Source organism: Leptodactylus fuscus, chromosome 7 (genome assembly GCF_031893055.1).
Source record: "Leptodactylus fuscus isolate aLepFus1 chromosome 7, aLepFus1.hap2, whole genome shotgun sequence".
Taxonomy (NCBI): domain Eukaryota; kingdom Metazoa; phylum Chordata; class Amphibia; order Anura; family Leptodactylidae; genus Leptodactylus; species Leptodactylus fuscus.
In genome coordinates, this window is record NC_134271.1 from 40,133,060 (window position 1) to 40,649,636 (window position 516,577).

At 43.3% G+C, this 516,577-nt stretch overlaps 5 protein-coding genes across 6 annotated transcripts; 2 read left to right on the forward strand and 3 right to left on the reverse strand.

Annotated features, from left to right (window-relative positions):
• The first annotated feature begins 35,203 nt into the window (after positions 1-35,203).
• Positions 35,204-50,933, forward strand: OSGIN1 (oxidative stress induced growth inhibitor 1). Its single transcript, XM_075280567.1, has 6 exons — positions 35,204-35,254; positions 42,919-43,014; positions 44,026-44,162; positions 45,549-45,740; positions 45,926-46,017; positions 49,630-50,933. The coding sequence occupies exons 2-6, from the start codon at positions 42,951-42,953 to the stop codon at positions 50,615-50,617; spliced, it is 1,473 nt and encodes a 490-aa protein (XP_075136668.1). The 5' UTR covers positions 35,204-35,254; positions 42,919-42,950; the 3' UTR covers positions 50,618-50,933.
• A 111,560-nt stretch (positions 50,934-162,493) lies between these two features.
• On the forward strand, positions 162,494-344,265 carry NECAB2 (N-terminal EF-hand calcium binding protein 2). 2 transcript variants are annotated; one of them, XM_075281816.1, is made up of 13 exons: positions 162,494-162,709; positions 178,822-178,846; positions 247,476-247,584; positions 277,283-277,308; positions 278,267-278,364; positions 311,008-311,144; positions 320,511-320,620; positions 320,953-321,032; positions 335,432-335,488; positions 338,407-338,513; positions 341,550-341,627; positions 342,744-342,835; positions 343,429-344,265. In XM_075281816.1, exons 1-13 carry the CDS (start codon positions 162,494-162,496, stop codon positions 343,455-343,457), a joined length of 1,164 nt encoding a protein of 387 aa, XP_075137917.1. In that variant the 3' UTR covers positions 343,458-344,265. The 2 variants fall into 2 exon arrangements, 1 of the variants encoding a protein (XP_075137917.1); XR_012717232.1 differs by lacking the exon at positions 343,429-344,265 and having other exon boundaries at positions 338,407-338,519; positions 342,744-342,783.
• A 1,864-nt stretch (positions 344,266-346,129) lies between these two features.
• Positions 346,130-367,093, reverse strand: SLC38A8 (solute carrier family 38 member 8). The gene is made up of 10 exons (XM_075280568.1): positions 366,824-367,093; positions 362,321-362,519; positions 362,089-362,245; positions 355,694-355,795; positions 353,963-354,020; positions 351,672-351,786; positions 351,065-351,212; positions 350,722-350,921; positions 350,164-350,215; positions 346,130-346,380 (listed from the first exon to the last, which is right to left on the reverse strand). Exons 1-10 carry the CDS (start codon positions 367,010-367,012, stop codon positions 346,278-346,280), a joined length of 1,323 nt encoding a protein of 440 aa, XP_075136669.1. The 5' UTR covers positions 367,013-367,093; the 3' UTR covers positions 346,130-346,277.
• A 33,774-nt stretch (positions 367,094-400,867) lies between these two features.
• MBTPS1 (membrane bound transcription factor peptidase, site 1) lies at positions 400,868-457,882 on the reverse strand. Its single transcript, XM_075281782.1, has 23 exons — positions 457,756-457,882; positions 453,983-454,464; positions 451,388-451,645; positions 442,138-442,341; positions 437,786-437,896; positions 436,180-436,289; positions 434,685-434,801; positions 434,520-434,587; positions 432,121-432,223; positions 431,029-431,180; positions 427,304-427,465; positions 424,568-424,712; positions 424,048-424,236; positions 421,571-421,740; positions 419,211-419,326; positions 418,912-419,068; positions 415,821-415,945; positions 415,655-415,732; positions 412,607-412,747; positions 412,342-412,473; positions 409,020-409,146; positions 402,422-402,552; positions 400,868-401,434 (listed from the first exon to the last, which is right to left on the reverse strand). The coding sequence occupies exons 2-23, from the start codon at positions 454,161-454,163 to the stop codon at positions 401,238-401,240; spliced, it is 3,174 nt and encodes a 1,057-aa protein (XP_075137883.1). The 5' UTR covers positions 454,164-454,464; positions 457,756-457,882; the 3' UTR covers positions 400,868-401,237.
• Positions 457,883-474,296: 16,414 nt separating this feature from the next.
• Positions 474,297-489,480, reverse strand: LOC142212606 (inactive hydroxysteroid dehydrogenase-like protein 1). Its single transcript, XM_075280569.1, has 5 exons — positions 489,408-489,480; positions 484,231-484,463; positions 480,958-481,394; positions 477,606-477,824; positions 474,297-474,436 (listed from the first exon to the last, which is right to left on the reverse strand). Exons 2-5 carry the CDS (start codon positions 484,448-484,450, stop codon positions 474,371-474,373), a joined length of 942 nt encoding a protein of 313 aa, XP_075136670.1. The 5' UTR covers positions 484,451-484,463; positions 489,408-489,480; the 3' UTR covers positions 474,297-474,370.
• Positions 489,481-516,577: the final 27,097 nt, after the last annotated feature.

The following is a 516,577-nucleotide window of genomic DNA, read 5'->3' on the forward strand; positions in this document are numbered from 1 at the left end:
AAAACACATGCAAAAATAAAAACAACATAAAAAAAAGCCATATGTGTCACCAAAGAAGACGCAGAAATTAGTTGAATAACACAAATTATAAAAATGTCTTTTTTATTCCCCACATGGATCATCTGTTCATGGATGTGTCTGACCTTCATATTCCACTGCTATTTTGCGGCCGTATATTTTGGTCGTAGGTCATGCGGGAACCAATCTGTTCCTTTGACTGTGGTGATCCATATAAATGTTACCAGGCCTGTTCAAGGAATATTACTAACAAGGCTGGTCATAGTAATGTAGTGAATCAACCATAGACTGCAATAAAATTGCACTGCAGTCTGTGGGACGTTTGCAGGTTCAAGCCCCTTGGCGTGGTTAATAAAATAGTAAAAATAAATCAATGTTCAAATCACCCCCCTTTCCCCAGAATACATATAAAATGAAAGTGAAACATGTACACATTAGATATCCCTGTCTAAAAATGTCCAGTCTACAAACTTATAAAAATATTTTCCCATACAGTGAATGCTGTAACAGGAACAAAAAAAATCTAAAGTGTTAAACTGACTTTTTTTTTTGCAGTTTCGCCGCTGATAAAAATTGGAATAAAAAGTGATTAAATGTGTTATTGTTATTCATGGAAAAAATTATGACCTACCTGAAAATAAGCGCTAGCCCTTTATTCAGAGAAAAAATAATATAAGAGCGTGCTTTATTTTCTGAAAAATGTAGTACAAGTACAAGTTAGTATTTAGTACAAGTACACTCAGCTCCTTCCAAAAAGTGACTCTCCCAGGTATTCTCCCCCTAGGTGATACATTGCTATACTAACAAGTCCAGAAACAGAGCAGCACTAAGAAAGAAATTAAAGCGCTTGCATCAGCTTCTGTAAACCAGACTCTAGGTGCACAAAAATAGAAAATCAGAAAAAATGCTGCATTCCTACACCTGATATTCAGGTGGAAATATGTGAAATTTATTCACCTAGAATGTTCAGTACAGTTAAGTTTTATCCTATCAATGGAGCCATTTTCAAGCTTGAAAATGGATCCATTGATGGGGTTGGAAGTTTAAATTTTCCATATTTTCACTGGAACATCTGGTGTAAGAATGCTGCTTTTTATCTTGATTTTTTTTTTAATGTAGATTGCGAGCCCCACATAGAGCTCATAATTTACATTTTTCCTATCAGTATGTCTTTTGGAATATGGGATGGAAATCCATGCAAACACGGGGAGAACATACAAACTCCTTGCAGATTGCTTTTTGCCCTTGGCAGGATTTGAACACGAGGGCTCCAGCGCTGCAAGGCTGCAGTGCTAGCCACTGAGCCACCTTTTTTCTTGATTTTCTGTCACCATACATAGCTTAGTCTGTAGTGCTACTGTCCCCACCTTCAGGAGCATTAATAATAAAAGTTAAATAACCTTGGGGTATCAAGGAATTAAGGACCATTAACAGTCATTGACCACAACCCTCTGGATATGAATCTTTAACCAGTTTTCAATTCAATTACAAACTATATTTTCTAACCCAATAGATCTTGAAAACTTCTGCCCTTAGTAAAACGATGCCGAGTGCCCCTTGTTGTATTGTATACTGTTACCTAATCCATAAGTTATATATAATTTCCCCACAATAGATGTTAAAGATTTCTGGTCTGTAATTAGCCTTGTGCCAGCCCCCTGCCAATGTACCAGTCCATGACTCTTTGTGATCTACTGGTAAAACAGTAATTCTTTAGGTTAATAAATAAGGATGCTGTCATCACAACTACAAATAAAAAGTTGAAAAAATGCATTTGCAATTGTTACCAAAGTCCACTGGTGGTCTCTGATTTTCTGCTACCACATCTTTTATTCCACTTCTCCAATGAATTCATTCTTATGTGACGAGATGTGAATTTGTTGCAAATATGCTTAGTCTTTATCTGTTTTAAGAAAACACTATAAGATACATAGATAGTGTGAAGGATCTCACCTTACCAAGCCACTTGGCACACCTGCGAGTGTGTTTGGGTCTTATAGGATAATACGAAACAAGCTTTCTAAATTTTATATGTTTATAAACCATAAATGGGTCGGTACTAGCCACTTAACATATACATAAATATATATGTGGTTTACAAGTAGATACAGATATAAAAAGTATAATACAATACATAAAACAAAAAGGGAGTAAAAGATAGAAAAAGGAACAATACCAAAAAGAGTATGTAGTTGGTTCTCTGGGGCCTCACTTCCAGGCCTCAAGGCACATGCTTCAGTAAGTAGCTTCAATCTGCTTACATGACTTCCAGAAGTAGAACTCCCCCTGTTTCCTTAGGAGAGACATATATAACTACCCCCAGTCTCCTCCCAGAATGATGTCATTATGGCTAGAAGTCCAGCTCTCCATCCTTGAAACCAAAGACATAGTTAATTCCTCGCCAGATGATCATAGAGTCTGGCCCGTGGTATGATGGGGTTTGTAGTGAGGTCCCCATCGTGTAGACACCAAAGGTGACAACCCAATATCCTTTGGGTAATAAGATCAGCGTCTGGACCTTTCCTCTGCTTTCAACACCAACAAGTTTGGCCCTTGAGCGTTCGGGTCCACCTGGCACACCCGAGGAATTTACCAGTGCAACTGTGGCATGTCCTCCTAGGCAATTATTATCAGAAAGCCATATTCCCTATGAAGTCTGACTCAGAGACAACCGGTCTGGATAATGTGGATTCAGATTTTTTTCAGAATACAACTCTAGGATATCCCCATGCTGGGATAATGAAGTTAGCACATGTATGCTAATGGCAATGGGCAGGAAACAACAAAAGTTGTCTTTACTGAGCTGACAAGCCACCTTCTTGCAATTAAACAGGTTTTGTTAATAGGCACACACCGCATCCTGTGTATGAGACATCTGGCCAGGTAATAACTCTCCCAGGAAAAATACATAATTGTAAAATACATAGCTGGAAGTCTCTTATCCTCATAGATAGATAGATAGATAGATAGATAGATAGATAGATAGATGTGTAGAAGGTTAAAACTTTGCTTTTAGCAATTTTGCAATATGTCACTTATGTGAAACAAGAAATGTGCATTACAATATTTTATTGTATACAATGTACATATTATTACAATAGATCGCTAAATTAGCAAAGTTGGCTCTCCCTGTTCTGTTGTATTATTGTATCAATTTCATCAGCCAAAACATTTTGCAATATTCATATTGCATAATCCAGATAGGCCTGTGCTATATGCTGATTTAGGGCTCTCTCTTAGGACACATTATATAGCTGTCAGGTGAATCTTTATGTCTTGCAACTTAAGTTCTTGTGAATGGTACAAGCGAGTATGTGAAAAACAGACCCTGGCCAGGGGTGCAGTTAACTTTTTCTTCTCTCAAAAGAATGCAATAATTGTGACATTTACAATGGGCTTCACACACAATTTATATATGTATGTATAAACTAGCCTCTGCCTGCGACTTCGTCTGCATGTTGTTGGCGTCGATGATGCTCCTATATTCAGCAAATTGCTGCCATCGATGGTTTGCCTGCTCCAGCATTTTGGCAGCTCTCAAGCTGGCCTGCTGCTGAACTTGTTCCTTATGCTGTGCCTGTGATTGTTCCGGCATCTCAGCAGCTCGCTGGGAAGCCATATAATGAGCATGTTTTTGGCGTTGATGATCCGCATGCTCTGGCGTTTCAGCAGCTCTCAAGCTGGCCTGCCGCTGAACTTGTTTCTCGCACAGTGCCTGTGATTGTTCCGGCATCTCAGAAGCTCACTGGGATACCATATAATAAACGTGTTGTTGGAATTGCTGATCCGCCTGCTCTGGAATTTTGACAGCTGTCAAGCTGGCCTGCCGCTGAACTCTTTCCTTGTGCTGTGCCCGTGATTGTTCCGGCATCTCAGCAGCTCACTAGGAAGCCATATAATGAGCATGTTGTTGGTATTGATGATCCGCATGCTCTGGCGTTTCGGCAGCTCTCAAGCTGGCCTGGCACTGAAGTTGTTCCTCACACCATACCTGTGATTGTTCTGGCATCTCAGCAGCTCACTTGGAAGCCATATAATGAGTGTGTTGTTGGCGTTGTTGATCCCCCTCAGCTCCACTTGAGGAGAACTTTGTTAAATTTTGGCTACCTTCATAGCTCTCGTTGTTTGTGACAAATTAGATTTTCTTTTTCCATTGGCATTCAACTGCCAATTTGGATTAAAGGTGTTTTCCCATTCAGCATGTCAGCATGTTGCCTGGAGCTGATTAGATTGGTTCAAAAAGAATTCCAAACAGTTACATAGTGGGTATCAGAATCCATCTTTTTAGACATATTAGTCAATGGGTGTCTGTTAATAAAACTGTCTATTTTTGAAAAATCAATTTTTCCCCTCGTTCTTTATTCTGAGCATGTACAGAGGGAAAATGGATTGCAAAACGGACACAAACAGATTACTATCCATTGGAAATCCATTTGTGTCTGCCTTCCATAGGCCTCAATGTTAAAAAAAAAAAAAAACTGGAAAAAAAGTTTAAAAACTGGTTTTGCACAGAGAACCAAACGCAGGTGTGAACCCAGCCTTATTATTATTTGTAGTCACAGCTCCACACAATTTTTCCAAATAGGAAAAAGATGAAAGGATGATAGAAGTCTAACCAAATGAAAACTTATGTAAGTGATACTACAGATAGACAATTGTTAGTTACTATTCCCATGAAATACAACCTACAATCTACATATTATTATTGGAATGCTACACATAGCACATATCATCCTTGGGTAACTAAAAAATATTTGTTCATATCCTTAAGCAAACACGCCTTAAGAATATGAAAAGAGAGTATGGGAGAGACATAAGGCCAAGTTACTAAGATCATGCCAAATACATTATGTAACCTCACGAGCCACCAAGGTTAAACTCTGCAGCGTTTAGATTTTAATAGGTATCTAGGGAAAAAGTGACCTGGAAACTAATGTAAAAAAAATAAATAAAAATGTTTGTTACTGTTATTTCCAATATAATTATTATGTACTGAGAGTTGGGAATTTCCAGATTATGTTGGGTAACAATTGTGCTGGAGATTTGCTTTATGTACCTTTGCATATTGTTAATGAGCAGAATTCTTTATTGGCATGTAACCAGCCGTGCCACCCATAACAAATCTTTCCAATTTTCATACAAAGAATCAAAACAAAAAACAAAACAAAAAAAAACATTACAATCAACAATATCATAAAATTACAATGAAAACCTTGTAGTTGTGGCCCTTCCTGAAACACAGTAAAAGTAAGTTGAACCAAATGTGTGCTGGGGATATTTATAACCCTTGTCTGCCGTGGACAGTGGCGTAAATACCAGGGTAGCAGTTGTAGCAGCTGCCGTAGGGCCCGGGACCTTAGGGGGCTTTTTAATTTTTTTAATAGGCCATTACCTGCTGGAATAACCTGAGAAGGTAATAAGCCCCATTTACTAGTCAGTAGAGATGAGCGAGTAGTACTCGATCGAGTAGGTATTCGATCGAATACTACGGTATTCGAAATACTCTTACTCGATCGAGTACCACTCGCTGTTCGAATGTAAAAGTTCGATGCAGAAGCAGCATTGATTGGCAGAATGCTATACAGTCGGCCAATCAACGCTGGTTCTTCTCCTACCTTCAGAAGTCTTCTCCATGCAGCTTCCCCACGGCATCTTCCAGCTCTGAATTCACTCTGCCAGGCATCGGGCCTGGGCAGAGCCGACTGCACATGTCCACTTGTAGTGCGGGCATGTGCAGTCGGCTCTGCCCAGGCCCTATGCCTGGCAGAGTGAATTCAGAGCCGGAAGACGCCGTGGGGACGCTGCAAGGAGAAGACTGCTCGGAGGATCCAGCCCGATCCTCACTCGTGGACTTGGTAAGTATAATTTGATCAAACGTTGCCTACCCCTGAAACGAGCATTTTCCCCCCATAGACTATAATAGGGTTCGATATTCGATTCGAGTAGTAGTAGAATATTGAGGGGCTACTCGAAACGAATATCGAACCTCGAACATTTTACTGTTCGCTCATCTCTACTAGTCTGTATATTCTGGACAGGCAGAAGTGTTAAAGAATTGATTAATCAATTGACCAAGCCCTATAATGGGGCTTTAAAAAGCCATAATAAATAGATCAATTTTGTTGATATAAAAAAAGTAAAAAAAAATTAAAAACATTTTTTCTTCTCAAAAATAGTGGCACTAAAACTAGAACTTGTCCCACAAAAACAAAATGTTACAGCTAGGTAATTGGAAAAATTAAAAGCAATGGATTTTGCAAAGCAACTGCTGCATTGTTAGTACCAGACTAGACTACATGTTTAAGAAGTGTATCGTGTCTCTGTGGAACACCTTAAGGTGTGCCCAGCTGGCACATTCACGTACACAATAATTATAAAGTAGTACGATGTCATTAGAGGTCATGGGTATGTAGCTCCAAGAATCACAGCAAGAAAACTACAAGTGAGGCAAATGGATCAATGTCTACAATCTACAATAAGACATGTTGTCCCATAGTGATTATAGAACGGGACAGTATGTCGCTGGGAGGCATCAGAGATAACTATAATTCTAGGATTATATCTCCTACCATGATGTTCAGGCCAGTAAATCCAGCAATACACAGACCAAGTTTCACATCTCAATGTGAGGCTAGAGGTGGAAATGGAAAATATATATAACAAAGCAATAACCATTGCTTTCCTGCTTCAGTGCACTCTATAGTGTTACATGTTGGTCCTGCAGCAACAAATTCATTTATGTCAGCAGCCTATTACACACTCAGCGGTGATGTATGGCACATGGCTGGTGAAGCTACATAAAGTCCAAAGAAGTGGAGGATTTGACAAGTAACTAATGGTTATTTTTAATGTTGTACTCTATATTCTCTTAGTCAAATTTCTGAAAATCCTTGATGACCTCTTGAGGTTATGAAAATGCTAAGAAATAACCCGTCCTAATTGTTTAGCAGAACTGACAGCAATACATTTACAAGTATGGCCAATACCCATTGACATGGGTGGGCGGTGTCGCGGATTGTCAGAGCGGTGGGAATCGGCAAACATGGCTGCTCCGGAGTGTTAAAGAGAGCCTCCTGGAGTATCGTTAAGGTGAGGGACAAAGTGGTAAAGTATATGTATATGTGATTGTGTGGGATTAGGGGCTAGGCTGTATAGGGCAATATGAATTTTGTGGCTTGCTATGGTCCAAAGTGTGTGAGATTGCAGAGATGGTGGTGTGAGTTTGGGTTTTGTGGGGGTCCTGGCACAAACGTATGTGCGCTATTGTGACGAAAAGTAGCCTATTGCGCAATCCAGTGTAGTAACTAAGTTTGTGGAAACTTTCAGCCAAATCGGTGGAGTGGGTTTTGCGTGATTGAGGAACAAACATCCAAACATCCAATCACACAAACTCACAAATTAATAGGATTTCAGTGTAATATGGCTTATATACACATATGATGATTAGTTTTATATATATATATATATATATATATATATATATATATATATATATATATATATACCCGGCGTTCTATTATGCCCCATAGTGGCCCCTCCTCACAGTATTATCCCCCATAGTGGCCCCTCCACACAGTATTATCCCCCATAGTGGCCCCTCCACACAGTATTATGTCCCTTAGTGGCCCCTACACACAGTATTATCCCCCATAGTGGCCCCTGCAAACAGTATTATCCCCCATAGTGGCCCCTGCACACAGTATTATGTCCCTTAGTGGCCCCTGCACACAGTATTATCCCCCATAGTGGCCCCTGCAAACAGTATTATCCCCAATAGTGGCCCCTGCACACAGTATTATCCCCCAAAGTAGCTCCTGCATACAGTATTATGTCCCACTGTGGACACCCATAAACAATTATTATACTCTAGGGTCTTTTCAGACCCCAGAGTATAATAATCGGAGACCGGGGGAATAAAAACATAAAAAACTACTGTTTCTTACCTGTCCCCCAGCTCCTACGCTGTCGGCCTTTGCTGCCATCCTTCTTCAATGACGTCGGACGTCACATGACCCGGGACACAGGCCGGGTTCATGTAATGTCAGAAAGGACGTCAGGAAAGAGGCCTGGCAGGATCGTGGAGAGGTAAGTAACAGTGTTTTTTATGTTTCTTACCTCTCGTGGTCCGCCAATCATTATACTCGGGGGTCCGAAAAGACCCCCGAGTATAATGATAGCAGCGGTAGCTGCTGTCACCAGGCCCCTAATGTCCTGGGCCCTGTGACAGCTGCCTGTGCTGCTATGGCGGTAGTTACGCCACTGTACATATACTATCCATGTATCCCTTATCTGACTATAATTTTAATCATAGTTAGTTTGTCGCCATAATCTTTGTTACTGTTAAGTGTGTGGTTTGTAGTACTTTCTTTCCTGCTCATTTGTTTGCCACGATTTGTTATGACCATATTCCCATGGTTATGGCCCTCTTCAGGTTTTCTGTTAATGCACACATCCCTGGGACAAGGTGTGATTTCCTAGTCCTTTTATGTTGATTTCTTATGTCCAGCTGACCATAGACACAGCCAATTGACCCCACAGACTGTTGGAAGTCCTTTTCCAGTTTAAATTGGGATCCTGGGATTGAGATTAGATTGAGTTTCAACTGGAACAGAATTGATACACTATTGCTGTGTCTAGAGACTGCTGCTTTCTACTTCTGGGCCACAAGAAGGTGGACAGGGCTCCCCAGACTGTGACATGAATTATTTTCTTCACCGAAGCCAAGTATAATAAACTTTTCTACTTTTCTATTACTTGTACCAGTCTTTTATTATACAGTATTTTCCCTTAAAAAAATCCTATTTAAATAAAAAAGTAAATATTACTGACTCAAGATGCTCAACAAGAACAAATTTTCTGATCTTATTCTACCAATGTGTGATTCATCATTACATTTATCTGACCAGTTTGTGTCGCTAACTCTCTTTATTTTACATTCAAGGTAACTCAAGGGGCTAAAATATAAAGAGACATCCTAAAGAATGAAATAAACAGATGAAATACAATGGAAGTCATATTACAACTTCATTGGTTTGTGTCAATAGGCCTTTAGGGTAGTCAGTAGACACAGGGTAGTCGAATGGTTTGTATTAGTGAAATGGTCCACGGGTAATTAACCGGTTAAGGACCAGGCCCAAAAGTATGTTAAAGACCAGGCCTTTTTTTTCAAAACTGACATGTGTCACTTTAAATGGCAATAACTTTGAGACGCTTTAACATAGACAAGTGATTCTGAGATTGTTTTTTCGTAACACATTGTACTTCATGTCAATAGTAAATTTTGGTCGGTATGTTATGTCTTTGATTATTAAAAAATATGAAATTTGGCGAAAATTTCGAAAAAAATGCAGTTTTCAAACTTTGAAATTGCAAGTCTTCCAAATAGAAAGTCATACCAACCAAATTTTTTCATAAATCTAATTAACCATGTCTTTCATTTATGTTGCAATCAAATTTTAATCACTCTTTAAATTTTTTCAGATATTATAAGGCTTACAAGTCAAGCAGTAATTTTCCAAATTTTCAAGAATATTTCCAAAACACAATTTTCAAGGGACCAGTTCAGTTCAGAAGGGAACTTGAAAGGCCTCTGTAATAAAAACCCCCATAAGTCACCCCATTCTAAAAACTGCACTCCTGAAAGAATCCAAAACAGCAGGTAGAAAGTTTTTTAACCCTTTCAGCATTTCACAGCAATTAAAACAAAATGGAGGTCAAATTTACATTTTTCAATTTCTATCACTAATATATTCATTTAGCCCTAGAATTTACACATTTACTAAGGGTTAAAAGTGGAAATGCACCCCACATTTTGTTGCACAATTTCTTCCGAACACGACAATACCACATATGTGCTGTTACCCTAATGTACGGGCACACGGTCGCTCTCAGAACAGATGGAGCGCTAATTGGATTTTGTAGGCCAGATTTTGATAAAATAGTTTGCAGGCACCATGTCCCATTTGCAGAGCTCCCAAGGTGCCAAAATAGTGGAAACCCCCAAAATGTGACCCCATTTTGGAAACTAGACCCTTCAAGGAATTTATCAAGGGGTATAGTGAGCTCTTTGACCCTACAGGTGTCTCACAGATTTTTTTACCATTGAGACGTGAAAATGAAAAATTACTTTTTTCGTAATAAAATGTTACTGTAGCCCCAAATTTTTCATCTTTACAAGGGGTTAAAGGAGAAACTGCACCCCATATTTTGTTACACAATTTCTCCCGAACACGACAATACCACATATGTGCTGTTACCCTAATGTACGGGCACACGGTCGCTCTCAGAACAGATGGAGCGCTAATTGGATTTTGTAGGCCAGATTTTGATAAAATAGTTTGCAGGCACCATGTCCCATTTGCAGAGCTCCCAAGGTGCCAAAATAGTGGAAACCCCCAAAATGTGACCCCATTTTGGAAACTAGACCCTTCAAGGAATTTATCAAGGGGTATAGTGAGCTCTTTGACCCTACAGGTGTCTCACAGATTTTTTTACCATTGAGACGTGAAAATGAAAAATTACTTTTTTCGTAATAAAATGTTACTGTAGCCCCAAATTTTTCATCTTTACAAGGGGTTAAAGGAGAAACTGCACCCCATATTTTGTTACACAATTTCTCCTGAACACGACAATACCACATATGTGCTGTTACCCTAATGTACGGGCACACGGTCGCTCTCAGAACAGATGGAGCGCTAATTGGATTTTGTAGGCCAGATTTTGATAAAATAGTTTGCAGGCACCATGTCCCATTTGCAGAGCTCCCAAGGTGCCAAAATAGTGGAAACCCCCAAAATGTGACCCCATTTTGGAAACTAGACCCTTCAAGGAATTTATCAAGGGGTATAGTGAGCACTTTGACCCTACAGGAGTTTCACAGAATTGGCCCAGCAAATTGGAAAATTACATTTTTTGCTATAAAATGTTGCTTTAACCCAAAATTTTGCATTTCCACAAGGGGTTAAAGGAGAAAATGCACCCCACAATTTGTTACGCATTTTCCCCCAACTACAGAAATGCCCCACATGTGGCTGTAAAGTGATGTATGGGTACACTGTAAGGTCCAGAGCAGAAAGAGCGCTGTTGGGATTTTGGCGGGCAAATTTAGCTGGAATATCTTTCAGGCACCATGTTGCATTTGGAGAGCCCTTGAAGTGCCAGAACAGTAGAAACATCCCCAAAATGACCCCATTTTGGAAACTAGACCCCTCAAGGAATTTATCAAGGGGTATAGTGAGCACTTTGACCCCACAGGAGTTTCACAGAATTGGCCCAGCAAATTGGAAAATGACATTTTTTGCTATAAAATGTTGTTTTAACCCCAAATTTTGCATTTCCACAAGGGGTTAAAGGAGAAATTGCACCCCACATTTTGTTACCCAATTCATCCCGAACGTGACAATACCCCATATGTGCTGGTAATCTAATGTACGAACGGATGGAGCGCTAATTGGATTTTGTAGGCCAGATTTTGCTAGAATAGTTTGCAGGCATCATGTCCCTTTTGCAGAGCCCCCAAAGTGCCAAAACAGTGGAAACCCCCAAAATATCACCCCATTTTGGAAACTAGACCCTTCAAGGAATTTATCAAGGGGTATATTGAGCACTTTGACCCTACAGTTGTTTCACAGAATTGGCCCAGCAAATGGGAAAATGACATTTTTTGCTATAAAATGTTGCTTTACCCCAAATTTTGCATTTCCACAAGGGGTTAAAGGAGAAATTGCACCCCACATTTTGTTACCCAATTTCTCCCGAACGTGACAATACCCCATATGTGCTGGTACCCGAATGTACGGGCACACGGTCGCTCTCAGAACGGATGGAGCGCTAATTGGATTTTGTAGGCCAGATTTTGCTAGAATAGTTTGCAGGCATTCAATAAGTGCTTTAGCATCTTCTTAGAGTATCCAGATTTTTTGTGAAATGTTGAAAAAGATGCAAAAAATGTAATTAGTATTTTTGTTCCCTAATGTATTCATCTAGGGGTATAATTTAGGGAATTTAGAGTTTATAACAATAGGAATTTGCAGGTTTATGCAAAAAATGTAATTAGTATTTTTGTTCCCCAATGTATTCATCTAGGGGTATAATTTAGGGAATTTAGAGTTTATAACAATAGGAATTTGCAGGTTTATGCAAAAAATGGGGCTTGGTGGCAACCACAAAATTAGAAGTGGAATATTTTCTGGGGAAGAGCTCTAATAATGAACAACAGTGTGGTATCTCTCAAAACAAGAAATACACAGGCCTGGTTGTGAGGGGCATGAGGGACAAAAGTAACGGGTATCTCTGCGTCGCCCATTTTTGGCGCAGACACGGCATTTTTTTTGCACGTTAGCTCGTGTTGTTGTGGAGGGAATTAGACTGATAAAATGCCTTTCAGTTAGTCTTTTGACATTTTCAGACTGGGGGTTCTCTATGGGGTCCTGAGGGTCAAAAAGGTGGTTGTGAATTATTTTTTCATGGAAATCCAGATATTTGTCGGTGCCTCCCTTCTTTTTATAAAGTAAAAAGGCATTGTGAATTCCAATTTGTATTAGGTAGATGGCCACTTTTTTGTACCAGGTTTTGGTTTTCCTTTTTATCAAATAGGGCTGTAAGATTTGATCACTTAAATCCACCCCCCCCCCATGTGTTTGTTATACTCGGACACACTTATTGGCTTATGCTTGTCTGCTGTTGCCCCTCTTTCCCTCACTGCCACTGTTCCTGTGGGGTGTATTGTGCTCAACACATATACATCTCTCCTATCTCTGTATTTCACTGCCAACAGCTCCTCACAAGAATAAGAACAGGACTCCCCCTTTTGTATGCCTTTCCCCACTAGCTGCTGCGGAAAACCAATTCGGTTTTTGCGCATGGTTCCACATGCTCCTGTGTTTGCACAATGCAAGTGTCTAAATAGGGCCACACCTGAATAGAAGTTGTCACAATACAAGTGGTACCCTTTGTGTAGCAGGGGCTGCATTATCTCCACCACTATTTTACTACTGATGGGAAAATTTGGGGGGCATCCTGGGGAATTAATTTTTTTATCTCGTCCCTCATATATTCTGAAGGCGGCGGTGTAGCCAGAACTGCTTTCGCAAAGCTTATATAGCTTTATGCCATATCTTGCCCGTTTGGAAGGGAGATATTGGCGAAAGCTCAGTCTGCCGTGAAAACTAAGGAGGGATTCGTCCACACTGACGTTTTGCTCTGGGGTGTAATGTTGTAAAAAGGAGTGGTTCAAATAATTTATGAGGGGTCTTAGTTTGAATAACCGATCACGGTTTGGATCATCACTTGGGGGGGCCTGTGAATTATCACTGAAGTGAAGGAACCTCATTATTCGCTCATAGCGAAGCCTGGACATGACTGCCGAATATATTGGGGTTGACTGTGCGGGACTTTTTGACCAATATGATCTGATTGAGGGCTTTTTTACAATACCCATATTTAGGGTGAGGCCCCAAAATTTTTTCATTTCCACTAGATCTGTGGGTGTCCAATCTTTGGCATGGGCAGAGGAAGGTTTTTGGGTTATGTACTGGGTGGCATATAAATTCGTTTGAAGGACAATTTCATTGAGGAGGTCGTCGCTTATGAATAAACTAAAATAATTCATGTGGGTAAACTGGGAATCATCCACTGTTATGCCAGGAGATGCAGTAAATGGGTGGACTCTAGGGGCAAAAGATGGAGCAGGTGCCCACTGGAGGGAACGCACATCAATTAGTGGGAAAGTGTCACTGTCTGCTGCCGCACTGCTAGTTCCTGCACCTTCACCATCTGAAGAGTCAATGTCATCAGGGAGAACGTCCCCTGAAGACATATCGGAATTGACACTTATATTGTCATTTTCATTGTCTGCAAATGTTTCAGTGTCAGACGCATCTGATGCATCTGACCAAAGAATGGCGTATGCCTCCTCACTAGTATAAAACCTCCTCGCCATAATCGCTATACAGGGGACAGATATATATATATATACCTATATGGCGGGTATATATATATATATATATATATATATATATATATATATATTTTATACGGTAGATATATATATATGTATTTAGCTAGAGAGCTGATTACTGCGAGCCCTCTTTGACACTTTGGCTGACAATGTCTGTAAAGCGCCACAGAATATGTTAGCACTATACAGGGGACAGATATATATATATACCTATATGGCGGGTATATATATATATATATATATATATATATATATATATATATATATTTTATACGGTAGATATATATATATGTATTTAGCTAGAGAGCTGATTACTGCGAGCCCTCTTTGACACTTTGGCTGACAATGTCTGTAAAGCGCCACAGAATATGTTAGCGCTATACAGGGGACAGATATATATATATACCTATATGGCGGGTATATATATATATATATATATATCTATATTTTATACGGTAGATATATATATATATATATATATGTATTTAGCTAGAGAGCTGATTACTGCGAGCCCTCTTTGGCACAGTGGCTGTAAAGCGCCGCAGAATATGTTAGCGCTATACAGGGGACAGATATATATATATATATACCTATATGGCGGGTATATATATATAGATATATCTCCCTATCTAGATCTGATATACAGAGATATATATATATATTTATTTTTATATATATATATATATATGATCTATGTATAAGGTGATATGGGGTGGGAATTAGGGGTTTTTGGGCAGTGGATGGGGTGATCGATGGGTTTTTGGGCAGTGGAAACAAAGTATAGTGCTTTGTGACAGCTGCTGCTCTAAAATATCGCTTCTTCTTCTCTTCTCCTCACAAAAGAAACTAAGTGTAAGAAGAAGAGGAGAAGGAGGAGACTTAGAAGCAGCCGTCACTACAGTAAATAGAACGGATCGCTGTGACTTGCTGTCACAGCGATCACATGACCGGGGACCAATCAGATCGGTCCCCGGCATGTTCACCAAGTCCCGCGCCGGTAGTGGGGGCGGGACTGTCGCCGGGGGGACGCGCGATCCCCTCTAAAATGGAGTCTAAAGACCGGCCGTATTTTTACAATCGGCCGGTCTTTAGGTACCAGGATCACTGGCCGTAATTTTACGGCCAGCGGTCCTTAACCGGTTAATCCAGTAATTTTTAATCTAATTGCTATTTTTAGAGCCAGAGATGATTTCTCCACCCTTTATACAAGTAATTGTAATCTACATGTAGGAAATTCCGTATTTGTCTTCTCAACCTTATCTATTCTAGTTTAAAAACAGTACGGTAGCGTATTCGCCAGGTACGGTAGCAATTTATCTATTCAGACATATGTAGGTATGATAAAATGGTTGTCATTCTAGTCTTGAAAGATCCCATCTTCTAGCACTAACTTAGGTCATCATTTCCCATAGAATATGCATACTCGTACTAGTATATGTGATGAATATCATCCATAATCTTCCATCTGATCTGTGAGCTTCTGACCCTGAAGCTGCTGGGAGCTCATATGTAAATGTATAATCTACAGAAAAAGAATGTAACCAGAAGTGTAGCATTTACGTGACAGTATTTTGGTACACCAGAAGAAATAATCATAAGACTAGGTCCACACAGCAATCACGCTGTAGGATTTCTGTTTGGGAAAAAGGAGTTTTGCTGCTACACACCTGCAAGCATCAATGTTGCCCCGCAGCTTTCAACCTTTGTGGTGGAAAACCACAGAGACAAGTGACTGACTCCAAAGTCAGCTCCAAGTGGTACTTTTACTCGACCTTTAGCTGTTATCATTGTGCAGTACTTGAGCCCACTGTGTGATTCTATGATACTTTGATGGGAGAAGTTATGTAGATAGGGACTGTGGTAAGGTTTTGCATGAGGCCACCATATACATTAGCTGAAGTTAATATTCCCTTTCCTTTTTTGTTCCCAGATCAATATAATGACTACTTCTGAGGGTCCAAGAGTCACCCACCATGGCCCCTAGGTGCTTCACCAAATTCCAGTCTCTTTAGTTTAAATACTCTTCAAATCAGAGCACTAGATGAAATGAGACTCTTTGTAATTCTACTTGATCAGTTAGTGTGACAATCCTGCCTAAAAAGATGAGCATTCAGGGCAAGTTTAAAACTGCAGACGTTAGGCGTTTGAATCTGAGTACCAGGATAGAGCATTCCTGGCAATTGGAAATTATTCAGGATTGCTTCATCTCAAAATATTCCCATGTTTCTGCTGTTTTGTTGGGCTGCACCTTTCACATACCCCAACCAAAGAATAGGCCAAGTGGAGAGTAGTCCTTCTATCACCACAGGTCATTCCCTAAGTACCTTCACTCACCTTCCCCTCTTGTGAAGTTCAAGCAAATAGACTTTTCCATCCATTCTCCCTGCAAATATCTGTCTTCTACCATACCCATGGCTCACCCTACCAATTCCTGGATCACTTTGTTTCATGGATTCCCAATTCCTGTCCTGGGAAATTCCAATACCCATCATAGGTAACCTTAACATCCACATTAACACCTATGTTTCCCCATATGCCTCTGAACTTCTCAGATACACTTGATCTGATCATATACATCCCAGATGCTTTTTCCAGACCAGGCACATTTTCATGTTTTAGCTACGTTTCATTTTTACTGCATTTTTGGGGGGGTTTTTTACTATTACTGTGCCAGCATACATGTATTTCTCGGAACAGAATGGGCTTTCACATTTCATAACAAAATTTTAAAAAAAAGATGGACAATGGCAAAAAAGGTTTTTAAAAAAGTGTTTTCTAACAGTTATGCACATAATAACCTCAAAAAAAATTAATTGCAAGAAATATATTCCAAAATATATTTTCTTATTTCTGCTGTTTGTGTAGATACCACATTTAAGTGTTTTCTATATAATAATGGCCCCGCAGCAGAGCTTGCAATGAATGGTGTGCAGACTGGCTTTTGAAGGCCAATTTTTCCATAGCTGGTTTGCTGACACCATACGATCATTACAGCTGCTGTGAAGTGACAAGATGACTATATGGAACAAATTACACACCCACCCCTTCTTTTCTACTTAAATTTAAGCGTATTCTTCTTTGAGGCAAAATGCTATACTTGTGTAATAATTGTCAAAGTATAAATGATAGCCCTGATTGTAGTAATGGGTTTATGAAATCCCACACAATCTTCCCATTAATACTCATGTAGGTTGGTCAGCGAGGGGGGCTAAGAAGGCAGTTATGTTTCCTTGTAAATTCTGAATGCATACATGTATCCTGTGCCACTTTCACAAAGTTTGGAGAATGTAACTCCATACCTTGCCCTCTTGTTTGGTATATAGTGTTTGACAACAAGATGGCCTGTGAAATGAATCAGGGATTTGCCAATGGCTATATTTATATGAGGGGTGTATAGCTCTGCAAAAATTATGTTTAAGTGGCTAATAAGAGGCCTTAGTTTGTATAGTCTGTCTTTACTTCTTCCAACTTGTCTTTACCGCTTCCATTTGGGAAGGGTATCATTGAAGAAGAATATCATTAAAGTTTCCTAGTGTGTCCAGGCTATCACAGCAGAGAATACTGGTGAATGAGGTCAGTAGACCAGTAGGACTTTAGTTCAGATTTCTTTGTAAGCCCCATACTAAATGTCACAGCTAGAAACTGTTTTATTTCTGGCACAGCTGTGGGTTTCCAGTATTGAGATCTGGCATAGCAGGAGGAAGGATTGTTAGCCAGTAAGTACTCAGCATATAATATTGTTTGGAGCACTATATTCTCCAACAACCTTCATATATTTAGCACAAAAAAATCTGCTTTTAAATGACAAATATATTTTAGGGTGCAGATACATGCAGTGACTCTGATCGCCACATGGTCAGTAACCAGTTGTCGACAATAAGCAATACATTTCTTCCCTACACTATGTGCATCCAGAACCACTGCCTGTCTGTACCCCAAAAGTATGACAAAAATTTTCATGTATTGAGCACAAAAATTTTTTGCTTTTATATGGCAAATATATTTTAGGGTGCAGATACAAGCAGCGGCTCTGACCGCTTGCCAGATGGCCTGTAACAAGTTGTAAATTTTGTGCCACCAGAACTGCTGCTGTCTGCATCCTATTTATGGGTCACAAAAAAATTCTGAATTTATGTAGATGGATAGATAGATAGATAGATAGATAGATAGATAGATGGATGGATGAGACAGAGGAGAGTAGGGATAATGAAGGGTGCAGGGGAGTGTGTCAGTGTAGTGATTTTTACTTACAGGATCTGTGGTAAGGGAGATTAATCGCCACTTTTTATTATTTACAAAATAACCTTTATGTGAGCCCTGTGACAGGCTGCGCTCACAGGCCCCAGAGACCACTATGCTCAATCAAAAAAAAATGGGTTCCATCAAAAAAAGGAACCCATTGAAGTCAACGGGAGGCTTTTTTTCAGCGCTGAAATTCCACACCAAATTCCTCACCATTTTCCTCCGTATGAATGCACCCTTAGACTTTCCTTTTGATGCAAAGGAGAGCCTTGATATTTTACAGCCAAGGGACAAGGCTAACCCTTATCACATTCAAGATAATGAGGATTATGCCAACCACACTGGCCAAGAAAAATGATGGCAGGTCTGGGCACACACTTGCAAGCATGACACACATATTACTAGCATGAAGCAGAGGGATGAGTATTGGATAGCTTTTAAATCTTCACTTTAAATCCAAAATAGAATTATGTAGGAAAAATTGGAGTATTATTAGTATAGACCAGAACTTTTAGGTGCCCAACTGCCAAGGCCAGTACCATGTTTGCACAGGTTGCCTGTGCCTCTCTCAGTCCTCCTCACTCAGTCAGTGCTCCACTGTCTCTGCCACAGCTTTAAAGGGGCTCTATCACTGGGAAAAGTAATTTTTAACTAATCACATCCTTGCATAGGCTTTAGAGAGGCTATTCCACACCTACCTTTAGTATGTAGATTGCCTCAGTGGTTTCCGAATAAGTCCAATTTTATTGCCAGCACAGGAAGTTTTCAGCAGCACTGTCTCTGCTATTATCTCCTATGTGTGTGTGCAAACAGGAAGCCGAGTCATCAGCAGCAGCAGCCTGTGCATAGGAAACAATAGCAAAGGGGGTGCACGATGCATCGTGCACCAGTCTAATTAGCATATGAATAAAAATGGACTTATTCAGAAACCACTCAGGCAATCTACATACTAAAGGTAGGTGTGGAATAGACTTTCTAAATGCTATGCAAGGATGTGATTAGTTAAAAATGACTTTCCCAATGATAGAGCCCCTTTAAGTGACAGGAGGAAAAATATGCAGCACCAGCAGCAGTCAGGACACTATCTGGAACATAATGAATGAGAATTTTTTTTACTTTTTAGTGTCTACCAGATTCACAGCAGGAAATTGACGCTCACTGGCTACACAGCCATGTACAGTCATACCTAGATTGTTCCTTTACTGTTACTGTTATCCTTGATCCCACTGAAATTTTGGGTCAGCAGATCACACCAGTGCCAGGAGCTGACCCAGTTTGTAATGAGTGCTTTGTCTTATCCAACCTCAAGCGTAATGCTCAATGCTGCTGCTGGTGGTGTTGTGACACCTAGGTGGGCCAAATTGTCCACCACAAATATGGAAAAATTCCTTTGGTGAAAATAAATGAGGATGCTGAGGATTTTTAGTGACCTCTGGCTGATGCCAATGAACAGATCTGCTAAGCATTGTCTTCCATTACCTGTACTGCTTATGCTGCCAGCTACACCTACTCAGTCAGACATCATCTCCTGTGGCCTGCTTTGTCGCATTCTATTCCATACTTTACTGCCACTGATGTTGCCACATTTACCATCACTGCCATTACTGAGTTAGGCATCTTCTGTGGCCTGGGCGTTCTATTATTTAATATTATTGGTGCCACAATGTTGCAGATAAAAAAATAAATAGATAGATAGACAGATAGATAGATAGATAGATAGATAGATAGATAGATAATAGATTAATCCCTCTCCCTCCCAATGCCATACCACTACTCCAATGCTATGTTCATGCAGCATCTGCTTCCATATAGGGATCATTTTTGACTGTTTTTGTTTTTTGGGGGGTTTTTTAAGCCAGTTTTGCCCTTTCCTATAAAGTGATCATCTCTTGTGGGCAATTCTTACTAATTATATTGGTACTGACAAATTGACAGGGTGACATTGGGACTTATGAGGCACTAGATTTAATCATTCTGTTGGGCAGAATGTGTCCTGCTGTGAAACAATTACTTGGCTCATACCATATTCCACAGTGGAACTCACATCACACCATTACACTCATCTGGAAGCTACTGTTGCTGTTGTCTGCTTTAGTAAAGTCCAATCTTAAGTTCAGCTGCAACTGTCGTCTTCTGAGGCATTCCTGCTCCTACCATCTTGGGCTCGTTCAACCACCATCACCGAAGGTCCCCACAGGAACTACCACCACCATCAGGTACCCTGCAGGCCCCCTCAACAATTGCCAGCTCAGGACGTGGTCTAGTAGAGTCGGTTGAGCGAGGCCACTGTTGGCAACAAGTACTGCTCCAATCTTCCTGTATTCTCTATTGGGTTACAGCATTCACACCAAATATTGATTTGTTTAAATTTCCCTTTTATTCATCCATTTAGAATTTTGAAGATAATTCTTTCTTTGATGTATTTTCCCACACCTGCTTAAAACTTTTGCATAAAACTGTGTATTAACAGATTTTAAAGGAACCTGTCAGGGCAATTTGGAAAACAAAACCACCCATAGGTCCTTATGGGCGTTGTTATAATGCAATCTGTCGCTGCATTAAAAATAAAAAACCTTTATACTTACCTACAGATGAGTCGGATGAGTCTTATTGGACTCATCTCTGGGGCCACCGGGTCCTGCTGAGCACAGTAAGCCAGACAAATCTTAAAGCAGTTATCACGGGATAAAACCGTGTCATGTCCATTACTGTTATTATAGGGGTTGTTTTGCCCCAAAAGGATTTTTTATACTGATGACTTATCCACAAGTCATCATCAGGGTGTAATCTGTGGGGGTCCGACACCTGAACCCCACACAGATCAGATTTCCGGACGCACAAAGTTGCAGCAATGGATGGGGATGACATGCAGTTGATTCTATTCATGTAATAGGAGATATGCATCAGCCCTGTGCACAGCATAGTGGTCTCGGGAGATGCAGTGTCACTCCTATTATTTGAGAAGGAGCAGCTGCATGCACTCCCTGTCTATTACTGTAACTCCCAGCTCCCGCACAGGCATATTGAAAAATCCTTTTAAAATTTATTTTTATACATTTTACTAATTTTGTATCTCATAATTCACTACATAGTGATTTATGGAAAAACACAAGATGTCATTGCAAATTGCCAAAAAAATAATTATACTGTAGGTCATTGCTATTTTTATTTCAAAAGATCCAGCTGTGAGAATGAAATTGAGATGCTCATGAAATCTAGCAGAGCTTCCAGATCTAAAGTTAGACCACATAGCAATGCTGAATACTTAGGACTGCTACAGTGAGTAGTGGGGTCATATTCCACAGTCATCTTGTACATTCCTTCTAAGGGGAAGACAAAGTATGATCACATAGGGTATCCAATAAGCATGTATGGACAAATTCTTAGTATGCAATTACCTTTGTTTGATATTAATCCATTAAATGAATGGAAAAAATGGAGTTATGTAGAGTTGTACAGGAAAAAGTGTTGCAGGTGCCCAAAACAAATCACATTGGCCAGTTACATGGTATGTCTGAAAAAGATATATCCATCAAGATCAACCAGAGAATGAAAGAGGATGTGAATAAAGGGAATGGGGTGGCTCCAAAGTGATAGAATAAACATATATATAATATATATATATATATATATATATATATATATATATCCTACTAATATTATAAATGTGAAAGTTTGTGTGTTTGGATGTTTGTGAGTTTGGATGTTTGTTCCTCAATCACGCTAAAACGCCTGGACGGATTTGCGTGCAATTTTCCACAAACATAGTTTTCCCTCAGGATTGAGTCACAGGCTACTTTTGGTGCCACTAAACAACATGGCTTCCTAGCAGGAGACTCACAAAAGCAGGACTCCTAGCCCCAGCTATAGACTCACACACACTGCCTGGCATTTCCTGCCTCAACCTGCCTGCACACTCCTTACTGTCTCCTCAGGAGTAGCCCTCACTCTACTCACTCACATTTACATATACAGTAGCTTTCCACTATACATACACAATACAACACATCACATTGTAATTACATGTATCTCCTATCACTGCTATATACAGTACCTGATACATATATACTCCTGTACACAGGCTGTATATACTATATAATTACATGTATCTCCTATCACTGCTATATACAGTACCTGATACATATATACTCCTGTACACAGGCTGTATATACTATATAATTACATGTATTACCTATCACTGCTATATACAGTGCCTGATACATATATACTCCTGTACACAGGCTGTATATACTATATAATTACATGTATCTCCTATCACTCCTATATACAGTACCTGATACATATATACTCCTGTACACAGGCTGTATAACACATCACATTGTCTGTATCACAACATACACAATATAACACATCAAATCACATTTGCTAGCCCACCAAACTTTTTAAAGCACTTTTACAGTTTCACACGTCTAAGTCCGCCCAATTCTCAACTCACCGCAGACGAAGTCGCGGGTAAAAGCTAGTATATATATATATATATATATATATATATATATATATATATATATATATATATATATATATATATATACACTCACCGGCCACTTTATTAGGTACACCTGTCCAACTGCTCGTTAACACTTAATTTCTAATCAGCCAATCACATGGCGGCAACTCAGTGCATTTAGGCATGTAGACATGGTCAAGACAATCTCCTGCAGTTCAAACCGAGCATCAGTATGGGGAAGAAAGGTGATTTGAGTGCCTTTGAACGTGGCATGGTTGTTGGTGCCAGAAGGGCTGGTCTGAGTATTTCAGAAACTGCTGATCTACTGGGATTTTCACGCACAACCATCTCTAGGGTTTACAGAGAATGGTCCAAAAAAGAAAAAACATCCAGTGAGCGGCAGTTCTGTGGGCGGAAATGCGTTGTTGATGCCAGAGGTCAGAGGAGAATGGCCAGACTGGTTCGAGCTGATAGAAAGGCAACAGTGACTCAAATAGCCACCTGTTACAACCAAGGTAGCCAGAAGAGCATCTCTGAACGCACAGCACGTCGAACTTTGAGGCAGATGGGCTACAGCAGCAGAAGACCACACCGGGTGCCACTCCTTTCAGCTAAGAACAGGAAACTGAGGCTACAATTTGCACAAGCTCATCGAAATTGGACAATTGAAGATTGGAAAAACGTTGCCTGGTCTGATGAGTCTCGATTTCTGCTGCGACATTCGGATGGTAGGGTCAGAATTTGGTGTCAACAACATGAAAGCATGGATCCATCCTGCCTTGTATCAACGGTTCAGGCTGGTGGTGGTGGTGTCATGGTGTGGGGAATATTTTCTTGGCACTCTTTGGGCCCCTTGGTACCAATTGAACATCGTTGCAACGCCAAAGCCTACCTGAGTATTGTTGCTGACCATGTCCATCCCTTTATGACCACAATGTACCCAACATCTGATGGCTACTTTCAGCAGGATAATGCGCCATGTCATAAAGCTGGAATCATCTCAGACTGGTTTCTTGAACATGACAATGAGTTCACTGTACTCCAATGGCCTCCACAGTCACCAGATCTCAATCCAATAGAGCATCTTTGGGATGTGGTGGAACGGGAGATTCGCATCATGGATGTGCAGCCGACAAATCTGCGGCAACTGTGTCATGCCATCATGCCAATATGGACCAAAATCTCTGAGGAATGCTTCCAGCACCTTGTTGAATCTATGCCACGAAGAATTGAGGCAGTTCTGAAGGCAAAAGGGGGTCCAACCCGTTACTAGCATGGTGTACCTAATAAAGTGGCCGGTGAGTGTATATATATATATATATATATATATATATATATATATATATATATATATATATATATAGCTTTCTACTATCATAGTAGCTCTTCTTTGTACCATTTCCTATTCCAAGGCTCTCTATGACTTGCTGTATACTGCTGCATATGGTCGGCCCAGTATAGGAAATGAGGGGAGGATGCTCTTAAGTACAAATATTTATTTTCTATACATCCCATGTCAAATTTCTGATCCCAGAGAACTTCTTTAGGCTAAGGTCCTAAGTAGAGGGCCACATCCAAAAAGCGCTGCGGGAAAAACTGTGATGGCAACTCATTGTGGGTGTTCCCATAGCACTTTTCAAAGAAAGGAAACCTCTGCAGATTTTCTGCTTCTGTTATCCCTATAGGGTACCTGCCATTGTTACGTATAATTGACCTGCTGCGACTTTCAAAGTTTGCCAAGTTTGAGGACCCACTTTGTGGAAGCGCAGCTTTTTTTGTTGCAAATTTGTTGCCAAAGCCAAGAATGGCAATCCACAGTGGCGGGTCCAGGCTTTGCAGGGCCCTGGGAAATTGACTTTGGTGAGGCCCTACTTACTTATGGAATACCACCCCTGGGAAGGGGGGATTTTTTGAAAAAATTAGCTCTAAAAATGCGTTTTTAAGGCGTTTTTTTTAAAACTAGTTAGCTGTGTTTGACCAACTTATAAAACTGATCTTATTTGTGTACTATTAGCTGCATTGGGAGCGCGCACGCAAGGCCAGTGGCATAGAAGCGACATCATCTCGCTGCTGGCTTTGCATATGAAACCCCGCCCACAAATAGACGCAAGAAAACCAGGAAGATAGAAGAGTTTACAGCGCGAAGACTGGTGAGTAAGGGACATGAGAATACTCCTTTAAGGGCCTCGCGCTTCTAACCCATACCTCCCAACTTTTGAAGATCAGAAAGAGGGACAAAATGTGCAGTGCACGCAGCGTGCCACGGCAAACTTGGCTTCACCCACTTTTATGTTGATCTATTCTCATTCATTTTTCATGTGCTCCCACACAGTATAATCCTCCTACAGTCACCTGTAAATTATATGTCCCCCCTCCATCACTCCCCCAGTTTCATATACACCCTTCTTCTGTCCCTAGTTTCATGCCCCCCCTCCATCTCTGTCCCCACTTTCATGTCCCCCCAGTTTTCGGTCCCCCCGTTTCTTCCCAGTTTCATGCCATTCTCCCCCCATTCATCTGCCCCAGTGTCATGCCGTTCTCCCCCCCTTCATCTTCCCACAGTTTCATGTCCCCCCGTTCTGCCCCTGTGTCATGCCGTTCTCCCCCCCTTCATCTGCCCCAGTGTCATGCCTTTCTCCCCCCCTTCATCTGCCCCAGTGTCATGCTTTTCTCCCCCCCTTCATCTACCCCAGTGTCATGCTGTTCTCCCCCCTTCATCTGCCAGAGTGTCATGCCGTTCTCCCCCCCTTCATCTGCCCCAGTGTCATGCCGTACCCCCCCTTCATCTGCCCCAGTGTCATGCCGTTCTCCCCCCCTTCATCTGCCCCAGTGTCATGCCGTTCCCCCCCCCCTTCATCTGCCCACAGTTTCATGGGCCCCCTTCATTATGTTCCACCTTAATGTTTAACACACAAAAAAACCATACTCACCTTCCCTCGCTCCCCCGCCACTCTCTCCACAGTCTCACTCGCTCACATAGTTGTAGGCGCAATGTGATGTCATCACATCGCGGCCACAAATGCCGGAGCTCAGCGTTAAAGCAGGAGCTGAGCTGTGACAGCTCCTGCTTTAAACGCCTATGTATTCAGCTCATCGGCGTCCTACGGACGCCGATGAACTGAAATTGGGACATACCTCCCGCTGACCAGGACCGTTTTGTTAGGTCCGGGCCATGCCGCAGGACCCCGCTGGGCGCGGGGCCCCGGGCGGTTGCCCGGCTTGCCCAGCCCGGATCCACCCCTGGCAATCCACTCCTGGCTTTAGCTAAAAAAAAAAAAAAAATGCAGTAAAATCTGAACATTTGCAATCCACAGTCTCCCGTTTGCCCATTGTGGGGCTCACATCTTTATGAAAACAAATTAGACTGGTCTTACACAGCCTAATGTAAGTCTGCAATTGAGGGTTTTCAATTGCAGACCATTTGCGGACACATTATATTCAGTGCGGCCTCTTACACCACCGGATATTTTATCCATGGTGTGTCATGCCGCAACCAAGGTCCGCAATTTATAGAGCAGGTCCGTAACAGCACTAGAGTTCTATGGGCGAGTGCGGCAGAACACGGGTGTCTGCGGAGTCTATGTTGCTGATCAGCAACTTGCGGACCGTAAAATCATCATGGCCGTGTAAGACCAGCCTTAGGCTAATATAACAGTTTGGACTCCTGAATTAGTAAAACTTATTGTAATTTACGCTGGTTAGTGACCCCCCCCCACCCCCCTTCTTTTTTCATTTTGCATACCTTTAAAAAGTAAGTGAACATTTGATTTTCTGGCAGCAACTGTGCCACTGATATATTTTGTAATATACTTTCATGTCTTTTTGGCTCCTTTTTGCGAAAGTACTTCTCACCCTCATTTATTCTTTCCACAGCAGTGGTCTGCTGTATCCTCCACTGGTTCACTATTGGGCTATATACTTCACTGGGGCAGTGCTGCAGTACCAAAAACTGCCACCAGAGCTTCTACGGCAAGCAGTACACTGCTTTTCACTGGAGAATGACTGTGTGAGCTCCTGTATTATACAGAAAAGCAGAGACTGAAGGGTGGTCACTGCAAACAGTTGTATCACAGACAGCGCTGCACCTCCCATGAGGCGACCTGAAGCGACCGCTTCAGGCGGCGCTATGCCAGGGCCTCGGGAGGGCGGCATTTTTGCTGACCTAAGCCAGTCCAGGACAAGCTGTCCTGGACTGGCTTAGCGTCACTGTGTCTGCAGTCTGACACGGGAAGCGAGCGGTGTATTGGGGCGGCTCCAGCGGCCGCCCCTCACACTCAGGCAGAGAGCAGGTCCTCTCCCGGCCTGCTCTCTGCCTGCGAATGCCGCTCGCTCCGCTAGGCCCCGCCCCCTTTCCGCTCGGCCCCGCCCCCTTTCCACTCGACCTGCCCCTTTCCTGCACCGTCTTCTTCATCCACGCCTCTTCTTCCTCCGATGTCCTCTGGTCCCGTCTTTCTCCGGCGCTCGCGAACTGACATTGATTTAAAAAAATGGCCTGGGCGCATGCGCAGTAGCCGTAGTAGAAGCCGCATGCTACTGCACATGCGCCCAGGCCATTTTTTTTATCAATGTCAGTTCACGAGCGCCGGAGAAAGACGGGACCCGAGGACATCGGAGGAAGAAGAGGCGTGGATGAAGAAGACGGCGCACCCTGAATGCCCGCCCACCATTCACGATGCGTAAGTAGATCACATTCTTTTTTAGGGAATTTTAAAACGGGGGAGATAGTTCAATATAACTTTAGCGGTGCCTGAATAGCCTTTTTAAAGGCTATTCACGCATATGTGGGGCTCTATCAGCATGATTTTGCTGATAGAGCCCCTTTAAGGAGCTATGTCCTAGGTTTTGTAATGCCTGAGATACAACTGTTTGCAGTGACCACCCTTCAGTCTCTGCTTTTCTGTACATGGGTTGGTGTATATACACCAACCCAACTTGTATTGCAGTTCTGCGTACCAGAGTTTATTAGGGGGCGTTCACACTACCGTCGGTGTCCGACAGCTAGTGTCAGCTGCTAATGTCCGTTCAAAATCTTGTGCAGACATTAGCAGCGGACACTAGCTGTGTCCGTGACATTTTGCATTCATTTAAATGGACACAGTCCGTGTCTGTCCTTAACTGTCTGTTCCCAAAGATGGAAGCGGACAGAAAAAAACCTACATGTCGGGTTTTGCTGTCCGCTTGAAAAGTCGGACATCTTTGGGAACGGACAATTAAGGACAGACACGGACTGTAAAAGAACGCACCCGATGTCCATTTAAATGAATGCAAAATGTCACGGACGCAGCTAGTGTCCGCACAAGATTTTGAACGGACATTAGCAGCGGACACTAGCTGTTGGACACCGACGGTAGTGTGAACGCTCCCTTACAGTACAGAACATGTGGAAGAGGTTTAGAAAATGGCACCTTCATTTCATGGAAATTTTGCACAGGGACAAAGAAGCATCCAGCAGACTTAAAGATCTGTAGCATGTTCATTTTAATGTCAGATTCCATATTTATACTATAAACTCCACATACAGTCCTATGAAAAAGTTTGGGCACCCCTATTAATCTTAATCATTTTTAGTTCCAAATATTTTGGTGTTTGCAGCAGCCATTTCAGTTTGATATATCTAATAACTGATGGACACAGTAATATTTCAGGATTGAAATGAGGTTTATTGTACTAACAGAGAATGTGCAATATGCATTAAACCAAAATTTGACCGGTGCAAAAGTATGGGCACCTCAACAGAAAAGTGACATTAATATTTAGTAGATCCTCCTTTTGCAAAGATAACAGCCTCTAGTCGCTTCCTGTAGCTTTTAATCAGTTCCTGGATCCTGGATAAAGGTATTTTGGACAAACAATTCAAGTTCAGTTAAGTTAGATGGTCGCCGAGCATGGACAGCCCGCTTCAAATCATCCCACAGATGTTCAATGATATTCAGGTCTGGGGACTGGGATGGCCATTCCAGAACATTGTAATTGTTCCTCTGCATGAATGCCTGAGGATTTGGAGCGGTGTTTTGGATCATTGTCTTGCTGAAATATCCATCCCCGGCGTAACTTCAACTTCGTCACTGATTCTTGAACATTATTCTCAAGAATCTGCTGATACTGAGTGGAATCCATGCGACTCTCAACTTTAACAAGATTCCCGGTGCCGGCATTGGCCACACAGCCCCAAAGCATGATGGAACCTCCACCAAATTTTACAGTGGGTAGCATGTGTTTTTCTTGGAATGCTGTTTCTTTTTGGACGCCATGCATAACGCCTTTTTTTTATAACCAAACAACTCAATTTTTGTTTCCAAAATGAAGCTGCCTTGTCCAAATGTGCTTTTTCATACCTCAGGCAACTCTATTTGTGGCGTGCTTGCAGAAACGGCTTCTTTCTTATCACTCTCCCATACAGCTTCTACTTGTGCAAAGTGCGCTGTATAGTTGACCGATGCACAGTGACACCATCTGCAGCAAGATGATGCTGCAGCTCTTTGGAGGTGGTCTGTGGATTGTCCTTGACTGTTCTCACCATTCTTCTTCTCTGCCTTTCTGATATTTTTCTTGGCCTGCCACTTCTGGGCTTAACAAGAATTGTCCCTGTGGTCTTCCATTTCCTTACTATGTTCCTCACAGTGGAAACTGACAGGTTAAATCTCTGAGACAACGTTTTGTATCCTTCCCCTGAACAAGTATGTTGAACAATCTTTGTTTTCAGATCATTTGAGAGCGGGCTGTCCATGTTCGGCGACCATCAAACTGAACTGAACTTGAATTGTTTTGTAGAAAGAAATGGTCCAAAATACCTTCATCCAGGATCCAGGAACTGATTAAAAGCTACAGGAAGCGACTAGAGGCTGTTATCTTTGCAAAAGGAGGATGTACTAAATATTAATGTCACTTTTCTGTTGAGGTGCCCATATTTTTGCACCGGTCAAATTTTGGTTTAATGCATATTGCGCATTTTCTGTTAGTACAATAAACCTCATTTCAATCCTGAAATATTACTGTGTCCATCAGTTATTAGATATATCAAACTGAAATGGCTGTTGCAAACACCAAAATATTTAGAACTAAAAATGATTAAGATTAATAGGGGTGCCCAAACTTTTTCATAGGACTGTATAATGCATGAAGATCCTGCTATGAATGGGTTTGCTACAAGTGTGCTCTGCAGCTCTGTCAATGAGGAACAGCCCAAATAAATTCCATATAGCTTGTCTTGGCATCGTGGATGTTTCTGACACATGCACTTAATCAGAATTCGACTGTTCTATTGGTTTCTGTGAAATATTTTGGATATTCCTGTGAGCCCTGATTTATTAATTCTTCCTGTTTTTTGGATTCCTCATTGCGCCTGTACTTAATCTCTCCTATTGACTGCTGTTTTGTTACCGTCTCAAGACATCATTTCAGCATGAAACTGCGACTAGAATGAAAATGCCAGTTTTTTTCTGCAACATTTTTTTTCCTTGGGGACAGTTTCCCATTAAAATCAATAGGATGATTATGTGGCAATTTTAGACACACATTAGCATAGAAGACACACCATAACCTGCAGCAAAACACCACAGTGGAGTAAATAGACCAAGACCAGCGTATTGTATGCCAGGCTTGATGGACGCTGCAATAGTGTAGTATTCACCAGATTCATGATGAGATGCAGTAGCAGCCTCCTTGAGCCTTGCACCTCTGCAGAAATCTATACTAGCTCATTGCTGACATAAATTTCTGCCAACATTTATACCCCAAAAGTGGTGAGAGATAGGGCCCCACGTGGCGGAAATGGAAGAAAATGCAGCGCTTCACTGTCACAGCAAAGTGGATGGGATTTTAGTGAATCCCGTTGCAGTTTTGGAAATTGCAGCATGTCACTTATACCTATGGAAATACGGGCAGTTTCCCTGTAGATATAATCGAAGCAGAAAGTCAACAGAGGAAATTCTGCAGTTTTCCTCTGGGGACAAAAAAAGTTATCTTGCAGCGATGGGGGCGGGCCCAAGCGCAGGAGAAGCGATGGGGGCATCCCCATTGCTGCTCGAAAACCGACCGCAGCGCCGCCTCTATGTTCTTCTGTATCCTCCCCTTCCTTCTTCAGCTTGATGTCGGACGCCTGTGCAGTACGCTCTGTTCAGCGAAGACTTCGAGGAACGTACTGCGCTTGCTCGAAATTGCGGTGTCGGCACTATGGCCGCTGGCATGCGCAGTACGTTCGGCAAAGTTCGCCGAACAGAGCGTACTGCGCAGGCGTCCTACGATCTTATAGTATCTGCGGCACTGTGAGCATACCTTGCAGGTTTATAATAAAATGTTTATTAGTTATATTTTTTGACACATTAGGTTGTACTTAAAACCCTTTGGGTCTGTGAAAGAGGCATTTAGAAGTCTGTAGGTGACAGTACCTGGATGATGCACCAGTATACATCATGGTTTAGAGCAGGGTGATAGTGCCCCCCCCCCCCCATCCCCTCCTGGGATATGACATTCTTAAATAGTTCATCCAGTTCCACATGTTGATACATTGTCAGCTGTAAGTGATGGGGTATTATATGGTGACAGCTCCAGGCCCGGGCTTCATATCCTGCCAAAAACGAGCACTCCATCACAACAGCCAGGAATACTGGAGCCTTAGCACTAAAGTGTTTGGCATAATTCCCTTCCTCGAAAAGTGATGAATATGGTCAACTGGAAACTTCAGGCTAGATGTTCTGCTCATTCTACTCTCATCCTTCGCATTCAACTGCATTCTGTATGAGACATGTTCCCAAGGAAGAAATCGCTACCATACAAGACAATCACTAGAAATGAGGGGTATAGAGAGCAGTGGCTGCTATTTATACTCAGTGTTTCTCTCCAATTGGTGGAAATCTGGGCTGTGCTCTTTTCTGATTGGCGGAGAGCCAAGCCAGCTGGCAGTCATAATGGCTATTACCTCATGGGTGGTTCTATTTTTCTGGGTGGTGCCCTTTTTTGAGTGGTCAACTAATTTTTATTACTTCATGGGTGGTTCTATTGGTTTCTGGATAGTGCCCTTTTCTGATTGGTGGAAAACCAAGCCATCTCAGTTAACTGGCCAGTGATGCTGCCCTCTGGTGGAAATTCAAACAAGAATAATTCATCAATATCATCAGGAAAAGTCATTTAATGCTTAGTTGCTTCATTTTTGTAATTTTATATACAAATCTTTATATACATAAAAAGGATTTTCTGTTGTATGTCTGTCTGTCTTTCCAAAGAAATGGATCAATTTGCACTATATTCGGCACATAGATAAATCAGACACTTCCTGATACTTTAGACCAGGTATTAGCTTTCTAGGATACAAACTCAAATATAGCATTACTGCTTCTACATCAAGGACCTGCCTCTATATCACATTAGAAGAGGACAGTTCCCGTTTGATACATCTTACCCAATAGAAGCTCACAGATCCTTCACTCTTAGTAGCCTCACTGACAGCATTAGCAGAGGATTGCAGAACTCGCTCACTATTGGTCTGTTATTAGTCATTATCAGAGGATTGTATAAAGAGATGTAGCCATCTCCAACTAATTTGATGGTGCACTATTTCCCTTGAAATAGCCCACTAGCAGCACAAGTCAATTCCCACCCTCTTTCGGCTTTTTATTCATCAGTGCCGTGGGTAGGGGAGAAGCGAGGGCTTATAGAATGTTTAGGCTTTGGCGAAACTAAAAGCACTATACTGCAACCAGGACCACTTGGTTTATACTTGATGGTAGCATCAGCCATATTCTTCAGATTGGCCTGCTGGAGGAGTAACATACCAGCCAAGGATAGAAATAGACATGACAGGCTGATTAGAAGGGCCGGATATGTCCTGGGGAGCCCCCTGGACCCAGTACAGGTGGTGGATGACAGAAAGATATGGTTCGTGGTGAGATCCATGCTGGAAAACAACTCCCATCCCGTGTATGAGACCGGGAAAGCACTGGGCAGTACTGTCAGTGACCGACTGCTTCACCCCAAGTGTGAGAAGGAGTGCTATCAGAGATCCTTCCTCCCTACCACAGTCAGGCTGTATAATCAACACCGGGCTAAGTGAAGATCACTCTACACAGAGAACTACATGATCCTGAGTCTTTTTCTTCTTGTTGCTATGACTTTTTGTCTGCTTGTATCTTTTCTGCTTGTCTGCTATGAGCTTGTATGCAGAGGCCAAACTACCATAGTGGCGGCAGAGGCAGCTGCCACAGGGCCCGGGCCATTAGGGGGCCCGGTGACAGCCGCTACAGCTGCATTTTTTTTTTTTTTTAATAGGCCGTTACGGGCCCTATTCACTTGCCGATCCTGGCTGGGCCGGGATCGGTAAGTGATACCGCGGGCCCCACAAATACTATCATTATACTCGGGGATCTTTGCAGTATAGTTGAGTATAATTTGAGTATAATGATCGGCGGACCGGGAGAGGTAAGGGAACGTAACAAACACTGTTACTTACCTCTTGCCAGGTCTTCTTCCTGACGTCCTTTCTGACGCCACATGAACCCGGCCTGCGTCCCAGGTCATGTGACGTCCGATGTCATTGCTGAAGGACGGCAGTGGAGAAGACAGCGTAGGAGCCGGGGACAGGTGACAATTTTTTATGTTTCTATTCCCCCGGGTCTCCGATTATTATACTCTGGGGTCTGACAAGACCCCAGAGTATAATAATTGTTTATGGGTGTCCACAGTGGGACATGATACTGTGTGCAGGGGCGACTATGGGGGATAATACTGTGTGCAGGGGCCACTATGGGACATAATACTGTGTGTAGGGGCCACTATGGGGAATAGTACTGTGTGCAGGGGCCACTATGGGGGGTAATACTGTGTGCAGGGGCCACTATGGGGGATAATACTGTGTGCAGGAGCCACTACGGGGGATAATACTGTGTGCAGGGGCCACTAAGGGGGATAATACTGTGTGCAGGGGCCACTATGGGGGATAATACTGTGTGCAGGGGCCACTATGGGGCATAATACTGTGTGCAGGGGCCACTATGGGGGGATAATACTGTGGGCAGGGGCCACTATCGGGGATAATACTGTGTGCAGGGGCCACTATGGGGCATAATACTGTGTGCAGGGACCACTATGGGGCATAATACTGTGTGCAGGGGCCACTATGGGGGATAATACTGTGTGCAGGGGCCACTATGGGGCATAATACTGTGTGCAGGGGCCACTATGGGGGATAATACTGTGTGCAGGGGCCACTAAGGGGGATAATACTGAGTGCAGGGGCCACAAAGGGGGATAATACTGTGTGCAGGGACCACTATGGGGGATAATACTGTGTGCAGGGGCCACTATGGGGGATAATACTGTGTGCAGGGGCCACTAAGGGGGATAATACTGTGTGCAGGGGCCACTAAGGGACATAATACTGTGTGCAGGGGCCACTAAGGGACATAATACTGTGTGCAGGGAACACTAATGGATATAATACTGTGTGCAGGGCTTACTAAGGGACATAATAGAGTGCGGAGGAGGGGGTCGGTCGAGGTCTTCGACGTCGGTGTCAGTTGGGGGAGGGGCCATTTCAAAAGTTCGCCACGGGGCCCCGCCATTCCTAGTTACGCCACTGCTTGTATGTGTTCTTTCTTGGGGTATATTACTGTATTATCCATGCTGCTGTAACAGACTGAATTTCCCCATCGCGGGACTATTAAAGGATTATCTTATCTTATCATATCACGTGGCACTAGTTGCCTAACAAGGGGGACATTAATGTTCCTCTGCTAGGAAGAGTTACTCATAACCTTTGTAATACAGTACATTGCCCCCTTATTAACTCCTACCATTAAATCTCCCCTCATATTGAACTATAGTGGGAATACTGCTATTATCAGCGGTGGTCACGCTGCCACTATTGAATTCAATATTCAGTACAGCCAGTATTGTGTAAACTGGTGTTCCTTCTTTATGGAAGTGCCTTTGAAACAATACTCCAAAATCCACAAAATTACTAAAATAATCATTTATGTATCATGTACTTTTATAGAGTTAGGTTTCTCTATTTACTGTACATAATTTGTGCATGGTGAGAACATTGTTAAAATTTAGCACATAGCCAATGTGTCAGATGACCAACTCATCTCTGCTGCATCTGAAATTTGTGGCGCAGAAGTTTCAGAAGTTCAGTAAACTTCCTTCTGCCAAACCCCCTTGTCCGATCCCCTACAGAATTGATAGGGTATTTGATCTACATGGATGCTTTGTATTCCTGCTGCTGGAAGTTCTTCCCCTTTTCGTAAATTTCCACTTCAGCCTACTCTTTCCAGACTGTTCTGTGGGCTGGGCTTGTCCCTCTGCCTGTAAGCTGTCTCTATGTCTCCCATCACAGACATGCTGGTTATGTCACTGAGGCTGAGCCCATTCATAAGCTCAGTAACTTGAGCCATGCTGACTCATGCTTATCGCATGAAATGTGTAAACCCGCCTTATAAAGTGCCAGCCCCGCCTCATACAACGTCAGACTACCTGCTACCAGCTATATATAGCACACAAGACAGCTCTGCTGCACATGGAGAGATCTGAGCAACTATCAGAACCACACGACTGTCCGCCTCACTTCTCTACTGGTAAGAAACTTACATAGGAGTCTCAGCAGGTCAGAGCAATGTCTGTAACTTAGGATAAGTATTGCTAACATAAACTAAAAGACAAAGTGAAGCGCTTCAGGCTAGATTCGCACACAGTGGTTTGCATTTTATGTTTCGCGATTTATCATGCATTTTCCGCAGCCAAAAGATTATGACCAAACGTTACCGTAAAATCTATAATCTATATGGCAATGCAAAGCGCGCTTCATACAAAGGGATTTGGTTTGTGATGTTTTTGTGATGTTTTTTTGGGGGGTCATTGATCTTTTCTTCATAGCAATGACTAGTACTATGGTAAAGACACTAAAGGTAAAAACTATGAAAAATTGTATGTTACATTTAAAAGCACTGTCATTTTTACATATACTTTACAATGGCATCAATGCTATGTGAGATGAAGTTCTTAAAGGAGTTGTCAACGCTCAAATATTTTAGAAACATCTTGCAATTAGTATAAAATACGAGTATGTAATACCACCTTTACCACTTCTCCGCCACACCGCTGCTGTCGCTTTCCTGGGCGCACAACATGCGGCGACTGCAACCCATCACTTTACTATAGTGCTGGAGCAGTAGGGACAGACAGTGATGTGGGACCAGGGACGCAGCCGCCGCATCAGAGATCCAGGACACTGGGAAGGTGAATATTACTCCTTGGCTATTTTCTATCTTATAAGCTGTTGGTTTGTTTGGTTTATAGAAAGAGCTTAAAAAATTCCTACAGGTTCAGGCCCCAAATAGCAAAACATAGATACAAATTTTGACTTCTGTGGAAAATAAATTTTTACCTCCCCATATATGTCTATGGAGAAAAAAACAGCAGACAGAATTAACATGCCACGTTTTTTAGGCGTATTTGAAAACGCAGTGTTTTCTGCATTGTGCGGATGAGATAAAATTAAATCTGATTCAGTTTCCTGGAAAGGTAAAACACAGCATGTTCCCACTGCGTTTCTGAAATGGTGAAAAATGCTGTGATTCCGCAACGTGTTGTCTCGTGACCCCTTGCGGATGACTGTCTGGATTTTACGGCCTGAAAAAATACTGTTCAGTGTTCAGTTTTTGCGGACTGTGGCATCAGTACCTCTTCAGCATCAGTGCCATATGCCTGCAAAAATGGACGGTATTGCTTCAGCGTGTCATCGGTATTTACGGATGACACAATGAAGTGAAAAAACCCTATGGGTAGCTAGGTAACTGTTTTGCAAATATGGATGACACATGGAGTACATCTGTGTGTCGTCTGTAGTTTTTACTTTCCCATAGGCTTTTATGGGCGAGCTCATGCCGCAAACACTGAGCAGATTAGGACCTGCTCTGAGTTTTGTGGCACAGACTCGGCCTGCACACGGATCTGTGAAATACATGGTAGAGTCCACAGGAAATGAATGGGTCGGTGTGCTATCCAGGCAAAACACACATAGCGGACTGAAATAGCACACAATCGTCTCCAAGGGGCAGACCATTGACCATTGGGATGATAGCCTGTGCTAAAGTTTGGTTTCCAAGTGCTGATGTTTACTCTGTGTCCACAAACCATTGTTTACCTGTGTCCCGGGTCCGTACTTCATTAAAGATCACCACCAAAGTCTGCAGCGGAGTCGGAGATAGGTAAGTAACAGTGTTTTTATGTTTGTATCCCCCCGGGTCTCCGATTATTATACTCTGGGGTCTGAAAAGACCCCAGAGTATAATAATTGTTCATGGGTGTTCATTATGTGGCATAATAGTATGTCTAAGGGCCACTATGGGGCGATAATTCTGTGTGCAGGGGCCACTATGGGGCATAATACTGTGTACTGGGGCCACAGTTACGCCACTGTGTAGCTCTTCAGTGTCAGAAGGGCGTTTCTGACAGTCTGTATACAGTCTAAATACATTAGAAAACAGCAAGAAAAATATAATACTGAGTGTGCTCAATAGGCTTTGATACATGCAGCTATAACCTGATATTGAAATGCATTCTTGAAGACGATTATTGCATGTATATATTCTCTGTGTTATTGATTTATACTTATCTATTGACCAACGTCTGGACTAAATTCTAGCTACTGCTGATTTATTGCAAGGCTCCTTATCCTCTTCATAGTAAAAGAGGCTTTCAGGATTAGAAAAGCATGGCTGCTTTTTATCAAAATGGCACCACACCTTCCCATAGTTTGTGTATACATAGTTTGAAACTAAGCTATTTGGAAGTAAAGAAGCGGAGATGCAATGCCACAAAAAATGTGCTGACAGGCGTGGTAGGCAGCCATGTATTTCTATCTATCTATGACAATCCTTTAATGATAAGATCTGGGTCGCCTGCAGCCACAACAAATTGGAGCTATTAATGATTCTCCATTTTACTATTAGAGAATTCATATTAATATTGTTCAGATCATCCACTTGTTAATTCCATACTGAAATGGCCAAATGACCTGGTGGCAGTCAGGGGAGTAACTAGACCCTCCTGAGTCCTGATGCAAAATCTAAGCCAGGGCCCCACTCGCCTTGTGCTACTTATAGTACTGGTGTCTTTGCCAGGGCTTGGTGTCAACTAAATCTGCACCCCTATAGTTAACCCCTGGCAGCCATTAAAAAGACTATTAGCAGTACATTCCTTCTGCTGAGGGGTTTATTAATTGTAATTTATGCCATCATATATGGGAATTATCTCTGCAGCTATCTTAGATTCTTTAAAGAAACTCTAAAGCAGAGAATACCCAAGTTACAATGAAACATTAACAGAAGGTTATGGTCTGACTTGTCAGGAATGCTCATATTCTGTCCTGGCGCCCCTGATCCCAAGAACACATCACAGTCATAATATAAGAAGACTATAAAGCAAGCAGTAAAGCTACACATAATATCTATACTCACTATGTAGACCATAGGGCACCAGGCCAGGTAGATGAGATAACACAATCAGACATAATAAAAGCATGTAGTGACATATGACACCGATAATATTATTTCAGTCAGGTCATTTGCATTATAGAATGCAATAAGGAGGCTATATAAGGATATACGTAACCAGGCATGTGACGTCAGGAGGCCAAACCACCGACTGCAACGTCATCGCCAAATGGCTGATAGCTATGAAAGAAAGAAGCAGTAGAGCTCTTCTAACCCTATTCATGTGAATATCCACATGTCACATGGCTGTACAAGGGCTATTCTCATGACTGTCTGTTGTAATGTTCTGTTTTTGTCCATTTTCTCAGATTCCTTCATACACTGCATTGTATGAAGGATCCATGAAAACGGCAGCCCTCACATGCTAAACGACTGGAAAAATGAACTTCTTTCACACCTATCATCACTCACTTAAGGAAAAGGCCGTGTGGTTTTTTTTAGCAAAAGTCTAGAGTAGATCTTCTATAATGGAAAATAAAAGTGCTTACCTTATATTTCCTTGAAGCAACAAAATCTGCAACAAAAAATGCAACATTTCTGCAGCGTGTAGCCTGAGCCCTATTCAGGAAAACATATAAAAGTAATGCAACAAGCTATGCATCTAAATCATTATGCAATATCAATAATTTTATAATATAATAATAATAATAATTAATAATAATAATAATATTAAGCTATTTATTTTGAAGTCAGAGTTAGTAAAAAATTTTCTACTGGCCTTGACCCCAACTCCACAGCTCTGTATGAAAAACCACAGGCATAAGTGATGCAACTAAATATTTGTATAGGTGGGATCTCTATATTGTGTTAGATTATAGTACGGGACAATATGGCGCTGGGACACCTATATATAACTATAATGCTAGGAGACCTCTCCTGGGTAACAGGTGCTGGGTAACAGAGGACAATGCAGAGTTCCTAAGATTATATGCTCCAGAATGATTATATCATAAGCAATTATTAATAGAAACATATCAGGAGAGTGGACAGCTCCTCTTTAATATTTCTCCACGCATGACCTGCCTTGTATAAACCAGCATAGATGAAGTATGAGCTGGCACACGTCTTAAGAGTCACTTCAATAAACATTCGGCTGAGTCACTGTTACTGTGGTAGTTCCTATTACATATATGCTTTGTATATATATTAAAATGTATTAGCTATTCATTTCTTGTGTAGATATTGCCATCTTTCACTGAATAGGGCCCTTAGAATGAATATAATGTAACGAATGAGGTAATACTAAACTAAAACAAACCATGGACAGGTGTGGTGTTGTTTCTGGTAGAAAGACGATTTGTCTTCTTACCCAGGTATAATTCCTTTAAGCAGCTGCCTATAGCATCATATGACACCAAAGGTGACTGTCACCTAAAATGTCTCAATTCCCAAGAAGACCTAGTATTGTCAGCTCATTACAGCAGAAGGGATGGTAGTTTGTATTGAAACATAGACCATCACTTTGGCGTAGATGACTGCCAGCCAAGAACACAAAAGCATGAATTCTCTGATAACATCTAATTTTTTATGACAAATCACATTGCTATATAATAGATATTGTACAAGTATTCTCAGTTCATTTCTCAGTACATTTCCAGGTGTCTACATGTAGTTTTTATTTACAAATTCAGTATCTTACTAAGAAACACGTGCCCGCACCGTCATGTGATTAGGCGTGGCACCGCTTATCTGCATGTAGAGTAATGATTAATGGGAGCCAGAACCGTCCAGGATCCAGGAGGAGGGCAGTATAAGAAGTGGCACAGGACTGATAATAACTATCTATAAAAGTCATGTAGACTTAATAACACAGTAAGGGTGAATTCACACTGAGTAAACGCTAGCTTATTCTGAACGTAAAACACGTTCAGAATAAGCGGCGTCTAAAGCAGCTCCATTCATTTCTATGGGAGCGGGGATACGAGCGCTCCCCATAGAAATGAATGGAGCTGCTTTAGACGCCGCTTATTCTGAACGTGTTTTACGTTCAGAATAAGCTAGTGTTTACTCAGTGTGAATTCACCCTAAATGATATTGTAAGCATGAGTCTGCTCTTTACTTACAGTCCTGTTGGATTGCTTCACTTTAAGACTAGGTCGACCTGCCATTCAGAAGTCTAGGAGAGCTATGTAACACTGCGTAACCCCTACAGTGCTAAATATCTAGGCAGTTTGCCAGTAAGATTCCTGGGTGACAGCCCTCCATAGAGCTGCAATAAAAGCTAGAATAGTTGTTACAGATATACCTATAAAACAATGAATACAATTCACTATGAGTGTTCCCCTACGTATGGCATAAGTGTATTTGGCTAGGAAAGCTCTTAAAGCTTTGTCTACTTTATATAACATTACACATTAAAAAGTCCCGTAAGTGCTTAGGAATAAGTCTGTTATTAGATCATATGAAGTCACCTCTGGCATCTTACAGATCAATGGCATTTCTTAAAGGATTCCATCAAGTTCATTGAAGCATAATTTATACAAGCTTGGCAGATACTAAAATAATGTTCCTTATTATGTAACCAGCCCAATGCTCAAGCAGCAACAGGTTTAATGAGGAGCTGTCAGAATTTCCTTCCCTGTGAAATAATTATAAGGAACAGGACAGATTGTCTTGGAATGTCAGAGATCACCTTTGTAATATTCTTTTATGGACTGAATGACATTCGCAGTCGCTTCTGCTGCCTGTGCAAAAGATACAGTCCCAGATACAATGGAATCTCGGTCTACCTGTTACTCACAAGGTCATTGACTTGTAAAGCTCTACATTTCAGCTGTAACATGGCAAATATGTGTGTTCTGTAGAGGATCTATCCTTCATATGGAAGGAAAGTATGTGGACTTAAAGGACAATTCCAGCTAAAATGAATATCCCGGGGTTCTACATGACTTACCATAGGTCACACAGTATGTTGCACAGAATGGTATTTCTGTTGGTAACCCAAAATGGTGCAACTTCTATCATCTCTAATATTATATTTCTTCATTTAGGCAAATTATTTCCTGGTACAATATTGCTTGTGTATTGTATTTCTGTTCTATGGGTAGTTATGAGCTGTATTTTACTAGCCAGAAGGCAGGATGATGCAAAACATGGACCTCCTTTCTTGATTCACTGATCTGTACGGGAGGTTCAGTTACACAAAAATGTTGCCCTGAGGTTCAGCTGTCAAATTGCTGAATATAAATTTCTTAAAGCTGGAAACCATGTGACTAAGAAAATGTATGATGCAAATGTATTTTACAGGGTCCTCATACACGAGCAGCGTACTCTTGTGAAGCAAAGGGATTGCTATTTACTGCATGCATTGTTGTAATATATTAGTATAGGTTCACAGTAATGCAGGTAAACAGGGAATAAGCATGCAGTAATGCAATAGTAAATAGTCTACACCTATAGCAATAGCAGTCACATGCAGCCCTCTATATAGGTAAAATTCTCTAGGAAGGATTGTAATGACAACATAATGACGTCACTACGTTGCACCATCTGCTCCCAAGACACTGAGATCAGAGCCAGGGGCTGAATAGTGAAGCAGGGAGTGGACGGCTCCCTGCTTCACCATTGTGTTCAGCTTATATGACCCTGGAGGACTGAGATGAGCTTCAATTTGGTCATCCTAGACTCCCTACCTAGAACAGAACTCTACATGCAGGACAGTCCCACTGTTCCAAGGTGGCCCCCGCTACCATAGACCCTGGTACAAGTGCACTGTTTGCCCTATGGTTAAATCGTCCCTGAACTAGGGTCACCTAATCTTTTCAGGACACTTTCTGGCTTGCAAAGCACTAAGCAGACTGCTGTCTATATAATGTGTATTCCTCATATCTCCATATATATGCTCAAGGCCACAGCATAGATTAAAGAGTGCTGAAATACAGTATAGTAATCTACTAAGCAGATAAAAGTCTGGAATATTCCAGTAATAAATGACAACATCTATACTGGAATTGTGTAATCATGCAGAAGGACTAGCAAAGTTCATTGTCAATATTACTGCATTGAGCATGGATTACAGTGTTAAGTGTAGATTTTTTGTCAATAATTAATATACAGTAAGTTGTAAAGGGGAGACATGATATATATGACATAAAGCTAATTTTATCTTTATTGCCTAATATCTTGATGTTATCATGAATACTATATCTGAACAATAAATTTCAGAAAAGACATATCATTTTTTTTCAGAATATGCCATTGACAAGCGATTAAAAACATTACAGATAATGTTAGTCGATTTTCTGCCCAGAATTTAGAATTTACCAAAATTTCAATCATAGGGCAGTTTGAGTGGCAGTTTGAGTGGTGAAATCTTATTTGTATCTTCTTGGAATTAAGTCCGTTCAGTCTTTTGGAATCTGGCAGCTTTCTCAGATTCAATATAATTCAGGTAAAGAAATATCCATAAGTGTTTCCAAACATCTTCCTTTGGACAGTCAGCCAGGGAACTGAATTACAGGTTATAACCCACCCGGATTACCATTATAGATAAGGTTTGAAATCATCTCAAAGTCAGCGGATTAGATTTTTGGTCTGTCTTGCATTGAGTAAAAAATTTATTCCAAGTCCTAATTCATGCTCAGGATGGTTATTATATCATCTTATATATCATTTTTGGGGAGGGGGGGGGGGGGGTCAATTGTACATTTGCTGAAATAAAAAGGTGACATCCATTCTTTATGTGGTTATATCATACAAATATGTACTTCTTCTATGTAAGTAACAGTAACATCTTCTAATTACAGAACCATTGACTGGATTCCCATAAGTGACCAACATGTCTGCAATACTAGCAGAACATTACACAAGTATGAGATCTCCGCTTCCAGTGATTGTTATAGGTAAGATTCTGACTCATACAACCAGGCATATTGCCCAGATCCCATAAACCACTGTTGGACTTGTGACAGTGCGTGTCACGGGCTAATCCAGTTCACTAGTGACTTATCATTTAGCTAATTTATTGTAATCCTTGGTTTATTGATACACAAAGACAAGCTACAACTTGTATTTCGTAATATGCGTTACCTCACCCATGCCAACTGCTGTTACTATAAAGCAGGGGTAGGGAACCTTCGGCTCTCCAGCTGCTGTGAAACTACAACTCCCATCATGCTCCATTCACTTCCATGGGAGTTCCAGGAACAGCAGAGCAAGTGTGCATGCTGGGAGTTGTAGTTTTGCAACAGCTGGAGAGCCGTACGTTCCCTACCCCTGCTATAAAGCAACAGAAGAAGCTGCCCAGCCGGTTCTCCATAGGATAGTAATACTCTATTGTTATGGGGTTAATATCTCCTTGACCATCTTGCAAGAGAAAGTATTCATTAAAATTGTGATATATTGATAATTGTGAAATATTCCCACAAAGCAGGCAAAATACTTCTATTACTGAAGACAACAACCCACCACAGAGACTGGTCAGACTCTTACATATGCAACAGCGCCTGTCTTGTCATTAGAATATGCGTCACACATAGAACAACATGGTTACTTTAGCTAAATATAAGCCTTATATGAAAAAGAATAGTATTAGGCAGACTCGGCAGGCACTGTGGGAATCACTTTTAGTAGCGTGGACTTTTGCAAGGCTCAGCTATTCCAGTTGCAGTTTCCTCTTCTCTAGTAGGAGGATGGGAATTGAGCTCGAGTTCTTGCATAACCATAGAAATGTCAGTAAGCACATGAGGATCTGTTCAGATTCTTGCTATGTTCTACTTCTCACCACTTCACCAAATACCATAAAATGCTTGAGATGTAGTGTCAGTAATAACCAACATGGATCTTGAAGGAATTGTCCATGTTACTTCATGGTAGGACATTTTAAGACAATTTTCTTTATCATCTTATTTCAGGTAATGGTCCATCAGGCATCTGCCTCTCCTATCTGTTGTCTGGTTATACTCCTTATATAAAGGAAGAAGTTACACATCCAAACCCTATTTTGCAAAGAAAGCTGGAAGATTTCTCTAATGTTCCTATCACTCAACAGGTCAGTACAAATGACAAACTATCCCGTTCATTACATTTCATTACGTTATTTAGGCAGCTGTGACACAGAAGGGGTCACAGCAGGCTCTACCTGCTCAGGAGGCTGAGGGACTTTGGAGACCAGGGGACACTTCTTAGGGCCTTTTCAACTCTGTGGTAGCATCAGCCATCTTCTTCTTGGTGGCCTGCTGGGGGAGTAGCATATCAACCAGGGATAGAAATAGACTTGACAGGCTGGTTAGAAGGGCCAGCTCTGTCCTGGAGAGCCCCCCTGACCCAATACAGGTGGTGGGTGACAGAAGGATACTGTACGTGGTGAGCGCCTTGCTGGAGAACATCTCCCATCCCATGTATGAGACCGTGCCAGCACTGGGCAGTACTGTCAGTAACCGACTGCTTCACCCCAAGTGTCAGAAGGAGCATTATCGGAGGTCCTTCCTCCGAACTGCGGTCAGGCTGTACAATCAACATCAGGCTAAGCAAAGATCACAAAGAGAACTAGATGATCCTGAAGTCTTTCTTTTAGTTGCTGACTCCTAGTATCTTTTCTATCTGCTATTCTGAGCTTGTATGTGTTCTGTTCTTGAAATATATTACTGTATTATCCATGCTGCTGTAACTCACTGAATTTCCCATGGTGGGACTATTAAAGGATTATCTTATCTTATCTATGTACTTTGCCTTACTTAGAGATACAGAGTCATAGCCTGTGCTATATTCCATAGCTGCATTTATAATTTTGTTGTCTTTAGAACTGGAATCTGTAAATCTTGGTGGTCTTGGCTCCAACTGTATATCAGTTCCAACCTCTTATAGACTGAGGGATCCACAAGATAGTTGCCATGATGAATTTCTTTGCATGAAGGTGTCAGCATATCTCCTCTCCTAAGACCAGGTCTCTATTTTAATTCAGCATTTGCAAGTCAAAAGCAGAAGTGGAAAAGAAGCAGAAAAAAGTACGATGGAAAGTTTTACACGTCTTTTGTATTTTAATCCCTTCTGGTTTTGACTTACAAATATTGCAGTAAAATACTGACCAAAATCAATATGCGTGAGTGTGAACAATAGTATGATTTTTTTTTTTTTTTTTTTTTGCGATAAAGGGGACACATCTATGAATCAAGCAGCACAGTCCTCAGGTTTGTTGACCAGTAGTATACCCATACTGATCACAAACTGCGTATCTCAATGACCCATTTTATCACTTTTCAATCACATTCTTTAAAGGGAGTCTGTCAGCAGTAAATTGTGATTAGATTTATTTTGCTACTGATAGACTCCCTGTAAATATTCTGCGAGGTGAAAACTAGACTATTATAATCAGCTTTTTTGCATTTGATGTTCTGTAGATTATAAATGTTTTTGACTCATTTTTTACCCTTTTTAGGACCTGGAGTATTTGTCTGAAGGCTTGGAAGGCCGCTCTAGCAGTCCCCTTGCTCTCTTGTTTGATACCTTGTTGAGGCCAGACACTGACTTTCTTGGAGATGTCGATTCTGTATTGAAATGGACTCTAGAACCTGAAAGAGCTATTCCTCACCTGGTGCTTGGAAAAGGCCCGCCTGGAGGAGCCTGGAATGTATGTATCATAACCGAAAACCCATTAATATCTATGATTACAAATAGTGGCATCATAGGCAAAAACATGTATTTTTTCTATATACTGTAGCTATGCTGTGTCTGCTATGGAAGCACTGTGTGATTGTGGAGCAATGTATTTGAGACAGGCATACCGTATACCAAGCATTACATTTTGTATTTCAGGCCATTGAGGGATCAATGATAACTCTCAGCCGTGGGGACTGGATGGGACTCCCTGACTTATCGTTCAAAGACTGGATGAGGACGAAAAAAAGGTGAGATATCAAATATACTAGTTCAACTTCCTGAAGAAATTGAAACTACAATAGCAAGTATTGAATATAAATAACTCACCATGAAACCTTTAACACTTTCTGCTTTGTCCTTTTAGAAGCGATTTTAACTATATATGTTTAGTGGCAACCTTGGTCGGGACAAACGTAGCCATTAGAGATGAGCGAACACTGTTCGGATCAGCCGATCCGTACAGCACGCTCCCATAGAAATGAATGGAAGCACCTGGCACGCAGACTTTGCCGGCGGCCGGCCGCTTAACCCCCTGCTTCCATTAATTTCTATGGGAGCGTGCTGTTCGGAACGGCTGTTCCGAACAGTGTTCGCTCATCTCTAGTAGCCATCATTACAGGGTGTATCATCCAGATTTCCCACTCTCTAGTGGTATATCCATATGTGCTTGCTCTGCCATTGTATTGCACTATAACTAGGTAGATTTGTCATTTCCATGTCTCAGTAATCTGATCTAATGCTGTTATATGAGCTGAATTGGTGGCCAAGTCAAATTGGAAGCACAATAGTAAATGAGTCCCACTGTGCCTGGCATTGTCGTTCACTTCCATTTAAGTAAGTAGGGTTGAGCTGCAATACCGCACATGGCCAGGTAAAAGAGTAGCACTGCTTCATAGAACCTAATGTACTACATACAGCCTTTTTAACAGGAACCTGTATGGAAAACCTTGTAAACCTGTTATGCTGGATTTTTGTTAACTTTTACTAGAAATGTCAAGAATGTGGAAGGTTTGAGGGTAATTGTCCCTAAACAGAATCCGTTATTTGAGAATAACTACCAGATAAAAGTACTATACTGAATAAGAAGAGGAAAAATCGGTTCTATTGTGAACGCAAAAGCATAAAGTGTCAAGCAATTTCATTGTGATTTTGGAAATAGGCGATTACCTCCCATTAGAAATGCTTTTATAATTATTCCGAGTACATAAGTAGAAAGCACATGAACATTAACTGTACAAAAAGTGCTTAATGTAGTGGGCTGCATAATATTTGCTAATATTACCATTGACATAATTGAAAAGGTGGCTGTGCATGACATTGCGTTCTTCACATGCCAGTTATGTGCGGTATGAAGAATTGAGATAAATAGGGGTGATTAGAAAGTCTGGAGGCGGTGTGCTAATGTTACAGCAATTACATACTTCAGATTGTATCTGCGGCATTGTAAAGCGGAATCTTTTGTAACTTTATCATGTTCACCCTTTAACTGCTCTCCGCTCCCTTCATCTGTGTCTGTACTGTATAGATTTCAGCGTGGGGCAGGTGATTAGATATATATATTTTCTGTCATAATCTCTACATGAGACTATTGCAAAACAATAACATCTGTAACATAAAGCAATAATTGTAATATTCTGAAAAAATACAATTTTTTTTAAGAAGACCAGAATTCAAAGAATTTAGTCATTATATATGGACATGTCAAAGAAACTACATGTATGTGTGACATAATACCATCCTGATGAAGAGACCTCTATAGAGTCTCGAAAGCTCGATATGTCATCAAAAAAATTTTAAGTTAGCCATTACAAAAGGTATCAAGTACTGAGGACTTCTCTCAAAAAAATTCTTTCATTACATGTATGTGATCTTTATCAAATTACCATTTACTACTGACAATAACAAAGGGAACCATGTTAGTTCTATGTTAGTGACTCTCTCCCATGACTAATAGAAAGGGGTTCAGAGTCAGGAATCCTACTCTATATGGCACAAAAGGAAGACAACCTGATTTTGAGACCTCAGCCTTAGACTAAAACCACACATAGCAAAATTCAGCTAAAGACCGCTGAAAAAATACTGTGAAAATGCAGCAGAAAAATGTATTTTACATTTTTGCATTGTTTTCACAGATAAAATAAACATGTCAAGTTCTTCAACAATCCTTGTGTTTTTGAAAGTGCTTTATATTCTTCCCAGTTTTATTCAACAACATGTGGATGAGATTAAATGAAAGCTCTTGTTGGGACTGTAAAATGCAGCATTTTTTTCTGGTACATTTCCTTAAAGAGGTCCTTTCATGTCCTCAGGCACAAGAGGTTTTATATACCACTAGAAAGCCGACAGTGCACTGAATTTCCCGTTATGTGCCCCAGTGTAAGAGATATCAGTGCAGTTACCGAGAGCTCTTCATTGTCAGAAGGGCGTTCCTGACAGTCTAGCTGGGCTGCGAGGAATGCCCTTCCATAGCGCTGTACTGTCAGAGGGGGCATTCCTTACTACCCAGCGATGACGCTAAGCAGTAAGGAACACCCCTCTTCTTCCTGACTGTACTCGTCCATACACTAGTACTGGGGAAGGGGGCATTCCTCACCGCTCAGCATCATCGTATAGACAGTACAGAGCTATGGACGAGTACTGTCAGGAGGGGCACTCCCAGCTAGACCGTCAGAAACGCCCTTCTGACAGTGAAGAGGAATGGGTAACTGCACTGATATCACTTGCCCCTGGGCACATAACGGAAAAGTCAACAGTGCTGTGTTTTCCACAATGTGCGGATGAGACTACATAAATACAATCACTTTGCAGTCAAAAATGTTGCGTTTCCACAATATGTAACATTGTAATTAATACGTAGTAGATAGGGTCAAGATGGCCGTAGACTTTTCATCTGTTGGCCAAACAGATATTAAACTTTTTAATTTGTGGCTACCTTGATGAACAGTCTGCATCACTAGGTGGAAGGGACCTTAGGGGACCCCTGTTCTTGGCTTAGGGGGGGGCTCCAGATGCAGCATGTCCTGTTACACCATAAATGTTACACCATGAGTTGATACCCCAGAGTTCTTTGGTAATACCCCTTTAAGATGGCCATAATTGTCAGCTGAAGGGATGATTGGACAAACACGCCCAAATGTCAGTGGATACAGTCAGATAATTTTTTCAGTTTTTACCATTTTGGGTATTTTTGCAGATAACTTATTTCTCTGGCTTTGCCTATAAAGAAACAAAGAACAGGACGCCTACTTTTGGCCATCCATTTACATAAACATCAACGTTAAAGAAAAAACGGATCCATTTTTTATATTATCATACCCTTTTGTCCATCCCAAAAAAAACGGACAGAAACTGATCCGTTTTTCTTTTTTCTAACAGTGATGTCTATGTAGACAGATGACCGTCTGCATCTGTTTTTTCTGCACTCATTAAATAGATATAGAGGTAAAAACATGATCTGAACAGAGCCTTAGACTGTTGGCAGATGTCAGGAAAATTTTTAGAATCTGCTGACATTTATCTAATCCTAGAATTCTGTTAGAATAGAATGTGAATAGAAAGAAGAAGGTAGAAGAAGCTTCTTAAAACAAACTTCCTTTTGAAGGTAACATTTCCCTATTGTGCACAAATGACATGTCATTGGTCTTCAGTTTCCAAGGTAACTGAAGTGTAAGATGTAAGGAAAGAGATTGAGTATGTGAAGACGACATTATGCGAAGTCTATAGGGTAATATGCTAAGTTATGAATTGCGGCTTTTTGTTCTCTTTAGCAATATCCATCACTTAATTCAGTGTATATTAATTATGTTAATCTTGGTTATATCATGAAATATTAATGAGTGTTTTATTGTTCTTATTTTTAGAAACCTACGGAATGATAGGTCCACTGCAGGTGACATCTTGAATTACTACCAGTACTATGTAAAGAATAAAAGACTGGAGAAAAATTTCTTATCTGGCGCAGTCATCACCTCTGTCAAAAAAATCAGTAAAGATGAAGAAAACACTCTGGGACATGAGATCATTTGGAATAATGCAGGACTTGAAGAAAAGCAAAACCAAGATAAAAATATATTCCAAGTTAGTGGATTTATCAAAAATGACAATGGTCCAGACCAAAATTTTAGTCTATATGCTGAGAATGTTGTACTGGCTACCGGCACATATGATAGCCCCTCGTGGCTAGGTATCCAAGGAGAAGACCGTCCATTCGTTTCACATGAGATATCTGCCCTTGAAGAGGCAGTGAGATCAAAGAAGGTCCACCAAAACTCTGACCCAGTGCTTATTATAGGGGCAGGACTGACTGCCGCAGATGCCATTTTGCTAGCTCGCCATTATAACATCCCTGTAATTCATGCTTTCAGAAGACGGGTGAATGATCAAGGACTCATCTTCAACCAGTTACCTCAAGTCATGTACCCAGAGTATCATAAGGTACACCAAATGATGAAAGAACAATCCGTCTTTCAAGGAGGACCCTACCGGGGCTACATGAGCCTTCCAGAGCACCAAGCTGTATGTTTCAGTGATGACAAGAAATGTACTTTTAGAGATAAGCACAGTCAGCACAAAGCATTTAATGTCTCAATGGTTCTTATTCTCATTGGTTCCAATCCAAACTTGTCATTTCTTCCTAAAAATGGCACAGATTTGGCTTTGGATGCTGAGCAACCAGTTAACTCAAAAAGGAACCCTCTTGATATTGACCCATTCACATATGAGTGTGTTCAGGAGAAGGGACTGTATGCAGTGGGACCCCTAGCTGGTGATTATTTTGTACGTTTTGTTCAAGGGGGTGCATTGGCTGTTGCCAGCACTCTCCTAAAATCTCAGAAGAGACCCCCTTAATGATATACAATAACACATTCCAGGATACTTTCCAGAGTTGCAGCTCGGGCCAGTGGTTTCCTTGTAAGACAATAAAATTGCTAGTAGACATTATTCATGAGAAAGACCATGTAGAAGGTCTCAGTCGACTAAATAATGTCCTCTAAATATTGAAAGCATTCCAGTCCACTGTTTTCTATGGACTGTTCTTATCACATAATAAGCTAACACTTTATATTATGTAAAAGAGTGCAACTGGAAGAATTCTCTCTGTTCTTGGCATCCTGCAAGACAGTTTTTTGGGATTAAGCAGTTATGCAACATTGAAGAAGGACGCCTGTCACCAACTTCATGCTGACCCTTTTAAGGCAGCCTATGATAGTGACAAACATATGCTGACAATGTTCTGTCTGTTATGATCTCGGATGTGTAGTTTTAGAGAAGTTTACAATCCATTAGTTGCAGCCCTTGAGTCCTCTCAGTGTTAGGCACCTGCTTGGAGTCCTCAGTGTTCCCGAATCCTGCACTTCGGCTTGAAACAGGAGGCAGCATAAACGGTGGTGACAGATTACCTGTAATGTATGTAATAAAACCCTTATTTATTATCCAGAGCGGCCAAGTTCTACAATAAGAAAAACCAGCTGGAGAACCTTGCACAAAAAATTGAATGTGCCACAACACTACCACTAGGTCTCAACACAGCTGTAAGGACAAATAGCCACTTTGTGGGGAATGAGAGAAGCCATATAATGGTCCCATGTAATATATTATGATCCAGTCTTAATAAATGGCCACTAACATACTATGCATAAATCAATAGTACAGGCAATTGTAAAGAAACTCTAATATATCTTATCAGAGAAAAATGCTTCTTTATCCTCTTATTAGGATTTATCCCAGCTCCCCACCCTTTTGCCAAACTGACTTTCACTCTGGAAATTCTGCTATGTCCATCATCAAGGCTGACTGCAGGCCACATATCAATAGAAGTCTGTGGAGAGGGTAAGGAGTAGAGTCGGCAGAGGAAGAGATGATGGCAAAGTGCACTAGTGATTCATGCAAAGGTTGTTAAAGGTTGGGTATGTTTTAAAAAATTTAGTCTCAAAGGTTACAGCTCTGTACATTAAGAAGAAGTAAAATGGCAATAAAATGCAAATAGAAAATACAATACGAACTATAAATCAACTGCACTGAATGAAAAGCTGAACTCATTGGACATTTTTACATTCTATTTAAAAGGTGATACTGCTAATATATTGTCATTTGTAAGTTTAACATATTTGTTTGTAAAGTTTGTATTTTTGTACAAGGTTAAAGGTTTTTATATTTTGTACTATTTTATTATTTGTACAATAAATATCATTTATATTAAACTGTCAGAAATGTCTTTATTTATGTAAAATAAAATGTGCCCATACTTTATACATATATTTGGCAGGGTGAGTTACCACTTTCATGAAGATACACCATGTTTTCAAATATTGGTACTTCAGTTTTGAACCAAAATTCGTAATATTTTACATTATATTGATTAAAAAGTATGAAAATAGGCATGCAATATTCTCAGTATTTAAGTTTTTGAAATAAAAAATAAATAAGAACTGACCCAAAATACATAAATATATCAAATCATACCCTGTTTTTATACTTCTCAGAAAGATATAACATAACAGACAACCTTACATATCTAGGTTTTTTAACTAGTTAAAAACAGCAGCACTTTTCATGATTCATTAGTACAATTGAATATTACAAACTTCTTCACCCTCCCATTCTACGGCCTGGTTTACATCTGCATCTGGTATTCCATTCGGGGAGTCCACATGAGGACCGAACGCACTGACAAGCGGTGAGCTTATGAAAGCACATGGACCACATAGACTATAAGGGCGTCCTTGTTTTTTCTGTGCGGTATCCGCCTGGAACATGCAGAGAGAAAAGTAGTTCATGAAGAACTTTTCTCTTTGCATGACTCGTGCGGACACCGTGTGGAAAACACACAGACCCCATTATAGTCTATGGGGTCTTTGTGATTTCATAAGCTCACTGCTTGTCAATGCGTTCAATATTCCATTCCAGGGGTCCCTAAGCGGACTACCCGAACAGAATACCAAATGCAGATGTGAACCAGGCCTAAGGCCTTTCTCACATGCCAGTGCTAGAGATGGGTGTATTGGTTCATTATAAACCAAATTAGACTCGAATATAGATTTAATCAATTACAGGCTGATAGTCAGATAAATCATAGTGGAATGGAGGGAAACTGTTGCCTGAGCCTGACTGCCACAGTTAACCCTTTTCCCAAAACCCAATGGAGGCAATCAAAGGATGAGCCTAGTAGTCGTAGATGCAATCTCAGCAGTGGGCCAAGGAAACTCAACCAAACTCTTCCAGCACACTGTAACATCTCTGCCTGTTCAGGCCTCTGCGCCACCCTCTGCTCGTGTGCTGCGGCGCAGGAGGCGTGTGCAGTTTGATAATCTGCTTAAAGTTTTTAGTCGCACTGTGTGAACTCGGCTCTAGTTCTGTGATTGCATTTGAACCACACCCGTCTTCTGCCTATGTTGCCTCTGTCCATTAAGTGGTTAATCTGGCCTTGCCCTGTGATTGACAGCTGCCTTTCTGTGAACTCCATGGCCGGGTTCTTCCTCCCTATTTAGCCTTGGTTCCCATTCACACCAGTGCTTGTTATTGCCGTGCGCATACCTGCTCTTACTGTCCCTGTTTTGCTTATACTATTATCCTTGATCTTTGGCTTTCCTCATTGACTATTCTCTTGACTCCGATTTGGCACTGCATCGCTCTCCTGTTACCGAACCCTGGCTAGCTGACCTTCCATTGTTGTTGTTCGTCTTGTCTGCGTTTTGTGTTTCACGTATTCAGGGAGGGACTGTCCTCGTGGTTGTCGCCTATTACCTAGGATAGGGCCTGGCAATAGGAAGGGAAAGCGGGGGGCTTCAGCTTAGGGCTCACTGTCTCTTGTGCCCCTCCCAGGGTTTAACAGTTCTGGGAATTGCTGTCTGAGCAATTCCCTTACACACACCTTCTAGGTTGGAATAGGACTGCGGGGGGACTTGCATTGTATCTTATGGTGATGATATTTTTCCCTAGGGCACTTCCAGTTGGAAGGTGGAAGAGGTTATCTCTACCTTGGGCTGTGTGATTTTGTTAAAAACAACTCTGATGGTAAGCACAGGAACGACTCAAGAGGTGACAGTGCAGTTCAAATAAGATGTAACTTTACAGAGATGACTAGTAACATGCAGCTTCCCAATGTGAGTAGTAGTGATTGAGTTCCACTGTGGTGGCTGGTCCTACACTTTGTATGAGGGATGCCCAGGGTTTAAGACGGTATGTGGTGACTTTTTTCTACTCAGTAATAGTCTCTCCCATAATGGCTATGGGGGCTGAATTAAGTGAAGTCACATCATCCTAGACACCTGGAAATGAATTGGTCCTTGCTAGAAGGTTCTGGAAACCTCAACATTTCACACTTGACACAATTGTCTCAGGGCTGTGATGATGACCTCTGGGCTGGTGGTCTGAGAGGAGCCTGACACTTCTTCTCTTAGTGGCTGCTATGGTCTCTCAGCAGGTGGTCTTGTCTGCTTCACTGCTAGCATTAGAACTCACTGACCTCTCTGGACACTTCCACTCTCCTCCCCTTAGAACAGACCAGTGAATTAACTGGGATGAATCAAGTCCTCCAAATAGAGACGTGCAAGACCACAGTGGGGAGGGGGGGGGGGCAATAGGGAAAACATATATAACATTGGAAAAGTACACAATAAAACAATACAAAAACAACATATACAACACAGTGAGACATAAAAGAATAGATTAAAACAATCTAATGCAGTGTCTAGTAGGATGCTGAACTTTATTGTATTTATTGCCAATAATCTAATTTCTAATTTTGTTAAGTCTTTTGCAATAGAGCAGTTTTTTTGGAACACAGTGTCAGATTGTTCTGTGGCTGTCTTTGTTTACTTTGGATATATTCCCCACTTGGAGAATCGGAGCTAGTTGACATATAAACACCAAAATTGGTCAGGAGTCTCTGGTACAGAGCCAGTTTGTTCCGGCTCCTGGAAAAAGAAGCGCAATGCTCATTCTTCAGGCCGTTTCACCTCGCGATTCAGCCTGAAGACACTCCCTCCTCCCGACTAGGCCTATTCATTGGCCCTAATCCAGAGCGGAGTGAGTGACTGGATACTGGTGCACTGCATCGGCATTCAGTTGTAGCTACCCCTATCTTGGACCAGTCCAAAATACTCCGTCTGAACTTACCCTTAGCCGCAGTGTCCACCACTCGAGACTCCCTGCTGATCAGTAGCGCGATGCATTGCATCAGCATCCCATCGCGGCTAGACCATGGCGAAAATGCTGATGGCAGAAAATGAAGAGGAATTACTCTTCATTTTCCGCCATGTGAACATCACCAGAGAGATACTGAAGTTCCAATGCTTTCAGAGATTTGTTGGAGATAGAAGGGTTTTTTTTAGCTGTCCGCTCTTCTTGCTCACAAGGCACACATACAAAGAGCCACGTCAGTGGTCTCCATACAGTATACTGTTTTATTGGTGGAGTATACTGTGTGGAGGTCAGTAATGTGGCATTACTGTGTGAGGTGTGCTAAGGAGCATTATAATGTATGAGGGGCACTAATTGGGCATTATACTGTTTAGGAGAACTAACATGTCATTATACTGTGTGGCTGCAGTAATGGGACATTATTTAGTGTACAGCACACTAATGGAGCATTATACAATGTAGGGTATAACATATAACAGTGCATTATACTGTGTGCGGGCCATTAACAGGGCATTACTGTCTCCCACACAGTGTAATGCCCTATCACTGGCCTTTACATGTTGTAATATATAATCATTTTATTTTTTTAGTGCTAACATATTTCACATCACTTTACAAATCAGATATTACATGATCAGACAATATTAGAAATTACAATGTAGCAAAATAATTAACATATCAAACAATAGGGGCGAAGTTCCTGTTTGCAGGAGCTTACAGTCTATAAGGAGAGAGAGGTGGCCCGGTAAAGAGTTTCTCCCATTCATTAAGGAAACGATCAGGGGTTCTGGCACTGCTTGGACTATCAGGTGCACCCAGTGTTGTATTTGTTGATTCACTGAACATGGCTAAGATAGCTATGAATGTCTTTTTTTGCAGATATTAACCCCTTCCCGCCGATGGCATTTTTTGATTTTCGTTTTTGACTCCCCTCCTTCTAAACCCCATAACTTTTTTATTTCTCTGCTCCCAGAGCCATATGAGGTCTTAATCTTTGCAGGACAAATTGTTCTTCATGATGACACCATTAATTATTTTGTATAATGTACTGGGAAGCTGGAAAAAAATTCAGAATGGGGTGGATTTGAAGAAAAAATGCATTTCTGCGACTTTTTTACGGGCTTCGGTTTTACGGCATTCACTGTGCAGCCAAAATGACATGTCCCCTGTATTCTGTGTTTCGGTACGATTCCAGGGATACCAAATTTATATGGTTTTATTTACATTTTGACCCCTTAAAAAAAATCCAAAACTGTGTTAAAAAAAATGTTTTTCTAAAAGTCGCTATATTCCAACAGCCGTAACTTTTTTATATGTCAGTGTACGGGGATGCATAGGGCGTCTTTTTTTGCGGGGCCGGGTGTACTTTTTAGTTCTACCATTTTCGGGAAATGCTATTGCTTTGATCACTTTTTATTCAAATTTTTATCAGAAACAAAACAGTGAAAAAACGGCGGATTGGCACTTTTGACTATTTTTCTTGCTTTGGCGTTTACCGCACAGGAAAAATATTTTTATAGATTTGTAGAGCGGGCGATTTCGGACACAGGGCTACCTAACATGTATGTGCTTCACAGTATTTACCTACTTTTATATGTGTTCTAGGGAAAGAGGGGTGATTTAAATTTTTAATATTTTTTTTTTTTTACTTTTTTTTTTATTTTTTTTGCATTTATTAGACCCCTAGGGGTCTTGAACCCAGCATGCACTGTACTAGTATGGCGGATGTCGGGAAAGGGTTAATACTACAGGTGAATGTGCCTCCTATTGATTTCAGTGTGTTACGCACGCTAAACGGAACCCATTGAAGTCAAAGGGATTCTGTTTTGCAGCACTGATTCTGACACGAGTTTACGTGTCAGAATCAACACTGCGTTACATTGTGTGAATGTCCCCTAGAAATACTGGCAACAAACATGAACATACCTTTTAGTATGAGAGAATTTACCTTTAGTAACACTGTAAGACAGTTCTTTGTGTTCTTTAAAAATATACTACATAACTGCTCGGTTTATTAATCTTGTAATATGCAAAGTGAAGGACTCTATTACATGCGACTTCTGTGTTTCCTTATTAGCGTGTACTATTTTTATTGCATTTTCAAAGAGCACAATGTAATAGTTATCAGGGAGAGCGTTAAGCCTGCCATAAAGATAGCAGATAAGTAAGATTATTTTCATCTAAGAAAAATAAAATAGCTGTGCATACAAAAGGTACATCTGTGCTGAAGGCTTATAAATATTTCTTGAAATCTGTAAAGAATCTGTTTAACCGGGTCACTAATCCAATGTCTCACAACTTGACTGACTTAGTTTAATTGGTGGATGTATCTGTAATAGTTCCCTATTCCATCACTTTAATTAGTTTAGGGATTACCAGTATGAGAAAACTGTATATATATATATATATATATATATATTATATATATATATATATATATATATATATATATATATATATATATATGCGGAATTATATTTTTGGTTCACTTTACAATAAAATAGGTAAACTATGCCAGCCATTCAGAGTGTGTATATCTTCTGGTTCAAAGTCTAGTTTTATCTTGTGTATTTAAATACCTTGTCTATATTTATATTAATACCTTTTTTCTGTTGCACTATTAGTCATCTCTAAATATTATCATTTTTACCTTAAGGGTTTTTTTTTTTTTTTTTTAATACCTAATTTACACGCTGAGAACATATATCATTCATTCCCGTGGGTTAAAGGTGCACTGCGCATGTGTAAGATCTTCTATGCGTTCCACGGTGAAACGCATATGACGTACTTCCGGCCCACCATCTTCCAAACAGGAAGTGGAGTTGAGAGCCGGGTTTTATGCACAGACAGGGCACGTTACTTTAAATAGGACGGTTCAGCCCCTCAACCACTATGTTTGAGCTACCCAGCGTAAAGGTAAGAGGCTAATCTCAGCTCCTTGTCTGTTCTTTTCTTTTAAGACTTAGTTTCTCGGGCGTAGTCTTGCTGCAGGGAGTTGCAGCAGGTTGCGGCTATTGTGAAAACCTTGTAACATGGTGTTTCAGGAAAGATGTTTTGTCTTTTATTCCTTTTTATTTTAATCTACTGTTAACACATATTGTGTACTAAGTCTATCTCTAGATTTGATCATTGCTATTATTTTAAATATGGTCTTGTACTGGCTTGTTTTTTTACTGGCTTGGTTTTTATTATATTTTTTATGTTATTTTTGTGTGATATTTCTGTTTTATATTTTCCATGTCTTGTGTTTTTAAACAGTTTATGCACTTGATAAAGGGCATTTAGGCCCGAAACACGGTGAGTCTGTGTTGTGCACTCCAGTTTTTTCCCAATAAATCTATTGACCTGTGAGCGCGGTCCTTTTGGTTTTTTACATTTCTTTCACACCTGGTCCTTTAATATTGGTGTTCCTGTGACGTGCTGCTCCCTCCACCTAGTCATCAATCTTCTAAACGTAACTGTGAACGGGATCACAGTCACATTAGGTGAGAGGCCAATCAGGTCTATTTGTCACTTGTGGGTTTTTCAAATTGCCACAGAATATTTATGATTATCTGCACTATGAGTGTGCTCGGTGTCTACTTTTTGTTCTATGTCTCACAACTTGACTGACTTAGTTTAATTGGTGGATGTATCTGTAATAGTTCCCTATTCCATCACTTTAATTAGTTTAGGGATTACCAGTATGAGAAAACTGTGTGTGTGTGTGTGTATATATATATATATACGGAATTATATTTTTGGTTCACTTTACAATGAAAGATAACTTTGAAAAACCATTATGTAATTACTCAAAAATATTTCACTTATATTAATAAGTGAAATATAATCAGAGATATTATGCTATGAAACCTGGCTTGAATGTCAGTCAGTGATGGGAATTAGGTACTAGGCTATAGGTGCGGCATGCAATAATAGGCGCCTGATTATAAGAGGATGATAAAAAAGGCATTGGTATGGAAATGGAGACAGGAATATTAATAATAAAAAAAAGAATCTAGTGGCGCATTTTCTAGAAAGCTTGTAATTATGATAGTGGAGCTGGTTGATCTATAGTTCCATATTACAAATAATGGAAAAGTGATCTGGTAACTCCTCTTTTATTGTTCTTCCCTATCAATCACTAGGATAAGTTACTTGAGTACAGGGGTGAACCTACCCCTTTCGCCGCCCGAGGCAAACAACAGAAAGCCGAATCAAAGGGGACGGGGCTTGGCGGCGTGAGGGGAGGCTGCTGGAGCAGCGCTGCTTCAGCGGCCTCCTCAATCCACCGCTCGGTGCTAAGCCAGTCCAGGACAGCTTGTCCTGTACTGGCTTGGGTAAGCAAAAATGCCGCCCTCCATGGGTCCCTGACATAGCGCCACCTGAAGCGGTCACTTCAGATCGCCTCATGGGAGGTGCGGCGCTGCTTGAGTATTACAACCAGACAGTGATGTAACTAGCAAAGACTGGGGCCCTTTCCTGGCCCCCACATAACAACCTATTTACACATACTATAATGTCTCAAAGTGGCCTCCAGACAGTATAATGTCCCATAGAGGCCCCTCCACATAGTATAATGTCCCACCGTGGCCCCTGCACATGCAGTATTATGCCCCATAGTGGCCCCTGCACACACACAGTGTTATGGCCTGCATATAATATGACAGACACCTCTGGTGGCAGTTTATTTCTTCAATGACTTACCTTACTAAAATATTTATTTCTTCGACGACTTACCTTACTAAAATATTTAACCTCTCTCTCTCTTCTGGAATTTTTCCATCCTCTTTCAAACATGCTGTAATAACCCCGCTATTGAAAAAATCCTCCCTTGACTTGTCCTGTGTTGCTAACTATCGACCCGTCGAACCTCCCCTTGAATCTCTAAAATCTTGGAACGCTTGGTCTCTTCTCATTTGATCTGCTATCTCTCTGCTAACTCTCTTCTTGACCCCTTACAATCTGGTTTCCGTACTCTGCACTCTACTGAAACAGCCCTCAAAAAAGTCTCCAATGATCTCCGGAGGGCTAAATTCAATGGTGACTTCTCTCTTCTTATTCTTCTGAATCTCTAAGACTGAACTACTACTACTGTTTCCACCATTTAATAGATCTGTCCCTGATATATCCATTGCAGTCTCAGGCCTTACTATAACTCCTAGGCAGCGTGCCCGTTGCCTCGGGGTTGTCTTTGACTCAGACCTTTCTTTCATATCCAATCATTCAGACGCTCATGTCATCTCCACCTCAAAAAAATCTCCAGAGTATCCCCTTTCCTTACCAGAGATACATTAAAGACACTTATTGTTGCTCTGATTCACTTGACTACTGTAATTCCTTACTAATCGGTCTTCCCCTCACTAAACTCTCCCCTCTACAATCTATTCTGAATACAGTGGCCAGGCTCATCTATCAGGCTAGACGCTACAGCGATGCCTCCAGTCTGTGCCAGGCACTACATTGGCTGCCTATTCATTACAGAATACAATATAAACTTATCACCCCCATCCACAAAGCTCTCCATAATGCTGCATCTTCCTACATTTCCTCCTTCATCTCTGTCTACCGCCCAACCCGTGTTCTCTGTTTACTCATTGACCTAAGACTTACATCCTCAATTATCACAACCTCCCATGTTTGTATACAAGACTTCTCCTGAGTTGCACCACTTCTCTGGAATGCTCTATCCCCGACAATCAGATTAACTCCCAATTTCTACAGCTTCAAGCGCAAACTAAAGACACATCTTTTCAGACAGGCCTATCACAATTCCTAATGTAAACCCTTCCGTACTGTAATTAGAATCCCTAAAATGAACCCTCCTCTGTTCACGCTCCCACATTACCCCACATGATATGATGCCATTTCAGGCTAACTTTATATGTCCAAGCCAGATCTGCATGTTAAAGAACACGACTGGTGACGGCTCTTTCAGTTTTATGTTTATGTCTATTACAAAATTGTCTTACCACTGTATAAGCAACGCTACCTCCGATGCCGCCCCTGCTACCTCTTGTGTCACCCCTTCTACATCATAGATTGTAATCTCTTGTGAGCAGGGCCCTCACAAGTGTACAGTGCTGAGGAATATGTTGGCGCTATACAAATAAAATGTATTATTTATTATTAGAGGACAAAAAGATTGGGCAGATGAAATCGATCTTCACGATCTCTACCAAGTCTGTCCTACAAAAACTAGCCCATACAGCAATGTAACAGGAAAATAACAAAGTTATTGTTTTCAAAATGCACAGACCAAAAATGTAGAACGTTTCGTGCATTTCCAAGAATTAAGAGGTACTTCCTTAAGGGTTTGAGAACAGTCTGAAAAACCTCTGTAGTCAGTGTCTTAATTGAGCTTTCCTATTGGTCTTGGAATTAGAGCAGATGCCCATTAAATTAAAATATAAACCAGCCTGTACACATATCAGACAGACCTGATGTCACATGTAAACAGGGCTCATCGGTGACTGTAGAGCAAAGGTGAGTACAAGACAGATACTGTAGCTGGAAAATTCCACACACACAGCTTGAACCAGGCAAGTAGTTTACTATTGTAAAGTGGTGCTATTAAAAAAAAAAAAAAAAAAAGTATTATTATTGATATTTGTAATACAAGCCAAATGTTTATATCACCTACAGATCACATATTAATATGTATACAGATGCTGAAGAACTGAATATGCCATCAAACCTTTTCTCTTGTGCATAATAACTATATGATTTAATAGAAACAAGATAGATGTGTTTTACCTGTAAAAATCACAACCACATTGAATACTGTAGCAAAACCACATGCAGATATCCAATATGGTTTTAACCATACCTTAACCCCTTTCCTGGACAGACATAGAAAGCTGAGGGCCTCTGTGCAAGAACAGATATGAGCCCCCTGTTTTCCAGTATCTTAGAATAGAGTGCCCTCCTTATGTCTAACAATCTACTAGTAATTTTTATAGCCATAAATTTGATTAGTTTTAAAGGGATTCTATCATTAAAATCAATTTTTTTTCATTGACACGTAGGAATAGCCTTAAGAAGGTAGGAGAAGAATAGCCTTTCTTAAGGCTATTCCTACGTGTCAACAACAAAAAATTTGATTTTAATGGTAGAATCCTTTTAAGCATTTACCTACAACTTAAAAAGCTGATGTGAAAGTAATAGACCTACTGGGCCCCCTGTGTAGCTGTCAATGGTGAACCCAGCCTCGCTGCTGCCTGAGGCAGAAGATCGAAAGATGCCCCCCCACACCAGACTGAATACCGAGGGGGAGGGAGTAGGAGTGCTAGTGGTGATATTACAGTGAATACAATGCAGTAACATTTTGTAATTTACAGTAGACGTCTGCTCACATTTCCCTTCCCTTTGGACCGCCATGACCTCTTCCAGCTATGAGTTGTCTCTGTAAAGTTTGCAGCACAGTCGTCTTTGACTCCTCTCTTCTGCACGCACCTGACCCCATATATATATATATATATATATATATATATATATATATATATATATATATAAATACCGTTCTATTCATAATGTCCCCTAATGAACGCTTTTATAAATGGTCCTTGCAAGCAGGATTATGCCCCATAGAGGCCCCTGCAACCTCTATTATGCCCCATAGCAGCCCCTACAACCTCTATTATGCCCCACAGTGGCACAATAAACTGTGGAGCATAATAGAGGTTGCAGGGGGCCGATGTGGGGCATAATAGAGGTTGGATGGGCCACTGTGGGGCATAATAGAGGTTGCAGAGGCCACTGTGGGGCATAATAGAGGTTTCAGGGGCTGCTGTGGGGCATAATAGAGGTTGCAGGGGCAACAGTGGAACCTGCAACCTCTATTATGCCCCATAGTTGCCCACCCAAACTCTATTATGCCCCATAGTAACCCATCCATAAACTATTATTATACTTTGGGGTCTTTTCAGACCCCTGAGTATAATAATCAAAGTCTCAGGGGTGGTGAAGAAACATAATAAAAACTGTTACTAACTCACCTCTCCTGGATATGGTGGTTCACGTGACGTCTGGGACATTACGATATAGGCCCAAAGCCTGCTAAGAGGAACATTGGATCCAGGAGGTGAGTAACAGTGTTTATTATGTTTCTTCACCTCCCCTGGGGCACCAATTACTTGGGTGTCTGAAAAGAGTATATTAATAGTAGTAGTTGTTGGGGTTCATGGGCCCAGGCCTGCTCACACCCGCTTCTGCTCCACTCTTCTGTGTGCAAATAGCAGAAGGGGAAGTGGGGCAGCCATGAGCAGGCCCGGGGAGGTTAGAGAAATAGGCTAGCGACCTATTAAACAAAAACAAAAAAGTATCCTTACTTACGTACCTTGCAATCCCTTGCCAGAGCCGTCGCCACTGCTGCTGCCTCTTCTTTTAACCCCGGCCGCACATTCGACGAATGCGTCTCAGTGCAGGAGGTGTGATAACGTCTTATCATCGCTGTCTGCGATGAGATGCAGAGGTCAGCTAGCTAGCTCAGGACAGGTCCGCTCAGATTTGTTTTCAGAGCGGCCTGTCTTGGGCTAGTTTAGAAAAAAAAAAGTAAAAAATAAAAATGTTGAAAGTGCCACCCCCTCTGAAAGTGTCGCCTGAGGCGGCCGCCTCACCTTGCCTCATTAGCAGTGCTCCGCCAGCTGTACAGGCTCTACCAATGCTATGTCATGTCCACCAATGATCACTTCCTGATATCCACCATACTATTATAGCAAATGTCTGGTCTTTAACCAATTCAGGGTTGGGCCAATTTTTAAATAGTTTTTCTTAGATGTAGATTTTTATGGGAACCTGTGACGTGGGATGTGTTTTAACTGCTAGGACCCAGCAGCTCATTGAGGCGTGGGACAGGAAGTGGAGTCGCATCATGGCATCTACGATAGCTGTGTATACAGTTTTTATACCTGGACCATTTCTAGGCACTTAAAGATGACCTTTCAGCACCTCCACTAATTCAAGTCTTTACTTAATAGGCACCACTCCTGATTCCAGTGCAGTTGAAAATTTTTCTCTAGTCCCCCACCATTCCTAAGCAATAAGCACAGTTAGTTTTGGTGCCTGATGTGCTATTTAAAGAGGACCTTTCATGGTTTGGGGCACGGGCAGTTCTATATACTGCTGGAAAGCCGACAGGGCGCTGAATTCAGCGCCCTGTCGGCTTTCCCGATCTGTGCCCTGGGTAAAGAGCTTTCGGTCCCGTTACCATAGCTCTTTACAGTCAGAAGGGCGTTCCTGACAGTCTGTCAGGTGCGTCCTTCTCCACAGCAGCGCCTATCGCGCTGTACTGTGTGAGGAATGCCCCTTCCCTCTGCTCACTGTGCTCGTCCATAGATGAGTATTATCAGGAGGGGAGGGGGCATTCCTCTCCGGTCATACTGTACAGCACGATAGGTACTGCTGTGGAGAAGGACGTACCTGACAGACTGTCAGGAACGCCCTTCTGTTCAATGGAGCAATGCCTATTATTTGATGTAAAAAGCTGGACTTGTTGGAGGAGGTAAATGGTCCTCTTTAACAATAGGAAATCTTGTCACTTGGCCCATTACATCTCCTGCTATTAACAGCCAGCCACCAATGCCTTCATTTGTGGTGATGTCGTGATGAATAATCCAGGACTGCTAGGCACAGGAACCTATAGTTCAGTTTGGGATACAACATGTGAAAATGGATGGGTTGTTGTCAATCAATGCAACAGCAAAATTTTAAAGCTACCACAGGTTTTCTTCTCAGATCTTGGCAACTAAATGAATCAGGGTCTTCATGCATTAAACTGGAGGGATACAAAAAAACAAAGCACAAGTTGGGCAACCACTCCAATTTTGGTTTGCTTTGTTTTTTATGTCTGAAAACCAGAGGCTTGAGAACAATCAGACAATCCTTATCTCTATTGTCCCTGAGGCTCTTTTTTAGCCTTTACACTATTTATATACTTATATTTCAGCAATAAGCTTCTTAAATGATTTTTCTCAAAGTTAAGTTTAATTATTTTTGGCAAAGTAATTCTTAATTTATTTTTATCATTATAATGGCTAATGGGTTCTGAGCACTGATGTTAATGAACTGAGAGAAATGTGATAATGAGATGTGATTTTTCAGGTTTTTTTCTGCAACATGGTAAAATTATAGGAGATTACAGCCGAGGAAACAAAATAAAAGATATACCCAAATAAACCAAGAGGTATTAATTAGAGATGAGCGAGTAGTACTCGATCGAGTAGGTATTCGATCGAATACTACGGTATTCGAAATACTCGTACTCGATCGAGTACCAGTCGCTGTTCGAATGTAAAAGTTCGATGCAGAACCAGCATTGATTGGCCGAATGCTATACACTCGGCCAATCAACGCTGGTTCTTCTCCTACCTTTAGAAGTCTTCTCTGTGCAGCTTCCCCGCGGCGTCTTCCGGCTCTTCATTCACTCTGCCAGGCATCGGGCCTGGGCAGAGCCGACTGCGCATGTCCGCTTCTAGTGCGAGCATGCGCAGTCGGCTCTGCCCAGGCCCGATGCCTGGCAGAGTAAATGAACAGCCGAAAGACGCCGCGGGGACGCTGCAAGGAGAAGACTGCACGGAGGATCCAGCCCGACCCTCACTCGTGGACTTAGCAAGTGTAATTTGATCGAACGTTGCCTACCCCTGAAACGAGCATTCCCCCCCCCCCCCATAGACTATAATAGGGTTCGATATTCGATTCGAGTAGTTGAATATTGAGGGGCTACTCGAAACGAATATCGAACCTCAAACATTTTACTGTTCGCTCATCTCTAGTATTAATGTGTTATGTGAGGATGGAGTGGAACAGGGATCAGTGATCTATGCACTGTCTGATATTTAAAGACCCTGAATCTAATAATTTACCATATGTTGTTATTATAGAAAGAAACAATAAAATTAAATGTTCAGTTCTAATGAACCTACAAAAATATATTGAACTATATTTCACACTTATAAACTACCTAAGGATAAGTACATATGTTGACAAGCCTCTGCAGAGTAGACTGCGACAGAAACACATTGTATTTTTTTCCGCAGCGTTTCTCATAGAAAGAACATAGAGTTTTCTTCTTCGGACTTTCTGTCCCTATTATACCTATACAGAAATTCCAAGCATTTCTTTAGGTATAATTGACATGCTGTGATTTACACTGCACATGTTTTTCTATAATAGGTGTATGGGATTATCCAGAATCCCATCCACTTTTCAGGTAATGTAAAATTCAGCATTTTTTGCTACATGGAAGCTAAAAGAAGCATATGGATTATGCCACATGTTGCACAAAGGCAGCTTTTCTGGCTATTGTGGAAACAGTTGGAAAAAAAAACACAGTATTTTGGAGTAAACTTCATTTAGGGAGCCTTCACGCGGAGTTACGCTGCGCTCATTCTGATTGTAAAAACACGTAATACATTGAAAGCAATAGGGAAAAAAGCCTCCCATTGATTTCAATGGGGAGTGCACGTATGTGGGCTCCCATTCAAGTCAATGGGAGCTGCTTTTTACGCGCTCATTCTGAACGTGTTTTTACGATCAGAATGGGGTTATGGCCCCACGTAGCCACAGCCAAAAACCACGGCAGAAACACATGATGGTTTATCCTGTAGCGCTTTTCACGTAAAGTCCGTGGAGTTTTCCTCTGTGGACTTTCTGCCTCTATTATACCTATATGGAAATTGCCAACATTTCCATAGGAATTATTTGACATTCTTCGATTCACAAAAACACAAGCATTTATGAAACTGCAGCTTTTGCACTGCAGATATTTTGCCGCAATATGTGGATGGGATTAGCCAGAATCCGATCTACTTTGCAGGTACTGAAAACACTGTGGCCAATTAATGGCATTTACGCTATATGGGGCCTTGCTCCCATCCACACTTTGCGGAAAAAAACACTCGAGAAAACATGAAAATTCCAACAGAGAAAAACTACATTTCGCTACATGTGGCTTTAGCCTAATAGAGCATCATCAGAACCAACACTGTCAGAGTAAGGGCGGGTTCACATCTGCGCCCGTGTGCGATTTAGCCAATCCAGTGGGTTTCCATCTTCTGCCCCAAGAAACTGAACAGGGGACGGAAACCCAGCAGTTAGTTTTCAAACCCATTCAAGTGAATGGGTTTGAAAAGTGAGCACCTGTGAGCGTTTTATACCTCTCCATGGCGAAACCGTTTTTTTTTAACTGGACACAAAGTCCTGCATGTCCGACAGGCGCAGATGTGAACCAGCCCTAAGGGGTGTCTACCACCAGATTTCTCTGCTTGTGCTAAGATATTAGCAGTGGTGTGTAGGTCAAAACATAAACATTTTTAAAATACCTTTGCTGTGCTTCAGCGATATACGTCAGTTTGTAAAAATAAAACTTTTATTCTATATGCAACTGAGCTGTATAATGCTCCACAGGCATGCCCAGGCCATCTGGTTGAGGAGTATGCAGTATACCATCCTGGCCATTGACTGGTTGCACTGGTGATGTGCGTGTGTGATTGGTTTGCTGATTAATTGAACTTTAGGGGTTATTTTTCTTTTGCACAATTTATTGCATCTATTTTTACCATTGGATATCAGATTTTAGGTCTTATCCTTAGGACAGGACATAAATATCTGATAAAAGGGGGGCCAGAACCCACACCAATCAGCTATATGGGTCTTGCACCCATACAAAATACAACATAAGTCTCCATGACCTGTATAGAGATGGTGCGCCAGTACTGGAGCTATCCTAAAGATAGGCCATAAAATCCATCAAGCACAAAGGAGTACAAGGTATACCCTTGAATAATTATAACTATACACTACACTACACTACAGAAGGGCCACCACTCACCGGTGTCAGACTATCAAACAATTCCCAAGACTATCATTGTCAGCTGGAGCGAACGGCATTTCTGGGCCATCAAATACTGGATTAATGGAATAATTTTGTATATTTAATGAGGGGAACAGAAGAAACACAACAATTCTCCAGTTCCATATTACTTTGTCTGGTAAGATTTTTTTTTTAATAAGTAAGTACGCCCAACATGTTGACTGCAGTAGAGTCACTGCCAGATGGATGGTTTTCAATGTGCCGTCTGTATCCAGAGGTAGTTTATAGCACTATTGAAGATCAGTCCAGAAGCTATACCATATACATGATGTGTATACTACAGATTTACTGCTGGTATGGCATTAAAACCTATAAATAATAAGGGATTGCTCTAATGTATTTCCACAGGCTTGCTATATATACAATACAAACCTCAAGTGTCAGCCATTGGTTTCTAAGCAGCTATTTAATGAAACCCTAATTTATTTCTGTGCTCCTATTGACCCCCAGCACTCAATAGAAACTCTATCATGTAATAGCCCATGGATCAAACGCTTTTGGACTTTGCTTTGTTTGCTGCTAATTTAGAAATATCTCTCATTTTGCATTTGGCAGCAATTTCTAGAACGTGATCAAACAGCATTTACTGATCACAGGAAGGAATACAGCTGCCAGGGGCTGATGGCTTAGTGACCTTTATCCAGCCATCCCCAGAGCTTGTATGCATTCTATTATTGACTGTGACAGTGACTGTCTCAGTAACCCTTCCATGGTCACACTGCCTGCAAATGTCCTGGAAGAAAACCATGAAACAATGAGTAGATGTATTTAGCCAATCCTATTTTTTTTATTCCGTATATAAATGCTGTGTCTTGCAACAATCTGAGGCAACTTGTTTTGGGTTAGATTGTTAAGAAGTTATTTTAAAGAGGTTATGCAGGATAAACTTTATTTTATCATTAGGCCAGAGGAGGGTAAATAATAATAATAAAAAAAAAAAATCATATTCACCTGTCCCTGATGCTCAGATGTCCTCCCAGGACGGCACGGTCCGGTTGGCTGCCTTCTTGCTGATCAATTTCTCACCGGCTGTGATGTTCCGGTTTCCTTCCACTGAGCCTCAGGTGGCCTCAGGAATAGAACTGGGGACATCATAGGTAGTGACGTCCCCAAATCCCTTCTTGATGCCCCTGATTGGCCTTGTGGTTATGTGAGGGAGGCCTTGGAGTACTGAGAACACATGAGTATGGTTTTCTCTTATTTTATTCACATCCTCCGGTCTACATAATAAATAAAACTTTAGCCAGACAACGCATTTAAGGCTAAGGCCCCAAGCTGCGGAAATGCAGCTTTTTGTTGTTGCAGATTTTGTTGCGTTTTTTTGAGCCAAAGCCAAGAATGGCTACATAAGGAATGGGATATATATAGGAAGTTTTTATATTCCTCCCTTCTGCTCAATCCACTCCTGGCTTTGGCTCAAAAAAACGCAACAAAATCTGCAACAAAAGAAGCTGCGTTTCTGCAATGTGGGGCCCCAGCCTAAGTGTTGGAGCATGCATTGGAACAATCCAGATCAATTGTGGTGAAGCCTAGTTATAAAGCTTTATAGAGCTTACCCTGTAGCTGCCTGCTAGTGATAAGGAATTATTATAAGTGTGGGAGCTTGCTATGTAGCAGACTAGATCAGTTGTAAATTATCCTAATTTTATGAGCATGCTCAGTGGCTGCCTAATGACAAAGCATTATTCTTTAGCTATCCCCAGTGATAAAAAATGATTCTAAGTGTGATGCTCTGTAGATTCGTCTTAGTGCTAAACAAATATATAGCATGCGCTCTAGTTACCTCCTAGTGATAAAGAATTAAGGAGCATTCGCGATCTGAGGCAACTTGTTTTGGATTAAGATCGTTAAGAAGTTATTTTAAAGAGGTTATCCAGGATAAACTTTACTTTATCATTAGGCCAGAGGAGGTTAATTTTTTTTAAAAAAAACTTCCAACTTTCAAAGGACAGAAAGAGGAACAAAAGGTGAGTTAATGCATAGCGCACTGCATCAAATTTAGCTCCACCAACTTTTAAATTGACTCCTCCCATTCCCACCCATTTATCTTTGTGCTCCCCATACAGTATAATGCTCCTATAATCATCCTAATATATGTCCCCACATTATAATGTTCTCCTCAAATTGTCCCCATAGTATAAAGTCCCTCTCCATGTGCACCCACAATTTAATGTCTCCCTCCAGTTTAGTCACTTTAATGTTACTCTCCAGCTGCTCTATAGTTTAATGTGCTCCTCCCATCTTAAACTGGGGGTAGATGGGAAGGGGCATTAAACTGGAGGCAACTGAAGGGAGGCATTAAACTTTGGGGGAAGATAGAGGAGGACATTAAACTTTGGGAGCAGATGAAGAAGGATATTGAACTGGGGGCAGATAGTGAAGGAATTAAACTGGGGGCAACTGGGGACATTAAATCGGGGGGAGGCTGGAGGAGGACATTAAAATGGGGACAACTGGAAGAGGACATTAAACTATGAGCAACTAGAGGGGGACATTAAACTGGGGCAGCTGGAGAGGGACATTAATTTCCCCCTTGTATTGCCCCAAGATTAATGTCTTCCTCTAATTGCCCCCATTTTAATGACCCCCAGAGGTTACCCTCAGAGTTGTGTGGTGAAATACAGTCTACGGAGGATGGAGGAGAGCCAATAAAGCTTTGAACTTACTAGAATTATTAATACTACAGCATTTGGTCTGACCTCAGATCTGGGTGTAGAATGGGGAGAAATCCCAATTGCCCAGGTGGGGTGAATTGGTGCCTCCAAGCTAGGGTTAGAACAGCAGGAGACAAGATTTTTAAGGCAGTGGCTCTGGGGACCTCCCTAGTCTGGGCTTCGCTGGGAGCAAGGAATAGTTAATGGGAAGTTACAGTTATTTACATATTTATGACTTGTTTGTTTTTATGTTAATAAAATGGGTGCTGTGGCCAATAACATTCACCCAGAGTTTGTGTGTTTATTTCATGAGGTCCGGGTTAACAGAGGCTGAAAGGAGTCGACAATCATGCAATCTCAGTGTGTAGTAGCATGACGGGCTACCCATATTGATTGATAATACATACAAACTGTTAGGTCCAACTTGCTGGTAGGAAGTCAGCTATATATAGCATGTGCATTATTTAGCTACACTTGTGCCAGTGTTTCGCAACCTTTTTAGACCCAGATAAACCCCTACCAGATAGTTTTTACTAAAGGATACAGATAAAGATGCTTGTTTTTGCTTGCAGTTTTTGAAACCAAAACCAGGTATGGATCAGAAAGGAGAGAGCCTAGGAAGGATAGATGCCGAAACTGGGAATGGATGGTGTTCAACTGTGAGTGGTATTATTGAAAATTGGAAGCATATAGCAGATCAGAAACTCAGCCATGAATTGGCAGACCATATACAGATGGGAGCCAACAAGTGCTGAGGTGTAAAGTGCATAAAAACTGCTATTCTGCTGGCACAAAAGCTGTGTGACAAAAGCTTCATGTTTTGGGCTTCCATGGCCAAACTTCTCATGCAAGTCTCACTTCCCCAAGCACAATGCCAAGCGTCGTAGTGGTATGCTGCAATTGAAACGTTCTGTGACATGAGAAATCTAACTTGCAGTCTGATGGACATTTCTAGGTTCGGTGAATGTAAGGAGACTATTACCTGACTGTGTTGTGCCAAATGTAAAGTTTGGTGGAGAATTATAATGCAATGGCGTTGCTTTTTAAGGATTGGCTTAGATTTGATAGTTTCATTAAGGCTATGGCCCCACTTAGCAGTAAAGGTAGTTTTTCTTGTCGGAGATTTTGCTGTTGATTTTTGAGCCTAAGCCAATAGCGGCTACAGTAGGAATAGGAATGGGATATATAGAAACTATTTTTACGTATCCGTCATGCTAAATCAACTCCTGGCTTTGACATAAAAATGCAGCAAAATCTGCAATACTAACGCTGGTTGAAGTGAGTTACAGTACCTGCAACTGTGTTTTTGCAAATTGCAGCATGTCAATTATACCTACATAAACCCTGGAGTTTTCTGTATAGATACAATAGAAGCAGAAAGTCTGCAGAGGAAAACTCCCTCATGTTTTTTAAATCAAAGTATTTCTGCTGCAGAATTTTTTTCTGCAATATGTGGATGAGATTAGCCAGATTCGCATCCACTTTGCAGATAATGAAAAACACAGTGTTTTCGCAACATGGATCGCTGACCTTACCATATTGTGGGGTCTCAGTCTTTTACAGCAATAAAAAAGAAAAACATACATATTAATTGAGACCACAGCAAAGGTATCCTCTATATCAATATACAAGGAGAACAAACAAAAGGGATGAAGGAAATAAACAGCAATATCACTTACCTGAGTGAAGGGAACAAGCATACACGTTCCCAGTGACATAACTAGAGCTAGAGCTAATTCTTGATAGTAACGGTTACTGGTGCTTCAGTGATATCTCAGATACTTGAAAGGGATACAGCTTTAGTACTCACAACTGCAGTTATCAATAATACGGTGAGTAAGCAGCACAGAGCCTGCCATGTAAACAATACTGGGACAGTACAGTATGCTCCACAGTGGCTCCCACGCAGTATTATTTGCTCCACATTGGCCCACACAGTAGTATATGCTCCACATTGGCCCCCACTCAGTATTATATGCACCACAGTGACTGCACACAGTATTATATGCTCCACAGTGGCCCCCACACAGTAGGATATGCTCTACAGTGGCCCTCACAAAGTAGTATATGCTCACAAGAGCTCCCCCATACAGCCATTGATATTATACTTTGGGGTTGACTCAGACCCCAGAGTATAATAATTAGAGGCCACGGGGAAGTGATTAAAAATAACAAACACTTATACTCACTCACCTTACCTCGCCTCTCCTGGACATGCTCCCTCAGTCCCGCTGTCTTCAGCATCTTGCTTGGTCCTCTTCTACCTGGCAGCTGAGGTCACATGTCCCAGACGTTCCTACTAAGGCCTATGATTGGGTCTCAGGGGTCACATGGGCCTGATGACATCATTAGGCATGACCACAGTCGCCGGCTGGAAAAGTCCGGGAGAGGATTCTGAGACCAGGAGAGGTGAGTATAAGTACTTTTTTTTTTAATTTTTAGTCTTCTCCCTTGGTCTGGAATCATGGTTTGGAAAGGGGCTATTCTTTCCATTATCAATATGTATAGTGATCAGGGAATCAGGCTTTCCCCCGCCATGCCGCCAGTCAGGAAGCAGCGCACATCACAGCCTCCTCCCACCCTCCCTCTTGGTTAGGTTTTCTGAAGGGTTGTCACAGTGGCTGGGGCAGGGGGTCCTCAAAGCTGGTTGGAGTACGGGAAGTGGTTGTAATGGGGGGGGGGCCATGGGAGGGGCTGGACTCCCCATGGCTATTTGGGAACTATGGCAGGTTTGGGATTTCGTGGAATGAAAGAGAGGCTAAGCACCAGGGAACTATAACAGCTTGGTGCCCCTGAGCTAGTACTGCGGCTGGGTGTAATAATTATTGCTGCTGTTGGTTATGGTGTGGGTCGTTTTTGACCAAAACTTTGGGGGCTTCAAGGACCTCCTTTGTCAGACAGCAGGATTGAGTCTAGGAACTCTATAGTTTGGGTTGGGATTATGTTGGCACTTTAAATATTTTATTTGTTGTGTCACCCCCTCTACCTCATAGATTGTAAGCTCTTGTGAGCAGGGCCTTCAGTCCCATTTTGTAATGTACCTTTTTGTCTGTACCTGAACCCTACAAATTGTATAGTGCTGCGGAATAGGATGACCCGATGCTAGTGTAAACCTGCATAACTGTAACAACCTAGTGTAGCCACTGTGAATAGTCTGTTGAAGCTGAAAGCCATGAAACCCGTGAAGCTATTCTTTTTCAACCCAAGGAACCAAAGAAGGGCAGCACTACACAATGTGATAAAGCCAATGTTGTAACCATAAGCTATTTTCAGCTCCTACACTCCAGCCTTATGCCAAACATGTCTCCTGACCATTGTGTGGGAGCTCAGTAGTTTTCCTTGTAATAATATGAAAATAATTGAAAAACATAGAAGATGGAGGGCGGTCTGTTGTCTTTGGTGCATATTCAGGAATCGTTAAACATCTGCAACTTATTATCCCAATGAAAAAATGCAAAGTCCCCTTATCTATTGGACTACCACATCACATGTAATATACCATATACATTATAGATTGCAATAAACATATACATATGTCAAATGTCCTACTAAAGACTTACTTTACAAAAACATTTATGATACAAATCAGCACAATTTGGTGCAGGCCCCCATGTCAAGCACAGTCAGTAATTCTTTTCAGTCCCTTCACTTCATAAAGTCTCTAGGGCTGGGTTCACATCCGTATTGGGGTCTCTATGTGGAGACTCCATTGCAGTGACCACTGAAATCACCAGACAAATAAATACTTTGTAGTCTGGCAGTTTCAGTTTAAAACAATGGACACCTGACAGACCCCATTATAGTCAATGGGGTCCGGCAGGCACCATTGTTGACCACTGTTTTAGCAGTCCATGTGTCCGTCGTTCTGTTCCTCTGACTGACAGAACAATGGACACCACAGCACATATGTGAATAAACACAAGCTTTACAAACTGTGATGTAGTGACATTATATGCAGGCTATTTATTATTTAGTCATAGAGGAATATTATATGATCACTCTAATGGTAATAATGTCATAGAGTACACAGCTATATCAGCAATATATAGATGAGTAACACAAGCTATTGTGAATAAAACATTTCTTTATATGCAAATCACTTTTTACCAAACAGCGCCATCTTTAAGGGATGAAGTACAACCTTATTTATCTAGGAAAGTCTGTCAGCATAAGGTTAAACTCGAAAACACCTTGTTACTGTTTTAACGTTTACTGCTTAGTTTACTGTCTAACTGCTTTCTTATCACGTGTGAATACCTAGTTATGTTTTATTGCACTGTTGTCTTAGTCCTTACATTCCTGTTTTCCACTCTAAATCATTCGATTTAATGAATCTAACAAACTAAATAATGAATCTATCTAATTAATGGAATCCAAAATTCATTCAGCACTTGAGCTAATCACTGTGAAAATAAGGGATACTTTATTTACCTAGCCCACACAGTATATGTTTTCTGTCTGTCTGTCTGTCTGTCTGTCTGTCTGTCTGTCTGTCTGTCTGTCTGTCTGTCTATCTGTCTATCTGTCTGTCTGTCTTTACATTGAATTATATGTAAAGCTGAATCCTTTACTGTCAGAATTGTCAGTGCTGGTACTAAAAGTCTCTCTCGGTACTCAGATACCCCAGGACTTACCAACAAGAAATGAAAAACCACATGTAAGGCTATGGTCACACCTGCGTTGGTTGACTGTTCGGGGATTCCATCCTGCATTCCTCTTGTAAGCAGGACTTTTCTATCTGACCCTATGGGGTCAATGGGTTTCCACGCAGATTGGGTTTCCTTTATCAGGTCACCAAGAAGACCCAAAGAACAAAGGCTCCAATGCAGGTGTGAACCTAGCGTAAATTTAAGGTTGTGCTCACAAGGAGGAATTTGACGCGGATTTGGGAGCGGATTTCGCTCCTGAATCTGCAGCAGATTCCTCCCAGAAACTGCCTCCTATTGTTTTCCCTGCTGATTAGGCCCATTCATCCGGGCCTAATCAGCAGCAGGATGTTGTGACAGAATACTGATGCATCAGAATCCAGTCGTGGCTAGACTGTGGCAAAAATGCCGGCGGCGGAAAACGAAGAGGAATTCCTCTTCATTTATCACCTTGTGAACATACCCTTAATCTGCAGTGGTGACACAAAAACAAACAGCAGCAGAGTTTTTTGTAGGCAGATTTTGAAGAGGAATCCACCTCAAAATCCAGCTGCAATAAAGGCTCCCATTGACTTCATTGCCCTAGCGAAAAAAAGAAGTGAGATGCCCTATCTTGCCACGGCTGATTCAGCTGCGGCGTCTGTGGCTCGAGACACGCTCCTGTTTAGGCCCACTCATTCAGGCCTAATCAGGAGCAGAATGCCGTGACGGAATCCTGATGCTGCAACGGCATCCCGTCGCGGCTAGCCGTGCGGAATGTTCACAAGGTAGAAAAAGTTTCTGCAACCTTTTCCTCCGTGTGAACATACCCTAACAAAGTAGAGCTGTAAATAAGAAGCAAGGTAAAGCAGATGCAAACATGAGAAAACACACAAGAACTACAAGACTCAAGAATGACCAGACCAAAATATCTTCAAAGACAAAGCTAAACTACTGTACAAGAAGTGAGCACACTAGGTAAAATACAGGACAAGGATAACAGGAAAAAAACATACAGAACTATGCTAGAAACATGGGCCAAACTTCAATAACTATAGGAACAAACTATGTTACAGAAACAGACTGGGGAATGCAAGGCTAAAGACACTACCTACATAAAGTAACACTATAGGGTGGTAATACTCTCTGTACCTCAATGCGACTACATGCTGTTCCCAGCCACCGATGCCTCAACTTCCAAATTTCAGCTAGATATCCTTACAGGCTGTGTGGTTTTGCTCTTACTGCACGTCCTGTTGAAATTCATCAGTTTTTCACTGACTGAAGTAAAACACTGGCAGCCAAGGATGTATCCAGGTGCATAGCGTGTCAGCAGCCTAACCTGTCAGAACTAACAAGCCTGCCCTGAGCTGGGCACTAATGAAAAAAAAGCAGCTGAATAGCAACCGTATCCAACAAACAAATAAGTAGAAGACGATAAAATAAGACACAAAACCACTGCTTATTGTTAACAATACCATGCAGTTGGCAGATCACTTACTAAGATCAATATGACAGATTGCCATTTAAGGGACCGCTTTGTTGAACGGATTTACTGTAGAACTGTAAATCTCTATGTATTACAACACATCTGAAGCTAACAACTAATATGAAACAGGAATAAAGCCGTCATTATACATGAGATAGCTGTCAGCTAAATGCTCATTCAGCCAATAGGTATCTGCCATTGGTGGAGAGACATACGGCTACAGAACACATGCACAACCAAAATACATTTAATATGCATGGACTACTATATGTGATAGAAAAGTAAAACCAATGATGTATAATGTATGAAAGTGCCAACATTCCCAATAACTGTCCCAAACTCCCTCTGGCATTAACGTCAGGACAAAAACTGTGCAACAGGATCTTCATGACATCGGCTGCCATGGTTGAGCAGCTACATCGACAGACACTATGCTAAAGGTAGCTGGAGTGCTGCAACTAGAGATGAGCGAACAGTGTTCTATCGAACTCATGTTCGATCGGATATTAGGCTGTTCGGCATGTTCGAATCGAATCGAACACCGCGTGGTAAAGTGCGCCATTACTCGATTCCCCTCCCACCTTCCCTGGCGCCTTTTTTGCTCCAATAACAGCGCAGGGTAGGTGGGACAGGAACTACGACACCGGTGACGTTGAAAAAAAGTAGGCAAAACCCATTGGCTGCCGAAAACATGTGACCTCTAATTTAAAAGAACAGCGCCGCCCAGGTTCGCGTCATTCTGAGCTTGCAATTCACCGAGGACGGAGGTTTCCGTCCAGCTAGCTAGGGCTTAGATTCTGGGTAGGCAGGGACAGGCTAGGATAGGAAGGAGAAGACAACCAACAGCTCTTGTAAGAGCTAAATTCCAGGGAGAAGCTTGTCAGTGTAACGTGGCACTGACGGGCTCAATCGCCGCAACCCAGCTTTCCCAGGATCCTGAATGGAATACACTGTCAGTGTATTCCCGTATACCCGATATATACCCCGATACCCGTTCCAACGGTGTGCCCCCCCACCTTCACCCCAGAAATACCCTGCAAGTCCCCTAGCAATAGAATTGGGGCTATATACACCCACAATTTTTACTACTGGTATACAGTGCCATTGTCTGACTGGGAATTCAAAGAATATATTGGGAATACAAATACCCTCATTTCTTGCTACTGCCATATAGTGCCAGTTTCTGACTGGTAATTCAAAGAATATATTGGGGTTACGTGCACCCACAATTTTTACTACTGGTATACAGTGCCATTGTCTGACTGGGAATTCAAAGAATATATTGGGAATACAAATACCCTCATTTCTTGCTACTGCCATATAGTGCCAGTGTCTGACTGGTAATTCAAAGAATATATTGGGGTTACGTGCACCCACAATTTTTACTACTGGTATACAGTGCCATTGTCTGACTGGGAATTCAAAGAATATATTGGGGTTATAAATACCCTCATTTCTTGCTACTGCCATATAGTGCCAGTTTCTGACTGGTAATTCAAAGAATATATTGGGGTTACGTGCACCCACAATTTTTACTACTGGTATACAGTGCCATTGTCTGACTGGGAATTCAAAGAGTATATTGGGAATACAAATACCCTCATTTCTTGCTACTGCCATATAGTGCCAGTTTCTGACTGGTAATTCAAAGAATATATTGGGGTTACGTGCACCCACAATTTTTACTACTGGTATACAGTGCCATTGTCTGACTGGGAATTCAAAGAATATATTGGGGTTATAAATACCCTCATTTCTTGCTACTGCCATATAGTGCCAGTTTCTGACTGGTAATTCAAAGAATATATTGGGGTTACGTGCACCCACAATTTTTACTACTGGTATACAGTGCCATTGTCTGACTGGGAATTCAAAGAATATATTGGGGTTATAAATACCCTCATTTCTTGCTACTGCCATATAGTGCCAGTTTCTGACTGGTAATTCAAAGAATATATTGGGGTTACGTTCACCCACAATTTTTACTACTGGTATACAGTGCCATTGTCTGACTGGGAATTCAAAGAGTATATTGGGAATACAAATACCCTCATTTCTTGCTACTGCCATATAGTGCCAGTTTCTGACTGGGAATTCAAAGAATATATTGGGGTTACGTGCACCCACAATTTTTACTACTGGTATACAGTGCCATTGTCTGACTGGGAATTCAAAGAGTATATTGGGAATACAAATACCCTCATTTCTTGCTACTGCCATATAGTGCCAGTTTCTGACTGGGAATTCAAAGAATATATTGGGGTTACGTGCACCCACAATTTTTACTACTGGTATACAGTGCCATTGTCTGACTGGGAATTCAAAGAGTATATTGGGAATACAAATACCCTCATTTCTTGCTACTGCCATATAGTGCCAGTTTCTGACTGGGAATTCAAAGAATATATTGGGGTTACGTGCACCCACAATTTTTACTACTGGTATACAGTGCCATTGTCTGACTGGGAATTCAAAGAATATATTGGGGTTATAAATACCCTCATTTCTTGCTACTGCCATATAGTGCCAGTTTCTGACTGGTAATTCAAAGAATATATTGGGGTTACATGCACCCACAATTTTTACTACTGGTATACAGTGCCATTGTCTGACTGGGAATTCAAAGAGTATATTGGGAATACAAATACCCTCATTTCTTGCTACTGCCATATAGTGCCAGTGTCTGACTGGGAATTCAAAGAATATATTGGGGTTACGTGCACCCACAATTTTTACTACTGGTATACAGTGCCAATTTCTAACTAGGAATTCAAAATGCGCAAGGCTCCCGGAAAGGGACGTGGACGAGGCCGTGGGCGAGGTCGGGGGAATGGTTCTGGGGAGCAAGGTAGCAGTGAAGCCACAGGGCGTCCCGTGCCTACTCCTGTGGGGCAGCAAGCATTGCGCCACTCCACAGTGCCAGGGTTGCTTGCCACATTAACTAAACTGCAGGGTACAAACCTTAGTAGGCCCGAGAACCAGGAACAGGTCTTGCAATGGCTGTCAGAGAACGCTTACAGCACATTGTCCAGCAGCCAGTCAGACTCTGCCTCCTCTCCTCCTATTACCCAACAGTCTTGTCTTCCTTCCTCCCAAAATTCCGAAGCTTTACAGAACAATAACCCAAACTGTCCCTGCTCCCCAGAGCTGTTCTCCGCTCCTTTCATTGTCCCTCAACCTGCCTCTCCACGTCACGATTCCACGAACCTAACAGAGGAGCATCTGTGTCCAGATGCTCAAACACTAGAGTCTCCTCCATCTCCGTTCGATTTGGTGGTGGATGACCAGCAACCCACCCTCATCGACGATGATGTGACGCAGTTGCCGTCAGGGCATCCAGTTGACCGGCGCATTGTGCGGGAGGAGGAGATGAGACAGGAGTTGGAAGAGGAAGTGGTGGATGATGAGGACACTGACCCGACCTGGACAGGGGGGATGTCAAGCGGGGAAAGTAGTGTGGATGTTGAGGCAGGTGCAGCACCAAAAAGGGTAGCTAGAGGCAGAGGCAGAGGTCAGCAGCTTAGGCGAAGCCAGGCCACACCCAGAATCTCCCAAGATGTTCCAGTTCGTACCCAGCCCCAAAAAACTCCCACCTCGAGGGCACGTTTCTCGACGGTGTAGAGTTTTTTCAAGGAATGCGCCGAGGACAGATATAGTGTTGTCTGCACAATTTGCCTCTCGAAATTGATTAGGGGCTCTGAGAAGAGCAACCTGTCCACCACTTCAATGCGCCGTCATTTGGAATCCAAGCACTGGAATCAGTGGCAGGCAGCAACGGCAGGACAAAGGCCGCCTGCCGTTCACGCCACTGCCACTGCCTCTGCCACTGCCTCTGCCACTGCCACTGCTGACTGTGCTGGCGATGCACTCCAGAGGACGAGCCAGGACACCACTTCATCTGCCTCCGCCACTTTGTTGACTTCTACCTCATCCTCCCCTGGTCCTGTCTTATCTCCTTCTCCTGCACCATCAAAGGCACCATCAGGCGTTTCTTTACAACAACCCACCATCTCTCAGACATTGGAGCGGCGGCAGAAATACACTGCTAACCACCCACACGCGCAAGCCTTGAACGCCAACATCGCTAAACTGCTGGCCCAGGAGATGTTGGCGTTCCGGCTTGTTGAAACTCCCGCCTTCCTGGACCTGATGGCAACTGCGGCACCTCGCTATGCCGTCCCTAGCCGTCACTACTTCTCCCGGTGTGCCGTCCCCGCCTTGCACCAGCACGTGTCACTCAACATCAGGCGGGCCCTTAGTTCCGCGCTTTGCACAAAGGTCCACTTGACCACCGACGCGTGGACAAGTGCATGCGGACAGGGACGCTACATTTCACTGACGGCACACTGGGTGAATGTAGTTGAGGCTGGGACTGCTTCCCAAACTGGCCCGGTGTACCTCGTCTCCCCGCCTAACATTCCTGGCAGGGACACGAGAAGAACACCCCCCTCCTCCTCCTCCTCTACCGCCTCCTCCTCCGCCACCGCCTCCTCCTCCGCTGTTAGATTGACCCCAGCTACGAGTTGGAAACGTTGCAGCACTGGCGTTGGTAGACGTCAGCAGGCTGTGCTGAAGCTGATCAGCTTGGGGGACAGACAGCACACTGCCTCCGAGGTGAGGGATGCCCTCCTCGATGAGACGGCAATATGGTTTGAGCCGCTGCACCTGGGCCCAGGCATGGTCGTTTGTGATAACGGCCGGAACCTGGTAGCAGCTCTGGAGCTTGCCGGACTCCAACATGTTCCATGCCTGGCCCACGTCTTCAACCTAGTGGTGCAACGTTTCCTAAAGAGCTACCCCAATGTTCCAGAGCTACTGGTGAAAGTGCGGCGCATGTGCGCCCACTTTCGCAAGTCGACAGTAGCCGCTGCTAGCTTAAAATCTCTCCAGCAACGCCTGCATGTGCCACAACACCGGCTTTTGTGCGACGTCCCCACACGCTGGAACTCAACGTTTCAGATGTTGAATAGAGTGGTTGAGCAGCAGAGACCTTTGATGGAATACCAGCTACAAAACCCTAGGGTGCCACAAAGTCAGCTGCCTCAGTTTCACATCCATGAGTGGCCATGGATGAGAGACCTTTGTGACATCCTACGGGTCTTTGAGGAGTCCACAAGGAGGGTGAGCTCTGAGGATGCGATGGTGAGCCTTACAATCCCGCTCTTGTGTGTTCTGAGAGAATCCCTGATTGACATCAGGGATAACTCAGATCACACAGAGGAGTTAGGGATAGCATCCGATCCGTCACAGCTGGAGAGTAGGTCCACACATCTGTCCGCTTCACTGCGTTTAATGGAGGAGGAGGAGGAGGAGGAGGAGGAAGAAGAGTTGTCCGATGATGTGATGGTGATACAGGAGGCTTCCGGGCAACTTCGAATCGTCCCATTGTTGCAGCGCGGATGGGTAGACATGGAGGATGAGGAGGAAATGGAGATTGAACTTTCCGGTGGGGCCAGAGGAGTCATGCCAACTAACACTGTGGCAGACATGGCTGAGTTCATGTTGGGGTGCTTTACAACCGACAAGCGTATTGTCAAAATCATGGAGGACAACCAGTACTGGATCTTTGCTATCCTTGACCCCCGGTATAAAAACAACATCTCGTCTTTTATTCCGGTAGAGGGGAGGGCCAATCGCATCAATGCTTGCCACAGGCAATTGGTGCAGAATATGATGGAGATGTTTCCAGCATGTGACGTTGGCGGCAGGGAGGGCAGTTCCTCCAGTAGGCAACCAAGTTCTCACCGGTCCACACAAACGAGGGGCACACTGTCTAAGGTCTGGGACACCTTGATGGCACCCCCTCGCCAAAGTGCCGCCACGGAGGGTCCTAGTGTCACCAGGCGTGAGAAGTATAGGCGCATGTTGCGGGAATACCTTTCCGACCACAGCCCTGTCCTCTCCGACCCCTCTGCGCCCTACACGTATTGGGTGTCGAAGTTGGACCTGTGGCTTGAACTTGCCCTATATGCCTTGGAGGTGCTGTCCTGTCCTGCCGCCAGCGTCCTATCTGAGAGGGTGTTCAGTGCAGCCGGTGGCATCATCACTGACAAGCGCACCCGTCTGTCAGCTGAGAGTGCCGACCGGCTCACTTTGATAAAAATGAACCACCACTGGATAGAGCCTTCATTTTTGTGCCCACCTGTGTAAAGCACCCCAACATGAAACTCCATGTCTGTACTCAACCTCTCCAATTCCTCCGCATCCTCATACTCATCAACCATAAGCGTTGCACAATTCTGCTAATACTAGGCTCCCTCCAACATGATTTCCCCCAACTCTGCTGGTTAGAGGTTCCCTCCACCCTGATTTCCACCAACTCTGCTGGTTAGAGGCTCCCTCCACCCTGCTTTCCCACAACTCTGCTGGTTAGAGGCTCCCTCCACCATGAATTGGTCCAAACTGGGCTGGTTAGAGGCTCCCTCCACCATTAATTGGTCCAAACTGGGCTGGTTAGAGGCTCCCTCCACCATGAATTTGCCCAAACTGGGCTGTTTAGAGGCTCCCTCCACCATGAATTTGCCCAAACTGGGCTGTTTAGAGGCTCCCTCCACCATGAATTGGTCCAAACTGGGTTTTTTAGAGGCTCCCTCCACCATGAATTGGTCCAAACTGGGCTGGTTAGAGGCTCCCTCCACCATGAATTGGTCCAAACTGGGGTGGTTAGAGGCTCCCTCCACCATGAATTGGTCCAAACTGGGCTGGTTAGAGGCTCCCTCCACCATTAATTGGTCCAAACTGGGCTGGTTAGAGGCTCCCTCCACCATGAATTTGCCCAAACTGGGCTGTTTAGAGGCTCCCTCCACCATGAATTGGTCCAAACTGGGCTGGTTAGAGGCTCCCTCCACCATGAATTTCCCAAAACTTGGCTGTTTAGAGGCTCCCTCCACCATGAATTGGTCCAAACTGGGCTGGTTAGAGGCTCCCTCCACCATGAATTGGTCCAAACTGGGGTTTTTAGAGGCTCCCTCCACCATGAATTGGTCCAAACTGGGGTGGTTAGAGGCTCCCTCCACCATTAATTGGTCCAAACTGGGCTGGTTAGAGGCTCCCTCCACCATTAATTGGTCCAAACTGGGCTGTTTAGAGGCTCCCTCCACCATGAATTTGCCCAAACTGGGCTGGTTAGAGGCTCCCTCCACCATGAATTGGTCCAAACTGGGGTTTTTAGAGGCTCCCTCCACCATGAATTGGTCCAAACTGGGGTGGTTAGAGGCTCCCTCCACCATTAATTGGTCCAAACTGGGCTGGTTAGAGGCTCCCTCCACCATGAATTGGTCCAAACTGGGGTGGTTAGAGGCTCCCTCCACCATGAATTGGTCCAAACTGGGTTTTTTAGAGGCTCCCTCCACCATGAATTTGCCCAAACTGGGCTGTTTAGAGGCTCCCTCCACCATGAATTGGTCCAAACTGGGCTGGTTAGAGGCTCCCTCCACCATGAATTTCCCAAAACTTGGCTGTTTAGAGGCTCCCTCCACCATTAATTGGTCCAAACTGGGCTGGTTAGAGGCTCCCTCCACCATGAATTGGTCCAAACTGGGGTTTTTAGAGGCTCCCTCCACCATGAATTGGTCCAAACTTGGCTGTTTAGAGGCTCCCTCCACCATGAATTGGTCCAAACTGGGGTGGTTAGAGGCTCCCTCCACCATTAATTGGTCCAAACTGGGCTGGTTAGAGGCTCCCTCCACCATTAATTGGTCCAAACTGGGCTGGTTAGAGGCTCCCTCCACCATGAATTTGCCCAAACTGGGCTGTTTAGAGGCTCCCTCCACCATGAATTTGCCCAAACTGGGCTGGTTAGAGGCTCCCTCCACCATGAATTGGTCCAAACGGGTTTTTAGAGGCTCCCTTCACCATGAATTGGTCCAAACTTGGCTGTTTAGAGGCTCCCTCCACCATGAATTGGTCCAAACTGGGGTGGTTAGAGGCTCCCTCCACCATTAATTGGTCCAAACTGGGCTGGTTAGAGGCTCCCTCCACCATTAATTGGTCCAAACTGGGCTGGTTAGAGGCTCCCTCCACCATGAATTGGTCCAAACTGGGGTTTTTAGAGGCTCCCTCCACCATGAATTGGTCCAAACTTGGCTGTTTAGAGGCTCCCTCCACCATTAATTGGTCCAAACTGGGCTGGTTAGAGGCTCCCTCCACCATGAATTGGTCCAAACTGGGTTTTTTAGAGGCTCCCTCCACCATGAATTTGCCCAAACTGGGCTGTTTAGAGGCTCCCTCCACCATGAATTGGTCCAAACTGGGTTTTTTAGAGGCTCCCTCCACCATGAATTGGTCCAAACTGGGCTGGTTAGAGGCTCCCTCCACCATGAATTGGTCCAAACTGGGGTGGTTAGAGGCTCCCTCCACCATTAATTGGTCCAAACTGGGCTGGTTAGAGGCTCCCTCCACCATTAATTGGTCCAAACTGGGCTGGTTAGAGGCTCCCTCCACCATTAATTGGTCCAAACTGGGCTGGTTAGAGGCTCCCTCCACCATGAATTTGCCCAAACTGGGCTGTTTAGAGGCTCCCTCCACCATGAATTTGCCCAAACTGGGCTGGTTAGAGGCTCCCTCCACCATGAATTGGTCCAAACTGGGGTTTTTAGAGGCTCCCTCCACCATGAATTGGTCCAAACTTGGCTGTTTAGAGGCTCCCTCCACCATTAATTGGTCCAAACTGGGCTGGTTAGAGGCTCCCTCCACCATGAATTGGTCCAAACTGGGTTTTTTAGAGGCTCCCTCCACCATGAATTTGCCCAAACTGGGCTGTTTAGAGGCTCCCTCCACCATGAATTGGTCCAAACTGGGGTGGTTAGAGGCTCCCTCCACCATTAATTGGTCCAAACTGGGCTGGTTAGAGGCTCCCTCCACCATGAATTTGCCCAAACTGGGTTTTTTAGAGGCTCCCTCCACCATGAATTTGCCCAAACTGGGCTGGTTAGAGGCTCCCTCCACCATGAATTGGTCCAAACTGGGGTTTTTAGAGGCTCCCTCCACCATGAATTTGCCCAAACTGGGCTGTTTAGAGGCTCCCTCCACCATTAATTGGTCCAAACTGGGCTGGTTAGAGGCTCCCTCCACCATGAATTGGTCCAAACTGGGTTTTTTAGAGGCTCCCTCCACCATGAATTTGCCCAAACTGGGCTGTTTAGAGGCTCCCTCCACCATGAATTGGTCCAAACTGGGGTGGTTAGAGGCTCCCTCCACCATTAATTGGTCCAAACTGGGCTGGTTAGAGGCTCCCTCCACCATGAATTGGTCCAAACTGGGTTTTTTAGAGGCTCCCTCCACCATGAATTTGCCCAAACTGGGCTGGTTAGAGGCTCCCTCCACCATGAATTGGTCCAAACTGGGGTTTTTAGAGGCTCCCTCCACCATGAATTTGCCCAAACTCTGCTGGTTAGAGGCTCAATCCACCCTGATTTTCAAAACAAATGTTGGTGCCAACCTCAACTTACTACAAGGGCCAAATTCACTGCTGGTGACAAGCTCTCCTCACTGCAAGTGCCAAATACACATGTTTCAAGGTGTTTTCCTACTGTCAGAGAGGTGGTATTGAGTGTGTAAAGTGTGTAGTTGTTAGGCTGTGATGTTGGGGTAATAGAGGGTCTTTGGTGTGTTAGATGCCCCCAGACATGCTTCCCCTGCTGTCCCAGTGTCATTCCAGAGGTGTTGGCATCATTTCCTGGGGTGTCATAGTGGACTTGGTGACCCTCCAGACACGGATTTGGGTTTCCCCCTTAACGAGTATCTGTTCCCCATAGACTATAATGGGGTTCGAAACCCGTTCGAACACACGAACATTGAGCGGCTGTTCGAATCGAATTTCGAACCTCGAACATTTTAGTGTTCGCTCATCTCTAGCTGCAACGTGTATTGTACTGGACTCTGAGGAGTGGAGTGTGGGTTGACAAACCAGCCCAATATCTGGCAGTCTGATGGATGACTCCAGGTTTGGTGAATGCCAGGAGAATGTCACCTGCTGACTGAATATTGCCAACTGTAATAAATGAAGGGATTGGCCTAGGCCGTTATTTCAGCAAAGGAGCCTTAATGCTTCAGCATAACAAGACATTTTGGTTAACTGTATGCTTTGTGAAACTTTATGAAACATTTGGGGAAAGCCTTTTTCTGTTCCAGCGTGACCGTGTCCCTGTGTACAAAGGACCATCCATAATGGCATAGTTAGGTGAGTTTGGTGAGGAAGAATTTGAGTGGCCCACTCAGAGCCTGCCCTCAATCCATCAAGTACCTTTGGTATGAACTAGAACAGAGATTGTGAGACAGGCCCTCTCGTACAACATCAGTGTTTCACCTCACAAATGGGAGAAGGAACAAAAATTCTAACACAAAGACTTGGAGACTCTGTTGATTTCAGTTTTAAAATGGACACCGGTGTACCCAATATAGTCATTGAGGTCTGCCGGGCTCTGTAAATACCTTCTATTACAGCTGTTCATTGTTTTGGACCTGCGACTGAGGAGAACAACAGATAAGCCAATGCTAGTGTGAACCTAAGGGTGGACCAACTCCATATTAATGCCATTAATGCCTTTAGATTTAGAATAGGATGTCATTACAGTTCCTGTAGGTATAATTAGAGATGAGAGAGTACTGTTCGGATCAGCCGATCCGAACAGCACGCTCGCATAGAAATGAATGGACATAGCCGGCACGCAAGGGGTTAAGCGGCCGGCCGACGTCAAAGCGGAAGTACCAGGTGCATCCATTCATTTCTATGGAGCGTGCTGTTCGGATCGGCTGATCCGAACAGTACTCGCTCATCTCTAGGTATAATGTGACGGTTTCCAAATACATTTGTCCATAAAGCGTAATTCTCAAGGGTGACTGAATATGTTATAAGGGGTATTATCCAAACACCAGTATTTGTCCTCCATTGTACTTTTATATATATAAAAGACAATGATCCAAAACACCGCTCCAAATCCTCAGGCATTCATGCAGAGGAACAATTACAATGTTCTGGAATGGCCATCCCAGTCCCCAGACCTGAATATCATTGAACATCTGTGGGATGATTTGAAGCGGGCTGTCCATGCTCGGCGACCATCAAACTTAACTGAACTTGAATTGTTTGTCCAAAATACCTTCATCCAGGATCCAGGAACTGATTAAAAGCTACAGGAAGCGACTAGAGGCTGTTATCTTTGCAAAAGGAGGATCTACTAAATATTAATGTCACTTTTCTGTTGAGGTGCCCATATTTTTGCACCGGTCAAATTTTGGTTTAATGCATATTGCGCATTTTCTGTTAGTACAATAAACCTCATTTCAATCCTGAAATATTACTGTGTCCATCAGTTATTAGATATATCAAACTGAAATGGCTGTTGCAAACACCAAAATATTTAGAACTAAAAATGATTAAGATTAATAGGGGTGCCCAAACTTTTTCATAGGACTGTATATCTATGACAAGCCTCGGAGCCTTCATTAGGCTCCCGGCTGTCATCGGAACAGGTCGGCTCCTGCGGCCTCGCCGTGCAGGAGCCGGCCTGCATCAGTAAAGGTATGGGGCCGGTGGGGACCGGCCCCGGGGCTAACTGACTGCCGGGACCTGTGGAGGAGGAGTGGATTTGCAGCATGGCCGCGCTACTGCCACCGCTGGTTTTCTTCAGTGGCAGGAGTGTGGCAATCTGCAGGCCCCGGCAGCTAAGACAGTCCCCGGCATCTGCTGTAATAGACCGACGGATGCCGGGGAGTGTCTTAGCTGCCGGGGCCTGCAGATTGTCACACTCCTGCTGCTGAAGAAAACCAGCGGTGGCAGTAGCGCGGCAATCTGCAGGCCCCGGCAGCTAAGACACTCCCCGGCATCCGCCGGTCTATTACAGCAGATGCCGGGGACTGTCTTAGCTGCCGGGGCCTGCAGATTGCCGCGCTACTGCCGCTGAAGAAAACCAGCGGTGGCAGTAGCGCGGCCATGCTGCAAACCCACTCCTCCACCCACATTCAGACTATAAGACGCACCCTCATTTTCCTCCGAAATTTGGGGGAAAAAAAGTGCGTCTTATAGTCCGAAAAATACGGGGTGTATATATATATATATATATATATATATATATATATATATATATATATATATATATATATATACAGTCCTATGAAAAAGTTTGGGCACCCCTATTAATCTTAATCATTTTTTGTTCTAAATATTTTGGTGTTTGCAACAGCCATTTCAGTTTGATATATCTAATAACTGATGGACACAGTAATATTTCAGGATTGAAATGAGGTTTATTGTACTAACAGAAAATGTGCAATATGCATTAAACCAAAATTTGACTGGTGCAAAAGTATGGGCACCTCAACAGAAAAGTGACATTAATATTTAGTAGATCCTCCTTTTGCAAAGATAACAGCCTCTAGTCGCTTCCTGTAGCTTTTAATCAGTTCCTGGATCCTGGATGAAGGTATTTTGGACCATTCCTCTTTACAAAACAATTCAAGTTCAGTTAAGTTTGATGGTGGCCGACCATGGACAGCCCGCTTCAGATCATCCCACAGATGTTCAATGATATTCAGGTCTGGGGACTGGGATGGCCATTCCAGAACATTGTAATTGTTCCTCTGCATGAATGCCTGAGGATTTGGAGCGGTGTTTTGGATCATTGTCTTGCTGAAATATCCATCCCCGGCGTAACTTCAACTTCGTCACTGATTCTTGAACATTATTCTCAAGAATCTGCTGATACTGGGTGGAATCCATGCGACCCTCAACTTTAACAAGATTCCCGGTGCCGGCATTGGCCACACAGCCCCAAAGCATGATGGAACCTCCACCAAATTTTACAGTGGGTAGCGTGTTTTTCTTGTAATGCTGTTTTTTTTGGACGCCATGCATAATGCCTTTTTGTATGACCAAACAACTCAATCTTTGTTTCATCAGTCCACAGGAACTTCTTCCAAAATGAAGCTGGCTTGTCCAAATGTGCTTCTGCATACCTCAGGCGACTCTGTTTGTGGTGTGCTTGCAGAAACGGCTTCTTTCTCATCACTCTCCCATACAGCTTCTCCTTGTGCAAAGTGCGCTGTATTTTTGACCGATGCACAGTGACACCATCTGCAGCAAGATGATGCTGCAGCTCTTTGGAGGTGGTCTGTGGATTGTCCTTGACTGTTCTCACCATTCTTCTTCTCTGCCTTTCTGATATTTTTCTTGGCCTGCCACTTCTGGGCTTAACAAGAACTGTCCCTGTGGTCTTCCATTTCCTTACTATGTTCCTCACAGTGGAAACTGACAGGTTAAATCTCTGAGACAACTTTTTGTATCCTTCCCCTGAACAACTATGTTGGACAATCTTTGTTTTCAGATCATTTGAGAGTTGTTTTGAGTAGCCCATGATGCCACTCTTCAGAGGAGATTCAAATAGGAGAACAACTTGCAATTGGCCACCTTAAATACCTTTTCTCATGATTGGATACACCTGGCTATGAAATTCAAAGCTCAGTGAGGTTACAAAACCAATTTTGTGCTTCAGTAAGTCAGTAAGAAGTAGTTATTATTAGTATTCAAATCAATAAAATGATAAGGGTGCCCATACTTTTGCACCAGTCAAATTTTGGTTTAATGCATATTGCACATTTTCTGTTAGTACAATAAACCTAATTTCAATCCTGAAATATTACTGTGTCCATCAGTTATTAGATATATCAAACTGAAATGGCTGCTGCAAACACCAAAATATTTAGAACTAAAAATGATTAAGATTAATAGGGGTGCCCAAACTTTTTCATAGGACTATATATATATATATATATATATATATATATATATATATATATATCTAGGTTTGCTTCTGTATTTTGTTTTTGTTTTTTTTATGGATGTGGCTATTTATAGGTACCGTACCTATAAACAACTGGCTATTTATAGTTACTAGAGATGAGCGAACACCGTTCGATCGAATACATATTCGATCGAATATCAGGCCGTTCGAGGTATTCGATCACAATCGAATACCACAAGGCAAACGCAGTAAAAATTCGTATCCCCTCCCACCTTCCCTGAGGTGGAGTCTAAAATCGGTCCACAGCAGTTTCCATTCTGGTCTGATTTTAGACTCCGCCTCCTCCGGCAGAACTAGTGTTAATTGGCCGAATGCTGTACACTGGCCAATCAACGCTGGTCAATGCATTCCTATGGCGAGATGAAGCAGAGCTAGCCGTGTGCTCAGCTTGGCTACTCCGGACACCAGAGATGAAGCAGAGCTCAGCTCTGCTGCACCCAACAATCCCTCCAGCAACTCCTCCTGTCATACACACAGTATGCACTACTGCCAACCATCCCTCCAGCTACTCCTCCTGTCACACACACAGTTCTGCACTACTGCCAACCATCCCTCCAGCTACTCCTCCTGTCACACACACAGTTCTGCACTACTTCCAACCATCCCTCCAGCTACTCCTCCTGTCACACACACAGCTCTGCACTACGGCCAACCATCCCTCCAGCTACTCCTCCTGTCACACACACAGCTCTGCACTACGGCCAACCATCCCTCCAGCTACTCCTCCTGTCACACACACAGCTCTGCACCACTGCCAACCATCCCTCCAACTACTCCTCCTGTCACACACATAGCCCTGCGCTACTGAAAACCATCCCTCCAGCTACTCCTCCTGTCACACACACAGCTCTGCGCTACTGCCAACCATCCCTCCAGCTACTCCTCCTGTCACACACAGCTCTGCACTACTGCCAACCATCCCTCCAACTACTCCTCCTGTCACACACAGCCCTGCGCTACTGCAAACCATCCCTACAGCTACTCCTCCTGTCACACACACAGCTCTGCTCTACTGCCAACCATCCCTCCAGCTACTCCTCCTGTCACACACACAGATCTGCACTACTGCCAATCATCCCTCCAGCTACTCCTCCTGTCACACACACAGATCTGCACTACTGCCAATCATCCCTCCAGCTACTCCTCCTGTCACACACACAGCTCTGCGCTACTGCCAACCATCTCTCCAGCTACTCCTCCTGTCACACACACAGCTCTGCTCTACTGCCAACCATCCCTCCAGCTACTCCTCCTGTCACACACAGCCCTGCGCTACTGCAAACCATCCCTCCAGCTACTCCTCCTGTCACACACATCTCTGGTGTAACAGAGCTCAGCACACACTCAGCTCTGCTACTTCTCTACACTCTGTTGGCGGAGTCTAAAATCGGACCAGAATGGAAACTGCTGTGGACCGATTTTAGACTCCGCCTTCTCAGGCAGAACCAACGTTGATTGGCCGAATGCTGTACACTGGCCAATCAATGCTGGTCAATGCATTCCTATGGGAAAAAGTCAGCTCGCGCATATCACAAGCTGACAGGGATCCCGACCAGATAGAGCCCCAAAGAGCTGGGTGAGTAACATTCCCCTCTAAATAAAGGTAATCCCTAGCTAACCCTGCCTGTAGATCTGTCCCTGTCTCACAGTCACATAGTTCACAGTCCCAAATTAATCGAATGTTAAATCCACCATTCGTCTAAATTGGAGGTCACCTGATTTCGGCAGCCAATGGGTTTTTTAAATTTTTTTAACTGCCTCTGTTGTCGTAGTTCCTGTCCCACCTCCCTTGCGCAGTTATTGGTGCAAAAAACGCACCAGGGAAGGTGGGAGGGGATACGAATTTTTACTGCGTTTGCCTCGTGGTATTCGATTGTAATCGAATACCTCGAACGGCCTGATATTCGATCGAATATGTATTCGATCAAACGGTGTTCGCTCATCTCTAGTAACTATAAATAGCCAGTTGTTTATAGGTATGGTACCTATAAATAGCCACATCCTTTTTTTTTTTTTATAACTAACCCCTCCTTTTTATATCATTCTAATATTTTTTATTTTATGTTTGTGATATTTTGTATTTATCCATTTAATAAATTGTATTTTGTAGCATTTTTGAACATTGCTCTTCTTTTTGTTTGCTTTGTTGGTTCTACTGTGTAATAGCAGCGGCCTCTTATGGAGGCCGCTCAAATGGAAGACCAGTGTGGGTTTTATAATTCATACAAAAGATCAGAGGTTTCAGCCTTAGTTTACATTTGTTTCATAGACTCCGTTGGATACAAATGATCAGAGGTTTGACATCAGAAGGTGCACAAGCATAGACAAAAAGATTTGTTTTTTTTACTCCATTCTGTGTTGTTTGCCTTTATAATGGAAATCATATTTTGCCAGGCAGTACCATCTGATTTTGAAGGTATGAAGTACAACCTTATTTATCTGGGAAATGTATGTCAGCATAAGGTTGAACTTGAATAATACCGTGTTTTTTTTTCTGTTTTATGGTTTACTGCTTGGCTTACTGTCTAACTGATTTCTTATCAGTTGTAAATAACTAGTAGTGGTTTTCTGCTATGGTGTCTCAACTACGTTCTAGTAAATAGCTAAACTCTATACATAATACATTGCCCATGGATAAGAATGTCACTATTTCTAGGGTATTAGAAGGCCCTTTTCTCTAATCTTCAAGGGGGCACATTCTAAAACTAGTTGGGGAAAGAGTAAAATTAAGGTTAGAAAATATTATTTTACTGAAAGGGTACTTGAGGCTTAGAAAACATGGATGTGGTTGGAAAATCATCATGAAGTGAATTTTAACATACTTGGGACAAACATATTATATATCTATCCTAAGAGAACAAGTATAAGTACAGAGTAGATGGCTCATGTGGTTTCTTCGGCTGACAGTCTTCTATGTTTTTCTGTTTGTTACTTAGGTTAAAGCCCCCTCGTAGCGTCTTACAGCACTATGGAAAAAATCATAACGGCAATCCATCCGGTTTTTCCCACAGCACTTTTCACAGAAAGGAAATCTCTGCGGACTTTCGGTTTCCGTAGGTGCGATTTCCAAAACCTTAAAGGTTTTGGAAATCGCAGCATGTCTGCTGCGCATATTTTTCCACGAAGTGGGAATAGGAGTCAGTAGAATCCCAACCACTTTGCTGAAACTGTAAAACGCAGCTCTTTTCCCAGTGGCGTAACTAGCGCCATAGCAGCAGAGGCAGCTGCCACAGGGACCGGGACATTAGGGGCTCAGCGTTAGGGGCCACTATTGAGGATAATACTGTGTGCAGGGGCCACTACTGGGGATAATACTGTGTGCAGGGGCCACTATTGAGGATAATACTGTGTGCAGGGGCCACTATTGAGGATAATACTGTGTGCAGGGGCCACTATGGGGGATAATACTGTGTGCAGGGGCCACTATGGGGGATAATACTGTGTGCAGGGGCCACTATGGGGGATAATACTGTGTGCAGGGGCCACTATGGGGGATAATACTGTGTGAAGGGGACACTATGGGGCATAATAGAGCGCGCAGGAATACGTAGGAGGGGTCGGTCAAGGTCTTCGGTGTCGGTCGGGGGGGCCCATGTCAAAAGTTCGTATCGGGGCCCTGCCATTCCTAGTTACGCCACTAGCTTTTCCCATGGCGTCTCTGCTGCAGACAAACTACAGTATTTATATCACATGGGCCCCTGGCCTTAAGAGACAGGAGTAAGCCACTACATTTAGTTCTGTATAAAACAGAATACAATCATCTATTTGGGAGCAAATATTACTAATGCTTCATTTTTCAGTTCTGAGTAATTTTTTCCCTTACCAGACTAGCTCCAGTTCACCCACATTTAATCAAGACTAAACTCATTTCGGATCCAATCTCTGAAGGTTCAATCTCTTAGTATTACTCTGCCTAATTAATGAGCCCCATAACAGATGTGATTGGGGACGAGCCAAAGTAGCGAACACCAGTTTTATTTCCTTCTTGATGAAGTGAATTCCCTGACTGGTCACTTCACCATCCAGTAATCGCTGATTCACCACAACATAGCTCATCCTGGAGAAAGCCAGATCGATTTTCTCTCTCTACGTTTTTTTTGCTTGATGGTTTTTATTAACTCATTACTAAGCACACTGGTTATAGTTTATATTCTTGTATTAAAAGGGTATTCTGATCATTTAAAGCTATAACAATTGACACTGTCCCCAAAACAAGAACAGGGGTCTCATTTCCCCATGTGAATGTAGGGGCAGGTTCAGCGTGCACACTGTGAATAGGAGTGGAAGAGGAGATGGTGGTGGACTTTAGTAAGTGGAGACATGCTCCGAATCCAGTGGGCATTCAGGAGACAGAGGTCTTGACTATCTTAATGCCTAAGTACCTGGGTGTGCTCCTCAATAATAAGCTGGACTGGGCTGATCACCTGGATGCGCTGCACAGAAAGGGTCACAGCAGGCTCTACCTGCTCTGGAGGCTGAGGGCCTTTGGTGTCCAGGGGCCACATCTTAGGGCTTTTAAAACTCAGTAGTAGCATCAGCCATCTTCTTCGGAGTGGTCTGCTGGGGGAGTAGCATACCAGCAAGGGACAGAAATAGACCTGACAGGCTGGTAAGAAGGGCCAGCTCTGTCCTGGGGCGCCCCCTGGACCCAGTACAGGTAGTGGGTTACAGAAGTATAATTCCAGTTGTGAGCTCCATGCTGGAGAACAACTCGCATCCCATGTATGAGACTGTGATAGCACTGGGCAGTACTGTCAGTGACTGACTGCTTCACCCCAAGTGTGAGACAGAGCGCTATCTGAGATCCTTTCTCCGAACCACGGTCAGGCCGTATAATCAACATCAGGCTAAGTGGAGATCACTCCGCACGGAGAACTAAATGATCCTGAAGTTTTTTCTTTTTATCTGTTATGACTCCTAGTATCTTTTTATCTTCTATTCTGAGCTTTGTATGTATTTTCTTCTTTCTTGTACTATCACTGTATTATCTATACTGCTGTAAAACACTGAATCTCCCCATGGTGGGGCTATTAAAGGATTATCTTATCTTATCTTATCTTATGGAACTGCTGAGTACAGAGCATGGCTATCTCTGGCATTCCCACATTGCAGCTGTGTATGAGTGACCAGCTACTTTATTATAACGAAGGTACAAAGGATCTCTCTGTTCTCATGAACAGTAATGGTCCCACAGCTCTGAGCTCCATCAATCTAGCAGTTATCCTCTATCCAATGTACATGATATAACTTCAATTTACTGGAATATTAATATATAAGTCTACTATTAATGTGTACATGTTACAAAAACACATGTAAATATTCAAGATTGTGGGTATTTATTCAGGGGATAAGTTTCTGATTGGGGTCCCAATTAGAGATGAGCGAACAGTGTTCTATCGAACTCATGTTCGATCGGATATTAGGCTGTTCGGCATGTTCGAATCGAATCGAACACCGCGTGGTAAAGTGCGCCATTACTCGATTCCCCTCCCACCTTCCCTGGCGCCTTTTTTGCTCCAATAACAGCGCAGGGTAGGTGGGACAGGAACTACGACACCGGTGACGTTGAAAAAAGTAGGCAAAACCCATTGGCTGCCGAAAACATGTGACCTCTAATTTAAAAGAACAGCGCCGCCCAGCTTCGCGTCATTCTGAGCTTGCAATTCACCGAGGACGGAGGTTTCCGTCCAGTTAGCTAGGGCTTAGATTCTGGGTAGGCAGGGACAGGCTAGGATAGGAAGGAGAAGACAACCAACAGCTCTTATAAGAGCTAAATTCCAGGGAGAAGCTTGTCAGTGTAACGTGGCACTGACGGGCTCAATCGCCGCAACCCAGCTTTCCCAGGATCCTGAATGGAATACACTGTCAGTGTATTCCCGTATACCCGATATATACCCCCGATAACCGTTCCAACGGTGTGCCCCCCCACCTTCACCCCAGAAATACCCTGCAAGTCCCCTAGCAATAGGACTGGGGCTATATACACCCACTATTTTTGCTACTGCCATATAGTGCCATTGTCTGACTGGGAATTCAAAGAATATATTGGGCTTACATATAACTTCAATTCCAGGGAGAAGCTTGTCAGTGTAACGTGGCACTGACGGGCTCAATCGCCGCAACCCAGCTTTCCCAGGATCCTGAATGGAACACACTGACAGTGTATTCCCGTATACCCCATATATACACCCCAAATCCCCGTTCCAACGGTGTGCCCCCCCACCTTCACCTCAGAAATACCCTGCAAGTCCCCTAGCAATAGAATTGGGGCTATATACACCCACAATTTTTACTACTGGTATATAGTGCCATTGTCTGACTGGGAATTCAAAGAATATATTGGGGTGACGTGCACCCACAATTTTTAATACTGGTATACAGTGCCATTGTCTGACTGGGAATTCAAAGAATATATGGGGGTTATGTGCACCCACAATTTTTAATACTGGTATACAGTGCCATTGTCTGACTGGGAATTCAAAGAATATATTGGGGTTACGTGCACCCACAATTTTTACTACTGGTATACAGTGCCATTGTCTGACTGGGAATTCAAAGAATATATGGGGGTTACGTGCACCCACAATTTTTGCTACTGCTATACAGTTCCATTGTCTCACTGGGAATTCAAAGAATATATGGGGGTTATGTGCACCCACAATTTTTAATACTGGTATACAGTGCCATTGTCTGACTGGGAATTCAAAGAATATATGGGGGTTATGTGCACCCACAATTTTTAATACTGGTATACAGTGCCATTGTCTGACTGGGAATTCAAAGAATATATGGGGGTTATGTGCACCCACAATTTTTAATACTGGTATACAGTGCCATTGTCTGACTGGGAATTCAAAGAATATATTGGGGTTATGTGCACCCACAATTTTTACTACTGGTATATAGTGCCATTGTCTGACTGGGAATTCAAAGAATATATGGGGGTTACATGCACCCACAATTTTTGCTACTGCTATACAGTTCCATTGTCTCACTGGGAATTCAAAGAATATATGGGGGTTATGTGCACCCACAATTTTTAATACCGGTATATAGTGCCATTGTCTGACTGGGAATTCAAAGAATATATGGGGGTTACGTGCACCCACAATTTTTGCTACTGCTATACAGTTCCATTGTCTCACTGGGAATTCAAAGAATATATGGGGGTTATGTGCACCCACAATTTTTAATACTGGTATACAGTGCCATTGTCTGACTGGGAATTCAAAGAATATATTGGGGTGACGTGCACCCACAATTTTTGCTACTGCTATACAGTGCCATTGTCTGACTGGGAATTCAAAGAATATATTGGGGTTATGTGCACCCACAATTTTTAATACTGGTATATAGTGCCATTGTCTGACTGGGAATTCAAAGAATATATGGGGGTTATGTGCACCCACAATTTTTAATACTGGTATACAGTGCCATTGTCTGACTGGGAATTCAAAGAATATATGGGGGTTATGTGCACCAACAATTTTTACTACTGGTATACAGTGCCATTGTCTGACTGGGAATTCAAAGAATATATTGGGGTGACGTGCACCCACAATTTTTGCTACTGCTATACAGTGCCATTGTCTGACTGGGAATTCAAAGAATATATGGGGGTTACGTGCACCCACAATTTTTAATACTGGTATACAGTGCCATTGTCTCACTGGGAATTCCACAAATAATTTGGGGATTCATTCACCCTACATCTCAGGCTCTTGCCATATTCACCCAGGTTGTCAGTGCTGCACCAGCTCGTTCCCAGACAGCTCGGCCCGAAAAACACGTTACCTATATAGAGGATTTGGACAATGAAGACAACATGTTCTAAATCTAATGTCTGCACCTTCTCCAGAATTAAAATAAAGGCAGCGTTTAACTTTCAAATAGCACTGCACAAAGGAAGAGCTTATCAGCTTGTCTCATGACATGCTACTGAAAAGTTTCATTTGTGTATCTTAATGTAAATATAGTTGTATAAGCTTTTTGGGTTTTAGGCACTGCCAAGTTATTTATTACCACCCGCTCCCTTATAATGATGATGACGCCAAAGTCACTGTGGGTGTTCAGAGCTCACAGCTTTGGGTGACATTTGTCTTGCTCTCTGTCGGTACCAGCTGTCTTTTTGGATACCGTAAAGTTATGTTGACTTTATTAACAGCTATAGAAGCTTTAGCCAGGTTGTGACGGTGTGTAACCCTAACAACACTAAGTGGGATACACATTAATAGTCAGTCTATGTACGCTAAACGTATCACTGAAGTAATTTTTTTTCCCTCTCCCCTAATATAAGAAAGGAACAGACATTAGACCTAGACCGGGGTTCGAGGCTTGAAAAAATCCAGTATTATTTGTTCTTCATGATGTGAAATATGTGTTGAAAAGCAACCCAAGATGAAGTCAGCCATGTGTGCCAGTGTGTTACTTGGCATGCCTTTGCTGGCCCCAACTGTAAGGGTCACTCTCCATTTCCTCCATTTTCCACTCCCCTTCACACCATTTGTGGTGAAGCAATGGGATGCACTGAAGTGCACCCTCTAGCCTCGTGTGGGATAGGGACATCAGATGCCACTCCAACCCCCTCGTCTTCCTCCGCCAGCCAACGGTGCGAAGATGAGAGGAGTGTGCTCTGAATGTTTTCTGCCTAGCAGAGGCTAGTTCTCACTTACGAAAATGGCCCCACTTTGACCTGTATATCAGGCACAATGGTGTAGGTTTCAAAGAAACATGGCACCAACAAGTTGGAAAACGTGGGCCATGCGTGGACCGTGTTTGAGTCTGGCAAGCTCCAGATCTGCTACCAGGTTCCAGCCATTATCACAGGCGCAAAAATGCCAGGCCCCAGGTGTAGCAGGGAAAAAAAAATGCCATCTCAGCCAGGATGGCATCCCTGACCTCGGAGGCACTGTGCTGTCTGTCCCCCAAGCTGATCAGTTTCAGCACGGCCTACTGACATCTCCCCATGCCAGTGTTACAGTGTTTTCCGCTAGTAGCTGGGGTGGAGGTTGCAGCTTCGTAGGGTTTCAGTCTACTCCTGCCATGAATTTTGGCCTGGGAGAGGAGATAGGCCACCCCAGTTTGCACCCGGGGAACAGACTCCACCACATTCACCCTGCCTGTCATTAAAGATAAGCACTGCAGCATCCCTGACCACAGGCGCTTGTCCATGTGTCGGTGGTCAAGTGGACCTTGCAGCAAAGCGCAGAGCTCTGGGCCCGACTGATGTTATGGGACACATGCAGGCGCAAGGCAGAGACAGCACACCAAGAGAAGTAGTAACGGCTAGGCCCAGCATAGGGAGGTGCCCCAGCTGCCATCTGCTGACGGAAGGCCTGGGTCTCCAGAAGCATAAACAAACACCAACATCTCCAGGGCCAGCAGTTTATCGATGAGGCTGTTACAGGCTTGGGCATGGGGGTGGGTTGTATTGTACTTCTGCCTGCAATGAAAAGTTTGGGAAATGTGGAGTGGCTGGGAAGAGGCGCATGATGGTGCAGGCCAAAAGGGCGCATGAGGGTGAACTCCCCAATGTGTCAGAGATAGGTGTGTAGGTGTCCTTGCATCATATACTTGCACCATATTTGGCTTTGGAAGTTAATTTTGTGCCAAAAAGTGGTTAAGACAGCGATCCCTCAGCTACTCCCGTTACACTGTCTATTGAAGTTACCATCTGTGGAAGTGGACCACCATTTCTAAGATCCCAAAGGAAGCAGGCAAGAGATGTGCAGTTCAGAAAAAAAGATGAGAAAATAAGTTTAGGCTGTAGAGCACAGAGGGATCGGAGAGGACAGAGCTGGTGTCGGCCAGGTATTCCCACAACATGCGCCTATACTTGTCCCTCCTGGTGACACTAGGCCCCTGAGTGGCAGTAATTTGTCCAGGGGGGCCATTAACGTGTTCCAGACCTAGGAATAAGTCTTCCAACAGGGTAGAGTTTTGCATGCCTTTGCTTCTACCCACTGTTTTTGCTGCTTAGCTTCCCTCCACATCTACTCTGCTTTCACCCCTAAACATCACCCCAGTTTATGCCTTTGCTTCTACCCAGGTTTTTTGTTGATTTAGCTTCCCTCTACATCTACACTGCTTTAGCCCCTAGACATCACCCCTGTCCATGTGGGGTCGGTGGCCTCGTCATCCACCAACTCCTCTTCCAATTGCGCACTGCCCCCTTACTGCAAACCGCACATGACCACAGCTTGCCTTGATGGCAACTGTGTCTCATGATCCCCACTTAGGTCCAGACAAGTCGGTGGCGGGTCCAAAACCCCAAAATTGGAAGGAAATGGCAGATGCTGCAGTATTTCTAACACCTGTTCCTGGTGCTCGGGCCTGGTCTGTGTTGTACCCTGCACCCTGCTTAACGCATCTGCCATATCCGAAGTTGTGCTGAGCGCATGCTAATGTTTCGTGTCCAGTGCAATGGATGGGATGGGATTTCACATAAGTCTGCCACCCATGGCCACTCATGGTTGAGCAACTGAGGGAGTTGACTTTGACGAACCCGAGGGTTTTGGAGTTGGAACTACATCAAAGGTCTGTGCTGCTCACACACTCTGCTCAACACATGATATGTTTAGTGCCAGCAGTGTGGAGACGTCGCACAACAGCCGTTGTTCCAGCAGGTACAGGCGTTGTAGGAGTGCATAGAGGCTAGCAGCGGCAACTATACACTTTAAAAACTATCCGCACAAGCGCCACACTTTCACCAGTAGCTCAGGAACATTGGGGTACCTTTTTCAAAAGATTAGCAGCAATGAGTTAAAAACGTGGCCCAGGCATGGAATATGTTGCAGGCTGCCAAGCTACAGAGCCAATCCCAGGTTACGGCCATTATCACACATGACAACATGCCTGGGCCCAGGTGCAGTGGCAAAAACCACATTGCCGTCTCATCGAGGATGGCATGACTCACTTTGTAGGCAGTGTGCTGTCTGGCCCCCAAGCTGATGAGCTTCAGCACGGCCCGCTGACGTCTCCCCACACCAGTGTTGCAGCGTTTCCAGCTCGTAGCTGGGGTCAATTTAACAGCGGAGGAGGGTGGTGTTTCAGCCCTCCTCCCAGGAATGTTGTGTGGGGAGACAAGTCAGGCCACCACATTTTGCGACCCGGTCCACGCCTCAACTACATTCAACCACTGTGCCCAAATTGAAAGGTAGCGTCCCTGTCCGCATGCACTTGTCCATTCGTAACTGGTCACATGGAACTTTAGGGCTAAGCGCTGAATTTAGGGACCGCCTCATGTTTGGGGGAAAGTGCTGGTGTGGACGGCACAGTGCGGTGGCGCAGTAGACACTCTGCCCAAAAAGGGCAGAGTGTCCCCCAGCCGGGATTCCAACATCTCCTGGGCCAGATTTCTTGAGATGAGGCCGTTGAAGCCTTGGGCATGTGGGTGGGTTGCGCTGTACTTTAGCATGAAATGAAAGGCTTGGGAGATGGGGAGTTGCTGGGAAGAGGCGCATGATGGCGCGGGCAAAAGGAGAAATGGCAGGAAAAGGTGAGGATAAGGGTGAACTCCCCAAAGTGTCAGAGGCAGATGTGGAGGTGTCCTGGCTCCTGGTCTGGACTGCAGCGCCAGCCCTGTCAACAGTGGAAGAGGCAGTGGCCGCCAGGCCAAACGACGATTATCCTGCGCTTGCTCTCACCCACTGAGCCCAGGGCTTGCCTTCCAAATGATGGCACCCGCAAGAGGTGGTGAGATTCCTCTCCGCAGATCTCCAAACCATCTTGGACTTGCAAATTGCACTAAATTTGTCATGTAACTGACATGTATATGATGAGTCTATCCATTGTCTGTTCATTTTGGTGAAAGTCAGCCTGTCAGCTGACAGACAGCTGTGCTTGTCAGTGATGATGTCACCGGCTGCTTGTACCCCCAGTTTTTGCTGCTTAGCTTGCCTCCACATCCACACTGCTTTTGCCCCTACACATCACCCCTATCCATGCCTGTGCCTCTAGCCATAAGTCTGCCACCCATGGAAACTCATGGTGCAGAAAGTGAGGGAGCTGACTCTGAGAAACCCTTGGGTTTTGTAGCTGGTACTCCATCAAAGGTCTCTGCTGCTCACACACCCTGCTGAACATACGGTATCTAGGGTTAGAGCGTGTGGTGACCTCGCACAACAGTAGGTGCTTCAGGCAGATGTAGGCCTTGCTGGAGTGTATTGCGGCTAGCTCCAGGTACTGTAGACTTGGGAAAGTGGGTGTCCAAGTGCCGCACTTTCACCCTTAGCTCAGCTAATTTGGGGTATGTTTTTAAAAATCATTGCACCACTACATTGAACATGTGGGCCAGGCATGGAACGTGTTGGAGGCTGGCAAGCTCCAGAGCCCTCCAACAAGCTAAAAAACCTGGCCCCAGGGGCAGCGGGGATAAACAAATTGCCATCTCATCCAGGATGGCATCCCTGACCTCAGAGGCAGTGTGCTGTCCGTCTCCCAAGCTGATGAGCTTCAGCCCAGCCTGCTGATGTCTCCCCACACCAGTGTTGCAGCGTTTTCAGCTCGTAGCTGGGGTAAATCTAACAGCGGAGGAGGAGGAGGGTGGTGTTTCAGCCCTCCTCCCAGGAATGTTTTGTGGGGAAACAAGTCAGGAAAATTCTTGAAACGGGAGAGTTTTGCATCTTTGCCCTTGCTGCCTATGGACATCCCTTTGCCTCTAGCCACCATTTTCCCTGCTTTGCTTGCCTCCACATCCACACTGCTTTTGCCCCTAGACATCACCCCAGTCCATGCCTTAGCTTGTACCCCCAGTTTTTCCTGCTTAGCTTGCCTCCACATCCACACTGCTTTTGCCCCTAGACATCACCCCAGTCCATGCCTTAGCTTGTACCCCCAGTTTTTCCTGCTTAGCTTGCCTCCACATCCACACTGCTTTTGCCCCTAGACATCACCCCAGTCCATGCCTTAGCTTGTACCCCCAGTTTTTCCTGCTTAGCTTGCCTCCACATCCACACTGCTTTTGCCCCTAGACATCACCCCAGTCCATGCCTTAGCTTGTATCCCCAGTTTTTCCTGCTTAGCTTGCCTCCACATCCACACTGCTTTTGCCCCTAGACATCACCCCAGTCCATGCCTTAGCTTGTACCCCCAGTTTTTCCTGCTTAGCTTGCCTCCACATCCACACTGCTTTTGCCCCTAGACATCACCCCAGTCCATGCCTTAGCTTGTACCCCCAGTTTTTCCTGCTTAGCTTGCCTCCACATCCACACTGCTTTTGCCCCTAGACATCATCCCTATCCATGCCTCTTCCCCTAGCCATAACTCTGCCACCCCTGGAAACTCATGGTGCAGAAACTTTGGTTGCTGACTTTGAGGAACCCTTGGGTTTTGTAGATGGAACTCCATCAAAGGTCTGTGCAGCTCACACACCCTGCTCAAGATATGGTATTGTAGGGTTTCAGCGTGTGTGAATGACGGACAACAGCCTGTGTTTGGACAGATGTAGGCCTTGCTAGAGTGTTTTTAGGCTAGCAGCGACTCCTGTGCACTTGAAAATGCGGCGCTTGTGCGCCCACTTTTGCAACAGTAGCTTCGGTACATTTGGGTATGTTTTTAAAAAACTTTGCACCACTAGGTTAGACGTGGGCCAAACATGGAACGTGTTGGAGGCTGGCAAGCTCCAGAGCCGCTACCAGGTTCCAGCCATTATCACAGGCGTAAAAATGCCAGGCCCCAGGTGTAGCAGGGAAAAAAAAATGCCATCTCAGCCAGGATGGCATCCCTGACCTCGGAGGCACTGTGCTGTCTGTCCCCCAAGCTGATGAGCTTCAGCACCGCCTGCTGACGTCTCCCCACACCAGTGTTTTAGCGTTTGCCGCTAGTAGCTGTGGTGGAGGTTGCAGCGTCGTAGGGTTTCAGTCTACTCCTGCCATGAATTTTGGCCTGGGAGAGGAGATAGGCCACCCCAGTTTGCACCCGGGGAACAGACTCCACCACATTCACCCTGCCTGTCATTAAAGATAAGCACTGCAGCATCCCTGACCACAGGCGCTTGTCCAAGTGTCGGTGGTCAAGTGGACCTTGCAGCAAAGCGCGGAACTAAGGGCCCACCTGATGTTGAGTGACACGTGCTGGTGCAAGGCGGGGACGCCACACCGGGAGAAGTTGAGACGGCTAGGGACGGCATAGTGAGGTGCCACAGTTGCCATCAGGTCCGGGAAGGCGGGAGTTTCAACAAGCCGGAACGCCAACCTCTCCTGGGCCAGCAGTTTAGCGATGTTGGCGTTCTAGGCTTGCGTGGGTGGGTGGTTAGCGGTGTATTTCTGCCGGCGCTCCAATGTCTGAGAGATGGTGGGTTGTTGTAAAGAAGCGCCTGATGGTGCCTTTGATGGTGCAGGAGAAGGAGATAAGACAGAAACAGGGGAGGATGAGGGAGAAGTCAACAAAGTGGCGGAGGCAGATGAAGTGATGTCCTGGCTCGTCCTCTGGAGTGCATCGCCAGCACTGTGAGCAGAGGCAGTGGCATGAACGGCGGGCGACGTTTGTCCTGCCGTTGCTGCCTGCCACTGATTCCATTGCTTGGATTCCAAATGACGGTGCATTGAAGTGGTGGACAGGTTGCTCTTCTCAGGGCCCCTACTCGATTTCGAGAGGCAAATTGTGTAGACGACACTATATCTGTCCTCGGCGCATTCCTTGAAAAAACTCTACACCTTCAAGAAACGTGCCCTCGATGGGGGAGTTTTTCTGGGCTGGGTACAAAAGGGAACATCTTCGGACATTCCGGGTCTGGCCTGGCTTCGGCAAAGCAGCTGACCTCTGCCTCTGGACATGTCTCTGCCTCTAGCTACCCTTTTTGGTGCTGCACCTGCCTCAACATCCACACTACTTTCCCAGCTTGACATCTGCCTTGTCCAGGTGGGGTCGGTGTCCTCGTCGTCCACCACCTCCTCTTCCAACTCCTGTCTCGCCTCCTCCTCCTGCACAATGCGCATGTCAACTGGCTGCCCTGACAGCAACTGCGTCTCATCGTCGTCGATGAGGGTGGGTTGCTGGTCATCCGCCACCAAATCGACCGGAGATGGAATGGAGGAGACTCTAGTGTTTGAGCATCTGGACACAGATACTCGTCTGTTAGGTCCGTGGAATCGCGAAATGGAGGGGCAGGTTGCGGTACAGTCAAAGGAAGGGAGAACAGCTCTGGGGAGCAGGGACAGTTGGGGTTATTGTTCTGGGAAGATTGGGAATTTTGGGTGGAAGGAGGACAAGACTGTTGGGTAAGAGGAGGTAGAGGCTGACTGGCTGGTGGACAATATGCTTTAAGCGTTATCCGACAGCCATTGCAAGACCTGTTCCTGGTTCTCGGGCCTACTAATCTTTGTACCATTCAGCCTAGTTAATGTGGAACTTTTGTGCAAAGCGCAGAACTTAGGGCCCGCCTGATGTTAAGGGACACACGCTGGTACAAGGCTCAACTCACCCTAAGTGCCAAAAACACTGCTGGTGCAAGGCTCTACTCATGCCAAGGGCCTCAATCTCTGCTGGTAGCTCAGCTTAAGGTCATGTAACTTTGTTTGGAAGGGCTCATGTTAAGGGCTAGAAAAGTGAATTTTGGAAGGTCTTACCACATCACACACACACACACACACACACACACACACTCAAAATGACAGTTAAGGGTGAGGGCTTTTGGAATTCCCATTGCCTATTCCATTTGTGGTTGTCATGGGGAACGTGATTTAAAGGGGTGGTTGTTACTGTTTGTTGAGCTTAAATTGGGGTTTGTGTCCATCCATTTGGGGAGTAAAGAAGGTTTCCAGGTATTTTCCCACTTTGATAGAGGTTTTTTTGAATGTGGAAAGTGTGTAGTTGTTAGGCAGTGATGTTGGGGTAATAGAGGGTCTTTGGTGTGTTAGATGCCCCCAGACATGCTTCCCCTGCTGTCCCAGTGTCATTCCAGAGGTGTTGGCATCATTTCCTGGGGTGTCATAGTGGACTTGGTGACCCTCCAGACACGGATTTGGGTTTCCCCCTTAACGAGTATCTGTTCCCCATAGACTATAATGGGGTTCGAAACCCGTTCGAACACACGAACATTGAGCGGCTGTTCGAATCGAATTTCGAACCTCGAACATTTTAGTGTTCGCTCATCTCTAGTCCCAATTGCTGGATACCCCAGGGATCCTGAGGATAGGGGACTGAAGTTCCTCTTAAGGCCTTCTTGTGAATGGAGCACCAGTGTGCTTGCAAGATTGGCACACTATTCACTTCTATGGGGTCGCGGGTGCACTACAGTCCCTTTAACTCATTCACAAGAAGGCCTTAGAGGGACTTTTGGTTCTCCTGATCACTGGGGAGATAATCCTATAGATACAGATAAAGTGTTCATAACAGGACAACCCCTTTAACCATTATCAATCTTCTAAAATGGATTTGCGTTTGTAAAAATCAAATATGTATTTTAGTGCTATTTTCAAATGTGTTTTTCTTGACTTTTTTTTACACAAATAAAAATGCTGACATGTAATGGCACCCTACGGACGGAGCTACATCTAAGCTTTTTTGTCACTATTTTAAAATCTCTATAATATTGCTGTGAACATGCTGTCCTTAGGGAATGTCTTAAGTAGCTTGAAAATCTCATTAGAATCACTACAGTCAAGTGCATTTATTTGATAAAAATAAAATCATGATTGCAAAAATGATTGCAAAGCAAGTTTTTTATCTATAGAATACCATGCAAATCTCTTTCAGGCCAGGGCCCCACGTGGCATAAGCGCCAAGTTTTCCAGTGAGAGCAAAGTCTCACATCACTTTTACCTTTAGTGTTTGAATTGTACAATTTGGATGGCTGTCATGTGGATGACCACTCGTTCATTGGCTGGAGAGCTGACAGAGAGGTCATATTTTTGGAGCTGTGTCCTGAATGATTCTACTGGCTTTTGGATTTCTGTTATTCTAGGTGAGGTAACCTATTCTATGTTTAGTTAGAGCCTAGCCAGGCAGGGATTAATTTTTGTACTGTTTCCTTTTGTTGCTGCACTACCTTTTTGAGTGAAAATAAATGCTACCTTTGTTTTGAACTAAGGAAACTGGACTTTTGTGCCACCCCACCTAGCAACCCCAGACCCTGACAATATGGATAATGAAAAAAGTAAAATGGTGAAAGGTCACATAACAAGGAAGGTACTGAAGATGTAGTTTATCAGACTATACCAACCCACAGCACCAAACGATAATAACTACAGAAAAGCAAGGATGGAAGAAATGTTCATCATATATTAGCACATACAGACCACAGACACCTGCACCAAACTGTGTAGCTGGCTTTGATACACTACAGACTTAGCACCTTTCCTGTCGTGTGACCTTTCACCTTTTTTTTAAGCATTTTTTTGGAGTGTGGAAGTACCTGGATGAAACCCACACAAACACAGGAGAAAATACAAAAGCCTTGTAGATGTCCTTGGCAGGATTTGAAGCCAGGTCTCCAATGCTGCAAGTCTGCAATGCGAAGCACTGAGCCACCTAATCTTAGCTCTTGTTGTCCATACATTTTATGATCAATGTTTAACTAGCGATTTGTAGTTTTACCATAGATTTTGTCATGTTGACTAAAGATGAGCGAACACTAAAATGTTCGGGGTTCAAAATCTGATTCGAACAGCCGCACACTGTTCGACTGTTTGAACGGGTTTCGAACCCCATTATAGTCTATGGGGGGAAATGCTCGTTTCAGGGGTAGGCAATATTCGATCAAATTCTACTTACCAAGTCCATGAGTGAAGGTCAGGCTGGATTCTTCTCCCTGCGCAGCGTCCCCACGTCCTGTTCCAGCCTTGAATTCACTCTGCTAGGCATCGGGCCTGGGCAGAGCCGACTGCGCATGCCCGCACTACAAACGGATATGCGCAGTCGGCTCTGCCCAGGCCTGATGCCTGGCAGAGTGAATGCAGAGCCGGAAGAGGACGCGGGAGTGCTGCACAGGGAGAAGACTTTAAAGGTAAGAGAAGAACCAGCGTTGATTGGCAATGTATAGCATTCTGCCAATCAACGCTGGTTCTGCATCGAATCTTAACTTCGGACAGCTAGTAGTACTCGATCGAGTACGAGTATTTCGAATACCGTAGTATTCGATCGAACACCTACTCGATCGAGTACTACTCGCTCATCTCTAATGTTGACCAGTACAGTGCAGGGATATGTCACACAATTTTATCATAGTACAAGGATAATGGACAGAGGAATGCCACATAACAAGATAATGCATACAGTGATGTCACAGAACAGGATGATGCACACAGTGATGTCATAGAACAGAGAAAATACACACAGAAATGTTACCGCATAAGATGAAAGTAATTACAAATACGTCACATCACAAAGTAATGGCACATCTTGTGTTCCACATTCCATTCCATCATCCATAGTTATCATTAATGGTACCATACCAAGCTCACTAGTTGGGCCCCATAGCAGCTGCTATGTCCACTATCCTGGTAGTTGCACAAATGCTTGTACCATATTTTGGTCATACACAGCATTAATGGACAAAACTACATGACAATGTGACATTATTGTTGTATGTTACATTACTGTACATGAGTTATTCCTACACTGCGATACTACTTTATGCATTGTACGTACATTATAACATCACTATGCACCTTGTCTTTGAACTGTAACATCCATGTGCACTTATTCCACTGGCTGTACCATCACTGCCTAAATGATTCATGAAGCTTTGCAGATCACATTGTGTGCTACACTCTAACATCCCGGTGTGTATTATTCCTGTGTTATGACATAGCTGTCAGATCCATTCTACAATGGATTATATGCTTGGGCACAAAATCCCCTGTATATTCAACACTGTTCTAGACATTCAAGTACTATTGGAGGCCTTGATCAGAATGGCATGATCAAATCTGTAACAGGGTTCAGCCATTCAACAACTTAACAATTTTAGGTAAATACCTCATATTAGCTCAACCAAAATTCTGCCCATTCATGATACATAACATCTTCTTTACTTACATTAAGGGCCCATTTACACAAATAGACAATTTGCCAGTAGTGTACATGGATTGCGGTACAGCAAGTTGATCTAAAGTTGTCACTTTCATTTACATGCTGATCATCCCCATATAGTTTCATTGTTGTCAGCAGCACATCCCCTTGTGTTACAATAGAGAACATGCTGGCGACAAATGATTTATATGTCTGCATAAAAGATGCGACTATTGACAAACAAGTCCAGTGTCCTGTGGGGTAGCGTCAGACCCGAGATCTACTAAATGCAACAAACTATAAATTAAATGTTAAAGTGCCACATTATATAGGAAGTGCAAGGGACAGGAAGAGTAGAATATATCACTGCATTGTCCTATTCCTTATGACATCCACTTAGAACATAAAATCTAAATAAAGAGGTTATTGTGTGGGAAATGCCTCCTCCAAGAAGAATTCGCAAACTTTGAACAAACACAGCCCACATTATATGTATGCAGAAGAAGAAATATACTGTATCCTTCTTGGTTCTGTCAGTTCAACCATGTTCATCTTACCCTAACATCATTGTTTTGGCAATATACATTTCTCTTATATTCATTTTTACATTTATTTTAAAAACAATGTTAGGGCCCCTTCACATGGAGGATACTCTGGCTGATTCGGAACGTGTAAACGTTCCAAATCAGCAGCGTTTAAAGCAGGTCCCATTGCTTTCTATGGGAGCCGGCATACGCACGCTCCCAATAGAAATGAATGGGGAGCACACGTATGCCGGCTCCCATAAAAAGCAATGGGACCTGCTTTAAACGCTGCTGATTCGGAACGTTTACACGTTCCAAATTAGCCAGAGTATCCTCCATGTGAAGGGGCCCTCAAGTTTCCCCCCAACTGCAGCTTGACTTTACCAGAGTGGCAATGTCCTTGGGTTTTGGGCTTTGCCAGCATAGTAACACCAGCCTGTAGCCACCCCAGTATCTGACCATCTTGAGATGATCAGATACTGTACCTTCTCTTGCTCTAGTGCCAGTGGGTACTGGCGTAATAATGGGGCAGGGGTGGTAGAATTAGCACTAACACTATAGGCCACCTTAGTAATGGACACTGTCATTTAGACAAACATTTAGAGATATACAAAAATATGTCTCTTTCTGTCACTGCCACACTAAGATCTGGTTTTCCAACAACAAGGGTAGTGTGCATCAGTGCACGTGGTGTTCAAATAGTTTTATTGCTTGCTATGGGTGGGGCCCAGCCTCTCCTAGTTACACCCCTACCCCATATAAAGGATGGTGTAACTTGCTGATTGGTGGGGATCAGACCAATGAGAGCCCCATCAACCACAAGAACTATGGAACTTTGCACTCCAAGTTTGAATGGAGCTGCAGGTTAGGCAGTGTGGGCCACTCTTCATTTCAATGGGACCCTCAGAAATAGCCGAGTGAAGTATTTCAGCAATCGGCTTTAATTTTGGTAGGGGTATTACTCCTTTAGTCCTAAACTTGCTGCATTGAATGCTAAGTGTTCCAGATACATTGTTAATATAAAGGCTGATTTTCTGTTACAAAAGCATACTATCTGCTGTACAATAAACTGTGTATAATGAACTGATGTACTGGTCCGGCTATTCCTGCTTGCACCCCAAGTTTTTTGTAAATCACAACAAATGGGCTACCTCAGACATCTTTGTCTGGACAAACTTGGTACACACTCTCTGCTCTGGCGCCATGGCTTATTCTTCCGGCCAGATCAAGACAATATGGCATCCTGTTTGCAGAAGTGCTTGTGGGTAATCCAGACTCTGGTACCAGAATGAATTCTCCTCCCTCCTTCTCTAGTAGTTGCTTTGGACCCTGCTGGGAACACAGGGCCCGCTCCCTCTAATGAATATTTCATTTATATGTCTAATAACTCCAGAAAATTTTATAATAACTTAGGCTTCGCTCACATCCCCATCAGGGGAGAAAAAGAATAAATGAAATATCAAGAAGAATGGATCAGTCATATGACATAAACGAATCCTGACTAACTATAATGGTGTCTGTTGGGTATCTGTCATTTTACCAGACAAAAAGTCCTGCGTGCCAAACTACTTAACCTATGATTTTTGATTTACTCTACTATGGAAACTTCTGATGGAATCTCTGTGAACCTAGATGTGAACACAGCCTTACAATTGTCTAGCAAAAACAAATCTCTCTTTGATCCTTTATTGTTTTCAAACGCTCCCCTTGGCGCCCTTGCCACCATTGTAGGTAAACCCTTTAAGAAATGATTCTATGTAACTCAAATGCAGACCTATAAAGGGCAAATATGTCTGTATATTTGAAAGAACTGCACTATAACACGAAAAGCAATTTGATGTCTGACATATTATGTGTACTGAGATGAAAAGTAGAACAGAGAACGAAGTCTAGTTTACCTTGTTCTAGAATGTGCCAAATTTCCAGCCTGCGGTCACCTCGCTCCCGATAACTCATACAGTGTTCACAAAAGGAAAACACGTAGTTATATGAATCCACATACTCTTAAAATGGTACGGGTAAATAAAAAAGTACATAGAAATTGTCTTAATAGCATGGCTGGATTCATGAGGCCACAGTTTTATTTTTTGATTTTATTTGTAGTCCAAACTTCATTTATAATATATATAAATATATATACATACCTCCCAACCGTCCCGATTTCCGCGGGACAGTCACGATTTGGGTGACATGTCCCGCGGTCCCGGTTGGAGGGAGGTATGTCCCGATTTCAACTCAGATCTGCGTCCAGAGGACGCAGATCTGAGTTGAACACATATGCGGCTGAAGCAAGGAGCTGACACAGGTCAGCTCCTCGCTTCGCCGCTGCCCACCTCTCTCCCTGACACACGCGGCTGAAGCTGCTCGCGTGCTCGCTTCGCCGCTGCATCTCTCTCTCTCGCTGACACATGCGGCTGAAGCGAGGAGCTGACCTGTGTCAGTTCCTCGCTTCGCCGCTGCCGCCGGCTCCTGGCTTGTAGACGCGATGTACAAGCCAGGAGCCGGCGGCAGCAGCGAAGCGAGGAGCTGACACAGGTCAGCTCCTCGCTTCAGCCGCATGTGTCAGCGAGAGAGAGAGAGAGACGCAGCGGCGAAGCGAGCACGCGAGCAGCTTCAGCTGCGTGTGTCAGGGAGAGAGGCGGGCAGAGAGCGGCGAGGGAGCGGAGGAGAAGGTAAGTTTAATGTGGAGGTGGAACGTGAATCTGGCAGATGAAGGAGAGGACGGCATGACACTGGGGGCAGAGATGGAGAGGACGGCATGACACTGGGGGCAGAGATGGAGAGGACATGAATCTGGGGGCAAAGATGGAGGGACAGGAATCTGGGGGCAGAGATGTGGGACATGAATCTGGGGGCAGAGATGGAGAGACATGAATCTGGGGGCAGAGATGGAGTGGACATGAATCTGGGGGCAGAGATGTGGGACATGAATCTGGGGGCAGAGATGTGGGACATGAATCTGGGGGCAGAGATGTGGGGACATGAATCTGGGGGCAGAGATGGAGAGGACATGATTCTGGGGGCAGAGATGGAGGGACATGAATCTGGGGGCAGATGAAGGGTGTATATGAAACTGGGGGAGAGATAGAGGGGGGACATATAATTTACGGGTGACTGTAGGAGGATTATACTGTGTGCGGGCACATGAAAAATTAACAAGTGGGCGGGGTCAACACAAAAGTGGGCGGGGCTAAATTCGCAGCGGCGTGCTATGCGCGCCGCACATTTTGTCCCTCTTTCGGTTCTTCAAAAGTTGGGAGGTATGTATATATAGTCATGGTGACTCAACCAAATCCTACAGGTATCATTCCAGGCTGTTGCAGTGATGAGGGGGTTTGTAGGGTACCTGAAGGATGATGTTAGTGTGTTCCCTTGGGGCACTTCCTTGTTGTTGCAAGTCTCCCTGACCCTGCACTGCAGGTGCTTGCAGTGTTCATGATGGTTGTCAGCATCGCACCTCTAATGAAGCGACCTGAGGCGACTGCCCCAGGCGGTGCTATGCCGGGGGGCGGCCTTTTTACTGACCTAAGCCAATCCAGGACAAGCTGCGTGCGAACTGTCCTGGACTGGCTTAGTGTTACGGCAGCCCGGCAGGGGAAGTGAGTGGTGGTTTGGGGCGGGCCTGTGGACGTAGCGTTGTTTTAACGCTCACTTATTAGCAGCAGCGCCCCTCATCCCTAGCAGAGAGCAGGTCGTCTCCCTGCCTGCTCTCCGCATACTAACGCCGCCCCCTCCTTCCTCTCCTCCCCACACGCCGGGTGACTTGGCCACGCAATCAGGCCCACAGTGGGGGGGGGGTTGGGGTGCTAGGGGAGGGAGGCTTTGAATGTCTGGGCCTTGAGGACTGTTTTTTCCCACCCACTTGTAATTCTTGCACTTGGAGGTTAAAAGTAGCTCTACAGACTGTAGTGCTCCTGTTAACCCCCAAGTGCAAGAACTGCAAGTGGGTGGGAAAAAAAACAGTCCTCAAGCCCAAGGAAGGGCCAGACAGACATTCAAGGGCCCCCTCCCCCTTCCCCAGCACCCCAAACCTCCCCCAGTACTCCAACCCTCCCCCCTTGTATTAATAATGTTCCTAATAGCCCTTATATAAATACTGCATATCATTAATACAAGGGGAGGAGGGTTATAAATGGGACTGTTAGGGGCATTATTAATATAAGGGGGGTATTATTAATATGGGGCACTATTTAAAAAGGACCTTTCATGAGTTGGGGCACATGCGGTTTTATATACCGCTGGAAAGCCGAAAGTGCACTGAATTCAGCTCACTGTCGGCTTTCCCATTCTGTGCCCCCAGTGAAGAGCTATTGGTGCCGATACCGTAGCTCTTCACAGTCAGAAGGGCGTTTCTCACAGTCAGTCAGGAATGCTCTTCCTCACAGCAGCACCTATAGCGCTGTACTGTGAGAGTGGGGAGGAATGCCTCCCTCCCCTCCTGATAGTACTCGTCCATAGACAAGTACTGGGAGTCGTTCCTCCCTGCTCTCACAGTACAGCGCTATAGGCGCTGCTGTGAGGAAGGACTTTCCTGACTGACTGTGAGAAACGCCCTTCTGACTGTGAAGAGCTACGGTACCGGCACCGAGAGCTCTTCACTGGGGGCACAAAATGGGAAAGCCGACAGTGCGCTGAATTCAGTGCACTGTCGGCTTTCCAGCGGAATATAAAACCACATGTGCCCCAACTTGTGAAAGGTCCTCTTTAAGGAGCTTTGTGTAGGTGAGGACAATATTGTTTGGGTGCCTGGAGAAGTGAGGAGTCAAAGATGTCTGTGTTGCAAATTTTACAGAGACAAATCACATGCTGGAAGAAGTAGTCATGGCGGTCCAGAGGGAAGAGACAGGAAATGTGAGCAATTAGTCAGGGATGTCTCCGGTAAGTCACCACAAAATGCTATGCACTACTGTACCACTGTGTTCACTGTAATGTTACCGCTAGCAGCCCCCCTGCCCCAGTATTCAGTCCGGCGGGGGGGGGGGCTTTCTGTCATCTGCCTCAGGCAGCAAAAAGGCTAGGTTCACCACTGATGGTTGTACAGGACAGTTGTAACTTGAAGTAGAACAGATTACAGCAGCATCCAGATTCCGCAAATACAATTCATATGGAGCTTTCACTGAAGGCTTGGGCTGAGCTGATTGATAGCGCACTCATTGACAGTCTGTGTCTCCCTTGTTGAGGTAGTCTTCACTCTAAATAGTGTGCTATGTTCTCTCACAAAGTCCACAAAGTCTCTACAAGTTCCCAGCTTCAGGGTGCACACAATCCACTGTTGTGATATGGAATTTATTAAAGACAACAATAGACATAGTTAATCATCCAGGCAGAAGCTATTGAAAGTATCAATACCAGTTTCTCAAACGTCTCAGTCAAATGACCTTTATCCAAGTTTAGTTCAAACTGGTTGCACAAAATGAAACCCACATAGCCAATATAGGTTAAATATATTTTCTCATCATAGGAGGAGCCGCAGTCAAAGAAAATTGGCCGACACTAGTCTGCCTCTTGCTGCTGGGCTTCCCCAGCATGGCTCTAAATATAGCATAAGGTAATAACACTGGCTCCAAGGTATTTTAGGTCATATTTGCTGATGCTTTTCATATTTCACATCCTTTGAATTGTAATACAATGATTGTGAACCCACTGTGTCACTAAACCAGTTTAACTTTGGTCTACTACTGAGAATATTGTCTAAGTGACCCCCTGGTGTTCACCCTTTAGCCTGCAATATGGGGATCTGTACTTCTCTGCAGAGGACCACCAGGTCACTACCTCTAGGGGACCAGAAGAGATATGCTCAAAGGAAAGTCCAAGATCAGGGCAGGCAGAAATATGGTCCACCAGGCAGTAGGTCAGTGAAGGGGGCACTGGTTAAGAACATTAAAAAGGCAGAGGACAGGGCAGTCAGCACAGGTGTATCAGATAAGGCAGAGATCAAACATGGGTCATATAGCTATAGGGCGTACACTGTTAGCAGATACAACTTCATAGGAATTCCCAAGCTAGGAACCTTTTTTTCTCAGGAACCCTCTCATAAGGCCCTTTAAATAACTGCCACAGCAAATCATGTGCGAGGCTTGAGTATTCTGACACCTCTGACCACCTAGAGAGCAAAGATGCCGCAGACACAGACTGTATTACACTGCGTTGCTAATCATAATATAGAAGTAATTAAAGCCAATGTCCAGAGCTTGAACTGACTGTCCAACATATTAAATTTAAAGAGCTTCTAGATTATTAAGGTTTTAATCAATCCCCCTTTAGTCCTAGACACTACGGTGCTTTTAAGTCATTTGTAGATTATTGCCACTAATGCCAACTCATTCGACTCATAAACTATATGTGTATATATTCTATTTCATATATGTTCAACAATAATTGCTTATTTTAATATAATTTGGATCAATTCAACCCCTAGGATAATGTGAACAGAAATAACATTTGATATCACGCTGATGGAATGAACATTGATGGAACACTGAAGTAGTTTACTGCTGAGTTTAGAAACAAAGAAACAGGTGTAAGCCGATGGCTGGTCAGATAATGGAGGGGTATACAACTCACCCAGACTACTCAGGTGGGTGAGATGAAAACTCCAGAAAGACTGGTTCTCAGCAGATAACTTTTGTCTCTCTAGTTCAAGTTCTCTCTATTGGGCTGGATTTTTAGGAATGGCCGGTAGGTTGGTAGTGGGACCTGTCATTCCAACCCCCTCCAGTCCACACATTGTGGATGTTTCTGCAACGTGTCAGCTGCTGTGAATTGTCCTCATCAGTGAGGTTTAAAAGGTCAGCTCCAGCAGCAAGACTTTGGACAGAGTTTGGCTGGAGAGCCAGCAGGAAGGTGAGACTGTTGGAGCTGTCTTGGTTGATGCAACCTACTGTTGAGTCTGCTATTGTCGGTGAGGTAACCTATGTTGAGTTAGAGCCTGGCCGGGCAGGTATTATTTTTGTATTGTTTCCTTTTGTTGCTGCACTACCTTTTTGAGTGAAAATAAAACTCTACCTTTGTTTTGGACTAAAGAAACTGGACTTGTGTGTCTATGTCACCCCACCTAGCAACCCCAGACCCTGACACAGGATAATGTTAATGTCCTTCACTTGTGGTCTTTGTCCTCCTGACCTTGAGAATTGAAGTGTTGCTCTCCCTCATGTGGAGTCTTCCCTTGTCTCCTCTTCATAGCTGCTAGGTTTCGGGCTACCATTTCACACTTCTCCACACTTAGCCTGTCTTCCCAGTCTCCAGGCTGCATCTTGTTCTCAGACCATATGCGATGCAACTGCCCACTGTGCTCCAAGATCCAAACCTCTCCTGGATTCCCACTCTTTGTACCTGGATGGTTGTCTACCAAAGTTGCTTCACTGGGAATGTTGTAAGGGTGCTTTCATTTCTCTAGCAGAAACTTTGCTACTTCCAGGAGGAACCTTCAAAGACTCACCAAAGAACGCATAGCTGTGTAATCAGGAGAGATTGGGCCCCATGGTAAACTTTTAAATTGAACCCCTTTCCCTTAAACATGAATATTATGTGCTGAAATACACAATGCTGCGTGCATGAGGCCTAAAACAGACCATACACATTAGATTGGATTGTACGATGGCTGTGCAAAATTAAAATCTAGACCACGTAATTGGAGGCAGTTTAGTTGATAAATAAATAAACTAAGCGGAGTAAGCCTGGTTGACTGGTGATTGGCCAAAAGCAGTCAATCATTCCAAATGCTGATATTTTCTTTTGGCAGACTTTTAGTGCAGTTGATCATAACCAGACAGACCTTGGTAGAGGCTCCCTGGCGGAGCCAGGTGTCACATAATATGTTAGAGGTGTAACATCCTTTCCCTTTCAGGTATCGACGCCATCCGCATGCTGCGGCGCAGGAGGCGTTTCCGGCTGTGATTCCTTGTTTTGGGTTTTTCTTGTATTGTCTGATCATTTTCCACTATTATCTCTGTAATTGATTTTCCACCACACCCATCTGTTTCACCTTTGTTTCCCTCTGCTCCTTTAATAGTTAATCTTAGCCTTACTTGTGTGATTGACAGCTTATCTTCCTATCAAGTCTGGAGCGGGTTTTTCCTTCCTATTTATTGTTCACTCACATTCACCTTGGCGCTTGCTATTGCCTTGTGCATGCTGGCTATCTACTCTTTGCTGTTTGTTATCTCTATACATATTCCTGACTTTTGGCCTTACTTTTAACTATTCGCTCTGATTTTGATTCTGTACTGCGCTGCTCGATTGGTATTGACCCCTTGGCTAGCTGATCTCCCTTTTGTTGTTGTTTGTCTTTGTCTAGGTACTGTGTCATTGCTTATATCTAAGAAGGGACTGTCACCCAGTTGTCTTCAGTTGCCTAGGGCAGAGAGGCAAGTAGGCAGGGAAAGGGGAGAGTTCAGCTTAAGGCTCACTATCTTGTTGTGCTCCTCCTCCTAAGGTTCACAGCAGCTACTGTGGAATTGCTCTTTAAGCAATTCCCTTACAAGAGGAGAGGAGACATGGGGTTAACTGTGACAAGACAGTGGGGAAGGCAGTAGCAACCAGATACATATTCCATGGTCACAGCTCATGACAATAGATATGGATGCTTTTTATGTTATGACCCGGTCTCAGCAGTCTCGGCCTGTTAGGTTCAGGCGCAGAGTGTCCGGACGGCATTCAGCGCGTGAATCACCTGATGCACGGCAGGGGAATGTTCACACCAGACATGCAGTTCAGCTCTGGCACTCGGGCGTGGTTCACGTGGTGAGTGGCCTGGTGGATCAGTGCCTGGTGTGTCTTGGCCTCTGAAGGGGTTAAGTTCTCTGCAGTGCTGAATACTTTACAGGCCATGGGCGAGGCCTTCTCCTTACTATATAAGGTTGTTGCACATGCTACCTGATGCCGGTCTTAAACGTCTTTTCCTGTTCTCAGTGAATGTCTGTTGTTTGAAGTTGCTACCATCTGCATCCTGGCCCATCCAGTTTCTTGCTCCTGTTCACACAGGACTGGTTCGCTAAGTATTGAGCTTGTATCCAGACATAGTGTTCCAGGCGCAGCGAGCCCTAGGTATTTTTCTGTTTGGAAGTTTGGAATTTTGGTAGGGGTTTTTTGTGTGTGATCCTAAGTTCTGTTTTTCCCTATCCCTTGCTTAGTTCAGTCATTCTGTGTTTCACGTTTATTCTCTTCCTATGCTTTTGTGTATTCACGTTCACCGTTAGTCCAAGTCTGGACATCCGTGGGGGGCTTGTTCTGTATCTGCCTCTCCTTCGTAAACGTGAAGCTACACAGGGGCTCTATTTCCCTTTGCAGGTTAGCTACTTCTCCGGCTGTGCTCGTGCCCCTTCAGGCAAGTTAGTCGGGCCCACGGCTACTTCTAGTTGTGCGAGGCAGGGTGTAGGAGGATCCACACTAGAAGTCCAAACTGCTCGTACTTATTATTGTTGGTTTTTATATATGTTTTTCCTGTACCGTACTGAGAAGTTATCAGTCCGGGGCCAGTCCGTGGTCAGGGATCCCCAAACCATAACATTTTATTACCTGAGCTGGGGGAGGGTTCTGCAAGCTCACTGCTGTTGCTGACATTCTTCAGAGGGTATATGAGAGGCTCAAAAATCCCACTGCCATTTACATGAGTTGTCATGGTGACTACAAACTCTCCTCCTGTGCTGTGGGGGTCTGTTGTGTACCTGAAGGTGGTGGTAGTTTTCTTCTGTGGTAAGTCCTAAAGATCTTCAGCCCTCCTGAGCCAGATGGGGGTTGGAGTTCCCATAAGATTCATGCAGAAAATGAGACTTGAAAAATGAAGACTTGAGGATACAAGAAACAGATCACACTTAACTTGAGAATGGTGCAGTAGGCAGAGGCAAGAGCTTCCAGACAATATGGAATACGTTCTTATAATAGACGTCCACTGCGAGTTTCGGCTGAGTCCAGTGGATATTAGTTCCGACAGCCACTTGACTCTCTCTCAACAAATGCTAGCAATAACTTGCAGAAGAACAGAGCGACCTGTCCTTCCTGTGGCTCAGGTGACATAAGAGCACTGAAGCCGCTGTTCCACATATCCTCTTACATATGGCATTATTTAGTTTCATCTCTTCTGTCTCAGGCAGCTCTATATTCTCTGTATTAGGGCTGTAGCTCATGCTCTCTCGACACCTTCCTCCATAGAAGGAGAAGACTGACTGTTTCCTCCCACACCCCAAAAATTGCTGGCTGGCTCATTTCCCGCGCTCACAGTGATACAGACCTTCTTAAGGGAAAAACATACAATTTACACATTAAATCATATATACAGTGGAACAAAAGCAGTAAACATGCAGTATAAACACTTTAGTAGTGTCCATAGGAGATGGTCACAGAAACATCAATTAGGTTCATATAATATGCAGATGTTCCACACTGTTCCACATTTGGACCCCCCTCTTCTAGGACTCCCATATGCTGCTGTTTGGTTTCTGCTCTGTATGTTTTCGCAGCCTGCAGCAGTAGTGCCCATGAACCTTCAGATGCTTTAAAGGGGTTGTCCCATCACAAGGATCCTATCTATACTGCTAATTTATGTGGATTTAAGACTTTCCCTAAATGCATTGCTTTATCAATACTGCTTTGTTTGGCCGCTATCTTAATTTATTCACTTCATTGTTTACACTCCGTTTCTATGGCCCTTGGGATTATCTGCTCATTTGTCAAGTGATGTAGCTGCCTGCTCTCAGGGGGGGAGGGGCTGGGAGCAGCTCTGAGATGTTTGAGAAGCTCCTATACTTAAATGACACAGATAGGGAGAGCTCTGGGATTTCTGAGATTTTATCAGCCAGTTTAATTAAGGGCTGAGATAGGGAGTCCATGACCTCTGTATGTAATGCAAGCTGACTCAAATCCAGCTCTGCTACATCAGCTTCACACTGTGGTAATTCATTTACAACCAATCCCGAGCAAGTGAAACCCCGCCCACCAAGGTGCCGAGAGAAGCAGGAAGTGAAGAGAGCACAACAGCCTGCAGGTTAGTGAACAAGCATCATGGGAATATCCCTTTAAGGTAAAAAAAAAGTAAAAAATATATTAAAATAATAAAATATATATAGAAAATTTCAAATCACCCTTCTCTCCCTGGATCAGCCATAAAAATAGATACAAGGTCAAACATAAACACATTAGACATCCCTGCACCCAAAAGGCCCAAACTATAAACATATAAAAAATTTATCCTATATGGTGAACACATTAGCAAGAAAAAAATAATTTTTTTGCCTTTTCATTTCCCCCATAATTTGAATAAAAAGCGATCAAATCATCATTTGATCCCTATAATTGGATAAATACATAAAAAGTACAAAAAAGTTACTTTACACATCTCTGTAGAAGGAAATACAGAAAGTTAAAGGTGTCGAAATCTGGTGAAAAATTCTCTACTGTAGCTGAGCATATACCCATATGTAAGTCAATATTGAAAACAGCACCACCTTCTGGCCATTTTGTGGTACACCATCTTTTTTTCAAGTTGAGGAGTGCTACAGTACTGAGTTTTTGCAGACTTATTTCTAGAAACCTTGACCTCAAGAAACCACAAAAAACATCTGCATTTGGCTTTGTAGGGTCATACTAGAGTTGCCCTTTACAAGAAGCCCTTTTTATTCCTGATTCCTCTCTAGAAAGCTAGCCCATCTGCATTACATCAGTCCAGACATAAATAATAGCAAAAATAATATTCTAAATTCATGGCTAAATGTATATAAGCTTTTGTAGTGTGCTAAAGGTTTCCCCGTATGCGGAACCTCCACTGAACCTGGTTATATACGGTATGTAGTGGGACTGTATTTTTTCATAATGATGTAAGGCAGGTTGTGTGTAAATAAAATAGTTCATTGTTGTAAGAGGAAAAAAATACATAAAATCATATGCGCTAATTCAATTAATGGGGTTGTCCACATGATAGGTCATTAACCCTGCAAGGACGCAGGGTAGTTTGTATATTAATGCTCGGCGACTTCTTTCATATTTTCCTTCCTTGCCTACCAAAACGTATAACTTTTTAAAATCTTTCTGTTGATATAGCTAAGTGAGGGCTTATTTTTTGCATGACAACTTGTACTATCATTTGCCACCATTTTGGGGTACATATACTTTGATTAGCTTTTATTAACGTTTTTGGGGGTCCATTTGAAAAAAATCATTATTTTTTGCATTTTGTTTTTATGGATCATATGCAAATATGGAAACCCTGCTCTGTAAACCCTCTACCAGGTCATTAATAAAGATATTAAACAGGAGAGGACATGAGACGTCTCTTCCTACCATTGCTGCTTCCGATAAGGCCCTCCTTGACAAGCTCTTTACTGAGGAGGAGGTTTCCTTCACCATTCAATCATCCCCGTCATGTAAGTCCCTTGGCCTGTACAGGTTCACTACCCATTTTTATAAATGTTTCCGGGACCTTCTTTATCTCACTATGGCTCGGTTATTCAATATCATTGACGACAGTTGTTTGTTCAGTCCCTTTATGGTCCATTACGGTCTTTCCTAAACCGGGGAAAGATTCATCTTGTTGTGCTAGCTACCGTCTGATTTCCCTAATGAATATTGATATTAAAATATTTTTTAAATTGCTGGCCAACTGCTTATCCTCATTGATGCTGGGTCTGATCCACACTGATCACTTGGCTTTTTCATGGTTGTGAAGTCCATGGTAACGTCTGAAAGAATTTCCTGGCGATCTAGTTGGTTTGCGCTAGCTGTTGCCCTTTGTGTTTACTTTCTGTGGATGCTGTGAAGGCATTTGACCAGATTCATTGGGTTTTTTTGCAGGCTATGCTCCACCAGGTAGGTGTGGGCCCAGGATATCAGGGCAAAGTGCTTTCCCTCTATGGCAACGTGTTGACTTGGGTAAGGGCTAGCAGGATTATTTCTGACTGATTCAAGGTTAGAAATGTCACGCAGCAGGAATGGCTTGTTCCCTATGTTATATGCTCTGGTTATGGAAGACCTGCGGTGCCAATTCAGCATTGTCCTAGCATCCATGGCCTCCAGATGGGTAGTCGTCAATTCAAGGCAGCATTGTACACTGATGACCTCCTCCTCTATGTTTTCCAACCTCTCATTTCCTTTCCATCAGTGTTGCACGAGTTTAGTCGCTTTGGCCAGTTAGCTAACTTTAAAGTAAATCGGTCTAAGACCAAGACGCTCAATATTACTTTACCCTTCATGGAACCTGATCACCTTGCAGTTGGCAATCCACATCCATCAAATACCTTGGGATCCACATCACTCTCGATCTTTCCTACCTGTATCGCCTTAATTACCTTCCGTTGCTTGAAACGCTCTCTGCAGATCTGTGTAAAGACTGTATAATACTTTTGCCCTCACCTGGTTTGGCTGCATTCATGCTCTAAAAATGTATAGTCCCTTGCCTCTTACATGTGTTTCAGGCGCTCCTCATACACATCCAGCGTAGTTTCATTACCCATTTTCACTCCCAGTTTGTGTAGGGTTCAGCGTACAGCAGACTGCGGTTTCGGACATTGACCAATTTTAAAAGCGTCGGGGAAGCAAGTTTACCTAATCCAGGGCAGTACTACCATTTGGCTGTTCTGTTGCGCCTTTTTGACTGGCATTATCGTGGGGCAGATAAGTAGTGGGTCTCCATTAAGGTCAACCTGCTTTTGGCTTACCTCTGCCCATTTCCGCCCACTTTATTATCCTCAAACTGTCTCTGGATCTAGAACGTAGTGTGCAAACACATCGCTAGGGTACTGAGTGTCCTTGGTCCTCTTCTCTGCAACCCCATTTTTGTCCTGGGTTATTCAGTGGATAGATTCCTTTGTTGGTAGAGTAATGATGATGTCCACTTTTGTCAGGTCGCTGGCAATCCACATCTTCCCCATATAAAGCTTTTGCGCTTTTCTCCCTCTGACTCTCATTTGTCCTGGCTGGAACATGGCCAAGTCACTGCTTTCCTCCACGTTTTCCTTGCTTCCACTATTTTCTTCCACCATAACAGATCTGGAATCAGCCCTTTCAAAGGCAGATACCACCCCAGGTGCTTCGTCCGCACTATATAGCATTTTCCTGAGGTGTGTACCTCTCATTATTAGTTAGTTGCTTTCCTCTGATGCCTCCTCTGATAGGATAGCACTACGGACAGTACTGTCAGGAGAGGCATTCCCAGCTCGACTGTCAGTAACGCCCTTCCGACGTTGAAGAGCTTTCAGTAATTGCACCAATATCTCTTCCCCCGGAGCACATAATGAGAAAACCAACAGTGTGCTGAATTCAGCGCACTGTCAGCTTTCTAGCAGTATATAAAACCGCATGTGCCCGAAGATATGAAAGGTCTTCTTTAAAGAGGACCTTTCATCAGATTGGGCACAGGCAGTTCTATATACTGCTGGAAAGCTGACAGTGCTCTGAATTCAGCGCACTATCGGCTTTCCCGATCTGTGGCCCGGGTAAAGCTCTATTGGTCCCGGTACCGTAGCGCTTTACAGTCAGAAGGGCGTTTCTGACAGTTAGCCAGGGACGCCCTTCTGCCCAGCAGCGCCTATCGTGCTATACAGTGTGAGCGGGGAGGAACACCCCCTCCCTCTGCTCACAGTGCTCGTCCACAGACTAGTATTATCAGGAAGTGAGGGGGCGTTCCTCCCCTCTCCACAGTACAGCGCGATAGGCGCTGCTGGGCCGAAGGGCGTCCCTGGCTAACTGTCAGAAACGCCCTTCTGACTGTAAAGCGCTACGGTACCAGGACCGATAGCGCTTTACCCGGGCCACAGACCGGGAAAGCCGACAGTGCGCTGAATTCAGTGCACTGTCAGCTTTCCAGCAGTATATAGAACTGCCTGTGCCCAATCTGATGAAAGGTCCTCTTTAAGCAAAATAGTGATGACATTATTTACCTACAAGAAACCCACTGGAAATGTGGCGCTGGGATGACTTTAGAGGGATTCAATTACTAAAATGCAGAGAAGCACATGGACCAGCCGGGCATGATGATGTACTGTCAGCCCGGCATGTCGGAGTATCTCTGCCGTGTGCGCATGCGCGCGGCCCGATAACCCGTGCATGCGCACTGATGTAATTCCGGACGCGGCCCGCGGACGGCACGTGCGAGCTGCGAGCCAGTTTTGGCGCGCGGCTCCCACTTCCACTGCAGCACCAATGGCTATTTAATGGGTAACCATCCACAGTGGAGCCATGCATGAGCCCACTGTGGCTTGGTAAGTAACCCCCCTACTACATTTTCTTATTCTTGTCACTTGGTATTATTGGCTTGACTACTAGTTTGTTTTTTTACAAGGATATTGCTGACATGGTATTGTGGTTTTTTGGGGGGGCTTTTTACCATCATAGCATTACCCCAACTGCATATGGGTTCACATATTTATCCCCATGAGTGATTATGGGATATAGAATGTAGGTCCTTACAAGACTGGCCACTACTATTTTTGGTATTTTATGGCACTGCACCATGTATATTTTATTTTGTATAATGCCTGCATAAATGAAATTTGGAATATGTGTTCTCTATATGGATGGCTACTATCAACTTGTTGCTACCTTCTAACATAGCCAATTCTGTACGGCCTATTTATGCGATTATGACCTCTTGAACCTTTTCTACTTGACTGCTTCCTTTTATATGTTTTTATATGTTTTTATATGTTTTGTTTTGAAGAAATATATGCACTTGAGAAAGGGCTGTGTGGCCCGAAACACGTTGTGTATCAATAAAGGAGTACCTATTATCTATATCGGGCAAGCGCTGTTTTCCTTCTTGGCCAAAACCTACCAGGGGGCTGGTCCATGTGCTTCTCTGCATCTCTACGTCTGAGTGACATCCACAGCAGCTGCCTAGACCCTTGAGTTAGGGTGCTACGAGTCTCTTGAGTGTTGTGGTATTACACAACCTCCTCAGGTGAGGGGGCATTTGTCCCAACCTATATTAGTCCAATTTTGTTAATTTATTACACGAGGATCCGCTCGGTGTGGTCTCTTCTCTTGTATCTTCAATTACTAAAATGGAATTTTTTTCACCCTAACACGTAGGAATAGCTTTAACCGGTTAAGGACCAGGCCCAAAAGTATGTTAAAGACCAGGCCTTTTTTTTCAAAACTGACATGTGTCACTTTAAATGGCAATAACTTTGAGACAGTTTAACTTACACAAATGATTTTGAGATTGTTTTTTTCGTAACACATTATACTTCATGTTAGTGGTAAATATTAATCAATATTTTTGTATTTATTTATAAAAAAAAACTAGGAAATTTGATGGAAATTTGGAAAAAATTGCAATTTTCAAAATGTGAAATTCTCTGCTTTTCAGGCAGATAGTCATACCACCCAAATACATGAATAAATATTATCTCCCATATCTCTGCTTTATATGGGCATCATCTTTTGATTGTCTTTTAATTTATTTTGGACGTTACAAGGCTTACAAGTGTAACAGCGATTTTCTAGATTTGCAAGAAAGTTCTCCAAACCAATTTTTTAGGGACCGCTTCAGTTCTGTAAGGAATTATAAAGGCCTGTATAATAGAACCCCCATAAATCACCCCATTTTCAAAACTACACCCCTCAAATTATTCAAAACAGCATTTGGGATGTTTGTTAACCCTTTACATTTTTCATAAGAATAAACATAATATGGAAGTGAAATTTAGACATTTCATTTTTTTTCATTAATACATTCATTTAGACCTAAAATTAACACATTCACAAAGGGTTAAAGGAGAAAATGCATCTCACATTTTGTTATGCAATTTCTCCCGTACACAGAAATACCCCACATGTAGGCGTAAACTGATTTTTGGGTACACAGCAGTGCATGGAAGGGAAGGAGCAACACTGGGTGTGTGAACAGCAGATTTTGCTGGAATAATTTTCAGGCACCATGCCTCATTTGCAGAGCCCCTAGAGTACCAAAACAATGGAAACCCTCCAAAAGTGACCCCATTTTAGAATCTACACCCCTCACAGAATTCATCAAGGGGTATAGTCAGCATTTTGACCCTACAGTTGTTTCACAGATTTTACTAACATTGGGATGTGTAAATGAAAAATTACTAAAATGTCACTTTATCCCCAAAGTTTTAATTTTCACAAGGGGATAAAGGAGTAAAAGCCCCCCACAGTTTGTTAAACAATTTCTCCTGAACACGGCAATACCCCATGTGTGGCCATATTCTGCTGTATGGGAACATGGCGGGGCTCAGAATGGAAGGAGCGCTATTTGGCTTTTGGATGGCAGATTTTGCTGGAATAATTTTAGGTGCCATGTCGCATTAGCAGAGCCCCTAGAGTACCAATACAGTGGAAACCCCCTAAAAGTGACCCCATTTTGGAAACTACACCCCCCACAGAACATATGAAAGGGTAGAGTGAGCATTTTGACCCTACAGCTGTTTCACAGATTTTATTAACATTGGGGCATGAAAATGAAAAATTACTTTTTTTCCAATAAACTGTCAATTTAGCCCCAAATTTTTCATTTTCACAAGAGGATAAAGGGGAAAAAGCTCCATAAAGTTCGTTACACAATTTCTCCTGAAAACAGAAATGCCCCATATGTAGTCATAATCTGCTGTATGGGAACATGGCGTGGCTCAGAATGGAAAGAGGGCTATTTGGCTTTTGAAGGACAGATTTTGCTGGAATATTTTTCAAGTCCCATGTCGCATTTGCAGAGCCCCTAAAGTATCAATATAGTGGAAACCCCCTAAAAGTGACCCCATTTTGGAAACTACACCACTCATAGAATTTATCTAGGGGTTTGGTGAGCTTTTTGGCCTCACAGCTGTTTCACAGATTTTATTAACATTGGGACGTAAAAATGAAAAATTACTTTTTTTTAACAATGAATCGTCAATTTAGCGCCATATTTTTAATTTTGCAAGTAGTTAAAGAATTAAAAGCCCCCCACAGTTTGTTACAAAATTTCTCCTGAACACAGCAATACCCCATATGTGGCCATAATCTGCTGTATGGGTACATGTTGGGGCTCAGAATGGAAAGAGCGCTATTTGGATTTTGGAGGGCATATATTGCTGGAATAGTTTTCTGGTGCCATGTCGCATTTGCTGAGCCCCTAAAGTACCAATACAATGGAAACCCCTCAAAAGTGACTCCATTTTATAAACTACACCTGTCAAGGAATGAATCAAGGGGTATTATCATTTTGTGCCTAAAATGCTTCCAAAAAATGAATGTCCAAAAAGAAAATTGAAATTTTGAAAGAAATATGCCATTTCGGTGCCCAATACGTTGCACCCACTTTGTGTTGTCAGAGACCTGCACTCCTAAAACTATTAAGGGGCCATCCCGAGGGGCAAAAAATATATATATGTGGGTGTAAACTGCTGCTTGGGCACACAGCAGGGCTCAGAAGGGAAGGAGCACTGCGCTTTTTAGCTTTTGGGGTACAGATTTAGAGGGACTTTCTGGGGGCCATGTTCCTTTTGGAGAGACCTGGAGGTAACTGTAAACCCCATTTTGTAGGGGCAAGTTTAGGGTCTCTGCAAAAGTGTCATGGCATCCAAAAACCAAACCATCTGTGCTCCAAAAACCCAATAACCCTTCTGTGTCCGTCTGTGCCCTAATATCAGTTTATAACCACTTATGACATTACGTACGTTATCCCGGGTACACCAGTGTCATACATGTGGCATAAACTGCAGTTTGGGCACACAGCAGGGCGCAGAAGGGAAGGAGCGCTATTTTGGTTTCTGCAGCACAGTTTGGTTTTTGGACGTCACTTTTGCAAAGACCCTGAATTGCCAATAAAGTGGAATCTGCAGACATGTCACCCCATTTTGGACACTAGCCCACTGATGGGATTTATCAAATGGAGTAGTGAGAATTTTTAACCCTTGAGTGTTGCATTTATTTAGTTTCCAGAAATGAAATCGCAACTGATAATGAGAAGTTAAAAATGAAAAATTTCCAGAGATTCGCCATTTCAGTACCCGATATGTTGTGCCCAACTTATGTCAGCAGAGACACTCCAAAAACTGGTAAGCGGGTGGTATCTCGGGCACAACAGCTTTCAGAGCGTTCATCTCTGATACAAGTCGGGCACAATATATTACGCACAGAAATTACGTATTCCTGGAAAAATGGTCATTTTCACCTCTCACAATCAGCTTCGTATTCATTTATGGATAATAAGTTATAGCAACACTTGGGGGCTAAAAATGCTCTCTGTACCCCTGGATAAATCCTTCAGGGGTGTAGTTTCCAAAATAGGGTCTCATATCAGGGGATTCCAATTTACTGCCGTTTCAGCTGTGCAAAAGTGTCATGGCATCCAAAAACCAAACCGTCTGCGCTCCAAAAACCCAATAACCCTTCTTCCCTTCTGTGTCCGGCTGTGCCCTAATATCAGTTTATTCCCACATATGACATTACGTCCGTTATCCCGGGTACACCAGTGTCATACATGTATCATAAACTGTAGTTTGGGCGCACAGCAGGGCGCAGAAGGGAAGGAGCGCGATGAGGCTTTTGGAGTACAGATTCAGATGTTTGGTATCTGGACGCCATGTCATGTTTGTAGAGCCTGTAAGGTACCAGAAAAGTGGATTCCCAAAAGGAGTGACCCCATTTTGAAAACTGCACCCCTCAAAGAATTTATCAGGGGGTGTAGTGAGTATTAGTATCCGGACGTGACTGCACAGCGGATGGCGAAGAGGGAATATGTAAGCTGTGCGGAGAACATTGCAGACACCAAATTCCCTACTATGTCCCAGTAGCTCCTATGATTGGGGGAGTCACTCTGGGGGTCACTTTGGGGGTCACTTCTGGTGTCTGTTCCCTCATAAGCTGTAAATCTGGGGTGTCCACTGATATTCGCTCGCACAGTTTATACATTCCCTTCCTGACGCCGCCAGTTGTATTCTAATAATTTGGCGATTTTGGGTTTTTTTGTCTTCACATTGGTAGATGCTATATTTTCTTTATTCTTTTGGTGACGCGGCCATATAAGGGCTTGTTGTTTGCGGGATGTGATGTATTTTGTAATGACACCATCTTTGGGTGCCTACAACTTACTGAATACATTTTATTAACTCTTTCTTGCTGGATTTAAAAAAAAAATAAAAATCAATCCTGGCATTGAGTTGTACCCTTTAAATTTTGTGCCATGCAGCGTACAGTATAAGTAACATGTTCCCTTTATTCTGCGGGTCAGTACGGTTACGGCGATACCTCATTTATAGTATTTTTTTATGCGATACTAATTCTGCAGAACAAAAACACATTTGGGGACATAAATCAGTGATTTTTGCATCGCCATCTTCTGAGAGGCGTAACATTTTTATTTTTCGGTTGACAGTGTTGGTTGAGGGCTTATTTTTTGCGGGACAACCTGCGCTTTTTATTGGTACTGTTGTGGGGTGCATATGATTTTTTGATCACTTTTTATAGCATATTTTGTAAGGTGATATGGTGAAAAATCATTACTTCCGGCGGGTTTTTTCCGTTTTTTTTTTCAGATGTACACCGTATACATTAAATATTATTTCAGTTTTATTGTACAGGTTGTTACGGACGCGGCGATACCAAATATGCATTGTTTTTATTAATTTTTAGTACTTTTTTTTTATATAATTCATTTTGTATAGAGAAAAAGGGATTTTGGGGCTTTATTACTTTATTACTTTTTTCATACACTTCATTTTTTGTTAACTTTTTTTTTTTTAACTTTTTCATGTGTCCCTTTAGGACACTTGAATCAGTTGATGCTTTGATGAAAGCACCAACTGATTCTGTATAGTAGCTTGCAGGACACGAGCAGGACATGAGCCTGCTCGTGTCCTGCAAGCTGCAGAGGAAGTGAGACACATCACTCACTTCCTCCATCGGTCGGCAGGATCAACCAGGTATGTGGGGGCTCCGGTAGTCTGGGGTCATTGGCCAGACCCCAGACTACCTTTTACTGACATCGGCACCCCCCGATCTCGCCGCGGGGGGTGCCGATCAGCTTCAATCTTCGGCGGATCCCTTTCGATCGCGCCGTGATGTTTCACGGCACGATCGAAAGGGTTAAAACGTTCAGTCGGAACTGAGTCCGACTGAACGTTGTTGAGGGGGTGGGTAGGTGTTAGTAACACCTAATACCTGCCCTCCCCCTGCCCCACCCCCTGCCTAGTGAGTCTCTGAAGACCGGCCGTAAATTTACTATCGGCTGGTCTTAGAGACCAGGACTGCTGGCCGTAAATTTACGGCCAGCGGTCCTTAACCGGTTAAGAAAGGCTATTCTTCTCCTACCTTTAGAAGTCTTCTCCGCGCTGCCGTTCCGTAGATATCCCGGTTTTCTTCGGTATGCTAATGAGTTTTCTCGCAGCACTGGGGATGATCCCCAATGCTCAAACGAGAAATCTATCCAACAATGTCCTCTGTCTTCTTCTGGCATGCCCTCTCTGCAACGTTTTCTTTCAATGGCTTCTTCTTGCTTTAAATGGCATGCATGCGCAGTTGGCTCTGGCATCAGGCAGATGTCTGAGGCCATTTTCCCACCCCATGTATGAGAGACCTTGACGGCACTTGGCAGCACTGTAAGTGACCGACTGCTTCATTCCATGTGTGAAAAGGAGAGCTATTGGAGGTCCTTCCTCCCATCCGCGGTCAGGCTACATAATCTACATCAGACCAAGCAAAGATCACTCCGCACAAAGAGCTAAATGATCCTGAAGTCTTCTTTCTTTATTTTCTTCCTTAGCTGCTATGGATTCCTAGTATTTTTCTCAGCATATGTGTGTCTCCTTCTGTAATATATTACTGTTTATTATCCTGTATCTGTATTATCCATACTGCTGTAACACACTGAAATTTCACCACGGTGGGACTATTAAAGGATTAAATTATCTTCTCTTATTTTATGCGGAAACCAGGCAGAAACTTGGTGGACCTCATTATAGTCTAATATTAATAATGAGGTAACCCAAGTGGACTCGAAGAATGGAAACCTGAACACTAGTGTGAATCTAGCGTAACTCACTAACCTCCTTTTGCAGAAATAATGACTAGAGATGAGCGAACAGTGAAATGTTCGAAGTTCGATATTCGATTCGAGTAGTCCCTCAAAACTCGACTGTTCGAATGAATATCGAACCCCATTATAGTCTATGGGGAAAAAATATTCATTTAGGGGGAAACCAATATTCGACTCAGGAGGGTCACCAAGTCCACTATGACACCTCAGGAAATGATGCCAACACCTCTGGAATGCAACTGGGACAGCAGGGGAAGCATATGCCTGGGAGTATCTAACACACCAAAGTCCCAGTATTACCCCACTATCACAGCCTAACAACTACACACTTTTCACACTCAATACAACCCTTATGGAAATTTCAAAAATACCTGGAAACCTTCTTTCCTCCCCAATAATATGGGCAGAAACCCAAATTTTAAGCTAAAGAAACATTAGCATGCGCTCATCACAATCCCTGACTTGATAGCTGCGTTAAGCAGGGTACCACACTAACCAGGCCCGAGCACCAGGAACAGGTGTTACAATGGCTAGCAGATAATGTTTACAGCTCCTTATCCACCAGCCAGTCAGCCACTACCTCAAGTCCTCTTCCTTGCCAACAGTCTGGTCCACCTTCCTCCCAACATGCCCAATCTTCCCAGGACAGTCATCCCACATTTCCCCCCTCCCAGGAGATGTTTTCAGGTCCTTTAACTGTCCCTCACTCTGTCCATCCACTTCACCAAGCTACCACACCACTTTGTGTGTCCTGATGCACAAACACTGGAGCCTCTGCCATTTCCTGGCAATTTTGTGGTTGTGGACCAGTAATCCGTCCTCAGTGACGCCAGTGCTGGCGCTGCAGTCCAGATCACCAGCCAAGTCACCTCCGCCTCTGATACTTTGGGGAGTTCATCAGGGACACTGCTTCTCTGTAATGACAGGCCGGGTGAATGTAGTTGAGGATGGGCCTGGGGTGCAAACTGGGGTGGCCTATCTCCTCTCCCAGCCCAAAATTCATGGCAGGGGATAACTGAAAGCCTACTTTGCTGCAACCTCGATCACACCTGCAACCTGTACGTGCTGCAGCACTGGGGTGTGGAGACGTCAGCAGGTCGTGCTGAAGCTTGGCCGACAGAAAACACACTTCCCCCGAGGTTAGGGATGCCATCCTTGATGCGACGGCAATGTGGTTTTCACCGCCGCACCTGGGACCAGGCATGTTTGTGTATGTGATAATGGCCGGAACCTGGTAGCAGATCTGGAGCTTGCCAGACTCAAACACATGGTCCACGTTTTCAACTAGTTGGTACAATGGTTCTTTGAAACCTACACCATTGTGCCTGATATACTAGTGAAAGTGCGGCCATTTTCCTAAGTGAAAAGTAGCCTCTGCTAGACTGAAAACATTCAGAGCACACTCCTGTCATCTTCGCACCGTTGGCTGACGGAGGAAGACGAGGGGGATGAAGTGGCATTTCATGACACTGTCCCACCCGAGGCTTGAGGGTGAAGCACGGATGGTGTGAAGGGGAGTGTAAAATGGAGGAAATGGAGAGTGACCCTTACAGTTGGGGGCAGCAAAGTCATGCCAAGTAACACACTGGCACACATGGCTGACTTCATTTTAGGTTGCTTTTCAAGAGACAAAGGCATACTTCACATTATGGAGAGCAAACAATACTGGATTTTTGCAATCCTCGACCCCGGGTATAAGTAAAAAATCTGGTCCTTTGTTCTGGTAGGGGAGAGGAAAAAAACAAAAACATAAATTGATTGGCACAAACAACTGGTGCAGAATATGATGGAAATGTTTCCCCTCGCAGGCGGCAGAGAGGAGATTTTCCCCATGAGGCTAACAACTGCCATCTGGTCCACAACCACCAGGGGAACACTCTCCAAGGTCTGGTACACGTTTTTGCCCCCCACCCCCCACCCAAACTTATGCCACTGAGGGGCCTAGTGTCATCAGGAGGGAAAAGTATAGGCACATGTTGCGTGAGTATCTGACCAACCACAGACCTGTCCTCTCCGATCCCTCTGCGCCTTACACGTATTGGGTGTAGAAGTTGGACCTGTGGGGTGAGAGTACATAGCCTGACAATTGCTGTGTATCCCAGTTAGGTTTTGGGGGTACACAGCATGGAAAGCTGGATTGAGCGTACATAGCCTGACAATTTCAGTGTATCCCACTTAGTTTTGGTGGGGTACACACTGTTGGATCCTGGATTAAGCGTATATAGGGTATATAGGCTGACAATTTAAGTGTATCCCACTTAGTTTTGAATGGGGAGGGGGGGTACACACGGTTATCACCTGGATTAAGCATATATAGGGCATATACTGTAGGCTGACAATTTAAGTGTATCCCACTTAGTTTTTTGGGGGTACACACCGTTACAACCTGGATTGATTAAGCGTATATAGGGTATATAGGCTGACAATTTCAGTGTATTCCACTTAGTTTTGGTGGGGTACACAGTGTTGAAACCTGGATTAAGCGTATATAGGGTATATAGGCTGACAATTTCAGTGTATTCCACTTAGTTTTGGTGGGGTACACAGTGTTGAAACCTGGATTAAGCGTATATAGGGTATATAGGCTGACAAGTGATGTGTATCCCACTTAGTTTTGGGGAAGGGGGGATACACATCGGTGAACCCTGGATTAAGCGTATATAGGGTATATAAACTGACAATTTCAGTGTATCCCACTTAGTTTATTCCACACCATCGAAAGCTGGTTTGAGCGGATATAGCCTGGCTTAATTGCTGTGTATCCCAATTTGGCGTTTGTGGGTACACAAAGCTGGATTGAGCGTCTTCCTGCAGTGTAGCTCTTAAAAGAGATGTTGTTCTTCTTCTTCTTTTGATTTCCTGCCTAGCAGAATCTAAAACCTATCTAGTCCTCAGCAGATGTCTCTCTCTAACTAAGTGCAAGCCGCAAATGAATCGGAGATGATGTCGCCTGTTCTTATGAATCAGAGGTCACATGTCCTCGGCAGCCAATGGCTTTTTCCTAGTTTTTTTCAAGGCCTCTGTTGTCGTAGCTCCTGTCCCACCTCCCCTGCGCTGCTATTGGTGCAGAAAAAGCGCCAGGGAAAGTGGAAGGGAATTGAATTTTAAGTGCATTTGCCACGCGGTGTTCGTATCGAATCGAGCATGGCGAACAGTGTGATGTCCGATCGGATATCTACTTGATAGAACGCAGTTCGCTTATCTCTAATAATGACCCAACTTAAAGGGGTTGTCCGGGATAACTAGAAATCCTTACACTAGTCTAAACACCCTCTCCCTTTTATTTTCTAAATAACATAATTGATCAAAAATGTATAGTTAGCCATATCCCTTGAGTGGTCACATGACAAGTATATAATATAGGTCAGGGGAAAGGCTGAGGGAAGGGCGTGACAGCTATAGGTACAGGGAGGGGGTTATGGAAGGGAAGGAGAGAGGAAGGAGGCAAGAGTGAGGAAGAGGGGGGAGAGTGAAGAAGGAGGAGGGAGTAAGTTGAGAGGGGTTAGTGAGGAAGTTACATAGCAGGAAGCTGAAGCAAGTAAACAAATACAGGAGATACCAAGAGCTCCCAGAGACACCCATAAATGACTCAAAACACAGTTAAAGGTATATGGGTGCACTTATTAACCCATTAATAGCAGTGTCAGACATTTAAAAAAAACTAAAAACTTTTTTTGCCCAGAAAACCCCTTTAATTATGGTTGGGACACAAATCCATTATGACACTGGTGTCCCCAGCCTGGAGGGACTTAGCACATTTAATGGAGACCCTGTCTCTCTGTGACTCCTGGTATACCCTACATACTACCTCCAGAGGATACACTTTTTATTCGTCAGCGCATAATAGTTTTTTGTATAGATTATTTCCTTACCTCTCTCTCCCTGTATAGCAAATAGAACTCCTACAGGGCTCTCATACACTTTGTGGCACTCTGGGGTCAGATGGAGAGGACATTAAACTGGGAGCAACTGGAAGGGAACATTAAATGGGCTCTATCATTGGGAAAAGTCATTTTTGACTAACCACATACTTGTGTATTCCACACATACCTTTTGTATGTTAATCGCCTCAGTAGTTTTTGAATGAGCCTGTTTTTATTCATATGCTAATTAGCCTCCAGCATGCACCCGGAAGTCTCAGTGAGCACTGTCTCTCTGCTGTGTGTACAGCACAGGTTGCTGCTGATGATGATGTCTCATCTCCCTGCTCTCACACACATAGCAGACAGTGCTTGCTGAGACTTCCAGGTGCACACTGGAGGCTAATTAGCATATGAATAAAAACAAATTCATGCTAAAACTGCTGAGGCAATTAGCATACCAATGGTACGTGTCACTAGCCTTTCTAAAGGATATGCATCTATGTGCTTAGTTAAAAATGACTTTTCCCAGTGATGGAGCCCCTTTAAACTGTGAGGGTCGCTGATGGGGGACATTGAATTGTGGGGTAGCTGGAGTGGGCATTGAACTGGAGGAAACGGGAGTGGAACATTAAACTGTGGGTGCAACTGGAGAGGGACACTATACTGTGGGGGTAGTTGGAGGGAAACAATGTTAGTGCATATCATTTTAAGGTGGCTGTAGAAGCATTATACTGGGGGCACAAAGAGAAATGGATGGGAATAGGCTATGCATGCTGCACATTCCATTCCTCTTTCTCTCCTTTGAAAGTTGAGAGGTATGGCATACAGTATATACAGTAAGAAGAGCTGGCATTCTGTGATTGAATTAAAGCCCTCCCCACAAATCATAATTTGTAGGGACTGTTAAATCTGATTTTGTTTAGGTCTACAAACCTCCATATAACATCATCTTATAGAGGCACAGTATGGCTCCACTGTATGGTTATGGGTTCTCTGTTGCACCTCTATACAACTCACAGGTTATATGGATCTGCATAAGGTTTGTCTGCAAATTTAGCACTAATCAATGTTGGTCCTAAATCATCACAAACTTTTCATACAGCAATGTCGCTAGCAAGTATAAGAAACCTTTTATGTTACTAGAGAAAAATGTTTTCGGTCACATTTATTGCTGTGAATCAGCCACCACCATAGCAACAACCCTCTTTCAGACAATGTCCCAAATCTCGTATAGTCTCCAAACCTAATTTTCGTGCATGTTAGATATCAGAGTGTGAGGTGAAGTGTGCTCTTATAACAAAGATACAGAAGCTGGGCCAATTTGTCTAATTTTAATTGCTTTGTGCCACCACTGTAGAAAGTTAACAAGAGAACAAGAAATTCAAATTACAGATAGACATTAACTAAAATGAATATACTGAAATGTGACTTAATGTGGATGTGACTTGTATATTTGTTGAGGCTGTAAGTGCAATGCATTATACAGCAGGCAGATATTAAGAAAGTGTTCTCCGATAATAAATGAGGTGGTGGCAGACAATCTTATTTAACTTTTTTTTTTTTTATTAAGCGGTTTAATGTATTGATCAGTTTGAAATACACAGGGCAGGACTCAGTGTACGTCTGGGTATTCCATAAAAGTTATCCTGTGGCTGCCAGATTCATCACAGTGAAGTCACTAGCTTACAGTGGAACAGGCAAACGGACAGTAAAATAACTGCTGACCACAAAAACGAGGACCAAAAAAGATGCAGCGGCTGCTCTTCATGTACATATCAATCTCATTCATGACATCATCTGGAAGCCACTTAGCCTACAGTAATAGTTAAAGCTAGCCTGACAGCCACACTTAATTATTTCCATTAAGATAATTACATTCTTTCCATCTTTTTTTCATCAATAAAATGGAAAGAATATGCCTGCCTTTTCTAAATATACACATAGACATTTATATGTTACCAGCAATGTATAAAATCTATAAAATGCTGTAACATCCTTGCCCGTCCGGGTCATCATCCAGCCACATGCTGCGGCATAGGAGGCGTGTCCGGCTGTGATTTCTTCTTTTGGGTTCTTCTTGCATTGTCTGAACACTGTCCTATTCCTTCACCGTGGTAAGTGATTTTCCACCACACCTGTCTCCTTCACCTTCATTTCCCTCTGCTCCTCTAATAGTTAAGTTTAGCCTTGCCCTGTAATTGACAGCCTATCCACCTATCAACTCCAGGGCGGGTTCTTCCTCCCTATTTATTCTTGGCTCACATTTCACATTGGTGCTTGCTATTGCCTCGTGCTTGCTGGTGTTTCTCTTGATGTTTTTGTTACTTGTATTCTTAATCATGACTTTGGTTTTCCCTATTGACTATTCTTTTGGACTTCAGTTTGGCACTGCATTGCTCGACTGTTACTGGACCCTTGGCTAGCTGACCTCCCTTTATTGTTGTTTGTCTTGTCTGTGTTTTGTGTTTTCACGTATATAAGAAGGGCTCATCACCCAGTTGCCACCTATTACGTAGGATAGGACCAGGCAAGCAGGAAGGGACAGTGGGGGTTTCAGGGCATTGTATATAATACCGAAAACTAGCCAGAAATGTATGAAACAATTCATCATTTCACATATTTCCTAGGCATTCTATAGAATGCCAAATGAGAAAGCGGCAAAGTATGAAATATTATCTCCGATTACTTCCGGCAAGGCACGTGACTTTTAACCCGTGCGATACAACGGTCGCCTCAGACTTAGAGACTTTGAACCCGCACAATACAACTGTTACCTCAGGCTTAGAGACTTTGAACCCGCACGATACGTCAGTCGCCTCAGGCTTAGAATTGGTTTGTTGTTCATGAGTGTCCATGAAAATGGAGGAGGAGGAGCAAGCTGTAGTGTTGGAGAAGGACATGAAACAACTATTTGATGATGAACTGTCCAAAATTCGAATGAATGCTGCCAAAAACAGTATTCTCTTAAGCAAAACATTTGTCATTCTATAGAATGCCTTGGGAAAGTATGTAATGATTCTCACATTTCATACATTGCCTAAAAACTTCGGGCCATTCTATAGAATTCCGGCTTTTCATACATTGTCAGTAACATATACAATATATAGTGGATAAAACTTTGGCAAGAACTGATCAAATGTTGTCCTGCTGCTGGAACTATCTATAATCTGGGGGTAACCTGTGCAGTATTTCCTCTGCAACAGCACTGCAAGGAAAATTAAGTATTACACTTTTACCCATTGAGATCCCAGTGGGCAATCCATGTGATGCAAATACGTGAACCTGCTGAATAGCTGTCAATCTTGAATGTGAAACCTCCTCTTTTATCTTGGATTTCAACAATAGTTTATTTCACTTACACTATAAGTATGTGCACACCTGAACGTCACACTGTTTGAGGTTGTTGGATGTTTCAGTTGTGTTAATATGATTAATGATATCACGAGATTGGGACCCTTCTACAACCCCTGGCAAAAAAATTATGGAATCACCGGTCCATGAGGATGTTCCTTCAGTTGTTAAATTTTGTAGAAAAAAAGCAGATCACAGCCATGAAAAAAAACTAAAGGCATTTCATATGGCAACTTTCTGGCTTTAAGAAACACTAAAAGAAATCAAGAAAAATAATTGTGGTAGCCAGTAACAGTTAAATTCATTAAACAAGTTCAAAGAGGGCCTGGATGCCTTTCTTGAAGAGAAAAATATAACAGGTTATGGACTCTAGATTTTAAGGAAACGTTGATCCAGGGTTTTTATACTGACTGCCAGATTTGGAGTCGGGAAGGAATTTTTCCCCCTGAAATAGGGCAATTGACATAAGCCTCATGGGGTTTTTTGCCTTCCCCTGGATCAACACTGTAGGGATTGTAGGGTTATAGGTTGGACTTGATGAACTAATGTCTTTATCCAACCTTATCAACTATGTAACTATGTAACTGCGAACAACCACTTCCGTAACGATCAATGAGTTTCTTACAATCCTCTGCTGGAATTTTTGATCATTCTTCTTTGACAAACTGCTCCAGGTCCCTGAGATTTGAAGGGTGCCTTCTCCAAACTGCCATTTTGAGATCTCTCCACAGGTGTTCTATGGGATTCAGGTCTGGACTCATTCCTGGCCACTTTAGAAGTCTCCACTGCTTTCTCTCAAACCATTTTCTAGTGGTTATTGAAGCGTGATTTGGGTCATAGTCCTGCTAGAAGACCCATGACCTCTGAGGGAGACCCAGCTTTTTCACGTTGGGCCTTACATTATGCTGCAACATTTGTTGATAGTCTTCAGATTTAATGCCATGCACACGGTCAAGCAGTCCAGTGCCAGAGGCAGCAAAGCAACCCCAAAACATCAGGGAACCTCCGCCATGTTTGACTGTAGGGACCGTGTTCTTTTCTTTGAAGGCCTCTTTTTTTTCCCCTGTAAACTCTATGTTGATGCCTTTTCCCTAAAAGCTCTACTTTTGTCTCATCTGACCAGAGAACATTCTTCCAAAACGTTTTTGGCTTTCTCAGGTAAGTTTTGGCAAACTCCAGCCTGGCATTTTTAAGTCTCTGGGTAAGAAGTGGAGTCTTCCTGGGTATCCTACCATACAGTCCCTTTTCATTCAGACGCCGACGGATAGTACGGGTTGACACTGTTGTACCCTCGGACTGCAGGGCAGCTTGAACTTGTTTGGATGTTAGCCGAGGTTCTTTATCCACCATCCGCACAATCTTGCGTTGAAATCTCTCGTCAATTTTTCTTTTCCGTCCACATCTAGGGAGGTTAGCCACAGTGCCATGGGCTTTAAACTTCTTGATGACACTGCACACGGTAGACACAGGAAAATTCAGGTCTTTGGAGATGGACTTGTAGCCTTGAGATTGCTCATGCTTCCTCACAATTTTGCTTCTCAAGTCCTCAGACAGTTCTTTGGTCTTCTTTCTTTTCTCCATGCTCAATGGGGTACACACAAGGCCACAGGACAGAAGTTGAGTCAACTTTAATCCATTTCAACTGGCTGCAAGTGTGATTTAGTTATTGCCACCACCTGTTAGGTGCCTCAGGTAAGTAACAGGTGCTGTTAATTACACAAATTAGAGAAGCATCACATGATTTTTCAAACAGTGCCAATACTTTTGTCCACCCCCTTTTTTATGTTTGCTGTAGAATTATATCCTATTTGGCTTTTTGACAATTCTTTTTGTGGTTTTCCATTGAAGACAAATTAAATGAAGATAATAATACCAAAGAATTTGTGATTGCAATCATTTTCTGGAAGAAAATGAGTATTATCTGACAGAATTGCAGGGGTGCCAATACTTTTGGTCAACACTGTATGTGTAAATGTGGTGTTAAGTGGGGACCAGGAAAGACAAATGTTAAACTCTATGGGGCCCAGTCTTTGCTAGTTATATGCCCCTGCATATCACCCAGAGTGGTCTCTAAAATAGAGGACACCCAAATGTGGTAATAGATTTGGTGGTATGTGGCACAAATTGAGTTTTTAGAACATATAAATCAACATATTTTTAATACTGCAATCAGTTATACATTCAGTACACTATAGTATATATTCAGAAAAGTATTATGGCCTGTGAGTACTATAGCTCGTATTGGTTACTCTGAATCCAGCTTCTTTTGTGAAAGGGATAGGTCTCACTGCAATGCATTACTCTGTTTTTTCAGACCATGCCCTGAGTGCTGACTGACCACAAGGGTAACTTATTAGTATACTTAACATAGAAAAAGCTCCTGCTTTGTAGAAAGTGCCAAGCAAATTAGGAATGCATTATTGCTAGAGCATCACTGTCTCAATAGTAATATGATTATTGTCTAGATGCTATGAAAATATACACAGCCCTATTGCAGGTGACCCCATATACCCTGTAATTCAGTATAGATGCATCTATGTTAATTTAACAATTAATTTTAGATAATACAGGTTTTGTGAACTATAGTTTTGTGGATGAAAGGTTGATTTGTGGATTTATTATGATTGTCCTATCTGTATCTGGAAGGAATTTATCCCCTAATATGTGGTAAATAGTGTCTAACCAGTGATGTTCCCATGTGACCCGGTCATCAATTGATATTGCCAGGGAAACATGTGACCGCTTTTTTCTAATACAGCAGTCCAAGTAAATAGGCAGCCATTGACTACATGGCCACTTTGAGTTCTCTAAAAACTTACCTTTTATGCCTTTTATTTGCCCTAACAGCGTATACAGAAATGGGTTGCCCAGATGAGAACTCACTGTTGAGCAAAGTAGTGAAATAGAGTAGGATACAGATTTAAATAGACATCGATACTGACTTTATCAATGCAGAAGTGCTTAGTTTACTAAGTGGCATGAGTCAAAGTGATATCACTGTTATTTATGTATGTATATTATGTTATCTTAACTTATTGTTGCAAGGAACAAAATTAATTTCTGCTACATCTGTATACTATATAGCCTTCAGAGTCAGTGATAAGATTAGAATAATAGGATACAATATGCAGCATTGTAATTAAAGAGGTTTTCCTGGACTTATGTAATCATGGCCTACCATCAGCATAGGTTATCAGTAAGCCATTGGTGGGGTCTTCTTTATCTTCTGCCATTGCCCAAGTGCATCACCCAATCAGTGGCTGAGCACTAATGTTCCATGCAATGACTGGCTGACCCGCTCCCATGCAGGCCAAAGGTCAACTGAGGCTTTCTGCTGGATCACCAGCCAACCAGACTGGTGAGTATATAGGATTTATTCATTTAAAGGGGCTCTATCATTGGAAAAAGTCATTTTTAACTAATCACATCCTTGCATAGCCTTTAGAAAGGCTATTCCACATCTACCTTTTGTATGTAAATTGCCTCAGTAGTTTTTGCTAATTAGCCTTCTCCGTGCACCCCGGAAGTCTCTTTGTGCACTGTCTTCTGTATATACAGCACAGGCTGCTGCTGACTCCTCCTCCCTGCTTTCATACACAGCACAGAAGAGGGAGAGGAGAGCTGGCTGAGAACATCCTGAGGAGGGGGAGCCTAATTAGCATATGGATAAATACGGACTTATTCAAACACTACTGATCCAATTTACATATAAAAGGCTATGCAAGGATGTGATTAGTTTAAAAATGACTTTTTCCAATTATAGAGCCCCTTTAAACCTCACTAGACGTTAAAAAAAAGAACGGAAACCCCCTATAAATATGTCATATATATCTATTAACAACAAATGATGACCCATGAAAAAGTTAAAATGAATAGGGTTCATGGGAAGCTCTGCGTTGGGATTTGCTCTGTGTGTTGTATAGTATTTAATACAAAGAAGGAGAGAATACAATCAGTGTTGTTAAAAGTGTTCACCTCCTTCTACTGTTGTTTTCTTGTGAAACAACAATTACTGCACGAATAGTATAAATGACAGTATAGTATAGTCATAGAGTGTGCATAAAGACATATGTAACTTGCCTTCTCTTTTGGGTCTCCTAACAAGTATCTACATATCCAGTGAACACACGTAGATATATTGCACAATGTCTGAAATGCTGCTCTGTGATAACACCTTTCTGTGAAACCAATAAATAAGTGAGGGTCTTTTCCTCTTACTAGTGTCTCCCTTCCTTGAATGTATTAATTATTTAGTACACTCATGCACATTTCCTTTTTTATTGTTGAAATGCTGTTCTAATAACATTGCTAATGCACAAGGGGGAGGTGAGTCCTATCCCTATGCTGCCTACTGAAAAATCTATACAAGATGAAGAAAAACAAAAAACTGAATTTACAATTTATCATATTTGGTTATGACAGCTAAGATATTTTGCCCAAAATATGTACCATGCATTGAACTATTACACTGACCCCAGAATACATTAATCGGGGACCCAGGAGAAGATACAAACATAAAAAACACTGTTACTTACCTATCCATGGCTCCAATGTGATCCCAGTTGATATCGGCCATATTCAATTAGGTATGGCACGTCACATGACCCGGGCCTGTGTCGAGACGTCAGGGACGTCACTGAAATAGGCCCGAAGTCTGTCTGGAGAGAGGAGAGGTAAGTAACAATGTTTATTATGTTCTCTTAACTCTCCTGGGCCTCCAATCTGAAAAGACCCCCAAGTATAATAATAATTAGAGATGAGCGAGTACTGTTCGGATCAGCCGATCCGAACAGCACACTCGCATAGAAATGAATGGATGTAGCGGGGGGTTAAGCAGCTGGCCGCCATCAAAGCGGAAGTACCAGGTGCATCCATTCATTTCTATGGAGCGTGCTGTTCGGATCGGCTGAGGAAGAAGCCGAGAGCTTCGAAAGCTTGTAATCTGTCATCATTATTAGTTAGCCATTAAAAAAGGTATCAGCTACTGAAGAGTCTCAAGATTTTTGTTTTATATATTTCCTACCCACTGGCTAACACGGTACAAAAACAAATGTTTTCCTTATTTAACCATGTATCACTTTTGGATGTAAACTGGCTGAAGACGAGGTGATAGATGCCGTCGACTACTACAAGAAGAAGCTAAGTTAATCCTCCACACTTCTGCTATGGGCCCGATGGGGTTAACGATAATTTGGATATGGGCGGTTTGTTATAAGGTATATGAGCAGTTTTGCACTTTTCATGTTTTCGTCTCCACTATACAGTAATGCTTTTGCGTAGTGCTGGCAATTATTGGTTAATAATGAGGTTACATTATACCTGGTGTTCCATCTTCTTTTAAATGGCTGTGATTACATTTATTGTTAATATGTGTCTATCCGTGGGTTTCTGTTTCTATATCTATATATATTCTATAGATATACCTGTATGCGATTTATTTGCATTTTGGCAGTGGCTTTTTTAAGTTCTGTACATCTAACGCCGCTGTTGCACTACACTAGCGGAAAATTCCGCTAGTGGGAAAAAAAAGCTAGCGGCACCCATTAAAGTCAATTGGAGGCCTTTTTTTCAGCGCTGAAAATTCAACACCAAATAAAGTGCCATTTTTCTCAGTGTGACTGGACCCTTAGGGGACTGTAGCATTATGGGTTGGACTTGATGGACCAATGTCTTCATCCAAGCTCATCTACTATGTATCTATTTTTGTGTGTATGTTGCAAAAGTATATAGAACCAAAGGTAGAACAGACCACAGTTAGCGGCTGGGAGAATGATTTTCTGTTCCACGTGCAGCGGGAACTTCTGCCAGTAGAAAACAACAGAGCTGCAGCATCAGACCAGGAGGCATCGGAACATTAGGGACAGATGAGTATAGTGTTTTTTTTGTTTTTTTTTCACTTCTCCCAGCCTAATTGCAAAATACAGTTTTAGCCTATACCCCAACAACTAAATACAACTGTTGACATTCAATTTTATCTTGATACACAAGGGTATGTTATCGGCATAAACTATATTAGCGTTATCTCTATATATAATGATCTAAAGTCCTAAGACGCACCTACACTATTGGTATAAATGATCGTAAATCACACATGGTGGAGTGGTCACACTTATGACAAAACACACATGTATACTCAATACAATTCAGCACACATGCAAATATCCAGCTCACCCCAATTCCATATGAAACAAAATTCCTGGGCTGCACGGATGCGGATAGACTCCAATCCACACTGATACGATGTCTGATAGTAGAAGGATCCAGCGTCACCAGGTAAGTAAAATATAACTTTTATTTTTCCATTTTAAAAGTTTACAGCATTCCAATTAGATGGCAAGCATATACGAATGGAGAAACACTGCTACGCGTTTCGGGACCTTCCTCGTCCCTTCGTCATGGCATACTGATTTTTAATCAACCTGAGGCTTTTATACACTAATTAAAAACACCCCACGCCCATAAAAACTTTTAACTCCATACGGTAAATATGTTTGCACATCTATACCCTTCAACAAAATACATATAAACAAAGTCCCTTTATCCATTAAGTTTTATACTCATATTAGCCACATTATTTATACAACATTATTTTTATAATCATTACATGTAAACACCGCCTTTTATATTGAATCTATCATATTATATCCTACTATTCAATAAGATGTCGATCTTTACCAAAAGATTCCTCCTTCACAGTTCAATATGCATTTACAAAAGTTCCTATCATAATTATATAACCCTAGGCTATCTATATATAAATGCCTACCTTTGGACTGCAGTCGGTATGAATACACCTAGACTTCCTAACTTCCACGGTTTGTTTTTATGTTGTCCGGTCACGTGACTAATACTAACCCCACCTTCTCCTGTCACATGATCGGACGGACTGAAATCATATACAATGTTATAGATCTCATGTATTGACTGCGAGAATGTATCCACTTCTAAACTACACTCCGTCACAGGTACAACATTATTTCGAACTCAACCATTTTTTAAGAGTCATATATTGTATTGGTGAATCGTCATCTATGATTATTGATAGATATACGCTAAGTCAGAGTTCAGAGGTCAACCCGTTTTATAAGGAGGTGGTCTGGTACGGACGGTACATAGACGATGTCCTTATTATTTGGCAGGGCTCGTCTATGTCCGTGCCAGACCTTATATCCTATTTTAATGCTAATCAGATGGGTTTGACCTTTACTTTCTCTCACCACCCCAAAAACATATCATTTTTGGATGTAAACTTAGAGGGGAATGAGGAAAGGGAGAGGATTGATACTAGTATCTTTCGAAAAAAATTAGCGGGTAACACTTTATTACGGGCTAATAGTCATCATCCCATGCACACACTGAAGGCGGTCCCTGTGGGAGAACTTATTAGAACCCGCCGAACATGTTCAACTGATGTGACTTATAAAGAACAACGTGATATCACAGTTAAAAGACTAAAAAATAGGGGTTACCCTAACTGGTCGATACAACGGGCAGTGAAAATAGTTGAAAGCAGGACACGGGAGTCTTTATTAAAAAATTCCAAACAAAGATTTACTAAACAAAATTTTAATGGTAAATTGTTTTTTTCAACTCCATTTAGCAGACAATACAATAAAATTAAACAAATTTTTAAACAAAATATCCCTATTTTGTATCAGGATCCCATTACGTATAAATTGTTAAACACAGGAGTACAATGTGTAGCGAGACGAGGACATTCATTGGGTGACATGTTGTCTCCAAGTCTATTTGTAAATGATGAACATAATCCATCAGAAACTTGGCTTAAAATTAAAGGTTTTTTCAAATGTGGTATGCCACGGTGTAACGTGTCATTATGTTAAAAAAACGCATGTTTTTTCAGATTCAAAAAATAAAAAAACTTATCAGATCAAACATTTTTTAAATTGTATGAGCCATCATATAATATACATTGTTGAATGCATCAAATGTCAGTTGTTATATGTAGGTTGTTCTATTCGTAATGTGAAAATACGAGTATCAGAACATATTTATGACAGTAGTAAGAACAAAGAAAATATGTCAGGTGTGTCCCGTCACTTTTCTGAAATACATGGGGGAGATACCTCATCTTTGGTATATTACGCAATAGAACAAGTAGGGAAGCCGATTAGAGGAGGGAATTGGCGAAAAAAACTTTTAACCCGAGAAGCATACTGGATCATGACGCTTAATACACGTCATCCTCACGGGTTAAATATTCGATCATGTATACTCAATACCTCAATAAATATCTATTTTTTAGAAGAAAGCCGTAGGTCACAAGTGGGTATGAATTACATTGTCATCCTTATATTATTTTTTACAATACATATTGTAAGGGGTTCAGCTCACACGGTTGGGAACGACAATGACACCATGCAGACAGGTAGCAGGATAAACAAGTCCAGAGTGTTTTATTTGGGATTTCGGCATAAAACATTGTGCCAGCAAAGTAACAAAACAACAAAAAAACCTAAGCCTTGTCCAGCTCTACCTATACAACAGGTTACCTCTCTGATCTAGAGCAGGTTGAGTCACCACATTAGCAGGTCAAAGTCCACACTATACCCGTTTGTCCCAGGAGTGTTTTCCTCACACACTCCCATAACTGTGCTTCCTTCCCCAGTAAATAGCCCTAAGGAAGCCTCACCTGTGAATGCCCCGGACTCAGGGCAAAACCTGTGGTGGAGTAAGGGTGTGGACTGGAAGGCTCCCACTACCAACCTGCCCTCCAGTCCAGAAAAGCCAGCCCATAATATGGAACAAGAGCTCTAGCAGACTATGCTCTGCTAGAACATGATTGCTCTGGCTTTCCTTTATCTCGCCTGGCTGAGGAAACCAGGAGAGATATACACTCCGTCCACCACCTTTCCGTACACTTTCCTACAATATATATATTTTTTATTTATTTTTACCGTGGGAGCATAGTCTATCATTATATTGTTATCAAGACATACCGAGAAGACACAGTTTGGGTCTTCTTTGCATATCTCGAAACCCCCTCTGTTATTACTTACATAACAAGGTTCCCCAGCAACTATCCATTTACATAAGCAGAACTTTCATGTTAGGGAACACAGCGGTCAATACGAGTTTTGTGTTCAGGTTTTTTTTCAACAGGGATCTAATTATTTTAATGTTACAGTCTGATCCTGTCCATGACACTGTTTGCAGGAGTGTGCAATACCATCAAACTCACAACATAAAGTACTAGCCTGCGGGCACAGGGACCAGTGCCTTAGCCATTTAATTTACATGGTGTGGTGGTGAAAAAAGTCAGTGCCAATATAATTATTAGTTATATTAACTGAACATGGCTGTATTGCAGCTACTGTACTACATAGGCCTGGAATAGCACTGTATCCAAATAAAACCAAAAGGTGTTGTAGAACCTAGTGATATGGCTCTGTAATACGTATTGGTTTCATTTTATGGGTGAATCCCATTAGCGGCCTGAAGTGAAAATTATGAAAATGTAAAAAATGTTACTAATCCCTTCAGGAACTGCAATGGTCTGGGAAGTAATCAGATGTTTAATTTGCCTCCCTGCAGATATCCGAGCAGATAATTATTTGTATTAATTACTTTAACATATTCAAACTTCATATTTTTGATGGAATAAGATTAGCAAATTGAAGCACTTACTTGAAAGCAGCGACTTCAAAACTGCAAGCAATATAAGCAAACGGCAATTATTATAGAAAAAGTAATGCAAGGCCGTCTATCTAGGAGAGGTTGTAAATTTAATGAAAATATAAAAATATGATTAATGTACAAAATATAAAGTTATAAGACTTACAGCTAAAATAATTTATGCTTTTCAGAGTCTCCAACTATAGGAATGTAAGTGACCCATATCTTACAAGGGGCTCATAGTGTTCTCCAATTTTTTACATGGAATCCATGAGAAATATTGTGGCATGGCACAGACTGAAATACAGTCTGCCCAAATTGCCTGTGATCTATGATGACTTCCAGCCAGACATGACTGTCTATTACTAAAATGATGCTGCGAGTATGGGACAGTTGATCAGTGGTTGAGCTGGAACTGATAGCATCAGAGGTTGCTATAATACTGTGATCTTGGGTCATAGGATCTGTGTTTGGTCCGGATTAGGCCCAAATGAATGGGCTTAGTCCGGAGGGTGCTGTCACGAGGCGGACACCGCGGCTGGCTAAGCCATGGAATCCGCCTGAAGAAAGGGCAGCTAGTTTCTTTTTTCCGCTAGCGGCCACATGCCACTAGCGGAAAAAAGGACACTAGCGGTCATCATAGACCACCATTGTGAGGGGGCGGATTATGACATGGATTCCACTCCAAAATAAGCCCCCCTCTTGCCTCATGTGAACAGGGCCTTACAACTCTACTTTCCTGTGTTCTGCAGAAGATATTCTATTTTTGTTATATCATAGGAATAGAAACTCCTTCTTGTTACCCAATGGAGACAGTAACACCCAACAGACCCCATAGTAGGATTTGTTGTCTTTTATGCAAAAGATACAGCAAACAGCTTGTATAGATCGGCACACTTGACATAAATTTTAAGCTGATTAGAGCAGGCAATGTCTGAAAAAAAATGTAATTAAGCCTTTACACCTAGGGGATCTTATCTTCCAAGCAGGTGCAAAACAAGAAATACTGTCGGTACTATTCCGTTATCGGGCCAGCAGAGCTTATCAGCACCAGCATCAGGACAGCAGCAGTCAGCATTTCAACATCGGGAATGATATCCGAGGACTGACTGCTGGCCCGATGCTTGTGCCCAGCTCTCCTTCCATCTGCCCCGTACCCCTCTCTGGCCCAGCTCTCCTTCCATCTGCCCCATACCCCTCTCTGGCCCAGCTCTCCTTCCATCTGCCCCGTACCCCTCTCCCCGCCACGTGACTAGGCTTGACCGACATTACTAGTCGCCGGGACACTGCAGGAAGTTTGTCCCTCTGGGTCGCCATAGCTCCCCGCCGTTACTATGGTCGACGCGTCCCTGAATCTCCGCCGCCACTTTCAGGACCCTTTATTGAGCCCCGTGTGTGCTATTTTTTTTCCTTCCGGTCTCCGTTCTCTGAACCGGCCATGGCTTCCAGTGCGAGCGTCTTTCTTTCGTCCTGAACGCGAACGGCCAGATTGAGAGTGCCAAGATAAGGCCTAGTCGAGTGGCAGGGAGAGGGGGCACGGGGCAGATGTAAGAAGAGCTGGGGGGCAGCACTGGGAGAATGAATGGGGGCATTGATGTACTGGTTACTAGAGACAGGGCGCCAGCATCGGGCCAGCAGTCAGTTCTTGGGACGGGCCAGAGAGGGGTATGGGGCAGATGGAAGGAGAGCTGGGCACAAGCATCGGGCCAGCAGTCAGTCCTCGGATGTCATTCCCGATGCTGAAATGCTGACTGCTGCTGTCCCGATGCTGGTGCTGATAAGCTCTGCTGGCCCGATAACGGAATAGTACCATACTGTCTATTCAAGACCAAACAGGGGTGCATATTCTAACTTATGGTTCTGTAGTGCTAATTGTTATGTCTGCTTCACAACCAGACTTCAGTGGATATTGGAATTGCACCTATGTCAGCTGGTACTTGTGGTCTCTACAGTATTGGTTCCTCTATTTTCTCTACAAGCAAACCAGGATTGCATGTATACTGAAAGAAAGAAGACATAGCGCAGTCAGCCAGAACGTCTATATCCTACTCACTGGATATGTATATAGTAAAACCTCTCCAGAAGACTACGCCTTTGAGAAGACTCCTTCTTAAAGATTGATTCTTCAGTGCCTATTTTTTTTCTCATTACACTCCATGGAAACTACCTCTCTATAAGATGACCATCTCCTTACTCAACCTAAGACCACTTTTTTTTTTTTTTTTAGCAAATTTTTGAAAAAAATTATACACTGGGCTTACATATGCTGTACTGCATTACTGGGCTACAGAAAGCAGATACATCAGGGAAGAAAAGCTGCCAGCATCACAACGGAGCAAACAGCCCACATCATAATCAGATGCTCAGCCAACAGTCCCAAATTTACCAGGACAATCACGGGAACTGGACAACAAAGGGGTGGGTTTTATGTATACCATAAATCCTGCACCAAAACAGGCATTCCTGGGGTGTTCCCAGGTGGGCTTTAAAGTTCAGATTTTGGTCTATGAAATGTCCTGTTGGCACAGCTGTAGTTGGATGGAGATGCCATGTCTCTAGGAGTCAGGACACATGCCAGATCCTACAAGCTCAGAATCGGACTATTTGTCTTCTCACCTGCATTGAGGTGGATGGTAACCCACGGTAACGGGAAAATGGCTGCTTCCTACGCAGTCTGTTCTGCTCAAAGCCTGAGACCTAGAAGTTACAAGCCTGCGCCGGAAGAAGACGTTGCGGACGAAGAAGGAGGCGTCGCTAGAGACACTTCTCTGGCAGTGGTGGGGATGCCCCCATCGCTGTTTGAGCTCCAGGGCCCGCCCCCATCGCTGCGAGAGAACTCATTTGCATACCGGTAAAAACCGGTATTTCTAAGGAACAGCGCAGCGGAGACCACGTCTAAAGGTAAGAGACGAATAGCCTTTCTAAAGGCTATTCTGATGTCTTATCCACAAAAAAAGGTTTTAGTGGTAGAATCCCTTTAATTAAAACTTTGATTTAGCTACATTTTTTTATTTTCACAAGAGGTTAAGGAAAAAATAACACTCATACTTTGTCACGCAATCTCTCCTGACTACGGGAAATGAACAAAACACTATTTGGAGGGAAGATTTAGCAAGATGTCACATTTGCTGAGCCCCTGACGTACCAGAAAAATGGAAATCCTCAATATATGACTCTAATTTGGATAATACATCCCTCAAGGAATTTATCAAGGGGCACAGTGAGCAATGTTGACACCACCGGTGTTTCATAGAACTGGGCTAAAAATTGAAAACATTCAATTTTTTCCCCCAAAAAGTTGTTTTAACCCCAATTTTTTCATTTCTACAAGGAGTTAAAGGGGTATTTCCATTGTGAGAGAGTGAAGGGTGTGGTCTGGGTAGACAGGTACATTCCAGCCAGGCACTTAAAGAGTGTTTGGTAAAGATTCACACCAGGGAGGTCAGCTGACTAATCAGGCCCTAATAACAGTCTGAGTGTGAAGACTAGCAGGGTGGCACCACACAGACAGAGTTGAACCGTCCAGACTGGACCTCCAAAGCAGGTACTGTGGCACCCGTTGTTGTTCCCAAGGTGGGAGACTGGTAGCCAGTCTCCTGTATAGTCAGGGAAAAGTTTCCTTACATTTAAGTTAGTTTTCTCAGCCGAAAAGGAGTTTGTTTTTTGTTTTGTTTATCCTGTGGCTTTGCAAAAGCAATGTATGCGTTACATGTGAATAAAGCCTGAACTCGTGTGCAATCCAGTGTCTGTGTCCCTGTTTCCTGCACTGCTATTGGCCAAGTATTCGCTTTCCACAATAGCGTAATTTTTCTCAGCGGGGGACAGCTCAGGTACATCACTGGATGCTCCTCACCATTTATAACCTGGGAAAGCACCGCTCCTAGACGTGCATTTGAGGCATCTGTCTGCACCAAGAACTCTTTCTTAAAGTCAGGGGCAATCAGCACTGGCTGCTGGCAAAGAGCTAACTTTAGCTTCTGGAACGCCTCCTCTGCCTCTGGTGTCCAGTGGATCATCAGTGACTTCCCGCCTTTCAGCAGGTCAGTGAGAGGAGCTGCAATAGAGGAAAAGTTTGGCACAAACCTCCGGTAGTAGCCAGCAATGCCAAGAAACGCTCTGACTTGCTTCTTGGTCAGTGGTCTTGGCCAGTTCTATATTGCCTCCATCTTATTGATTTGGGGCTTTATTATCCCTTTGCCAATGACATAGCCCAGGTACTTGGCTTCCTCCAGCCCTAAAGCACATTTCTCAGACTCAGACTTCCCCAGTCTGGGCTATGAATGACCACATTGTCCAGGTAAGCCGTTGCGTAGTCACAATGTGGCCGCAAGATCTGGTCCATCAACCTCTGAAAGGTAGCAGGAGCTCCATGTAAACCAAATGGCATAACCCTGTACTGGAACAGCCAGTTTTCTCTTTGGCTTCCTTAGACAAAGGTATTTGCCAGTAACCTTTCGTAAGGTCTAGTGTGGTTATATACCTGGCATTACCCAACTTCTCAATAAGCTCATCAACCCTGCGAATGGGATAAGCGTCAAACTTTGAAATCTCATTCAATTTTCTAAAATCATTGCAAAACTTCCAAGTACCATTGGACTTTGGTATCAATACAATTGGGTTATACCACTCACTTTTGGATTCCTCAATCACTTCCAACTCAAGCATGTGTTTAACCTCAGCTGACACTACGTCCCTACGTGCCTCCGGTATTCTGTAGGGTTTGAGGTTTACTTTCCTCCCTGGTTCTGTCTCTACATGGTGCTCTATCAGGTGTGTACGCCCTGGTAGGCCAGAGAACTTGCGTCTATTCTTCTGCAGGAACTCTCTTGCCTCCTGTTTTTGGGGCACTGAGAGGGTCTCATTCACATGGACTGGAGGGATTGGTGGCAACGAATCACCCACCTCTGTATTTGAGGCTACCAAGGATTCCCTCTGGTTCCAGGGCTTAATCAAGTTCATATGGTAGATTTGAAACGGCTTCCTTTTCCCTGGTTGGTGAACCTTATAGTTGACTGGCCCTACTTTTTCCACAATTTCATATGGGCCTTGCCATTTCGCTAAGAACTTGCTCTCCACAGTAGGCACCAAAATAAGGACTCTGTCCCCTGGGTTAAACTCTCGGACTCTGGCAGAACGATTGTAAATTCTGCTTTGGGCCTCTTGTGCTCTTTGCAGATGTTCTTTTACAATTGGCATGACTGTTGAAATGCAGTCCTGCATTTGAGCTACATGCTCTATGACCAGCGCCGCTATGTCAGGGCCCCAGGGAGGGCGGCATTTCTGATTACCTAAGCCAGTCCAGGACAAGCTGTCCTGGACTGGTTTAGCACCGAGCGGTGGTTTGTGGAGGCCACTGGAGCAGCGCTGCTCCAGCAGCCTCCCCTCACGCTCAGGCAGAGAGCAGGTCATCTCCGTGCCTGCGAACGGCGCTAAGCCCCACCCTTTTGTTCTGCCACGCCCCCTTTGTTCTGCCACGCCCCTTCGCTCCGCCCCCTCCTCCGGGGGGGGGGGCTTTCTGTAGTTCGCCTCGAGCGGCAAAAGGGGTAGGTTCACCCCTGTCTATGACACTACGGTATGGGGAAGCCTCCGTTTCCCAGGTTTCTTTGGCATATCAAGTAAGCCTCTGGGGTGTCTACCATAGACTAATTCAAAAGGGGAAAAACCTGCAGACGCTTGTGGAACCTCTCGAATAGAGAATATCAAGTATGACAACAGGCAATCCCAGTCACGACCATCTTTTTCTACCACCTTTTTAAGCATATGCTTGAGAGTCTTATTAAAGCTCTCCACTAACCCATCTGTCTGTGGGTGATACACAGAGGTCCGTATGTGGGGAATTTTAAACAGCTTGCATAGCTCTTTTATCACCTTTGACATGAAAGGCGTGCCTTGATCAGTCAGTATCTCTTTAGGTATGCCGGTTCTTGAGAACATGTAGAACAACTCACAGGCAATACTCTTTGATGTCGTATTACGCAAGGGAACCGCCTCAGGATAGCGAGTAGTGTAATCTAAGACAACCAGAATATATTGGTGACCTCTAGCTGACTTGACTATTGGACTGACCAAGTCCATACCAATCCTTTGAAAAGGCACTTTAATGATGGGTAGGGGAAATAAGGGACTACGGAAATGTGGGGCTGGGGCATGTACCTGACACGTAGGACAGGACGCACAGTAGTCCTTCACTTCCCTGTACACGCCTGGCCAATAAAATCTTTGGAGAATCCTCTCCTGTGTTTTCTCCGCCCTTAGGTGTCCCCCAAGCACATGATTATGGGCCATATCAAGTACCACATGGCGGTATGGCTTTGGTACAAGAAGCTGCTCCACAATTTCCCCATTACTTTTTGCAACCTGATACAAGAGGTCATTATTCATAGCAAAATGTGGGAATTGGTGGTCAGCATCAGGTTCCTGAATCACATTGTTAACAACTGTCACATTACCACAAGCATTAGCAAGAGTGGGATCTCTCAATTCTGCAGTACCAAAATTATCCCATGAGACTTATAATTCAGGTATGTCAGGCTCAGGAGCTGGGGAAGAGGCATCATCTTCCTCTCCAGCTAGGACCTGTAACGGACAGAGGTCATTCTCCTCATGCACTTTGGGTGTAGGCAGGGTTTCCACATTTGGTTTTGTGGTTTTACCTTTTCCTCACAAATCCCAGAACAAAGGGAAATCACGTCCCAAAATTACATTATGCATCAGGTTTTTTACAACACCCACTTCATAATAAACAGATCCTAATATAGTCTCTATTTTAACATTGGACATGGAGTAGTCCTTGATATCCCCATGGATGCAACTCTAAACTTGTGGGTGCACCCTGACCTTCTCTCGCAGCACATTTTCATGCCCTCTTGCTGGGCAGGTATTGGTGGAATTGAAGCTTTCCTTTGAAACTGATCAGGGATTCATCTATTGGAATATTCTGCTCTAAGATGTATACCTGAGTAAATTTGGTGCTGAAGTGTTCAATAACTGGCCTAATATTGAATAGGTCAAAGTTGGGGGCATTACAGGGTGGACATTGTGCTTTATCACTTCACAATCTCTTTGTGTGTACTGGTGATGCCATTCAACAGATTGGAGTGTTGTATAAAACACAAGACCCAGAATATCTTCATCTCTGATCCATTTATGAGAGTCCACTTCAGAGGCCTAGCATATTAAGAGGTGTTGGTTTGTAAAATAAATTTTTTCAGTATATAGATTTGTCTGGGCAATGAGGAAATTTGTGAAATCCTCAGAGAAAAAGATTGAAAAGGAGCTGCCTCAGCTATTGTTCTAGGGTGGCTCCATAAGGGTCCTTCATGAAGAGCTGTGGGAGGAGAAAAAAATAGAATGAGGCACCTTCTTCTTCTCCCTTAATACCGGTATCAGTGTCAAAGGCCCAGAAGGAGTTGGCCTGCTCTGCTGAATACAGCCTTAAAGGGGTTGTCCCATAACAGGGATCCTATCTATACTGCTAGTCTATGTGGATATAAGACTTTTCCTAAATACATTGCTTTATCAAAACTGCTTTGTTTGGCCGCTATCTTAATTTATTCACTTCATTGTTGACACTGGCCCTTGGGATTATCTGCTCATTTGTCAAGTGACCTAGCTGTCTGCTCTCGGGGGGGGGGGGGGGGGGGAGGGGCTGACAAGCAACGGAGCTCCTCATATAGGGGAGGGGGGAGGTGAGAGCTCCGGGATTACTGTGCTGTCTATCTTCAGCTTTTCCACTTATCAGCCGGTTTAATTGAATTTAAAAATACAAAAAAGAGAGAGAGACACCGAGCGCACAGCTGTCCTCTGGCTGGTTCCTGGCACCTGTGCACTGCAGAAAGGTGTTTGCAACCTGTTACAGCCCCATCAACTCTGCAGAATATTTTACGCACTTGAAAAAGGGTTGTTTTTTTACCCAAAACGCGTTGTGCCTTATCTGTACCTACATCAATAAATATCGACCTAACTCCACCTGCCAATTGGGTCCCGTCCTTTCTACATGATCATTTGAGCGCGGATCCTTGCCTCTTCCCTCACAGGTTTAATTGAATTTGGCTGATAAGGGCTGAGATAAGGAGTCCGTTACCTCTGTATGCAATGCAAGCTGACTCAAATCCAGCTCTGCTAAATCAGCTTCATACTGTGGATCATAGCAGATAACAGAGCAATTGAAACCCTGTCCACCACTGTGCGAGAAATCCAGGAAGTGAAGAGAGTACAGAGCCTTCAGGCTGCAGAACAAGAGTTATTGGAGTACCCCTTTAACCCTTTTCTTGCCGAGGACGTCAGCTCTACGTTCTCCCAGGGTGGCACCATAGTAGCGGAGGACGTAGCTACTATATCCTCCCTACTAATACCGATATCTTTGGACTGCATGATGATATCTTGATGCTTTAACCCCTTAAGGACACAGCCCAAAAGTATGTTAAGGACCAGGCCTATTTTTCAAAATTGACATGTGTCATTTTAAATGGCAATAACTTTGAGACGCTTTAACTTACACAAGTGATTTTGGGATTGTTTTCTCATAACACATTATACTTCATGTTAGTGGTAAACACTAATCAATATTTTTGTATTTACTTATTAAAAAAAATAGGAAATTTGATGGAAATTTGGAAAAATTTGCAATTTTCAAAATGTGAAATTCTCTGCTTTTCAGGCAGATAACCATATCACCCAAATACATGAATAAATATTATCTACCATATCTCTGCTTTATATCGGCATCATCTTTTGATTGTATTTTAATTTATTTTGGACGTTACAAGGCTTACAAGTGTAACAGCAATTTTCCAGATTTACAAGAAAATTCTCCAAACTCATTTTTTAGGAACCGCTTCAATTCTGAAAGGAATTATAAAGGCTTATATAATAGAAACACCCCCAATGCACCCCTCAAATTATTCAAAAGAGCATTTGGGATGTTTGTTAACCCTTTAAGCTTTTCATAAGAATAAAAATAATATGGAGGTGAAATTTAGACATTTAATTTTTTTCACTAATACATTCATTTAGACCTAAAATTATCACATTCACAAAGGGTTAAACTAGAAAATGCATCTGACAGTTTATCACGCAATTTGTCCCGTGCACAGAAATACCCCACATGTGGGTGTAAACTGATTTTTGGGCACATGGCAGTGCATGGAAGGGAAGGAGTTAGAAAAGCAGATTTTGCTGGAATAGTTTTAATGCGTCATGTTCATTTGCAGAGCTCCTAGAGTACCAAAACAATGGAACCCCCCCCAAAGTGACCCCATTTTAGAAACTACACCCCTCACAGAATTCAACAAGGGGTGTAGTGAGCATTTTCACCCTACGGCAGTTTCACAGATTTCACTAACATTGGAATGTGTCAATGAAAAATTACTAAAATGTCCCTTTATCCCCAAAGTTTTCAGTTTCACAAGGGGTTAAAGGAGAAAAAGCCCCCCACAGGTTGTTACACAATTTCTCCTGAACACGGCAATACCCCATATGTGGCCATAATCTGCTGTATGGGAACATGGCGGGGCTCGGAATGGAAAGAGCACTATTTGGCTTTTGGAGATTTAGATGTTTGGAATCTGGACGCCATGTCTTGTTTGTATAAGCCCAGGGGCGTAACTACCATAGAGGCAGCGGAGGCGGCTGCCACAGGGCCCAGACCATTAGGGGGCCCAGTGACAGCCGCTACCGTTTTTTTTTTTTTTTTTAATTGGCTGTTACGGGCCCTATTTACTTGCCGATCCTGGACATAATACTGTGTGCAGGGGCCACTATTGGGTATAATACTGTGTGCAGGGGCCACTATTGGGTATAATACTGTGTGCAGGGGCCACTATGGGGTATAATACTGTGTGCAGGGGCCACTATGGGGGATAATACTGTGTGCAGGGCTTACTAAGGGACATAATAGAGTGCGGAGGAGGGGATCGGTTGAGGTCTTCGGCGCCAGTGTCAGTTGGGGGGGGGGGGGGGGTCCATGTCAAAAGTTCGCCACAGGGCCCCGCCATTCCTAGTTACGCCACTGCATAAGCCTGTAAGGTACCAGAAAAGTGGAATTCCTAAAGAGTTACCCATTTTGAAAGGTGCACCCCTGAAAGAATTTACCAGTGGGTGTAGTGAGTATTAGTATTGCAGGCGGGAATGAATAGCAGATGGTGAAGAGGGAATATATAAGCTGTGCGGAGGACATTGCAAACACCAAACTCCCTACTATGTCCCAGTAACTACTATGATTGGGGGAGTCACTCTGCGGGTCACTTTGGGGGGGTCATCTCTGGTGTCTTGCCTTGTAAGCTGTAAATCTGGGGTGTCCGCTGATATACACTCACACAGTTTATGTATTCCCTTCCTGCCACAGCCAGTTGTGTTCTAATGATTGGTGATTTTTTTTTTGTCTTCACATTGCTAGATGCTATATTTTTCTTAATTTTCTGGTGACGTGGCCATATAAGGGCTTGTTGTTTGCGGCATGAGATGTATTTTGTAATGACACCATTATTGGGTGCCTACAATTTATAGAATAAATTTTATTAACTCTTTCTTGGTGGATTAAAAAAAAAAACAGCAATTCTGGCATTGCATTTTACCTTTTAAATTTTTCGTCATGCAGTGTACAGTATAAGTAACATATTATCTTTATTCTGCTGGTCGGTACGATTAGGGCGATACCTCATTTATATTTTATATTTTTATGTGTTAGTAATTCTGCAGAACTAAACACATTTGGGGACATAAATCAATGATTTTTGCATCACCATCTTCTGAGATGTGTAATGTTTTTATTTTTCGTTTTACAAAGTTGGTTGAGGGCTTTTTTTTTGCGGGACATCCTGTGCTTTCCATTGGTACTGTTTTGGGGGATGTATGGCTTTTTGATCACTTTTTTTAGCATTTTTTGTAAGGCAAAATGTGCAAAAAACTTTTATTTTGGCAGGTTTTTTTCAGTTTTTTTCCCCCCGATGTTCACTGAGCAGGTTAAATATTGTTTCATTTTTATTGTACATGTGGTTACGGACACGGCAATACCAAAAATGTATTGTTTTAATTAATATTTTGGTTTTTTTATGTAATTCATTTTGTATAGAAAAAGGGAGTTTGTGGGGTTTTATAACTGTTTGTTTTGTTTGTTTTACACACTTCATAATTTTTTTTAAAAAAAAACCTTTTTTACATTTTTTTATTTGTGCTGTAAGCACACTAGAACCAGCGATCAGAGAGGATCGCTGGTTCTATACTAACTATAGACTTGCAATACATGTGTATTGCAGTCTATAGAGGAAGCTAGCTATGCAGATGCATAGACTAGCTTCCTCTCGTCCTGGCATCCAAGATGTTAACCCTCCCTCCATCGGAGCTCGCTGCAATCACCATCCCTGCTGCTACAGGGGGAGCCTGGTTGTCAGATACAGCCGGCCTCCCATGGAGATTGCACAGGCTCTGCTTCTGAGCCCGTGAAATCTCCATCACGTACATGCACGTGGGAATGCGGGAACTAACCACATTCACTGACGTGCATGTACGTGATTTGCGTTAAGGGGTATTCCCACGTCGCATACTCACCAATCTTCGTTGCTGTAAATTCTTCTTTCTTCCGGCTTTGTTGCATCATTGGTGGGCGGGGTTACATATGCAAATCCAGCGGCGAGATGCGGCAGAAGCGATGCTGTTATTCCGCTCCGCCGCCCCCCCAGAACAGCAGCATCGCTCCTGCCGCTGCTGGCTTCATGCAGGGCAGGAGCATAGCGATGTTGCAGGCATCTGTGCCGGCGTCTAACCGTCTAATCCGCCTCTCTATTACAGTGGATGCCGGGTCTGTATTGGCGGCCCCTTCCCCCCAAAGGGTAAACTACCCCCCCTCCAGGCTCGCTCCCGTGCACTTAGCCCCTCCTCCCTCAGAGCAGCAGATACATCATTTGACTTATGACCAGATAAGTCAAGGGATGTGTCAAAAAAAAAAAAGAATAAAGTAAGATAGTGGACAAACAAAGCAGTTTTGCTGAAGCAATGTATTTAGGAAAAGTCTTAAATCCACATTAACCAGCAGTATAGATAGGATCCTTGTGATGGGACAACCCCTTTAAAATGCATTTTAAAGAGGAGAATTTCATCTTTAAAATGATACCAAGCACTTGATGATAGAAATTTTATTTTTGGAGCAATGATCTGTGACCATAAATCTGCTCTTGGCTGATCATACTTGATTGGCTAATAACAGTGATTGGCTTTTAGGGGGTGGGGGGACAATTTACCCCTAGGCTACATGAGAAGATTGCCTGCTATTATGGACAGTAGCAATCCACTATTGATCACTATGTCAGTGGACAGTAGATTGCGCTATTTCCTAGGTGTATCAGGTAGTTAAATATTAATTCCACTTTTTGGGTATCTGGATAAAGCTTCAGCCAGGGGGACATTCTCAATAAGTGCAATGGAGTTATTGCTTTTTACAACCAACTGCTTGGTATTTGGCTGAAGCTGTTCTGATTGACTGGATTTTAAAACACCTGGAAATTGGATAAGCGATGGCGTAAAATAAGTGTCTTTGTCTATATCAGCAACTCCCTATCCCCTTGCACTGAGAATCATTGAAAGAGGAACAAACACCCCCTTCAATGTTCTTTGAGTAGCTCGTCTAGGCTGTCCTTTGTCCTCAAACCAATGTCTTACTGTCCACACCTGTTCATATGATTCATCATAGCTATACTACGCCATGCCCTCAAATTTTCTATTTCTCTCCAATACTATATTCTCACGTTGGAACAAACCAGAACATTTATCGAGCTTGTTTTTCCCCTATTACTGATGCAAAGATTTCTATTGAATTGTTGAAGGAACGTGGTAAAACTCTCTTCCTCTCACCTTCAGGTTTCATCTCAGATTTCTTATCCGGCCTCACTACAGAATCTTTTGCAGAATGCAGCAATGCCAACAAATCGACACATTTGTCACACCAGATCTTCTCCTTAATAGTTAATGGGAAGTACAATCCCAAAAGGAGAGATCTCACATGTCAAAGACTGACACAAGATGGGAGAGATCTCACATGTCAAAGACTGACACAAGATGGGAGAGATCTCACATGTCAAAGACTGACACAAGATGGGAGAGATCTCACATGTCAAAGACTGACACAAGATGGGAGAGATCTCACATGTCAAAGATTCTTTGACACAAGTTTCTACAACACCTTTCTCTTTCTCCATGACCACCTCAGACGAGGTGAAGGACCAGCAGTGTGAGCTGAAGGGTTAATCACAGATGGTAGTGGCTGTAAGCCGAGGGCTTTTAGTAGCCCACACAGTAGCCGCAGGTCACGTGCCTGGTATAATAGTGATAAGCCACAGGAGCCCTTCATGCAGAGCAGAGCCTTCCCCACAGCCGTCTGTGTCCGCTTCAGTCTCGGCTGCCGGGTCTCTTGCTCTCCCGCCTGTTCTCTGGTGTCTCGGTGCTTCACAGCTGTTACTTCTTGGGTTCTTCTACCCTCCTCCTCCTCCTTTTAAGGATAAGAGGTGTTGCTACAGTCTTCAGCTGGTCCTTCTTGCCTCGCCAAGTCCTTCCCTCATAGCTTCATCCTTGCTGGGCTCCTCCTCACTTCTCTGGGCTTTCTGTGGTAAACTTCTTGCAGATGTGGCTGAAGCTTCATAGGGGTCTTCTAGGCACCATCTTAGCCCTTCTTCACCACCAGAACTCTCAGCTTTTTCAGTCATTTTCCTCAGAAAGTCCTCCATGAGCAGATGAGGTGCTGGGTGTCCCCCCCTCCATTCAGAAGGTTGGGGGGCTCCTCAATAGGTTCTCCTAACTGCAATGGGTGTGGCTAAGGCGTGGTTATCAGTGAGTGGGGCGTGTCTCCGAGCAGGGGGCGGGCTGCTCTCCCCCTCCCAGCCTCAGACATGTGTGAGCAGGCAGCCCGGTACTGCAGGACCAGCGTCCACAAGCTCCTGCAGCAGCAGCAGTCTCAGGTCCGGGGACTGGACGGTCTGCTTCGTTGGATCGTCACTAAGATGAGCGACAAGAGTGAGAGAGAGCTGCGGGGAGAGGAGGCAGTTACACTGGGGCAAGGCATGCCCGAGCCGGGCACCAAGAGGGGCATCTCTGTCATACTGGATGTGAGTAGCCACATAGCCCATCTACCCTGCACTAGACTACTGTGTGTATGTGTGACAGACCTTCTACACATGTCCAACTCTTATCTGCATTACATAGACAACAATGCACTTAACTCTGTTTTATGACACTGGCTACTAGTGCTGGCCATGCATGGGTTAAATACATCCCTATGTTTTCCTGCTGCTGTACAGTAATCCCTGCTGTGCCAATATAGGGATCGGCTGCAAAGAGACTGGCAGCAGGGACTGGAGTTCTGTACTGAGCTACTCCAACTGCAGTGCTGCACTAAAGGCGACTACACAGGGAAAGAGTAATGGTCTCACCTATGGGAAGTGATTGCTTCAGTCTGTCTGCAGTGAGTAGGGTCTGCGTGGCCCTTTAATGATCGGGGTCCCTATACTGTATACTGACTGTATAGAGGGCAATATGGCCACCTTACCAATGCATTTATACATTACAGTCCCATCAAATGTGACCAGAGTACATGGAAATGGACAGAATGATCTCTGACCCTTACCTGTCCTTACATAGTAGTGTTCCACAATGGGTCCTCACAATATTATTCTAATTATACTGTAAACTATTATTTAGTAACTCCCTGGACAAGTTTAACATCTTAGAACTTGCTTTGTGTGTTTGTAAATCTTCACGGCTGTCCGAGCATCACACAACCAGGCTGATAAGATCAACTTTGGTTTAGAGCAGGGACAAAAAAGTTTCTATCCACCTGGGCTATTTGATGTACTATGTGACTACTGTAGCAAGTCATTGATTCCAGAGAAGCTTTCCTTCATTCTGGTAGCTATTAAGTTTCTGGAACTTAGAATTAAACTTTAAAAATGGTTCTTTTCATGTTTTCTCATTTCCTATTTATATAGTAATTTCCTTTTCAAATAAGGTTGACTAAATATAGACTGCTGGTACGGTGACTTCGCAATATATTTGTCGTATAGCTTCGGCATTATGTCACCATGGAAATGAAAGAGACTTGAATGGCTGCTGTTCCAGTTGAAGATTTGTCATCTGGTGTCTCGGGAAGAATGTTAACGCTATGCTGATTAGGGAAGGATGGGGTTAATTACCTTGGTCTTTCAATAAAGTGGAGTCAATTCCTTATCTTCCCTGCTCTAAGGTCAATCAACAGCCTAATGCAGGTATCTATAGATGTAAACAATTGCTAGTTACATTTTTCTAGCAGATTTTTGTTAGTCCTTTAAGGACTAACATCTCTGATAGAGATGAGCGAGTACTGTTCGGATCAGCACACTCCATAGAAATGAATGGATGCACCTGGTACTTCCGCTTTGACGGCGGCCGGCCGCTTAACCCCCCGCGTGCCGGCTACGTCCATTCATTTCTATGGAGTGTGCTGTTCGGATCGGCTGATCCGAACAGTACTCGCTCATCTCTATCAGAGATGATAGTCCTTAAAGGACTAACAAAAATCTGCTAGAAAAATTTAACTAGCAATTGTTTACTTGTTTATTGTAATTGTAATTTTTTATTGTTTATTGTTTAATTGTAATTGTTTATTGTCTGATTCAAGATAAAGTAGTGGTGGCCATTTTGGCTGTCACCCAGCTTTCCCAGAAACTTAGTTGATGAACTTTTATTGACTGGTGGTTTTACTATGCTGAAGTAACAATGGTAGGTGTGAGTGGTTATTTTTTTTTATTTTATATCAATCAAGTTTCTCAAAACCCAAGAGCCCCCCTTTAACACACACATTCATTATAGGATTGTCACATGAGCTGGTGTAACAATAAGTGCATTGGGTTAGATGGAGTTACTGCGGCGTCTTAATCTACAGAGTAGTAAGAGTTCTTTACAATAACAGTGATTCCATTGTATAGTGTTGTAAGTAGTCAGAGAATGTACATTTAACTTCACACCACCCAAAATTAGCAGATAGCCATCTCTGAGAGAGCATGAACTAGAAAGATATCTCTTGGTTTAACCTTTGTATGATAGCGTTGTAGGGCTTTATATTTTGACATAATTTCCGAGAGGGTGCATTCACACGGAGGAAAACGGTGAGGAATTTGGTGTGGAATTGTTTAGTTTGCAGAAGAGAAGGCTGAGGGGAGATTTAATAGCAGTCTACAAATATCTGAAAGGTAGTCACAGTGCAGAGGGATCTACCCTATTCTCATTAGCACAAGGAAGTACAAGAAGCAATGGGATGAAACTAAAGGGAAAGAGATACAGATTAGACATTAGGAAAAACTTTCTGACAGTGAGGGTAGTGAGAGAGTGGAATAGGCTGCCACGGGAGGTGGTGGGCGCTCCATCAATGGAAATCTTCAAGCGGAATCTGGATAAACATATAGCTGGGATGATTTAGGAAAACCTGCACTCGCAGGGGGTTGGACCCGATGGCCCTTGAGGTCCCTTCCAACTCTACCATAAGAATTTCAGCGCTGAAAAAAAATCCTCCCATTGACTCCAATGGGTTCCTTTTTCTCTAGTAGAGAAAACACCAAATTCCTCACCGTTTTCCTCTGTGTGAATGCACCCTAAGGACCAAATCAAAATTGGCTTGCCCACTTCCAGTCCACAGTTTCCCTCTTTCAATATCCCATAGGCAATGTACTACGTGGCTTTATGGAGAGTATACAGTGTTAAAAATCAGCCGTCCTTGTCTTTTTATTCCTTGCTTGCAGCCATAATTTTAGGAAGTTGTTAATGTTCTGTGTTTGGCTAATGACCCTATTAGTATTTTACATTCAGTAAGAAGGTTCCAGGACTGTGGCCATTAATTTCAGTTTGATTGCATATTATCCACCTTATAATAGCTCTTTATATAGCCTTAAATACTTCATCTTCAGGAAGCTCCTTCCATTACTTTATTAGAATGTAGCATGAAACACTTGTCTAAATACAATCTGCATATACAGTGTCCAAATATGACCATATTCTGTCTGTTTTGAGGGTGAATATGCCATATGGACAGAACATGAGAAAGTGGGGGTTCAGTTGTATTAGTATTCACTTGTATTGTATTCAGCCAAAAGTTGTATTACCCTCCTGCAAATGATGGGGCTAAAATGAACAGGTAGCTAGCCCAAATAGTTGTATACACTACAGGGCTACATTTTACTTTGAACTTTACTGATCCCGTTAATTATTTATTGGTCGGAAACACTTAATTTATCTTCTGATCTGTAACCTATTAGTGAAGGTCTGTAAGCTTAGAGCCCTCCAAATGATCAACTGCAACACTAAAATTGCACATGGTCGTGTGAATGAGGCTTAAAAGCAATGTCAGAGTGCTAGCCATGCTTCTCACGGCCATTAATTTCTATGGCCTCATACACACGACCCTGTATTTTCATGGTGCTGTGTATGAGCTCATGAGCCAGGAGCAAAACTTAGGACATGTCCTATTCCTGTCTGTCTTGTGGCCCATGCTCACTGACCTCAATCAATTGGGTTGTGGAGGCCGCGGCAGCACATGGATGTGCCGCCTGGCTGTTTAATCACGCGTTGTGTGCATGTCGCCTTAGGGGCTCTTCACATGTAGGAATTTGACACCAATTTGAAAAAATAAGCACCCTGCAAGATGTTGCTGCATCTGATTCAGCCGCAAAGTCCAGAGACTCCCTGCTGATTAGGCCCATTCTCCTGAGCCTAATCACTGGTGGAAAGCTGCGATGGAATGCCGATGCTCTGCAAGGACACAATAATTCTCTGTAGGACTAGAAGACTCAGCCATCGCATATAAGTATTCCAGAAGCCTTAACAGGAAAAGACAGCTGCTGAACTTATCAAGTATATTTTTACTTTAGCTCTTGTTTTACTATTGTTTTCTGCAGCGCAGATCAGCAACCTAAACGTGTAAATGTATTCCATGTATATCCTTTACTTTTCCTATTAAACTAAGTCAGATTTATTGCCTCATTCTCTGGCAGAGCCTTATCTTGAAAATCATCAACAGCTAGAGACTATGCTATATCTACCTGCTGTGGGGCAATACGTTTCAATGTGATTCTTTATCTTCTAAATAAAGTAAGAGACTATAGTTATGGAGGCTAAGCTGTGAGCTCCTTCATTATCTTCATGTGATAGCAACAGACTGCTCATCAGTAGTTAGTAGAAGATTCTGTCGTCTTCTGTGAAGAGTCTGGGTGTAACAGACCATCACGGACCTGTACTGTACGTTTTATATGCTCAGTGTGAGGTCACATGACTGAGCAGAAAAGAAGGATTCCGATAGAAAGAAATAATAATTAAAGGGTTGTCCAGGCTAAAATTGGATTTATTAATTAGGCCTATCCCAGTGCGGTCTGGTCCTGCAGCTCCGTTGCTGTCTTCCAGCAGAAGTAGCTGCCACGCATGACCGCTGAGGCCGATCAGCAGCCTCAGTGGAAGGGAACCGGGGTGTCACCGTTGGCAAAAAGACAGCCAAGCAGCAGGACCAGACCACCCTGGGAGGACAGCAGAGCACCAGGGACAGGTATGGCTTTTTTTTTCTTTGTTTTTCACCTCCCCTGGCATAATTAAAAAAATTATGTTTTCGCCTGGACAATCTCTTTAAACATATGCTAGGTTTACATTAGCATTCGGGTTTCCGTCCTTCAGGTCCACTTGGAGACCCAAGAAACAGAATCGTTGAAAGCTTCTGGCACATTTGGTGTCACTAAGAGCGGGTTCACATCTGCCTGCGCCCGTGCGCGCTTTAGCCAATCCGGCAGGTTTCCGTCTTCTGCCCCGAGAAACTGGACAGTGAACGGAAACCCGGCTGTCAGTTTTCAAACCCATTCAAGTGAATGGGTTTGAAAAGTGAGCGCCCGTGAGTGTTTTGTATCTGTCCGCGACGAAACCGTTTTTTTTTTTTTTTTTTTTTTAACCGGACACAAAGTCCTGCATGTCTGATTTAGTGTCCAGTTAAAAAAAAAAAAAACGGTTTCGCTGCGTACAGGTACAAAACGCTCACGGGCGCTCACTTTTTTAAACCCATTAAACTGACTGTGGATTTCCGTCTCCTGTCCACTTTCTCAGGGCAGAAGACTGAAACCCAGCAGTATTGACTAAAGCGGAGACCAGGCGCAAATGTGAACTCACCCTAACTCTTCCACAAACTCTTCAGCCTGTCGAATTATATCGGCATCAGTAATCTCTTCAACACTGCAATTGAAAAGTCGTATCGCCCAAATCTGGTTCTGGTTCTTATAATATTTGAACATACTTGTTGGATGTTGAAGCCGCTGCTACTACTGAAGGGTGTGTGTCAGTGGTATTAACTGCTTTTCGGAAGGATCCAGTCTTCAACCAGCGATCCATTGCTGAACAACCAAATTAGGAATGTTTTTCGAATAACACATGGCGAATAGCTGCAAATACTGCGCGAACTAAACTGACACAGTGAGGATCGAGTGACCACACAATACGAGCGTGATAGATGACTAAGGCACTTCTACCAGTAGGTACAGTTTGTTCGGCAAATATACGAGACCGGCGTAATAAGCCGGAAAGGGCGGTCTGAGACCAGTTTAGAAGTGTCTTCTGACCATGAAGCATTAATCCGCTGACCTCGTATATTCGCCAAACAGACTGTAGTGCCGTAACGGTAGAATATTAGGAGTGACTGTGAACCAGTATTTTAATTTTGAAACCCTTCACATTTACCTTTTTTTTTTTTTTTTTTTTTTTTTTTTTATTATTGTTAACCCTTTATTATCGCCATATCGCGGAGCACCTGTAAATGGTACGAGGAGCACTTGGCGCTCCCCGGAGCACAGTTTGGGAAACACTGCCATAGACTATACTAGTGTCCTCTGTTTCTCTGCCCGGATTGCAGGACTTTTCTCTCTGCCTATTTTAGGCGAAATGGGGGGTGGAGTCTCATATTGAGACTCAAACGCTAGTGTGAACCTAGCATTATACTGGGTGAATTATAATATACACTCACCGGCCACTTTATTAGGTACACCATGCTAGTAACGGGTTGGACCCCCTTTTGCCTTCAGAACTGCCTCAATTCTTCGTGGCATAGATTCAACAAGGTGCTGGAAGCATTCCTCAGAGATTTTGGTCCATATTGACATGATGGCATCACACAGTTGCCGCAGATTTGTCGGCTGCACATCCATGATGCGAATCTCCCGTTCCACCACATCCCAAAGATGCTCTATTGGATTGAGATCTGGTGATTGTGGAGGCCATTGGAGTACAGTGAACTCATTGTCATGTTCAAGAAACCAGTCTGAGATGATTCCAGCTTTATGACATGGCGCATTATCCTGCTGAAAGTAGCCATCAGATGTTGGGTACATTGTGGTCATAAAGGGATGGACATGGTCAGCAACAATACTCAGGTAGGCTTTGGCGTTGCAACGATGCTCAATTGGTACCAAGGGGCCCAAAGAGTGCCAAGAAAATATTCCCCACACCATGACACCACCACCACCAGCCTGAACAGTTGATACAAGGCAGGATGGATCCATGCTTTCATGTTGTTGACGCCAAATTCTGACCCTACCATCCGAATGTCGCAGCAGAAATCGAGACTCATCAGACCAGGCAATGTTTTTCCAATCTTCAATTGGCCAATTTCGATGAGCTTGTGCAAATTGTAGCCTCAGTTTCCTGTTCTTAGCTGAAAGGAGTGGCACCCGGTGTGGTCTTCTGCTGCTGTAGCCCATCTGCCTCAAAGTTCGACGTACTGTGCGTTCAGAGATGCTCTTCTGGCTACCTTGGTTGTAACGGGTGGCTATTTGAGTCACTGTTGCCTTTCTATCAGCTCGAACCAGTCTGGCCATTCTCCTCTGACCTCTGGCATCAACAACGCATTTCCGCCCACAGAACTGCCGCTCACTGGATGTTTTTTCTTTTTTGGACCATTCTCTGTAAACCCTAGAGATGGTTGTGCGTGAAAATCCCAGTAGATCAGCAGTTTCTGAAATACTCAGACCAGCCCTTCTGGCACCAACAACCATACCACGTTCAAAGGCACTCAAATCACCTTTCTTCCCCATAGTGATGCTCGGTTTGAACTGCAGGAGATTGTCTTGACCATGTCTACATGCCTAAATGCACTGAGTTGCCGCCATGTGTTTGGCTGATTTAGAAAGTGTTAACGAGCAGTTGGACAGGTGTACCTAATAAAGTGGCCGGTGAGTGTGTGTGTGTGTGTGTGTGTGTATATATATATATATATATATATATATATATATATATATATATATATATATATATATATATATATAAAAAATTTTGGGGGGGGGAATAGGTTCATAATGAATGGAAAAAAAAATAACAGAAGTCCTTCTTTTAGAGAGGTCCTTTCACTACCTCCATTCAGCTCTGTACATCAATAGGTGCTGCTCATCTGATTCTAGCACAGTTGGAATTTTTCTGTAGTCCCCACTTTTCCCAAGCAATCAATTTTTTTTAGTTTTGGTGCCTGATGTACTATTTAGGCTCCTCACTGTAAGGAGGGCAGTGTCAGGCAACAGGCAGGAGCAGAACAAGTACCGTATTTTTCGGACTATAAGACGCACTTTTTTCCCAAAAAATTTCGGAGGAAAATGAGGGTGCGTCTTATAGTCTGAATGTGGGTTTGCAGCATGGCCGCGCTACTGCCACCGCTGGTTTTCTTCAGCGGCAGGAGTGTGACAATACTGCAGGCCCCTGCTGCTAAGACACTCCCCGGCATCCGCCGGTCTATTACAGCAGATGCCGGGGAGTGTCTTAGCTGCCTAGGCCTGCGGATTGCCGCGCTACTGCCGCTGAAGAAAACCAGCGGTGGCAGTAGCGCGGCCATGCTGCAAACCCACTCCTCCACCGCAGGTCACCGCAGGTCCCCCTCCCCCCCGGCCTCATACCTTTAGTGATGCAGGCCGGCTCCTGCACGGCGAGGCCGCAGGAGCCGACCTGTTCCGATGACAGCTGGGAGCCTAATGAAGGCTCCCAGGCCTGTCATAGATATATATTACTATCGCAGCTGGTCTATGACCCTCCGCGATAGTAATGTATAGAATCTCCCATAGACGGCAATACACTTGTATTGCCGTCTATGGGACTTGCAATCAAATGATTGCAGGTTCAAGCCCCCTAGGCGGGGGATATTAAAATAGTAAAAAAAAAAAAAATAACACTTAAAAAAAATATAATAAAAAATAAAATAAATAAAAGTTCACCTCCTTTCCCTAGAATACATATAAAAGTATAACATTACTGTGAAACATATACATTAGGTATCCCTGTGTCTGAAAATGCCCGGTCTACAGCTGGCCCCACAAAAAAAACGCCCTATACATCCCCGTACAGCTGCAGGGTCACCTGTCAATGTGGCCTTGCAGCTGTTCCAAAACTACAACTCCCATATATTAAATATTTTACCATTTTTTGCCTGAAAATTTTTTTTCCCTATTTTTCTCCTCTAAAACCTTGTGCGTCTTATAGTCCGAAAAATACGGTACTTAGTAACACTGTTCACTATTACACTATATTTCAGCACTATTTGTTATTCAGCTGGCATTTAACCCGTATTATAGGAAAATTCCCTTCTAATCCCTCCCTCCATATATTGCCTAAGGGTAAGGGGCCGTTCACACATACGATTTTATTTTCAGTATTCGGTTCTTTTATTCACAAATAGTACTCTGACCCTTTCAATGCACAATGTTTGGTTGTTGTTTTTTTTTTTTAAATCTGTCTGTCCATTCTGGGATAGAACCCTAAAAATAAAAACTGATGCTGCATAAAACTTAAAGGGGTTGTTTAGAATTAGAAAACATGGCTGCTTTCTTCTTCTCTGGAATTGACATTATGTCCGTTAGTCTAATGGCTATGCTGCAGTTCAGTCTCATTCATTTTAATGGAATAAATGTGTGGCTTTGTCATGTGACCAGCGGACATGATGTCACTTCCTGACAAGAAGAAAGCAGCCATGTTTTCGAGTTCTGCACAACACCTTTAAGTAAATATAACCTTTCAGTAATGATTGCCAGGAGGAGAAAGACAGTTGAGGAAGTATTAGCATTTAACATGGAGCCTGATGGCTATCAGTGTCAGATTGGGGTCCACCAGTACAATTCATTCTGGGGGCCCACTATACTGTACTTCTAAATGCAAATATTTCCTGCCTACCATTTGCAAATTCCTAAAACTGCAGCGACACACATTATTTTTCAGTATTGGCCTGCTACCTAGCTGTTATTGTGGACCATTTCTTAGTTCTTACCAGGCTTCCTTAGCTCTGTGATATCAAGATAATTGTGATGGGGCCATATGATAGGTCATCAGTAACTGATGTGTGGGGGTCTGACACTCAAACCCCACACAAATGGCTGTTCTGGCATCCTCCAGGTGCCAAAAGCTACCACAGTGGATGGGAAGCGGAAGAACTCTGCTTCTATTCAAGCAACTAGAGCGGAGCTGCAACCGTCCACTTTATAGCGATGGTGCCAGGACACTATAGCTTTGTTCCTATTGTTTAAATATGAGCAGACTGTTTCCACTTCCCTTCTACTGCGGAAGCCTCCGATGCCCAGAGGCTGCTGGAACAGCTGATCAGTGCGGGCAATGTCAGACAACTACTGATACTCGTTCACAAATTCCGGAAATGTTCCTAATATAAATGTATTTTTCACTAGTAGCTTGCTGCCTAGTCCTTGCCTCTGATTGTTTCCACCCTGGGGTCTTGTCAGTAGCCTACCGACTACCTCAGACAGCAGAAGATGCTGCAAGAAGATTGGTTAATGGGGCCCTTACATGTGGTAGAGAAGTTGGAACACAAGATAAAAATAAATTAGGTATTTTATAGAGAAACATAGTCTGGTTGAGATGCTGTACGATGAGTATCTACATGAAGTACAATGAGTGTACTTTACCATGCCAGGGTGAGCTGGGTTCCCATAATTTCACCTGTGTGCTAGTCTGTGCCTTCAGGGACCCGTGAATACGTCATCAATAGGAAAAATGTGTTTGGGGAAAACCCCTTCAGGGGGCATTCACACTACCGCTGGTGACTGTCAGCAGTGTCTGTAGCTATTGTCCGTTACAAGATTTTAGAAACGGACACTAGCTGAACCGTCAGAAATCCGTTAAAATTTCCATTTATTTCAATGGGATGTTATCTTGTGTCCGTTTGTGTCCATTTACACCCAAGTCCATTTTTTCCAGGGGACAAAAAAATCCTACACGCAGGACTTTTCTGTCCGTTAGAAAAATCGGACGGCAACTGTCCATTATTTTTTTTTAACATTGAAGTCTGTGGGCAACGGACTTGGGGAGTCTGCACACGGAGTTACGCTCCACTCATTCTGAACGTAAAATTCGTTCAGAATGAGTACGTAAAAACCAGCTCCCATTGATTCCTATGGGTGCCGGCATACGTGCACTACCCATTGAAATCAATGGAAGGCTTTTTTTCCCTATTGCTTTCAATTTGATACGCGCGTATAATAGGTGTCCGTTTTGTTTTGTTTTTTGTTTTGTTTTTTGAATGGACACCTTTATTATGCAATTAAACGGTAATGTGCACCCTACCTTAAAGGTTTGTGGACACTTTTTACTATAAAAATGTTTTGTTTACTATAACAATGTTACAATGCTACAAGAGTAATTCCAACTTGCATTTGCAGTTTTTCTTTACTTACTGCCTGGTCCTAAATGTTTACTGCCTATCACCACCTCTATCAAGTCCAGCTTTTTGCATCATTTAATAGATGCTGCTCCACTGTTGGAATTTTTGCTGTAGCCCCCACCATTCCCAAGTAATAAGTGCTGTTACTTTTAGTGTATGCAATGCTATTTAGGCTCTGTATTGTCAGATGGATGGTGTCAGGCAGGAGCAGACAGAAGGCATCATTCTGAGCTCTAAGGGTAAGTTCACACATAGCTTTTTTGGTCAGGATTTTGAGGTCGTATCCGCCTCAAAATCTTGACCAAAAAGACGGCTCCCATTGAAATCAATGGGAGCCGCTCAGGAGTTTTTTCCGGGAGCCGTTTCTTCCAGCTCCTGGAAGAAAGAAGCAAGGTGCTCATTCTTCAGTCCAAGACACCTTGCAATTTGGTCTAAAGACACTCCCTCTTCCGGATTAGGCCCATTCATTGAGCTTAATCCAGAGCAGTGCACCAGCTTTCAGTCGCGGCTACCTGGCTTTTGGATCGGAACCTGAGGCAGCCTCTGCCTCAGGTTTCGGTCCAAAAACCCCGTCTGAACTTACCCTTACGCTAGGTTCACATCTGTGTTCTGCTCTCCGTCCTGTGGTTTCCGTCTTCTGCATGCAAGAAGACTGAAACCACAGACTCGGTCCAGCCGTGAGCGGTGGTGAGCGTTATGCTCTCCGCTGCGAAACCGTTTTTTTTAATCCGGACACAGAGTACTGCATGTCCGACTCTGTGTCCAGATTAAAAAACCCGGTTTCGCGGCGGAGAGCATAAAACGCTCACCGCCGCTCACGGCCAGACAGCTTTGTCACCCATTCAAATGAATGGGTGAGAAAGAATCCTGCAGGTTTCCGTCTCCTGCTCTGTTTTATGCAGGAAACGGAGACCTGCAGAACGGAGTGTCGGGCGCAGATGTGAACTTACCCTAACACTATCCACCTCTGATTGGAGTTCAGAATCACGCCTTCTGCCTGACACTACACATATGAGAGCCAGAATAGCATATCAGACATCAAAACTAACACTGATTTCTCAGGAACAATGGGGGCTAGACAGATGCAACAGATACAAATAAATGGAATTGGTGGAGGTGGTGAAAGGTCCTCTTTAATCACACCAAATCTCTTCTCTGTTACTGGGCAGTGCACATGAAGCCAATTGGGGACCTGAAGAACATAAACCTAATCTGTATAATGCTATAATGGGCTTCGTCGGGTTTCCGCCCAAAAACTGTGTCGAGGAAAGCCTTGCTTGCCAGACATTCCCTGCATTTTTTAAGTTGGTTTGGGGACGGAAACCCCAAACGGAGTCCAAGCGCAGGTGTGCACTTAGCCTTATTTTATTAAATGGCTACACAAGGTACTGACTAATCAGTGCCAAACAGGAGGTAGCGGTAAGTGCTGGTGCATGCATGCAGCCCAGAGTTGTGTTATACACTCACCGGCCACTTTATTAGGTACACCATGCTAGTAACGGGTTGGACCCCCTTTTGCCTTCAGAACGGCCTCAATTCTTCGTGGCATAGATTCAACAAGGTGCTGGAAGCATTCCTCAGAGATTTTGGTCCATATTGACATGATGGCATCACACAGTTGCCGCAGATTTGTCGGCTGCACATCCATGATGCGAATCTCCCGTTCCACCACATCCCAAAGATGCTCTATTGGATTGAGATCTGGTGACTGTGGAGGCCATTGGAGTACAGTGAACTCATTGTCATGTTCAAGAAACCAGTCTGAGATGATTCCAGCTTTATGACATGGCGCATTATCCTGCTGAAAGTAGCCATCAGATGTTGGGTACATTGTGGTCATAAAGGGATGGACATGGTCAGCAACAATACTCAGGTAGGCTTTGGCATTGCAACGATGCTCAATTGGTACCAAGGGGCCCAAAGAGTGCCAAGAAAATATTCCCCACACCATGACACCACCACCACCAGCCTGAACCGTTGATACAAGGCAGGATGGATCCATGCTTTCATGTTGTTGACGCCAAATTCTGACCCTACCATCCGAATGTCGCAGCAGAAATCGAGACTCATCAGACCAGGCAACGTTTTTCCAATCTTCAATTGGCCAATTTCGATGAGCTTGTGCAAATTGTAGCCTCAGTTTCCTGTTCTTAGCTGAAAGGAGTGGCACCCGGTGTGGTCTTCTGCTGCTGTAGCCCATCTGCCTCAAAGTTCGACGAACTGTGCGTTCAGAGATGCTCTTCTGGCTACCTTGGTTGTAACGGGTGGCTATTTGAGTCACTGTTGCCTTTCTATCAGCTCGAACTAGTCTGCCCATTCTCCTCTGACCTCTGGCATCAACAACGCATTTCCGCCCACAGAACTGCCGCTCACTGGATGTTTTTTCTTTTTCGGACCATTCTCTGTAAACCCTAGAGATGGTTGTGCGTGAAAATCCCAGTAGATCAGCAGTTTCTGAAATACTCAGACCAGCCCTTCTGGCACCAACAACCATGCCACGTTCAAAGGCACTCAAATCACCTTTCTTCCCCATACTGATGCTCGGTTTGAACTGCAGGAGATTGTCTTGACCATGTCTACATGCCTAAATGCACTGAGTTGCCGCCATGTGATTGGCTGATTAGAAATTAAGTGTTAACGAGCAGTTGGACAGGTGTACCTAATAAAGTGGCCGGTGAGTGTATGGCGATGTGCTGTGCCACTCATTAGAGGATAAAGGGGCAGCACAGTAAAGAGGAAGACAGAAGCAGTGCATTCTGTAAATCAGCGCTGTACCCAAGAAGATAATCCAGCCACAATTACAAGTCCATGGTCAGAATTTTGAAATAACCACTTCAGATTATTTATATTTGCAAAAATGTGAATCATTTCTTTGGCTGTAAATTAAAATTTGATCACAATTTTGGCAAATACCCTTCAAGGGCCCTTTAGGAGCAACCCTTAATTACTTTATAAGTCAAGGTTCACACCACATTTTTTCTTGTGCTGTTGTTTTATAGTAATAGTAGTCAGTTTCAGGCATCAAATATTTTATCTGATTTTTTAGTGCCACACTTGCATACATTGTTTGCAGTGCAAAACCAGTAAACTGGCATATTAGGGGACTTTTCATGTCCTCCTGTACATGCGGTTTTATATACCACTAGAAAGCCTACAATACACTGAATTCAGCGCACTGTCCGTTTTCCCGTTATGTGCCCCCGGCCTGGGTATATCAGTGCCGTTAGTTTCAGTCCGATCTCTGCCCACCATCAGTAGGGCGTTCCTGATAGTCTGCTGGATTGTGAGGAACGCCCCTCATGACAGTTCTCGTCCATAGACTTATACTGGGGTGGCGTTCCTCACAGCTCAGCATCATGACTGGGCAGTAAGGAACGCTCCCTCTGACAATACAAGGCTATGGATCAGTATTGTCAGGAGGAACGATCCTAACAGCTCACCTAGACTGTCTGGAACACCCTTCTAATGGTGGACAGAAATCTGTGCAGAGACTAATGGCACCGATATCTGTAGCCCGGGGCAGATAACGGGGAAAACCCAAAGTGTTCTGAATTCAGTGCACTGTCGGCTTTCTAGTATATAAAACTGCATGTGCCTGTGGACATGAAAGGTCCTCTTTAAGTAGGAAATTACATCTGATACATTGCTGTGCAGAAGCTTTGTACAGACTGGTACATGGAACCTAAGCGTATTTTCACATGAACGTCTCAAACAGCCGCGGGAAGGCCATTTTTGGAAGGCTGTCCCACAGCCATATTAATTTTTTATGGGAACAGAGGCTATTCACTTGAGCAATATTTTGCCGACAAAATCATGGACCATCAAAATATAGGTTGTACTCTATTTATAACCATTACATGAAGTCCTCAATACACTATATTGTATGGGGGATCCGTGAAAACTGCCATCTTTCAGGTCCGGAACAGCCATGAGAAATGAATGTTTTTAATGGCCATTTTGTACTTCTATTGTGTGAATGTAGGCTAAGGCAGTGTTCTTGCTTGGTGTTTTGCTCTTTTAATTGGAAGATATACAGAATAATGTAAAATAGCAGCAAAACAGCCTGTGTGAACAAGGCCCAAAAATGCAATAAATGCTTAGCTAAGGTGTGCTGTAGTTTCGAAGCAAATCGCAGACATTTTTTAGTGATGGGACTTGTATGCGACTTGATGTCACTGTGCTTTCTTATTCTAAATAATCATCTTGCTCTGTGTACAAGGCCTTGAACTCTTCAAGGAGTAAATCCTAGGGGAGCATATTAACCAGCTGCTGACTAGAAAAAATATTCTCTCATTCAGCGTTGTGATGGGTAGTTGCTATCTGCGATAAGAATTGCCTGTGAAATTTATAACTACACATATAAATTATGTCTTCCTGTGCAGTTACTTCAGATACATATGAATGCAGATAGGTAGAGCCCACTTAAAGGAACACTAAGCCTAAAATCCTAATAGACATTCTAAAAATGCGCCAGATTTATCACCCTGGCTGATACTGGGAGGAAAAAAATCTTGTGCATCTTTAGACTGTCTAGTTTAAGGGGCCAATTTACTAAGACCAGTGTTTTCTGCGCCAGCCTTAATCCATTCCTCTGCCTGGTTAGATGCTCCAGAATTATCAAGAAACCCATCCTCTTAACATTTCTGGTGCATCTCTAAGGGTCCCATGCGCCAGAATTAAACTCTGCACCAGTCAGGGACTGGCATAGATTTCAACTATGATTTGCACCAATTTTCTTGTGCATTTACACAGCGGAAAATGAAGCGGAATTCATATAAATTTTCCGCTGCTGTCATTGTCCGTGGTCTAGACGTGATGGGATGCCGATGCAGGGCGCAACTTTCTGCCATTGATTAAGCCCAGATGAATGAGTCTCAATTAGGACCCAGAATCAATAGCTTATTTTTCCAGCATCCTGCTACAATCTCTGCTTCTCATTGAAAATAACGGGAGATTCTTGGTGGAATCTGCCGCAGATTCAGGGGCAGAATCTGCCCCCAAATCCGTAGCATATTCCTTCGTGTGAATGTACCTTTATAGTGACGCTGTTAGGAAAAAGTGTTTCTTCCTTGATTCCCATTCAGCTCTACACATTTTTTACAAGTAGCCGGAGTGGCTGAAAGCTCCAGTTAGTTTTTTAAAGAAAAATGACATATGTCAAAAATTGTGACTTTTGACATGCAAAGGTTAGGTTCACACTTGCACCAGGCTCTGTCATTTGGATCCTACGGGGGACCCAAATGATGGAGAGCCCATCCACTAAAACAGTGGTTACCCGTGGACACCCCACAGACCCCATGGAGGATCTGATGGGTTTCTGACTTTTTTGAAACTGGCAGAGAAAAATGTCCTCCATTTTCGGTGGAATCTACGATGGAGACTTTGGTGCAAATGTGAACATAGCCTTAGCAAATCTTCCCCACATAAATAATCTGCAAATTATCTGCAAATTATCTTAAGCGGCTTTTTCACAAATAGTTTTGAGTTTAATTTTTATCTTCTTTATCTGCTTCTTTTCAGATCTTCCGTAGAGCTGATAAAAATGGTGAGTAAACGTTTTGTTTTAAAGAGTTTTTTTAAGGATTCAATCCCATTTTTGTTCTTAAAATGATCAAAAGGCAGACTTCTATTCTGCAACCTTTGTGATTGTACAAGTCTACTGCAGGTAAGTCGACCCAACACTACTTTAGGCCAGGGCCCCAAGTAGCGTAAACCACTATGTTTTACAGTACTTGCAAAGTGTATGGGATTCCGGCTAATCCCATCCATACTGCAGAAAAATATCCACAGTAGTGCTGCGGGAAAAACTACAATGCTTTTCCGTCATAGTGCTTTTTGGCTATGGCTCATTACTTAGGCTGAAGCCACATGCTACAGAAAGGCTGTATTATTTTTTTGCAGATTTTACTGTGTTTCTTTAAGTCAAAGCCTGAAGAAGTATAAGTAATTTCCTTTATATTTCCATTCCTTTTGAAGCCACTCTTGCCTTTCACTCAAAGAGCAACAGCAAAATATGCAACAAAAACGCAGCTTTCCTGCAATGTGTGGCCTGAGCCTTAGGCTAAGGTCTCATGTTGCGGAAACACAGATTTTTTTTTTTTTTTTCCTGGATGTGGATTTAATTGCCAAATCAGTATTTCTGTCCCAAAAGGAACAGATTCCCAGCTATGGACAGCGATGTTTCGGCCTATTGGGCCATCCTCAGATTTGACAATTAAATCCACATTATGATTAAAAAGACTTTATAACTGAGTCGTTCATGATGTTAAGGATGCTGCCCTCTATAGGGTGGCGTACAGAGTGCACTGCTCTCCTAATTCCATCCTGGAGAATAGATTTGCATATTTTTTACCCAGAATCCCTAGCGGAGCAGGAATGACTTGTAAGTCTCCGTACTGCCTATGTAGGCAAACACTCTCCCTAATGTGTACGATTGTCCCCTGACCCTGGTCTATAGTCTCTCACTCTGCCAAATCAGTATCCCTACGCTATGCGGAGGATGGCCCAATAGGCCGAAACAGAGCTGTCTATAGCTGGGAATCTGTTCCTTTTGGGACAGAGATACTGATTTGGCAATTAAATCCACATTATGATTAAAATACTTTATAACTGAGTCATTCATGATGTTAAGGATGCTGCCCTCTATAGGGTGGCGTACAGAGTGCACTGTTCTCCTAATTACATCCTGGAGAATAGATTTGCATATTTTTTACCATGACGGTATAGTAATTTTTTAGCATCTGTTCTTAGAAATCTGTTTTGCACCGTTTCTCTGTGTTTCCTCTTAGAAATGTATGAATGACCTCTCATCTGGGTGTTACTGTTGGGGTGATAACCAGTGGCATCTTGGTGTTACTGTAATCATTTGACAAAGGGATGTGTTCCTACATAGTCCAGTCAGCACTTTTTGAAGAATGCCAAAATTGATGACGTAAGAATGTTTTCTAAATCTTTAAAAAAGAAGCAACAGAATTGTTATTTCATGGGAATGCATTTATTCAGTAAAGCCAAAATATTAGTGGTGTATTTTAGGGCTCATGCACACGATGTAACGCAGCACTGATTCTGATACGTAAACTCATGTCAGAGTCAGCACTGCAAAACAGAATCCCATTGAGTTCAATGGGTTCCGGCTTACGCGCGCTACACATTGAAATCAATGGGAGGCTTTTTAACCCATTGATTTTAATGTGTTACGCGTGTTAAACGGAACCTATTGAACTTAATGGGATTCTGTTTTGAAGTACTGACTCTGAAATGAGTTTACGTGTCAGAATCAGCACCGCATTACATCGTGTGCACGGGACCTTATGTGGGAAAGAGACCTTTGGGGCCCCCTCAAGGTCCAGGAGTCTGTAGCAACTATACCCCTGCCCATTCCTCTAATCTACACACCTGTGGACAGGTACTCTTAACCAAAATAATAGTGCTCACTGTTTTTTAAACAGGTTTTTCCATAAAATACAATATATTATTACAACGTTAAAGGGGTATGCAAACTCTCTAACGTGGAAATAATAACACAAAGAGGATCAATACTGTGGGAATCCAACTCCTCCAGTGCCAATAGCTAAACTTACAGTTGGTAATATCTGAAAATCCTTTCACTTTTAAGCGACCCAAGGTGTCTTTCAAGTACATTCATCACTATCTCCATCTATCAGTTACTGATAGATTGAGATCAGTAAAGGATGGGCAAACTGACTCATTTAGCAGTGGATTCGACTCAAAATTTCCAAAAGTTTAGAAACCTATAGGATTTTTCACCCATGAAAGTTTTTACTTAACCATACACTGCATATGGTCGAGTCCGCAAAACTCAGGACAGGTCCTATTCCTGTCCAGTTTTGCTGCCATGCTTCTGCAACTCGTATTCATTGAATGAATGGGGCTGCAGAAGCCCAACTGATGCACAGGCAGCACATAGATGTCATTATGTTCAATCATCGCAAGCGGCAACCCCTCAGTAGTCTGCAACAGGCCTTAGGCTAAGGCCCCACAATGTGGAACTACAGTGGGGTTTAATCTCATCCAGACATTGCATAAAAAATAAAAACACTGTATAAAAAAAGTGGATTGACGACGCAGCTTAATTGTCACTGAACGAGTCTTTTCCTTATATACAGTCCTATGAAAAAGTTTGGGCACCCCTATTAATCTTAATCATTTTTAGTTCTAAATATTTTGGTATTTGCAACAGCCATTTCAGTTTGATATATCTAATAACTGATGGACACAGTAATATTTCAGGATTGAAATGAGGTTTATTGTACTAACAGAAAATGCGCAATATGCATTAAACCAAAATTTGACCGGTGCAAAAATATGGGCACCTCAACAGAAAAGTGACATTAATATTTAGTACATCCTCCTTTTGCAAAGATAACAGCCTCTAGTCGCTTCCTGTAGCTTTTAATCAGTTCCTGGATCCTGGATGAAGGTATTTTGGACCATTTCTTTCTACAAAACAATTCAAGTTCAGTTAAGTTTGATGGTCGCCGAACATGGACAGCCCGCTCTCAAATGATCTGAAAACAAAGATTGTTCAACATAGTTGTTCAGGGGAAGGATACAAAACGTCTCAGAGATTTAACCTGTCAGTTTCCACTGTGAGGAACATAGTAAGGAAATGGAAGACCACAGGGACAGTTCTTGTTGAGCCCAGAAGTGGCAGGCCAAGAAAAACATCAGAAAGGCAGAGAAGAAGAATGGTGAGAACAGTCAAGGACAATCCACAGACCACCTCCAAAGAGCTGCAGCATCATCTTGCTGCAGATGGTGTCACTGTGCATCAGTCAGCAATACAGCGCACTTTGCACAAGGAGAAGCTGTATGGGAGACTGATGAGAAAGAAGCCGTTTCTGCACGTACGCCACAAATAGAGTTGCCTGAGGTATGAAAAAGCACATTTGGACAAGCCAGCTTCATTTTGGAAACAAAGATTGAGTTGTTTGGTTATAAAAAAAAAAGGCGTTATGCATGGCGTCCAAAAAGAAACAGCATTCCAAGAAAAACACTTGCTACCCACTGTAAAATTTGGTGGAGGTTCCATCATGCTTTGGGGCTGTGTGGCCAATGCCGGCACCGGGAATCTTGTTAAAGTTGAGGGTCGCATGGATTCCACTCAGTATCAGCAGATTCTTGAGAATAATGTTCAAGAATCAGTGACGAAGTTGAAGTTACGCCGGGGATGGATATTTCAGCAAGACAATGATCCAAAACACTGCTCCAAATCAACAAGAGGAACAATTACAATGTTCTGGAATGGCCATCCCAGTCCCCAGACCTGAATATCATTGAACATCTGTGGGATGATTTGAAGCGGGCTGTCCATGCTCGGCGACCATCTAACTTAACTGAACTTGAATTGTTTGTCCAAAATACCTTCATCCAGGATCCAGGAACTGATTAAAAGCTACAGGAAGCGACTAGAGGCTGTTATCTTTGCAAAAGGAGGATCTACTAAATATTAATGTCACTTTTCTGTTGAGGTGCCCATACTTTTGCACCGGTCAAATTTTGGTTTAATGCATATTGCACATTTTCTGTTAGTACAATAAACCTCATTTCAATCCTGAAATATTACTGTGTCCATCAGTTATTAGATATATCAAACTGAAATGGCTGTTGCAAATACCAAAATATTTAGAACTAAAAATGATTAAGATTAATAGGGGTGCCCAAACTTTTTCATAGGACTGTATCTAATAGGGGAAGAAAAAAAAAAGCTAAAAAAACCTGCGGTTATGAAGCACCTTAATGATTAATTTAATCATTAAGGCTACGACACCATGTTGCAGGAAAGATGCTTTTTTTGTTGCGGATTTTGCAGCGTTTTGTTGAGCCAAAGTCAGTAGATATTGAGTACAAGGTAAGGCTAGAAGTATAAGTACTTCCTATGTACCTCTCATTCCATAATCTGCAATAAAAACCCTAGCTTTTCTGCAAAGTGAGGCTTCAGCTAAATTTGCGGACTGCAGCAATAAAAAAACACAGCGGAAACACATCATGCTTTTTTTCTACAGCCTGTTCCTTTGCGTTATTGCTGCTTTTTTTCCTCTGCCCTTTTTCTTCCCTTATTAAATCTATAGGCAAAACAGCAGGTAAAATTGACAATTTGCGTTTCTCGAAAACACATGCATTATTGAAAATGCAACTTTACTGCAGCATTTTTTTTCCTGCAATGTGTGAAATTTCCCCAATGTGGGACTATTAAAGGATTATCTTATCTTATCTTATTACCTATAATTTCATTGCTAGTACTGTAAAACCAAGCATTGTTTCTGCTGCATTTCTGATAAGACAATGTTACATAAAGAAACACCAACAACTGGTGAATCAGCAGGTGTATATATAGATCCACAGCATAGAAAAAACACCAGGTCTACATAGGTACCAAAATATATTAGCTTTTATTAGATAAAATGCACATACATAGACAAATACAGTACAATAAGACTCAATTAGACTGGGGGAATAGATAAAACCCAATGAGCACGATGAGGGAGAGGCATAAAGGTACATGTAAGTACTAGAGATGAGCGAACAGTGTTCTATCGAACACATGTTCGATCGGATATCAGGGTGTTCGCTATGTTCGAATCGAATCGAACACCGCGTGGTAAAGTGCGCCAAAATTCGATTCCCCTCCCACCTTCCCTGGCGCCTTTTTTGCACCAATAACAGCGCAGGGGAGGTGGGACAGGAACTACGACACCGGGGGCATTGAAAAAAATTGGAAAAAGTCATTGGCTGCCGAAATCAGGTGACCTCCATTTTAGACGAATAGTGGATTTCAAATCCGGGTCATATGAGAATGTGAACTTTGTGACTATGAGACAGGGATAGCTGTACAGGCAGGGATAGCTCTACTTCATCGGGCTAATAGAATGCATTGGCCAATCAGCGCTGGCCAATGCATTCTATTAGCGTGAACTGAGTTTGCACAGGGGTTCTAGTGCACCCTCGGCTCTGCTACATCAGATTGCTACATCTGATGTAGCAGTGCCGAGTGTGCATCAGATGTGTAGTTGAGCAAAACTGACTCAGCACTGCTAAGTCTCTGCATTCGCATAGGAATGCATTGGCCAGCCTTCGGCCAATCAGCGCTGGCTCTGCCGGAGGAGGCGGAGTCTAAGGTCGGACCTGAATGGAGACTGGTGTGGAGCGATCTTAGACTCCGCCTCCTCCAGCAGAGCCAGCGCTGATTGGTCGAGTTCCGTACTCTGGCCAATCAGCACTGGCCAATGCATTTCTATGGGGAAAAGTTAGCTTGCGAAAATCGCAAACTGACAGGGATTTCCATGAAATAAAGTGACTTTTATGCCCCCAGACATGCTTCCCCTGCTGTCCCAGTGTCATTCCAGGGTGTTGGTATCATTTCCTGGGGTGTCATAGTGGACTTGGTGACCCTCCAGACACGAATTTGGGTTTCCCCCTTAACGAGTTTATGTTCCCCATAGACTATAATGGGGTTCGAAACCCATTCGAACACTCGAACAGTGAGCGGCTGTTCGAATCGAATTTCGAACCTCGAACATTTTAGTGTTCGCTCATCTCTAGTAAGTACCAAAACGTAACCACAATATTGTATATTATATGTGCATGAAATGTAGGAATAGGGGCAGAGTTACAGTGAATAATATATGTACATGCATGTGCTAAATACATGAACTCACGACAGACCCCACAGATAAACCCTACACAGGTAAAACACCATACATATAGCACATATATACTTCATATGGGCATAAATTATACCATCATACCGGACCGTGCTCAGACCAACGCACGTTTCGCCCGACCAAGGCTTTGTCAAGGGACCCTTGAGTTCATGTATTTAGCACATGCATGTACATATATTATTCACTATAACTCTGCCCCTATTCCTATATTTCATGCACATACAATATACAATATTGTGGTTACGTTTTGGTACTTACATGTACCTTTATGCCTCTCCCTCATCGTGCTCATTGGGTTTTATCTATTCCCCCATTCTAATTGAGTCTTATTGTATTTGTCTATGTATGTGCATTTTATCTAATAAAAGCTAATATATTTTGGTACCTATGTAGACCTGGTGTTTTTTCTATGCTGTGGATTTCTGATAAGACCCCAAGTACCGAGCCGCAGCAAAAGAAACGCTTTCACGGAAAGCCCGCAAGCGTTACCATAGGTATAATTGACATGCTGAGCTTTTAAAAAATGCAAGCGTCTCGCCGCTGGCTTTGCATATGTAACCCCGCCCACCAATGACGCAACAAAGCCGGTAGAAAGAAGAATTTACAGCAACGAAGACTGGTGAGTATACAACGTGGGAATACCCCTTTAAAGCTGACAGGGCACACCTGTGAAGTGAAAACCATTTCTGGTGACTACTTCTTGAAGCTCATCAAGAGAATGCCAAGAGTGTGCAAAGCAGTAATCAAAGCAAAAGGTGGCCACTTTGAAAAACCTAGAATATAAGACAGATTTTCAGTGGTTTCACACTTTTTTTTGTTAAGTATATAATTCCACATGTGTTACTTCATAGCTTTGATGCCTTCAGTGTGAATCTTCAATTTTCATAGTCCTGAAAATACAGAAAACTCTTTGAATGAGAAGGTGTGTCCAAACTTCTGGTCTGTACTGTACCATGCCAAGATATTGCAGGTTATTACATACTGTATATAACAAGTGTTTGCAGTACCATCATGCCACAATTGGTTTCTAGTGCGGACATTTATAACTTCTGCTATTTGTAGATTGCTCTAATTACCGGGGACCCACGACTGGTTAATTGTGTTGCGTCTCCAACTGTGCCATGCAGTCTTTCTGTAGTTTTGCATTATATGTGTATTAAATGTTCATTAAAAAAAATGTGGAAACTACTAATAATAGAGTTTGTTAATAACCAGTAACACAGTGTGCGCTGTACAGTACATGCTGAGCACCCTGTATGTCCTGAGTGACCGCTTCTTAGCTCATGTGGCTAGACTTACTCTTTATATAGATTTCTTCTTAGACTTCTGAGTAAATAATTGTATTTTCTTAAAACAGTATTGATCACTAACTCTGAGAAGAATCTTATAAAAATAAAAAGCTTCACCAGTAGGGACAATCTATAGTGTGTCTTAGTTTTCTATTTTTGGCATCTTTTTATACTCTAAGAATGAGGCTCTCACATCTCCAGGATTCTGTAGGAGCCTTCAATGCAGAAATGCCAGACAGAAGCCAAGCTCCACACCACATGGTAGATGTAGCCACTTGTGTAAACTCGTCACTGTGTGAGTCTGAAGAATCTCTGCTGCTCCTGCCTAACCTAGTGGTGACCAGCTGAGCTCTAAGACCTCTCCTGAGACAGTTGCTTGCCCCATAGCCTTACACAAAGAAAATAACAGTTGTAATAACATGTTGCAATTTGGTGCAATAGTGCAAAGAAGGATAGTGACAACCTGCCACTCTTAAGGAGCCTTCACACGGAGTAAACGGGCGTGTATTTTTGCAAAATACGCGTGTAAAAATACATGTATAATAATAAGACTCTCATTGACTTCAGTGATATTTTTTACACGTGTAAAAATACGCCTGTAAAATGTCATTGAAGTCAATGGGAGTCTTATTTTTACACGTGTATTTTTACACATTTATTTTGCAAAAATACATGCGCGTTTACTCTGTGTGAAGGTTCCCTTAGGGTAAGTTCACACGGGGATTTTTGGTCCAGAACCTGGACCAAAAAACGGGTGGCTGCGATTGAAGGCCAGTGCACTGCACCAGTCCTGTACTCCGCTCCGAATTGGGGATGAATGGGCCTAGTCGAGAAGAGGGAGTGTCTTCAGGCCGAATCGCGAATCAGCCTAAAGAATGAGCATGTTGCTTCTTTTTTCTGAGAGCCGGAAGAAACGGCTCCCGGAAAAAAGAACTGATCGGCTCCCATTGATTTCAATGGGAGCCATCTTTTTGGTCAGGATTTTGAGGCGGATACGGCCTCAAAATCCTGACCAAAAAGTCCAGTGTGAACTTACCCTTACACCTCTTCCAAGTTTTTAACAGGCTGTGGAATCAGAGTTATAGGCATGCTTTAGATGGTTTTGGAATTTTTTAAAACTCTTTAACATACCCCAGCTTGCAGAGTTTTTTGACGCAGAATCCGCTTCAAAATCTGTCTCCAAAAACTGCCTCACAATAGAGTCCTATGTAATCTACTAGCTTTTTTTTTTTCCACTAGTGGTTTTTTTCAAGGTCCATACACTGTGCTGGAGGAAAAAAAAATCAAAAACTCAGAACACCTGAAAAAATGCTCCAAAAACTGCTTCAAAAAAACATTTCCTGATTCCTGAAGCGGAATTTTTCCTCTCCAAAATCCTCGCCAAAAAAATCAGTGTGCATTGACCCTAATAATGACTTTCCTGACTCCTACACTACATAGATCACCAGAGAATTGCTAATTGCGATTAGGAACATAGTGTTACAAGGTTAATACACCAGAACATACTCTTCATATCCATCAGTCAGCCTCCTCCTTATCTCAGGTTCACCGCAGTGGGAGGTATGTGCTTGTGCTATTTATTTTGTCATTTATTAGCATTTACACCATGTTTGTGTGCCAATCTGGCGTCTTTCATTGTGGGGCTATAAAGTTAGCCTTAAAGGGGTTTTCCAAGCAAAAAAATCATTTTTCAAAAAAGGTCTGTTAGTGTTATTAATAGGTTAAAGGGGCTCTATCACTGGATTTTCGCTATTTTAGATAAATATATGCCTGAATAGCCTTTAAAAAGGCTATTCAGGTCCTGCTAATCGTTTGTTAAAAGACATCCCCATTTTAATGAATTACCATTTAAACGTATATGTAAATGAGCCCTCCGTGCACCCTTCACATCATACTCTGTTTACGCCCTCCTCTCTTGATTGTTCTATGTAAGTCCCTCCTCCTGCTTTCGATTCACTGCCTCCAACTGTTTCTTCCCTGCTTCTGGATTGGCTTGTCCCTGTGATAGAGCTTCTTTAAGAAGTGCAACCAATTACCTTTTAGCATTGTTTTGAGTGATTTCTGGGTTTCTCTTTGAGCTCCTGGCATTTTCTGCATTTGTTTTCATGGATAGCTTCCTGTTCTGTTTTCCTATAACTACCATGGTGCATTGCGCTTCACTCAGAGCTGACTCGCACTACCTCCCCCTCTCACTCCCCCTCCCTGTTTCCCTAGCTAGCCCTCCCATTACTAGAAGTGAAAAAAAGATGGAATCCAGCTTAAACCTGGCGATAAATAAATAAAATAAAAGATGCCATGAGGAAGGAACTTGGCGTGTTCTGAAACGCGTAGCCTTATTATGCTTGTACATTTGCTTCAACTCCTTGCAGTTACTATGTGACTATTTTATGGATAAAGAATAAAGGCTATATTTTATTTATACATCGCCTGGTTGACTCTGGATTCCATCTTTTTTCGCCTCGAATGTTCTCAGCTGGTTTAAGTCTGACTGCGTCCGTGCTTCCCAGATGATGGTCATGATAAAGGGGTGAGCAGGATACTACTTTTTGGTTCACCCATTAGTAGCCCTTACCAGCTATCTAACTCTTACAACCCCCCTACCCTGTCATACTTGCCTGTCTTCCTGTCCAGATCTTCTGGGCACGGGAAATCACTTCCTCCTTTGGGGCTGGCTCCCCCTCTTCTTGGCGTCTGCTGGTGCCTGCGCAATAGAGATGGAGTGCCATCATGCGCTGTAGCTAGCACTGTAGCTGGCACTGTAGCTCTATTGCGCAGTCGTGGTCTGCCACCAGAAGCCAAAAAGAGCAGGAGCTGGCCCCCCAGAAGAGAGTTATATTCCGTGCTCAGAAGATCCGGACAGGAAAACAGGCAAGTATGATGGGGCTGGGGTTTGTATAGTTACAGAATGGAACGTCACCGGAAAATCTGAAAATGTGGCTGGGTTGTCATAAGACCACCTTGACAATCCAGGTAAATATAGATTTTTTTCTAAAGTAAGTTAGAAGGTAGATGGAGCCCCCCACGTGTGTTTAGCTTAGTGTAGAAATATTATTTTATCACGGACAACTCCCTTTAAGTCCAAAAATAATCTTAAACTGAAACCCCACGTGGTATTCTAGAGAATCCCATCCACACTTTGTAGAAAAATACCTGTATTGGAAATGCTGCAGTTTCCAAAAAGTTGCATTTTTGGAAATCGCAGTATGCCGTTTATGCCTACACAGAAATGCTGGTGGTTTCCATATACATATATTTGAAGGAGAAACTCTGCAGAAGAAAACTCTGTGGACTTTTTGTAAAAAGCGCTGCAGGAAAAATTGGAAGACTTTTCCACTGCAGTTTTTCCTGCAACGCTTTTTGACTGCCACCTGCTATGTGTGACCTCAGCCTTACTCTGATCCATAGGAAGGCAAAAACGCGCCCATGAGGCTGATGTCAATAACGCTATATTACGGGAAATATTCCTTCCCAAAGCTGTCAGGTCAGTCAGAAGATCACGTTATTCTCCACAGTACCTGTTAGACTTCCCATTCACTGCCAATCATCAGCCTACTTTCTAAAATACTTAAATTACCAAAAATCTATATTTACTTCTATCGCCGGGTACATTTTCTGATTTTCCATGACGTTTCATTTCCGGAAGGGAGGAGACAGAATGTCACCTATACTAACCCCCAATACCATCATACCCGTCTTCCGTTCTGGATCATCTGGGCTTGGGACATCACTTCTTCTGGACGGCACTCTGGCCCTATTGCTCAGGCCCAGAAGTCCCATGACGTCCCGTGCATAGAAGATCTGGACCAGAAGACAGATAAGTATAACCTATTAATAGCACTAACAGACCTTTTATGAAAAATTATTTTTTTGCCCAGAAAATCCCCTGAAAGGTAGCTCTTATAGCCCCACAATGAAAATAACAGATAAAGGCGCCAGATTGGCACACAAACATGGTGCAAATGCTAATAAATGGCAAAATAAATAGTGCATGCACATACTTCCTACTGTATTGAATGTACGCATAGAAAGACCCACCTCTAGTCCTGCCCACTTCCACTTTGGCCCTGCTCATTGTTATCAATATCGCTATATGCCCCCATACAGAATAATTCCCCGATAGCGGCCCTGACACTGTATGCCCCCACATTATAATGTCCCCCTTCACTAGCGCCATACAGCTCCTTCTCCAGTTGTCACACAGTATACAGCCCCTTCCAGTTTCCCTCAGAGTATTCAGCCTCTGCCAGTGGCCACCACAGTATACAGCTCCCTCTCCAATTGCCCTCACAGTGTACAGCCCCCTCCAGCATACAGACTCTGATGGACATCCTCCTGCCTGTTTTCAACACCACCCCTACTTCAGCAAACAGACTGGGCAACATCTATCAGATTGGGGGGTAAAGATGGTGTTAAGGAAAAGCTTGACTTCTTGTGTAAGCTTGACTCCAAAAGAGCTCATTAGTATCTTGAAAGTTCCATTTCTGTGGATTGAAGCATTGGATGGCGCTACAGAAACACCATAGGGGAGCTCATGCAATGACCTGTGAGATAATGACACCAATTTTAATGGTGAAAATGAGCTGACAGGTTTTCTATAAAGGTGTCAGGTCTACTGGATTGCTCCAACATTGTGAATGCCAGGATGTACGTTCCTGTTTCATGCTCTTTGGCCTACCATCAGTTCACACACCTATATGCTCCTCCCACTGTCACTCATACCGTTCTTCTCCTGCTGGTGTGCACTCTGTCCTAATTCTTAATGGGCCAGTACACATACTGGCTAACGTGTCCCAGTCATTCGCTGGTGTTACCTTCTCTATTAAGGAAAGTGCCTAAGTAATTTTGTTTGCTAGCCTATCTAGTTCCAGAGAATGTCATCCTGTATACTTACTTTGCATGTTTGTCTTGAGCCTGTTTCCTGACTCCCATTCTGCTCCACCTGTCCTAACCTCTTTCGTCTACCCCTCTTTAACCCTAAATACAGGTGAAAAAATGGGAGACAGGGCTGTCATAGAGTAGTAGAAGTTGGCAAACATAGTACAAGAGGTATGCTCTCACCCTTAGGGACAACTCCATGATTCATTTGGAATGATATATAATCTTGTCGTCTTTGGGAGAAGGATGCCACGAATGCCACCCAGTGGACAATGTGTCAAATTCAAATGTGCAGGAGTGTGCTCCGTGGAGGGAAAAAATAGATTTTTTTTTATAGTATCATTAAGATGATGGATGGAGCACACATCAGCTTTGTGACATTGCCCTTCATTAGTACAAAGCAAACAATGTGCTTGCATGAGTGAGGCCCTTATGGGGATGTGAAAGAAAACACCCTGAGGCCCTACATTGTGAAAACGCAGCATTTTATGTTGCAGATTTTGTTGCTGCTTTTTTTTTTTTTTTGAGACGAAGCCAAGAATTGCTACAAAAAAATAGGAACTATATAGGAAGCTGTTATAATTCTCCCTTCTGTTCAATCCACTCCTAGGTTTGGCTAAAAAAAATTGCAGCAAAATCCGCAACAAAAGAAAACAGCTTTTCTGCTGCATGAGGCCTCAGCCCAAGTCTAAGGCCCCATGTGACATCCTGCAGCAAATAAGTGCTGCAGGAAAAACTGTGGCGGCAATGCATCGCGTTTCTTCTCACAGGGCTTTAGACAGAAAGTTTGCAGAGGTTACCTCTGCAGACTTTCTATTTCAATTATATCTATGGGGAAAATGCCGGCATTTACATAGGTATAATTGACATGCTGCGATGTCCAAAACTGCGCCGGTTCTGGAAATACTGGCGTGTCCACACAGCGGTTTTTACCACAAAGTGGGCATGAGTTACATTAGAATCCCGTCCACTTTACACTGTAAAACGCAGTGATTTTTTTTCCATGGCGTTTGTGCCACGGGCAAATCGCAGCGTAAACCCCAAAAGTTTAGCGTTTGGGCAAACCTGTAACTTTTGGAAATATCGGGTCAAACCTGGTTCTAAACTAATCGGTTTGTTTATCCTGACCTGCAATTTGTAAGGGTTTTTTGGTTAGGGCTATTGGAGGACACAGGAAGACATTATTCACCATGCAGGTCTATCTACCTAGCTGGGACAAAGTTGACCTAGCAGGAGCTAAATAGTCCCATTGCCAATGTGATACCACAATAACTTAAATCAAACTTAATGCACCTCCAGATACAAGAAGAATATCATCTCTACATAAAGTCAATGCCACCACAAGTTCTCATCACAAGTCAAGAAGTCACAGAACAGATCTTAAATTAGACTAGAGATTAGAGCAGGGGTGCTCACACTTTGTCAGCATGTGAGCTACTGTATTTTGCGGACTATAAGGCGCACTGGACTATAAGGCGCATTACCCATGAGCGCCTTATAGTCCTGTCTAGGTTCATATATAAGGCGCACCGGACTATAAGGCGCAGCGCTGTCCGGTGCGCCTTATATGTGATTGAAAGCGGCGGCACGCAGACTTTGCCGGCGGCCGCTTAAGCCCCCGCGTGCCAGCCGCTTCTATTTATTTCAATATCACGCTTCCATTGAAATGAATGGAAGCGCTCGGCACGCGAGGAGTTAAGCGGCGGCCGCCGGCAAAGTCTGCGTGCCGCTTCCATACATTGCAATGGGAGCGTAATAGCACGCTCCCATTGCAATGTATGGAAGCAGCACGCAGACTTTGCCGTATATAAGGCGCACCGGACTATAAGGCGCACTTTCGATTTCTGAGGAAATTGTAGGATTTTATACGGTACGGTAATACGGTACTTCATAACATGACCAAGCCCTAAGATCTACTACCCTCTTCTTGTGGGTGGGGGTGGGGCGTATCTGTGGGCTGGGCATGTGGGCGTGGCTGGGCGGATCGTGAGAGCAGGAGACAGCGGCGTTCTGTGGCCGCCCAGGGATCCCCGCTGTCTGCTTGTTCACAGAGCAGGCTGAGAGTTATCTCTGGACACTGGCAGGCTGGGACTGCACAGCCCCGCCTGCCAGTGTCCGTAGATGACTCTCAGCCTGCGCTGTGAACAAGCAGACACCGGGTTCCCTGGCTGCATCCCACGATCGAACCATACGTCCATTGCGATCGACATATTGGGCACCCCTGGATTAGAGGCATCCTTCCTTTCCTTACCATTTAATGACCGCTCCCACCATACTTCATACCATGAGTGCCTTCATAGTCATACAATAGTTTTTTTTATTTCTCCTAAATGGCTCCAGACTGCCTTTTGGGATCAGTGTAGATGAAGCCGTAACTGCTCATGGCCTGTTCTCCCCTCCGTCCCGTAGTAATCCTGGTTAATTATATTATGTAATTGAGCCTGCCGAGCACCCTAGGCATTCACCAGGGCCTCCGAGCACCCCCCACGTCATACCTTTTATTCACGCCCCTCCATTGCTTGTGCTCCGTCTGACCCTCCTCCTCCCTGAATTTTCTTTCTGCCAGATTGCGCTGCTGCATTTGAATTCTCGGGCATGCGCAGTTCTGCTCCTTTTAGAGCGCCATTTTGTTGTAGTTCGCTATAGAACTCTGCATACTGCTCAGTATGCAGTTCTATAGCGAGCTACACTAAAATGGCGCTTGGAACCGCGGTACTGCACATGACCAAGGGCCCTTTTGGTGTAGCTCACTATAGAACTCATCAAACTGCACAGTATACTTTTCTATAGTGAGCTACACCAAAATGATGCTTGGGCACGCGGTACTGTGCATGCTCAAGCGCCATTTTGGTGTTGATTCATATAGAACAGCACACTGAGCAGTATGCTGCGTTCTTTAGCGAGCTACAACAAAATGGCGCTCTGGCATGTGCAGAAACGCTCTAAACGGAGTGGATTACAATGCAACAATGGGGAGAATTGAAAAAAAGAAGGTAGTAGTAGAATAGCCTTTTTAAAGGCTATCCAGGAATGTCTTTATCTCAAACCACTGACACCATTGATAGAATCCCTTTAAAGACGACACATTCCCAATGTATTTTACTCCCACCCAGACGCCATTCACAGACCTTAGTGATGATGACCTGGCCACTTATTTCTATGATAAAATTGGTAAGATCTGTTAGGAAACAACTGCCCAATCCCTCGGTGGCATTGATTCCCACACCCACCATAGCAATGATTCCCTCATCAACCGCACTTCAGACTGTCCATTATTTTGAACCTGTTACAGAAGAGGAAGTCTCTCAGCTACTTTCTTCATCTCTTCCTACAACCTGCAGTAGTGACCCCTTCCCCTCACACCTTCTCCAATCTCTGTCACCTGCTGTCACGACTTACCTTACTAAAATATTTAACCTCTCTCTCTTTCTGGAATTTTCCCATCCTCCTTCAAGCATGCTGTTATAACCCCGCTATTGAAAAACCCACCCTGGACCCGTCCTGTGCTGCTAACTGTCGACCCGTCTCTAACCTCCCCTTCATCTCTAAAATCTTGGAACGCCTGGTCTATTCTCGTTTAATCTGCTATCTCTCTGCAGACCCATTACAATCTGGTTTCCACGCGCTGCACTCTACTGAAACAGCCCTAACAAAAGTCTCTAATGATCTCCTAATGGCTAAATTTAATGGTGACTTCTCTCTTCTTATTCTTCTGGACCTCTCTGCAGCTTTTGACACTGTTGACCATCAACTCCTCCTCACTATGCTCCGCTCAGTCGGCCTCAACGACACTGCGCTCTCCTGGTTCTCCTCTTATCTCTCAGACCGCACTTTCAGTGTATCATTTGCAGGCTCTGTTTCTTCCCCTCTTTCCCTTGCTGTTGGGGTTCCTCAGGGCTCTGTCCTAGACCCCCTGGTCTTCTCTCTCTAGACGGCCCCCATTGGATGAATCACCAGATTTGGCTTCCGGTACCATCTTTATGCTGATGACACCCAATTATACACATCTTCCCGTGACATCACCCCTGCACTAATACAGAACACCAGCGACTGTGTTTCTGCTGTCTCAAATATCATGTCTTCGCTCTATCTGAAACTAAATCTCTCTTAAGGCTGAACTACTGCTGTTTCCACCATCTAATAGATCTGTCCCTGATATATCCATTGCAGTCTCAGGCCTTACTATAACTCCTAGGCAGCATGCCCGCTGCCTCGGGGTCATGTTTAACGCAGACCTTTCCTTCACTCCCCATATTGAATCACTTGCACGCTCATGTCACCTCCATCTCAAAAACATCTTCAGAATACGCCCTTTCCTTACCAGAGATACATTAAAGACACTTATTGTCTCTCTGATTCACTCTCGCCTTGACTACTGTAACTCCTTATCCTTAATCGGTCTTCCCCTTATTAAACTCTCCACCCTACAATCTATTCTGACTGCAGCGGCCAGGCTCATCTATCAGTCTAGACACTACAGCGAGGCCTCCGGTCTGTGTCAGTCACTACATTGGCTGCCTATTCATTATAGAATAAAATATAAAGTTATCACTCTCATCCACAAGGCTCTCCATAATGCCGCACCTCCCTACATTTCCTCCCTCATCTCTGTCTACCGCCCAACCCATGTTCTCCGTTCACTCAATGACCTAACACTTACATCCTCTATTATCAGAACCTCCCACGCTCGTATACAAGACTTCTCCCGAGCTGCACCACTTCTCTGGAATGCTCTACCCCGGACAATCAGATTAACTCCCAATTTCTACAGCTTCAAGCGCAAATTAAAGACACATCTTTTCAGACAGGCCTATCACAATTCTTAATGTAAACCCTTCTGTACCGTCATTAGAATCCCCAAAATGTAATCCTCCTCTTTTCCAGCTCCCACATTACCCCACGATATGATGCCAGTTCAGGCTAACTCTATACATCCAAGCACCATCCACATCTTAAAGGACACGACTGGTGACGGCTCAAAGTTTTATGTTTGTGTAATGACAGTCACCTCTATTACGAAATTGTCTGACCACTGTATAAGCAATTCTACCTCCGATGCCGCCCCTGCTACCTCTTGTGTCACCCCCTATACCTCATAGATTGTAAGCTCTTCGAGCAGGGCCCTCAGTCCCATTGTGTGAAATGACTTTCTTTGTAATGTATCTTTCTGTCTGTATTTGAACCCTACAAATTGTACAGCGCTGCGGAATATGTTGGCGCTATATAAATAAAATGTATTATTATATATTTGATGCAGTGTATTCTAAATTTATATGGTCTAACTTTGTCTTTGTTACTATGGCTAGGTTCACACATGCGCCTAGGGGATTCCGTTCCTCATTCTTCTTCAAAAATGCAGAGAGATGAGCCCTCAAAGCAATACTTTTCTCTCCGCATTTTTTGCGCTTTTGGGACAGAAAGCAAGCGGACCCCATTTCAGCCTATGGGGTCTGCGGGTTTTCGTGAGTAACCGCTTTTTTAAGCGGATTAGGTTTCTCTAAACCGAAGCTCGAATGCAGGTGTGAATTTAGCATAAATTGGTCCCAGGCTGCTCCTGCTGCTAAATAGCAAGTTTCTCCCCCCCCCCCCCAAGTGCTTTATTGAAAAACATAGACAAAGATAGGAAGCAGATTCTTCTTTGCATTCTGTGTGCAGTTTGTGAGACATCATAGCAGCTAGCCTAAACCCAACAGCTTGGGGTGAGCTGAAAATTTGAATTGGAGCCTACAGATGGGAAGACTTCTAAAATTTGCAAAATTTAAGATAATGTTGATGCTATTGATTTATGCTCCTGACAAGCCATGTCTATAACCCACTGCTATTTTAACATATTGTTGGGCCCAGTGCAAAGGTTTCATAAGTGTCCCCCATCACCACCACCTACAAATTCCTGAACCAAAAAAATTCTAAAGCCCCTCAATTTCCCCCACATAATATAATGCCCCATGGTCCTCACACAGTATAATTACTTCCTCAGGTGCCCAGTCAAATGACCCTGCATGCATCACACATTAATTTGCCACCTGTGCCCCTCAGACATTAACCTGCTCTCCCCCTCCAGATGTCCCCACATTTTCATTTCCCCCTCCAGTTGCCCTCGTAGTATCCTGTCCCTCCCCAGATTGCCCCATAGTTTTATGAACCACCAAGGCTGCCCCCACAGTTTCATGTCCCCCTCCAGGTTGCCTCCACAGTTTCTTGTGTGTCCCCCATGTTGTCCCCATTGTTTCGTGTCCCCCACCCAGGTTGCCCCCATAGTTTCATGTCTCCCATTTCAGGTTGTTTCCACAGTTTCAGGCCCCCACAGATTGCCTCCTCAGTGTCATATTCTCCCAGGTTTCAGCCACAATTTCACATTCCCCTTCAGTTGTCCTTTCTGTATATATCAAACAATGAAAAAAAACAAAAACAAAAAAAACCCTTAATACTCACCTTTCCCTTGTTCTCTTCTGTATCTGGTCCTGGAGTCTTCAGGGAGCAAAAGGTACAATGTAAGTGATGTTACTATTGCTAAGACACTGGGAGCAGAGACAGAGGCCGAATGGTGAGGCAGGGAGTGGACAGCTCCCTGCTTCACCATTGTACTCAACTCATCTGTGTCCAGAGGACGCGGGCAAGTTGGAGCTGCCCGGACCTATTGCCCGTAGCAGTGGGACATCAAATGCAGGACTGTTCCACTGCCCCAAGGGAACCCCCGCTATCATAGGGCCCGGTGAAAGTGCACTATTGGCATATGGTTAAAGCAGCCTTACCTCTACTCCAGTCACCACTGCAGCTGTGTATAAAAAGCAAGCCCACAACACTTGACTTGTTGCCCTGAAAAGTAAGAGTATTTCATTTGAAATACCTATAACTCGCCAGAACGTCCAGTTCCAACAAATCATAAACACCCCAAAAGACCCTTTCAGAACTATAAACTGTATTGAATATACTGTATGTTAAAAACCTCATATATTACTTATATTGTCAAATGAATAAAATAATAGCAATGCGTGTGATGTTAGGTTTAATATGAGAGCCAATGATCAACTTACTGTACTGTAGCCTCTGTTCTATTAAAAAAAAAAAAAAAAGAATAACTTTTGGTTGGTCCCGTATTTTAGAAAAGGTAAGATACACCATAATGGCTTACGTATAGTGATTACAACCATACTTTTTACTTCTGTGTTGGACACTGCCAAAGGCTCCAATGCAGATAATGTTAGAAATGCCAAAAAATCCTATTTTTCCCCATGTTTAAAAAGTAAGGTATCCCCTTTATAGGTAATGGGATTTTGTCAGGCTCCGTTGCTGTCATGTGATGTATATGCCACCTCTGTCTTTTTTCATTTTCTGTTCCAATGAGTAACAAATGCTGGAAATGCAAACAAAGGTGTGATCCGGCCTTAGTTCTGTTATATTAGTATGTAGCTTTGTGAGTTAGTAATACGGCTACATAGAATATGCAATGGCAATAAATGGACACCAGTAGCGTATAATAAAATGAATTGATGGTTGTTGTGAAATCGAATAGAGCCATTACATCTGCATACTCCTCAGGTACCAAGTAGAAGCTCTTTTACATAATGGAGCTGATCTAGTAGAGGCAGGACATGATAGTTATATACGATAGTAAAAATAGAAATGAATAGTAACTGAATGTCCCCTATTGCTAATCCTATCCAACAACGGAGGGGGTCTCCTGAAGAGAGTACCGTGTTCACCATACAGATGCCTGGCGCTTGTGTTTCTGTTTAAGAGATGAACGCTCACATTCTCAATTTACAGTCGCTTCAGTTCAGAGGGGTTGCTGATGTGTTTTGCAAGGTTCAGGAGCTGTTGGTAGTGTCTTATTGAGAGTTCTAGTTTTACTCTATGGAAAGTTTTCAAGACCCAATTTGTGTAAAGCCATGTCGTCTTGGTGTAAAGATTTTAACACTTTAACAAACAATACAATTGCAGCTCAAATGACATTAATGACATTGCGGATTACAAATTTTACAGATCAACTTTACTAAGCAAAATTTTAAACCTGAGAGTATTGGTTAAAATTAAAGGGGCTCTATCACTGGGAAAAGTTATTTTTAACTAATCACATGCTTGCATAGGCTTTAGAAAGTCTATTCCACACCTACCTTTAGTATGTAGATTGCCTCAGTCGTTTCTGAATAAGTCAGTTTTTATTCATATGCTAATGAGCTTACAGCCAGCACAGGAAGTTCTCTGCAGCCTCCTCTCTTCTATTATCTCCTATGTGTGTGAGGCAAACTGGAAGCTGAGTCATCATCAGCAGCAGTCTCCCATAGGAAACAACAGGAGAGGAGTGCACAATGCATCATGCACCAGACTAATTAGCTTATGAATAAAAACGGACTTATTCAGAAACCACTGAGGCAATCTACATACTAAAGGTCGGTGTGGAATAGACTTTCTAAAGGCTATGCAAGGATGTGATTAGTTAAAAATGACTTTTCCTAGTGATAGAGTCCCTTTAATGGATCACAAAAGTGGGGCGAAGATGAGCAATGATCCACCTTCTTCTGATGGTAGAGCAGGGGACTATAGGTTTTCTGCCCTACTACTTTTTGACTTTACAACATTACGCAGTAAGTAAGGTAAGTATTAGTACACTACTTACCCCTCTACTCCTTGGCTCAACACTCGAGGCCCATATGACATTTACTGCACCTTCTTTCCCACTACAGAACTTGTTGAAACAAATTAATAAAACAAGGTAAGGCCTGGTTCGCACCCCGGCCTCCTCTTTCAGGTTTCCGTCTTCTGACAACAGAAGATGGAAACTTGGCAGACAGTGTCCGGCCGTGAGCGACTGTGAGCGTTTTGTGCTCTCCGCAGCTAAATCGTTTTTTGTGTTTTTTTTTAAAAAAAAAAACTCTTTTGCCGCGGAGACCACAAAACACTCACGGGCGCTCATGGCCGGACACTTTCCAAACCCATTCAAATGAATGGGTTTGAAAACTTCCTGCAGGTTTCTGTCTCCTATCCAGTTTCTCGGGCAGGAAACAGAAACCGGGGCGCTAGTGTGAACCCGCCCTAACAAATATCGCACTTCAACTTTGTCAGTCCAACACCTCATTTAATAACTCTGTCCAGTTTTCTGCCAAAAATACATTTCTCTAAAATGTATTACTAGGCCAGTGTGCTTATCTGCTTAGTCATATCCTATGATATAACTGAAATTATTATTTACAGTTGGGCCCCATGCACATGACCGAATGTGCTTCCGATCGACATCTGTTGTATTCTGTTATGTATTCACCTCTATGAGGGCTTTCAACACATATACTATTCTAATGACATGGAGTAGTCTTGAACTTTCTGCATAATCATCAATGTCATTGGAATGGAATGGATTGGAAGCCCCTTAGACATGAATGCATAGCGGAATGCACTTGGATGTCAATCCATTCTGCTGCAAACTCTGCCCACGTCGGAAGCACTTTTGGACATGTGCGTGGGGTTTAATTTTATATTTGTACCATCAGATCACCTCATACAAAAGTACAACTTGAATGAGAGTATGGACTGGCATGTTTCCAATAAATCCAATACAATCCATCAATCCAAACAGCATGAATGTAAAGGAGAAGAACTTCATTATCAGGGTTTGTTGTTTTTTTTTGGAAGGGTGATATGTTGCTGTAAAGGGAGGCTCCTGTGTAATATATGTCTCCATATATATATATATATATATATATATATATATATATATATATATATATATATATATATATATATATGGTCTCTTTACACCCACTGCTTTTCTCCCACCCGTCTACATCACTGGAGTTGGGTCAGGGGGAGTATTGGCTTCTTTTTTGTCAGTTTTCTTCCAGCTTTTCATCGATGAACGTGTATACAGAAATAGACAAACAGAAAATGTAGCTTGTATATGCATACCAGACAAGGAAGGGCCCATCAGCTACTATTCTCACATGCAAAAACGCACTGAAGCGATTATTTTTCTGGATTCTAATATGGGAGACACATGAGGGTACTAATGAAGGACCTTAATTATGAAGATACCTAATTATTACCTCCATATGTCCCACATATCAGTAACTCTTATGTGAGGCACACAGGGGGTTAATGTGAGGGACATGATGGGGTTAACTGCTATCACTAGGAGGCACGTGGAGTTAAAAGCTGCATTGCACATGACCAGACTTTTTATCTGCAATGGAGGATTCCCCCCCCCCCCTCGGCTTATACTCAAAGCAATAAGTTTTCCCAGTTTCTTGTGGTAAAATTAGGGGTCTCAGATTATATTCGGGTCGGCTTATACTTGAGTATATACAGTACCTAAAACATTAACTTGTTATCTGAACTGTAAAATCCCTTACACCAAAGATAACAGTATACATTAAGCAAATACAATCAAGCAAATTAACATCCATCCATATACTAGAAAATCCATGAACATATACTTTCACAAACTCATTATCATCTGACTTCACACTCTCTACTTTGCAATGTATCTCTTTTGCTATGTGTCTTGTGTCTCAGGCCCGGTTTACATCTGCGCTTGGGTTTCCATTTGGGAAGTCCTTTTGGGGACCCCCAAACGGAAACCTATATGCATTAAAAAGCGGTTACCTAAAGGAAACCTCCAGACCCCCATAGACTATAATGGGGTCCATGTGGTTTCCACTTGGTTTCTTCATGAAATATGCGGAGAGAAAAGTGCTGCTTGAGGGTTTTTTCTCTCCACATGTTTCATGCGGACACCACACAGACCCCATTACAGTTTATGTGGTCCGCGGGTTTCCCAGGTAACTGCTTTTTACTGCGTATAGGTTTCCGTTCGGGGGTCCCCAAGCGGATTTCCCGAACAGAAGCAAGAATGCAGAAGTGAACCAGGCCTGATTCTAAATCTTAAACAGCTCTCCTATGTCTCCTGCAGTTGCTACATACAGGCATATATTTCCCACTAGCCTCTGCCTGCGACTTCGTCTGCGTGTTGTTGGCATTGATGATCCCCCAATATTCGGCGTTTCGGGAGCTCTTAAGCTGTCGGGCTGCTGAACTTGTTCCTCACGCTGTGCCTGTAATTGTTCCAGCATCTCGCTAGCACACCATATAATGAGCGTGTTGTTGGCATTGATGATCCCCCTCAGCTCTGCTTGAGGAGAACTCTGTTGACTTCTGGCTACGTTCATAGCACACATTTATAAAATTAGTAGAATTTATTATCAGTTTTTCTGCATTATGCCTATAAACCATAGTACCCAAATGTTAACCTGTTCTCACCATAATGCTTAAAGAAGAAATCCTGCACTATAGACATTAATGGGCATTCATTTTATCCCAAGTCTAAATAGAGATGTCAGAATGGTTTATGTTGTGGCCAATGACAGCCCATTACTGGGAAACTGCTCACATCTATACAGTCACAATATAACGTGTTCAGGGCTTGATGTAACAGATGACTGAGTCTTACTTAGCATCTGTGTGCATGAGATTGGAAGAAGACAATTTATAATCATGCTTCATTTCTCAGTGAACTCTCCTCTTCAGAATGTGCTTTTGACGTATTCTTCCATTCAGACATCTAGAATAGTGCATAATATAGTACTTATAGTAATAATATAGTAATTATATTAAAAGCATTTTGTATGTACACGACAGAAAAACATTTAGAAGTTCTAATGGGTTAAAGGATTCAATCATTAAAATGAATTTTTTTTTCTCTATAACACATAGGAATAGCCTTATAAGAAAGGCTATTCTTCTCCTACCTTTAGATGTGTTCTCCGCACCACCATTCGGTAGAAGTCCCAGTTTTCTTCTGTATGCAAATGAGTTCTTGCAACACTGGGGGCGGTCCGCAGTACTCAAACAACACTGGGGGCGTCCCCAATGCTGCAAGAGAAATCTCTAGTGCCGCCTCTATCTTCGCCTGAAATGGCTTCTCCCTGCGATGGCTTCAAACTTCTAGACTTGCACAGTCGGCTATGCCGTCTGGCCTCAGGCAGAGCCCACTGCGCATGCCCACGGCCATTTTCATGTGGCTGCTTACCCCAGCTTACGGTGTAAGCGGCCACATGAAAATTGCCGAGGCCCGACAGCATAGCCGACTGCACGTGCTAGAACTTTGAAGCCAGTGCTGGAAGAAGACACAGTGAGAGGCCGTTCCAGGAGAAGATAAAGGCAACGCTGGAGATTTCTCTTTCAGCATTGGGGATGTCCCCAGTGCTGCAAGAGAACTCATTTGCATACAGATGAAAACACAGATTTCTACCGAACGGCGGTGCAGTGGAGACTTCTAAAGGTAGGAGAAGAATAGCCTTTCTTAAGGCTATTCCTAGGTATTATCAAGAAAAAAAGTCATTTTAATGATTGAATTCGTTTCATTTATACAACGAATGCTACACTGTAGCAAACAATTGTACAAAAATTGCTCTTCTTGATTTTTGTGATATTCTGATAAGGCTACGTTCACACTACCGTTGTTAATGTCCATTGCTGTCCTCTGTCAAAGATGACAGCTATAGAATTTAACTGTAACCCCTCTATCTGTGTCCGTTCCCAATGACTGTAATGTTTGCTTACTTTTGTAATGGAAGAAAAAGTCCTGCATGTTTTTGACATTGAGGTGAATGCAGATAGACTCCATCTGCATCTGTCATTTAAAGAGTACCACAGTTATAAACAACTTTTCAGAAACAAATATTAAAGAGAAATGTTTTCTCCACTTTTTGGCAATTACTTTCTTCATATTATGAAAACATTTTTGAGAGAAATCCTCAGTAGTTGATAGCTTTTTTAATGACTAACTTAAAAAAATTATATTGACGACATATTTAGAGCTTTCGGGACTACTAAAGGTCCCTTCATCAGGATGGTATAACAGAATTTCTGAAGGCAGGCATATTTATACAGGAATGGAGTGTTAGATGCAAAATAGATGGAAAACAGAACATGTAAATAAACAGTTTAAAAAAAAAAAAACCATATATATCAGTTCACAGGAAAGTTCTCTGGGTTTTATGGCTCCTTTGATCAGTGACGTGGTGTCTAGTTGTTGTAAAACGTCATAAAACCCTGTGCCTGATTTAACCCCCTTAGGAGAGTGTTGAAAGTCATCATGAGTTTAATCTCCCATATGCGGCGATCCTTTCTGTTTTTGAAATTCCCTCTTAGTACCAGGATCTTCATATCCTTGGTGATATCCATGTGTAAGATGCGTAAGGCATCTTGTTCTTTAGTTATATAAATTTTGTCATTGTCTATTGCGTTGATCGCTTTTTATTCAAATTTTTATGAGAAACTGAAAAAATTGCACTTTTTTTTGGTTTTTGTTTTTTTCTCCTCTACAGTGTTCACCTTATGGGAAAAATATTTTTATAAGTTTGTAGGCCTATTTTTTAACTTTATTTTTTACTGTAATTTTTAAACTTCCTAGGGAATCTTGAACCCAAGGGGGTCTGATAACTAATTCAATGTATTACAATGCTAATGCATTGTATTACATTGCAAAATAGCAGAACCTTTATTAGCCTGTAATAGAAGTAATGCAGAAACAAGCCTGAGAGCCTTTAATAGGCTCCCGGCTGACATTTGAATGGATTTTAGACATTGCCGCCGGGTTTCCGTTGTATCATAATACAGTGGAGACCCAGTCACTATGGCAGTTGTTCAGCTCCTAAATATCGGACAGATGTGGATGTCTGGAAAGGGTTAAAAAGTGCTGAAGGAGCCAAGTCTCCTTCACCTGTGCTGTAGACCTCAGGCGAAAGCAAAACACTGTTAGATGATTAGGACCAGGGAGAAGGTGGCCAGTGAGGGTACTGGTTGGCAAGTCTTTGTAGCACGATGTTATCTCATCCACTCAATGCATCTACATAATAATAAACAGGGTAGATTGTTAAATATTAGAGATGAGCGAACACTAAAATGTCCGAGGTTCGAAATCCGATTCGAACAGCCACACACTGTTCGACTGGTTGAACGGATTTCGAACCCCATTATAGTCTGTGGGGGGAAATGCTCGTTTCAGGGGTACGCAAAATTCGATAAAATTATACTTACCAAGTCCACGAGTGACGGTCGGGCTGGATTCTCCTTGAAGTCTTCTCCCGGCGCAGCGCCCCCGCGGCGTCTTCCGGCTGGAATTCACTTTGCCTAGGCATCGGGGCCTAGGCAGAGCCGACTGCGCATGCGCAGTCGGCTCGGCCCGACGCCTGAGCAGAGCCGACTGCGCATGCGAGGGACATGCCGGATGCCTAGGCAGAGTGAATTACAGCCGGAAGACGCCGTTGGGGATGCTGCACAGAGAAGACTTCTAAAGGTAAGAGAAGAACCAGCGTTGATTGGCAGAATGTATAGCATTCTGCCAATCAACGCTGGTTCTGCATCGAACCTTAAACTTCGAACAGCTAGTAGTGTTCAATCGAGTACGAGTATTTTGAATACCGTAGTATTCGATCGAACACTACTCGCTCATCTCTATTAAATATGCTACATTTCAGAAACAAAAAAAGGAAAGACATGGACCATGCATCCCAATGTTATAAATAGATCTTCTGCTTCTCAGTAAAATATACAAAAATAATCAAGATTTATAGATCAAGGTTTATAAACCTACTAGCCACTTCACAGCAACCCATATATAGTAGTTCTTTACTGTGCTGGACCCCCTCCCTGCGGACGTTGTGCTGTGGTGATGGTGGTCGCTCTGTGGCACCACAACCAGTAGAGTAGGGACTCATTATATAGAGGTCACCTTGAAGTGGCTAGTGGGCTTATACACCTTGATCATTATCAATAGCTTATACACCTTGATCAATATGTAGATCGCATATTTTGGCTGCATTTGTTTGAGCCAAAGTCAGGAACGGATTGAATAGAAGGGAAATGTCTGAAGACTTCCTTTATATTCTCCATTTCTTTTCAAGACACTCCTTACTTTGGCTGAAAAAAATGCAACAAACTCTGAGTTAGTGAACAGGCAGATGTTCATCACATAACTATGGACTGTATATAACATAACCATGGACTGATTTTTATCCATTGGGAGCAAACCGAATGAATGAAAGCAAGCAGAGATCTAGAAAACCATGAGGAAAATATACAAAAAGTATATTGGAAAATTGTACAACTTTTTTATTGACAAACAATAATAGTGATAATCTTGATATTGGTTGAGAGAGATGCTCCCTTCTCCATAGACAGCATTGTAATCTTATCTGTTTGTGTACAGACTATAGGCTGAAATCACTCAAGTAAGACGTAAAGACAGTAATACATAAAGACACAGACTTTTTTATTACAATTTAATGGAATATTAAGTTGACTAGATTGTGGATTCCCCAATGCATCATCTTCATTGGTATTCACTACACTCACCCTGATGTCACAGTGCAGTGAATACTAATGACGTGGCCGGTATCCAGTTGAGAATCAATGTGACCCGGTGAGGGGTCATAAAACTGGGAGAATCCTGGTGAAAGTAGGTGAGATGTCTGCTGGAGGATAACTATCAATCATAATAATCCTCCAGCATAAATTACATGGGTACAGCTTTTTGGCTTTGATTACTGTCACATGGATTTCTGTGACAATGTGTTATAATGGGAGGAAGGAATTAAAGTCCAGGATAACTCCACCTTAGATGGCCCTTTGCTTAGAATGTTGGAATTTTCAGACGTCTCTGATCAGTGTCAAGGAGACCGAGCTTTTTATAGAGCTGTTTCAGTCTAAGGCTGCATTCACACGGAGTAAACGCTGGCGTTTTTTGTGTGTTTTTTGCACATAGCGCCGCGTTTACGCCGCGTAGCGCCGCGTTAACGCCGCGTATACGCCGCGTTAACGCGGCGCTACGCGGCGTAAACGCGGCGCTATGTGCAAAAAACACACAAAAAACGCCTGGCGTTACTCTGTGTGAATGCAGCCTTAAAACGCATGCTGGTCTGAGATCCCAGACTTCAACAATATGATCTTCTCATAAGTATCTATGACATGTCAATCATTTTGCCTTCCACTTTGCAACAAAACAGTTGTTTCATGTCTGTCACTACTAACATCTATTGATTTATCCAGAGCACTACTTTATTTCCTTCATACCTATTGCTTACAGTACAACGTAGGTTTATATGTCAAAGTGAGTCCATTTTATAATGTAATCTATGTATGGAGATTCACTTAAACTGCAGTCCCGCATAGCATAAACCACATTTTATGGTCCCTAAAAAGTGGATGGGATTCTGGCTAATTCCATCCACACACTACAGAAAAATATCCGCAGCGGACAAGCTGCGATTTCCAAAAACGTCACATTTTTGTAAATCGCAGCACGTCAATTATACATACAGAAACCCTTTTGAAAGTGTTAACAATGTGCAATTTACACAATGTGAACATGTCCTTTATATACCGTATAAGCCGAATTTTTCAGCCCAGTTTCTGTGCTTAAAAAGTCCCCTCGGCTTATACTCGAGTCAGCAAAAAGAGGGGGGGTCTATGACCAGCCACAATATCAATGTATAGAATCTCCCATAAAATAGTGCAAAAAAAATAAATAAATAAATAAATAAAAGTTCTAAATCCCTCCTTTCCCTAGAATACATACAAAAGTAGAAAATTACTGCGAAACACATACACATTAGGTATCCCTGTGTTTGAAAGTGCCCGGTCTACTGAATATAGGGTATCTGCAGTGCTCCTGTTCCATCAGGAAGGGGTTAATAGGAGCACTGCAGATACCCTATATTCAGCCAGACTGAATTCCAAGTGGGGGAAAAAAAACCAGTCCTCAAGCTCAGGGAAGGGGCAGACAGAAAACCAAAACACCCCCCTCCCCTTCCCCAGCACCCAGCAACTACTGCACTCAAAAACTCCGACCATTTTAATTTTTGAAATTTTCCAGTAGCTGCTGCATTTCCCCCCTAGGCTTCTACTCAAGTCAATAAGTTTTCCCAATTTTTTGTGGTTAAATTAGGGGCCTCGGCTTATATTCGGGTCGGCTTATACTCGAGTATATACGGTAGTCCAATATTTTAAGCACATATAAAAATGTACCACTGAAATGACTAGCACTTTCAAAGAGTCTCTTCCGGTTTATGGAAATTTTCAACTGCATGAAGTTCAAGCATTTTGTAATATTTTTGGGAATCTCTATCCCGACCTTTGGTGGAACAAAGATAACAGTGCAATTTCTTGTGGACGCTACTGTATCTTAAAGGGAAAGTATCACTAGGAAATTACCTATTGTTTAAGTCTCATTTTTATATTAAACTTATATTTTTAAGAATTATATATTTTTTTAAATATAACATAGACAAAGCCTTAGGGATCAGATTCTATAGACGTTTAAAATATCTAATTTTCCGGTAATAGATTCCCCGCACAAATAATGCGGAGAGAAAAGTACTGCAAGCACTACTTTTCTCCCCACATGATTTGTGCGACACCACGTGGAAAACACACGGACCCATTATACTCTATGGGGTCCATTTGGTTTCATTGATTGATTTATAATGGGTCCATGTGGTTTCATTGCTCACCGCTTTTTAATGCGTTTGGTATTCCGTTCGGGGTCCCCAAGCGGACTTCCCGAGCAGAATACCGAACGCAGATGTGAACCGAGCCTTAGATACTACCAACCACTACCACTACTTAAATCAAGGGGTCAGTCAGCAACAGAGATCCCCAACCATGAGGTTTTAATATGGGAGGAAACTGTGGTAGAGATGAGCGAGTACATAGGAATGAATGGATGCAGCTGGCACGTAGGTGGTTAAGCGGCCGGACGCCGGCAAAGTCTGTGTGCGGGCCGCTTCCATTCATTCTTATGGCCGTTTCAAATAGTACTCGCTCATCTCTGATCAGCCATTGATTTACACTGGGGCAAAAAAGTATTTAGTCAGTCACCAATAGTGCAAGTTCCACCACTTAAAAAGATGAGGCGTCTGTAATTTACATCATAGGTAGACCTCAACTATGAGAGACAAAATGAGAAAACAAATCCAGAAAATCACATTGTCTGATTTTGTAAGAATTTATTTGCAAATTATGGTGGAAAATAAGTATTTGGTCACCTACAAACAATCAAGATTTCTGGCTCTCACAGACCTGTAACTTCTTCTTTAAGAGTCTCCTCTTTCCTCCACTCATTACCTGTAGTAATGGCACCTGTTTAAACTTGTTATCAGTATAAAAAGACACCTGTGCACACCCTCAAACAGTCAGACTCCAAACTCCACTATGGTGAAGACCAAAGAGCTGTCAAAGGACACCAGAAACAAAATTGTAGCCCTGCACCAGGCTGGGAAGACTGAATCTGCAATAGGCAACCAGCTTGGATTGAAGAAATCAACTGTGGGAGCAATAATTAGAAAATGGAAGACATACAAGACCACTGATAATCTCCCTCGCTCTGGGGCTCCACGCAAAATCTCACCTCGTGGGGTCAAAATGATCACAAGAACGGTGAGCAAAAATCCCAGAACCACGCGGGGGGACCTAGTGAATGAACTGCAGAGAGCTGGGCCCGTCTGAAGTTTGCTAGAGAGCATTTGGATGATCCAGAAGAGTATTGGGAGAATGTCCTATGGTCTGATGAAACCAAACTGGAACTGTTTGGTAGAAACACAACTTTTCGTGTTTGGAGGAAAAAGAATACTGAGTTGCATCCATCAAACACCATACCTACTGTAAAGCATGGGGGTGGAAACATTATGCTTTGGGGCTGTTTCTCTGCAAAGGGGCCAGGACGACTGATCCGGGTACATGAAAGAATGAATGGGGCCATGTATCGTGAGATTTTGAGTGCAAACCTCCTTCCATCAGTAAGGGCATTGAAGATGAAACGTGGCTGGGTCTTTCAACATGACAATGATCCAAAGCACACTGCCAGGGCAACGAAGGAGTGGCTTTGTAAGAAGCATTTCAAGGTCCTGGAGTGGCCTAGCCAGTCTCCAGATCTCAACCCTATAGAAAACCTTTGGAGGGAGTTGAAAGTCTGTGTTGCCAAGCGACAGCCCCAAAACATCACTGCTCTAGAGGAGATCTGCATGGAGGAATGGGCCAACATACCAACAACAGTGTGTGCCAACCTTGTGAAGACTTACAGAAAACGTTTGACCTCTGTCATTGCTAACAAAGGATATATAACAAAGTATTGAGATGAAATTTTGTTACTGACCAAATACTTATTTTCCACCGTAATTTGCAAATAAATTCTTACAAAATCTGACAATGTGATTTTCTGGATTTGTTTTCTCATTTTGTCTCTCATAGTTGAGGTCTACCTATGATGTAAATTACAGACGCCTCTCATCTTTTTAAGTGGTGGAACTTGCACTATTGGTGACTGACTAAATACTTTTTTGCCCCACTGTACCTACAGTGATCAGAGCAGACACCACTCCAATATCCCCTTTCCATAAATTGAGCTGTATTGCCATGTAAATACACTGGAACAATTGTCTGCTATTTAACTTCACGGTGTTGTTTGTGAGTCTTAGGAGAATGTATAGATGCCCCTGGGAGCTCATTAAGCCAATGGTTTCACTTGGACACACATGCCCCAGGCCTTGTGGGTAAAATTCCTTGTGAATATATATCCCCAGGCACCCAGTAAATTAAAACCACTCACTTCAGGATTTGGAGTCCCTTGCTGTGTTATAAACAAGATTGTGCTTTTGTTATATTGACAGGTAAAACTCTTTGGTGATTTTCAAGTGTGCCTGTTACAGTTTTTATTCTGCACTGGGTATTGTAGTTTTTGATGCAATTAATGTGAAACCCAACTCTCAAAATGTCGTGATCATCTCTGGACCCTAACACTTAAATAATTGACACTTGTTGTTGGATAAATTTGGCCACAGCAGCCTTTTTTATTAACAGGCACACCTGGACGGGGGTCCTTGAGGCTACGAAAATTTATGGTCAAACAGCAACCACCATCTCTGATCAGTCTTCTCCTTGTTTGAGATGAAAGTTTAGAGGGACGGCCGGGTCTTGATAGATTTGCAGTGGTTTAATACCCCTTCCATTTCAATGATTGCTTGCACAGTGCTCCTTGGGATGTTTAAAGCTTGGGAAATCTGTTTGTATCCAAATCCAGCTTTAAACTTCTCCACAAAAGTATTTCTGAGCTGCCTGATGTGTTCCTTGGTCTTCATGATGCTCTCTGCGCTTTAACTAGAACCCTTAGCCTATCACAGAGCAGGTGCATTTATACGGAGACTTGATTACACACAGGTGGATTCTATTTATAATCATCAGTCATTGAGGACAACATTGGATCATTTAGAGATCCTCACTGAACTGAACCGAGTGAGTTTGCAGCACCGAAAGTAAAGGGGCCGAATAATATTGCATGACACCATTTTTTAGTTTTTTCTTGGTTAAGAAAGTTTAAAATATCCAATAAATTTTGTTCCACTTCACAATTGATTCCCACTTTCTTCCCCGAAAAATTTAAATTTTATATCTAGGTTTGAAGCCTGAAATGTGGCAAAAGGTTGAAAAGTTCAGTGGCCGAATACTTTCAAAAAGCACTGTATATGGAAAACGCCAGCATGGATATAATTGACATGTTGAGATTTACCACTGCAGATTTTTTTCTGCAGTATGTGGATGTGATTAAACATAATCCTATCTATCCACTTTGCTTATACAGTAAAATGCAGCATTTTTGCAATGTGGGGCCCCAGCCTAAATTTGTTTTTCTCCAAATCTACAGACGTGATATTTATAACATACTAGAGGGAGGACCCGGCTTCGCACGGGTATATTACATTTTATGTTTGTGTACTGGCCCCATAAGAAATGTCCAATTTTGCACTGGTGTATTTTGTATGTGGTTTGTGTGTATGTCCATAAGCGTCATGTGATTATGTGTATCTCATTTTGGATGTCAGTGAAAAACCTGTGATTAGTTGTTATGGATACCTGGAGTAAAGCTGTATCTAATCCTTCCCTGTGTAGTACTGTGTTTAGATGCAAGTATCTAATCCTTGTTGGTGTGGTACTGTGTGCGGATGCACATATCTAATCCTCCGGCGTGTGGTACTGTGTGCAGATGTGTGTATCTAATCCTCCCCCGTGTGGCATTGTGTGAAGAGGCACGTATCTAATCCTCCGGTAAGTGAAACTGTGTGCAGACGTGCATATCTAATCTTACGGCATGTGGTACTATGTGCAGATGCGCGTATCTAATCCTCTGGCTTGTGGTACTGTGTGCAGACAGGTGTATCTAATCCTCTGGCGTGACGTACTGTGTGCAGATGCAGGTATCTAATCCTCCCCCGTGTGGTACTGTGTGCTGAGACGCGTATCTAATTATCTGGCATGTGGTACTGTGTGCAGAGGCATGTATCTAATCCTCCAAAGTGTGGTACTGTGTTCAGACGCACGTATCTAATCCTCCCCTGTGTGGTATTGTGTGAAGAGGCGCGTATCTAATCCTACAGCATGTGGAACTGTGTGTAGACACACGTATCTAATCCTACAGCATGTGGTACTGTATGCAGACGCGTGTATCTAATCCTATGGCGTGTACAACTGTGTGAAGATGTGCGTATCTAATCGTCTGACATGTGGAACTGTAAGCAGACGCGCGTATCTAATCCTACGGCATGTGGTACTGTGTGCAGACGTGCTTATCTATTCCTATGGTGTGTGGAACTGTGTGCAGATGCACGTATCTAATCCTCCCCTGTGTGGTATTGTGTGATGAGGCGTGTATCTAATCCTACGGCGAGTGGAACTGTGTGTAGACGCGCGTATCTAATCCTACGGCATGTGGTACTGTGTGCAGATGCGCGTATCTAATTCTCTGGCTTGTGGTACTGTGTGCAGAGGCTTGTATCTAATCCTCCAAAGTGTGGTACTGTATGCAGACACACGTATCTTATCCTTCCTTGTGTGGTATTGTGTGAAGAGTCGCATATCTAATCCTACGGCATGTGGAACTGTGTGTAGACGCGCGTATCTAATCCTTTGGCGTGTGGTACTGTGTGCAGATGCGCGTATCTAATTCTTCCCTGTGTTCTACTGTGTGCTGATGCGCGTATCTAATTCTTCCCTGTGTTCTACTGTGTGCTGATGCGCGTATCTAATTCTCTGGCTTGTGGTACTGTGTGCAGAGGCATGTATCTAATCCTCCAAAGTGTGGTACTGTATGCAAACACATGTATCTAATCTTCCCCTGTGTGGTATTGTGTGAAGAGGCATATATCTAATCCTTTGGCATGTGGTACTGTGTGCAGATGCGCGTATCTAATCCTCCCCTGTGTGGTACTGTGTGCAGATACACATATCTAATCCTCTGGCATGTGGTACTGTGTGCAGATGTGCGTATCTAATCCTCCGTGTGGTACTGTGTGCTGAGACATGTATGTAATTCTCTGGCTTGTGGTACTGTGTGCAGACACACGTATCTAATCCTCCCCTGTGTGGTATTGTGTGAAGAGGTGCGTATCTAATCCTACAGCATGTGGAACTGTGTGTAGACGCGCGTATCTAATCCTACAGCATGTGGTACTGTGTGCAGACACGTGTATCTAATCCTCCCTGTGTGGTACTGTGTGCTGAGACGTGTATGTAATTCTCTGGCTTGTGGTACTGTGTGCACAGGCATGTATCTATATAGTTGGAGATTTAGCTCTTTATTACTTTTGCACTTTTAAGGACCATCAATACTTCTTACCCAAATGTAATCACATAGTAATAAGGTCTACATTGTTTAATCATTATATATGTGCTGAAAATATATAAGTCCCAGTCTGTAGCATGTGTGTATGTGTGTGTATGTGTGTGTATGTATGTGTATGTATGTATGTGTGTGTGTATGTATGTATGTATGTATGTATGTATGTATGTGTGTATGTATGTATATATATATATATATATATATATATATATATATATATATGTATATATATATGTGTGTGTGTGTGTATGTATATATGTGTATATATGTGTTTATATGTATGTATATATATTTTTTCTTACTATATCTGTTGTTTTTTGGAACAATTGTTTTCATTATGAGTTGCTCCAATTCATTTGTAATATTAGGGAGAAATCCGAAAAAACATCAATACCTTTTATTTACCATATGAGCGCTTAGTCATGTGTCCCGCGATGTTAAATACACCACGCATGCGCGAATTATGCATGAGCACTCAGTCACGTGCTCCGTAATGGTAATCATACCACGAATATGCATATCACGTATGAGCACTTAGCTATGCGCTTAGTAATGCTAAATATACCACGCACGCGTGAGTCACGTATGCGCTACAACTTAGAGCACATTGTTGTGTAGCTTTAATATTTTGCGTGGACATATATGTTCTCCAACCTGAATCGCACCATCTGGCAACACTCCAAGGAATGTAGGGAGCCAAACGAGCTCCACTATATTTAAACCTAGGAGCACACGGCATACAATTTGTATACATCTTCCAGACTGACCGAGCTTTGTGTGAAGGTAAGACTCTCTATGCTCCCCCTTTTTTTGCTGTAGTTGTAAACTAGGGATTATTGGTAGCCACATTGATATAAATAACACAATGATGCATGCTAACGATCAGTGTTTGATATGCAATGGCTTTCTATCATGAGATTGAGATGATTTGGCACATTTACTTGTTATTATGTATATATAGATTTTTTTATATTTTAAATGATAAGGTTGGTATATGAGATTTGTTTTACTATTATTTTATAAATCATGTATTATTATTTTTTGAATTCATTGTATATTTTAACTTAGGCCTAAGTGCTTCTCTGGCCAAAAAAACGTTGAAGTGAATACTTGTTTTATCTATTTTCTAATTAGTTACGCACTTGAGAAAGGGCAGGTGTGCCCGAAACGCGGCGATTTTTTAGCGTTGTGCATCATTGTCTTTTTGAATAAAATCCTGTTGTGACCTGAGAGCGCCGTCTTTCCATTTCATTGAAAACTCTATCTTCCCTGGCCTTGGCCGGTGTCCATCAGACGTGCTGCCTCCTCCACCTGACGGTAAACCCCAAACGTAGTTGTGAGCGATTGTCACAACCTCATCAGGTGAGAGGCCATTTGGTCCTTTTAAATCTTCTGGTTATTTCCACCAAAATTTATCAGACATTCTACACTATATAGTGTGCTCGGTGTCTCTTTTGTTTTTTATTCCAGGCATGTATCTAATCCTCCAAAGTGTGGTACTGTGTGCAGACACACGTATCTAATCCTCCCCTGTGTGGTATTGTGTGAAGAGGCGCGTATCTAATCCTACGGCATGTGGAACTGTGTGTAGATGCACGTATCTAATCCTACAGCATGTGGTACTGTGTGCAGATGTGCATATCTTATGCTCTGGTGTGTGGAAATATGTGCAGATGTGTGTATCCAATCCTTTGGCATGTGGTACTGGGTGCAGACGCATGTATCCAATCCCCTGGCGTGTGGTACTTTGTGCAGACGTGTGTATCTATTCCTTCGGCATGTGGAACTGTGTGCAGAAGCGCGTATTTAATCCTCTGGTTTGTGGGACTGTGTGCAGACGCGTGTATCTAATCCTCTGGCGTGTGATACTGTGTGCTGATCTGTGTATCTAATCTTCTAAAGCATGTATCTCCGTTTGGATATCAGTGTTGTATTGTGCATGTGGAGTGACCGTGTGTATTGCAGTTGGAATATGAGTGAAAGACTTGCAGGTTTGTATTGGCTAAGGGGGGGGCATTGTGTTTGGAATGCTGTATCTCAGCAACGGTAAGTCCGAGCGAGTTGGAGTCTCGTCTTAAACCTTCCCGGATACCTGAAGTATCTCTGTACCAAATTTGGTGAAGATTGGTCCAGTCGTTTGGTTCGCATTAGAGCACAGACAGACAGACAGACAGACAGAAATTCATTTTTATAATATAGGGAGATATAATATAACAAAGATATGTTAATTTATCACTGAATGTGCTCTATAATGTGGTTGTAGTAGTTGCTTGGGTCAGGTAGACTCCCTTTATAGTAGAGTACGGGCAGCACACCTGCTCAAAGTGGTGCATGCTCTCCTATGGGTCTAGTTCAAAAGGCCCCAAACAATCTGATAAATCAAGAAAGGAAGCAACACACAGGGTGTTTAACAACACACCAGTAGATTTATTCCAAACTAGCCTCTGCCCGCGACTTCATCTGCGGGTTGTTGGCGGGTATGATCCGCCTAAATTTAGCAAATTGCTGCAGTTGATGGTTTGCGTGCTCCAGCGTTTCGGCAGCTCTCAAATAAATAAAATAGTTTAAAAAAAAAAGCTTTAAAAATATATAATAAAAAAATTAAATAAGTAAAAGTTCTAAATCACCTCCTTTCCCTAGAAAATCATGTCAAACACATACACATTAGGTATCCTGTGTCCGAAAATGCCCTGTCTACTAATAGTTTTCCTGTACGGTGAACGTCAATATCACAATTGCTAAACCGCCGGGTTTTTTTCAGTAAAAAGTGATCTAAGCAATAGATATTCCCCAAAATGGTATAACTAAAAAGCACATCTGGCCACGCAACAAAAAAACACTCTACGCGTCCCCGTACAGCTGCAGGGTCACCTGTCAATGTGGCCTTGCAGCTGTTGCAAAACTACAACTCCCATATATTAAATATTTTACCATTTTTTGCTTAAAATTTTTTTTTCCCTATTTTCCTCCTCTAAAACCTAGGTGCGTCTTATAGTCCAGTGTGTCTTATAGTCCGAAAAATACGATTAATTTAATTAGTAAGTATAGTATAGTATATAGTATAGTATATAGTATAGTATTAGTATAGGAGGATTGACTTTTTGTCTGATTTACAACAAAGATATGAACTGCTGCATTCTGCAGTAAATCCACTGGTGTGTTGATGTATTTCCTGCCTACATGATGCTTCCCTATTGTTTTTTTAAAACTTTGCTGCAGTGGCATAACTTAAAGGTGTATTCCCACCTCACATACTCATCAGTCTTTACTGCTGCAAAATCTTCTTTCTTCCTGGTTTCTTGCATCGTTTGGTGGGCGGGGTTTCACATGCAACCTGCCGTTTAGCCCCGCCCCCAAATTGGACTATGAAGTACAGGCAGCAGCAACTCCATTCTGTGTTACATACAGAGACTGCCTCTCTCTGCCATAATGAACACAATTGAATTAGCTAGCCTGATAACTGGGAGAACAGAAGAAATGAAAGCAGCTCCTCTCCTCTGATAGCAGGAAGCTAGCTCACATGGTGTAGACACAGGAATAGCTAGATACACAGGCTTGCTCTCCTGCACTTAGCCCCTCCTCCCTTTCCCCTCAGAGCAGCAGACACATCACTTGACTCATGAGCAGCTAAGTCAGGGCTGTGGCCACAAAGAATTGAATAAAGTAAGATAGTGGACAAACAAAGCAGTTTTGCTGAAGCAGTGTATTTAGGAAAAGTCTTACATCCACATTATCAAGCAGTATAGATAGGATCCTTGTGATGGGACAACCCCTTTAAGTTTTGTGGGCCCCGATGAAAACTTTTGTCCAGGGCACTCTACGAGTGCTGCAGCGATACATCAGATAAGGGATACAGCTTTAGTATCCACAAATGCATTTATCAAGAATATGGTAAGTGAGCAGCACAGTACCCAGCATGTAAACAATACTGGGACAGTATTATGGGCTCTGCAGTGGACCCCACACAGTATTATGTGGTCCATAGTGGCCCTCACACAATATTACGTGCTCCGCAATGGCCACCACACAGCATTACATGCTCCGCAATGCCCCCCATACAGTATTACATGCTCCACAGTTTCCTCCACACAGTATTATATGCTCCACAGTGGCCCCACACAGTTTTCTGTTCTCCTAAGAGCCCCCCTCCTCCCCCAGAGCAGGTGCTATTATTATAATTTGGGGTCTCCTCAGACTCTAGAGTATAATAGGTAGAGGCCCAGGAGAAGTGATTAAAAATAACAAACACTTATACTCCCCTTACCTCATATCTCCTGGGCATCCTTGCTCTGTCCTGCTGTCTACGACATCTGCTTCTGGTATCCTCTTCATCCTCATCATCTGTCGATTGAGGTTTCGCACTCCAGTGGTCACGTGGGGTGTGATGATGTCATTATGCTGGAGCACCCCATATGACCACTGGTGTGACCTCAGTTACCAGCAGGAAGAGACCCGGAGCAGATCCTCAGCCCAGGACAGGTGAGTATAAGTATTTTTGTTTACTTTTATACACCTCTCCTGGGCTGGCATCTAATGGAAAAAAGCCTGTCTTGGCCCTTTTCCACTAACAATATGTATAGCGGTCGCAGGACAAAGCTTTCCCTGCCCATTATCATGGTGGTCTGCCCATTTGCAGCTGGCTGTGGGACCCGTACCCCTCTGGGCCTGGTCGCAGTTACACCCCCTGCGACCGCGATCATTACGCTATTGCTTTGCTGTCTACAACTGGTTACCTGCAGTGGGAGAAACTGGAGCCTTACTCCAGTAACACCTCCAGCTGCTGTCTGTCTGTAAGTGAAATTTTATTTTTCTTTTAGACTAAGGCCCCATGGGATGATCCGAAGCGCTAAAGCTGTTCTTTCCGCAGTGCTAAAGCTGTTCTTCCCGCAGTGCTTTGAACAGAAAGTTTGTAGAGTTTTCCTCCATGGACTTTCTGTTACAATTATATCTACGGGAAAACGACCGGCGTTCCCATAAACATAATTGACATGCTGCGATTTCCATAACCCGCTCCAGTTCTGGAAATCGCAGTGTGTCCGCGCTGCGGTTTTAAACATGAATTAGCATGAATCCCATCCACTTTGCAGTTACTGTAAAATGCAAAGTTTTTTTTTTTTACTGTGGCGTTTCCGCTGCAGGCAAAAAGTGATTTTTTTCAGCCGTGGGGCCCCGGCCTTAAAGTGGTTCTCTGGACAAAAATTCTATTTTTTAAATAGACCATAGACCAAGGGAGGTGAGAAAAAAAAAAATCATACTCTCCTTTACCTGGTGCTCTGATGTCTCCCAGCACATTCTGGTCCTGCCGGTCTGTTGTTGTTTTCCGGTAGAAGTTCCTGCCGTACTTGGGGAAACATGTGACATCTTGAGCCTCTTCACATGACCACTGAGGCCAATGAGCATTTTCAACACAAAAGGGATGTCAAAACCGGCAGGGAATTTCACTGAGATGACAGCCAGGCATAAGGACCGGAGCATGGGAGACAGGTGAGCAGGTGAGTATGATATTTTTTTTTATTTTTTTTTCTTACCTCTCCCGACCTATTTAAAAAATACATTTTTGGCCCAGACAACCTTTTTAAGTTCTACAACTTCCCCCCACCCCCAAAGCTAGCCATCTTGTATTTCCCACAAATGACCAACTCCTCCTACTTTTGTGCCTGTTCTGTGAGACTACGGGATATCCATAAATGGAGGTACGTTTGACCCCTTCCTACATTATAGAAAAATTATGTGCTTTGTACTTTTTTTTTTCTATGCGAAACAAAAACAATGAACATATATATGTTGTATGTGAAATGTGTGTATTTCAATAAGTTGTGTATGAACAATGGCTAATAAATTACTTATATATGAAATCCCAAAACTATTATACAGCTATAAAGACGTGGTGCCCCCCAGAAAGCTCTTCAGTATACATTGAGACTATAACCTAGTACTACAGAGACCCCAGACCCACAGTGTTCTGCACCATCAACAGGAAGAGCCCTGAGCGGCCGAGCTGTGGTTTTATGTTTCACACAGAACTGATTGAATGTTCATTGTTGGCGGACCCAGTCTTTTCTAGCTATGTCCCTGTATATTGCCTAACGGTTGGCTTACCAGACTACTGGAGTCATGCACCCCCATTCTGGTGATAGGTGCCCTTCACAGAGCTGGGTATGCCATAAATGTATAATGTGTGAATTCTTCCCATTGCCCTAAAATATATACATAGAGCATAGTCTAACTCTGGAAAGTTACCTGAGAGTTTTTTTTTTCCAGGGGCACCCTAATTTTCATTGGGCTGTGTACCTACCTGCAGGGTCTACCCAGGCCAGTTATTTCTATTCTGTTTAATAGCCCTACATGCATTTGTTCCTGTGGATGCCAGATTAAAGGAATTTTATTACACATATAGGTGACTAACTCTGACTTATATTCATGTGATAATTAGCTGTTGACAATAATTAAATCCCAGCCCACCAGATTAAACAATTTAAAAAAAACAACTACTAAAAACATTGGCCTGTAAATGTGTAATTCACTGTAAATAGCTGTCCAAAGTGACAAAATGGTAACTCATATCTATTACTCATAGCAAACAATGCACACAAGGGATTGTATTCATATGAAAGGGAAATAATGAATAGAATACTCCATGGCCATTTGTGTGACCAGTCCTTTATAATTGTGACATACGCGACATCTACAGTAGGATCTGTATTAAGTTCACTGGTCCATTGCTAGTGTGAGTTTACAGCAGTGCCGTTAACCTATAAATGTAACTGAGTAAAACCGTCCATGCTAAGATCTTCACTGTATTATATAATGGTTAAAATAAGAGTTGTGATTAGAGATGAGCGAACAGTGTTCTATCGAACTCATGTTCGATCGGATATTAGGCTGTTCGGCATGTTCGAATCGAATCGAACACCGCGTGGTAAAGTGCGCCATTACTCGATTCCCCTCCCACCTTCCCTGGCGCCTTTTTTGCTCCAATAACAGCGCAGGGTAGGTGGGACAGGAACTACGACACCGGTGACGTTGAAAAAAGTAGGCAAAACCCATTGGCTGCCGAAAACATGTGACCTCTAATTTAAAAGAACAGCGCCGCCCAGCTTCGCGTCATTCTGAGCTTGCAATTCACCGAGGACGGAGGTTTCCGTCCAGTTAGCTAGGGGTTAGATTCTGGGTAGGCAGGGACAGGCTAGGATAGGAAGGAGAAGACAACCAACAGCTCTTATAAGGCAGAGTTCACACGGAGTAAACGCGCCGCGCATTGTGGCGCGTTTACGGCGCGTGTACGCCGCGTTATTTTACGGTGCGCGATTACGCCGCGTTAACGCCGTGTTTACGCGGCGCTAACGCGGCGTAATCGCGCACCGTAAAAAAACGCGGCGTACACGCGCCGTAAACGCGCCACAATGCGCGGCGCGTTTACTCCGTGTGAACTCTGCCTAAGAGCTAAATTCCAGGGAGAAGCTTGTCAGTGTAACGTGGCACTGACGGGCTCAATCGCCGCAACCCAGCTTTCCCAGGATCCTGAATGGAATACACTGTCAGTGTATACCCGATATATACCCCCGATACCCGTTCCAACGGTGTGCCCCCCCACCTTCACCCCAGAAATACCCTGCAAGTCCCCTAGCAATAGGATTGGGGCTATATACACCCACTATTTTTGCTACTGCCATATAGTGCCATTGTCTGACTGGGAATTCAAAGAATATATTGGGCTTACATATAACTTCAATTCCAGGGAGAAGCTTGTCAGTGTAACGTGGCACTGACGGGCTCAATCGCCGCAACCCAGCTTTCCCAGGATCCTGAATGGAACACACTGACAGTGTATTCCCGTATACCCCATATATACACCCCAAATCCCCGTTCCAACGGTGTGCCCCCCCACCTTCACCTCAGAAATACCCTGCAAGTCCCCTAGCAATAGAATTGGGGCTATATACACCCACAATTTTTGCTACTGGTATATAGTGCCATTGTCTGACTGGGAATTCAAAGAATATATTGGGGTGACGTGCACCCACAATTTTTGCTACTGCTATACAGTGCCATTGTCTCACTGGGAATTCAAAGAATATATGGGGGTTATGTGCACCCACAATTTTTAATACTGGTATACAGTGCCATTGTCTGACTGGGAATTCAAAGAATATATGGGGGTTACGTGCATCCACAATTTTTGCTACTGCTATACAGTTCCATTGTCTCACTGGGAATTCAAAGAATATATGGGGGTTATGTGCACCCACAATTTTTAATACTGGTATACAGTGCCATTGTCTGACTGGGAATTCAAAGAATATATGGGGGTTACGTGCACCCACAATTTTTAATACTGCTATACAGTTCCATTGTCTCACTGGGAATTCAAAGAATATATGGGGGTTATGTGCACCCACAATTTTTAATACTGGTATACAGTGCCATTGTCTGACTGGGAATTCAAAGAATATATGGGGGTTACGTGCACCCACAATTTTTAATACTGCTATACAGTTCCATTGTCTCACTGGGAATTCAAAGAATATATGGGGGTTATGTGCACCCACAATTTTTAATACTGGTATACAGTGCCATTGTCTGACTGGGAATTCAAAGAATATATTGGGGTTATGTGCACCCACAATTTTTACTACTGGTATATAGTGCCATTGTCTGACTGGGAATTCAAAGAATATATGGGGGTTATGTGCACCCATAATTTTTAATACTGGTATACAGTGCCATTGTCTGACTGGGAATTCAAAGAATATATGGGGGTTACGTGCACCCACAATTTTTGCTACTGCTATACAGTTCCATTGTCTCACTGGGAATTCAAAGAATATATGGGGGTTATGTGCACCCACAATTTTTAATACTGGTATACAGTGCCATTGTCTGACTGGGAATTCAAAGAATATATGGGGGTTATGTGCACCCACAATTTTTACTACTGGTATACAGTGCCATTGTCTGACTGGGAATTCAAAGAATATATTGGGGTGACGTGCACCCACAATTTTTGCTACTGCTATACAGTGCCATTGTCTCACTGGGAATTCAAAGAATATATTGGGGTTATGTGCACCCACAATTTTTAATACTGGTATACAGTGCCATTGTCTGACTGGGAATTCAAAGAATATATTGGGGTTATGTGCACCCACAATTTTTACTACTGGTATACAGTGCCATTGTCTCACTGGGAATTCAAAGAATATATTGGGGTTATGTGCACCCACAATTTTTACTACTGGTATATAGTGCCATTGTCTGACTGGGAATTCAAAGAATATATGGGGGTTACGTGCACCCACAATTTTTGCTACTGCTATACAGTTCCATTGTCTCACTGGGAATTCAAAGAATATATGGGGGTTATGTGCACCCACAATTTTTAATACTGGTATATAGTGCCATTGTCTGACTGGGAATTCAAAGAATATATGGGGGTTATGTGCACCCACAATTTTTACTACTGGTATACAGTGCCATTGTCTGACTGGGAATTCAAAGAATATATTGGGGTGACGTGCACCCACAATTTTTGCTACTGCTATACAGTGCCATTGTCTCACTGGGAATTCAAAGAATATATGGGGGTTATGTGCACCCACAATTTTTAATACTGGTATACAGTGCCATTGTCTGACTGGGAATTCAAAGAATATATGGGGGTTATGTGCACCCACAATTTTTACTACTGGTATACAGTGCCATTGTCTGACTGGGAATTCAAAGAATATATTGGGGTGACGTGCACCCACAATTTTTGCTACTGCTATACAGTGCCATTGTCTCACTGGGAATTCAAAGAATATATGGGGGTTATGTGCACCCACAATTTTTAATACTGGTATACAGTGCCATTGTCTGACTGGGAATTCAAAGAATATATTGGGGTTATGTGCACCCACAATTTTTAATACTGGTATATAGTGCCATTGTCTGACTGGGAATTCAAAGAATATATGGGGGTTATGTGCACCCACAATTTTTAATACTGGTATACAGTGCCATTGTCTGACTGGGAATTCAAAGAATATATTGGGGTTATGTGCACCCACAATTTTTACTACTGGTATACAGTGCCATTGTCTCACTGGGAATTCAAAGAATATATTGGGGTTATGTGCACCCACAATTTTTACTACTGGTATATAGTGCCATTGTCTGACTGGGAATTCAAAGAATATATGGGGGTTACGTGCACCCACAATTTTTGCTACTGCTATACAGTTCCATTGTCTCACTGGGAATTCAAAGAATATATGGGGGTTATGTGCACCCACAATTTTTAATACTGGTATACAGTGCCATTGTCTGACTGGGAATTCAAAGAATATATGGGGGTTATGTGCACCCACAATTTTTACTACTGGTATACAGTGCCATTGTCTGACTGGGAATTCAAAGAATATATTGGGGTGACGTGCACCCACAATTTTTGCTACTGCTATACAGTGCCATTGTCTCACTGGGAATTCAAAGAATATATGGGGGTTATGTGCACCCACAATTTTTAATACTGGTATACAGTGCCATTGTCTGACTGGGAATTCAAAGAATATATTGGGGTTATGTGCACCCACAATTTTTACTACTGGTATACAGTGCCATTGTCTCACTGGGAATTCAAAGAATATATTGGGGTTATGTGCACCCACAATTTTTACTACTGGTATATAGTGCCATTGTCTGACTGGGAATTCAAAGAATATATGGGGGTTATGTGCACCCACAATTTTTAATACTGGTATACAGTGCCATTGTCTCACTGGGAATTCCACAAATAATTTGGGGATTCATTCACCCTACATCTCAGGCTCTTGCCATATTCACCCAGGTTGTCAGTGCTGCACCAGCTCGTTCCCAGACAGCTCGGCCCGAAAAACACGTTACCTATATAGAGGATTTGGACAATGAAGACAACATGTTCTAAATCTAATGTCTGCACCTTCTCCAGAATTAAAATAAAGGCAGTGTTTAACTTTCAAATAGCACTGCACAAAGGAAGAGCTTATCAGCTTGTCTCATGACATGCTACTGAAAAGTTTCATTTGTGTATCTTAATGTAAATATAGTTGTATAAGCTTTTTGGGTTTTAGGCACTGCCAAGTTATTTATTACCACCCGCTCCCTTATAATGATGATGACGCCAAAGTCACTGTGGGTGTTCAGAGCTCACAGCTTTGGGTGACATTTGTCTTGCTCTCTGTCGGTACCAGCTGTCTTTTTGGATACCGTAAAGTTATGTTGACTTTATTAACAGCTATAGAAGCTTTAGCCAGGTTGTGACGGTGTGTAACCCTAACAACACTAAGTGGGATACACATTAATAGTCAGTCTATGTACGCTAAACGTATCACTGAAGTAATTTTTTTTCCCTCTCCCCTAATATAAGAAAGGAACAGACATTAGACCTAGACCGGGGTTCGAGGCTTGAAAAAATCCAGTATTATTTGTTCTTCATGATGTGAAATATGTGTTGAAAAGCAACCCAAGATGAAGTCAGCCATGTGTGCCAGTGTGTTACTTGGCATGCCTTTGCTGGCCCCAACTGTAAGGGTCACTCTCCATTTCCTCCATTTTCCACTCCCCTTCACACCATTTGTGGTGAAGCAATGGGATGCACTGAAGTGCACCCTCTAGCCTCGTGTGGGATAGGGACATCAGATGCCACTCCAACCCCCTCGTCTTCCTCCGCCAGCCAACGGTGCGAAGATGAGAGGAGTGTGCTCTGAATGTTTTCTGCCTAGCAGAGGCTAGTTCTCACTTACGAAAATGGCCCCACTTTGACCTGTATATCAGGCACAATGGTGTAGGTTTCAAAGAAACATGGCACCAACAAGTTGGAAAACGTGGGCCATGCGTGGACCGTGTTTGAGTCTGGCAAGCTCCAGATCTGCTACCAGGTTCCAGCCATTATCACAGGCGCAAAAATGCCAGGCCCCAGGTGTAGCAGGGAAAAAAAAATGCCATCTCAGCCAGGATGGCATCCCTGACCTCGGAGGCACTGTGCTGTCTGTCCCCCAAGCTGATCAGTTTCAGCACGGCCTGCTGACATCTCCCCATGCCAGTGTTACAGTGTTTTCCGCTAGTAGCTGGGGTGGAGGTTGCAGCTTCGTAGGGTTTCAGTCTACTCCTGCCATGAATTTTGGCCTGGGAGAGGAGATAGGCCACCCCAGTTTGCACCCGGGGAACAGACTCCACCACATTCACCCTGCCTGTCATTAAAGATAAGCACTGCAGCATCCCTGACCACAGGCGCTTGTCCATGTGTCGGTGGTCAAGTGGACCTTGCAGCAAAGCGCAGAGCTCTGGGCCCGACTGATGTTATGGGACACATGCAGGCGCAAGGCAGAGACAGCACACCAAGAGAAGTAGTAACGGCTAGGCCCAGCATAGGGAGGTGCCCCAGCTGCCATCTGCTGACGGAAGGCCTGGGTCTCCAGAAGCATAAACAAACACCAACATCTCCAGGGCCAGCAGTTTATCGATGAGGCTGTTACAGGCTTGGGCATGGGGGTGGGTTGTATTGTACTTCTGCCTGCAATGAAAAGCTTGGGAAATGTGGAGTGGCTGGGAAGAGGCGCATGATGGTGCAGGCCAAAAGGACGCATGAGGGTGAACTCCCTAATGTGTCAGAGATAGGTGTGTAGGTGTCCTTGCATCATATACTTGCACCATATTTGGCTTTGGAAGTTAATTTTGTGCCAAAAAGTGGTTAAGACAGCGATCCCTCAGCTACTCCCGTTACACTGTCTATTGAAGTTACCATCTGTGGAAGTGGACCACCATTTCTAAGATCCCAAAGGAAGCAGGCAAGAGATGTGCAGTTCAGAAAAAAAGATGAGAAAATAAGTTTAGGCTGTAGAGCACAGAGGGATCGGAGAGGACAGAGCTGGTGTCGGCCAGGTATTCCCACAACATGCGCCTATACTTGTCCCTCCTGGTGACACTAGGCCCCTGAGTGGCAGTAATTTGTCCAGGGGGGCCATTAACGTGTTCCAGACCTAGGAATAAGTCTTCCAACAGGGTAGAGTTTTGCATGCCTTTGCTTCTACCCACTGTTTTTGCTGCTTAGCTTCCCTCCACATCTACTCTGCTTTCACCCCTAAACATCACCCCAGTTTATGCCTTTGCTTCTACCCAGGTTTTTTGTTGATTTAGCTTCCCTCTACATCTACACTGCTTTAGCCCCTAGACATCACCCCTGTCCATGTGGGGTCGGTGGCCTCGTCATCCACCAACTCCTCTTCCAATTGCGCACTGCCCCCTTACTGCAAACCGCACATGACCACAGCTTGCCTTGATGGCAACTGTGTCTCATGATCCCCACGTAGGTCCAGACAAGTCGGTGGCGGGTCCAAAACCCCAAAATTGGAAGGAAATGGCAGATGCTGCAGTATTTCTAACACCTGTTCCTGGTGCTCGGGCCTGGTCTGTGTTGTACCCTGCACCCTGCTTAACGCATCTGCCATATCCGAAGTTGTGCTGAGCGCATGCTAATGTTTCGTGTCCAGTGCAATGGATGGGATGGGATTTCACATAAGTCTGCCACCCATGGCCACTCATGGTTGAGCAACTGAGGGAGTTGACTTTGACGAACCCGAGGGTTTTGGAGTTGGAACTACATCAAAGGTCTGTGCTGCTCACACACTCTGCTCAACACATGATATGTTTAGTGCCAGCAGTGTGGAGACGTCGCACAACAGCCGTTGTTCCAGCAGGTACAGGCGTTGTAGGAGTGCATAGAGGCTAGCAGCGGCAACTATACACTTTAAAAACTATCCGCACAAGCGCCACACTTTCACCAGTAGCTCAGGAACATTGGGGTACCTTTTTCAAAAGATTAGCAGCAATGAGTTAAAAACGTGGCCCAGGCATGGAATATGTTGCAGGCTGCCAAGCTACAGAGCCAATCCCAGGTTACGGCCATTATCACACATGACAACATGCCTGGGCCCAGGTGCAGTGGCAAAAACCACATTGCCGTCTCATCGAGGATGGCATGACTCACTTTGTAGGCAGTGTGCTGTCTGGCCCCCAAGCTGATGAGCTTCAGCACGGCCCGCTGACGTCTCCCCACACCAGTGTTGCAGCGTTTCCAGCTCGTAGCTGGGGTCAATTTAACAGCGGAGGAGGGTGGTGTTTCAGCCCTCCTCCCAGGAATGTTGTGTGGGGAGACAAGTCAGGCCACCACATTTTGCGACCCGGTCCACGCCTCAACTACATTCAACCACTGTGCCCAAATTGAAAGGTAGCGTCCCTGTCCGCATGCACTTGTCCATTCGTAACTGGTCACATGGAACTTAAGGGCTAAGCGCTGAATTTAGGGACCGCCTCATGTTTGGGGGAAAGTGCTGGTGTGGACGGCACAGTGCGGTGGCGCAGTAGACACTCTGCCCAAAAAGGGCAGAGTGTCCCCCAGCCGGGATTCCAACATCTCCTGGGCCAGATTTCTTGAGATGAGGCCGTTGAAGCCTTGGGCATGTGGGTGGGTTGCGCTGTACTTTAGCATGAAATGAAAGGCTTGGGAGATGGGGAGTTGCTGGGAAGAGGCGCATGATGGCGCGGGCAAAAGGAGAAATGGCAGGAAAAGGTGAGGATAAGGGTGAACTCCCCAAAGTGTCAGAGGCAGATGTGGAGGTGTCCTGGCTCCTGGTCTGGACTGCAGCGCCAGCCCTGTCAACAGTGGAAGAGGCAGTGGCCGCCAGGCCAAACGACGATTATCCTGCGCTTGCTCTCACCCACTGAGCCCAGGGCTTGCCTTCCAAATGATGGCACCCGCAAGAGGTGGTGAGATTCCTCTCCGCAGATCTCCAAACCATCTTGGACTTGCAAATTGCACTAAATTTGTCATGTAACTGACATGTATATGATGAGTCTATCCATTGTCTGTTCATTTTGGTGAAAGTCAGCCTGTCAGCTGACAGACAGCTGTGCTTGTCAGTGATGATGTCACCGGCTGCTTGTACCCCCAGTTTTTGCTGCTTAGCTTGCCTCCACATCCACACTGCTTTTGCCCCTACACATCACCCCTATCCATGCCTGTGCCTCTAGCCACAAGTCTGCCACCCATGGAAACTCATGGTGCAGAAAGTGAGGGAGCTGACTCTGAGGAACCCTTGGGTTTTGTAGCTGGTACTCCATCAAAGGTCTCTGCTGCTCACACACCCTGCTGAACATACGGTATCTAGGGTTAGAGCGTGTGGTGACCTCGCACAACAGTAGGTGCTTCAGGCAGATGTAGGCCTTGCTGGAGTGTATTGCGGCTAGCTCCAGGTACTGTAGACTTGGGAAAGTGGGTGTCCAAGTGCCGCACTTTCACCCTTAGCTCAGCTAATTTGGGGTATGTTTTTAAAAATCATTGCACCACTACATTGAACATGTGGGCCAGGCATGGAACGTGTTGGAGGCTGGCAAGCTCCAGAGCCCTCCAACAAGCTAAAAAACCTGGCCCCAGGGGCAGCGGGGATAAACAAATTGCCATCTCATCCAGGATGGCATCCCTGACCTCAGAGGCAGTGTGCTGTCCGTCTCCCAAGCTGATGAGCTTCAGCCCAGCCTGCTGACGTCTCCCCACACCAGTGTTGCAGCGTTTTCAGCTCGTAGCTGGGGTAAATCTAACAGCGGAGGAGGAGGAGGGTGGTGTTTCAGCCCTCCTCCCAGGAATGTTTTGTGGGGAAACACGTCAGGAAAATTCTTGAAACGGGAGAGTTTTGCATCTTTGCCCTTGCTGCCTATGGACATCCCTTTGCCTCTAGCCACCATTTTCCCTGCTTTGCTTGCCTCCACATCCACACTGCTTTTGCCCCTAGACATCACCCCAGTCCATGCCTTAGCTTGTACCCCCAGTTTTTCCTGCTTAGCTTGCCTCCACATCCACACTGCTTTTGCCCCTAGACATCACCCCAGTCCATGCCTTAGCTTGTACCCCCAGTTTTTCCTGCTTAGCTTGCCTCCACATCCACACTGCTTTTGCCCCTAGACATCACCCCAGTCCATGCCTTAGCTTGTACCCCCAGTTTTTCCTGCTTAGCTTGCCTCCACATCCACACTGCTTTTGCCCCTAGACATCACCCCAGTCCATGCCTTAGCTTGTACCCCCAGTTTTTCCTGCTTAGCTTGCCTCCACATCCACACTGCTTTTGCCCCTAGACATCACCTCAGTCCATGCCTTAGCTTGTACCCCCAGTTTTTCCTGCTTAGCTTGCCTCCACATCCACACTGCTTTTGCCCCTAGACATCATCCCTATCCATGCCTCTTCCCCTAGCCATAACTCTGCCACCCCTGGAAACTCATGGTGCAGAAACTTTGGTTGCTGACTTTGAGGAACCCTTGGGTTTTGTAGATGGAACTCCATCAAAGGTCTGTGCAGCTCACACACCCTGCTCAAGATATGGTATTGTAGGGTTTCAGCGTGTGTGAATGACGGACAACAGCCTGTGTTTGGACAGATGTAGGCCTTGCTAGAGTGTTTTTAGGCTAGCAGCGACTCCTGTGCACTTGCAAAAGTGGGCGCACAAGCGCCGCATTTTCAACAGTAGCTTCGGTACATTTGGGTATGTTTTTAAAAAACTTTGCACCACTAGGTTAGACGTGGGCCAAACATGGAACGTGTTGGAGGCTGGCAAGCTCCAGAGCCGCTACCAGGTTCCAGCCATTATCACAGGCGTAAAAATGCCAGGCCCCAGGTGTAGCAGGGAAAAAAAAATGCCATCTCAGCCAGGATGGCATCCCTGACCTCGGAGGCACTGTGCTGTCTGTCCCCCAAGCTGATGAGCTTCAGCACCGCCTGCTGACGTCTCCCCACACCAGTGTTTTAGCGTTTGCCGCTAGTAGCTGTGGTGGAGGTTGCAGCGTCGTAGGGTTTCAGTCTACTCCTGCCATGAATTTTGGCCTGGGAGAGGAGATAGGCCACCCCAGTTTGCACCCGGGGAACAGACTCCACCACATTCACCCTGCCTGTCATTAAAGATAAGCACTGCAGCATCCCTGACCACAGGCGCTTGTCCAAGTGTCGGTGGTCAAGTGGACCTTGCAGCAAAGCGCGGAACTAAGGGCCCACCTGATGTTGAGTGACACGTGCTGGTGCAAGGCGGGGACGCCACACCGGGAGAAGTTGAGACGGCTAGGGACGGCATAGTGAGGTGCCACAGTTGCCATCAGGTCCGGGAAGGCGGGAGTTTCAACAAGCCGGAACGCCAACCTCTCCTGGGCCAGCAGTTTAGCGATGTTGGCGTTCTAGGCTTGCGTGGGTGGGTGGTTAGCGGTGTATTTCTGCCGGCGCTCCAATGTCTGAGAGATGGTGGGTTGTTGTAAAGAAGCGCCTGATGGTGCCTTTGATGGTGCAGGAGAAGGAGATAAGACAGAAACAGGGGAGGATGAGGGAGAAGTCAACAAAGTGGCGGAGGCAGATGAAGTGATGTCCTGGCTCGTCCTCTGGAGTGCATCGCCAGCACTGTGAGCAGAGGCAGTGGCATGAACGGCGGGCGACGTTTGTCCTGCCGTTGCTGCCTGCCACTGATTCCATTGCTTGGATTCCAAATGACGGTGCATTGAAGTGGTGGACAGGTTGCTCTTCTCAGGGCCCCTACTCGATTTCGAGAGGCAAATTGTGTAGACGACACTATATCTGTCCTCGGCGCATTCCTTGAAAAAACTCTACACCTTCAAGAAACGTGCCCTCGATGGGGGAGTTTTTCTGGGCTGGGTACAAAAGGGAACATCTTCGGACATTCCGGGTCTGGCCTGGCTTCGGCAAAGCAGCTGACCTCTGCCTCTGGACATGTCTCTGCCTCTAGCTACCCTTTTTGGTGCTGCACCTGCCTCAACATCCACACTACTTTCCCAGCTTGACATCTGCCTTGTCCAGGTGGGGTCGGTGTCCTCGTCGTCCACCACCTCCTCTTCCAACTCCTGTCTCGCCTCCTCCTCCTGCACAATGCGCATGTCAACTGGCTGCCCTGACAGCAACTGCGTCTCATCGTCGTCGATGAGGGTGGGTTGCTGGTCATCCGCCACCAAATCGACCGGAGATGGAATGGAGGAGACTCTAGTGTTTGAGCATCTGGACACAGATACTCGTCTGTTAGGTCCGTGGAATCGCGAAATGGAGGGGCAGGTTGCGGTACAGTCAAAGGAAGGGAGAACAGCTCTGGGGAGCAGGGACAGTTGGGGTTATTGTTCTGGGAAGATTGGGAATTTTGGGTGGAAGGAGGACAAGACTGTTGGGTAAGAGGAGGTAGAGGCTGACTGGCTGGTGGACAATGTGCTTTAAGCGTTATCCGACAGCCATTGCAAGACCTGTTCCTGGTTCTCGGGCCTACTAATCTTTGTACCATTCAGCCTAGTTAATGTGGAACTTTTGTGCAAAGCGCAGAACTTAGGGCCCGCCTGATGTTAAGGGACACACGCTGGTACAAGGCTCAACTCACCCTAAGTGCCAAAAACACTGCTGGTGCAAGGCTCTACTCATGCCAAGGGCCTCAATCTCTGCTGGTAGCTCAGCTTAAGGTCATGTAACTTTGTTTGGAAGGGCTCATGTTAAGGGCTAGAAAAGTGAATTTTGGAAGGTCTTACCACATCACACACACACACACACACACACACACACACACACAATGACAGTTAAGGGTGAGGGCTTTTGGAATTCCCATTGCCTATTCCATTTGTGGTTGTCATGGGGAACGTGATTTAAAGGGGTGGTTGTTACTGTTTGTTGAGCTTAAATTGGGGTTTGTGTCCATCCATTTGGGGAGTAAAGAAGGTTTCCAGGTATTTTCCCACTTTGATAGAGGTTTTTTTGAATGTGGAAAGTGTGTAGTTGTTAGGCTGTGATGTTGGGGTAATAGAGGGTCTTTGGTGTGTTAGATGCCCCCAGACATGCTTCCCCTGCTGTCCCAGTGTCATTCCAGAGGTGTTGGCATCATTTCCTGGGGTGTCATAGTGGACTTGGTGACCCTCCAGACACGGATTTGGGTTTCCCCCTTAACGAGTATCTGTTCCCCATAGACTATAATGGGGTTCGAAACCCGTTCGAACACACGAACATTGAGCGGCTGTTCGAATCGAATTTCGAACCTCGAACATTTTAGTGTTCGCTCATCTCTAGTTGTGATTTCTTTTGAGGCTAAATATCCACACCTTGGACTCTGTTGTTTAGATTATCTAAGTTTACTGTTATAGAGACAAGTCAGGCAATTAAAGTGGGGTTATGTGAGCTGGAACCAAGACCTAGTATTAAATAAAAAGCATTTTATTAAAGAGGACCGTTCATGTGCTCAGGCATATGCGGTTATATACTGCTAGAAAGCTGACTCCATTGGCTTTCCCATTATGTGACCCGATGGAAGAGCTATCAGTACCGACACTGATAGCTCTTCACTGTCAGAAGGGTGTTCCTGACAGTGTAGCTGGGAACACCTCTCCTGACAGTAGTGTCCAGAGTGCCGTACTGTGACGCTGAGCGGTGAGGAACATGCCCCCCCCCCAGTACTAGTCTACGGATGAGTACTGTCAGGAGGGGCATGGCTGAGCAGTAAGGAATACCCCCACACAGTATAGCGCTACACACAGTACTCTCAGGAGGGGCGTTCCCAGCTATACTGTCAGGAACGCTCTTCTGACAGTGAAGAGCTATCAGTAACGGTTCCAATAGCTCTTCACCTGAGGCACATAACGGGAAAGCCGACAGTGCACTGAATTCAGTGCACTGTCGGCTTTTTAGTGGTATGTAAAACCGCATGACCTGGGGACATGAAAAATCCTCTTTAACTTTCCTGGAGCATATACTTATTTGGATGGAAAAATTAGGCGTGAACAGTATCTTCCACAGGTACAATGGACTAGGCATACTAAAATACAACATGGGTGTTATGCTCTCCTACTTGACCTGACATCAGGCATGGAAAGAGTCTACTCCACGCTGTGGATAGTATTACTTTCATGGCAACCAAACATCCACCAGAGATTTTTGGGTCCTTTGCATGCACTGATTGGCTGACTAGTAGCGCCTCTTTACAGGACAGTGTAGCACTACATGTTGTGTACTTCTCTTTTGTGCCAGTATGAGCTAGTTATCAGATGATCTTTTATTAACCTTCGATTTTTCCATTTTTTTCTGCTGTCCTTTTAAAGTATTTTAAACTTATTACATGCTTTCAATAGAGTTATGTTTCAAGTAGGGCTAGGCAATTTTGGTCAAAAAATAAAATCTCATTTTCTTATCAAGCAATTGCAATTCTTGATTTTAGTTTCAATTTTCATTTTTTGCTTAAAGAAATTGAAAAACTTCAGGCACAATGAGAAAGAAGCAGATATATTTGATGTAGACTTACTAATTCCGCCACCCAATTTCTGACTACAATGGAGAAACTATTGATTATAGTTTGCAGCAGGGGGACAAAGCCTGAATGATGGTTACCGCACTCTTTGAAATAGCAAATTTATTAAATTAATTTGATTAATTACACAGCCCTTTGTCTTAAAGGGATCCTATTTTTCAGACAACATTTTTTCTAAGTAGCATGTCGGAATAGCCTTAAGAAAGGCTATTCTTCTCCTACCTTTCGTTGTCTTCTCCGTGCCGCTGTTCGCCTACAATCCCGATTCTGGGAGTGTCCCCAATGCTGCGAGAGAACTCTCTCCAGCGCCGCCTCCTCTTCTTCAGCAGTGTCATCTTCAGCCTCTTCTTCAGGTGGTGGCTTGTAATTTCTAAGGCCTCCGGCCTTGGGCAGAGCAGACTGCGCATGCCCATAGGCCACGAGAAAATGGCCGCTTGTGTAGTATTGTAAGCGGCCATTTTATCAGGGCCTGTGGGCATGCGCAGTCTGCTCTGCCGGAGGCCCGAGGCCTAGAAGTAAGAAGACACTGCCGGAAGAAGAGAATGAAGAGGCCGTCCTGACGAAGATGGAGGTGGCGCTGGAGAGAGTTCTCTCGCAGCATTGGGGCCGCCCCCCAGTGCTGTTTGAGCGCTGGGGCCTGCCCTCAGTGCTGCGAGCTAGCTAATTTACATACCGACAAGAATCGGGATTGTAGGCGAACGGCGGCACAGAGAAGACAACGAAAGGTAGTTGAAGAATAGCCTTTCTTAAGGCTATTCTGATGTGGTACTTAGAAAAAATGTCGTCTGAATGATAGGATCGCTAAGTCACAGTATATCCCCTTACAATACTTATCCCAGTACTAATAGATTGTAACATGAGGGATCACTCTTTCCTATGTATTCCTATGAATATTCTGCACTGTATCGAAACTTTTTATATGACGACAAAACCAAATGTCAGCTTAAAATATGTTTTGCAACATGCCTTGTGCTGTGCTAGGAGTTTTCTACTATCTTGACAGCTTTCTGATCATGGTAGTCCTCCAAGGGAATGCATTCATTGATTTTCTTCCCCATTGAGCAATTACTTCCTACTGGTGAATGTAAGGGACTCCAGCTACCCGGCTTATTTTCTTGCATATACAGACCACTTTATAAGCTTCATCTCTTGACTAAGCGAAACAAATATTGATTTTTGCAGCCTATTAGAAAATGGTTAAAGTTATTTAATGATTTGCATAGTAAATATGGTTTAAAAAAGTCATGGGAGTAAGTCAGAAGATGAAAATGAAAGATAGGAGGAAGGCTAATCTGGAATTATCCCCCCACCCCACCCTGATTCATTCAAAGGAAAGCAGCAAACCTCATCAGACATGAGCCAGTTGTAATGTATGCTACAGCGCAGGAGGCATGTCCATATATGATCATCTGCTCCTGTTATTATTGCACAGCTGAGGGATTTTTGCAGTGTATCAGCTCAGCCAGTGCTATTTGTCCTCTGATTACTATAGAATTAATTTTTGTGTGCTTGTGATTGACAGCCTATCTACCAATCAAACCTGGGGCAGTTTCTGGACTTCTGGACTTTAACTGGCCATCAATCCACATATGGTTGCTAGCTATTGTGACTCTGTCTTTGCTAAGTGTTTCTCCTTGCTCTTTACTATATTTACTGACCTCTGCTTTTTGGCTTTTGACAACTCTTTTGGATTGCGATTTGGTACTGCTTTGTCTCTCTTGCTTTGACCCTTTGCTTGTTGACCCATGTTCCTTTGCAGTGGAGCGCTCATGGCTTAATAAGACTCCACTCACCTATATGGTGGTTCTCTCCCTATGGAGTGACAATATCCCCTTAACCCTGTCTAAGCCTCTCACCTCTGCCAGATCAGTCTTCACTACGCCAAGCTGATGAGATGCAAATACATCGAAACAGCTGTCCTTGGCTGAGAAGACTGTATCTGGTATAATCCCAACATCATTGCAAACAAAGGCCTCTTAGAAGGTCTGAATGATGTTAAAGGCAGCACCCTCTATAGGTGTGTTTGACTGAGACTCTGTCTTCCTAATTACATCATGGAAGTTAGACTTGCACATTCTCAGTCAGCGCCCTCTATTGGTGTGCACACTTGAGGCACTGACATCCTAATTACATCATGGAAGTCAGATTTGCATATTCTTTACATGCAACATGTCAACAGTGATATGACTTATTTGTGGAATATGCCATCATTCTTTGTGGGCACCTTATTAAGAAATGATATGCCCGAAAAAGTGATGCATAATATTTTTACAAGTCCAAACATACCAGATATACAGATGAATTTGGTCAGTGGTGGTGGTTCTGAATGTTATTAGTCTTGGCACTTAGACCTGGAGGAGCAGCTATGGTCCCTGGCCATATTCCTGTAGGCAAATTGGTATAACACATAAATGGTGTCAGAGGTGGCTTTGAAGTTATATTTTTCTTTGTCCCATAGAGATTTCCCCTTACAGATTTTTGGGTGAAGGCGAATTTGTTTGTTGCTAATTTGAATTGACATCTTGGATCATAATTCCTAGTAATGAAGAAAATTCATAACTACAATACAATAGGATACATTCATACGTTGAACTCATAACATTTACATATCAATGTTAAATATGTTTGCGCTATGGAAATGAAATGATATACTATTAAATATTATTTAATCTCTAGATGACTTTCCATGTATCACAGCAAATCTTTCAGGTGACATGTCTATCGTAATAGCGTGTAATTACACATTGCAAGAAAGAAAGAGGTCTGTTCCAATTAGTTGGTTCCCAACAATAGTGTTGAGAAATACAATGTTAACAAAGGTTGTTTTGGAGATTGAACGCATCTCACATAGTCAGCCAGCTTTGGAGAGATGTAAAATCTAGACTCTGCTGTACTTATATTAGCACACATTGTTGGCATTTGCGGTAGAAACAAAAAAAAAAAAAAAAAAGCATCTTTGCCTTGATCTATTTTACACCGGCATATAAAGTACAGAGGTCACAGGTCACTGTGAATAATTCAAAGCCTGCCTGACCCAATAGACAGAATCTTCAAACTTTGAAGGGCACCAATTACAGTTGGTAATGTAAGGTAAGATAAAATGAGGTGTGCTCACCCCGTTGGCTGTTTGATGAATCTTGTTACACAGTCTCGGAGGAAGCTCTAATGAGGGGGAGGTGACAGAGGTGGGACTGATGGAAATTTAATGGCTGATTTTTTCGACGGTTGATCTTTAGGAAAGTATAGCAAGGATTTTTTTTTTTTTTTGTTCCAAGAGAGTTAGCCATTTAAAAAAGTTTTCTTTAGAAATGGTATGTTTTTTTTACCTTAAGGGAAACTTGGGCACATTGAAAATCTACTCTGTAGCCGTGGCTCGGTGCTTTTATATTGACATGAAAGTAAATCCGTAATGCATGTCTGAAGTGTTTGATGTTCAAAGCAATCGAAACATATTGCAAGAGCTAGTGATGCTGAAGGTCTGATGAAATCTGCCCCTCCTGCTTTTTGTTATCTGGATTGCATAACATGGCTTTTTATAAACCACAGATTGCGAATTATTGCAGGTCACGCTAAGAATGTCAGCTACCATATCTAGCACAGAACTGTCTTGTTACCACGCATAAGCGCTGCTGTTCCTGATTCCAGTTTAGGCTTTCTGTAGTGATGATACAATCAAGGAAATGTTGGTCCGGATCCCAGCGCAGTAATTAAAATGAAAGAAAAGTTAAACAACGGGCAAATTAATGAGCTCATTAAGGTATCCAGAAGCGTGTTCTGCCATCAGACAAATACGGCTGATAATGTCAGGAGAACTGCTCGCTTCACAGCCCTGTCACTTGTGGGATTAAAGGAACACTAAACCAACACGCCATTTGGAGACTTGATGGTGGACAGCACATCACTTCCATGTACAATTCCTGCTATGTTTTTTTTTTTTGTAATGTAGATTGTGAGCCCCACATAGAGCGCACAATGTACATTTTTCCCCTATCAGTATGTCTTTGTAATATGGGATGTAAATCCATGCAAACACGGGGAGAACATACAAACTCCTTGCAGATGTTTTTTTGCCCTTGGCGGGATTTGAACACCAGGACTCCAGCGCTGCAAGGCTGCAGTGCTAACCACTGAGCCACCGTGTGGCCCCCAATTTCTGCTATCTTGCCATGCTAACTCCATTCATTCTCTATGCAGCGGAGATAGCCAAACACTGTACACATTATTCAAGACACTTCCATAAATAATGAATGAAGCATGCAGGGCCTGCTGGACACCGAGTCTCAGGATCAATGAGGATTCCAATAGTCAGATCTACACCTGCCATGAACATAGCCTCTATCCTATTGATAGGGGATAACTTTAAAACTTGGTACACACCCATTTACAGGGGAATTCTCATCTCTGTATTTATGGCTATGTCCAAAGGATATTCCATTTTTTGGGGTGGCCCCTCTCTGTTCACTTGCAGAGAGATGCAGATCCCTCAGGGGTTTCTGCATTTATCAGGAATTTATGGCGTATCGTATTCTTATAGCCAAAAGCGCCAAGATGGGAATACCCTTTTAACAGTTACATGGTTTGACCTAGCTAATGTGAGAAGATGATGTATGCAGCGGTACTTACTGCTCCTACTTTTCAGCTACCTCATAATACATTTGCTTCTGTTAATGGATCTTAAAAGTTCCTGAAAATCCTTCTCCTCGGAGAACATGATTCTAAAATGATTTTCTTTGATGCGTTGCTCTGGCTGCCAGGGCTTGCTCAGCATCTACTGTCCTAATTACTCAGTGATAAAGGAAATGGATTATTTGCAGAATAAAGGCTGTTCATGGAGAAGATGGGATCCTTTCTGCATGCACATATTAGACGGCTAATGAAACAATTTGTCCCTTAACCCCTATTGGACCCATACATAGTCCTCTCTGGGTGTGGTATGGTTGTGACAGTAACTAAACTGGACTGCACAGCATACAGGAGCCTTTTATGGGTTTATAGTAATCTTGTGAAAAAAATAGACTTAGAATGTGTGTTCGAAATCTTTAATTCATTATCGTTTAATTCATTATTATCCTATATACTCGAGTATAAGCCGACCCGAATATAAGCAGAGGCCCCTAATTTTACCACAAAAAACTGTGAAAACTTATTGACTGGAGTATAAGCCGAGGAGGGAAATGCAGCAGATACTGGAAAATTTCAAAAATGGTTGGAGTTTTTGGGTGCAGTAGGTGCTAGGGAAGGGGAGGGGGTGTTTTGGTTGTCTGTCTGCCCCTTCCCTGAGCTTGAGGACTGTTTTTTCTTTCCCCACTTGGAATTCAGCCTGGCTGAATATAGGGTATCTGCAGTGCTCCTATTAACCCCTTCCTGACGGAACAGGAGCACTGAAGATACCCTATATTCAGTAGAGTGGGCACTGTCAGACACAGGGATACCTAATTTGTAAGTGTTTCACAGTAATTTTCTACTTTTATATGTATTCTAGGGAAAGGAGGGATTTAGAACTTTTATTTTATTTTTTTAAATCTTTTTTTTTTTTTTTTTTTGCACTATATTATGGGAGATTCTATACATTAATATTGTAGCTGGTCATAGACCCCCCTCCTAAAAAAAAAAAAAAAGTAAAAAAAATTTTTTTTTTTTTTTTTTTTTTTGCTGACTCGAGTATAAGCCAAGGGGGGCTTTTTCAGCACAAAAACTGGGCTGAAAAATTCGGCTTATACTCGAGTATATACGGTATCTTATTTTGAGAATGAAAGGCCTATATTCACAATTACCTTTCAATACCCCCTCTTGTTTCATAAACTTGACATAGATGAATAGTGCAGACAATTGTTAGAAAGTTTTAAATTTATCATATCAGAGAGAAAAGCATCTTGGTTTTTATCAGGTCCCAGTTCCCTCTGCTAAAATAGTTTTCACTGTGAAAATCTCTGCTTTATCCATTTCGAAATGGAGTGCAGATCACATGACTCGGATTACGCATGTCTAGAAGTCTATGGAGAGGGAAGGAGGAAGAGTGAATAGGCAATTTCTATCACAATCAAAGCACTTTTCTCCCATTGGCATAGGCTGAGACAGTTTCTAAGTGAGAGAGACAGCTATAGAGCAGATTTTCCTGTAGATTTATTAAAACTAAGTCTAAAAGCAAAACTGTCTTTGTTGTCTTTTATTTTGTATTCTGATTCTGAACTGCTAAAAACTGCAGCACATATGTCATATAATAGCAAGAAATAGTGTTAAACCTCATTTACACACAACTCAGTTTTAGGATTAGTCTTCTAATTATTCATATAACTATATTTATATATACTGTTTATAGAGTGAATTTTATAGTGGCATATTATATCACCAAGACATACACACAACATGTAGTATATAGGTTGCAATAAGTGTGGAATCCCTTATTCTTGTATTTATAGTGTGAAAGCTTAGTGAATATGGATGAGCGTATGACAGGTTCCCCACCTGTTCTGAAGACGGCATGATCAGCCGCCTTGTTCAGCTGCCAGTTGCGAATCCTGTGTAAATTTAGAATTATGGATGAAATTCTAAGAATACCCTAAATGCAATTCATTCAACATGTCATCATTTTTTTCACTAGGGATGGGAGGAAGGGCAGCAGCTGGAGACACCTAGGAAAGAATGAAGTGATAAAGCAAAGAGATCTATCCAGCTGATGCTGGTGGGAAACACATCTTTCTATGGAATGGGGAAGAATTTTCTCTTTTTTCAAAGTTTTTCACTTCAAAGCAAATGAATCTGTACATACAAATGGCAATATCCTGTAAAAAAGCAATATGGAGTAGCCTAGGTCACTTTCTTGGAGTAAAGTTAGTCTCTATTCAGACAAATGTTGGACAAATTAGCCATGAAAAAGGTTTTGTTTTTTTTTTTTTTTTTGTTTTGTTTTGGTTTTTTTTAACAGATTTTTCATCATTGCATCCCTCATAGACTTTAGTCTATTTGAAAACAGGCAAAGATATGACATGACTATACAAGTGAATTGCTAAATTCAAATGAATTGATTTCCATGTTTTTTAATGTGGCAGCCATTAAAAAAAAATAGCCATTAACATTGTTCATGTGAATAGAGCTTTACAGTTTTTTTGCTTGGAAGTCAAGGAGGCAGATGGTTACTTGATCATGTAAGGGTTTTTTTTCTGCTTATTGCCTCAGTACAACTGTAAAGATTAGGATGCTTGTTCTCGTACAGAATGGAAATAATGAATATGACAGTACAGTAGCCATAAATTCTAAAATGCTTTAACTCCTGTGACACGATCAGTTCATTATTCAATAAACGTAAATCTAATGAACTGCTGACTGATCAGTAAATAAGCATCAAACAATCAGGTCCGTACTGAGTCAGCAGCCTCCTTCCTGCCGCACCGAGATTTACTAGATCCTTCTTGTCTGCACTGATGGATTCTTTTGTAGGTTTAGTTTATAAAAATGATTGGCCCCACAGTATATCATACTGGCAGAAAAGACTAACATTACACCACATGACCTACGGGAATTGTCAAACTGTTGTGCGGCTCCCTCTACAAGACACACTTAGCCCCCTTTCACGCGACCCTACTTTTGATCAAAGTACGGATCAAAGAGCATTTCTATGGGGTCATACACACAGTCAGTTTTTGCGCCTGTTTTTCTGGGCTATATTGAAAAGCTGGAGCAGTCACAGTAAGGTAGATGGGATTCGCTAGAACACCTTGTGAAAAAAATGTGTTTTGGACAAACTGCGATGGCGGCATGCCAATTCTAACTATAACGGTGGTTTTCCTTTAGGTTTAGTTGAATCAAAAAGTGCTGCAGGAAAAAACTATGTATGGCCCACTATGTGGCGCCTTAGCCATAGCCAAAGATACATTTTTTTTCAGCCCTAAAGAGATGTTTGTTGACTGAGGATTGAAGAAGCTGTCATGTAGTTGAAAACTTTTTCTAAATTACTTTGACTGGGTTTAAAAGAGAAAATAGATGATGTGACACCAATCTCCTTGGCGCTCCTGTTCTGATCCTTACTGGCTCTCGATGGATTCTACTCTAGGACCCAGCTCAAAACAAAGAAAACACCTTCACAGTTAAAGGGGTTGTCCCATCACAAGGATCCTATCTATACTGCTAGTTTATGTGGATTTAAGACTTTTCCTAAATACATTGCTTTATCAAAACTGCTTTCTTTGGCCGCTATCTTAATTTATTCACTTCATTGTTTACACTTCGTTTCTATGGCCCTTGGGATTATCTGCTCATTTGTCAAGTGATGTAGCTGCCTGCTCTCAGGGAGGAGGGGCTGGGAGCAGCTCTGAGCTGTTTGTGTCTTTCAAGTAGCGGAGCTTCTCAGAGAGCTCCGGGATTTCTGAGATCTTATCAGTCGGTTTAATTGAATTTGGCTGATAAAGGCTGAGATAGGGAGTCCGTTACCTCTGTATGTAATGAAAAATGACTCAAATCCAGCTCTGCTACATCAGCTTCACACTGTGGTAATTCATTTACAACCAATCCTGTGCAAGTGAAACCCCGCCCACCTATGTGCCGAGAAAAGCAGGAAGTGAAGAGAGCACAACATTAATCTCTGGCTGATGTGAGTCACTCTTGTGGGCTTAGCGGACATTTCCTGTTTAGTGAGATGGAACTATGAACCTATGGGGATGCAGTAAACACTGACACGGGAGTGGCAGGGGATTGGAGGTGTATCACTTCTGATCCATTAAGACCCGTTTAGAAAAAAAATCCCCATCTAGATAACCCCTTTAAATTTGAATCTATTGATCTGTACATGCATACCAGCACATCTCATATCTTTGTTCTGGATCCCCTGTATGAATAACTTGTACAGGAATGCAGAGGAATTAAGGTATTTGAGTCCCATTCAAACCTGAAATTTCAGTATTTCAGAACATAAATAGAACTTAATGAAAGAAAGTCTTTATAGCCTTGGAATAAAGTGTTAATCTGTAAATTTATTTATATTGCATTCATTGAGCAAACCTAATTGAAATCTGTTTTTTTTAACTGCTCATTTTGGTAAATCAAAGACAATATAATAAATCTGTGGCCTGACCTTTCTTAGAATTAAGACAGCTTTGTGTATCCAATTAAAAGGAATCAAGGCCACTCTTTCTATGTACATTGTTAATTACCCTCCGCGGGGCTTCCGGTCTTCAAGGAGACTCCTAAATGAGAGCCCTAAATTATTTATGATGAACAAGTGACAGCGTGTGTTTTCTTTGCCACTGAGGAGGGCGTTTCGATCACCCTTCTTAATGACACCGATTCACTTCTTTTACTGTCCAAAATGGCTCAAAGGATGATCCAAGTTTTTCTATCACAGCTGAAAACAGGTAGGAGTTTTCTATGTCACAATGAAAGGAGAATCTTATTGCCTGGAGAAATGTTTGCTTTCTAGAATGTTTTATGATCAAGCATGGAGATGTTCCAAAGTTTCTTTATTTGTATGGTCGCTTAATCTTGGGCTGTTAATTTGCTGTCCTATAATAGCCAAAAATAATGTTTTACCTACGTGCTCGTATGGATATGGAATAGCGCCAGGTTGTGTTTGACAAATTTGTGTTGTGCTTTCAATGGTTATACGAGGGCTTTTAGAAGGAATGGCAGGCTGATGGGTTTTATCTGCCCTGTGTGTCATGTCTTATAATGAACAGTAGAGAAGGTGAATGACTATGCTGCAGAATATTGATTTCCATGATAAAACACCCTGCCTGTACTCACCTGCCTCCATAAAAAGCAGAACTGATGTGAACTGTAAACTGAAATTACCAATATTCAATATATTATAGCAACACGTCTATAATCCTACAGCTGCCTTGTCACTTTGCACACTACTTTATTAAACCAAAGTGGGCAAGATACGAAGATTTTTGTGCCTCTAAATCAGTTACGGCAATAGACAACCTGTTTTAAAAGTTTTGTTTTTTTTTGTTTTTTTTTTATCAATAATAATGCCATGTATGGTATGTTTCACCCAAGATTTTACTAAGAGAAGCCATTAGGGTGGAATAGTCTCGGTTTTTGGAGAGGCATGGACACAATGAAATTTGTTAGATCCAACTGCTTGACAAATGTTTGGTGCATTTCCATTGTCTAAGTGATCAATTGAGTCACTTGTAAGTCTATTCCATTATGTGGAAAAGTACAGATTTTTTTTGTTAGTTCTTATTGGGAGAATTTTTTTAGAAATATGTATGATGATCTTTATAACTAAAGGAAAGATATCAATTGTAGTAAAATGTAAACATTTCTACAAAGAAAATTGCAATTCCTGATACCCCCAGAGCCATTAGCAAAGGGCAACGTGACTTTGGGATTAATAGCTCCTGCAGTTTCATCTATGTACAGTAGTTGTGTAGATCTATATAGGGTGATTCAGCTTTAGGAGTATATATAGTGCTTAGTGTGTTACTGTAGGAAAGAGTTTAGGCATGGAGGTAACCTCCTCTTTTGTAAATCTCTGTGCCAATACTTATCATGCTGGGTATAGGTTACAGCTAATAATTTCTATGTGACCTCCTTCTCAGGGCTGTACAATGGTCATGCGGTGTATAATGGTCATGCTGTATACAGGTTATTCATTATATGGAGTTTAGTGATCTGTATACACCCTCCATCATAGTTCCATGTACTGGGAATGCGGTATATGGATTGTGCTGTTTACAGGTTATTTTTATCCGTCTCTGTATATGGAGTCTAGTGATCTGCATAGGACCTCCAACTTAGTGCTGTGTACTGATGCTTGGTTGCAAACCCGACGCCCCCCCCCCCCCCCAACCAAGCATCAGCCGTCTGCCAAACCAAAACCCCCAACATACCCTGAACAAGGCTCAAATAAAAGGGACCACTGAGAGCAACAAAGAGCGGTACACCAAGGAATGGACAAGCGCAATAAATAACTCCAAATAACTCACCGTGTACCAGTCACTGCAAAGGGACTACACCATTGTCACCTACCTGAAAAGAATACCCCACCCCAAACTAAGACAGGCACTGAGCCGGTACAGACTGAGCGCCCACAGCCTGGAGATGGAGACGGGGGCAACACAGGCAGACATACAAGCCATGGGAAAACAGACTTTGCCAACACTGTAACCAGGGGACCCTAGAAGACAAGGCCCATTTCCTACTACACTGCACCAAATACTCAGCTTGAGGGCCGTCTACTACCAAAGACTATCTGCCCACATCCCAGACTTCACATCTGCAGACGAGAAGAGGAAACTCAGAGTCCACTGTGGAGATCGACCAGCTGTCACCAAATGAGGGAAAGATGAGACCCCATGGACTGTTATACCCCCTAATCACCCATTCACCCCTTGAACATTTCTGCCCCCCCTAATTACCCACTCCCACATGTCCCAACACTCCCCCTGCCATACCAACCATTCCATCTGGCACCAATAAAGCTCTTTTGACTTGTCGTAATCTGATTGGATGATGAGAAGAGGAAACTCTACATCCTATTGGGAGAAGAGGAGTCGACTGTGGAGATCGCTGCCCAATACGTGTCCACCTGCCACCCACTAAGGGGAAGATGAGACCCCAGGGCTGTATACTGAATCCTGTATGGATATGGATATGGACCCTAAGCTCATGTAGCTAATTTATCCCTCATTTGGAAATTCATCTATTACCTAAAATGATGTCTGCTTTACTGTATAGATTATGTGCAGTCTTATCCACAAGTATCTCCACAGCCGTCTGGAACAATCAATTATATCTAGATTATATTTCTAGCTCTGAAATGTGGACAGGGAGGACTCAGCACATGGTTGGGTGATGTGGGTGGTGTAGCCCAGGTTCACTGTTGTATCATGCTCTGTAGGATACACCAATTTATATTGTTTTATATCCATGTTTGGCTGGTGATGTACTGATCACATGTAATATGTACATGTTATGCCACATGTGTCTATCGCAGCTAGCTACCGAATTGAGCGCAGCACTGCTTATTATGCTAACTCCATACTCTGCATACAGGAGTCATATAGTCCTGTAGCCCCCCACCGGAACAGGCAGCATCAAGATGGTGCTGGTCATGTCCCATTGAAGAGAAGTTTCAGCTTCACATTTCAATCTGGGTGCCCCTGGGTTTGGTATAGGTCACCAAGTGCTCTGGAAATGAGAGATGATGGGACAGGGGCTAGTGATGCCTTCAAAGATGGTAGATTGAGTGATCTGTGTGCTTATTCTCCTAGTTCTAAGGGTCATTTAATGGCTTGTTTTACGGTTGATGTAGTTGGGACCCAGAGAACAACAGTGGTGAGGTTTTTCACTACAGTAACTGTGATGTGGTTTCTGTAGTACCTGCAAATGTTTTCTCTTCCCTTCTTTATACTTTTTGTGCCTTACCTGGTAGTATAAGCGGATTTAGTGTTGCCAATGGTTATAAATGGTATATTAGTGGTAGAGATATTCCTTGAACAGGTGTTATCTGATACATAGTATATACGTCTATAGCATTTGTTTCCAGTTAATACCATAGTTGGGAATTATATACTTATGCATAAATGGTTTGCAATTACTTGATATGACATAATTCCCCATATATGTATACTGGTTTATGGTAATTTCGGTATTATGGGCTATTTCTCTTTACTAGTTTCTGCAGCTATATGCCTTTAGTTGCATTTTCAGCAATAGCTATAGCTTACTTGATCTGGTTTATACAATTTTCTTTATGCATAACTGGTAAGTTGCGAAATTTTTAGAGAGTTGTATTAGTAGTTTTCAGAATATAAAATTCCTAGAAAACTATTGCATTCCTAAGTATTTTGGTGGCAGTCCAGTTTGGTGTCAAATGGCCACTTCTGCGGGTGAAGAGTCAGGAGGAAGTTGCAGGTTATTGTGGACTTATTGTAACTAATAGAGGAAGTTAAATCTCATTGTGATGAACAGGCTGTTTAGAAAATGGCCATCCTGAAGGAAGTCATAATAGTAGCATCATCCAGGGGTGGACACTGGTTAGGCACTGGAGTAAGGAATCTCCTGTAGGGTCATTGGTTCCCTTAAAGGGCTCTGGCTCCACTAGAATCACAAGCTGGAGCATGCTGCCCCTTTATTTCTGTCTGGCCAGGTACTTTATGCCAGACCAATGGGGATCTCGCAGTATTTGTGAATCCCAATGGTCTGATTCTTCACCTGAACCTGAACAACACAGAACAGAAAAAGTCAGAGCATGGAGTGAATGGTCACCTGGCTTAGTTTGAATATAAATAGATATTGACATTTGAGTTTAGATTTTATTTTGAAGATCTGTACAGAAAAGCAAATGATCCCTCGCTGGATACGTTTTTACTGATGTTTATTTTCCAGATGATGGGAAGTTGTCTCTGGAGGAGTTCCAGGCCTTTTTCTCAGATGGTACCCTCAACGAAGAAGAACTTGAGAAGCTGTTTCACACCATCGATTCTGACAACACCAAGTAAGAATGTCATGCTTTTTCTTTTGCTTATTAGAGCATATCTGTGTTTCATACCCCATGCCTGCTAGTCTTGCTGTGTATTGTTTCAGTAACATTCAAGCTATTGTTAGGTATAGTTGATGGTTTAAAGCAAATATTAATAACGATTAAAGAATCACTGTGGGAATTATTTTCACATACAATGCTGTGTGCTTGCTGGGTAATTTATTTAATCTCTGCTCAGTTGTGTCCATTCATCTTGAATCCTTTCATTGTGGGCAGCTGTATCATGTGATGACCAGTCAGACTATCAATGCAGAATTTGCCCTCCTGTGTAAACAAGAGGTCAGTCTCTCTTGTGACAAGATTATTTCATCATCTATCAAATCCCACCAGGCAGTTTTCAAGCTTGTTTCCTCCCTACCAAGGCAGCTTTGTCCATCTGTTGTCCAATGTATAGTGTTCTATCCAAGGGACCAGGACAGAGCTGTAACATAAATGGTAAGTCTCTACAATGATCAGCTGCAAGTAAAAATTCCCGAGTCTTACTGTCTGCCTATATTATCTTCTTGTGCTGTGTGCAGAATCTCCAGTGTATTCCTCTGAGATGCAGCTTTAGACTGCTCTACACTGCCTCTTTCTGGTATACCCCAGGCACTAGACCTGAAAATAACTGAAACCAGTCGAATAACAGAAATGATTTTGTGCACCTTGGTTATTTTGATTCAGTTATTACTAGAGATGAGCGAACAGTGTTCTATCGAACACATGTTCGATCGGATATCAGGGTGTTCGCCATGTTCGAATCGAATCGAACACCACGTGGTAAAGTGCGCCAAAATTCGATTCCCCTCCCACCTTCCCTGGCGCCTTTTTTGCACCAATAACAGCGCAGGGGAGGTGGGACAGGAACTACGACACTGGGGGCATTGAAAAAAATTGGAAAAAGTCATTGGCTGCCGAAATCAGGTGACCTCCATTTTAGACGAATAGTGGATTTCAAATCCGGGTCATATGAGAATGTGAACTTTGTGACTATGAGACAGGGATAGCTGTACAGGCAGGGATAGCTAGGGATAACCTTTATTTAGGGGGGAATGTTATTAAAAATAACTTTTTGGGGCTCTATCGGGTGTGTAATTGTGATTTTTGTGAGATAAACTTTTTCCCATAGGGATGCATTGGCCAGCGCTGATTGGCCGAATTCCGTACTCTGGCCAATCAGTGCTGGCCAATGCATTCTATTAGCTTGATGAAGCAGAGTGTGCACAAGGGTTCAAGCGCACCCTCGGCTCTGATGTAGCAGAGCCGAGGCTGCACAAGGGTTCAAGCGCACCCTCGGCTCTGATGTAGGAGAGCCGAGGGTGCACTTGAACCCTTGTGCACCCTCAGCTCTGCTACATCAGAGCCGAGGGTGCGCTTGAACCCTTGTGCACACTCTGCTTCATCAAGCTAATAGAATGCATTGGCCAGCGCTGATTGGCCAATGTATTCTATTAGCCTGATGAAGTAGAGCTGAATGTGTGTGCTAAGCACACACATTCAGCTCTACTTCATCGGGCTAATAGAATGCATTGGCCAGCGCTGATTGGCCAGAGTACGGAACTCGACCAATCAGCGCTGGCTCTGCTGGAGGAGGCGGAGTCTAAGATCGCTCCACACCAGTCTCCATTCAGGTCCGACCTTAGACTCCGCCTCCTCCGGCAGAGCCAGCGCTGATTGGCCGAAGGCTGGCCAATGCATTCCTATGCGAATGCAGAGACTTAGCAGTGCTGAGTCAGTTTTGCTCAACTACACATCTGATGCACACTCGGCACTGCTACATCAGATGTAGCAATCTGATGTAGCAGAGCCGAGGGTGCACTAGAACCCCTGTGCAAACTCAGTTCACGCTAATAGAATGCATTGGCCAGCGCTGATTGGCCAATGCATTCTATTAGCCCGATGAAGTAGAGCTGAATGTGTGTGCTAAGCACACACATTCAGCACTGCTTCATCAAGCCAATACAATGCATTAGCCAGTGCTGATTGGCCAGAGTACGGAATTCGGCCAATCAGCGCTGGCTCTGCTGGAGGAGGCGGAGTCTAAGGTCGCTCCACACCAGTCTCCATTCAGGTCCGACCTTAGACTCCGCCTCCTCCGGCAGAGCCAGCGCTGATTGGCCGAAGGCTGGCCAATGCATTCCTATGCGAATGCATACTTAGCAGTGCTGAGTCAGTTTTGCTCAACTACACATCTGATGCACACTCGGCACTGCTACATCAGATGTAGCAATCTGATGTAGCAGAGCCGAGGGTGCACTAGAACCCCTGTGCAAACTCAGTTCACGCTAATAGAATGCATTGGCCAGCGCTGATTGGCCAATGCATTCTATTAGCCCGATGAAGTAGAGCTGAATGTGTGTGCTAAGCACACACATTCAGCACTGCTTCATCAAGCCAATACAATGCATTAGCCAGTGCTGATTGGCCAGAGTACGGAATTCGGCCAATCAGCGCTGGCTCTGCTGGAGGAGGCGGAGTCTAAGATCGCTCCACACCAGTCTCCATTCAGGTCCGACCTTAGACTCCGCCTCCTCCAGCAGAGCCAGCGCTGATTGGTCGAGTTCCGTACTCTGGCCAATCAGCGCTGGCCAATGCATTCTATTAGCCCGATGAAGTAGAGCTGAATGTGTGTGCTTAGCACACACATTCAGCTCTACTTCATCGGGCTAATAGAATGCATTGGCCAGCGCTGATTGGCCGAATTCCGTACTCTGGCCAATCAGCACTGGCTAATGCATTGTATTGGCTTGATGAAGCAGTGCTGAATGTGTGTGCTTAGCACACACATTCAGCTCTACTTCATCGGGCTAATAGAATGCATTGGCCAATCAGCGCTGGCCAATGCATTCTATTAGCGTGAACTGAGTTTGCACAGGGGTTCTAGTGCACCCTCGGCTCTGCTACATCAGATTGCTACATCTGATGTAGCAGTGCCGAGTGTGCATCAGATGTGTAGTTGAGCAAAACTGACTCAGCACTGCTAAGTCTGCATTCGCATAGGAATGCATTGGCCAGCCTTCGGCCAATCAGCGCTGGCTCTGCCGGAGGAGGCGGAGTCTAAGGTCGGACCTGAATGGAGACTGGTGTGGAGCTATCTTAGACTCCGCCTCCTCCAGCAGAGCCAGCGCTGATTGGTCGAGTTCCGTACTCTGGCCAATCAGCACTGGCCAATGCATTTCTATGGGGAAAAGTTAGCTTGCGAAAATCGCAAACTGACAGGGATTTCCATGAAATAAAGTGACTTTTATGCCCCCAGACATGCTTCCCCTGCTGTCCCAGTGTCATTCCAGGGTGTTGGTATCATTTCCTGGGGTGTCATAGTGGACTTGGTGACCCTCCAGACACGAATTTGGGTTTCCCCCTTAACGAGTTTATGTTCCCCATAGACTATAATGGGGTTCGAAACCCATTCGAACACTCGAACAGTGAGCGGCTGTTCGAATCGAATTTCGAACCTCGAACATTTTAGTGTTCGCTCATCTCTAGTTATTACAGTATTTGCAAAGTCTTGCCTGCAGTTCTATTCAGACAGAAAATGTCCAAACCAGAACTTCTAATATACGCTGGGGTCTCTTCAAGCCAAGAGTATAATTAGCTGAGTCCCATGGGAGATGATCAAACATAAAAAATAGCAAAGGACAGCGTCCTATTCCTGCCTCCAGATTAAAGACCGGGACCACTGAGATCTGTCATTGGGCCTCAGCAGTCACGTGACATTATGACATAAGCATGACAACATCCTTCACGCGACATTGTCATACATTGTGTCTTTGTATCGCAACGCCATGTGACTTCTGAGGCCTGTGATTGATCCCTGATGAGGATCAGGAGCAGCACCGAAGCCCAACGAAAGTGAGTAACACTGTTTTTTATGTTTGCTCACCTCCCATGGGCCTCCGTTAATGATGCTCTGGTGTCTGCAGAGCTCTTCTTTTTGGGTCCTCCTTTCAGTAGTAGCTTGCTTGTATGTACGGCCTGTGACCACTGAGTACAGAGATTGGCTGCACTAATCACATGATTGATGTATCCCATGCGATTACTGCAGAAAGTGTATACGACTACCTATCCGTGCTTGAGGTATAATTTTTATTAATTATTCTTGTGATCAAGGGAGGTCCCAGTGGTTGGACCCCCAAAAATCAAACATTCTGACCACCAGAAATTCACTTACATTACTTACAATGTTACAGGGTAATATTACAATTTTTACCCGTGAATTTATGTATGTTTAACCATTTTTGGGTAAAGTTGTGACAGAAAGTGAGGCAGCAATATACAGCATCTTAATGAACAGAGAGAGTATTAAAAGAAGTCTACCAGGTCCAAAATAACTTTCAACTAGTAAGGGTGCCAAGTTAGGGTACATTCACACAGGGGGGTTTTGGACGGGATTTTGACATGGGAAGCTGCTTCTGAATCAGGACCAAAAAACGCCTCCCATGGCTAGCCGCGACTGAATGCTTGGTGAAGTGCATCTGCTTCGGATTAGGCCCAAATGAATGGGCCTAGTCGGGAGGGAGTGTGTCGCGCCACGGATTCTGCAGCTTATTCAGCCGTGGAATCCGTGGCAAGATAGGGCAGCTCACCTCTTTTCCGCGAGTGGGATGAAACCGCTAGCAGAAAAAAGAAGTGAACAGCTCCCATTGAAGTCAATGGGGGGAGTTTTTTGGAGCCAGATTCTGAAGCGAATTCTGCATCAAAATCTGGTCCAAAAAACCCTGTGTGAACTTATCCTAAGGGTGTTTATTAGGAGAAGAAGCATACCTTTAGAACATAAAGTGATGCAGAAATAAAACCCTTTTCTCTCTGCTTTTCTCTCCGCATTTTTCGCCCTTTTTGGGTGGAAACCCGGCAGACCCCATTATAGCGGATTAGGTTTCTGTTCAGGGAATCCTCAAGCACAACCCCCAAGCACAAAACCGAATGCTGTTGTGAACCTAGCGTAATACATAATATAAAGCCCAAGTAAAAACATCATACCGCTATACAGTACTGTTACAAAACTGTCATGCAATATTCATATATTACCATCATACCGTACCCCAATAATATCACTATTCAAGTTGTCTTTGCTTCACTACACATTTCAGACCTACTTTTTGTTTTTGACAATTTTTTAGCAATTACAGTTTCTGGTGTAAACCTAATATTACCAAAAGTCTGGTCACATTAAAACCTGCTACACCAGGGATTATCTTGTAGAAGGCAATACTACTTATAATAGAAATCATAATGTTATAGCAAATTTATCATACAAAGCCCAATAGACCTTATTACTGTTCTATTGAGGTTTCTGTCATCTTAATAGCTGTGCGTGCTGCACTATTGTGGCTAAGAAAGCCTCAAGCATCCCCTGATGGAAGGGATATACGCAGATATATGTGAAAATAGCCTTATACTGTCCTGCACTGACCAAACCAATGTACAAGTATTTCTGATAAATGCAGCATGTCTGGAGCTTTTCTACATTAGATCCATATGCCGCTATATAGGACTATATATTATGTGCACTACTGTACAACCTCTGTGCCATGGGCAAGAAGCCTTGCATAGTAACATTGCTGCTTATCTTGTTGTATATTCTTCTCCATTTTACTGACAGGAAAACAACATTTTTCTAATAAATGTTTCTTTAATTGTCAAAACTACAGTCAAACAGAAGGGATGTGAGCTGCAAGGATTCTCTATTCTCCATTATTGAATTCTGCATAATTCATCTAATCATTTCTGATTAAACAATTATTTCTGGGATAAGGTGTTAACTCTTTCATGTCCCTGGGTGTTTTTACATACACTTTCTCATGAAATATGTTAAGTGGATTTTGTTGTGCAGGATAGCAGCGCCTTCCTGTTGTCTTTTATCTGGGCGTCACTGTAATTGCATAGATGGCAGCCACAACCAGCTGAACCTTGAACCCCAGAAGTGGCCATGAAGCATTAGCGTTTGACTATGTTTGTTCTTTTACTGCAGTTTAAGGTTAGAATTGTAATTGCTTCCCATTTTTTACTCAGGGATTCTGCTATCCCCCTTTTTTTCTGTCCCTTAATATGATTAATATTGTAGTATCATGCAAGTGTCACTGTATATGGCCGCACACTCCCTTCTTCTAGATCTTCAGCTTTTGATGTATATGTGTCTTTACATCTACACGTTATATCATCTGACTGGTTTCTGAGTTTTGTTCATATCATTCATTACACAATTCCATACTTTTAATCACTGATTCTCGAGTTTCCCATCATGCCATGTCATCTCTGTCACTTCCAGCTCTCCTAAACTAGGTGCCATACCATTGTGCCCTAGCTAGAATATATGCCAGACTACTTCGTCCCCAGATCTTCTATGAGCTAAATCATTCGTTTCTCAGCTTTAGTCTGAATACACACTTAGGCTGAAGCCCCACATTACGGAAACGCAGCTTTTTTTGCTGCAGTTTTGTGAGCCAAAGCCAGGAGTAGATTGAGCAGAAGGTAGAAGTGTGAGAACTTCCTCTATATTTTCCATTCCTTTTGTAGCCATTCTTGGCTTTGGCTCAAAAAACCGCAGCAAAAGCTGCAACAAAAAAAGCTGTGTTTCCATGGGGTCTTAGCCTTACCCTGCTTTCAAACAACCAAGTTCTCAGCTGTGAAACTTGTAAAATGTGTTGGCCGTATTTACTGTCTTGAACAGTATGTCAGGAGAAGTACTGAGTTTCATGGCTGAAACTTGGTCATGTGAATGCAATGTTACTTTCTCAGCTCCGTGATCTGTGGGGTAGGTGGGGGCTGTATACTTGAGGACACCTTACTTCTGACCAGCTTCAAGGACCCCCCTGCGAAGCTACTGTGACAGCAACTTAACCCCTTACAACCAAATAAAAGAGGGCAGGTAGGTGGGGGCTGTGCACTTAAGGACACCTTACTTCTGACTGGTGGGCAAGTTCCTGCTCAACCTTATATATCCCTGTCTTCTTGCCTCTCTCTCCCCCCCCCCCCCCATAACCCTTTCCTCTCATCTCCTCTTACACTAATGGCCACGTTAACTCCTTCTAGCCTATCCCCTGTCTCCTCCTGGCAGCCCCGTCATGTAGGCCTCCCTTTTAAAGGTCTAGCTTTTAGTCCGGCCTCTCTTGAATATGAATGATGTGTTGTGTACACACTGGTCAGTAAGCCTCTTGATGTATTTTTTTAACCAGATTACAGAAAATTGCAGAAAATGTGCCACAAAAATGGCACATATAAATACAGCATAATCCAGCCCTGTTTTTTTTGGTTGAAAAAGTCACTACTCTAACCAGACATTCACACAACTGAGTTTTACCTGTGAAACTTGGTCCATGTGTTGGCCAGATTCACCAGCCTCAACAGTAAGTCAGGAGAGGGACTCGTAGCAGTGTAGTTATCTAAGATGCCCGGAGTCCATGACGCCCAGCGACATACAGTTTGGTCAGTACCAAACTGTATGTCACTGGGCGGCAGGGACTCTTAGCACTCCTAATCGGGGTGGCCGTGCAATATAATTCCAGCTTTGTTCTATAGAAGTGACTAGAACAAGGATGTAATTACATTGCATGCCTGCTATAAAAAAAGATGGTGTACGATGTAAATAGTCAATCGGTCAAGGCGCTTTTCAATACGAGCAACTGCTTCCAGTATGTCCCTCATGACACAGAATTTGTGCGTAATTGGTTAGAAAAGGGGATGTAGCTTAAATGAGGCAAAGTTGTGTGGTAAAATTCTGACTCAAAGTAAGGCAACCAAGAGGTGATACAATCTTAGACTAGACAGTCTAAAGATCTGCCAGACCTATTACCCAGCACATTCCCCTGTGATAAATCCGGTACCTTTTCACACTTCCTAAGTTTGCAATGTTTAACTATTAGCAAATCTGGACCAATATGGACCAATATGTCTTGTAAATAAATGGCAAATTCAATAAATGTCATAAATTCTAAAAACTTTCGGATGGGCTGACAATATTCTTCATTTGCATGTGATGGGGTAAAAACTTTGTTCTGAAAGGTGAGACTGAGTATCTCCAAAACTGGACAAAGGGGTATAAAAAGACCTACACATGACTCATAAGGGATGTAGTTTCTGGGTATGTTACTGGGGGCTCTTACTCGGAGGAAGATTCATTTGGAGGGAACACTTTCTGGAAGAAGAGACACTGACTGGAATTGAAGACTTGAGTATGTAGAGGATCCATGTTTGGTAAGTACAGCATTATGGCATTGAACTACAATGTATATATTATTGTAATTATACTTGTCACATCAGATCATTATTATTGTGGTTTATTAACATGTCTATTTCTATTAGGGTGGTACCACATTGTGTAGCTGATGTGGCTATAGCTACATCATGTTTCTGGGCTACTGAAACACCATTTCATTTTAGCTGTATTTTATTATGGACCTTGCAGTTTTGCTGTTACCATGTAGCCAAGTAAGGGTGCATTCACACTAAGTATACGCTGAGCTGATTCTGAACGTAAAGCACGTTCAGAATCAGCGCGTACAAAGCTGATCCCATTCATTTCAATGGGAGCCGGCATACGAGCGCTCCCCATTGAGATGAATGGGCTGCTTTTTTCCCCTATTGGTTTCAATGTGATATGCGCGTATACTTAGTGTGAATGCACCCTTATACATATACAGCTCAAATTAATATATGTTTCACTTAGGGTGATACAGTCCTATGAAAAAGTTTGGGCACCCCTATTAATCTTAATCATTTTTAGTTCTAAATATTTTGGTGTTTGCAACAGCCATTTCAGTTTGATATATCTAATAACTGATGGACACAGTAATATTTCAGGAATGAAATGAGGTTTATTGTACTAACAGAAAATGCGCAATATGCATTAAACCAAAATTTGACCGGTGCAAAAGTATGGGCACCTCAACAGAAAAGTGACATTAATATTTAGTACATCCTCCTTTTGCAAAGATAACAGCCTCTAGTCGCTTCCTGTAGCTTTTAATCAGTTCCTGGATCCTGGATAAAGGTATTTTGGACAAACAATTCAAGTTCAGTTAAGTTAGATGGTCGCCGAGCATGGACAGCCCGCTTCAAATCATCCCACAGATGTTCAATGATATTCAGGTCTGGGGACTGGGATGGCCATTCCAGAACATTGTAATTGTTCCTCTGCATGAATGCCTGAGGATTTGGAGCGGTGTTTTGGATCATTGTCTTGCTGAAATATCCATCCCCGGCGTAACTTCAACTTCGTCACTGATTCTTGAACATTATTCTCAAGAATCTGCTGATACTGCGTGGAATCCATGCGACCCTCAACTTTAACAAGATTCCCGATGCCGGCATTGGCCACACAGCCCCAAAGCATGATGGAACCTCCACCAAATTTTACAGTGGGTAGCATGTGTTTTTCTTGGAATGCTGTTTCTTTTTGGACGCCATGCATAACGCCTTTTTTTTATAACCAAACAACTCAATTTTTGTTTCCAAAATGAAGCTGCCTTGTCCAAATGTGCTTTTTCATACCTCAGGCAACTCTATTTGTGGCGTACGTGCAGAAACGGCTTCTTTCTCATCACTCTCCCATACAGCTTCTATTTGTGCAAAGTGCGCTGTATAGTTGACCGATGCACAGTGACACCATCTGCAGCAAGATGATGCTGCAGCTCTTTGGAGGTGGTCTGTGGATTGTCCTTGACTGTTCTCACCATTCTTCTTCTCTGCCTTTCTGATATTTTTCTTGGCCTGCCACTTCTGGGCTTAACAAGAACTGTCCCTGTGGTCTTCCATTTCCTTACTATGTTCCTCACAGTGGAAACTGACAGGTTAAATCTCTGAGACAACGTTTTGTATCCTTCCCCTGAACAACTATGTTGAACAATCTTTGTTTTCAGATCATTTGAGAGCGGGCTGTCCATGTTCGGCGACCATCAAACTTAACTGAACTTGAATTGTTTTGTAGAAAGAAATGGTCCAAAATACCTTCATCCAGGATCCAGGAACTGATTAAAAGCTACAGGAAGCGACTAGAGACTGTTATCTTTGCAAAAGGAGGATGTACTAAATATTAATGTCACTTTTCTGTTGAGGTGCCCATATTTTTGCACCGGTCAAATTTTGGTTTAATGCATATTGCGCATTTTCTGTTAGTACAATAAACCTCATTTCAATCCTGAAATATTACTGTGTCCATCAGTTATTAGATATATCAAACTGAAATGGCTGTAGCAAACACCAAAATATTTAGAACTAAAAATGATTAAGATTAATAGGGGTGCCCAAACTTTTTCATAGGACTGTATATATAGATATACACTAAGGGCCAGATGACCATCATATCTGTCTATCTATCTATCTATCTATCTATCTATCTACAGTATTGGCCAAAAGTATTGGCACCCCTGCAATTCTGTCAGATAATACTCCTTCTCTTCTCTCTTTGGTATTAATAACTTCATTTATTTTGCTTGCAATGAAAAAACACAAAAGAGAATGTAGGTATAGGTGCAGTCCATTCCCAAACTTCTAGTGCTTTCACTTGGGCTATAACCGCAGTAATGTATATAGTGTGTTACCATTCTTAATGAGAAGAGGAAGAGTTAGTGGCCCTGTGACTGAATGCAGCTATAGCCACATTGTGTGGCAGAACCCTAATGTACTACCTCCAAAGTGCTAAATCACGTAATTGCATATAGGCTCAACTTAGCAACAATTTTCAAAGATTTACACTATCCATTTTATACACTCATTTTTGCATTTAATTTATTGTACCTAATTTTTGAATCGGACCCCATAAGAGCATGGATACATAAAGTCTGTAAGTGTCAGAAATCAGAGAATCAGAAATTACTGAAAACTTAATTTTTGTCCCTAACATGAACCCAAGAGAGCCGATCTTCTGTTTGACCGCCACGAGAATAGGTGGTGGGTATGCCCTGTGTGGACCTTGTAAGTAATATAGTAGCTTCACTTGGTCACTGAAAAATAAATATGCCATGCTGTGTGCAGAGTGGAGAGGTCTTATTACTTTCCAATGGACTGAAGTAATTTTTCAATGGCCGCACAAGGGCTTTCTTTCCTTGTCTAGAAATGTCCATATCCAAGCGGCTTCATTCAGGTTAAAATAGGATTGAAGATAAAGCGGAAGGAAAGTGACCTGATTTCTATGATCTGTTATCCATGATCTGTTATCCATGCTTACTAATAGCAGGTCCCATTCACATTCATACTGTCCACATGGGAGTCCAGTTTAATCACACTGAGTGATTGCGGGTGTGACGATGGCTTCTGATGCTTCATTTTGTGCAATTAGATTGATGAGCTGTAAATTCTACAACAGATGTCCATAGAAAGTTCCTATAAAGAGATGTCCGGAATAATTAACCATTTGTACTTACGGTGAATAAAGCAGATTTTTGATGGTCAATGAATGCTCAAAATATCCACGATGCAAATGTAGTACACAAGGTAAAGTAAAGCCCCAACTTCTTCGGTATCCGTATTGCGAGGTTTCAATGGGCGCAGTGCAGATATGTTGATATATTGGTTACCATAGGAACAGCGCAGATTGAATTCATATGAGACATTTAATAACCTGAAGCTCTGAAAACAGCCCTTTTCCATCCACCCAAAATAAACAAAGCAAATTAATTCCAAGAAATCAGTTCCCGGGAGTTCTCCTGCCTTGTGCAATGGAGCCTTTAGCAGCATGTTTGCAATATAACCTACCATATAGAAATTCACATAAGTGGATATAAAAATTAAACACATTTAGCAGACTACAGTGTTAGTAACACTGTGGCTAAGGCCCCACGCAGCGAGCCACAGCCAGAAAGCACTGCCGAAAAGATCGGGACAGAAAAGCATTTCCGCTGTTCACAGAAAGTCGAGTTTTCCTCTGCAAATTTTTGTCACTCCAACATTTCCATAATAATAATACATAATAATACATTTTATTTATATAGCGCCAACATATTCCGCAGCGCTGTACAATTTATAGGGTTCAGATACAGACATACATAACAAAGAACGTCATTTCACACAATGGGACTGAGGGCCCTGCTCAAAAGAGCTTACAATCTATGAGGTAGAGAGGGTGACACAAGAGGTAGCAGGGGCGGCATTGCTTATACAGTGTTCAGACAATTTTGTGCATTAGGAATTGTGATAGGCTTGTCTGAAAAGATGCGTCTTTAGTTTGCGTTTGAAACTGTAGAAGTTGGGAGTTAATCTGATTGTCCGGGGTAGAGCATTCCAGAGAAGTGGTGCAGCTCGGGAGAAGTCTTGTATACGAGCATGGGAGGTTCTGATAATAGAGGATGTAAGTGTTAGGTCATTGAGTGAGCGGAGAGCACGGGTTGGGCGGTAGACAGAGATGAGGGAAGAAATGTAGGGAGGTGCGGCATTATGGAGAGCCTTGTGGATGAGAGTAATAACTTTATATTTTATTCTATAATGAATAGGCAGCCAATGTAGCGACTGGCACAGACCGGAGGCATCGCTGTAGCGTCTAGCCTGATAGATGAGCCTGGCCGCTGCATTCAGAATAGATTGTAGAGGAGAGAGTTTAGTGAGGGGAAGACCGATTAGTAAGGAATTACAGTAGTCAAGGCGAGAATGAATCAGAGAGACAATAAGTGTCTTTAGTGTATCTCTGGTAAGGAAAGGGCGTATTCTGGAGATGTTTTTGAGGTGGAGGTGACATGAACGTGCGAGTGATTCAATATGAGGGGTGAAGGAAAGGTCTGCGTCAAATATGACCCCAAGGCAGCGGGCATGCTGCCTAGGAGTTATAGTAAGGCCTGAGACTGCAATGGATATATCAGGGACAGATCTGTTAGATGGTGGAAACAGTAGTAGTTCAGTCTTAGAGAGATTTAGTTTCAGATAGAGCGAGGACATGATATTAGAGACAGCAGAGAGACAGTCACTGGTGTTCTGAATGAGTGCAGGGGTGATGTCACGGGAAGATGTGTATAATTGGGTGTCATCAGCATAAAGATGGTACCTGAAGCCAAATCTGGCGATGGTTTGTCCAATGGGGGCTGTGTAGAGAGAAAAGAGCAGGGGGCCGAGGACCGAGCCCTGAGGAACCCCAACAGCAAGGGAAAGAGGGGAGGAAACAGAGCCCGCAAATGATACACTGAAAGTGCGGCCTGAGAGATAAGAGGAGAACCAGGAGAGCGCAGTGTCATTGAGGCCAACTGAGCGGAGCATAGTGAGGAGAAGTTGATGGTCAACAGTGTCAAAAGCTGCAGAGAGGTCCAGAAGAATAAGAAGAGAGAAGTCACCATTGGATTTAGCCTTTAGTAGATCATTAGAGACTTTTGTGAGAGCTGTTTCAGTAGAGTGCAGAGCGCGGAAACCAGATTGTAAGGGGTCAAGCAGAGAGTTAGCAGAGAGATAACGGATTAACCGAGAATAAACCAGGCGTTCCAAAAGTTTAGAGATGAAGGGGAGGTTAGAGACGGGTCGATAGTTAGCAGTACAGGATGGGTCCAGGGAGGGTTTTTTCAGTAGCGGGATTATAACAGCATGCTTGAAGGAGGATGGGAAGATTCCAGAAGAGAGAGAGAGGTTAAATATTTTAGTAAGGTAAGTAGTGACAGCAGGGGACAGAGATTGGAGAAGGTGTGAGGGGAAGGGGTCACTACTGCAGGTTGTGGGGCGAGATGAAGAAAGTAGCTGGGAAACTTCCTCTTCTGTGACAGGTTCAAAAGATGAGAATGGACAGTCATAAGTGCGGCTGGTGAGGGGATCAGTACTATCGTAGGTGTGGGAGTCAATGCCACCTGGGGCTTGGGCAGTAATTTCCTGATGGATCTTATCAATTTTATCATGGAAATACATGGCCAGGTCATCAGCACTAAGGTCTGTGAATGGCGTCTGCACCTTGGGTGTGAGTAAGGAGTGAAAGGTTTCAAAAAGCCTTTTAGGGTTGCTTGAGAGAGAAGAGATGAGGGCGGTGAAATAGTCTTGTTTGGCAAGGTAAAGGGCAGAGCTATATGTTTTAAGCATAAACTTGAAGTGGAGGAAATCTGCAGGTGAGCGTGATTTTCTCCATAGACGTTCGGCACACCTAGAGCAGCGCTGAAGAAATCGTGTCTGTGGCGTGTGCCAGGGCTGATGCCTCCTATGTGGGACTTTACGAGTGGAGGGGGGAGCAACCTCATCCAATGCATTTTTGAGGGTATCATTATAGTGACTGGTGGCCAGATTGGGACAGGAGATTGAAGAGATGGGGGACAGGGAGGACTGTAGAGTATCTGAGAGGTGCTGGGTGTCAATAGCACGCAAGTTCCTATATGTGTGATGGATAGGGGCGTCTTGTGAAGGGGAGAGAGCACTGATGGTGAGAGATAGAAGATTGTGGTCAGAAAGCGGCAGAGAAGAGTTAGAAAATTTAGAGACTGTGAGGAGTCGATGGAAGACTAGATCAATCGTGTTACCGTCTATATGTGTGGCGGAAGAAGAACATTGTGAGAGACCAAGAGAAGTGGTTAATGAGAGAAACTGTGAGGCAGCCGGGGAGTGAGGGGGGGCAATAGGGATGTTAAAGTCACCCATGATGAGGGTAGGAATGTCACTGGATAAAAAGTGGGGAAGCCAAGAAGCAAAGTGGTCCAAAAATTGGTAGGGTGAGCCAGGTGGGCGGTAGATCACAGCTACACGTAAGGAGAGTGGCCGGAAAAGTCTGATAGCATGGACTTCAAATGAGGAGAATGTGAGTGAGGGGACCGGGGGAATGGACTGAAAAATGCACTGTGGGGACAGGAGTAAGCCTACCCCACCACCCTGCCTGTTGTCAGGCCTAGAGGTATGTGAGAATTGTAGGCCACCATGACACAGAGCAGCAGGGGAGGCAGTGTCTGCCTGCTGGATCCAAGTTTCAGTAAAGGCGAGCAGGCCGAGGGATTTACTAAGGCCGAGGGATTTCCATAAGTATAATTGACATGCTACGATCTACACAAATGCAATGGTTTTTTTTATTTCAACATTTCTGCTGCGGATATTTTTGTGCAATTTGTGGATGGGTTAGTCAGAATCCCAGCCGCTTTGCAGGTACTATAAAATATCACTTTTTTTGCCACAAGCCAAATCGCAGCATTTTCACTATGTGAGGCATCATGAATCTGTTTTCAGCGATAATGATGTGGCGAGTGTGATGTGGCTTGCAGGTTGTGATGCCGCAGACACATGAGAATGATGCAAAAGAAATGTTAAGTAAGATGAGGTATACTGTATATACTCGAATATAAGCCGAGTTCTTCAGCACAGTTTTTGTGCTGAAAAAGTCCACCTCGGCTTATACTCGAGTCATTACGGTACTTCTGCTAGCAGGCCCAGAACGCAGCCTCTGCTCCCTTGCTTTCCAGAACCCGTCCCTCTCCCCACCGCTCCATCACACGCCGGGTTACGTAGCCACGTAAGCTCAGGCCCGCACCCAGCGTGTGTCTGTGTTCTTGGCCTTCTAGCAGACGTACCGTAAGTACTTCTGCAGTTTGAAATAAACAGCATCGGCAAGCATGGCAATGTTGCGGGCCCCGATGTCTGTATGCCGGGTCTGTGACTATAATAGCATCCGGCACCTCTGCTGTAACTCTTAGAGCGGCAATGCCAGAGCTAATGCCTGTGATCAGAGATTGAATGCATTAGCACCGGAATCTCCGCTGTAAGAATTACAGCGGAGATGCCCTCCGAAGATTTCCTCCCCCCCCCCCCCAAAAAAAAAAAAAAAAAGTTTAAAACTAGCCTTGGGGCCGGTCCTCACCGACCCCATACCTTTAAAGTTACAGGCCGGCTCCTGGTCGCAGCAGCTTACTTGTTCTGATGGTCGCAGCAGACTACTTGTTCTGATGACAGCCGGGAGCCTATTGAAGGTCTATGACCATCCGCAATAGTAGTGTATAGAATCTCCCATAGACGGCAATACACTTGTATTGCCGTCTATGGGACTTGCAATCAAATGATTGCAGGTTCAAGTCCACTAGGGGGGTTAATAAAATAGTGGGGAAAAAAAAGAAAAAGAAAATAAAATAGTGAAAAAAAATAAAATAAATAAAAGTTCTAAATCACTACTTTCCCTAGAATACATATAAGGGCTGATTCACACCAGTACCTTATCTCTGTTATGCAGGTTTCCATTTTCTGTCGGCAGAAGACGGAAACAGACATTCACTGTCCGCTGGTGAGCGCCTGTGAGCATCTTCTGTTCTCCTGCATGTCCGACTTTATGTCGAGTTAAAAAAAAAAAAATGGTTTCACCGTGGAGAGCAGAAGACACTCGCCGGCGGACACTTTTCAAACCCATGAATGAGTTTGAAAACTGCCTGTTGCTTTCTGTCTCCTGCCCAGTTTCTCATCTACTGAATATAGGGGATCTGCAGTGCTCATATTCCGTCGGGAAGGGGTTAATAGGAGCACTGCAGATCCCCTATATTCAGCCAGGCTGAGTTCCAAGTGAGGGGGGGAAAACCCAGTCCTCAAGCTCACGTAAGGGGCAGACAGACAACTAAAACACCCCCTCCCCTTCCCCAGCACCCATCATCTACTGCACCCAAAAATTCCGGCCATTTTAATTTTTGAAACTTTCCAGTAGCTGCTGCATTTCCCCCCTCGGCTTATACTCGAGTCAATAAGTTTATCCAGTTTTTTGTGGTAAAATTAGGAGCCTCGGCTTATATTCGGATCGGCTTATACTAGAGTACATATGGTACTTACATTTGAGGCTAAGGCCCCACGTAGCCGGCCACAGCAAAAAAGAGCTGCAGGAAAAAATGCGGAGTAAAAACATCACAATTTTTCATGCAGCGCTTTTCAATTATACTAAGAAACTACCGGCGTTTCTGTTGGTATAATTGACATGCTTCGATTTCCAAAACCACAAGGGTTTTAGAAGACAGTGTTTACACTGCGCATATTTTTCTGCAATGTGTGTTTGGAATTCGCTAGAATCCTACCCACTTTGCAGTGACTATAAACCGCTGTCGTTTTTGCCATGCCATTTACGTCACGTGGAGCCCTGGCCTTAAAGGGGTTTTCTGGTCTCCAAGCCACTTTTAATACTGGTGGCCATTATAGTCAACAGTTGGTTTTACGGATAAATTGACTCCTAAAGTGCAGTGATGATGAAGTTCATATTAGCAGACTACCTGTTTGTATTCATCCGGTAAAACTAAAGTCAGTCTTAATGTAACGTCTCCGCCTGCTCGGGTCACTGCGCCACCCTCTGCTCATGCTGCGGTGCAGGAGGCGTGTGCAGTTTGATAACTTGCTTAGAGTTTTTGGTTGCATTGTCTGAACACTGTCCTATTCCTTCACCTTGTTAATTGATTTTCCACCACACCCGTCTCCTTCACCTTCATTTCCCTCTGCTCCTCTAAGAGTTAAGTTTTGTTTTGCCCTGTGATTGACAGCCTGCCTTCCTATCAGGTTCAGGGCGGGTTCTTCCTCCCTATTTATTCTTGGCTCACATTCACATTGATGCGTGCTATTGCCTTGTGCGTGCTGGCTTTTTCTCTTGCTGTTTATTCGTGTATTCTGATTCTTGACCTCTGGTTTTCCCTATTGACTACTCTTTTGGATATCGATTTTGGCACTGCATTGCTCGACTGTTACCGTACCCTGGCTAGCTGACCTCCCTTTGTTGTTGTTTGTTTTGCCTGTGTTTTGTGTTTCACGTATATAGGAAGGGATCGTCTCCAAGTTGCCGCCTATTACATAGGCTAGTAGAGATAGATGCTGCTGCACACACTATTATTCAATGATATGTGATCATTTATTCAGGTGATAATAACAGTGATAATGCCAGGAACATGAAGTTAATCAGCATATATGAATAAAGTGAAAATCAATTAGGGTATAATGACGTTTCGATCATGTGAGATGATCTAGTGCCGGGCGGGCTGAAAGGAGAGGGTCCAACAAACAAGTTAGCCCACCACTGGGCCTCCAGCTTTACATGTAGTCTTCTAGAATTCGCCTCTCAAAAGCTGCCACTCTCACTTTCTCTCTTCCTAGGGGGTTACAGTTATACTGGCCTGGACAGGTCTCAGCCCTGCATCTGTATGGAGGGTCCCAGCTATCGTCATTAGTTCATACCCTCAATTTCTCCCCAGGTTAATGCTTATTCCAGGATACAGACATACCATACCAGATTATGAAATATTTTACATTAAAGTACAAAGCATCAGTTATATCGCATAAACAAGGTGCAAAGTAAGAAAAATATATATAAAAGATAAATGGGTATTTACTTGGTGGCACAATCTTACAAGCAGCACCAGGAAACTGTTGCCTTCAAGGATGAATATGGGTGTATCCTTAAGAACACAGTCTTTTATTCTTGAGATGTTTCCTTGACTTTATTTATATTTTACATACATCTTCTCTGGTGTATTGTTGCATATACATTACTTGTGATTATAGTATAGCTCTCTTACTAAACATAATTCACAGCTTTTGAAAAGATAATAGAAGGCAATGTGCAGTACTATACACCCACAACCATTTTAAAAGCCCACCTACATGTAGTGGTGAGAATGTACATGGAGTTGAAAGCATGTTGCTGATTTTCTCATTCGCATCATTTCTGTTCTGCTGCGATGTTTGACCTTTGGGTGATACTTTTGGAAAAACGGCAGTAAAGTCTGCATGTAACACATGTCCTATATCTGACCCAGATCTAATTTACATGAGAAGTCAGATGGTTGCAGGCAATATTATGGCAGAAAAACTTTAAAAAAACTTTGTCTATTTCTAAAAAAAAAAAAAAAGTACCTCCGATTGTAGGAAACATTGTGCACCTTAATACCTTTCAATAGTTCAGTAGATGCTCCTTTACAGTGAAAAAGCAGTTTTTATAGATATGCAAATGATGCTGAAGTTCAATGGGGTGTGCCAGAGCCTTGTGTCTTTAAGACCTGAATACAGAGCCCTTGGAGACTCTCTAACACCATTTCACCATGTAAATGGTGAATCTACTGGACTTATGAATTATGGTGTACATGTAATGTAGAGTGCAAACTCCAGCGTACTAGACAGCATTGGTCCTACCACTGTGGATAGACCACAATGTCCTCTGCGTGAAATAGAGGATGACTTCCTTGGCACCAGCTAAGCGCCAGAAGACAAACAGTAAGTAACCTTTGTAAGTAGTCGTTCTCGCAGTTACCAAAATGTGTAAAGTTGTTTGTCTCTCTCAAGTTACAGTAAAGAAACTTGAAACGCGCACCTGGTTATCGTTTCTGTGCCCATACTTCTGCACATTACATTTGGCACTAGTCAGCTGGATGGGCACAGGTTCAGTACCCGCACATGAAAGCGTATCACCCTCACAGAATTAAGCCTTGGCAGTGGTGACCTTACAATGTGGGATACTGCAAAAAGCTACATGTCGGACAGCAAAACCCGACATGTAGGTTTTTGCTGTCCGCTTGAAAAGTCGGACATCTTTGGGAACGCACATTTAAGGACGCCCACGGACAGTAAAAGAACGCACCCGATCTCCATTTAATTCAATGCAAAATGTCACGGACACAGCTAGTGTCCGATGCTAATGTCCGCACAAGATTTTGCATGGACATTAGCAGCGGACACTAGCTGTCGGACACCGACGGTAGTGTGAACGCTCCCTAAGATGCATAGAAAAAAATCTATAAAACTTTAAAATTTGGCATAGATTTGTGTCATAATAGGCACGAGTTTCTGTCATAAAGTACAATGAATTTCAACCATTATCCCTTCTGAAAAATGGCGAGGTGTTATAAAAAGGTAAAAAGTCATATTTTTTTGTGGGGAAAAAAGTCTTAATGAAAAAAATTGTGCCTTTTGTTTGATATCCATGATGAATTCTTCACAAGACAGTTTTTCAACATAGCAAGCAAGGTTTCTAAAGGTTTATGAGAACCCTATAGACCACTATATGCCATATGATGTCTCAGCAAAACGCAGAGGTAGAACAGAACTGTAATAATCTGCAGTGAAGTATCTGCATGTCCCCTATATCCTCCATAACGTGACAAGAGATCTGGTAAAAGATAAAAGCTTACTAATATAAGTGACCTTCATGTGATGTGAATGATGGCGGTTATTTATGTAGAAGGAATATGTCACACAGAAAATGGTTGATAGATGAAACAGATATTGTCTTCCAGTACATGCCATTACCTTACCTGGCTTCTTTAGAAAACCAGACTTTCTAGTGTCTTAAACACGGCAATAGGCTTAAAAAGTCTGTGATATCATCAGGCAATAACTTTTTAACAAGGTATCTCAATGGCATCTAAGAAGTTGTAAGATGGCTTAAGTGTGTGGGTTCTGGAATGAAATTGTATTTGGTGACCTCTCAGGTAGAAGGATGCAGAGCGGTGGAGATGTAAATTAACGGCCAGCGCCGTGCTGTTATCTTCCCAGTCCCCACGTTTACAGCCAGGAACCTATTATCTGCTCCTTATGGAGGGCTCTTCACTCAGAATCCCATTAACTTTTATCTGCCTGGATGTCCTATATACTCACAGGAAGGATTTCACTCCTGGGAAGTCTGCTCAATCTGCTGCGTGTCACGTTTTTATTTTCAGAAAAGATGATTTACACTTGCCTATAATACATTATGTTTCCTGTTATGTTAATCTGTAAACCAGGTCGCAGAATGTCAGGAGAGTAAAGTATATAGAATATTATATTGTTAATCCCTTAATGCTTGCATTAGTTTTTTTTTAGGTACTACTGTATAGTGTATATGTATTTGGGTCAGCATTTAGAACTGCCTTGAAAAAAAAAATTAAATGAAAAATATCATAAATGCCCTAATACCGTATAATGTTATCCACGGAATTACATCCTTTTACTATGGGAATGAACTGATAAGTTCCAGGATTGCAGGGTTTACAGCTCAAACTCTCTCAAGACCTAATGGTTAATATTCAGTAAAGCTCGGACTTTTTTGTGACTTGCAGAGATTGGAGTTTTCTGCTGCCTACATTGCAACTAATGAAATTGATTCCCTCATCCCTTCCCTTCAGCCAAGTCCTTTTCCCATCCCTTGGGTGAACTTGATGGACTTACATCCTTTTTCATCTAACTATGAAATATGACTTTGGTCTCGCTCAAACCCAAAAGTTGCCTGGTGTAAGACGTTTGCCAGAAATCCAGACTTGCTGGATCTCTCATAATTGTGATGTTATAGCAATTTTTGGGTCACCATATTCACTTTAATTAGTTACAAAGCACAATATCCGTTCTCTATAAGGCCGTATTCACATGTTCAAGAAATAAGCCCCACAACGACCAGGTTTCCTGATCACAGTACTTGTAGGGCGTATTTCTTGGACTAACCACAGCTGTCTGGGTGCTACTCAGTGCATCATAGTGAGTTAGCGTGGTCACTCCACATAGTATGGCCCACACAAAGATCGTGTTTCCTGGAGCAGGACATGTGAATTACTCCTTAGCCCCAGTCATAGACCAAGTAAAGCTAAGTTCCCACATAGTAGGCCATAGCAAAAAACACTCTCTCATAGTGCTTATCAAAGAAAGTCCGTAGAGGTTTCCTGCTTTATACTTTAATTATACCTACAGGGAAACCACTGGCGTTTCCATAGGAAAAATTCACATGCAGCAATTTCCAAAGCCGTAACGGTTTTGGAAATTGCAGCGTGTCCACTGCAATGTTAGATGCTAGAATCCCATCAACCTTGCAGGAACAGTTTTTTCCGCAGTGTTTCTGCCATAGGAAGGCGCAGTGTTTACACCACGTGTGGCCCCAGCCTAATATTGCAACAGATAACACTACTAAGCCAGGTTTGGTTTCAGATCAGTTCCTGGATCCTGGATAAAGGTATTTTGGACAAACAATTCAAGTTCAGTTAAGTTAGATGGTCGCCGAGCATGGACAGCCCGCTTCAAATCATCCCACAGATGTTCAATGATATTCAGGTCTGGGGACTGGGATGGCCATTCCAGAACATTGTAATTGTTCCTCTGCATGAATGCCTGAGGATTTGGAGCGGTGTTTTGGATCATTGTCTTGCTGAAATATCCATCCCCGGCGTAACTTTAACTTCGTCACTGATTCTTGAACATTATTCTCAAGAATCTGCTGATACTGAGTGGAATCCATGCGACCCTCAACTTTAACAAGATTCCCGATGCCGGCATTGGCCACACAGCCCCAAAGCATGATGGAACCTCCACCAAATTTTACAGTGGGTAGCATGTGTTTTTCTTGGAATGCTGTTTCTTTTTGGACGCCATGCATAACGCCTTTTTTTATAACCAAACAACTCAATTTTTGTTTCCAAAATGAAGCTGCCTTGTCCAAATGTGCTTTTTCATACCTCAGGCAACTCTATTTGTGGCGTACGTGCAGAAACGGCTTCTTTCTCATCACTCTCCCATACAGCTTCTATTTGTGCAAAGTGCGCTGTATAGTTGACCGATACACAGTGACACCATCTGCAGCAAGATGATGCTGCAGCTCTTTGGAGGTGGTCTGTGGATTGTCCTTGACTGTTCTCACCATTCTTCTTCTCTGCCTTTCTGATATTTTTCTTGGCCTGCCACTTCTGGGCTTAACAAGAACTGTCCCTGTGGTCTTCCATTTCCTTACTATGTTCCTCACAGTGGAAACTGACAGGTTAAATCTCTGAGACAACGTTTTGTATCCTTCCCCTGAACAACTATGTTGAACAATCTTTGTTTTCAGATCATTTGAGAGCGGGCTGTCCATGTTCGGCGACCATCAAACTTAACTGAACTTGAATTGTTTTGTAGAAAGAAATGGTCCAAAATACCTTCATCCAGGATCCAGGAACTGATTAAAAGCTACAGGAAGCGACTAGAGGCTGTTATCTTTGCAAAAGGAGGATCTACTAAATATTAATGTCACTTTTCTGTTGAGGTGCCCATATTTTTGCACCGGTCAAATTTTGGTTTAATGCATATTGCGCATTTTCTGTTAGTACAATAAACCTCATTTCAATCCTGAAATATTACTGTGTCCATCAGTTATTAGATATATCAAACTGAAATGGCTGTTGCAAACACCAAAATATTTAGAACTAAAAATGATTAAGATTAATAGGGGTGCCCAAACTTTTTCATAGGACTGTATATATAGATATACACTAAGGGCCAGATGACCATCATATCTGTCTATCTATCTATCTACAGTATTGGCCAAAAGTATTGGCACCCCTGCAATTCTGTCAGATAATACTCCTTCTCTTCTCTCTTTGGTATTAATAACTTCATTTATTTTGCTTGCAATGAAAAAACACAAAAGAGAATAAAAAAAAAAAAAAGTCAAATCATTGATCATTTTACACAAAACTCCAAAAATGGGCCGGACAAAACTATTGGCCCCCTCAGCCTAATACTTGGTAGCACAACCTTTAGACAACATATCTGCAAACAACCGCTTCCGGTAACCATCAATGAGTTTCTTACAATGCTCTGCTGGAATTTTAGACCATTCTTCTTTGGCAAACTGCTCCAGGTCCCTGAGATTTGAAGGGGGCCTTCTCCAAACTGCCATTTTGAGATCTCTCCACAGGATTTAGGCCTGGACTCATTGCTGGCCACTTTAGAAGTCTCCAGTGCTTTCTCTCAAACCATTTTCTAGTGCTTTTTGAAGTGTGTTTTGGGTCATTGTCCTGCTGGAAGAGCCATGACCTCTGAGGGAGACCCAGCTTTCTCACACTGGGCCCTACATTATGCTGCAAAATTTGTTGGTAGTCTTCAGACTTCATAATGCCATGCACACGGTCAAGCAGTCCAGTGCCGACGGATAGTACGGGTTGACACTGTTGTACCCTTGGACTGCAGGGCAGCTTGAACTTGTTTGGATGTTAGTTGAGGTTCTTTATCCACCATCCGCACAATCTTGCGTTGAAATCTCTCGTCAATTTTTCTTTTCCATCCACATCTAGGGAGGTTAGCCACAGTGCCGTGGGCTTTAAACTTCTTGATGACACTGCGCACGGTAGACACAGGAACATTCAGGTCAGCACTAGAAAATGGTTTGAGAGAAACCCCTGGAGACTTCTAAAGTGGCCAGCAATGAGTCCAGACCTGAATCCCATAGAACACCTGTGGAGAGATCTCAAAATGGCAGTTTGGAGAAGGCACCCTTCACATCTCTGAAACCTGGAGCAGTTTGCCAAAGAAGAATGGTCTAAAATGATCAATGATTTGACTTGTTTTCATTCTCTTTTTCACCTTTTCAGGTCTCCCTGTTTACATCTTGGGAGACAGATTTGCATATTCTTCCCATGTTCCCTTTCAGTGGAGCAAGTATGGCCGTATAAGTGTCCACACACCTGAGAAGGTGGTCTCTCCCTAAGGATGGGCATTATCCCCATAATCTGGTCTCTCAGCCTCTCACTTCTACCAAATCAATTCTCTCTAGGCTGCGCTGATGAAGTCCAACCAGACAGAAACGGTGCTGTCTGTAGCTGAGAAATTGATTTGGTTATAACCCCGCATTATGCAGTAAAGACTTCTGGGAAAGTCGGGCATGATGTTCAGGGTGCTTCCCATAGAGGGCGGCGTAACAGAGGCACTGTCTCCCTGTTTACATCTTGGGAGATAGATTTGCATATTCTTCTCAAGAGTTTACTAATAATGTAGATTATTAAAACTAAACCGATATTATTCTTGCGTAAAAGGAACTTGTCAGATAAACTTGAGACATTAAACCACCAGCAGTTCCTTATGGACCAGTTATTTAGTGTTCTAAATATCTTCATAGAAATCCTGTTTATGATGACTTCTGGCGAATGCACATGTCTGCTAAGAAGCTTCGTTGCACGTGTCTGATGTCCATACTGCCCTAGCTTCAATTCTGATAATGCTGCATGTTACTTTTACCTGCAAAAATGCTGTGTTTTCCCCATAGACTAATGTAGGGGAGGCAAAAAATGCAAAACGCACCAGAAAAGGAGTGAAAGGGGAGTTTTCCACTGCATTTTTTTCCACAGTGTTTTCATCGCTACGTGTGGCCTTACCCTCGTGTGTTCATAGATAGACCAAAACTCCCAGCACATCTAGTAACACACATTGTACAATAGCTTTAGTTGGCTGTCATGTTGTAAACCATCCAATCTTGTGTTTAAGGTGCCCCTCACTCTCTAGTTATTCTCATTTGGGAAGTAATTAACATCCCTTCGCATCAGAGATTTTAATTTAATTTTCAGGCACTGTAGTCAGACAAGGCGTAGCTTCTGGGGTAGGAATTTTAGTTCAGGTTGAGTGAGTTAACCTATTCTTATCCATTCCAGAATTTGATAGTTGTTAGGACTGTGTTTTAAAGGTACCCCTTTCTTTTTTCGGAGGAGATATGCATTTATCCCATTGTTTCCATAGTATTGGTTTTCTCGTCAGCTGATTTGCAGTAATTAGATTTGCCAGGACAGGTGAATGGGCGCAGGTAATACTTCCTGGGTTCTACTATAATTGAGGTCTCTAGGTAGAAATCCAATTATCTTTTCAATTCCTGCTTTGCACTCATTGTAATTGTTTCTGTAACATACAATCTATGGCCGTTTTTTTCTTCGCTGTCAAGGCGTCAGTCAGACAAGTCATTCTACAGCCTTTTCCTGGCAGAACCTGTTACACTGAGCAGTTTGTAGGTCTTGGGTTGAAAGCCCATCTCAAGTTTTAACATTTCACTGTTTAAAACTATATAATATGGAGAATAACTTGTTTTTCACTGTAATTTCCTCCTCATTGCTTTCTCAATTCTGTTGCCTGCCCTTAGAAACATAACGTGGTTATTTAATACTCTGCTGCATGACAACTGACCCATACCGCCCAACCTTCAAAAGAAATAAAGCAGAACACAATGTGCATCAGGCTATGCGCGCTACTGCAAATTTACCTCCACCCACTTCTACATTGACTCCGCCCATTCTCATCCATTTTTCAATGTGCACCCATAAAGTATAATCAGACTACAGTCACCCTAACATTATATGCCCCACATAATAATGCTCCCTTCCAATTGCTCCACAATATGAAGAAACTAGAAGGAACATTAAACTGGGTCAGCTGATGTGGAACCCTAAACCATGGGGGTAGTTGGATGGGGACATTAAATTTAGGTCAACTAGATGGGGACATTAAACTGGGGCAACTGGAAGAGGACATTAAACTGGGGCAACTAGAGTCAGACCTGTCCCCCTATAGCTACCCCCATGGTTTAATGTCCTCCTCCAGTTGCCCCAGCTTAATGCCCCCTTCCCCCGGATGCAGATAAGGGACATACCAGGAACATACCTCCTGCCGCTTGGGACTGCGGGACAGGACCCGGAATCTGGGACTGCCCCCCTGAATCTAGGACGGTTAGGAGGTATACTGACCTAACAGTTTATTCTTTGCCTGCTTTACGCTGAGGATACATGTTGTGAATATGAAGCTGTATTTGTTGCAGATTTTGTTGCAGATTTGTTGAGCAAAACTCGGGAGGAGATTTAGCAGACCAAGCAGTTTAGACTTTGCTTAAGGCTGTCGCTAGGTTCACACCTGTGTTTGGGTGTGAACCTAGCGACAAGCCACTTAAAAAGCAGTTACCCGCAGAAACTCACTGACCCAATAGACTATAACAGGGTTCGCCAGGTTTCTGCCCGGTTCCTGCTTGAAAAATGCAGCGAGAAAAGATTTTCCTTTCCATATTTTTCAAGCGAAATGGGGGATGGAATCCCCAAATGGTGATCCATCCTTAGGTGATCCATCCTGCGGAAAAGTAGCTTTTTTTGGTTGCAGATTTTGCTGCGGGTTTTTTTTTTTTTTTTTTCATTTTATAGCCAAACTCAGGAGTTGATTTAGAAGAAGGAAAAAGATTAAGAGCTTCATTTTATATTTGCCATTCCTTTTCAAGTCATTCATGGCTTTTTGGCTAAAAAAAACCAAACAAGTCAATAAAAAAGATTGCTTTTCTACAATGTGTGGCCTCAGGCATATGAGACACACCTGCATTTTTTTTTTCAAAAATGTAAGTTTTTTTGGTTTTTTAAGTTTACTACTCCGTTCTTTATAGCCAAGCCAGAAGACGATTCAATACAAATTCTAAATATAGAGTAAGAACATAAATTTCTCCTTATTGTTGCAGCCAAAAAACTCCAGTGGTACTTTTCTCCCACAAGTCACTTCTTTCTGGTCTCTGTGGAAAAGGGAAGATTTCTGAATTCAGCAATGGGTGTTAATGGAGCAAAAAACATGTTGTAACTCAAAATGAGTACCTTTCTTCTGGGAAATTAATTGGTGTTTTCACACATTTTTATATGGTGGAATCGGTAAACTAGACAATTATGCTCTTTGTGCGTGACAAAAAAACCTATATTTTACTATGCTGATGAAGTAATGGTAAGGGCTTACCATTGTATGGCTCATTCACACGACCATTTTTGAGGTTTTTAATGGCCAAGTGCACATCTGAGGGTAATCTGTTTTCATATATTTATATATTGAGGTTAAAACGGCCCAATACATGACAAGGTCTGTTTTTTTTTTTTTCTCTGATCGAATTAAACAATGACAGTGTGAATACGTCTATGGGACTATGTCCAGGCCGTTAATAGAAGGCTAGACATGGCCGGAGAACCCTGTTGTGTGAATAAGCACCTGCAAAGCTCTGCTCATTATCACTTGTATCATTCAAGCCAAAACTGCGCTTTATGTGAGTTTTACCATTTTACAGTATTCTGTGCCAGTGGTCAATTTTTTAAATTGCTACCTCTATAAATATATGAATTAATAAAATCCTGTAGCCTTCTGCTAGTGTCTACAGAAAATTATATGCATCCAAATATTATAATACCCATATACCAAATACTCCTATGTACTGGAGAGGAGGAAGGCTGGAGAAGATGCTGGATGTTGTTAGAAGCTTACCGCAATATCCTGCTTAATTATGTATGAGCAGACAAACATTATAAACCATACATGACTTATGATGTGTTCTGGTTGATGGATGTAGTTCCTCCAAGCTCTAAAGGGAACCTGTCAACTTGGAAATATGAAATCTCTGGACAGCATGGCATAGGGCAGATGGATGGATGGTTTTCTGGACAAAAATGCAAGATTTAGTATAATTTATTTACTTATATAACTTAGAATTTCTTTAATTTCTTATGCATACTTTGCTTAGAAGTAGGGTTGAGCGATTGGGATTGGAAATGTTCGCATTCCGAACGGAGATCGAGTAAATTTCACGATCACAATCGGAATTCCAATCCCGATCTTTTCCAGTAGGATCGAGGTCGGAGGTTATTTCCCACAATGCTTGGCTACTGGCCAATCATTGTGGGAAAAGCTATAGTATCAGATGAGCAAATGAATGAAAGCGGCCAGCACTTTGCCGGTGTCCAGCCGCTTAACCCCCTGCGTGCCGGCTGCGTCCATTCATTCCTATGGATTTACCGCAGCCTGCCACTCTTCTGCTTCGTTCCTGTTTTACTATATACTCAGCTCTGCTACGTCTGAGATGTAGCAGAACTGAGTATACGGCACAGCAGGGAGGTATTGACAATTCCTCTCTGCTGTGCCATATACTTGACTCTGCTACATCTCAGATGTAGCAGAGCTGAGTATACGGTAAAACAGGGATGAAGCAGAAGAGTGGCAGGCTGCGGTAAATCACTCTGTGCTGCTGCGAAGACAACGAGGCACTCTCCATATAATAAGCCATGGCTGAAGTTTGCGAGTAGATAGATACTGCTGTATATTGACTTGTCTATCTACTGTTCTGCTTCATCCCTGCTTTACCGTATTCTCAGAATAAACAGAAGAGTAGATAGTATCTATCTACTCGCAAACTTCGCTCAACTTACCTACACAGATCCACTGCCACTCCTCATTCTTCTCGCTCCTCTTCTCTCTAATTGACATGCCTTTAGAGCACCCTGCACGCCCCCGCCTCCCTAGACTAGTGTTAGAGATGCTGGGAGAAGGGGGGGCTTATGGCTTAGGAGAGTGTGGGTGGGTACCACACTCTCCTAAGCCACAACAAGCCTCTCCTACTCCCATCATCTCTAACACTAGCCTAGGGAGTTGGGGGTGCGCACAACGCTCTGAAGGCATGTCAATGAGAGAGCACCGGACTAAGAAGAACGGGGTGCAGCAGTGGATCTGTGCAGGTAAGTGGACACCAGGGGGGCTAAGTAGCCGGGGGATTTTTTTTTAATCACTGCACAGCGTGGAGTCCAAAAAATTGAAAAATTTTTGGACTCCATGCTGTGTAGTGAATAGAATCGTTTTTAAAATCTGCTCTTCGATTATTAAAAAAATCCCATTGACTTGCATTGGGATTGGAATTGGGTTCGGGATCGGGTTCGAATGGAAAATGATCGGAAATCGGATTTTAAAAACGATCCTGAAATTTCAAGATCGGCTCAGTCCTACTTAGGAGTCCAGTGGGTAGTCATGCTCAATGTCTACATGAGTATACATACATACTGAGATACAAAACTCCTATCCCAAGAATGAGCTGGAATTTCAATAACTAAATAATAAATTATACTCAATATTTCCAACAAAATTATCAGTTTTCTCAACTACTCCAGCTTTGTAAAACGCTTCTAGCATATCAGACTAAATATTCAATGTGAGTGGTTCCCACCTTATCCAGAACATGTGCTTATTACTGTATGAAATTTTTGTTGCTTTTCTGTTGCTAACCTTCCTCTTTTCCTTCTTTATTTCTTTTGTGCGGCAGTAATGTGGATACTAGAGAACTCTGTGGTAAGATTCCCCGTGAGATGTCCTGTCATTGGACAATATAAATTGCCTAAAAACACTTCACAAATATAAATCTGTCCGGTTCTTAAAAACTGAAGCTACATTCTGCTGTAGATGTAACTTCTGTGAATTGTGCCGTAATAGCACATAAGCACATACAGTACATACACACTGCACTGAGTGTTGGCTATAAGAGCGAGTCCTTGAGCTGTATTGGGGATCAATTTTAGGAAAGACTGTTTTATTCACAGCTCTTTCTTTCTTGCACCCCTCTGAAAGCTTATGCATTATTCCCATCTGATAATGTGATGACATACAGTCTATCCACCTCACATTGATCCCTAGAATGAAGGAGCCAAAGCTCTGCTTTACTTTGTGTCCTTGTCTAAGTTTTCCCTGAATGGTGGCGATCTCAGTCACTAAGGGAATTGTTCCATTTGAAGTTGACCCCTTAGCAACCCCAGTGATATGCTATCCTTATATAATGTGGAAGTAACCCAAAGGGTTTATCCATTTTAAGTGCCATTTTCAAAGGCCTATGTCCATATGAAATGTGGTTTGTAAATACATTGCATTTCTGATAGTGTACTGATCCTGAATTATGATCTGTATACTAAACATCGGGATGCAGAAAGATTCTAGAATGCAGTAAGAGGACTTAGCTTTCCCAGGTCACGGTACAGAGATGACCCTTGCTAGAATTAAATTTTCAAACCTTTTCAAAATTTTAGGCCTTACCCTAAATTAGATGTGCCTGCTTATGTAACTGTATATTCCAAGAAGTATAGTGACCATATTTCAGAAGTACATAGTAAGGCATTTAATGGAAGGAAGTACACAGATAAACGTCATAAATCGGCCACCCAGAATATCGAACAATCAATGAACAGAGATACTTTTCAGATTTAATTTACTCTGCTTGCGCACTGTCCATTCCTAACTTGGAATTTTGATTTTACAGATTATTTTGCTAATCATATGGGAGATTATGAAGATGTCCTCTCTTCACTGGAAACACTCAATTTGTCTATCTTGAAGGCTATGGATTATACCAAGAAGGTGAGCAGCAGGTTTTCCATTTGTCTAGACATTAAAAATGTCTAAAGAGGTTAATCGCTTTGACCATGTTTTATCAAAAGCTGGGTGTTAACCTTTCTGTCATCAAAGGCTTCCACACAGATGTTCTCACTCATATTTCACATACAATAATGAAGTACCATGGTCAAAATGTCAGAGAAAGCAATAATATGGCCAGTGCCCTGTTGGCTGGCAGCCCATGCCTTATCTAAAACTGATTTAGTTCATAAATAATCAAATAGAATATTTCTCTTTAAAAGGTGCCTACTGGGAACACTGTTATCTGGCTGTATAAGCCTTCATACATAGTGTTCTATCAGTTTTTCTGTTGATAGTTGACCCATAATGACTGCAGCACATTTTACTTTTCTCCCTAAGGCAGGGGGGGCATGTACAATACAGAGCAGTCTGTCCCTTCTACCAATTACTATGTCTACTAATGGTTTATGTAAATGTCATTCTGCTAGGAGTAACTTTAAAATAGGAAACTAAATAACTGAGAAAGCACAAGTAATCATAATGTAAGAGATCCAGTGGAACAGAGCGCCATATGAAAGACTGCTTGCTTTCTATATTCCATCAGCAATAAAACAAGCAGATAGTCAAAAGTAGATACAAGTAGATAGTAGACATTTCTTACATTGTAAGCTCTGAGATGCTGCAGAAACATTTCTGTGAAGTAAAAAAAGAAAATTGAGTGCAGAGGTTTAAAGACTTTGAGGAGAGACCAGCCTCTCCCCTCTCATCTTGTCATATGAAAACCAGCTCCTCCTCCCACCCAACTTGATTTTGAAGTTAACTAAAGATGGAACTTCCTTAGTAACAGGTAGTGAACAGCAAATTAGCTAGAAGAGACACCTTGGGGCAACAACTTTAGAGAGGGAATTCAAGCAGAAAACAAACATTTTTAACCCCTTCCTGCCGACAGCAGATTTCGATTTTTGTTTTTCATTTTTGACTCCCCTCCTTCCAAACCCCATAACTTTCTTTATTTTTCTACTCTGAGCCATATGAGGTCTTAATTTTTGCAAGACAAATTTTTCTTCATGATGCTACCATTAATTGGTCTGTATAATGTACTGGGAAGCTGGAAAAATATTCAGAATGAGGTAAATTTGTAGAAAAAATGCTTTTGTGTGACTTTCTTACGGGGTTCACCATGCAGCCAAAATGACGTCATCTGTGTTCTGTTTCGTTATGATTCCAGGGATACCTCATTTATATGGTTTTATTTACATTTTTTAACACCTTAACAAAAATCCAAACTGTGTTTAAAAAAAAAAAAAAATTCTAAGTCGCCATATTCTGACACCTGTAACTTTTTTTATACTTCCGTGTCCAGGGATGCATAGGGCTTCTTTTTTGCGTAATTTTTAGTTACTGTATATACTCGGGTATAAGCCGAATTTTTCAGCACAGTTTTTGTGCTGAAAAAGCCCCCCTCGGCTTATACTTGAGTCAGCAAAAAAAAAAAATATATATATTTTTTTTTTTGTAAGGGGGGGGGGTCTATGACCAGCCACAGTATCAATGTATAGAATCTCCCATAAAATGGTGGGGGAAAAAAAGAAGCTTTAAAAATAAAATAAAAGTTCTAAATCACTCCTTTCCCTAGAATACATACAAAAGTAGAAAATTTACTGTGAAACACAAACACATTAGGTATCCCTGTGTCTGAAAGTGCCCGGTCTACTGAATATAGGGTATCTGCAGTGCTCCTGTTCTGTCAGGAAGGGGTTAATAGGAGCACTGCAGATACCCTATACTCAGCCAGGATTAATTCCAAGTGGGGGAAAAAAACAGTCCTCAAGCTCAGGGAAGGGGCAGACAGACAACCAAAACACCCCCTCCCCTTCCCCAGCACCCAGCAACTACTGCACCCAAAATCTCTGACCATTTTAATTTTTGAAATTTTCCAGTAGCTGCTGCATTTCACCCCCCCCCCCCCCCCAAGCTTATACTCGAGTCAATAAGTTTTCCCAGTTTTTTGTGGTAAAATTAGAGGCCTCGGCTTATATTCGGGTCGGCGTATATTCGAGTATACGGTATATCATTTTGGGGAATGTCAATTGCTTTGATCACTTTTTATTCAAATTTTTATCAGAGGCAAAACAGTGAAAAAATAGCGGTTTGGCACTTTTGACCTTTTTTTCCTGCTACGGCGTTTACCGTACGGGTGTTTTCAGACACAAGGAAACCTAATGTGTAGGTGTTCCACAGTATTTCAGTACTTTTATGTATGTTCTAGGGAAAGGGGAGTGATTTGAAAGTTTAATATTTGAAAAGAATTTTAACTTTTTTAAAAACTTTTCTTTTACATTTGTTAGACCTACTAGGGTCTTGAACCCCAGGGGGTCTGATCACTAATACAATGCATTACAATGCTAATGCATTGCAAAATACCAGACCTTCTATTGCAGGCTACTGTTTCTGCAGTGCTTTTTTGCTGCGGCCCACTACATGGGGTGAAAGGCTTAAGGGTTTTTCCTGAAATACACAGTTTCAGGTACATTGTGTTGGTGCCTTTTACTCCACACCTGGGGACTGAAATGGTGGAACCCCTGGTGGCAGGTGACAAATTGTCAAAGTGAATAAGATTTTGGTTAAGCTCATCCACGCATTGCTTCAGGAAAACAGTTTTTTCAAAAATGTGTGAAATAATAAAGCATGTTAATTTGCGCTGCAGAAAAAAAGCAATGCGTCATTTTATATCTGCGTATTGCTATGTGAGGCCTCAGCCTAAAAGTCTTGTTTACTCCAAAATGGTATTAAAAAAAGCTACAGCTTGTCCGTCAAAAAGTGCCCTTATATCTCTGTAGACAGAAATATAAGACGTTTGTAATTATCCTGATCAAGATAATTTGCAAAGTGACTTCCTTTTTAACTTTAGATTACTGGTAACTAGAGAACAAAAAAGTTGCTAAAAAGCTTGTAATCTGAACTACGGTGTTGTCCATAAAGGAACTATGTCATCATTAGTTGGTATCTAGGGAACCTTCTTATACATTTCATGTCTTACCCGGCAAAAAGAGCAATATCAGAAATCTACAAAATAGGGTTACACTGGAAATCTGCTTATCAGGCTCTTCTTACCTTTATTTTCTAAAAATAGACCCCTACTTTGTCAATCCATGAAAGATATGTCACTATTTATCCGTTATCTGAACAATGTAGGAAGCGGCAAGTGTTTGCACAGTCTCTATCCATGTCACCTCGGATATCAATGCTACGTTTCCACTTTATCAGCTGTAGCCCCCACAGATTGCATCTGGACATTTGTTCACAGAACTGCCGCGTCTGTGTTCTGTAATTTATTTGCAGTCTGTGCTTTTTCTCTCTTACTGGTTTTGAAGAAAACACTTTGAGGCCTGCGGTGTCAGCAGGTCATGGCGTGGGACTAATGAGGACACAGAACACAGCATTCTGTTATTCTGGGAAGACAGCAAACCCCCATATGCTGTACATTATTTAGCAGATGATGTGCCAATGTCGACTTAGTACTTGTCAAACCAGCATGTTCAGACATTTCCTCAAACCATTAGACAGGGTGACCTCAAAATCATTCTGGGGTTTTCTTTTCTCAAATTTGCGAGTCGTTAACCTGAAGACATTAATAGCATAAAGGTTGAGAAATGTAGCGGGGCACAGTGATTTCTAATACGGGGTTAATAGGAATGGGTTAATGTGACAGCCGATGTGCCTGTTATCTCAGGGTATCTGTGATGTTTCTTTAAAGAGACCCCCCTCCAGGTGCTAAAAAAACTGGATGTGCTGCCCTAAGCGCTTTTTTTCCTTTTCATCTTCTGACTTGGACATGTTCAGATTCTAAGGGTTGTTTGACATAAGCATTTTTGAAGAAACGCCACTGGAACTTAAGTTTTAAGGCTTATGGCAGAATAAGAAAACACAATGGGGGTAATTTATTATTCCATCTATGCCAGTTTTGGGCAGTTCTTTTGTTCTAATCCTCACTCACCACGTCTCATAAATTTGCTAATATGCTTTATTAACAAATTTTAGATCCTTTGTGTGAAATCCCGCGTCTCTCTTCTTTACCTTGCGTCAGTATTGAGAGTTGTTGCTGCCTCTCAATGAATGTTGCTGTGTATGGCGCATGAACTTGAAGTACGGGGCTGTGTAACATGTACTTCATACACAGCACAGTGAGAGGTAGCAATGGCTCTCAATACAGTAGCAAAGGAAAGAATAAAGAAATGCAGTATTTCACACAAAGGATCTAAAATTTGTTAATAAAGCATATCAGAAAATATATTAATTAATTAGAAAAACAGAATGAAGAATGAAGATTCTAAGTTATATATTTATAACCAGGGATACTAATATCACACAGCATTTACTGTAATCTCTAAACTGAAAATTACAGTCATAGTAAGCTGAAAAAAATCTAATCCAATTCAACACGGATGGTGACAAAATGTCTTCTTTGTTTATTGACTATTTGTGAATTTATGGACTGATGCAACCCAGGTTCATTTCTGCTTTTAACACTCCATTGGACAACCCAAGGCGGGGGTACAGAATTACATACAGTAGTTCCTGCACAAACCTTCTAAGTTCTCCATAGTAAGAGAAGATTAGCTATCCTTTACTAGAAGTTCTAACCCTAGATCCCAACAGCATGCTAGGAGAGGGACCACTAGGATCATAGTTATCTATACTGCTAGGAGTCCCTCTCCTGGCATGAAGTTCGGGCTGGTAAATCCGGCAAACACATGGGCAAAGTTTCAAGTGTGAGTCCGGGTTAGTATAGGGAACTCCTCTAAGGTTTCATGCACATAGCCATTTTGAGAAGTAGAGTATCTTCAGTTTATTTAATAGACAGCAATCAGATGATATCAAAGTGTCGTCCATTTTTTTCACTGTTCCATCATTTTCAGTGGGCGGCTCATGTCTGTGAAAATATATCGGAAAAGGACATGCAGTGTATTTGCTGATCCAGAAGCCACTCTGCTTACAAAATGGCTGTGTGCATGAAGCCTTAGGATAAGGACAGGCGTTCAGGTTTTGCTGATCCAGTTGCGTTGTACCCACTTTAGTTACTCTCCGCCATTCTCCACCCACTTTTTAGGCCCAGTTGTTGAAGCTACAACCAATTGTGGATAATAAAGCAATGACTGGATTGTTTCTCCGCCTCACACTGCTTTGTCTATAATTTGCTATAGGGCGTTCATTAATTGTTTTTTGGCAAATGTACTATTGTTGAACCACCAATTAGCTAGAACAATTAAACTATTACTACAGCACAGTTATGAAGTAAGTTTACCAGTGCATATAGTACATAGATCATAGATCCTCATACACCTAAACAGAAGGAAATGTACTTTTTTTCAATCCACTCCAATTCGAAGAATGCATTAGAAAAAACCTGAAGATGAAAAGAAATTCTTTATATCTCCAGTAAAGGAATGGGTGAAGCAATCTTTTCGGATTAGGTTGTGTTACCAGTACTGTATTGGGCCATACATCACCAATCTCCTCTTTTTCAAATTCTAGAAAATATTTCAAAAATCATGTTTCCCCGTCTTAATTTCACAGCAATCAGGGTCTATTCTGTTCACCAATATATATATATATTTTTTATCCTGTTTCTTTTGCCCTCTCTGACTAATCTTGTGACCCCCCACGGTGCCTCTGATAGGCAGCCAATTAAATTGCAGCGCAAACTCTACTGTCAGGGACTTACTTGTCATTGCTGCCCGCAGTGAAGCGTCGATAAAAATAGCAACAAGAGAGCCTTCACTTATGTTAGTAAGGTGTGCTCACTGCATGTCAAGAGCAATTTATGTAATAGAATATGAAGAATTCCGAGAGAGCCTGCCTGTTATTATAGAGTGGTCTCAATCACCTTAGAAATATATGTTTCCATGGGGTGGGGGTGGGGAGAGAAGATTGTGAAGGAATGACTTATATAACTTGCTTTAGCTTATTAACATTGTTAAAATAATAGATTGGTACATAGGCTTTATCATAAAATAAGCAGGTTTTGCAAAATGTGAGCTATGTGTATTATAAGAACAGAATGTAGAATGTATATAGAATAAATGCATTTGTTATTTTGTGTAATTCTAAATTTTAATCATATACTGACAACTTATGACAAATAACTGCTCCATTGCTGCCATCAGATCTGTTAGTCTCAAATCTTGTTCCCTGAAGAGACCCCAGAAAATAAAATGGGTCAGTTCGATGTTTCTTGTCCACAGGAGGACATATTGTGAAATGCATTATTGGCTTTACTCCAAGTAACAAACATATTGATTTGTGCAAGTACCTGGAGTATGTGTTCATACACTGCATTTATGTAGCAGTTTTTCCAAAAGTTATCTTTATCTTAATGGTGACAGGGCTTCAGTCAGTGTTACAGTAGGTTCACACTAGCATTGGGGTCTCCATTGTTTGGGTCAGTATGGAGACCCGAAAGATGGGTAGCCATTCTGCTTAAAAAGCAGTTACCCATGGTAGTCTATACTGTAGACTATATAATGGGATCCGCCATTTTTCTGACGGCTGCTGATTTTAGGTGGAATCTGGGAAGAAGTCTCATATGGAGACTCCAATGCGGATGTGAACCTAGACATACTTACATACAGCACTTGAAAATCCAGAAACTTGTGATTGGTAGAGCATTTGATGTTGAGATCAATTCATTCTTATCTATGACCATCCTTAGCTAACAGACTAGCCTGGGACTTGAGCTACTGGTCCCTTTAGAAGAATTGTTTGGGTAATAAATAATAATGGTAAAAATAATAAAATAAGTCCTACTTAACTTGGATCCAGTGGTTAGCTAAGTGGTCTTCTTGTGTGTGCCTAGAGGGACCAGATAACACAGCTTAGTGTACAGATTGCTATTATCTTGTGCTCTTCAGGACTCCTGACCACAATGTAAATGCTTCTATAAGAACATCCTTTCTGCTGCTAAAAGCAAAGTTGTCTACAGATATCAGCGTACAGTAATTGTATAGCTCAGCCGCTAAATACTTAGTTTCCTTGTCATGACAATGAGATTAATAATAATAAGATTATTCTCCTGCACAAGAAATAATTACTGTATAAATGTCCAATGTGTCTGTTATTGGGATGTAGCTCGCAAGATTTGTGCTGTTCAAACTCATAGGATAATATTGTATAAATAATTGCAATTAGAACATGGTAACGTTTGTCTCATTAAAGACTAATTAACATTATCCCATATACATTGGATAAGGGATTAAGGATCTGATGACATCTGGAATCCACACTGGTTATAATAAGAGGGGTTCCATTCCACATCTAAATGGTGCGGTAGGTGTAGTGCGGCTCCATTTTATCCTCTGTTGGACTGAAGGAATAGCACTGTACTCTCCAGCATTCCCAGAGAAGGTAATGAAGCTGCTGTACATACACAGCCATTTCCTCCATTCGGAAAGACACACATTTTTCTGATAGGACCCCAGCATAGCAGTTATCCCCCATCCAATGGTAGCCAAGATTATCAGATTGAGTCAGCCCTAGAAATTCACCAGCCTAAGTTGTTACTTCTGGGAAAGCTTCTGGAAACCAGTAACTACATAGACAGGCCAGCGTAGGGCACTGTGCCTTCTGACTAACCCACATTCACATGATCAAGTTTCAGCCGTGAAACTCGGTCCATGTGTTCACTGGTTTTACCAGCTTCAATAGTATGCCGCTAGAGCAGGGGTGCTCACGCTTTTTCAGCATGTGAGCTACTTTATAACATGACCAAGTCCAAAGATCTACTACCCACTTCTTGTGGGCGGAGCAGGGTGGGGCAGAGCGGGAGAGCAGGAGGCAGCAGCATTCTGTGGTTGCCTAGTAACGGCCCTCGCTCAGCATGATGGGAAGCCACAGAATGCCCACAACACGGAAGCAAGGCGGCTGCCCAGGGATCCCCGGTGTCTGCTTGTTCACAGCGCAGGCTGAGAGTCATCTGGAGATGACTCTCAGCCTGCGCTGTGAACAAGCACTCCGGACACTTGCAGGCTGGGCAGCAGCAGCTCTGGGGGATGACGCGCTCCCCGCTCTTAGTGATGGAGGGAGCAGCCAGGGTGCTGCTTGTTCACAGCGCAGGCTGAGAGTCATCTCCGGACACTGGCAGGCCGGGGCCGCCGCAGCTCTGACTGCGAACGAGTGCAAGGGCCTTGTACTCGTTCGCAGTCAGGGCTGCGGCGGCCCCACCTGCAAGTGTCCAGAGATGACTTTCAGCCTGCTCTGTGAACAAGCAGATACCGGGGATCCCTGGCTGCATCCCGCAATCGACCCATACGTCCTTTGCGATCGACCGGTAGATCGCGATCGACGTATTGGGCACCCCTGCGCTAGAGGGACTCCTAGTATAGTTATCTATGCTAGTAGTCCCTGCCTCCCAGCAACATACTGTCCCATACTTATTGATGGGGAACTATCTTTCAGGAACCAGATATCCTCCATTAATAATTCTTCATACTCTTCCATTGCAAAATTCAAACGCCTTATTCCAACAAAAGATCTATCCATGCTGGTCCTTGCCTTCATAACCTTGTGTCTGGAATATTGTAATACGCTATATGAAGCTCTTCCAGATAAAGAAAAATATTGTATAAAGCTAATCCAAATTGCTGCAGCAAGGATAAAGGGGGTCTAACATTAGAATTTGGCCATTTCCAGATATTCATATGCCTGAATAGTCTTTAAAAAGGCTATTCAGGTGCTACTAATCATCTTTTCAAAGACCCCCCCCCCTCCATTTTTATTACATACTGGTAAATCTGATATGTAAGTGAGCCTGTCCGTGCACCCTGGGCGTTACTCTAAGCCTCCGTGCACCTCCTGCGTCATACCTTCAAACCACTCCCTCTTTTGCTTGAGCTCCGAAAATTCCTCCTCCTCACTCCCTGTAACCGCCTCCAGCGTCTCTCATATCGCTCCTGTATATTGAAATGTCAGGCATGCACAGTAATGCTCCCTTCTGAGCACTACTGCACATGACCGAACACCATTTTCTTGTGCGCTTTCTTCCACCGTCCACAAGAAAATGGTGCTCAGACATGTGCAGTAGTGCTCAGAAGGGAGCGTTACTGCGCATGCCCGACATTTCAATGTACAGCTCAAGCAAAAGAGGTTTGAAGGTATGACGCAGGGGGTACACGGAGGCTTGGAGGAATGCCCAGAGTGCACGGATAGGCTCATTTACATATCGATTTTAGCAGTATGTAATAAAAACGGGGAGATCTTTGAAAAAACGATTAGCAGCACCTGAATAGCCTTTTTAAAGTACAAATGTATGTTTTTCACACTTTTGGTGGATGACTTGCTTTCTCTGACACCACCCACAGCAAACGGAACCAGTTTATGCTACTGGTCCTGTTTTGGCTGCTGCTATTTGTAGCAGTAATGCTGGCGGAGGTGACTTAGAGGGAAACATAGAGGAGCCTATGACATGTGGCCAGCAGGTGTTGAAAAATCACAGTATATCTTTTATACCTGTGAAAAAGCTGGCATCGAATAGGTATAATAGGGGCAGAAAGTCCACAGAGGAAAACGCTGTGAAATTGCAATGGAAAACACTGCATTAAAAAAACACACTACCAAAAACACATTTCCGTTGCGTTTTTTTTTTTTTTTTCTACAGCACTTTTTTTTTTTTTCTGCATTTCACTACATGGGGCCTTAGCCTTAATGTGTTTTCTATATGAACCTGCAGAATTGTTTACTGTAGCCCAAATTTTCCTTTATCCATTGCTACCTTTTAATCCTTGGAACAGGTGTTCATATTGATCTTACTGGGCACAGCTCCAAGACAGCCAATAATACAGAATTCTGTCTCTTTTACCAGTTACACACAACATTATCAGAATGCTTTTGTAATCTGGTTTCTAACGTCATGTATTCATACAAGTGACTCTGCCACCCAAGGGGTGACATCTGGCATAGACGTCCTGGAAGGACTACCCTTTTTGTATAAGTAATGAGTGGACTGTGATTGAAGTGCAGCCAAGTAGCTACTTACGGTCAAGAATAAATGAGATCAAAGTCTTACTAAAATGTACGGCTTAATCCATTTATATAAGATTAGAAAAAAAATTACTGTATTTCCCCATTTTGGAGAATGGGACTGATTTCCAATCCCTTTCACTTTTAGATCACATTTGAGGGCGGGTTCACATCTGCGCCCATGGACGGGGACGGAAGCCCGGCAGTCAGTTTTCAATCCCATTCAAGTGCCTATATTTTTCTACAAAGTGTGGATGGGATTTTGCAGGGTTTGTAAAATGCAGTTTCCATCCTTCGGGTCCACCTAAAAAAGGGGGACTATAATAGACTACAATGGAAGATTATAAAGATAATCTGTTTTCCCTTAGCCCAAACAGCAGCACAAGATGGGGTATTCCTGCCCCTGTGTGCTGTTAGGACAGGTGGAACTTTTAATTAGCTAACAGTTTTTCCCCCTATAAGAGGCCAGAGCGACCTCCTCCCCCCTGTGTTAGTCAAAAAGTATAAAAGGCAATATAACAATACAAACATTACCATAAACAATGGGAGGGAGCCTTGTGCTGCTGTTTGGGCTAAGGGAAAACAGATTATCTTTATAATCTTCCATTCCCCCTACGCCAAACAGCAGCACAAGATGGGGATCTAGCAAGTAAAATCCCAACTAGGGTGGGAGATCTTGGCAAGCAGATGCCAAGACAGAATGTCCGAAGGCTGTGGCCTCTGAGCTGCGCCAGTCCAATCTGCAGTGTCTGGCGAACCTCAGATGAAACCTCCAGGAAGCAGCGGAACATATCTGCTCTAAGAGAGCGAACGTCTCTCTGACCGGGAAGTTGGTCCAATTCCGGTACTGGTAGGTCTTGAGCGTGAAGAGAGCAAGCGATGGCCTCCCTGATCCATCTTGACAGGGTGGCTTTAGAGGCTTTAACACCTTTGTTATGGCCGTAGGTATTGATGAGCAGGTTCTTCGAAAGGAAGCTGTACAATCCAAATATATGCGCAGATATATGCGACCCTAGGACAAAATCCCTGGATGAACCCAAGTTGAACCCTATCAGGGAAAAAGGTAATGAATGGCTCCGAGGCAGCCAAAGCTTGTAATTCTCCAATCCTTTTGGCAGAGGTAATTGCCAACAAGAAGGTTACCTTGTAGGAGAGATATCTCCAGTCCACTTCTGTTAAGAGTTCAAAGGGGGGAGAACAAAGCCCCTGAAGAACCGCAGCCAAGTCCCATTGCGGGACAGGGGGCTGCATCTGAGGGCGGAGCCTAGAGGCCCCTTTAAGGAATTACTTTAATAGAGGATCTTGTTATAACCAGGTCCCTAGAAGAGCGGAAAGTGCTGAAACATAAACCTTCAGGGTAGCTGGAGTTAGCCCCTTTTCCAGGTCACTCAGTAGGAACTCCAAGACCGATTCGATAGCAGAGTTATTAAGCTGCCTATCCGAGATCCTTTGGTAACTCCTGTTAGTTGAATCCGCTCTTGAATGGGCCAACGTTCTTAGAACGGCCTGGGATAATCGTCTATCTCCGTATACGATGCGGTCAACCTCCAGGCCATGAGGTTGAACCTGTCCAGGTCCTGGCAGAGCTGTCAGTTCAGAATTACCAGGTTTTGGACTTGTGGAAGCCTCCAGTAGGTCCCTTGACTCATTAGGATGAGGTGGGTAAACCATGCCCTTTTTTGGCCAGAACGGCATGATCACTATTGCCGAAGTCTGGTCCTGCCTGAGTTTCGCCAATACCTTCGGAATCGTCAGAATAGGAGGAAAAACGTATGCCAGTTTGAACCTCCAAGGTATTGACAGGGCATCTACCGCCAAAGGATTGTCTTCCCGGTAGAGGGAGCAAAAACTCGTCACTTTGGCGTTGTACTGGGTGGCCATCAGGTCCACCTCGGGGAGACCCCACATCTCAGTGAGATGATGAAAGATGTCCGGATTTAGGGACCATTCGCCTGTCGTCACCAGGCCTCTGCTTAGCTGATCCGCAAGGATGTTCAGCCCACCTTGAATATGAACCGCTGATAGTTGTGAAAGATTCCTCTCCACCAGGAGAATATTAGATTTGTCACCTGCAGAAGCGAGGGGGATCTGGTTCCCCCCTTGTTTGCTGATATATCGGACTGCTGTTAAGTTGTCTGTTCTCACTCTCACAGCTTTCCTTTGCAGGTGGGGTGCAAACATTAGAAGCACACGGTGCACCGCAGTGAGCTCTCGCCAGTTGGACAAATGAGCCTTCTCTAAGCTGGTTCCAGGTCCTGCGTACCGGGGTCTCCCCCAGAAGCACTCCCCATCTTGTGAGGGAGGCATCTGTGGTCAACAGGGTCCAGGATGTCTGGACCGTGGATTTCCAGTCTCTGATGCTGGGACCACCAAGCCAGTGATCGACGGGTTCTGATGGATAACTGGATAGGCTTCTGTAGCCCCGAAGGACTGTGGTTCCCGACTCTCAGGATCTCGCACTGTAAGGGGCGCATGTGCCATAGGGCCCACAGAACTGCCTTGATGGCTGCGGACATGAGACCTAGGACCTTCATGGCGGTCCTGATAGTAACCTTCCGGGTTGTGGATAGGTGATGAGCCGCTTGACCAATCTTCTCCTTCCAAGGAGGAGGCAGGGAGATCATCATGCTGAGAGAATCCAAGATAAACCCAGAAATTGAATCGGGGTAGATGGAACCACTACCGACTTCTGCCAGTTTATTAGCCAGCCCAGCTCATTTCGGAAAGCCACAGTGGATTCCAACTGTGTGGCAAGCACCTCCTTTGACCGGGCTTTTAGGAGCCATTCGTCTAGTTATGGGACAATAAGATCCCTTGGAGGCGCAGGGTGGCTACGACCGGGGCCACTACCTTTGTGAAGGTGTGGGGGGCCAAGGATTTGCCGAATGGGAGAGCTGTCTAGATAAAGTTGCTTGATGCCCTGAAGAGGGAGGGTCCTTACGTATTTGTCTGGCTTGAACAAGTTGAAGGACCGATGGATCTTGGATAAGCCGTGATCAGGCGGACATATGATGAGACTAAATAGCCTACCCAGCCGATCTAGATGTGCTCTCCTCAGAGAGGGAGGCATAGGTAGTCAACAGGGTCTGGCGTTAGCTGGACCATGGCCACTCTCCACCAGAGAGGGATGCATCAGTGGTCAACAGGGTCCAGGTAAACTGGACCATGGACTCTACATTTAATTTCATGTTCCTCCTATGGAATGCTTCTCTAGATGTGCTCTCCACCAGAGAGGGAGGCATAGGTAGTCAACAGGTTCCGGCCTTAGCTGGATCGTGGACACTCTCCACCAGAGAGGGATGCATCAGTGGTCAACAGGGTCCAGATAAATTGGACCGTGGACTCTACATTCAATTTCATGTTCCTCCTATGGAACGCTTATCTGGATGTGCTCTCCACCAGAGAGGGAGACATAGGTAGTCAACAGGGTCCGGCCTTAGCTGGACCGTGGACACTCTCCACCAGAGAGGGATGCATCAGTGGTCAACAGGGTCCAGATAAATTGGACCGTGGACTCTACATTCAATTTCATGTTCCTCCTATGGAACGCTTATCTGGATGTGCTCTCCACCAGAGAGGGAGACATAGGTAGTCAACAGGTTCCAGCCTTAGCTGGACCGTGGACACTCTCCACCAGAGAGGGATGCATCAGTGGGCAACAGGGTCCAGGTAAACTGGACCATGAACTCTTCATCCAATTCCACTTTATTCCTATGGAACTTTTCTCTAGATTCGCCCCACTAGTGAGAGAGAGGCGTTTATAGTCAACAGGGTCCAGCGCTAGCTGGACCATGGACATCCCGTCCTTAAGATGGAACACCACCTGGATGAAAGACAAATTTTGGAGGAATAACTAAATTGGCTTGACCCAGACTGCTGAGTTTTTTGTCAGCTGGATGACACAGCCTCCTCCATCCAATTCCTCATTGCCCGTATGGGAATCTCCTGTAGATGCGCTCTCTACCGGAGAGGGCTGTCTCTGTGGTCAACAGGGTCCAGACTATCTGGACATGGACATCCAGCCCTTAAAATGAAGCCCCTCCAGGCCCCACGGGTTGTGATTCCAGGCCTCAGACTTACCTTCTGCAGGCCGCATGCGCTATATGGCCCAAGGGACTGCAACTGCAGACTCTGACATAAGATCCAGTAACCTTTGGCAGTTAGGGCTAGTTCACACGTGAACTGCCCGCGCGGGTTTTGACACAGAGAGAGACGCGGCGAGCCGCGTCTCTCTCTTGTCAAAACCCGCCCGCCGCAACCATCGCTGTCGCGGCTTAACCCTCTGCTGTCGGCTCAAATGAATGAGCCGACATAGGAGGGAGCTGCGGGGGGCGGAAGCCGCGCGACTGAGACAGCGCGGCTTCCGCCTGAAGAAAGGACATGTCCTTTCTTTTCTCCGCTAGCAGCAGCTCGCCGCTAGCGGAGAACAGAAGCCCGGCGGTCTCCATAGACCACCATTATAAGGGGAGGTTTTGGACGCGAAATCCGCTGTCAAAAACCTCCCCTTATACTCACGTGTGAACTAGCCCTTAGGATGGAAACCCGCTGTATCACCTATAGATAATGCACTGCTGATATGATCTTTTCCCACCTAGAGGAGGGAGATTTTCAAGCAGACAGAGTCCAGCATGAAGTTTAGAGACTTTCTCCATGTGAATGGACCATGAGAACCACAAGTACCTTATTAACTTTTTTTTTTTTTTCATATCACGAATGCAAAGTGCAACTGGGATTGAACCCAGGATACTGTGGATTCAGGCATACAAGTCTGTAACCCTACAGCTTGAGCCACTAGGGCTTCTATTTCTAAGTAAGACCTCTTATGAAAACTGGGAGAGGGAACCTTACCAGAAATCTCATGTACTCCTTCACCCAGGAAATGACAACAATAAATAAAGGGCTCCTAGCTGGAGGACCCCGTACTGACAGCAGTGCAGACATGCATAACCTTACAACAAATTGCCTTAGAGCATCCACCATCATGTGAGCAATAAGCAAATATGCACCTAATAAGTAATGATAGTACATAGGTATCTGAACCCTTCTTTTAGGTTCACAGCATATAGTCCCCGCTTAGGAATTAAATGCACATTGAAAAACCGCAAGAAATACAAAAATTTGGTTGGATCTTACCATAATGGCGGTGAATCGACTTCGATATTGTGAAGTTGACAGAGTGCCCATAGCAATAGAAATTAGTGCTTTTAGTCTCTGCAGTGAACACAGAGGGAAAGCTGAAAGAGGACACGGCTTACCTTACTGCAGGCAGTAAATGAACTGCAGCTGAAAAAGTCAGTAACCTGCACAAGGCAGGTAAGACAAAAGACTGCAGTATAAACCTAGATCTTTCACTCAGAAAGAAGGGAAAGAGAAGAAAGGATCTAAGACACCTTATTCTAAACCATAGAGGAGGCCCCAGCCTCCTCCACCTGTCCAGTCGCACAGGACAGAAAAAAACACAGGGGGGAGGAGGTCGCTCTGGCCTCTTATAGGGGGAAAAACTGTTAGCTAATTAAAAGTTCCACCTGTCCTAACAGCACACAGGGGCAGGAATACCCCATCTTGTGCTGCTGTTTGGCGTAGGGGGAATGGGCTCCGCCGGGTTTCCACCCGCTTTCCACTGATTTTATACTGAAATTGGCAGAGAGAAAAGTCCTGCTTTCTCTCCACTCTTCTCTGCACCAATTTAACCGGAATCTCGGACAGATTCACTCGAACGCTAGTGTGACCCTAGCATAACATGGTCATGCAGATGTAAGAATAAACCTCTACTGATATAGCAACCCAACATAATGAAACATTGTGCAGTACCCATCTAAATCAGTAAGGGTATATAATTCACAAAAAAGATGGGGGATCTGCAGACAGAATAAGCCACCAGAAATAATACTAAGGAATAAGTGGCCAATAATGGTTTTCGGTTCCACTTGCTGGAGCTGAACAACTCTGGCACGTTGATAAATATGCCCTCGTGTCAGTGAATTTTCTGATCATCTCCTAGTAACAGACAAATGTCCCTTTCTTAGAGTACAAAGATCTACCAGTTAGAATGAACTTCCCTGTGTTTCTTTGGAGCAGAGAGGAATTTACGTGCCAGGAGAATTTATAGGAGGATCTATTAGATGGGAAGTTTCTCAACGACTGAAATATCATTTATCTCCTTTTACTAATCCAAGAGAGAACCTGTAGTGTGTCAGGATAAAGCCTTTCTCTGGAAAGATATTGATGACTGTACAGTAAAGTCAAAGGAGGCATCTCCCGAACTGACAGTAATATATATGTATGAGTGTTGTGTGTGTGTGTGTGTGTGTGTGTGTGTATATATATATATATATATATATATATATATATATATATATATATATATATATATGTGTATATAGAGAGAGAGAGAGAGAGAGAGAGAGAGAGAGAGAGAGAGAGAGAGAAAATCAAATAATAGACGCATGTATGTGGGAGAGTCTGGTAGAAGTGAGTCTGCTAGAGAGCTATATTGTTTCCAAATACAAATACTTTTTATTCTTATACCTAATACATCTTTCATTCGTGGAAATTGTTATGACCCAAATTCAAGATTCTAATTCCTCTCTGCCTCCCTTCTCTCCTACAGAGATGAAAATTAGAAAGAAAAAAACTGACCTTCCTATTGGAAATGGGGGAATGGTGCAATAACATAGAGTGGACCGTATATATTTATTATGTGCCCCAAACGGTTCTAAAAATTCAAGCTTGTCTCAGGACTAAGCACTGTGTAAGAATTACGTATGGGCCTCCACCCCCTTCCTAAACACATCTACTGCAGTGTACAGTGGCATCATAGTAGATTAGATTACATTACGGGGGTGTGGACACATAGGAAGTTGATGCTGATTTGGGGACAGATTCTGCCCTGAATAAGTAGCAGGTTCCTCCCAGATTCTGCCCCCCAATGATTCCAATAAGAGGCAGAGATTGCAGCAGGACGCTGAAAAAAATAAGCATCCCGCTCAATCATGGCGGTGACTAGGCCCAGTGATCTGAGTCTAATCAGTGGTGGAAAGCCGTGATGGAAGGCCGATCTCTGCATTGGCATACTGTCGTGGGGGAGCCAGTGACCGGAAAATAAAGAGTAATTCCTCTTCAAATGGCACCTGCTTCTTATTCACAGGCTGCTAATAAAAACTGCAGCAAAAAGTGACCTGGAGCATGTTATGAGTCCTTATTTACAAAAATGTGAAAAACCGCCTTCACGTGCCCATTTAATCTCTTCCCACTCTGCGCCGTACTACTACATCGCACTATGCGTATAGTTAATACTCAGCACTGTAATAGTACGGCGCTGTAATGCCGCAGCCACAGATGCTGTGCCCGCAGCATTACTTCCGGCACTCAGCATGTGTTACACAGCCGAGGATTGGGACCAGCCGGCGAAGTCGGAAGATTCAAGATCTCCCCCATCCTCAGACTCCCTGCAATGAGATAGCAGGTTCTGATAAGATAAGATAAGATAATCCTTTAATAGTCCCACAATGGGGAAATTTCAGTGATACAGTTTCATAGATGGTACAGTAGTATATAACAAGAGAGAAAAACACATACAAGCTCATGGCAGATAGAGAAATCCTAGCAATCATAGCAACTAAAAAGAAAGAAACACAGACACACTGCAGGATCATTTAGTTCTCTGTGTGAAGTGATGTTAATAGGACATGATGAAGGGGGTCACAGCATGTAGATATAACAGGCAAAAAACGTTTTTTTTTGCAGAGGTGGGGGACATACAGTATGCAGCTATCATGATAACATGTGGCAGTCCCTTTGGTAGGTGGTGAGATCTCATGCTCACAGCTGATAGTTCGGTATCTTGCATCAGCACTATTGTCCATTAACCACAAAAAAATGCCCCAAATATCCTTCATCACAAGCCCTCCTCTTCCTTTCTTCTTACCACTGTGTTCTACTGCCCAGAGAGGTCTGAAGCCATCCAGGTAGACAGGATGCTGCTCTCTTGCCAAGCTTCCATAAACACATGGGTAGGTGGGTGATGGTAGGTTCCCAGGTTGTAACAGACTCCCACGTGTCCATAGTAAAAGAGAGAAATATCAGTCAGCTGTAGGCATCTTCACACATCAGCAATAGACTCCAAAAATCATCTCCTTGAAAAGAAGAAATCCACACTTCCATGTAGGTTTCTCCTCCATGCCACATGGTGTCCATGCTGTCCTTAGCTCCTGGGGGGATGGTAACAGGCACATGTGCACAGGTCTTGAGTCATTGTCCATGCTTAACAATAGAAACAAAAGGAACAAAATACTCCACAGGATCTTCCATTCGATTTATAGTTGCTAATTCATAGTGCTAGTTCGCTTGGTTACAGGATTCGTGAAGATACAGAGAAAAAGAGTGAAAAAGGAAAGATAAAGGTTGCTCCCAGCTTGGAACACTGTATCAGGCAGCCACACACAAGGCGGCGCCAGGAAGGGGAGATTGCTAGAGATTGATATTGCCATGACTGATTGATAGATTGCCATGGTAGCCAGGAGGCCGGGCAACGGCACAGTTTCTATAGAAACTAATGTGCAATGTTTTGCAATATTATATCATGATAGGATGGGTTGGCCACTTTCAGACCAATATTGTTTGTATAATATTTGTATATTGTTTGCATACTAAAAAGTTGTATAATTTTCCAATATACTTTCTGTATCATTTCCTCATGGTTTTCTAAATCTCTGCTTGCTGTCATTCATTATGCTTGCTCCTAGTGGATAAATATCAGTCCAGGGTCATGTGACGTACAGTCCAGGGTCATGTGATGAGTACACAGGTGCTCAGCTCATTTCCAGGCAGATGCTTGATTACTGTACTGGGACTATAACGAGTGGCACCTGTGTACTCATCACATGACCATGGACTGCGCATCACATGACCATGGACTGATTTTTATCTACTAGTAGTAACAGAATAAATGACAGCAAGCAGAGATCTAGAAAACTGTGAGGAACTGATACAGAAAGGATATTGGAAAATTGTACAACTTTTTTTATTATGCAAACAATAAGATTTGTCTCTCAATATTGGTCTGAAAGTGGCCAAACTCTTTAATCAACAGATGCAGACGGAGCTGAGAGTTTTTCTGCGTTCACCCCAATGTAAAAACACAATAAGAGTTTTCTTCCATCATGTTTTTTACTTTTCTACAGCATTTTTTGGTACAGACTTTGCTGACTTTGGCTCAAAAAAGCAAAATCTGATATAACATGTCTGATCTATAATAATTTGTTACATAGTTAATATGGTTGAAAAAAAAGACTTGTGTGTTTTAAGTTCCACCAGGGGACATCACAAAGGACATCACAGTATACATTTCCGTAACCATCAATTAAAATTTTTCTTTAAAAAGGCATCTAATTCAGACACAAGACGAAAACCTCAAACACAATATAGATATGTTTAAATGTTTTGTACTGAAAATATTACTGGCCCTTAACCGTTTCCCGACATCCGCCGTACTAGTACGGCGCATGTCGGGTGTTTAACTATGGCGGCCGCCCGAGAGTCGGGCAGCCGCCATAGTTGCCGGGTGTCTATTGTGTTACACAGTAGACAGCCAGCACTAATGCCTCCGATCGGTCCCCGGACTAATTGGAGGCATTAACCCCTCGCCATTTTCCCAGCGGTGCATGGACGCCGCGTTTTGCTGGTGATCGCCGGCGCTTGGAGCAAGCTCCAAGGCCAACGTCACATTTCCATGACAGCCGGGAGACTTGTAAAGGCTCCCGGCTTGTCTGCAGCAATTTCCTTTTGCAGGCTAGTCTATGCAGCCTGCAAAAGAAATGATTTTTTGCAATGCCTGTGACAATGTGACAATCAGAGTTCAAAAGTACAGTATGCTCTCTGATTGACAGGAGAGGGGGAATAGGGACTGAATACCCTTCTCCCCCCCTCCTGGGGTCACATACAGGTTGTGCACAGGGACAGAGAAAATGCTTCTCTGTCTCTGTGCACGCTGCAGGCTGCTCCACCTCCCCACTTCCTGTTTCACTAATGCTTCCCGAGACGGGGAGGACACTTTAAAGTCCTGTTCAGGACTCATTTGGGCTATGAAGATAATTTTAGATTTATTTTAAAGATGAGAATCTCATCTTTAAATTGATACCAAGATCTTCATAATAGCCCTTACAGATTTTTTAGCAAACTGCTGTTAAAAACGCTGTTGGGAATTGAGATCTTCAATGAGATCTCAATCCCCAATAACGTTTTCAACAGTGAATCGCTTTGGCACAGTAAGGGTTAACATGAACTTGGTATCATTTTAAAGACGAGATTCTCATCTTTAAAATGAATTATTATCTTCATAGTCCAAACGAGTCCAGAGATATGGGAATTAGAAGTAAGGACGAAGCAGCTACGTCCTCTGCTAGGCAAGTGACAACCTGTGAGGACGTAGAGCTACGTCCTTGGCAAGAAAAGGGTTAAACTGGGGGAAACTAGACGGGACATGAAACTGGAGCAGCTGGAGGAGGACATTAATCCTTAGGGGTAGCTGTAAGGTGACATTAAACTGGGGGTAACTAGAGGCAGACAGGTCCCCTCCAGCTACTCCCACAGTTTAATGCCCTCCTCCAGTTGTCCCCAGTTAATCTCCCCCTTAATGTCCCCCCAATTTCATGTCCCCCCTCATCTCTTCCCCTAGTTTCATGTCCACCCCTCCATTTCTACCCCCAGTATAATGTTCCCCTCCATCTCTGCCCCCAGTATAATGTCCCCCCTCCATCTTTGACCCCAGTGTAACGTTCCCCTTCTCTATCTCTGCCCCTAGGTTACTGTTCCTCCTTAATTTGTCGTAAAAATTTAACATAAAAACACTCTCCTACACATCCCTCTTTGGTCGTTTTATGAAAAAAAAAAAATTAACAAACTGGTCTTCTAACATAATCCAGTGAAAGTTGATATCTAAACAACAAACACAGTTTACAATACACATGCACACATGGCTCATCTTAGCAGTACATATGTGTGGGTTACTTCCAGTCATTGTCCTACTTTCAAGAGATTATTAATGACTTTGAGTAAGTAACTCATCCCAGACCATTTTCTGGCACATGGATCACCCGAGATACACCAGTTATTTAATCTCGCACCAGAAAATGGTCTAAGATTCAGAGATCTGTGTGTGGGGGCCAAAATCACACTGCAGGCACGCTATTTCTTATGTAGTAGTACGCCTTCAGACATGTTGGCGAAGACTACATCTGTATTTTTCCCATACTATATACTATAATATTATTAATATTATAGTATTAGGTTTTAATATCTTCTGCAGAACACTCATTTGGCTGTCAGCGATCCTGCCATCTCTCCCATAAACATGCACCAGACATGCATGTATTTTTAATGGGGATTGGCACACATTTACAGATGAAGCATTTTGTAATGTTCATTGTGCTACGAACAACCATTTGGCTAAAATCATAGGTTGTGGTGACTTGCATTTAACGCCATGTACATACACACTGCAAAATTTACTCAAAGCACCATGGCAAAAACACCTGAAATCTGATTATTCTTCCACAAGTAACACAATGTGTGAACAAGGCCTCAGCACTGCTTGGGGGGGGGGGCTGAGATGCGCAATGGTCCAAAAATGTGTCAAGTTGAGGCCATTATGTGGGAAACCACGAAAAAAAGAATCTAATGTAAAGGGATTATGCTATCTGTACCACATCCCTGTCCAAGTGCCCTGTCAGTTCATATGGACATATATTTTTTTTCATTATGTGCACATTTGTATAGAATCAGGGTGAAGAACATTTCTTTAGAAACATCTTTTATGTAAAGATCCTGAAAATCACAGCAAGTAACGCATTGTACAGGGCAGTGACGTTACTAGGAATGGCAGGGCCCAAAGACGAACAATTGGCATTTGACTCTTATCTCGTGGCCTATTATGATAAATAGTTTGTGATCTATAAGAGAAAGCACTTAGGACCCTAAAACTGAATGCGACTATGGATATATTCAGAGCGTCATGTGGCAGCGCTCTAAGGCTGTATGCTCATGACTGTGAATAAAATGGACTAATGGACTTTTAATGATCCGTTAAAACATAGACATGTGTATATCCCTATTGTTCTTAAAACGGATATTACATGACATGTAATTTTCACATTCTTGTGTATGGGGCCTAAGTTATAATAGCTAAATTAGGCTAAGTTCACATCTTGGGGTAAAATGCTGGCATACCTTCCAACTTCCCCAGATTCTGCGGAACAGTCTTGGATTTCGGGTTTTGTATAACGGTCCCGGTGGTAGGAGGTATGCCCTGGATTCAACTCAACTGCATCCGGAGAGAATGCAGATTTGTTAAATACAATGGTGAAGCATGAGCCATCCGCAGAGAGCCCTTGCTTCACCAGTGTTCCCTCTAGATGCTCTGGCCCTGGGAGCTGTAGGCATGATGTGATGTAATGACGTCACTTGCATCACACCCGCATCTCTCTGAATGCTCTATTAAACTGGGGGCAGATGAAGGGGAGGGGGAATTAAATGGGGGCAGATGGAAAGGGGGACACTATATATTGGTGGCAGTTGGAGGGGAGCATTAAGCTTGTGGCAGATGACATTAAACTGGGGACAGATGGAGGAGTTGACTAATGTTTAATAACTGAGGGGGGAGTTGGAGGGTGACATTTCACTGGGGTCAACGGGAAGAGGGTAAACCGTTGCGGGAGCTGGAGCGGGACATGTCTGCCTATAGTTGTCCCCAGGACTATAATGTTAGGAGCATTATACTGTGTGGGGGCACAAAGAAAAATGGGTGAGAATGGGCAGAGTTGATGTAGGAGTGGGTGGAGCTAAATTTGCAGTAGCGCGCATTTTGTACTGGGATGTTTTATATTTACATTCTTACAAACTCTGGTTTTTCACTGCGTGAGTTATATCACTCATTTTCTTCACCTTATTATCTTGTTTCTTTGATATATTGCCTGAGATTTCCATTATTGTGCTATGTCTAATACATTTGAGTGTTAATCTCATGCCGTCATTGAATGTTTGTGTATGCTATATCTCCCTCTATTCCTCACTTGGCCATTTTAATATGTGGCATCTACATTTGTTTATTTCCCCATTTTTCCTTGTTGTAGTCTTCTTTATATGTGATTTTATTTATATACTTAATAAAATGTCATTATTTTATTATTTTGTGGGCATGATTTTTTGGTTTCAGGTATATTTACATGAACCACAGTTTTTTCTTTACACATGTATTACTATCCCTTTTGTGTTTTTAAGTTTTCATCTGCGTTAGAGACTCCACTGCATGAAATTGGTGAAGAGAACAGTCCTGTTTGGAGAACTTTTCTCTCTGCCAATTTCAGTATAAAAACAGCAGACACCCAATGGACCCCATTATAGTCTATGAGGTCTGCCGGTGTCAACAGGTATTTCTAAATTGCCCTGTAAATATCCTGTAATGAGTTACACTGATGTGGCTGTTTTGCGTCATGTTGTCATCCATTTTTAAATGACAGATGACATACCGGATGAACTTCATTAGTCTTTTTTTTTTTTTTTTTTTTCCCAGTTCTTTGTTTTTTTTATCAGTTGTCAAACGGATCAGATCTGTTTTGTGAAATAGTCAGAAATAGAAAATGTTCTATTGTTTAACGATGTGTTAAAATGGTCACTTAAAACATGGCCGTGTATGTCTTTATCCGCTTTAAGAACAATGGGGACATACAGATGTCCATGTTTTAAAAGACCATTTTAACGGATATTAAGAAAACATCCGGTGCATGACATGTAATTTTTAGAGATGAGCGAGTAGTACTCGATCGAGTAGGTATTCGATCGAAGTACTACAGTATTGGAAATACTCGTACTCTATCGAATACCACTTGCTATTCGAATGTAAAAGTTTGATGCAGAACCAGCATTGATTGGCCGAATGCTATACAGTCGGCCAATCAACGCTGGTTCTTCTCCTACCTTTAGAAGTCTTCTCCATGCAGCTTCCCCGCGGCGTCTTCCGGCTCCGAATTCACTCTGCCGATGCCTGGCAGAGTGAATTCAGAGCCGGAAGATGCCGCGGGGACGCTGCACGGAGAAGACTTCTCGGAGGATCCAGCCCGAACCTCACTCGTGGACTTGGTAAGTATAATTTGATCAAACGTTGCCTACCCCTGAAATGAGCATTTTCCCCCCATAGACTATAATAGTGTTCGATATTCGATTCGAGTAGTCGAATATTGAGGGGCTACTTGAAACGAATATCGAACCTCGAACATTTTACTGTTCGCTCATCTCTAGTAATTTTCACGTTCTTGTGCCTAAGTTATACTTGTAGTCCTATCCTATCTGCGCCAAAGTTTCAGTTGCGGACACCAGTATAAAAAAGGGAGACACCCAGCGGACCTCATAGTCTATAGCAGGGGTCCTCAAACTTTTTAAACAGTGGGCCGGAGGCAGAGCAGGTCGCACAGACATCGGGAGCGGTGCCCTCCAATAGGTAAAATGAAGTGCGCTCCATGGCCTGGCCCGAGCTCCCCAGGAGCTTCATTATAAATGCACGCCTGTCGGCGGGGCCAGACAGAAGTGCTTGGTGGGCCGCAGTTTGAGGACCCCTGGTCTATAGAGTCTGCTGTTTTGGAAGTCAGGCTCAGCCCCGGCAGTCCCGATCTACGGAGCGCACAGTGCAGATGTGAACATCGCCTTATCTGTGTATTTATGTACATATTTACCTTTTTAAATCGATAAAGGTGCAGAACAAGCGGGTTAAGGAAGGTTTATCCAGCTCAGTTGGTTCTCTTGCTAAGGGAGCTGAAACCCATATATGCACCTGATTCTTTGAAAATAAAAGCCTTCCGCTCGCTTGCTCTATATTGACAGAATAAAGTCAGTAAAAATATCCTGTCTCTGCAGTAAATTGTCATGCAGAATAAAGGAACAAAAGAATCTGGTTTTGGCAGCTAGTGGCGAGCAGACTGCGGCGAGCAGAGTTCAGATGGGTGTTTGTTTTACACAGATGATTAGTGAGGAGACCGGTTTGTTTTATCCAGATAACGAGCGCAGCAATTTTTACTTCTTAATTATAAATTGGAAGCCGTGAATTTCTCTCTCTCGTCGTAATAACCCTTTCCATTCCTGAGCCGCCAAAAAAGACGGAATTGTGCACATTCCAATACAGCTGCAGATTTCAGAAACGCATTTTGGTACATTAGTGCACGTGTGACACCTTGCTCCATCGGCATCACTTAATTCTACACTGCCAGCTGTACCGTTATTCGCCAAGCATTTGACCCTGAAATGGTTAATCGCAGACAGTGGTATAAATCTTTTCTGTGTAGTCTCATTAGTAACTGTAACCATTTTATCTCAGTTAAATTGCCTCTCGCTTCTTTAAATATGATTTTTAATGTACTTTTGCCTTAAATTAATCTCTTGAGAGATATAGACAAGGGCACCTAAAATAATGAGGAGTTAATGTGATTCTTTTTCTAGGTATCACGCTGCTGTATGAGCCGCTGCGCTTGTAGGGGAAAATGTTGGAAATTAAATTTTCTTGTATAGAATATTCCTGTAGCCCTGCCATACAGTCACATACTGTAGTTGTTCTATTAATACCACACTATGAACTTTAAGAGAAGTTATAGAATTTAGAGCCACTTTAAAGGTCAGAAGAGGAATTTCCTTTAAATGAATTTGTCGCATTCTCGGCAAGGTGCATGTAAGAGACCGTTCACACTACCGTCAGTGACCGACAGCTAGTGTCCGCTGCTAATGTCCGTTCAAAATCTTGTGTGGACATTAGCATCAAACACTAGCTATGTCTGTGACATTTTGCATTGATATAAATGGACATCGGGTGCGTTCTTTTACAGTCCGTGTCTGTCCTCAACTGTCCGTTCCCAAAGATGTCCGACTTTTCAAGCGGACAGCAAAACCCGACGTAGGTTTTTTCTGTCCGCTTGAAAAGTCGGACATCTTTGGGAACGGACAGTTAAGGACACCCACGGACAGTAAAATAATGCATCCGATGTTCTTTTAAATCAATGCAAAATGTCACGGACACAGCTAGTGTCCGCTGCTAATATCCGTACAAGATTTTGAACGGACATTAGCAGCGGACACTAGCTGTCGGACACCGACGGTAGTGTGAACGCTCCCTTAGATGGCAGGGGGATATGTGGTTTTGTGTGAGAATTTGCAGAACTTATCATTTATTCATATCCATCTCTGTTCTTTCTATGCTTTGGAGTCCAGGGGCCCTACTGAGTGATTGACAGCTTTCTCGGCATACAATGATACAGGGAACGGTGCCCTTCGCTAGTTAGGACCGCCCACTGGACTCCTAAATCAGGAACGAGCAGAGATTGAAATGAATAAATGACAAGTTATACTCAATCTTTTCCAACAAAACTATTTGTTATTTTGTTCAACTTCTCCTGCTCTGTAACATGTCTGCAGATCGCACTTTAATTCCAAGATGACATCTTCCCTTTACAGGGAACTTCTGTTTTTGAGAGTACCTAAAAGTTAGAAGAGTCCTTTGACAACAGGTCAGGATGATACCAGGGGCCACACGGTGGCTCAATGGTTAGCACTGCAGCCTTGCAGCACTGGAGTCCTGGTGTTCAAATCCCGCCAAGGGCAAAAAAAACATCTGCAAGGAGTTTGTATGTTCTCCCCGTGTTTGTATGGATTTCCATCCCATATTTCAAAAAGACATACTGATAGGGAAAAATGTACATTGTGAGCTCTGTGTGGGGCTCACAATCTACATTTAAAAAAAACCAAAACAGGTCAGGATGATACCACTTCTGGATCCCCCAGAAATGTGTGGGGAAATCTAGCAATGTCTTCAGTTTTCCTGTAGCCCCATCATGGGGATATTACAAATCTAAAGTAATGGGTTGTGCGCTTAATACAGGGCAGGGTAGGCCCTCCAGAGTAAGGAATACTCTTTTCAATTGTTCTCCACGCTATCCAAAATATGCAGATCATAAACCGGGAATTACCCCCCCCCCCCATGAAGCCATCATTTAGTTACACGCTATAGAGAGATTGTGAGATTATTCCCATTATATTATGCAGGACTATGGGCTTATTATTTTCTTGCACACCTTCTGTTTTGATTTGTAGGACAATGCCAGTAAAGTCCTCTCAGGAACATGGTTACCATCTTTTCAGTTGGCAAAATCAGAGAATTTATGTTCTGCCTTGGACTACACCCAATCCTTTTTTGGGTGGCAGCAGAGGTTACCGGTACATGCCGAAATTGTAGGGATGGCTTTCTAAAATTCACTTCTGGCACACCCAAGACACTTGGCAAGAATCCAACAACCTAGCAGGGATTTGTAATTTTTTCAACTCGTAGCTTTACAGTAAAGAAGCTCTCTGAATGCTGTTCTCAGCCAGGAATAGAAATCTGGGATAAAAACATGTGGCAGTGCCTACTAGGAGTGGCTATTCTTATTCTATACTATATGTGGCAGTGCCTACTAGGAGTGGCTATTCTTATTCTATACTACATGTGGCAGTGCCTACTAGGAGTAGCTATTCTTATTCTATACTACATGTGGCAGTTCCTACTAGGAGTGGCTATTCTTATTCTATACTACATGTGGCAGTGCCTACTAGGATTGGTTATTTTTATTCTATACAACATATGGCAGTGCCTACTAGGAGTGGCTATTCTTATTCTATACTACAAGTGGCAGTGCCTACTAGGAGTGACTATTCTTATTCTATACTACATGTGGCAGTGCCTACTAGGAGTAGCTATTCTTATTCTATACTACATGTGGCAGTGCCTACTAGGAGTAGCTATTCTTATTCTATACTACATGTGGCAGTGCCTACTAGGAGTGGCTATTCTTATTCTATACTATATGTGGCAGTGCCTACTAGGAGTGGCTATTCTTATTCTATACTACATGTGGCAGTGCCTACTAGGAGTGGCTATTCTTATTCTATACTACATGTGGCAGTGCCTACTAGGAGTGGCTATTCTTATTCTATACTACATGTGGCAGTGCCTACTAGGAGTGGCTATTCTTATTCTATACTACATGTGGCAGTGCCTACTAGGAGTGGCTATTCTTATTCTATACTACATGTGGCAGTGCCTACTAGGAGTGGCTATTCTTATTCTATACTACATGTGGCAGTGCCTACTAGGATTGGTTATTCTTATTCTATACTACATGTGGCAGTGCCTACTAGGATTGGTTATTCTTATTCTAAACTACATGTGGCAGTGCCTACTAGGAGTGGCTATTTTTATTCTATACAACATGTGGCAGTGCCTACTAGGAGTGGCTATTCTTATTCTATACTACATGTGGCAGTGCCTACTAGGAGTAGCTATTCTTATTCTATACTACATGTGGCAGTGCCTACTAGGAGTAGCTATTCTTATTCTATACTACATGTGGCAGTGCCTACTAGGAGTGGCTATTCTTATTCTATACTACATGTGGCAGTGCCTACTAGGAGTGGCTATTCTTATTCTATACTACATGTGGCAGTGCCTACTAGGAGTGGCTATTCTTATTCTATACTACATGTGGCAGTGCCTACTAGGATTAGTTATTCTTATTCTATACTACATGTGGCAGTGCCTACTAGGATTGGTTATTCTTATTCTAAACTACATGTGGCAGTGCCTACTAGGAGTGGCTATTTTTATTCTATACAACATATGGCAGTGCCTACTAGGAGTGGCTATTCTTATTCTATACTACATGTGGCAGTGCCTACTAGGAGTGGCTATTCTTATTCTATACTACATGTGGCAGTGCCTACTAGGATTGGTTATTCTTATTCTATACTACATGTGGCAGTGCCTACTAGGATTGGTTATTCTTATTCTATACTACATGTGGCAGTGCCTACTAGGAGTGGCTATTCTTATTCTATACTACATGTGGCTGGCCTCTTCATCATTAGCAATAATTGGGAAGGGGGATTCAAAAAGACCCTGAGGGGCTGCAGCCGGAAGTCAGCGCCACAAATGACTTATAGATATTGTCACTTTTTTCTTGAATGTGTAAGTTACAAATCTGCCATATGAGAATTTGTCTTTATTCTTCGCCAACCATTTGGTTTTGACTAGATGACTCATAAGGGATTCTGACCTGCTATTCCTTGAGGGTTGATTTGTTTTTACACTATTTTAAAATAGTTTCTGCTTGGACTCGATGAACCAGCAGATGGTTTGCTTGAATAGATTGGAGAGATAGTAATTAGAGATGGAAGATTCCCTCGAGTTCTTTTGTATATGGCTAGACTGCACAGACATAGGACTTCTCCAAGGTGCTGAATAAAGTGTGTGAATTTTTTTTCTCCTAGAGTTTTTATATTATTGATCACATATGAGGGGACTATTCCAGGTCTCAAAGTCACATAGATGACCAACTTCATTTATATCCTATTAATGAATTTGTGCGGCTACCTATGATAAGGGGCAAAACGGTGGCTCAGTGGGTAGCATTGCAGCATTACTGCACTGGAGTCCTGGGTTCAAATCCTGCAAGGAAGTATTATGTTCTCCCCATGTTTGCGTGGATTTCCTCCAATACTCAAAAGACATATTTAATAAGGAAAAAATGTACATTGTGAGCACTCACAATCTACATTAAAAAAAAACAACTACCTATGTTATAATAATAAATTTTATTTATATAGCGCCAACATATTCCGCAGCGCTGTACAATTTGTAGGGTTCAAATACAGACAGAAAGATACATTACAAAGAAAGTCATTTCACACATTGGGACTGAGGGCCCTGCTCGTAAGAGCTTACAATCTATGAGGTAGAGGGGGTGACACAAGAGGTAGCAGGGGCGGTATTGCTTATGCAGAAGTCAGACACTTTCGTAATAGAGGTGACTGTCATTACATAAACATAAGACTTTATGAGCCGTCGACAGTCATGTCCTTTAACATGTGGATGGAGCTTGGACCTATGAAGTTAGCATGAGATAACATCATATCATGTGGGGAAATGTGGGAGCGGGGACAGAGGAGGGTTAAGGGTTTACGTTAGAAATTGTGATAGGCCTGTCTGAAAAGATGTGTCTTTAGTTTGCGTTTGAAACTGTAGAAATTGGGAGTTAATCTGATTGTCCGGGGTACAGCATTCCAGAGAAGTGGTGCAGCTCGGGAGAAGTCTTGTATACGAGCGTGGGAGGTTCTGATAATAGAGGATGTGTTAGGTCATTGAGTGAACGGAGAACATGGGTTGGGCGGTAGACAGAGATGAGGGAGGAAATGTATGGAGGTGCGGCATTATGGAGAGCCTTTATGTTATGTGCGGCATTTACTGTTATGTGCGGCATTTACTGAGCAATTTACTGCTGATAAAACTGGCACAGCAGATATGTTCCTATAGGTGGTGCCAGAGGAAGAGAATCTTCTGAAGGGGAAATTATATACAGTGACAAGTACTAGTTAATTAGGCATTTACTTTGCTGTTGGAATGAGAGGAGGACACCAGGTAAGGACAAGGGTAAGGTAACAGAGGCAGTTACATGTTGCAACAAATCCACCACAATGTTTGGCTTATTGTTGAGGCCACACTTGGCAAAAAAAATGTGTTTTTTGTTGTGTTGTTTTGAGCCAGTGGGTGAATTTATAACGAATAATTAATGAATGAATAACTAGCACTATAACCCCCAGATATAAAACTTTCCACCTCCATTAACATAACAAGGATGAAATGGCAAATACTCAATTGGAGAAGAGAGAGTAAGGGCTCGTTCACATCAGTGTTGTGAACTCCGTTATGCAGGTTTCCGTTTCCTGCCTAAAACAGAGGCAGGAGACGGAAACCTGCAGGAGTCTGTCTCACCCATTCATTTGAATGGGTGAGAGAGATGTCCGGCCATGAGCGGCGGTGAGCGTTTTATGATCTCCGCCGCGAAACCGGGTTTTATAATCCGGACACAGAGTTGGACATGCAGTACTCTGTGTCCGGATAAAAAAAAATCCGGTTTCGCGGCGGAGAGCATAAAACGCTCACCGCCGCTCATGGCCGGACCCGGTCTGTGCTTTTCGTCTTCTGGCATACAGAAGACGGAAAGCACAGAACGGAAAGAAGAACGCAGGTGTGAACCTAGCGTCAGGAGGAAATAAGTGATGCTAGTGCTATTTGAATACTTGGATAAGAACGAGTAAGATATATGGACTGATGTCCCAAGTTTTATATATAGAAGGGTAGGTTTCCATAACTTCTCACCAAAAGGATAACCGCTAATATCATAGATGCCTTTCTATTGAGAGAGCCAAAGGTGACGCCTACATGCGGTGCACCCAGCCAATGAGCTTAGCTCTCAAGAACGGAAAAAGCAAGTTATGTACAGGAAGGAAGCAAATAGAGTGAAGCCCGGATCTGAAGCAGACAATATTAATGAAGTCTAGTCATAGGTAAAAGTAGCGTGCCGAGGCGTTTCCCTTTTTTACCAGGTTCATCAGTTGAAAAATACAGAGGTCTGTTCTGAGCAATAGTCAGAACAGCAGTGGTGCCGGTAGCTAGAGTATGGGGGCTTATATTTGTAGTTCCACCCCTCAAAAAACCATGTGGTCTCATCCAGTTTTTACAGCCGTCTTGCAACTGAGGGGCACCCATTTTCACGGATCTTCCATATATTTGAGTGCATGGATGGATCCATGAAAACCGACAAAAAATATGACATGACCTATATTTTGACGCTCCATTGCAACAGACCATCAAAATAATGGTCATGCGAATAGCCCCATTCACTGACATTGAATTCCGTGTCAATGAGGCATGATGCATTTTTTCTTACATTTTTTTTATAGCCAAAGTCAGAAGTCACTTGTACGGAAGTAGAAGTATAAGAACTTCCATTATATTTCCCATTCCTTTTGTAGCCATTCTTGACTTTGGTTCAAAAAACAATAGCAAAATCTGCAACAGAAAAGGCTGAGTTTCTGCAATGTGGGGCCTTAACCTAAGAATAGCTTTATATGGGTATGGCCAACTTAAAGGAACCTGTCATTTTTCTTTTTCCACCCTAAACTGGACCCAGAGTGAGCAGCATCAAGTAATGACCTTTCCTATGGCGCCTCTCACCAAGATTTCTGTTCCTGAATGTCAAGCTATAAGCTTAGATTAGCATATGCAAATTTACCTTAAGTAGTCACAGGAACAGGGAGCAGCTTTGTCTAGTCATGCATAGATCGCTAAATCAGAGTTTTTATTATTATTATTATTATTTATTTATATAGCACCATTAATTCCATGGTGCTTTACATTTGGGGGTTACATACAATACACAGAATATACAGGTAGATATAATGCTAACAATGACCGACTGGCACAGTGGGGTAGAGGGCCCTGCCCGCGAGGGCTTACAATCTATGAGGGAAGGGGGTAGAGACAGAAGGAGCGGGGGAGACTGTACAGATGGGGGTGCGGTGATAGTGTAAGTTTTTGATGTAGTTTTTGATGTAGATGCCTGTGAGTGCTGGTGCTGCTCCAGCTCAATGCCCACCACTGGTATGAGAATATTTCACTGCCCACCACTGGTATGAGAATATTTCACTGCCCACCACTGGTATGAGAATATTTCACTGCCCACCACTGGTATGAGAATATTTCACTTTGCTTATTTATCTTCACAGGTGTACGAGAAGGGAACTAATGTTGACCAGTTTGTAACACGGTTTCTACTAAAGGAGACAGCCAATCAGATTCAGTCTCTTCTCAGCTCAGTGGAAAGTGCAGTAGATGCCATAGATGAGCAAACTAATCCGATCAGGTGAGTTACCTAGAAATGTAGTTAACCAATGTACTGGTATTTAACTTATAGAAAAAATATGTGCAATATTGCATAATTAACAGTTCCCTAAACAAGTAATTTAACTGAAATTGAGATGGGGAAACCTCTCATAGAACTACAGGACCGTACTGCGCATGCTCGTGTAAGCAGCCACAAAAAATGGCCGCCCTCATGTGAAGTCTGCTCTGCTCGCAGCCCGCTGGCAGAGCCGACTTGCGCATGCGTTGAATTTTGACCCCTCCCGCAACGGAAGAAGACACGTGAAGATGCCGTTGCTGAAGAAGATGGAGGCAGTACTGGAGAGCGTTCTCTTGCAGCATTGGGGATGCCCCCAGTGCTGTTTGAGTGCTGGGGCCTGCCCCCAGTGCTGCGAGAGAACTCATTTGCATACTGACAAATAACGGGATTTCAAGCGAACGGCGGCACAGAGAAGACATCGAAAGGTAGGAGAAGAATAGCCTTTCTTAAGGCTATTCCAACGTGTTAGTGAGGAAAAATTTGAATGTTTGAATGATAGGATCCCTTTAAATAACAGATTTTTTAAATATTTGCCCAGGCTGCAATACTGTATATGTTGAGCAGGAACAAAAAAACACTTAAGAAGAAAAGTTTTTTTTAGATTAACACTCTGTCATAGTATGTATCTGGTTAACAGAACCCCCCCCCCATTAAATAAGAGGTTGGGTTTTTTTGGGGGGGGGGGTTTCAGATTAGTGCAGGCTGCTACACCGTTATTTAAGAGTTATTTTGTTGTTTACCAAATATATAGATTTTGTAGATTTACACAGGTAGAATCAGTGCTTTGCTGTTAGGCCCCATTCACATCAGCGTTTGGGTTCACATCAGTGTTCAGGAATCCGCTTGGGGACTTCCTGAATGGAAACCTTTACGCAATAAAAAGCGATTACTTAAGGAAACCACATGGACCTCATAGATTATAATGGGGTCCGTGTGGTTTCCACTCTGTTTCCGAATGAAACATGCGGAGAGAAAAGTGCTGCTTGCAGTGCTTTTCTCTCTGCATGTTTCATACGGAAACAGAGCGGAAACCACACGGACCCCATTATAGTCTAACGGGTCTGCTGGTTTCCCAGGTAACCGCTTTTTAATCCCCAAGCAGACTTCCAGAACAGAAACCCGAACGCTGATATCAATGGTCAGAACAGCACTTTGTATGTATTTAAAAAAAAAAAAATCTTCACCATGACTGTAATACCTCGTGTTCAAGCCCACAGCACCTTGTATAGTGCAGTGATGGTAAACCTTTTAGAGACCGATTGCCCAAACTGCAACCCCAAACCACATAAATGATCCCTCTCTGGCTCGAGTGCCATAGTTCATCATCACGGGTATATCCCAGTCCTTTGGCTGAGAGCCTGGCAGCTGATGTCACGTGGTGCTAGATCATCACACGTGTCTCTTCTGTATTTCCTGCTAAATACACGTGGCTTTGGCCATTTTAGTTTGTCTGAGACTAGTCGGCATTTGTATGGTTTCTTTTAAAAGCCGAACAGTTTGTAATATTCGGGTCAAAACTGTTTTTTGATGAATTGGTTCGCCCATCTCTAATAAGGACATTATAATAACTGCACAAAAGCTCTGCTGAATACTCTGCATATAGCTCATAGGATACATGCAGGATGAATCGCTATAGCTACTACTTGAAATGCATTAAAAAGGGGCAGCACCTTGCAGGAATTTATGTCAGAAGCCGGAATACATTATAGCTGAAATCTAAACCAGGTCCTAGTTAGTGATATTTTGAGTTCCGACGCACTGAGTGCGAGAGATGCGCCCAATTTATACCTCATAAATTAAGCACTTTCCATTCCAGCACAGAAAAGATCAAGCATGAAATGCCAGCCTTGATAAATCTCCCCTAATTGATTCATACAGCAAAAGATGGTCAAGAAAGTCTGAATCCACAAATGAATGTGTGTCAGCTCTGCTAAGCCTTGCAAAATGGATAAAACTGAGTGTCAACCCCATATCTGGCTATCAAACAAAGATGGACAGGGGACAGTGGCATTGTGAATGACCCACCAAATTCATCTTAACATACAGGTTGACTTGAATTAGATTAGTTGCAGTATCATGTGGATGAATGGTGCATCAGACCTTAGGTAGACATTGGAACTATACTTGCATAAGATGCATTTTTACTAAGGATTGCGGTATCTTTGTGGCTGGTACCTTGAATGTGTTTGTTAGGAGTTAAGGTAAGAGGAAATTGGATTTACAAGAACTGAACACTGAGATAAGGAGCTCATTGCTGTTGTCCTTCAGACCTCAAAAAAGGTGGTGTTTAATTTAGACAGCAAAGTGGGTGGGTGACATCTCAATCAATGTTAAAGGGGTTGTCCCACCTCAAGGATCCTATCTATACTGGTAGCTTATATAAATTGAAGCCTTTTCCTAAACATATTGTTTTAAAAATTCTGCTTTGTTCTCCTCATATGTGACCTTATTCCTCCCATTGTTTACACAGCATTGCTATAATCACAGACCTATAGGACAAGTGATGTCACTCTCTCAATTGTTCAGCTAATTACAGTTTGCTGATAAAGCCAAGTCTGTTATCTCACTATGTAAACACACAGATAACACTGAGTCCATTCTGTACAAGCATATGCATATTATTTAATCTATGTAAGTGTTCTGTGTCCCGTTCAGCCAGAGGGAGAAGGGGGAGAGAAATACAGGAAGTGAGAAGAACAGACTGCAGGCAAAGCTGCTGCAACACTGAGATAGGAAAACCCATTTAAACGAATCGTTGCATCATGCTATGAAAATATAAGCTGTGTTTGAGCAGATGGGTGAGTATGCAGCAACCCAGCGGTTGTGTGGTAGAGAAAGGGATTTGTAGAGGAGCTCTGTATGGAGGTTATAGCCCTCTATTACAGTGTTCATGGTGATGGCGGCTTCTCCACCAAACCTCCCTCAAATTCTAGTACCGACACAGTGGCACAGTGAAGAGGAGATTGTATGTTGACAGTAGTAATCCCTTAGGCATACCCTCATGTGTCCCTTGGCTGGTGGATGTTGGGTGACCTTGGTTTTAGGATGCATTCACACTACGTTTACGGCAGCTTATTCTGAACGTAAAACACGTTCAGAATAAGCGGCGTCTAAAGCAGCTCCATTCATCTCTATGGGAGCCGGCATACGAGCGCTCCCCATAGAAATGAATGGGCTGCTTCTTTCACTCCGAGCAGTCCCATTGAAGTGAATGGGAAGTGCCGGCGTGTACGCTCCGGCATGAGCAGAGCTTACCGTATACGCCGGCACTTCCCATTCACTTCAATGGGACTGCTCGGAGTGAAAGAAGCAGCCCATTCATTTCTATGGGGAGCGCTCGTATGTCGGCTCCCATAGAGATGAATGGAGCTGCTTTAGACGCCGCTTATTCTGAACGTGTTTTTACGTTCAGAATAAGCTAGCGTTTACTCAGTGTGAATGCACCCTTAGTATGTAAATAATAAGTAGAAGACTTGAGTGCAGTTTAACATTTGTTGTTTCTTTCTAAAATTTCTCCAATGGAGTTGGAGCATGATTCCCCTCCATTACACCCTCAGATCGTTCCCACTCCGGGGTGCAAATCAACAAATGCTTTCTTTTAATGTATAGGACTTCAAGAGCGACCAGAATTCTAAGAGCTAAGAGGCCTGGTCAGTTCTCCTCACAGACTCATTCTGTCAGACCAACTGGCTTATCTATCTTAAGCTCCATTTCCCTACTGGAATCTTCTGTAGCGTCATCGGGAATCTGTTCTAAGAGGGTTTAGCACAGGGGCCTAGGTAAAGTTCTAGGGCCCGAAAGTTGATTTTGGGTCCCCAACAATTTCATTCACAACCGCCATCCCTGTCTGTAAGGGTAGATTGCTATCATGGCTATGATTCCCATTGCATGACCAAAGATCACCTTGTCACAATGCAACCTAGGGAACGTTGCGATTTTGACTAATAGTTGAAATAAAAAATTATATACTATTTGATATATATGCAAGTAGAAGTTGAGCACTTAGGGTTGAGCCGATCTTGACTTTTCAGGATCGATTTTAAAATCCGATTTCCGATCATTTTTCATTCGAACCCGATCTCGATCCCAATTCCGATCCCAAGGCAAGTCAATGGGATTTTTTAATTAATCGGAGATCAGATTTTAAAAGCAATCCTATTCACTATACAGCATGGAATCTAACAATTGTTAGAATCCATGCTGTGTAGTGAATCACTAAGTAGCGAGAGGATTTTTTTTTTAATCCTCCGGCTACTTAGTCCCCCCTGGTGTCCACTTACCTCCAGAAATGGCTGCTCCGGTGCCCGGTCCTTCTTGCTTCTTTGCTTGGTTAGGAGAGTGTGGACGGATTAGGAGAGTGTGGGCGGGTACTGGAAGGGGAGATGTCACGTCTCCCCGCCCACACTCTCCTAAGCCACAAGCCCCGCCTACCTAGTGCTTTAAACACTAACCTGGGAGGCGAGGCAAGAAGAAGGAGGGCACCGGAGCAGCCATCTCTAGAGGTAAGTAGCTGCTAGAGATGTTAGTTTAGCCTCCCAGTCCAATGAATGGAGGCAGTCGGCGTGCAGGGGGTTAAGGCCGTGTGCCGGCTGCTTCCATTCATTCCTATGGAACTGCAGCGGAGCCTTCACACTGAGTATACACTATATACTCAGTGTGAAGGCATTGTGGGAAATACTACCGATCTCGATCCCACCTAAAAAGATCGTGTTCGGAATTCTGATCGCGATCGTGAAATTTTCTTGATCGCCGATCGGAATCCGATTTTTTCCAAACACGATCGCTCAACCCTAGTCGCACTGTTATCACTCTTGGGGTTGCAATGTGACTATATTCAATTACATTAATGAAGGTGTCGTAAGGCAACATAGTAGTCTTTGAGTTGGGAAGCAACTCCTGCCACATGACCAATGTGTAGCCCCAGCTTAGCTTTTAGTGGCAGTGCTGGGGCGCTAAAGTGGCCCATTGATGCAGCAAAGCAATAATCCCCCCCAATTGGGGAGATAGTACATGTGTGTTCACGGTAGAGCTCCGCAGTGTAATGATACAGCCGTCCATACAAGTAAATGAGTCCAACCTGGGTATGAGAGAAAAAAGACCAATCAAATCTTCTCTGACACAAACAAATAACATAATATAAAGGAATGCAATAAAAACTGTAAAATAGCAGTGATGTCAATTAATAGGCAGATAGTTGACATATATAGATACTGAATAGGGGCAGAGATACTTAGTGTCAAGGGGAAAATACTGAAGTTATGACACTATTAAAACTGAGGTAGAGAAAGGCAAACACAAAGTATCAGGGACAATGGCACTTCTAAAAGCGACAAAGACGATAACAAAAGTACCTGAGATTTGGCGCCGTACAGACTGGAGTTTGATGCTGGTCTGGGTCATATGTCTCCATAGAGATGAGAATCGCGCAGTGTAACCATGGAAACTGTTGGAGCGTAACAGCAGAAAGATATTAAAAATGCCGCTTCTATTCAGGACACAAACTGTCTTGTAGAGCGAGATCTGTGAATAGCGTGCATAGGCTTCATCTAAGTCCAAGGCCTCTCTTCTACTTTTAGACTGCGTCCTCAGATTTGGACAATCCGACCTTCATGTTGATGCATACCAAGTGGCCTATATTAGTGATGGCTAAATATGTGACCATAGAAACACATTAACTGATATATCCGGGGGATGAGTCTTTTACTTGGCCAAATTCGGCAGTAGAATTTGTAAATTTGGCCCCATCCAGGTGGAGTTTTTCTACCTCTCATTCACTTCAATGGAAGGTATTAGGTGGAATCTGCTTGAAGATTGGGGATGACGCTTATTTTTCCTGCTAGCTGATCTGCTTTAGGGTTTTGTTACGTTTCCTCAACTTGAATGAATGAATTTGTCGCGCCACATTGTCATTTATTGAGAGGAAAAAAAAACTGAAGCTTCAGAGGTAACAACGCGTGGCACCATGGTAACTCTGCCCACGAATATGTGTTCAACAAAGCGCCATTGGAGGAGGGCGATGGTCCGTCTTTCCCAGTTTTGGAAAACTAGGTAAGCCAGGATCATGCTCCAATTTACAAACACTAGATTGGTGCTGAAGGCTTTGGTAGTAATCAGAAACCCAGGATTGAAAACTCAAGACAGCAACATTAACCCTTTAAACTTACAGACAGGTAAGCGGCATTAATAAAATCCAATATTCCAAATATTTATTTTTCCATGGGCCCATTTCAATTTATTATTGCAGGTTCAAGTTTACAAGGTACTGGTACTGGCACTAGAGGACCATTAGGATTTTTGCGTCAGTCTGTATCAGTTAACAGATTTTAGGACCTAACAGGAAATGTTTATTAAAATTTTGGGTAGTGTAGAAAAATACACAGTATTTTATGTTGTGTTAGAATAGATTATTATTATTATTATTATTTGTATTTATTTTTTTATTTTTTTGTAAGGGCAGACACCCCAATGTATCGTCACCGTGATGGGGATATGTTAGAATAGGTTATGTCATATTATTCCAGATTAGAGATCAGCAGTTTCCTAAAAAGTATTTAGTAAAACTGCTGATCTCTAATCTGAGCATCCCCCTTCCATCTCTAACTACTGACTTCCATCCGAATGTTGTAGAATTGGCTTTAGGTTTAGTAGAGAGGGATGTTGAAATATTTCAGTAATAAAATGTATAGCTGCAAGGAATTCCAGATGCTTGCACTGCAGATCTGTAGCGGAAATACAAAAATCAAGTTATAGTACAGAAAAGTTTAAAAAAAGCAGTAAATATTGGAAATCTCTGATTAAAGGGGGACTACTGGTCTGAATCACTTTCTCATCTCCTCAGGCACTAGTAGTATATCAATTTTGGTGTAGCAGAAAGGAAAAGTACTTTTTGCTTCTTACTTGTCCATCGTTCCAGTTATACTAACGTATTGTTAGACAATGCCTGCCATAAAGACGTGCACTTAGTTATCAGACTCAAATGAACATATAACTTAGGCGGCGTTCACACTGCCATCACTGTCCGCCCCGGGGTGTCCACTATAAACCCCGGGGAAACCGGACAGCAAACGGCTTGCGAGCGGTCGGCTTTAAAATCCATTTATGTAGGACTTTGTGTCCGCGGCAAAGAAATGGTTTCCAGGCAGAGAGGCTGAAAACGCGCACGGGCGGTCATCTTTGAAAACCCATGCGTTTTAAAGCCGACCGCTCGCAAGCTGTCTGCTGTCCGGTTTCCCCGGGGTTTACAGTGGACACCCCGGGGCGGACTGCAGCGGCAATGTGAATGCCCCCATATGCGCTCTTCTTCTTATCACAATAGCCTAACATAAGGGAATGGTGCTAGAAGATACTTGGTAGAACACGATCCAATGCCACCGTGTGAACAGATTTTAATATTATGTTGAAAATAAAGATTTTTTTGCTACATGAATTTTTTCAAGATTTGAGTGTAATAATTTCAAATGACTGATAAGACTTAACGGTTTTAATTTAATTTTGCATAAATCAATAATAGAAGCGAATATGTTATGAGAGAAAAATGCTTCTTTCTCTGTACGACAGGGCACTGCCAGAGTAGGGGTATACCTTTGTTATGTATGTCACTTTTGTAAATTTGGAGAAAAACTACTTTGATGTCTTATAGACATGAGGCAGTTGGTTCTCTGGGGCGGGCCTTCAGCTCTGGGTGCGCTGCTCTTACTGCTTAGGTAGATGATTGATGTCATAGCACAAGCAGGGGGTGGTAGGGGTCTGATCAGCAAGAGCAGTATTCCAGGGAGCTGAAGGTCCGCCTCCAGTGCACCAACTGCCTAATTTGTAGTTCAAAGTTGTTTGTTAAATCTACATAAGTGACAGTTGAGTATTCTTGAGGGAGGTGATCGACTTCCTTTAGGGTTCAGCATCACTATTATTTTTGGAGTGTAATGAAGTGGATCATATGTACTACTTGTGATTCACATGGCATAGGCAGGGTTCTCCAATATACATAAGCAGAACATTGGGGTCTTATGAACATGTGACTCCTGAGGCTTCAGGGGTCACAAGTTGGAACAATTGGCAATCTGTAGACACAGCCCCCCTGACTAAAGAGGCGGATAACATGTTTGTTAAGATACAACATTTGCAGTATTTGCATTTGTTTCAAGAACCAGACAGCTCTTTTAGGCTAAGACCCCACTCTGCAGAAATGCAGCTTTTTTTGTAGCAGATTTTGCTGCGTTTTTTTGAGCCAAAGCCAAAAATGGCTACCAGAGGAAAGCTCTTAGGGCTAGTTCACACGTGAACAAAGGGGCGGATTTTGACAGCGGATTTCGCTTCAAAATCCGCCCCTTTACAATAGTGGTCTATGTAGATTGCATTTTTTTTTTTCAGCTAGCAGACTTTTCTGCTAGCAGAAAAAAAGAAGCGACATGACCTTTCTTCAGACGGAAGCCGCGGCAGGCTGAGCTGCAGCTTCCGCCTAGCGGCAGCACCCTCCGATGTCGGCTCGTTCATTTGAGCTGGCTAAGGAGGGGAAAGCCGCGACCCCGTGTGAACGAGCCCTTATACTTCTACCTTCTGCTCAATCCACTCTTGACTTTGTCCCAAAAAACCGCAGCAAAATCTGCAACACAAAATGCTTCGTTTCCGCAATGTGGGGGGCTTAGCCTCACAAATCAAAAAAGGCAGAATATCCCTTTATTCAGATTTAGACTTGAGGGCAGAACGTCTTTAAAAGTTCATTGATATATTGTATGCTAAGATCAGTGGGATTTTTCTAGCTATTATTGAATGTTAAAGCAGTGCAGTGAAATGTAATGCATACTGAGGCATTCATTAGAGCGGGAGTATTGTATAACATGGATCAGTTGTTGCCAGCTTTTAATAACCTGCAGTTTTTCATACAGTAATAGTACATGAACCATATAATCCAATGTTACGGTACAGATCTTTCTGCAACAGCCAATGACCCAGACAAATGGCCACTGTGTGTTCTCTGCTACAAATCTGGAGTAACACATTTTCTTAGATTTTCGTTGCTTCTAGATAGACAGATCTTTCTAGCGGGCATGCAGGGCAGCCTGTGGAGAGCTCCATGCCAGGCGTAGCCTCATTTGCTGACAAATTGCTGAGGTTTTTGTGCTCAGCGGGACATTTAAATACTGTCACTAATTTCGGGAACATTATTTCAGAGCTGCTTTTGCTGTGATCCGTCTTAATCACCATGAAAGAAGAGAACATTCTCCTAGATATAGACAAAGGAGACGACTGAAAGACTTAGAACAAAGGCAAATTGATTGGATTTCTAGATGTAAATAATATTCCATTTATTATTAATTCTTTCTTCTGCAGACACTGCTATAAGGGATCTGGAATGAGCGATGGGTGGCATGAAGATCCTCTACCCACTTACCCTACGACTAGGAGTTCCACCAAGGATTTGAGGAAGAGCATAAAAAGCAGTGAGCACACAGTATTGTTCTTAACATATTTCTGTCTAATATACCCTGCCCATAAGCTAAACTGCATGTGAATATACTTCTCTGCCCCCTCCCCAGGCGCAGGCTATTCAAAATAAGCAAGTATTGAAGTTCGCTTTAAGAAAACAATCTGGCCCTTATTGTAAGACATGGATGTGCAATTTCACTGTGTTATTTCCCTGATACCACTGCCCATAATTCCACCATACAGTTCTAAGCTCTTTATGTGCCCTGAATCTGATGATCATCAGACACTACCATGGTTTTCTGTTAATCCTGTTGAATGTGTATACTGTGGTTTTTTGTGTATTCAGGCTGCTCAGATGTGAAAGAGGAAGGTCTAGAGGCGCAGATTAACCGACTGGCCGAGCTGATCGGAAGGCTGGAAAATAAGGTGATTTCTTGTCCTCTGGATGTGAACATGATGCATAGTGATGTAGCGACAGACAGCACTATGGGTTATATGGGTTACATGTGAAGTGACACAAATAATAATAATATCATTATTATGGCACTAGTTTATTTGCGGTATGATATATATATATATATATATATATATATATATATATATAATGTTATGGTTACATTAGAACAGCAATGAATAGTACAGCTGCCCTGTGTTCTGTCTTACACTGGTGAAGTAAACTAATGAGAATGTGCCAGAATTCTAGAGAAATTGGCACCAAGAAAATAACTAAATAATTAAGTTCTTGGCCAAAAAGAAGTGTTTCAATATGGGCAGATTATGTAAGTCTGAGGTACTGGCTAAAGGGGCTCTATCATCATATTTATGGACTATGAGCCACACATATGCTATTGCATAAGGCTATACAGGCCCCGCTAATCGTATTGTAAAAGACCCCCCCCCCCCCCCATTTTAAACTAAGACCCTAAAAACGAATATTCAAATCATACTTACCGTGCACAGTGGGCGGTTCGTGCACTGCTCGATGTCATCTTTTCTTCACGCCCTCCTCTGGTGTCTTCTGTCTGCAACGTCCTCCTGGGCTCGCTCCGGCGCCATTTATGTGAAGTATGTGCAGTACGGTCGCGCATTTCCATTCACAAAAATGACGCAGGAGCACTCCAGAGGGAACGCTACTGTGCACGCGTGTGATTTGGATGAAACCAGCTAGAAGAAATGAAGATGGAGGTGGGGAAGCAAGAGCCTAGGAGGACGTCACAGACCGAAGACACCAGAGGAAGGTGTAAGCGAAAGATGATGTCTAGCAGTGCACGAACCGCCCACCGTGCACGGTATGATTTGAATATTCATTTTTATGGTCTTATTTTAAAATGGGGGGGTCTTTTACAATATAATTAGCGGGGCCTGAATAGCCTTATTAAAGGCTATTCAGGCATATGTGTGGCTCATAGTCCATAAATATGATGATAGAGCCCCTTTACCTATATGATTTCCAGTTAAACAAACCTGGGCCTAGCGGGAAATTACCCCCCAAAATAAATACTATAAGTTGACAAACGCTCCCTCAAATTTGTGGATCTTAGGATACTTCTGAATGATGAGACCACTCCAGTGCAAGCACAAGGAAATGCAGACATTTGTTTTTTGTATCTGTAAAGTGGGGTTCAGAAGGGTTCTTTACTAATACTTAGAAAATAAATAATATATTTCTGAACAGTCTATTGGACTAAGACCATCACATTATGTTATATTACAGTAGCTGAATGGATGGTAATTGCTAGTTGGTTTTCTGCAACCGTTCACCTATAGGAGTCTTATACTTAATAGCTTATTGAAATTGTAAAGAAACCCATACTTTATCTCCCTAGGCTAGGACTATGTGGTATTTAGATAAAACGTTTGATCAGCACCATTCATGTAAAGTGCACTCTGGTGAGGAAGATAATAGTGGGGGTAGTAGTATGGTAAAGGGATATTGCTCAGTGAATTCTTATCCTATGGAGCTAGCAGACTTAGGAAGGAACATATTATCTATAAAGATCATTACATCCTTTACTTAGGCCTTAAAGACATTAAAGGGAGTCTGTCAGCACAAAAAGCATGGTGGCTGAATATACTGCGCATGCCCACCAAAGTCATCCACCACCCAGAAGCAGTGCACTTGGGCTTAAGAGCGAGGCACCGTCGTCCAAGCTTCAGAATGGAGGATGTCAGCGGCGGGGTATGCGCAGTTCATTCAGTACTGCACTTGCAGAACCCCATGAAAGGGCTTTGGTGTTCTTTGAAACGTGCTTTAGGGGCACTTACTCTACAGCACATACAGAAGCCCACACAGCAAAGTAAATACCCCTAAAGCCCTTTTCAACTCACTAGCATAATTATAAAACAACAAAATTCTCAGGAATGGAGCAGTAGTCAAATATAACATGGGCATGTTTGGGAACTGCGTGAAAAACCCTACAAGGTACTTTGGGATTCTTACAAGGCAAGCCTTCATCAGGCTCTATGGTACAAAAGTATAAATAATTATAAGTTAGAATACGATTGATAACAGTCCAGTCAAAATTAGATGATCCAAACTTTATTCACGAAATCCATTATGTGGGGGTAATCCCCTCAAGGAGCATGCTCTTGCAGCACAGGGGGACTGGTGGCAGATTGGAGCGGTATCCACCACTCTAATTATATCAGATGCCAAGCAGCAGTGTCTTCTGTTTGTTGAGACTGACTTCGGGATATATTAATGTCATTTTTCCTGCCAATAGACTTCCTTTCATGTGTGATAGATGCAGGACCTACCTCTGACACCCACAGCTATGAGGTGAACATGATGCTTATGTGCACAGGCCAAGACATCTGCATGTAAGGGTGAATAGTAAGATTTGACTGTGCACATGCACTGGTTTCACTCTCCTCTATTTGCAACCACCACTGGCTGCTTTGGAAACTACAAATCAAAAATCACAGAATTTTCAATAATGTTCAAATAAACAATTTAATGTGAACAATTCTCTTTAGAGACATGAAAGTGAGATGTGACAAGTGACATGAAAATACTCTCACTGACAAAAATAACACAACATAAAGGAGTTGTTGAAATGGAATGAAACGTAATATGTGTAAATATAATGATGATATACATGTTATTACAATATTAGAAAGGATTTGTTTATTGGGGAAAATTGTGCAATTTCATTGAGGTACAAGGTTAGATACAGTTGGGCAACGAAGCCTTGCCATGAGAGGCAGCCCATGTGGCTGTAGGATGTCCTGCTCGTATCACTATGGGTGATCAGCTGCTGTTTGTGATGGCTCAGTCACACCACAAGTTGAGCCTTTGGGTTGCTCCAAAAAAAAGCAGATTTGAAGCATTGACTACAAGACCTTCATACTTGAAGCCATCAGTCATTAGGTCCCAAACAGAACCTGAATTTGTCACTAAAGATGATCCAGTCCATAGATTTCGCGTTCATGACACCAATGGAAATGAAGGAGATGGTGGCTGACTGTCAATGGCAGGAAGCATAATGGGTACTATGACTTCAAATTTCCTTCTGTTAAGTGCCTGCAAATGGTTTGGACTGAGACAGGGGTATCGCCTGTTTTTGGATCGTGGATGAGTAAACTATGAATACTGTGCATGCTTGTTGGTGGATCGAACAATACTCTACTGGTGTTCTGTTTGCCATGACGGTGTTTTCTTCATTTAACCACTGTCTTTAAGTAATTCATAGAGTCATATGTAGAGTCAGACAAAGATCTCTAACCTGAGCCCTTGTTACAGATATATTGATTGTATTGATTGGTCGCCACTGACATTCTATTTCTGCTTTTGTAATGTTTTCTATGGCGTGAACAGTGTGAAAGTCTGACAAACGCCACTGGATTGCCTAACAATGGAGCCATCAAAATGGTGATGGATCCATGAGAACGAAAGCAATGATAGACATTTGAACAGAGCCTCAATGGCCCGGACACCATCCATGGAAATGCTATACAAACTATCAGGACAGGAGAGAGATTTATGCCGCTCCTGTATTGCGCTGATGTATCTAGCAGCCGACATTTTGAGCTGCATTTCAGAAAATCTGAAAATAATTCACACATTTTAAAAATAGCTACAACAAAGATAATACGAGAAAACATCCAGTTATGGCGTCCATTTTGTCATGTAAATCAAAGCTGATGAAAATGTAGCCTATTAAATAGGCACCAGATGTGTCCCAGTGAATAGATGAGCTGCGTTCTCTGCTTAGATGGTGAAATACTGCTCTGTACTTTGCATAAGTGACAGGTGAACTCTAACGGATTTAGCCTCATTTATGTGATATATTGTATTGTACTACTTCAGCTTTTATCCGACAATTTATGAAGAATATTATATGCATTTTCCAACTAGGATTGTGCTTGCAATGACAGAATGATTTAATATGAGACCTCATCTTTGCAGAAGCTTTACTCCATTCCTTTACGTAGCACTATTACTACCATCTTTCCCTTTGACTGCTCTGGAAATTATCTCTAGGGCTTTGCAAATTCTCTCTTGCTGCCTTTCATAGAAGCAGAATACAGGCTGTCATTAATGGACTGTAGACACTGGGGGTGTTGCCTCTAGTATGGTGATGGGATTGCAAGACATTTCATCCTATTAATATTATAAATGTGAAAGTTTGTGGGTTTGTGAGTTTGGATGTTCGGATGTTTGTTCCTCAATCACGGAAAAACCGCTCGACCGATTTGGCTGAAATTTTCCACAAACATAGTTAATACACCCGATTGCGCAATAGGCTACTTTTTGTCACAATAGCGCACATACGTTTGTGCCAGGACCCCCACAAACCCCAAACTCACACCACCATCTCTGCAATCTCACACACTTTGGACCATAGCAAGCCACAAAATTCATATTGCCCTCTACAGCCTCGCCCCTAACCCCACACAATCACACTCACATATACTTTACCACTTTGCCCCTCACCTTAACGATACTCCAGGAGGCGCTCTTTAACGCTCCGGAGCAGCCATGTTTGCCGACCCCCACCGCTCTGACAATCCGCGACACCGCCCACCCATGTCAATACCACTAGGAGGTCTAATAAATGCAAAAAAAAAAGTTTACAAAAAGTAAAAAAAAATATTAAAAAAAATAAATAAAAAGGATTAAAAATTCAAATCACCCCCCTTTCCCTAGAACACATATAAAAGTAGTTAAATACTGTGACACCCCTACATGTTAGGTATCCCCGCGTCCAAAATCGTCCGCTCTACAAAGTTATACAAACATTTTTCCTGTTCGGTAAACACTGTAGCGGGAAAAATGGTCAAAAGTGCCAAACCGCCATTTTTTCACTGTTTTGATTCTGATAAAAAATTGAATAAAAAGTGATCAAAGCAATAACAATTCCCGAAAATGGTAGAACTACAAAGTACACCCGGTCCCGCAAAAAAAGACGCCCTATACATCCCCGTACACGGATGTATAAAAAAGTTACGGCTGTCGGAATATGGCGACTTTTCAAAAAATAATTTTTTAACAGTTTGGGATTTTTTTAAGGGGTCAAAATGTAAATAAAACCATATAAATTTGGTATCCCCAGAATCGTAACGAAACACAGAATACAGGGGACATGTCATTTTTTCTGCACAGTGAACGCTGTAAAACCAAAGCCCGTAAGAAAGTCGCAGAAATGCATTTTTTCTTCAAATCCACCCCATTCAGAATTTTTTCCCTGCTTCCCAGGACATTATATAGAATAAATAATGGTGGCATCATGAAGAAAAATTTGTCCCAGGAAAAATTAAGACCTCATATGGCTCTGGGAGCGGAGAAATAAAAAAGTTATGGGGTTTAGAAGGAGGGGAGTCAAAAACGAAAATCAAAAAATGCCATCGGCGGGAAAGGGTTAACTTCAAATACTTCTGTCCCAAAGTCACTATGTAAAGTTTCTCACAACACCGTATATATAGCAGCTCTAATACAAATTACCTTCAACACAAAAGTCTCACGTATTCTCTGAATTAGAGCAAAAACAAGATACAAAGTTACATTTCATATCCCATACCTTATACACAGTACGAAAACCTTACCCACACCTGTATATACCCACTTCTACAATCACCGCAGACGAAGTCGCGGGTAACAGCTAGTAGTCATATATATGACAGTTCAATAAGAATGCAAGTTTTTTTCCGTATGTTACCCCTTTATTAATGCTTTTCCATAACCAATACAGAAATAGGGCTAATGGGGCTGGGGAATTGGTTGAGCAGTGGCACAACTACCACCGTAGCAGTAGTGGCTGCAACGGGGCCCATGGTCTTAGGCAGCATAATGAAGAATGGAAGAGTCCTGAAGACCCATGCCAGAGCGCAGGACTGGTGAGTAACACTGGTTTTTATGTTTGATCACTTTTCCTGGACCTCTGCTTATTATTTTTGGGGTCTGAAGAGACCCCTGAGTATGATAATAGTTTTTGGGGGGTGAACCCCAAAATTTTCAGACACTGTAGGGACCACTGTGGGTCATTATACTGTGTGAAGGAGTCACTGTGGGTCATTATTCTGTGTGAAGGGGTCACTGTGGGACATTATACTGTGGAGGGGCTGCTTTGGAACATTATACTGTGTGAAGGGGCCAACATGGAACATTATATTTTCTAAAGGGGCCATTATATGTCGAACACTATATAGGGTATTATACCAAATAGGGGTCAGGAAAGGGCACACTATGCAATGTAAGGGCAGGGGGGCTAAATCAAAAGTTTGCCATGGGGCTCATTTTTTGCTAGTTATGCCCCTGTGGTTGACCATAGTGTGAACATCTCGCATCAGGACTGGTCTCAAGGAATTGGCACACAAATGGCAATATGCAGTCCAGGACAATATAAGGTCCCAATGATTATTATCATTACGGAACAGGAAAGAATAGGTCAACATTAAAAGGCTGTAGGGCCAAACATACTTGAAGGATAAGAAGGATTATTTTAGAAAATAGGAGGTTGTGGGGTTGTACTCCCTCCAACACTCTTACAGTCATCTTTTGCACGTGATGTACTCAGGAGCTCCAGATATGTGGTTGAGGAGGAAAAACTACAGCAATAAAATCATGCCTTTTTATGGAGTCAAGAGAGGAGGGAGGGGGGCTGCTTTCAGTCACATCACCCGAGATTAGAACCAGGACAGAATTCTTGGGTCCCCCAGAGAAAGTCAGTTAAATTTAACTTCCTGGACAACCCCTTTAAAGATACTGCTTCCATAGGAATTTAGAGGGTAAGTAGCAGCCAAGTGCTGTTTATTAAATGCCTCTATGTAATACTGAACAATGAAGATTGCTTCCTGAACACTTTTGAGTGTTTCTTATGTAATTTGAGCTGCTGATAATGAAAATCACCTCGAAGTTTTCCTGTCGCCTACCATTTTTTAGAAATCTTCTGTTTTAGCAATTATTTTCATATTTTCAGGCTGTTCAATTATCCACAATATACAGTATGTCTGGTGAGCCTCATCTTATAACATACTCAGAAATGAATGACTTGGTCCAGGACTTAAGTTTGTCAAAAACAAATGCAGAGTTACTGGCTTCAAGAATTCAAGGATGGCATTTGCTGTCACGTGGTTCAAAGTTTCTGTCTTTCGAAGCCGCCGGGAAGATTTAACACCATTTTTTGAACAGGCTGACAACCTGTGTTTCTGCACAGACATTGATGGGTTGTTCACAGCTTTGGGTTGTGTGCATCAGCTGAATCAGTGGTGTCTCCTTATTGACTGAGCAGTGTTAAGTCTCAAGGCTGTCTTGTTACACAATGGTAATGTTCATCCTTCAATACCTGCTGGCTTTGCTGCACACATGAAATAAACATACAAGAACATGGAATTGTTGTTGAAACACATCAAGTACAACAACTACAACTGGACCATCTGTGGAGATGTAAAAGTAGTGGCCCTGCTGCTTGGATTGCAGCTCGGATTTACCAAGTATTGCTGTTTCATTTGCGAATGGAACAACTGTGCTAAGCAGTCACATTACAGAAGAAGGAAGTGGCCAATCCGTAACCAGTTGACTCCAGGACAGAAAAATTTTGCACATGAAGCACTTGTAGACCCAGCAATGATATCTCTGCCTCCCGTTCACATAAAACTTGGGCTGCTGAAAAATTTTGTAAAAGCAATGAAGAAGGAAGCAGAATGTATTCGTTTTTTGAGACAAATGTTCCTGGGAATAACCAATGCTAAGAATAAGGTTGGTCCACAAATCTGGGGCCTGAGACAATTGCTTGGAAGTCTTTCAAGGATGTTTCAGATAATTTCCTTGGCAACAATCGAGCACCAAACTACATCGAGTTGGATGACAACTTTCTTGAAGCTTACAAAGCGATGAAGTGCAACATGTCATTGAAAATTCATTTTCTGCATTATCATTTGAATTTTTTCCCTGCAAATCTTGGTGTAGTCAGTGACGAACATGGCGAACAGTTTCACCGGTATATTGCCATGATGGGAAAGCGTTATGAAGGCTACTGGAATCCATCAATGCTAGCTGATAGTGATGAACGAATGCCGTTCGATCAAATAGGTATTCGATCGAATATCAGGCCATGCGGCAAACACAATAAAGATTCGTATCCCCTCCCACCTTCCCTGGCGCGTTTTTTGCACCAATACCTGTGCAGGGGAGGTGGAACAGGAACTACGACAACGTAGACATTGAAAAAAATTGAAAAAACCCATTGGCTGCCGAAAACATGTGACTTCCAATTTATAAGAATGGCGTCCGCCATCTTCGTTTCATTTTCCGGCTTTGAGACAGAGGGACAGACGTGCTGCTGAGGGCTAGAGAGGATTAGCTTCTAATAGGCAGGGAAAAACGGAAGAAAAACAACAGCTCTTTTCAGAGCTATACTGCAGGGAGAGGAGTCGATCTTTCCACAGGGTGTCCCCCCGAAAACTAACAGGGATAAAGAGCAATTAGGTCCGGCTATATACGTTCAACCCAGCTTTCCACAGGGTGTCCCCCCAAACACCTAACAGGGATACAGAGCAATTAGGTCCGGCTATGTATGCTCAATCCAGATATCCACGTTGTGTACCCCCAAAACCTAAGTGGGATACACAGAAATTCACTCAGTCCATGTATGCTCAAACCTGTTTTTAATGCTGTACCCCCCAAAGCTAAATGGGATACACAGCAATTCAGTCAGTCCATATACGTGAAATCTAGCTTTCCAATGCTGTACCTCCCAAAGCTAAGTGGGATAAACAGCCATTCAGTCAGTCCATGCATTCTCAAACCTGTTTTTAAAGCTGTACCCCCCAAACCTAAGTGGGATACACAGCAATTCAGTAAGGCTATATAAGCTCAATCCAATATTGTTTGCTCTCCATAATGTGAACTATGCCTTTGAAGTCAGCCATGTGTGCTAGTGTGTTTAGTGTGTTACTTGGCATGACTTCGTTGCCCCCAACTGTAAGGGTCACTCTCCACTTCCTCCATTTTCCACTCCCCTTCACACCATCTGTGCTAAAGCAATGGGATGCACTGAACTTCACCCTATAGCCTCGTGTGGGACAGTGACATGAAATGCCACTTCATCCCCCTCGTCTTCCTCCGCCAGCCAATGGTGCGAAGATGACAGGAGTGTGCTCTGAATGTTTTCAGTCTAGCAGAGGCTACTTTTCACTAACGAAAATGGCCGCACTTTGACCAGTATATCAGGCACAATGGTGTAGGTTTCAAAGAACCTTTGCACCAACAAGTTGAAAACGTAGGCCATGTATGGACTGTGTTTGAGTCTGGCAAGCTCCAGATCTTATACCAGGTTCCGGCCATTATCTCACATGCCAACATGCCTGTGCCCAGGTGCAGCGGGGAAATCACTTTGCCGTCACATCAAGGATGGCATCCCCAACCTAGCTGACCCTCTTCGTGGACTCCTCAAAGACACGCAAGATCTCGCATAAGTCTGCCAACATGGGCGAGTTTTGCGCAAGTGGCTAGTACACGGAAAATCTTTGGCCTTGCTGCCTCTGGACATGCCTCTGCCTCTAGCCACCTTTTTTGCTGCTGTGCTTGCCTCCACATCTACACTGCTTTCCCCCCTAGACATCACCCCTGTCCATGCCTCTGCCTCTAGCCACCTTTTTCCTGCTTAGCTTGCCTCCACATCTACACTGCTTTCCCCACTAGACATCACCCCTCTCCATATAGGGTCGGTGGCCTTGTCGTCCACCAACTCCTCTTCCAATTTCGCACTCTCCTCTGACTGCAAACCGCACATAACCACAGCTTGCCCTGATGGTAACTGTATCTCGTTATCATCACTGAGGCCCAGAAACGCCAGTTGCGGGTCCACAACCACAAAATTGGTAGGAAATGGCGGATGCTCCAGTATTTGGGCATCAGGACACACAGAGTCGTCTGGTAGCTCCTGCGATTCGGGAATTGGTTCAACAGAGGGAGAGACAGTAAAAGGACCCGAAAATAGATCCTGGGAGGGGGCAAGGGTGGGATGACTCTATTGGGAAGATTAGGCATGTTGGGAGGAAGGAGGGGCAGACTCTTGGGTATGAACACGACTACAGGTAGTGGCTGACTGGCTGGTGGAAAAGCAGCTGGAAGCATTATCCTCTAGCCATTGTAACACCTGTTCCTGGTGCTCGGGCCTGGTCTGCGTTGTACCCTGCTTAATGCAGCTGTCATATCAGGAATTGTGATGAGTACATGCTAATGTTTCTTTCGGTTTAAAGTTATGTTTCTGTCCATATTAATGTAGAGGAAAGAAGTTTTCAAATTATTTATCCACTTTCATAGGGGTCCTAGTGAGTTTGTAAAGTGTCCAGTGGAAAGGAAGGGATAGGATTTCACATAGGTCTGCCAACCATGGGCACTCATGGTGCAGAAACTGAGGGAGCTGACTTTTATGAATCCTTGGGTTTTGGAGATGGAAGTCCATCAAAGGTCTCTGCTGCTCACACACACTGCTCAACATATGGTATCTAGGGTTTCAGCGTGTGGTGACCTCGCACAACAGCTGGTGCTTCAGGCAGATGTAGGTGTTGCTGGAGTCTATTGAGGCTAGCAGCAGCTACTGTAGAGTTGCCAAAGTGGGCGCACAAGCGCCACACTTTAACCAGTAGCTTGTGTAAATTGGGGTACGTTTTTAAAACCCGTTGCACTAATAAGTTGAAAACATGGGCAGGCATGGACTGTGTTGGATGCTCCAGAGCCGCTACCAGGTTTCAGCCATTATCACACACGAAAAAATGCCTGGGCCCAGGTGCAGCAGCAAAAACCACATTGCCATATCATCCTGGATGGCATCCCTCACCTCGCAGGCAGTATGCTGTCTGATGAACTTCAGCAAGGCCTACTGACGTCTCCCCACGCCAGCGTTGCAGCATTTCCAGCTCGTAGATGGGGTCGATTTAACAGCAGAGGAGGAGGGTGGTGTTTCAGCACTCCTGCCAGGAATATTGGGCGGGGAGACAAGGCAGGCCGCCACAGTTTGCGACCCGGTCCAGCCTCAACTACATTTGGCCAGTGTGCCGTGATTGAGATGTAGCGTGCCTGGCTGCATGCACTTGTCCAAGCGTCGGTGGTTAAGTGGAATTTTGTGCAAAGTGCAGAACTTAGGGCCCGCCTGATGTTACCGGACACGTGCTGGTGCAAGGCTCAACTCACCCTAAGGGCCAAAAACACTGCTGGTGAATTTCGCTCAGTTCCAAAGGACTCTGTGTTTATATTTGGCTCAGATTTGGCTTGGTTTCGGATCTACATCTAAAGTACTGGAGCATGTTGTTTGGACTATTAACACCTGATCAGAACCCTGTATAGGTAATGTAGAGTCCCATATTAGAGGACCATTACTGGTAGTAGTGGTTGCAGCCAATTTTCCACCTTTACGGTCCTCTAAATAAAAGTTACCCCCAGGACTTGATGCCAAAATGTTATCAATTTCCCAATCAAAAGGTCAATGTCTGGGTCCTCAGTCCAATCCACTGCATCAATCCCACACAATGAGAGTGATGGTTCTGGAACCATCATTTTAGGGGTTAACAATTTTAAAGGGGCTAACACTCTGCTGGTGCAAGGCTCAACTCACCCAAAGGGCAAAAAACACTGCTTTTGCAAGGCTGAACTAAGTTAAAGGGCCTAAAACTCTGCTGGTAAGAGGCTGAAGTCACCTCAAGGGCCTCCATCTCTGCTGGTAGCTCAGCTTATGGGCTTCTAACTTAATTTGGAAGGGCTCACGTTAAGGGCCATAAAAGTGAATTTTGGAAGGTCTCACCACATCACACACACACACACACACACACACTCACATACACAATGACAGTTAAGGGTGGGTACTGTTGAATTTCCCATTGCCTATTCCATCTGTGGTTGTCATGGGTAACGTGATTTAAAAGGGTGCTTGCTAATGTTTCTTTAGCTTAAAACTTGGGTTTCTGTCCATCCAATTGGGGAGGAAAGAAGGTTTCCAGGTATTTTTCCACTTTCACAGTGGGTTTTTTTGAGTGTGGAAAGTGTGTAGTTGATAGGCTGTGATGGTGGGGTAAAACTGAGACTTGGGCTTGTTAGATGCCCCCAGGCATGCTTCCCTGCTATCCCAGTTGCATTGCAGAGGTGTTGGCATCATTTCCTGGGGTGTCATAGTGGACTTGGTGAACCTCCTGAGTCGAATTGTTGGTTCCCCTGAAACTAAGCATTTTTCCCCATAGACTATAATGGGGTTCGATATTCGTTTGAATAGTCAAATATTGAGGAGCTATTCGAAACGAATATCGAATATTTCACTGTTGGCTCATCTCTACTAGCTGACTATTGCTGGACACTAATACGGGATGCACCAGACATTGAGTACAAAAGATGATCAGCAGCAAAACACTTTTCATTCATCTGAACTAATAACTGTGAACATTTACAGCTTCATAATCACTAACACGTGTTGGGAGTCTTCGATATATTCCAACACACGTAATCTCATGTTTCTCAAAATGTCTACATGATACAGACTATCCGAGATTATATTTCTGCTTAGCTTGAATGGGTTTATCATTATTTAGCATGAGCAGCACACACCTGCATCTACAAACATTGGCGCACCTTCCATGAGGTGACCTGAATTTTTGCTCCCCTGTCCACGTTCCTGTCCTGGCTTCCCTCTACTGCCACCTGTAGGTGGCACTACACTTACGTCACAACGCTGAACAAAGCCGGCATGCTATGTGCTGCATTCTTTAGCGTCGACTACAACGTGCTCTGTAGGCAGCAAGCGAGGACGGCCTGGACAGGTAAAAATTATCTGCCAATGGGGCAATGTGTCCTAATTAGGGGGGGCCCAACACACAACCAAAGATAGTCGTGGGAGGGGAGCGCCTTTCTATAGTTTGTCTCAGGCAGCAAAGAGCCCGAGTTTATCCCTGTATAAGTATTGTGCTGCTTACAGTTCTACCTTGCTTATGCTCTGCAGCACAAGGATTGGGAACAATCATTCCTATGAACACCTATTCCCAATAATTGGCCGTGTAAAAGTTCCCAGATCTTTCTTAGATAACTACCCTGGACTAAGTATTGCGTTGTCCTTAGCTGATTGAAGACCATGGAAAAGTGATTGGGTAAAGGATATATTGATTTGTGTCCCACCTATTTTTATAGTTGTATATGGATCCCTGTATAAATACGGTTTCGATGGACTTGCCCTTTATACAGATTACTTGCCCTTAGTAGATATCATGTTGGATCTTAGAAGATGCAAATTGCTTGGAGATGTAAAGTCTTCCCTGGCAACCCTTGCTCAGGTGGCGTCACCGATAACCAGAGGGCACGGGCTCAGATGTTTCATCTATAATGAGAGCTCTGAAGGCCTTGTTTGTGGCAGAGGGTCATTTCTGCTTCTTCTATTTTCTTTCATTGCTGTTAAATCCTTTTATTTGATTCTCAGCCTTTCTTATTTTTGACTGGGACTATTTTTCTGCCTCTTTCAACTCTCCTTCTAATTTCAGAAGAATAAATAATCAGAAACTTGTCTTGGCTCTTTTTGTGAGACCAAATGAAGCCCAAGGAAAACTAGCTATTGCTTGTGGAATGGCTCATAACAAAAGGTCAATGAAATGACATGCATTGTGAGAAAATATACGAGATTGTGGTGTTCGAAGAGCCTAAACTTTAGACTGTAATGATATTGCCATTTCCATGCACTCGGACAATGGTAGATTGGTAGATGGTGGTTACCACCCACTTGGCGAATAAGAGCTAATTTATGTACAACTTATCAGGGGACGTATCTTATGAAAAGGTGGAAAGACTTCAGAATAATTGTTCAGGGGCACAGCAGTAATCCAGTAAGATATGCCATATAGTAGGTTTCCTCTAAGGACAACTCCGACAATTGTTGCATTATACTTATTCATTAAGAAGTCATTCAGGCTCCCTATGGATTGTTTTCTAGATTTTATGACTGCTGGTTGAAGAGTAATGGCTGCCAATATGCATCACTGGATTGATCTTGGATCACCTTAGTTCAGTAATACCCCCAGGGGTCTAGGCTTTATGGCAATAATAAAAGCCGAGACGTAGTTGTATTACAGCTGTGTAAAAACTTGTCTTCAAGTAAATTCAAGGAAACTTTGACGAGGACAAGGAAAAATGTGAATCCTGGCTACGTACAGTAGTGCCAACTATGCCAGTTATATATAAACAAAGGATCATGAATAAGTCATTGCAAAATGCATTTAAAAAGATGATGGTAGAGAATTCCACATTTTCTTCTGACCCGTATCGCAGCAAAGCCATTTAAGCTTCCTTAAGAAATGGCTTTTCTTGTGTCATAAAAAGGTTATAGACTTCATATACTATTTTTGTTTTTCAGACACTCTCCTTTGATTTGCACCAGAGACTCTCTGACAACGAGAATACATCTTCTACAGTGAGTATAGGATATGACAGGAGGAACATTCTGATGGATCTTTAATCCCATTTCCTTTGCGGTAGGACGTAGGCTGATGTATAATTACACAGTCACCGTGGTATCATTTGCAGAATTTCACTCCAAGGCTGCAAACGCGCTAGCTTTGCTCTGACATTTTGGCGAGATGTCACAAGCAGTTTTGTATGTGTCACAATTTATTTCTTCAGACATATCCTGCCTGCAGCTGCTCCTCTATTATCTATCCTTGGCAAGGAATTATATCAGGAGTTTGAGCAACTTGCATACCTCAGTATATCTTTGTATACTTAACATGTGTAATTTTGTAACCTGCATAATGTTGGTCAATTGCTGCTATAAAATTCCTTTAGTCAGACATACGATCGCCCTAATATCTTTGTGCCAAAGTCATAGAATAGGTAAGGGAGTTAATCTTTCCTGACTGAGCTTGGGCTGCTTTCCTATTCTCCTCTCACCTACCCGTACTATCTTTTTCTCCTGTCTTGTACAGTTGGTATCAGAAAGAAGTAAAATGGGCCCAACTAAAGATCTGTATCAGAACTGCAAGACACAGAAAAAAAACCTGTTATACTTAACCAAATTTAGATCACCAATGGAATCCTAAGGGTTTGTTCACACTAATGGTGGATGTCCGTTCTGATAGGTATTAGTTTTTTTCTTTTAACGGACCCAATCATAACAGACATTAAAGGGGTTGTCCACGATAAACTGATAATTAACCCCTAAACTAAATCTCCCCCCCACCTAACTTCTAATTTACATCAATTAAAAAAAATCTATAATTACTATAGATGAGCGAGTAGGTATTCGATAGAATACTACAGTATTCGAAATACTCATAATCTTTTGAATACTACTCGCTATTCACAGTAAAGATTCGATTCAGAACCAGCGTTGATTGGCCGAATGCTATACAGTGTACAGCATTCGGCCAATCAACGCTGGTTCTGCCAGAGGCTCATCTGTTAAGAGGCGGATTCTAAGATCGGACCACAATGGAGACTGCTGTGGTCCGATTTTAGACTCCGCCTCCTTACAGACAAGCCTCCGGCAGAACCAGCGTTGATTGGCCGAATGCTGTACACTGTATAGTATTCGGCCAATCAACGCTGGTCAATGCATTCCTATGAGAAAAAGTCAGCTCCCGCATAACCGCAAGCTGCCAGCTCTCCCGACTAGCAAGGACGAGCCTGCTACAGAACCAGCGTTGATTTGCCGAATGCTATACAGTGTTTACACTGTATAGCATTTGGCCAATCAATGCTGGTTCTGCAGGATGAGTAAGGGCCGGTTCACATTAGCGCTTGCCTCCCGTCTGGAAGGAGTCTGCAGGAGGACCCCCCAAACGGAATATCAGCGCAACTGCAAGCGCTGTGCAGTTAAAGCGCATGGACTCCATAGACTATAATGGGGTCCATGTGCTTACCGCGCACTGCCCGCACGAATCATTCATGTGGGCAGTGCGCTGCAAGCACACGGACCTGTTATAGTCTATGGGGTCCGTGCACTTTTAACTGCACAGCGCTCCTTCTAAACACTCTCCTCCTGCTTCTTGTGGACTTGGTGACTCTCCTTTAGTCGAATAGTGGTTTCCCCTGAAACGAGCATTTTTTCCCATAGACTTTAATGGGATTCGATATTCGATCGAGTAGTCAAATATTGAGGCTCTACTGGAAAGGAATATCGAATCTTGAATATTTCTCGCTCATCTCTAATAATTACCGACAGGATCGCTCCAGGGACACTTTCTGATAATCCAGTGATGTCCATTTCACCACTTCCAAAACAGAACGTCACCAACACTGTTCCCCCTCCCCTATCCTCATCAATACTTACCAAGCCTTCCTGTGTCCAAGGAATAACTCCTCCCACTCTTCCGGTCTTCTAGTAGAGGGTGGAATAGCTTAGCTGGGGAGAGTGGGAGGGGCTAATAATGGGCGGGATAGATAATCTTAGTAATACTATGAGGGTATAGTAATGGGTGGGATTGCTAGTCAGTGAGAGTGGGAGGGCTAGGCTTAGTGAGACAGGCAGGGTGGGATGGGCTAGGCTAGTGAGAAAGAGGGGTTTGTAACGGAGTGAGGGAGGAGGGGCTGAGTGAGACGGAGTTAGTGCAGCAGCTACGCAGGAAATCTGCACTGCAGGAAGCTACAGCATGTAAACAAACACAGAAGATACAGCAGCAACCAGAGACACCCAGAAATCACTCCAATAACTGCTAAAGGTATATGGGTGTGTTTATTAACCCATCACTAGCACTAACACACCTTTATAATAAAAAGATTTTCTGCCTGGAAAACCCCTTTAACGGACACTAACTGATGTTAATGTGTCTGCTTTTTTAACTGATCCATTTAATGTAATGATGCACATTAGCATCAGTTAGTATCCATTTTTATACTATCCATTTTTTGCGCTTTTTTTTTCTTCTCTCTTAGTATGCGCAGGGGGGAAAAAACTAACACTAATAACACAGTATAACGGACACTAGTCCATTACCCATAGACTTTAATATTAAGAAATAACGGACGCCTGACATCCATCTTGAAACCGCTATTTTTCACGGACACAAAGGTCCTGCTTGCACCAGATAAAATCCCATTGAAATGAACGGAATTTTTACTGGATTTGTGATGGTTCTGCTAGTGTCTGTTGCTAGAATCTTGTAACTGACACTAGCAATGCACATTACTGACGGTCACCAGTGGTAGTGTGAACAACCCCATTAATAGTAAAATTCAATACAAAAATAGAATATTAAAATTATGGAAAATTGTATACAAGTTTATTTATTTGGTGTGTCTTTAACAAATTGCTGCTCTTTACATGCAACCAGTCCTCTGAAATACTCCTTTTATTGATGTCTTATATCCATTCCCCTCTGCTTTTCTCTCCAGTATCTTTACTTGGTACGACAAGAAATGCAAGTTTCCCAGAAATCTGTTGGTGAATTTTGCAGTTCTCTGAAGCAGTATCTAAAGAATGTATCAGAAGAATGCTTCCAGTGAGTGTATCTGATCTTAAGATGGCGTCTCTTGTTTTTTCTAGTAATGAACCATATAGATGTATAGAGAGAAAGAATGTATAATAGGCCTAGAATAGGGAGGACATAGAAATTCAAGGAACACCAAAGAGGGAACGCTTGTGTCATGTACCACTTGTAGGCATTTCTTTGGATTCTCTAGAATTAGGTAGCTCATGAGTTCTAGATCTGGTTTAATACAATGAGCCTTGAGTGGTATCATTATTACTTATGTTTGCTCTGGTGGGAATTTCCGTTATTTGTTTAGCACAGATTGTCCCAAATAATGGACAGCACATAGAAAATACGATGCAAATACCGGCAAAACAAACTTATATCAAAATGCTTAGATGGCTGAAATGTTGTACAAGACTACTACAAATTGTCACAAAGTATCCACTGCTGCTGCATCCTGTTATATAGTCTACCAGGCTTCTCCCCTTCCTATGACTTAATTCATACAAGGAGCAACTCCACAGCTGCGCCTAAGGGAAAGGTGCTGAGAAATGCGTGAGCTCTGATATGTGATGTGGCAGTGTTGTGTGATCCTACAGTGTATGAGTAGAATCAATGTGCTACAAAATGTGTGACTTTGGACTTGGCGCAATTCATAAATTTGGTATGCTAAGCTGACAAAATAGCTTTTTCCCAGTTATTGAACAAGTGCGCCTGTAACATGGTTTAACAAGTTGATAATAACTTTGACAAGCACAGTAAAATGGTGCAAATCCCGTCAGAAAAGCAGTGCAGAGGTAATGATAACTTCCCCCGGGGTGTTCTAAGAGAATTCTCAAGAGGACATGTATGGGACCTGCTGCAAAAACACTTAGCAAGGCTCAGAAACTGCCTGGCTGAAATATTTCTTTAGACATTCTGCTATCTCATAGGCATTGGGACGTAACTAGCAAAGATTGGCACCCCTCAGTATAATAGCAGTTTCAGTTCGGACTTATTTGGGCTGAACTAAACCTCCAGGCAAACCTCGCAAGACAAATCTTGAAAGGTTCGCCCAATAAATATCAAGTATTTACCGCTCCTACTTACTGATCCCCACTCCTACCCACGGCTGCCTCCACTTACCTCCGGAGGGCACTGTGTGGTCTATATCACATCCGTCAGCGATATACTGAATGCTGAACACACAGTATGTGATAAAGGAGTTTCTGTGTTTTTGTTGCAGATTTTGCAGCATTTTTTTTCAGACAAAATCTAGAGTGGATTAAAAAGTAATGGGAACTATAAACAATTATCGAAATCCAGGGGGCGTGGCCTGAGACACGGGGCCGTGCAGTCGCACTCTCTAAGAGCTCAATCTCTAAGAGCTCAATCTCAACGCTCAATCATCATTTGCTGCTCCAAGTAGACGATCAGGAAAATAGAGGTCGCCGTAATAATATTAAGCTCCGTGGCATCCCGGATGTTGTACCGAATGGTGAACTCCGCTCTATTGCCATTTCTGTTTTTAATACTGTTCTGTCTAGACCAGTGGACACGGAGATTACTATCGACAGAATTCACCGCGTGCTGGGCCCTCGGAGGGCCTCCTCTACGGATCCACGTCATGTCCTTTGCCGAGTACACTTTTTTAAAGAGGAGGAGGAAATTCTTCAGGCGGCCTGGCGCCGCGGTCCGGTTCCCTTCATGGATTCTACAATTTCACTTCTCTCGGATGTCTCCCGCCGCACTCTAGCTATGCGACGTCTCTTGAAACCTGTCCTTCGTTTGATTCTGGACTCGGGGGCCACGTACCGCTGGGGTCATCCCTTCCATCTCCAAGTCCGACGTAATGGAGCGGTCTTCACCTTGCACTCACCGGATCAGACCGCCCCGGCCTTGTCTCTCCCGAATTGGTTGGACTTTCCGCTCCCTGCTGTTCCTTCTGTTGGCCGATCTTCTTCACCCCCTCTGCCGCGTCAGAAGCTTCGTGGACTGGCCTCTCCTGTGCCTTCCCCTGGATGGGCAGTATCCTTACCTGCGGTCTAGGCTGTTTTTGGACTTCTTTGCTATGATCTCTCTGTGATGCCTTGTTTCCTTTTATTGTCCATACTGATACCCCCTGTTTTCTTCCTCTAACATAGCAGAGCTCCTCTGTGCGGATTTTCCTTCTCTGTGACTGTCCTTCATTGATAAGGCCTCCTGTCGTATTTTCCTTCTCTGTGCCTGTCCTATGTTGCTAGTTCTGCTTATTGCCTTTGGTTGATTTGCTCACAGTTCTGCTCATTTTTCCTGTTTACTCCTTGTGCTTTAAGTGTCTTGCCCTACCGGCAGCGGTTGCAGGCCCGGTTCTGTGGTTGCCTCCAGCGGTGAATTTATAAAAAAAAAAAAAAAAAAAAATTATCGAAATCCAAATCCACTCCTGGCTTTGGCTCAAAATAAAAAAAAAAAAAAAAAATTGGCAGCAAAATTTGCAACAAAAAAAACAGCTATTCCAAAGCATTGAGCCTGTCCTCTGACACTGGATCACTTGAGTGACCACACTCCGAGTCTATCCAAACATGAAGATTGTTGGCCAGGCAGTGCTAGTGAAATCTCCTAATCGGCACCCCCAGGGGGAGCAGCATCTGTATTAGTATTAGTCTGCTGCAGTTTTGGCTCCCAGGAAACCTTTTTGAAAAACATATCTAGAATTAGCAATTATTGTTTGTTGGAGCAGGACGTAAGATTTTTACCACAACAGGACAGAAGAACAGTGTGACCTTACAGCAGCCATATACTTAGATTGCTGTTGGACACACTGTCAGGCAACATCTATAGTTCCTGACATTCCCATACACATTCACACCATCTTGGCTAATAGTGACAGGGGTCATAGAAACTGCTGCCAGACACCTCTTAGATACACCCGGCCCATGCAGCTCAGTGGACCCCATTACTGACAGGACTGTTACTTTAAGGTGGAAGAAAACTCTATTAACAGCACTAACAAATATTGAGTTGTAGTGGAAAAAACTGTCCAGATGCTCCAAAGTTTGAAATTCTCATGTAGCTTCTTATGTCTCTTGTTTGTGTTTTCCATAGCGTAACTGCTGTGCGGCTACCAGATACCAATACTTTTATTGTGTATGAATTTTGGGAGGAAGAGGAGGAGTGGAAGAGGTCAGTATAATGATGTATACCTATTTAAAAAAAAACCTAAAGGTTTCTGAACCAACCAAATGTGTTCAGGCTTGAAAAATGGCAATTTGTCAAGTGAAAATGTAGACCATCATGTATCACATTGGAAATGTTGATATTCCAAACTGCTCTGCAATAGTGGAAACTAATGCCTGATGGGGGGTTATGTACGACAAAGCCAAATTTCATGGGATAGTTTTGATACATAAGATCCAGTGTCTGTTTGTTTATATGTCAATTAGACAGATGGAAAATGGACAACCACGGCATGTCTATCTTTATCTTCACCTTCCCTTCAAGTATCCATGTCACTCTAAAAATAAAATCTGAAAAAGCTAAAGTGAACCCTATAAAATTGCCAAAGTGCGAGATCAGATTGTGATAGGTCATTGGGGGGTTATTCATCATCTGCCCGCTTTTGGCCATACCTTTTGCAAGTGTGCCGTTTGTTAGACTAATTTCACTGTGGTGCTCAGTTATGAAGTCTGCGCGCCTCCTTGTTAAATGTTGTGGCTGTGTTAGTTTAGATGCGCCTTTTTTGGGCCATGTGTACTTTTGTAAAAAGGCACTGGTGTTGAAAAATTGCTCAATCACCACTTTCTAATGCATTCTAAACTGACGGGCTCTTATATGCTGCCTATGGACTGGAGCGTGTTTGTGCCTATAGGGCTCACAATCTGTATACCCTATCACTATGTCTTTGATGTGTAGGAGGAAACTGGAGTACCCAGAGGAAACCCACGCAAACATGAGGAAAACTCCTTGCAGATCCTTTTATATTCCATTATACTCACTAGGGCAGATAGTGTCTCGGTTTTAGGCAATGCATCTTTAGACTAGACAGTCCAAGTGTCTGTTGCAGTTTCATAGACTGGACAGTCTAACAATACGCGAGATTTAACATTACACCACTTATTATCGGCCTTAAAGTTCTTGCTGCATTTTTGGCGCATGGAGGTGCAAGGTAGGCTTTGCCCATTTCATGCAAGGCTACACTCCCTGGCACACAGTATGTTAGATATTTCTTTGGTGTAAATTATACCATAATTCTGGTGCATTTTGCTTAATAAATTTCCCCAATTATCTGTCTATAAATAGACATCTCCAGAGTGGACCCTGTAAAAAGTTCCAGCATGTGAAGGTGGACACACTGACCCAGCCAGAATCCATCTCCACTATGTTCGTGCCAGGTAAGTTCTGAGGCTCCCCATGGCTTTGGGTTATACTTTGCTACCTGCCCTCCCTTGAATACAGACTAAAACCCCATGAATTATGCCAGAACCTCAATTCTGAAATCAGGCTACCTTTAGTGGCTACTTGAGAAGCTCAGAACCTGAGAGAACAGCAATGTAAGAACTTTATATTGTCACGACTGGGTCCAAAGTTCTGTGCTTCCAAATATAAGAGTAGACTTTTCTTTTGACCAGGTTTGTAAGGGTTTTTTTTTTTTTTACCTTAACATCTAATCTGTTTTTAACCTTAGAGATTTACTTCTCAAACTGTTCTCCTTTAGGATTCTGGTCAGTCAATGTAACGGGAACAGCTCTCCATGGAGACTGTGTTAGTATATTCATAGCCATACTATACACATACTGAAAGAGACTATGTCACCCACTATAATATATTCTGAGCCTAAGGCTATTTTCTTGCAGGGCTGTCTATAGGCATGGTGCTCTATTGCCAAGTAAGAAATAGAGCCTTAGGTGGCCCAGAAGCTGTAGTTTAGGAAATTATTGGAACATGATTTATAAATGATGATTTTTTTTTTATATCTTATTTCTAGCTGCTTGGTGCACTCTCGGTCGAGATTGACCATACCACTTGTGAAGTTGATCAGAGTCTGGACGTGGCATCGTTGGCTCTTTGAGCATTGTGTCTCCATCTCACCAGGAGCCTTCAAAACCTTCTAGATGAGATGTGTCTCCTTCTGATGACTTTGTTCCAAGTGCTGTCTCTTAAATCCACATAGTGGGGAATGTATTTGCTTGTGAAAAAGGGAAACCCTCCTAGAACCAATATCCCATTTCTGAAATGCCTCAAAACATATATATATAACATGAATAAATGACCTTTAAGAAAGAACAGAACCGAGGGAATATCTAGGGGCTGATAAACTAGGTCTATAGCACAGATCCCTCTTGTGCATGCATGATCAAACCTCTTGCATTTGTACATTACTATTACTGTAGATAGTGTTGCCTTCTGGAGAAAATCTTAGAGTAGAACTATGTAACAGAAATACAAGTGAGCCAGCTGAAAATATTAACTCTATATATTGCTGGTGTCTTCTATTGGAACATATATACCATCGTGGTAGCTCTAATTGTTTTTAGTTCAGGTTGTACCATCTGTTGGACAGTGTTGTTCTCTGGCATCACCCAGTTATTTATGACTAGACACAGAGAGTTACTATAGCAGCTGGTACTTAAGACTATACTTCTTTTAATCCTGAAATGAATGATATGCAGGAACGTGGATTTTTCTCTCTCCCAATGTTATGTTTGATATTCTATAACTGTAATTTGATCACTATTCGTATGGGTTTTAATAGTACAATGCAAGTTGTTAAAAAAATAGCATTCCAAAGGAATTCTTTATGATAGGATATGTAAAGCCAAGATCATACTCAATAAAAGTCTTGGCACAACTTTGGATTTTCTGTTTTCAATCAAACCAATTCTTTCATGTTTTATAAAGTAATTCAGATTTTTTATTTAAAAAAAAAAAAAAAAAAAAAAAAAAAAACAACAACATTCTGGCATTATCCATATCCATTTTTGATGGAGTCATGAAAAGTTTGAAGCAAAGAGAATAAGACCCAGCATCAGAAGATTTGGGCTAAATTTAATCCTAGAGCAAGACTCGAACCTATAGGTTATGGATGGATGTCAATGGATATGTGTGCTCAGGAATTCTTTCCTCCCATCCATTATTAATTGCCAGAAATGGGACAAAAATCAAGTACAGAAAGGAGGGAAACATTCCCTGAATAAGTTCTGCTTAGAAAAATGGAAAAAAAAAAGAGGACAACGAGCGTACCATAGTGTAATTCAATTGTAAGGTAGGCAAAGAAATAAATTTTTCTAGGCTCACTTGATGTGGTTGTGATAAAGCACAACCTCTTGTTGGACGTTAGAACTAGAGATGAGCGAACAGTAAAATATTTGATATTCGTTTCGAGTAGCCACTCAATATTCGACTACTCGAATCGAATATCGAACCCTATTATAGTCTATGGGGGGAAAATGCTCGTTTCAGGGGTAGGCAACGTTCAATCAATTTATACTTACCAAGTCCACGAGTGAGGGTCGGGCTGGATCCTCCGAGAAGTCTTCTCCGTGCAGCGTCCCCACGGCGTCTTCCGGCTCTGAATTCACTGTGCCAGGCATCGGGCCTGGGCAGAGCCGACTGCGCATGCCCGCACTACAAGAAAATGTAGTGCGGGCATGCGCAGTCGGCTCTACCCAGGCCCGATGCCTGGCAGAGTGAATTCAGAGCCGGAAGACGCCGCGGGGAAGCTGCACGGAGAAGACTTCTAAAGGTAGGAGAAGAACCAGCGTTGATTGGCTGACTGTATAGCATTTGGCCAATCAATGCTGGTTCTGCATCGAACTTTTCCATTCAAATAGCGAGTACGAGTATTTCGAATACTGTAATATTCGATCGAATACCTACTCAATCGAATACTACTCGCTCATCTCTAGTTAGAACCAATTTACACAGAGGGTTCTTCTCTGGATGGCATGCAGCTGATTCTTGGACACCCGGAGGTGTAAAAGGATGTAGAAACAAGGTGGACCAATCCAATCTTGATAGATATGGAAGAATAAGAATTGCGCTTCTACAGTTGAACAAGGAATGAAAACTTTATTAGCAAAAAATACAACACTTAGACACCCAAAAGGGTGCGTAGGCACCCGAAATGCATTGGTTTTTCGCTAATAAAGTTTTCATTCCTTGTTCAGTTGTGGAAGCGCGATTCTTATTCTTCCATGTCTATCAAGATTGGATTGGTCCACCTTGTTTCTACTGAATAAGTTCTGGGAAAGTTTCTTTTTTTTAGCTGGCTTCTTAATAGATAAATGGATTTCCTGCGAGCTAGTATGTAATATATCCTTAGCTGGAATGTGGAGCTGCTTGGAAGTTCCAGTAATAAGGGCAGATGTGTTAAAAAGGAACGCCCTTTTACTAGTACAGTATTGGTAGCAGGTAGTTCCTAAATTCTGCCTTTATTACACAGTATAGGAGCTATACTTGCACCATCCGCAGACTTCATAGAAGTCAGTCTCCACCCCACATTTCAGGGACAGTTGACAATTGGTGAAGGAACAAGTTAAAATCCAAAAAATATGTTACACAATTGCCAAAGGTCTTATTCTGCATGCGCACATACATCTTATCCCGAAATGTTATCCACAAAGGTTAAGTATGATTTAACATTTCATATTTGGTAAATGGTTTACTTATTGGCCCGCAATTCCTTTTATTGCAATGTTGCATCATAAGAACAGAAGCAATGAGATTTCTGTAAACAAAACAATTTAATCTTTTAAAAAGATAAAAAGTGAATTTAAATAAAGTAATAAAATACAGAACATTTGACAAATACATCAGCGTTTCGGACACAATAGCTCAGAACTTATGCAGAAGCTCCATAACTGCAACGGTTGTGCTCTGTCCAAAGATATAGGCTCCACACAGAACAGAGATGATCCCCCAGGCAATAAGGCACGATCTGCAAATAGGAAACGCATTGTACCAGACGTTAGAAATGGTTTGTATACCAGCACCCAAACAAGCCATTAGAGTTTGCACATAACAAATGGTAATGTTCCAAACCTTAGAGGGATTTATTACAAATGCTTACGGAGACCAAAATATGTTGCAAAAGCAGGTTTTTGAGCCAACAATGAACAAAAAGACCTTGCGATCTTTCCAAAGCGGAGGTAGTGGCAGAGGAGGACACAATTATTCTATCAATCCTTAGCAGCAATGTGAAGAATGTTGAAAAAGAGTTTAGTTATTCTTTATAGTGACTCTTAAGTTTTATTTTATTGCAGCATTTGTGGAGTTAATCACCTTTGCAAATTACCCAATTTTGCCTTCCTGTGCCAAACTTGAACCTGGAATCGGCTCTGTGGTCATTGATCCTATTGCTGTATTTGTAACTCTCCTTTCTGTTGCTAGCTGTATGTGGGTGGTATTCCCTGCATGCATCTCCGCAAGATGGACAACACAGAGTCCTTGTCAGTGCTTGGCACAACCAGCGCCATTTAGCTGCCTATCCATCCATGGTTGAGGGGATATCATCACTCCATAGGGAGAGAACCACCATTTAGGTCTGTGGAGTCTTAATAAGCCATGAGTGCTCCACTGTGCAAAGGAACATTGGAAGAATATGCAAATCTGACTTCCATGATGTAATTAGGATGCCAGTGCCTCAAGTATGCACACCAATAGAGGTCGCTGACTGAGAATGTGCAAGTCTTATCTTCCATGATGTAATTAGGAAGACAGAGTCTCAGTCAAGCAAACCAATAGAGGGCGCTCCCTTTAACATCATGCTGACCTTCTCAGAGGCCTTTGTTTGCAATGATGTTGGGATTGGAAGAGCGCAGCACTGGACAGGCAGCTTTATGAGACAGGAGAGATATCTTCATTAACCACAGAGCCCAGCTGACATGAGAATCGCCATTATCACAATGGTGGTCCTTGGTGTGATACTTCTGGTGAGTACATGGTCAGAAATAGGAGTCATGTACAAAATTGGGTAATTGCAAAAGTGAATAATTCCATAAATGCTGCCATAAAATGTAAATAGTTTAAAGTTACTTATGTTATAACATACTATCACTGTGTGTCTGCACAGACATGATGCATTCATTACTTCATAAGGCTGAGGCCCCATGTTGCAGAAATGTAGGTTTTTTTTGTTACATTAGATTTACGTTAGCTTTTGTTGCATTTTGACCCAAAGCCAGGAGTAGATGGCGCAGAAGGTAGAAGTATAAGAATTTCCTATATATTCACAATTCCAAATCTGCAACAAAAAAGCTGCGTTTCTGCAACGTAGGTTCTTTACCTAAAGGGATCATTTTAAAACCCTGCCAACCCCGCATGCTTCTATCAAAACCAAATCAGGAAGGCCATTGAAAAATCTAATTCTCTTTCTATATTCTATACTAATTCTATATTCTAATTTCTAGACATTTGGGCAGAGCTGCTGCATTGGATAGTCACAGCATTGGTGACTGGAACCTCTCTAACACATTGGGTGTGATACAAGGTTAGAAGAATGGAAGCTGACCTTTTCCCTTTGCTCTGTTAAGAGCTCTGCTGCAACCGTCAGCTGTTTCTCTAAGGCTCCGTTCTCTCGGAGTAACGCGCCGCTCATTTAGACACGTATACACGTGTCAGAGCGCTGCGCTTCAAAACAGACCCCATTGATTTCAATGGGTGCCGGCTTACGCGCCAGTGGCGTAACTACCGCAGTGGCAGCGAAGGCCCGGGCCATTAGGGGACCCGGTGACAGCCGCTACCGCTGCATTTTTAATTTTTTTTAATAGGCCGTTACGGGCCCTATTTACTTGCCGATCCTGGCTGGGCTCGGTAAGTGACACCGCGGGCCCCACAAATACTATCATTATACTCAGGGGTCTTTGCAGACCCCCAAGTATAATGATCAGCAGACCGGGAGAGGTAAGGGAATGTAAAAAAACACTGACGTCATAGAAAAAGGACGGCAGCGGAGAAGACAGCATAGGAGCCGGGGACAGGTAAGAAACAGTAATTTATGTTTTTATTGTTTTTATTCCCCCGGGTCTCTGAAAAGACCCCAGAGTATAATAATTGTTTATGGGTGTCCACAATGGGCTATAATACTGTGTGCAGGAGCCACTAAGGGACATAATACTGTGTGCAGGGCTTACTAAGGGACATTATAGAGTGCGGAGGAGGGGGTTGGTCGAGGTCTTCAGGGTTGGTTGGGGGGGGGTAACCATGTCAAAAGTTCACCACGTATCACTTTGAAAGCAATAGGTAAAAAAAAAAAAGCCTCCCATTGATTTCAATGGGAAGCGCGCGTATGCCAGCACCCATTCAAGTCAATGGGATCTGTTTTTTACGCCGCTCACACTGAACGAGTTTACATTCAGAATGAGCGGAGCGTAAACTCAGTGTGACGGTTCCCTAAGGAGGTGTTCACACATAAGAATTTGACACTTAATTTGAGGCAGAATCTGTCTCAAAATCTGCCTGAAATCTTACTCCCATTCATTTCAATAGAAGCAGTAGCTGATTTTTTTTTTTTTCTCAGCTAGCGGAAAAAAAATAAGCATCTTGATCGTTCTTCTGTCTGAGAACTCTCATTGAAATTAATGAGGCGCGGAAAATACACCTTTTCCATGGGCGGAGAATTTGACATAAAATTCGTCACAATTTGGAATTTGACCTTGTTCACTTAAGACAAAATCCAGTGGCACTCTTCTTATTCATTGTCAAAATCTGTGTGTGTTTTTGTCAAGCAGAAAAAATTCCTGCTTGACAAATTCAGCGGCAGGTTCATATGTTTGAACACCCCCTAATTCTGCATGACCAGTGCACACATAGAGCTGGAGCTAATATACCTGCCTGGATTGGAAACTACCCTGAAAAATTTTACAGAAAGATTTGTAAGATTTGTACATCTTCTGTATTTTGAATTTTTTCCTGGTTTTGGCTTACAAATACTGATGCATAATACTAACTGTTGCAAAAACACTGTGATTTGGCCACAGGAGAAAAACACCACAGCAAAAACCACGGAATTTTACAGTACCTGCAAAGTGGACGGGATTCTGGCTAATCCCATCCACACATTGCAGAGAAATATCTGCAGCAGAAATGCTACGACTTCAAAAAAAAACATTGCATTTTAGTAAATCGCAGCATGTCAATTACACCTACGGAAACTCTGCGGACTTTCTGTGAAGAGTGTTGTGGAAAAAACCATAATGTGTTTCCAACATGGTCTTTTCCGCTTGGCTTGCTACGTGGGGCCTACAGCATCGGCTGTAATACTCAGCCAGATCTCAGCCGCGCGTAATACATTGAAAGCATAGGGAAAAAAGCCTCCCATTAATTTCAATGGGGAGCACACGTATGCCGGCTCCCATTCAAGTCAATGGGAGCTGCTTTTTACGTGCTCATTCTGAACGTGTTTTTACAATCAGAATGAGCGCAGCGTTACATCGTGTGAAGGCTCCCTAATAGGGCCCGTAGATGTTTCTCTGATCATATCAGGTACAACTAGAGCCTGGCTGTCAATCACAGAATCTGGGCCTGTGTGACTTTGTCGTGGAGACCTGGGTGACACATGCCTCTTAGTGGATTCCCTGCAATGTAAAAACTTTTTTTATACATAAAATAGTTCAGAACAAAATTGTTAGTTTCTGGAAAAATGGAAATATAGACCACTAGTATTGTAAGAAAATGTATCTCACCGTCCCCTATATAGAAACATATTTTATAAATGACTCACTTTTTCTTCTGACCCATGACTTCCGTTTCCATAGCGCAAATCAAACACAGCCCTATAGGTGGAATACAATACACTTGTGAAAATATAGTCCTGATAGCCATTTTTCTAGTTTCATGTTATTATTGCTATCTTGGCACAGGACCTTTTATTTCTAGGATATGATTCAGCTCTCTGTTAGTATAAGAAGTAGCAGGCTGGGCTGTAGAATCATTCATTTGTATGGCTCCATGTACATGACTTTCACAGCCTGGTGTATGGGGCCATGAGCACAAGGTTGGACAGGTCCTATTCCTGTCCCGTTTTGTTCTATACCATGCTCACTAGCCCCAATGAATGAGCCAGTAGAAGCACGGCCAGTTCGTGGATGACATCCATATGCCGTCGGTGGCATTCAATTGCAACTCTGCAACACTCACATGGTTGTGTGCATGCCGCCTAAAGAAGAGCATTGCATCATGTGTCTGATCTTATATAGCAGGTCAGTTTGGCTAATCCAGTGCCAAACTTATGAAGAGTAAATGCACATAAAATGGACTTAGATAGATGACACAAGCTTACCTGGAAAAATGAAGATGAAGAAAGCGCTGATTCCACCAATGACTGAGATGACCTCGCTGATGTCCGGCACAAATAGAGCAATGATGAGAGTAACCAAGATCCACAGCACAGTCAGTGTGACCCGCACAAATCGCTCATAAGCAGCAGTTACATATGTAGTCATATATTTGTGATCCAACCAAGCTTCTTGAAGGACAGATCTGGGGAAGAGAATAGCAATCTGTAACTCACTTTTCCCTAGAGACTCCGTTATGGAGAATTTCATTTGGAAAGTCGTTTTTCTAGAGTTTCCCCTTTAGCAGCACAGAAGATGATATAAACTAGAATAGCAACAGATGCTTACCTTCCTAGAAGAAGTATAATCGGATAGATGGTGACAATGGAGATGGCAAACAGCAATCTGGCTACTATGACAACAGCGTCATTCCCTGGGTAAGACATCAAGATGTCAGCAGCTACGCTTTCCCCAAATGTAAGGTATCCATACACGCCTGAAAGAGGAGGAGGGGAGACAGACAAACATTGTCAAGCACTAATGCAGCCTGTAATACAAGCATTGTATGGACAAGCCTCCTGGCTGTCGAAGGAACAGATCAGTGACCCTGGATCTTGAGACTGGCAATCCACCCCAAAATGGCGCCTTAATAAGCTTTGATTGACATCCACCATGATAGTACAGTGGATGTCAGGAAAGGGTTAAAGATATATGCAAAGTATAATATGAAAGTGGCAAATCCCATTTAAATTTGAGAAATGTGACATTTCAGAATGGCGCCCACAGCTGCAGGTTAGTAGTACAGGCAGTGACCTAGATCTCCACGCTAGGCTAAATTCTCCAGTTTTGCTAAATAACACATGGATATTTCTATCCCCTGTAATACCGCCTTGTTAGTGAGCAACACAACTGCACGGAAATTTCTACACTTACGATATCAGATTTGTGTTGTTACCTGTTAGTGAATAAATGAGCAGGCAGATCAACATGGACACCACAGACACAATGACCCAGTTTGAGAGAGATTTGTTCTTCATACTGCTATAGATGGTTATACAAGCTTCATGGCACTAGAAGAAAAACAAAGAATGACCAAAACTGCATTATGTTGTAAATGTGGTTTGCAGATGTAGGCTACGTGTACATGAATGTGTGGGTCCGTGGTATAGTGACATATGGATAATATGTGTGAGCTCCACTGGCCTATAGATTTAATAAGTGAGCCAGGGCCACAAAAACGGAAACAGGACCTGTCGTGAGTTTTGCCCCCGGTCTCACAGACACCTAGACAGACCCATGATGACACATGGTTGTGTGTATAGGGCCATAAAAAAAAAAACAACTATTTGTCAGTGTAAGGGGGCATTCACACGGAGTAACGCCGGGCGTGTATCACAGCCGTACACGCCGGCATTACGGCAGACTGCCGAACACTTCCCATTCAGTTCAATGGGAGCGCTCATAAATGCCACTGTTACGAGCGCTCCCATTGAAGTGAATGGGAAGTGTTCGGCAGTCTGCCGTAACGCCAGTGTGTACGGCTGTGATACACGCCTGGCGTTACTCCGTGTGAATGCCCCCTAATAGTAAGTTCTATTTTAAAAGTGTCAAAGTAAGCTGAGTATTACAGTACCTGCGAAGTGGATGGGATTCTAGCAAATTCCATCACACATTGCAGAAAAATATCTACAGTGGAAAAGATGAGTTTTCAAAAATGTCAGTTATTGTATGTATATAGGTATAATAGGGGCAATGAGTCTGCAAAGGAAAACGCTGCGTACTTTCTGTGAAAAATAAGCAATGCAATTTTTTTTGCTGTGGCTCGCTATGTTGGGCCTTAGCGTGTTTTTTGTTTTGTTTTTTTTTACAAAAATAGAAATAAAATGCATAACTAAGTGAAACACCTTCATAAATGGTAGAATATCTTGGGGAAGAATAGAAAAACGTAATTGCATTTTTAGTAAAAACAAAACAAAAAAATTAAAAAATACAATACAAAAACACTAGGGCAAGTTTATTAGAACTCATTTTGGCCCGGGCCCCACGTGATGTAAATCGCAGCGTTTTAAAGTCAGAGCAAAGTGGATGAAATTATAAAAACTGCACTACGGACATATGGCGATTTTCATAACCCGCAACATGACAATTACACCTGCGGAAACACCAGCGGTTTCCCTATAGGTATAATTGAAACACAAATACCGGCAGAACAAACTTCTGTGAACTTTATGTATAAAGCACTATGGGAAGAACTGCGATGTGTTGCCGTGCGGGTTTTCCCACAACGTTTTTGCGCTGTAGGACACCATGTGGGGCTTTAGCCTCTGTAAACTTAGGCCCAGTGGTGAATTCTCAGTGGCTCCTGCTGGAAGCTAAACTGCTGCATCTTTACACCCTCTGGTCTAACTTTGCATCACCTATTTCTTGGTTTAATTTATCCTATAAATGTGACAACATTGTGGTGCATTTATATGGTGCAGATGTTACATGAAACAACCCCCTTTACTTGTAAAGCCATGCCTATCAGGTGAGGCACACTAAGCGTCTAATAAATGTCCTATAATGCATACAGGACAATTTTCCAGATTTATGGCACTTTTTCATAAGTAATTCAGCCTACTGTGTGTGAAAATGCCCTAAAAGAAGCCCCATGTTATTCACACACTCTGCAACCAGAAAGCAATTCCTATTATGTTCTTTACATGACATCCACAGGTGGATTTATTATCATAAGGTTTAATTGTTATCTTATTATTGTTCCTTTTTACTTTGTGGCTATCCGAAATCTTGCAATATTTCAGCCTTCACGCTGGCCCCTAGAGCAGTCACAGTAGGCTGACTTGTCGCTTTTTGCTGCTCACTTGTCAGCTTTGCTGTGTAGACTGGGAAAGGGTCAGCAGAGGGCATGGTATTTAACAGCAGATACGTCGCACTACCCCCGAGAGAAATAGCTAAGCTAGAATAGCGGCACTATGTCAGTCCCAGGTCTCTGGAGTGTACTGGAAACTCTAATAGTTTATTAATATTTCTGTGACCATCAACAGCCACAGCGCAGCTTTCTAGAGTCCTATAAGAAATTAACATCTTCAGAAATCTCTCCCATTGTATCCTTTCTGTATTCTTACATCTGAATAACACATGAGCCATTCCCCTATCAGTATCTACCATGATGCACCAGCACTAAGTTAAGTTAATTCTTTTCTGGAGAATTTTAATGATTTTTTATCCCCAATACCCGGAATTTACCTGAAAGCCAAAGCAGATCGTTGGAATCACACTAAACATTGAAGCCAAAGTAGATGCACTGAAATAGAGCGAAACAAACAGGTTATGGAACAGTCGCAGATTATCTTTATAGTTCACATTTTAATGGTTTGTGTCCAAGGAGACAAACAAGGGGGCTACCATATCCTGACAGTGACTAATGGGTTCACGCTGACTCTACACTTTTAAAGAATGTGCGCGGGTTAGAAGAGACTAACTTTACGCCACATTTAGGTTTTCATGCGTGTGCCAAATATTTGTTCCTTACACCCTGCAAGTTAGGGATTTTGTCTACAGATTTTGTCTCATGGTGAAGCAAACCCTCCGCTACTCGGGATGTTGCATTAGTATAGACAAGTCCTGCTGCAGCTGCCAGTGGTTTAGACGCCAGCACGGTACTGACAGATTCTTGATGGTTATGATAGTTCATTACAGATATTCACTACAGACCATTAAAAACATTATTGATTATCGCCAAGTACAGTCAAGATTAATCTGATCACAAGAAAAACTACACTATATAATCTATATAAAGCTTCATCATCAGATATCGCAGGGGTTAGGGGAGAAGTAAAGACAGACATCAGTGAATTAATTCCTTCAAAGCCCATATGGATTGCAAATGCAAGAGAACATGTGCTGAATAAAGTATATGGACTTTGAATCTCTTGATATTTAATCTTAGTTGACATATGGGAATAGATTATCTGATGAGTTAAGATTTGCAATCCATTATTAAATGTTCATATATAGCAGGTATTAAACTGTCATGTGGCGGGTTTATTTTTAACCCACGCTGATGCTGGCTTTGAAAGAGATGTGGCTTTCCTTGTTCACCATACACATTGATCTATTCTGCTATAGAAACAGCATCTATCAGAAATCTGAATGATAACGTTCAATAGATTAGCAGAGAAACCACTAAGATGGGAAAGGTCAGATGTATTATACCCGCAAAAATAGCAATTCTAGGAGATTTTCTTAGAAGACTTAAAGAAGGAATTTTTCCCCTGAAATAGGGCAATTGGCACAAGCCTCATTGGGGTTTTTTGCCTTCCCCTGGATCAACACTGTAGGGATTGTAGCGTTATAGGTTGGACTTCATAGACTAATGTCTTTATCCAACCTCATCTACTATGTATGTAATATCACTACTAAGTTAGAGGGGTTCATGTACTATGGTAAGGCATTGCAAGGAACTTAGATTCATGTCTATTGGCCTAATCACTTGGCTTTTTAAGTAGCGACTTCACTAGTCATTCTGTATCAGGGATCATATGGGCACTTGATACCCTCTTGGGACTATTTGGACATCACTGTTGACAAAGTACGGTGCTCCTTGGCTGCTGTTTGGTGGCTTGAAACTATAGTGCCAAAGTCTTGGCAGTGTATGTATGAAATGGTTATTACATGGCATGGTTTTTTCCAAATTGGGTCACGTCATCCCACTTAGTCAAAGCAGAGACTCTTCTCTGTATGGATCAGACATGAGCTAGTCTGTATATATATATATATATATATATATATATATATATATATATATATATATATACACACACACATATATACACACACACACACTATATTACTGTTCTGATAGAGAATTGCGTAACTGATTTGATACAAAATCATTAACGCTTTGACCAAGTGGAAATAAAGAGAGTACGTATACCATATCAGTATATGCTAAGGAGGATCTACTCATATACTTACCTAGAGGAATATTCCTGCTTATGGACAACGTCATGCTCCATCAGGTAATACTTGACAATTATCACCACGGTCAGGTAACAAGCAGCCAATGTGCCAAGAATACTGCAGGGAAGAGACAAACATTACAAATGGAGTGACATTAACCATATAAAGTGCTTTCAGGATTAGACAATGATCCCCTAACATCTCCCAAAAGGTAGAAACAAGGGTTGGGGCGAGATAAGGTCTTACTCACATTGGCATTACTTTAAAATGGAAGCTATAAGTCCATGGCAGAATGGACCCTGGCAGTGCCAACAGGCTTCATTGATATACAATAGATCTATCATATTCTGCTGGGGTGTGACATGCCTTCTTTCTTTCTGTCAAAATGGTAAAGTCTTGATGCAGAACTAGTCCCCCCACCCCCCCATGAAATGTGACAGAAAATATCACCTTTTCAAATGCATTATTCATTAGAAGCTAAAGGGATTATTTCATGAGAGACAACATGTAAGAGGGCCCGTAATCCCAAATATAGGACCGCATTCTACAATAGTGAAAGGCAGACAAGTACCGCTGTTGTAAATTTTAATTAAACTTAACTCCACCAGAGGGCGCAGTGTTTGATGGTTACAGTATAGGGCACTTAGGTTGGCGATTACAATTACAAATGAGTACAAGGTTTGGCGATTAAAGGCTCCTTAAAGGGATCGGCCACTTTCAGACCAATATTGAGAGACAAATCTAATTGTTTGTATAATAAAAAAAAAAATTGTACAATTTTCCAACATACTTTATGTAACAATTCCTCACGTTTTTCTAGATCTCTGCTTGCTGTCAATCAATCTGCTTACCTCTAATGGATATAAATCAGTCCATGGCTGGCGTTTTCCGAATAGGTATAATAAGGGCAGAAAGTCATAACTTTGCGCAGTAACATGCGATGCGTTTCACTACATGGGACCTTAGCCTAAGACATCAGCCATACAATGAATGTGCTATTGTTCCCATGTAAGCCTGTGACTTGGACGGAATATGATACGCTTTATCTGTGTATTGCCAGTAAGGGTTTGTAAGAAATGCCCCTCATGAGCTCCAAGACTTCTTATGGAACATACAATTCTCTTATTTGGGGGCATTTATTCACCGCCTCTATTTGTAAGGATAATAAGGGAGGTGGAACAAACATTGAGATATAATATTGCATATATTTTTTAGGAGCTCGTATGAGATTATTAATAAAGGTTGTGCTTTAGGGTATGGTGATTTTTCGGTGATATATAATTTCAGATTGACACATTCCTATAATAATCCTATATTTTGCTGGAGTGTTTGTGACTTTTCTGACTACTACAAACAAACAAACTTTTTACAGACTTCCAAGGACATACAAATCGACATTGCTATAGCAAAGCTACAAATTCCTGCTTGCCCTTGCCATTCTGCTCATGGATCAGGGAGAACAACAGGGAATATCCAATATCCTATACTATGCACTGCACAAAAAAAGAGGAAAAAAAACTACAGCACATTTGCGTGGTTAAGGGATGTTTTACCAAAAATATATATTCGATTTTAAGATGAAGATAGATGACATAACATTAATCTATCGGTGACATTTTCCTGTACTTATACATTAGTTATAACATGTTCCAATAGAGAAAACTATTCAGTATACAAATAAAAGCAGCATACACAGCGTATAGTAACAAAGCATACATTCAGAGGATCCCTATGGAGTCCCTGGCACAGGGACTAAAAGCCCAGATGAAAAATTCCGACAAACACAACTTTTTTTCTGTCTGGCAAAATCTGAGAAAACAATGAATACCTGACGGACCCCATCATAATCGGTGGCGTCCCCCAGGACCCGTTGTTGTCTGTCATTTGAAAGATCAGTCTTAATGTTTAGTCTGCTGTTCTGCTCCTTTGATGGAACAGAAGAATGGAACTAAAACAATGAAGATATTAAACCAGTCTTAGAAATATGGAAAAATTTTTTGTTAAACAATTATAAAAGAAAACTTCATTGCCATCTAGTGGTCACAGTTGCTTAAGCAGCGTCATGGTTAGCGGTCACCTGTCGGCAAGATTATGATGCCCATACTGAAGGCAGCAAGATTTGGTTACTCTAGCGCTTTATTAATTATTAATTATTATTATTATTATTATTATTATTATTTATTTAACACTTTATTAGAATTACGCTTCCTCTGTCACTTGCAGTTAAGGTTGCCACCTGGCCAGTAAGCCAACGGTCCAGTCAGTATTATTATTATTACTATTACTACTACTAGAAAGTGGTGCAGATATTTCATTTGTACCAGAAATAATAATTACCAGTATTTTTAGAAAATAACTTTACACATTTGCAGTAATTTACTGGCACAACTTTCATCTTTTAGCAGGCCATGGTGAGGCTGTCACCGATGAATCTAGCGGTCCATCATCCTCACCAGTGGGTCAATGCATAAAACCGCGCACACCTGACCACGACCAGAACTGCAGTCTACATTGGCGCTTGCTTAGTGGGCCCTCACAGAGCAGTGGGCCCTCTCGCACTTTGCCTACAGAAGTTCTTTGTTGCTCAAGGAAGTGTGACACTTCAGACACCGGGGGAGTTTGCGGCAGGGTTCTTTACTAAGTAGAAGATGTTAAGCCGCTAATTTTCTATCTGATGCAATGTGAACAGAGAACCATAGACGTCGAAATGGTAGCAGTAGTGAGTCTCTAGCCAAATAAGCACCAGGCCCATCTGTCCTACTTTGCATTACTGACCACTTTAAGGCCAGGAGATACAAACAGTACCCTAGGGAAGAGGTAGTATAGGGGTAACTGGCTCCCTGAAGGAGTGCACTGATAGATGATGGTCATTAACCCCCTCCACACTCCTTGGCCCTGTGCTCCCTTTCATCTCTCACACAACATCAGGACATAGTGGATAGCAGCACATACAATGTCCTGATGCTGCAACTGTGGTGGTGTCCAGAGAAGAAGAAAAGTCCAGCAGACTTTAATCATACAAGTCTGAAATTAAAGGGGTATTCCCATGTCGCATACTCACCAGTCTTCACTGCTGTAAAATCTTCTTTCTTCCTGGTTTCTTGTGTCATTTGGTGGGTGGGGTTTCACATGCAACCTGCCGTTTAGCTCTGCCCCCAAATTAGCATGTAGCTATGCCCACCGCATAGCGTGATCCTATGGAGTGGCTGAAGGGCCTGTGATGTCATCAAAGGTCCTCAATATTGGACTATGAAGTACAGGCAGGAGCAACTCCATTCTGTGTTACATACAGAGACTGCCTGTCTCTGCCATAATAAACACAATTGAATTAGCTAGCCTGATAACTGGGAGAACAGAAGACGTTCAGAAATGAAAGCAGCTCCTCTCCCCTATCTGAGTGCAGGATCTAGGTCACATGGTGTAGACACAGGAATAGCTAGATACACTGGATCGCTCCCGTGCACATAGCCCCTCCTCCCTCCCCCCTGAGAGCAGGCAGATACATCACTTGACTTTTGAGCAGATAAGTCAGGGCTGTGTCAACAATGAAGTGAATAAATTAAGATATTGGACAAACAAAGCAGTTTTGCTGAAGTAGTGTATTTAGGAAAAGTCTTACATCCACATTAACAAGCAGTATAGGTAGGATCCTTGTGATGGGACAACCCCTTTAATATCTTTTCTTCATCTGGCCTTGGCTAGTTTGAACATAGAAGTGCAGAAGTGAGAAATATGCATTTTTCCCGCCGCACAAAGATCCAAATCCTAGATTCACCTCTGGTCACGGGCCCCTTTCTATGTAGGGCCTTGTGTAGCACTATATGATTTTTGCTTTGCATGTACGATCACTTACACACTTCCTAAGATTTTGCTTTTGGTGCAATACATGTATAATATGTATAATACATTGCTTTTATGAACTGTAGCACCTTTCAAAGTGATTCTAGAAAAAAGATGCTATAATATGGTGCACCAGCACCGCCACAGACAATATAAACAACCATGTACAGCGCAAGTAGTGAACCCTATAACATTCTGTTAGGGAACACTTTGAAACATAACATTTTTTAATGCAGAAGATAGGTTATGGTCACCTCACTGAAAAACTCATTTTAGGCAAATATTCTTGATATCGTAAAGCCTCACATTGTGAACCAATCATTAGATAGATTGGTTAGAGACTAGGCAAGCTCTTCCTGTAAGCAGAGTGAATGCCAGTGTTACTATACAGGGTATATATTCAAATCAGTGGATTCCAATGCAAATTGCAAGCAGTGTCATATATTATAACTGTGCAATGAAAAATAAATTGGGTCACATCTCTGGGATTCCATTTTTTATTTGGGACAACGCACTGCTTGGAGATATGTGAAATTACGAGAAAAAGGTTGGAACGACCTAGATTTTATGTGCTATATACTGAATAAACATAGCCTAAAGGCATCTGACCAACTAACCAGGGACATATCCCTTGACATTATTCTTCCTGCTTGCCATAGTTTGTGGGTTTTTTTCCTTCAGAGAAGATATAAGGACTAATATACAGAACATCTTATAGTCTAAGTCTGAAGTAAAGTCACTATATATATTTATATTTCAGGAGTTTTGATATTCCTAAAATTAAAGCCATGTGAAATTATCTTCTCCTATTTAATAAGGTTTTTTATTTTTTATTAATTTTTGTTTTCTGGGTTTTTTTTTTTTTTTTTTTTTATTAAGTAGGCTTACATTTCGAGTTTTCAGTAATTCACTTTCCACCAATGGAAGAAAATGGAGGAACCAATAACAGTGGAGACAATCATATTCTGAAGGACTAGATAGATCAAAATAGTGAATGCATACAATAAAGTTCTATATGTTCAGTAACTCATGAACAATATGTGGCCTGTCTATGAAGTCTATGAAGGTTTTTTGGCTACCAATTCTCATAAAATGCTGTTGCCGTTAAGTAGTGAAGTAGTCAGCAAAAGCCTGAACCATTAAGGAGAAAGGAGATGGGTTTCAAACTAGTACCAAAGACTACATGTAACCATGGGAAGAATATTCAAATCTGTCTTCCATGATGTAATTAGGGGATATCGTTACTCCATAGGGAGAGACCACCATATAGGTGTGTGGAGTCTTCAGATTTGCATATTCTTCCCATGATGTAATTAGGAAGACAGTGCCTCAGTCATGCAGCCCAATAGATCTCTTCAGCCACTTTAGCTAAATTGCAGTTATAGATCGTAGCTCTAACCTAAGGTTTCATACATATGGGCAAATCTGGTCCATACGTGGGCCAGGAGACCATGAGTCCTTGCATCGGTTGATGACAGAAGTCCCTGCTTTGTGGCTCTACTGTCCAGTCTATATACAGTATGAGACAGTAGAACCTTGTGGAGATAGGGATGCCTACTATCAGATCTATAGCAGTTTTTCCTTGTAGGAGATGACTTACATTTCAATTTAAAGCTCAGTTAAATATAGGTAAAGGGGTCCTCACCTTTCCCCGGTCTCGTTCCCACTGATCAGCTGTAATCTATGGGAGAACTTGGCATCATCACCGCAGGGAAAGCGAACAATTACACATTGACCACTCAGGTCAGTGGGTTTTCATGGTGGTTTCACAGTTGAAAATACAACCTAAGGGTGCATTCACACTGAGTAAACGCTAGCTTATTCTGAACGTAAAACACGTTCAGAATAAGCGGCGTCTAAAGCTGCTCCATTCATTTCTATGGGAGCGGGGATACGAGCGCTCCCCATAGAAATGAATGGGCTGCTTCTTTCACTCCGTGCAGTCCCATTGAAGTGAATGGGGAGTGCCGGCGTGTACGCTCCGGCATGAGCAGAGCTTGCCGTATACGCCGGCACTCCCCATTCACTTCAATGGGACTGCACGGAGTGAAAGAAGCAGCCCATTCATTTCTATGGGGAGCGCTCGTATCCCCGCTCCCATAGAAATGAATGGAGCTGCTTTAGACGCCGCTTATTCTGAACGTGTTTTACGTTCAGAATAAGCTAGCGTTTACTCAGTGTGAATTCACCCTTACTGATGATGTCAGCACCACTCTCCTGACTTCTGGTAACCAATGAGCCCTTCCATAGAGATGGAAGCATTTACTGGTTGTGCTGGTGACAGGGGGTGAGTGGCGAGGAACAATTCTCAATACTTACCGATATTAGGATTATGCCCAGAGGAAGATTGGCAAGTATATGGTAATGTGTGGGGAAGCTTTAGTGTGTGGGCAGAACCTCCTTGAGACATACCCCCAATCCCCACAATATTGCTTCACAAAAAAAAAAGTTGGCCTTTCCCAACGTTTTCACCTGGAATTTCTAACGGACTCAGCGCTGGAAGATCTGAACTGAGACTCCAATACAGATGCAGATATAGCGTGATTAGGACATTCACCCAACCCATTTACCTTGTATATTTCTGAAAACTGATTTCCTTGGGGATGGAGAGTGGAAGGATCACAACCAGGCAGAGGAGACACATGGCTAACCTTTCGTCAGCGTACCATAGTCGAACGGGTTCCCCCATGGCATCAGTTGTCACATTTGTATGAAGAGAATCACATACTATGTAAAAGGAAAGTTGCATTAGACATCAGACAGACAAGTGGTTCACAGAACTTATCACAAGTTACAACTTACATTTTTCCAGCTGATCTTCTACCACACGGAGAAAGGCTACAGAGATCATGAAGAGGTTGAATATGAAGCAGATTCCACAGAGTTTTCCAATGGCCGGGCCACAAACATCTCTTACTACACCTTGATATGTAGAATGATTGCTGAGGGATGAGGCGTACCCAAGGATTACCAGCCCACTGATTAAAAAGATGAGGGAAACCTAGACATAAAGAACATCATAAGATCAATATGGAGAGTGGAATCTGACATGTCAAATTGATAATCTTCTGCTACTTAGTAGACCAGGCCAACCGGTCATCATGGACCTCTGTGGGCTACTAGGTGTCAGCTGATGCTCCTATGCTGACCATAGTGATCTGCTGATGTAGCCTAGACCTACAGACCACTTTCCACTTACCTTATTACTGATACAGCTCCCGGGATCTCTTCTGCCATACAGGATGCGTGCACCTTCTATTCTGCTCCCGTAACCTCCACTATGGTGCCGCTAGGGCCAGGGAACAAAATAGAAGATGCACACATCCTGTGAGCAAAAACAGGTACCCCCCTTTCCCCAGTTAATAATAATTCCCTCGCACACAGGTAATGTTATGAACTAGGGAAGTACTAGTAATATAAGTGCCCCCCACATGTAACCTCTTCCCCACACAAGCACACACAGGCAGCAGGTAACAGTACCTTTGGGGGGGGGGGGGGGGCGGGACATTGCTAGAGCTCTATTACAGTAATAGTAGTTCCCCCTCCAAGTTAATAACATTACCTTGGGGGGGAGGGGGAGGCTGGCTTTCGTAATGGGGGCACTATTACAGTTAAAGTGTCTCCCACACACACACACACGGTTAATAACATTTTCCCCCCACATAGGTCATGTTAACTAAGGGGCATTATTACTGTAATATTGCCCTAGTAGTGCCACCCAAAGGTAATATTCCCCCCCACCCCCACAAACACAGGTGATATTACTTGTGGGGGGGTGGTACTGTTACATTACAGGTCTCCCCTGCCCTACCTGTGCTTTATTACGGGAGCTGCCCATATAATAAGTTATACATGATATGGAGAGAACTCCATTAAATAAGGTAGATGTAAATTGGCCTATATGTAAGTGGTCCTGTCAGGTTTCGGACGGCAGGAGAAAACCTTTGACTGCGGGGTAAGTTCATTTCTATGCTACTCCTCTGTTCCTCCTCCCCTCCCTCATGTTTTCCCCCTTGTTACCTTGTCTCTAGATGTGGTTTCGTCTGTCTCCCCCTTTGTGTTCTGTGTTTTTGGTATCGTCCTATTCCTTCTTAGTCTCTTGTAGCCACGCCCCTCTTCCTCTTTGTCCGGCAACCATCAGCTGAACACATCGTTTTCCCTCCCTCCCTCCCCTTTTCTTGATCTTTTCAAAAAAAAAAAAGAGGAGAGTGTGTATGGTATTGAAGTGTTGTGTCAACCCCTAGCGGTTGGTTTGTCACGTTTACTTTTCCGGATGTATCACAGTTTTTAAAAAAAAAAAAAAAAAAAAAAAAAAGAGTAAATTTGTTTACTATGCTCACGAAATGCACGGATTGTATCGGTGGAGTAGCACTCGTTTTCAGGTCTTCCTTAGCGGAAATGGTGTGTACAAAAAAAAAAATAAAAAATAAAGGAAAAAGAGAGAGTAATTGAGCTGACAAGGCGTCGGTGCAGCGCACCGTGTTTTTCGTACGGCAGTTTGTCTCAAGGGCGGTGTTCCACTGCCTTTTTCGTTTTTAGGTTTGTGATTTGGGATGGAGGTTGTTACGTGTTTTAATGTTTTTTCTTTTCTTTCAGTTAACCCTTGTCTCTACTTTGCCAGTCACAGCTGGAGGGCGGTTATGCACAAGAAGTAGGGGAGGCGGGGTGACCCCGCCCCTCCTCGGAAGGGGGCCGGGCTCCCCCTCTCCTGATCTGCATATGTTTACAGTTGGTTGCCATGGTAACCGTTGCCATGGCAACCCTTGTTTTACTACGAATGTTTTATAAATAAATAGCTGTGGCCGACCTACACCCACGCAAAAGTTATAAGTTAGTCCGTGTCTTCATTTGCGGGTTATTAAGGGGTAGGGGAGGTATCTTAGGTTCAAGTTCCCATATCCCCGCAGTCTTGGTACAAGAACGGTTGTGGACCGCTGTGGTACTACATAGGTTCTGGTTGTGCATAATAGATATTATGATACATTATATCCATTGTTTAGTTACTGCCTATGTAAAACAATCTAAAGTATAGTAATGCAAAGTGTAAATTATGCACAAGGTGTGTGTGTGGGGGGGGGGAGACATTCAAGCCCTATGAATGTTACACCCCTGCCTGATCAATCATGCTCCTTAGGAACGTTACAACCTACAACAGAGTCTCAGCATAAATCCTGCTCTGCTAACAACCATCACCATTTTGCCTCGTCACAAATAATTGCGATTGTTTTCCGCACATATACTCTCTACGCCAAATAATAGCAAGTACAGAAGCAGCCTGACATATGGCTGCCGATTCCCGAGCTGCGTTGGTACATGCTGTTGCATTAAATAAAAATGACTGCAGTCACATGTAGCTGAACACCATCATGTCCCTTTAGGTGCTGCCATACAATGCACATTGTAGCCGTACTCCACTAAGTAAGGGAAACACTGCCTGAAGAAAAGCCTATAATCATTACTGACCATGCGGTAAGGGCAAAGCTGCGCAGCCAGTTATACTGTTATACTGTGGCTGCAGTCATCATGTGCTAACACCCTTAGACAGGGCAAGTATCAAGAATAAGAAATCCTAGGCACACTTATTCTTCATAGTTGGCCTGATAATTAGGTTCCTTAAAGGGGTTTTTCCCACCAAAGAAATTTATTTATTTCCTATCTATAGGATAGGAGATAACTTGCAGATCAGTGGATGGTCCGACCGCTCACATCTCCATTAAATTATGATGGATAGGAGATAACTTGCTGGAAGTCATATCAAATCAAACAAGCTTTATTGGCACACCCGAATAGATATTTTGCATTGCCAAAGCTAGTAAAGTGGGGGGGGGGGGAAGAGGGATTCGGGTGGAAGTCTACATTGTTCTTTATGGTGAGAGGAGCCTCTATCAGACACCTCTGGTGGTGGTTTATCATTCCGAGAATTGAGGAGAACCCAATAGACTTTAGATGGCTAGCTGGTCCCACTGAGATCACTGGGGTTGGTGATGTACATGTAATGTGTATAGCAGCTATAAAGTATAATTATGTGTTAGAAATAAATTTATAAAAAAAAATTCCGCTGTCAAATAAGGTCGCTCCGAAATAATAGGAGAACAGATAGCAATTCATGTTATACTCATGTTATATTGTATATTATTTTTGGTTTTCAAGAATCACTGTTGGAATATATTATATATATATATATATATATATATATATATCCGCAAATGTAGATATGGCAAGCAAAAGTTTTTGTAATCCAAATGACTTCTGTGAAAAACGTTCATTAGAATCAAATGTCACCTTTGTCTATTTCTCTATATATTTTACCCATTCATTAACTTTGAGTAATTCTAGTATGTAATAAGTGAATTCTTCCTCTTGTTCTTGTACCATACATAAGAGGATAAGTTTATGAAGGCTGGACATTAACCAGTTAATGTAGTTTTCATCTGGTTATAACACAATAGGATAATATGCCTTAATTTGCCTAATATGAGTGTTGCCTGCTTAAAATAATCCCCAAAAATAAGTCATTGGGTAAGCTAGATGCCTGTCATGTTTACATGAAACATTGCTGAGATTTTGCCTGTAAATCCTGTGATCTCAGGGGATTGTGGCTGTGTGTTGGGGGGACATTACATTCCGACTTATGAATTCCTTAATCAATGAAGGAAAGATGTGCAGCAGAGACTCTGCTCCGGAGATCAGCGAACTTGTACCAGACATTATACTAGCAATGTATAACAAGCATTCAGATCTATTGTTGTAGTGCTGGAGAGTCACAGCAGAACACAATGACAACCCTCCTTTATTCTTTACCTCTCCTTGATAGAAAACTTTAAGAAAAAAATAAAAATGTGTAGTAAAAGTTTTCGACTGATCACAAGCAATGTATAATAGAAAATTCCATGAATTCAGATACTTCATACATACAGATATGGTGATAGTAAGGTTCTGACTAGTAAGTCCATAATACAGAAGTACATTAGACTGATACCAACTTCTAGCAACTAAATACATTACATGTATGTTGTCACATATTAGAGAGGCAAACCACTAAAAACTGGAAAATCTCTTAGAAGGAATGGGCAAATATAAGTACAAGGTCAGGAGTATGCGGAAACTTTTTCGCTCTACTGATTGATATTAACTATTGAGTGATCGCTGTGGCCTACAAGGTTTCATATAACTCAATACATTCAGGTTATTGCAGATGTAGCTCAATAGTTAAAATATATTAGTAGCCCTATAATAAAAGTCACAGTGTAGCCATGTCCTAAAAATATAATCCAAGGAATCATAAATTCAGAGACCATTACTTACCATTTCCACCATGATGGCTGTGTGCATCCCACCGGCTTTGTTGAATGCCCAAGGGAAGTTAAGGAGCCCAGCTCCCAATGCAGACTTTAACATGATAAATATGGCTCCCATGGAGGATAAAGTGGGGGTCCCATAATCTCCACCTGGCTTGGCCAGCAAACTGATGCTCTCTCTAGCCAGTTCCTCCATTCTCAAGGCTCTTTTTAGATACTGGAACACAACAATGACTTTGTATGAGCTTTTAACTTCAACCAGGAGGACCTCCCATAATTCCAATGGAGCCGAACCTTTGTGTTCTAATTTAACCCCTTTAGCTGCCAGAGAATACTGAATAATCCAATTACCTCTATTAACTAAAGGCACAAAGGAGAAGGAGCAGTCATTGGTCAGCACAAGCTAATCTACTATATGAGAGTAAATTAGGTAAATGATCTCACAGGGTGGTGCGACATACTGACAGGGAGTGTGTGCCATCACATTGTGGACCCTCTGCAAACACACATATTAGCTCTCATGAGAGTGGGACAATTCCGACTCAGCTACTAAAGGTTAAGCACTGTAACATTAGAATTAAATGGCATAAAAATGTCTGCTGGCACATTGCAGATGTAATAAACTGGTGTCTATCTGCAAATGTAAAGATTCATTCACATATAAGTGTATGAAGTGTAAGGGTGCTTTTATAGGTTTTTGGTTCTTTTTAGAAGCATGACCCTTTTTAACATGGCATCTGCACCGTAGTTCAGTGAACCAGGGAAAGTGCACCTTGAGTTTACTGCACATGTACCAAAGTGCAGCAAATGTATTTATTATGCTTACTTATATAGCGCCATCATATTCCAAAGCACTTTACAGACATTCACAGTCACTGTCCCATATAGGGCTCACAATCTAAATTCCCTATCAGTATGTCTTTAGTGTGTGGAGTACCCGGAGAAAACCCATGCAAACACAGGGAGAACATACAAACTCCTTGCAGATGTTGTCCTTGGCAATATTCGAACCCAGGACTCCAGCGCTGCAAGGCTGCAGTACTAACCACTGAGCCACACTGAAGCAGAGGTATATGGCTTTGGCTTCAGTGAAGAACTGCAGCAGTAGCAGGATTACAGAGGCTCGACAAGTATAAGGCCATAGCCCCATATTGCGAAAACAGAGCGTATAGCAGCGGTGGAAACACATCGGTAAAAAATGCTGCATTTTACATTAACGCAGAGTGGATGGGATTCCAACTAATTCCATCCCCACACCCCACTGTGCAGAAAAAAAAACATTTCCATATAGACATAATAAAAGCAGAAAGTCTATAGAGGACTTTGTGGACTTTGTGAAAAAAGCGATTCATGGTGGGACCATAACCTAAAGGGTTTGTTTTCTTGCTGTGTATGGACAGGATTAAAATAGAGCTATTTGGACACTAAACAACTAGTCCAGAAGAACCTGTCTTTAATGGGGTTGTAGAAGACACTTCACACAGGGGCAGGGTAGTGAGGAGAGGTGAGTATAAGTGTTAAACTGTAGGCAGATGAATGGGGATGGACATTAACCCCTTCCCGCCGATGGCATTTTTTGATTTTCGTTTTTCGTTTTTGACTCCCCTCCTTCAAAACCCCCATAACTTTTTTATTTCTCCGCTCCCAGAGCCATATGAGGTCTTAATTTTTGCGGGACAAATTTTTCTTCATGATGCTACCATTAATTATTCTATATAATGTACTGGGAAGCAGGAAAAAAATTCAGAATGGGGTGGATTTGAAGAAAAAATGCATTTCTGCGACTTTCTTACGGGCTTTGGTTTTACGGCGTTCACTGTGCAGCCAAAATGACATGTCCCCTATATTCTGTGTTTCGGTACGGTTCCAGGGATACCAAATTTATATGGTTTTATTTACATTTTGACCCCTAAAAAAAATTCCAAAACTGTGTTAAAAAATTTTTTTTCTAAAAGTCGCCATATTCCGACGGTCGTAACTTTTTTATACGTAAGTGTACGGGGATGCATAGGGCGTCTTTTTTTGCGGGGCCGGGTGTACTTTTTAGTTCTACCATTTTCGGGAAATGTTATTGCTTTGATCACTTTTTATTCAAATTTTTATCAGAATCAAAACAGTGAAAAAACGGCGGTTTGGCACTTTCGACTATTTTTCCCGCTACGGCGTTTACCAAACAGGAAAAATATTTTTATAGATTTGTAGAGCGGGCGATTTCGGACGCGGGGATACCTAACATGTATGTGTTTCACAGTTTTTAACTACTTTTATATGTGTTCTAGGGAAAGGGGGGTGATTTGAACTTTTAATTCTTTTTATATTTTTTTTATATTTTTTTTTAACTTTTTTTAAAAAAAAAATTTTTGCATTTATTAGACCCCCTAGGGGTGTTGAACCCCAGGGGGTCTGATCACTAATGCAATGCATTACAATGCTAATGCATTGCAATGCATTGCATAGACCAGCCTGCAAAAGAGAGGATTTGCAGACAAGCCTGGGAGCCTGTACAAGGCTCCCGGCTGTCATGGTAATGGGACGTCAGCCCTGGAGCATGCTCCAGGAGCTGGCGATCCCGGCCAAAATGGCGGCGCCCATGCGCCGCCGGAAAAATGGCGCCTCCGGCCCCTTTGATCGCAGCGCCGGAGGGGTTAATGCCTCCGATCGGTCCGGGGACCGATCGGAGGCATTAAAGCCGGTTGTCTACTGCTTACAGCAGTAGACACCCAGCGGCTATGGCGGCCGCCCGGCTCCCGGGCGGTCGCCATAGTTACAGACCCGACATGCACCGTACTATTACGGCGCATGTCGGGAAGGGGTTAAACTGGGGGCAGACGAAGGGAGGACATTAAAACAGGGCAGATGGAGGGGAAACGTTAAACTGGTGGCAGATGAAGGAGGGACATTAAACCGGGGGGGAATGAAGAGGAACATTAAACTAGGCGGATAGATGGAGGGTGACATGAAACTGGGGACAGATGGAGACTAGAGATGAGCGAACACTAAAATGTTCGAGGTTCGAAATTCGATTCGAACAGCCGCTCACTGTTCGAGTGTTCGAACGGGTTTCGAACCCCATTATAGTCTATGGGGAACATATACTCGTTAAGGGGGAAACCCAAATCCATGTCTGGAGGGTCACCAAGTCCACTATGACACCACAGGAAATGATACCAACACCCTGGAATGACACTGGGACAGCAGGGGAAGCATGTCTGGGGGCATAAAAGTCACTTTATTTCATGGAAATCCCTGTCAGCTTGCGATTTTCACAAGCTAACTTTTCCCCATAGGAATGCATTGGACAGCGCTGATTGGTCGAATTCCGTACTCTGGCCAATCAGCGCTGGCTCTGCTGGAGGAGGCGGAGTCTACAATCGCTCCACACCAGTCTCCATTCAGGTCCGACCTTAGACTCCGCCTCCTCCGGCAGAGCCAGCGCTGATTGGCCGAAGGCTGGCCAATGCATTCCTATGGGTATGCAGAGACTTAGCAGTGCTGAGCCAGTTCTGCTCAACTACACCGTGTGCCGGTCAGCCCATCTGAAATAGCAGAGCCGAGTGTGCACACTCGGCTCTGCTACATCAGATGTAGCAGAGCCGAGGGTGCACTAGAACCCTTATGCACACTCGGCTCTGCTACATCTGATGGGCTGACCGGCACACGGTGTAGTTGAGAAGAACTGGCTCAGCACTGCTAAGTTTCTGCATACCCATAGGAATGCATTGGCCAGCCTTCGGCCAATCAGCGCTGGCTCTGCCGGAGGAGGCGGAGTCTAAGGTCGGACCTGAATGGAGACTGGTGTGGAGCGATCTTAGACTCCGCCTCCTTCAGCAGAGCCAGCGCTGATTGGTCAAATTCCGTACTCTGGCCAATCAGCGCTGTCCAATGCATTCCTATGGGAAAAAGTTTATGTCACAAAAATCACAATTACACACCCGATAGAGCCCCAAAAAGTTATTTTTAATAACATTCCTACCTAAATAAAGGTTATCCCTAGCTATCCCTGCCTGTACAGCTATCCCTGTCTCTTAGTCACAAAGTTCACATTCTCATATGACCCGGATTTGAAATCCACTATTCGTCTAAAATGGAGGTCACCTGATTTCGGCAGCCAATGACTTTTTCCGATTTTTTTCGATGCCTCCGGTGTCGTAGTTCCTATCCCACCTCCCCTGCGCTGTTATTGGTGCAAAAAAAGCACCAGGGAAGGTGGGAGGGGAATCAAATTTTTTTGGAGTTTGCCACGTGATGTGTTCGATTCGAATCGAACATCGAACAGCCTGATATCCGATCGAACATGTGTTCGATAGAACACTGTTCGCTCATCTCTAATGGAGACATTAAAGTGGGGACAGATGGAGGGGGTATTAATCTGGGGGGCAGGTGAAGGGGGACATTAAACTGGAGTTATATGGAGGGGGCATTAATCTGAGGACAGATAAAGGGGGCATTAAACTGGAGGTAGACTGAGGGGGGACATTAAACTGGAGGCAGACAGAGGGGGGACATTAAACTGTGAGGGTAGCTGGAGGGGCACATGTCTGCCTGTAGTTGCCCTCAGTTTAATTTGCCCCTCCAGCTGGCTCAGTTTAATGTCCCCCTCTACTGTAGAAGGATTTTACTGTCTGGAGGCGCAATTTTTTTACAGGGGTGAACCTGCTCCTTTCGCCGCCCGAGGCGAAGTACAGAAAGCCGCCCCCTCCCCTGCCGGGGGAGGGGGCGGAATGGGGTTGTGGCTTAGCAGAGGGGGCGTGGCGACTCAAAGGGGGCTTAGCGCAGTTCGTCAGCAGAGAGCAGGCCCGGAGACTACCTGCGCTCTGCCTGAGCGTGAGGGGAGGCTGCTGGAGCAGCACTGCTCCAGTGGCCTCCCCAAACCACCGCTCCGTGCTAAGCCAGTCCAGGACAGCTTGTCCTGGACTGGCTTAGGTTAGCAAAAATGCCGCCCTCCCTGAGGCCCTGGCATAGCGCCACCTGAAGCGCTCGCTTCAGGTCGCCTCATGGGAGGTGCGGCAAAGAAAAATGGATGACAATGGGTGGAGTCAAAGAGTTGGACAGAGCTAAATTTGCTGCAGCGTGCTTAGCACATCACACATTCTGTCCCTCTTTCTATCCTTTGAAAGTTGGGATGTATGAAAATGGTGCCAGGATGGCTAGAAGAAGTAGAGACCAGCAGGCACCCAGAGAACATTGGAATATGAATGGGATTCATAAGTAACGCTACCATTTTTTTTTTTTTTTGCATTCCATGCATGTTATAAAAATATTTCTATCTATGTAATATCTATAATATCTAAATATAAATATCTCCAGCAGTTCCCATTGAAATGAATGGAGCATCCAGTTTTCATGATTGGTGGGGTCCCAGCAGCCAAAATCGTCACCGATCAGAAACTTCTTGTTATTGGAAAATCCCTTTAACCTTATTTCCACTTCCATGTTGACAGGAAATTAACCCCTTCTACAGACTGCTATCTTTCTTACACAACCTCCTGACCATATTACAAAGGATAAAGGGATTTAAGAGATTGCTGCATAAAGGAATTATGGCCGGCTAATTGTGGCTGTCGCCTCGATTAACATCTGTGTGTGAAGGTGTGGACAGTCACTTAAAGCGCTCCGCACCTCATTAGCTCTGCTCAAAGGAATTCCAAAATAATTGGCTCGTTTGATTTTGCAAAAAAATTGGCCATTGACTTGTAAAATTCCAGTCTGCAGGCGAGTGTGTGAAATCTGTCCGGGCCTTTGATAGACTTTCATGGCAGAGTAAAGCATGGATATTTGTCTGATGACTTGTGGAAATATGAGCAGGTATTAAGTGGAAGTGAATGCTTAAAGGAAGATCACAATGAAAGCATCGGAGAATAACGAACTAGGAAAGCAACTTTACTCTTGTCCTGAAATGTAACTGCAGCTCCCTGGTGATATTGCGGCACAGTAGATCTCTGGCCGAATACCGCGTGTGAAATATTTCTACTCAAAAATACTGCTGGCCCTCTAATGACAGGTCACAAGCTCTTGTACAATAGGACAGATTTGTCAGCATATACTAACCTGTCCTGCGGGCAGAGGTCCTCTGCTCTGGTAACCCAATTGGCATAAAGAAAAAATTATACTGTTTCACAAATAAAGCCTAAAAAATTGTTAAAAGGAAATAGGGTGGCGCGATCTGCTCAGAGAGGACAAGTATTGTTACTTATTATGAAAGGCACAACGCAATAAAAAAGAGTTTCGGGCATATACACACAGTCCTTTCTCAAGTGCATATACTGGTAAAAACACAAAATGAAAAATGAGTAAAAATAAGTAAATAAAAAAAATTGCAATGACATGATCAAATAAATACTCAATCCTATAGAACAGGTTGTTAGTTTATATTTATGAAGAGTTCATTCATCTGTAGTCTTTGAATGGAGTGGCATAGTGTTGCATTGACCGCCGCTCCATTCATCTCCTCCTGGTCTTGGCCTCGCAGCTGAGGGAATTAGAGGACATGGGAAAAGAAAGTGCAGCAATACCTGCAAAAAGTACATACGTGTACATACGCTATTGTATGTCTGCACAGTAGCGATACATTTTCCACAAATGAATCAGCGAAGCAGTGTTCCAGAATAAGAATATTGGATAGGTCATAAATATCGGATTGGCAATACCTAACACCCTGTTGATCAGCTGTTTAAAGTGGTTGTGGCACTCTTCAAACAGCTGATCGTGGGGGTGGTTGGTTTAAAGGGATTCTACTATTAAAACACATTTTTCTCTTGTCACCATGTAGGAATATCCTTAAGAAAGGCTATTCTTCTCTTACATTTAGATGTCTTCTCCACGCCTCTGTTCTGTAGAAATCCCGGTTTCCATCAGTATGCAAATTAGTTCTCTCGCAACACTGGGGGCGGGCCCCAGCGCTCAAACAGCACTAGGGGCATCCCCAACGCTGCGAGAGAACCCTCCAGCGACGCCTCCATCTTCTTCAGGAACGTCCTCTTCACAAGTGTTTTAATGGTAGAAATCCCTTTAAGATCCCCACTGATCTGATATTGATGACCAGTCCTAAAGGATACCATCAATATCATAGCTCTAGAACACAACTTAAAAATGCAAGCCAGAGGTCTGCTCCTTTGCTAGCTTCGGTTGGCTGCTTGACTGCCAGACCATATGATCCAGTAACTAATCGCCATAATCATGTCAAAACTAGGGCCCATTAAATGCCAGTCCACTCTGCTGGCATGGATTGCAACATGGTCCTCATGTCCAAGAGGTCCACTACAAACCAAAGAAAACAGCAAAGCTGCAGTTGGGCTGAAATGCATTGGGCTTATCAGCCATAAGGTAGTATAGGAAATGGCCATGTTTTGGACAGCATTATGTCAATGTTACATGAAAAAGAAACATGGTGCAAACACTGCACCGAAATGATAGAAACCTTTAAGCTTGGTGCAGATGAAGCAGAATTCTTGTACAGAATATACTGAATCTGTATGGCTCATTAATACTATACAACATTAATTACATGATTTGCATGCTGGCAAATTGGTGGAGAAGAAAATGTCACATTCCCTCTTCTATATAGGAAAGGATGACAGATTCTTAAACATTATGATTTATGAGTTAAACCTTGTGGAAAAACCCCATAGTGTATAGACAGCCATCTCCCTTCCCTCTTGTATTGTCCTGTGATTGCATTAGCACTTCATCAGACTGGATCAAAGGTGTCATTTTATGCAATAAGACTTGCAATTGTAAGTGGAGAGGTCACAGGATTGCTGTAAAGGTCATTTAACAATGGAGGTAAAACAATGCTAAATTAACAAAGATTTATTAGATTTACACAGACGTCTGGCTGATTTAGTGTTTATCTTGTCTGTTGATAATGCAGGATAAGAAAGTCAAAGGATTTTCAGAGAATGAATACAGAAAATAAAAGCTAGATACAAGAAATAAGTAGCGGCAAAAATCTAATGCACCTCCTCTTCTAAAGCACCACCTACTTTAAGTAGCCAAATTTATTAGGTCATAGCCTTGTAGTACAGGCCATACTAATGTGTAGTAAATGATACTCGCTCACTGGACATGTCATTCACTTTATTCAGCCTAAACAGTCCCCCTGGTTTTGTGAGGACTGTCCTACAGATTCACACACTAGCTGGATGTCCCTGACTTCTGTATAAGTCTATAAGAAAGTAACATCCAAGTGATCATAGAATTACATAGGAAAAGTGACTTCAGGCTAGTGGGTCAGTTGGCAGGTCAGTCTGCCGATCACATGGCTGAATAAAGTGAACAAGGCACCCGGTGAATAAGCAAATCATTATATAGTGCTTTGTGAAAATATTCGGCCCCTTGCGTTAATACTTTGTAGCGCGACCTTTTGCTGCGATTACAGCTGCAAGTCGCTTGGGATATGTCTCTATCAGTTTTGCACATCGAGAGACTGAACTTCTTGCCCATTCTTCCTTGCAGAACAGCTTGAGCTCAGTGAGGTTGGATGGAGAGCGTTTATGAACAGCAGTTTTCAGCTCTTTCCACAGATTCTCGATTGGATTCAGGTCTGGACTGTGACTTGGTCATTCTAACACCTGGATACGTTTATTTGTGAACCATTCCATTATAGATTTTGCTGTATGTTTTGGATCATTGTCTTGTTGGAAGATAAATCTGTGTCCCAGTCTCAGGTCTTTTGCAGACTCCAACAGGTTTTCTTCCAGAATGGTCCTGTATTTGGCTCAATCCATCTTCCCATCAATTTTAACCATCTTCCCTGTCACTGCTGAAGAAAAGCCGGCCCAAACCACGATCCACAATGCTGCCCCCACCATGTTTGACAGTGAGGATGGTGTATTCAGGGTTATGAGCTGTGTTGCTTTTACGCCAAACATATCATTTTGCATTGTGGCCAAAAAGTTGGACTTTGGTTTCATCTGACCAGAGCACCTTCATCCACATGTTTGGTGTGTCACCCAGGTGGCTTGTGGCAAACTTTAAACAAGACTTTTTATGGATATCTTTCAGACATGGCTTTCTTCTTTCCACTCTTCCATAAAGGCCAGATTTGTGCAGTGTACGACTGATTGTTGTCCTATGGACAGACTCTCCCACCTCAGCTGTAGATCTCTGCAGTTCTTCCAGAGTGATCATGGGCCTCTTGGCTGCATCTCTGATCAGTCTTCACCTTGTTTGAGATGAAAGTTTAGAGGGACGGCTGGGTCTTGGTAGATTTGCAGTGGTCTGATACTCCTTCCATTTCAATATGATTGCTTGCACAGTGCTCCTTGGGATGTTTAAAGCTTGGGAAATATTTTTGTATCCAAATCCGGCTTTAAACTTCTCCACAACAGTATCTCAGACCTGCCTGGTGTGTTCCTTGATCTTCATGATGCTCTCTGCGCTTTAAACAGAACCCTGAAACTATCAGAGCAGGTGCATTTATACGGGTTGGCAGATGCTTTAGTCCAGGTCTGGGAGAAGATCCCCCAGAAGACCATCCGCAACCTCATGAGGAGCATGCCCAGACATTGTAGAGAGGCCATATAGGCACGTGAAGGCCACACACACTACTGAGCCTCATTTTGACGTTTTAAGGATATTACATCAAAATTAGATCAGCCTGTAGTGTGTTTTTCCACTTTAATTTTGGGGGTGACTCTAAACCCAGGCCTCCATTGGTTAATAAATTTGATTTCCATTGATTATTTTTGTGTGATTTTGATGTCATCACATTCAACTTTGTACAGAACAAAGTATTCGATGAGAATATTTCATTCATTCAGATCGAGGAGGTGTTATTTGAGCGTTTCCTTTATTTTTTGAGCAGTGTATTTGGTCAGAGTGGGGTTTTAACACAACCTTGCGTGGAGCAGAATATGTTACTAGGCTGTTTTCTAGGCTATATGCAATAAGTACTTTCTGACATTTTTCTTACAGGACAGAATGGGATATGGGCATCTGCTCTGTTCACTGAGTGAAGTTACACTGAATACCATGTTTAATTCCAATGTGTTTTTATTTTAAAACCAGACTTTTTTAATGATAGAATCCCTTTAATGTGGCCCTTTCACTACCTCAACCCACTTCTTAGCAAATATTATTAGATACTGAGTCCAGCACAACTGAATTTTTTTCTATAGCCGCCGGTTACAGAGTAATTGGTGCAGGTAGTCTTGGTGCCCGATATGCTAATAAGGCTTTTGACTGTCATGTGGTTGGTCTCGGGCAGGAACAGACGAGGTGTGGGAGTCAGAACTCTCTAACTAGTGAAAATAATAAAGTGGTTATGAGAAAAGATTAAAGATGAAGACTCCAACCTAAGTTAAAGGCCAGGAACACACACACACAACCATCCTAATTTACTATTGAAAAACATAAGAGCATTGACCTAAAAATATAATTTGTGGATTGAGTCAAGAAGCAGAAATATTTGGCTGGAAGCAGAGTTTAGTTCACTTGTAATAATCCTAATACACAAGTAGTTTTGCTGCCATTACCTCCAGCAGGGAAATGGCACTTTTAACTGTGACCTTTAATGAAATATATTATCAACAGCCGAATAACAGTCTTTGGAAATGCTTAGAACTTCTAACATCTTAAAAAATTGCCTATGGAGAAAATAAAATTGCAAGCAACTTTGCAAATATCGTAAGAATTTCATACTCTTTCTACTTTGGACAGCAAGATCACATATGTTTTTTATGAATAGGGCACAGTGGTCCGCCTTTTATACCGCAGTTTGACCACAATTTGCCAATGTATTGTATAGTATTAGAGACATTCGCCAGGTAGGCTGGTGTCAGAAGTTCTCAAACTTTTGATGGGTTTCATTCTCCAATTATTTGGTCTTTCCTGGACTCGCCTGGCAAGAGTCTGCTAAAACTGTATATGGAAACAACACTTTTACATCACCCAGTGTTTACTATAAATGTGGGGGACAAACAGTAGAAAAAATAACAAAAAGGTCACTTCCCTATGTAGTAGGACAAAGGTAATAATAAAACAGGGAGCCACAAATTCCCTTAAAAGGATTCTATCATTAGAATCCCATATTTTACTACTAACATGTAGGAATAGCCTTAAGAAAGGCTAGTCTTCTCCTACCTTTAGAAGTCTTCTCTGCGCCACCGTTCGGTAGATATTAGCAGTTTTTGTTGCTATGCAAATGAGCTTTCTTGCAACACTGGGGGCGTCCCCTGTGCTGCTTGAAAACTTTCCAGCACTGCTTCATCTTCTTCTGGCACGCCTCTCCACCGCGTCCTCTGCAATGTCTTCTTCCAGCGATGGTGTCTTCAGGATCCAAGTCCTAGACATGCGCAGTTGGCTCTGCCATCGTGCATCGGGCAGAGCAGACTACACATGTCTGTGCTGCCATTTTCTTGTGGCCGCTTACACGAGTGTACTGTATGTGGGTGCAGGTGTAATGGCAGAAAGTGGGCAGATGCTAGAAATTACAATAGGAACATAAAAGGGTTGCGGCATAATCAGCAAACAGTATAAACCAACAAACAGTAACATTGTAGACTGAGATACATGTAAAGTAGCAAAGCACACTGACAACCAGGAAGATAGGAAAAGACAATGCCGCACCATGGACCTGAAGATAAACTGTAGTGATAGAGAGGAATGTAGAGTGTCAAACACAGAGAATAGGTCAAGTGTGGAATAGTGATCCAAGGAGATTTCTCGAAACACTCACAGCCCAGTATTAAGGAAATCATGTGTGATCTTAACCACAAAAGTCTTTGCAAAAGACACAAACTTGCTAAATTTTAACTCCATGCAAGTTGTCAGAATACATATAAATTATTGGGCTTCCTTCAAAAGTACGACCTATGTCTTGCAGGCCCAATGCCCCTACAGATCACCGAGGGTAAACATCTATTCATTATACAGAGCCAGCATTGCTGCAAAGTTACCCATCACTATGGCCAATTGAATAGGTTTCATCTGTAACACACTGTATCAAAAGGCTTTTCAGAACTGCACAAATATTCAGAAAGCAGTTTTGATGTAGTTTGAATTGTACTTACCAAGGACATCTATTGCCCAAGTTCTTTTGTGAAAAAAGGACAACACATGGATGGCATGGGGCCCTTTTACCTACTGACCGACCACTGCTGCCACAGCTGCCTTCGCATCTCTTTTGGCCCTCCAGGGAGCTCCGTGTGACCCATATCACATCGCTGATGTTGAACAGCATCAACATGCTACTCATAGGGAAGTGATACAGAACACATGAGCCCCCTGGAGGGCTGAAGGGGTAGCGGAGACAGCTGTGGCAGGAGCAGGGATCGGCAAGTAGGGCTGCAGCACTTGGTATCTGTTGGGCAAACCTTGCAAGGTTCACATGGTGGTTTCGTTTGGATTGAATTTATCTGAACTGAAACTGCTATTATTATCCTCTGGGGTCTCTTCAGACCCCAGAGTATAATGATCGGAGTCAGTGGCGTAACTAGGAATGGCGGGGCCCCGTGGCGAACTTTTGACATGGGGCCCCCCTGACACCGAAGATCTCGACCGAGTCCCTCCTACGCATTCCTGCGCGCTCTATTATGTTCCATAGTGGCCCCTGCACACAGTATTATACCCAATAGTGGCCCCTGCACACAGTATTATACCCAATAGTGGCCCCTACAGGACTAAATACTGTCACGTCACCCGCTGACCGCTATACCAGGACAAATTGTGGATAAAAAATCTGGTCATGTGCATTACAATTTAGTAACTCCATGTGCCTCATATTAATAGCACTTAACCCCATCATCTCCCTCACATTAACCCCTGTGTGCCTCACCATAAGAGTTACTGATATGTGAGAGACATGGAGGTAATAATAAAGTATCTTCATTACTATTACCCCCATATGTCTCACATATCAGTAACTCTTATGGTGAGGCACACAGGGGTTAATGTGAGGGAGATGATGGGGTTAACTGCTATTAATATGAGGCACATGGAGTTACTAAAACACAAGTAATCCCCCCAAATGCCTGATATTAATAAGTAACCCCAGTACGTACCTGTGTAGCTTTAGTTTCATTTTCCTTCTTCCTCTTCAGTGCAGGACGGCAGGAGCTCGGCAGGGATAAGCCCCGCCTCCTCCTCTCATTGGTGGGCAGAGGACAGCAGAGAAAGGGAGGGGGGAGAGAGGGAGAGCGTCCTGCAGCGCTGACAGGAGCCAGAGCTGCAGCTCCTGTGTCTCAGCCGATCATTATACTCAGGGGTCCGAAAAGACCTCCGAGAATAATGATAGCAGCTGTCACCGGGCCCCTAATGTCCCGGGCCCTGTGGCAGCTGCTACCGCTGCTATGGTGGTAGTTACGCCACTGATCGGAGTCCCAGGGGAGGGAATCAAACATATAAAACAGTGTTACTCACTACTCCTGGATCCTGACGCAACTCACTGCTGTCTTTGGGCCTCTTCAATGACCTCACAGATATCACGTGGGTCAGGCCAGCATCACAACCCCAACATAACCCACATATGGTGCGTCACTCCGAAATGCCAAAGACAGAAGGGAGTCGTGCTGGAGCGCCAGAGAGGTGAGCAAGACTGGTGCTTCTATTTGATTACCCCCCTGGTCCTCCAATCTGAAGAGACCCCAGAGTATAATAATAGCTTGTGGATGGTGAACCCCAAAAATTCTGGTTTCTGACGAACCCAAACATTTTCTAATACTTGCACTAGGGTGCACTATGGGACACTGTGAGAAGGGGCCGCTGTGGGATACTATAACGTATGTAAATGGGGTATTATACCGAGTGGGGGCCAGGAAAGAGGACACTTTACTGTGTTTGGAGTAGGGGGCCCAAGTCAAAAGTTTGCTATGGGGTAACTAGTTTTTGCTAGTTACACACCTAATAAGACGTATCATTTTTTCAAAGGATTCATGTTCCAGAAAATCAAATAGATGTGTGAATGTGTGAACAAGTTGCGTTCAATTGACTTCATACAGATCCATTGAATTTAACTATAAGAGCAAGAGCGGCCTCCCAAAAATTGCCACCGGCCGGCATGCGCAGTTGGCTCTACTAGTGTCTCACTGGCAGAGCCAACTGCGCAGGGGTCGGAGGTGACGCAGGAGGAAGATGACAGAGAAGGGGAGGATCCAGCCAAAGATAGAGGCATCGCAGGATCGTGTTCTCGAGCAGCAGTGGGGACGCCCCTATCGCATTTTCAGCACTGCGGCCCGCCCCCATCACTGCCAGAGAACTAATTTGCATACCAGTAAAAAAACAAAACAAAAAAAAAAAAACGGTATTTCTAAGGAACGGCGTGGCGGAGATCACATCTAAAGGTAAGAGACGAATAGCCTTTCTAAAGGCTATTCCAACGTCTTATCCACATAAAAAAGAGGTTTTAATGGTAGAATCCCTTTAAGTTACGTTCCATACCCAGGTAAAAAGCCACATGAGAAGGCCAGAGTCCATCATCACCTGACCGGTCACATGATCAAAGAGAGAGAACTCCACCCCATGGAAGTCAGAAGAATCACATGAACGGTTATGTGATTGTTAGCCAGCTTGAGTGTACATATACACACCCCAGATGACAATGGACATTATGAATGGCAAGATTGTCGAAAGTTAGACATGAAATAACTATACAGATATAATTAGTACACGCTCTAGACCGGCTACGGGGTCGAACACGTCTATAATATGTGTTATGTGAAATCAATGATATTATTTAAAAAAAAAACAAAAAAAAAAAACACACCACTATATATCAAATCACAAAAACACAGTAGCAATACAGTATTCAAAAAGGGAAAACGTCAAAAAGCTCTCTCTTTTTTACACCCTATATTGCTATTGTGTTTCTGTGATTTGATACACATGGGGTTAACCACTGATGCAATTGTGTTGGGTGTGGTTTGTAGCGGTAGTGGTGTATATACTGGATTTTTCATCATTTGTATTCAAGCATGAATAAGCTATGAGTCTCTTCCTGAAATGAGTAAGCTATACATTTGATTTTATCACGTATTGGAATGCATGGCATGCTGGAATTTTTTTTATCCATTTTTCTGTATTTATGTCATTATCTGTGTTCGAAAAATCAATAAAACTTTATTTATAAACAAAAACATCAAGCCCACAGCCTTGGAATCTCAGTAGACAAGCCCTGGCAGTAATATCTCCTTACTAAAAAAGCTCCCATTTATCAAGAGTCATTGTGTGACCTTCTTAATTTGCTGTATGGACCCAGGCTACCAGTTTTGCAGCAGATGTATCGTATCTAAAGACTAAACTCAACCACAAAGTGACAGACCCTGAAACACAGAGCGGGGCAAAGTTTTACTGCAGAGTGACCGTCTCCGACAGTGACATGAGCACAGTGTACACCGTCCCAGTGACTTATTGCAAGAAAGGATTACATATGCATGTGTGTATACAGGTTTTCAAACTGTCATAAGAAATGTGTAAGGAAGAGATTAACCAGAATGTAATCTCTGCACAGCAAACACAAGCATGGTAAGAATATTAAGGTTTGGTTTTTAATTAATTTTTAAAATGACAAAATTAAACTAAACATTAATATTTAAGGGCTAAGTCCATTAGCTGTGCCAACTTTACGACAAAGGCAGTGGTAATAGCAGCAAACACCAAAGCAGGCACACTACATAAGCTGGTGCCAGGCAGAGGGAGGATCTGGCAGTCTGGGAAGCATCCAAAAGGACAGGTCATGTGTCAGGTCAACTGACCTCAACCTAAAAGGGATTGTATCCACTTCACTGTTCCCACACACAGGGCAGCAGAAGCAGCATTTTCACACAGTATTTATTGAAAAGTAGATTAAAAAGGCGCGCGGCACTTTATGGTATTTGGATCCCTCCACAGCTAGGCATGTGAAGCTTCCTCTAACTGGCAAAGGAACAACATTGTAAAGGTTATGTGCTGTACCATGCCATATGTCTGCCTGCGACCGAGAAACTATAGCGGTAAACTTCGGATACATACAAGAAAATTGCCAGCACACTTATCACAGAGTTCTCTAGGCCTTAACCAATTGTCATAACACTGGGAAATATTTCACTTTCATGGATTCCTCTTGACCCGATTCTGCTCTATTCACATTTCCTCTAGTTTACTATTCCCAGCAGCACCTCTGAATAATTTGCATTAGGGGTGGATTACGGCTACCGGAGACCTTCGGCTGTATAAAGATTGCAGCCCCCCCACTCTAAAGTATTAAAATTATCTCACACAATGTATAGATAGGGAATTAGAACCAAAGTTACTACACTCCTGCCCTGCATGAAGCCAGCAGCGGCAGGAGCGATGCTGCTATTCCGGAGGGGGGCGGAGGAGTGGAATAGCAGCATTGCTCCTGCCGCTGCTGGCTTCATGCAGGGCAGGAGCGTAGCGATGACGCAGGCACTTGTGCCGGCATCTAACCCTCCCCGGCATCTGCCTTTCTATTACAGCGGTTGCCGGGTCTGTATTGGCATTGTGAAGGCTGGGGAACTGACTGGTCTCACCATCTATTTGCTGTACGTCCGATGCCTAGCTGCATCGGGAGCGCGCACGCAGGGCCAGCGGCATAGAAGCGACGTCATCTTGCCGCTGGCTTTGCATATGTAACCCCGCCCACCAATGATGCAACAAAGCAAGAAGAAAGAATATTTTACAGCAGCGAAGACTGGCGAGTATGCGACGTGGGAATACCCCTTTAAGTTTGGGGGCTAGAATAACAATTGGGGTAGGGTTGACTGCTGGGATCAAATTAAACTGGGCCAAAAATAGAGTCAAAGCTAGGGTTAAGGGTCCTGACTTGTGTTATTTTATCTTTTCACTAAAACAGTTCAGGGATTTGATCAAACCACCATTTTTTTTATTTTTTTTAGGGAAATGACCCCACAGAGTTATTTTAACATCTTCCGTAATTTAATCAAATCTCCAGTTTTATCATTTCCCTGTGACACTTAGTTAAACCACTAGAATCACAATTAGTTTTGCTGCTGGAAGATATATTTAGTAATGTTGTAGAAACAAATCAAGGATCCACCAAAATATTGCATAAAGCCAACATATACTTTGTAGTGTGACTTCAATACATTTCATTCTACCTTAAGTTATAAATGTAGTAAATAGGCCCAAAAATCTGGCTACACTTTTACATACAGATATATGTAACGCCACTTTCACATGCACAGCAGCTCATCTTATAAATGTAAGAGGCAAATGTTTACACCTACGAGTGCTTTTACATTTACATACACGTATACAGGTGCCCACTCCTATACTTCTACATATATCCTATCCTACTAATATTATAAATGTGAAAGTTTGTGTGTTTGGATGTTTGTTCCTCAGTCACGCAAAAACAGCTGAACGTATTTAAATTAAATTCAGCACATAGATAGATTGTAACCTCGATTAACACATAAGCTACTTTTTATCCAGGTAAATAACATGGCTTCACGACTGTTATCAATTTATGTTCACATACTATATTACACTGCTCTTATCTCACCTTCTGAGAAAGCCAGGGCTGTTATCTGTTTGTGTAAACACACACTAACCCTCTGTGTTCATGCATTTGCATATTATATGATCTGCTTCAGGCACTGATGACAAACTGACATGGGCAAACACCTTTAATCCAAATTGGCAGTTTGCCAATTTTCAACATGTCAGGATAAAGAAAATCTAACTTGTCGCAAACAACAAGAGCTATGAAGGAAACCAGAAGTCACAGTTCTCCTCAAGTGGAGCTGGGGGGGGGGGGATCATCGACATGCTCATTATATGACATCCCAGTGAGCTGCTGAGATACTGGAACAATCACAGGCACAGCTCGAGGAATAAGTTCACCAGCAGGCCAGCTTAACAGCTGTCGAAACACTGCAGCAGATGGATCATCGACACCAACAACACGCTCTTTATATGATGTTCCAGCTAGGTGCTGAGATGCCGGAACAATCACAGGCACAGTGCAAGGAACAAGGTCAGCGGAAAGCCAGCTTCAGAGCTGCCAAAACGCCGGAGCAGGCAGATCATCAACGCTAACAACACGCTCATTATATGGTGTCCCAGCGAGCTGCTGAGATGCCGGAACAAATACAGGCACGGTGTGAAAAACAAGTTCAGCAACAGGACAACTTAAGAGATGCCACAATACCAAAACAGGCAAACCATCAACAGCAGCAATTTACTGAATATAGGCAGATCATCAACGCCAACAACCTGTAGATGAAGTCGCGGGCAGAAGCTAGTACTTTTATATAGGTACACGCAGAGTTTATAGGAAAAAAATTTAAAAAAAGACTCTACATCCTATGCTAATTAGACTGGTGCACCATGCATTGTGCACACCCTTTACTATGGTTTCCTATGCACAGGCTGCTGCTGATGACTTAGCTTCCTGTTTGCACACACGCATAGGAGATAATAGCAGGGACGAGTGCTGCTGGGAACTTCCTGTGCTGGCTGGGAGCTCATTCACATATGAATAAAAACAGACTTATTCAGAAACCACTGAGGCAATCTACATACTAAAGGTAGGAGTGGAATAGACTTTCTAAAGGCTATGCAAGGATGTGATTAGTTCAAAATGACTTTTCTCAGTGATAGAGCCCCTTTAAAGAGAAGTTCTATAATTTATTTAATTTACTTTAAAATTAAAACCCAGATATTGAAATATAAACCTATTTTTCTCATTTATTTTTATCTTGCGATTGCACAGAAGGCATTACACATGATCTGTACATTAGTATGAGGGCTGCCATCTTCCCTGATCTTCTCTTTTCTGTTAACAGCACTTTAGTCATATACTTTGCATATTCTCCTGGCCACAGGTGGTCTATGGGAGAGTTTTCTAAACATACTCTGTGCAGGAAGATGGAGTAGATAAGCTGTGACATCACTGTCAGATACAATTGTAAGGGACAATATCTATAGAGGTGTGCCCTTCTATTGTAATCCTGTATGTCTTGTCAGTGATATAAATGAGGTGACTTCTGCAAAGAAAACTCATTCACTATTGGCAAGTGTCAGATTATTATTAGGTTTAGTGGACAAAGTGAAAATTAGAGGACTTTAAGACTTTTTTCCACTCGTTTTTCATGTCAAATATCTATATTTTTAGAAAAAGTACAAACACGTTTGTTTAACCTAAAATTGATACATTCCTTTACAGAGGACATGTTACCATCTGTCACTAACTCCAGCTCTTAGAATCCATTAACAGTTAATTCTATTATTCTGGAATAGTTGGAATTTGTTCTCGAGCAATTTGTGCAGTTTGGTGCCTGATGTGATACTTCGGCTCGGCACTGTCTAGTGGGGTGGGAGCCTCCTCCTGGCTTCAGTGTAGTTACCGAGATTTATTAGGAGAATGTATAGTATACAATTCCACACCAGTGAAAAGCGAACAGGAAAACGCTGTGCGTCAACAGGTTTGTTTGAATCTAAAATTGTTAGGAAATCCCTATAATATATGGAATTATTTCATATTAATGTAGGGGATATTATACTGACTAGAGAGCCCACTATTGCACATAATGCTGCTGGTAGGACATGATGCTGCCTGAAGGAGCTGCTATGGGACATTACACTACATTGAGGGGCCACTATGGGGCATTATACTGTATGGGGACTGCTGTAGCACTGTGGAGTTAGTTAATTTACATGTGCAAGCCATTATATGAAATGTGGGGCACTGACTGGGCAATTAAACAGAGTACGAGGGCACTGACGTGGGATAGTATGGGACAGTGCATCAGCACAAGAGCCAAGCAGAAATGTTGGATAGTATTGTGCAGCTTATTCATTGGTCACGCGATATCAGGAGGTCCACCAAAGGGGGAAGAAAAAAATGCTGTCTTTAGTATGTCTTCCCTCTATCGGAAACTGAATCTTTCAAAGACTGAACTACTGATGTTCCCACATCTATCCTAATCTAACACTCCTAATACTTTCTAAAATTAACCCTCGCCTCTCTCACTGACACCGTACTACACCCCGCCTGGAGCTGATGTGACATCTATGGGACAGGGTTTTAGGTATGTTCAGTGCAGAGAAGGGGAGTAGAAAAGCTATGAAAACAATTGTCATTAGTGATAGGTCACTATGGCGGTTATCTTTACTCTTATCTTCCATCGTAATTCGCTCTATTTTACCTGTGGATTTAGTATTTATCTTTAACCCCTTAAGGACCATGCCATTTTTTGGTTTCGCATTTTCGTTTTTCCCTCCTCACATTTCAAGAGCCATAACTTTTTCATTTTTCAGTTCACAGAGTCACATGATAGCTTATTGTTTGCGGGACAAATTGTACTTTGTAATGGCACCATTCAATATGCTGTGCAATGTACTGGGAAGCTGGAAAAAAATTCAGAATGAGGCGCAATTGGAGAAAAAATGCACTTGCGCCATTTTCTTATGGGTTTAATTTTTACAGCATTCACTGTTTGGTACAAATGACATGTTACCTGTGTTCTACGTGTCAGTACAAACGCGGTGATACCAAATTTATATAGTATTTGAAATTTTTTGATACTTTTAAAAAAAATGATAAACTTTGCAAAATAGAAAAAAAAATTTGTGTCATCATGTTCTAACACCTGTAACTTTTTCATATTTCCATGTATGGAGCTGGTTGTGGTGTCTTTTTATGCGGGACAAGATGACGTTTCTATTGATACCATTTGGGGAAAGATCCGATGGTTTGATCACTTTTTATTCAATTTTTTATAGGAGGCAAAGTGTTGAAAAAAACGCTTTTTGGCTGTTTTTATTTTTTTTGCCGCTACGCCGTTCGCAGTACGGGATAAATGTTTTAATATTCTAATAGTTCGGGCATTTTGGAGCGCAGGGATACCTAATATGTTTATGTTTAATGTTCTTTAATTACTTTTATAGCTGATCTAGGGAAAGGGGGGTGATTTGAACTTATATTTTTTTTATTTTTTTAATACTTTTAAAAACTTTTTTTTTTCTTCTGTTACATTTATGATCAGACCCCTTAGGTACCTTGAAACCTAGGGAGTTTGATCGCTCATACTATTCACTGCAATACTACAGTATTGCAGTGAATAGCAAAATCGCAGCACTTCTATTAGACGATGCCTCTGGCCTCTGGCATCGTCTAATAGATCTAGTGCAGAGACAAGCCTGGAAGCCTTCAATAGGCTTCCGGCTGTCATAGCAACCGATCACCGCCCTCTTGTGACGTTCAGGAGGGCGGCGATCGGCGAAACATGGCGGCGCCCATGCCGCCGGCGCCGTTTACACACTGCGGTCACGTTTGACCGCAGTGTGTAAAGGGTTAACAGCAGCGATCGGCTCGGGCACCGACCGCTGCTGTTATTGGCAGGTCCTGGCTGTATTATACAGCCGGCATCTGCCGTGTATGGAGCGAGCTCAGCGTGTGAGCTCGCTCCATACATCCCCATGCGACCCATGACGTACAGTTACGTCAAGGGTCGCTAAGGGGTTAAAAATCAAAATACAAAATTTCAAAAATTTTTTAAATATTTTTAACAGAATAAATTGTCTTACAAAACATTTTCTGGTGACACATTCCCTTTAAAGGGGCTCTATCAGCAAAATCATGCTGCTAGAGCCCCACATATGCGTGAATAGCCTTTAAAAAGGCTATTCAGGCACCGTAAATGTTATATTAAACTACCCCCCAAAAAAGAATGTGCTCTACTTACCAAACATGCACGCTGGGCGGGCATTCAGGGTGTGTCTTCATCTTCTTCCCCGCCTCTTCTTCCTCCGATGTCTTCGGGTCCCGTCCTCCTCCGGCGCTTGCTCGCGGACACTGATAAAAAAAAAAATAGCTTGGGTGCATGCGCAGTAGCACGCGGCTTCTACTACGGCTACTGCGCATGCGCCCAGGCTATTTTTTTTTATCAGTGTCCGCGAGCAAGCGCCGGAGGAAGACGGGACCGGAGGAAGAAGAGGCGGGGAAGAAGATGAAGACACACACTGAATGTTCGCCCAGCGTGCATGTTTGGTAAGTAGAGCACATTCTTTTTTAGGTTATTTTAAAACGGGGGGGGGGGGGGGGGGGGGTAATGTAATATAACATTTACGGTGCCTGAATAGCCTTTTTAAAGGCTATGCACGCATATGTGGGGCTCTATCAGCATGATTTTGCTGATAGAGCCCCTTGAAATATCACCAGTTCAACCATATACAGTCTCTTGCCATCACAAACAAGGCAGAACCTCCTCAGAAGTGTTGGATTTGTGTCATATAATGTCCTTTAGAGTCATAGGTACTCCCCACCGGAAGCAAGGGGAACACCGATCTGGGCTTAAAAGGGTACTTAAAGTAGGGTCCCCATAACTAAAACATTGCTTTTACTTCTTTAGTAACATATTTATCTTCTATCTATGCACTTAAAAAATAAACAAGTTTGTAACATTCTCAAATGTATATCTAGTGGGTTTAGTATACAAGACAGGGAATGCTCAACAGGCCATTATTTGATAGAGAAATAGTGTACCACCTAGCGTCTAGGATTCTTATCTCCCCACATGTTAAATATTGTTATGTGTGGTCTCACCTGGTGCACCTCTGATAACATATAGTAGTAAGGGCAGGGTCTGGCTCATATCCCTGCAGGACAGCTTTGCCCTCCCCCCACTAGCTGTGGCCAGATAGATTTATATTCCTCCAAATGCTAACCTTTGCAGTCAGGCAAGTAGTTAAAAGTACTCCTCTTCACTAAATCTGTGGGGGGATTCATTGCAGCAGTTACCTCATTTATATCACACACAGAACAGGCACACAGAACAGGCACACAGAACAGGCACACAGAACAGGCACACAGAACAGGCACACAGAACAGGCACACAGAACAGGCACACAGAACAGACACACAGAACAGACACACAGAACAGACACACAGAACAGACACACAGAACAGACACACAGAACAGACACACTCTGCCAAACTAGTATCCCTGCGCTATGCTGATGAGGTTCAAAAGACCGAAACAGCGCTGTCCATAGCTGGGAATCTATTCCTTTTGGAATAGAAATACTAGTTTGGCAATAATCCCCGCATTATAGGCTCAGTAGGCTCATTAATCGAGTCATGCATGATGTTAAGCGGGCTGCCCCTAGAGGGCAGCATACAGAGGCACTGTTCTCCTAATTACATCCTGGAGAATGGATTTGCATATTCTTTACACAGAACAGACAGTAAACAAAAGAAGTTAAAGGGGTATTCCCATCACGCTTGTTCACCAACCTGCAGGCTGTGTGCTCTCTTCACTTCCTGGTTTTCTCAGCACATTGGTGGGCAGGGTTACACTTGCTCTGCTATCTGCCATGTTTGCTGTCAGTAATGAGGGATTGGTAGTAAATGAATTACCACAGTATGAAGCTGATGTAGAGGTTGACGTAGCAGAGCTGGATTTGAGTCAGTTTGTAATACATACAAAAGGTATTGGACTCCCTATCTCATCCCATATCAGCCAAACTCCTCCCTCCCCCCCCCCCTGAGAGCAGGCAGCTACTTCACTTGGGGACTGAGCAGATAAGCCCTGTGGTCACAGAAACACATGTAAAACAATGAAGTGAATAAATTAAGATAGCGGCTAAACAAAGCAGTTTTGATAAAGCAACTTATTTAGAAAAAGTCTTATATCCACATAAACTAGCAGTATAGATAGGATCCTTGTTATGGGACAACCCCTTTAACACCTCCCATCATCCACCCCTAACAATAGATGAGATTGTCACAGGTTATCCATCTTTCTCCAAAGAGCATGTCTAGAAAATTCTCCCAATGACCTCAATGGAGTTGGCTCCATACTATTGCTGCCTATGGTCATGGCTATACTGTAAAGTATATTATCAAAAACAGCTCAAGCAAGATAGATGCCCCCAAACAGATACAGAAAAATAGACTAACATTTAAATAAATAAAATAAATCAGAAACTAAAATCAGATACGTGATATTTAACTGCTTTTAGTATAATTTATTTCTTAAACAAGCGGTGCACACTGATCATAATGTGGAGACTTACCCTCCTGTGTAAATAGCAAGGGGAATCAGAAGGAGCCAAGAATCTGGCTGCTCAAGCTGCAAGTGAGAAAAGCGTTTGATGTTGGCACATACTAGAACATAAGCGGGACATGACCTGGAGTCCAAACACCTTCAGGGCACAACAATCTGCAAGTGCTGGAGAGGAAGTGATCACGTATTTTCTATCATCTGTTCATAAAATATCTACATCTATTTATCTTAACATGTTCATTGTCATTTGTCCTGTAGAAAACCAAAAGGCCTATATAGATGATCCAATGGCCTTTTATACTGATGCATTCCTGGGAAAGCAATATTAAAACTACACCAAGGAAGTTCACTGTTCACAGATGCAGAGACTTTACCAAACTGAATTTACTGTAACACAATGGCTAATATTCAAGTAGCTAGAATTATACACAAAGGGAAATGTATTCACCACTGGTGACAATGTTACTTTCATCTAATATCGGCGACTTACCTTCAAGTTAGTTTGTAGTGCAGCCAACCATTGTAACCACAGTATTATGGTAACTTCACCATATTTCCTATACTACCTTAAAGAGGATTTCCAGCACAAAATAGAATTTTCATAGCAATGACCTATCCACAGGGATTAAAGAAACACTGCACATGTGATCATTGGGGGTCGGACACCTAGACCCCCACACAGGTTAGCGGTTCTGACAACCTCCAGATTCCGGAAGCTGTTGTAGTAGATAGGGAGCGAGTGCAGGCTACTCCTGTTCGAACAGTAGGAATTCCCTAGAACCACCGCTATGCAGTAAACAGGGTAGAAGCCATTACTATTACTTGAATAGGAGCCACCTCCACATGCTCCCCCAGCCACTAAACCAACTTCCAGTGCCTTGAGACTGCAGGGATGGGCGTCGCCAAACTTTAAAAAATGACATTCCCACATTAGTTACTACTTGGAAGATGCAGTTATTACTCAGAGTAATGATGTGAGAGAAGCTGTAAGGTTAAGTGCAAAAATAAGAGATCAAAAGGTGTTCAGCGCTCTGCGTGCACCATAGTAATCTTGGTTCCACTGCTATAGTGTTCAGAAAAACTGCCGACAGTAAAGTACTTGGAATATCATATATAAATGTACAAGGTCTTTATTCTAAGTGCTAAATGACATTTATTTTTTTTTGCTCTGTGAGGTAAAGGGTCTCCTCGATACATATTAAAGGGGGTCTTCCGGACAAATATAGATTTTTTTTTATTCATATGCGGGGGCATCTCATCTGCAGCATGCATCTTAACCAAATTGCATCTTAACCGAAGTGCAGATTAACCAAAGTGCACTTATACATGGCATGACTATGACCTTCATTCTTCCTCTCTTCATACAGGTATATAATCTGCTATTGAACCCACCTCTGCTTGCTGTCTGAATTCTCCCTTCGATCATCTGCTGTAATATTCAATGGTATATAATCTGCTATTGAACCCACCTCTGCTTGCTGTCTGAATTCTCCCTTCGATCATCTGCTGTAATATTCAATGGTATATAATCTGCTATTGAACCCACCTCTGCTTGCTGTCTGAATTCTCCCTTCGATCATCTGCTGTAATATTCAATGGTATATAATCTGCTATTGAACCCACCTCTGCTTGCTGTCTGAATTCTCCCTTCGATCATCTGCTGTAATATTCAATGGTATATAATCTGCTATTGAACCCACCTCTGCTTGCTGTCTGAATTCTCCCTTCGATCATCTGCTGTAATATTCAATGGTATATAATCTGCTATTGAACCCACCTCTGCTTGCTGTCTGAATTCTCCCTTCGATCATCTGCTGTAATATTCAATGGTATATAATCCTGTATTTCACCTCTGTATTTCACCTCTGCCTGATTACTGAACTATATCCTAGCATTTCATCCAGGCTGTATATTTTTTGCACTTCCATGTCTTCTTATCTGCACTAGTGTCAGTCTTTTGATCTTCACTGATTTTATTGGTGTTTCTGGCCAAGTGTTTACTTGGATCCACACTGCCAGTCTCCTCATGTGTCACAGTTTGTAGATTAATTAGTTAACGACTTAAATTAGTGCTAGTCTGAAGCTGTGCTTTCCTATATAAGAAGATATAGCTTATGGGGTGCATCTCATATGCGGGGGCATCTCATCTGCAGCATGCATCTTAACCAAATTGCATCTTAACCGAAGTGCAGATTAACCAAAGTGCACTTATACATGGCACGAAACAGGCTAACCATGGCAGAACACCAGGTAAATTTCAACCTAAAACAACAAGTTTTACCACATGGTATCCTGTAGCTGCACTGTCTCTTACTATCTTAGCCATTGTCTTCCTGCAGATCTCTCCTCCATCTCTACCACCAGTACACACCATCCATATCAGTCCCTCTTTTCTTCCTTCTCCCATGTACAGCTCTCACACACTTTTCACACTCTTTAATCATCCCTTTATTTCTTTTAGCAGTGACACCAAACAGAAGCGCCCACATAAATCCCTGAACCACCTTCTGTCTCTGTCCATGTTACTCCTCCTCGCTGCTGGGGACATCTCTCCTAACCCCGGCCCTCCTTCCTTCACTAACTCTTCTTCCTGCACACATAGAAGGCCTACAAACCTCATCAATATTTACCGTGTTCCTTCCCCTCATCTCTCCCCTGTCTCTTTTAGCTGCGCTCTCTGGAACGCCCGCTCAGTGTGTAACAAACTAGAATATATTAATGACTTATTCCTTAGTAAATCCCTCGGCCTGCTCGCCTTTACTGAAACTTGGATCCAGCAGGCAGACACTGCCTCCCCTGCTGCTCTGTGTCATGGTGGCCTACAATTCTCACATACCTCTAGGCCTGACAACAGGCAGGGTGGTGGGGTAGGATTGCTGCTGTCACCGCAGTGCATTTTTCAGTCCATTCCCCCGGTCCCCTCACTCACATTCTCCTCATTTGAAGTCCATGCTATCAGACTTTTCCGGCCACTCTCCTTACGTGTAGCTGTGATCTACCGCCCACCTGGCTCACCCTACCAATTTTTGGACCACTTTGCTTCTTGGCTTCCCCACTTTTTATCCAGTGACATTCCTACCCTCATCATGGGTGACTTTAACATCCCTATTGCCCCCCCTCACTCCCCGGCTGCCTCACAGTTTCTCTCATTAACCACTTCTCTTGGTCTCTCACAATGTTCTTCTTCCGCCACACATATAGACGGTAACACGATTGATCTAGTCTTCCATCGACTCCTCACAGTCTCTAAATTTTCTAACTCTTCTCTGCCGCTTTCTGACCACAATCTTCTATCTCTCACCATCAGTGCTCTCTCCCCTTCACAAGACGCCCCTACCCATCACACATATAGGAACTTGCGTGCTATTGACACCCAGCACCTCTCAGATACTCTACAGTCCTCCCTGTCCCCCATCTCTTCAATCTCCTGTCCCAATCTGGCCACCAGTCACTATAATGATACCCTCAAAAATGCATTGGATGAGGTTGCTCCCCCCTCCACTCGTAAAGTCCCACATAGGAGGCATCAGCCCTGGCACACGCCACAGACACGATTTCTTCAGCGCTGCTCTAGGTGTGCCGAATGTCTATGGAGAAAATCACGCTCACCTGCAGATTTCCTCCACTTCAAGTTTATGCTTAAAACATATAGCTCTGCCCTTTACCTTGCCAAACAAGACTATTTCACCGCCCTCATCTCTTCTCTCTCCAGCAACCCTAAAAGGCTTTTTGAAACCTTTCACTCCTTACTCACACCCAAGGTGCAGACGCCATTCACAGACCTTAGTGCTGATGACCTGGCCATGTATTTCCATGATAAAATTGATAAGATCCGTCAGGAAATTACTGCCCAAGCCCCAGGTGGCATTGACTCCCACACCTACGATAGTACTGATTAGAGATGAGCGAACAGTGTTCTATCGAACACATGTTCGATCGGATATCAGGGTGTTCGCCATGTTCGAATCGAATCGAACACCACGTGGTAAAGTGCGCCAAAATTCGATTCCCCTCCCACCTTCCCTGGTGCCTTTTTTGCACCAATAACAGCGCAGGGGAGGTGGGACAGGAACTACGACACTGGGGGCATTGAAAAAAATTGGAAAAAGTCATTGGCTGCCGAAATCAGGTGACCTCCATTTTAGACGAATAGTGGATTTCAAATCCGGGTCATATGAGAATGTGAACTTTGTGACTATGAGACAGGGATAGCTGTACAGGCAGGGATAGCTAGGGATAACCTTTATTTAGGGGGGAATGTTATTAAAAATAACTTTTTGGGGCTCTATCGGGTGTGTAATTGTGATTTTTGTGAGATAAACTTTTTCCCATAGGGATGCATTGGCCAGCGCTGATTGGCCGAATTCCGTACTCTGGCCAATCAGTGCTGGCCAATGCATTCTATTAGCTTGATGAAGCAGAGTGTGCACAAGGGTTCAAGCGCACCCTCGGCTCTGATGTAGCAGAGCCGAGGCTGCACAAGGGTTCAAGCGCACCCTCGGCTCTGATGTAGGAGAGCCGAGGGTGCACTTGAACCCTTGTGCACCCTCAGCTCTGCTACATCAGAGCCGAGGGTGCGCTTGAACCCTTGTGCACACTCTGCTTCATCAAGCTAATAGAATGCATTGGCCAGCGCTGATTGGCCAATGTATTCTATTAGCCTGATGAAGTAGAGCTGAATGTGTGTGCTAAGCACACACATTCAGCTCTACTTCATCGGGCTAATAGAATGCATTGGCCAGCGCTGATTGGCCAGAGTACGGAACTTGACCAATCAGCGCTGGCTCTGCTGGAGGAGGCGGAGTCTAAGATCGCTCCACACCAGTCTCCATTCAGGTCCGACCTGAGACTCCGCCTCCTCCGGCAGATCCAGCGCTGATTGGCCGAAGGCTGGCCAATGCATTCCTATGCGAATGCAGAGACTTAGCAGTGCTGAGTCAGTTTTGCTCAACTACACATCTGATGCACACTCGGCACTGCTACATCAGATGTAGCAATCTGATGTAGCAGAGCCGAGGGTGCACTAGAACCCCTGTGCAAACTCAGTTCACGCTAATAGAATGCATTGGCCAGCGCTGATTGGCCAATGCATTCTATTAGCCCGATGAAGTAGAGCTGAATGTGTGTGCTAAGCACACACATTCAGCACTGCTTCATCACGCCAATACAATGCATTAGCCAGTGCTGATTGGCCAGAGTACGGAATTCGGCCAATCAGCGCTGGCTCTGCTGGAGGAGGCGGAGTCTAAGATCGCTCCACACCAGTCTCCATTCAGGTCCGACCTTAGACTCCGCCTCCTCCAGCAGAGCCAGCGCTGATTGGCCGAATTCCGTACTCTGGCCAATCAGCACTGGCTAATGCATTGTATTGGCTTGATGAAGCAGTGCTGAATGTGTGTGCTTAGCACACACATTCAGCTCTACTTCATCGGGCTAATAGATTGCATTGGCCAATCAGCGCTGGCCAATGCATTCTATTAGCGTGAACTGAGTTTGCACAGGGGTTCTAGTGCACCCTCGGCTCTGCTACATCAGATTGCTACATCTGATGTAGCAGTGCCGAGTGTGCATCAGATGTGTAGTTGAGCAAAACTGACTCAGCACTGCTAAGTCTGCATTCGCATAGGAATGCATTGGCCAGCCTTCGGCCAATCAGCGCTGGCTCTGCCGGAGGAGGCGGAGTCTAAGGTCGGACCTGAATGGAGACTGGTGTGGAGCGATCTTAGACTCCGCCTCCTCCAGCAGAGCCAGCGCTGATTGGCCGAATTCCGTACTCTGGCCAATCAGCACTGGCTAATGCATTGTATTGGCTTGATGAAGCAGTGCTGAATGTGTGTGCTTAGCACACACATTCAGCTCTACTTCATCGGGCTAATAGAATGCATTGGCCAGCGCTGATTGGCCGAATTCCGTACTCTGGCCAATCAGCACTGGCTAATGCATTGTATTGGCTTGATGAAGCAGTGCTGAATGTGTGTGCTTAGCACACACATTCAGCTCTACTTCATCGGGCTAATAGAATGCATTGGCCAATCAGCGCTGGCCAATGCATTCTATTAGCGTGAACTGAGTTTGCACAGGGGTTCTAGTGCACCCTCGGCTCTGCTACATCAGATTGCTACATCTGATGTAGCAGTGCCGAGTGTGCATCAGATGTGTAGTTGAGCAAAACTGACTCAGCACTGCTAAGTCTGCATTCGCATAGGAATGCATTGGCCAGCCTTCGGCCAATCAGCGCTGGCTCTGCCGGAGGAGGCGGAGTCTAAGGTCGGACCTGAATGGAGACTGGTGTGGAGCTATCTTAGACTCCGCCTCCTCCAGCAGAGCCAGCGCTGATTGGTCGAGTTCCGTACTCTGGCCAATCAGCACTGGCCAATGCATTTCTATGGGGAAAAGTTAGCTTGCGAAAATCGCAAACTGACAGGGATTTCCATGAAATAAAGTGACTTTTATGCCCCCAGACATGCTTCCCCTGCTGTCCCAGTGTCATTCCAGGGTGTTGGTATCATTTCCTGGGGTGTCATAGTGGACTTGGTGACCCTCCAGACACGAATTTGGGTTTCCCCCTTAACGAGTTTATGTTCCCCATAGACTATAATGGGGTTCGAAACCCATTCGAACACTCGAACAGTGAGCGGCTGTTCGAATCGAATTTCGAACCTCGAACATTTTAGTGTTCGCTCATCTCTAGTACTGATCCCCTCACCAGCCGCACTTTAGACTGTCCATTCTCATCTTTTGAACCTGTCACAGAAGAGGAAGTTTCCCAGCTACTTTCTTCATCTCGCCCCACAACCTGCAGTAGTGACCCCTTCCCCTCACACCTTCTCCAATCTCTGTCCCCTGCTGTCACTACTTACCTTACTAAAATATTTAACCTCTCTCTCTCTTCTGGAATCTTCCCATCCTCCTTCAAGCATGCTGTTATAATCCCGCTACTGAAAAAACCCTCCCTGGACCCATCCTGTGCTGCTAACTATCGACCCGTCTCTAACCTCCCCTTCATCTCTAAACTTTTGGAACGCCTGGTTTATTCTCGGTTAATCCGTTATCTCTCTGCTTGACCCCTTACAATCTGGTTTCCGCGCTCTGCACTCTACTGAAACAGCTCTCACAAAAGTCTCTAATGATCTACTAAAGGCTAAATCCAATGGTGACTTCTCTCTTCTTATTCTTCTGGACCTCTCTGCAGCTTTTGACACTGTTGACCATCAACTTCTCCTCACTATGGTCCGCTCAGTTGGCCTCAATGACACTGCGCTCTCCTGGTTCTCCTCTTATCTCTCAGGCCGCACTTTCAGTGTATCATTTGCGGGCTCTGTTTCCTCTCCTCTTTCCCTTGCTGTTGGGGTTCCTCAGGGCTCGGTCCTCGGCCCCCTGCTCTTTTCTCTCTACACAGCCCCCATTGGACAAACCATCGCCAGATTTGGCTTCAGGTACCATCTTTATGCTGATGACACCCAATTATACACATCTTCCCGTGACATCACCCCTGCACTCATTCAGAACACCAGTGACTGTCTCTCTGCTGTCTCTAATATCATGTCCTCGCTCTATCTGAAACTAAATCTCTCTAAGACTGAACTACTACTGTTTCCACCATCTAACAGATCTGTCCCTGATATATCCATTGCAGTCTCAGGCCTTACTATAACTCCTAGGCAGCATGCCCGCTGCCTTGGGGTCATATTTGACGCAGACCTTTCCTTCACCCCTCATATTGAATCACTCGCACGTTCATGTCACCTCCACCTCAAAAACATCTCCAGAATACGCCCTTTCCTTACCAGAGATACACTAAAGACACTTATTGTCTCTCTGATTCATTCTCGCCTTGACTACTGTAATTCCTTACTAATCGGTCTTCCCCTCACTAAACTCTCTCCTCTACAATCTATTCTGAATGCAGCGGCCAGGCTCATCTATCAGGCTAGACGCTACAGCGATGCCTCCGGTCTGTGCCAGTCGCTACATTGGCTGCCTATTCATTATAGAATAAAATATAAAGTTATTACTCTCATCCACAAGGCTCTCCATAATGCCGCACCTCCCTACATTTCTTCCCTCATCTCTGTCTACCGCCCAACCCGTGCTCTCCGCTCACTCAATGACCTAACACTTACATCCTCTATTATCAGAACCTCCCATGCTCGTATACAAGACTTCTCCCGAGCTGCACCACTTCTCTGGAATGCTCTACCCCGGACAATCAGATTAACTCCCAACTTCTACAGTTTCAAACGCAAACTAAAGACGCATCTTTTCAGACAAGCCTATCACAATTCCTAATGCACAAAATTGTCTGAACACTGTATAAGCAATGCCGCCCCTGCTACCTCTTGTGTCACCCTCTCTACCTCATAGATTGTAAGCTCTTTTGAGCAGGGCCCTCAGTCCCATTGTGTGAAATGACGTTCTTTGTTATGTATGTCTGTATCTGAACCCTATAAATTGTACAGCGCTGCGGAATATGTTGGCGCTATATAAATAAAATGTATTATTATTATTATTATTATTTATTTTTTTTAAAAAAGGTCTGTTAGTGCTATTAATAGGTTTATACAGTGTTGGCTAAAAGTATTGGCACCCCTGCAATTCTGTCAGATAATACTCATTTTCTTCCAGAAAATGATTGCAATCACAAATTCTTTGGTAGTATTATCTTAATTTAATTTGTCTTCAATGGAAAACCACAAAAAGAATTGTCAAAAAGCCAAATTGTATATAATTCAACAGCAAACATAAAAAGGGGGTATTGGCACTGTTTGAAAAATCATGTGATGTTTCTCTAATTTGTGTAATTAACATCACCTGTTACTTACCTGAGGCACCTAACAGGTGGTGGCAATAACTAAATCACACTTGCAGCCAGTTGAAATGGATTAAAGTTGACTCAACCTCTGTCCTGTGTCCTTGTGTGTACCACATTGAGCATGGAGAAAGAAGACCAAAGAACTGTCTGAGGACTTGAGAAGCAAAATTGTGAGGAAGTATGAGCAATCTCAAGGCTACAAGTCCATCTCCAAAGACCTGAATGTTCCTGTGTCTACCGTGCGCAGTGTCATCAAGAAGTTTAAAGCCCATGGCACTGTGGCTAACCTCCCTAGATGTGGACGGAAAAGAAGAATTGACAAGAGATTTCAAACACAAGATTTTGCGGATGGTGGATAAAGAACCTCGACTAACATCCAAACAAGTTCCAGCTGCCCTGCAGTCCGAGGGTACAACAGTGTCAACCCGTACTATCCCTCGGTGTCTGAATGAAAAGGGACTGTATTGAGTGATTTCTGGGTTTCCCTGAGAGCTCCTGACACCTGCATTTGTTTACACGGGCATCTACCTGTTCTGTGCTTTCCTACAACTACCATAATGCCTTGAGGTTCACTCAGAGTTGACTCACACCTCCTCCCTTCTGCCCCTCCCCTCCCGTTTTCACTCACACTTTCTCCCCGTTTCCCTAGCTAGCCCATACTACTATCCATAAGAAGCTCAATCACCACCATATCATACTTACCTGCCTTCCAATCCAGACCTATTACCCACAGGACGCCACTTCTTCTGGGCCCACATCTGCGCAATAGAGTCGTAGTGTCGGCATGTACAGTAGCAGGTAAGGCAAGTATGATGAGGTGGGGAGGGGAATAAGTACAGGTAATATGCGGAAAATGGATTATCAAAGGAAAATGTGCCTGGCGCGGTCACATGGCTAGGTAAATATAGATTTTTGTTAACTTAAGTAATTTAGAAGGTAGGCCAGGGTGGAGGGGAATATCGACTGGGGCGTTTGGTGTTTAGCTTAGAATAGAAAGATCAACTTATTCCAGACAACCTCTGTAAGTGGAGTATGTAATAGCCCGGTTATTGAACATTACATCAGCAGTAGTTGTCCACCCTGGTGTCGACCAGTCCTGTTTACAGATGATATCATATTAGTTACACATTCAATGCACTGAACAGCAGGAGACAGCAGTTCACACAGTGGCATGTTCTGTTTTAGGCACACATGTAGCACTTCTCTATACCAGTATAGTACAGTCTGAGCGTCCATCATTACTAGAACAGTAGGGGGCAGTACATTGTGCTTTATTACAAGCTGCTTATTTATTGAAAACAAAATCCACCAATAAAGATGGAATCATGATCAAAATTACAAAAAACAGGTATTTATAAAAATAAAAGTCACTGATTCGGGGTAAACATCCTTTTGTAAAATGACAATCCTGGATTTGGTTTGTGCTGAGCACAAAGACTTTCTGTGATATTGCATTTGCCCCAGTGTCCCTTTTTGGTAGTGAGAAGCCCTTAAATAAAGGGAATTATTTTACATAATAAATATATAAAAGAAGTAATTCCTACCAATGTCCAGTTTGGTCAGAGAAAGAACCTATAGTAAAAGTTTGCTTCAGAGCTCATATAGCTGTCTTTGGGAACAGATGGCAGATCAGCCATAGCTCAGACAGATGGAGTCTTTGGTTGGTGAAACTGTTGAATAATCTGAGGTCGTTTGACTCGAGGCTTTCGTCTCTTTGGCTTGCTCTTGGCCTTGTTAATTTGTACCACAAAGAAAGCCAATACTACCATAGCACCGAGAAATGCGAAGACTGGAATGGTCTGGCCCACATCCTGGTTATAACGTCCAGGCATTATGCCTGTGAAAAGAGAAAAATTAAGGAATAAAAATGAATTACTTATATCTTTATTCATGCAAATGCTGCCTTCCAAAAATGATGAGCACACATATATATGTATATATATATATACATACACATATATAAAAACAAACAAAAGCTTAAAAGAAATGGCATGACCCCTCTAGACAATTTGCAAAGTGGCCAGGGGGTAGGAAAAAAAAAAAAAAAAAAAAAAAAAAAAAGGGGTCTACATACTCCCCTATCCCTGGTCTCTCACATTACTGCTGAGGCCAGTGATTGTCCCAGGGTACTGCAAGACACCGGAACACAGGGGACAGGTGAGTATGGTATTTTAGTTTTTTTTATTTTTTACCTTTCCCTTCCTCCTTGCAGAAACCTGCAATTCCTAGGCAACCACTTAAATAGAGAAATAACTGTATACGCCAACATGTAGTAGAAAAGAATGCAGAGGCAGCACAGCTTACAAACTGGGTGCAGAGCCAAACTAGATGATGGCAAATCTTAAACTTTACATAAGAACTTGCCAGTAAGGATGGGTTCATATCAATCTCCAATGGAGGACTTTTCTAGTTTGAAAACAACAAACACCCTGCAAACCTCATTAATCAATGGAGTTTGCCGTCTCTGTGTAACAACTGTTTTAGCAGTTCTGCTCCTGAGACCACAGCGCTAATGTGAATCTAGCGCAAGACAACGGTGCAGCTCAAGCTTCCTTCCTTCCTGTAGTAAAACACAATAATTGCCTAACCTCCACCCACTTGAACAAGCCCTGCCAGGCCATTCACCAGATGATAACAGAACAAATGAACCTGTGTTGTCTGCAGGACTTTGTTTCAAGAACATAAAAGATTTAAAAAACAAAACAAAACAAAAAAAACCCACTTAACCAAAATCCTCAAACCACATAGTCAAGCTCATCTCCTGTTTACTTAGATCATTACTGTTCTGTTTAATATCCATACTTGCAAGGAAATACACACTAACCTCCAGGTATATCCCATGCTCCACTTTCACCAGGTGACAAGGGTCTCACTTGTGGCCGATTTTGACGGAAGTTAGGTAGAGCCACTTTATCCAGATCTATTGATAGCAGTTTCTGATGTTTCCACAGGTTACTGGAAAAAATGATTAAACTTTATAAATTGTATTTATTTTTTTTAATTATGGCCTATCCTTAGGATAAGTCATGTGTATCAGATCAGATGTACGAGGCTTTCGAAACCCGTTATATACAGTGCATAGAGATGGAAGCAGTTGGCAATGACTCTGGCACAGAGACCCATCATCAGTACTGCAGCTCTGCTCCCTGTCCAGAGGTTTCTTGCACGTTCGGCTGTCCACCAACAAGATATATATGGCCTACCATAAGTATAGGCCATAAATAATAAATCTTGTCCAACTCCTTCAAAAACTACCGTATATACTAGAGTATAAGCAGAGTTTTTCAGCACAGTTTGTGTGCTGAAAAAGTGCGGCTTGGGTTATACTCAAGTCAATATGGTAATTTAAAGAGGACCTCCCTGTGCAAGACATCTGTGGGAGGCCACTGGAACAGTGCTGCTGCCGATAGGTGAGTGGTGAAGCAGCGCTGTCTCCAGGGCCGCCCCAAGATGTTATGTAAGTATAAGAACTTTATGTTTGTTTGTTTTATAATAAGCCGCTACCTGCTGAAGTATTCCCTGCAGGTACTGGCTTATTTACCAACTTCCCCGGGTCTGCTCACTGCTGACCCCGCTTCACCTTATACTATAGGCCGCGGAGGCCGGCAGTGGGTAGGCCCAAGGCCCAGGCCGTAATCCCACTGCTGCCATTATTATACTCGGGTATAGGAGCCCCAGGGAAGGTGAGAAAATAATAAACAATTTTACTCACCTCTCCGGGCTCCGATATTAATCCTAGCCGGCTTCGGGCCTATATGGTAATATCCCAGACGTCACATGGTCTGGGATATTACCATATAGGCCCAAAGCCTGTGCTAGCAGTACCATATAGGCCCAAAGCCTGTGCTAGTAGTAATAGTAATATTAGACAAAATAAAGGCCTAGTGAAGCCGACCTTGATCAGGACCCTGGCTTTCATGGAAACACATCACCACCTCTCGAACATGGTGTGATCTGTAACACTGCAGCTGGGAGTCAGCTGTAAATAATATATTTACTTGAGAAAGGAACCTAGACGTTCCGAAACGTAATCTGTCATCATTATTAGTTAGCCATTAAAAAGGTATCAACTACTGAAGACTATCAAGTTTTTTTGTTTTTTTTTCATCTGTCTGTCACAAAGCCACGTGATCGCTGACATCCAGTCATAGGCCTCAGCAGTCCCTCACATCAGTCAAGGGATCCGAAGAGAAAATGGAGTCAAGCCAGTGCCCAGGAGAGGCAACAATGATTTTATTTATGATCAGTCTTAACTAAACCATCAGGTAAATCTTGGAATTTCACCCAACACATTCTCATATTTGAAACAGGTGTAACCTAAATAATTGGCAAAATCGTAATCAAATACACTTGCATCTTTTAGTCTATTTTAAACCAGTGTCCCAGGCCAAAACATACATAGGGGAAAAACTGAAAAACCTAGGAGGCAAACCCAGATTTTGTGTCTCCAAATTTAAGAAAGCCAAATTCAAATAACCAAGTTTAAAGAAACACCGTCCTTGTGCAGCCCTGCTTCCTGACTGGGTACAACTGTGTGAATGGAATGTACTGACTCAGTGATTTATTATACTTTAACCCCTTCCCGACCCATGTGGTAATAGTACCACATGGATGTAAACAATCCCCGCAGCGCAGTGCGGGCGTTCTAGGAGCGGGTGTTAGTTGTATCTGACACCTAACACCCTGCTCCATCACCCTCCATCGGACATGAGTGCCGATTTTGGGTTTTAACCCGTTGATAGCCGTGATCAAACATGATCACGGCAAACAACGGGTTGCCCGATCGTGTAGGGGTCCCCAGCACCCCCCGCTGCGAGATCGGGGGGTGCTGGTATCCCTACTAAGTGGCCAGGGGTCTGTTTAGTGACCCCAGCCAGCCCTGAGTCCCACTCACCTTTGTATCCTGGCCGGCGTCTTCTGGAAGTGAGTCTGTGCCGTCCGTACGACTCACTTCCTGTTTCTAGAGTGATAACACGCAGGCTGTCACTGCAGCCTGTGTCTCACTCTAAACTAGAGAATCAGTGATGCAATCATCACTGCTCTAAGTGTCCCATAGGGACACATGAAAAAGTTAAAAAAAAAAGTGGAAAAAAAAAATAAAAGTGTTTTGAAACAATTAATAAAGTTATAAAGCCCAAAAACCCTTTTTCTCTATAGAAAATGAATTATATAGAAAAAAACCCTAAAAATTAATAAAAACAATACATATTTGGTATCACCGCGTCCGTAACAATCTGTACAATAAAACTGAAACAATATTTAATGTACACAGTGAACCACAGAAAAAAAAAACTGAAAAAACCCGCCGGAAGTAGTGATTTTTCGCCATCTCACCTTACAGAATGTGCTATAAAAAGTGATCAAAAAGTCAAATGCACCTCACAACAGTGCCAATAAAAAAGCACACATTGTCCCGCAAAAAATAAGCCCTCAACCAACACTGTCAAAGAAAAAATAAAAATGTTACGCCTCTCAAAATATGGCGATGCAAAAAACATTGATTTATGTCTCCAAATGTGTTTTTATTCTGCAGAATTAGTATTGCATAAAAAAATAATATAAATGAGGTATCGCCGTAACCGTACCGACCCGCAGAATAAAGATAATATGTTAGTTATACTGTACGCTGCATGGCGAAAAATTTAAAAGGTAAAACGCAATACCGGAATTGATTTTTTTTTTTTTAATCCAGCAAAAAAAGAGTTAATAAATTGTATTCGGTAAGTTGTAGGCACTCAAAAATGGTGTCATTACAAAATGCATCGCATCCCGCAAACAACAAGCCCTTATATGGCCACGTCACCAGAAAAATAAAGAAAATACAGCATCTAGTAATGCAAGAACAAAAGCCCGCAAAAACCGCCAAATTATTAGAACACGACTGGCTGCATCAGGTAGAGAATATATAAGCTGTGCGAGCGTATATCAGGGGACACCCCAGATTTACAGCTTATGAACGAAAAGACACCAGAAGTGACCCCCCAGAGTGACTCCCCCAATCATAGGAGCTACTGGGACATAGTAGGCAATTTGGTGTTTGCAATGTTCTCCGCACTGCTTATATATTCCCTCTTCGCCATCCGCTGTGCAGTCACGTCTGGGATACTAATACTCACTACACCCCCTGATAAATTCTTTGAGGGGTGTAGTTTTCAAACTGGGGTCACTCCTTTGTGGAATCCACTTTTCCGGTACCTTACAGACTCTACAAACATGACATTGCGTCCAGATACCAAACTGTGAATCTGTACTCCAAAAGCCTCATCGCGCTCCTTCCCTTCTGCGCCCTGCTGTGTGCCCAAACTGCAGTTTATGCCACATGTATGACACATGTATGACACTGGTGTACTCAGGATAATGCACGTAATGTCATATGTGGGAATAAACTGATATTAGGGCACAGCCAGACACAGAAGGGAAGAAGGGTTATTTGGTTTTTGTAGCACAGACTTAGACGGTTTGGGGTTTTTTTTTGGATGCCATGACACTTTTGCAGAGACCCTAAAATTGCCCTTACAAAATGGGGTCACTTCTTGGGGAATTCCAGTTCATTGGCATCTCCAGGGCTCTGCAAAAACATGGCACCCAGAAAGTCCCTCTAAATCTGTACCCCAAAAGCTAAAAAGCTCAGTGCTCCTTCCCTTCTGAGCCCTGCTGTGTGCCCAAGCAGCAGTTTACACCCACATATATAATTTTTTGCCCCTCGGGATCGCCCACTTAATAGTTTTAGGAGTGCAGGTCTCTGACAATACAAAGTGGGTGCAACATATTGGGCACCGAAATGACATATTTCTTTAAAAATTTAAATTTTCATTTTATACATTAATTTTTGGGAAGCATTTTTTAGGCTCAAAATGATAATACCCCTTGATTCATTCCTTGACGGGTGTAGTTTCTAAAATGGGGTAACTTTTGAGGGGTTTCCATTGTATTGGTACTTTAGGGGCTCAGCAAATGCGACATGGCACCTGAAAACTGCCCTCAAAAGCCAAATAGCCATCTTTCCATTCTGAGCCCCACCATTTACCCATACAGCAGATTATGGCCACATATGGGGTATTGCCATGTTCAGGAGAAATTGTGTAACAAACTGGGGGGGCTTTTAATTCTCTAACTACTTGCAAAAATTAAAAATATGGCGCTAAATGGACGATTTATTGGAAAAAAAGTAATTTTTCATTTTCACATCTCAATGGTAAAAAAAATCTGTGAAACACCTGTAGGGTCCAAGTGCTCACTAAACCCCTTTATAAATTCCTTGAGGGGTCTAGTTTTCAAAATGGGGTCATTTTGGGGGGGGGGGGGGTTTCCACTGTTCTAGCACTTCAGGGGCTCTCCAAATGCAACATGGTGCCTGAAACAGATTTCAGCTAAATTTGCCCTCCAAAATCCCAATAGAGATCCTTCAGCTCTGGACCTTACAGTGTGCCCATACATCGCTTTACATCCACATATGAGGCATTTCTGTAGTTGGGAGAAAATGCTTGACAATTTTTGGGGTGCATTTTCTCTTTTAACCCCTTGTGGAAATGCAAAATTTGAGGTTAAAGCAACATTTTATAGCAAAAAATGTCACTTTTCCTTTTGTTGGGCCAATTCTGTTACACTCCTGTAGGGTCCAAGTGCTCACTATACCCCTTGGTAAATTCCTTGAGGGGTCTAGTTTCCAAAATGGGGTGACATTTTGGGGGTTTCCACTGTTTTGGCACCTTGGGGGCTCTGCAAACAGGACATGGTGCCTGAAAAGTATTGTAGCAACATCTGGCCTACAAAATCCAATTAGCGCTCCATCCGCTCTGAGAGCGACCGTGTGCCCGTACATTAGGGTAACAGAACATATGTGGTATTGTCGTGTTCGGGAGAAACTGTGTAACAAAATTTGGGGAGCAATTTTTCCTTTAACCCCTTGTGAAGATGAAAAATTTGGGGCTACAGTGACATTTTATTATAAAAAGAGTAATTTTTCATTTTCACATCTCAACGGTAAAAAAATCTGTGAAACACCTGTAGGGTCAAAGGGCTCACTATACCCCTTGATAAATTCCTTAAGGGGTCTAGTTTCCAAAATGGGGTGACATTTTGGGGGTTTCCACTGTTTTGGCACCTTGGGGGCTCTGCAAACGGGACATGGCGCCTGAAAAGTATTCTAGCAAAATCTGGCCTACAAAATCCAATTAGCGCTCCATCCGCTCTGAGAGCGACCGTGTGCCCGTACATTAGGGTACCAGCACATATGGGGTATTGTCGTGTTCGGGAGAAATTGTGTAACAAAATGTGGGGTGCAGTTTCTCCTTTAACCCTTAGTAAATGTGTAAATTCTAGGGCTAAATGAATATATTAGTGACAGAAATTGAAAAATGTAAATTTGACCTCCATTTTGTTGTAATTGCTGTGAAATGCTGAAAGGGTTAAGAAACTTTCTAACTGCTGTTTTGGATTCTTTCAGGAGTGCAGTTTTTAGAATGGGGTGACTTTTGGGGGGTTTTATTAGAGAGGCCTTTCAATTTCCCTTCAGAACTGAACTAGTCCCTTGAAAAATGTGTTTTGGAAATTTTCTTGAAAATTTGGAAAATTACTGCTTGACTTGTAAGCCTTATAATTTCTGAAAAAAATGAAAGGGTGCTTAAAATTTGATTGCCACATAAATATGAGACATGGTTAATTATATTTATGAAAAAATTTGGGTAGTATGACTTTCTATTTGAAAGGCTTGCAATTTCAAAGTTTGAAAACTGCATTTTTTTCAAAATTTTCACCAAATTTCCTATTTTTTCATAATTAAAGACAAAACATATTGTCGAAAATTTACTACTGACATGAAGTACAATGTGTTACGAAAAAACAATCTCAGAATCACTTGTATAAGTTAAAGCGTCTCAAAGTTATTGACATTTAAAGTGACACATGTCAGTTTTGAAAAAAGAGGCCTGGTCCTTAAGTCACTTTTGGGCTGTGTCTCTATGGGGTTAATAAACTTGCAGCTTTAGCTCAGTTGACTACAGCAGCAATCCAGTCATTGGGGAGCTCACAGCATCATAATTCACCCTGAGGTAGTAAATTCCATTCACACAGCTGTGCTCAGTCAGGGAATGGGGCCTGCACAAGGACTGCATCTCCCAGACAGGAATCTGTTGTGTGAATATGGCCTAATCACACTCCGGTTCACCATTCCTCCATTACAACCTCCACGGCTCATGTTCTTCCAATACATCACCCAACCCACACCATGGAGCCTACTGATCCCATTACATCCCCCACTCAGAGCATGAAGCTAACAACTCTCTCACTGTACATCCACAACACGTTCCTTGCAGAAAGCCACAAATTGAGTGCTAAATCCTCATAGCCCGACAATGCACATACAGCATACGTCTGCTCAGTGAAGAAACAGTAGCTCAAGCACAAACTAAAGTGTTACACACCTGGGAGCAGTTTCATTAAGGGGCAGTGGTTTGGCCCAAGAAAGATGAGGACAAGCTGGCAATGGTCGAGGTTTAGGGTCTCCTAAATGATCTTCTAACACTTTGGAATAGCGATGAAGATGGTTTCCTGAAAAGACGAAGACATTTAAGGAGTTGTCATACAAAGCAAGTTTCCATTCAGATCTCAGCAAGTTTCAGAGTGGAAATCTCTCAGAAGCCCCTGTAAGATTGGATGTGCAGAGCTTCCTCTGGTGCACCACATTTTCAGAAGTGAAGTCTGTATATCAAACGCATATTAAGATTATGTAGGAAAATAATAAATGTATTGTATTTTACACACTGAGCAAAGTTGATAGTTGAGATGATGACTATTAACAGCAAATGACAAACTGTAACTCTGCATTAGTCTAAAACTACACCCACACAGGAATAGCCGCTCAAGTTATCTTTAACCCCTTTCCCTGTTGTCCACGTATTTATACGTCCACCCAGGGGGAGCTTTTGTAGCAGAGGAGGTATGAAATGAGTCCTCACTACCAATTCCAATATATCAAGATCGATTAGGGCTATGAAAATAATCTTGGATTCATTTTAAAGAACAGAAATTATACCAAGAAATTATATCTTTAAAGGGATTCTACCATTAAAACCTCTTTTTTTTGTGGATAAGACGTCGGAATAGCCTTTAGAAAGGCTATTCGTCTCTTACCTTTAGATGTGATCTCCGCCGCACTGTTCCTTAGAAATACCGGTATGCAAATTAGTTCTCTCACAGCGATGGGGGCGGGCCCTAGTGCTGAAAATGCGATGGGGGCGTCCCCACTGCAGCTCGAGAACACGATCTTACGACGCCTCTATCTTTGGCTGGATCTTCCCCTTCTCTGTCGTCTTCCTCCTGCGTCACCTCCAGGAGGAAGATGGCAGCCATTTTTGGGAGGCCGCTCCTGCATTGAACTACAAGAGCGGCCTCCCAAAAATGGCTGCCTGCCGGCATGCACAGTCGGCTAAGTCGGCTCTACTAGTGTCTCATTGGTAGAGCAAACTGCGCAGGCATCGGAGGTGACGCAGGAGGAAGATGACAGAGAAGGGGAGGATCCAGTCCAAGATAGAGACGTCGCAGGATCGTGTTCTCGAGCAGCAGTGGGGACGCCCCCATCGCATTTTCAGTGCCGGGGGCCACCCCCATCGCTGCCAGAGAACTAATTTACATACTGGTAAAGCACGTTATTTCTAAGGAACGGCGCGGCGGCGATCACATCTAAAGGTAAGAGACAAATAGCCTTTCTAAAGGCTATTTCGACATCTTATCCACAAAAAAAAAAAAAAAAAAAAGGTTTTAATGGTAGAATCCCTTTAAAATTATACCAAGGACGTCATGTTAGCCCATAGCCATTCCAATGCCAATTCCAAACAGGTTTTTAAACAGCAAATCACTGTGGATCTGTAAGGGCTATTTTTTAAATGAACCCAAGCTCATCTTCACAGTCCTAATGGATCCACAGTTTTGGGGCTCTAAAGCATCCTTGCCCTCCTGCATCAGGCAGCATCTTAGAGTTGTTGAAGGAGGGAGAAAGAGCACAACTGCACAGACTATGATAAATCATTGTCATCTGTGAAAAAACTGTACATGACTCCAGGGGAGGGGTAAAATAGACTACTGGCCATGTTATCCCCTTTCCTATCAGAGTGCATACTATACTTATGCTCTTTGATTGTCACATATAGAGAGAATGTAATACCCCTCTGAACATAACCAGGAATTTATTGGAATCATGACCCAGCCGATTACTATCATCCAGATTGCAGCACCAAAAGAGATGCACCAATCACTTACACAACACATACACAGTCATCACTAAAGTTTATATTTGACCCTATCCTTGTCCTGTTCATACCTAATCTCTATAGAGTAAAATACACCGACCGTCTCTAGCGATTACCAGTTGCACGGTAAAATAATAGCAATAATGATTATCACTAGAAATGAATGTACAGAACCATTCTGATAGGCAGAAAAGTTCCATCAGTTAAGAACACACTTTCACCGATTGAATGTCACCATATAAAATCTCAGTTTTTGCCAGCTTTCAAATGTTTTTGTTTTTTTTCGCACCCACAGTACAAACAAAACACCTGGCGCATTTCTGCGATTTTGGTGTTTAACCCCCGCCCCTGTAAAAATATACGTTTGTGGTATGTATGAATTCCTCACATCTTGCAGTTTTTGGAAAGTACATTTTGTTTGCAGAAAGGAATTGCTTGAGCCGCACTTTAGTGACATATTTACATTTCTGTGCAATTTTTGCTTCTCTGCTGCAAAGTTGCATGAAGGTGGTTGTATATTAGAAATAGTAAATTGAGTTTTTATATACAGTATGCTATGCAATCTCAAAAATAAGTTAGATTTTGGTATCACAAAGTTTGCTAGTTTGCAGTATAGATTTTAACATATTAGTGAATAACAGCAAAATCCTGTTTGTCTTCTGTATCAAGTGTTTTGCGAGTACAAGCTCTTGTTGTAGTTGATGTTTGCGGTATATATAAAATGTGTACACCTTGATATATTATTTCATATGTGTTTTATGTGTGAATGTACGATTGAATAGGAGTTTTAGGTGCAAATATGTTTTTGTGCATTAAAAATAAATAAATAATTTCTGTTTGTCACAAAGTTATATGAAGGTGGACATGGCTATGGATAACCAATTAAAACACATATTTAATCTTCAAGCTGTCTACTTTAAAGAACTATATAGGGTTTAGGGGTGCACTTGCTTTTCACGGTGTGTAATCATGGCATTTTATAGGATGATACGTTAACTTGTTTTGCACATGTTGAACTCTTATTTTTAGGAGTTGTGATGGATATAACTAATTGGTATCCATTTTTAGCAACGAACACATTATTTGCATTTTTTTAATTTAAAATATAATTATATATATTCATATATACATACACACACACTTGCACTGTTTGCATACAATGCTGCAGGTGTCTACATTCAGAAAATATATAGATATGGGGTGTGTATGATATTTTTATTTTATTTTTATTTTTTAACATTGAAATTTAGGTTTTATTTGTCCATATCAAAACTGTGAAAATTGCTCTGGCTACCAGCGGACAAAATACCGGGGACTCCTGGCAGTGAAAGGGTTAAAGCATTGACATGGAGTCCTATTACTTCTTACCAAAGAAACATCAATTCAGAAAACTTCTCCACCCCCAAATAGGTAATGTTAAACGGTCGGTGGGTGCAGGGAAATTTTTTTTTTTTTTTTAAGAAATATTCACCGCACCCTCCAAAAATGAAATATTTACCTTCCATTCTCTCCGGAGGTGGGAACCCTTCACCAGTTGGAGGCTTCTGTCTGTTTTCAGAGTGACTGAGGCTTGCCGGCAACACTCCATAGGAAGTGTACTGGAGTAAGGAGTCGAGAAGCCAGAAGCAATCTGCATATTTTAAAGAGAAAATGATGCAATAAATCCAGGTAAATGCAAAAGCACACAAGAATGTGTCACAAGCACTGCAAATATGTACAAAATGAAGAAACTCCTAAAGTAAATCCTGCTATAAGAATGATACCTTTCTGGCGGTGACTGTCATCCAAGCAGTTAGAGTCTCCATAAAGGACTATTCTGCCCCCTCCTTCTGTCTGTGTCTGGTAGAGCCCTAGCACAGGGACATTTTCAACCATAGAGGTTTCTTGCTTTAACACTTCAAGTCCTGTACAGCCAAGAACACAAATACGTGATGAATGCAAAGTCACAAGTCTACAATATTTGCATAAACGAAAGAGAGAACATACAATTTTAGCCGAATTTGCAAAGCAATGAGATGGAGACACCATTTTGCATTTTTTGCAATGCACTAACACCTCTGTGCCTGACTTCTAACCCCATGACTGCTCTCATGATCATAGGCAGATGTGCAGCTCTCGACTGGCAAGCATTGAGAATTGCCAAGATGTGACCTAATGGGTGGTTTGAATGTTCAGCATCATCACTAATAAACTGACTCCTCCAGCTATAAAAATCAAGTGAGAAAGATCTATGCAAACCATTTTACTGCATGACAAACTACAAAATGGGTTCATCTGAAGCAACCATTGAAATTCCTTGAAGAATGAACCGATCTCAGATAACAGTGCAATTACAGATCTACCAAATAGCTTACATACATAATAAACTAAAGAAACGACAACTTCAGGCCACTGCTAGTTCAGAAGGAAGAAAGATGAACAGAAACATAAGAATGGAGAATATAAAACTGTAAGCATGGGCAAACTGACACAAATGAATTACCATAGGGTTGTATCATTTACTTTTTCCCCACAACTGTGGTGGGGGGTGTCCGGTGCTTTTTTTTTTTTTTTTTTTAAATATTAAGAATTTTAGTGAATTATCGTTACAACACAAAGGTTAAATAGTACATCCTATTAATATTATAAATGTGAAATGTTTGTGAGTTTGTGGGTTTGTGACTTTGGATGTTCGGATGTTTGGTGGTCAATCACGCAAAAACCGCTCCACCGATTTGGCTGAAATTTTCCACAAACATAGTCACTACACTCGATTGCGCAATAGGCTAATTTTTGTCACAATAGTGCACATACGTTTTTCCCAGGACCCCCACAAAACCCAAACTCACACCACCATCTCTGCAATCTCATACACTTTGGACCATAGCAAGCCACAAAATTCATATTACCCCCTACAGCAGAGGTCTGCAACCCCTGGCACGCCAGCAGCACAGGACCTGCAAGAGTTAAATGAAGTCCGAGTCTCTTCAGTGGGCTGCTAGAGCTCAAGCATAAGGACACTCCCCTTTGCGAGATGTGCAGAAAACCCAGGGGGTGGAGCTTCATCGCTCAAGTCTCTGCCTGCTATAGTGATAGCTCCTGCCGAAGCTGCTAGCAAACTGAAAGTAAGAAAAACACAGCTACCTTCCTTTACTTCCTATTCTCATTAATGTCAGGCATTTGGGGTTATTAGTTTAGTGTTAGTAACTCCATGTGCCTCACATTAATAGGAATAAACCCCATCATGTCCCTCATATTAACCCCTGTGCGCCCCATATAAAGATTACTAATATATGTGAGACATGGAGGGACTAATAAAAAACCTCAGTAATGAAGATACTTAATTATTACCTCAAAGTCTCTCACATATCAGTAACTAGAGATGAGCGAGTACTGTTGGGATCAGCTGATCCGAACAGCACGCTCCATAGAAATGAATGGATGCACCTGGTACTTCCGCTTGGACGTAGCCGGCGCGCTTAACCCCCCGCGTGCCGGCTACGTCCATTCATTTCTATGCGAGCGTGCTGTTCGGATCGGCTGATCCCAACAGTACTCGCTCATCTCTATCAGTAACTCTTACACAGGGGTTAATGTGAGGGACATGATGGGGTTAATTGCTATTAATAAGAGGCACATGGAGTTACTAAACTGTCATGCACAGGGCCAGACTTTATGTTGCTTGCTCAAGAGTATCCTGTGCCCAAAACTTACATGTACTGGCGGAAAATAACTCATACAATGTCGTATATCGAAGTATATTAACCTGAAATCCCTCTGTCCCAAAGACACTATGTACAGTTTATACCAACACCGTATAGCGGCTGACATACAAATTAGCTTCAACACAAAAGTCTCACGTATTCTCTGACATACAGCAAAAGCAAGATACACAGTTACATTTCATATCCCATACCTTATACACAGTACGAAAACCTTACCCGCGCCTGTATATACCCACTACTACAATCACCGCAGACGAAGTCGCGGGTACCAGCTAGTCAACAATAAATGGGAAGGTCAGTGGATGGGAGGGAGGGTAGATATAACAAAATATGGCAGGTAGGGAGCAGTGGGGAACTTTGGAAAAGGAGGGGAAAAAATAACGTAAAAACACGTTCAGAATGGGAGCTGCTTTTGTAGCGCTCATTGACTTGAATGGGAGCCGGCATACATGCGCTTTTTGGTACTTTTCCCTGATCAGGCCAGCAACGCAGTTCAGCATCAGCATCGGGACATGCTGAATTGCGATGCTGGCCCGATAAGGGAAAAGTACCAAAAAGGCCTCCCAATGATTTCAATAGGGAGCGCACGTATGCCGGTTCCCATTCAAGTCAATGGGAGCTGCTTTTTACGCGCTCATTCTGAACGCATTTTTACGTTCAGAATGAGCGCAGTGTAACTCCGTGTGAAGGCTCCCTTACAGAAGTATTCACCACACACCTCCTGACACAACTGCGAAAAAATGTAATTAAAAAAAATTAATAATAATAATGAAATGGGTCTTACACTTTAAATTTTAAACAACTCCCCCCCGCCACCAAAAAAACAAACCAAAAACTGCATTTAGCACTTTCTGTTGTGAATACGTTTTTTCAGACTAAAGACGTCCAGCACATGTGGCTTTTATTCTCTGTCCAAAATCAGATCCACAACAAAAACAAACTGACAATACCTGAAAACAACACCAGATTTGAAACAAAAAAAATAAAAACTGTAATATGAACTGATGGAAGTGAAACTCTGATAAGACATTTCAGTGTGAACATAGTTCAACAGCAAACTAAATCAAAAGTAAAGTTTATCTATAGCAGAAAAGAAATGTGCTGTACCTTGGTCCTTTAACGTTTGTGACAGAACTGCGCCATCTTCTGGAAATCTGGCAATACTGCAGCCAGAAGCATAATACACTATAATGACATGAGGAAAAAAAAAAAATTAGATACAGTATATTCTGAAAAGGAAAAAAAGATTCATACCATCAATCACATTACTCACTGTCATGGTTAGCCATGGTAAAATCGCCTTCATATATGCCATCACTGAAGGCCATACTCCAAACAGACAGCAGGTCATTTATGGCTGGTATATTAGCACCTCCAGTATCCGGCATCCACCACTGTCTAGAAAAGAAATAACCCATAAAACCACACTTTGATAAACGTATAGGAAAACAGTATATTACACTGGTGCAGTGCTGCTCCATTCATTTTTATAGGACTGCTAAAAATAGAGTGATGTACTTTAGTTATCTCCTGTGAATAGGGAATGCGATGTTCTCGTAGGCACATGGGGGATGGATGACTGTGACCAGATTTATTGCCAGAAGAGCATTTATGGAACCAGCTCAGGTGCCAGCTTTGGCAACCTACAACATACAAGCCCTGCAGCATCATCTGTGGGCAAGTGTGCAGCAGAATATCAGAGTTTCACTCTGTTTCAACAACTACACTCTGGTGAGGTTTTTTTTTTTTTGGTTAATAAGTGTATTAACGACCAACTGTGCATGCAAGTCCCTTAGGTAAAATAATTGTGTCTACCGTATATACTCGAGTATATGCAGAGTTTTTCAGCACAGTTTTTGTGCTGTAAAAGTGCTCCTCGGCTTATATGGTAATTTTCTGCTAGCAGGCCAGGAACGCAGACTTCAAAAATTAAAATGGTCGGAGTTTTTGGATACAGTAGATCCTCGGTGCTGGGAAAAGGGAGGGGGTGTTTTGGTTGTCTGTCTGCCCCTTCCCTGAGCTTGAGGACTGTTTTTTTTCTTCCCCCACTTGGAATTCAATCTGGCTGAATATAGGGTATCCTGCAGTGCTCCTATTAACCCCATTCCAACGGAACAGCAGCACTACAGATCCGATATTTTTTTTAAGTCTTATTTTTTTTTTGCACTATTTTATGGGAGATTCTATACATTGATATTGTGGCTGGTCATAGTCTTAGATCTCCAACAGTTTAATGTCCCTCTCATACAAAACGAAAAAAAAACCCACAAAAACCAAACACACTAATAGTCACTTCTCCTCGCTCCCCTGCTATCTTGGGTCCAGAGTATTCAGGGAGCTGCAGACACGATGTAAGTGATGTCATTACATTGTGCCTGCAGCTTCTGGGGAAGAGAAGGAATGATGGCTCCCTGCTTCATCACTATAAGCAACTCATCCGCGTCCTATGAATGTTGATGAGCTGAAGTTGGGGCAGCCCAAAACGGCGTGACAGCATATGCAGGACTGTCCTGCTGTCCCAATTGGGCCCCTACTACCACAGGGCCCAGTGCAAGTGCACCATTTGCCTTATGCTGATTAAGCAGTGGTGTACATGTTAGGCAGACAAAAAAACTACTTTCACTTCTATGGTACTTCCAGAACAGCTATTTAACAATAGAACATTCACTCCACCTGACATACGAGACTTGTACTAGTGCAGAGGTTCTCAAACTTATTTAGTCTACCTCCCACTTTGAGAATCAATTACCGTATTTTTCGGACTATAAGACGTGGGTTTGCAGCATGGCCGCGCTACTGCCACCGCTGGTTTTCTTCAGCGGCAGGAGTGTGACAATACTGCAGGCCCCGGCAGCTAAGACACTCCCCGGCATCCGCCGGTCTATTACAGCAGATGCCGGGGACTGTCTTAGCTGCCGGGGCCTGCAGATTGCCGCGCTACTGCCACTGAAGAAAACCAGCGGTGGCAGTAGCACGGCCATGCTGCAAACCCACTGCTCCTCCGCAGGTCCCGACAGTTAGTTAGCCCTCCCCCCCGGCCTCATACCTTTAGTGATGCAGGCCGGCTCCTGCACGGCGAGGCCGCAGGAGCCGGCCTGTTCCGATGACAGCCGGGAGTCTATGACCCTCCGCGATAGTAATGTATAGAATCTCCCATAGACGGCAATACACTTGTATTGCCGTCTATGGGACTTGCAATCAAATGATTGCAGGTTCAAGCCCCCTAGGCGGGGGATATTAAAATAGTAAAAAAAAAAAAAAAAAAAAAAACACTTAAAAAAAATATAATAAAAAATAAAATAAATAAAAGTTCACCTCCTTTCCCTAGAATACATATAAAAGTATAACATTACTGTGAAACATATACATTAGGTATCCCTGTGTCTGAAAATGCCCGGTCTACACCTGGCCCCACAAAAAAAACGCCCTATACATCCCCGTACAGCTGCAGGGTCACCTGTCAATGTGGCCTTGCAGCTGTTCCAAAACTACAACTCCCATATATTAAATATTTTACCATTTTTTGCCTGAAATTTTTTTTTCCCTATTTTTCTCCTCTAAAACCTGGGTGCGTCTTATAGTCCGAAAAATACGGTATTTTCTAGCACCCCCTAAAATTTTTAACTTTACCACATCTTAAAAATCACAATCATTATAGCATGCCATTTGAGTCTTATCCTGTTTCCGAGTTCAAACTTACATTTTAAATGAGACTTCTAATGAGAGCAGTAAAATGCAACTTTATAAAGATTTAGAAAAACTTTTATTCAAATTAAAACAAACATTTTAATTTAAATTTTAAAACTAATCTAATGTGAAGGGCGAATCGGATGATTCGTAATATGAGGCTTGATTTTACTCAAAATAATAATATAAAAAAAAAATAATGATCAATGTAATGTAGTAGGTAGGTTTTGATTTTAGGTTAAAATATTAGAAAAACACAAAACAGCCATCACTCCCCTAAACCACTTCAAAAGCCCCCAATTTTCTCTGGGCCGTTTACTGCACATCCCCTTTATAGGCCTTCAGCGACCACAAGGGGGTGTTATCGCTCACTTTGAGAAAGACTGTGCTTGGTCTCATTTCTATTCTCTATGAACATTTAATTCAAGTGAAAGTGTCCTTAGCTTGAGGCCCCGGCTCTGACACATTGGCGCACAAATATTCCAGAGCTGACGATGAAAGACTGCTAGTGTATCAGCAGCCCTGTGAAAAGGCATTTTAGCAGATTTAAGGTCCTTTAGTGACTGTAATAACTTGGGGTTAAGGGAGTCTTTTCTGGTGAAGGCTACCGTTTACAGTTTCTAGGAAACACAATAAAATAAAAATGTAATGTCCAATTTAGATTTACAAATCAGTACCTGGTGTTTTCATCATAGAACTTGACTTTTCTCATAACAGATGTGTTGTACCAGTCACTGAAGACTATTAAGGACAGTCCATTGGCCACATCTCTGCGGAGCTTGGATATTTCCTCAGGGAAAAATTCTTCCTCGCTATCAACCATAAGCAGAGTTCCTAGAGGTCAAATTAAAAAAATAAATAAATCCATCCTTCTTCATAAAGCAAGAATTAAATGAATGAAAAACCTTAAATAAAATGACAGTTCTTTATTATTAAGTAATCATCAGTAATACTAGCAAAGCCCATAAGCTCTCACCATATTGGCTGGCATCAAAGCATGTGAAGGGTGAACCCAATACTTCTACAAAGTAGCCCATACTTCGAAGGTGTTGGTACATATCTCTGAAGTTAGTATGAACGTGGTCGCCATTCCTGAAAGATATTCAAGTCAAAGGCATAAGAAATAAAGACATTTTCTGCCTGATTAATGAATTCATTCATTTATTAACTTGTTTCAATCCCAAATTGTTAAAAGGATTATTCAGCTTCAGCAAGTAAACGTTCTTGTTTGTAAGATGAATAAAAGTTCTACAGTTTTCCAATATACTTCCTGTACTGATTTCTCATGATTTCATAGATCTCTGCTTGCTGTAATTCTTAACTGATAGTGGATAAAAATCAGTCTATGGTCATGTGATGGGCACAGCTCACTACAGTCAAGTAGTGTCTGCCTGAGACACTGGATAGGGGACAGCTTCCCGGCGGTAAGTCGTAAAACCAAACCCATTCAGTTGAATGGGTTTTTAAAGCAAACTGCCGGTGTCCGTATGCAGCCTCTCTGCGGGGAAACTTTTTTTTTTTATGCACAGACACAAAGTCAGACATGCAGGACTTTGTGCCCGTCCAACAAAAAAACAATAAAAAAAAAAAAAACCACAAACAAAAACTGTTTCCCCACGGAGAGGCTACATATGGACAATGGAGTTTTGCTTTAAAAACCCATTCAACTGAATGGGTTTTAAAACTGATTGTCGGGAAGCCGTCCCCTATCCAATTTCCCCGGGAAATAGGACTGAGACCCAGCGGGCGGACATGGGTGCAAGTGTGAACACCCCCTAATCAGACATACATCTGTCTTGTAATGAGCCGTGCACCTGTGTGTCTATCACATGACCATTTTGAGAAAAAGAAAGAAAGAGAGAAAGAGAGAAAGAAAGCGAGAAAGAAAGCGAGAAAGAAAGCGAGAAAGAAAGCGAGAAAGAAAGCGAGAAAGAAAGCGAAAGAAAAAGAAAAAAATATATAGAAAAAAACCCCACATTTGTCTTTAAAGTAGAAGATTATATATTATTTATTAGTGCTGGTCCCATTACTTCCATTCCTGGGTCAGCACATGACCAGTGCTATATCTGAAGGAGGCTAAATATCCGTCTCATGACAATAGCTACACCAATCCTTGTCTATCCACTGGCTGTGACAGGAAAGGGGACCAGCTTACCTACCACAATGAGTCAGCCATAAAGCGCTCTTCAAGACACAGCAATGAATAAATGCTGACCCAGAAAACACTTTCTGTGAACAGGAAGTAGCATTTCCAGGACCAGCACTAATAAATGGAGCTTAGGACACCTCTGTTACTTTAAGCATATTACCTAGTGGTGTGTTCTCTACAAATATAGGTTTGGAATCCAGACAGTAAAATAAGATAAGATAATCCTTTAATAGTCCCTTTAATAGTGGGGAAATTTCAGTGTTTTACAGCAGCAGGATAACACAGATAAAGGATAAAAACAAGTAATCTATTAGAAGGAGACACACATAAGCTGAGAAAAGTACTAGAAATCAATAGCAGCCAAGGAAAAAAAAAAAAAAAGAAAGAAAGACGACTTCAGGATCATTTAGCTCTCTCTCTTTTTTCGCTTGGTCTGGTGTAGATTATGTAGCCCGACAGCAGTTGGGAGGAAGGATCTCCAATAGCGCTCCTTCTCATACTTGGGGTGAAGCAGTCAGTCACTTACAGTGCTGCCAAGTGCTGTCAAGGTCTCATACATGGGGTGGGATTTATTCTCCCGCATGGAGCTCACCACGGACAGTATTCTTCTGTCACCCACCACCTGTACTGGGTCCAGGGGGCTCCCCAGGACAGAGCTGGCTCTTCTGATCATCCTGTCAAGTCTATTTCTGTCCCTGGTTGATATACAGTTCCCCCAGAGCCACCCCAATGCCCGGCCAATAGGCAAACTGGAGGGGGTCTACAGCAGAACACACTAGAGGGCGTAGATGTATTAGGACCAGTCTAAGACCTTCATCAGGGGGGATGTCAGTGCTACAGGTCTGTAGCCGTTAAAGTCCATTGGGTTGGGTTTCTTTGGGACTGGTACCACACAAGATATTTTCTACAGTTGTGGTACCACTCCCAGCTTCGGGCTCATATTGTACATGTGTAATAATATCACACAGCTGGTCTCCACACATTTTAAGAACTCTTGCACTTATAGATTTGATAGCTAAATTAGTGTCACAAACAGTTACCTGGGGAATAAGCTAACTTATTGCTGGAATGTCTTTACTATAAAAGGAAGCAATGACTTAAAAAATAAATAAATAAAATAAATAAATTCTCAGCAGCATATGGCGATGGTAGCAGGGTTCAGAATAAGGAAAGTATTGTAAACTCACCAGTCTAAGGGGTCATTCTTCATCCGTAGGTTATCCCTTGGGAAGTAGCCTGGTGGGTAACGGAGGTTATGATACTGATCCCAAAGAACTCTCTTACTACGTGGTGGAGTGGGAATGATCTTCACCTTTATTGGCAGTTTAACTGTAGAGAATTGCTCAGCTCCATTCTTCTGTTTTAAAAGAAAAGCACGGGGGGAAAAACCCCCAGAAATCTCAGGAAATTGTATTAAGAATGTCAGGCGCACTGATGAATAGATACTACTAGAGTGAGCTTGAGAGCTTAGTGCATACTCAGATAAGGGTGTGACGTGCAGATAGCCCCCTCTAGTGGAGATCGCAGATAGCCCAAAACACGTGGTCCATTAGTTCATAGTCTAGAAATATTACTTCATTTTACAATTAATGTTCAAAATTTATCAGGCAACCAAAAATTATTGATTCTTATACTCTTAGACTTCGGAATCAATGGCTCCTAAAATATGGGACAAACCGACCAATTGCAGGGCAGTGTAAAGTTTGGGTCACTGCTCTGCTCACCTCTGGGAATCATGAGCAGAGCAAAGCCCATGCTGCCCTGTGATCGTTGGTGCGTTACCGCAGCGGGGGTTTTTCTTCAGTGACAGATTTCATCTGACACCATTAGACCTACGTTGCCTCTGTCAGCCCTGCTTCAGCTCTCCACTCTCTCCTGCCCACCCCCATCCATCCCTGCTCCCCTCCACCCTTCTCTGACCAACTTCAACCACCTCTGACCTCCTCCACTCACCTCTGGCAGCTCCTCCTCCTAATAGTAGTTAGAATTAGTTGCTATATAATATAGATCGAAGTCTACTATAGATAGATAGATAGATAGGAGACACAGTACAGACCAAAAGTTTGGACACACCTCATTCAAAAAGTTCTCTGTATTTTCATGACTATGAAAATTGCAGATTCACACTGAAGGCATCAAAACTATGAAGTAACACATGTGGAATTATATACTTAACAAAAAGTGTGAAACTGAAAATATATGAGCTTCAAGAGGTAGTCACCGGAAATGGTCTTCTAACAGTCTTGAAGGAGTTCCCAGAGATGCTTAGCACTTGTTGGCCCTTTTGCCTTCACTCTGCGGTCCAGCTCAGCCCAAACCATCTTGATTGGGTTCAGGTCTGGTTACTGTGGAGGCAAGGTCATCTGGCATAGTTCCCATCACTCTCCTTCTTGGTCAAATAGCCCTTACACAGCCTGGAGATGTGTTTGGGGTGATTGTTCTATTGAAAAATAAATGACGGTCCAACTAAACGCAAACCGGATGGAATAGCATGCCGCTGCAAGATGTTGTGGTAGCCATGCTGGTTCAGTATGCCTTCAATTTTGAATAAATCCCCAACAATGTCACCAGCAAAGCACCCCCACTCCATCACACCTCCTCCTCCATGATTCACGGTGGGAACCAGGCATGTAGAGTCCATTCGTTCACCTTTTCTGCGTCACACAAAGACACGGTGGTTGGAACCAAAGATCTTAAATTTGGACTCATCAGACCAAAGCACAGATTTCCACTGGTCTAATGTCCATTCCTTGTGTTCTTTAGTCCAAACAAGTCTCTTCTGCTTGTTGCCTTTCCTTAGCAGTGGTTTTCTAGCAGCTATTTTACCATGAAGGTCTGCTGCACAAAGTCTCCTCTTACCAGTTGTTGTAGAGATGTGTCTGCTGATAGAACTCTGTGTGGCATTGACCTGGTCTCTAATCTGAGCTGCTGTTAACCTGCGATTTCTGAGGCTGGTGACTCGGATGAACTTATCCTCCGCAGCAGAGGTGTCTCTTGGTCTTCCTTTCCTGGGGAGGTCCTCATGTGAGCCAGTTTCTTTGTACCGCTTGATGGTTTTTGCAACTACACTTGGGGACTCTTTTCCCAATTTTTTTGGACTGACTGACCTTCATTTCTTAAAGTAATGATGGCCACTCTAACAGTCTATTCAGTAGGACTATCAGCTGTGTATCCACCTGAATTCTGCACAACACAACTGATGGTCCCAACCCCATTTATAAGGCAAGATATCCCACTTATTAAACCTGACAGAGCACACCTGTGAAGTGAAGACCATTTCCAGTGACTACCTCTTGAAGCTCATCAAGAGAATGCCAAAAGTGCGCAAAGCAGTAATCAAAGCAAAAGGTGGCTACTTTGAAGAACCTAGAATATAAGATGAGTATTTTCAGTTGTTTCACTTTTTTGTTAAGTATATAATTCCACGTGTGTTACTTCATAGTTTTTATATATAAATTTTAGTTGTTTTTTTTTTAACAAATAATACACATGTTAAAGCACACACACAGTTGAAAATAAGAGGCCTGGTCCTTAACGCACTTTTGGCCTGTGTCCTTAAGGAGTTGTCCAGGTAACAAAGCTCTGAATAGAAAACTGCTGCGGAATAGGTTTGTAATATATAAAAATTATATTACAGCATTGGCAGAAGTGATTGGATACACACCTCGTTTTCTTCTGGAGATGCCACTGTTATCATCACATGGCCCTGGGCAATGCCTTCCCATGAAGAGGCTTTCTTTGCTACAGAGATGGAAATTGCCAGATATCCAGACCATGGCCACAGCACAGAGGAGTACGAGAAGGCAACTTCAATGTTGTCACCATTGTGTGGGAGATATGGCTGCCAGTCGGGCTGTAAAAGTTTATAAAAAAAAAAAAAAAAAAAAAAAAAAAAAAAAAAAAAGTCAAAATGTTGCATAATATTAGGTAATAGAGATGAGTGAGTAGTATTTGATCAAATACTACTATTCGAATACTCGTATCGGTCGAATACCACGCAGGAAAATTCCCGTCCTGCTACTTCCTGAACTTGGAGGATCCAACTTTGGTTTCCATGGAAACCGGAACAACATTCCCGTTTTTTCCCATAGACTATAATGGTATTCGATCGAATACTACTCGCTCATCTCTATTAGGTAACATTTATATAAGCTAAGTGAAAAGCCATGTTTGCAATGACCTACCTTGTCCACTATCCTTCCAGTGACTCCCATGCCATTAAGAATAGTGATGTTTACAATGGTCGGCATCCCACCATAGTATATAGGCTGAGAGCAGTATGGCCACATGTAGGGACATTCTGTTAGGTCCACATAGCTGGGACTCAGACTACAATACACAAAATCATGCATTATATATGCACATCATTCAGAAACAGAAAATAGTCATACATTCTACTTTTTTTTTTTTTTTTTTAAGTAAAAGATCGATATACAAATCAATCGGCTTTGTAAATACACATGGTTGAATATTTTGCTGAGGATATTGTATTAAGACATTAACCCTACACAATGCAAACATTGCAAATCTGAGATGTAAATCTAAAGCATGTTCATTTATGCTGTGGATTTGACGAGGTTTCTCTGGTTAACCCTTTAAGGGAGAAGCCTAGTTTAAAGCATTAACGGGGTTTTCTGGGCAAAGATTTTTTTTTTTTAAAAAAAAAAAAGGTCTGTTAGAGATAATGACTTTATTCGTTATTTCTATCCTCCCAGCACAACATTTTCCTATCAACATAGCCATTTGAGGTTCACACCACCCTTTCATTTTACTTCTCCTTTAGCCTTGGTTTTAAGACACCCAGTATATGATAACAATTACAATATTTTTCTGGCAGGGCAATCTCCAGTTTGTGTGTGTACAATCTTTGGATGAGTAAGACTTTTGGATCACTTTTTATTCAATTTTTGTGGGAGGTGGCTGACCAAAAAAGACATCCATTCCCCCCCCCCCCCCCCCACACATAGGGAATAAATAACATCATATTTTGGTAGTAAGAGCATTCAGCCATGATGTAATAGCAATTTTTTGGTTATTTTATTTACATTTGAAATAAGACATGTTTTTTATTTTATTGTATTATACCTTTTTTCATTCTAATTTTTTATTTTTTTTACTCTCTCACAAGAGGACTTAAACATTGAATTACTCTATATAATTGTACATGTGCTTTAGGCCCAATATTTAGGAGAGTCTAACACACTTCCATATCAGGCTCACGCGCACAACAGTGTGCAGGGCAAGAATGGAGGATATTTTAATGGAAGGCTCAGATGACATGTGAGTCATTGTTTCCCATGAGGAGGGGGGTTCTGCCTGTTTCCGTTCATGGAGTAGGATCTACCCTATAATAATCGGTCATATGGGGCCTGAGACATCCAGGAAGCCACGGATAGGCCTCCTGGCTGTTATGGCAACCCCTCGAGTGCAGCTTCTGTGCCTGCTATATCACGGTGCCATTATATTACAGAACTGGAACTAACACAGAGAGGAGAAAGGGAAGCACAGCTCCATTCTCCATCCTTTTACTTGAAGCTGAGCTGTAGTGACCAGTGCAACATTGCAGATTTTCTACTTGCCATTCTGCAAGCATTTGCAGCATACCTGTTCTTTGTAGACATACCGTGAAACATACAAATACTGAGTTTCGTTTGAATTACTTAGCATACAGTGTTGCCACGAAAATAGGTCATCCCCGAAAATAAGGCATGGGGAGGTTTCTGTTTAATTGCCTAATATAAGGCACCCCCCGAAAATAAGGCAACCCCTAAAAACCATTGCAGCTGGCTGAACACTGTGTGCGATGTTCTGTGTGCACAGGAAAGCCTCTGCTGTGATACCGTACGTTGTATCCCCTGTCCCTGCTGTAGGATGAGCTGGGAGATTCCCCTGTGCATATGCTGCGGGGAGTTGGCTCTCACAGCTCATCCCACAGCAGCCAGAACAGTGGTATCACAGCAGAGGCAGCAGCCAGCTTTCCTGTGCACATGGAACACAGTGCACAGCATTCAGCTGCAATGCCCACAAAGTGAGGCTCCCTGACAACTGCAGGCAGCCTCAGTAAGCCCCGACCACCACTTCCGCCGCCGCGATCAACAGCAGCACCAGCGCTGCTATGAAGATGGGGAAGGTAAGTAGCCTACCTCCTCCCCCTCCCCCCAACCTCTTGCATGTCTTACGGAGCGGGTTGTTCCCCGCTCCATAAGACATCCCCCCGATAATAAGTCATGTCCTATATTTAGGACAATAATTTAATATAAGACACTGTCTTATTTTCAGGGGAAAAACAGTAGATATTAAAGGGGTTGTCCCATCACAAGGATCCTATCTACACTGCTTGTTAATGTGGATGTAAGACTTCCTAAATACACTGCTTCAGTAAAATTGCTTTGTTTGTCCACTATCTTACTTTATTCAATTCTTTGTGGCCACAGCCCTGACTTAGCTGCTCATGAGTCAAGTGATGTATTTGCTGCTCTCAGGGGGAGGGAGGAGGGGCTAAGTGCACGGGAGCGAGCCTGTGTATCTAGCTATTCCTGTGTCTGCACCACGTGTGACCTACCTCCCTGCTCTCAGATAGGGGAGAGGAGCTGCTTTCATTTCTTCTGTTCTCCCAGTTATCAGGCTAGCTAATTCAGTTGTGTTCATTATGGCAGAGACAGGCAGTCTCTGTATGTAACATAGAATGGAGTTGCTGCTGCCTGTACTTCATAGTCCAATGTGGGTGGGCGGAGCTACACACAAATTTGGGGGCGGAGCTAAACGGCAGGTTGCATGAGAAACCCCGCCCACCAAATGAAGCAAGAAACCAGGAAGAAAGAATATTTTACAGCAGTGAAGACTGGAGAGTATGCGACATGGGAATACCCCTTTAATATGTATCTTATCTGATTAATCCAAAGGAAAAAATATATATATACCTGGCTTGTGGCTTGTAACTATTTAGGATCTGGTAGGCCCGAAGGAGGTCTAATTTACCATGTCCTTGCTCAAACATATTGACCCCTGGAAGTCTGCGCGCTGAAGCTATAAGAGCCTGTTTCATGCTTGCTGGATTTACCATCTCCCTCTTCTGAACCGTACTAGAGGAAAAATATAAAAACCAGTTAGTCTTCTGCTCAGTCTGTATAACGGGTTTCAAAGTACTAGCCTAGGGTGCAGCAGTAAATTTATATGTATAATATAATACTGTAGTGGATCATGGACTGCCTAGCAGAAAAGTATTCATTTGGAGCTCATAAAGACACAGGTGATAAAGTGATCTCTGAAAGCTGGAAACCAAAATAAATATGGCAGTCTTTATAGATAATAGTACATATTTCAACTCTGAGCAAATCATATATCAAAGGAGACATTTAAAGAAAACAAAAAATATTCATGAAGTAGGTTTAGCATTATAAATTATTATAGCATTAATGTCATATTAAAGGGGTTGTCCCATCACAAGGATCCTATTTATACTGCTAGCTTATGTGGATTTAAGACTTTTCTTAAATACATTGCTTAAGCAAAACTGCTTTGTTTGGCCACTATCTGAGATAATTCACTTCATTGTTTTACACTGTGTTTCCATAACCACGGACCTGGGGATGGTCTTAATCTCTCCGCTCAGAACAAGTGATGTAGCTCTCTGCTCCAGGAGAGGACGGGGAGCTGAATGCTCAGGAGCAGCTTGTATTTCTGAGCTGTTTATCTCCAGCTCTTCCATTTATCAGTCAGCTGATTGAATTTTGTTGATAAGGGCTGAGACAGGGAGTCTGTTATCTCTATATTTAAATACAGACCTAAAAGTGAGTATATTGCAAGCTGTCCTGAAGAATGTATGTTTGGGATTCTCATCACCTAACAAATCCAGCTCTGCTACATCAGCTCATATTGTGCATCTTCCAGTGATACTGTGCTAATTTATTTACAACCATCCCTCATTACTGACTGCAAACATGTACTGCTATGAAAAGAGATAGCAGAGCTGGCTTTTCCTGTGAGACAGCAAGTGAAACCCCACCCACCAATTTACAGAGAAAACCAGGAAGTGAACAGAGCAGACAGCCTGCAGGTTGGTGAACCGTGGAGATGGGAATACCCCTTTAAACATGGGGGCATATTGCCAGGCACATTATAGTCATAGCCAGATTTACACCGTCCTGCCATTTTTACAATTAACATAATTAAAATAGTGTCAAATATCGAGATGAGTATGAAGATGATGAACCAGCTCCATGGGGCCTTCAACAACACGCTCATTATATGGCGTCTCAGCGAGCTGCTGAGATGCCGGAACAATCACAGGCATGCTGCGAGAAACAAGTTCAGCAGCAAGACAGCTTAAGAGCTGCCAAAACGCCAGAGCAGGCAAACCATCGATGGCAGCAATTTGCTGAATATAGGCGGATCATCCACTCCAACAACTCGCAGATGAGGTCGCGGGCAGAGGCTAATTATTTATATATATATATATATATATATATATATATATATATATATATATATATATATATATCGTATTTTTCGGACTATAAGACGCACCTAGGTTTTAGAGGAGGAAAATAGGGAAAAAAAATTTTGAAGCAAAAACTGGTAAAATATTTAATATATGGGAGTTGTAGTTTTGCATTGACAGGTGACCCTGCAGCTGTACGGGGATGCATAGAGCGTTTTTTTTGCGGGGCCAGCTGTAATTTTTAGTTATACCATACAGGCTCTATTGCTTAGATCACCTTGTATTGAAAAAAAAAACAGGAGGTGATTTAGAACTTTTATTTATTTCATATTTTTAAAGCTTTTTTTTTTTACTATTTTATTCCCCCCCGGGGGCTTGAACCTGCGGTCACTTGATCGCAAGTCCCATAGACGGCAATACAACTGTATTGCCGTCTATGGGACATTCTGTCTATTAGTATTACGGCTGGTCATAGAGACCAGCCGCAATACTAATATAGCAGTGACAGGCCTGGAAGCCTCATTAGGCTCCCGGCTGTCACCCGAACAGGTCGGCTCCTGCGATATCGCCGCGCAGGAGCCGGCCTGCAACTTTACAGGTACGGGGCCGGTGGGGACCGGCCCCAGGGGAGAAGGGGCCACAGATACTGACCCGGCATCCGCTGTACTAGAGAGGCGGATGCCGGGGAGGGATAGACGCCGGGGCCTGAGACATCGCTACGATCCTCTGCCCTGCATGAAGCCAGCGGCGGGGGGACGGAGGAGCCCCTGCCGCTGCTGGCTTCATGCATGGCAGAGGAGCGCAGCGATGTCTCAGGCCCCGGCACCTGTAATGGCGTCTATCACTTGCCGGCTTCCGCCTCTCTATTACAGCGGATGCCAGGCGCCACCTTCAGACTATAAGACGCACCCTTCTTTTCCCCCAAAATTTTGGGGAAAAAAAAGTGCGTCTTAATAGTCCGAAAAATACGGTATATATATATTTTTTTTACCTTCAATTCAATTGATAATGTACTAAACTGCTGTATAGCCCCTGGTCTGTCAAATGACTACACGCGAGACTGACTTACAAAGTCACGTCAGCTGCAGACAGTCCTTAAGTGGTAATTTATAATGCATGTAAACAATTTGCAATACTTAAACTGAAATATACTGAATACTTTACTCTAATACCAGTGACTAATCTGCTCTGCTTTTCTTTCTCTGTACAAGTCTGCACACTTTTTCAACACTACTGATTCACTTAAAGCATAAACCAAGTAGAAGGTGCAACTACTGATGTCATGCACTGAAGCTGATCAGCAGGAGGCATTACAGTGAGTCTACCACCTCCCCCAAGCATATTCAGCTGCTACCTATGCATTACAGAGCACATTACAGTAACAGACATTATATCTCTCTTACACGTGTCACTTTTGTAGATTTGGTTAACAAAAAAATAAATAACTTTGAAGTCTTATGCTAATGAGGCAGTTGGTGCACTGTTAGCGGCTTAAGTAAGGTAGGTGACGTCATAGCAGTGGGTGGGTCACCTGCATTGGATGGTTCACACAGGAGATGGTAGAGTGGCCAGAGCAGTGCTTTGCGGGACTGAAGGACTTCCCCCAGTGCACCAACTGCCTCATTTGTTTTTCAGTGTATTGTTCTTGGTACAATGGTACTAACAGTTGAATTTGGTTGGGGGCGTTTTTTTTAGGCTAAGACTTGGCGATTATGATCTACATCAAAATCACAATTAGTCAGGCATATTACCTCAATTACATTTAATGGCGATTTAGGCCATGCCCCTTAAGTATGAGTAGGGAGAACCTAACGAGATGCATCTTGTGAGGTTTGCCAAGTGGTTTTGCCAGTGTGAACTGGAACTGCTATTATATTCTGCGGTCTCTTCAGACCCCAGAGTCTAAATAGTGGACAATAGTGGTCAAACATAAAAAACAGCACTTACTCAGTGTGACATTATGTGGCATTAGAAAGCAAAGACGCAATCGTTATAAGCCTCAGACGAGACCCCAGAATATAATACAATATCAGTTCAGACATATTCTGTCTGAATGAGCCTGTACACAAAGACTTGCAAATAATATAATAACTAAAGTGAAATAATCGACATGCATAAAATCATGACTGTTATTTGGATTAATGGTCTGTTTTGGCTGTGCTTCAATTTATTTGCACTTAACATCACAATGTTGAATTTCATTACCTAACAAGTAAAGTCACTGCTCCGGCTACAACAGGTGAAGCAACACTAGTTCCAGACAAGGAGCGACAACCACCCTTCATACCAGATCCTCTCACCCCAGAGCCATAGGTGACAATGTCCGGCTTCATCCTGCCATAACCTCCAGGCAATTCCTGTAATTTACAAAATCAAGTCAGTTCATTTGGAAGACCTCTAAAAGAAACAGTTTTCCACCACTGCACCCATTGCTATGAAACTCTAGACCTCCTCTTGTGTGTCATACATGTACTTCCATTCGGTTATGTCATCTGTCCATTTCTGATCATATATATATATATATATATATATATATATATATATATATATATATATATATATATTTATTTATTTATTTATTTATTTAACAATGCTTTCTCTCTATGCTTTGTGAAATTAAGCATATACTCCCCTTTCTATTCACCTAAACTAACGAAACAAAAAAAGTATAACACATTCAGGAAAGCTGGGCTGAACAGTCATCTTCTTCATGATGACTGTCAAAGGAGTCTGTGTGATCATGCAGTCCATGCAGTTTCGTTATACAGGATTTGTTGGTGTCCGAATGTGCAAAACATAGAACAAACAATAGGCAATTTTGCATATGACATAGTGATGGGAGCATATGACATATAGTGGGAGGATGGGAGGATATGACATAGTGATGGGAGGAATTTCAATTCGAACTGTAAATTTTGTGTGTGTGGTTTTTTTTTTAAACTTTTGAAATATCACTATGATAATTGAAAGTTTTGATCAACAGGGGCCTGAGTGCTAAAATCCCCAAAATATTAAAACAAAGGTGATACGTTTCTGATCGGTGGGGTCTGACTGCTGGGAATTCTTCAATTGAATGCCTTTTTGAATGGAGCAGTGATGCACATGATCCACCACCACGTCCATGCACTTCAATGGGACTGCACGTACACCTTTGCTTCATCACACAGCAGACCCCCGCTATAATCAGACACTTATCACCACCTAACCCATAGATAGGTGGCAAGTTATATTTATAGAAATAGCTCTATTTAATATACTCTTTTGAACAAAAACAAATTATGACATAAGTTGGATTACCCATGTGGTCATCCCTCTTGAAGAAAATCTAGCTATATTGTCCTCAAAATCGATGCCACCAACTCCTATTACATCCATTTGGTCTGCTGGGTTGTTCAGAGTTCTAAAGATGATGATAAGAGCAGAAAAAATGTAAGTGCATTTGGTCCATTTCGCGTGGAATTTATATTTAACAAAAAAAAAAAAAAAACAACAACACAGGCTGTAAGGCTAAGGCCCCAGATTGCGAAAATGCTTTTTCTGTTGCAGATTTTTCTGCAGTTTTTTGAGCCAAAGCCAAGAATGGCTACAAAAGGAATGAGAAATATATAGGAAGTTCTCATACTTCTATCTTCTGCTCAATTCAGTCCTGGCTTTGGCTCAAAAAAAAAAAACAAAACAAAAAAAAAAAAAAAGCTCTGTTTCTGCAACATGGGGCCTGAGCCTTAAAGAGAGATTGCCACTAGGAAATTGGATACCAAACCCACCACAGTGTAATACTGGGAACATTATGCTAACCACCATCATACCTATAGACAGAGCAATCTTATCCCATTTACTTGAAAAAGGTGTTCTCATAAATATGCAAATGAGGCACACACCATTTGCATATTTATAAGAACTACTGGTCTACCTAAGCTATGATGGTGCTCAGATAATGTTCCCTACATTGCACTGAGGCAGGTCTCATATCAAGTTTCCTGATGACAGGCTCCCTCTACAACATTAGATTCTACTTTTTATAAAATGTCGAGAATGGTATAAAAACTAAGTCATAGGAATTTCCAATCTGGTTCATTAGGCTCAGCAGTCTGGAATCCCACATTGCATTCTAGGTCTGTGATAGAACTAAGTGGCAATTATCAGGTATCTGTACACCAGTCAACAGAAGTAGAAGATGAAAAGGCAATCTTCTAAAGGAAAGCAAAGAGATCAAACTTCTCTGTACTGTGGAAAAGGATGTGAAATACCATCGCTTATGATTATATTATATGATTATCCTTTCATGGGGCAGATATTGATAGATGACACGGAGGTTGCTCTGCGTTTGTTACTACTTTACTTTTCACTGATTTTGAATGGGACGAATAAGTTGTTAATGCAACTGCTGGGACCTTATCCTCTCATTCACTTTACATTGGCATAACATCCCGCTTACATGGAGAGATGTACTGCCGACAAATTAAAGGGGTTGTCCGGTTTCTAACATTGATGGCCTAGCCTTAGGATAAGTCATCAACGTTAGAAACTGGAAAACCCCTTTAACAGTTTTCATGTTTACGGCAACAATGTGATCAATAAATATATGAGCAGTGGACTGTTTACAGGGGGCAAGTAAAGTTAAGGGGTTGGCTACTTTTAGACTAATATTGAGAAACAAATGTCATTGTTTGTATAATAAAATGTTGCACAATTTTCCAATATACTTTCTGTATTAATTTTCTGCTTGCTCTCATTCCCTCCTAGTGGATAAAAATCAGTCCATGGTCATGTGATAAACACACATGTACAATAGTGTTGAGCGAGTAGTATTCGATCGAATACCTTGCCAGCATAGGAATGCGTGTAATCGGCCAAACACCAAGGGGTTAAACACATCAAATATCCAAAGCGTTTAACCCCTTGGTGTTTGGCCGATTACACGCATTCCTATGCCGGCGAGGTATTCAATCGAATACTACTCGCTCATCACTAATGTACAATTGTACAACTTTTTATCAAACAAACAATAATATTTGTCTCTGAATATTGGTCTACACTTGGCCATCCTCTAACTTCAAAACTATGTTCTTGTTCCCGATTGTCTTCCTGTGTAAAAGGCCCAATGATTTGCTGGTCAACATCTGAGATCCTATTCACATCCGCGTTCTGGGAGTCTGCTCCAGGATTCTACATTAAAAAGCGGTTACTTGGGAAACCTGTGGACCCCCCATAGACTATAATGGAGTCCATGTGGTTTCCACACGAAACATGAGGCGAGAAAAGCGTTTCTTACAGGACTTTTCTCTCCGTATAATTCATGCAAAAAATGAGTGGAAACCACACAAACACCATTATAGTCTATGAAGTCCGCAGGTTTCCTGAAGGTAACCACTTTTTAATGCATATAGGTTTCTGTTCAGGGTTGGGGGGTCCCCAAGCAGACTCCCCAAACAGAAACCCGAATGCAGATGTGAAATGGGCCTCAGAGCAGTTCATGTGGCGGTAGGAAAAACAAACAAAAAAACCCAAAACCACTCAGCACAGACCCAGGCAGCCTTTGGGTCAAAGCAGAAGTGGATCGAGAAAGCGTGAGTAACTTTGTTATTTTAACATGCCCCTATTAGGCACTTATACCATTAGTTTTCCCCTTTGGCATAGTATACCACAGTAAACCATGGAAAGAATTTGCTATAATGCTACAAGCATGCTGATCATACCCATAGAGCGGTCCATCGTTTCCTATTGCAGAAACCATGATCACATTGTTGGCTGTTAATTCCCAAACCTGCAAGGTATGAAAGGAAATGACTGACAAGATCTTTCTTATCACCAAGTTTCAAAGGTTAAACTGTTTTACTATACAGATCTTATTCATAACTAACCTTATCTACAAAAGGATGATCCATGAAGTCCGGCCCTCCAATGCTGAGGTTCAATACATCTATTTTCTTAAGAATGGCATAGTTAAAAGCATCAAGGAACCAAGACGTGTAGGAGACCTGAATAGGAAATTTTAGTATGAAAATTATTAACTGGACTTAGAAATTTTTAATTAAAGAGGCCGTCATTTACATGTACACATTCTCAGTGCCCTGTTAGAAGCACAAGGGGAGCAGTCAGCAGAAGAGCTCTGGAAATGGACAGATTTGCAAATTAAAAGGGATTACGACTAGAGATGAGCGAACAACATTCGGAACAGCCGTCCCGAATAGCACGTTCCCATAGAAATGAATGGAAGCGGCCGGCACGCAGACTTTGCCGGCGGCCGTTCGCTTAACCCCCAGTGTGCCCGCTACATCCATTCATTTCTATGGGAGCGTGCGATTCAAAACAGCTGTTTCGAATAGTGTTCGCTTATCTCTAATTATGACCATGACCATGCTGGATCTCAGTCCATCTCGGTATGAGCTGTAATATCAAGCATAGCCACTATACAGCATGGTGATGTGCTTGGTAAGTAATACAGAGTTCTCAAATAATATGATAGGAATTATTCAGGATTTCCAAATCAGTGACTGCCTGGTTCACCCCTTTAATTCTCAGAATCCATAAAGGGGCCATACGCAGTCAAGAAATGTTAGCCAAATTCAATACTTTGGTGAGACTGAGCGACTCGTGTGGAGTAAAGGATCCTTACTCTGCCAGTAAATGGACAATATCACTATGTTAGACATTTTACAATAGAAGATAGGTCTGGTAGTAGCTTAGTCCTCTTCTCCCAATCATTCAGGTGTATGAAGGAGTAGGAGAGAAAAGAATGTGGCTTAAAAGTGTTTTCTGACCCAAAACTAAATTTTCATAGTGATAGTTCCTCAGTATGTTATCCATGGAGGTCCACCACCCAGACTATGGACGGATCAGCTGTTGCAGCGGCCTCAGGGTACCAAAAGCTGCGTCAGGGGTACTACAGCGCTGCTCCAATTACTTGAATAGGATTGGCACAGCTTGATCTGTCCAAGGTCCAGGTATGGACAGGTCATCATTATTAAAAACTCAATTGGGGACCTGCAAACACCTACAAAAAATGTATTGAAAACTTACACTATGAGCAAAGTTGCACGGACTACATAGCATTACAAACATGGCAGGTTATGCCTCACATCTTCTGACATACACTTATTATAAGCTTTTCCTTCTCCTTTGGGTAGATCTGTACTAACTGTTTACTATACCCCGCTTGCTATATAAACCCTGTAAATCCTAAACAGAGAGGGGCCAAATTACAATTATTATACAGAAGTTCAACCAAACCTATAGTTAAAGGCACCATCACTTTTGTAAACCATTACGAAATAGCAAGTATTTTATTGTGAGTCCAAAGTTTTGACCATACAAACCTATACTGCAAGACATGGGTAGTCACATAAGTAAACGTACCTGATTATTGGTGAAAACTCGGTAGATGTGTAACTCAGAGTCTGGAGCAAGTCCCTGGCATTCTCGCATGCTGGCAATGACACCTGCCACAAATGTCCCATGGCCAAGTCCTCATAAAGCAGAAAGACAAAGTTTATGTATAAGGGCCAGATGCCAGATATGACACACGACTAAGCAAACACAAAATACTTTAAGTAAATGACAATCTACAATGTTTAACCCTTTAAGGATGCACTTCAGTTTTGGCATTAAGGAGGTTGTCCAGCTCCAGAACGATTTTTCATACTGATGGACCTACTCACAGACAGTGATCTATCGAGGTCTGACACCCGGGCCCCCAGACAGACCATCTGTTCTAGTAGCCTCTGTGTGTCAAAAGCTGTGGAAATGTCACAGTATGAAAATTGGGAAGGGAGGACAAAATGCAGGAGGCCTTTGGTACTGTTAGCATAGATTCCAAAAAAGCAGTAAGTTGGCAAAAAATCAGATTAGAAGTCACTCTCTTACTCAGGCTAAACAGGCAACACGTTTTTAGGTGTAATCAATTTTTATTAAAGATTTTGGGAACATTAATGTAATAGACACAAACAAAAAAACAAGCAAATGAAGGGGGGACAACATATCCCAAGTAACAACAAGGTGGCCATGCAAAGCAGGCAACATGTTTTTACATTGGGCTAATGTCTTCATGAGGCCAATAAGAACACAAATGATAGAAATGGCTCAAAGAGGCTTATACCTCAGATGCGTAATGAAACATCGCCTGTTGCATATAACAGCGACTGTGCTCAGCCATTATTAGGATACCAATGGTGAAATAAAATGCCCAGGTGGACATAATAAATTGTGTCCGTAATATGCTGACAATATTATAAACCACACTTTGTGTACCAGTGCAGTTTAGTATTAACACTAAGGGGGCGTTCACACTACCGTCGGTGTCCGACAGGTAGTGTCCGCTCCTAGTGTCCGCTCAAAATCTGGCACGGACATTAGGAGCGGACACTAGCTGTGTCCGTGACACTTGTCATTTATTTAAATGGACATCGGGTGCGTTCTTTTGCACTCCGTGCCCTTCCTTCACTGTCCGCATGTAAAGATGTCCGACTTCTCAAGCGGACAGAAAAACCCAACATGTAGGGTTTTTCTGTCCGCTTGAGAAGTCGGACATCTTTACATGCGGATAGGGAAGGAAGGGCACGGAGTGCAAAAGAACGCACCCGATGTCCATTTAAATAAATGACAAGTGTCACGGACACAGCTAGTGTCCGCTCCTAATGTCCGTGCCAGATTTTGAGCGGACACTACCTGTCGGACACCGACGGTAGTGTGAACGTCCCCTAAGATGTAACATATGTGAAGGCCCTATGACAGACATTTAGTTGTCTCCTGAACCTGGATTCAAAACTCACACCTCTGTAGACCGAGTGGTTACATTATCACAGATAGATAGATAGATAGATAGATAGATAGATAGATAGATAGATAATCTCATTTCTTAAGCCCCAGCCATACTGCCCATTGACTGTGCTCTTGCTGCAGTGTGTTAGCACTATAACAGGGTTACAAAGAAGTAAAAGTCCAAGAGCACAGAGTGTCTACTTACCATCATCCAAGGTTTTCTCATTGGTCCAGTTGCTTCGTTCTTTCACGTTTTTAAAGTGTGGGTGTTTCTCGCTCAATCCAGTGTCAAACACAGCAACTCTTACATTACTGCCTGTACAGGGAGACAAAAACAAAACCCTCATTCTTTCATTCCTGAATAGTCACACGGTACAATAAGATCATACTGTATTACCGTATTTTACGGACTATAAGGCGCACTGGACTATAAGCCGCATTGCCCATGAGCGCCTTATAGTCCGTCTCGGTTCATATATAAGGCGCACTGGACTATAAGCCGCAGTCCGGTGCGCATTATATCTTATTGAAAGCGGCGGCAGGCAGACTTTGCCAGCGGCCGCTTAACCCCCCGCGTGCCAGCCGCTTCTATTGGAAGCGCTCGGCAGGCGAGGAGGGGCTCTATCAGCAAAATCATGCTGATAGAGCCCAACCGTAAACGTTAGATTAAACTACCCCCCCCCCCCCCCCCCCCCCGTTTTAAAATAAAAGCCTGAAACAGAATGTGAAACTTACCGAGCGGTGCAGGGTGGGCGGGCATTCAGGCCTCCTCTTCCTCCGATGTTCCGTCCTCCTCCGGCGCTCGCAAGCTGATAATGGCCAGGGCACATGCGCAGTAGAAGCATTATGATATTGCGCATGCGCCCCGGCCATTATCAGCGAGCGCCGGAGGAGAAGGACGCAACATCGGAGGCAGAGGAGGCCTGAATGCCCGCCCGCCCGCCCTGCACCGCTGGGTAAGTTTCACGTTCTGTTTCAGGCCGGCGTGACAGCAGGGCTGCCGGACACTTCCCATTCATTTCTATGGGAGCCGGCATGCGAGCGCTCCCCATAGAAATGAATGGACTGCTTTTTTCCATTCATTTCTATAGGGAGCGCTCGCATGCCGGCTCCCATAGAAATGAATGGGAAGTGTCCGGCAGCCCTGCTGTAACGCCGGCGTGTACGGCTGTGATACACGCCGGCGTTCGGTAGTGTGAATGCACCCTTACGGTGCCTTTTATGTATGTATGGAAGCGGCACGCAGTCTTTGCCGCCGCTTCCATCCATATATAAGCCGCACCGGACTATAAGCCGCACTTACGATTTCTGAGGAAATCGTAGGTTTTTATGTGCGCCTTATAGTCCGGAAAATACGGTATGTGTACAGTACATGCACCAGATGTCAACACATGAACCCAAGCAAACAGGAAATAAGTAGTGTCCAATGTTGTTTTCCACAGAGTAAGTCCTTGCACAGCAATACCACGTGTATCATGTACTATGTCTTGCATGCACAGATTCGGATAAGAGTGCCCATTTTGTAGTAGAGGGTTCTTTCTCTCACACACACACACACAACCTACATATACATATATACAGCTTTTGCTCACTGTTGGCCTCAACATGATCACTAATCAATCAGATTTGAAAATGAAAGCACTAAGAGACCTTGGGCAGTAGATAGCTGGATTGGTTGCTTTGGGAAACTGCCTCATTTTTCTTTTCCAACTCTTTGCATAAATCATTCCCCAGTACATCTTATGCCTCTTATGGGCCACAGCTGCGAGGTAACCTGCCCGACTGTAGTGGGATCCTTTACAAACACTTTATACCTAGACAATGCCCAGGAGGATACAAGGAGATCCGTTCTCCAAACCATATTCTGCACAGGTAATGTGATCTATATATTAATAATAGATATTAGTGATCTCTTAATATCACTTCACTCTACCCAGGGGCATGGCAGGCAGAAATGAAGCAAGGCATTGCATTATGTGTTATACAGTAGCCAAACACTCCAATAAGGTATATAGCAGCATGTCAGAGAGGAAGCAGGGGCATGGCAGGCAGAAATAAAGCACAGTAATGCCAGTAGCCCCTTCGGGATATAATAAGAGGCCTACCAACGTAATCCTCCCAGAGACAAGTGTATATTAATGAGCAGAGAACATCCATTATCTGTGGAGGATAACATCTTACATTTTAATTCCAGTGTCTCCTTTGTGTGTTTGCTTTAGAGACAATAGGCCATGTAAACACACACATAGCAAAGTAGTTATAATGAAGATCTGTTTCCACCTTTAGTTCTATTTAGCTTTCCCATGTGTCCCATGAGTCAACCAAATACATGTACCGTATTTTTCGGACTATAAGACGCACTTTTTTTCCCTCCAAATATGGGAGGAAAATGGGGGTGCGTCTTATAGTCTGAATGCAGCGGTGGAAATACGGTGTGTCTGTGTCCCGTCCCTATCCAGTCTGTGCAAAGCAGAGAATGGCTACAGATAGAGGGTACAGGCGGCGCAGGCAAGTTAGAAGAAAGCCTGCGGCGCCTGTACTTGTTTATCATGCCCCTTCCTGACATCTGCCGTTTCATTACGGTAGATGTTGGGTCTGGGGTTGAGCGATCGGGATTGGAAAAGATCAGATTCTGATCGTCGATTGAGAAAATTTCACGATCGCGATCGGAATTCCGATCCAGATCTTTTCGGGCGGGATCGAGATCGGGGCTTATTTTCCACAATACTTGGCTACTGGCCAATCATTGTGGGAAAAGCTTAGCACCCATAGGAATGAATGGAAGCAGCCGGCTGCTTAACCCCCTGCGTGCCGGCTGCGTCCATTCATTCCTATGGATTTACCGCAGCCTGCCACTCTTCTGCTTCGTCCCTATTTTACCGTATACTCAGCTGAATATACGGTAAAACAGGGACAAAGCAGAAGAGTGGTAGGCTGCGGTAAATCATTGTGTGCTGTGCTACAGTGAGGACGATGAGGCAAGTTCACGAGTAGATAGATTCTACTGTATATTGACTTGTCCATCTATCTACTAGACAAGTCAATGTACAGTAATATCTATCTACTCGTGAACTTCGCTCAATTTACCTGCTCAGAAGTGCTGCGGCTGCCCTCTTCTGGTCCGGTCCTCTGTCCTTCATGTGGCTTCAGAGCACCCTGCGCCCCGCCTCCCTAGACTAGTATTATAGAGAAGGCGGGGCTTAGGAGAGTGTGGGCGGGTACTGGGAGGGGAGACATGACTGATGCACTCACTTCTCCCCGCCCACACTCTCCAGCCGCACCAAGCCCCGCCTACTCCCTGCATCTCTACAATACTAGTCTAGGGAGGCCGGGGGGCGCAGGGCGCTCTGAAGACATGTGAAGGACAGAGGACAGGACCAAGAAGAACTGGGAGCTGCAGCTGTTCAGGTACACGGACACCGGTGGTGGGGCAGGAATATTATATTATGTTATTAAATATTTTACAAATTTTCACAAATTTTTTGGCTTCAAAATTTTTTTCCCCTATTTTCCTTCTCTAAAACCTTAGTGCGTCTTATAGTCCGAAAAATACGGTACTTAATCCAGTTCCTTCCTAAATGATAGGGGTCACAAGACCGATGCCATGTTACTCATATTCTGTTAGCCCATGGTTGCATTTCACAGGACCGATTCATGGGCTATGCAGAAAAGGATATGCATTGATATAACAAATAAAGAGCATAGGTATGATCATGATGATAGTCAGAGAACTTTAGTTTATATAACCTGCAATATTTAGAAGTTCTGGCCTCCATTAAGGAGGACATTTCACGACCTCTAAGGGCCCGTGCACATCATGTAATAGGCGATGTTCCACTGATTCTGGCATAGTTGGATTTTTTTTAAATTTTTATTCAGGGTGTGATTCTGAACTCTGACAGTGGCTGCCTTTGATAGGAGCTCTGAGTCAAAACCCAAGCCTGACACTGCCTTCCTGACATTAAAAACCTTAAAGGAGTATTCCCATGAACATAACCATATTTACATTTGTAGAGTTTTACAGATTTTCTATAATAGTCTTAGTGATGACAGTCTGTTGGCTTGATTAGTTGGCAATGGATACTACCATGAACGAAGAGTCTTTCTGGAAGGAGTTTTGACCAAGCACCAGACCACAGAAAGTTTCTGCAGGCGTGGTCATTTCCACTGGCAACCAAACAAGAAAGCAGACAGCCACCACTGTGCTGATTGGAGAAAAATCTTTTAAAAACTATTAAAAAAATAAAAAAAAATTTTTTTTTATTTTTTTTTAAAAAAAAATTTTATATAAAATTTTTTTTTTTTAAATATCTGCAATGTTTAACTTTTCACTGTCTATGAATTAAAATGTAATTAAGTCCGTGGGAATATCCCTTTAAATAGCAAATCAAGTACCAAATCTAAGTGTGCTTGTTGCTCAGGAATGGTGGAAGCTAGGGAAGAAATTCCAACTGTTCAGGAATCAGTGGAGCAGCACCTATTAACAGATGGTAAGAACTTGAACTGGAGGTGAAAGATCCTCTTAAAAAGAAATAGGAGTGATGCAATATGACTGACCTGTGAATCCCAGTTGCCACAATACATCAGCTTGCAGGGTCTGAGCAACTTGCCGTGGGATGGCTCTCAGAAGCCGTCGACTAGAGTGCCTTCCTGTAGCATGCCAAAATCCAGAGCTAAGAGAAAGACTGGTCCTCCTGAGTGGTCGAGAAGACTGCCATTTCTGACTCCACTTTGTCTCATTGCAGGAGGCTGACTGTTCACCTATTTAAGAAGGAGGCAGAGGTTAAGTAAAAAATAAAAATATTCACACCTATACTGTAGCAATCCTTTAAAATATGTATACTGTATGAAAGGATTAAAAGGGATCCTATCATTACAATCCCTTTTTTTTTTCCAACTAACATGAAGGAATAGCCTTAAGAAAGGCTATTCTTCTCCTACCTTTAGATGCCTTCTCCTCGCCACCGTTCGGTAGATATTCCGTTTTCCGTCTTTATGCAAATGAGTTCTCTCGCAGCACTGGGGGTGGGCCCCAGCGCTCAAACAGCACTGGGGACATCCTCAGTGCTGCGAGAGAACTCTCCAGAGCCGCCTCCGTCATCTTCAGGAGCCGGCCTCTGCGCGTCATCTTCCGGCCTGGCTTTCAATCGTAATCCGTAATCCAGCGGGCAGAGCCAACTGCACGTGGCCATTTTTTTGTGTCCGCTTACACGAGCTCTTATAGTAAGCAGCCACAAAAAAATGGCCGCACGCAGGTGCAGTTGGCTCTACCCGAGGCCTGCTGGCAGAGCCAATTGCGCATGCATAGAAGATTGAAAGCCAGGCCGGAAGACGACATGTAGAGGCCGGTTCCTGAAGAAGATGGAGGCGGCGCTGGAGAGTTCTGTCGCAGCATTGGGGACGCCCCCAGTGCTGTTTGAGCCCTAGGGTCTGCCCCCAGTGCTGCGAGAGAACTCATTTGCATAAGACGGAAAACAATCTCTACCAAACGGCGGGACGAAGAAGACATCTAAAGTTAGGAGAAGGCTATTCCTACGTGTTAGTTAGAAAAAAAAGGGATTCGAATGATAGGACACCTTTAAACCTGATGAATTGCTCTGCTGGGTTTATCCTAACATTATTATATTCAAAACATCAACCGTGTGAAAACACCAATGAAAGCACGATTAGACCAATCCAAGACTGCAGACTCCGAATAGCGTTAGTGTGACGCAGAGACTTTTTGAAAGATGTGTGTGAAACTGCTTTTAGCCTGCTAACTTTTCAATAAAGGAGGAGTATTTTTTATCTTACGACAACAGCCGTGCTGGATTTTTCTTTTTACCTATGGATCTATCCCCAGCCTCTCCATTGATAGTTCAGTGGTCTAATGACTTAAAGGGGCTTTCTAAGCAGATTTTTTTTTTTTTTTTTTTTTTTTTAAGAAAAGTCTGTTAGTGCTAGTAATGGATTAATAAGTACACCCATATACCTTTAGCAGAGTTTGTAGTGATGTCTGAGTGCTGCTGGCAGCCTCTACCTTTGTTTAGATTGTGTTAGCTTCCTGCTGTGAAGCTTCCTGCTACACTAGTTCCCTCTGCCTCAGCTCCCCTCCTCCTCTCTCACTCTGTTACAAAACCCTCCCTGTCTCACTAGCCTTGCCCCTCCCATACTCCCTGTATCACCAAGCCTAGCCCCTCCTAGTATAAGACTAAATATCTCGCCCATTACTAGCTCCTCCCACTCAGCCTAGCAATCCCGCCTATTAATAGCCCCTCCCCCATCTCCCTAGCTAACCTGTAATACCCAATGCTAGAAAACAGGAAGAGGGGAGGAGATAGGGGAGGAGGAAGAGTAATGGTGACGTTCCGTTTCGGAAGCGGTAACAAAAGAACGTTACTGGATTATCAGAAAGTGTCCCTGGGGTGGTCACACGGCCGCTCCAGGGATATGGGTAATTATAGATTTTTTTTGTAATTGAAGTAAATTAGAAGTTAGGTGGTGGGGGGGGGGAGAGAGTTTAGTTTAGGGGTTAATTCTCAGTTTATCCTGGACAACCCCTTTAATACTAGAGCAGAGGGTTGAAGAGAGGGTAAGGATTATCTCTCCTCAGATTGATCTGCTACACTATACTATAAAAGAGGCCACTGCCATTACACAATACTAGTTCCATGAAGGGGTGTACTACGTCTTTAGTCAGATGGATGGTATGTATCATAGTAATATCCACATGAATGTCAGGACCCAACGTCTCTCGGAGGAACATTACCCAGTGCATCACACTGCCTCCATTGCCTTGCTTGCTTCCCATAGTGCATTCTACTGGCAGCTTTTCCTCAGGTAAGCAATGCACACAAACCTGATACATGTTTTAAAGAAATCCAGTCAGGTCATCTTTCTTCCATTACTGTATGGTCCAAAGCTAGTCATCATGTGCCCACTGTAGGCGCTTTCAGTTGTGCAGAAGAGTCAAATTGTGTTTCACATAGCTTTCTAGTGTCATGCAAGGTGAAAGCTTATACCACTCTAGATATTTATTCATTTTTACAGAGGGGAGGGGCTTATTGGGACCTTAAGCAATCTAAAAGATTAGCTATAATGTCAGAAACTGGCATAAAAATTATAGAGGAAACCTACATCAGCAAGTTGTAGATCGGCTACTGTGGTGCACAATAGCAAACTTAAAGGAGATATCCGGGGACTTTAATTTACATTACCTCCTCTGGACAGGTGTTCAAGCTGGACCTGGTGGTTCTGACTCTGGTTGCGTGATCAGAACTAGCTCCAATCTCTAATTTTCACAGGCCATTACTAATGCTATAGGGTCTGGTTTTACTATAGTTTACCTAGAGAACAGGTAATCATCTGCGAAAACAGGAGAAAAGGAAGGATCCTGAAGGACCTAGGGGACCATTTCAGATCAAATGTTGATGACCCATGACACCCAGGACCCCCACAAACCAGTAGCAGCACAGTCTCCACCCTGCTTTCTAGCGGTGTACAAAACTGCACATTAATGAGGACTAAACTAGGGGAACAGTCTCTTGCCAACAACAATATATAATTTACTAGCAGGAGGATCCGGCTTCGCGCTGGTATATTAAATTTTTTTGTTTGTGTAGTGGCCCCATAAGAATTGTCCAATTTTGCACTGGTGTATTTTGTATGTTTGTGTGTATGTCCATAAGCGTCATGTGATCATGTGTATCTCATTTTGGATATCAGTGAAAAACCTGTGATCAGTTGTTATGGATACCTGTAGTAAAGCTATGTGTATGTGACCTTGTGTAACAGTGTCATCCACAGTGCCCTGCTTCTATAAAGCTGACATACAGCAGTGAAGAAAAATGGCTGGGTTGCTTTGGAAACCTGGAGTAAAACTCTAATGTATAGTACTGTGTGCAGATGCGCCTATCTAATACCACGGCATGTGGTACTGTGTGCAGACATGCGTTTCTAATCCTCTGGCGTGTGGAACTGTGTGCAGATGTGCGTATCCAATCCTCTGGCGTGTGGTACTGTGTGCAGACGCGTGTATCTAATCCTCCCCCGTGTGGTACTACCGGTATGTGTATACGCATGTATCTAATCCTCTGGCGGTGGTACTATGTGAAGACATGCGTATCTAATCCTCCAGCGTGTTGAACTGGGAGCAGATGTGCGTATCTAATCCTCCCCTGTGTGGTATTGCGTGAAGAGGTGCACATCTAATCCTCAGTTGTGTGGTACTGTGTGCAGACACATGTCTCTAATCCTCCCCTGTGTGGTATTGTGTGAAGAGGTGCATATCTAATCCTACGATGTGTGGAACTGTGTGTAGACGCGCGTATTTAATCCTACGGCATGTGGTACTGTGTGCAGATGCGTATATCTAATCCTCTGGCGTGTAGAACGGTGTGCAGACGCGCATATCTAATCCTCTGGCGTGTGGTACTGTGTGCAGATGCGTGTATCTAATCCTACGGCATGTGGTGCTGTGTGCAGACATGCGTATCTAATCCTCCTGTGTGTGGAACTGTGTGCAGGTGCGCATAGCCAATCCTCTGGCATGTTGTACTGTGTGCAGATGCACGTATCTAATACTTCAGTGTGTGGAACTGTGTGCAGAAGCGCATATTTAATCCTCTGGTGTGTGGGACTGTGTGTAGACGCATGTATCTAATCCTCTGGCGTGTGTTCCTGTCTGCTGATCTGCGTATCTAATCCTCTGATGCGTGTATCTCAGTTTGGATATCAGTGTTGGATTGTGCATGTCGAGTGACCGTTTGTATTGCAGTTGGAATATGAGTGAAAGACTTGCAGGTTTGTACTTGTTAGGGGGGGGGGGGGCATTGTGTTGGGAATGCTGTATCTCAGCACTGGTACGTCCAAGCAAGTTGGAGTCTTGTCTTAAACCTTCCCGGATACCTGAAGTATCTCTGTACCAAATTTGGTGAAGATTGATCCAGTCGTTTGGTCGCGCATAGAGAACAGACAGACAGACAAGAATTCATTTTTATAATATAGAGAGATAGTAAATAGGGAGAGCCACAGGGCAACAGTGTTAATATTATGTTATTCAGATAAATATGTTTATGTTTAGATGGCAGTAATGGGAAGGAGGTAAGAAACACCAATATTTATAATATTAAATTTTTTTGCTGCTGTGTCGGGGGTGTTTGGTGACCATTTTTGTAATATACTTAATTATTAACCTATTAATCTAACTTCCTTTTTAATAGAAAACAGTCTGCATTATACCATTTTTCAAGTTGGTATAAACTGGAGAAACATCCATATAAAAGGACCATCTTTGGTAAATGCTTCAGCTCTGAATTTACAATTGTGTACAGCTCAGTTAGAGGTTACTAGTAGAGATGAGCGAACACTAAAATGTTCGAGGTTCGAAATTCGATTCGAACAGCCGCTCACTGTTCGAGTGTTCGAATGGGTTTCGAACCCCATTATAGTCTATGGGGAACATAAACTCGTTAAGGGGGAAACCCAAATTCGTGTCTGGAGGGTCACCAAGTCCACTATGACACCCCAGGAAATGATACCAACACCCTGGAATGACACTGGGACAGCAGGGGAAGCATGTCTGGGGGCATAAAAGTCACTTTATTTCATGGAAATCCCTGTCAGTTTGCGATTTTCGCAAGCTAACTTTTCCCCATAGAAATGCATTGGCCAGTGCTGATTGGCCAGAGTACGGAACTCGACCAATCAGCGCTGGCTCTGCTGGAGGAGGCGGAGTCTAAGATCGCTCCACACCAGTCTCCATTCAGGTCCGACCTTAGACTCCGCCTCCTCCGGCAGAGCCAGCGCTGATTGGCCGAAGGCTGGCCAATGCATTCCTATGCGAATGCAGAGACTTAGCAGTGCTGAGTCAGTTTTGCTCAACTACACATCTGATGCACACTCGGCACTGCTACATCAGATGTAGCAATCTGATGTAGCAGAGCCGAGGGTGCACTAGAACCCCTGTGCAAACTCAGTTCACGCTAATAGAATGCATTGGCCAGCGCTGATTGGCCAATGCATTCTATTAGCCTGATGAAGTAGAGCTGAATGTGTGTGCTAAGCACACACATTCAGCACTGCTTCATCACGCCAATACAATGCATTAGCCAGTGCTGATTGGCCAGAGTACGGAATTCGGCCAATCAGCGCTGGCTCTGCTGGAGGAGGCGGAGTCTAAGGTCGGACCTGAATGGAGACTGGTGTGGAGCGATCTTAGACTCCGCCTCCTCCAGCAGAGCCAGCGCTGATTGGCCGAATTCCGTACTCTGGCCAATCAGCACTGGCCAATGCATTCTATTAGCCCGATGAAGTAGAGCTGAATGTGTGTGCTAAGCACACACATTCAGCACTGCTTCATCGGGCTAATAGAATGCATTGGCCAGCGCTGATTGGCCGAATTCCATACTCTGGCCAATCAGCACTGGCCAATGCATTCTATTAGCCCGATGAAGTAGAGCTGAATGTGTGTGCTAAGCACACACATTCAGCACTGCTTCATCACGCCAATACAATGCATTAGCCAGTGCTGATTGGCCAGAGTACGGAATTCGGCCAATCAGCGCTGGCTCTGCTGGAGGAGGCGGAGTCTAAGATCGCTCCACACCAGTCTCCATTCAGGTCCGACCTTAGACTCCGCCTCCTCCAGCAGAGCCAGCGCTGATTGGCCGAATTCCGTACTCTGGCCAATCAGCACTGGCTAATGCATTGTATTGGCGTGATGAAGCAGTGCTGAATGTGTGTGCTTAGCACACACATTCAGCTCTACTTCATCGGGCTAATAGAATGCATTGGCCAGCGCTGATTGGCCGAATTCCGTACTCTGGCCAATCAGCACTGGCTAATGCATTGTATTGGCGTGATGAAGCAGTGCTGAATGTGTGTGCTTAGCACACACATTCAGCTCTACTTCATCGGGCTAATAGAATGCATTGGCCAATCAGCGCTGGCCAACGCATTCTATTAGCGTGAACTGAGTTTGCACAGGGGTTCTAGTGCACCCTCGGCTCTGCTACATCAGATTGCTACATCTGATGTAGCAGTGCCGAGTGTGCATCAGATGTGTAGTTGAGCAAAACTGACTCAGCACTGCTAAGTCTCTGCATTCGCATAGGAATGCATTGGCCAGCCTTCGGCCAATCAGCGATGGCTCTGCCGGAGGAGGCGGAGTCTAAGGTCGGACCTGAATGGAGACTGGTGTGGAGCAATCTTAGACTCCGCCTCCTCCAGCAGAGCCAGCGCTGATTGGTCGAGTTCCGTACTCTGGCCAATCAGCACTGGCTAATGCATTGTATTGGCGTGATGAAGCAGTGCTGAATGTGTGTGCTTAGCACACACATTCAGCTCTACTTCATCGGGCTAATAGAATGCATTGGCCAGCGCTGATTGGCCGAATTCCGTACTCTGGCCAATCAGCACTGGCTAATGCATTGTATTGGCGTGATGAAGCAGTGCTGAATGAGTGTGCTTAGCACACACATTCAGCTCTACTTCATCAGGCTAATAGAATACATTGGCCAATCAGCGCTGGCCAATGCATTCTATTAGCTTGATGAAGCAGAGTGTGCACAAGGGTTCAAGCGCACCCTCGGCTCTGATGTAGCAGAGCTGAGGGTGCACAAGGGTTCAAGTGCACCCTCGGCTCTCCTACATCAGAGCCGAGGGTGCGCTTGAACGATTGTGCAGCCTCGGCTCTGCTACATCAGAGCCGAGGGTGCGCTTGAACCCTTGTGCACACTCTGCTTCACCAAGCTAATAGAATGCATTGGCCAGCGCTGATTGACCAGAGTACGGAATTCGGCCAATCAGCGCTGGCCAATGCATCCCTATGGGAAAAAGTTTATCTCACAAAAATCACAATTACACACCCGATAGAGCCCCAAAAAGTTATTTTTAATAACATTCCCCCCTAAATAAAGGTTATCCCTAGCTATCCCTGCCTGTACAGCTATCCCTGTCTCTTAGTCACAAAGTTCACATTCTCATATGACCCGGATTTGAAATCCACTATTCGTCTAAAATGGAGGTCACCTGATTTCGGCAGCCAATGACTTTTTCCAATTTTTTTCAATGCCCCCGGTGTCGTAGTTCCTGTCCCACCTCCCCTGCGCTGTTATTGGTGCAAAAAAGGCGCCAGGGAAGGTGGGAGGGGAATCGAATTTTGGCGCACTTTACCACGCGGCGTTCGATTCGATTCGAACATGGCGAACACCCTGATATCCGATCGAACATGTGTTCGATAGAACACTGTTCGCTCATCTCTAGTTACTAGCTATAAAAAAAAAACCCATAAGAGATCACTCATATCACAGGAGTTCATGCTGTATATAAAAATCTCATTTCTAATCACATTGGTAAATGTTGAAGCTCTACACACTGCATTGAGTATATGTGTACAAAGTCTCCATAACTTAGTTGCTAAAGGCAACTTTACAGCCTGTTTTCTATTAAAAGAAAGACTGATAGGTTAATAAATTATATTACAAAAATGCCACCCTCGCACCTCACCCTGTTCTTGAGTCTATGAATGGAATCGATGCAGCGAGCCTATTACAAGGGATTGCTTTTAATAATATAAAAAAAAAAAAAAAACCCAGAGCGCAACTCACGATGACATGCCCATCCCTAACCTCAGAAAATGGCAGCCAATTGTACCTTTGTTTTTGTTCACCCCAATCAGCCTAATATTCTTTCTTGGTATCCCAGCTGTGTACACATGCCATGTACAGCCCTGTTTACCAAGCACACACAGAAGGCTTGTATACCTGACCCTACACACAACTTTCACAATGTCATATTGCCTTTACAAATAATAAAACTGCTGCCTATGAAAAAGCTAAAGTACAGAAATTTGCTCATGCCATAACCATTCATATTAGTCACCGGAGACTACAGAATCAATAAACACTTTTTAACCAGGCCTGTCACTGGGCGTGAAGGGCAATAAAAGAACCAAGAACGGATTCTTAAATATCAGTAAGACAAGCCAACTATATACTCTCCACGAAAGTGCAAAAGGGCACTCGAGTCCAAAATCCAACACCAAGAATTGATTCCTAACAATTCTGTGACTATGCTTAGTGCTGCCGGTGGTACAGGGTGGAGAAGAAAGAGCTTTCCTCTAAGAAAAATCAGTTCTGAACGTCAAATGCACATGACATATGCGGCTGATCTTTGTGTCACGCACCCGGCATAATAACTTCTCCTTTCCTGGAGAGCTCCTGTATTGATATGAGATGTATCTGGTGATGCTTAAAGTGGAGAAGGAACAAGTTACTGGAACGAGAGAGGAAGAGATGACGACACTCTTTTAGTGATACGTCACAGCTACACTGAGAGAGGGGATCAGGATCTCCTCTTTATATGTACAAAGTATCAGAGACACCACAGCAGCTAGTCTCCACCAGCTAGAACAATTAAAAGGGATTATTCCACACATAGCCCCTGTACGACAACTCATTATAAAACAACTGATATGATCTAACCCTAGGTAGTAAATGTAGTAAAACTGCATAATCAGCATACATATCACTGGATTGTTACACTACCAGCACCAAAGCAAGCAGCTTTCCCCTCTTTCAGCCAATGTCCATGCAAAACCCACTTTTAAAAAAATTATATCAGAATATTCTATTTGTGATTGAACTGATACATTTCCCGGTAGTCAGAAATACTACATACGGCAAGGCAACTGCTGGGAAATTTATGATGTTAATATCCAAATGAAGAAAGGTTGTTGGTGACATTATATCAAGGGATGCAGAACTGACTTGGGACTTTGATTTATTACAACCATAAAGCAATTAATCATACAACCGAAGAAACTCACCTTCTGCAAACTTTAGAGAACGGAATACACGCTTCTGAGGGGTGACTCGCTTGATGTTGGGGTGGTCTTCTAATGTCAGTACTCCATCACGCTGATCGCTCTTGATCTCAATCAGTTCAAAGTCACTTGGGTAATCGCTAGCCGGGTTATTCCTAGGTACGATCCTCCAGTCCTCGATTCCTCTGCTCTTCAGTGCACTGGTGATAAACTTGCTTCGTGCATTTGCTGTGAAGTATCCATTGAATGCTACGATATATTCTGTATAAAAAGAAAGTTGGTACCATAAATAGTGCTAATCTATGTGCAGCACCGACTTACATCAAAAAGGGTAGCACGGTGGCTCTGTGGTTAGCACTGTATCCTTGCAGCGCTGGGGTCCTGGGTTTGAATACAGTCAAGGACAACATCTGCAAAGAGTTTGCATGTACTCCTCGTTTGCGCAGGTTTCCTCCCACACGTCAAAGACAAACTAACAGGGAATTAAATCTTTGAGCCCTATACAGAGTTCAGCTAAGTATTTCTGTCACAGATTCTGTAGCTCCGTGGAAAAGGACTCTTACACTGGCAACTATCTCCCTGGGTTTATACCAAACAATTGCATTCTCTATCACCCTAGAATAACAGATGGAATTGGAAAGGGATTTTATCAGCCACGGCTACAATGCTTTACTTTTTATACGGCTTACAAACATATTGGAGTCCCAGTCAGGGAATATGTGCACAAAATTAGCTGGTTGGTGGGAGTGGGAAAAAATTCATTTGAATAGGGCTGCCTGGTTGGATTGTATGGGACCGGTCTCCAAAGAACTGTGCCACTACATGTTGGGCTTGGTATTCTTGGTAGTCTACATTGTATTGGACCAACCGTCTACTTTTGTATGCGATATGCCCACTTAGTATAACAAGCTATCTAATACAGGTCTCTGCATGGCTCAATCCTGGCGCAAAGGTGAACAAACTGATGTCTCCACTGACACGTTGCTCCCTTTTCAAGGATTCCCCAACTCAGTGATTCCTTCTTAATTTATCTGACATCGATCTATGTATATATATATTTTTTTTATCAATCTACCTAAGTATAGAGAGATCGGCTCTGTGCTGCCTTGTAACAGACTTGAGTAGCAGTGCAGGAAAAAAAAATGTCAGACAGCACACACAAACTCACTTTCTGTCAAGGGGCCACATGGTGGCTCAGTGGTTAGCACTGCAGCCTTGCAGCACTGGGTCCTTTGTGTTCAAATCCCACAAAGGGCAAAAAACCATCTGCAAGGTGTTTGCATGGATTTCCATGCCATATTCCAAAAAGACATACTGATAGGGAAAAAAAATGTACATTGTGAACCCTATGTGGGGCTCACAATCTACATTTAAAAAAAAAAAAGAAAAAAAAAAAAGTCTGTCCCTTATCTATAGGCATATGGAATGTGTTTCCAGGATGAAACACCAAGCTGTTCCTATGTCTTTCTATGGGCTCCAAGCTTGAAGTCAATGGAGGTGATAGAAGTCTATGAATAGATCCGAGAATGCTTTGTAAGAATAGTTAGTAAGAAGAACACTTGTCGGGGGACTGACAGTAGGAAACCAAAATGCACTTTGCCGCCTGATGAAGGGATATTAAAGAGGACCTTTCATCAGATTGGGCACAGGCAGTTCTATCAGCGCCGCACCTCCCATGAGGCGACCTGAAGCGACCGCTTCAGGCGGCACTATGCCAGGGCCCCGGGGAGGGCAGCATTTTTGCTTACCTAAGCCAGTCCAGGACAAGTTGTCCTGGACTGGCTTAGCGTCACTGAGCGGTGGATTGGGGAGGCCCTGTAGACGCAGCATTGCTCCAGCGGCCTCCCCTCACGCTCAGTCAGAGAGCAGGTCCTCTCCCTGCCTGCTCTCTGCCTGCTAACACCGCTCCGCCACGCCCCCTTCGCTCCGCCTCGGGCGGCGAAAAAGGTAGGTTCACCCCTGAGTTCTATATACTGCTGGATCGGCTTTCCCGATCTGTGCCCCGGGTAAAGCGCTATCTGTCCCGGTACCGTAGGGCTTTACAGTCAGAAGGGCGTTTCTGACAGTTAGCCAGGGACGCCCTTCTGCCCAGCAGCGCCTACGCACTTTGCTGTGGAGCGGGGAGGAACTCCCCCCTCCCTCTCCTGATAATACTAGTCTATGGACGAGCACTGTGAGCAGAGGGAGGGGCGTTTCTCCCCGCTCACACAGCACAGCGCGATAGGCGCTGCTGGGCAGAAGGGCGTCCCTGGCTAACTGTCAGGAACGCCCTTCTGACTGTAAAGCCCTACGGTACCGGGACCGATAGCGCTTTACACCGGGCACAGATCAGGAAAGCCGACAGTGCACTGAATTCAGCGCACTGTCAGCTTTCCAGCAGTATATAGAACTGCCTGTGCCTAATCTGATGAAAGGTCCTCTTTAAGCAGATCAAAAATTTGATTGACAAATCACTTCCTGGATAAATTGATGGGAAACAGGTACCCTTATATGTCTAAAAGGGTGCAATATTTTTAATATATCAGAAAGCGGTTCACCTTTTTATATGCAAATTCATTTAATTCTGTTTTATGTGAAAACTCTATTTAATAAACTTACCATGTTCTACCACTGAGGACGAAAACTCCACACTAACTGTAAGATGAGAGCAGCCCTTGCAGGATTCGTGGTCGTGGGAGGAGTTTCCCGGCTGGGCGCTCTGGTGCTTCTTCAGACACAGTAATATGACAAGCAGCTGCAGCCAGAACTTTACAAACCTCATGTTCACAAAATGTTGCATGAAATTTATATGCTGAAGTCAAAGCTTGTGTTCACAAAGACAAGATTAGCACACAGAGCTGTCACCTGCAGGCTCTGCCTGTCAATGTCCAGCCGGGTAACTAAAAACAGTTCGAGGGGTTTAGGAAAGTTCGCATGTCAGAGGCCTTTAGCCTGGTTACACAGCACTCATTTCTTTCTTCGTTTCTTCTCCATGGTGGACCAGACTCCTCGCTCACTCAGTGTGGGAAGAAAAGAGATCAATATCCATAATGTAAGAACAAGACGACCACTTCAAATGAGTTGCTGCCAAATCCCAATACCTGAAAAATACATAGAATAATTGTAAATGGTGCATACAACTGTCTGTCACAAAGGGATTTCCATCACAGCACTTGAAAAGTCAAAAAGGCATGCAATGGCATAATTTGCGAATAGGTGGGGTCCAGCTGCTGGTCCAAGATCATCATCATGCAGCAATCCAATGTAATTTCTGATTGTGGTATCATTGGGGTCCTATTGGTAACATCATGAAACTATATAATGGGAAAACCTATCTCTGTGTTCTTGCCTAGGAACCTGCATATACTTGTATCTTGAGACTGTGGCCCTGTCTGTGTCCACACGTGAATTGGAGGGCCCTGCCTGCCTGCCTGTCTCTATATGGTTATTTCCATACTTCACATCCAACTAAATAAAGAGGCAAGCACAGCCCTCTCCGATTCACTTACGGAGCACATAAGGGTGTTTCTCGCCATAAATAAAGACTTGGGAATGCCAGAAAAGAGAAGCATAAATTTGTTGCTCCTTTCTTTATATTTTAGAAAATTCAGTTTTCACAACAGCCTTAAAAACTATTCAGATAAATGGTGGGGGGTTGAGTGCAAAAGGCAAAGTTTTGGAATTTACTTTGCCTTTGTCTCTTAATGCCTGGCCCTAAAAATAACTAGACAGTAGTGTACAGGCATGTTTCATAATAGTTGAAGACACATTATACACTAAAAATGCCACCGACACAAAGAGCACAAGTAACAAAACACACTGGTAAAACTGGATCCATTTATAAATGCAAATAGCATTACATATCCTGGATTGTGCTGCAGTTCACAGGTACACTGTAGAATATCTCTGTGCTTACAGTCATCCTACTAGGTTGTGGCATGTTAGTAAGATAGACCACCGAGTAATGATCAGCGGTAACCACCTGTATCCTGTTACATTTGGAGACATTTGCTAAGAATATTTGTGTGTGGTGGTCATACACACAAGACTAACAGTACATACTATTAAAATAAACTGAATCCGTACATGATCTGCAGATAAATATCTCATGTCTATTGCAAGCTTGCTAAAAACGGTGGCCCCTTCCCTGCATTCAGCACAGATATTCTCCCAGCCTACTGCTGGGCAGGGGCTATAACATATTCCCCTTCACTGAAAGAGTCTGCAGAGTGGATGGGAGCAATGCTATGCAGGAAAGAAGATGAAGGATCCCTGGACTAATGCGGGCTGCATGTCTAACATTTATTAAAAGCATCAAATAAGTCACATCATCTTACATAGCTAGACTGAATGAGAAGACCTTTTCAAAAAATTCTATATACAAGATACCAAACTATCAGCTGTGAGCAGGAGATCTCACTATGTACCAAAGAACTACCACATGTTATCATGATAGCTACATATGTCCCCCACCTCTGCAAAAATGTTTTTCTGCCTGTTATATCTACATGCTGTGACCCCCCTCCTCGTGTCCTCCAACCACAGTCGGCTGTATTATTATTAACATCAATCCGCACAGAGAACTAAATGATCCTGCAGTGTGTCTGTGTTTCTTTCCTTTTTAGTTGCTATGATTCCTAGGATTTCTCTATCTGCCATGAGCTTGTATGTGTTTCTCTCTTGTTATATACTACTGTACCATCTATGAAACTGTATCACTGAAATTTCCCCATTGTGGGACTATTAAAGGATTATCTTATCTTATATCTCAAGATGCCTTGTAACAACATCATACTAAAGCTCTATGTCTGTGTGCTACACGACTACAAGTCAGATGATGAGAAAGTATTCACGGAACGTCAAAGGTCTATACTTGATACGTATTAGAGACTTTGGAAGCCATTTAGGCCATTCCAGGAGCCATTATCATAAAAAACATACACAGACAAGTAAGCACCAAATTTCTAGGGGTCTGTCCAGTGCTGGCAGGGACGCTCATATTCTCCAGATTATCTTAATGTCTCACAAGGTTTTCAAGTGCTCTTTACGTGTGACGTTCAGCTGTACTGGATGAGATGGAAGCCTACAATATACTACATATAAAATTACTATCGCCTACCTGTCCTGTGAAAGTTAAACACGCAGCAAAATATACATCTAATTAAACAATGATAATTGCATAATATAATTAAAATCATTAGCTATTTTGCTTTGAAGTCACAACTACAGACGGACACAAACCCGTCACAACCACCTACAACACGGGGACCCTAAAAAGCACAAATTCCTGACGGCTCAACCTGTAGTCTAGCGCTGGGCAAATATATACAGCAAAAAAGGGGAGGCAAGTTTAAGGGGGTATCTGAGGGGTTACATACACTGATAATGGACCCAAAACCACAACACCAAATTGTGCTGTTTTTACTACAGATCTTGTGACTCTTTTTTGGGGGGGAGCTTTCATGTATTGCACAGGCTGAAGTAGTCTAATACATACAACATAAATGCTGCAGATATAACACCTGCAGTTCAGGTCAAATTCTGCTGCAGATATTTAAAGGGGATATTTATTAAGTTTCTTTTATTGATGACCTTTTCTCAGGATAGGCCATCAATAAGTGACCAGTGACATCCGGGACCCTCACTGATCAGCTGTTTAAAGAGGCCACATGACCTCGTCACTGTACTTTACACCATTTGTTTTATAGCGTCCGTGCAAGGTTAGGTTATTACAACCTTGTCCCATGCACTTATATGGGTCGAAGCTATATTATATCACACAGCTGCTATGAAACAGTTAAGTACTAACCAAACACCTTCAAACGGCTGATCGGCAGGGGTCTCAAGTGCCAAACCTACATGGATCTCTTATTAATCACCTAGCCCGAGAATAAATCATAAAAAAAAAAAAGCAGAAGCCTTTTACTGCGAGAAGAGACTGGGACTTGCTTAAAGACAAGCTGATCTGTCAGGCTTTTGAGACAAACAGCTGGGGTTTAGGGTCTTAGACCCAGGTATGATAATGCTGCTGGTGTCATACATGTCATACTCAGGACACTGAAGCCGGGTGTGCAGGTATTGAAGTGCCTGACAGGTTCCCTTTAAATGTCACCCACATTGCTGCTACTATAACTTGCACACTGAACGTCCCATGTGCACATACCCTACAGAGTCTGCCTGACACTCTCACCATCTCCTGCTCTCATGGAACCACAAGTGCCAGCATGTCCTGCCTGCTCTGAAAAGTAAGAACAATGCCGAATAAATGCCCAGTGTCACAAGACCCCAGCTAGAAGCATGCATGGGGCTCCAGGCCTGGTGTCACCGCTCCACCATAGCGCTAAATCCCTCTCCTACATCCCGTCACCAGCAGCGGCAGCCTGGACACTCACACAGCTTCCGAATACGCGCAGTACCGAGCCCGCCGACAACTTCCTCCAACTCCGTTCACTCCCGGTCACATATCGCCGCCATCTTCAGTGTTTTTTTTCTCTTCCCTTTCTGCTGTAACTCGTGACGTCACCAGAAGCAGCCGACAGGGGCGTGGTTATCACTATTTTTTTTATCCCTTTCTTATGAAAAGCTTTATTGTACGAACAGTATGAACACAGAATGACATGTGAGGGGAGGGAAGGGAAGGGAAGGGAAGGGAAGGGAAGGGAAGGGAAGGGAAGGCAGAAGGCATTCACCATTCTATACTAGGGTCTACACAGTACAAAGAAATAGCGTAGTCAACCAGTCACTGCTTTATGTTTCCAGGAGCTTTACAAAGATGACAGAATGTGACTGGTCAGCACCATACATATACTATATATACACTATATACTATATTACACCAAAGTGCATATACATAGAAAAAGGGCTAGGTTATAATTCTGTCATGGTAGAAGTTATCAAGGGCCTACAGCATGAGCTAAAGGGGCGCAACACCAGCTTTTCCAGGCACAGCACCCCATCAGGCAGTGTGTGGTATTACAGCGCCCCATCAGGCAGTATGTGGTATTACAGCGCCCCATCAGGCAGTGTGTGGTATTACAGCGCCCCATCAGGCAGTGTGTGGTATTACAGCGCCCCATCAGGCAGTGTGTGGTATTACAGCGCCCCATCAGGCAGTATGTGGTATTACAGCACCCCATCAGTCATTGGGTGGTATTACAGAACCCCATCAGTCACTGGGTGGTATTACAGCACTCCATCAGGCAGTGTGTGGTATTACAGCACCCCATCCGGCAGTGTGTGGTATTACAGCACCCCATCAGGCACTGTGTGGTATTACAGCACCCCATCAGGCACTGTGTGGTATTACAGCGCCCCATCAGGCAGTGTGTGGTATTACAGCGCCCCATCAGGCAGTGTGTGGTATTACAGCGCCCCATCAGGCAGTGTGTGGTATTACAGCGCCCCATCAGGCAGTATGTGGTATTACAGCGCCCCATCAGGCAGTATGTGGTATTACAGCACCCCATCAGTCACTGGGTGGTATTACAGAACCCCATCAGGCACTGTGTGGTATTACAGCACTCCATCAGGCAGTATGTGGTATTACAGCACCCCATCCGGCAGTGTGTGGTATTACAGCACCCCATCAGGCACTGTGTGGTATTACAGCACCCCATCAGGCACTGTGTGGTATTACAGCACCCCATCAGGCACTGTGTGGTATTACAGCACAGCGTAATTTAAGTGAAGAATGTATTACACATGAAAAACTTCAAAACTTAAATTACAAAATGAAAATAATAAGAGCAAGTGAAAAAGAAGAAGTGAAGATCATGTCCCCCTGACTGAAGAAGTGGAGAATGTGTCCCTGCCACCATTCTGATAGGTAATGCAGATTCCCTAGAAGCCGCCTGAAAGCCTTGACAACTTGTGGCTCTATGTGCACAGCGTTTCCTGGGCGGCCTACAACAATGTTCAGCTGGCACTGAATCTGAGTCCTGAATGTGTCAACCACATAGATCCATACGTTCAATACGGTTCTCTAAGTAGTGCCACATACAATATGTAAACTAGAGACTTACTGGAATAAATGGAAGGATTGAATAGAGATCAGACAGGGCGTTGTTAGTGACTTGCTTTATATATCATGCGCAAATTATGTGGAGAGATTGCTCAGCAAAGACACGTTTAGACCAAGGGCCCACGTTGCGGAAACGCATCTCTTTTTGTTGCATTTTTTGAGTCAAAGCCAAGAATGGATACAAAAGAAATTGTGAATATATAGAAAGCTCTTATACATCTACCTTGTGCTCAATACAGTCCTGACTTTGGCTCAAAAAACCTCAGCAAAATCTTCAACAAAAAAGCTGCATTTCTGCAATGTAGAGCTTTAGCCTTAAAGAAGGTGCCTGAGGGGGAAAAAAAAATTAAAATAAACCAGGAGAGGAAAAATAAATAAATAAATCACTCTCACCTGTCCAGTGTTCTCCCAGCGTGGTCCATTCCTGCTGCAATGGTGTCTTCTCAAAGTGAAATTGCTCACCAGCTCTGACTTCCTGAATCCTTCTGCTGAAGCCACTGTTTGGCTTCAGTGGTCAATTAACTGCTGAGGCCAATCAGCGGCCTCAGGAAGAGACCCTGGGATGTCACAGGTAGTGATGTCACATGACCTTCACTGAAGCTGCTGATTGGCCTCAGTGGTCGCATGTGACAGGGCCTTCCACTGGAAGACAACAACGGACTGGGAGTTCCAGACAGCGCTGGGAGGCATTGGGAAAAGGTGAGTATGATTTTTTTTCACTGCCCCCAGCTGATTTAAAAAATATTTTTTTGTCTGAACAACCCCTTTAACAGTCTGCTTCTGCATATTGCACAGCAGATTCTTGTTTATGGTATGTTTACGGTATGTTTGCTATTAGAGATGAGCGAACACTGTTCGGATCAGCCGATCCGAACAGCACGCTCCCATAGAAATGAATGGAAGCACCTGTGACGCTGGCCGGCCGCCGGCAAAGTCAGCGTCACAGGTGCTTCCATTCATTTCTATGGGAGCGTGCTGTTCGGATCGGCTGATCCGAACAGTGTTCGCTCATCTCTATTTGCTATACTTATTTCATTAAATGTATTATTTCTTTCTAATTAATTATTACTAAACATTAACCAAACAATAAAATTCATGTATATCAATTATCTTTTTTTTTTTCCTGAAAATATTGGCAGGGTACATTTGTATCAAAGTTTACATCCTGGGGGGCTTGATCTTTACTTAATCGAGCCAGCTAGAAACCTCTAAACTTTTCAAAATTTGTTTTGGATTCACTAATACAGACCGAATGTTTGATTTGGTTCCATGCCATAAGTACAAGTGACCTTAAACATGTATCATATTGTGAGGGCTCCTAGGAATCACACATCTATCAAATACAAGGTCCTGGCTCAGGGCCACGTCTGCCATGAAATGACCTGAGGCGATAGCCACAGGTGGTGCCTCACGGCATGAACTGGGGGTCTGCATTCTTTTTTTAATTGGCCGCTACCTATTGGATTATTGCAATAAATAGGTACGATAAATTACTCACCCATCCACACTACTGTCAAGGTCAGCCTCCACTGCCGCCTCAAGGTGTCGCTGCACGTTGTGTCACACTGTTAAAGAATGCTAATGCTAGGACATTACATCCTGGCGTTCTTCAGTGTCTGGCACAGCGTGCCCTGGTGGTGGCAACGGAGGCTGGCCTTGACAGCGTGGATGGGTAAGTAAATTATCGTACGCTACTTGTTGCAATAATCCAATAGGTAGCAGTCTAACATAAGACTGTGAGGAGTCAATATACTGTGTCAGGGCAAAAAAAAGTAGGGTCATATACTGTGTGGGGGCCATATTATGTGTTGGAGGCGAGTAAGCCACGTTATGTAAAATTACTGAGTTCTGTCATTGGCTGGAAGGTCCCCAGTACTCCATAGCTGGGGCTTTCTGATGAACTTCCAGCCAAAAACATAATAAACAACTATAGGGGTCACAGCAGTAGCCCTTGGGACTGGGCCTCTAAACCAGGGAACCTCATAGAACCGCTCTTCACACTACTGTCTGCAGGGGTAGGGAATGAAATACTTACCTATTTTTCCTGCAAAGTGTTTATATGGGCCTAACTGTGCACGTCTTTATTGTCCTTCTGGCCATGCTGTCTCCCGCTCTATGATAGAACCACTATAGCACATTATGCACCTGGAGGGGGGCAGCTATGGGACATCCTACTGCATGGGAGTACTGTTAAGTTACTTTGTAAACCAAAAATTAATCCATAAATTTGTGCATATGATAATAATGTGGTTCTTCCCCTTCTCATAAGCCCCACCCAGCTGGTTCATGTGTGGCCAGCAGGAATTGTAATTTGAAAAAAAAGTTACATTTTTTGCACAAATAAGATGTGTGTCAAAGCCTGCAACTTTTTCCCACCCCAATACTGGCACTTTATATATAGGAAATTGTTAGGGACTGTTAAATATTATATATTTACAATATTCTCTAACAGACATGGGGTTAACACTCTACTGACATCATAGTCTTATATTCTTGGAACATGGGTGCGGTTACTGTACACTATTTTAGAAATCTCCTTACATAGCTACAAGATGGAAGGTAACACCCACTCTCATGAATATAAATGAGTAAGAAATACACATGTCTGGGTCTGTCTTTGGGAAGACCAGGGGAAGACCAGGAGGTCTGTCTTTGGGAACACAGGGTGGGTGGTCCAGGCAGATGGACATCCATGAACGTCGTAACCAGCCCAAGTCCACCAACCAGATGACAAGCATGAACAAAGCTGTAACTACAAGATATCCAGATGATTTAACTTCTCTGAAGATGTAAGCTATTGACAATTGACTGATATTTGTGTTATTTGGACATTTTCCCTGTTCCTGTGTTTTCCTTCAAGATATTAATAAACCTCTACACTGATTTATAACAAGCTGACTTCTTCCTATCGTGGACAAGGCCAGGTCCGGATATTTAACAGTGGACACAAGTCTCACCGGCAAATACAAGATATTTAACAGTGGCGAGCCAGCCTTCCTCCGTTACTTCATGGCTATTTAACAGTGGCGAGCCAGCACGGTCGTTTTTTTCCTGTTTTTCTTGTTCCGTTCACTTGCAATTAAGGGTGCATTCACACTGAGTAAACGCTAGCTTATTCTGAACGTAAAACACGTTCAGAATAAGCGGCGTCTAAAGCAGCTCCATTCATTTCTATGGGAGCGGGGATACGAGCGCTCCCCATAGAAATGAATGGACTGCTTCTTTCACTCCGTGCAGTCCCATTGAAGTGAATGGGGAGTGCTGGCGTGTACGCTCCGGCATGAGCAGAGCTTGCCGTATACGCCGGCACTCCCCACTCACTTCAATGGGACTGCACGGAGTGAAAGAAGCAGTCCATTCATTTCTATGGGGAGCGCTCGTATCCCCGCTCCCATAGAAATGAATGGAGCTGCTTTAGACGCCGCTTATTCTGAACGTGTTTTACGTTCAGAATAAGCTAGCGTTTACTCAGTGTGAATGCACCCTAAGGGGGAAGAGAGGAATATTTTGCAAGTTGTATGAATTGCAAGATTCAGGAAGACTTCGAAAAAGAACTTATATTGGTGAGATACAGATGACTGTTGTACGTGTTATATGATACGGAAGCCTGTGTGAGGAAAGCCTGTGAGGAAATACAGAAGGACCACAAGTGCCAGACGTACAGAGACGTTCTGATGACAGGGACCAACTGTTCCAAGGACAAGCTAAAGGTGAAGCTTTCTACAGTGGTGAGTAAAGATTTTACTTTTAAAGTATGGAAAAATTAGAGTCATTGTCTAAGAAATGTAACGTTGAGTTTAAAATTGTGTCTAGTGACAATTTAGCGAGTATATATTGCAAGATTTGTATACACAATGTGAGCAGGCAAATTCTAAGATTGAAAATAGAATTTGTTCTACAAAAGAGAAGCAGGTATTTAGGAATATTGCTTCTTTGGTAAAGATTTTTAATGACGTGGTAACAGAGAAGAAATTAAGCAATAGTATGCATAAATCTGTTCAGACAGATAATGAGAAATCTCAATATGTTGATAAAGAGCACCATGTGGCATTAATGGCCATAGATGGTGAGGAACAAATGATACAAGAAACTAAACTGAAATTAAAATCTCAAGAATATTTGATCAATCTGAGTAAAGCCATTCCCACATATGATGTAAAGATCCATGTGTGTAGAAACTCAGAAATTTTTGAAAGCCATGCAGAGAAATTTGATCTAAATATTGAACAGAGAAATAAACTGTTTAAATTATGGCTTCCTATTGATTTTACAGAACGTTTGTCTGCAAAAATGTCTTATGATAATGAGTCAGATGAATGGTTAAAAGACAGTGATGTGGAGAGATTAAAGAAATTAATCTGGTGCACTAGAGGTGACAGCATGCCAACACCTGACATACTGAATGAGATAAAGATTGGCAGAAAAGAATGTACATATGCATTCATGTCTAAATTTGAAAGGACATACAAAACTGTCATTCAAAAGGTGAACTCTTCATCTATGGTGAAAAGTTTTGTTAAAAAGTTCAAATTTTTGGATGCAGTCACCCTTGCCAGTGCCTCAGATAAAAAGTCTTTATTTGAAGCTGCTAGTTTATTGGACATGGCCAGAACACATGAGAGACAAATGGCAAAAGTAAACCGAGTATGTCCAAAGCAAAAAGCAAAGCCTATTAAGAGACATCTGTCAAATCAGGTTAAAGTGTCCCCTATTTATAGGAGGGAAAGTGACAAAATCTATGAGAAACGTAGGAAATTACATGTTGCATATAAACCATATGCCATGCAAGAAAATCCACAAATTGAAATTCCATTATTAACTGAAATTAAAGAATTGCAGCCAGCCAAATCTATTGAGTATCTGCAAAAGAATGTATCTGGGAATGTACCAGTTGTTTCCAAAATGTCAGATCTTCCCAGTAACCAAGAGGAATTTGAGCTACCTAATATTTTTAGGAAAAGGGCAAGCTTGGCATTCTCTAATGACCTGGTGGAGTTATTGTGGGATGTGATTGACAGGAAGGTCAGGGGTCGAGTTTAAAAGTATCTCTGAAGGAATGACTGTCTATTGAGTATTTACTTACGTATTATTTGGCTATGTAAAGAGAAATCCCTTTTATATGAGGAGAAGTCCAATGAACAGGTATAACCCACATGATTATGTGATAATGTTTGCAAAATAATCCTAATTATGCTATTGTGAATAATACTTTGGATCATAATCATAATATATATTTACACACAGGAGGAGAGCCTGATGTGTGGTGAAGACTTTTTGTCATAGTCCACTCTCTGGATGCAGAGAGAGAACGAGCATGTTATATACAATATATGAATATATGACATGTATATGAATATATGTACAATATATGAATATGATCAAATAGTACTAGGAATCCATAAAGTTATTAAACTTCCCATTGGTTAAAATCATTATTGTATTAATTTGGTTTTTGCTAAAGTTTATAAATTTTTCTCTTCAGATATAGATATATGGAAAAATGCAGCAGTTCAATCAGCGATGTCCATTCATTCATCATTCTTTCTTCTAGCCAAAAGAATGCATGGAGTGTCTAACTATTAATGAGTAAACAAATTAACATGGTGTGACTAATAACAATGCATGATAAGTGATAGAAGTTATAACTTACCTTAAGCATGTTTTTCAATAGTTTCATGTAAAGTCCATGTTTTTAGGATTTTCAAGTTATAATCCATTATGTATGAAGGCATGCAACTAGGCATGGAGCTCTTGCTTATTGTGAATTAAGTGTCCGTTCATGTGGTCAGTTGATTGACAGCAACACATTGTGACCTGTGACCCTGATGGGCTGGTCAGTATAAGTGCTAAGTGTTATGTGTCGACTGGTGTATACAACAGATCTGTGACATCACAAATAGGCCTAAGAAAATCAGGATGCATCCAACAAGGAAAAAGAGACATCTATCCAGCAAAGACGTCTATTTCTATTTTCTATTTTTTATCTTATGTGATCCTCTATATTAAATTGGGAAATCAGCAAATATATTTGAAATCCATTGAAAGGAACCTCATATGTTTATACCTACAGGAAAACCAAGTGTTTAAGTCACATGAGCTGAGAGAAGAGGTGACAGCTGCACTACAAAGCAAGGTTATTTTAGGTGAACATTAGGAAAAAGTAGCTTTTGAGAAGATACAGATAATCTTCAATATATTTGTTCAAACCTAACAAAGAATAAAGGTTTATTGTGGTAATTGGATCATGGGATAATAAATATATTAGTTATGGTGGGAAAATCTAGTTAGCTATAGCCAGTATTGTATTATTGTTTTATTGTATTATTATTGATTATGTATTCTTACATGTACGCACACACTTACATACACTTACACACATCAACATCTACAAACATTGGGAAAACAAACATTGGGTAAACATAAATGTCTTATATGCAAATGAGATAAGCTAATCATCTTCATGAAAGGAGACGTATAATATCATCAAAGGATATGGGATATCAAGAGAGATAGTCTCTGGTTTATTCTTTAAACTTCTGATTATAGGATGTGACATATTTTGAAATGTTTATATTTTATATACTTCTTTCATATATATGGTGTTCACATACAGCCAGTACACAAGAATATATACAGTTAAGTTTAAGACAGAGACAAGAGTGTGTTGGCACAAGTGTTGTCTCTATTCTTGGTATTGGAGGTATCTGAAAGGTTAAGAAGGTCACAGGAATCTGTGAAGAGACGAGGTGTTAAGAGGAAACTTTAGGCACATACGTTTTTATGAATAAAAGGTTAATATTGTGTCTCAGATAAAGAACACAATGATATTTAATAAATGAATGTTTAAAATAAAATAATATCTTATTAAAAAGGAAATAAAGTGATTAAACTTTAGAAAATGTATGATTAAGTATAATATAACACATTCATATAGGAACATATGTTTAGTATAATTGGTGAAAAGTTCTAACTAAAGAATAAATAGTGTGATTGTCTATAGAATGGTAATTAATAACGAAATCACATATTTCAAAGTCATGTTGCAATTTGTCATCACAAGTAAAGTACACATATATATTCATACATATAGATATAAAGATATATATGTTGATATATGATGTTTATATAGATTATTTTATCCAAAGTACTATTATCTGATAGTTTGATAAATGTATTGAATATCAATATTTAAATACGTCAAATATAAATATTGATACAATATAAAGAGAAGTATGATATATAAATGAGTGGTATGGTACACTGTGATATTATAGTTTAGTTAATTGCCTAATTTGGCTTAGCTATTAGGGAAAGAAAACTTATCTTCAATCAAGTCCAAGATTATGATAAAGTTTGATATCAAATGTTAATAAAAAGACTTTAACAGTTACAAGAAGATGATGTGCGGGAAAAGACAAAATCTGAAGGTATAAAACTATATGCTTATGCCAAGGACTGTGTTTAAAAATTATTACTGGAGTTTGGAACCTTTGACAAGCTGATGATTGGACAGAGATAAGATGTCCTCATCAATGTTTGGTGGAATCCTCTCTATTTCAAGACTTCAAGTTGTTTGGTGAGCAAAAGGGTTGTGAATGATAAAACCCGAACACAGATATTGTGTATCCAAGAAACTGAGATTCCAGGACTGAACCTTACTGACAAGCAGCAGGGATGATGTCAGAATTCACACTTGCCTTGCTTTTGCAGTATTGCTCCAGAAGTGTCACATGATTTTACAGTGACAGGTGGTCAAGGTAATTACAGAAGGAAAAACCCCTCTACAGTCTATGTCTTGGTGAAGTGAAACATAACATATGGACTTTGTTGTTATATCAATATCTTCGTAATATAAACTTTAATGGACAATGTTATAATATCTGCACAACACGGAGGAAATCTATAAAGGACTTTAAGTCAAGAACTACATTTGTGGTAAGCCTTCTATTATGACTGAAGAAGAGATGACCAGAAGACCAGACGATGAAAGAAGAGCCTTCATCAGGTGTAGGTTAGATAGTGGATCAAATTGTTTCCATCTTTGATCACAGTTTACCATAACATACCATAACATAACATTTATTAATGACAAAATTTATTGCAAATTGATGAAATTATTGTTACATGGACAATCAATGAAAATTAAGTTCCAGTATTCAGCAAAGAAGAAAGAAGATATAATCTAATTGTATGAATATTGTTGTATGGTATATCTTGAGAGTTCAAACAGATATTTCACTCTCAAAAGGGGGAAATGTTAAATATTATATATTTACAATATTCTCTAACAGACATGGGGTTAACACTCTACTGACATCATAGTCTTATATTCTTGGAACATGGGTGCGGTTAGTGTACACTATTTTAGAAATCTCCTTACATAGCTACAAGATGGAAGGTAACACCCACTCTCATGAATATAAATGAGTAAGAAATACACATGTCTGGGTCTGTCTTTGGGAAGACCAGGAGGTCTGTCTTTGGGAACACCAGGGTGGGTGGTCCAGGCAGATGGACATCCATGAACGTCGTAACCAGCCCAAGTCCACCAACCAGATGACAAGCATGAACAAAGCTGTAACTACAAGATATCCAGATGATTTAACTTCTCTGAAGATGTAAGCTATTGACAATTGACAGATATTTGTGTTATTTGGACATTTTCCCTGTTCCTGTGTTTTCCTTCAAGATATTAATAAACCTCTACACTGATTTATAACAAGCTGACTTCTTCCTATCGTGGACAAGGCCAGGTCCGGATATTTAACAGTGGACACAAGTCTCACCGGCAAATACAAGATATTTAACAGGGACTGATGATTTTTTTTCTATCTAATAGGGCAACTTGAGATATGGCAGGTTTATCACAGATTACCAGTGTGGATTCTGAACTAATTTCTGGCATAATATATGGGTGGGGGAGTAGTAAATATAATATATAGATTCATGTCCAGTCCACCAATAAATAAATAGTTTTAATAGACAACAACCCCTTGAAATATGATGTCACTTGTGGTTGGCAGTTTCAATGGGAAGTAATACACCTCACATGTTATGTCACTTCCTGTGACTGGTCTCAGTGGGAGGCCTTGTGGTCCCATTTTCCATTGCTCTTCATGGCTTTGTATTGTAAATGACTTGACAGGCCTATCACAATTCCTAATGTAAACCCTTCCGTATTGTAATTAGAATCCCTAAAACGAACCCTCCTCTGTTCCCACTCCCACATCACCCCACATGATATGATGCCGTTTCAGGCTATCCTTATATGTCCAAGCTCCATCCACATGTTAAAGGACACGACTGCTGACGGCTCATACAGTTTTATGTTTATGTAATGACAGTAACCTCTATTACAAAATTGTCTGACCATTGTATAAGCAATGCTACCTCTGATGATGCCCCTGCTACCTCTTGTGTCACCCCCCTGTACCTCATAGATTGTAAGCTCCTGCAAGCAGGGTCCTCAGTCCCATTGTGTAAAGTGACTATTTCTTTGTAATCTATCTTTTTGTCTTTACTTCAACCCTACTAATTGTACAGAGCTGCGGAATATGTTGGTGCTATATAAATAAAATTTATTATTATTATTTATATCTGTGTGATGTTGAAGGCTTCATGATTTATAATCACTCACTTTCTATATATCACTTTATAGAGGACATTATATTACAAGCTTGTCTGGAATATTCTTCCATTACAAGCTGCTCTATGCAGAAGTGCACTATTTTACAGTGTAGTCTATTAGTGATCAGACCCCTAAGAGGTCTAATAAATACAGAAGAAAAAAACTATTTAAAAAGTTTCCCTAGAATACATGTAAAAGTAAAAAAATTACTGGATGTCAGAATATGCAAAATTTTGCAACATTTAACAATGTAAATAAAACCATATAAATTTGATATCCCCGGAATCACACCAAAAAATGCAGGTGACATGTCATTTTGGCTGCACATTGAGTGCCATAAAAACAAATCCCAGAAGAATGTTGCACAGATGCACTTTTTCTCCACTTCCACCCTATTCTGATTTTTTTCCAGCTTCCCAGTACATTGTATGGAATATTATATCGTACCCTTAGGGTGCATTCACACTACGTAACGCCGGGCGTGTATGAGAGCCGTACACGCCGGCGTTACAGCAGACTGCCGAACACTTCCCATTCACTTCAATGGGAGCGCTCGTAACAGCGGCGTTTACGAGCGCTCCCATTGAAGTGAATGGGAAGTGTTCGGCAGTCTGCCGTAATGCCGGCGTGTACGGCTCTCATACACGCCCGGCGTTACGTAGTCTGAATGCACCCTTATGATGAACAATCTGTCCTGCAAACGTTAAGCCCTTATGGCTTTGTGAACGGGAAAATAAAAAAAGTTATGCGGTTTGAAAGACAGGAAGACAACCATACAGAAGATTTGGCCCTCGTGAAAATGAGATTGACATCCCTGATGGAACACCTTCATAACTCCTTCATTCTCTAACTTTTCAGACAACTTACTCTCGTTTATCCTTCCTGCCGCAGTCATTTCTCGGTTCTTTATTTTCACTTTTGACTCCCTGTCATCAAAACACCATAACTTTTATTTTTCTGTTCATAGAGGCCAATGAAGGCTTAAATTTTACTTCATAATGGCACCATTTAATATTCCCTACAGTGACCTGGAAGCTTGAAATAATTTGAGAATGGTGTGGAATTGAAAAAAAACAAAACAACTGCTTTTGTGTGTATTTATGACTGTTTGTAAAAAAAACAAAACAAAAACATTTTAACCCCCCAGAGGTAAGTGTTCAACAACACTTACCTTTACCGTGTGTTTTAAGGAAACGAAATAAAGTGCGTGTGATGTTAACTTCAGTGGAGTAGCGCAGTGTTCTTCCTATCCCACTTCAACTATACGGGCACGTTCAACTTTGCTAAACATCACTTCCCGACTGCTTTCTCCGCTTTTCATGACCGTCGTAGGGCGGGGGTCGCTATACTTTTGTCTCGTTCGTGCCCGATTTCGGTAACGGCGTCCCATCTTGACCCAGGAGGACGCTTCATCAACCTGAAGGGTTTTCTCCGCGGTGCCCCCATTGTCTTATGTCATCTCTATGCCCCCAACTCTGGCCAGATTTCCTTCTTGCGTCAGGTTCTCTCACGCCTACGTTCCCTTTCCCCGGCGATTTGGTTGGTTGGCAGCGACTTTAACATGAGCTTCTCCGAACAGGTAGATCGTCTATCGGTTCCTTCAACCCAGGTCCCTCGCCAACAAGCTCTCCTGGCTCGAGAGTTCCGCCAGTTGATCTGTTCTCACTCCCTCTATGACCTCTGGCATATAGACAACCCCACGGCCCGCTCCTATACCTTTTTTTCTCACCCCCATAATACGCACACGTGTATTGACTACTTCTTTGGAAATGCCCCGGCCCTTCGCCAGCTTGCAGATACTGCCATTGGCTCCCTCTTGTGGTCTGATCATGCCTCAGTAGTTATTACCCTCTCTCCTACCGCCAGAAGAAGATAAAGATGAAGCCGGGAAGAACCAGGACCAGAGGGCGTCGCCGAAAGAAGAATAAAGAAGAGGTAGGTGTGCCAGAAGATGACATCGTATCATGCACGACCGCCCCCCGTGCATGCAAAGGTATGATTTATATATAATGTTTTTATTGTTTTATTTTAAAACGGGACGGGGGTTTAAAATAAGATTAGCGGTGCCTGAATAGCCTTTTTAAAGGCTATTCACGCATATGTTTGGCTCATACAGCAAAATTTTGCTGATAGAGCCCCTTTAATGGTCTCTCTAGCAACCCACCCATCCCTGGGGGTCCTCCTCTGCCTGGTCCTTGCCAGGGCTGATCTCCGCTCTTTGGAGACATGCCATGTACAACGTCTTCTTTATTCGCGCCAACGTTACTTTGAGCAGGGCAATAAACCCCACACATTATTGGCTAAGACTCTCAGGGATCAACAGTCGTCTTCCAGTCTCCATTCTGTGTTCAACTCCGCGGGCATCCTTCAACACCACCTTTACTCTGTGGCTCAAGCTTTCCAATCCTACTACTCCAAACTGTATAATTTGCCCCCTCCTAAGGCACTTGCACAGGTGGACGGTCCCTCTAGTTTGGCTGCTTACCTCGCGGACTGCCATCTACCGCGTCTTTCTTATACTGCTTTGTCTTCCCTAAACTCTCCTATCATGGCGGAGGAGTTGGCAGGTGTCCTAAAGGACCTCCCTAATGGTAAATCTCTGGTCCGGATGGGTTTACTTACTATTATTACAAGGCCTTTCACCTCCTGACTCTCTCTTTCCTCTCTGGCTCCCCAATCCCTCCCTCGATGTCCAGTTCCCTCCTTACACTAATTCCTAAACCAAGTAAAGACCCCCAGCACTGTGCTAATTATCGCCCAATAGCCTTATTAAACACTGACTTGAAGCTCTTCACTAAACTTCTAGCGAACAGATTGAATGCTTGGCTCCCTCTCCTTGTTCATAAGGATCAGGTTGGCTTTGTCCCCTGTCGTCAGGGTTGCGATAACACTAGGAGAGCTGTGGACTTGGTAGAGGTAGCCAACCACCACTCTATCCCGGCTCTGCTATTGAGCCTGGACGCCGAAAAGGCCTTTGACCGCCTTAACTGGGCATTTATGCAGGAAACTTTGAAGGCCTTCGGGTTCTCAGGCCCCGTCCTAGTGGCGATCCGGGCTCTCTATTCCCACCCCTCAGCGGCGATTAGCCTTCCCCATGCCTCCTCTCCTTCTTTCTCCATCCGAAACGATACTCGCCAGGGCTGCCACCTTTCCCCCTTAATTTTTGCCTTATGCATTGAACCGTTGGCGGCTAGGATCCGCCGTGATCCTGAGGGCATTCCAGTTCGGGATAAGGTATTTAAGGTCTCTCTTTTTGCCGATGATGTTCTTCTCCCCATACTACTCTCCCTAACCTCTTATGACTTCTCACAACGTACAGCGACTTTTCGGGGTATAAGATGAACCTTTCAAAAACTGAGGTGCTCCCTCCTGATCTCTCTACTGGGGAGGATCGCGGCAGTAAAAATTACCCTCCTACCGTAACTCCTCTATTACTTCGAGACGCTCCCCGTTGTGGTTCTGCAGAATGATCTTCGCGTTTTGCAGAAAGCTATCTTTCGATGTATATGGCAGGCCAAACGTCACCAAATCCCCTGGTCGGTTATGTTGGCGAGGAGGGAGTCTGGGGGTTTAGCTGTCCCAGATCTTTTACATTACTACTGGGCGACCCACCTGCACTGTGTTCCGTTTTGGGCCTCTGCACCAGCATATACTAGGTGGGTGGAGATAGAAAAGCTCTGGCTGGCTCCTATGCACCCCAATGCTTTCCTGTGGGTTAGCTCCTCCCTCCCCCTACTTGCTTGGCCCCATATGTTTTACTCGCTCCATCTGGTCCGTGTGTAATGCTAAGCTCTCTTTGGTGTCCCCGTGCTCGTCCATGGTGTCTATCCTATATAACCCTCTCCTCCCTGATAGTCTGTCGCCTGCTATGGTCAGAGTGTGGTCCACGGCATGCCTTTTCCGGATTGCTTATCTGATTGACCCTGCGACATTAGAGCTTAGGCCCTTTGACTATGTTGTAGCTAACTTAGGTCTCACTCAGGCCGAAAGGCTTCATTATTACCAGGTAGTTCACTTTGTCAGCTCCCTCCATGGCTCCACTGGAGTCTCCCTACCTACGTCCTTTGAAAGGATCTGTCAGGCTGGCACTTCCATGAGGGGCCTCATATCCTCTGTACACCAGCTTCTTGCCTCTTAGACGACTGGTTCTCCTTTTTGGCATTGCTATATGGCCAAATGGGAGGAGGTATTTGGCACCCCCATCTCCCAGGGACAGTGGCAGATTGTCTTGGTCTCGTGCTCAGAAATCGTCCCAGTGTATAACCTTTAGGGAAACGCAATATAAACTCCTAATGCACTGGTATCGCACCCCGGCTCTTCTTCATGCCCTTAACCCTGCGCTCCCATCAAGGTGTTGGCGCTGCAATACTGCAGTAAGTTCACTATTTCACATTTTTTGGTTTTGTCCTCGTCTCTTGGGTTTCTGGGGGGAGGTGAAAGCTCTGACACACACCCTCTTCACGATGTCCAACTTTTCAAGCGGACAGCAAAACCCGACATGTAGGTTTTTGCTGTCCGCTTGAAAAGTCGGACATTTTTGGGAATGGACAATTAAGGACACCCATGGACAGTAAAAGAACGCACCCGATCTCCATTTAAATCAATGCAAAATGTCACGGACACAGCTAGTGTCCGATGCTAATGTCTGCACAAGATTTTTCACGGACATTAGCAGCGGACACTAGCTGTCGGACACCAACGGTAGTGTGAACACTCCCTAAACACATTGTGTGGCAGAAGCGCCGTGCCCTCTCCATCTCCTGTCCTTTAGGCTATGGGGGAGGTGCTGTAGTAGGGTGGTTGTTTCTGTGGGAGCGAGCATGGGTGGCACCTAACGTCTAGTTACATAGGGAGCCAAGCCCACATTATAGTAGCGGCCGGGAGGTGGGATCCAGGAGGCGGCATTTGGAAGGCAGACTTGGGAGGCAGGAGGAGGGACTCTGGAGCAGGACTCAGGAGTGGGTGAGTGGATTTTACCCTGCCATGGCAGCAGGTAGCGGGGCACTCGTCCAGGACGGAAGGGAGCTATAGAATACCTATTCAACATCTCCGTGACATAAACTAGAGAAGAAAGCGCGGACAAAAAAATTATATCAATCCCATTAGACATTTAGCAGAATTCATTACAAATATTGAAGATCTGTACATTTTGTGTCCTCTGATTTATCAGTGACATTTAATTAATAAACAAATGTTTATAGTAAACAGGAAAATATATCTAGTTCTATTTTACAACAACAGTGAAAATCTATATTTGAGGTCAAAATGGCAAGATCTAGCAAACACATGAACTGGCACCACAGTGGAAACAAGACAAGCAGCACAAAATACTTCTTAGTCATAGCAACACATTCAATTGTCACTGTTGGGCAAAGCTTCCTATTGATCTACATAACCAGCTGGGAATCCATCGACATGCAAGGAGCTGCACGAAAGGGAAAATTAAATCATTAGTATTAACTTGAAACAAAATAGCAAAACCCTATAAAGTTAGTAGCATTATGCAAAAGAATAGAGAGCTATTTTATGCCCCAGGGCAACTAAGTGCAATATTAAAACCTATACTAAAATGTAACTTCTATTCATCCCTCATGTAAAACAAGGTGTGCTCATATAATGAAAGTGAACTGAAAAGATATACACCTGCCTGTCTGTGTATATCTCTACATGTACAAATGACCAGGTTGTAATTGTAATAGTTACACCAGGGTGTACACTGTTAATAGGATACTCTGGTGATTTTTTTTTTTTTTTACTCATACTGTCTGAAACACCATCCCTCTGATGCTAATAGTTGACTATTTACAGTGTCTTTCCTTTTTCTTCTTTCCCCTTTAATAAAGTCACATGATCACAGTGTGACCTCTCTTTTCTAACATGGATTGCTTTGAAAACAAGATGTCTCTGCTGCCTTCAGATACTACTGAAAGCAGCCATGTGACCTCAAATTCATGAAAGCCCCGTCCCCCTATTCCTCTGGCCTACCTCTCATAACCTACGGTAATCTGTTTCCTATAAGCCCCCCCTTCCCATATTGCCCCCTTCCCCAGTGTTATCACAGCAGTTTCAGGACCTATGGTGACATAATACTAACAATGGGAAGAATATGCAAATCTGCCTTCCATGATGTAATTAGGAAGACAGTTGCTGCCTCAGTATTGCAAACCAATAGAGGGCGCTCACTGGAATGTGCAAGCCTGTCTTATGACAGGATTCCAGTGAAATAACCCAATAATGGCTGCTCCCTGTAATAACCCCAGCGTCATTGCAAAACAAAGGCCTCTTGGAAGGTCGGGCATGATGCTAAAGGGAGCAGCCATTATTGGGTTATTTCACTGGAATCAGTGGCGTAACTAGGAATGGCGGGGCCCCGTGGCGAACTTTTGACATGGGGCCCCCCGACACCGAAGATCTCGACCGAGTCCCTCCTACGCATTCCTGCGCGCTCTATTATGTCCCATAGTGGCCCCTGCACACAGTATTATACCCAATAGTGGCCCCTGCACACAGTATTATGTCCCATAGTGGCCCCTGCACACAGTATTATACCCAATAGTGGCCCCTGCACACAGTATTATACCCAATAGTGGCCCCTGCACACAGTATTATGTCCCTTAGTGGCCCCTACAGGACTAAATACTGTCACCGCTGACCGCTATACCAGGACAAATTGTGGATAAAAAAAAATCTGGTCATGTGCATTACAATTTAGTAACTCCTATTAATAGCAGTTAACCCTATCATGTCACTCACATTAAGCCTTGTGTACCTCACATAAGAGTTACTGATATGTGAGAGACATGGAGGTAATAATAAAGTATCTTCATTACTATTACCCCCATATGTCTCACATATCAGTAACTCTTATGGTGAGGCAAACAGGGGTTAATGTGAGGGAGATGATGGGTTAACTGCTATTACTATGAGGCACATGGAGTTACTAAAACACAAGTAATCCCCCAAAATGCCTGATAGTAATAAGTAACCCCAGTACGTACCTGTGTAGCTTCAGTTTCATTTTCCTGGAGCAGCTTCTTCCTCTTCTCTTCTGTGCAGGACGGAAGGGATAAGCCCCGCCTCCTCCTCTCATTGGTGGGCAGAGGACAGCAGAGAAAGGGAGGGGGGAGAGAGGGAGATCTTCCTGAAGCGCTGACAGGAGCCAGAGCTGCAGCTCCTGTGTGTCAGCCGTTGCTGCAGCTTCGGGGCCCCCTGTTGGTGGAAAGTATTCCACCAACAGGGGGCCCCGATCATTATACTCGGGGGTCCGAAAAGACCTCCGAGCATAATGATAGCAGCTGTCACCGGGCCCCTAATGTCCCGGGCCCTGTGGCAGCTGCTACCGCTGCGATGGTGGTAGTTACGCCACTGACTGGAATACTGTCATAAGACAGGCTTGCACATTCCAGTGAGCGCCCTCTATTGGTTTGCAATACTGAGGCAGCAACTGTCTTCCTAATTACATCATGGAAGGCAGATTTGCATATTCTTCCCATTGTTCCTTGCAAAGTGGAGTGCTAAAGGCTTAACAAGTCTCCACACACCTATATGGTGGTCTCTCCCTAAAGAGTGACAATATCCCCATAATACTAACAAGTAAGAGATCCTGGGAGGTATACAGTATTATGAGCTCTGCAGTGTTTTGCAGATACAGGAAATAGCCATTTTAAATTAAAATCTATCTTTTACAGGTGCTCTATTCCACAGGCAGCAGCCCAGTTATCAGTATGCATTCTGCAGGATCTCAGGAAACCCATTTAATGTGATTGTTTTTCATCGTATTAGGGCTTTGGCACAGCCTAAATGGCAAATACAGGACCTGGGAGGCCTTCATTAAGCCCACAGCTGCCAAATAATGGCATCTGCACCCTGCAATCATGTTTGCAGATAGGGGGCACAGTCTGCAACTTTGAAAGTGTTAAACACTCGGAATTTGAGTTTTTCACATACAAGGGGTTAAGAGCAGGTAGCAGGCTGTGAGTACATAGCCACACACCATTTTCACCCAGAACAGGAGACCTGTGTCAGGCACCAATACATATGCTGTTTAAAAGGCATATGTATCAGAATAAAGCCTATTGGTGACTGCCATAAGGCACAATGATGGTCACTAATGGGGTAAGTTAATTGCAAGGGCCAAACCGCCTGTGATTAGATCTATTCTATGGTAAATGCCCATATTAGGGGGAGTTCACACGGAGTAACGTGCCGCATGATGTGGCACGTATACGGCGTGTGAGACTTTGCGCGCTGTAAAAGCTCCCATTGATTTCAATGGGAGCCTGGATCGTAAACGCCGCGTTATTTTGCGGCCGCAAAATAACGTGGCGTATACGATCCTCTCTCCCATTGAATTCAATGGGAGCGTTTACGGTGCTCAAAGTCTCACACGCCGTATACGTGCCACATCACACGGCACGTTACTCCGTGTGAACTCCCCCTTAGGAGGTAAAATTGGGCTGACTTCTGTTTTTTGTTTTTTTTTGCAAGTAAATCTACAAAATCTTTATTTACTGCCAATTGCTTTCAAGAAAGGAACAGAATTAATATGTAATAAAAATACATCTGCATATCATCCACGGATAATCATTTAGTACCTGCAATGAATGAGGCCAATACCCTGTGGTCCTGCTGGAGTAACCCAACGTTCTCACAGCATGGCGAGCATAAACATCAGGTGCTGGAGAAAAGATGGAGGAGATTCCGTATCTGGATGTTTGTATGCTTCTTATATGCAAAGGAGTTAAACATTGCACAAATATACCATTGGATATCACCTCGGAATATAATTGCCTGCTGAAGGTCATCAGGTAAGCCTAGGTGAAAGAAAGCACAATGTTGAAGTGGCTTTGAGAACTGCAGGCCCCTTCACACACACTTTCTATCTATTTAAAGGGGTGTTCCAAGTTTTTTTTTACCCTCTAGCGTGGGTTGAACACTAAAAACTCACCTCTCCGTTCAGCAGAGTCTCTTTGTTTGGTCCCTGGTCTTCCTAACCTTTGACCCCCACCTGAGTGCACCAGCCAATCACAATCCGAGCAGTGATGTTCTGTTCAAATGGAGCACCACCACTCAGCCACTGATTGGCTGATGCAAACAGATAGTACACAAAGTCCAGGGGCCTGAACAGAGACTCTTTGCTGGATGGAGAGGTGAGCATATAGTGTTATTTTTAAAGGGGCTCTATCATTGGGAAAAGTCATTTTTAACTAAGCACATCCTTGCATAGGCTTTAGAAAGGCTATTCCGCACATACCTTTTCTATGTAAATTGCCTCAGTAGTTTTTGAACGAGCCCGTTTCTATTCATATGCTAACTAGCCTCCAGCGAGCACAGGAAGTTCTCAGCGAGCACTCCTCTCTGTACTTTCTAAAGGCTATAAGGCTATGCAAGTATGTGCTTAGTAGAGATGAGCGAGTAGTATTCCATCGAATACTCGTATCGGTTGAATACCATGTGGGAAAATTCCATTGAATTCAATGCAAAAACCTCCTTGTGCTCCTCATCCTGCTACTTCTGGAAGTTGGAGGATCCAAGGTGTCGAACTTTGGTTTTCATGGAAACCGGAACAACATTCCCGTTTTTTCCCGTAGACTATAATAGGATTCGATATTCGAACGATTACTACTCGCTCACCTCTAGTGCTTAGTTAAAAATGACTTTTTCCAATAATAGAGCCCCTTTAACCTTGCTAGGCTGTTAGAAAGAGACCCGGAATACCCCTTTAAATGTCTAAAAAAAATGCTATAAATTTCAAGTCCTATAGTCCAATAAAAAGAGCTTATTGAACAATGGCAAACAAAATCTTATACCTATGAGTGCAGTTACTGGCCCCAAAACACTTTGTATACAGTATGTTTTATACTCCCAGGAAAAACAGCAGCAGAGTTCTATGAATACCACTATCACAAAAGCTATCCCTCAGGGAGATTGGGGAGGTGTGTATAACTTTTTTATTGTCTTAAACCACATTCACAAATTCCCTAGACTGTGTCTAATCCAGACCTTTTTTTTTTTTTATTAAAAAATAAATAAAATAAAAATTACCCAGTAATTTTTCTGGTAAAACATTTCCTTAAAAAATAAATAAACAGAGAGGATTAACAAAGACCCTACACCAGTTTTAGTGGGTTTGAGCACATTGTTATGCAGGGCAATTGTGACATTCTACAGTTTTGTGCCATATTCACCAAATTGCCCAAATAACAGGTGGATTTAATTCCCGCACACAGTACCGTATTTTTCGGACTATAAGACGCACTTTTTTTCCCCAAAAAATTTCAGAGGAAAATGAGGGTGCATGGAACCGAATGTGGGGAGCCGCGCTCCTGCCACCGCTGGTTTTCTGCAGCGGCAGGAGTGTGACAATGCTGCAGGCCCTGTGCCGGTGGCTAACACACTCCCCGGCATCTGCCATTCTATTATAGCGGTTGCCGGATCTGGAGCGAATGCCTGCGATCTCTGATTGCAGGCATCAAAGTCCCGCCCCTCATTAAATACCGAAGCTTATGCCTGCAATCAGAGATCGCAGGCATGAGCTCCAACAACTCCACTGTAAACATTACAGCAGAGATGCCCACTGGAGATGTCCCCTCTCCCCCCCCCCCCCCAAAAAAAGTTCAAAGTTAGAATGGGGGCGGGTCCCCACCGGTCCCATACCTTTAAAGTTGCAGGCCGGCTCCTGCGCGACGAGCTCGCAGGAGCCGACCTGTTCCGATGACAGCCGGGAGCCTAATGAAGGCTCCCAGGCCTGTCATCGCTATATTACTATTGTGGCTGGTCTATGATCAGCCGTAATAGTAATGTATAGAATCTCTCATAGACGGCAATATCTGTATTGCTATCTATTACTATCTACTATTACTATCTGTATTGCCGTCTATGGGACTTGCAATCAAATGATTGCAGGTTCAAGCCCCCTAGGGGGCGTTGATAAAATAGTTTAAAAAAAAACAAAAAACTTTAAAAATAAATAAATAAATGTTCACCTCCTTTCCCTAGAATACATATAAAAGTATAACATTACTGTGAAACATACACATTAGGTATCCCTGTGTCTGAAAATGCCCGGTCTACTAATATTTTTCCTGTACAGTGAACGTCAAAATCAAAAGTGCTAAACTGCCGGGTTTTTCTCACCGTTTTGCCTCTGATTTAAACAAAACGTGATCTAAGCAATAGACATTTCCCAAAATGGTATAACTAAGAAGTACATCTGACCCCACAAAAAATAAACGCCCTATACATCCCCATACAGCTGCAGGGTCACCTGTCAATGTGGCCTTGCAGCCGTTGCAAAACTACAACTCCCACACATTAAATATTTTACCATTTTTTGCTTGAAAATTTTTCCCCCCTATTTTTCTCCTCTAAAACCTAGGTGCGTCTTATAGTCCAGTGCGTCTTATAGTCCGAAAGATACGGTATATCAAGACTAGTGTATGAAATGCCATTCAAAGCCATTAAAGAATTAATTTGGTTTTCAGTGAATTGATATATTACTACATTATGTGGAAATGGGAGACCTTTCCTGTAAATATAATTTACACAAAGAATTGTTGTTCACCCCACGTAAAGAAAATAGAGTAAGTTTACACAGATTGTGCCTCAAAATCATCTCCAAATTCTGTCCTAAATCTGCCGAAGGAGGACAATGAAAAATGAGGCACTTTGATTAGTTCTCTTCAACTGAGGCTAATCGTTCAATAAATGCCTCAGAGTGTACAGGTCCGTAAAATGGAGAAGAATCTCAGGAGTAATTTTGCCTCATATTCCTCTTCATTTTCTGACATGTAAATGGGCCCCAAGTGTGACATCACTGTAGCTTGTTTTCATTCTAATTAAAGCAATAATAGCGCTTTATAAAGACACATAAATGCAGTTTGTTTTTATACCCACACCCTTCTTGTATATGCTATAGCGATGTCAAAGTATTTCACAATACTTTACCTTAGCGGCAGCAATTTGAGCGTCAATCTCTCTAACAGATCCAGGTATCATATTGATAATGGCTCCTCGCTTCTTCTTTACCATTACCGGAAGAACTGCATGAGCCATCATTACCGATGCAGCAATGGTGACATTTATGATCTCCCAAACTTTTTCCTCTGGAGCCTCAACAATGCTCTCTGAATACTCATCGAACACAGCAGTATTATTCACTAGAATACCAACATCCAACTCTGTCAATGCTATCTTAACAATAAAATACACGTCAGGACCGTCACTGAAATTTATATCAAGAAAGTTGGATTTAACGCCATAGGTTCCAGAGATGGCCTCTGAAAACGTGCGCATCATCTCTCTGTTGCTGCTGATCAGGAGGATATTCATACCGCACTTAGCTAGCTCTTCAGCATAAGCTTTCACAATGTTATCCATGATACCTGGAGAAAAAAAACCAAAAACAAAGGCAACCTATTAGCGTTTTCCAGATAAAACTAGGCTGATGGTAATCTTAAAGCACGTCTCCCATGCATTTCAATAGGAATTAGTAGCAGTTGATTCCTCTAGCTGTATTTTGAGCTAGAAAGGAATAAAAAAAAGCAATATGAACTGTCTTAAACCAGATTCTGCCTCGAAACAGTCATTAAAATCAATGGGAGATCGAAAAAAATGCAATGCTGTTTTTGTAAACCTGATTTTTCCAAGTCTATACAGTGTGCTGAAGTAAAAAAAAATTCTTTTTTTGTTATATTAAACTATGATTGTGCATGACGTTAATTTCTTCCAATATAATTATGCATTACTATAACGCTGGTGACTTTCGAAAATCACCCTGGATTCCCTATGCTGGATTAAGTCGATGGTAAAAACTATGAATGCAGCTCTAGAATATCTATCACAACAATACTATCTATCTGGGGTTAGCAACCCATTGATCTCAGATCAAGATCAGGAGGCATACACTAGCCAGGATACTGAGGACACAGATGTTAATATCTGTGATGAATGTCAGAAGCCGTTTTGGCTTTTTCTTCTTTTCTGTTCCGTTTAGTTTCACAGTTTAGATTACTTTAGACCAGATGCCTATGTAAAGATAACTCTCCAGCATAAGCAGGTCCAATTCACCTGCATAAGCAGTTCTACAGACCTCTCAGGCTACAGGCCACAAAACTGTAGCCTGCACCACTGCTATACAGACAGTCCTATAACCTGCAGTACATCTGTACTGCAGTCTATGGCAGAATGACTGAATAGAGATGCAGGAGAGCTTTTACTTTATAAGACAGTTTGAACTTCATAGTGATACCATTTATAATATGCATTACAATGTACTGGAAAGCTGCAAAAAATAAAATCAGAATGCATCTAGATCAGGGGTGGGCAATTAATTTTCCCATGGGGCCACATGAGAAATTGTAACGGTTCTAGAGGGCCATGCGTGCCGCAGCAAATTTAGCTCCACCCCCTTTTAAGCTGACTCCACCCATTCTCAATCATCTTTCCATGTGCCCCTAGAAAGTATAATCCTCCTACAGTCACCCTAACATTATACAACCCCACGTTATAACGTTTTCCTCCAAATGTCCCACAGTATTAAGTCCCTCTCCTGGTGCCCCAGTATAAACTAGCAGAAACTAGAGGGGACATTAAATTGGGACAGCTGGAGGGGGACATTAAACAGTGGAGATAGTTGGAGGGGGACATTAAACTGGGGGCAACTAGAGGCAGACATGTCTCCAGCTACCCCCCATGGTTTAATATCCTCCTCCAGCTGCCCCAGTTTAATGTCACCCTCCATCTGCCCCCTAATTTAATGTCCCCCTCCATGTGCATTTAGCACGTCAATTTAACGAATGCAAAAAATAAATAAAATGTAAAAACATGCTCTTACTAAAGCCTTACTTATAACAGGTGACAGTCTCGAAACACGCATGGAACTTTTTATTTGTTTTTATGTGATATTTTATGGTATCCATTTTTTGAAGTAAAAGTTACATTTTACATACATCCTTTCCTCCGGTGCTGGAATTGTTTTTATTATTATTATTTTTACTTGTTTGATGATACATTCTGCTTCTGAGGGAATAACCATGCATGAAAGGAATATATGCTGACCACCAGAGACATTTTCGATCAAGTGAGTGGGCTGTATTTTTTGCTTTTTTGTTTATAAAGTTTTGCTGTTACTTGTATAGCACCAACATATTCTGCAGTGCTTTACAGATATTGCCAGTCCCTGTACCATATAGGGCTCACAATCTAAATTCCCTATTAGCATATCTTTGGAGTTTGGGGAGAAAATACAAACTCCATACAAATGTTTCCCCTGGTTGGATTCAAACCCAGGACTTCAACGCTGACAAACGGAGCAAAATAGATAAGGCACTGTATTGGGTAAAACCTTTCAGTTAGCTTAAAGTGTCCCTCAAGTTATAAACAACTTGATAAATGAATAGTGCATGTGAATATAAAAACTTTGTAATATAAGGAGATCTGTATCCTGCTTCACATATAGAACTCTTTGGAGAAGGGAGGAGGAGGTGGCTGCTACCAGCTGGACAATTCATTTATTGCCTCATTCTGTGCATGTGTAGCCTGTTATCTACAAGCATAGCAATGTTAAAAGACCACAGTGACTTTTCTAGCAGCCTTTTTCTCTCCCTCCCCTCTTCATAGACTAATATATAGGAAGCAAATTAGCCTGAAAAGTGAAGAAACATATTATTTTAATAGCATATACTACAATGGTTCTTATATTCACCTGAGCTATCCATTTATAGAAAGTTGTTTATAATTATAGGTAAGTACAAGTCTAAACCTGCAGATGGGAATACCTCCTTTTACCCCCCCCCCCTTTCATGTGCTAGTTCCGACAATGTAACAGTACAGAGTAGTGTGATATAATTATATGGTAGACCAGGGGGCCACACGGTGGCTCAGTGGTTAGCACTGCAGCCTTGCAGCGCTGGAGTCCTGGTGTTCAAATCCCACCAAGGGCATAAAACCATCTGCAAAGAGTTTGTATGTTCTCCCCGTGTTTGTATGGATTTCCATCCTATATACCAAAGACATACTGATAGGGAAAAATGTACATTGTGAGCTCTATGTCGGGCTCACAATCTACATTTAAAAAAAATAAAATAATAATAATAATAATAATTATATGGTAGACCACAGTAATATTTACTTGATTTTTAGTGTTATGGATCTACATCTCTCATAGTTCACAGTTTTATCAGCTCAAACCATTTCAAGGGTTCTTAATTTTCTACTTACCGATCACAACTGCCCACTGTCCATATTGATGGACAAGGTTTCTCTTGCTGAACAGACAGGGGGTAACATGGAGTCGCAGCAGACTGTAACAGTCATACAAGAAGTTAAGACTTTTCTTAGCTGTGTACAAGGCTCCAACTACAGCCAACAACTCCAAATGGTTGTGACAAGACCTGGCCACCTCTCTGTATAAAAGATGAAAGCTGTCCACTGCTGCCATGGAGGATGTCAATCTGAAAATAATGGAAAGTTCTGTTTAACCAAATATCCCAGGCACATTACATATTAACATTTTACAGACAGTTGTCAGGATATAATGTAGATGAAGACTACAATGGTTTCTTGATGATAAACATGGTGAACGGTATTTGTTTATACCAGCATATACAGGCGATAAACAGGGGTGGAAGCGTTCGCTACTGCAGGGGTCTCTATTTACTTATACAGTATTTCTGAAACTAGCCAGACAGGCAGCCCTCTATACTTTCTCTGTGCCCACTAACTGGGACCCGCATACATCAGGCATGTGTGACATATCCCTTACATAGGAATACACCTATATCTTTATTCACCAGGACAGTAGGATTACAGCAATATCACATTTTTTTTATACTTTAAAGAGGACTTTTCACATCCTCTGTCACCGGCGGTATTATATACCACTAGCCTTCCTGATGTGTGCTCAGGTACTAGATTTGGTGCCGTTAGTTTCAGCACCTCTATTGTCAAAAAGGCTGGCCAATATCTCCAGCACGGTCAGCTTTCCAGCGGTATATAAAATAGCCTCATTGACTTCAATGGATTCCTTTTTCTGCTAGCATTGAAGTCAATGGGAGGCTTTTTTTTTCAGCGGTGAATGTTATACGGATTCCACACCAAATTCAGCACCACTTTCCTCCGTGTGAATGCACCCTTAACTTTTTTTTTCATATTTCCGTCCAAGATGCTATATTCTTCCGCCTCAGATTCCTCTCCAAATTCCATCCCTATGCATTCCATAGCGGAAAGGCTCCCTGCCTTCCAAACCCCATAACTTTTTTTTTAATTTTTCCATTCCATATGAGGGCTTAATGTTTGTGGGGCAAATTGTTCTTCATAATGGTGCTATTTATTATTCTATAAAATGTACTGGGAAGCTGGAAAAAAAAAAATCTAAATTGGGTGGAATTGGAGAAATAATGCATTTGTGCAACTTTCTTACAAGGTTTGTTTTTACAGCGTTTACTCTGCAGCCAAAATGACATGTTACCTGTATTCTATGTTTCAGTACAATTCTAGGGATACCAAATTTATATAGCTGTATTTACATTTTAACCCCCTAACAAAAATCTAAAACTTTGCAAAAAAATTTTTTCTTTTCTAAAAGTTGCCCTGACACCGATAGGTTTTCCGTGTACAGGGATGCATAGGGTGCCATTTTTGCAGAGCCATTCGTACTTTTTAATTATACCATTTTGGGGAATATCTATTGCTTTGATCACTTTTTATTTAAACTTATCAGGGGCAAAACAGAGAAAAAAAAACGGAGTTTTCGGCACTTTTTATATATTTTTTGGGGCAGATGAAGGAGGGGACATGTCGACACTGGGGGCGGAGATGGAGGGGACATGACGACACTGGGGGCGGAGATGGAGGGGACATGACGACACTGGGGGCGGAGATGGAGGGGACATGACGACACTGGGGGCGGAGATGGAGGGGACATGACGACACTGGGGGCGGAGATGGAGGGGACATGACGACACTGGGGGCGGAGATGGAGGGGACATGACGACACTGGGGGCGGAGATGGAGGGGACATGACACTGGGGGCAGAGATGGAGGGGACTTGACACTGGGGGCAGAGATGGAGGGGACTTGACACTGGGGGCAGAGATGGAGGGGACTTGACACTGGGGGCAGAGATGGAGGGGACATGAATCTGGGGGCAGAGATGGAGGGGACATGAATCTGGGGGCAGAGATGGGGGAGGATATGAATCTGGGGGCAGAGATGGGAGGGATATGAATCTGGGGGCAGAGATGGGAGGGATATGAATCTGGGGGCAGAGATGGGAGGGATATGAATCTGGGGGCAGAGATGGGAGGGATATGAATCTGGGGGCAGAGATGGGAGGGATATGAATCTGGGGGCAGAGATGGGAGGGATATGAATCTGGGGGCAGAGATGGGAGGGATATGAATCTGGGGGCAGAGATGGGAGAGATATGAATCTGGGGGCAGAGATGGGAGGGATATGAATCTGGGGGCAGAGATGGGAGGGATATGAATCTGGGGGCAGAGATGGGAGGGATATGAATCTGGGGGCAGAGATGGGAGGGATATGAATCTGGGGGCAGAGATGGGAGGGATATGAATCTGGGGGCAGAGATGGGAGGGATATGAATCTGGGGGCAGAGATTGAGGGGGAACATGAAACTGGGGGCAGATGAAGGGTGTATATGTAAACAGATAATTTTCTTTTATGAAACTAACAAAATCTTCTCAGAGAACAAGGCTGACTGATCACTTATCTTTGATCAAAGTAGGCACTGCGTTGTCATTTCAGCCTGATATACCAACAATTGTTAGCACAAAGAGGTGTCAAGCCTCAGGACAAAACACTAAAAAAGTTTGAAAAAAAAATGATAAATGTTTAGTTTTTAATTGCTGTATTTTTGTTAAATATATTAGTTGCTGTTACATATTACAACTTCATATCTTGTTTTCATGACTGCTGTTAAAATACGTGTGTGACGTTAGCTGCTGTGTGCGGCCCTCGCAACAACCTGTTGTTACTCATGTGGTCCTCAGGGTACCCCGAGTTTGACATGCCTGCTCTATAGTGTTCTACAGAAATGGGGGAGATTAGAATTTTTTTTTAAAAAAATGTTATTTATTTTTATTGCATTTATTAGACCACTGATGCAATGCATTACAATGCAAATGCATTGCAAAATATCAGCACTAGAGATGAGCGAATATACTCGTTCGAATACCTCCGCCGCATAGCTCCCAGTGCATAAACACTTCCAGGGCATCAAATTTTTATTGCCCCTCCCACCTTCTCTGGTGATGGGAGCTATGCATTGGAGGTATTCGATCAAGTATATTTGCTCATCTTTAATCTTCTATTGCAGCCTGCAGTAGAACGTAATGCCAGACAAGTATGGCAGCCTTCAATAGGTTGTCATGCTACTCCCGAATCTCGCTCCAGGTTCCAGCAATCCCTGGGTAAATGGCGCCTCGGTCAGCCTAAGTTCTCATTATTTACAATGGAACACACCTGTGGACACTTCTTTTTTCAGGATGTTGAAAAAACATAGAAACGTTCTACCTAGAGATGAGCGAACAGTGAAATATTCGAGATTCGTTTCGAGTAGAGCCTCAATATTCGACTACTTGATCGAATATCGAATCCCATTATAGTCTATGGGGGGAAAATGCTCGTTTCAGGGGAAACCACTATTCGACTAAAGGAGAGTCACCAAGCCCACGAGTAGCAGGAGGAGAGTGTTTAGGAGGAGTGAAGTGCAGTTAAAGCGCATGGACCCCATTATAGTCTATGGGGTCCATGCGCTTTAACTGCACAGCGCATGGACCCCATTATAGTCTATGGGGTCCATGCGCTTTAACTGCACAGTGCTTGCAGTTGCGCTAATAAAAAGTAAGCTCCCTCGTAACCGCAAGCTGCCAGCTCTCCTGACTAGCAAGGACGATCCTGCGGCAGAACCAGCGTTGATTTGCCGAATGCTGTATAGCATTCGGCCAATCAACGCTGGTTCTGAATTGAATATTTACTGCAAATAGCTAGTAGTATTCCATGGAGTACGAATATTTCGAATACCGGAGTATTCTATCGAATACTACTCGCTCAGCTGTAGTCCTACCCAATTTTATTGTGAATTCTACAGTGGACTCAGAATCCAAGGCAAAAGACTGATAGTGAATAATACATTCAAGAAAAAAACAACAGCGGTCCCACATGTGTACTGCTGCATTCACATTGATCAGACATGTATTACTTACCCTGTAAATAGCGGAAATGCTTTCCTCGGAATAATCCTAAAAATACAATGACATACCACGGTTTACCCAGATTAGCAATGCTTTAGTGCTTTAAGAGGAAATGTTCAGGGTGTAAATATCCGGCGTAATTTCCCTCCTACTTCGCCAAATCAGAAAAACCATAACTGCAGTATTTTTTGCAAAGCATACCCATAAATCCAGAGCTGTGCCTCGCCTGAGTCTTAGCTTACACTCACATGGCAGAGGTTCATGTGCCAGATTTAGACTCTATTCTGGGAGACCCACTCCTAGTATTATAGTTATCTATCATGCCAATAGCTCCTATAGTGTAACCACCAGGGTGCCGTATGTAGGAGATTGTAACCACCAGGGTGCCGTATGTAGGAGATTGTAACCACCAGGGTGCCATATGTAGGAGATTGTAACCACCAGGGTGCCGTATGTAGGAGATTGGCATCATAGGTATCTCTAATCTACTTCTATATCTATGATGGAGCCAGTAAGGGATCACTGGATGGGATGTCAGGCGCGATGCGTCTAGCTCCTGGAATAGGGTGGAACTGTCTGACCTATGTAAATCCTCTGTTAGGCCTCATATATAGGACCGTGAATGTTATCTAACCCATAAACACAGCTGGAGTTTTTGCTGAGAAGTGTCCAGGCCGAATAATGTGCAAACTATGGAGCAGGCCCTATACAGTATACCATGGGTCAGTGATAACTATGGCTACCAGTCCATGTCTCATCTCTGCCGTGCTCACCTGGCCTTACAATGGGGATAAACTACATCAGACACCACACCCATACCGCCAGTGCTAGGCAGTAACACAGGAATGGCTCAGTATGGCTGGGCTTATAGAACTGCCCCTTACATGGGGGGCAATCCCAGCAGTTATGTGAGTGAGGGGCCTAAGGTGACATCTCTCCTGCCTGCTCAGTGCCAGCGGTGACAATAAACTTCTGTCATACTTTACGGTGTGCTGCACATGGAGGGAGGAGGAGGGGACTGACTGCAAAATACCAGCAGCGTAGTCTACCCTAGCAACCAATCAAACAACCCTAGCAACAGGTCAGCTGTCATAGCGCTGCACAGATCCCGCTCATGATACAGTCGGCAGGTCATGTACACAGACGTCACGTGCTCCACACTCACATGAGGGCTGCTCTGACCTGCGCTCTCTGCTGCCGCCACCGCTCTCTGCTTGGTCCAGTCTACAATGGAGTTGCTCCTGCTAGCTATGACGTCACGGGAAGGGGCGGGGTCTCCTGGTGTATAGTCCTGTGCTCGATACAGGAAGCAGGAGCTGGTAGAGGAGAGGTGTGTGAGAGTGCGGGATGGAGGAACAGGAGTGATGGAGGTGTCATAGGACTACATTATAGAGAGTGAGGAGAGATGTGTGAGAGTGCGGGACTGAGGGACAGGAGTGTTAGACGTGTCATAGGACTACATTATAGAGAGTGAGGAGAGGTGTGTGAGAGTGCGGGACTGAGGGACAGGAGTGATGGAGGTGTCATAGGAGTCATTATAGAGAGTGAGGAGAGGTGTGTGAGAGTGCGGGACTGAGGGACAGGAGTGATGGAGGTGTCATAGGAGTCATTATAGAGAGTGGGGAGAGATGTGTGAGAGTGCAGGATGGAGGAACAGGAGTGATGGAGGTGTCATAGGACTACATTATAGAGAGTGAGGAGAGGTGTGAGAGTGCAGGATGGAGGAACAGGAGTGATGGAGGTGTCATAGGACTACATTATAGAGAGTGAGGAGAGGTGTGTGAGACTGCGGGACTGAGGGACAGGAGTGATGGAGGTGTCATAGGAGTCATTATAGAGAGTGAGGAGAGATGTGTGAGAGTGCGGGATGGAGGGACAGGAGTGATGGAGGTGTCATAGGAGTCATTATAGAGAGTGAGGAGAGATGTGTGAGAGTGCGGGATGGAGGGACAGGAGTGATGGAGGTGTCATAGGACTACATTATAGAGAGTGAGGAGAGGTGTGTGAGACTGCGGGACTGAGGGACAGGAGTGATGGAGGTGTCATAGGACTACATTATAGAGAGTGAGGAGAGATGTGTGAGAGTGCGGGATGGAGGGACAGGAGTGATGGAGGTGTCATAGGAGTCATTATAGAGAGTGAGGAGAGATGTGTGAGAGTGCAGGATGGAGGGACAGGAGTGATGGAGGTGTCATAGGACTACATTATAGAGAGTGAGGAGAGATGTGTGAGAGTGCGGGATGGAGGGACAGGAGTGATGGAGGTGTCATAGGAGTCATTATAGAGAGTGAGGAGAGATGTGTGAGAGTGCGGGATGGAGGGACAGGAGTGATGGAGGTGTCATAGGACTACATTATAGAGAGTGAGGAGAGGTGTGTGAGACTGCGGGACTGAGGGACAGGAGTGATGGAGGTGTCATAGGACTACATTATAGAGAGTGAGGAGAGATGTGTGAGAGTGCGGGATGGAGGGACAGGAGTGATGGAGGTGTCATAGGAGTCATTATAGAGAGTGAGGAGAGATGTGTGAGAGTGCAGGATGGAGGGACAGGAGTGATGGAGGTGTCATAGGACTACATTATAGAGAGTGAGGAGAGATGTGTGAGAGTGCGGGATGGAGGGACAGGAGTGATGGAGGTGTCATAGGAGTCATTATAGAGAGTGAGGAGAGATGTGTGAGAGTGCAGGATGGAGGGACAGGAGTGATGGAGGTGTCATAGGAGTCATTATAGAGAGTGAGGAGAGGTGTGTGAGAGTGCGGGATGGAGGGACAGGAGTGATGGAGGTGTCATAGGAATACATTATAGAGAGTGAGGAGAGATGTGTGAGAGTGCGGGATGGAGGAACAGGAGTGATGGAGGTGTCACAGGACTACATTATAGAGAGTGAGGAGAGGTGTGTGAGACTGCAGGATAGAGGGACAGGAGTGATGGAGGTGTCATAGGAGTCATTATAGAGAGTGAGGAGAGGTGTGTGAGAGTGCGGGATGGAGGGACAGGAGTGATGGAGGTGTCATAGGAATACATTATAGAGAGTGAGGAGAGATGTGTGAGAGTGCGGGATGGAGGGACAGGAGTGATGGAGGTGTCATAGGACTACATTATAGAGAGTGAGGAGAGATGTATGAGACTGCAGGATAGAGGGACAGGAGTGATGGAGGTGTCATAGGACTACATTATAGAGAGTGAGGAGAGATGTGTGAGAGTGCAGGATGGAGGGACAGGAGTGATGGAGGTGTCATAGGACTACATTATAGAGAGTGAGGAGAGATGTGTGAGACTGCAGGACTGAGGGGCAGGAGTGATGGAGGTGTCATAGGACTACATTATAGAGAGTGAGGAGAGGTGTGTGAGAGTGCAGGATGGAGGGACAGGAGTGATGGAGGTGTCATAGGAATACAATATAGAGAGTGAGGAGAGGTGTGTGAGAGTGCAGGATGGAGGGACAGGAGTGATGGAGGTGTCATAGGACTACATTATAGAGAGTGGGGAGAGATGTGTGAGACTGCAGGATGGAGGGACAGGAGTGATGGAGGTGTCATAGGACTACATTATAGAGAGTGAGGAGAGGTGTGTGAGAGTGCAGGATGGAGGGACAGGAGTGATGGAGGTGTCATAGGAATACATTATAGAGAGTGAGGAGAGGTGTGTGAGAGTGCAGGATGGAGGGACAGGAGTGATGGAGGTGTCATAGGAGTCATTATAGAGAGTGAGGAGAGATGTGTGAGAGTGCAGGATGGAGGGACAGGAGTGATGGAGGTGTCATAGGAGTCATTATAGAGAGTGAGGAGAGGTGTGTGAGAGTGCGGGATGGAGGGACAGGAGTGATGGAGGTGTCATAGGACTACATTATAGAGAGTGAGGAGAGATGTATGAGACTGCAGGATAGAGGGACAGGAGTGATGGAGGTGTCATAGGACTACATTATAGAGAGTGAGGAGAGATGTGTGAGAGTGCAGGATGGAGGGACAGGAGTGATGGAGGTGTCATAGGACTACATTATAGAGAGTGAGGAGAGATGTGTGAGACTGCAGGACTGAGGGGCAGGAGTGATGGAGGTGTCATAGGACTACATTATAGAGAGTGAGGAGAGGTGTGTGAGAGTGCAGGATGGAGGGACAGGAGTGATGGAGGTGTCATAGGACTACATTATAGAGAGTGAGGAGAGATGTGTGAGACTGCAGGATGGAGGGACAGGAGTGATGGAGGTGTCATAGGACTACATTATAGAGAGTGAGGAGAGGTGTGTGAGAGTGCAGGATGGAGGGACAGGAGTGATGGAGGTGTCATAGGAATACATTATAGAGAGTGAGGAGAGGTGTGTGAGAGTGCAGGATGGAGGGACAGGAGTGATGGAGGTGTCATAGGAGTCATTATAGAGAGTGAGGAGAGATGTGTGAGAGTGCAGGATGGAGGGACAGGAGTGATGGAGGTGTCATAGGAGTCATTATAGAGAGTGAGGAGAGGTGTGTGAGAGTGCGGGATGGAGGGACAGGAGTGATGGAGGTGTCATAGGACTACATTATAGAGAGTGAGGAGAGATGTGTGAGAGTGCAGGATGGAGGGACAGGAGTGATGGAGGTGTCATAGGACTACATTATAGAGAGTGGGGAGAGATGTGTGAGACTGCAGGATGGAGGGACAGGAGTGATGGAGGTGTCATAGGACTACATTATAGAGAGTGAGGAGAGGTGTGTGAGAGTGCAGGATGGAGGGACAGGAGTGATGGAGGTGTCATAGGAATACATTATAGAGAGTGAGGAGAGGTGTGTGAGAGTGCGGGATGGAGGGGCAGGAGTGATGGAGGTGTCATAGGAGTCATTATAGAGAGTGAGGAGAGGTGTGTGAGACTGCAGGATGGAGGGGCAGGAGTGATGGAGGTGTTATAGGAGTCATTATAGAGAGTGAGGAGAGATGTGTGAGACTGCGGGATGGAGGGACAGGAGTGATGGAGGTGTCATAGGACTACATTATAGAGAGTGAGGAGAGGTGTGTGAGAGTGCAGGATGGAGGGACAGGAGTGATGGAGGTGTCATAGGACTACATTATAGAGAGTGAGGAGAGGTGTGTGAGAGTGCGGGATGGAGGGACAGGAGTGATGGAGGTGTCATAGGACTACATTATAGAGAGTGAGGAGAGATGTGTGAGAGTGCGGGATGGAGGGACAGGAGTGATGGAGGTGTCATAGGACTACATTATAGAGAGTGAGGAGAGATGTGTGAGAGTGCGGGATGGAGGGACAGGAGTGATGGAGGTGTCATAGGACTACATTATAGAGAGTGAGGAGAGATGTGTGAGACTGCAGGATAGAGGGACAGGAGTGATGGAGGTGTCATAGGAGTCATTATAGAGAGTGAGGAGAGGTGTGTGAGAGTGCGGGATGGAGGGACAGGAGTGATGGAGGTGTCATAGGAGTCATTATAGAGAGTGAGGAGAGATGTGTGAGAGTGCAGGATGGAGGGACAGGAGTGATGGAGGTGTCATAGGACTACATTATAGAGAGTGGGGAGAGATGTGTGAGAGTGCGGGATGGAGGGACAGGAGTGATGGAGGTGTCATAGGAGTCATTATAGAGAGTGAGGAGAGATGTGTGAGAGTGCAGGATGGAGGGACAGGAGTGATGGAGGTGTCATAGGACTACATTATAGAGAGTGAGGAGAGATGTGTGAGAGTGCGGGATGGAGGGACAGGAGTGATGGAGGTGTCATAGGAGTCATTATAGAGAGTGAGGAGAGATGTGTGAGAGTGCAGGATGGAGGGACAGGAGTGATGGAGGTGTCATAGGAGTCATTATAGAGAGTGAGGAGAGGTGTGTGAGAGTGCGGGATGGAGGGACAGGAGTGATGGAGGTGTCATAGGAATACATTATAGAGAGTGAGGAGAGATGTGTGAAAGTGCGGGATGGAGGAACAGGAGTGATGGAGGTGTCACAGGACTACATTATAGAGAGTGAGGAGAGATGTGTGAGAGTGCAGGATGGAGGGACAGGAGTGATGGAGGTGTCATAGGACTACATTATAGAGAGTGAGGAGAGATGTATGAGACTGCAGGATAGAGGGACAGGAGTGATGGAGGTGTCATAGGACTACATTATAGAGAGTGAGGAGAGATGTGTGAGAGTGCAGGATGGAGGGACAGGAGTGATAGAGGTGTCATAGGACTACATTATAGAGAGTGAGGAGAGATGTGTGAGACTGCAGGACTGAGGGGCAGGAGTGATGGAGGTGTCATAGGACTACATTATAGAGAGTGAGGAGAGATGTGTGAGAGTGCAGGATGGAGGGACAGGAGTGATGGAGGTGTCATAGGACTACATTATAGAGAGTGGGGAGAGATGTGTGAGACTGCAGGATGGAGGGACAGGAGTGATGGAGGTGTCATAGGACTACATTATAGAGAGTGAGGAGAGGTGTGTGAGAGTGCAGGATGGAGGGACAGGAGTGATGGAGGTGTCATAGGAATACATTATAGAGAGTGAGGAGAGGTGTGTGAGAGTGCGGGATGGAGGGGCAGGAGTGATGGAGGTGTCATAGGAGTCATTATAGAGAGTGAGGAGAGGTGTGTGAGACTGCAGGATGGAGGGGCAGGAGTGATGGAGGTGTTATAGGAGTCATTATAGAGAGTGAGGAGAGATGTGTGAGACTGCGGGATGGAGGGACAGGAGTGATGGAGGTGTCATAGGACTACATTATAGAGAGTGAGGAGAGGTGTGTGAGAGTGCAGGATGGAGGGACAGGAGTGATGGAGGTGTCATAGGACTACATTATAGAGAGTGAGGAGAGGTGTGTGAGAGTGCAGGATGGAGGGACAGGAGTGATGGAGGTGTCATAGGACTACATTATAGAGAGTGAGGAGAGATGTGTGAGAGTGCGGGATGGAGGGACAGGAGTGATGGAGGTGTCATAGGACTACATTATAGAGAGTGAGGAGAGGTGTGTGAGAGTGCAGGATGGAGGGACAGGAGTGATGGAGGTGTCATAGGAATACATTATAGAGAGTGAGGAGAGGTGTGTGAGAGTGCAGGATGGAGGGACAGGAGTGATGGAGGTGTCATAGGAGTCATTATAGAGAGTGAGGAGAGATGTGTGAGAGTGCAGGATGGAGGGACAGGAGTGATGGAGGTGTCATAGGAGTCATTATAGAGAGTGAGGAGAGGTGTGTGAGAGTGCGGGATGGAGGGACAGGAGTGATGGAGGTGTCATAGGACTACATTATAGAGAGTGAGGAGAGATGTGTGAGAGTGCAGGATGGAGGGACAGGAGTGATGGAGGTGTCATAGGACTACATTATAGAGAGTGGGGAGAGATGTGTGAGACTGCAGGATGGAGGGACAGGAGTGATGGAGGTGTCATAGGACTACATTATAGAGAGTGAGGAGAGGTGTGTGAGAGTGCAGGATGGAGGGACAGGAGTGATGGAGGTGTCATAGGAATACATTATAGAGAGTGAGGAGAGGTGTGTGAGAGTGCGGGATGGAGGGGCAGGAGTGATGGAGGTGTCATAGGAGTCATTATAGAGAGTGAGGAGAGGTGTGTGAGACTGCAGGATGGAGGGGCAGGAGTGATGGAGGTGTTATAGGAGTCATTATAGAGAGTGAGGAGAGATGTGTGAGACTGCGGGATGGAGGGACAGGAGTGATGGAGGTGTCATAGGACTACATTATAGAGAGTGAGGAGAGGTGTGTGAGAGTGCAGGATGGAGGGACAGGAGTGATGGAGGTGTCATAGGACTACATTATAGAGAGTGAGGAGAGATGTGTGAGAGTGCGGGATGGAGGGACAGGAGTGATGGAGGTGTCATAGGACTACATTATAGAGAGTGAGGAGAGATGTGTGAGAGTGCGGGATGGAGGGACAGGAGTGATGGAGGTGTCATAGGACTACATTATAGAGAGTGAGGAGAGATGTGTGAGACTGCAGGATAGAGGGACAGGAGTGATGGAGGTGTCATAGGAGTCATTATAGAGAGTGAGGAGAGGTGTGTGAGAGTGCGGGATGGAGGGACAGGAGTGATGGAGGTGTCATAGGAGTCATTATAGAGAGTGAGGAGAGATGTGTGAGAGTGCAGGATGGAGGGACAGGAGTGATGGAGGTGTCATAGGACTACATTATAGAGAGTGGGGAGAGATGTGTGAGAGTGCGGGATGGAGGGACAGGAGTGATGGAGGTGTCATAGGAGTCATTATAGAGAGTGAGGAGAGATGTGTGAGAGTGCAGGATGGAGGGACAGGAGTGATGGAGGTGTCATAGGACTACATTATAGAGAGTGAGGAGAGATGTGTGAGAGTGCGGGATGGAGGGACAGGAGTGATGGAGGTGTCATAGGAGTCATTATAGAGAGTGAGGAGAGATGTGTGAGAGTGCAGGATGGAGGGACAGGAGTGATGGAGGTGTCATAGGAGTCATTATAGAGAGTGAGGAGAGGTGTGTGAGAGTGCGGGATGGAGGGACAGGAGTGATGGAGGTGTCATAGGAATACATTATAGAGAGTGAGGAGAGATGTGTGAGAGTGCGGGATGGAGGAACAGGAGTGATGGAGGTGTCACAGGACTACATTATAGAGAGTGAGGAGAGATGTGTGAGAGTGCAGGATGGAGGGACAGGAGTGATGGAGGTGTCATAGGACTACATTATAGAGAGTGAGGAGAGATGTATGAGACTGCAGGATAGAGGGACAGGAGTGATGGAGGTGTCATAGGACTACATTATAGAGAGTGAGGAGAGATGTGTGAGAGTGCAGGATGGAGGGACAGGAGTGATAGAGGTGTCATAGGACTACATTATAGAGAGTGAGGAGAGATGTGTGAGACTGCAGGACTGAGGGGCAGGAGTGATGGAGGTGTCATAGGACTACATTATAGAGAGTGAGGAGAGATGTGTGAGAGTGCAGGATGGAGGGACAGGAGTGATGGAGGTGTCATAGGACTACATTATAGAGAGTGGGGAGAGATGTGTGAGACTGCAGGATGGAGGGACAGGAGTGATGGAGGTGTCATAGGACTACATTATAGAGAGTGAGGAGAGGTGTGTGAGAGTGCAGGATGGAGGGACAGGAGTGATGGAGGTGTCATAGGAATACATTATAGAGAGTGAGGAGAGGTGTGTGAGAGTGCGGGATGGAGGGGCAGGAGTGATGGAGGTGTCATAGGAGTCATTATAGAGAGTGAGGAGAGGTGTGTGAGACTGCAGGATGGAGGGGCAGGAGTGATGGAGGTGTTATAGGAGTCATTATAGAGAGTGAGGAGAGATGTGTGAGACTGCGGGATGGAGGGACAGGAGTGATGGAGGTGTCATAGGACTACATTATAGAGAGTGAGGAGAGGTGTGTGAGAGTGCAGGATGGAGGGACAGGAGTGATGGAGGTGTCATAGGACTACATTATAGAGAGTGAGGAGAGGTGTGTGAGAGTGCAGGATGGAGGGACAGGAGTGATGGAGGTGTCATAGGACTACATTATAGAGAGTGAGGAGAGATGTGTGAGAGTGCGGGATGGAGGGACAGGAGTGATGGAGGTGTCATAGGACTACATTATAGAGAGTGAGGAGAGATGTGTGAGAGTGCGGGATGGAGGGACAGGAGTGATAGAGGTGTCATAGGACTACATTATAGAGAGTGAGGAGAGATGTGTGAGACTGCAGGATAGAGGGACAGGAGTGATGGAGGTGTCATAGGAGTCATTATAGAGAGTGAGGAGAGGTGTGTGAGAGTGCGGGATGGAGGGACAGGAGTGATGGAGGTGTCATAGGAGTCATTATAGAGAGTGAGGAGAGATGTGTGAGAGTGCAGGATGGAGGGACAGGAGTGATGGAGGTGTCATAGGACTACATTATAGAGAGTGAGGAGAGATGTGTGAGAGTGCGGGATGGAGGGACAGGAGTGATGGAGGTGTCATAGGAGTCATTATAGAGAGTGAGGAGAGATGTGTGAGAGTGCAGGATGGAGGGACAGGAGTGATGGAGGTGTCATAGGACTACATTATAGAGAGTGAGGAGAGATGTGTGAGAGTGCGGGATGGAGGGACAGGAGTGATGGAGGTGTCATAGGAGTCATTATAGAGAGTGAGGAGAGATGTGTGAGAGTGCAGGATGGAGGGACAGGAGTGATGGAGGTGTCATAGGAGTCATTATAGAGAGTGAGGAGAGGTGTGTGAGAGTGCGGGATGGAGGGACAGGAGTGATGGAGGTGTCATAGGAATACATTATAGAGAGTGAGGAGAGATGTGTGAGAGTGCGGGATGGAGGAACAGGAGTGATGGAGGTGTCACAGGACTACATTATAGAGAGTGAGGAGAGATGTGTGAGAGTGCAGGATGGAGGGACAGGAGTGATGGAGGTGTCATAGGACTACATTATAGAGAGTGAGGAGAGATGTATGAGACTGCAGGATAGAGGGACAGGAGTGATGGAGGTGTCATAGGACTACATTATAGAGAGTGAGGAGAGATGTGTGAGAGTGCAGGATGGAGGGACAGGAGTGATAGAGGTGTCATAGGACTACATTATAGAGAGTGAGGAGAGATGTGTGAGACTGCAGGACTGAGGGGCAGGAGTGATGGAGGTGTCATAGGACTACATTATAGAGAGTGAGGAGAGGTGTGTGAGAGTGCAGGATGGAGGGACAGGATTGATGGAGGTGTCATAGGAATACATTATAGAGAGTGAGGAGAGGTGTGTGAGAGTGCAGGATGGAGGGACAGGAGTGATGGAGGTGTCATAGGACTACATTATAGAGAGTGGGGAGAGATGTGTGAGACTGCAGGATGGAGGGACAGGAGTGATGGAGGTGTCATAGGACTACATTATAGAGAGTGAGGAGAGGTGTGTGAGAGTGCAGGATGGAGGGACAGGAGTGATGGAGGTGTCATAGGAATACATTATAGAGAGTGAGGAGAGGTGTGTGAGAGTGCAGGATGGAGGGACAGGAGTGATGGAGGTGTCATAGGAGTCATTATAGAGAGTGAGGAGAGATGTGTGAGAGTGCAGGATGGAGGGACAGGAGTGATGGAGGTGTCATAGGAGTCATTATAGAGAGTGAGGAGAGGTGTGTGAGAGTGCGGGATGGAGGGACAGGAGTGATGGAGGTGTCATAGGACTACATTATAGAGAGTGAGGAGAGATGTGTGAGAGTGCAGGATGGAGGGACAGGAGTGATGGAGGTGTCATAGGACTACATTATAGAGAGTGGGGAGAGATGTGTGAGACTGCAGGATGGAGGGACAGGAGTGATGGAGGTGTCATAGGACTACATTATAGAGAGTGAGGAGAGGTGTGTGAGAGTGCAGGATGGAGGGACAGGAGTGATGGAGGTGTCATAGGAATACATTATAGAGAGTGAGGAGAGGTGTGTGAGAGTGCGGGATGGAGGGGCAGGAGTGATGGAGGTGTCATAGGAGTCATTATAGAGAGTGAGGAGAGGTGTGTGAGACTGCAGGATGGAGGGGCAGGAGTGATGGAGGTGTTATAGGAGTCATTATAGAGAGTGAGGAGAGATGTGTGAGACTGCGGGATGGAGGGACAGGAGTGATGGAGGTGTCATAGGACTACATGATAGAGAGTGAGGAGAGATGTGTGAGAGTGCGGGACTGAGGGACAGGAGTGATGGAGGTGTCATAGGACTACATTATAGAGAGTGAAGAGAGGTGTGTGAGAGTGCGGGATGGAGGGACAGGAGTGTTAGACGTGTCATAGGAGTCATTATAGAGAGTGAGGGGAGATGTGTGAGAGTGCGGGATGGAGGAACAGGAGTGTTAGACGTGTCATAGGACTACATTATAGAGAGTGAGCAGAGGTGTGTGAGAGTGCAGGATGGAGGGACAGAAGTGATGGAGGTGTCATAGGACTACATTATAGAGAGTGAGGAGAGGTGTGTGAGAGTGCAGGATGGAGGGACAGGAGTGATGGAGGTGTCATAGGACTACATTATAGAGAGTGAGGAGAGGTGTGTGAGAGTGCAGGATGGAGGGACAGGAGTGATGGAGGTGTCATAGGACTACATTATAGAGAGTGAGGAGAGATGTGTGAGAGTGCGGGATGGAGGGACAGGAGTGATGGAGGTGTCATAGGACTACATTATAGAGAGTGAGGAGAGATGTGTGAGAGTGCGGGATGGAGGGACAGGAGTGATGGAGGTGTCATAGGACTACATTATAGAGAGTGAGGAGAGATGTGTGAGACTGCAGGATAGAGGGACAGGAGTGATGGAGGTGTCATAGGAGTCATTATAGAGAGTGAGGAGAGGTGTGTGAGAGTGCGGGATGGAGGGACAGGAGTGATGGAGGTGTCATAGGAGTCATTATAGAGAGTGAGGAGAGATGTGTGAGAGTGCAAGATGGAGGGACAGGAGTGATGGAGGTGTCATAGGACTACATTATAGAGAGTGAGGAGAGATGTGTGAGAGTGCGGGATGGAGGGACAGGAGTGATGGAGGTGTCATAGGAGTCATTATAGAGAGTGAGGAGAGATGTGTGAGAGTGCAGGATGGAGGGACAGGAGTGATGGAGGTGTCATAGGACTACATTATAGAGAGTGAGGAGAGATGTGTGAGAGTGCGGGATGGAGGGACAGGAGTGATGGAGGTGTCATAGGAGTCATTATAGAGAGTGAGGAGAGATGTGTGAGAGTGCAGGATGGAGGGACAGGAGTGATGGAGGTGTCATAGGAGTCATTATAGAGAGTGAGGAGAGGTGTGTGAGAGTGCGGGATGGAGGGACAGGAGTGATGGAGGTGTCATAGGAATACATTATAGAGAGTGAGGAGAGATGTGTGAGAGTGCGGGATGGAGGAACAGGAGTGATGGAGGTGTCACAGGACTACATTATAGAGAGTGAGGAGAGGTGTGTGAGACTGCAGGATGGAGGGACAGGAGTGATGGAGGTGTCACAGGACTACATTATAGAGAGTGAGGAGAGGTGTGTGAGAGTGCAGGATGGAGGGACAGGAGTGATGGAGGTGTCATAGGACTACATTATAGAGAGTGAGGAGAGATGTATGAGACTGCAGGATAGAGGGACAGGAGTGATGGAGGTGTCATAGGACTACATTATAGAGAGTGAGGAGAGATGTGTGAGAGTGCAGGATGGAGGGACAGGAGTGATGGAGGTGTCATAGGACTACATTATAGAGAGTGAGGAGAGATGTGTGAGACTGCAGGACTGAGGGGCAGGAGTGATGGAGGTGTCATAGGACTACATTATAGAGAGTGAGGAGAGGTGTGTGAGAGTGCAGGATGGAGGGACAGGAGTGATGGAGGTGTCATAGGAATACAATATAGAGAGTGAGGAGAGGTGTGTGAGAGTGCAGGATGGAGGGACAGGAGTGATGGAGGTGTCATAGGACTACATTATAGAGAGTGGGGAGAGATGTGTGAGACTGCAGGATGGAGGGACAGGAGTGATGGAGGTGTCATAGGACTACATTATAGAGAGTGAGGAGAGGTGTGTGAGAGTGCAGGATGGAGGGACAGGAGTGATGGAGGTGTCATAGGAATACATTATAGAGAGTGAGGAGAGGTGTGTGAGAGTGCAGGATGGAGGGACAGGAGTGATGGAGGTGTCATAGGAGTCATTATAGAGAGTGAGGAGAGATGTGTGAGAGTGCAGGATGGAGGGACAGGAGTGATGGAGGTGTCATAGGAGTCATTATAGAGAGTGAGGAGAGGTGTGTGAGAGTGCGGGATGGAGGGACAGGAGTGATGGAGGTGTCATAGGACTACATTATAGAGAGTGAGGAGAGATGTGTGAGAGTGCAGGATGGAGGGACAGGAGTGATGGAGGTGTCATAGGAATACATTATAGAGAGTGGGGAGAGATGTGTGAGACTGCAGGATGGAGGGACAGGAGTGATGGAGGTGTCATAGGACTACATTATAGAGAGTGAGGAGAGGTGTGTGAGAGTGCAGGATGGAGGGACAGGAGTGATGGAGGTGTCATAGGAATACATTATAGAGAGTGAGGAGAGGTGTGTGAGAGTGCGGGATGGAGGGGCAGGAGTGATGGAGGTGTCATAGGAGTCATTATAGAGAGTGAGGAGAGGTGTGTGAGACTGCAGGATGGAGGGGCAGGAGTGATGGAGGTGTTATAGGAGTCATTATAGAGAGTGAGGAGAGATGTGTGAGACTGCGGGATGGAGGGACAGGAGTGATGGAGGTGTCATAGGACTACATGATAGAGAGTGAGGAGAGATGTGTGAGAGTGCGGGACTGAGGGACAGGAGTGATGGAGGTGTCATAGGACTACATTATAGAGAGTGAGGAGAGGTGTGTGAGAGTGCGGGATGGAGGGACAGGAGTGTTAGACGTGTCATAGGAGTCATTATAGAGAGTGAGGAGAGATGTGTGAGAGTGCGGGATGGAGGAACAGGAGTGTTAGACGTGTCATAGGACTACATTATAGAGAGTGAGCAGAGGTGTGTGAGAGTGCAGGATGGAGGGACAGAAGTGATGGAGGTGTCATAGGACTACATTATAGAGAGTGAGGAGAGGTGTGTGAGAGTGCAGGATGGAGGGACAGGAGTGATGGAGGTGTCATAGGACTACATTATAGAGAGTGAGGAGAGGTGTGTGAGAGTGCAGGATGGAGGGACAGGAGTGATGGAGGTGTCATAGGACTACATTATAGAGAGTGAGGAGAGATGTGTGAGAGTGCAGGATGGAGGGACAGGAGTGATGGAGGTGTCATAGGACTACATTATAGAGAGTGAGGAGAGATGTGTGAGAGTGCGGGATGGAGGGACAGGAGTGATGGAGGTGTCATAGGACTACATTATAGAGAGTGAGGAGAGATGTGTGAGAGTGCAGGATGGAGGGACAGGAGTGATGGAGGTGTCATAGGACTACATTATAGAGAGTGAGGAGAGATGTGTGAGAGTGCAGGATGGAGGGACAGGAGTGATGGAGGTGTCATAGGAGTCATTATAGAGAGTGAGGAGAGATGTGTGAGAGTGCAGGATGGAGGGACAGGAGTGATGGAGGTGTCATAGGACTACATTATAGAGAGTGAGGAGAGATGTGTGAGAGTGCGGGATGGAGGGACAGGAGTGATGGAGGTGTCATAGGAGTCATTATAGAGAGTGAGGAGAGATGTGTGAGAGTGCAGGATGGAGGGACAGGAGTGATAGAGGTGTCATAGGAGTCATTATAGAGAGTGAGGAGAGGTGTGTGAGAGTGCGGGATGGAGGGACAGGAGTGATGGAGGTGTCATAGGAATACATTATAGAGAGTGAGGAGAGGTGTGTGAGAGTGCGGGATGGAGGAACAGGAGTGATGGAGGTGTCATAGGACTACATTATAGAGAGTGAGGAGAAGTGTGTGAGAGTGCAGGATTGAGGGACAGGAGTGATGGAGGTGTCATAGGACTACATTATAGAGAGTGAGGAGAGATGTATGAGACTGCAGGATAGAGGGACAGGAGTGATGGAAGTGTCATAGGACTACATTATAGAGAGTGAGGAGAGATGTGTGAGAGTGCAGGATGGAGGGACAGGAGTGATGGAGGTGTCATAGGACTACATTATAGAGAGTGAGGAGAGATGTGTGAGACTGCAGGACTGAGGGGCAGGAGTGATGGAGGTGTCATAGGACTACATTATAGAGAGTGAGGAGAGGTGTGTGAGAGTGCAGGATGGAGGGACAGGAGTGATGGAGGTGTCATAGGACTACATTATAGAGAGTGAGGAGAGATGTGTGAGAGTGCAGGATGGAGGGACAGGAGTGATGGAGGTGTCATAGGACTACATTATAGAGAGTGGGGAGAGATGTGTGAGACTGCAGGATGGAGGGACAGGAGTGATGGAGGTGTCATAGGACTACATTATAGAGAGTGAGGAGAGGTGTGTGAGAGTGCAGGATGGAGGGACAGGAGTGATGGAGGTGTCATAGGAATACATTATAGAGAGTGAGGAGAGGTGTGTGAGAGTGCAGGATGGAGGGACAGGAGTGATGGAGGTGTCATAGGAGTCATTATAGAGAGTGAGGAGAGATGTGTGAGAGTGCAGGATGGAGGGACAGGAGTGATGGAGGTGTCATAGGAGTCATTATAGAGAGTGAGGAGAGGTGTGTGAGAGTGCGGGATGGAGGGACAGGAGTGATGGAGGTGTCATAGGACTACATTATAGAGAGTGAGGAGAGATGTGTGAGAGTGCAGGATGGAGGGACAGGAGTGATGGAGGTGTCATAGGACTACATTATAGAGAGTGGGGAGAGATGTGTGAGACTGCAGGATGGAGGGACAGGAGTGATGGAGGTGTCATAGGACTACATTATAGAGAGTGAGGAGAGGTGTGTGAGAGTGCAGGATGGAGGGACAGGAGTGATGGAGGTGTCATAGGAATACATTATAGAGAGTGAGGAGAGGTGTGTGAGAGTGCGGGATGGAGGGGCAGGAGTGATGGAGGTGTCATAGGAGTCATTATAGAGAGTGAGGAGAGTTGTGTGAGACTGCAGGATGGAGGGGCAGGAGTGATGGAGGTGTTATAGGAGTCATTATAGAGAGTGAGGAGAGATGTGTGAGACTGCGGGATGGAGGGACAGGAGTGATGGAGGTGTCATAGGGCTACATGATAGAGAGTGAGGAGAGATGTGTGAGAGTGCGGGACTGAGGGACAGGAGTGATGGAGGTGTCATAGGACTACATTATAGAGAGTGAGGAGAGGTGTGTGAGAGTGCGGGATGGAGGGACAGGAGTGTTAGACGTGTCATAGGAGTCATTATAAAGAGTGAGGAGAGATGTGTGAGAGTGCGGGATGGAGGAACAGGAGTGTTAGACGTGTCATAGGACTACATTATAGAGAGTGAGCAGAGGTGTGTGAGAGTGCAGGATGGAGGGACAGGAGTGATGGAGGTGTCATAGGACTACATTATAGAGAGTGAGGAGAGGTGTGTGAGAGTGCAGGATGGAGGGACAGGAGTGATGGAGGTTTCATAGGACTACATTATAGAGAGTGAGGAGAGGTGTGTGAGAGTGCAGGATGGAGGGACAGGAGTGATGGAGGTGTCATAGGACTACATTATAGAGAGTGAGGAGAGATGTGTGAGAGTGCGGGATGGAGGGACAGGAGTGATGGAGGTGTCATAGGACTACATTATAGAGAGTGAGGAGAGATGTGTGAGACTGCAGGATAGAGGGACAGGAGTGATGGAGGTGTCATAGGAGTCATTAAAGAGAGTGAGGAGAGGTGTGTGAGAGTTCGGGATGGAGGGACAGGAGTGATGGAGGTGTCATAGGAGTCATTATAGAGAGTGAGGAGAGATGTGTGAGAGTGCAGGATGGAGGGACAGGAGTGATGGAGGTGTCATAGGACTACATTATAGAGAGTGAGGAGAGATGTGTGAGAGTGCGGGATGGAGGGACAGGAGTGATGGAGGTGTCATAGGAGTCATTATAGAGAGTGAGGAGAGATGTGTGAGAGTGCAGGATGGAGGGACAGGAGTGATGGAGGTGTCATAGGACTACATTATAGAGAGTGAGGAGAGATGTGTGAGAGTGCAGGATGGAGGGACAGGAGTGATGGAGGTGTCATAGGACTACATTATAGAGAGTGAGGAGAGATGTGTGAGAGTGCGGGATGGAGGGACAGGAGTGATGGAGGTGTCATAGGAATACATTATAGAGAGTGAGGAGAGGTGTGTGAGAGTGCAGGATGGAGGGGCAGGAGTGATGGAGGTGTTATAGGAGTCATTATAGAGAGTGAGGAGAGATGTGTGAGACTGCGGGATGGAGGGACAGGAGTGATGGAGGTGTCATAGGACTACATTATAGAGAGAGGAGAGATGTGTGAGAGTGCAGGATGGAGGGACAGGAGTGATGGAGGTGTCATAGGAGTCATTATAGAGAGTGAGGAGAGGTGTGTGAGACTGCGGGATGGAGGGACAGGAGTGATGGAGGTGTCATAGGACTACATTATAGAGAGTGAGGAGAGATGTGTGAGAGTGCGGGATGGAGGGACAGGAGTGATGGAGGTGTCATAGGACTACATTATAGAGAGTGAGGAGAGATGTGTGAGAGTGCGGGATGGAGGGACAGGAGTGATGGAGGTGTCATAGGACTACATTATAGAGAGTGAGGAGAGGTGTGTGAGAGTGCAGGATGGAGGGACAGGAGTGATGGAGGTGTCATAGGACTACATTATAGAGAGTGAGGAGAGATGTGTGAGAGTGCGGGATGGAGGGACAGGAGTGATGGAGGTGTCATAGGAATACATTATAGAGAGTGAGGAGAGGTGTGTGAGAGTGCAGGATGGAGGGGCAGGAGTGATGGAGGTGTTATAGGAGTCATTATAGAGAGTGAGGAGAGATGTGTGAGACTGCGGGATGGAGGGACAGGAGTGATGGAGGTGTTATAGGACTACATTATAGAGAGAGGAGAGATGTGTGAGAGTGCAGGATGGAGGGACAGGAGTGATGGAGGTGTCATAGGAGTCATTATAGAGAGTGAGGAGAGGTGTGTGAGACTGCGGGATGGAGGGACAGGAGTGATGGAGGTGTCATAGGACTACATTATAGAGAGTGAGGAGAGATGTGTGAGAGTGCGGGACTGAGGGACAGGAGTGATGGAGGTGTCATAGGAGTCATTATAGAGAGTGAGGAGAGATGTGTGAGAGTGCAGGATGGAGGGACAGGAGTGATGGAGGTGTCATAGGACTACATTATAGAGAGTGAGGAGAGATGTGTGAGAGTGCAGGATGGAGGGACAGGAGTGATGGAGGTGTCATAGGAGTCATTATAGAGAGTGAGGAGAGATGTGTGAGAGTGCAGGATGGAGGGACAGGAGTGATGGAGGTGTCATAGGAGTCATTATAGAGAGTGAGGAGAGGTGTGTGAGACTGCGGAATGGAGGGACAGGAGTGATGGAGGTGTCATAGGACTACATTATAGAGAGTGAGGAGAGATGTGTGAGAGTGCGGGACTGAGGGACAGGAGTGATGGAGGTGTCATAGGAGTCATTATAGAGAGTGAGGAGAGATGTGTGAGAGTGCGGAATGGAGGGACAGGAGTGATGGAGGTGTCATAGGACTACATTATAGAGAGTGAGGAGAGATGTGTGAGAGTGCAGGATGGAGGGACAGGAGTGATGGAGGTGTCATAGGACTACATGATAGAGAGTGAGGAGAGATGTGTGAGAGTGCGGGATGGAGGGACAGGAGTGATGGAGGTGTCATAGGAATACATTATAGAGAGTGAGGAGAGGTGTGTGAGAGTGCAGGATGGAGGGACAGGAGTGATGGAGGTGTCATAGGAGTCATTATAGAGAGTGAGGAGAGATGTGTGAGAGTGCAGGATGGAGGGACAGGAGTGATGGAGGTGTCATAGGAGTCATTATAGAGAGTGAGGAGAGATGTGTGAGAGTGCGGGATGGAGGGACAGGAGTGATGGAGGTGTCATAGGACTACATTATAGAGAGTGAGGAGAGGTGTGTGAGAGTGCGGGATGGAGGGACAGGAGTGATGGAGGTGTCATAGGAATACATTATAGAGAGTGAGGAGAGATGTGTGAGAGTGCAGGATGGAGGGACAGGAGTGATGGAGGTGTCATAGGAGTCATTATAGAGAGTGAGGAGAGATGTGTGAGAGTGCGGGACTGAGGGACAGGAGTGATGGAGGTGTCATAGGAGTCATTATAGAGAGTGAGGAGAGATGTGTGAGAGTGCAGGATGGAGGGACAGGAGTGATGGAGGTGTCATAGGACTACATTATAGAGAGTGAGGAGAGGTGTGTGAGAGTGATGGAGGTGTCATAGGACTACATTATAGAGAGTGAGGAGAGATGTGTGAGAGTGCAGGATGGAGGGACAGGAGTGATGGAGGTGTCATAGGACTACATGATAGAGAGTGAGGAGAGGTGTGTGAGACTGCGGGATGGAGGTGTCATAGGACTACATTATAGAGAGTGAGGAGAGATGTGTGAGAGTGCGGGATGGAGGGACAGGAGTGATGGAGGTGTCATAGGAATACATTATAGAGAGTGAGGAGAGGTGTGTGAGAGTGCAGGATGGAGGGACAGGAGTGATGGAGGTGTCATAGGAGTCATTATAGAGAGTGAGGAGAGATGTGTGAGAGTGCAGGATGGAGGGACAGGAGTGATGGAGGTGTCATAGAAGTCATTATAGAGAGTGAGGAGAGATGTGTGAGAGTGCGGGATGGAGGGACAGGAGTGATGGAGGTGTCATAGGACTACATTATAGAGAGTGAGGAGAGATGTGTGAGAGTGCAGGATGGAGGGACAGGAGTGATGGAGGTGTCATAGGAGTCATTATAGAGAGTGAAGAGAGGTGTGTGAGACTGCGGGATGGAGGGACAGGAGTGATGGAGGTGTCATAGGAGTCATTATAGAGAGTGAGGAGAGGTGTGTGAGACTGCGGGATGGAGGGACAGGAGTGATGGAGGTGTCATAGGACTACATTATAGAGAGTGAGGAGAGATGTGTGAGAGTGCGGGACTGAGGGACAGGAGTGATGGAGGTGTCATAGGACTACATTATAGAGAGTGAGGAGAGATGTGTGAGAGTGCAGGATGGAGGGACAGGAGTGATGGAGGTGTCATAGGAGTCATTATAGAGAGTGAGGAGAGGTGTGTGAGACTGCGGGATGGAGGGACAGGAGTGATGGAGGTGTCATAGGAGTCATTATAGAGAGTGAGGAGAGGTGTGTGAGACTGCGGGATGGAGGGACAGGAGGGATGGAGGTGTCATAGGACTACATTATAGAGAGTGAGGAGAGATGTGTGAGAGTGCGGGACTGAGGGACAGGAGTGATGGAGGTGTCATAGGAGTCATTATAGAGAGTGAGGAGAGATGTGTGAGAGTGCGGGACTGAGGGACAGGAGTGATGGAGGTGTCATAGGAGTCATTATAGAGAGTGAGGAGAGATGTGTGAGAGTGCAGGATGGAGGGACAGGAGTGATGGAGGTGTCATAGGACTACATGATAGAGAGTGAGGAGAGGTGTGTGAGACTGCGGGATGGAGGGGCAGGAGTGATGGAGGTGTCATAGGACTACATTATAGAGAGTGAGGAGAGGTGTGTGAGAGTGCGGGATGGAGGGACAGGAGTGATGGAGGTGTCATAGGAGTCATTATAGAGAGTGAGGAGAGATGTGTGAGACTGCGGGATGGAGGGACAGGAGTGATGGAGGTGTCATAGGAGTCATTATAGAGAGTGAGGAGAGATGTGTGAGAGTGCGGGACTGAGGGACAGGAGTGATGGAGGTGTCATAGGAATACATTATAGAGAGTGAGGAGAGATGTGTGAGAGGGCGGGATGGAGGGACAGGAGTGATGGAGGTGTCATAGGACTACATGATAGAGAGTGAGGAGAGGTGTGAGAGTGCGGGATAGAGGGACAGGAGTGATGGAGGTGTCATAGGAGTCATTATAGAGAGTGAGGAGAGATGTGTGAGAGTGCGGGATGGAGGGACAGGAGTGATGGAGGTGTCATAGGACTACATTATAGAGAGTGAGGAGAGATGTGCGAGAGTGCAGGATGGAGGGACAGGAGTGATGGAGGTGTCATAGGACTACATGATAGAGAGTGAGGAGAGATGTGTGAGAGTGCGGGATGGAGGGACAGGAGTGATGGAGGTGTCATAGGAGTCATTATAGAGAGTGAGGAGAGGTGTGTGAGAGTGCGGGATGGAGGGACAGGAGTGATGGAGGTGTCAGGACTACATTATAGACAGTGAGGAGAGATGTGTGAGAGTGCGGGATAGAGGGACAGGAGTGATGGAGGTGTCATAGGACTACATTATAGAGAGTGAGGAGAGGTGTGTGAGAGTGCGGGATGGAGGGACAGGAGTGATGGAGGTGTCATAGGACTACATTATAGAGAGTGAGGAGAGATGTGTGAGAGTGCGGGACTGAGGGACAGGAGTGATGGAGGTGTCATAGGAGTCATTATAGAGAGTGAGGAGAGATGTGTGAGAGTGCGGGACTGAGGGACAGGAGTGATGGAGGTGTCATAGGAGTCATTATAGAGAGTGAGGAGAGATGTGTGAGAGTGCAGGATGGAGGGACAGGAGTGATGGAGGTGTCATAGGACTACATGATAGAGAGTGAGGAGAGATGTGTGAGAGTGCGGGATGGAGGGACAGGAGTGATGGAGGTGTCATAGGAGTCATTATAGAGAGTGAGGAGAGGTGTGTGAGAGTGCGGGATGGAGGGACAGGAGTGATGGAGGTGTCAGGACTACATTATAGACAGTGAGGAGAGATGTGTGAGAGTGCAGGATGGAGGGACAGGAGTGATGGAGGTGTCATAGGACTACATTATAGAGAGTGAGGAGAGATGTGTGAGAGTGCGGGATAGAGGGACAGGTGTGATGGAGGTGTCATAGGACTACATTATAGAGAGTGAGGAGAGATGTGTGAGACTGCAGGATAGAGGGACAGGAGTGATGGAGGTGTCATAGGACTACATTATAGAGAGTGAGGAGAGATGTGTGAGACTGCAGGATAGAGGGACAGGAGTGATGGAGGTGTCATAGGACTACATTATAGAGAGTGAGGAGAGATGTGTGAGAGTGCAGGATAGAGGGACAGGAGTGATGGAGGTGTCATAGGACTACATTATAGAGAGTGAGGAGAGATGTGTGAGAGTGCGGGATAGAGGGACAGGAGTGATGGAGGTGTCATAGGACTACATTATAGAGAGTGAGGAGAGGTGTGTGAGACTGCGGGATGGAGGGGCAGGAGTGTTAGTGTCATAGGACTACATTATAGAGAGTGAGGAGAGATGTGTGAGAGTGCGGGATAGAGGGACAGGAGTGATGGAGGTGTCATAGGACTACATTATAGAGAGTGAGGAGAGATGTGTGAGAGTGCGGGATGGAGGGGTAGGAGTGATGGAGGTGTCATAGGACTACATTATAGAGAGTGAGGAGAGATGTGTGAGACTGCAGGATGGAGGGGCAGGAGTGATGGAGGTGTCATAGGAATACATTATAGAGAGTGAGGAGAGATGTGTGAGAGTGCAGGATGGAGGGACAGGAGTGTTAGACGTGTCATAGGACTACATTATAGAGAGTGAGGAGAGATGTGTGAGACTGCAGGATGGAGGGGCAGGAGTGATGGAGGTGTCATAGGAATACATTATAGAGAGTGAGGAGAGGTGTGTGAGAGTGCGGGATGGAGGGGCAGGAGTGATGGAGGTGTCATAGGAGTCATTATAGAGAGTGAGGAGAGGTGTGTGAGAGTGCAGGATGGAGGGACAGGAGTGATGGAGGTGTCATAGGACTACATTATAGAGAGTGAGGAGAGATGTATGAGACTGCGGGATAGAGGGACAGGAGTGATGGAGGTGTCATAGGACTACATTATAGATTGTGAGGAGAGATGTATGAGACTGCAGGATAGAGGGACAGGAGTGATGGAGGTGTCATAGGACTACATTATAGAGAGTGAGGAGAGATGTGTGAGAGTGCGGGATGGAGGGGTAGGAGTGATGGAGGTGTCATAGGACTACATTATAGAGAGTGAGGAGAGATGTGTGAGACTGCAGGATGGAGGGGCAGGAGTGATGGAGATGTCATAGGAATACATTATAGAGAGTGAGGAGAGGTGTGTGAGAGTGCGGGATGGAGGGGCAGGAGTGATGGAGGTGTCATAGGAGTCATTATAGAGAGTGAGGAGAGGTGTGTGAGAGTGCAGGATGGAGGGACAGGAGTGATGGAGGTGTCATAGGACTACATTATAGAGAGTGAGGAGAGGTGTGAGACTGCGGAATGGAGGGACAGGAGTGATGGAGGTGTCATAGGAATACATTATAGAGAGTGAGGAGAGGTGTGAGAGTGCGGGATGGAGGGACAGGAGTGATGGAGGTGTCATAGGACTACATGATAGAGAGTGAGGAGAGATGTGTGAGAGTGCGGGATGGAGGGACAGGAGTGATGGAGGTGTCATAGGACTACATTATAGAGAGTGAGGAGAGGTGTGTGAGAGAGCGGGATAGAGGGACAGGAGTGATGGAGGTGTCATAGGACTACATTATAGAGAGTGAGGAGAGGTGTGTGAGAGTGCAGGATGGAGGGACAGGAGTGATGGAGGTGTCATAGGACTACATTATAGAGAGTGAGGAGAGATGTGTGAGACTGCAGGATAGAGGGACAGGAGTGATGGAGGTGTCATAGGACTACATTATAGAGAGTGAGGAGAGATGTGTGAGACTGCAGGATAGAGGGACAGGAGTGATGGAGGTGTCATAGGACTACATTATAGAGAGTGAGGAGAGGTGTGTGAGAGTGCGGGATGGAGGGACAGGTGTGAGATAGTTATAGGACTACATTATAGAGAGTGAGGAGAGATGTGTGAGAGTGCGGGATAGAGGGACAGGAGTGATGGAGGTGTCATAGGACTACATTATAGAGAGTGAGGAGAGATGTGTGAGAGTGCGGGATGGAGGGGTAGGAGTGATGGAGGTGTCATAGGACTACATTATAGAGAGTGAGGAGAGATGTGTGAGACTGCAGGATGGAGGGGCAGGAGTGATGGAGGTGTCATAGGAATACATTATAGAGAGTGAGGAGAGGTGTGTGAGAGTGCGGGATGGAGGGGCAGGAGTGATGGAGGTGTCATAGGAGTCATTATAGAGAGTGAGGAGAGGTGTGTGAGAGTGCAGGATGGAGGGACAGGAGTGATGGAGGTGTCATAGGACTACATTATAGAGAGTGAGGAGAGATGTGTGAGAGTGTGGGATGGAGGGACAGGAGTGATGGAGGTGTCATAGGACTACATTATAGAGAGTGAGGAGAGGTGTGTGAGAGTGCAGGATGGAGGGACAGGAGTGTTAGAAGTGTCATAGGATTACATTATAGAGAGTGAGGAGAGATGTGTGAGAGTGCAGGATGGAGGGACAGGAGTGTTAGAGGTGTCATAGGACTACATTATAGAGAGTGAGGAGAGGTGTGTGAGACTGCGGGATGGAGGGGCAGGAGTGAGATAGTTATCATAGCCATAGGGCTACATAATAGAGAATGAGGAGAGGTGTTTACATGGGACTGTATGCTGGAGGGGGAGGGGAGATGTTTACATGGGACTGTATTTTGGACGTGACTGAAAGGAGATGTGTGAGAGTGCGGGATGGAGGGACAGGAGTGAGATAGTTATCATAGCCATAGGGCTACATAATAGAGAATGAGGAGAGGTGTTTACATGGGACTGTATGGGGGAGGGGAGATGTTTACATGGGACTGTATTTTGGAGGTGGCTGAAAGGAGATGTGTGATTTTGCGGTGTGTATTACTGAAGCACAGATGGTCTTGTGCAATATCACTAGGGCTACATTCACATCAGCTCCAGATGTCCGTTCTGTGGAGATCCATCAGATGACGTATCTGGATGACTAAGTGCTGCCAGCCTGAGTTTTTCATTTGATGATATCAGTTAAAAACCTCACCCGATGGACCCTCACAATCCATTTGTGTCTGTCTTTTCATTCTTCTGGTCCTCCAATGTACTACACGTAGGAAAAATCGGACATGGTTGTAAACGGACACTAAAAAACACAACATAATATCCCATTTAACAAGGACCTTTTATGGTTTGGGGCACAGGCAGGTCTATATACTGCTGGAAAGCTGACAGTGCGCTGAATTCAGCGCACTGTCAGCATTCCCGATCTCTGCCCCGGGTGAAGAGCTATTGGGGCACAGTCAAAATGAAAGTAAACTGCAGATGTGAGAACAAAAGGTAAGGGAATAAAGGCCTCAGCAGTCAGTGCTGGCACCAGTGATGTATCGCAGTGATGCTACCTGTTTCCATGCTGTGATTGGCCTACATTCATCATGCGGTGTGGCTGCAGTTCTGGCCCAGTGAGACCAAAAACTGAGGAATGGAGGTCTTGGAGGGAAAACGGATGGCTGGGGGCAGGTATTGATTTTTAATTTTAAACCATCTCCAGCAACTCCAGGGATCGTGAAAAACCCCTTTAAATTTTATCTGAACAAAAAAAAGTCTGACAACATAGCCTTTAAATGAGTTCTTTTTTGAAAGCTGAGATTATTCGATCCCCTCACCAGCCGCACTTCAGACTGTCCATTCTCATCTTTTGAACCTGTCACAGAAGAGGAAGTCTCCCAGCTACTTTCTTCATCTCGCCCCACAACCTGCAGTAGTGACCCCTTCCCCTCACACCTTCTCCAATCTCTGTTCCCTGCTGTCACTACTTACCTTACTAAAATATTTAACCTCTCTCTCTCTTCTGGAATCTTCCCATCCTCCTTCAAGCATGCTGTTATAATCCCACTACTGAAAAAACCCTCCCTGGACCCATCCTGTGCTGCTAACTATCGACCCGTCTCTAACCTCCCCTTCATCTCTAAACTTTTGGAACGCCTGGTTTATTCTCGGTTAATCTGTTATCTCTCTGCTAACTCTCTGCTTGACCCCTTACAATCTGGTTTCCGCGCTCTGCACTCTACTGAAACAGCTCTCACAAAAGTCTCCAATGATCTCCTAATGGCTAAATCCAATGGTGACTTCTCTCTTCTTATTCTTCTGGACCTCTCTGCAGCTTTTGACACTGTTGACCATCAATTTCTCCTCACTATGCTCCGCTCAGTCGGCCTCAATGACACTGCGCTCTCCTGGTTCTCCTCTTATCTCTCAGACCGCACTTTCAGTGTATCATTTGCGGGCTCTGTTTCCTCCCCTCTTTCCCTTGCTGTTGGGGTTCCTCAGGGCTCGGTCCTCGGCCCCCTGCTCTTTTCTCTCTACACAGCCCCCATTGGACAAACCATCGCCAGATTTGGCTTCAGGTACCATCTTTATGCTGATGACACCCAATTATACACATCTTCCCGGGACATCACCCCTGCACTCATACAGAACACCAGTGACTGTCTCTCTGCTGTCTCTAATATCATGTCCTCGCTCTATCTGAAACTAAATCTCTCTAAGACTGAACTACTACTGTTTCCACCATCTAACAGATCTGTCCCTGATATATCCATTGCAGTCTCAGGCCTTACTATAACTCCTAGGCAGCATGCCCGCTGCCTCAGGGTCATGTTTGACGCAGACCTTTCCTTCACCCCTCATATTGAATCACTCGCACGTTCATGTCACCTCCACCTCAAAAACATCTCCAGAATACGCCCTTTCCTTACCAGAGATACACTAAAGACACTTATTGTCTCTCTGATTCATTCTCGCCTTGACTACTGTAATTCCTTACTAATCGGTCTTCCCCTCACTAAACTCTCTCCTCTACAATCTATTCTGAATGCAGCGGCCAGGCTCATCTATCAGGCTAGACGCTACAGCGAGGCCTCCGGTCTGTGTCAGTCACTACATTGGCTGCCTATTCATTATAGAATAAAATATAAAGTTATCACACTCATCCACAAGGCTCTCCATAATGCCGCACCTCGCTACATTTCCTCCCTCATCTCTGTCTACCGCCCAACCCGTGCTCTCCGCTCACTCAATGACCTAACACTTACATCCTCTATTATCAGAACCTCCCATGCTCGTATACAAGACTTCTCCCGAGCTGCACCACTTCTCTGGAATGCTCTACCCCGGACAATAAGATTAACTCCCAACTTCTACAGTTTCAAACGCAAACTAAAGACGCATCTTTTCAGACAAGCCTATCACAATTCCTAATGCAAAAAATTGTCTGAACACTGTATAAGCAATGTCGCCCCTGCTACCTCTTGTGTCACCCCCTCTACCTCATAGATTGTAAGCTCTTTTGAGCAGGGCCCTCAGTCCCATTGTGTGAAATGACGTTCTTTGTTATGTATGTCTGTATGTGAACCCTATAAATTGTACAGCGCTGCGGAATATGTTGGCGCTATATAAATAAAATGTATTATTATTATTATTATTCTGTGATATTATACAATCACATGGACCATTTTGACCAGACCACACACAAATGTCTGCATGAGGCCTAAAGCATTTTTAATATTTTTAATTTATGTGTACACCTCCTCCTCGGTATGCTCTGCTCTGTAGGTCTCACGGACATTGTTCTTTCTTGCTTCTCCTCCTATCTTTCACACCGCACTTTCAGTGTATCATTTGCAGTCTCTATCACTTCTCTTCTCCTTATAGTTGAGGTTTCCCTGGGCTCAGTCCTAGATCCCTTTCTATTCTCACCATACACAGCCCTTATTGCACAAACCATCAGGAGATTTGGCTTTTGGTACCATATTGCTGATGCAAGTGCTGATGACACCAAACTATATATCTCCTCTAGTGACACCAACCCTGCATTACTACAGAACGCCAGTGACTGTGTCTCTGCTGTCTCTAATATTATGACCCCTCTATCATAGGAGCTACTGGGAAAATAGTGGGGGATTTGGTGTTACTACTATGTACTATACACTGTCTAATACTCACTACACTGCACTCAGTGGCACACAGCAG

Bases quoted from the DNA above. Each gene is read 5' to 3' on its own strand.
- OSGIN1 (XM_075280567.1), top strand. From the start codon at position 42,951: ATGTCTGCAATACTAGCAGAACATTACACAAGTATGAGATCTCCGCTT. The intron at 43,015-44,025 runs GTAAGATTCTGA...ATCTTATTTCAG, and splicing joins GCTTCCAGTGATTGTTATAG to GTAATGGTCCATCAGGCATC. The intron at 46,018-49,629 runs GTGAGATATCAA...TCTTATTTTTAG, and splicing joins TGGATGAGGACGAAAAAAAG to AAACCTACGGAATGATAGGT.
- NECAB2 (XM_075281816.1), top strand. From the start codon at position 162,494: ATGTGTGAGCAGGCAGCCCGGTACTGCAGGACCAGCGTCCACAAGCTC. The intron at 320,621-320,952 runs GTGAGCACACAG...TTGTGTATTCAG, and splicing joins GAGGAAGAGCATAAAAAGCA to GCTGCTCAGATGTGAAAGAG. The intron at 342,836-343,428 runs GTAAGTTCTGAG...TCTTATTTCTAG, and splicing joins CTCCACTATGTTCGTGCCAG to CTGCTTGGTGCACTCTCGGT.
- SLC38A8 (XM_075280568.1), bottom strand. From the start codon at position 367,012: ATGGAGGAACTGGCTAGAGAGAGCATCAGTTTGCTGGCCAAGCCAGGT. The intron at 354,021-355,693 runs GTAAGTATATGA...GCTCTATTTCAG, and splicing joins AAGCAGGAATATTCCTCTAG to TGCATCTACTTTGGCTTCAA. The intron at 346,381-350,163 runs GTGAGTCATTTA...TCCTATTTGCAG, and splicing joins GTCATGGGTCAGAAGAAAAA to ATCGTGCCTTATTGCCTGGG.
- MBTPS1 (XM_075281782.1), bottom strand. From the start codon at position 454,163: ATGCAACATTTTGTGAACATGAGGTTTGTAAAGTTCTGGCTGCAGCTG. The intron at 434,802-436,179 runs GTACGTTTACTT...TTTCCTATTCAG, and splicing joins GAGTTTTCACCAATAATCAG to GTCTCCTACACGTCTTGGTT. The intron at 424,713-427,303 runs GTATATATATAT...TGTGTATTGTAG, and splicing joins AGTTACAAGCCACAAGCCAG to TCTGAGTCCCAGCTATGTGG.
- LOC142212606 (XM_075280569.1), bottom strand. From the start codon at position 484,450: ATGGCAGCAGTGGACAGCTTTCATCTTTTATACAGAGAGGTGGCCAGG. The intron at 481,395-484,230 runs GTAAGTAGAAAA...TTTTTTCTCCAG, and splicing joins ACAGTGGGCAGTTGTGATCG to GTATCATGGATAACATTGTG. The intron at 477,825-480,957 runs GTAAAGTATTGT...TCTTTCACCTAG, and splicing joins CTCAAATTGCTGCCGCTAAG to GCTTACCTGATGACCTTCAG.